Below are 498,822 nucleotides of genomic sequence, written 5' to 3'. Positions count from 1 at the left end.
ATCTTGAGCTAGATGGCAAATTTGGAAAGACTGTATTTCACCCAACAGCTCCACATTAACCTTTTCTCCTTTCTCATTCAAAGTGATTTTGCCTGTTCAGCTCTGCTGAATAGAGCATCTAGCTCTGTTTTAGTGAAATCTACAGTCTGACTAATACTAATCTCAAAGGAGAGAGCTCAAAGGAGGCAAAAATTTCCTTAACACAAACTACTATTTTTATTGTTATGTTGTTATATTTATTGTTATATTTTTAAAATTGTCCACAAGAAATTGTAGACTGGGCTGCAAATCTGACAGAGGGTCCTAGGCTTCTACTGCACACCCATCAAGAGCTAGATTTTGAGTTCTGAAGACTCATTTGCCTTTCCCATGAGTATGATCCACTTGAATGGACCTAAGACTGGTTTGGAATAAAAGCAAAATGCCCTGGTTTCCAGCAGCAGTTGCACAAAGCCCATCCACATGTCATCAAATACTTTATAAGTTTATAATTTGTGTCACAGACTGAACTTTCATTGTGAAATAGATACACTAATCAATTCTCGACAAATAAAACATTCCCAGTAGTCATCTAAAAGCTAAAATGGTTAATGCTAAAACCAGAACCAATCTACTTCCATTTTTATTTGTAGCAAGACAGCTGTTGCCTGTAGATCTAAAACATCAAAACACAGCCTAGAGAAAAGAAAGAAAAACATCAGGATGCACATTGAAAAATGGTGGGCATGTTAGATACCAGATAGTCCACGGCATCTCCTGACAGCAAAAGGGGATGACATATACCTTGGTGTTGGTCTAGCCCCAGCTTCACAGCATCAGGCTAAAGCCCCATAGCTCTGATGAGCATAGAAGGGAAATGAGTAATTGCTCGGCAACCATTTCTGTATGGAGAGTTTACTGGGACTAGATGAGATGTGGGAAGCACAGAACAGGTGGAGAAACATGTACAAAAACCAGTGTAAATCTGTGGTCTGATTACAGTACTGAAATTAAGGAAGCTTTTCTGTGATTATTTCGTGTGACAGATGACGCCATTTCTTTTCAACCCTTATATATTCTTACACGGTTTCCTTCACAGGTGAAATAACACTGAGAATGTGCCTGTACCATAACTAGCTAGCCTGGGCACCAGGAGCCAACCCTTGTAGGAATGGAGCTCAGTATTCAGAGAAACAAGCTTCCAGGACAGCCAGAAGAGCAAGATTTTTTGACTTAGAAACCCAAGAATGTGGGAAAAAAACCCCAATATTAACTACCAGGAAACCACATGATCAATGCCTTGTCCCTTGCTAACAGGAAAGGACAGTTCATAGAGGACATGCCACACTTTATTGAAGCCAAGAAGAGCCATAAAGATATTTGATATCTTAAAGCAGTGACAACTGTGGAAATTAGTCTGTGAGGGAAATAAAACATACTTTTATTGAGAAGAAGGATATACTATCCATTTTATGGTGTGATTACAGGGGTGCTGAAGGGAAGACACAAAAAGGTTTCATGTGATCCTTTTTTCTCCCAGCAAGGACAACTACAGCTGCTGGTTTTTCAGATCCTCAAGCAAAAGTGCTGATCAGTGACAAAGCCACTTCCAAATATTAACTAAAGTAGGCAAGAAGGCAGGACTGTGGTTCTCTTCTCTCTTGCACAAGTCAATACAGCTAAGGATAGGACTGCAGGCTCACTTTTCCATATGCCATTCCCTTCAGCTGCCTTTGGAAATTCTGAATGATTAAAGTTAGTATAGTGTTTGTATAATGTAGCTCATATTTTTCAAACCTCTGAGTGTTAACAACAAAAGGACAGGAGAGAGTAGAACTCCTTCAAAGAAACACCAACAAAGTGCTTTTCAGAATTTGATGTTGGGTTCTTTCTGTAGTGCTTCTATTACTTTTAACTAGATCTTTCTGTAATCATAATGGAGATATTGTATTGAAGCTCAGAGTAAAACGCAGAAGAAAAATATGGGGGAAAATGTACTGGGGTTGTGAGATAACGTTTGTCAGTACCATGACAGGAGTAGAGAAATTTCAGAACTTGAATCTGAAGCTGTTCTTTCACAGAGGGACAAGAAAGCATAAAAACCAACCAACCCAGATAAAACTGGCCCAGAAAAATGTGACTGTAAATTATGCCTATAATTCTCATGGAATTATAAACAATCCTTATTGTTAATTAATTGTCACAGACTAGATTACTTTTATGGTCAAGATGAAATCCTTATGCCGACAAAAAGTGAGATATTCTTACAGGTATATTGAAATGTTTTTCTTTACATATTTTATTACAGAATTTTATAGCCCACTTTAAGCAACTCCACACAAATTGTCTCAATTAATTAGGTCACATTTCACAAAGTTAGTACAGAGGATTTTCAGAAGCATATCAGGTAGTTGCATGTTCTTGTTGAAAAAAAGCAAAAAAAAAAAAAAAAAAAAAATCCTGCAACTGATATCAGCTGAATGAAACAAACTTACCAAAATGCACAGCAGTATTATGATTGCCAGTTTGACTGTTATCCACTTACACTGAGAATTTCCAGATGAGACTATTCTTAGTTTCAGTTCCTTTCACTACATGTCATAATTTCTATTTTCACCACATTTTTGTAAGTGCACTTATTCACACCTCATGAAGACAGTTTCTACTGAAAGTGTTTAAGGATGAGAGAAATGCACTTGCAGTGCATAAGAGATGGGACAGATGGATTTCCTTTATTTTCCCTATGTAGACAATGCTGTCTAGCTTCCAATGGCACTGCATCTAATAACACCCTCAGTGTTAAGCTAATAGCTTAGCTAACTAACAACTAAGCTAATAGCACCCTCAGTTATGTCAGACTGACTGCAAATAACTCTCAGGGTGATGCAGTTTAGCCAACACAAAAATGTTTATATCAGTATAAGCACCAGTACAATTTATGCTTATAAAGGCCTCTCTGAAAAACCACTGTATTCTAAGAAGTTTCAAAAATATATATGTTAATATTCATATTCATTCATTAATTCCTATATGTCTGCTTGAATATATTAATGTAAAAACTATGTCTGTGCCTACCTACTATGTCTACCATAAAGCCAAATTACATGTCTGTCCTAACATCATTGCAGTGCCTAAACCACATGGCTCCAAATGAAGATTAAGGATTTCAAAGCTCATCATAGCTTACCATAGCTTGACACAACTAAGAACACTGCTATGCCACTGCAGCTTTTTATAAACTCAGAATTCCATGCACACTACAAAGAGAAATATGAGCAAGGGATGAGTATTCACTTTCCAACAAATATGAAGTAAATTTTAAAGTAAATTTAATAAACTTAGCATGGACTACTCTCCAGATAACTAAGGCTCACAGAGGTTTCTCATCTAGAGGACACAGGCTATGCTTGATTTAGAAGAAGAAGAAAAATAATATTACATATAGCTGGAAGCCTAAAAAGTATCTAGGTCTTTGTTCTGAAAAACCTTGCCTGAAAAAAGTGCTGCCTTCATGACTCCTCATTGAAAAGCTTTTCAAAATTTTTTTATAGAACCTCTCCTGCTCATCCACACAGTTAATGATCACTGTACTCCCTTAAACCTTCCTGTTTAACAATCCCTTCTCCCACTGTCCTCCAGATACCCCTTTTGCTTAACCATCCTAATTCAGTGGGAGTGATTAGATGCTTAGCCTTTTAGAGAATCTTGCTGCATAATCAAGCAGCCTGTCTCAGGAACCAATATTATTAAACCTTGGCCTACAACAGAACCATTTCCTTTCTGAGCATTATTCCTTATTCATGCATCACAGCTCAACAGGACTGCTGGCAGCTATAGGGAATACTTAGTCATCAGATCTCAGAAGAATTTTGGAAGAGTTTGCCTACAGGTGAAACCAAGCATAGGCCATAGGCACCTGAAATACTTGAAGAAGAGAATGGATGTAAAATTGCCAGAAAGATTTTCTGGCAATTTCATCTGGGGTAAAGTTAATTTTCTCCACAGTGGCTAATACAGGTCTGTGTTTTGTATTTCTGCTAGACATAGAGTTGATAATACAGAGATGGTTTTGTTCTTCCTGAGCAGAGCTTATATGGAGTAAAGACCTTTCTGCTTTCCCATGCTGGCAAAGGGCTGGGATGAATGGGAGGCTGGGATTAGACACAGCCAGGACAGGTGATCGCAGCTGACCAAAGGGATATTCCAGGCCATATGGCATCATGCTGAGGATGTAAAGCAGGGGAAAAAGGAAGAAGGAGGAAATACTGAAATGACGGCATGTGTCTTCCCAAGTAAACGTTACATGTGATGGGGCTGTGCTCTCCTGGAAATGGCTGAACAGCTGCCTACCCACAGGAAAGCGTGAATGAATTCCTTGTTTTGCTTTGCTTGTGTGCATGGCTTCTGCTTTTCCTATTAAAGTGTCTTGTCTTTGTGTCAACCCCTGAGTTCTGTGCTTTTACTCTGCCAATTATCTCCCCAGTCCTGCTGGTGGACAAGTGATCAAGTGGCTCTGTAGGGTTTGGCTGCTGACTGGGGTTAAACCACAACAGATTTTAATCTCAAATTTCAAATCAGTCTCCTAGACATGAATGAAAAATCATGCCACTGCACAAGTACTCACACTTTCAAAGACACATCTGACTTGTCTTAAAGCTCACCATTAGCAAGATATTGGCAACTCGTTGATAGGTTCAGTGCAGAGTGAAGGGTGCTCTGACACATTACATTATGGTGTCCTGAGGCTTGTCTCTCTCCAATTTAGCTTCTGCTCACACTCCCTTTTTAAGAGTGAATGCTTTTCTTTAACACTTTACACTGCCAGTCACCTGGCAATCATTTGTCACTGACAGGTCTTTGGTCCTCTTTCTCATTCCCTCCATTGCCTCCTGGGAAGGCTCCTGAAGAGATTATGTGCTGCACTGAGCGACAGCAATCCCGTGGCCAAGAGTGTTCAGAGAGCAAGTCATGGTAAGGAAGACTGGCCAAACACAAACAGTGAAAACTTTAAGCTGGAGGCTGAAAACTGATGCCAAAGCTGAGAACACTTCCCATGTTTCAATAAATCCTGTGCAAATTGCCGGCAAAGTCTCTGCTAACCTGCCCTTGTTCATTTTGAAAGCTGTTTCATGAAAGAACGATCTACCAAAAAACTGAAAATGCTGTCTCAAATGCCTTTACAATAATGAATGAAGCTAAGTGTCAGGAAAGCTAATTTCCTTCAGAATAAATACTGAAACATTTCATGTTGTGGATCATGTAGAAAGTCTTACCAAATTAATGGAATCTTAACTTTCATAATATATCCTTGTCAGACAGGACTGAGAAGCCTTTCAGTTATCCTTATCACATATCAGCAATAACCAACACCAGTTGAAAGTTTCCAATTAAAAAAAAAAAGAATCACAATAGAAGCTTATAAATAATGAATGAGCAAAACCTTTTTCATTCACTTGCAGGCAACCATTTCTTTGTTTAAAGACAAAAATGCTGAGATCAAGAATCACAGTTCAAATAAGGAAGAAAATGTCAGGTCAGATAGAAGATTATTCTTCAGCAGAAGCTGCCAGAAAAGAAAGACTCAAGGAAGAAAAACATGTTACCTTTGCAAGGATTTGAATTGTGACAGTTTTTACTCTTGTAATTAAAGTTTTAAAATTTGTTTGGCCCTAAGAAATGCTACTTCCATATTTACCTGCAGCATAGCTATTTCCTTCATTTAAAGATTTATTTATGTATTTTATTTATGAAATCCTAAATTTCATTGCTTTGGAAATATATAGACACAGCATACAGGAAATCCTGAGTTATGAAAGCAGTGTATGTAACAAGTGATAATTACTCCCCATAGCCAGTTCTCTGGCCATGAATTTTTCAGTCATCCAGAAAGCAAAACAGACAGAAAGGTCAGACCACACAAAGGCCAAGCAGGGTATCCTTACAGTCAGGATAAAAGCTAAGGAGTTTTAACCCTGGGTGTGTTTCACTATGTTAGTAATAGTTTTTTGCCAAAAGGACAAAGCAAGCAAGGAGCACATAAAATATCATTAAGTAACCTGAGCTCATACAAGGATTTAGAAATTTTGCAGTCCAAGAAGATTCTTCTATAAAAATTTCAAGAATTTACATTTTTATGAGCTTTTAAATATTATTTTTACTGATTCTTTTATAACTTTGTTTTCACCTTCCTTATTATACTTCTGTCTTTTACTTGGTTTGTTAGACTGACTTCTAGCTCTGAATGGAAACTTAGTAGTATAGTTCATATGGATTTAACACCTACAAATATTAAGTATTTATATATTATGTATCAAAGAAAGAGCTATATAATGAAATTTAAAAAAAGACTGTGTTTAAAACAATTATTTCTTTAAATGTGAAGTGTTAACACCATCATTATAGCTTTCATTCAGGAAACTGAGAAAGGTATAAACAAATATAAAAAAATGAAGGTAGATCATCCATGAAGCATGACAAGTGTTGTGCTGAAGCAAATAAACAGAGCTTACATTAATTCTTCTGAATAGAAGTTCCTGTTTCTTAGGATGCTTAATAAAGTCCTTGATAGTTTGAAATAAGATTGCTGCACATGAGATCATACTTTTTCTTGGATTTAATAATTGTAGCAAAAAATCTTGACTGATATCACACTGTATAACCTGAAATGTATGTCAGTAATTTGAATCAACTCTAGTAAGTAAGTGAAAAGATAAAAATATATATTGAAGTGGATATAGTATGATTATATTCTAGGATACATGGATATACAAGAACTGCAATATCTTAGTCTAGCCAAGGGTTGTTCTGTTCTACTGTTCATTGTCCTTTATTTATTTGATTAACTTTTCAGAGAATGTAAATCCTCATCATTCTGGGCGTTTATTTGAGAAAATAAACTATTCTTTAAAATCAAATGGTGTAATTATACATGTCTTATTTAATATTAATATTAATATATATATAAATCTAGCATGGTCTACAAAAATTGGTACTTTTTCCATTTATCATCCTGAGTTACTTCCTGGCAGAGTCCAAACCCAGCAGGCTTTTCTTGACTCAGAATTTACAATGGGAAATAACATTGTACATATAAAACTACAGGCAGCAATCATGAGAAGACATTTGCTCTATTAATAAATGATAACTTTATTACTTGTTGTGTCATACACTGGTCCATTTTCTATAGGGGTGTGTGAATGAATCAGCCTGTGCAAGCTTGGGCTGACTTCCCGGGAGAACTCCCAGGAGCTTCCCAGGTTGGAAAGGCCATCCAGGCAGTGACAGGTTTGGACATGGATACTAGTGATCTGCAGAGAAGCCCCCCTGGCAGCAGCCCAGGGCCCAGCAGCAGCTCCATCTGTCAGAGTCTCTCTGGGAGAGGGAGAACTGAAAGCAGGACCATGCAGAGAGGGGAGGTGGCAGTGAGAGAGGCAGTGGCCACGTTCTCTCGCCTCCTAGCTTGATTTCAGAGCACTGAAATGTCAGACACTGTGAGGCAGAATTCAAAATACACCATGACACTGCACTCATTCAAAGGTAAGGGACAGCAAACCACAGGAGTGCAGTGCACCCGTTTCAAAATCTATGGTGTTTCCAAAGAAACCCAAGATGACAGAGCATTAGTGTATCTACATCTTTTATCCAAGGAGAATAAATGCAATTATTATGTCCCTGGTGTCCTGGAAACTCAGCCTGAAGAAGCACAGTGTGCACTATCAGGATAGTCTGGCAAAAGAAAGATTTGAATCATTATGAAATTACCAGATTTTTTTTTTCAGTTACGCCAAAAGTTACTCATGAATTTCAATCAAATCCATCAAGCAGTGTCATTTAGGGAAGAAAAATCTGGAAATAGCACTGCTGTCAGTCTTTTCTGACTTACCAGGGTAAAATACACACACAGCTTAAAAATCAAGACACCCAAGACACTGACCTAATCCCAGTTTCCATCTGCTAGCTCAGCATTTAAGCTTTCCCTACAAACATGACAGATGATGTGATAGAAGATATCCTGACAGGAAAGACAGGGTCCCCAGGGACCTGGATGACCCTGACTCCAGCCCAGCTATATACTCTGATTGAATGAGAAAGGACATCAAGGTGACCTTTTCCTCCTCTGGTATGCTTAATATTCTAGCATTTAATTTGATTTTCTTGTGCATGCCCAAAAGAAATGTTTTGCTACAACTACCTAAGCCTATTACTTATGTAACTGAAATTCTAAATTCAATGTGTAATAGCAATGATTCTTTGCAGTAGACAAAACAAATTTTAAAACCCAAGTCAGTTACTTAGAAAGCCTGATGTGGTTACCTTTTCCCAGAGAGGCTTTTGTTGTCAGAGTGGTGATGCACAGCAGAACAGTTTGACAGTAGCCCTGGCCTGCGGGCAGCTTCAGTTGACCTACACACGGCTGCTGAGTCCCTGCCACCGTGTTTTCAGTGGCTGCTCAGACTTACAGGATGAGCTACATGATGCAGTTCTCCTTTTGAGGGCTGGTTAGCCCTTGCTAACTTCAATGATAAGCAAACTTAAGTGCACAACACGACAGAAATAAAAATGTCTCCCAGGGCAGAAGATGTGTGCTTGGCCAAAGGATCACGCCAGCATCACACCTCCCAGCAAGGCTGTTTTCCCTTGGCTTAGCAAGGCATGCCTGCTTTCTGGTGATCCCACACCATGCAGGGAAGAAACATAAACTCCATTCTGGCACATTTGGATGCATACCTATGATTATATAATTAGGGCCTTCCCCTACCTTCTGTCAGGGCTGTGTTCCCCCTCCCACCCCTGGCAGAGGAAGGCTCAGCACATGCTGAGCAGCCTCCCAGACACTGTGCCTGCTCTGCTCTAACTGAGAGGCCCTAAACCAAGATACTCTGGCTTATTCCTTATGTACTGCATCCTTAAACTTTGACAGAGTTAAGAGGGTGTTATTTAAAGGTTGTAGTTTCACAGCTACCAAGCCTGAAAACGCAGGAGAGCAGCAGCTGCTGTGCATATCATGTGTGTTAGATCTCAGCTACTCATCATGTCCTTGAATAACCGTTCTTGCCATTACACCAGGCGGCCTGTGAAAACACTGCAGCTCAGGAAGAGCATTCTTCATGATTCAGGGTCAAACACAAAGGCAGAATTCCCACTGTCCCCATCCTAAGGTACAAAATAAGGGAGTTGAGGCAGTGGAGATTCATACAAATTGGCAAATTCTATGCTCTTTCCTGTCTAATGATTTGTATAGTAGCTGCCAAAGCAGCAAGAAATGCAGTTTTGAGTTATCCAGGCTGGTTTCTTCCAAATACTTTATTCAGGACTTGTAGGGGAATAATTCAGGAAAAACTTTGAAGCAACAAAAAGCCCACTTGTGCTGTAACCTGCAACTACAAGTGAACACTTACTGAGATATAGGGGAGACTAGGAAGGCCCCCAAGTAGCAATACCCCCCCTAGATCACTGTTTCAGTTTCTGCTGCTGAGATGAACAAGACAGCTGTCACTGAAAGAGCCACCAAAAGCCAGAGACTGAGATTTTCCAGCTCTAGCCTTCCCCTGACAATCAGCTCTTCATGCAAAAGTCACATGGGATCACAGATTGGATTTGCCTGTCCACAGGGAGGTATGCTGCATTCCCATAAGGGACAGGCTTGTCACTGCTACAATTAGGGACTGCATTCTAGGGAGTGAGACAACAAGAAGTGTTACACAATTCCAGGATGCCTGTCTAACCCAGGAACTGCAGGATTCTTTGAGTAAGGAAAGTGTTTGCCTGCTTGCAAATTTCAGTGTTTTAGAATCATGGGAAGGGTACTTAAAGATCATCTGGTTCCAACCCCCTGCTATGAGCAGAGATGCATTTTACAAGTAGTCGTGGCTGCTGGGAAATTCCTCTTCAAAATCTATTTTTCTTGTCTGTCCTCATGAGGCCACCTGAGAAGTTTGGAAAGTTTGGGTTACTCACCAGGAGGAGGGATGCTGTGGGAGTGTAAAGACATGTAAAGACATGTGAGAGACCCAGAGCCTGGGGCACTGGCTGAGGGGTGCAGGTGGTGACCTCAAACACTGCAAGAGGAGAAAAAAATTACCATGCCCCACTCAGCTCTCACAGGCTTCAAGAGAAAGATGCAGGAGATGGAACCCACTCACCAGAGGCTGCTATCTACAAAAGTAGTGGTGGGGTTTCAAAGAACAGTATCCGAAATGTTTTGTGTGGCAGCCCTGCCCCGCAGACCCCTGCAAGGATACTTCTCACTCTATTAATTTCCACTTTATGCTTTTTCATTTTTTAATGTAAATATATGTGAATTGTACAGCAGCATGAGACCAAAGAAGTTTTGAAACCTAAGATAATGGCCAATTCAGAATTTAGCCCACCCTGATCCACACCTTTCATATTGATAGAGTTGTTAGATTTCCACCGTATCCTATGGGTACATTTTTAGTAGGATGAAATGTAGTCTTGAATTACAAAATTTATCACCACTACTATTTCATTATTTTTCATTTTAAAATCTAAAGATGTTAAAAGTTACAGGGGGGGAAACCCTTCAAAAATAATATTCTTTGCAAAAGAAAACTCATTAAGAAAACTATTTTGGTTTGGTCAGATTTGGGGGTTTTTTTACCTGTGAGCTGATCCTATGCTCAAGACAAAGAAACCACTCCAGCTGGAACTGGCTAAAAGTCAAAGTTCCAGAGGAATAACTCCTTTTCTGCTGCTTCAGCAAACCTCCACCTGTTTTAAGCTGTTTTGAGTAATCTCTTTGTACTAATCCACAAAAAAAAAAAAAAAAAAAAAAAAAGGAGGAGAAAAAAAAAAAGGAGGAGAAAGGTCCAACAGTGATTTCCTTTGAGCGCTAATTAGGAACAACGTGTTTTACTATGAGCAGAGAAATTGCTGTAGAAGACTGTCTAAGATACAAAGAACAGTTTTAAACTGAAACCCATTGATTTTATCTTTGATGATTGCTTTGAAAATTTTCGTAAAATATGGTATACGTCATCGTTGTGCTGTTTCATTTTAAATTCTGATTTCTTTTTCCTTTTATTTCTTCATCTGGAGTTTGAATAGCTACAGGAAGCAGACTAGCATTGAGAGAAAAACCCTGCCATGGAAAGCTACAGCCATTAAAATATAATTACTCCAAATAATAAAATATTTAATAATTAATATAGAACAGTTATATAATACACCTGACAGACAGCTCTGGAATGAAGCTTTGTGGCAAAGCTCAACCAGAGCACAAAAGCGTTTATGCATAAGCACAGCATTGTATTAGTGCATATCATTAAATACACTTCTCTAAGAGTTTCCAGAATTAAAACTGATACTTCAGGTACTAAGAGAAAACAATTTGACAAAACACTCCTAATTTCAGAGAATCTATTCTGCTCAGAAAATTGATAGCATACAGCAGCACTGTCTTGTTAGGACAGGATTTATGCCTGTAGGAGTGAAATACAATATAAGGCAAAAATCCTTGCAAAGCTGATTTAAAATAGAAAAGCAAAAGTATGCATTTTTTTCTCATGTATGAATATTGCAGTGTGAGACTGAAGAATGGTAGAATTTTTTAAATTATTTGGACATAAAATATTATATTAAATAACCCCCATAGGATGCACAAAACTTTGGAAAACTGCTGTATAAAATGGATGTAATGGGCTTTTCATTACAAGTGGGATCAAAAGTAAAAAAAATTCTAGTGCTTTAAATGAGAGGGACTAGTGTCTAACTGTTCAAATCTAATTTTTTGCCTTTTGCCTAAGACAACGTTAAAATTGTAGGTGTAGAAAGCTGAAGCTAGTTTGGAGTAGAGAGGAAGCAGAATTTTGGAAGAAGGTAAGGCTAAAAACAGTTTTAAAATATTTTTAAAAGCTTTTCCCTGAAACTGACTGCAAAATCTGAGTGTAAGTTACAAAAGTCAGTTGTCCCATTAACTTTATTTCTGACAAGTCTGAAAGTCAAAACCACAGTGATTAAATTATGACAAAGGGTTTTAAATCTTGCCTGAAGTGAGTGAGTACACAGTGCATATGCATCTGAGTAATTGCTATCAGTCCCTTGATATTTACAGAATTTGATGGAAATTTAAGTCATAGAATGTATCCAGAAGAAAAAAAAAAAAAAAACCAAACAAAAAACCCCACCCCCCCCCCAAAAAAAAAAAAAAAAAAAACAAAACCACCCACAAACCACAAAAAAACCTGGGACAGAATGATAATCTGTTGGTAATCTATCACGTGTTTTATAGAGTTACATACTTCACAATAAATCTTTAACTACCCAAATTTTAAGAATCTCAGTACAAAACTGTATTAAAAAAGTACTAAGGCACAAGTTTTGTCTCTTCACAATTGTTTTATAAACAATTCCTTCTTCTGATTCATGGAAACTATCAATGCAAGTCAAGTGCTGCTACTTCTTTTCAGTAAAAGATGTGAAAATGTTCTGTTGTTTTCCTGTGTTTTTGGGTAGGTACAGAAAAATTTGTCACAAATCTCTTGTTTCTAGTTTTAATTAACTTTGATTTAAACAAGAACCATGGGATGTAAGACAATAAAGATCAAAACTCATGAGCAAGCAGTAGCCACAAACATAGGAAGCACATCTGAGATGAGAAATCACACTTCTTGTGTGAGACCAGTCCCTGGATCTGCACTTGCATATTTGGAAATATGGCACCCTCAAATTCCAGGTACAATCTTTTCCTTATTCCTGATGCCCTCCTCACCTCAATGATGTTACCATCCGGCTTTCTAGAAGGAACAGAGATGTCCTGGCCATGGTCCTGGTAGAGCCAGTACCAGGAAAAAGAAGAGACAACAGAGGGCCAGGATTTATGGCTCATATTGCAGAGCTTTAGTTAAGATTTGCCTTGGGTTTAAGCCCACCCTGCTTAAATCACTTTTTCACTTAACCAGATCATGTTACTCCTCACTGCAGCAGTAGCACAAGTGAACATGGGAGAAAACACAGCTGCTGAACAGAACTGTGCTTGTGTTGCACTTCCCTCTGCACTGGCCAAGCTGCAAGAGGAGTGGCTGGCTCCTTTTCAATCACACCATTGATGGGGAGAGCACTGCTGTTTGGCAGCACCTCTGTTTGCCATGTGCAGCACCAACTTGCTTTGCCTTTGCTCTGCTGAATCATTTCTGGCACACTCCAGTGGATATATTTCTGGAAATGGAAGTTTCTTAGTTAAATGGAAAATATTCTATAACTCATGTATCTATTCATGGACTGTTTCTGCAGGTGCTTCTCAACCCTGAGCCGTAAAGGATCAGATGATTACAATTTACAGGGAAAGCATTTCTCACTTCTGGTATTGAGACCAGAAGTCTCAGTGGTATTGAGACCCTGACAACCTGCTGCATCACCTGAGTTGTTCCATCCCTGTGCAGAATGCCCCCATTCTTAAAGATTTTGAAGCTGCTGTTTTATTCAAAGGTAGCATGTCATGGGTTTTCTGGTATTTCTTGTGTGTGTGTGTGGGAGGCATGGTGGAACTACCAAGAAGACTTCATGGACTCTTCTGGACTAGCTATTGAATGGCAGCCCTTTCCTGCTCATGTTCCTACCCTGAAAATACTGAATTCTTTCACAGCTTTGACATGTGCCCCATCCCACCCCTTCAACATACCAAAAATACTTTGCAAGACCAGGAGAACTGACAAGAGAGACCAGAGAAAGACCAGAGAGCAGGCTGACAGGTACAGCTGTAGGACACACAGCTCAGTGGCCAGGTCAGGCAAGCATGCTGAGCCTGGTGAACAGCAGCAAAGGTGGTGGGAGGCACAGAGAAATGATGGGAGGACACAGGCACAGCCTCGTCATGCTTCATTGCCAAAGGGTATAGCAGGCAATGCTGGAGAGATTTGAGCCCTGAGACACAGCCCTGTTTATCCTTAATGCCTGCACACCTCCAAAAGAAATATTACATACAGAACTTTTCACCTGTTGGTAAGTCCCTAATGTCATATCTAAGTTTCTTAAAACAAAACAACTATTTTACCCTTTACCATTTACCAAAACAACCATTCTCTACCATTCTGAAGTTTTCCAGAAGAGGTCCAAAGAGAGAGTTACAGGTATCATTCAGCCAGGTCCAGTTCAAAAGTGGCAATTCATCAACAGAACAGCAGTAACTACTCAGATTGAGACTGTTTTTTATTAAACTGTCTTTCTGAGTTTCCTGATTTTGCATATGAAAATGAAGTAATGAACAAACAGAAAATATACACTGATACTGCATTTTTGATAATGTATAATTATTTTTTTTTTTAACTTGGGACATCATGTTCTCAGACATACTGTTTTAATTTCCTGCAGTAGGTCTTTCCATACCTTAGGAGATTTTTACAGGACATGCTGAAAAACCTCTGTGGATGAAAGATAATTGCATTCAATTGGAAACAAATGCTGGATCTATAATGATCTTGCTTGTGCATTGTCTGTTTCTTTCAATAGCTGATACTGGTTTTGTGAAAACCCACTCACTGACTTTAGTAAGAGAAATTGGGTAAATCTGTTTTGAAGAGGTCCAATTTCCTGCTTCTCTTTTCTTAATAAAAACCTTCTTTACACCCCATACAAACCTTTAGTTGAGCTCAAACATAAAATTACTTTCTCTCTGATACCCAGTAATATGGTTCTAAATCATCTAATTCCCATCCACTTGAAAATAAAAATTATTCTATACCTTGACCTAGACTAGAGTGTAATTTAACAATCAAGAAAGCACTATACACATAATTTGAAGGGGTGAAAAACCACCTGAATTTCTCTGATTCTTACAGGAGACACATTCTTGGAGGAGCTATGTATGACTAATTTAGTTCTACATCAAAAAGAAAACAGGCCTCTTGAAAATAAAGTTGAACAGAATTATCACTATAAATTTGTGTAAGAGCATGCCAGATAAAATTACACTTTTTCTAAAATTATACTACTATAGATTTAAAGAAAGCATAAATAAAAGAAAGTTTAAAAGCCAGTTTTAAAAGAACTGACTCCAAATTAAATTAAGATTTTTGTTAGTATTTAATTTTTGGTGGAAACAAATAATGAATTAATGAAATCAACTTATAGGTTTAAATACTGCATAAATGATTTTTTCTTACTACAATAAATTTATCTTGCAATTTCATTTGATTGCCAAGCAAAACCAACAAATGCAAAATATAAATTCTGAAATATTAAATCTCTTTCCCAGATGTTAAAGAGAATTACTGCATATAACAAAATTCAGTACATGTTACTAAATATTTTTTAAAAAGAAAAATGTAAAATTATATACTTATAATCAAACAGCATTTGGTTTTTGTTTTTTTCTGTTTGGTTAGTTGGTTGGTTTGTTTCTCCAGAGATGTGCTTGTTAAAATATTCTGCGTTGGTAACAAATGCATTAAGAGGAAGAGAGACAGGAATCTCTGCTGAGGTGACTGGATGCCAGACTGGCTTTCTGCAGGGAACAGGCACAAGGGGACACAGTCAGCCACAGCAATGAGTGAGGAGCCTCAGGGAGCCCACAAAGCATCCAAAACCCAGGTGCAGCACTAACAATTTCTGTGCTTGTAAAATTCACTCCAAAACTAACCCATCAGCCTGAGGTGACACCTCCCACAAGACTGCTGAAGAGGTAAGGCACCACACACCAGGAAGTCGTGGCTTTTCACAGGCTGTTGGGTCACCAGCTCGGCTACCCTGGTTCAGCCATCATAAATACACAAATTATCAGACCATTATCTATTGAAAAAACTAATTTGCTCAATTTTTTGGAAGTAAATTGCTATTACCAGCTAGCCTTAAAGTCAGCCTAAGGGGTGAAAAATTTGGATTAATATTTCCATTCACAAGCCTGGTGTTGAAAACTTCACTGAGAGCTTCCTGGTTTCTGGATGGGGCACTGCTGGCCATGCACCATCACCTGCAGGTACAAGAAAACTTTATGGACCAAGGCAGCCTAAGTTAGGATGGTAAAGTCTCCTTTTTTCCCTTGTCCTACTACAATAAGTCATTCATGGTGTTATACCTACCAATTCTAGGAACTGAGGAACTAGTCTTCAGATTTGCTGTGCTGTCCAAATTATTGTGCTGGGGAGGAATCTAAAATTAATTTAATCTCAATTTGCATTACTAAAAAAATACAGTTTGGGCTTTTTCAGCTTTCTTAGCAAGGATTCTCATATTTTCAGATCTAATTTTGTTTGATTTATTCTTCAGCAGCACCAAATTATTTTTGTGAGATCTAAAGCCAGTAAAAATAAGTGTCTGAACTTGGTTATTTAAACACTATTATATGGGAAGTGACTGAAAATTTTAAACCTACAGAAGAAGCAACTGGGTAGTGCTTCATTTAACTTATTTCCACAGTTAATTCCTCCTTTTTAGAGCCCCTACACTATTTATTAGTTAGAAGATGATTGGTGGGATTCCTCCAAACTTCAGTGGGTATGGTGTATATCACAGCTACCTTCTCCAGGGTCTCTGTCAAGAAGCTGAGGAGGACAGGCACTTCTTATAGAGTATGATTTGCTTGATTTCCTATAGACACATAGCAAAGGATGAGATTTAGTTTCACTCTGGAACTGTCTGCATCTTTCTGATATTTGCATCTGGGTAAGTTCAAGACAACTTACCCAGATGCAAATATCTGGGTAAGTTGTTTGAATTTTCATGGATATCACACGTGACACAGCTTTCATCTCCTGAGATGACCTCCTTGCAAATAAAAGGTGAAGGAAAACAAACACAGAACTAATAAATTATTCCCTTCTTACACAATGATTTATCACATGTAGAGCATAGCTTTGAAGAGAGTTGAAGGACAAATGTTTGAAAGAAAGGTTTTCATAGAGGCCACTAAAGAAAACAATACCTGCTCACAAAAAATAATCCTGCTGTCACTTACACCTGTACAAATAGAGAGCAGCATTCAGACAACAAAAACTGAGCTCAGCCAGACATGACTCCTGTTGCACTGATGAATTTGGGCTTAAGATTTTTTTTACATTTCCTACCATTTAACCTGTTTAAGCTAATTATTTACTTTTACCTGTTAATAAAGTAATTCAAAGGTCTATGACTGTTCAAATATAACTTAAGGAATTTCCGTTACTATTTCCACTTGTGCTAGCCAGGAGATTCAATGATCTAGGCACCAAGGTCAAAAAAAAAAACAACATATAGGCATAATTAACAGCACAGATATTTTCTAGATCTGACTCAATACTTTTTTGTGACAAGAAAGAGGAATTTCCCCTAGCCCCACTCAGCATCCTAGATCAGTAACAGGAACATTCCTCTGAGATCCATCAAATAATGGTTTAAGTTTTCTCTCAGAAAAATCTAGAGGTGGGATCCAAAATCAATTTTCCCCCAGTTTAGATTAATGCCCCAGCTTCTGGACTGTCATTTTTCTCTTTCTTTGTGGTAAATTAACATTTAGTTATTTATACATAGCAGAAAAGCATAAGCATGAAAGACTTATAAATTCACCTCCAATATATCTCAGGAGCAGTTCAGTAACTTCAGAATAAAGGAGGTTTTGATGTAAATTCTTTTTCTACAGTGAGTGGAGGTTGGAACTACATCTGAATTTGCACTTTTTATGTGGGTGGTCTGCCTGCTGTGTATGGGGACATCCTGAGCAATGTTGCATTTTGTCAGAAAACAATTTGTCCTGAGGTATTAGGGCTTAGACATGGCTTAAATGTGCCACATTTTAGTACAAGTCTGGAGTAGATAAATGCTGGTGTAAATATGGGCATGGAGGGAACTAAAGATCAAGCAAACATCTGAGGAACAGCTTGCAGATCTACATTTTTACCATTTAATTGGTAAACTAACTAAAATAGCTTTCAATTAAATCCATAATATTCAGTTATCAAATAAAACAAATATTTTAATGAAATTTGGAAATTCATTTTCCTAGCAATTTGTACATTTGTCAAAGCAAAACAAACAAAAAAATCCAAGAAAAACCTCATTCAAAATGACACACAATTAAATGTATAGACACTTTAGCAAGAAAAAAATTCTATATACACTTTTTTCATCTGTAGTCCTAGAAGAAGGCATTGCAGCAGACTATCACACACCTGGTATAACTTCATTTCTTGAAGGAAATAAAGTTTTGCATTTCATATGTCTCAAGAAAATAATTTCTATATTTTGGGTACTGAACATTGGTTCAGATTATAAACTATAAGATCAAAGTAGGTTGTGGATCAATACCTAAAAAATTTAAAGGCTGCTACAGTCACAGATGAGTATTTAATCCATGTGCAAAACGAGGTCTCTTGTGTTGTCTGTCACATTACAGGTTTGACTGTGTAAGATGCTGAAGGCCCTGAATGCTCATCTTTAACATTTCGGGATGGATTCAGAACTTGCTGCATCAGTCTCAGAGTTTAGTGTTACAACTACACTGTCTTCATAAAGTACTGTTTAATTACAGCCCATACACAGCAGTAATTCATCATACCATAAGCTACTGCTGATTAAAAGCTGTAAGCTGGTTTTAAAACCTTGTGCACTCATTATAATCAACAGTAGGGAACGATTCCTAAAGGCCTGACCCATTTCCAATGAGATTTGACCCAATTCAGTGTGATGCAGCTTCTTTTATATTTTATCTGTTGTTTGGGTTTTATCCATCTAACAGATCAGCTATTGATTTCTATGGAACAGCACAATTTATAGAACCATTCCAGATCAAAAAGAGAAACCGCTATTCCATTTTGTTTGTCCTTGGTTATTCCATTGGGATTAATTACCCACCATCATCTAGCTATCTTCTTTTGAAAAATAAAATGTGTATGGCATAACTGTCCTGGCAGCTTCTTCTACTACTTGAATATTACATAGAGTCACCTGATGATTTGGCCAATGTGCAATCTGAATAGTCCCCTAAGTCCTTCTCTACCCTCATAATTATGGATCACAGGCAAAAATCCCATCATTGAGAAGGGCTGTTACATTGTAGTCTAGGATGGAAACCTATCATGTGTACAAGCTAAGAAGCTCTCCTCCTGCTTCAGACCTTTACAAAGCACCCACGTCTTTTAGTTTGGGAAATCTGTGGCAATTTCTTGAGCAGCATTTAACAAATCTCAGATGAGGACAATTCCCAGAAAACTCATATCATCTGAGAGAAGGGAAGACACAGGAGGATGTTCTAGTCAAAGCACAAGGGAGTTCACCACTATTCCAGGGACTGATTAGCACTGGCCTTCTACAAAGAGTGGGAAATACACACATGGTAGTGACAGAGGACATTATATGATGTTTATGTCAAATCTGAGATACCAGTATATGCATATCACTATTTTTTTATTCAAAATTTACCCAATTGTAAAATTCCTAGCATTTTTACCACAGCAAGAATTAAACCTAGTTTTCGAGGTCTAGTTTTTTAACAGTTCTCTGCTCTGCAAGGATATCAACAAAGATGAATAAAAAAAGACTGACAAAGGGAAAATTCAGAGTACCCTGAAGATGGTATTTCCTTTCTGTGCATCTTGGGCAGCTTTCCCATTTCTGTTTTAGTCAAGAAACTATTTGGAATGCTAAGTGCCAAACAATTTTACTGAACTAGAGTAACATTATGAAATATTTCAACTCTGTGTTTCCATCTCCATCCTGAGCAATGTAAAACAGGGACAGAATTTCACTTTCTTAATGCAAAGTGACTGAAAGCCATGGACTAAAAGACGCCATGACCTAATCTCTCACCCAGTTAAAATCAGGTCTGCCAGGACAGACTATTCCAGTTTCCTTATCTGGTCCTTGAATTGAGTTTACCTTGGCTGCTAGTAACTTTTTCATTGCTAGAGATTTTCAATATTAGTTATTTTATACTTTAGAATGGAGGGAAAAACTATTTGTGAGTTTTTACCTTTAATCCTGTAATTTCTGACTTTTGAGTATTTGGTTTATGACATGCAAATGTAACATTTCACTCCCTTACTCCTGTCTCCCCGCTTTTTGCTTGTTTTTAATAATAGTTGCAATGTCAAGATGAAAGGAAAGCTAACAAGAGGAATATATGTAGTCTTAAATACAGCATAAATATTTCATCCTAAATTTATTCAAAATGACAAAAATATGAATGTCACCTGGAATGAGCGCCTCTTGAATGAGTGTAAATTATAGACAGTCATGAGATCAATTAATTATATTGTAATGAAGATTCTGATGAGCCACTTTTACACCTGTTCTTTTAGTCTATATATTAGTGATCTGCTGAAAGCGCAAAGCAACAGGTGCTGCAAAGGCTTAGAAATCATCTTTTGTCTCCATCCTGTGCATCTGCAGCTTGCAGTTATCTGAACTTCAGGAGAAGCACTGCTACATCTGGGGTTCCAACACACATAATTTTAATGCATGTCCAGAGTCCACAGCTGGCATCTGCCCAAAGGATGGAGTGCACCTTGCTCCCATTACCCGTGCCTGGCTATGGCTCTGCTGTTTGAGGAAAGAAGGCTGCTCATAATGACAACATCACAGAATAATTTAAGTTGGAAAAGATCTCCAAGATCATGGAGTCCAACCTTTGACTGATCTCTGCCTTGTCAACTTGACCATGGCACCAAGTTGCCAGGTCCAGTCATTTCTTGAATTCTTCAAATGTGTCACCAAAGAGGCAGTACACATTTCTGTAGATCTGTTTCCCAGCACCAGGAGGTATGTGTGCAGACTGTGAAGGCCCAAAGCTACTCTCCCAGTACATCTGTCCACAGCCCTGTAGGATAGGAAGCCCTGCCAGGGATGCTAGTTGGACAGCTTTGCATGGGCGCATCTTTAGGAAGAAAAAAGAGCCTTTCCTTCCAAGCACTCTGCCCATGCAAGAGCAGCCAAGGTTTTGCTAAATGGAAGAGCTCCAGGCCAATTAATGTGAATAAATTGAACCTGACAGATAATTTAAGATAAACTTTTATTCCTTTTAGTATCTCATGCTAAGTAAATCTCTACGTTAAATTTCAGAAGGCAGAGTTGAGGAACTTCGCAATGCTCCTTCCTAGACTGTTATTCTCTTTTTCTTATTCAGTAAAAGAGAAAAAAAACCATTTTAATTATTCTGGACAGATCTCCTTTCTCAATCACAACAAAGGTCTAAGGGAGGAAAAGCTTGGAAAAATGCCTGCATGCTCAAATCTCCAGTTATGAAGCCAAGTGGGATGCATTTTTCAAGCTACTACATCTCAAAAAAGTTAGGTTTCAGCTTTGCTCCATTTGGGATGGGGCATGCCTAGGTTGACTTGGCTGCCAGCTAGCTTTACAGAATCACAGGATACCCTGAGTTGGAAGGGACCCACACAGATCACTGAGTCCAGCTCTTAAGTGAATGGCCCATGTGGGGATTGAACTCATGTCCTTGGCATTAATAGCACCATGCTCTGACCAGCTGAGCTAATCTTTGGGAAAATCCACTTTGGGAAGCATTTTCAAAATTCTTCAGTGCCTTAGAAATTAAATAGCATAACTCAGTTGTCTTTCCCCCAAACATTTTATCTTTTGTATTCCTTTCATTTAGTCAGCCTCTTCCATACAAATAGATAGATCGTAGAGAGATAAAAATGTAAACTGAATTTTCATTAAAAAAAGATAATTGAAATATGTATTAACAAAGGAAACAGAAGCAAAAGTCCAGCTCAAGACCAGGCAAGGGATGTAATATTTAGTTTACACAATGGTCCATGGCATCAGTAGGGCATTCTATATCTAAAGGACATCTACGTACATAATTATGGCTTGCGAGCCCATGGTCTTTTCCAGAAGTAATGTTTCTGTAAACCCACTCTCTCCAGAGTCAGTCCACAATTGGAGTTATGTGCACCACTGATTTTATCTAGCACAGTAAATCAGATGGACTAAAGCTACTTGAGACTTTCAGGGATTAAAGTAGCTCTAAAGTGCTGAAAAATGAACCTGTAACACACAGGCAATAATCTAGCATTTGGCTACAGGTTATCACTTAGGTTGTCAGCTGCATTTATCAAACCTGGATATGAGAAGTTAAAAAGCTTTTGATGATTTATAGCTTCTGTACACAACCGCAGCCTTAAATCCTACTTAACATTTTCTGGGTGTGAAAATTCACAAATTGTTTTTTAAAATTCTGTTCTCTTCTCTGAATTCAACAAGGCCTTTGTGCAACTACTGACCTTTGGGATTCACACTTCAGAGACTTTCCAAAGTCTTTTTCTCTGGAGAGGGAAGCACAGACCAAATACGTGAATAAGTCCCTCATTTTATCAGGCTGTCTGCCATTTACTAGCAGAGCACAACGCAACATTCGCCTGCTGTCACATCAGACTGCTGCAGCCATGCTCCAAATGTCACATTAGCAGAGGCAGGTTAAAATCACTTTGTGTTACAACACTTTCTGCAATGACCTTTTGAAGGGCCAGAATGAGAGGAAAGCTTAACTCCCCTTGCTCTGTGCAGGGAGCTTCTCCTTGTTTTTCTCCCAAATGTGAGAAACACGTTTCATTTTCAAAGGGGAGTTGTCAGCTTTTATGAACATGTGACATTCCTGCAATCCACCGATCACTCCCTGGCTCCATCCTATATCATGTGAATACAAACAGCATTCTAAAACAGCAAAATTGGTTCCCTGAGGATTAGGGTCTCTGTGTATGTCAGACACCTTTTTCTTGAGGAGCACAGAGACCTGCTTCCCCTGATGTACTCAACTTTCCATTCTGACACAGGTCAGGGCAGTATGCAGGGCAATTTGCCCTACCAGGCCTATAAATAACTTGACTTTTAAAATGCCCTGAGCAGGATATGTGTATTACTAATTTGGATCCTATAGCGTACTTTTAATAGAAACAAGGATCCATCATGACTATATTATAGATGGGAATATAGGTTTCCCAGGGAAGAGCTATCCAGCTTGCTCAGTGCAAAAGCAGAAGGACTGGAACAGACTGGAGTGGACTGCCCAGGGAGATGGAGGAGTCACCATCCCTGGAAGTGCTCAAGAAATGACTGGACCTAGCCTGACTTAGTGCCAGGCTCTATTTTATAAGGTGGTGATCAGTCAAAGGTTGGGCTTGATGACCTCGGAGGCCTTTTCAGACCTAAAAGATTCTATGAGTTAGGGGATACACTTTCAGTGAGATATTGCTCCCTTTCTCATCCTTCAAGCTAGTCTTTCTTGGTAGATACCAGATTATTTGCAGTGGCCAAGCCACTGACAGGGAGATTGTTCCAGTGCTTCCCATGTCATGTGGGGCTTCTGAGACCACCTAGTGAGTCCAGTCAAGCCCCAAATTTGGTAAAATAAAAGTAAATTGATAATTATACACAAGGGCTTAATCAGTAAAGATTGTACACTCTGTCAAGCATGGCCTGGATAGCTCTGAATTGGATATGCAGAAAGCAGCTCAAGGAGGGAAAATATGTCCATGGCATAAAGGTTAAACAAAGAGGGGAGGGAAAAAGGGAGAGCACAGCAAGCTATCAAACAGCTTTGTGTCAGTAGCTGGGGATCATATGAAATAGCACTTAGATTTATGTACAAATGATGGTTCCTTCTATCTCTGCCTGACCCTGTTCCTTACACGAACACTATTAATTCAAAACATTTTTCATCCTGGCAGTAGTTTGAACTAAATCACTGCTAAATCATCTGTGGTGGAATCACTTTGTTGCAGGTAGATGTACTAGATGAATCTAATGAAATAATTTGCTTATGAGGAATTCATCCCTTGTCCTCTATAATCACTTAGGGAAAAAATTATACATGTGCTCCAGTTGAAGATAACAAATACCAAGATGGATGGAATTTCAAGCAGACATTTTTCTCAACAGTTCACATTCATGTTCTCCCTTTGGTTTCAATTTTTGAAATAGTAACTGCAGAGTAAGAAAAGTATGACCCAAGTCCTTTCATTGCAGGGGCAAGGGGACATTAGGGTCCTTAGTAAGCTTTTAAAAAACGTTTTTACCTTAGTCCAAAATGTATGGGGTGTAGCTGTTGTGGGGCTTTTTTACTCCAAGACTCTATAATAGAAAACTGAAAAATGAGCTTCTTCAAAATATGAGATTACAAAGGGTCTTTAGTGACTCTTGGAACAGAGAAATGAAAAGCTACTATTTGCTGAACTGACATCCCCACTTCATTTCTTTCTGAAAGGAAGATGAGAAATTCCTATTGGAGCAAATCATCAAAATACACTGAAAATAAACAGAGACATGTTTATCACAGATGTGTAACAGATTCAATATAGTTATATTAAATAACATGATTCAAACCAGAAAATAACACCTGTACCATTGTGAAATACTACCAAAAGTCAGACATTTAGACAAAATCCTAAAGATTTCTCCCAAATCTATTAATTACATGTGCTCATTTCCTATTACATGTTGACAGAATCAGAATACTTTAATTTCTCAACTAGTGTCCAGTGATGATATATTGAAATAGATAATTTTTTCAAAAATTAAAATGTCATCTTAGAGAAATAGGTGCCAATACAATGACAGCATGATCTTCTATGATTTGAACTTAAATAAACATTTGCAATGGCAGAAAAAACCAAAACTATTATTAGGATGAAAAAAGGGGACAAGTAAATTTGGAAAGCAATTTAGCCTTTCTGTATCCTTAATAAGGAGCTAATAACTGGACTTAAACTGCTTCTGTGCTCTCAGAGTTGTAGTACAAATGCCGATATGAATTCTGCAGCATACAAATCACAACTGCCTTTGGTCACTTACACAGTGAATAAATCAATCTTCACTCTTTTTTTAAAAAATATTCCATTTTCATCTCCCTTATCTGTAATAGATCAGAGTTGTTTTCTCATAACACCATGATGATATTGTCTACCATCCCTGAAGCAGTTCTGTGAAGGAAATTTTTATCAAATATACATTGTTATATTATTCCACAGATCCAGAGATATTTTAGACTTTACGTGATTATCTTCTGTATTTATCTGTAGCCTACGACTATACAAACCTATCCTAGCTTGGTGCGCTTCTCAACAATTCTGTTTTGTCTGTTCAAAAGGTAATGTCAAATAAAAAATCTATGTCCTTTCTGTGACCTAGATAAACTTCATTTTCTTCTTTTATATTCATTCAGAATTAAAGTTATTCTCTTTCACAGCTCTGTATATCTTGAGGAAATGTTTGAACTACATGTTAGGGATGATGTCATTGCAGTAGACTGAATTCTATTAATTACACCAAATTAAATATTTTCCCTTAATATATACCAGAATTTCATGGGTTTCTTGTAAGTCTTCTGGCTGTTTTTATCCCCTTACCTTTTTAAAATCTTTTTATGTATTACAAAGTCTTGCAAAAAAAAAAGCATATCTCTGAGATATCAAGGAGAGAGATGTGCCAGCACACAGCTCTGCAGAGAGCAGCAGCTCATGGTGGCCCCATAGCCCTCAAGAAAACTTCTGTCTCTCTTCAAAAGACAAGGAGGACTGGGTGGTGACAGGGAGGGACAGCACAGTCCATCACCTGAAAGGGAACATCTGAACAAGTTAACTCTAGTAGAAGTAGGATTCTCAATGCCAATTGAAAAAAAAAAGGTTAAATTACAGTGAAAGTCAGAGAGCTCTGAAGGAAAAATCGAACAATTCTTTCAGGTTCTTCTTAGATATAATTTCTTTAGTGGGGTACTAACTCCTGTTGGCTTTTTGGAGCTGGATACTTCAGATTCTGGTAGAAATTAATAATTGTAAAATTATTTTCCATTGCTTTTCAACATTTTTTTCTTTGCTGTTGCATTTGAAAGTTGCATTTTTTCTCAGTAATTAAGACATCTCCTGAGACATTTTTTGCACAGCGTAGTGACAGAGCCTTATCAGGTGCTGCGAAACACTTTGCCTCAGAGTACCTGAATGAACTGGAGTGGAATCCTATGATAATGACAGCTTCTTCTATAGTGCACGTGCATGTCCCAGTAATAATTACTTGCACAGTTCAAACCACCTCTAAAGGGGTGAACCTTTCTGTACAGCACAGGCACAGAGCCAGAGTGATTAACAGGTCTCCCCTGCTCCTAACACCTGCCTTGGGAAACAATGAATGCAGCTCTTCCCAGCAACCCTCCAAGCCCACTGCAATTTGGGGTGGCACAGGAGTACCCAGCTAGCCTGAAATTAGTTGGCTTGAATGCTGATAGCTGCAGAGCTGTGGCCTCCCATAGCTGTGCTCCCAATGGAAAGTTACCTACCAAACCACTGATCTTGCCCCTGGGCAGATTTCCAGCTTCCAGTCTGCTCCATGTTATTGTTGCTGCACAGCTTGCAGCACCGCAGTTGGCCTGTTTAAAGCTAGCTCAGGTAAAACATAATAATACAGAACAAAACAAAACAGACCAAAACACAACAAAACAGAACAAAACAAAACAAAACGAGCTGCCATGACGACCAGCAGCTGCACATTAGTGTCCCCTTCCAGAGTGTCCTCCCTGGCCTCGCAGTTTATATCCACACAATACAGCTTGCTCAAAATGAGGTGACTCAAGTAACTCCCCACACTTAATTGCATTAATCTGTCTTTGTAAATAATTCCCTAAGACCCCAAACGATTTCTGTAGCCCTTATCTGTCCTTTCTCCAGGTTGACATGACAAGTACACAACCCGGGTACCTGAATTTTAATGCGCTTTTCTGTGTTTATAAAAACAAACCAAATGAACACAAACCCCAACTCCTAATAAACAATGCCAACAGATTACAAGAGAAGTGGCTGGCAAACATGGCTCCAGGTAGGTATGGAAGAGAACAAAAACTGAACAGGAAATGTGTCCAAAAGATCTGACAATAAAAGGGGAAAACAACTATAAACATAAATTAAATATAATATCCAGTATGGTTTCACCTAACAGAGGACTTTTATAAAGGTGAGTGAAATAGTGATAATAAAATTTCAGGTGATGTTCAGTGCTAGTGAGGTACAGCATAACATACAAGAGAAAATGAATATCAAGTACACAAATACAGCTGTTGGGTCTAAGTAATTAAGAGCATCCAGGATGAGGCCCTGGACTTACTGTGGCTGATTCTTTGAAAACATCAGTGCTGTGCTCATTGGTGGCCAAAGAGCCAAAAAGAGGATGAATGTGGCAAGACAGAGTATTGTGAAAGAAGTTAAAATAATACAAGAAAGGTCATTCAGAAATATGAGTTATGGAGGTGGGCATTTCAGAGCTGCGTGTGGCTCTCATTAAGCTCTCACAAGAGATAATATCAAGAATATAAAAAAAAAATCAAGAAATGTAGAGGCTTATTAGAATTATAGAGCAGCTTTTACATGATGAAAAAACCAAATGGAAGACAAAGACTTGCATTTCTAAGGAGACTCTTTGATAAGAGAGATCTGTAAAACATGAACAATGTGTAAAAAGTAAGCCATAGTTATTCACTGCTTCTCACATCACAAGCAGCAGGGTATGCCCAGTGAAATTCTAAGACAGATTTAAACATCTTGATTTAAAACAAACAGATGGAAGGGCTTTAATCATTACATGCATCATCATTTTGTGAAACTCAGTGCCAGAAGATGTGTTGAAGGCTGAAAGTATAAATGGATTCATGAAAGACATGACAAATTGATAGACAATAAATCCACATGGAATGATTAAACCTTATGGTCCAAAGACACCCTCCAGCTCAAACAGGCATGGAAACACTTGCCTTTTGGATCTCAGAGTGCAAACCACACACCTGTTCTGATACAGACACCCACCCATAATAAAGACTTATCATCTGTTTGAGAAATCCCAGCTTCAATTCTCTTTCTGCCAGAGGAGAACTGTTGTTTCTACCTCTTTGTATTTATGCATGCATCTGGATAACGATTTTAATTTCATGCTAAATCCTTGTACAACATAGAAAAAATATCCAGACTGATAGACCAGAAGGCAAAGGGTAAGTGGCCCTGACACCTATTAGCAGTTTTGGCTGAGGGATCAAAAGATTTTTGTTCAAATGAATTTGATTTAAAGGAAAAAAAGAAAACAACAAAACACAGAAATGATGCTGGAAGAGCAATTAAATTTTATGTTTCCTCCCTAAAAATAACCTAATCACAATTCTAGGGTTTCATGCTTATCCTATGTCTCTTACAAGAAACAATGGAGAGACGTACAACAAGTGGTGTTAATAGCATATTTTGGACAAGTATTTGTAAATAAAGTGCCAGAATCACATCATGGACACTGCAGAGGAGCAACAGCTCCAGAAGAAATACAGCTGGAGTTGTAGAGAACTCAAGATGTAATAAAAGTAATCTGTCTGTCTCAAGGCACAATGAATACATCTATAGCATGTCAGGTGTCTGTTTAACTTGTTTTCCAAACTTCCAAAGATAGCAATTTTATACATTTTCCAGAGTTTAAATATCCTTTTCATTAAGAAGTTTTTCCTAACATTGGCTCAAATCCCCACTTCTATTCAAATCTCTTAATTCTCAGCCAGATGTTGAGGGCAAGGACAAGAAACTGTTTTATCAGCAGCAGCCATGCATTTAGACCCTGTTCTCTAAGCCTAGATATTTTTGTATTAAGGTAATTTCCTAACCTTCTGTTTTCTCTGCACATTTTCTTAAATAAGCACTGGACAGAGTAGTTAGCTATAGCCTTTTGGCACCGGGGAGATTAAAAGGATACTATTATTTTTACATCCCAGTGCAGAAAATTTCTTTTTTACCTTTTCATGTTTTTGCTTATTCAGGTCCATTCACCTACTGTAATCTTTAGCTCTTTTTATGTATAACTATGGACTGGTGAATTGCTCTCCACTTTGTATTTGTCCAAAAGTTTGCTCCAAATGTAGCACCAGACATTTGACCTAAAAATTCAGCATTCTTTTTCTCTTGGCTGCTTCTTCAAAATATTAATATTTGTTTGAATCCTTGTCTAGTCCCTCCTTGTACTTGGTGACTCTCCCAGAGACCACTATACGTATTGATAATTATATATTCTAGTTAATCTTCTTAATCAGTAATGTCAATATTCAGTGACTCCAGATTTAAGGCACACCCTTTCAGAGTTCTTTTGGTGTACTTCTCCATATTGAAATGGGACTTTAAACCAGTTTTGTGGATACTTTTATATTCATATAGATCACAGGTTAGTGGAAGGTGCACGGCATGGGAGTTGTAGCCAGATGATCTTTAAGGTCCCTTTCAACCCAAACCATTTTATGATTCTGTGAATTGATCACTGAGATTAAAAAAACACTGGTCACTAAGGTATGGGCAGTTGCAATAAAATTACACTACTCATATGGAGATAAAAATGGACTGAATATGGTACAGCAAGATGTTTACTAATCACACATTCATGTGATTACAGTCGAAACCTCCCATTGGGATGTGTCAGAAGTAAGCTTTCTTCAGCACTTCCCTGCTTTGCTTGAAAAATTATAGGTTTTTATGATATGGTGATCTTTATGTAGGGTCCAGCTCAGAATCATCTGCCCAGGATAAACAGTCCACAGTTTAATTTATGTCTTTGTTACTCATCACATAACACTAGCAATTATTTAGTGATTGTTACTAAAAAATTACTCAAACAACAGAATTCTGACTTTCTTTATATACTTTTTTCCTAAATTCATGTCTAGATATTTGAAGGTATTCCTTAATCCTAAAGATTTTAACATATATAAGGAAATTTTATTCTGACTTTTAAAGTTTTTTGCAGAAGCAGTGAAATATTAATCCACTGATTTTGGATATCTGACACCATGATTTCCATTTATTATTTATTTATTTATTTATTTATTTATTTATTTATTTATTTATGTCTGAGTTTTCAGAGTTCTTGCTAAATATTTTCTATTCATTGGCCAATACCCTGTCAACATTATCACAGAAAAAAAAAACCCAGACTGGTTCTTTGGGGACAGATATTAAATAAACATTAACAAAAATATTCTAAGGCAATTAGTCTCATCATATATATGAGCCTTTGCGGAAGCAAGAACCAACAGTAGTTAAGAGCATGCCAGACTCTATTTAGAATAACAGAAGGAAACTTTTCTAGGGCTGGATTGATGCCCCTGGAGAAGAAGTTATAGATTAACTGGGGATCCAGGAAAGCAATTCTGGGTTCTTGTGTACCTTTCTATTCACTGTAGAGTAAACATTTATTTGTCCACTTCTTTTGATTAAACTCAGAGAAGAATATCTGCAGAAGTGCAGTAAGGCTTTTTCTGAGAAGACCAAAGGTTTTACACTTGACATGTGCTGCTGTCCCTCTTGCTTGGTGTACAGATTCAGCTTTCAACACTAACAAATGGCACACCACATTACCTGGCTAAATGAGTTGAAACACTTGAACTCTTTCCAGAAAGACACGGCAGGTGATCACCCTCTTCCTTAAAGTTTTTTCCAATATGCAGTGCCATAGACTTTTGTTCTTATCTACACAAAGCACAATTTCTGCACATTTCATTTGTATTTATTTAAAATCCTTTGATTTTCCTTTTTAACCTATTACAACACAAATGTCTCTTAGCTTTTGTTTAATGCCTGACAGAAATAGGAGTCTGACTGAAAGCAAGGCGCCTTCTAGGCTCCAGTCAGATTAATCAGAAAGGATCTGCCAAAGTGAAACATTTTGAAGGACAGGTATAGATCTGTTCTTGAAGCCTCCCATATCAGAGCAGTCTACAATCTCAGCTTTGTTACTGCCCTCCTTGCTCCCTGATACGCCCACAAAAGTTGTCAGGACTCTTTTAGCTCTCACTAGACAAAAGATTTTGACCATCTACTTCAACTACATGTCTGACTATGAGAAGAGTTCTTAAATTGCACCCGTGAAAAAATTGCCATTCATTCAGAAGGACGTCAACTCCAAACATCAGTTGGATATCTCAGCTAAACTAACAGTCTGCTCTTTATTCACCAGTAAGGTAGGAGGAGGAAATGCTATTGCATGTGCTTTGTATTCCCTGTTGCATACTAAATAATTCCTGGGAGGTATTCATGATCTATATAGCAGCAAGCAGTTTGGTCACAGCTATCTCTGGCACCATCTGTTTGACCACTTGCAAAAGTAACAGACTGCTCAGAAGCTGAAAAAGAGGCATGACTTGCATGAGTTTGGGAAAAACTGTATCTAGATCCAAAATTAAACCAGCTATTCAGAATTTCATCTCACTGTATCAGTTCTACTGCAGTTACCCCTTGAAACCTCACAGGCTGATTTTCCCTTGCCTCTGGCAGATGTGTTTGTCTGCTTTTTCCATAGCCAAAATGTTTGCAGATAGTCTCATTAAAGCAAAAGTTTCCAGCAAAGAACAGAAAATATAGCTCCTGAGACTACCCTGCTTGTTTTTCTAGCCAAGCAAATGAGGAACAGAGGTTTTGGCCATATTCTGATACATGATTACCTAATTATCTGCTTTATTTTTCTTCATTGAATTATTTCAACTGTGACCAACTGACAAGTTTCATTTAAATTGTTAAAGAAATTATAAAGCAGTGTCGATGAAAAAATGACTCTTGAAGTATGGAACACTAACACTGGATATTCCTAGTTATCATGTTTGGATAATAAGCTACTAATACATTTAATATAAGCTATATTCATAATTACAACTAATCTTACAAAAGCATTTAAAAGACATCTTTGATGTGTTCTTTTTTCCTTGAAATCATCATGATTTCTATTGTTTTCTTAAAAAAAAACTCTTTAACCAATGAGTTGTATATCTGTCTCATGTGTGATCATTCCTAATAGCTATAACTACAAAGGAAAATCCCATTTACCATTTTAAGCACTGGACTTAATTAATTTCTTTAGATTACTAAGAACTTTCCCAATAGTCTAAGAATTATTAAATGTTAATGAGAATGTTTCAGAAAGTTTCCTAACCAATAAAGGATTCTTTTGAACAAATTAATAATGTCTACAATTATACCACAAGTATTGAATATAAAAGCTTTGAACAAAACTAATACCAATAAAAGAAGAACAGAAAAATCCTTGATAATACTTAGACTATCATTTGTAGTTAAAAAAAGGAAAGCTTTCATCTGTGTTGTTATACTGTTCCTTATTTCAGTTTCTCATACATTTTTGCACATTCTCCTTATTTCCAAAATGGGTGAGAAACTAAACAAAACTTGAGATGATCCTTAAAATGTGCTGACCACTTTCATGAGTAGAAATCCAGCCCTTCTCAGGCATTTCTCCACAGGATGCCAGAGGTTTTTTTTTCTGTAGGTTAATTGGAAACTTTTATCTGATGATCAAAATACTGAGTATGTGACTGAATCACTTCTGAAATAGTAATTTTGGAATTGCAAAGGATTTTAAAGGGGTGGCTGTCTCCTGTGTTTTTACTGATCTAACAATATTTCAGCTGACAATAAAATAATTGGTGTTAAATAGTATCTGATATGAAAATGAAAATATTGTAAAGAACCTCAGTTTAAATGGTTGGAGATAAAAATCAATATAAAAGATATAAATCAATATAAAATCAGCTATCCTGGACTTCTACTGCTCTTCTGGATTAGTTCAGATGACATATATTGCACCTCCCCATGATCCCAAATAACATCCTTAATGTGCAGAGAGAACATGCCAAACTTCCTCCTTGCTCACGTGTTCTAGGAGCGTGCATGTAGCTACCTTAGGCAAAATGCATTAGAGCTCCTCCAGACTTCTGAGGGATAAACACCTCTGGTAAAAATTTTCTCATGATTCTTTCATGTGGCTGTAAATACCACTATTATGGAAAAAAACGGGGGCAGGGGGGAGAAAGAAGAGGAAGCAACCAATATTCATCATTAGTATTGAGCAAGAATTCCTAGATTATGTTACTGTGTCTGCAAAGTTTTGGTGGAAATGCTTCCGGGAGCATGAGTTAATAGCATCATTTACTGTTGTGAAGGCAAGAGCAATTCTGAAGATTGCTTCAGTAACTCAGAATGAGTAACAACAGAACCCCTTGAGTGCACTGCTGTTCATTAATAATAATGTCCATACATCAGACAATTTCTGTTTAAAGAACGAGCCTTTGTAACTTGGTTAGCAGGATTATGTTTAAAGAGCTCTCCTGAAAACAAAGGGAGAGCAAGTTTCTCTCTCATGCATTGTATGAAAGGAATTTGCCAGCTTATGACTACCCTCACGAGACCATCCAAATGCAATCATCTCTTGTTTTATCTCAGCCTCAGCCTGGGGAAAAAAACCACATGAATTGCATTCTATAAACTGCAGAAACAGCTACAACATGAATCACCATTTCTGCAGAAACCTCTCCCAGCAAGTGCCTCATCCTGGCTGCAAATGGCCCCTGACAAATCCCTGCAGCTCCACTCGCGGTCTCTGCTGCTGAGACCATTCCCTGCAGGAGCAGCTCAGGCTGAGAGGATGCAGCAGGCTTGCTGAGTTGTGCTGTGGAGCATGTTGCCTCTAAGGGATGGGGTCAGCAGTTTGTGTCCTCTGCACACTGAGGGACTGACTCCTGAAGCAACTTTTAGCAAGCAGTTGCAGAATGTCAAAAGTGAGTCTTCAGAGAGCGCAAAAACTAACTTGAAAGAGCTTAACAACAAAAATCCACTTCACATTGGTTTTAAAGAAACTGTATTGAGAAGTGGATACTTTGCTGACCAGTAGAGTTTTTTAAACAGGTACAGGTTGCTATAGATCAGTAGTTTCCGTAAATATGGATATTGTAATAGAGAAAAATTCCTAGAAATACCACATTTTAAATGGGTAATACACACTTATTAAGTTCCTTTCTGCATCTTCCAAGCACTTCCTTTTCAAAATAATTGTACGTATTTATAACATCCTGAAACAAATGCAACTGCATACATAACATAATGAAAATTGAAACTGTATACATAATATAATGAAAATTGTTTGCAACCTACCTTGGAATTGTGTAAATTTGATGGTTCCCATCCTCTCTCCATTTTTGAAAACAACATCGCCCTAAATAAAATAAATAAACACCTTAGAAGTTTTATAAATCTCTCATAATATAGTTTACCATTAACATTTTAATTTTCCATTGACTATTAAAATTAACAAAACAATGATTAAATCCGAAGATGGAAGATTGAAACAGATTCAAAATAACTCAAGAACACCTCCTTAAAGCCTTCTCTTCTGCAGATTTCAAGTGGCTTTAGAAAGTGGCCCAGGGTTACCACCCACTTTTCATTTCAAGGATATGGAAACAAAATAAAGCCAGCAAGTTACTGAATTTCAGATGATAAGATATATGCAAGCAATTTATTCTCACTGTTTGTTTTATGAAGGAGATGCAAAAATCTTCAAAGATCACACAAAAAATAGTTTTCCACTTCATTCATCCATCATACAGTTCTCCAAATGGCTCTAGAAGTTATTTATCTTGTCTTATATACTTATCCTACTAGATTATGGATACCAGTAGCTCCTATGGCTTGGTTTTGTACTATACCAACATGTGTGTCCTAGTATTCATTTTAATTGTGATGTCTTTAAGTCAGTATTACCATTTGTGGTGCTATACACTTCTCAATATAGTGGTCATGTAATGCTAAAACCTCCTCAAATATCCCTAGGAAATTGCTCCCATCTTTTATGCCATCTTTCTGGATTAAATTAAGAAAAGATCTTGTTAAATTTCCTCCTTAGTTCAGCTATTTCGTAACTGAGTATGAAAGAAGAGGGTTTCATTCATTTGTGGTAAGTATTTTTAATGTTTTGAACCTGTAGTGGAGAGCTGAATGCTGTCAAGATAGATTGCTGTTCTCCTTCATCCCTGGCTTGGCTTATTAACACCATCTCCATAAATCTTTGTTTTGGCAGACATCAGTTTAAAAAACCAAATGGTAAACCTGTGAGGCTACAGTACATTCTCTGTACCAGACTATTACTTTTTGGACAACCCCTTCTGGTCACTGAAGGGATGCACTGAAGTACTGAAGTCAGGTCCCTGCAGGAACAGTGCAATAGTTTTGTAGTACAGCACACTCAACTCCCCACCATTTTCTGCAAGCCACAAAACACCATTTCCCTTTGATAAACAGAAGAAACCTTAAAAAGTGTAAGCCACATTGTGCAAAACTTTAAGAAGCAAAACCCCCAATCTTCTGGCTATTTTATTTAAAAAAAGATAATCACATTTGAAGCAAAAGTGATATAAATAGAAAATAAAATGTTGAATCTAATTTTATAAACTACAGTAATGCTAGTAAGAAATAAGCCAATCAGTGTTCCAGAAAGCTGTCTTTAGGAATTGTGTGCTGATTTATGGCATGAGAAATGAACTATAATCTGATGATGTTCTAGAGCTCACATCAAGCCGTTTCTTTGTTACTGAGATAACACACCATAAGATTTAGCTGGAGAGTTGTCCTCTTTACACTTGAGACTCATAAATTACTAAAAGTGTTTTTTCTTTATTTAAAGTGGCGGATGTTTGAATAATAGATATTACTAATATACACATTAGGATGTGACATTCCAAAAGCCAGTCTTAGCACTATTTCATCCTTTCTTTTTACCTCACCACACATTCCAGCACACATGCCAGTACAAACTGCAGTTTATGGTGTGACACACTATAAAACCTAGATCTTATGAAATCCACGTGAATATAGCAACACACAAAATCCTCTTTTACCTTCCACTGTGTTTTTGTGACATTACACAGGCATATTTAGATATTGATTAGCAAAAGGACAAATGATTGTATAGAATTAAAGAAAATAATTGAAGCAATGTTGATACTAACTTCTTCAGAAAAAGATCATCATATTCAAAAAAAATTTCTTGAACAAGTAAAAATTTTATTTCAAGAGATGTAAAATAAGACCTTGGTCCTGAACAAGCATTTAAATCAACTGCTCAAGTGAATAACTTGCACTTAAAACAAACCCCACATTTTAGTATAAATTAAATAGTAAATTAGCAAAGCTTTCCTCTTCATTACACATAGCTCATCTCAATGGAGACCAACAGAAACCACACTGGTGTCTTGGTGCTTATTTAACTTTCTTCAACCTACCCTCTACATTTTTTTTCTTTACTGGTTGTAAAAGTGAATGTCAGAGTAAATAGCAATCTGCCCAGCTGATCTGCACAACTTTGAGCTGTGGACAGGCATCTTCACCCTAGCAATGACCCTTGAAAAGTTGACGGGAAGGAAATAGAAAGTTTGTGGCTTGGAGTCCAACAGAGAGAGATGTGAGCAGAGGGTGGAAAAGGAGCTGAATGGGCTCAGTCTGGCACAGTCTGCCCGCCCTGGATATTGCTGCTGTGCCACCACGGCACACAGAATTTCAGTTTTTTTGGCCCAAACACATCCCTGTATTTGGGATTCATTGCAGCTGCATAACACATCATACAACTTTGTACAGATGTACTTTATTTAGTTTTCTTAAATGTACCACAACCATAAGTATAAACCATACTAGTGTCACAGTACAAGTTAGGTAACTCGAAAAACAGAAATATAGAAGCTTATGCTGTAGGTTTTTTAGGTTTTTGTTTGTTTGCTTCTTGATACATCTCTGACCTGCTTCCCTTGTAATTGTTTGTCTTTTTTTTTTTTTCTCCTTTCCTCAAAAAACTTGAATGTCCTTTACAAATGATGAAAACCAGACTGGATCAAACATTTCAAGAGCATCAATCTCACCCTTGCCACATACAAGGACATCATCTCCCTATTTCTTCTGATTACCATCATGTTTCTTGTGCTGTTTTACAAACCCTAATGTTGATTTGTATACTTTGTTATACAGAGTAACTGTTTCACCCCCTTAATAAAAAGACATTTTCTACCCTCCTTGAATGTCTTCTTTCCCTTTTATCTAAAGTCATTAGTCCTTTATTTGTGGTCAGAATAAGGAATCCACATCATCCATTCACACTTACAAATTATTAGCCAGCACTGGATTTATTCCTGACACATGGGACTTCCCCTGTCTTTACAGCAGTCATTTTTCTCTACTTGGAAGGAACTGTGTATTATGCTTCTCTATTTTTTTTCCTGGTGGTTAAAAAGCAGGTCTCTTTGCTATTTTATGAACATGTCATCAGCTCTTTTTCAGCTACTGAGCACTAGTATTTATTACAATTTTCTTTGCATTATCTTTGACAGTACTATTATTCAGCTCTGGACAGAAGCCCACGACAAAGTTAGAATTCTTTTATTTTTCAGACACTGAAATCCACAGCCAGCACATTTTTTCATTCATATCTTTAGTTGTCTTTGTCTTCTTTAATCAAACCAGAGTTCATAAGCTCCTTAACTGCGCTCTCAGTCAGGGCCATGACTTTGTCATCATTTAATTTACTGTGTATTTTCTCCTGCAAACTATCTCAAATTTAGTAAACAGAGACATAAGTGCATAGTATTTACTTAATAATTTTCAGTACTATCCCTACAAGAAATGTCTGCTTTAGACCATGTTTACTTCCTCCTTCAGCAGTCTTCCACCACATGGCATCTAACATCTATTTATTCAACTGTTCATCATTTACCCAGCCTACTTGTTATCTTATTGCTGGTTTGAAATGCCATAAATATACATTTAAGCTAAATTAACACAAATATTCCATCAGAGGAAAGACCATGAGAGCATTGACAGAATTACCACAGCTGGATGCAAGACAGTCAAAAACCACAGGACTTCTCTGCCCCGAATGTTTTCTGATGGGCCAATACATTTCAGGATACTGCTTCAGTTCCACTTCACTGCCCAGGAATCTGGGCTACTCTGCCCAATACACAAGTCATCTCCTCATATAACAGTATTTAAAGCCAGTGGCATCTCATGAAACATCTGAGACCACACAGTCAAAACCACTCCAAAAGTGACCGTTGGTATTCTCCCCCAAAAAAAGTTAGCTCATTCACTTTTGGGGTAGTTGAGTGAGATATTTGATATCAAGTAAACAATCTAAATAAATGCATGCAGAAATACCTGAAAAGCAGTAAGGTAACTATGACAACTGAAATAATATTTTACATAATTTTATACATTTTTATATATTTATATAATATATGAAATTAAATCTGTTTCTTGAAGTTCTGTGACATCTGCTGAAATCAAGGTGTACTTCTGAACTTGTAGTTTCCTTTTTGATCTATGTCCAATAAAAGTACCAGCCAAGGAGGGTGAAGCATCCCAGGATAGGAAACCTAAGAGTTTGCCAGCACCCAGAGGGCAGCTTACTGGCCTCTCACATTGTTCCTAGCTCTACAGCTCTACACCTACCTGGTGCTAGCTCAGCATTCACCAGGCCTCTGTGTGAGCTGTAGTGGTCTGCTAAACCAGCAAAATACATTCGGTGGTTTGTTTTGGTTTTTTGGCTTTTGTTTTGGTTTTTGTTTTGGTTTTTTGTTTGTTTGCTTGTTTGTTTGTGTTTTTAGTTTTTTATTGCTTTGACGAGTGGGTGATATGTTGTTCCTGAATTACTGGACCAGAGCCAGCACAAAGGAGCCCTGAAAGGAGGCAGGTACTAGCAGAAGGAGGTAGGAGGAAGGGAGCAAGACACTCTCTGTTAGCCCAGATCCTTTTATAAGTCTTTCTATGTTTTCATGCAGTCCACACAGGCTGCTACTGACTTGTTGCACTCAATTTACTCATTCAGGACTCCTTAGCTACTGACACACCTTCCCTGACACACACAAAGCAGCAAGCTGGGATTCTGTGGCTCTTGGTTCTGCAACTTGTGGGCAGTGAAGAGCTACACACTGGAATTCTCAGCCTTTTCCACCCTCCAAACTTCACGTTCAAGAGAGTGGTGTTTATAGAGAAAGGCAATATCATTTATCCTACCTAACAGGCTTTTAGCTCTGCAAGTATCACCTCACTTCTGAAACAAAACGGCAAGCTTCCAGCTGAGGGCAGCTTGTGCTCAACTCTTCTGCTTTCAACCTAGTTACATCACTCATTCAGCTGCAGACAAAGAGCTAAGCACAGGAGATGTAAGCAGAGTGCAAGAGAGGGTACCAGGGAGACAGCAGTGAATGTGTAATCCCCTGTGGGATAAAGAGGTAACCATCATCCTTGGATAAATGAGAGGAGAACAGAAGGCAGAGGGTGATGGAAATTAAAATGCTCCATCAAATCAACAATGCTTCTCAGTCCATGATTTTATATCTTTAGAGTGTGGATAAAATGTTTCTAGAACATTTGATCAAAGCAGACTCAGTGATTGCTGCTTTTCTGTGGGAACTCAGCACATCATTCCAGATGTCCAGAGTTACCGAGAGAACCCTTGGGGGGCTCGGAGACCTGGAATGTCGCCAAAAGCACTTGGTGGCTTGAATTTGACCCTTCTAGGGATGTTCCACCTGTGTATGAGGACATGAGAATCACTCGGGTTTGAATGGTGCAGGAATGATATATATACAGGGTGAAATATAGATTTTAGGGTTTTGGTACAGGGGGGTTATGGAGACAAGATGGAGGGATCAGGGCGTGTCTCAAGGTTCTTCTTTCTTCTTCTTGTCGTCCATCTTCTGTGTGATATTGGCACTTGTAGATTGGTCTGGTGAAGGTGCACTTGGTAATAAGGGTGATAGGTATTGGGAATAAAAGGTAAATATGATATAGGTAGTTTTTACTATAAAAAGACGCGACCGCCCCGTGGGCGGTCAGAGTGCCTTTGGCTGCCTTGCTAGTCAGATCCCGGCTGGGCAGAAAGAAAATTTTGTAGATAAGAAATAATAAACAATTTGTAGATTGAAAAGCTACAGAGTCCAAACTCGTCCTTTGAAGCTCGGCCGGCAACAGAACCATCCTACGCATGTCGGGACAGAGACAGACAGCCGAAACCCCACACTTTTCAGGCCTTGAGTCTATTTTCAGAAAAGGTGTTTCCTTCAAAATTTTCAAGATTAGGAACTAAAATCTTAAACAGTTAACAGTCCATTGGGATGTCTTTTCCTTTCCTGTTTTCTCTCTTATAACATTTTCCAAAAGTTTTGGGTAACTGAACACTCTTGTCTGGAGAGCAGCAGAACAGCTCAAAGAGCAGGGTGAAGCATAGCTAAAAACCTGGTACTGGCCAACATTTTCTAAATGAAGCAATACCACCATTCTCATCTAAACTTTTGTTCTAGCCATGACAGAGATAGCAGGAAACACATGAACAGGCTTACTTCCATACATTGAGTATCCATCTCCACCTTAACAATGCTATGCATATGCTTAAAAGTAGTTTCCCACACCCAAACCCACTGGTTTTGGAGAAAAACAGTGTGGAAGAAGGAAGATAAATGGTTGGAAGACAATTGCTGAGAAAAACAAAATCTGGTAATCATGAAAGTGATGGAAAAGAAGAATGAAGAACTGGCCTTCATCCAATTCCTTAATATTGGAACTAGGAGGCACTCATCTGTTAGGACTTTGGCCTAACACAGAAAAATCAGTGATGTTTTCCACATTATTCCTTTGCAGAACAGGTAATGACCTCCCGAAATTTGCACTGAATGAGGATTACTTGTATATTTTTTTCATTTAGAAACAGAGGACTGGGACGTGACCCAATCTACAGATCTCAGGAGACACTTCATATATTCTTATGTAGCTGCTGTGAGCTCTTGCAAGTCAGACAGGTAAATGAAAAATTCTATCTCAGAGATAGGTCAGAGATCAGGAAATATTAATGATTTTTGAATAGGTTACAGAAACTGCACTCATACAAATGAAGTATGGGATAAGCAAATGTACAGATTCACATCAGAGGCAATTTGGAAATAAAGAACACAGAAGAGAGATATCTAAATTCCTTTTTTTTCCTTCCCTAATGGCAAAACCTGTTCTGGACAAAAATATCCAGCAATTTTAATAAGAAAGATAGGCTTTGTTTCTCATATTTGCCAAGATCTTTGTTAGCATTAGCTAATTCAAGTAGTCTGTGGCATTGCCCATTGTGTTCTTCTTTGCCTACAGAATAAGAAATAGGGTTTCTCAAAATTAAAAAAAATTAATTCCTGATATATAAAATAATTTCTTTAGACTATCTGGAATTAAAATCATTTCCCAAACCCAAGTTTTTTAAAAAAAGAAGAAAAAGCTAGAGTGCATCTCCTAATATCATGACAGCAAAGAGTCCTATTCTACAGCTGGGCTGGAAGAAATAGGAATTGAAGAGCAAAACTTACAGTTTAAAATTAAGTGTAGCATCTTTATGTCCCTATCATTCATATAAATCCTCAGTCTAGGATTGTGTGGAAATACAAAGTACTGGAAGCCTCACCAACATGGTTTCATCATGCTGCCGATACACTCCCCTCTAAATAATGAGTTCCAGTCCATTCAGCCTCTTCTTCCAAGGAAAAGGGATTTTTTTATTTTGTCTGTCTCCCCTCTCTAAGCCCCTGTTACAATTTTATTTATTTCCTGACAAAGGCATAACTGAAAATGCCTTTGTCAGATGCTCTTGCTGTGAAAAAGGGAGCCTCTATTTCTAACTAATATTTTTCTAGCTGATCTTTACCATATATTAGGCAGAACTTCAACTCTTTTTTTGGTCTATTTTTGGGGTTGGGATTTTTTTGTTTGGTTGGTTGGTTGGTTGGTTTTGGTTTTTTATTTTTTGGAGTTTTTTGGTTTTGGTGGGTTTTTTTTGGTCTTTTTTTTCAGGAAAGTGAAGGAAGCAGAAGAGGATCAGACAGAATTTCTTTCCTCCATCTCATCAGAATCCTGTATCATCAGTTGTCACTGAATAAAAGTGTGCTGTTGGCAGCACAATGACAAAAGCCCAGACTAAGCTGCTCCATTAGATTAGCATTTAGATGCATCTAAACAATTTTACACAGCTATGCTGAAATAAGACAGCACAATCATAGCATTTCTTTCAGCACAGCAAGCAAAGGCATCATTTACGAACATCTGAGCACTCGGTTTACACACAGAAGTAAGATTAGGGGAATAATTTCCCTGACAAGGTACCAGCAATTCAAAGGCAACTCAAAAGGGGGAGAAAAGGATGCTAGCCAGAAAATCATGCAACAAACAGTATCACACTTGCTGGCCATTGCAGGTGAAGAAAGACAAAACCTTTGTGCTTTGTTAGTCATTAATGTGCTTCTATATATAAAGCTGGGCTTATGTCCAGCAAAAGGCAAAGCAGTTAGATGCTCTTTTATTTTTTATGGCCATATCATTTTTACCCAGTGACAGAGTTTTTTGTGAGTCATTTCTGTCAGTGATCAGGTAAGCTCTATGTTGGACATCATTAGTGGTCTTATGTTTAAAAGCATGGCAGGAAAGAAATTGAAATGAAACATATATACTTGAGAAGCTATTTTGCAAGTTTTTTTCTCAGTACTTCAGAAACAAAATTACAGGCCCTGGAACAGTGTGCAACAAATGCTTTCAAGTCTGGTGATATATATGCTACATAACAGCACTGACTGTTGGTATTTAGCCAATTTCCTGATCTATGGTTGGCTTCTGAAGCATGAGAAATGTAGTTCCTTGTCTCTTGACTCAATCTCTTCCAGGAGTGTATAAAAACATTGATGTAAACAACCTGTCTTTCAAGGTGGCAAGAGAAAAGGAAACAGTCTGAAGCACTGGGACTAGGAACTCAAGCCCTTCCCATTCTGTATAAAAGAGTAAATATGAGCTGCCAAGGTGATGTTCAGAATTGTTCTTACGAGGTTGAGCCCCGGATGATTTCATTTTCTAGCTTTGTGTGTCTGTAGAAACAGGTAACAGCACGTTATCTTCCACCACCAAGGGGTTTTTTCCCCACTGCTTTTGCAAGAATGAGTCAGAAGAGATGGCAAAAAGCCTTTTAAGGACACTGCATTAAGCAGCAGTTCCATCTCCTCAACACTGCAATTTCATATGATGTTCTGAAGTAATTTCTTCCATTTTCTTTAAACTACATTAATCTCAGAAGAGAGCAGAACCGCACAGGCTGTATTTCATTTGTTCTGATGATGACCCAAATGATTGCAGGACCCACTGCCTCCTCTCTGTGCACCTCCTGCCCAGGCTCAGCCACATTGGCTGGACACAGGAGATTACTTTGTTTACTCTATTCCTTCTAAAGAGCAGGCAGCCTCTGTTACTAACAAAGGTTTCATGTCCGAAGTAGAACACACTGGCATTGCCCATGTGCAAGTGCTGAGCACAGTATCTTCAGACTATTATCTAAGTGAGCAACTTTTATTCAAAACTGCCTTAACAGGAAAGGGGAATTAAAAATTTTACATATACCAGACAGCTTAACAAATCTCTTTCTAAGTACGTATTCCTGTCAGTTGTGGATGATTCTCCCTACTGGGTAGAGAAAAGAGTGTGATAGCAGACTCATTCCCAGTGCTACATGACTTCTTTACATCCAAAAATTCCCCTGCAGGCAGAATGTAAACTGATGCTGACCAGGGAAGATGAGTATGCCAAAAGGTGTTTCTTTGTAGTGAACAGCTATCCAGGTCCAGAACACTAACTCTTATTTTCTCTCTTTTTACTCAGTACAAGCTTTTACATAGGAACTCAAATTCTTACATAGGGACAGTTTAATTCAATATTCATAAAATGTTTCTAGTGATTAGAGTATTTTAAACTTTTCTTTAGCAAATCAACTAAGACAGTTCAAAGCACATGGGATCTGACTGTCCATGATTGGCTTTCTAATACATTTCCCAATAACCATTGCTGAAATGGGTCCATTTTTAATTTCAGAATGAAACAACAATTTTTGTTCATCTAAATTTGCAGCAAGCTTCTACCAACCTTTTAATTTAGCCCATTTATAGTTTTGGCTTTACCTGACAATTGCCAGTATTGTTATGACATTTAAGATGTCTGTTTCTGTAAAGCCAGAAAGCCTAGCCTACATTATTTCCAATCCTAGGACTCTCAGATTTACTTTTCTTTAACATTTCAGATTTTGTCTATATTGCTATCAGAAAGGACTCCTGAAGACTGCTATGCTTGATGATAATGAAGTAGAAGTTTCATCCTCTTCCCTTTCTTCAGCACTGCATCGCTCCAGGTGAAGCTTTCATCAGCATCAAATTCTGACTGAAAGCTGCAGAGAAGAACATTAGCATTGCTGAGCACAGAGATTTGAACAGGCTTGGCAGTGGCATGAAGGAGATCTAACCAGCATATTCTTAATAAAATCAAATTCAGCCCTTTTCATTGTCCATTTTAATCCTTCAGGCTATTCTAACCTGTGCCAACAACCTGCAGAGAGTCAGTAAGATAGAACTGGCATCATTTTGACACTTTAAAGATTCTCTCTTTTTATGCATGTAGCAGTTTTGGTGAGGAAAGATGGGAGGTTCTTTGTAAAACACTCGGATCCGAAGATGCTGAAGAGGCTTGGTTTGGTTTCTGAGTTGTCTGTGCCATGTACCATCAGATCCTAGACAACATAACAGCTTTCCTGGCACAGGTCACAGATCCCAAAGGTGCAGCTCTCTTCAGACTCCATAAAGTGATGCTTAGAGTCACAGTGTTCCTTTGGGATCACTCTTCCTAGACTTTCAGAACACTGAAGTTAAGGCTTCCTGATACTTAAATATCTTCCCACTGTGATGGATGCTTTTAAAAAATTTATGAAACACTTTGTTGTTTTAAATACATTCTCTCCCTAAAATTAATTAAAACTCTGAGACATACCTGGACACTTATTAGATAAAGTGTATTTTTCAAGGAATTATATGACTTGAAAACTCTTCAGGATTCCCCATGGACATAATAATGGAGATAAAAACAAGACAACAGATGATATCCTCTTGTTACCCCTTAAGTCACACCAGCTAATTTGTGGAAATTAGTTTAAAAGCAAGGTAATGAAAAGTGAGTCCTGGTTTTAGTTTTATTCTGACTCAAGGTAGTGATTAAAGTCCAGATAGTACTATGAAATAGCTGCAGACTAAACATCTTCTTCCTACCCATGCCCCCCAGCATTTCCACAGGCATGGTATAGATGCCATGCAGACTAATCTGAATTAGTCTGCATGACATCTATACCATGCCATGCAGACTAATTCAGATTCACCCAGGTAAATGAACTGGTAAATCTATATGGGAAAACAAGATTGGTGTCAGTCTAAAAGTACAGATTCCCAGACTAGCAAACTTAGCCTAGGGAATTTCCTTTCTCAGCTCAGACACCACTAAGCTGTTTCTGGACAACAAAACCCCACCAAAAACAAACAAACAAACAAACAAACCCCACAAAAACCCAACAAACAAACAAGGGGAAAAAAAAAAAAGGAACCACAAAAAAACCCTAAAAAACCCCACCAAAACAACAACCAAACAACCAACAAACCCCCCAAAGCTCCAGAAACCAAAAAATCCTCTACCATCACCAAAACCAAACAAATACAAAAAAGAATCCCCCCCCCCCCAAAATACCCCCTAAAAAAACATAGAAAAAGAAAAAAGATTTGCACTTATTTAAAAGGTACTGCTCTCAGTTCTTGCTTCAAGAGAAGCACAGGCAGAATCAGAGAGAGTAAATCTGGAACTGGAAGGGAATTAGGGAATTACTACCCATCAATGCATTTCATAGGGATGCTCATAAATATTCATACCTAAGCTCCTGAAGTTATAAAACTCAGTATAGGGAGCCTTTTCTACTTCCAGTATTTCTATCAGAAGACTCCTTCTGAACCTGAATCTTCTTATCATTTTAAGCTTTCCTCTTGCTTTCAGGTTCCTCTCATTATTTGCCATATGCTTACTATTTGGCTCACAGTATTATTTGAAGGAGATTCCCCTGTTCTTTTTATAAACTATATTTGTGCAGAGAACAAGTAGTTCTCCTCTCAACAGATTAGGTATTCTCAGAGCTGCAACAGGAGAGGAACAAAAAACAGTTGAGTTATCTTTCCACCACAAAAGTTGGTTTTATAGAGGAGGAAGATTTTTAGCTGGCCAGTCTGAAATGTCTCTCTCATGCACGAAGTGTATTGGAACTTCATGTTCCAGAATGGAGGCAGGGATTGAATTTCAGTGTCCTGAAAGTGAGACTGGAGAGGAGCCATTCTGGGCTGCTGTTCTCTGAACCTCAGACACATATGCCCACCTATGTTCTCTTTAAATGCCTCTGGTAGTCCTAAAGTAGACAGATTAAAGCTCTCCTCTGATAATTTGGCAGAATAACACAATTCATTTACTTAACACATAAAAGAATTTGAAATTTGCATATCCTTTACTTAGTTGCAATGAAAAGAAAAAAAAGAATAAATGTTCAGGGTATACAAAGAAGGCTGGAAAATAAAAAAAAAAACCTGCATAAGTTTTCCCATGGAAAAAGGGCTAATATCAGTTTTCAGACTTTAAAAATATTTTACTTGAAAGGAAAATAGTTTTTTCTTTTGAAACTGTAAAAATAATTTTCTAAATATTGAAAATACTGATATTTAAATTTTGATTTAAAAATGTGTGTGTGTGTCTATCAAAAAGCTGAGGGTGGCAGAATACCACTCAAAAGAGGAGAAAATCTTTACTAACTCATAACTGCACACTTTAGACAATAACAAACCTACACAAACCTACACTAATTCCCATTCAGAAAGGGCTGGACTCATTTGAATACAAGGTGAGCTTTCATTTCCCTCTCTCCCTTCCCAGCCTCACACCCCTGAATCATACTGAGCTGGGCTGAACTGCTGTTTGAGCCCCAGCAGCACACTAGCAACTGAGCCGGCTGATGCCAGGGTAAATCCACTGAGGATACTGTTGGCACCACCTCAGCTTCTGCTGAAGAAGTCCTGAAACTGTTCTGCAAGGCTGCTGAGCTGATTTTAAGCATAGATTTTTCAAGGCAATCACAGAGGCCCAGACCTTGCTTTGCCTGTTTTTCTATTCCCAGTGAAAGAGAAGGTTGCCTCATACTCAAAAGCCTTCTTGTCAGTTTAAGAGATCAAACCTTCAAGATCTAGGAAGCCTTAAACTTGGAAGAGATCTCACTGGAAAACAAAGAAACCATTGCTTAAAGATGCAGTACTCTTCAGTTTCCTACAAAAGATCCAACACTGCAAGTTCCAAAAAAGCAGTGGGAGTTGAAGCTCACACTGACACCTCTGTAATTAAAGCATTTCAGCATCAGATGCTTGGCTTCTTGGACAGACAGCAATAATATCTAAACAGCCCAAAGGAAGACAAATGACAGATTCCATTATTTTCTCTGGCTATCTCCAGTATCATAACCTTTCCCTTATCTTGGTCAACACACTCACACTGAATGGAATGGGACTAAATTTCTTTTTAATACTCTGACAAACTGCATTGCTCCGTACAATAGCAGCAAACCCTGTACTCACAGCTGCCCTTAGAAATCCGTTACTTCTATTTTTGAATTCTTGTCATCAATCATGTATGCTAATTGGCCAAGTGTATGGCATGCCTATAGAGTATTAAATGTCCCAAAATAACTAATGAGAAGCCTTTTATTTCATCTATCTTAAATGAAAGTGGTATTAGAATAAGAAAGTATTTCCTTCTCTGCCACTGGCATTCAATGAATATTTATGATGTTTTTCACTATATTGCAGTGATATGACAATGTTGAATCCCAGCTAGAATGAGGATATAACACTTAAAAGGAGATTTTACTCTCTTTCTATCACTCATAAAAGGAATTAATAATTGCAAAACAGCTAACAATTGCTTCTCAAATTAGACCCTATTTATCTTCATATTCTAAGCTGGAAAAGGAATCTCTTAATTTGTAGCAATAACTATCTTTAAAAACACTAATATTGTGAGCCCATTTATTAAATATTTGTAAAGCTATTTTATGCACAGCACTAATGCCGACTGATCAAAGCATACGTAATTAATGGACAAGAAAGCAATCATTTCAATAATGGAAACCTCATTAGCATACAAATTATGTTGTTTTCAAAAACTCAGAATACTCATATAAGGAAGATACTTATTCCAGACTATTTTTTCTGAAGCCTATAAGCCAAGTCAACTTCCTTGGAAGGGCCAAATTGGTGTGTCTCATGGTATCAGATATAACTTTACACTCTGTAGAGGTACTCTTAGGAAATGAGTGGGAAGTTTCAGTGCAGATCTGTCTATCAGGTGGTACTGATGGACTGTGTTACTGTCCACATTAGATAAAGGAATTTATGCAGCATTGTTTTTCAATCTTATTTCTCTCTCTTCTATTACCATCCACCAGATGAGGTGCATTGGTAACCCCTAGATACAGGCGGAGGGCTTCATTTATCTCGCTCTTCTCCTTTTTCTCATCAGAAATCTTCCCTCTGCAATGTGGCAGGGGGTATATACAGGAGCACAAGAGGTGAGATGCTCACTGCTGCTGATGTGACTTTTTTGACTCAATGTGTTCAGAAAAGAGATTTTGCTTAGTAACCCCTGACAGTAATTTTTGTGGCTGGAAGCCAGGAACAATTTCCAGCACTCTCTGACTTATCTCCCGGGGTGGACACAGTCTGTCTGACAGACAAAGACACAGTGTCCGTACTCTTTTCTGCCAGGGTATGTTCATACTCTTGAAAAGAGACACGGTGTTTGTACTCTTACATTTTAAAAATTAAATTTTATTTTGCTCCCCACATAGTGCACACAGGGAGTAGTTGATCCACAGATAAAGTTGCTCCTAGTTGCAAACCTTTTTATATCTAACCCATAGAAGACTATCAATATCCTATTTAAAGATGGTATCTGGAAAGAAAATTCATGTCTCCAGTCATTCTAACCAGTATTTGATCAACAGCATCATATAAAATATCTGAAATCTTTTACTGACATCAGTGAAGTATAATTAATACAAATTTCTGTCTCAAGAAAGCATTCAAATTTTTTTTTCTTGTCAAAATGTATCCAAATGATGATTATTTTTATCCAGAACATGTACTACTTTATTAATAAAGACCATAATTTGGAGATTTTCTGAGCCTCTGAACGTCTTTAAGATTTATTCCTAGAAGTTGAGTCACTTCTCATTCCATCAAGTTTTTATTAATGGAATTTCCTCATTGAAAATAATGGACTAAATATTCTTGATGACAGCTAAGCAAAATACTCTTTCCTACTAACTGAAGGGAGAAGGATAAGACTTTCTACTTCACATACAGATATCAGAGGCCATTGTAACCTTTTTGTCCAAACATCATGCATTTCACATGGGGTTAACATTCCCACTGCAATTTAAGCATAAGGCATCTTCTGCAATTTAAGCATAAGGCATCCTCTGTCTTTATTCAACAGTGCTTAATTTATACAATTTACTGCACACATGTATACAATGTACTGTATACAATTTACTATATTACATGCTGTAGAGCACTATGGTAACTCTTTGTCTCGTCATGAGCGAAAAGGTTGGTCAGGTGAGTATAAAATATTCCCTATATTAAAAATTGCAGGATAAAGTGTATGAAAACCAGTTTGCCACACATCACAGATATACTGAATATTACTTACAGATGCAGAATAGGGAAATAGCAGACAAAGTATTTTCCATGTTGATTGCAATTATTTCATTAAATATAAATAAATTCCATGTGTGATAGTCTAGTAGCCCAGCACATCAAACATGTTCTAGGAACTATTATGCTCTTTTAGTATTATAGGATTTTTCCTCTAAAATTTTCATTTTATAAGAAACAGTTTCCTTCAAGAGCTCCAATTATAGCTTGAGATGAACCATCTTTAGTTTCAAATTTATCTATGGAACCTATGGTATGAAAACCAAGTATTTTTCAAATGCATAACTTCCTACCGTAGTTTTATTTTTAAATTTTCTGTACACCAAATGCTGCAAACTTTCTCCTAATTCTCTTCTTCCCAACAGGTATTAGTTGTACTAAAATTGTCCTTTTTGTTTCTATGTGTATTAGGTAAAATCACAATTGTTTGGTCACTGTATGCAGTCAAACAAATTCGGTATATCTCAGCATGATGCTTATCAGGGAGATATGTTAAGGTTCCACAACTTTAGCCTTCCCTGTAATGAACTAAGGATGCTGTTGATGTTCCCAATTTGCATTTTGTTTCCTGCTTCTTATCTCTTTTACCTGATGATGTAAACAGAAAATCAGCTGAACAAAAATACTGTTGCTCAACATTTGAAATAAACAACAGATTTCCTCAGAGCAAAGTACAAAGTACATTCATCAGAACTACAGTCTTGTGTTAGCTCGCCTTTTCCCATTGAACCTACAAACACTGCAAAACTTCAGCAAGCATCAGATGCAGAAAAAGCTCTCACGTTTTGCCAAACCTGGCCGTTCATTTCAGTGTGCAGCAAACAGAAGTTTTTCATTCAGACACGCTGCATGAAACACCACCCATTGAAAAGAAAGATCATGCAGATAGCAGTTATAAGAATATGCACTCAGTAAGAAAATGCTTTCAAATTCAAATGTGTTGGCTACACTTCAAGCACGCTCCACAACAGAGCTCTGATTGCTGTGCCTGACCTTCAAAAGAGCCCTCTCCCCACACAGCTACTGTTAGAGGCTAGCACAGAGTCTGTCTCCACAGAGAGTGGGAATTGGTGCCTGCTCTGGAGCAGGCTTCACTCAAGTGCTGCCTCCAAGTGTTGCAGTATCCTGGGTCACACAAATCAGCCCAAGCCCACTGCTCCTGGGTTACTCCAGCTCTACACCAAGAGCCCTGTGAGCGGCAAGAGAGAAATTACTCTCAACTCCCAGTTCCCATCAGAGCTCACTTTACTGCCCAGCATGGTGGGTTAGCTGGAATTACAGAATCAAAAAGGAAACAGCAAGACAAAATGGGGAACAGTTGAAAAGCAGCCCTGAAATAAAAACATGACACCATTTTTTAAGATGAATCATCTTTTCTTCTACCATATCCTAGATGGCTAATCTGAAGAGAGTTATGACCGCTTCTGCTAAAGCGAAGAGCACCATCTGGTTTTCATTTTTCTTGTTTTCACCTTTTTTAGCAGGATGGGGATATATGGCCTTCAAAAATTGGTGGCTTGCAAATGATGTCATCTTTAAACTTCACTTAACCTTTCTCTACAGTGAAATCAGGTCAGGTTTTTCAAACAGATCATAAAAACAGTGCTTGTCAACAACTTCCTAGACGAAGCATTCCATGTTTTTTCAGCTTTTCTACATAACTAGTAGGAACAAGCTTCCACCCTTCTCCTGTTGCCTTATAACCCCAATAACCTTTTCTGTGGTTTGGAGAGTTTTTTAAAAGTGGTTTGCACTTCATACAAATAAAAAAAAAACCCCAAAAACAAAAAACCAAAGCAAATTTACAGTTTCCTTATGCTGGCATATGCAGAACTTTAAAATGTGAAAAATAGCATCCTAGTTTTGGGGAGAATTTCAAAACATCCAACTTTCAAAGAAATATTTTGTATTTTTAGTGTTAAAAGCCTGCCATTATTGAGTGCAAATGCATGCTAATTACTGTGTATTTTAAAAGCACTATACGGCAAATATGAGAATCACTTTAGAGCTTTGCCTTTTTTAACATTATAGACCAACAAACTGGAAACACTGTCTGTAAAAGCATCCTTGTTACCCTGCCTGCAAAGAGACTGCACCAAGGAAGGCTGGGAAAGGTGCCAGCTGTACTCACCTGCATCAGTACTGCCATCCTGCAGTTAATGACAAGATTAAGCTGAAAACAACATGCAGGCTTCAGGAATGTGGAAATTACAACAGGAAAATATCCAGGGCTTACCACATAATAAGGTAGATCTGAACAAACTAATCTTCAGACTAAAAGCAAGGAGGGAAAATAGTGAGAAAGTAAGGAAAACTGCCCCATCTGTCTGGAGTAAGATCTGGAACAACTTACATTGAGAAAGCTCCTATCACACACAAACACTTCCACTAGAGAAAGATGTGAATTAATGAAGGAAAATTCAGAAAGCCACAGCACAAAAGCACCTTTTGCCAACATCATACATGTCAAATACTATTTCCTCTCTCAGATCACAGTATTTAAATCAATGGCCTGCTCACCGCCACATAACTTCCTAACATATGCATTGGGGGAGGAATTTAAATCAAATTAAGTACATAGGGATTAATTTCCTGGAGGGGATTAAGACCTTGCCACCTATACAGAATGGCTGAATAACAATAAAAGGAGATGTTGTCACAAATATTTGAAGGGGGCAATCGGCAGACAAAAAAAGCTTCTTCATTTAGGAACTGAAGCAGGAGTTGCAGATTAAATCACAGCACAAAGGCTAGGAGGGAGAAATATATTTTTAATAAAGATTTCAAGTTTGGTCATGACCAGCAGGATTTTTTATCACTACAGATATAAGAGCAAAAGATAGTGCCATCTTGGAGTGGAGGAGAAATTGTAGGGAAGGTAGCAATGTGAATATCCTGGGAGAGGGAAGACTTCAAGGCTGTGCTCCACAGCATCTGCAGAGCAAACCACCCACATTTGATAACTGCAACCAATGTCTAAGTCAGACAGCATTGTCTGATTTCTGAATGTATTTATTTTGGCTGCCAATGAACAAAAGGTAAAGTGACATGAACTTAAAGTTGCATTTCCTTAAAACACTGTGGTTTTTCAAGTAACTTTTCCATTGTTATAACTGAAATAACACTGAAACAACAACTAAATATTATTAATGTAATAGTGACTAAATATGAATATCATGATGAAATAAATAATTTTTAATTGAGGTAATAATAATAATAATAATAATAATAATAATAATAATAATAATAATAATAATACTTTGACAGAGAAAGATAGCCATCCCTTTTCCTTTCTCATTAAAATACAAAGGAATTTCTGTGTTTCAGAATTTTTTTCACTTGTTCCCTTTCTTACATGAGGTTGGCTGCTGAATGAGATTATACTAGGGACACACAGAGCATTTGGAGCAAGTTCTTTCCTAGCTCCTCTCATCTATGGACTGCCAGGAGTTGCTGAGCTTTGTGGAAATGCAGTCAGTATGAAAGACACAAGAGAAAATAAGGCTGCGGTGGTGCATTGGGATTGCATCACATACAGCTGCATTTTGTGACTAACTGAGAGGAGTCCACGGTTTGCAGACCTCAAAAAACAAAGCCAACCTAAAATTAAAACACTAACTTCAATTTTATTATCTCCACTTGAATTCAGGATATTCTATGATTCTGTTATAAGTTCAGATCATAAAATACATGCAGTCAGCAGGAGCCTAAACACGTTATATTTCAGAGGTAGCACTGCCTCGCCTGTCACTCAGAGAAGTGAAAAGCATGTCACAGACTAGATTTCCAGCCATGACAAGCCCCCAGGCGATGGCATGCCTTTGTTGAAAAACCTAAGCCTGACATGCCTTTAATTTCACTGAGATGCACATTAAAACTTGTATAATATTCACATTTTGTATAACAAAGTTTAGTCTCTATCACAGCTAACATTTGGGTTATTGTAAAACACTTCCACAAAGAGGGGGTACTAAACATTGCCTCTACAAGGTAATGCAAAACAAGGAACGTACGCTTTAAAGACTTGATTCAATACAGCCCATTTGGAATACTCATTCTTCATATTCAGTGTGCTTTTAAGCACTTTAATTAATCAGAGCTTAACAGAAAGACCAGTATGAGCAGTTTGAAAGCCTCAGGAAAAATATTTTTCAGAAAGAAAATATGAAAGACAGCTATTCTGCCCCCAATATTTTAAAGTATAAGTACAGAAAATATTTTCTGCAATTTTTAAACATTTGGGTTTGCTTTACATGTATTTTCAACTTACAATAGGGAGATATACAGTTTGATATTTGCAAGTGGGGAATAATTAAGGTATTCCAGGTTTATTTTATAACTATTACGGAGTTCTTTTTAATATAACTTTTTTATCACTCATCACTGGGTGAGCCTTTGACCAACTTACTAATTGACCAAAATCCTTATCTAAAACATACTATAAATGTAAAAGATGCATAACATGATTATCAGGATATACATAAATTTTGGCAACCACTTTTCTTAATACTTCATAGATGTAGTTCAATCAGAAATACAGTACTGTATGCTTATGTTTAAATACCTACTGAATAATAAGTTAGAAAAGAAAATCAATATTCTTAGTGCTTAGCTGCATCTTTAGTTGCCTGAACATTTTAACAGCTGACATTTACTCACTGGTGCAACATAAAAAACCTGAAAAGTAAAGTGCCCAGATCTTAAAAACCCCAAATGCCCAAACATAGAACACAAGAATGAAAAGAAATAATTGGCAAGGTAGTTACATTTTCCTTCCTTCCTTCCATCCATGTACATGTTCTTTGCAGGAATAGCTACAGAAATTCATGAGCCCAATGAGTCAGATGCCACTATTTAGGTTTTAAGGGAAAGTACGCTTAATATTCATGATTCATAACAGCTACTTATCCAAATGTTTTCTGAACCACATCTACAGGGATTTCTGTTCCCTCTGTCACAGCTTCTTCCTTAGCCCAGGAGCAGCTGAGATGCATTTTAGAAGTGTTCTGGAGCAGGATCCCTGCCCTCTCTCACAGGCTAAGGGTTGCCTCAAATTGGGGAAATGGCCCCTACTGTGTCCCTTGGGACTTAACAGCCTGACAGTGCTATGGAAAATAGACCCAAAGCAGAGAGAAAGCTTGCTTTTCTGTACACTGTTAGGAAATAACCACTAAAGGATGTCTTTCTTCCCATATCCTTTCCCCTTACTTTCTGTAAGAGGGAAAACTTAATGCTAGCACACATAGGTCTGGAACATTAGGCTGAAAGCTGAGCATTGAATCTCTTCTAGAATACTGATTGTGGCTCTTTGGCCTCTATAATATAACTTGAATCTTCAAAATGGAAACTAGCAGAAAACACCATCTAGATGCAAAGAGATCCAAATTTCCACAGTGCCGTCTTTGCATTTAAAGAGTAGGCTATAGAATAAATCTCATTAAAATTAATAGCTTTAAAATCACACACATAAAATCATTAATCAATTAAAAATTCCAGATTTTACAATGGAAAGGTCCTTGCAAAGCATTTGTGATGCTGCTGAGGTCTACTCACAGCAATCAGCGTGTGACCCGGTGTTTAATGCTGTGTCGGTTTGTTGTGCGCTCATCCAAAGGGACCAGCAAACAATTATCCCTCAGCTCTATGTGTAGCTTGACTGATTTATTTCTAGATGCAATTTAACTGATGTATGTGTTCTTCCCTCAGGCAATTTATACTTTTAATCCCCGATCAAATTTTGTAGTGTCATAATTGCTTTTCTTATACGTTTGCCTAGCTCCTATATCAACGAAACTGTCGTAATGGAGATGAAATTGTGTAGCCTGACACCAAGAAAAGATTGTAATATAAAAAAAAAAAGGAAATTAGGTGACAAGCTTGATATTTTGTGTCTCAAATGCCAGTCTTCAGTGTCATTCATAGCGAAAGTACCAATAATAAAATTTATGAGATTTGACTATGATCTTAGAAAACTTAGCGTTAAGAATATCTAACAGAAAATGTCAGTGAAGCCTCTCTTGGACAAGCTCGCATGTTTCTCTGGTCTGAAGCAAACATCTGAGTTCAGCAGAAAAAGAACCTTCAGGCTACAGAAGTTTACCTCTGTCTCACAGAATTCACGTTTAGATGAGACGTGCACTTCTGACCACTGGAACTTCCTTTCCGCTCTGTAACTCCTGAAGAACGTTTTAACCAAAGCAGCTCAGCACAAACACGGTGAAGCTGAAGCCTCACCATGCCTGGCAGTCCCCAGGCAAATGCAGCAACACCGCAGTGTATCAGAAAGCAGGTCAAGCAGTAGCATGCAGGACTAGGAAGCCACCTGAGGTAAGGTCTTCAGTGCTTGAGACTTCACAAAAAAATCAACATGCTATTTCCTTCCTTGCATTGAGCAGGACCTGTCCTTCACTGGGGATGGCTAAGGGAGAGAGGGAAAATTGCCAGGCTCTACTGTGGGACAATATTCTTTGCAGTCTCCAGGTGTGGCTTTTAGCTCTGGCTGCTCTGCAGCACTCACAATGATGACTGCTTCTGCACTCACAATGATGACTGCTTCTGCACAACAAAATCTTAACTGCAGAGTCAAAAATTATTGAACCACTGTCTAATTCAGCAGCCAGAATGAATGAGGCAGAACTGAAATTGCACAGGCAGAAGAATTTCACCAGAAGTTTTTGAGGCACAATTTATGAGGTAGAAAAAGTGTAGAATTTACAAACTATAAAGTAGTACCTTGATTTTTCAAAGAGTTGCAGTTCAAGTCTTGGTCTTTATATAGCTAATTTATGCAGATAAAACCCCCTATGTCAATCCATCATAGATGGAAAACCGTGCTGATTTTTAAAAGTGCTATTATGGAACCACTCTTCCCTCAAATAATTCTCTATAATCTCATTATTTGTGTTGAGTTACTCTTGAAAGTTCTTCAGTTTTTCAGTATTACAGTCATATTTCCATGTCACCAGCAGTACATAGAGTATACTCTGCAGTGATGATGAAACATCAGCCCTAGACAGCTTTATTTACACCATCTATGATACTGTTTGACAGTGGCTCACTCTTTGTACTCAAATTATCTTGTTTTGGTCAGAGTTCAGTTGTTTTCACCTAATTACCTGTTATAACACCTACTGATACTAAATAAGTGACACTGCACAGAGACTCTCAGGTTATGGTCAGGATGAAGGGTCACTCGGCCAAAAAGGTTTGATGACATGTAAGTGAGAGAGCTGGGTACAGCTCTCCTTGTCCTAAGCCACATACACAAGATTTGATGTCAAAGCAGTTCAAGAAGTTCTTGGATGAAGGGCAGAAAGATTTTTTAGGAGAGGCAATAAGGTTTAATGAAGCTTTGGCTAGATGTTGGAGGCTGATACATAAAAATATAGATGCTGTTAAAAGTAACAACAGCAGAGTGATGTGTGAACTTCTTTATAGACCGTGTTCTAAAAGAATAATCTGATTTCTGACAGGTTAGTAGGAGGCATGGTTATAAGTTTTGGTGCATTTGAGGTCAATATGAATGACAAAACTGGAAAAATTACTGTCACACAGAAAGATCCAACAAGTGAAGCACAACAGGTCACAGGCTCAATTAAAACTGTTCATAAAAAATTAGAGAAGAATCTGATTCCTGTCCAGTGCAATGGGTTTACATGCCAACAACCTCAGCTGTCACTATGGACCAGATATAGAGTGGGTGATAATGTAGGAATCAGAATCCTAGTATTAGTTTTCTAAAACGTGTAAATTAGAATTACCTACAAATTGTTCAAATTGGGTGGCTGGGGATAAAAAACCCAAAAAACTAAAAGGCAGCCTACTTTAGTTTTCCAAGTGTTGCCTTTGGTCTTGTCCTGCTTTGCCATGGCAAGACTGAAGCTGGGATGCAGCCCAAGTGGAGCACGTCCTATAGTGAAAAGGTTCCAACAAGGGCCCTGCTGCACCTTCTGCTTCATCAGCTTCCAAATGTTTATGCTAAGAACTCCGAGGGGGAAATCCTACCATGCCATATACTCTACTGAAGATCTCTTTTGTTGTATGAAATCCTAAAAAATAACTATCTTTATGTGGCTCTAGCAGAGGCTAGAAAATGCCAAACTCATCCTCAGCAGCAGATGAGAAAACAACCCATGAGAAGATGGTGGGGAAAAGAGCAGAAAGTAACAAACACAGAAGTTCTAAAAGCTGACTCCAAAAATACTAGGAAACTATTTGAAAATGTACTGTGCATTTATCTGCAATAAGTGCCATTATAATACTTTAACTTTCCTGTGTTTCACTAAAATGCTTGCAGGCTCCAAGAATCCTATTTGCAACTGGAGCACCTCTCCAAGGAAGAAAACTAGTTCATAGAAATCATGACTGCCAGAAAAGACGAGCAGTGATGTACGAAAATATAATCCACTGAACATCAGACCTGACAACCTCAGAGCATTTCCAGGCTAAGTCAGCTAATAACACCACTCTTAACACTGCTGCAGGTGGATTCATACTCAGCAGAATTCTGTATTCAAGTTAAGAAATATTTGTGCCTAGAGCTGCTGTAAAGATTAACAACAGTGGAGAATATGTTAATTTGTGAAGCTAAAAACTCAGAAGTGCTGCAGTGTGAAAAGAGAATTAAAATAAATAGAGTTTTTAAAGTTAAGGATTTTTTACTGGCCATAAAGTAAAAATGTCACATTGCAAAATATTGCCCAAGGGAAAATTTTGCTTTTAGGTGGATGCAAAAATTCCCACCATGCTAAATTATAATTCTTGTAATATCAAGTCACCATCACTGAAGACAAAAAAAGGCTCATTTTAAAAGCTTTTTAAAATTGACCAGTGATGGGGTAACCTAAATGAAAGCAGATCATAAATTAAAGTTTGCCAAGAAACTATGCAGCAATAGAGAGAAGTACAATTAACCTAAATCAATATATCTTTGTAAATGGGGTACAAAAATATCATAGAAAATATGACAAAAACTGTCATAGAAAATGTATGTATTTTATTTCTTTTCTTAGAGTATCCGAAACAGTGCCGGAGACGATAAATATAAGCACATTAGAGCTAATTTTATACTTCAGAATTTATTTACTAAATGAACCTGCTTTTGGGTCTAGGCACATTTAGTATTGTATTTATAATTTATGAGCTTTACTCATTCTCTAAATGCTCAAGAAAAGCAGATGTTGAGAAGATTTTGGAGTAGTATGATGAAAACTCTTCAAAAAACAGTAGAAAACACATTCTTGAGATTTCAACAAACTGGCTTATGAATATTCTTCCTATTGCTTCAGCCTTCAGAATATTATTTGTATGCTTTGAGATTTCTCATTTATCTTTTTTCCATGTTTCTTTTTCCCAGTCATCTTATACCCAGTGAAGAATTACACTGTTGATCTGAAAGAATATATACAATGAGCAAAAATGATTGTCAAAACATCCAGCATTTCTTTGATTTACATGATCTGCACTTAAAGTCTCAGGCTCTTATAGTCATCACTAGACATTACTTTTAAATTGCTAAACTCCACCCCATTATTTTAATCACTCAGAGTTATTTGACATCTGAGTCGAGTAATTCCATACAGTACACTCGACACATTCTCCAAACACGCTTGAACAAGCTCTTGAGCCTAATCATTCATTACTAACTTACAGCAATACACCTGATCAGCACTCTTAACATACCTCCACTAATTCCAGACAGCATCTCAAAAGAAGTTTCTCTTACATTTTCTGTGAGCAAAAAGGATTTTAGATTAAGGTTTTGAATTATATTTTCAAATTGTTTAATAGAGCACTTTGCCAGGTAAGAACTGCCTCCCGCTCACCATGGAGCTAAAAGGGATTTGTCCCTGATTGAAGCAAGAAGAGGATCAAACAACAAAATCTTATTATATTTGGCCTTTACAGTGAAATAATAATAAAATGAGAGTCTACTTAGAGAAGGGAGAACAGTAATACTAAAATTTTGCATCTTTATGGCATTTATTGTCCCAGAGGAGTCCTGGTGAAAAGCTAGTAAATAATAACTTCCTCATCCATCTGAAATCTCAGCGAGAGTTTTAGGTACACAGAACAGAATTACCAGAGCTGGAACAATCCCAAGGCAGCAGGGCTAACATCTGTTCTTGTGGAAAATAAAAGAAGAACTGCAATTCCCTCAAGCACTCAGGAATTCAGTTTTATACTGCTTCTAAAATATGTTAACTCCAAAATAATAGTGTTCTTTAACTCTAAAATCATGACAGAAGAGCACTCACATCCCAAATATTAAGCTAAACCAGGAACTTCTCTAGAGCTCTCTTCTAGGAGGGAAGGGATATAAATCAGATGTAGCCCTGAGGAAAGAGTTTACAGACTGAGGCTGATGCAGGATACCTAATCTTGCTGTTCTGACCACTGTGCCTGCTGAGAGAATATGCTGCACTTCAAGCTCTGTTTGGTGGTTTTCATCCCAAAACCACTGTACACCTGAGAGCTTGGAAATATCCATATAAGATGTCTCTGCTTGTAATTTCAAATGGAGACATATCAGACAGAAATAGCAACATCCCTTAATTTGCCACACATCTTTTTTCCTTCTTAGGGACACCGAATGCAGGAATAACTATACACTGAAAAACAATGTTGCTCTGGAATGCCCATAATCCACAGATTTTTTTTTTTTTTTTTAAGCTTCACTGCATCATCTGCAAATGCACTCCTGGCAGTATGGTTGAGCTGTGCCTGTACCAGCCTGCACCTGCATGAGTCACACACCATCTGCCAGGTAACCATAAAAGAGCCTCGCTGACTCTTCAAGACCATCAAGTTGCATCTAGTACATACTTATATGGCCCAGCTGCTAAACACATGGTCCATGCACACCTGGCTTGTCTGGACATATTTCTGTGGAACTGACATAATCTATTGCTGATCTGCTCTTCAACAAAGACAGTAAAATCAATTTCAAGAAATGCATAGTCGGGTAAGAAGATGTTCGTTAAACTCTATGCGCTAATAAACAAATCAGAACTAGAACAAGAGACACTAGAGACTGGAAACTCAGAACTGTTCAGTGATGCAGATTAGAAAAGAGCCTTCCAGGAAATCTTTTTCCTTCCCATTATATTCTCCTAAGTACACATTCTCCTGCAGTCTTCCTTTCCAGAATCACAGTACTTAAAAAAGCCTGTGTCTGGGCTGGGGACATAGCTATGGATATAATTCCTCTCCAGGGCCTCTCCGCCCAGAACGCAGACCCTGCTGATACTTCATCTGCTCCCTCTGCACTCAAGTTATTTCTCTCTTGGGGAAGGAGCAGTCCTCCCTTACAGACATTACTTGAAAGGGGATTGAAATAATTTTAACCTGCGCTATGTAATCACAGCTCTCAAGACAGTTGTTTGCTAGGCTGCTCTACTGACTGACACACCGTGTGCTACAACAGCTACCAAGAACTGCAACAGGTCCCAGTGCAACTAAAGCCCTTCAGACTCTCCATCACACTCCACTTTCCTTCTGCATCTCCCTTTACAGCAATGTTTTAGTCCTTCCTAGGGGTGTTGTACCTGCCAATCAGTGACAGAAATGGAGAAATTCCAAACAGAAATTTGGAAATTTGCAACATTGTCAACACCACATGCCTATCACCACATTTTCATTTTGAATAATTATTGCAGGGGAAACTGTCAAAGCAGTTCTTACAGCATATATTGTAAACCCTGAACTGTTTTTATGGACTTGTATATGATGAAGAGCGGTGCTGATATTTTCTTGCTGATACGGGATCATCCCCAGAGAGCCACACTGATGTGTCATCTGCCAGTGATCACAAGATACTGACATGGTTTGAAGTCACAGTACAGGTGGATGGAGCTACTCCAGATTTTCTATAATTTTAGGCGATGACATTTCAATGGTACGCTTGTTGCAAGCAGGACATTTCTCCCTAAGCGTCTGTAGAATTTTATCCTATCAGTCTTTTTCAGTAGGTGATAGGATAAAAAAAATCCTATCACCCTTTTTCACTTCCTATCTCATATAAAAAAATCCCAACTTGCTGAAGCAGGACACAGGGCTTCAATGCAGCGATAGAAGGCCCATAACATTTTCCTTCTTTTTCTGATAGATGGCGAAGAGGTGGCAAAGGAATCTACCTAGCAGTACTTCTGACTAAGCAGAAGACAAAAGGCTATCTAATCTTATGGAAAAAAAAATGTCCTGCTTATTCAACAGACACCATAACCTGTAGTTCCCTGTTGCCTGTCCAACACATACACACTGCTCACTCTTTCAGTATCTTGCTCTTTTCAAAGAGCCCTCTTTAACTATTTCAGACAAACCCAACTGGCAAAGGAAAAAACTGTCTTGAAAAGTTGCTTTAAAACCATCAATACCCTCTACCAGCTTAACTGCTGATCTAGAGCAGGACTGAGCTTTCATATATTTAACTTTTTTCTTTAGCCTTTTCATCCTTCAAATTATGAAGGATGAAAAGGCTAAAGAAAAAAGTTAAATATATGAAAGCTCAGTCTGGAATACAGACAAGAAAAAAAAAGCAAAAAAAACCAAAAAAGCAATCCCAACGTGTAAACAAAAGGTTGATTAGAAAATGCAGCTAAAAAAAAAAATCACACTTCAGAAAAAATCCAAGGTTGTGGTACTACTGAAATGCACTTGCTTTCTTTAGAAGCTTGAAGAGAACTACCCTGTGAAGAACAAACCTGCACCACCACTCAGACAGTGCAACAACCTTCCCTTGAGCTTTGTTTCTTTATTATTTGTAGGGACTTCCACTCTTTGTACAAAAAGCGGCAACAAAGCAGCTTCTAGGGGATATTAAGCATTATATTAAACACTGTCTAGATGCATTCAAAATTAAATGCAAAGCAGAGGAAGCTAAGAGATATCAGCCAGAGAATGTTTCGCTAGCTTTTCTATAAATGTATGTTGTTCATTTATTTTCATCAAATATCCAGCTATTAAACTGACAGATGCTGCAGTAAGTGTTCTACAACTCCAGACAAAAGCCTTTTTTATTTGACACCTACTACAACTATTAAATCGTCAACTGCTGATTAGCTTGAGGGCTAATCTTTGAAATGTCACAGTTAATTTCAGATCTCATTTCTAAAAGTTAGTATTTCCTTTTGTATGCAGTTTTACACTGTTGGCAGATGAAAACATTTGCAATGAATTTTCCTAATGAGCAAACATTGTTTATGACCTTATGCAAACTTGCTGATGGCTTAGTTTAGGAGCTCTCTATTTTGAGGAGTCTCCTAAATGAACTGGCCACATAGAGAGCAAATTAGTTCAGCAACCCACTGTACTGCTCTGATTTGCTCATGGGAGTTGGATAATTTACTGGAAGTCAGGAGGGAGTAATGTAGTAAGAGATTCACCATATTTACCCCTCTCAGTAAATGGAGATCCAAGGTACAAGAAAACCAGAAAGCTCTGGAGGGGGTCTTGCACACAACCAGATTCCGAGTGCTTTTCTTTTTTGTGCTACACAAGAAATGCCCTAAGAGGAATCAAGTTCTGAAAAATCAAAAGGCAAAGCAAGGCATTAAATTCAGAACAGGTCACCCTCACAGGGTCAGGTGAGCCAGTGGAAAAGCCTGAGATTTGCCAAGAGTCAGTGGGGTTGTGAGCGTGTGTGTGCATGCATTTATAGATTCTCCTGACTATCTGGTTTGCTAGCTTTTTGTACTCCCTCAAATCAGCCAATTATGGTTAATGTACAACAGGAAATTTTCAAATGCTCAAAATTAAGTCGAATTTGATTGAACATTCAAAAGCATTTCTCAGTAACAGATGTCTTTATAGTGTTGAGTATTCCACTGCACACTAAACCTCTAGCCCCTGCCCCTTTTATGAAATTAAATGTTCATTTAAAGCTCTATTCTGTATTAACAAGAAATTGTTTGATTGAAATTTCTGCCCTTCCCCCAGTATTTTTACTATCCACCCCACCTCAGCCATGCCAACAAAGAAAATTTAACTGCAGGTATAAATAGCTCTTGAGGCAGAATTCAGAACCATTCATGCAAAATTAGTCCCACTGATCAATGCTACTAACAGAAATGTTTGTTAGACTCCCATATTAAGGATAAATTAATCCTGCTGAAGTCCATGTTCATTTTATCTGATTCTCTGCCAAAGACTGACACATTTTTTAATTTAAGCATCTTGGGTATGTTATTTTTCCAGGATGACATGAAATGAATACTTTCTCCTGTTCCTATTCCATTGCTAACACGTCCTGTATTTCTGAGATTCCTGTACAGCACAGTGGCTTCTGAAGCCTAGAAATTGGAGGCAAGCTGCTAAGATAAATCTTCAGAAATAATCAGCATCAAAATACAAAGCAAACTTCATATAAATAAGCATTTTTCCAGATATGAAATGTGACTAGATCCATTCAAATGCAGGATGCCAGGGACAGACTTGAAAGCTATTTCATGGCTGTGGTTTCAATTGTGCAGCAACTACTGTGATGGAATTTTATCCTACTGTGCGAGTCTCTGGCTGACATAAAAGGAAAAGACAACATTGTATTTAATTTTCTCACTCCTCCACTGCAATTCTTTTTCCATTACACAGAAATAATAGAAGGTCATAAGGATGAGAAATAAATTAACAATTTGGAAATTTGATTTACAATAACAGATAATAGCAATAAATGCAAGAAGCAGAACACCCCGCTGCAGCAGTTCAGGCACAAATCAGTGAGAATGGTAACGTTCATGACTTTACATCAGTGACTAAGGTTTAGCAAATAAAAAATTATAGAAAAACATTTTTAAAAAATAGTGTCACATTTTGAATAAAAAAGGAATCAAAAAACCCCTCCGATATGCACTGCATTTTTCCCAATACTTGGCTTCCCCATGGATCCAAACCAAACTTCTAATATCCTGAGAACAAATTTGGTATTTAATATGGCAGCATGCAGTGCCTAAAGGGAAGCAACAAGAAAACTGCAGAGTGACTATTTGCAAGGGGATGGAGTGATGGGATAAGGGTAAATGGATTCCAACAGAAAGAGGACAGATTTAAACTAGATATTAGGAAGAAATTCTTTGCTGTGAAGGTCCTGAGGTACTGGAACAGGTTGTCCAAAGAAATCATGGATGCCCCCTCTCTCAAAGCGTTCAAGACCACGTTGGATGGGGCTCTGAGGGGCTGGAACTAGATGGCCTTTAAGCTCCCTTCCAACCTAAACTATTCTATGACATCTTTCCAAGTATAACCAACATTTTTTCGCTAACAAATATAAATATTGCTGTAATTGTAAATTACTGTGGAATCATCCATAGTCTCTACAAAGAGAAGAAAAGAGGGGAAAAAATGACTAAAACAAAATCCATCTATTCTCTAGATGGATTTTGATTTGGTATACAATAAATATGATTTGGTATCCTGAGAAGACAGCACTAATTCTTCACTAATTATAAAGCCTCCAAGCTATAGCATTGCACAAAATGAAGTTTGACTTTTCTTCTTTTTTTTTTTTTAATTATCCGTTAGACAAACAGTCTTGCTTTAGGAGAATAATTCTGACTTTGTGGAAAATTCTCCTCAGCTTTCACACAGACATGATGAACGTGTTATAGGTGGAATGCTGAAAAAGGCTATAGAATTGAAGTGCATATATATATACATTTCCCAGATATATATTTTTTCCCATCACTTTATCACTCTATACTGATTCAAAGCAGAAACAGTCCAGCAGAGACTCCAGTTGATCCCACTGGAAGCACTGGGAGTAATCTAAATTACTCCCAGTGCCTCTACCAACTACTCCCACTAGAGGCACTGGGAGTAATCTAAATTACTCCCAGTGCCTCTACCAACTACATCAGGGAACTCCTCAGACATCTAAACTGTGTCAAAAAACTGTGTAAACACTTATTTTCTTCCGTTTCCTGACACTCAAGTTATCAGAAAGAATGTGTACTCCTTGAGAAGAGGAAGATATTTAGCAAGGAAACAGGACCTGGTACTTTATAAATCACAAGGGTAGTGCTGCACTCAGTTTCTACAAATGTCTCTATCTGGATTAAGAAAAGTGGGGAAAAAAAGTTCAAAATCCTTTATTTTTTTTTTTTAATTTCAGCAACCTTCTCATTTATAACCAATCAAGCGCTCTGATAAATAAGAAAATTAGAAAAATGCACACCATGAAAGCCAAGCTCGTCCCAAATCAGCAGCACTCCTGTCCTGAAAGCTGGTCATTGCAGAGGGGCCATTTTAACCATGAAATGCCTTATTCAACTGGAAAATGGCCAACACCAGTGAATCTGAATGTCCTCCAGAAATAGGACATTCAGATTAACAAAACTAAAGGAAAATCCCTGCAGGTCTTTTGTTTTGCATTTCTCATCACAAAATCTTTTTCCACCTGTAAAACAGTATCCAGTTTATCTTTTAAGAAGTGTAGTAGATAGCTGTATTACTCTTTTCTGATAGAACACCAAATTTATGTTTTTCTGCTCTGTATTCAGAATACACGAGAAATTTATATGGTAATCAATATGATTATAAGTCTGATAAGTATGAAGGCAAAACAACAAAAAGAATCAATTTGCTAAGAAAAAAAAATTCAGAAAGAGAGCAGAACCCTCAGAAATATTTAAGGACTATCCATAATTTTCTTTCCAATAGATTTCTGCAGCAGAATTAGAAAAAAATAACATTTTGTACTGAGTTTTTGACGCATAAAAATTGGATTTGTCATGTCAAGTATCTGGGCAATAGCCTTATCTATTTTCTAAATGCTGTCTCCTTGAAAAATTTTAAAAAATAGAAAAATTAAAAAAGAACAGAAAGTTGAAATATTCCACATAATTAGGAACCAGCATATTTCATCCCATGTCTTTTCCAAATTGGTTAAAAAATTCCACAACCCCCTCCCCACTCAATCGTGTTGTCTTCTATAAATAATTTCAAAGAAAATGAAAACTGGGTAAAGGGATTTATTATTTATAACATGACAGTGTTTCTGATATCATATTCACAGAAAGCATAGAGAAAGCTACTTAGTAGACTTTCCAGTTTTAGATTCTTGTCTACAGCTTCTTGTTTATCTTTTCTAATCTAAAAAAAACAACATTATTGGATGAGTCTTTGAATATTGATAACATTTAGCCTCTCTTTTGTTTCTTATTTTCTTTTTTCCAAAATTCTCTTTATATTTGGCCTAGATAATCTTGAATAAAGGAATGTCCTTTTTCATTTTAGAATAAGTTTTTAAAAACAAACTGTAAAAAAATTATATTAAAATACATATTCTGGAAAGAAAATGAAATTAGATTTAGCACTCCAAGACTTAAAACTCACATTCCAGTGAAAGTTTTAAATTAGGACACAAAAATGACACTAGTTTATTAGACTGAAGAATAAAAAGTTTGAAAGTATTTCTGGTAAAAATCAATCTGCTCCTTCAGCTTCTGAACACTATAATGCAAAATAATTAATATTCTTCTAAAACTCTTTTTTCTCCATGCTGTCTGGAAAAGCTTGAGCATTGTGTGTTGTAATTATGCCCTAAGAAAGCATAGTTGCTATACACTTTCTTCTCTCCATATCTCTCTCAATAAAATGTTTTTGTGTATTACAGGTACAGAAAGCATGATCCTTGCAATTACCAGATTGGGGCTTTGCATTGTCATTATGATTTGGTTGAACAATGATAAAGAGAAATATTTTACCAAGCACCTCAGACAGGTACTAAATACAGTGAATAATCATGCAGTAATTTCGCTGAAAACCAATATACATGAGACAATAAAGTAAGTAAACATAGCTGAATGTGGCTTTTGAAGCTTTGATTCAATCCCTCCCTAAAGGTATGCTCATGGGATTTTGCTGGTGTCTCTGAAACTATTAAAAAAGAGCTTTCTTTCAATCTTAGATTTTTTGGGTTTGATTTTGTTGGGTTTTTTTGTTGTTGTTGGAGAGGAAGCAGTGAAGGGTAATTAAGCAATGCTAATGAAAACTATCAATTTTACCATAACTGGCTGCAAAACTAAACAGAAGGCAAAAAGGATAAGAAAAAAAACAGAAAAAAAAACCCAAACCAAAAAGTAACTACACAGCAATATTCAATTTCAAGCCTATTGAAAGACAATGTAAATGGAATAACGCAGGACAAATATAACCAAGTCCCTGCAGAGTCTGGTTCATAGCTGCTACTGTCTGAAAGCTTCATCAAAGATCCAGTCCTACTGTGGATACAATGGAACAACAAATTCTTTTGCTGAAACTTTCAGTCTAATTCAGGGTAAAAAAAAAGCAAAATTCATATTGTACAAGCAACTAGATACAAGGATTTTCTTGTAATATGGTTGGTTTTTACTTAGAAATTCTGAATTAGTTTCAACTGTGTGTTGAAAGCTTTTTCAGCAATTAACGAGGACATCAAAAGGCTGAGCCTTTACACCTTGCTAATGTATTTGTGCAGGTATTTCCTCCTTGAACCAGCTTCTGACACGTTTGACAACCTTAGTTCTGGTACTTCAATGAGTTTAGATGTGGATTGATATCCAAGGCAGTTTGTTCTAACGTGGGGACAGGATTTGACCAGCTCCCTCCAACCTTCTCCATGCTCTTGCTGCAAGGAGATGCCCCTCTGTGCACCACTGAAACAATTTTCTTCAAACACTCTTTTCCTTATCTAGCCATACTGCAGACCAAGCACATTGCCCAACAAAGCCATGTGCCAGTAGGCTCCTTGTTGCAGCTATTGGAAACTCCTAAACCATTTTCCCTGAAATGAAGTCTGCTCATTTCTCTTGGTGAGGTTTGCAGACTCCTGAACACATATGCACCACTAACCTCCAACTGATATTGCCTCAGATACAATTAAGCAATTAAGAGGCTTTAAGACCACACTCCTATCGCCTGTTTTACTCTGCTAAAAAGCAGAAGAAAGTAAATAAATTCTAAAAAAAACCCCCAAAAATACTAAGGGTTTGCAATCGTACAATTGAAATCAGAATGAAGACACTATTGTATATGAGCAGTTCTTAAGTCAATGTGAGCATGCTTTGTACTTGAATGTGAAAAAATACAAATTATACATAAATTTAAATCACAACTGAAGCATAGAATATCTAGGATGCACAGCACTGGAGTTCGAGACAGTGCACTATAGCCTATTTCCAAACCTAAATGATGGAGACAAATGTGTATTTTCAGATCACATTCCAGCTACTCCTTAACTGCTAAAAAATTCACTTAAAAGGTCACTGCAGCTTGCAAAACTTGTGGTTCCCTTGAGACCTCTCTGATTTGTTAATTCAGATGATATTCATGCTTAAAAATCTGATAACTGAGGAATTGTACAGTATCATCCCTTGGCATCTGAAGACAGGTAATGAGCAAGACTGTCAAGGCATTAATTTTTAATATAAAGTGGAACTGGAAGCTCTGAAGATAGAAGAAATAAACAACTCTGTTTCTTTTTCAAGCTCACTTAATATTTAATACTTGTTTCAATTACTGACACAAAATCCCAAACCTCCTGCATCCCACAATTATCTGACAAGGACTTACCGTTACTCCAAAGAACCTGGTTTCATTCATAGCATTCAGAAAAATGTTGCCAAGTTTTTGATTTGAGTAGTTAAAATCTTCAATTTTTTGGTGCTTGTTGGTGGAATTCAGGTAATTCATTGCCCGCTGTAGGGTCCTGGCTATGACCCATATTCCATCATAGGCATAACCATGAAATTTGCTGGATTGCCCATCACCACGTCTGGCATTGTATTCCTTTTCATACTGCTGGGGAGTCTACAGAGGAAATACAATTCAGTTTTACGTCAATACTTAACCTTTTACAGAGCTGAATCTAAACCAACACCTCAAACTGCACCCTTCAATTTAGAGATGTTCATAACTAATACAGAAAAGGCCTCCAAAATAAAAATTATGAAAGAAAATAAAATTCAAGAAACATGTATTGCTTGGTTTAAAAACTGCTGGTGAGATTGGGAAGCAGAACTAGGAGATACTGAAAGCAGTTGTACTGCCTCACTGTATAAATGATAACTTGCTTTATTTTACTTTTGTACAAAAGGCTTCAATTCAACCAAAACTGTACACTGATGAGCCATAATACTAAAACAGGGCATAAGTCTCCATCCCTGCAAATAAGGGGTCTGATTACACTTAACAGGATAACACAAATCAAATAACCTTTACTTGATCTCAGTATGAAATTCTGAGTGGCAATTTGTCTATATTTTACAAGTTCATTAAGCTCTGGATGGTGTGCTGTCATATGATGAGCTACCCTTCAGTAAGGTTGCCTTTCATGCTCACTCAGCAAGGCATGAAAGGCAGCTGGAAAAAAATATGAACAGCAGCAATATTAGGCATGTTTATTCATTGGTTTGTATGGATTTGTTCTGTGATAAAATTTCATGTGCTTTATGGAAACACCATATATTTTTATATTTAAAACAAGCCTCACCTCCTGCCCCCTAGTTCCGGGAGACACACATGACCATTCAAATTGGCCAATTGCAGAATAGGTTTAAATATAAGAGTTCTCTGTTTCTGTGCTTAACTATTTAACTTGAAGTGACACAGCACATGATACTAAAGACTGTAAATAAAACTTTAATGTACATTTAACTATAATGTTAAATGGGGGAAGAGGGCAGATTTGAAGCAAGTGACTTCATTGTTTTCTTACCCTGTAGAGAAATAGATTTGATTTTAGAATGTTTTAAAATTGCTAACCTAATGGAAAGAAATGAAACTAACTGTGATGACTTCCAGGTCATTTCGTAGAAGAACCCTTTAGCTTCACCTCCTTCCTTGGTGCTCACTGTGCAAGCCCAGCAGTGAGACAACTGATGGTACAATAAAATAGATGGAAGAAAAATACTAACCCTTCCTGATATAGTCTTATTCGTTTTTGAGCTGAGTGGCTCAAAATCCACTCCAATATAACCTTCCATGGCTGCAAGAAGATTTTTGCTGAGACACTGTGAAGAATTAATCCAGGCTTCCCACCAAAGATTTTCATACCACCCTGGAATAATCCACTGATATTTGCTGCCATACATTTCTTCATCATAAGCCTGCAAATAGGAAAAACAGAAAATATAATGGACATTGTAATAGAGACATTGAACATAAAACCAATTGCTTTTGGTTAACTTGTTTTCATTATTAATGAAATGATGGTGTAATTGGAGTACACAACTACTTTAAACAGTTTAGAATAATTACTTGCTAATAATGAAGACCTTTTTTGAAGACTCCTGACTTCAATAATTCAGGAAATGAGAATTAATTAAACCCTGTTTTTCTTTCACTGGATCATTTCTTAAAAAACAGAAAAATGAAACTGTTGTCTAGAACTGAGGGACTTAAAGAAGAACACAAACAGAAGACACAGCTTTCCACAGAAAATTCTTTATAACACAACTATTACATGAGTGATAGAACTACCAATCTATCACATTTAAATTAAGTAATTATTGCCCTTAAATCAATCTAAGGACTAGATTAACGAGAAAACTTGGATCATAGGTACCATCGAATCACATGTGGCAAATATGAATTACGTGACTGCTAAAATGCAGACCACAGTAACATTAAATTAGCAGTTCCTTCTGAGGAGCATGAGTGAATAAAGAAATTGATAAAGCAAAACCTAAATGATTTTTTTTTTTCTCAGCAAGAACTTTCTGCATATGAAATTCTATATTGTAATACTGAATACAGCCAACTGTAATCCAAGATACCGAGATTTTAGTTAGCCCCTTTCAATACTTAGCAGATATGTATAACAGGAAACAGAAATACTTTCTTAGTCAGGCACATATGCTGTTGTACCTAAAAGCTGATGTATTCTCAAATATTCTCTTTGATTGGGAAGAGTGTTTTAGGATAAAATTAGCAAATTTTATCTCAGATGTTTCTCGCACTGTCTTGCAACCAGATATTTTTCTTTTGACATTTCAGTCAGACTCCATTTCAAAACTGCAGGTTTCATGCTTCTTTGGCTCCTAATATAAGCAATACTTCAGATAGAAGGCCTAAGATAAAAATTCTAATTTTTAGAAATACATGGTGCAAGCTTAGAGCTCTTAACAGGAAAACTGCTTCTTTTTCACAAAAATTATTATGGAAGGAGGAAATTATAAGAATGCAAACAGGACATATTAGTCATTCTGAAATAACTGTTTTGAAAAGTATCCCAAAGATCATACAAAAAGCCTATCAGAGAAATAAAGATCAGTAACAGAATATATGAAATAGGAAAACATCCTAAATATGGTAATACCCAAATTAAAAACGGGCTTTAAATCTGTGAAGTCTATTATAATGGTGCCAGCTCAGTTCATAACAGCATTGTGCACAAAGCAGATTTATTTGGCCCCTGGTTGCAGAAGCTTTTGTTCAGACAAAATCAAATTTCATGCCTTTATATACAATGCTGCTTGAAAGTCCTGTCTGAAACCTGGTGTCTTGCATCTCATCTATTACTTGTTTCACAATCCACATAAACAGTTTGTCTTTTCTTGCTTGTTAATTCTGCCCTTCCAGAAACACATCTGCTTCTGTCCTCCTACCCACCTGCACTCCTGCACAGCTATGGAGACGCTGAATTCCAGGGCCACCTGTGAGGGAAATAGCAATTCCAGCCTGCAGTACTCCCTTCTAAAAGAGTTTGCATTATACAGTTAGGTCATTCAAGACCTTTCAGTCACTCAGTGTTTTTTATCTGACAGTTTTCGAATCATGAGGCTGCAAACTGACACAGAATAGTGATTTTAGAGAAGGGCAGTCTTACGTAGCTTCTCCTGCTCCATAGAGATTAAAGTATCAAATTGTGCTTTGCCAGAAAGTATTGGCTGTGAACTATTCTGAAATTAGAGTTGCTGGAAATTTTCTGTTTGCATAAGCACTTGTACTGTTTCCTGCATAATCTGTGAATGCCCTGAAAAATGAGCTGAAAATTGAAAGTTTCAAAATAGCCAGAAATTTCATCCTGGAAACAAGGGATCATTCCCAACATGGTTGCCTGAAAGACTGGTTAAAATTTCACATTTCTGCAACAATCTGGTTGCAGAAATGTGAAATTGTAGGCAAAATAAAAACTTTAAGAGCTGTCAGCTCTTCCTTTGAGACATGGTGGAATGACAGGGCTTGAAGGGTAGTCTGGGGAAGGCAAAAGTAGGAAGAAAATGGTCATGGTGCTCTGATGCTGAGCACCATGACCATGCAGTCATTTTTCTAGTGATAGCACAGTTGACAGTATTCAGACATTTTCAGTGTTTGTGTCCCAGAAGACTTATTGCAAAATACTGCTTTTTTGCCACTATTTTCTCCCTGTTGATTCTGCTAAATGGAGATGATTTTGATGCTTAAAAGATACAAGTGTTTGAAACACATGGATCCTTCTTGAGCTGTTTGAGTGCACATAGACCAACACTTACAAGTTTCAGTTTCTAAGAGGAAGATTTTTTGGCAGACGAGCAAACTGAAGAAGGTTTGCACATACTTTGTACCACCAGAACAGCATAAAGTAGTCATACATTTTCCTTAATCTTTCTCCCATGCTCTATGTAGAATGCAAAGCCCTGAGTTGCTGTCAAGCAGCCAGGAAACTGTCATGGACAATTTTTGCCCTTGTGAAAATGAATTTTTATTTTTTTCTTTTAAAGCATTTCAGTCTTGTTTGAATCCATAAATAAATGCTTATTTACAACAAAAAGATTCATGAAATAGATATTTCTTATGTGTAGCAAACAATTATTGGCAGTTTGTTGATTGTTGAAGTATTAAGTTGTGACCAAAAGGCTCTAATTTCTGTTCCAAGAAAACATCACATTCATCCCACAGAGGTGAAAATTATAATGCTACGATTTCCCATAGAACTAAAATTACTCACTGTTTTTGACACTGGTGATAAATGAACAGCTAAACTTATTTAAATCCTTTTAGGAAATACCTGCCAGCATTCACTTTGGTTTGAACCAGTCCTGTCCTGTTTTTAAAGTCTGCTACTGAATTATACTATCTTTTAGTCCAATTTTTTGGTGTGGGTGTGGCTGTTGGTCTCTTCTTCCAAATAACAAGGAATAGGAAAAGAGGAAATGATCTGAAGTTGCAATAGAAGTGGTTTAGATTGTCTTCACTGAAAGGATTATCAGGGGCCAGGGAAGAGGTGTAGTCACCATCACAGGAGGCATTCAAAAGATGTGCAGATGAGGCACTTAGGGACATTACTTAGTGGTGGACTTGGCAGTGCAGGATTACTGGCTGGACTTGATAATCTTGAAGGTCTTTTACAACCTAAATGGTTCTATGATTTTATGTGAACTCCTATGGATGTCCTGAGGAAACCTCACAGAATATGACTGTTGAATCTAGGCAGAAAAGTGAAGCAAAGTTTAAGGGTTTCACCACCTACATAAGTCATTGCCAAATAATATTTAGGATAAAACCACAATCAGGAAAACAAAGATAAAAGTAAAAGATCTTCCATTGGTGAAAAGCAAACAAACTCAAAGCCTTTTTCTGACTGACATCAGAAACCCTGCAGAAAATAACAAAGAATCACAAGTGAAATCTGTCGAAGATACACATGGAAAAGAGGAGTTAAAAAACTTGTCAAATCTAAATTATTGTGCTCTTACACATATATCTGTAGGAGTGCATGATTCAACAATATATTTTATGAATAATAACAAGCTTTCTGACATATTGTAGTGCATTAATATATAAATGACCTACTTTGAACTGCCCTCTCCAGCATTCAGTCTCCTGCTGAAACTCTCACATAAATACATTTAAACAAGCCTAAATACATGATATTTCAGTTTTCTCCAGGCTCCAGAAAAATCCACCTTATTATTTTTGACACTAATGTACTTTAGAAGCAGCCATCATACTTTAAACACACATTTCCCACGTTCGCATCAAACTGCAGCCACAGAAACCTGCGGCCAGCGCTCGTGTGACAGCGACATCCTCTCCCTGCAACCATTCAGATGACAGCAATGCAGACCAAAGGACAGCCTGCCCCTCTAAGGAATTCCAAGATTTCTTCAGTGGCCTCACATGAACATGGATTTGGAAGAGAATTCTAGAGAAATGAAACTAGAAATTAAGGGCAACTAGAAATGAGGCCAATCTCTTGCTAATGTTGGATAGGAAGATAATTCTGACCAGGACCCCTCTGCTGGGGAAATGCAGCCCAAACCCAAGAGATCTGAGGAGGATCTGGGCTGCAGAAGCACCATTCTTTCTTCCAGGAATGAAACAATAGGAGATTATCTCTGTCAATCCAATTTAAATGGCAGTACAAAAAGATCTCTATATAAAGACCTATAAGAGATGAGAAGAATGAAAAATAAAATAATGCTTTCCATTTCCTTTTGGATGAAAACAGATTTTGTGCCTTCCAAATATATTCTACAATCTTCTTTCCAAATTTTGCCACCAACTGGGACAGCTGCTAAGTAAGAGCCAAAATGCATCTGAGACACATGTAGCAGTCAGATTTTGAACTTCTGCCTTTCCTTTCTTTCCAAGGATAGGTAACTGTCTCACTAAGTGAATGCTAAAAAAAAATACCCTTGGAAATTTAGATACTGTCATTATTGCTTTTCTATTATGTTTACTGTGCCCTTGGATTAATCTAACTATTTAGACCAAGAACTCAATACTTAGGCCACTAAAATCTTTCTCTTTTGGATTTTTTTTCAGACTGGTAGAAGTATAAATCCATACTTTAATCCTGCTACTTTTAATGGCAATAACAGTGGATAAGTTTGCAGCACGTTCACAGAAACAAATGGTGAGGATAGGAAATTTTATGTTTGCTAGTCTTACTGTTATGGTTAAAAAAACCTTTATTTTTCACCAACTAATATTTGCTTTCATGTAATACATGTAAAATGTGCAGCAGTCAGATGGGAAGGACAACTGTACAATTAGCAACATTTTCAGTAGCAGAAAGTATTGGTGTTGCTGAGTTAAAACGTATAGGAACTGGCTTGAATTTCTTATTCTTTAAAAGCAACACATGCCAAGCCCATACACACAGACATTATCAGCAGAACACAGTTCTTGGACAAGACTGAAATCCTGCAGTTCTCTCTCTATCTGCTGCAACATATGCAAGTATTTCCCTGGATCTGATGTGAAGAGCAATGCTCAAGGTTGATTTAACACTTAATTCCATTACAGGAAAGTAATAAGAAGAAGCTAACCATGCAGTCTTTGCCTAAATTCCACTGAAGACAAAGTATTTTATTGAAAGAGAAATGGAACTACAGATGTGTAACCTTTCTTTAGGATATAAACTTACACAGAGCTGAACTCCATGAAGAAATGTTTATGCTCAAGTTACTTTTTACCAAACCCAGCTCGTTCTTTATTCTGATATGCAATTAAATGTATTTACTTACACAGCAGAAAACTTTCACAGCCATTTCCTCATTAAACTGGCCAAGGATTATCCGAACGTCATTGCCCTGCAGATGGAATCAAACACAGGGCAGTTAAACACAGTCACAGCTTCCAGATACCACTGTAATTGGCCATTCAGATCATGCAGGGAGTCAGCACAGATTACAGCTCAAGACAGAATTAATACAAAACTATTTCATCTTCTATAAGTCCAAAAACTTGAAGTACCACAAAAGAAAAAAAAAAAGGTGAGGAGTACAAAATTATTAGTCTATAGTAGTAATGAGAGTAAAACTGATACTGCAGTCAAATATTACTATTCAACTATATTTCTTATACAATTTTGCGCATTAGAACCAGTTGAAGACATAAACTTATCACTATCTGCATGAAATAAAACTTGAAAATTAAGAAATGAGATTTGTGAGATCAAATGACTTGATATTACACCTGCTTTAGTAATTTTTAAAGGTTTTACACCTACAACATCTTCTCCACAGTCACTACAACCCATTGTCAACTCCCTCTCTACTCCCTCCCACCTCCACACATTAAAAAAATCATCACAGTTTAAGAACCTATGACTGAAGTTCAAAGACAATTTTACTTTCATACTTAGAAACATATTAAGAGAGTCTTCCTAAATATAGCGCACATGCAGGAAAATATCTCTCCAGGAACAGGACTAACCTCTCCCTAACATGAAAAATTACTTCTAATAACCATAAAACACAATTTTATGGCTTCACATTACTTTTTCTTTCACACAAAGGCAGAGTTCTCTGCAAAAGCTTGAGCAAATCAAATTTTTTCATTTCTTTCATATAAGACCTGTTTAGAATTACTAATAACTCTTTCCCTCTCCAAGGAAAGAAGAAACATATGTTTCAGTATGATTTTCACGGCAAAAAACATTTAAGTTTTAATTAAATCAATTTGTCAAAGATTTTTAGCTCAGATAATTTCACTGTTTATTGTTATTCTTCTTGTTCAGCAGAAAAAAATTATGATGGACAGTGCAGTAAGATATTAGAATGCCTCTGTAATTAAATGCATGAAAACAGTATCACTCTTAGCATGGTTTAAATCAGAAATAATGCAATGTGCTTTGCTCATTCTGAACCTGTGCATTTTCAGTAAGCCTGCTTCTCTTCATTTTTAAATTTAGCTGCAGACTGATAAATTAATGTAAATCTTTTTCAAGTGGATTAGATCCTTTATAAACAAATCTAACAAGGTTACATGACACTAAACAAACAAATTACACAAATTACAGCAACAGTATTACAGTTTTTGCAAGGACAATAAATAGATTTAGGAATTATGCACAAAAAAACCCCTCACCTCATCTACTATTTCTTTTTTTTACATTTTAAAAATAATTTAGTTATTCTTGGAACCTCAGCTCTGAGTCACTTGACTGCTCTGAACATAAAAATGCAGACTTAGTATTTGAAAAAAAGAGTAGCAGAGTTTGATTTAAAATAAATGGCACAGCACCTAATAATTAAACTTAAAATTGAAGAAATTCCTTTCCATTTAGTAACATGATGCGAACCAATTAAAAGAACAAACAAACAAACAAAATATGCAAACTGTGTGGCTTCCTAAATAATAATCCCAGAGTGCACATGCAGCAATTCTGCCCACTGGCTGTGTGACAACATTCAGACTGAAGTCATGGTGCCTGTGGTGCGTGGTTTCACACCTTAAGACATTGCTTCCACCTGTTTATCACATAATTTAGTATGCAATCATGTAACCAAGGAAGTGTGTGTCAAAAACACGTGAAATTTAGGAGCTAATTTAGGAAAGTCAGCGCAACAGTTCTTCCTCTTTCATGCATAGCATCTTCCTCTGTGCAATGACACACTCCTCAGCCAGCCTCTTCCTCTTGAACTCCACTTTTTGCATTCCCTTCCACATTTTCTCCCAATTTTTTTCTCAAAGAATTGCATTCAAGATTGTAAATAAGCCTAGATCCATTGGATGACAGGCTTGGGGCTGCTGGCTCCATCTCACATAAGAGACACTGAAGCTCCAAATTCATCCAACTGCACATAGCTCAAGTCCTTGCAGAGGTTTTACCTGCACGGACAATGGAGTCTGCACCAAAGTGTATCAGAGCTGGGTTCCTGTCAGTGCTCGTGGCTCTAAGTCCACATTAGAGACTCATGCAAAGGGATACATCAGATGCCTGCTGAGCATAAAACTTTTTTACCCCTTCTTTCATAATTTTAACTGACTGTAAACCAACAGGGTTTCCTTGCAAGGATATAATATTCCTTTACTCAAACCCTTGCAGAATGATGCAAGTTAACACAGTGGAACTTCCTCATAGGGATCAAAGAAATCACCCACTGGATCCCAGCAAGTGTCAAGTCTTTTTTCCAGAGAGCTGTAAATTGCTTGCATGGAGCTAAAACATATTTGACAGAAGAGGTTTTAATTCATGGAACTAGGCAGGTGATCTACAAGATGATTAAAAACATCCCAGGGGGAAGGCAACTCCCAAAACTGCACTTACATAAAAAGACCAATGTTTAGACTGTTTGCCAGATGGTGAGCTGTCATATTTACTCTTCCTAGAGATTACAGTAGCAATATCAACATTTAAGCTTTGCCCCTCAGTAAGAAATACATATGTTCCCATATGGACTGAAGTTCAAACAAGAAAATGAAGAACAGTTACATTTCATTTAGCCACAGTTGTGGCAAACCCTGCATTAAAAACATGTTTTATAAATTAAGACTATAGCACAGCCTTAAAAAATAATCTCTTTCGTTCTTCTTTTCTTCTTTCTTTCTTCTTTCTTTTCTTTCTTTCTTTCTTTTTCTTTCTTTCGTTCTTCTTTGCTTTCTTTCTTTCTTCTTCTTCTTTTCTTTCTGTCTTTCGTTCTTCTTTCTTCTTTTCTTTCTTGCTTCTTTCTTTCTTCTTTCTTCTCTCTCTCTCTCTCTCCTCTCTTTCTCTTCTCTTCTCTCTTTTTCTTTTTCTCTCTTTCTTTCTCTCTTTCTCTTCTTCTTCTCTTCTCATAGGTGAGGATATTATTTGGCTACTAATTATACAATGTCTTTGGTAGCACCAGGAGCTGAGTATTATAAACCCTGAAGAGAGTGAGGATCAACACATCTAAAGATGCTCTGCTGAGGTATGAAGAACAACTTGTCTCCTTCAGTGCCATTTCTAACAGCCTCAGACACGAGACACCCTTTAGCCTTTTCAGAGTTTTTGAGTGATGCACATTATGCTGAAATAGGCAGCTATATTTTTTTTCAGCCTTCAGAGCTTCCCTTTTTTGATCAGATTTTAATCTGTCTCATTTCTAATGAATAACACCACAATGTTGTATTATATAGTTTTTCAGAGAAGGATTGCTACAATATCTCATCTGCCAGGAAAAGTCAACGTCTTGGCAGGCTTTTTATGAGATACCTAAATTGAATAGCTCAGATACTCTGTCTTATTCTCTACCACAAATCTGACAGTCAAGAGGTTATCAATAATCTACAAAATCCTGGGTAACTTTGACAAAAGAGGTAACCACGTGTTCTGCCTTCTAAATGCTTGAATGTCCACTTGAAGAACTAGAGATAAGCCTCTGACCTTAGCTATGGAATCACTGATGGTGAAGGTGAACCAGAGGACACCAACTCCCACTAACATTACATGATGGTAACTCTTTTGTCTTACATGCAAGACACAAAAAAAGTTGGAAGCAGAAGCATTACTGCTGTTGTAATTTGTCTGTGCATGCTTAGAATTTTCAAGCATTTACATGGATGTACAAATCCATCCCCTTCTCTGAACACAAAAATGAGTTTTAAAGATATCCTTAAACTAAATTTCCCTTTTAACTGTGCAGTAGAATGCAGTAGAAACTAAAGTGTTACCGAGAGAAATTAAAATATAAAGGTATATTTCTGCAAAGCATGCCAGATTTTATTATTTTCCATTCCATAATCATAAATTTAATTAATTTAAATGTGTTTGTGAAAGTAAAAGGTATTACAGGTAAGCAGATAACAGTTTACCTTAGATACGAGGTTTACATGTTGACAAAAGGAATGAAAATTATTACAATTGTTTAGCTAAATTCTGTGTCAAACATGTACCTAATGACAACTAACCTTTGTTTCTGTCAAGAGCAAGCAATTTTCTGGATAATGGCTTATTTATTATTTTACTAATTTGTTTTGAAGAAGAAATCAAGAGATAAAAAATATTATGTTAGTTCAGTCATCTGGAATTCCTTGCAAAACAATCCAGTGTGTTGTTTATGCAGAGAACAGCTAGGATCACATTTCTTCTTCTGACTTCCAGCCTAAAGATGCATGCTTAATATGCATTTTTTTCTTGTTATTACACCATTCCTAGTCTAAACTATGGACTTTACTCTAACACCTACTGGAGTCTCTTCAACCTAGACAGGTTTCCAGACAGAAAAAGCAAACTGGCTTAGACTTTACAGACACAAATGGCTTTCCAAAAACATAAACTTTACTTATTAATACTTTAAACATTCAGGCTTACATTGGTAGATTGTGAAAATAATAAAGCCCACTTAGTTTACCATGCTCCAGAACTTTTCTAGCTTCAGTAGTGGTCTAGTCTTACACAGGTCAATATTGCTTTAATGTCATTTTTTAAGTTATAATTTTGTTTATTGAGTGTTTTTTTTGTAACCTGTTCTACACATATTTAAGCATTTGCAGGATTGTGGCTTTGATTGTGTGTTATATGCACTTGATGCCAGAAACAATTTTATCTTGGCCATTTTTAAGTGCTTTCTCCTGCTGTTCAATCATTTTTCCATGTTCCTGTGCAGTTTAAGATTCATCTCTCCTGTGTCTAGTTTATTGCTGGATGTGCTAGATGGTAATGTTAAAATATAGTTTTAATTTTATGAGATGCCAGAAGTCTAATAAATCATTATAATAAGAGAAGGATGGAAAATTATTCTTCTACCAAATTTTTTTCTCCTTTTTTCCTTATGATTCATTTGAAATCATGCAGATGATGTTAGCAAAGAATTCAATTTAAAATGTATAATGAAGCTAATGGAAAGAGGCTCAATATTCTTTCTACATGACAATTTACCTTAAAAGGGTTCTGGTTCCAAACCTCAAGGGTTTTCACATGTATATCACTGTTATTGGGGCTTTAACTGTAAACATTAAGCCAGCATCAACTTCCTTTGTTTAGTATAACTATCGGGAACTATTAAAAATATTTACTATATACACAGACCTTCATTAACTTTAGAAGGACTAGGCACTCAAAACGACATTTTTTGATATTATTATGCAATGGAATGTCATAATACATCATTCTCACACAAACTTCATTTCCTTACTCCTCTTTATAGAAGAAAAACCATCACCATTTTCTCTTTTTTATCAGACAGGAACACATACCTTAAGCTTCTTTACACTCGTGCAGGGATCATCGGAAAAACTCTCGGTATCTGAAATCTCGATGTCTTTGCCATCAAGGACTTTAGTCAGATTATTCCTCACCTGTCACAAGTTGAGAAAAAGGCAAACTAGTGAACCAAGAGCCAGTGAGAAGGAAGCAGATGGACTGCATTTATACCTGGTATGACAAGCAATGATCTTGACAATGATATATGCACCCACACCGTTTTTCCCATTTCGTCTCAAATGTGATCAAGGCGCTATTCCCCTACAACCACAATCTGCCATCAGTGGCTGTATCACGTAAAGGACTTTACTATGAGTGGCAAAAAAAATGTTCACACACAGCCCCACAAACTGGGCTCCCACTTTGTGTCATGGGGTGGACAATTCTTCTGTGTTTCCAGGGCTGTTAGGACCAAAAACTCTGTTGTAGCCAAAGTGATGTATGAGACAGTATAAAGGGAAAAGGCTCATCAAGGGAACTCTTATACATTCTCAAGTACTTATTTCAGCTGGTCCTAGCATGAATCAGCAGAGTTTAGCTGACATCACTCAGGGGCTGATAAGGCCTAATGAACTTCTCTGTGGTCCACCCCTCTCTTAGACCACTCATCACACCATAGGGCAGCAAGAGGTATAGTTGGCTCGAAGGTGGCACATGCCTCCAGCTACTAGCAGAGTTTTTCACCTGTTTAATAGTGGCAAAATTGTCCTCCTTGAGGTGCATAATAGCACAAAGATGCCAGACAACATACAAAGCAATCTGGCTTTCTGATTTAGGGTTTTTTCCATATAACTGCTTCAAGGTTTTCTGTCTTAATTGCTGCTGGTTTTCCTCCAGCTACACAACTGCAAAACCAGTTTCACATTACTATTCCTAATAGATAAGCAAAAATAATTTTAGTCTGCAACATGATTACAGGCTGAAATGAAGAGAGTGGCACACCAATTTTAAGTTAATAGAATTATGATCACATCAATGGCAGTGATTGTCTATTTAATTAGTTTGCAATAGCAGAAATAGGAGAAGCAAATCCGTGTAAAACAGGTATCCCACGTGCAAACACAGAAAAAAGATGGAAGATACGTCATATTAAACAGAAGAATTTAGAAGCCTGTGTAGCAGATGCAGATGCTTTCTGATGACCCTTTGTATGGGTCATTTCCTGACAATCATCATTACACCAGCTGCCTTAATTACTTCTTTCATGGCCTTTATGTCATCTTATCCCCTTTAGTCATGCTTTAAAATTACTAAGACACTTTTTTTTTACTCTATAACCTTTTACAATGACTAGAATAAATGGGCATATAAGTAACTTTATATTAAAAATTGTTTTATCTCAGAGAAGCAAGTCGGAATGGTCAGCCCGCCAAGATTTGTTACATCCTTTATCCTTCTGTGATGTTACCAGTTTTTAAACTTATTAAATGAAAATGTGTTCACAGAAAGTGATCAGTAATGACTTCTTCTGCTTCTATACTAGTAAAACCAAATTATTGTTATTTTCCAGCGATGCCATTAACTGCTCCTTACAACCGAGGTTTTTCTTGATACAAAGAAAAATTGGGTTTTTTAAAAAAAACAAAACATCAGTGATAAAAAAAGAAAACAAACCTGTCTTGATCATAGTTTAGCTAATGTCCAAAATCCTTCTACCTACTGTAAGAAAACACTAGAACTATAACTTGCTACTTACAATAAGGAGCATTTTCCTTACCTAGCATCAATGTACTTTCCCAAGGAATACAACTTGTCATATGCTTCTACCCAATACTGTCTGGCTTTCTCCTGTATGGAAACTTTATTTTTTTTTAGTTTCAGACTTGCTTTTCTGATATTTTCTGACCAATACTAGTCAGTCTTTTAGTCAAAGAAAGGCTAGATTAATATTACTCAGCTAAACTCAGCAGAAAACAGCTGACTTACCACATACTGTCTAGTCAAATTAGACCATTATTAACATAAGAACAATGACAAAAACAACACAAGAAATATTATTAATACTTATGGATAGGCTTCAGTGGTGGGCACAAGGCTGATGTTTATAAAAATTATACTTCAGGCTGTCTACTGGCTTGTTGTGATTCCATCCCTTCAGAACTTTGCACTTGAGGAATTAAATTGTGTATGTTTTGGATTATTTCTGAGCATTGCTTATTTAAATTCAGCAATTGAGGAATTTCTTTGACATCTCCCCAGGCTCATCTGCTAGAAACAAAGTGTCTGTGGCTTTCAGAGCTCCTAGGCTTTTCATTTATCCACTGATTAATCTCCCAAAAGTCACACCTTACTTGGTTTTGTGCCAAAGAAGTTAAAAATCTTTTCTCTTTACTGCTGCAATCAGATATTTCCTGTTTTCCAGATGCATCTGTTGTGGAGATTTTGCCAAAAGAAAGGAGATTCCTTCCCATTATCCAATAAGATATTAGCAGCTTTTTAAGAATTTACAAGGTTATTTTAAAGACGATGTTTCCCTTTCAATGCTCTAACCTATGTCTGACACATGTCACCTTGTGTCCCTGGTTGGGAGTATTTTACTATATTTCCATTTTTGCTTCCTATCTCCATACTTTTTTTCCCCACCAACCTCAGGTTCTTTTCTTCCTCTATAAATACTCTAAATACATCATGGAACAGAAACTTGTGGTTTTCTTTCTACAGAGGTTCTTGACTTCTTTCATGTAAATTTAACTTCAGAATCTTCTGATTTGGATTTAGGTCCAAAGTCAGTCACTTCCATTTCTAGAGCTGCCAATCCTGATGCAAACATTCCTATTTTGGATGAAATTTATGAAACTGAGAATACAGAATGCTGCATGTTTTGTTTTAGCAGATGATTGCAGTCCTGGAAAGCGTATCACCAGCAGTTTCAGTACAAGCAGTTTTAGCACTCAGCAGCAATCGTTTCATTCCACTAACTCCAAGTAAGGAGAACTGTAAACTACTGTGCTTCTGGGTTTTGTTGTGTAAATAGGATAATTTCCACTTTCAGAAACTGCTGTCAGAAAGTGGTGACAAAACTGCATTAAGTTTTTATGGTGATCCACAGTTGCTAAGGAAATTTTGCACCAACTAGAACACAGAAGCAATGTAATTCCACAGGATTTTAGACTGTTGTTAACAATTTAATGAAGGCTGTAGCTCTATGTCTGTTTTTATCAACTTTAAAGACAGCAATATTTCATTTCCCAAAACAGGAACTACCAGCCCTGGTCATCGATAAACCTGAAAATTTTCACAAACCAGTGAAAGACACTTCTGCAGTGTTCTGCAGTGCCTACAAAACTAGATGAAAGCAATATTTCACCATACTACATATTTATTCTGTGTGGTCAACTGCAAAAATTACTGGGGTGCAAATATGTTTACTCAGGGGTAAGTTCCAAAATATGAAGAGTTTGTAAGGGATGCTTTTGCAGGAAGAAAAGGATGGCCCTTTTGCTTTAGACAAAAGTGAAGGTGGGATGTTAGAGAACTGTTTTTTCTCTCTCATTCTGCCAGAGCTGTCCTTTGATTCAGCTCCTATGACTGAAATGAAGGTTTTAAAGTTTGCTACCAAGTCAGGCTGTACAATTTCTTGTGAAGTGGATGGCAGCAATACTTGCCTACCTCAGCTCTTGTATCAAATTTAGTGATGTTTGAGAGGTGAACAACAAAGTCCCTCACCCTGCACCTGTGAAAGAAGAAATACAGGGATTTTGAGGAACAATGAACTTGCACTGCAAAGGCAGAAATTTTAATTTCTTTAATCTCTATCAAACTGAGAGAGTGGATAGAAAAAATAACTGGGATGTAAAAAATGGTGAGCCTAGAAGAAATAAAATGTCAACATACTTGTGGTCTGTACCAGAAAGAATGGATGTAGCTTTAAGAAAAGGAAGAAAATGTTTTTGGGAGCATCATGGTCTGGCATCCTAAGGAAGTGGGGCACGAGTGCACAGCCCTTGGACCAGGGACCTCACCAGCCAGCAACCTGACAGGACAGTCTTGGAGAGAACAGCCACTTTCAGCCAGGAGGTGACACCTCCATGCACGTGCATGGTAATAAGGCAGGTCCAGTGTAAAGCTGAGAAGTCAATCCTCAAGTCTGGAGCAGGTTTGGAGAAAATAACCAGGGTCAGACAGAACCCATGGCTGATAGGCAGGTCCATACCAAAATGACAGGACTGGGGACAACCTTACAGGATCCCTGCCAGGCATAGCTGTGATGGAGAGAATGAGAAACCAGCACCCACAGCATCACGGGGTCATGGACTGATGGCACTGAGTTGAGCTGAAAGGGGTCAGGGATGGGGAAAGGGTGGTGGGTAGCAGCCCAACGGTGCTACTCAGGGACAGAAAGAGGTTTTGGTCCTCTCAGAGCCCTGACACTGAATTTTGGCTGTTTTTTACTTCCTGCATGAACTGTGTAATGATTCCCCGTGTACAATCCATAAATGACCTTGTCTCTCACAAAAGCTGTGCATATAGTGATTTTATTTCAGGTGAGATGAGATTGCTCACTTCAGAGACATTATGAGTGCAAGCACCTTTTGACCTGTAGCAAATAGTTAGCATCCATTTGAACACACTATTTCATTTTTTTTTTGCAAGCCAATTTTATGTGTTTTTTTTCTGCTAAAAACAGTAAAGAAAAGTGATATTCCTGACGAATTGTCAATCTAGTTATGCTAGTTTGGATTTAGGGGTCTCCACTGACCAGCATTTCAAACTGTTTCAAATTACATGTTTAAAGGCACAGTTCACGGAGTTAATCCTAACTCTGCCAGTTACAAAATTAATTTAATGACTTTTAGATTAATCATACTACTTTGCTTTTAACAGATATTTTCAATGACCTTTTGGTTTACTAAAGCTGCATGTAAGTACAGCAAGCTAAATCCTTGTCGTTCAGGGCAGTCTAATCCCACCAGATGTTGATCATAAGAGATGCCTAACAAATGAGAACTGGTCAGACCAGATGGATCACACAGTCAGATATTTTACTAAGATTTCCTGTTCTCACTTCAGAATATACAGTTCACCACAAAATGTTATACTCTAGGAGTTTCAGTACAGACATATAAATATATGGATACAAAACAAATGCTTGAATGATAAGAAGTTGTTTCCTCATTACGTGGACAAAATGTAAATTGTGAGTTATCGCATAGGGCAGATTACAATTTTTGAGATTAGTATAGATAGAGGTCTCACTATACAATGTGTTACAAGCAAATGCAATTATCCCTATGTCCATTCCAATGGAACATATTACTCACATTTAGAGGCTTAGAAGCATTAAGTGAAAACTTACATCCAAGAAGTACAAACTGCAGAGATACACTTTCATTGATGCACACATCATTTGGGACTACAAAAATGAAACACGTGGTAGAACCTTATCTGAAGTAGAGAAACAATGCAAAAATAGAAGATGAAGCAAAAATACACCAAGAGGAAACAGTAAAATATTATTTTGGCTAGTAGGAAAGAATTTCATTTAGAGGAAAACTAAAAAACGAAATATTCTTTATTGTGTAAAGGAGAAACGAAATCAGAACTGCATCAGATTTCCTTTTCTATTCAAAAGAAATGAGGTATTTTATAAAAGTACCATGTTTATGGTTTTCATTGTGACAGGAAGTTAAGAAGGAACCCAAGAATATTGGATTTTTATTTGGGTAAACTGCCACAGTACAGGTTTTCACAAAAAATATTACTTTTTTCATTGAAGTAGGATGTTAGTAGCTGGGCCTAACCTGAAAACTAATGCAATCAATATTAGTCTTGCCTACAAGAAGCATTCATGTGTTTCAGACTGGAGTAATAATAACACTGCTATTGATATTTTTGTTGTATTTGTACTATAATTACACATTCCAGTTAAAATGGTAACTATCCTCGTTTCTGCCTGGAATGGCAGTATGGTAAATAAAACCTACATATGCATGACTATCAAACAAATCATACCTGTTAAAAAAGAAACCTCTATGAAGTCACCTACAAAATGCTCTAATTTCCTCCCAAATTCTCTAAAGGAAGAAATAAATGTATTTACTTTACCTTTCTTGTGTTGCTTGATCACAGAAGTTAAACATAATCAGGAACTCTCTTGTTAAAGCTACCAGTTGTGTGTAAGAATTAATAGGCATGTAGGGTTCCTATGCTAGGGGGGAAGTTAATTAGGGGGCTTTAGGGTGACCTACAGACAGTCCAAGTTAGAGGGAGATTTCTCTCCAATGGATAAAAAAAATTCATCATATCAAGATGTGGATCAGTTACTGTGAGGTATTTGAAGAAACCAGCATATTACAGTGAAATAAAAATTTAGCTAGGAAAAAAACCCAAGGATCTGCACTACGACAAAGTATGAAAAGGTTAAGTTCCACTTTATCTACAGGCATGTTAAGAACATGCACATAAAGCAGGACTTTGAGCAGTCCAAAAAAAAAACCTCTCTTCACTAAGACTGGACACTAAGACAAGTTAAAACACAACTCAGTAGTACAGCAGAGAGAGGAAAGGAATGGTACATTCCTTACAGGAAAAAAATACATAATGCATTGCCAAGCCAGAAAGGATCTCTAAGATAGTAGGCAAGGATTGAAAGTAATGATGTAATCCATAGGAAACAACATCTGTTCACACGAGGAGTTAAGGAGTACCAATGAACAAAACTGAAAAAGAAAATACACCAAAAATATACTTCTGGTTCCTTTACTGTGAGATACCACCTACAAAACTGAGGATAATGTGATTTCTGATGGCTTCCAGGGAAATAGGACGACCATCCTTCTACAAGTTTATCAGATGTGACTTGTAGAGAAAGCAGAAAAAAAATTAAAGGCTCTGGAGGCTGTAATATTATACAACAGTAATTTTCATGTCAGGTATTATGAAAATAAATAGGGGCCATATTGAGAATAGATTATTTAATAATACATAAACCAATGCCAGAAGTGCAAGTAATTAAGTGAGAATTTAGAAATGCTTGTTTATTACAGCAAGGGAATGCAATAGGACTACTGAAGTTGGTGCAAGCATTCAAGTAACTGGGAGTGTTGAAATACTCAATATTTTTTCTTGGAGGGAATGTGGAGGCAGACAAGTAAAGGCACTATATATTATTATGTGTGAAGTGCAATCAGAACATCAAATGAAGAATATAGAGTGCACCTGCATCTTTTACTGGGAAATTAAATTTCATAGGGTTTTAATATGAGTTAAGAGAAAAAAATATTTAAAGAATTCTTTTAAATTAAAATAAATCTAAACTCCACAGAATACATATTAATGCTGCTTTACATTGGTGAATTTAATCCATCGTAGGAAACAAGAACAGAACAAGATGGAAAGTCTCATGGTACCACAGAACTAAAGAATAAGCTTAGTAAAAGATAATTTCTTTTGAAGGTCACACTGTATTTACCACCACCCTCAAACCCACTTCTGTAATAGTCCACATGTAGCAGAGACTGACTACTGACCCAAAAATTAGGGACTCAAGATCTGCCTCTATTATTAGAGGTGGAAAATGTATAGTAGTTAATAATTCTTACATATATCCACATTTCAAACACATTTATTACACTCAGGAAGAGCCCGTTTACTAAAAAACTTCTGAACAGAATTCATTGAGAGGGATAATTCAAACAAACATGAATGATAATTAAATATTGCTTAAGAAAATCTTATCAGTGCTAAAAGAGCTTTGATTTATAATTGCAGAAGGAAGCACCTTATGTAAAATCCTCCTTGATTAGGCAGAATAAAAGCAACCTACCATTTATACATTTGAAGTCTCTTAATCCATGACAGATGAAATATTTTTTATTCCAACAGTAACTAGGAAGAGTGTTACATGTATATTGTTAAAGTTAAGATAAATGAGCATTTCTAAGGAATGAGTAATATCATCAATAAATAGATGTCTAAAACAGGTGAGATGAATTGCACCCTGGAAGAACCTCTCTCCTTCCTCCATTAACTATAAATGGAGCTAGATGACTCTCAGATACAGACAGCTGAACTCTAGCTGAATCCCAAATCAAAATCTAACCCTGTCTCAAAATGGTGTTCCAGTAGCACTGCTATCCACTCAAACTTAGAAGTCCCAAAGATCCCTTACCTTAAAAAAAGGTTCTCAGGGCAAGGTCAGAGGAGCAAGTTGCCTCCCTGCACCACTTCTCAATCTGTCCACCCAATGGCTGAGGGAGAACACACAGGGTCTTATTCCACTTCTTGGCTGGCAGAGGAGGTTTGTTCAAACCATGGTTTGCGAAAAACTTTCAAATCCTTTCAGAAAACCTGGACTGAGTTGGAAGTTTTGCCACGCACTCAGTCACTGCTCCAAAGCCACAGCTCCTCACTAATGGTTCAATTGCATCAGACTAGGAGGGCAATGCCAACATTTATAAAAACCTCTGCATCCAGGAGTAAGTCTTGTTATTGACTGAAAACTTTGAATACAAGCCTCAGTGGAAAACTAAAAAAGGAAGAAACATTTACCTAATATAAAAATTGGATGGCATTTTGATGAAAGGGAGATTACAGAACCTTTGAGGATAGAGATCACAAGGAATTATCACATTATTTCAATTGTCCTCCAAAAAAGCATCCATATTCCTCAGACTTCCTAAATGTGGAAAAGTCAGTAACATCAAGCTCAGATTTACTTCTGTTCTATGTCTGAACTATGGGAATACTTGCCCTGCTGGCAACAAACTAAGGTATTAGAGCTTTAGGCTTTTTAAGAGTACAGGGATAGGTTTGCTTAAAATTTGAGATCAGTTTGATAAAGCTTTTCATTAACTTATTTTCTGCCATGCCAAACATCTCTGTTTAGATCAACTTTGTAAAAAAAACCCTGCATCTTAAACATCAAAAGTCTTTATTTCTTCTTTCAGATGAAAAGCAGACTTTTCTGCTTTTCTGCAGACACCATTACAGGGATCCAAGGTCACAACACTACAATGATAATGCTATTATAAATAAACAAGAAAATTTTACCCTATGAACCTTGTTTCAGCCCCGTGTTTCTTCTTTCTGGAAAAATACATGAGAAGTTACCTTCTATCTCTTCTGACTCAGAGGTTCTGCTACATTAGAGAATTAAATTGGATACAAACTGGAGTGATATTACTGGGCAGAGACAAGCAATAAGGAGATTTTAAAAATATATATTCCTCTTTCTCTCCCCTGTATATCATTTACATTCAAAGAACTCTTTCCATTTGTGCATGTATATTAAATTGAGCCATTCTTCTCTGTTTTCTTAAGACTGAAATTTTGTAGCACATTGTACTAAGGATTGTAACTTTAATCCATTTGGAAACCAAAGTCAGAAGAAGATAAACTGAAGATGCATGACACTAAAGTACTAATGCATTTCTTAGTTTTATGTATTGAAATTTCACACTACTGTTTTTTTTCAAAAATAACTTTTTAGAGTCTTTGAAGCAGAAACATTTGCTTACTTATTAATTTTTTGCTGCGTCAGGTGGTCACAAATATAATTCCTGTGATCACTGGAATCATTATCTGAGGACACAATGGGTTTACAAATACAAATGGCCACCTTCTGCACATGTAAGTTCTGCAGATCTGATTGTTTTGTCAAAATGCTTCAGCATCACCTCGCTGTGAAGACACCAGATAAGCTTTATTCATAATTTATATTTATTTATAATTCAGAATGCCAAAATAGTTTCACAAATATTTGTGAAGCACAATTTTTAATGTGGGTTTTTTTTTTGCATTCCCTGTCTGTGGTATGCAGAAATCATCAGCAATGCAGATCCAAAGAAGGATTGTGAATCTGGCTATAATAGTTGGCATCAAGAGTCTGCACTCACGCACCTGTACTGGAGAAACTGTGGTGTTATGAAACCTTGAACGACTAAGATACTGTCAGCGTTACAGGGAAATCTCTTTTCTCCCTGCTTTCAAGCCCACAAGCCACAAGAAGGCTGAAATTCACAATCTTAGTTGTGGCAGTCTTCACAATGTGAAAAACATCCTTCTCTTTGGATCTCCTTAAGTACTTCATATTTCAGAAAAACAGACATACTATCTCACAGGCTACATAACTTGTGGGGAAAAGATCATCCCTAAATACCAATCATGCTTTTATGTACAGAAAAGACTTCTGTAAATTCCATCTGTAAATCCCAACGGATTTCCAAATCTGTTAACTTAGCTGTCCCTACACTCGGATCTACATATCTTACATGACTTTGTAGAGTGAGCTAAACATTCTGATAAGAATACTTGATAAATATTCTTGTCATTAGATGCTGCAAAAAGGTTCAAAGGAACAAAGAGAACTAATATTTTTCTGTTTGGAAAATGTATTATTCAGTGCAGTAAACCTCTTACAAAGTGGTTACACACTACACCTGTAGGAGGAAGCAGCAGTCTTGAAGGAGCTGTATGGTGGCTATGGTCTTAATTGTTGTAGGAAACCCTGCTTGAGTCTACCCATCAGTAAATGCTTCCTGAAGAAATGTCTTGATTTTACTGTTCTGTTTAAAAAAAAACTAAGAAAACAAACAAACAAAAAAAAAAAAAAAAGGGGTGATCCTGGAAAATGTCAGAAATGCATATAAAGTGGCTCTCATTCACAATTAATGGTATCTAAAATTTAGTTGCATTTAGATTACCCACCACAAGCTCCTGAGCAAAGGATAAACCTAAAAGTAAAGGTTGAAAATTCAAAACTAATAAAATACAAGGCATACAATTTCAACTACTTAAGCATGTTTTGAAAAGGTGGCATGTACTTGACACAATAGCCAACTGTGATTTCTAGGAAGCACACAAAGTTGACCCTGTCTCTTATATACAGCAGCAAGCTGAAGCTCAAAGCTTCTTCAGGGAGTGTGACAGAATGTTGCTAAAAGTCTGCAATAGAAAAAATAATGGATGTTTAAATGACACTCTCTGGCAAAAGGGGAGCTACAGTAGCTCATATCACCTGGGGAAAGAAAGTTACAGACTGAACTACTATTTCTCCTTCTAATCTCTCTGCCTCCCACCTCTTTCCCCTAAAAACTGATAATGGCACAATCTACTACATCAGTGATTTTCCCAAATTCATCATGAGAGACATGACTGTCCTCTGCTAAAGGCTTTGGAGAGAAACTACCTCTGTTAAAAAAACCAAACAAGTTATAAATGGATAAAATGCATAATCACATTCCTTTTTGGAAAGCTCAAATTTAGATAAGCAAGGTAATTAATAGCTCAGTTAACCCATTCTAGTTAATGTAATCAATTCACCTGTGCTAAGTGAATTAAATTCACTTTTTAAACAAAGTTAAATTCAGGGAAAGCAATAAAAAGTACTGTTGCTATTAGACCATTTTATACCTATTTTCTAAGACTAATAGATGATTAAACTTTATTTTGGAATTTGAGGATCATCCCTTGGTTCTCCAAGATTAAAGAAAATACAGGAACTATATTATTATTTTCTTAATATTGAAGAAAACCTTGTAGCAACATTTCCTGCAATGGCGTATGACTGTTATTTCACACTTTATTTACTCCAGAATCCTCAGAAGAACACCATATGGTGGTGATAATTTACTGTACTTGAACGTCTCAGTTTGATTCACATACTTTCTCCACTGAGATTTCAATTGTTGGCTGAAGCTCTACTGCAGTTACCTGTGAAAAGTCTTTCTAGAAAAGAGATTTTCCTCTGGTTCTTGTACATATCTTTCTGAATCCTTCAATGCCTTTGTTAATTGCTCTTTCTTTTCTTTCTCTTTCTTTCTCTCTACGTTCTGAGATTTTTTCTTTGTAGTCTCTTTTCCTGAAACTTCTTAAATGGAAATAATTTCTTGTATGTCTCATATCAAGTCCTTTCTAAATAAGTTCTGCATGTTATTTTATATTATTCCCAATGGGATTCTGAATAGGTCTTGTGCTGCATCTTGGCAGATTGTCTTGGTAGCTTTTTGGGGTTTGCACTTGTTCTTACAGCAATGTAGTTAAAAAAACCAAACATGGTGGCATCTTTTAATTTCATTGGCTTCACATTCTCTTTTCCCGTACAGTCCTCCAGAATCACATTAATATGAGATGTTTGGTTTAAGAAAGTAAAGCCAATTGTATCCATGACTGGAAAATCATACAGAAATGTAAGCAATCTATCAGTACTGTGTGAGAGGAAGTCCTTATTTCAGTGTGGAAATCGGAAGACAAAATCTTCTAGGTAAGAATTCCAGGTGAGAATGACTTGAAGTGCTTTATGCTGCAAATTAAGGAACCAGTTTCAATCTGTGTCTTTTGGCCACTTGTTGGCAGTTTAAAGTGGTAAAAATTATGTCTGTTTGTATGGACTGGTGATCCTTTCCTCAATCATATGTCCTAACTCTTTTCACTGTTGCTAACCTTTTCTTTTTAACCTTATGGATTGTGTCTGGAATTCAAAGAATGACTGGAATCAGACTTCTGTATCCCCACAAGACCTAGCAACAATCTGGTATGAAAAAATGTTTGGCACCTTCATAAGCACATACAATGCTTTGTTATATCCCTCTTAGGAAGAGGAGCATAGATATACCATTATTATGTGTTACGCATTTGAACCAATGGAATTGAATTATCTCCCTCAAAATTTCTATCTATTTACGAGTTTTAAATACATTCCATGTCATTTGTTAGGTGTTTTGGATTGGTTTGAAGGATGATGCCCATTTAACATGAAAAAACCCAAAACCAAACTGTAACATTAATTGCCTGTAAAATTAATCTCCCTCCTTTAAACGAGAAAGAGACTTAGAAGCCCGGGGAATAGTCCCACAGTCCATACAAGCAAACTCTGTTCTGGCAAGAAGAAGCTGTACTAGACCAGGAATTAGGAGAAAGACATTCATTTTGTTTAAATTATGTTCTCTTTCTTTACATAACATTTCTGCTAAAGCTCTGAAGACACGTTTGACTATACATTTGCAGATCCTGCAAATTGAATAGTTCTTTAATTTTCCATCTATTTATTTATTTTAATGCCAGAAAAATTTGGTGAATGTTATCTAGGACTGCAGGTGCTGTTAGAGTATTTAGGAAACTGATCATTCATTACTGATTTGTGTGAATAAATGTTTAAATAACAATCCATTGACATGGAACCATATTTTCCTCCACATTACATGAACACATCAAAGTAAGGGAAGTATCAGCTGCTACTGATATTTGGGTCTAGAAACACATATTAGAGAAGGGAGGACAGGAATCCTTCCTCTTTCTCTCCCTGCCCAGACTCCCTGATTCCCAATTCCCTATTGTTACCAGATGATGTGATACTCTTAAGTATGGTCCTAAAGGAGAGGAGAAATGGAGGAATAATGTGGCGCATCCCTTTGCCTTCAGTCATTTCTCCAAACTGCTGTTTAATAGATTCTAATAGATTAAGTTTCAGCTTTATAAGGTCTTTTTAATATAAGATTAACCACATCAGTAGCACTGCAGGACTTCAGCTGAGGACTTGCTTCTTTGCTGCAAGAGCTTGCCAATGCCTGACACAGCAAAGGTGTTTTGCACATGATCCTAGATCTGCAACGCTCTGGAATACACTTTTTTTGTACCAGCTGCTCCATTAGTGCTTACACTTACACGGTTTTTCCATAAAACATGACTCTTATTATTACAGCTGAGAATGTACCTTCTGCAGTATGTATTTCCTTCAATGGCTCACAAAGAAGTACTTCTTTATCTGTTCCACTATTGAAATAGAACCCAACAAATACCTGAGATACATTAGAAATATCTGTACTTTCAAATACTCCCAACATCCTACACTGCATGATTTTTTTTAATATCTGTTTCTTCAACTCTTCCGCAGCTCTTCAACTCTTTTGTCCATCTTACAACAGTATTTGCTGACAAATGGACTTTGTCACCCCATTGTTCTCCATGCATCATTTCAGCCATTTTCACTGGAGCAATAAGAACAAGCGTTGCCTCAAAAATATGGGTGTTTTTGTATTTTCCTACTAAGTAAGAAAATTCAGAATTTTCTTTTGAACATTTATCATTATGTTTAGCTACGTAAAGTATTAGAAAGACTATCACATGACTTTACATCACTTGAGGCTTGTTTTCATGTTCTGGATGCTTAAATTTTAAATGTCTTCCTAATCTTAATGGCTCCATTTACTGTCAATGGCAAATGTCTCAAGGCACAATATACCTTTAAAGCAAGGTTTACTATTCGCAGCAGTAGCTATAAATCTGTATGTCAAATGGTCTTGGTAACTTGGTGGGGTTTTTGTCTTTTTTTTTGCTTCACTTTTTTTTATATCTGCTTGGCTCATCATAGTTTTTATCCATAATGTGACTGATGAAGAGCTCATACTAGCAAGAGGAGAAATGTCAGCTCTGTCATTTTCTTCGTGTGCACTTCTACTGGCATTATCAGTATTCAATCTGCAGTTGCCCTGCAGGAATCTTTTTAAGCCCCTTGTCCATTTGGTAGTTTAGTGAAAACTACACAATATAATCCATAAATCCACTTAACTGGACACATGTAAACAGTAATTCATGGTATAAGCTGAAAGTGAGTCAATGAGTGAGGATGCCAACTCAACTCTCCAGTGTTGGGAAGTAGCCCCTCTCCGTTCAGGACACTTCAAGAACCCTATGTGACCATCTGATACATGAATTGGCTAAATGCACCAGTGTCAATTGGTGTACTAAATATTAGTAAAGCTTTATTTCTTCCTTATTTTTTAAGATAAAAATAAGTATAAATGGAAATGTGACAATTATCTTCCTGCACCCCAACAGACCATCTTTTACAACAATTGGTGTGCAGACACCCCTGTCTGGAGACCTTAGCCCTACTCACTCTTTAGCTGGGCATGATTCAGAGTTTGCCAGCCTATATCTGGACTGCAGCATGGATTGAAGGCAATCTCTGGCCACTTGCAAAAAAGATGTGCAGTTCAAGATATATGCCTAGCAAAAAAAAAAAGACAAATGCCTAAAGTGCCTACAGTACTTCTACAGTACCTATACTCTTCTCCCAAAACTGAAGATAACCAATTCCATACAGTTTATCCACTAAAAGCAATGCCAAGATAGAGCTCAAACTTCAGAGGAAAACCGTAAGATTGATTTGCAGTTTGGAAATAGACTGTACCGCAAGAGACTAAATGAGCTCCAAGATGGATTAAGACAGAACTGGATCTTAATGATAGTCTGTACATGATAAATTACCTACTTAAGGAGATTTTCTAACTTTAATCTAGCAGACAAAAATACATAAAATATAGTGACTGGAAGTTAAAGATTAAATAACACACATTTTTTAATGTGTATCACTAAGCACTAGGACAGTGACAAAGATGGTAGTGAACTTCCCAGCCTTCTGGTGCTCTTGAGCATGAATACATGTGAAACAACAGAATTACACATCTATTAATTAGATTCTGTAGCATTTTCCCTCAGCAAACCAAGAAAAATCTACATTTTTGATGAGATAAAAACCAAACTTTCCTATTTTGAACTTTTCACTGGATCCAGTCTAACTCACATCCCTCATTTATCTGTACTTTATTTGTACTAAATGTCCCATTTCTTAAATTATAATAAATCCCCGTAGATAATAAAAATGGCAAATTCTTTGATGTTGGCAGAAAGCAGTTATTTTTAACTGTTTAAGATCTACTGATAAAAAACACTGATGACTTTCATTCTCGGGCACCAACCTGAGCAAAAAGGAGTAACAGGTTGTATTGGTTCTGGCTGGAAAGAAGTTATCAGCACAGCTTTGTTCGCAGCAGCCTGTGCGTGGCTGTGCTCTGCACTGGTGGCTAAAACAGCACTGATAACCCACCAGGGGTTTGGCTATTGCTAAATCATGCTTGCACAGAGTTAAGGATTTCTCTCTGCCTCCTGTACCCCAAAATCAGTAAACTTGGAATAGGTAAGATGTTGGGAGGGGACCCAGCCACGACAGCTGATCCAAACTGACTAAAAGGATATTCCCCACCATGAATGTCCCTACCACATGATGTCACAGTCAGCAATAGAACCTCAGGGGAAGATTGTTATACTGTACCACATAACACTGTATTAAATTCTGGAAAGTAACAGGCTTTTTAAGGAAAAATAAAAATATTTTAATGCCAAAAGGAAATTCATCAGTTGGAATTCTTGCAAAATAGAGGACACAATGCTTTAGTCAGAAAGCACTGCATCAAAACCATGTGATAGATACTGACAGAATCTTAGCCTTAATAAACAAAATCCTTTTTGAAAGTTCTTTCTGTCTTGGAGACAGGTAAGAACTTTTATTTTTTTGGTGCAGACATATTCTTAAGATCTGCAATCTCAGGTCCCATAGAGTTCAGCATTTGCTTATCAAGTAATTCTATTTAGCTTTCTTCTTTTCACAGATAAAAGTCTGCAGCTAAGCCCAGCTACAGCTGTGATTGCTTTTCTTTCGTTGCATCGCTGACTGAAATTCAAACATACGTACTGTGTACATCTGAAAAGACGTGCAGTATTTTTCCCTCCTTGTCCTTCATTCTTATGTTAAGTTTTACAGGAAAGAGGTTTTTCATTCTAATAATTGAAAACTAATGTGCAGTCAGTTCTTGTCTACAGTTTTATTTTAAATTGGCATAGAATTTCTACCATAGATTCAAAGGATCTGGGAGCCTTGCTTAAGGTTGCTTTTTAGTAAATGCAAATCACTTACTTCATCAAGAATTACAGAGACTGCTTAATATTCATTCAACAGAAGTAACGTTTCCATAGGAGAAATGAAAATTAATCAATTTATTTTTCAATTAACCATTTTTTCTTATGCAAATATGTTAAGCCCATATTCAAACCTCAGTATGTTCTGTATTTCAGGCTGCCTGATTACTTTCACTAAACTCTGATCAATAGCTGCCACAACACAGCAGTGCTCTTCTGTATTTTTCAGTAAGGGACTATAGACATTTGAGGCAGGTGTCCCTTGACCCTGCTTTATTACTCCTGTAGTCTCTCTTGTTCCCATCACCTTGCACCCTGTGCTCTTGACCCCCCCACCCATCATCTCAGCTACAGATCATCAACTCCCTCTCCTGTGGTTAACACCACACAAAATGAATCCCAAACACAGAGCAATTCCTGTAAGGAAAGGGAGCATTCTGGCCCTGAGGCATCAGTTATGCAGGCATGTCCTCAGTCATCTGAAAAATTGAAAATTTGTATGGATCACACCCTGTTAATACAGTAAATATTTAAGAGGACCAATTCTGTATCTAGTTGTCTTTTTTAACAAGACCATTCAGAATGAATCTTTACCTTTTTTTGAGTCAAAAATTTGCCTAAGGGTGTTGGTCAACAAAATACAGGAATTTTGCCAAAGGAAAAAAGTCTCAATCAGAAGTAAATTTAAGAAAGTATTTTATATGGAAAGAATGAAACAAGTTATGCAAAGCATTTTAAGGACACAAAATTTAAGCTAAACAAGGCAGTCAAGGTAGGAATTTGTAGAGCTGCACAAATTATAAGTAACTTTAACAGAAGGGAAAAGCTCAAACCAGCTGGCTTCCAGTTTGTTGAGAACTTCTTGCTTTTTGCCTTTGCATTCATCCTGAAGTGCCTGGTATTCATATAAAAAAAAGCATCTATGAAACCATTGGTGATGATATCCACCACAGAAAACTGTGGTTTACATTTCATCATGCTGGACAAACAAAGCTAAGCTGGTCTGGGGGAAAACCTCAGGACCAATTGCAGAAGACTGACAAGGGTAACATAGAGCATTTGTCTGTTCCACCAGTGCAAGAGCAAACAGTTTTGCAATCATTAGACTTGAAAGAGGTAAAATATGAGATTTTTTACTAGGCTGCAGGCAAATTGGTTTGCTAGTACATCAGAAAATTATGCAGCCTGAAATTAAACAAATAAAGCTAAAGCTAAAATTATGAAAATTACTGGAAAACAAAATAAGAGCTAAAGGGTACAGCGCACTACACCACAATGAAAAGGTAAGTCTTATATTTCCCTCCTCCTCTTCTCCAGAGAATATAAATATTTCAGTGTGATGCCAATAGCCCTGCTATCTGTGGTACTGTGAGGAATATAACTTTTCAGTACAAAGATATCAGAGCTGGGAACTTTGCATGCAACACACTGCATGAGCATGGCAATCTGGATCCATTCTAGCCTAAAAGTCTCTGAACTCCTACGAATTCCTACATGATTATCAGGAGTGGATAGAAAACCATAGAGTGAAAATCAAAATTTATATCATTTGTTGCATTTTGAAACAGATTCCACCCTCTGATACCTTTGAGATAGTGATTTTAGTGCTGACATTAATTTAAGTTTTACAGTCTTAGAGAAGACATCTTGAAAAGACAAGTGGACAATTCTTGATGAAGCTGGGCAGTGATGAAAACGACTTGAAGAAAATGAAAGGCTACACTTTTCATTGATAAAGGTGATGCAGCTGCATTCTGCACTCAGTATCTCATCTACAAAATCACTTCAGACAGATGAAGGGTATAGGAGAGCACACCTCTGCTACATGCAACCTCAAGAGGCAGAAGGATCACAGAGGGGAAATTTTCAAGCTGGAGACACGACAAGATTCAGAAGAGTTCAGCACAAAGCATGGGAGGAAAGTGAGCCAAATAAGGTCTATGAAGAACATTCCTGCTTCCTTCTTGGTGACTGCAAACAAGCACTTTGTTGTGTCCATGCTTGAAGGCAAGAGGAACTATGGGGGTGTATAGCTCTGCATTGAATAGGAAAGACATTGTTTTAATAGATGGATTCCTGCTTCTGTAGGAAGCCATGGTTTCAGCAATTACCATGCAAAGCACCACTCCTGATAACTGCAAAACCAGAGCCTCTTGTTGCCCACATGCATGCTTTGACTGATGCATTTTTCTAAATGCTACTGTTTATTTACTTATTAGGAAAAGTAACTGCATCCTGGGTATGCAATTGAGATGGCTGAACAGATTACCCCAGTCGTTGACACCTGTTTGTCCTGTCTGGAAAGTTGCACTGGATCACAGAGCATTATTAAAGAAGCTTTGGGGTCGCTGTTAAGACCTGCTAATGCCATATATCTTCTTGTTTGTCATGGTGAAGTTTGCATTTCTCTTGGCAAGCCCTATACAGATTGGGGATGTAAAACATGTGAGAACAAATCTCCATTACATCTCCACATGGCAAACAAAGGCACAGCAAATCCTGCTCATGCTGCATTACTAACTCTGCATATCTAAGGAAGGACTAGAACAGTCTCTGCAGAAGGAAGACCAACATCTGCTCATTTCTTATCATCCAAACAGTGCCAGCTCAATGTCCATATACAGGCTGAACTTCAAAAGAAGTTTTGTAAGCGACACGTTCTGTACAACACTGTCTAATTCTGTTCTGTACTCCTCCTCCCTTTAGTAGATGTGTAATTTGCAGAATGAAGTACAGGAATTCACCACCCACCTTCCTCCCTCAGAGCAGTGCAGAGCAAACATAAGCATTTCTTGTCATGTATCTGTTTAAGAGTACCTGGACATATTCCTCATTTTCCACCTACACTGTATCCTTCTGGAATGGGTTATACTCCCATTTGTTACAGCAGCAAAAGTACTTGGAGTTACTGCCAAAAAAGTTAGCAGATGTCTGCCACTCTGATGATTAGGTCCCCATCCAGGCAGTGGGCTGATGTGAGTTTGAATTCATTTCAGAGGATTCAAAGAGAACGGAACAGAAAAGAGAATTTCCACTTCCTTGGCATGTTCTTGAATGAGAAACTAAAGCAAAAATATCTGCAAAAATAGCTTTCTGAGAGAAAGCACTGACCTCCATGCAGCCTTTGAAGAACAGACCGAAGCACTCTGGAGTCTAGAAATTTATTTGGGGATGCAAATTCTGCATGTGTGGAAGTACATCCCTGGAGCCCCAGAGGAAGGCTTTAACTACCTAGGAAAATGGCAGCATTTGTAATACACAGAAATCTCAGTGCTGACTCTAGGGTACCTTTGCTAGTTCACTGGTCACTGTGTTGTAATCTCTGCCTCTGATTTTGGAAATGCACCCAAAAATTGTTTATCCACTACCCCATCAAGTGTGTCAGGAGGAAGAACAACTAAACTCCACAGGCTTTGAAGTCTATATATATTTACAGACCTAGGATATGAACCTCTTGAAAGCTCCTTCACAGTAATTACAAAGAGGTCAGGAAAAGAAGCCAAGACAGCCATTGCAACAGTTTTAGTGAATTTAACTCCTATTTAACATGTATGTGATTTAGCTTTTGACATTTACAGAAAAGGTTGATCTCAAGTTTGTTCTGACAGTATTGATTGCAGTCAAAGTTTAAAAATCTGTGTGCTGAAAGTCCTCATGCATTCGTTCAGCCAGATAATACTAATACAATGCATAAGTAGCTGTCTGATCTAGACTAAAAAAACTGAAAAATAGGCATTTGGCAAAAATTAAAACACTTTCAAGTGTGTCTTCAGTATCACAACAGTACAATTATTGTAATAAAATTTTCAATAATCAGAGTTTGATTAATTCTGTATTTTCTAACAAACAGAAAAAAAATCTATATTTCTTAAGTAAGTTCTCCACAAGGTGATGTAACACTGATTAGGGAAATCAAAAACTGGAGAAGGAACTTAGAGTTCTGATTGATTTGATCTAAGAAAGAACAAGGAAAGGAGGTTCTTTTTAAGAATGGGGTGTGTCTAAAATCCACTAGAATTTATCACTGAAAGGGACTGCCTGGTGTATCAACCAAAGAGTTGATACATGGATTTAAAATATCCACACATGGGAAGTCTCTTCATATGCTGGAGGCTGTAAAACATTTTACAGAACTAAAATTTAAATCCGCAATAAAATATTTAAGGCTACAGCTATAATGAGCCAAAGGAAGAGAGTTTAAAAGAGTATTTGAAACCATCCTCAATGTCTTATGGTTCTGCATCAGCTGGAATCTGTTTAATTAAAATCCTGGAGCATCTGGAAACTTTACCTCATGTAAAGCCTACCACACTTCATTTTCTGATTCCTTTTAACAAGATCATACAGAACAACCCTTGTGATGATCTGTTTCTTTTTTGTAATGGGAATTTCTTTATTCCCTGTGTCATCTACAACTTTCACAAGTTTGTAAGTTGTTCTCCCTAAAGTAATGAATTAATACAATGAAAAAAATCCATCCCAGGGCTATTCCTTTAAAAAGAAAAATTCACTATCAACTTTTTTATTCTAAAAGTACTGCTGTTTGCTGGAGCCTTCCCTCTGGCTGTGCTTCTGAACTGACTTAGTACTCCCTGCACTCATCTGATCTTCCCTGTTGTGCCCAGGTCCTGCAGGGCACTGTATCAACCAAAATAAAGTTCAGCCAAGCATTAAAATCCACTCTAATAGTTCTAAGAAATCAGTTAGCTTACCATCTCTGACATAATTTTCCTTCAATAAAACTATGTTGTGATTTATTTTTCCTGCCCTCTGCCTCTCTTTTTATTATTTCCATGCAGACTTTGCTTTTTGTGTGTCCCAGACACAGCAGTCTGTGCAGCAGTCAATGGTCTTTGCTTTGTGATCCCCTGGGCACAAGGTCCAGAATGATGAAAAAACTCAGGAATCCTCTGAGAAACTTGAAGGTGCCTGCTACTGCCAAGCAAGGATGAGATAAGGAGAGCCATGCCAGCGTGGCCCCAAAATGCTCTAGCAAATTCTAACGAACATGACCTGGTGCCCTTGACCCAAGGTGCTTAGAGCCTCTTGCAGCCACCGATTGCAGAGGGTCAAGAATCCTTTCAGCTGGTGCTCAGGAGAAGCTTTTGCAAGAGCCAAGCCCAAATACAGCTCCTAGGGACAGACAAGCACAGAAGCTGGTGCAGAAGAGCACAGAAAAGAAGAACTGAGAGGTGGAAGAGAGAAAGAGGCAGGTGACTGTGTCCAAACACAAACATAAACATAAGTGTGGTATTGACACATAGGTTGCACAATGGCAGGAAAGATGAAAAGAGACAGACACACAGACTTCTCAGACACATTATAGTTTCAATATCCCTGGAGCCCAAGATGCAGTGGAGATTCAAGCTGTCCATGCCAAGTCAGTGATCTCTGGTACTAAGAGGAAAACTCCTGATCCACATAAAGGTCTACAAATGTGACAGATTCACTACCCTCCCAGTAGTGTAGTGAATCCTGAAGATGACTGAAATGTGGTTTCAAGCAAAGTATCTGGGTCCCCCAAACCTAACCTTAAATCATGCAAAACTACCAGGAAGAAGTAAAAAGAAATAGTATTGGGTGGCTCCTTGCTGTGGAGAACAGAGGAACTGATCTGTGGATCTGACCTATGATCTAGGGAGGTTTGCTGCTTTCTGGGTACCTGGACCCAGGATAATATTTAGAGGGTGCCAAAGCTCTCCTGACAGTTACTATTACTCTCTGCTGCTCTTCCATGTGGGCACCAATAATGCTGCCTGGATAGTACCAAAAGTGACTTCAAGCTCCACGAGCAGTAAACAGGGATATAGGGACCCACATGGTGTTTTCCTTACTCCTGCTGGTGAGAGGAGGTGAGGGGAAAGGTTGTGGGGAGCAGGCAGCTGGTAATACATATCCATAAGTTGTTGTGGAGCTGGTTGTGGTGAGAGGGTTTTGATTTCTACAACTATAGAACCCTGTTTGTGGGTCAACATTTGCTTGGGAGAGATGGGATCCCTCTCACTGAGTGAGACAAAGGTATCTTTGCCAGCAGAATGGCTGACCTGTTAAAGAGGCACTTTAAACTAAGAATGACAGGGGAGACAGTTATCAGAAGTGCTAAGAGACAGTGAAGGGCAAAGATGGTTGATAAGTAAAGGGCCTGGAGTGACATGACCAAAAGGAATCACAAAATCAACAAAACAAAGCTGAAGCAGCCTAAGCAGGGTCACCTCCAAAACGTAAGCAAGGATGTGCCTACAAGGCACCATTATGGAGAAATCTTTTCATTGTTTTGGGAAATCAGCATTTGGGGTTGCCCTCTGCAGTGCCCATACACTAAATCATGCAGTATGGTGAGTTAGATATCACTGAGCTGCTGTGGGAACTCCCATTTTATGGGGCTCACAGGTAAGGTGGGATGGATTGTATAACTTGAGTGATGCAATGGGACACAGGCTCCTGCGGAAGGAGGAGAGGAAAATGAGGAGGTGGGGTTGCCCTTTATGAGGCAGAACAGCTGGACTATATGGAGCTTTTCCTAGGGAGGGATAATGAGCCCAATGAGATCTTGTGGGCAAATAGACACTGAGCACACCAAAGTAGATGATACTGTATTGCACTGATAATCAAACAATCCTGGTGACTGAGAGAAGTGCCTGGAGGTTGGAGGAAAGGAAATGTCAGGGAGCTAAGGACCAGTCTACCCCACATCAGTCCTTGAGAAGGTGATGGAGCAGGTTGTCTACCTAGACTTCAGCAAGACTACTGACATTGTCCTGTAAGATTCTCATAGAGTTAACAGAGTACGAGCTGGACAAGTGGACAGTGAGGTAAATTGAAAATTGGCTCAAAGGGCTGCACCCTGTGGCACGAGGTCTAGGCAGAGCCCAGAAGGTAGCAGTGTACCCCAGGGGTCAGTACTGGCTCCAGTCCGGCTCAACATCTTCATTAATGACTCGGATGATGGGGCAGAGGGCATCCTCAGCAAGGTTGCTGATGACATGTAAATGGGATGAGTGACTGATACACAGTGGGGTCACACTGCCATGAGCTGACAGGAGCCTCATGTTCAACAAGGGGAAGTGCAAAGTCCAGGGTTGGGGAGGAACAACAACCTGCAGCAATATATGCTGGACCTGCCCAATGGAAAGCACTTGGTGGGGATGGTCCTGGTCGACACCAGGTTGCAAATGGGCCAGCAATGGGCCTTTGTGACATATAAAGCTAGTAATATTCTGGACTGCATGAAGGAGTGTTGTCACAGCGTGTCAACACTCTGCACTCAACACAGCGTGATCCTTCTCTGCTTAGCACTGCTGAACTCATACATGGAGTGGCAGGTTCAGTTCCTGGCTTCTCAATACAAGGGACATGGACACACTGGAGGGTGACCAGAGAAGGACCTTGAAGGTGAAGAGGATGAAGAAAGGCTTCTTTCAGTGATGCCCAGTGACAAGATTAAAGGGCATATACTGAAACCTAGGAAGTACCCTCTGGACATCAGGAAATGCTTTGCAACAGCAAAGATCACCAACCACTCACACAAGTTTCCCAGGGAGGCTGTGCAGTCTTCATCTGCAAAGGTACTAAAAGGCTGCCTGCATATAGTCACTTTTAACTACCATTTACAATTCTCACCTAAAATGACCCCTTGATTGTAGTTGAATGTGTACGGAACATTTCCTATGAAGAGGGACAAACCTGGGCTAAGGTTCTATCTCTCTGATTTATCCCCACTTCCCATATCATAGTCTTATGACCTTGCCATAATCTCACAGCTTCTAAATATTTACCAGGACCCAGAAGAATCATACTAGATCTAGTACTTCAGTTTCCCTTTAATTAGTAAAAGTCACTTTCGGGGACTGCCTTTCTGTGAAGATCTTAATGTATGAACTTGAATTATAGGAAAGCATAGTTATAAGACAGAAGAAAAGAGGAAATCATTCTTCTCTGCAAGGTCAAGAAAACTTGAAATAAATTGTTCTTAAATTTTGCTACAGAAATCAGCCAGGAATTTGGAATGAGGCAATATGAAAGAAGATCTCAGACACATGACACTTTGAAAAAACGCAGACATTAAGAAGAGATATTTTTTAAGAGTTTTATAGTTAAACAATTACATTTATAATGTCTCAGTTTTCTTGCTCTCAATATCTTCTCTTCATGATTTTTCCCTTACTTTCCTTTTACTGCCTTCTGTGTTTCTTTAATCTTCTGCCTTTCCTTTTTTTCTGATCAAATTTGAAGGTAGTGCACTCCTTCTAGGATGAAATTGCTGTGTACTATTCAGAGCACCCAGATTAAACATTTATGTGATTTGGTATATTTGAGGCTTCCAAGCTCATTCATGGACAAAAAGTAATGTTTTTCTTGCTGCCCTAACACCTCTTGGCAACTGTGATGGAGAGTGGAATGCTCTGCTCCTCTTTTTGATCCTCAGAAGCCAAACCTAAGAAGTCAAAAAGCATAATCACAGCTTGAAATCTACATGATGTATACATACAGTGATCTAAAACCAGTGTCTCAAGCTTGTTTTCTGGCTGAAATTTGAAAGGTCAACAGCTATCTCATTTATTTTCCTCAAGTCCTCTTAGCCACACAAAAACTCTCTCTGCTTATCCAGTGAATTCTTATCAGAACTGACCACTAACTCAGATGCAAGTTTGCAGACTGCACAGTGACAAAGCAAGGCTGCAATAAATAAAACTCTAGATTAATAATATTTCTACCTTGCTTTCGCTACAGCAAAAGACACATACTGTGTTGAGAAGAGTTATTGTTAGCTGCTTTTCTTGGGAACAATTTTATTTTTTCCAGTATTACTTTTTCTGGGATGAGACCTGGAATTTAGAGATCCTAAATTCTTTAAGTTTAGGTAAGATGGACCCTGATGGCCTGCTGATTTTTGTAGATGTTGCATTGTCAGTGTACAAAGTGCAACATAATCTAAAGAAATCCTTAGTGTTCATCATGTCCTCCAGAAAAAAAAATGCCTTTTTGTCCACTTACAAGGTTTTTCTTTCTTAAGTTTTTGTCACTGACATCTTTTGAAGTTACTGAAATCAATGAAGACTGTGACAGAGTCACAGGAGAGAATATTTTATCTTGATATCGTTAATGCATTTCATTATCATACTGCACACTTCTCATTTCTTCTGCCTTTTTGAAATGCCACCTACATTTATAAAATTACATTACAAGTTCTCAATATTTCCATCAAGAAGCAGAGAAATCACATAAAGAGATGACTATTAAGAAGTAGGGAAAAACAAAGATTCACTTGAGATCAACAGAATTTAACTTATTTTAAAAACAATCCCAGACAAGGTATTCAGTGGGAGGAAAATGTATATGTATTTTTTTAAATCTAGAAATATCATGAATAGTGTATCAAATGCTAAGTTAATATGCAGTTTCAATGAATTAACATGAGATGATTGCAAAAAGAAGTAATTGAAGCCAGTCTATATCACAAAATAAGGAAGCCCTCTTAGTGTGCTATTGCAAGCAAGTGACAGCTTCCAATTTGAAACATACCATGAATAAAAAGGTGTATAAATAAATGAAAAATAACCAGGAAATAACAGAAAAAAAATGAAGCAAGGTAAATTAGAATTACTAATCAGCAAATAAAGCATTATCTGAAAACCAGTATGTGAGTATACATTTTTCATTTTCCCAGTCATATTCTGTAGCCTTTACATCTTCAATACTGGCATCCAAAATTTTTGACTTGTGATAGTTAAGTATCGTTTTATTCCCATGACTCTTCCCACTGAAGCATGAAAGACAACAAAACACAGGAATATTGCTTGGTTTGTCTCTTTCAAAGAGACAAACCAAGCAATATTCAGTTCCAAACAGGTACTGCAGGCAGCAGTAAAACTTGAGGCACCAACCATGGCATAAGTTTCAATCAGATGAAAGCTCATCTGTGAATCAGAAACAGGACATAGTCAGGCCTTTTTTGAAAACTGTGTCCAACAATGCTATGGTTTAGGAATGTTATTCTCCAATTTATGGCTCCCAGTGAAACCAAGAGCCTCTTGCTCACAGCCTCTTCCCCATCCCCTGAGGTGGGATGGAGAGGAGAGTAAGAGGCACAGAAGGTGAAGACCCTGGGATGAGAGAAGAACAATTTACTGGAAACAACAATGAGATAAGAGAAGGAACTGTAACAGCAGCAATACTAATGACAGAGGGTACAAGAAATATGTGAACAATTCATATGAAAACAATTTCTGACTGCTCCCTCCACCACCTCCCTCCCTCCCTCCACCTTCCAGCAGAGCTGGAAGGGATCCCTTCTCCCTGGAAGAGACTCCCTTCCCCCAAAACCCAGCAACGAGGTGAGGTGGTAGAGAATAACTTCTGGGTCCTGGAGATGTCCCCTCCCGGATACTGCAAAAACTAACCCTCCCTGCCCAGAACCAGGACAAACAGCTATAACTCTTCAGGGTTATGAAACACTAAAGCTAGACTGGCTTTGAGCAGCAGGTTGGACAAGAGACCTCCTAAGATCTCTTCCAACCTAAATTACCCTACAGTTATACACCACAGCAAACACTTTGTGCTGAAAATCCTGAAATATTTTGTAACCTCATTTATAAATCTTTGCCCCAGAATTAACTTTTGAAACAGTCTTCTCCCAGAGGATGAAAACAGGGCAGCAATCCATAAAATCTAGGACACAGAAGCACAGAAGGTATGAATTTGTCCTAGTTAAGTAACAGAACTGATGAAGTGTGTACATTATTCTTATACCAAGTCAACTTACACAATTGAAATATTAACCCAATGGAAAGGATATTTATGGGGACCTGAAGAACTCACAAAGGATGCTAGCAGTGAGCTCACCTATTGGCAGTCATAAAATACAGGTAACTTGAAAAGTCATAATCCTTGAATCCAAGTAATGCCAAGAAAGAGAGTCTCAAGCCACAATAGCAGTATAAGATGTATAGATATTGCCCATGTGTTCTAAGAACTGAAAGTACAGTGGCATAATGTTCTCCATTCTCTCTACCGACCCTTAATCTCTCTTTGTGACCTGGAGGAAAAGGAAGATATAACATTTTTTAATAAGGAAGAAAAGCTTTTTCACCAAGTGAAAGGAAATGGATGATAACCCAAAGCCTCAGGGGAAAGGATTCCCAAAGGAAACAATTGAAAGAGAAGCAAGAGATTTTCTCTGATCTTGGTCTTCAAAGATATACTGAAGTGAGACAGATAAACTAAGCAATTGAGATGACTGCCTCATTACAAGGCAAAGTAAACCATAAAGACAGCTTGATGACTTTAAGGGGCAGCTAACTTGCAGACAAGTTAGGTGAGCTTTAATTTTTCAGGAGATAAGATCAAGGTACAAATTGCAGAGGGACAAGAGACAGTGATCTAGCTATGGAAAAAAGTCATCAGCCCAAAAATCCCTGAACTTAGATGGCAGGTAAAGATTTGCAGTCAGGATTCCTGTTGACTAAACTACATGGGTATGAAGTCCCTATGCAAGAACGAGCATCTAATACCCCATGTGTTTAGGTGGAAGGACCACTGGAGGAAATTTAGATAGATATCCAAACTTCTGTAGATTGAAAAAAAAGAGAAAGAGATCTGTCAAACTGATGCAGTTTGGGAGATGGGAGATGGAAAAATGAGAGAACTGCTCTGACTCACTGTTAAGAGTAAAACCACATAAGTTATTACACAGGCTTCTCTAAAGATCTCATTGATTAGTTTCTGCTTATTTTATTTTGCATAAGAGTAAGAGAAGATATTAAGTTACTTCTGATCTAATGCATTTTCACTATAGATAAAACCATTTACATCCCAAGCTCATTGGCATTTTACAACAGAGAGGGATGTTTTAGATCCTATTCAACTATTTTGTCACTTGCAAGAAAAGTCAAGAAGAATAATTTTGCCTGATGTCCATTTAGAGGGAAAATTGTAGTTTCAGTTGACCAGCACCTGAGGGTCACTAACAGGCCTTGATGGTCCTTCCTCTGGGACCTCTATCCAGCCTTTAGTCCTGTGTCATCAGTCTCTGCCATAGACCCATAGAGCAGACACCAGACCCGACCCTGACTTGAGGATTGTTTTGCTACCTTGGCCTGGAACCTGCTTCATTGCCATGGACTTACTTGCCTGATGATCTTCACATTTGGCCCATGCTGGCCTCAGTCCCTGGGTCTGCCCTCCTGTCTTGCAGCAGGACTGGGCTCTGCCCAGCTGTCACATGCTCTACTGCTCATGACTCCCATTCCTCACTGCTCCCAGACAGCAATTTAATTAGTTCCTGCAGTTTTCCCTGTGCTTTCACTGTCTCTATGGGGAAGGGAAAAACTCTACACGGAGCTGAAAAGGGAAAAATCGAGCTCTAACCATTTTGAAGACACCGAACTCAACATGCTGTATAAAAATCACTGCAATTCAAGGAAGCTTTAACTGAATCTTGCACTACTTGAAAGCTGTAATGAATCACAGAAAACTGAGTTTGCAGACACAGAAGGTTGTTGCTTACCTTTCAAGAGAAATGGAGAGACTTTGAACTCAAGTGCCGCACTCTTGCAAACTCTTGAAAGATGCAGTTTTAGAACTTCTTAAGTGACCCTGACAGACACAAAGTCCCTCTGGCTGTCCCAGAGGAGGACCAAGAATCCCGGTGTTATGTTTGTTTTGTTTTATCCTAAAAACCCTATACAACAGAAGTTCAACAATCTAACCTATTTGACTTTTTTTTCACTTCTAATCTTTATCATTAAATGTTTCCAAGTGACTCAAAGTTTTTTACAGATTTCTCTGATCTACTTCCTTCTTGAAAATTATATTAGACATGATGTTCCAACTTCTACCTAATGACCACTAAGTAGAGTTATAGTTTACTTTGTGTGTCTTAAGCATCAATATTGCATTACAGTGGGATAGTGCAACAAGAGCTCTTTGGTTCCTTTCTACTTTTTATAGTAAATCAAGGAGTCTAAACATCTTTCCCCTTATTCAATTTGTGGTTTGTTTGCAGTGCTTGACATATCTTTCTCTGGAGGTCTGCTACCTACATAGCCATTTTGAACTTTTTCACTTAAATATTGTTTTTATTAAAGCCTTTATCAATGGGTTAGTTTTGGCTGGGGTAGAGTTGGTTTTCTTCGCAGTGTGCAGAATGGAGCTGTGTTTTGGATTTGTGCTGAAACAGGGTTGATAATATAGAGATATTTCTGTTATTCCTGAGTAGGGCTTGCACAGAGTCAAGGCCTTTCTGCTTGCCATCCTGCATCACTGGCAAGGGGCTGGGGTTGTATGGTAGGCTGGGAGGAGACACAGATGGGGCAGGTGATCCAAACTGACAAGAGGGATATTCCAGACCATATGATCATACTCAGTATATAAACTGGGGGAAGAAGGAGGAAGGTGGGGGACATTTGGAGTGATGATGTTCATCTTCCTAAGTAACTGTTATGTGTGATGAAGCCCTGCTCTCCTGGACATGGCTGAATGCCTGCCTGCCTATGGAAAGCGATGAACTAATTCCTTGTTTTGCTTTGCTGGTACACATGGCTTTTGCTTTCTCTATGAGTCTGCCTTTATCTCAGCCCCTGAGTTTTCTGGCTTTTGCCCTTCAGATTCTGTCCCCAAACCTGCTTGCAGGGGAATGACCAAGTGGCTGTGTGGTGCTTGACTGGAATTAAGCCAGTATCAATATCATTCTAAACTCAATCCTGTCCTCAGAGAAGTACTTGCAGCTTTTCCCAAGTAGGTATCAAATGCAATTTAATAAACATTTTCTCTATCATACTATCTAGAGAAAAACCTTATCGCTTTCTAGAGAATACCATTTGACAGAATCTCATCCTTCTTGTTTGAAAGTATATCACTGATAACTACTCACTGAAATTATTTCCAAGACAGAGAAGGGTAAAGCATACCATACTTTTTGGTGACTTTTTGCTTTAGTATTTGTTTTAAAAATAAACATTCTACTGACCTGATGTCAATTAACTTCTGCTACAGAAATAGTGGTTAGAGACTAGACTGCTCTTACAGTATCTCTACCAAAATTAAGTTTCCCCTGCTTTTCTTCAGGAGCACTTTTAACATTTAATAAGTCATGAAATATCGCACACCACCTATCGCACCTCCTTGAGATGTGTTACCTTGTAACAGAGGGAAATCAGATTGCTTTAAATGATTTATTCTTGACAAATCCATTTTCACCATTGTTTAGCATCTTTTTATCTCCTGTGTGATTCCAAACAGATTATTTGTTCAAGTGTCTTTCCAGGAATCAAATTTAACCTGACTGGCCTATAATTCCCAGGGCCTTTGTGTGTTTTCTGGAAAGATATACACAAACATTTCTTTCCTCCCCCTATAATTCATTTACTTTTTATCCTTTAATTCTCAAAGCTCATAGGGGAAGAGTCTAAGATTTCTTAAGTATTCCATAGTGAATTAATTGTGCCAGACAATTTGAAAATATCTGACTCATCCAAGATGACTCTAACCTGTTCTTATCCCTCTTCCCCAGTTTTAATTATGCTAGTCTTCAGAGCGCAGTCAGCCTTTTTTTAAAATCAATGCTGAGGAAGAAAAAAAACTTCCAACAACCAAACAACCAGGCATGTCTCTGTTAGTTTTACCTCTCTAATAATTAATGGGCCAACTCTTTTCCTTGTCTTGCTCTGATTCATTATGTATAAGATATTTTCTTTCACTCAGTTGTTAAAACCATGGTTAATGGCATTTAGCCCATACTTCATTGCAATTCCTATGATCAAAATGTTGTTCAGGGTGAAACTTGAAAGATCTGTGGGGTGCATGGTATGTGATCTTACTAGTTCTGGGGGCTTCAGACATTTTTGTCTCAGTAAGCTCCTCCAATATTTTCAGCCACAGACTTACCAAATTTTGTTCCTCAGTGCTCAGATTGATGCTTGTAATAAATCAGAGCCCAAAAGGAACATGGTGAAATTGGATTTATTCTCCTTTTTAAGGGAACTGGAATCAGAATACAAGCCTCCCTCAAAGACATATGTTTTTGCAAATCAAAGAGTATAAAGGAACCTTTGCACTGGGGTGCAGTGATCTTGTGTGTGAAAAACAGACATGCAAAAGAATGGGTAGCTTTCATTACAGACACTCAAATAAACCCCAGAAGGGAATTAAGCTTATTCAGTACAGCAAATGTGACCTATTAAGAGAAAGCCAAACAGGACTGAAACAGTGGGACTTTTTTTCTTTTTCCTGAATTGCTATTAATAAAGGAACTAACTCCATAGAAATATGATATTAGTATCTCTCTGTGTGTTCTATAAATTATGCAAATCTTACCTCAGAGAACCTTTGTACATCCTGGGTTAAAGTTCCCACTCTTTTCCAATGATAATGTTTGAGTAACTTCAAAATTGCTGGATTCACTGCATTATCAGATGGCACTGTCCGGAAGAAATAAGGATATTTTTTCTTATCAGCCAACTCTGGAGTTGTTGCTGCAAATGAAAGCTGGAAAAAAATCAAAGAACAAAAAAAATTAAAGTCACCATAAGTCATCTAGCAGTCAGTAAAAAAGCTTTGCTTTTCTCAATGCAACAAGCCACAATCTGTGCATTGCTGTCATGTAGAGAAATTTCATCTTCATACAGCTTGAACATCCTACCAGTACCATTTACTTTTAAAGAGATTTTTGAAATATTTTAGCTCTAAAAACCACCAGCTGAAAAATTAAACTAGGAAATCTTAAAAGCCAGTGATGTAAAATCCTCTGTCTAAAATCATGCATCTTATACATTACATAGAGCAATAAGGGAATAAATCTCAATGATGAATTCCCCATCAATTTCTCTTTGTAAAAGTTAAGAATATCTCCAAGGGAATATTATTTTCTCAAAGTCTTATATATTTTAAACTACTGGGTAAATCTCTAGTCATACTTCTTCCTGTCTTCATGTACCAAAACAGCTCCAGGTAACAGAAAAACAGAAAATCATTATGTTAGCCAAGGCTGAAACTCAGAAGTTTACTTGGGTCTCAGCTTCCTTCCTTGAAGCAGGCCCCCTGTGGTTTGTGCTATAAAAGAGGATTCAATAGCTAAAACATTGACATTTGTTCATGGTTAGAGAATACTTATTACAAAAGAAAAGAGGAAACCTTTTAAAACATACAAAACCAAACAGAAAACTTCATTGAATTCTTCTGCCCAAGTTAAAGGCAGCATGTTTTTGTGAATGTTTTTCAGACAGCATTTTGAAGAGAATGCCTGCACATTCACTTTTTGAAAACACTCCTATTCCAAAGATACTTCTGGTCATTCCCTCCAGTTCTTTTTAGGCTTCTAGGAATGTACTTCTCAAGCATTTTTTCAGCCAGGATTTTTGGTTGAGGTTTCTTAAAGAACTTTTTTAATGCAAATTGGTTTGACTGACACAAAATAAGCTCCCTGATACTGTTATTTAAAGACTTTCAAAATCAATAGACAGTCAGAAAATCTAGGTGAATTCAAGACTATGTATCTACCATAGCTTTAAGTTTTCACTTTCTAAATCAAGCATTCAATATATTTCAGTTATACAACCTTTTCTGAAATTTAGAGCAGACAAGTTTGATCTGAAAACCAGCTCAGGTCTTTTCTTCGAAAAGAAAAAACAAAAAGTCTTTCTCATATTCTTATTTCTTTTTCATAATCTTATTTCTCATATTTTCTATTTCTTTCTTATAAAAATGTAGATTTAGTCTATCAGAAACAGGTCTTATTCTCTGTCTGATCTTAGACTCACAAAGAATATATTGCATTGTTTTAATGGCTTGAATGTAGTTTGTTTTCCTAATTAAAAGAAATCTAAACAACTTTCAGTGTGCATAACCTGGACAGTTTACAGTATACCATTCAAAACAGAAGATCCCTTCTCTTCACTGGTCAGGCATAATGAATAATGTAATTGCCACGTAAGTCTGAGGTAAAACATTTTTAATATAGCAACTGGTCTTTCACTAGATTTCACTTGAAAAAAGTCCAATATGAGGTGCTATGATATATCATCATCTTGATTTTCCAAAATCATTCCCATAAGGAAAGAAGAATGAACATCTGCCAGATAGACCTAGTCAGCTTTTCTATTTAGCCTGGTAGGGTTGAACATCACGCACTCACTGCTAAATGAAGGTGGAAATAAGGACCTGTAGTGCTGACTGAAAAAGAGAGAAAATTTGACATTAGAAATCCAACATGAAGAGGAATACCTCTCAGCAGCCTGGCTGCCTGCAGCCTGCTGACTGCAAAGAACTTGCTTTTCAAGTTATTATGGGTTTGGATCAAACATAACTGGATTGATCTTAAGAAAAAGAAGCAAAGAGCAGCACTGAAGTAACAGCAGTGGCAAGAAACATCAGCAAGTGGCAGTACAACAGTAGTGGCAAGAAACATCACCTACCTCAGATTATTAAATTGATAGGAAAATTTTTCTGATCAGTAGTACAAAGGTCCACAGTAATGAGAAGCATCTCTGTATGTGTGAGCTGGCTTTAGGGTGAAGATCCATGCTATAAGCAAGACAATTCAAAACCATCCTTTGTGATTTTTTAGTGACTTAAAGGGCCCAAATTAGTATCCTAATTGCTCAAATTTCCTTGGAAGCAAAGAAGCAAAACACTACCTTTCTTCATTGCTTACAGAAAGATGAAGTCTCATAAGAGATTTCTCAGCCATGTGAGGTGAGATGAGACAAATCCAGGTTTAAGTGCAAAACTAATGACATCCAAATTACAAAAAAAAAATCACCTTCATTTTCTTTTTAAATAAAGGTTTTGTTAAAATAAAAAATGGAAAAATTTAATGTTCAAACAATTCTCATATTGTAGGATGTATTCAGAAGCCTTTCAAGCATCACATATATCATGGTTAGTCTCATTCTGCATCGCTTTGACAATTAATAAGACCATTGTAAGAGATGGAGAAATATCCTGAAAAAGTTAAGTCATTAAAAATATTTAATTTTTCATAAAATTATCTCTGTAAGCATTTGGGACATGCTTAACCCCAAAATCACCAGCACTCAATATTCTGCTTTGAGAGGGTCAAGGATGAAAAACAAAATAAAACCTTATTATGTTATAAATAGTGGTAATAAAAAGATCATGTTAAGAAATGAACTGACATTTTGGAAAAAGTATGTGAGATAGCACAGCTATATGGAAATATAAGGAAAATACTCATAGAAATCCCTTTATTTAGTGTGAGAAAGCAAGTAAGATCACAACACACTCCACTAACATATGCATTAAAATTGTACACCCCTTTTTAACTGAGCATTTTTCCTCTGTATTTTAGGGCTAAAGTTGTTTATTTATGGCTGATTTGAAAGTTGCATATTGAGAGACTTTTAATAGTTTCTTAACTTCATTCTACAGGATGGAAAGCCATCATGCTGTTGTATTTTTTTTTTCAAGAATTTATTTTGATAACTAAGTTATTTAGCAAAGGCAATCACATTGTTCATACAATTCCTTGCAAACTACAAAAGTTCTGTTTTTCACATTATTGCATTTTCAAAGCATACATATTCATACACTGCTTTATAACTTTTTACAGGTGTTTATATTTGCCTCTCCATGTTCAGGAGTGAGAGATAAACATTTATATGTAGGATTATAAACTAGCAATAAATACTGTGGGATGTATGATGTCGTTCCTTCACAGAAAATTATTTCACAGAACTGCTAAAAGGTGATGGCCAAAAGCCAAACTTCAAGAAAGGATGAATGAAAGGAAAAAAAGTTTTTTTAAAGATGTTATAAAGCAGAAGACACAGTGGACAAGTACTGGGTGATACATCATAACTGTGTGTGTGGTGTTTGTGTGTGTGCATACATAAACAGGTTCTGCGCATATGTGGATGTAGACCTAGATTTAAAAAAAGCTTCTATATATTATATAAATATATATCTGTTTGTATGCTGTCAGAAAACCCTGCATCTACTTCCTAGATTATCTCTGAGAAATCTTTCTTTAGAATATATTTAGAATATCTGCTTCCAATTTGTGAGCAACTGGATCTGAACTTAAAATAAGAGTATGTAGGGAAACATAAGGCATGACTCAGATGGGAATCTCTGAAATGAAGCAGTGTAAAACTTTGAAATAGAAAATAAGATAATATTTACCATTCAAGTAAGAGCTATAAAATATTAACTATAGTACAACATGAGAACTAAATAGACCAGGGTATTGGATAGACTTTGGTGGACTGCTGAAAAACTGAAAATTATACAGAAAGATTTTATTACGTAAGTTTTTGGGGTCAGGCAATATATTAACGAATCACATTTTCCCAAGAGAGATAATATTTTTTGAAAATGTTAATATAGTTAAAAATCCACACATTTTCATGGAAACTTTGTCATTAGCACTGGAGAGTGATGTGAAAGAAAAAGGATGCTAAAACAAAAATGTAGAAAAGAACAGTTCTGCAGAAGGGGAGTAAAAGGTAGCTTCAAAACCCTGTATTAAGTTTAAAGGAGGTGTGGTAGATTAAATGAGAAACATCAGTCTGAAGTGCTTTCAAATGCATCTGTGTAAGGAAGTAATGGTGCGTTCAACTTAAAGTCAGTACAGAAGCAGGTATGACAAGATGATAACCTCTACTGTTCATTTAAAAAAATGGGATGCAGCACTAATGAAATCAATGAGAAAGACTAAGAATTATGTAAAAAAGGATGGATACTATTAGAAAGCTGAAACAAAATTAGAAAAGGAAACAACACTATATATCCCATGTATATATCCCATTTATGAGTCCAGAAGCTGGAAGGCTGAATGAAGCCACACTGCTGTCCCATATACTGCAGAAAGAAAGGAAGGCACCAGAAATGGCAAGTAATCTTCTTCTGTTCAGTTGTTTTACTATCTCTAGGAAGTATTTGTTTAATTTTTGTCACTCTAGTAGGGTACAGAAGTCTGGGAAAAATAAAAGAGCAGAATAAACAGTCCCTGGGTAAACAGTTGCCCTCATCTAAGGCAGCAGGTCTATTAAGGAGTCATATTTAAATGGACTGTATCAGTTAAAGTCCAGTAACAGTAATCCTTTGCAAAGTTATTGTAGGTCCCAAAGCGTAGACCTCAGTTGAGCCTGACCCAAGCTGAAAGGAACCATGTGGACCTGGACAGAGCAGTCAAAAGCGGCGACACCAGTGCCAGCCGTAGCTGTGCGGAATCTAGTCCAGCATCCAAAGCAGCAGTGTGGCTCAGTGTGGACAATCTAGCTCTTGGGGGTTTTCCATTGTTCCCAGCTCAGGGACAAGGAGAGTGCTGTCTGGAGCACCTGCCATTCTGTCTTTGCCTGGGGAAACCACGTGGTACTGTGAGTGGAAGCAGCCACAAACTTGTCTTTGTCCCAGCGGCCACGCAGAACTATGTCAAGTGTGGAACACCTTTTTGTGTGTGAAGCACCTCCTCCTTTTGTATACTTATGTTATTAATATTGTTGCTGTTACTGGGCATTTCTCGGTCCATTGCTGTTTGCTTTCAGTAAATTGCTATCTCAACCCACGGTCTCTACCTTTGTCCCTCTCCAGAAGGGAAAAGAAGTGGCTATCTGGAGTATAATTTCTGCACACTGTATTCATGTAGTATTATATAATAGGTGGAAAAAGAAAAGGAAATAAGAGTGTCTTCAGGTAACAGGGAAACCTCCCTTAAATAAAATGTCATCTGCTAAGAGAACCGATTTATGCTTGCAGATAGGGAAATCAGCTTACTGAGCACCAGAGATTAGCTCAGTTTTCCTAGGTTTTTGAACTAAGCTTGTACAAGTACTTTACTAATGATTGATTGAAATTTTTATGTGCCCCGTTGCTGCAAAACTATACCTGATGGAGAGGGTTTCATATATGGCAGATACCACCTTTATTTCTTGCACATTTTCTAGAAAGTTAAATTATGCTGATAAATCAGCATTGCTAAACAGGATATGAACTGCTGATTCAACTGACTGGTGCTAACATTTATCATCATAACTAGAGATTGCATGTCATGTATGCTTAGATAGAAAGCAGTATTTTCTGCAAAAAAAAGAAAATGACAATAATTCTTTCCAAGAAAAGGGCAGAATATCAGAAAGCTCCACAGAAAATACTCTTACAGTGGTACAGGATTGCACACAAAGAATCTTGTAGCACAAAAATAACAAGGACAAAACTCAGGAAGATGATGATTTTGCAGCAATGTGTACTTGGGACACCGCACACCACTCCTTTGTGTGCTTGGCCAGCTCTAATGCTTTGACAATCCTGTGCCAACACTAATGATGCACAAGTTCAAGCATGTGATGACTTGATGGTCCCAGGAGCTAGAAGGACCAGAATGGAAACTAATGAATAATGAAGAGATAAAAGATTTGCCTGCTGCCCCGCAGTGGTGCGCCAAATGTAGCCAATCTCCCGCGGCCGCAGGGGCTGTGCGAGAGCCTGGCTGGGTGCCCCCGGCCTGGCCGAAGATGCCACACGATGATGCCATTCCCGGATTCCCTCCGGAACCCTGGGTAGTGGTTACTGTAGTGGTAGTGGTAGTGGTCTGCGGCGTGGGTGGCGCAGGTGGGATCTCGGCTAGGTACCGAAGCAAAGGTAGGAGGAGGGACACCCTGTAAGAACCAAGGATCTTTTAATCTTCCCCTGGTGGTGCTAGGGACGGGTGACAAAGACGAGGTCTTGGGGGGATGCTGATAAAGGGAGCGGGTGTGACAGGAGGAGACACAAAGCTTACCAATAATGAGGATCCAGGGAGGAGTGTGGGTTACAGCTAAGCCACTGAGGATCACACAGGGGAGGGGAAAAACCCCAGGGGCAAATCATACATCAAATTAAGGGATGACTGGCACAGCGAATTCTCAAGATAAGGGGGGTGGTTACCATGACAGGCAGGGGAGGGGGGCAGCTCCAATAGGGAGAAACCATTGTGAGGGAGGTACATGGGGGGAACCGAGGACCAAACCATTATTGAGTTACAAAATGAAATAACCAATTCTAAAAACACACAATGCCAGAAGCATTAGATGATTTCATATAACAAATGAAACAATACACTCTTAACCCAGCGACAGAGAACAGACTGAAGCATAACAAACTGCATTTTTAACAGAATGGCAATTATAAAATATAAATATTTAGGTTAAATGCTAATTCACGGTAACCTTGCTAGACAAGCCAACTTATCCAGATGTGCAGTCAAGCTACCACTGAACTTGATCTTGCCTCTAGCGAAGTTATGAATAAATTTTAATACCATAACAGTACTTGAAATAAGAAAAAAATATTTATTCTAGAAGACTATTAAAGTGAATCTTAAATACTCGATAGCCTGTATAAGAAGAAAAGGAATATATTAGAATGTCTTTTGTGCCTCACTGCACAAAACGTATCTTCTAATCAGCTTTGATGGATGACTTAGAGGAAAATGGATGACTTTTAGAGGAAAAGCATGTGGAAGTAACATTGCAAAAATGGTTACAAGCACCTATATATTTGGGAAATATGTCAATATAAGAAGGTAAGTCCAGCAATTTCATTGACAGTTGCCTGCATAGATCTTCAAAGCACTTGAAAACAAAACACAGTAATAAAGATCAAGAAACAAAGATATTGTTTCTGGATATTTTATCAATACAGCAGCTGGTGATGAGTGTCTAGATAGAGACAGAAAGGAAGTAGGTTCTGAGCTGGACCTAGAAATTATAGTGGCAATCTCCCCTCCTAGCTATGCCCTAATCCTAATCCCCAAACAGCACAGGTGATAAATTGACATAAAGAAGACATAAATTGACTAAAGAAGAAAATATTTAAAAGAAATTATGCTTTTTCAGCAGTGGTAAATAGTTACATTTTTACCTGTCATATAATACTCTTAAATAATTACTTGAATGAAAGCTCTGGAGATTCTATCATTCAGAAGATTTTATGAGACTGGACAAACTTCATTGATACAACAAATAGAACTCATAATTAAAAAATGCGTAAGGGCCTTTATTATGACAGCTGCAAGAGCAAAACAAAAGTCTGGGAGAATATCTGTGATGTCTCACTAGCTGGTACATGGGCAGGATGCCTCATCCAAATGGGAATATGAAGATACACATTGTATTAAATTCACTGGACAAGAATTGATCTCATGGATGAGCATCCCTTCCATCATCCATAACATATTACCCATGTGATTGAAGGTACTGTTCCTTTTGAAATCAGATGTTTTGCTGCCCAATATCATCAGCTGTTGCCTTCATTAATTCTGTGTCTGAAATTGCTTTCACTGACTGCCTGTTGGCACCTGGGAGTTTACAAAAAAAGCACTTCCAGCTGGTCTCAAGGTTGGAAGGCACCTGCCTTAATGCTGATGGCATTCCAGTGAATTAATCTAATCACAATAAGACTGATATTCAAGCTGCATTTTGCTCTGGAGACATTTTAGGAAGCAGTTCTGGCTATTGAACTAATGAATATTTTTGAGGACAGAAACTGGTTTAGATAAAATCCATATGAGAAGCACTTCAGCTGGAAGATGTGTGTCTACAGGTTGATGGAAAAGGAGCATTCAGTCCTGCTTCCTTCTTGGGCAGCCCAAAATACTCACGACATAATTTGGTGAGACCTTGTAGATGTCTGAATGCAAGAAGTCAGACCAGACTATAAAGTTTTGTCTTTTGATGTTAAACTTTTTTAGACCAAAAAAGTTTGTAGTTTAGGATGGTGATTTTGGAACAGTGATTTAGGCTCTGGGGCCCCCAATGTAAGAAGAATGTGGCCTGCTGGAGTGAGTCCAGAGGAGGACCACAAACATGAGCAAGGGGCTGGAGCATGTCTCCCAAGAAGACAAGGCTAAGAGAATTGGGGCTGCTTAGCCTGGAGAAGGAAAGACTCTGGCTTTTCCTTTTTTTACAAGATCACCTTGTAGCACTTTCCAGTACCTAAAAGGGACTACAAGAGGAGAGGGACTTTTATAAGGATATGAAGTGATAGGACAAGGGGGAATGGATTTAAATTGAAAGAGATGAGGTATTGGGATGATTTTTGTTTTTACTGTGAGGATGGTAATGCACTGGAACAGGTTGCCCAGATAAGGTGTGCATGTGCCATCCCTCAAAATGTTGAAGTCCAGGCTGAATAAGGCTTGGAGCAAGATGATTTACTAGAAGATGTCTCTAGCCATGGCAGGTGGGTTTGAAACTAGATGATCTTTAAGGTCCCTTCCAACTCTAACAAATCTATGATTTTATGAATCCATTCTCAGCTGACAGGTGTTTTTTTATCTTTAAGTCATGGAAAGGATAAACAGCAGCTGAAAATTGTAACAGATCTGCTAAAAAAAATTATAAAAGGGAAGGAAACAGCCTAGACCTTAGCACTACTGCTTCACCTGCCTCTCAACAGAGAATATTAAGTACACCAGCAAGAGCCTTCATTTATGAACTCTACAGAAAAAAAAAAAAAAGGTAAAAGAATTCTTAGAAAACACTATTTGTGAACAGGAAATAGAGTAGTTATTAGTGTCCAGAGTAAAATATAGTTACATATCAAATTCATTCTAAGTAATGGGATCCATTTTAAGTTCTAATAAATACTGCCTTACAAACCTATGACACTAACCTTACTTCTGAGACAAGGAAGTATATGATAAAGTTATGGAAAATGTCCTTCAATTCAGTGATCAACAGTGCAATCAGTAAAGTTAATAGAGACTTTAGGGTTCAGAGTTTCAGAAGGTAGTCAGTAAACATGAGGCAGGATCATCTCCAACAGATGACCCCACCTAAAATTAAAGATTTATCATTAGTCTTAACTTCATTCTTTCACTATTAATAGAAAATAAACAATTGCCATGCTCTTTTCATTGCATATTTTTTCTGACCATTCATTTGAAAAGATCTGTTACAGCCTAAAAAAATCATTAATTCCTTTTTCTACACTCCAGAAACTATTTCCAGATCTCTATTAAACACAAATAATTTGCACCTAACATGTGTTCTGCTTATTGCTACAGGTTGAACAGAGGATTGAAATGAAATGTCAGATCTACTGAAGTTGCTGCAAATTTTCTTTCAATTCCAAACAAAATAGGAGACAAAATCTTTTGAACATTTTCAAAAATGGAACCACATTGCAAAAGAGGGCTGTATTTTTGTCTGTCACACTCAGTTGCTTAGCATTTGGCTACTGGCCTGGATTATACCAGAATTCAGCTGCAAATCCCTGTTTTCCTTCATTCACAGCATTATTGTTTATGCCAAACCAAGTAAAGTTTCCTATGTTCATACTCTTGGTACCCAATTTCCTTGTTTCTTGTCTATAACAGATTATCCTCAAAATCTAGTGGAATCCAACAACTGCATAAAATACTTCACCTTTGATAAAACAGGCTATATTGCCAAATTCCATTAAAGAAAAAAAAAAATCTTTCCAGACCTATTCACAACAGTGTGTTCCTGGCTGGCTGCCCAAAACTATTATCATTCTATTAGTATTGTTTGTTTATCAGGTTTCATCCAGCTAACACATGCTAAAACTACAGCTGTTCTGTCTACATTTAGTCTTTAAATATCTGGTTTATTATTTTTTCTTCTGACTCTAAATGAGGAAAAGAAGGGAAAAAAATCTCTCCAGTATAAAGGTACCTTAAATGTGCAATATTGCTTTTGGGAGAATATGAACCCTTCACTCCACTGGAAATAGGGAGCAGGGCCATTGGAGAGGTTTAAGATGAAGATTTCCCAGTTCTTCTGTGGAGTGGGCACTCCAATGGAGTCCCAATTCAGTTCTTTCCTTCTTTTATTTCTTTTACTAGAACACAACATCTTAAGAAATAAAGCATATCATGTTAGCTCAAGATTTACTGAAATCTTTACAAAAATACTTTTTTTCACAGTCCTATACTGTGAATTAATGATTTGTTTATTTCTTCATTCTCTGGTTTCAAACTTAAGCAAGAAGATTAGATCTCAGATCTAATTTTTCAGGCTTTAACAGGTGACAGGCTCACTATGTAATGTAAATAATACACAAAGACACTGTTTATTCTACATGGAACAGCATAGCTCAGAGATGACTTATCAGGTCCTGGGAGCAATACCTCATCACTAATTCTATACTCAGCCTAGGCTAATTTGCCTTTTCTTTCATCTCTGTAACTTTTCTGATATCTCAGCACTGCATGCTGCAGTTACACCCCACCAGAAGTGCTTAGAGAGTAGCCTGACATCAGCCACCTGGAACTGTCCCCTTAATAGTGGATAAGAAGGGCTACAGAAATCAAGGGCTTGCTGGAGGGATGTTGAGAAAAAAATGGGTAAAAAAATGGGTAAAAAATAAGGGAACTTTTTTTGTCAACAGAAGTTGCCAGCAAAATTAATTCTGCTTGCCCAGCAGCAAGGGTAACTTGGGTTACATTGCCACTAAAAACCTTCAGCAGAAATGTCAATCACAATGATGATTATAATATATTTGGCATTAAAATGTCAAATGTGTCGTTGATCCTCCTCTAAGAAATAACCAGGATCCTGCATATTTTATGCATATTTTTTTAATCTATGGTCAGCACAGATTTTAACAAGATGCTCTGGATAGGAAGCTACACGTACAAAACCTTTCAGCAACATATGCAGCTAGGAAATGCTCATGCAGATATATTCAGACAACCTATATCACAAAACTGTCGACTTAAAGCTGCATTCTGTGTTTTTAATCTGTAAGAGGTTGTAAAAAAAATCTAATGAGGCATTTTTATCTAGTTTTATGAAATAAAAAATGTCAAGCAGCATTGGTTCAAGTGCAGTTACAAAACAAAAACCCCTTCTCGAATGTCGCTGAGGAAGTGGAAGAAGGCATGAATGTTTCTTTCCAGTGCTGATGACTGCAGGACATATCCTAATTGTTGCCCAAGGAACCCTCAAAGGGTTTTTCTCAATACCTATGCCTTGCAGGTCACTTCAGCAGTTACTATTAATTTAATAAGTGTTTCTTTACGCTTGCATTGGATTTTAAGTACAGTACTTGCCCCTGGTCTTTGAATGCATGCTGGGTACAAAGCATTAAGATTATCTACACCATTTAAGATTATGCACACTTCAATTAGATCTCTCAGCCATTTTCCTTAGTTGCTGCCATCGCCCTAGTTCCTGCAGGCTGAAAGCTGAATGTTTTCTCTAGACCTCATTATCTTTTTTGTCACTTACTCCATAAAACTGTTCACTATGATCCCATCTATTCCTGAAAATAGTCCTTATCAACCTGCTCTTCTTACAATATTTTCCATAACTTACATCCCTCCAGGTGAGATAGAAATGGAACTAAATCACTCCATATCCATATGCAGTACTAAAGCCAATGTAACCTTAATTTTTCACATGCAAGGAATAGCTTTGTGCTCAATCTTTGTCACTGAGCCAGAAAAGTGCTTGAGAATATAGTTTAATTTTAAATATTTCAATAGCTTTATTGATTTGCAAGAAGGAACTCACATATGAAAAGTCAGACGTGCATTAGACTTTGGTACTGCTTATTAGTTTTGGAAGCTGCTTTAAGTATCATCTCTCCTAATTCAATATCATGTATTGTATTATTTATTACTCACTTCTATGTGCAGTGAATAAGTTGTGATTTTTGAAGTCACTTGCCTCTTGTCAGCTCTCTTATTTGTGACACAGTGTTTTCTGTGCCATTACTTTTATACAACATTGCCATTTATTTTTATACATTTCTGACCGAATTGTTAATATTTGTGCGGGGAGGTTTCTTTATTTTGTTGGGTTTTTTTACCACATATCTTATGGCTTTGTCAACTTAGTCTCAATAGACTGACTTGGGCTTTTGTTATTTTGGGTAGTATTGAATTATTTTGGTCTTTTTCAAACACTGGTCTTGGACATATTCCTGATAAATGTGAGCTTGTCTGCTATTTTTACTTCCTCTGCATGGGACAAACTCACGATGGTACAGACAGCAGGGGAAAAAAAAAAGCATCTGTGACAGGTGACCAGAGCAATCCCAGTTGGAATTCACCTGGCAATTCAGAAATTAAATTGTGATCTGTATTGCTTTTCCTGAGGAATTATACTTTATTTCATGCTAATATAGTTTCACTATGAACTCTGAAGTACCTCCTGCAGTTGAAAGAATGCCAGCTTTATCAAATACATATATATATATATATATATATATATATCAAGCAACCAATGCACTGAAAAACAAAGTCAGATTTGTTATAGTCACTGTCTTTTTTACAAGCAAGCTATTCAGAAATTCTCTGAAGTTGATCAACTAAGTTTCTGCAATGAACATCAAATTTAGTTTTCACCCCTTTAAATATAACTGCTAAAGAGAACTACACCTTTGAGACAACTCCTGTAATATCTTTACACTTAGCCAATAAGAAAAGAGAAGGTAAGCCACAAGTGACAGACTACCTCTGACAGAGCTGTAGTAAAACTGAACATACTTTTTTTAATATGCATATGGTGCCTCTGCAGCTAGGTCACAGAAACCACTAGAAATTAATAGGGCATTCTTTCTTTTTTTTTTTTTTTTTTTTCTTAATTTGTTTAGCATCAGATTCATCCAGTTTACTATTCATCAATTACTGGATTTGACACCTTTTGTTTCTACATACCAATAGTTTACTTAATTTTCAGCTTCCTGGACTCCTGATTTTTCCCTTATAGAGAAATTCAGGTTACTCTGAACAGAAAAGCATGCCCCAGAGCACAGATAAGGAGTGATCAGAAGGCAGTCAGCTTGAATACAACCTCTTAACCCATTCCAAAATGAAGTTCTGTAGATAAAAAGGAGGGAGGAAACCCTGTGAGGAAATTACCAACCAAGGACTGCATAAGACACCATGAGAGAGATGGACAAGAGAATACAGGAGAGGTGCTGCTCACTGCCCAGAAACAGACATTTTAAGGGGAAAAAAAAAACCAAAACCAATGAAGAAAAAAAATATATGAACAGTCATAATATGGACAGACAGCACAGACAAATAAAGTGAAGGAAATAAATCTTCACCTAATTTTTATAATCTGCTGAAAGGTTGTTTTTATAATCTGCTGAAAGGTTGTTTTTATAATCTGCTGAAAGGTTGGCTTTGTGCCTACTTGGGCTGATATATGCAAACACAAGCATCTAACACACATGGTTACATGTCCAGGTGTTCAATGAATGCACTTCAGAGGCCTTCAACCACTAAAAAACATGTGTCACATGGACATCAAAGACTGAAAGAAGAGGATAGCATATGTTTTCCAAGACTTAAGTTTATGTGAGAAATTTTATGTCCCAGTATATTTTAAAAAGTGTAAAACTTCAAATTTGATGTGATTAATATTGGTATGTCATAACTTATATTGACTTGCCTAGGGTAAACCTTAAGATGAGATGATTCACTCTCTAGAAGCATCTGCTACTAACTGCTGTAGGCACCAGTGGGAGACTACAGTGACTGTATCAGATGCAGCCACCTACACTGCACTTGGTCAAATGAATCCCACAAAATTTATCAGACCTATACAGATATTAAAGCATGAGAGAAAGCAGTGAGCCACTTAGAAGACACTTTGGCCTCCTAACCCCTGAGGATTTTAAGGTATTTGATCTCTTTAAAAGGTTAAACTAAATGGTTAGCAAATCTGACAGTGCCTTAATTCTTCAGAAATCATAGCAAAGGAAAATACAGATGTCACAGAATTTTCAAGCTGTTCCACATCTTCACTATAAATTTCTTACCATGTTGCTAAGACTTTAGATAACTGAATTTTCACTGCAATTTCTCTCAACCTTAAATGTACTTGAGATTCAGGTCAGGTGTTTCAAAACAGTCTCAACTTTGTTCTTAGCACATATTTCATCATAGCAAAATACTTCCACTTGTACATAAACTGATCCAAAGCAACTGATGGGGAAGCTGTTTACTTTTTTAAGAGTTGCCATTTGAGCCAGTCATTTTTTGTGGTGCCATTAAGCATGTAATGCCATCACATGCCACACCAATATAACCTCCCTCTGTGACCAACAATGTCATTTACCTTAAACCTCAAGCAATAGCCAAACAAAACATTGCCCACATAATATCAACTGCTCCTTTTGGGATTTTGTACATACATCCACACAACCAAGGCTGCAGTTGGACCAAGACCCTGCTATATCCTCAATGCTGCATGGCACTTGAGCTCTCACAGTCCTATGGTAAAGCACTCACTCTCTGTTGCTCATTTTCTGCAAGTCCTGCCTGACCAAAGATGAGTGCCGCACAGTTGAAATACAACAAGAAATATATCTAAAATGACTAAATCAAGGAGAAGAGGCAACAACTTTAACCTAACCCTTTTTTCACTAAGCTGCAAGGCTTTGCAGAAGCAGTAGGGTAAAATTGAAAAGAAAAGGACCCTGGACAGACACTGCAAAGAAATCTGGTGATTTTTGGTTTGGCAGTTCAGGAACCATTATCTCCCATGACAGCCAGCTACATATAGAAGAGAGGCAGATAGGTAGAAAGCTTTCTCGCTATTCTTTGTACAAAATGGTGCATCAGAGCTACAAAGTTTGCCTGGGGGTAACAAGAGCCACCAAAAAGTAGTAGGAATCAACCAAAGAAGCAGAAAAAAGTCTCAAAAATATGAGATCTGGAGGTGTTCTGAAATAGTGGATCCAGAAAAAAAATATGGAAATATTATGCTCTCAATCCTTAAACTGGATATTGTGTTGTTGTCAGGACGTCATTCAAATTGTAGTTGGCTCAAGTCCTTTTGTGCTAGATGCCTACATTCATGGTCAAATGGAAATGGAATATCTTATTGCTGATGGAAAGAATTTTTTTATTTTTTTGTATTTACATAGACTTTACAATAATTCAGAAATTTTGATACCATTACTTACCGATATTACTGAGATCTCATAAGCTATACATAAAGACAGATGCACAATCTTCCTGTGTTGAGAGCCTTTACCTCTCACTGCCAATAAAACCATGCATTTATTTAAGTTCTGAGCCCACAGGACTCAGGTCAGTGTAGCTGCTGGAAGTGAGTTAGTCAGGAAGTGGCAGAGAAGGGCAACATCTCCAAAAGGAATATTACAGCTTCTGGGGATTTGTGGTTTCTGGGTGCTTATTTCAGAAGGGTACAGCTCAGAAGCTTCACAACAGCTTTCAAAGTGTGAAAGGCCACTTCAATTTTTTGGGGGGAGGCTAGGAACAGATGTGCACCCTCTCTCCCCCACATGTCTTCCTACCTCTCCCTTTTCTCCTGCAGTACACCATATCTGCCTCCTACTTGAGATCTGCAATACAAAGGCACAAAATAGCCATTCCTCTATCTGTGGCATGACCTCAACTCACCTCCTCCTGCTCTGCTCAGAAGAGACAAGAACCAGAAACTCTTCCCTGGAGAAGATGGGGTACAAAGGTGAGAGCAGAACTAACAGCCCAGCAACTCAAAGGGCTGGAGAAAGTGGCGCCTGCCCTGGTTGATCTGTTCCTTGCCTCCCGCTGCAGCAATCCCTCTTTCCCCAGCCCCCACCTCACCACTGATCAGAGAAGGAGCAGACAGCAGCAGGACATCTGTCCCTGTGTTTTGAGAGTGAAGGCAGGCACCTCTGCCCTCTTGGCTGACACCCAAACCTGGTGTTAACGGAGGCTCAAGCTGCTGCTGCAGGGCACAACTGGGATGTGTAATGAGAGCTTGTTATGAGTGTGTGAGCCACAACTTCTAGGCATCCTTGGAAAGATTCTGAGTCTTCTATTCCGGCTAAACAATCACAACCCTCTCAGGGTCTCCTCATATGACAGATGTCCAGGTACCTTCTTCCTGGTGTGGCTTCCCTAAGCAAGGGAGACATGGACATACTGGAGACAGACCACTGCAGATGTGCTCCAGTCAGGGCTGAGCAGTCAAGAAGACTCACTCACCTCTCCTGATCTAGTGGTAATGCTTTCCCTGGTGCAATCTGGCTTCTTCTGGCTGCCTACATTCCATAGGTACTGTGCTGGCTCATGTTCCAGTAGGTGTTCACCAGGATCACCAGGGCCTTTACTGGAATGTGGTTTTCCAGCCAAACCCCACTGAGTCCATACAGGTGAGTACCTGGGGTTTCTTCCTCCCCAAGGGCAGGACTTGGCACTCGCCTTTGCTTGGCTTTAGAAGAGTCTTGCTGGCCCAATCTCCAGCCTTCTGACAAGCCAGGGAATGGCAGCACAACCCAATGGTACATCTGGTGTATCAACAATTCACCCTGGTTTTTTCACACCTGCAAATCTGATGAGGGTCTACCCTACTCCATCATCCAAGTGATTACTGAAGATGTTACAGTTATTGGCCCCATTATCATCCTTTTGGGTCTAAATACAAAATAATATATTTTAAATGCTTACATACACACTTGTTTGTCATATTCTCAAAATATTCTTGAATAAAAAAATTAAAATTGAAATATGCCACCAGTGAAATAAAACAGCAATAAAGATGCCTTTCAAGAATGACTAAGATGCAGTTGCAAGTTAAAACTCTAAGACAGAAAATGTAAGGTATTCTTCTTTTTTCTTTATTTTTTTCAATTTTTTTCTTCTTTCTTTTTTTTATTTTCTTCTCTGACAACAAACTGATAGTAGAGGGAATATTCTGATGGACTATTATTCCATCAGAATGATGCCCCCATACTATTCACACAGTTACACAGAAGATATCTTCACTTAATCCAAACTAACCATAAACAACCTCATCCTTTGCACTGTTTCTGTATATGCAGTTACTGTGCAGTATTCCAGGTTCAGATAGCCAGCTTACTGCCTCATTATTTAAATGAATGTAATTGAAAAAACAGTGTTACTTGAACCACATAATTCCAACACATGATTTCACAAATGCAAATTCACAAATCCTACAAATGCAGCTCTCTCATTGCTTCTGCACTCAGAAGCTGCCATGCATCTAAGAGCTGCAGATAAGAGAGTAGCTTTAGATTTCACTTAAGATAATCAGCCATAAATTTGTTATCGCTTCACTCCTCTTCACGAAGGCTTGAGAGCTGACAGTCTGAGGAGATGAATGGGAAAAATCCACACAACATTCAAATTTGTTCATTCAAATTAATTCAATCAAGTTATTCTCAAAGGAAGGCAAACACCTACGCGGGGATCCGCTTTGCCCAAGATATATGCTCCTGTTTGAAAAAGCTCAGCATATCAGAGCAATGGCCATACCAGGTCAAAGAAAAGATGCACACTGTTGCTTCCTTCGCCTCTGTGTCTGCTCTCTCCTAGGTCTCTGTGCTCTTAGATATCTGCTCTCAGCCACTGCTAGAATATTTGCAAAAGAAACTCCCAACCTCCAGAAGTTTCCAGCTCATGAACTTATTTGGATATTTCTGTTGCCTTTGGATTTAATATTCCTCACACCTTTTATTTTTCCCTTCCATGAATTTATTGAGTTCAGCTACTTTTTGAAGGTAGCAATATTTGGCCCACATAAGAATCCACAGCAGAGACGCACAGATTAAGCACTTGAGGATACAGGTCTTCCACTTGATTTTGAATCTGTGGTTTTCTTGTTTCCTTTTATGCTGCATAGTTCTTACTTAGAAAACAGAGCGAGTAAACTACTGTCTTAGTAAAAGTTCACACGAGCTCATGACCAGCACCATTTTAAATGCCTGAGCAATACAGAGTACTTGTTATCTTATTCTGTGTATTTGATAAGAAGGTCAGGACTGCAAGATCTGAGTACAGCTGCTTAGCAGCCCAAAGATTAGTAACACAATTTCGGCAAAGACGGTGGAAATATTCCTTCTACTAACAAAAAGGTAGATGTTCATGGGTAAATACTGGTTTTTAACTGTTACAATCCTAGACTAATTATTAATTTTGTGTATTCCATTGGCTATGTCAGAGGTGTTTTAATTACTGGAGATCGTTTACTGGTGAACCCGGCGGTGCTGGGATAACAGCTGACTTGATTAAGAGGTATTTTCCAACCTTAACAATTCTATGATTCTATGATACACAGGCCTTAGGACACCTGTGTAGAAGCATGATATTTAAAATACTGTAGGACAACTGGTCTACCCACTGACCTTTTATATGCATAGAGACTGAAGTCTTTAAAGGCTTATGATTCATTACTAGCTCTTCCTATACTCACTGCAGCTTCCCAAAGAGACAACAAGCAGAGGGTGCAACTTGCTGGCACAGTGAGACAGCTCTGGAAATTCATAGTTGAAACTGAATCTCTAGTCTTTAGGCAGCTTTCAATTATAATGAGATAGGAAATAGCATGGAATTGCTCCCAGGATAAGAATTTTATAAGTGGTTCTGTCAAAGTCCGTCCCACCCTCTGGCAATAAATAAAGAACATGCCTGTGTTCAGAATCCAGCCCCCTTCTTTCTTGAAAATGCAAGGACAGCTGTAAACTATATTAAAAATAAATAAATAAATAAATTCTCATAAGGAAGCTTCCCAGCAAAAATAACTATATGGACATTCTAAATTTCCTCAGGTTTCATCTTGGCAATTAGATTTCACGAGAGCCAAGCAGAAATGAAAACAGGAGAAGATGCTGTGACTCCTTCATTTCAGGATGTGTATCTGTTACATTTATTGCTGGGAAGCCAGCAATGCTCCCAGCCCTCAGGAGCCCTGCTGTTCAGCATTCCTGGCTGTTACAAGCTCTGTCGGGCAGCTGGCAATGCTTGCAGCTGACATTAATCACCGACTTTGGGGTTCACAGCCCTCACAAGCAGTTCCAGAACCTTGGTGGTGCTAGTAAGAATTTATTTCACTTAGCAACAAACGTTGGCATATGGGTGTTGCTTGTAATTTCTAAGGAGCTTTTGCCAATGCTATTAGCTTCCACAGTCAGCTGGAGTTACAGTAATGGCAGACTTAAGAACTTTTAGGACCATTTTTTTGTTGTGCCTAACAACAAAGAGTACCTTTGGCTACAGTCACTGTGCATACAAACATTCCCAACATGTTGGCAAATTTCCTGATAATAATAATCAAGTGCCTGATACTACCTACAGCTGTGGAAGCATTAGCAAGAACTTCAAAAAGCCACTGCTATGTCAACAACATGTACAGAGTTTAACAAGTCATTCTTACAATACCAGGAGATAGTCTGCCAGAGCTCTGTGCTGCAGCTAAGTCCCCCAGCAGGGTATATTAGCTCAAGCTCAGCACCATGTGAATAAAGTCACACAGATTTTGAGCAACGTGAAAATATTGAAAGCTACACCACAGTGAACGCAGGATGCTGAGAACACAGAGGCTCTGCTTCTGAATGCTGGAAATACATTTAATACAGCAGAGAGATTGAGCAGAACATTTTAATTCAGACATCATTGTCATTAGTTGTGAAGATATCTGTTGTGGGTTGTTTATTTTTAAATCTAAGTTAAAAATAAAAAGCAAAATGCTCTAAGCCTTATAAACATGTTGTAGATTTGCTCCATGATGACTCAATAAAGAGATGTCCAAGGAAATACTAGAGAGACATAATTTTCAAAAGTAATGTAATATGAAAAATACAGTGCAATTCAATCCCTGAATTATATAGAAGTATACTAATCCTGTAATATAGAAGTATATTTTAACATTATTCTACTATAGATCAGGAGAAGAGCCTGCCAAATCCTTACTTAACTTCAAGTTTCAACATATCTGCAAATTCCATGAGGGAAACTTTGAATTTTTTTTATTTTTTGTATTGGCAGAAGGCAAATTTCTCTCTAAAATAAAGAATTTAAGTGAAATTATTTATTTTAACCCTTCTTAATATAGAAAAAAATATATTACATGTGATTTCCTCATTTTGTTTGGAAAATGGTTAAGCATTTTCTTTTACAAGTCTTTGTTTAGCTTGGTTTGGATTTTTTATATTATACATCTAGATATATGACACTAACACTAGGGCTTTGAGATATCTTATAAAAAGCATGGCTAAAGTCAATTTTGATTTCTAAAAATTTGGACAGATATTGAAGGACACAATTTTAGTGCATAACTGACTGTTTTCAATTTATTTTTCTTCATGCTTCACTGCTGACTTCATCATAAACATAAAGGGCAAATCATGCTAAACCAGTCAGATCATCCTTTTTGATAGAAAACAATCTTTGTATCTGAAGGAAAAACAAGGGGAGAGCCATATCTTGCTTTTAACAAGGTTTTTGACACCATCTTATGATATTTTGTAAGCAGGCTAACAAACATCCTAAGCAGACTGAACTACTATCCAGTCATAAAAAAACAGTAGGAAAGTGCAACAGAAAATTTGCTATGAAAATTTCATATGACCTCACATGGTTTATGCTGCTTATATACAGTCTTTTCTAGCTGTGCTATCTTATGGACCAAACATAAGAAATGATGAAACAACATGTAAACTACTACACTTGCAGATAACAGATAAGAAGTCATCTAAGATACACAAATGCAGTTGAATAATTTAGAACAAGGGTAAATGCGAGAATGGCTCTGGAGAAAACAGGATGAAATTTACTAAGATGAAATGAAAAAAACTTTATACATTTCAGAACAATGAAACCCACCAAATTAAATAATAACAAAAAAAAAAACCCACCAATTTTTTTGTCTTGCGTGGGGAAATTAAAATATCTGAGCATATAGCAGTTCACAGAGCTGAATGTGAATCAAGAATGGAGTTTTACAGGACGAAGGTCATGCTGCTTTGTATGAATGGGAGTGTTCTCTGTACTCCAGCAGGAGAGAAGCCTGTCCTCTACTGCTGATGTATGGCAATACCAGAGCCAAGTCTAGGCACATTTTTTTTTTGTTATGAATACCAAGAGGAGAAGGGGTCAACCATTTCTTTTCTGCTGCTTTCCAGAGCTTATGCACAAGTTCAACACAGAAAGTTCAAGCAATCCAACTGCTTTGAAGGAAAACACTTCCAGCTGGTGGTGTGTAGTGAGTATAATTTGCCCACTACAATATAAAATTAGCCTTGTTCATCAAGCACCATTCCTGCAATTGCAAGACTCCACATAGTAAGAAGAATCTAGAGAACATGTGCTCCAATAAACCAAACCACAGAATATTCCCTACACACTTCATTAAGCTGAAAAAAACTTGTGGTAAAACCCCATTTGACTCAGCAATGATGTGCCACAAAATGAGGGCATCGGAAGATAAGAAACACTGCCAATGCCCTTGACCTACACAGGAACAGGGGATTTATTCTGTGAAACTCCTCATGACCTTTATTAGAGCTGTTGAATCCAGTGGCCCAACAGAGGAGAGGCTGCCCCAGCTCTGTGCCACCAGGTCCAGCCAGTAGCAAGGCTGGGCAGGTATTCCATATACAGGGAATACACACATATACTTATATTTGTGCACTTGCACATGTGTTTTCCCTATATAAACACAGGTACAGAGCCTGCCCACAGCCAATAAGTATTCCCAATCTCTCTGCCCTCACAACCTCACAACCTCCCTTGATGTAGGGTCATCTCAGAGCTTCACTCTTTGGATGTGCAGAAACTTTTTTAAAACCTTCAAATCTAAACGCTCTATGAATACTCTACATGCAATTGCTCTTCGAACAGAAAGATAACGAGCATCAAAGCTAGTTGGAAAATATTCATGTACTTTCTCATCAACATTTCATTAAACAAGTTATAACATTTTTCCCCCAGGAATCCCTCATTCTCTTATTCATCTCCTTTGGGCTGTTCCTGTTTGAATGGTGTGAACATTTTGGCCAGATTTTTGCAGAATGTTCTAATTATTTAATGAGGTATTACCCATATCTTGTACCATGGTGCTTGCTCCAATCCAGAACCCCTTGCCATGACTAAACTTAATTGTGTTTGCATACACATCATCCTGGTGTTTTACAGTCACAGGTGACTCAAGCCCTATGTCTATGGCAGAATTTTTTGTTACCAGTTCTGAAACACACAATTCTGCACAATGAATCCTTCCTGCACAACTGCTCCTTTCAAAAGTACTTCTTGCCTGTGTAATTCAGCAAGAAAGCTCTTTTCAGTAATACAATATGTGAGAACAGAGGGGAGGTGGAATATTGATATTCATTGCTACTATGGAGGAAGTAATTTATAGGGATGGTCTATGTAATAGTTTATTTTGGAGGGTATTTTGATATAAATCAGAAAAATTATCTTTGCTATTTAGTAATGACCATAAATACAGCAATGGGCTGGTATAACTGATGTGCCCTTTTAAATTTTTATTTATATAAGTTTTACATATTTCTATAATATATATTTATCTTTTAGAAGCTTAGCTTTGTTAATATGCACTTAATCATGGTTCTAGGTAAGATTTCTTGACTTAACCTGATTTTTTAAAAAAAAATCTATTATATCCCTCAACTTAATTCAAACATTGAGTTTTTACAGAAATACTAAAAAAATGTTACTTTTGGAACTATTCTGGGTTTTTTTTCCCAATATTTTCATTTTACTTTTTATAAATCTTTCTAATTTCGTAGAATAACTTTGGAAGGAACTCTAAAAATCTGGTTCCAGCCCACACTCCCACGGCCAGGGACGCCACCCCCTAGACCATGTTGCTCAGAGCCCCACCCAGTCTGGCCTTGAACACTCCTAGAGATAGAGCTTCTGTGGGCAACCCACTCCAGTGCTTTACCATCCTCAGAGTGAATATTTTCTTCCTTACATATAACCCAAATCTTTTCCCTTTTAGTTTAAAACTGTTACCCATGATCATATCGCTGCCTGCCCATGTAAAAAGTCACTCTCCCCCTTGTTCTTCATGTCTGCAAGACTGCAATGAGATCTCACTGGATCTCAAATTCTCCAGGCTATACTCTTTCAGGCTGTGTTCACAGGAGAGCTGCTCCAGCCTCCTGATCATCTTTATGGCCCTCTCCTGGACCTGTTCCCACAGGTCCACAATTTGCCTGCTAATAATTTCCTTCAGCTCTGTAACCGCAAGCAGTAGTCATTGAAGACTACAGAAGATACAACACAGAAAAAGATGATTTTTTTTTAATACTAATTAATTACAAGTGACCAATTAGAGCATCCATCAATTTCATTTTGTGGCACGAAATCAAATGGCCCATGTGTAAAATGAGAAGAGTGCTTCTTGCGGGGGCAGAAAAAGAACTAGGCCATTAGGGTATAATCTGTCCATGCACAAGTTCTAGTGAGGATAAAGAGAAATCTGTCTAGCATTCAGCAGCAAAATCTGTCCTAAATTTGCCTAATTGCTTCATAAGTGCTATTGAGACAGGAAATGTAGCTGCTACTGCAGTTGTAAAACGAAAGGCAGAGAAGGAAGATGGTTATTGAGTCTATTTTTAAGTATGAAAAAGGCACTCGCGTAGTACAATGATTCAGACACACCAGAATGGAAATGCGAATAGTGCAGGGAAAGAACTGGCTGGTGCTACATTTTAAGATGATGACAGCCATCCCAGCCCTATGGATTATAAAAACACAGTGGATAAATAGGTTATAAGGCTTAAAGGCTAGTAGAAGCACCCCACAGATAACACTTAAAGTGTAAAATATGCTTTTGAGAATTTTATATTACATCGCAGTTTTAGAACTAGAGGGTTACAGTCCTGTGTGTTCACATCCCTTAAACACTACCAGCACTTTCCTGAGGTCCTATTAGTTGGAGAAACAGCTGAATGTACTGACAGTGGCCATTCTAAATAAAAACTATACACTCTTTTATGTCCTATTACAGTGCCAGAATTTTTTTAAAGGTAATCCTTCAAGAGCCAGATAGCCTCAAAAGAGAAAATGTATATTTTTTTCTTTACTCACAACAGGAGAAAAATTACTGTAATGTACTGGCAAACCACTGGTATACTGGTAGTTCTGGACTCATAGAAACATTCAGGTTGGAAAAGACCTCTAAGATCATCAATTCCACCTGTTAACCTAGCACCATCACCATGTTCACCACTAAACCATGTCCCAAAGTGCCATATCCACACATCTCTTGAACAGTTCCAGGGATGGTGATTCCACTATTTCCCTGGACAGTCTGTTCCAGTGCCTGACTACCCTTTCAGTGAAGAAATTTTTTCCAATATCCAATTTAAACCTTCTCTGGCACAGCTTGAGACCATTTCCTTGTGTGCTGTTGCTTGTTACCTGGAGAAGAGACAGACCGTACCTGGCTACCTAGCATACCTGGCTACCACCTCCTCTCAGGTAGTTGTAGAGACTGATAAGATGCCACCTCACTGTCTTTTCCTGCAGGTTAAACAGCCCCAGCTCCCTCAGCCGCTCCTCATGAGACTTGTTCTCCAGATCCTTCACCAGCTCCACTGCCCTTCTCTGGACACATTTCAGCATCCCAATGTATTTCTTGTTGTGAGGGGCCCAAACTGAACACAGGATTTGAGGTGCAGCCTCAGCAGTGCTGAATACAGAGGGACAAAAACTTAATAATGATGCTGAGGGGGAAAAAGATTAAAATAGGGAGTTCAAAAGTGAGCACGTTGCAACTGAATCTGCAGAGGGACTACCAGTTTCCATCAAAGAAATTTGAAGAGTAGCATTTACTTGGCAGTTTCATATTAAAATGTTATATCCACAATAACAGATGTCTAGAAGAAGACATTTTAATGAAACACACATTTCCATATCTTTTTACTTTTCTTCAGCAAGTTTAATGCTTAGATGATGTTAATAACTGGAAAACAAGTTTTTCAGAAAGCAGAGGAATAGATAAAAAGGTCCCACCTCCTTCTCTCACACTGATAAAAAGCTTGTATTGTACTAGTCTAAATTAGACTAGTACAATTCATGCAAAGCTATGATGGCAGAAGTGACTGATGAACTTGGCCACAGAGCTAATCTCCCCAAAATGGGGGGATGGATGGGCATAGCACTGACACAGTGCAATGCCAGTGAAGCATGTCCAACCACAATTCAGAGGGACATTTAAACTAAGAGAAACTATCTCTAAAGACAGGCTACAGTCTCTCTGTGGCTATAGCAAAATCCTTCCCCAGCGTGGTTTACAAGGTATGAATCTTGAGTGGCATTAAAAAAGCCAAGTATTTATCATTAACAGAAGTATTACCTAAAAGAAGCCATTTTAGCAGGTCACCTATTGCAAATTGTCTACCACTGCAGATGGGAAATAAACAAATCATGTTTATCAATAATAAACCATCAGTAATTTTTATAGTACTAGCAATATCAAGCATCAAAAAACCCACTTTTTCAATTAAAGTAACACTAAAAAGCAAACACATGCATTTTCCCCCTTGTTTTATAAGGTTCATAGTTTAAACGTGACCTACTTATTTAAAAGGAAAAGAAAAATCCCAAGAATTTATTTCTGCAGGGAGGATGGAGATTCATTGTATAACAACAATGCAGGAATAGAGGTGTTAAGTAAAACTCCTAGTATTACAATGTTGCAACTAAATCCTGAGGACTGACAGCTCAGTCCATGCCCCCCGAGCCAGTGGTAGCTAACAATGAGGAGTTGAAAATGAGGAAGTTTGTGTACAAATGAGGATGTGATGGCATGGACCCACCAACCAGCTTGTGGGTGATGACTCAACTATGTTTGTTAATCACTTACTAATAATAAGTCCCTCATTAACAAGCTAGTGTGAATGTGAATTTTGGCTTTCCACCAGTCACCAAATTACAAACCTAAGGTCTATGTTTGAATAATTTTAAAAAATTTAAAGTGTGTTGGGTATCTTTCCTCTTAGCTAAATAATAAAATTTAATTGCAAGTTAATGCCTGTCTTTCTAAATAATTTACCTAGATTTCAGAGAAGTATCTTACTGAAATAAAAAAACATCCCTCGATGGATAGTATCCTATTTGTGAGCTCACTGAACCAGTAGGTTGAATCCTGCAGGGTTGGCAGCTGAGAGTGTCTGCTTTCTTCACACCTCCCCCAAAGCCTGCATCAGTGGCTCTTTCAGATTCAACCACAAATTATTGTCATTTCGAAGCAATTCTAAGTCCTGAAGAATATGTTGAGATAGCAAGAAATCACAGCAAAATGGAAGACCCTCAGTCAGGAACAATTCTGTTTCTCCTCCTTTGCAGTGTTCTCAAAAATGCTTTTGGGAGACCCAGGAAAAACAGACATGGATGCCTTCAGACTAGCAGTTGCTAATCCTGTTCTCAAAAATGCTTTTGGGAGACCCAGGAAAAACAGACATGGATGCCTTCAGACTAGCAGCTGCTAATCCTGTTGTGCCAGTGCATGGCACAAAACACATAAATGGCCTTTGGCTTTCTGCAGGCAGCATGTGAGAAGAGTAAGGGAACTGATTTAACCATCAGTTCCTCAGGGAACTGATTTAACCATCAGTAGCCAAAGGGAAATGATAAGCAGGAAAAGCAGGTATGTAGCTTTGCCTTCCTGCCCAGATTATAGCTATCCTCTGTAGGGAGAGCCTAGAAATCAGGATTCCCAGGATGTACACCCCTCTTAAATGCCAAGTATTTTCTTCCTCTCACACCATCTGGGCTATCACTGTAATGACAAGACCACAACTACATCAAGGAAGGGTGCACTGCAGCAAAAAGGTCATGACAAGCCATGCACGGCTTCATGCCTCCCTTTCTTTGCCCACTCTGCTCCTCTTTTTGTATCTTGGAAGAAACTGTGGAAGCCATTGCTTCCACAAGCCTGACCACACTGATGCAGTGCACACTTTCACAGCACAACTTCTAGTCACAGATGTCAGGACATTTATGCCAAAAGTCAGGTTTAAGCAGGAGCCACATGTGACAATTCTCAGGTCACAGAGGTCCAGGCCTGTGTACCAGCAGAAGCGTTGGTGCCAGCAATAAGTAGGGATGCACCAACCAACTGCATGTAGAGACCCCTCGAAAATTCAGCTTCTACAGCTTTTGTTTTAGGTGCTCAAAGCCTTCCTACATCCAACATGAGAAGCACATGCTATGCCATGCCTGAATTATCCCACAAAATTGTTATAACACATTGTTTCATGTCATCATTGTGTTTCTGTTGCCTTGAAGAGTCTATCAGTTATCTGGTTATATCAAGAATAGAGAGGTTTGGCTGTTAGCTTGCCACTTGGTTTGCAATGAGCCTTCCACAGCAGCCAGCTGTGATCTTGAAAACTAGAACCATGAACTCATGTGGTGATTAAGATTGAGGAAAATGGCAACATTATACTCAGTAGAACATACACTAATATATCTTCCACTGGAGGATTTCAGTCATGACTACCATCCTCTTCTTTGGCTGAGAGAAGCTGGGGAGGAAAACAGAACAACACTTGCTTGGAGAAAAGTTACCTGCCATTTCTAAAATCACTGGAATTAAGTTTAAGCTTCTTCTTGTCCACTTATGTCAGGTGCTACTAGAAAAACCCCTAGAGATTCTAACTTAACAGAATTAGATACATACAGATATGTGTACTATCAGTATAAAAGCTACAGCTTTCTTCTACACATATTTTTAAGACAACATCTTAAAAATATGTGTAGAAGAAAGCTGAAATTTTCCACTTACTTGAGGAATGAGACAGTAAAGGAGACAAGGGAGGAAGAAATTAAATGATAACCCAAAATCCAGGATAGTATGAGAAGAATACTAGCTGGTTTAATAAATTCTATGCAGGAGTGAAGATGGAGTAAAGAACCTGTTGTTTTGTTGAGAGGGATTTGTTTGTATTTCCTTGCTGTGAATGGAACTTCATACAGCACACAAAGCAGAAATTGCTTGGGAGGTAATCAGAAAAAAATAATTCCTGAAGAATGTAAAACAGTGATTGCAGACTTCCAGTTAAATGAAGTTAGAGATTTAAAAAAGGATTTTTCCATGATGGAAAAGAATAAAATCATTATGCATATGCATCTACAAAAGGAAAAGAAGCTCAGAGAGAGCTTTAAACCTGCAGGAATAAGAAGGAATGAATTCAGGTATTGGAAAATAGTGTAACAGGAGCAAGTCAGAGAAACCTACATTGGGCTAGAAGGGACATCAGCTCTCCTGGCAGACAGACTGCTCTATCTCCTTAGACAGTCTGACTAACCACAAAGTTGGCAAGTTGTTCCCTTCTCACTGCAGTGGAGGAAAGATCCTGCCTCTGCTCTTCCTCCTGACAGTCAGTTCCTTCATGCTTGAAGCCTCTCTGCCTTCCTCCTTCTGACTCTTCCTTGAACAACTTCAGGTCTTAAGACCTTTCTTTGAAGGTCAACATTTCTGGACCAAAAATTATTCTCATCTCTCACCTCTGAACACGAAACCTTTAAGTGTCATGGTCAGTTATGGACTCAGGCCATGCAGGGTGGAGTGCTTATCCTATTACCACATTTCCCCTTGTGCTTCTGCTGTTGGTCAGGGAGCTGAGTAATTCTCTGGGATTTATGATGTTGTTTCCTTTACAAGGGTAATGACAAGGTCAAAATTCAAACACTCCTTGGTGGTTCAAGCTGTACTGATTAGCTGAACACAGAATAAGAGAGCTGAAAATGGTCATGGACTTGTTACATTTCTGGAACCCTCGAGGATATTCTTGCATAGTTCTTCAAAAGCCAGCATGTTTCTTGATGCTTGTTGGCATTTTTGTTTCCAGTTTTAAGTGCTTCACATTCCAGAATTGGCTTTCATGGCAGAGAAATTGGCAAACCAGAGACTTCTCAGTGACCTCTTCTCAATGAACAAAGCTAACTCAGAGGGACAGGGAGTGGAATTCCAGAATTCTGTCTTTGTCTGAGTATAGGATTATCACTTTGACTATTCCATAGCCTTTGAACATAGATCATACACATTAAATCAACAGATAGCACTAGGTAAAGATGGGTAGTAAGCAAATTAAAGCTCAAAATTAGAACTAATAAGCAAGACTTCAACAAAATAAAGCAGTAGCTTGCAACTAAATTAGGAATTCAATTGAAAAATGGGCAAACTATCAAATTTTCAGGCAAAAATAATCACTTGCACAAACATAAAACAGGAAATTAATGTTTTTTTGCTGAAAAACACATTGATTCAGCTTAGGGAATAACACTTTAATGAGGCTGTGGACCAAAGACAGTGTTTCCAGAGATGAGCATGAGAAAGGACCAGAGGTCCAGAAAAAAACAACTTTAACAAAAAACTGGGCTTTAACCTTGCTGGAAAGAAGGGACCTAATAGTAGTCTTTAATACAAAAGCTTCCTTTCATAAAGGCAACAAGAATAATCCTAACTCTTTTTCAGAGAGAAGACAATAACTAGTTCAGTTTGCAACAAGAAAGATTCTGGTTAGACATGATGAAAAAACCCTGGTAGCCAAGCACTGGAGAAGGCAGGTTGCACAATCACCATTTCAGAAAGCTTTAAAATCAGATTAGTAGAACTTTTCCAATAATAATGCAGATAGAATTTCTTTAACTTAAAGTCTTTTCCAGCTAGGATTGCTATAGTGACAAGATAATGATTACTGATTTTTTTTCCTCTATAATGATTATAAGGTTATGCAATAAAATTAAATTTTATTAAAGAGTAAATATTCCACTGGATATGTAATCTCAGCATATTGCAAAATTAATCAGAAACTGAAGTGCACAGACACCATAAAAATCTTGGAGTTTTATGATGAATTGAATCCTATGACCACTTCTTTGAGGCCTATGCCTCTAAGTTCAGGTTGGTGACTAACCCAGTCTTAAAATATTGTTACATACCTATACTCTAATGTCCCATACAGAATACCATAAGCCCTTTCTTAGAGCTGAGAAGCAAACATTGTACTGTCTTTAGGAAGAAAAGAAATGGAGAAAGTGTCAAATGAACAGAAACAACCGTGCTACGTATGCATATGAAGTCGAATAAAATAATTTCAACTGATTGCAGTCTATGCCTGATGTAAAATAGAAAGAGCACCAAAAAAACCCCTTTCCATTGCCTACTTTTCCACTTCAACATATTGTCAGAAGGCCAGAGAAATCTCTCTCTTAAAAATTATCTCTTAAAATTTAAATGCCAGATAAAAGAAGATTTATATTTTCATCACTTCTATTTCTAACCATAATCATTTTGACAGCATAGGAAGCAAGACAGAAGTTTATAAGTTTAGTTGCTTTCTATAAACATATACATATTATGTTTCCTCAGCAGTGGATGCCCCCACTGAATACAGGCTACAATCTCTCTTTGGGCAGTGCTTTGGCAGCATTCAACTAATTATGTGTTATCTATATTTTATTTCTATATCATGAGGTATGCCAAACTACTTCTAAAGGAACTGAACCTTTACAAAAACACAGCAAATATAGACAAAAAAAAAAAAAAAAAGCTGTTGATGATGTATAGCAACAGAAAAGTCTGAAAAGTCTGAAAAATTGTTTTAATCTGTAAGTAGCAAAAGCATGGTATCGCAGATGACAGCGACCCGATTTTATAGACAGCACTTCTGCATCTTAGCAAAGTAAAGGCACATTCTCTTGGGACAGAAGCAGAACAGCCCATTTTGATTTGTGGTTTGTTTGGGGTTTTGTTTAGTTGGTTGGTTTGATTTTTTTTTTTTATTTATTTTTTGTATTTGTTTTGGTTTTATGATATTTAAAAAGTTAGTTTCCAATCCCAAGTGAAACATGCCACAAGGATGATACTAAGGTCAGACACGCTGCCATCAGTTTAAAGTACCTTGTGAGCAGTAACTGGTTAGGCTTTAATTGAATATATAAAGTAAGTTGGAAAAATAAAATATTTTGCCAAATATTTTCTTCAACTTTCATGTTTTTGAATCTGAATTTCTTTTTAAGCAAGAGGAATAATAAAGAAGATCAGTACCAATATGGCTTTGATGTGATTGGTAGTCACCGCAGATACACTCAACAAAATGTCCTAATTGCTGCATATTTGTTCAAATACATTACTCAACATAATTGGTCTTACAGAACATATTTATCCAAATGTGGAAAAAGACAGATTTTCTTTAATATGTTTTCATCTGATGCTGTAAGGGAAGTTATTTTTTTAAGTGGTTTGGAAATAACATGCATGTTTTACTTTCCCATCTGCCTGCGGGCGTGAGTTGGCATTTGCTCTGCTGGGGAGTCTGTGGTTGCCTACTGAGCTGCCATCAGGACTGCATGGGATCTTATGTCACGTCAGACCAATAGTAAAGGGAAAGAGATTTTTAATTAAAAATAGCAAACCCAAAGATGGATGATACTTGTATAAATGTGTGCAAAATTAATAAACACATACACAAAGAAATAATCCATTGAGGTACAGTCAGGACTTCTTTGGTGTTTCTGAACAAGGAAGCTTAGGACTTTTTACTTTCCCTATCCACCTATTTGCCCATGTTTGTCTTTTAAGTAAATTTTCACTAAAACTAGTAGACAAAAGTAATGTTACCTGTCAATTAGGGCTGAGGACATACAGTGTCCATAAACCCCAAAATGCATTTAGCCCCCTTAGGGGGAAGTATGTTGTGATTCTATTTCATTAATGCCTGCAATGTGCTTGTTATTTTCAACAAGCAATAGCAAAATATATGTTGCTTCACAAATGCTACATTTCACAAGACCTCCTATTCCTTGGCATAGAACTCTCTAACAGGGCTGTTATATTTAACTTTCAGGCATCTTATGATTTGGGAATTTTTTATGCCAAAAATGTCTGCCAAAGTAACGCTAAAGGCTTTGCTTCAGCCTGCAAGCTTCATGCATATGGGACACATATTGCTTTTGATGCTTGTCTAAGACAGATCCTTCTGTATGTTGTCATTAGCTACTGGTGAAGCAAAATAAATGTCTGCAGGAGCTATGTATAGATATACAGACATAACACACACGCAGAGTCCAGCACAGCAATCGGTAAACACCAATCCCTGATCATTACAGTGCAAGACTGAGCACTGAAGGTCACCATATGCCCACACTTTGTGCTCCATCATGACTACTACTCCACACACCCTCAGCAGGCTGATGGAGTCTGTGCCTCCTGTGAAACCTGTCCCTGAGAAGACTGAAGAAAAAAATTATTGTGTACTATTTTTCCTGTAAATCTCTACTCATATTATGTATCCTTCATAATTTAAAGAAGGGCATTACCTGTGACTTCAAAAACAAAGTGGACAAAATGTGATGTTGTAAACTTGATTCCATAGTAAAATAACTCAAATGTTCACTTATCTCTATGGGATTAAAGTACTAATGGATTTCTATTGAAATTACACACAATCAATCATGACAGACAAACAACTTCACACAAGACTGCAAAATTTAAATAAGTAATGTGCAGACTTAGGCAGAGTATCTGTCTCCAGAAGTCTTGCCTTTTCACTGCATCAGATTTCAAGACAATTTCAGAAAGACTGAAAGACCTTGAGTGAAGATTAATGATAAGTAGCACTAACAGAGCAGCTGCTTCTGCTGCCTTCTGCTTCCGTGATGAGAACAAAAGAGATTAGAAAACCATTAGGATGTGATTTCCCTGAGAAGTGCACCCCTGTACCTGTATCCACTGTGACCTTTGATAAAGAAACAATTAATTCATTGGAGTCATCCAGAACATTCCCCAGACATCCAAGTTGTTGAATGCTGTGTCTGGATAAGAGCTCTTCCCCCAGGCTGAACAAGCAGAAGGCAGACCCCTCCCACAGTGCCAGGGGTACAGGGCATACAGTGCTGCTTCCAGCACACTACTGGACAGATCTGCATCATCTTCTCTTTGTGCTTTTAGTAAGAACTCAAAAGAAGGAGGGACAAAAAATACAGGACCCTCATGAGAAGTTGGGAAGGCGTGTGAAAAAGGTGAGCTGTTACTGTAACACTTCAGACTCTGAAGTAATCTTCTGTTCAACATTTAATAACTATCTATCTTATTAACTGGGTGTAGAGCAGTAATTTCACAGGCATATAATCACAGAATGGTTTAGATAGAAGGCACCTAAAAGATCATCTAGTCCCAGCCCCTCTGCCATGCATACATGTAATGGTTTAGGAAGGGTTTTCTCCAATTTAGTTCTCCCACTAAAAAGACCACTGCTTACTCCCCTCCCCCACCAACTGAAAGAACAAAAGGTAGAGAGCTAAGAAAAATTTACAGCAAACAACAATGAGATAAGAAAACAAAGATCAGCAACAATTTAATAACAAAAACTGCAAGACATAATAAAAGACAAACGTAAAATAAAACAGCACAGGACTATTTTGCCCACAAGGTTTTCTCCCTCTGAAAGGAACACAGTTCTTTCTCCCTGGAAACCAAAGAGCAGAGTGTCCCTTTCGCCGGCTCCTGGCAATGACATGAGGTAGTACCCAATAATATCTGGGTCTGGCCATGCCCCCTCTCAGCTACTGGAAAATATTAACCCTGCCCTTGGCTAAAACAAGGACACCAGGGACACCTTCCATTTGATCAGTTTACTCAGCACCCTCATGGCCTTAAACACTTCCAGGGATGGAGCATCCACAACTGCCCCAAGCAATCTGTCCCAATGCCTCGCCACTCTCACAGGAAAGAATTTCTTCCTGATATCCAATCTAAACCAACCTGTTTTCAACTTTTGGAGGTTTATTTATTACTTTACTATATAGTTTTCATCTCAAGATTATCCTAACGCAGTGTGTGCATTTTCTTCTTTCCTATAAACTTTTTGAATACTGATTAATTAGGCAACAATGATTTTTAACTCCTTTTTAATCATAAATCACCTACTTGTCATTTAATGACAACCTGTTTGTCACTTGTGGTAAAGAACTTGTTTGAAGGACTTTATTTTCCCCTATTCCTTCTCCCACCCAAGCTGTTCCTTTACAATACCCCCTCGTTTTCCAAGACCATCCATGATTAGGTTTTACTTACTGCAAAAGATTTTGATATGGCACCAGAGAAACAATGAGGGCATTGCTATGCCCTGTTGCTATTATTGTGTTAATTTTGAAGTGCCTGGATCAATCTAGCATGTTAAGGACTTAAAAACACTATTCCTAAGCTCATCTTAGCGCTTAATTCAGAATCTTTATTTCAATACAACCAAGCCTGTAGAGATAGAAACCAAAATAAAGATTAAATATATTCACTTATCTGAGTTTTCTTCTGTGTAATACTATATTTCAGCTGATGCTGTTAAAAATGGCTACGTGCTCAAAAATATTTTACTACTATACCATTGTAAATAAGTCCTACACACTTAAAAACTCATGGTGCAACTTGCAGCCTTTCTGTCTTGAGGGTGTTTGTACTTCAGTCTCAGCAGATAATATCTAGATCTTTATGAATAAATAATTTAAGATTTCTAACCAGTTATACAGTATTTCTCTGTTCATTAAAAACAATCATAGCCTTGCAGAAAAGACAGCTGAATGTCTCCTGTGCTGAATAGGGTTTTTTTTTTCAAGCATTTGTATCTAATTTTTAATTTGTTAAATTTACTTTCCAGAAATGTGTACTTGTATTTCTCTTTATATTTTAAAGGGCCTAACTTAATGTCTTTCTTTGTATACACTTATAAGGCCACAGATTAATTATCTCTTAAGCATACTCTTTACACTACTTTACTTCTACAGAAGATCACAGGAAAAATATATAGGATTTTTAAACTGATTTAAAGAAGACATGAGAGTTTGGTCATAATACCATTGAGTAGAGGACAAGATGAACTCTCCAACTTCAGAAACCAAATTATTATCAGTTTCCTTTGAATTGTTTTCTGAAGCAGCATAAAGAATTTCAATTGTTAAAAACACTTCATTCAGCATGAAAGGAAATTTCTTACTTCACGTTCTCCTTTCCTGAAGTACTACACATCATCGAGAAGTGCATACTCAGGAGAATAACCTGATAAGTTTAGACAAAAATACGAGGAACAGAATGCAAACAGATATCTGTCTTCCTGCTTCTAAGATATTTTAGAGATCTTTAGTTGGAAAAAATATCATGTATGTGCTGCAAAAAGAACAGTTCTGGAAATTCTCTAGGATGTGACAAAACTCAGTATTTTCAAATCACAAAGACTAAGACATATCTGATTTGTACTGGGAGCAATGGCTGTCCAAGGACCACTGAGGAAATTTTCTGGAAACCACCTCAGAAAATGGTGAACTTTGAAGAACACACTTTTGCTAAAGCACAATTCATACTTACTTTGAATCAAATGGCTGGCGATAAGCAGACTATTTGTGTTTCAAAGCAAGACTAGCAAAACCCAAAACTCCTACTTGTTTTTACTTCACTGCAATGAAAATGTTATTTATAAGAAGCAACTGTCATGAGAAGTTAGATATATTCATTGTTGGAAGGTTCGGGGAGATGAGGTAAGAAAGGGCAACAAATCGGACGTATTTAGAGATACCTTCTATCAAAATAAGAGGAAAAACAAAACTGTATTTACCTTAATCAAACTGTAACATTACAGTTACCTTTATGTAACTGAAAGGTCTTATATTTGCCTAGCATTTGTTTGATTATATATATATATATATATATATATATATATATATATATATGTATGTATGTACATACACACACACATATATAGATACATATGCGACATGGTAGCATTGGCAGATATAAAGACACAAATAATTATAAATGGCCAAAGTTTCTCATTCTCTGTTGCATTGCAGATGCTCAAAAGTCTCCCTAAACTGATATATTGCAAAGGCTGCCAAATCTTTTTTCTGCCTAAACAGACTATTTTAAAGCTTCTACTGAAAAACTTTAATCTTCATGAAACATCCTCCTTGCTGTTAGAGCAATTAAGAGATGCTAGTACATTGACTGTAAAAAAATATACAGCTTTTTTATAGCTTTTGCATTGCAGTATTGCATCCATGACTTTGAAACAGAAGTATATTTCAGTTTTAAGAAAGATATAATGGAATTTCTGGGGTGCTAAAATGAAAATTAAGTGTGGAAAGAGATAGGAGAATATAATGTGATTGGATTGAAAAAAAATAAACCTGAGCAAGGACTCAGATTTATACTGCCTGCCATACAACCATTGGTAAGGCAGATTTAAATCTGATTCATGTGCATGTTTGTGTGGAATATCCCCTCTCAGATGCAGAAAACCAGGAGCTCTACCTTAACAGATGTAACTCATTACCCTAGGTATGGGCAGCATGCACAAGAGTACAGAACCAAGAACTGTTGGCTCAGGCAGCAGTTCCTGCTCAGGTCCTCCGCACGCTGAAACACTCCTGGTGCAACACTGAGCTCATTTTTGAGCTGCTTCTCAATAGGAAATAATTTGTGGGGAAAGCTGCATGCTGGCATTCAGCAAATAAACAGCTCTGCCACTCCCCACTCTAGAGTTAACTTTGTCAGAGTATTCCGAGGACTTCTAGACAAGATGGCAAGGTTAAAGAGAATCTTAAAAAGAAGGTAGAGGAATCAAGATGCAGAAGGATATCACAAAGTTTTCTAACCTCTTTTTGTCCTTCCATGAAGGAAGAACAGAACAGTCAAGTTTACAAGATATTAAAATAAAATCCAACTAACCCAAAAAAACAAAACAAAAAGAGCAGATACTGTGGCTCAGTAGAATCCATGGTTGGGAAAATCTTACTGACAGAAAGATGAGCTGCCAGGACACAGCTGGTGTGGAGAGAAAACAGCATTGGAAGGGCAGGTCTCCAGGGGAATGTCCACAGGGAACTTTATGCAACATGGAGTTACAGTCTTCTGGATGAATTGTCTGTAATATCTCAGGGGACAAAACCAGCAGTCATAAAATATCCCTCCAGTCTATTGGTGAATTTACTATTATGCCATTTTTCATTAGCTGATTTTACTTCTCTCTTTAATACTTCATTTAGGCAAATCCAGATTCTTTGTTTTCTTGAGCCATCTCTGCTAAAGGGTAGCTAATGATGAAAGCACCACTCTGTTCTATCCCTCTGGTTGGAGTCATAGTGCAATTACCTTGGTCTTTCTCTGAGCTAAAGAATTTCTGCAAAATGCAGTCATCAAAAGTGTTGTTGATGTAAAATGAAATTGTTTAATTATTAAGGATACTTTTAAGCAATTCAGCATCTATTATCATTAATACATTTTTAGCCCTTGCTTTCAGTAATGGATTACAGATCCACAGAGCTTTTAGATACAAAGCCTCAAGTAGTTTAACACCTGTTCACCTGCCAGCAATTTTAAACATGTCATGTAGGCTGCAGGGATGCACAGAAAAGTTATGCAGTTTTCTGAGAAGATAATTTTGCTGCAAATACACTTTCCATTCAGGGAGACTTCCAAGTCCAAAACTGAGTGGTTCCCATTGCTCTGGAAGGACCAGGCTGAGTAGGCTGGGCTGGATGACTGCAAGTTGTGCAGCAGTTCTAAGAGTAGCCATTACCTGTATAAACAGAAGAGACTACTGTGCACCTATTCCTTAAGCTAAAACAGCATCTGAAGCCTGTTTCTATTTCATTTTAAACCACTGCTTATGGTGTGGTCCTCCTGACAGCTGATCAGAACAAATCACTCTCTAGGACACCGTCAGCAAGGCTGTAAATAAAAGCAAACACCAGACATATTAATAAGTGTCATCCTAACTCTATCAACTGAAAGAAGGAAGTTTTGGGAAGTGACAAAGTAGTGTTTAAAGAGATCATCTCTCAGATTTTTCCACACTGATAAGAGGAAACCCACTGTGAATTGTACTTCTACAGTCCATCTGCTTCACATGGAGTTTTCTGTGCTCAAGGTGAAAATTAAAGTCTAATTTCATTTCCAAAGTGGGATAGGATAAATAATGATGCATTTTAAGTTCTTATAACTACTCCATGTTCAAAAACTACCTCCCAATTAACAACATTTCTTGTTAATGGGTCAGATTTTATTCAATATTTAACCTGAGAAAAAACCCAAATCTCCTAAATAGGATTTTTCTTTCAGAATTCACTTTATTTTCATCAAATAGAGCAGTGAAAGACAAATGATTTTACAAAGGCAAAATAGATTTTAAAATCCAACAAATTAAATTTATTCTACTGCCTTTTTTTTTAAAATGTTCCAACTAGTAACGTATCATAGCCTGAAATTTAGGTTTTTGCAAAATTTTTATTTAATGTTTACCTTTATTCCTCTCTGAAGGATGCAAAATTTGTATTCATGTTTCAGATAAACATTTTTTTAAAAAAAAACTTCTTTCAAGTGATTGCTCTTATTTGTATTTTGAATCAATAATTTTTTTCCAGCATTAAATACAAACAAAAAACTTAAAGCTGCAGGAACATGCATTGGACCTAGGCAGAAATTCCCAACTATGTAACAAGGGGGAATCAGGATGGGGGTTGGAGAGAGGTGGCTGTGCTGCTGGTGAGGTTATGGGTGCTGTTTTCCAGGTCACAGTTCAAAACACTGTGAGGGGTTCTGAAAAAGTTCTTTAGTTAAGAGTCTGGTATTTTGTGATAAAATCAAGCACTGTTGCCTTGTCTTATACAGCAGAGTCGTTTTCTTTCAGCTGACACTAATTGGTGGAGTTGTCCAATTTCTTTGTTTACAGCAAATAAAAGACACCTTGAGTTTCAAGCCTGGATGGCTGTGGCTTGGTTGACATAAGACTCCAATTTTCAGAGCAGTAGTTTTCCATTTTACTTGATGTTTGTTTGCAGAATTGTAGAAAGGAGACTTCAACTTTATGCATCGGTTGGGGTGAAAGGAATTCTAGTACAGACTATAGAATTGTGTTTACAATAAGGAAAATTTAATCTGAAAGAGGACTCAGTAAAATATGCCACTTAAATGTCAAATAAGAGAGTGAAAATAAATGAAAATTTCTGAAGAAACTGAGCTGCAGGAAAGGTGGATTTTGGAGAATAAGTGCAACAAAGGACAAACAAAAATAGGGGAGCATCTCTCCTACAATGAAAGGCTGACAGAACTGGGACTGTTCAACCTGGAAAAGAGAAGGCTTTGGGGAGGAACTTATGACTTTGTAGAAATACCTGATGAAAAGGAATGAAGAAAGAAGAAGAAGAAGCTGACTGTTCCCAGTGATGCCCAGTGTCAGCACAAGGGGCAATCTACACAAATGGAAACACAGCGGGGGCCATGTGAACATCAAGAAACACTTCTTTCTTTACTATGGGGACAGATGTTCAAAAGCTGTCAGGACATGGTCTTGGATGACCAGCTCTGTGTGACCCTGCTTGAGCGGATGGGTTGAACTGGACAATCTACGGAGCTGCCTTTCAGCCTCAGCTACTCTGTGGATCCCACAAAAGTGACTGGAGTGACATGATGGCTACAGCAACAAGTCAGGAACTTACCCATAGCAAAGGGAAGGCTAATTAGTGAACTGGTCTCAATTTTTAAATCAGTAGATAAATTCTTAAAGCAGAAGCTATAGACGTGTTTGAAGCATTACTGCATTAAACAGCTTGTGTTACACAGTAGGCAAGTCTAAGTGATGATTAACTATCATGGTTCTACTGAAATGCATAATTTTATTTTTTTTTTGCCCATAAAAATCTTCTGGGCAGTGTTTTAAGTTAATTTACGCCTCCTGAACCTTCATTTTCTATTTGCTAAAAGACAGGTAATACAGAAAATATCATCTGACACATGTGGCTAAAATTCTGGAGCTCTAAGCAGCTTTTAAGTTCTCACTTCTGAGTTCTTAAACCTCAGAAGCTTGTGTGACTCCAGAGGTTGCTTGATCACAGAAACAACAACCATAGCACTAGTGCACCCTTTATGTTTACAAGACAAAGGTAGAAGTCTTAACCTTAATATAAAAGAAATTCTTACCAATAAAGGGAGATCAACCATCACTTTACTGGTTTTTTTCTAGAACAGAAGTCAAAACAATTTAACTGCTCTATGACTTATATCTTAAAACAAAAGGTGCTGCAGCCTCACAGGAAACATTTGCAATGAAAAAAATATATTGAAATTAGTAGTAGATGCTGCTTGGAGTTGTTAGAGACTGGATAAGAAAGTGAAGAGTATTGCAAGTGCCAAGGTGCATGCATGGGACAAATGTTGATAATATAGTGAGAAGATAATTTTCTTCTACCTAATTTGCCAGGACAATACAGTTCCTGTGACTATCACTGCTAAAAAGGCATTAAGAAATCATACACCTGCCTGACAGGCCAAACACTCCCTTAAGATATCATCCAAATTACTGGCTTTGGTGACCTAAATTCAGAAAAAAATAATCACACTTTGCTAGCCTTGAAACATGTCTTGTTGGCTGGGATTTTGAATGACTTTCCAATTGCTACTGCAGTTGCAGTGATTTAAATTCTCATTTAAGTGACTCAGTTCTCCAGTGCTACTTTTATCTTCTTCTAATTGAAGGTGGCAGAATATTCAGTCTATGCCTCGCAGCTGCACAGGTGATAGTATAATAACACGCAATAATTACATTTTAATGTCTCAGTTGTTATTAGCACTTGTATTCAAAGTTACACATATTTTTGAGCTGTCACAGCTTGCAACAGGTGAAAACATCTGTGCTAGTAACTGCCTATGAGCTGCAGAGATCTATATCAGCTTTGGGATTTTTTGCTACCTTATTTGCTAAGAAATTTAAAATGCAGTATTAAATATAACATCATAAACTAAATTTCAGATGCTTTCATGTCAGTGTTTTCAGGTCTTTCATGAATTTATGACATTGACATATAATCCCTGCAGACTTCTCTGTCCACACAAGACAACAAATGGTACCATAAATATTTTTATGTTAATGTGGACTATTTAAGTTCAGTTTACCAGTACATCAATAATATTTATGCACGGGAAGCCATCTCCATGTAGTAAAACCAAGCAAACCCTGCAGCTCTAATTAGGTGTATAAAAATTTTCACTCAAAAATATTAATCATTAAGTGGCCATGACAGGTAAACTTCTGCAGATGCCACGTTAGTGTTTAAGGGTAGCCAAATATTGGCTACCAAACATAATGGAGTATTAAGAACATCTAGAAAGATCCTAGATTAAAACAGAGGACATCCTTATGACAGTTTATTTATCTTCATGATGTCACCTCAGATGGAATATTGTCTCCAGTTCGCTTTCGCATATTCCAAAAATAAAATAGTAGAAACAAAGTGGGTACAGCAAAAGTATGTGAAAAATGACCAAAATCACGGCATGATTCCCACAGTGTGACACAAAGACACCAATGAGAGATACAAATGATTTTGCCAAGGATCTATGAAAACAAAAGTGATAGTGGAGAAAGTGGTAACAAAGAAAGTAGAGGGCAGGAAAAACAACACGAGGTAAAGTGAGAAAAGGACAATAGCTCCCTAAATTCTCAAGATGAGGTATTTGGGTACATATTTAGAGACCTGATCACAGAATGGCTACTGTTGGAAGGGACTACAGTGGATCATTTGGTCCAACCTTCCTGTTCAAGTAGGATCATCCTACAGTACACTGCACAGAATTTAAACCAGATGGCTCTGAAGTATCTCCATTTAGGGAGATTCCACAACCTCTCTGTCCTATCTGTTCCAGTGCTCAGTTACCACAAAGCAGGTGGAACCTCATGTTCAGGTGGAACTTCATGTGCATCAGTGTCTGCATGTTGCTCTTTGCCCTGTTGCTCAGCACTACTGAGAAAAAAGTCCCTTCTCAGTTGTCTCTTCTTAAGCCTGAACAGATCCAGCTCCCTCAGCCTTTCCTTGTAAGAAAGATGCTCCAGTCCCTAATCATCTTTTTATCTTTCTGCAGGACCCACACCAGGAGCTTCATCTCACTCTTGTACTGAGGAGCCCAGAACTGGACACAACACTCCAGACGTGGCCTCACCAGGGCTGAGCAGAGGAGCGGGATCACGTCCCTCTGTCTGCTGGTGTTCCTAATGCACCACAGGATACCACTGGCCCTTTTGGCCACAAGGTCACTGGTGCCTCATGGACAGCTTGTGGCTCACCAGGTCCTTCTCCACAGAGCTGCTTTACAGAAGGACAGCCCCCAGCCTGTCCTGGTGCCTGGGGTTATTCCTCCCCAGGTGCAGGATGCTGCATTTGCCTTTGTTGAATATCAGACTGTTCTCTGCCCATCTCCACCCTGTCGAGGTCCCTCTGAAGGGCTGCACAGCCCTCTGGGGTATCACCCTCTCCTCCCAGCTTTGTGTCATCAGGGAACTTGCTGAGCAGAACTCTGCCCTTTCCTCTGAGTCATTGATGAACAAGTTAAACAACACTGTGTCCAGTACTGAACCCTGGGGGACACCACTTGTGACAGGCACTAGAGTATGCCACTGATTACAAACTCTCTGGGATCTGCCTTTCAAGCCGTTCTCACTGTCCCCTCAGACAGTCCACTGGTCCTTCAAGGGTGCAATTGAAAAAGCCAAACAAAAAAGACCATTGCTTATATGACCCATGCTTTACATTTCCACAGAGGAAAAAAAAAATTTATACAGTCCAGCATCAAGCAGTTAAAGTAAAATCTCAGCAGATGTGATCTTCCACTTTGTTTTTTTCCAGTACAGCATCTTACAGGATAGTACACTGCGGTACCTGTGAGCTACAGCCCCTCAACACAGAGCAAAGAAAAACCAGAGAGAGAAGTTTCCAGAAGACAACAGTTCTCCTATCTTTTAGCTGTATCCTTGTGGTTATTTAAATTTATTCCAGAAGTACCCTGTAACATGGGCCTCCCACTCCCAGTTCCTGTACATAGCCCCAATCCAAACCCAAGTGATGCCCTTCCATTGCTCTAAGTAGATCAGCTCCTTTGAACCCAGAAGTGAGTGACCACCACCACCACTCGTTACAGCCTTTTCCATGGGAGCCAAGTGTTGTGTTAACGTTCTGCAGAATTTCAAATGAAGGGCAAGCTCTCATCAAAGAAATGTTGAGTAAAATAAGCACAGTTCATACAACAATTTGCTTCCTCTGCTGTGAAAGACATTCTTATAACATTCAAATTAAGGTTTTTCCATTAGAGTTTGCTCATCTCTTCTCTTTCAATTCTATAAAAAGAGAAATCACTAAGGAGCAGCTGCCTGTTCTTCAACAGCAAAAACCTGCCACATAATCTAAATTCTTTTTTTCTTGCTACGTAAGCATTTTTATTTCTTGCCTTGCATTTTAAACTCATTTAGCAGTAAACAGACATTAAAAAAGAAACCAAACATGTTCCGTTTTCCACACAAACAATCATGGTAAGTGGCTTAACACTGGAAAAGGACAAAATGCTTTTGGTATTTAAAAGCTAACTGACCTCAAACTAACACACTCTGATGAGACTTGGTAGATATCTGTCTTTACCGACTAATTCCTGTCTTTATCTACTTATTTTTATCAATTATTTTTAAGGCTATCCCTGCTAAGACATCCTAGAGTAAATATTTGTGAGTAGTGCAATTCTCATGCAGATTTGTTGCAAAGCCCAAGTAGTGCAGATTGCTATATTTCTAAAGCTCCTGCAATGAAGAAAAGTGCAAACCTCTCTAAAAAAAACAAGGCAGAGGATGTGTTATACTTTTACATATAGCTTTTCATGGCTTAAAATGGTTTCTTGAATATCAGAAATTACTGTTATAAATTAAATACATTTTCTTCTTCAACTTTTCAGCCTGATTGAAGCTTAAAAGGGTCAGAGATTCACAGTTGCTATTACAAATCCTTTTATTTATAAGCACTTCTTAAAATCATGATTATTTTAAAGTAAAAATAAATCTTTGTCTTTTTCTGCCTTTGCTAGTTCTGCAGAAACATTTGTGCACCTCCCCAGCCTCACTTGCAGCAACAAATTTTCTTCTGGTTGACATTTACCCCAACTTAAAGCTCTGTAGCTCTTACACAGCAAACACCTTGAATTAATAAAGTTATTACTAGTTATAAACACAAACACTTTTTTTTTTTTAATTAAAGGTCACATAAGGAGTTGGGAGACAGTTCTTGCTTTCCTTTGTTCCATACAGTGTTCAACTGTATCACATATTACCTTTTCTTCTCATAAAAGTTGAATAACCCTGATTCTTTTAATTGTTTATGTTTGTGGTTTATAATCTTTCCTCTTTTTTCCTGGAGATGTTATTTAACTCCTGCTGTTTTATGTGTATGTATCTACTGTTGTAGAGTTATTTATTTCATTTAGTTCCAAAAAGATAATTAAGTTATTCCTTTAAAATCAGAGTGCAAACACTACCAACAGATTAAAAGCCTGAAGACTGTAAAATTAGGATCCATGAGTTATGCATTTTAAAAAGCTAATGATCTACATCAGCTATGAATGCATCACTGAAATCAAAAAGCTCTATTTCTATTTTTACCACAAAGTCATTGACAGAATAAAGAGTCTAAAAGTAGTGCAATATTCATGAATGATTTAGTATGAGGAAAAGATGCCGATTGCATCAAGATTCAGACATCAGCATTTGTCAGCCAAATGGGACAGAAAGCTCCTTATAAATGAATCCTTAAGAGCAATTGAAATAGAAAATGGAATTGCTATCAATGTTTTTTATTCATTATCGATAGACAACTGAAAAGACTGGTATGTTGTTCTCGGGTCTTATATTTTCTTCTGTTTGATGTATCTTATTCTTTAAGACACAGAAGGATCTGTCTAATGTGAAAGGAATAATCCTCATCTGAAAAAAATGCATAGTTATTACCTATGCATTCTTATTCACAATAGAATCATAGACAAAAATAAACATAAAAATCATATTAAACTCCTCTTCTGTAGAAATCTGAGCATGTCTCCTCATTGTGTTTCAACAGAACGGCCTGGACTATACAGAAGGTTACAATTTAATAGCAGATTTCATACCTTTTTCAGAAATTTCATAATTTCTGACATTTGGTTCAAGATATTTGAACGTGTCCCAGATAACCCGAAGTAGTTATTTTCCGGCTTCTTTTTTGGTGAATTTTTGTTCTGTTTGCTTTCCATTTGAAAAGGGGAATTAGAATTACATATTATATTCTAAAAAACATTTTTAAATTAATTACTTGGCAGCTATAAAATATCAAAATTAAGCTGCTGATGCAAGTAATATGCATGGAAGAGTATGCACTGATGAAAATTATCACACAGGGCCTAATTATAGTTCACTGAGGTGAGCCTTCAAAATAATTAAACCAATCTATATGTAACAAACAAAATTAGAAATAAAAATACACAAAACCCAAAGAAAATCTGTTGCAGAAAAATCTGTAAATGGAAAAAGTTCAGCAAAGCCATACAAGCAAAAGCAGTTCAAAATGCAGTATTGGTGATACTAGGACAAAATTAATTTCATGCCCAGAGAAGGAGAAAGGCAAACATCTGAAATTTCTTGAGGAAGCAAGAGGAATTTCAACAAAATAGTAAGGAAAAAAAAAGTGACATGGCATACCTGACCCATTAATTAATAAGAAAATAGATTTTTTTTTAAAGTGTTAAAAAAAAAAAAATTCTACATTTTATTTAGAGACAAAGAAGAAAAGGATTGCATTATACCATCATTATAACATTCTGGAATTAAAGTAATTTTTCCTAATAGCTTCATCTGCATCAAGACATAGGAGATTAAAATGGAAAGGCTTGAAGAGGGTTTGTAAGGAAACCCATACAAAAAGCTAAAAATGTGCAGTAGAGTAACAATAAACTAGAGAAACATGCAGACACTTTTGGATACATCTAAATGAAATATCAAACCTTGTCTCAACCCTGGCAATGCAACACTGGGCAATAATCTCCAGATACAGTGAGTTTTATGAATTACTTAAATCTAAGAAGACCTTTCCCTAAGATCATGGTTTACATCACAGGGACTAATAATTCTGTCTCATCATGACAGATGCCAGTTATCTCCTAAAATGAAAGAAATCTCTAAAGAGTATAGCTATAACTTGATATCCTTTACTGAACCATCAGTTTGAAGATGAAATTATTTCACTTCATAAGCTACAGTCGAGGTTTTAAAATAGAATTCCTTTTGCTCCCTGCAGTCATTAAGGTCAGTGAATAACTTTCCAGCAGCTGGCCAAAGGGATGTTACTTGTCAGTCCAACTGCACTGTGATTAACACCAAGGCAGAGTCCATTTTTTAACCACAATCATTTGCGTTGCATGCTAATTACGCAGTGACAGAAATAGAGCACTTCAAAATAGAGTACTTCCATTTCCATCTTTCAGCCCAAAGACACTATTTTTCTTACCTTCCAGTTCTTTCCTAAGATAGCTGAGATAACATCCTCTTACCCCCTCCCAAGAAATGTGACAGGTCTCCATTTAATACCAGTGAGCTGACAGAAAACAACTACATATAGAGCAGCAAAAGTTGTAGGGTGTAAAACCTTGAGCTAATTCTGAATAACTCCAAAGTAACAAAATGTGCAACTGCATATAAATTCTTATTTCAGGGTAGCTGATAAGTGCTGTTAAACTTCCACTTTTTATATTTAGTTTTTATACAATAAAAGAATGAAAACAAAAATAGTTTCAAAATTACAGTGAACTTTCTTATTTATAACATCTTTATGTTGCTCAAACTCCTGCAACGTTTTTCCATTTTCATTTAATGTCAGCACAACCGCTTGTTCCAACAACAGAAGTTTCCCTGAACTACTCTCCAAAAAGTGGTGGCTTCTTTTAAACTTCTGAGTGACTCACTCAATATTTGGAAGCTCATAGTCAGGAAACAATCCACTTTTATTTATGTGAAATCAGCTGCACCATGAGGCACCTGAGTAAGTAACTAAGTAATGCAGCTAAATCACAGCAATGTAGATTAACTGGAAATGAAATTTATTTATGACAAAATTGAATCTGAATATAGCAAGGTGAGTTCAGAAATAAACTTGACATGGCAGGAAAAGTGTGGGCTTAAAAGGTACATAAAAAAAAAAAGCTGTATGAGAAGAATCACATCATCCATAAGTAAAATTGCAGTATGCCAGAGACTTACAAAAAAAAACCCAAAAACCCCAAAAAACCCCAAACAAACAAACAAAAAACATAGGCAAAACCCCCTCCTGACTGAAGGCAGAAAAACAAATTGCAGTTCTGCAAAGTCACTTTTCTATCAGAAATCCCAGCATTTTTCAAGTGCAAAGTAGTACTGAATATTAAAGAGAAACGACAAAGATGACAAAAAGGACTCAGACGTTGAAATATAGATTTTCTTGGGTTTTTCTATTTAAAAAAATTGTAAATAGTAGGTTGTGACCTGAGAAATAAACAAACCAGAAATTCTAAATATATATATAGCAGCACACTTGCCTTCATAAGGGAAAGCTTTTAACTAAGCAATAAGGTACAAAAAATAAAACACTGTACCTTGTATTAAAGGGAAAAAAAAAACTAAGTGAATCATGAGAAAAAAATATTCCATTATTTAAAGCAAAATCTCATAAGATAAACACCAGCACATATCATATATATTTCTACAGAACAAGGGAAAGCAAGTATGTCAACTCTAGTTATGTTCTATTATGAATACACCATACATAGCTTACTGTAGAAAACTCAAGTATTATGTGCAAGCAATGGCTGCTCTTTAATCAAATACTGAGCATGGATCTACATGGGATGTGTTCTACACGTGTGCCAAAAAGGTTTCATTTTCAGTGGCATTTTCAGGGGCTGTTTTATATTAAATGCTACCAACTGGGTGTGCAAACTACAAAGAGTGCCAAGCTCCCTGCAAGTTCCTCTTAAAATGAGCAACATGCAGTGAGAGGCTATGTAGCATTTTACTGCCTCCCTGCAAATGATCTCTACAGACTTCTCATAAAGAAATTTGGAAACAGTTTTCAGTGATATTCCCGTATTAACTGAGACACTTGTGGAGCAGATATTTTGACTAGAAGCTTAAAAAAAAAAAAAGGATGAAAAGGTTGTACAGATGGAAGGTGAATTTATATCACAGAAGAATCTCCAACATGTTGATATAATTAAGCCTCTCTAATGAGTTAGAGATCCAGACTAGTCACAGAAGCTATTTTAGTTTCTCTAGCCCTCTTCTGCAGTCAGTGGGGAAAGACTCTTCTTGAAGGCAATGCCTAGCTGGAGGGCTGATCTTGTTCCCTAGAGGGCAGGCTCTTGCTCTCTCTTTCTGACTGACCACATAAAGAAATTGGACAGATCAGTGATTAAAAGCATCCCTTTGTTAATAAACTCTTTCAATACTAAATTGGTGTGTGGTAAGATTGGCAAGATTAATTATTTTGAGGAATTAAATATTGTGCGAGGTATAAATCATTAGTGAAATGTTTCAAGTTTAGCACAGAAGCCAGAATATCTGTTAATGCAGCATCAGCATCAGGTTGGGAGGCTTCTTTCATGGTGATTGAACAGTGACATGTTTTGTTAAACAGCAACTAAAGTAAAGTGAAACTATACTCTTACACAGAAACTAATACAAAAACTTGTCTTTATGCTTAACAAATATTTATCATTTAAAAATTATTGAAGGCAAACCAAATTAACCATTAGAAATCACTTTACAGAAATTCTAGTGTGATGGTTTGTTAAGATCTGTTTAGGCTTTATAAATTGATGCAAACTTGCAGAAATAATCATAAGAACAAAACACTATGCCAGTAAAAAATTATTATTGCAGACATGTTTCAATGGTACTCTTTAAAACTAAATTAAGAAAGTGTGGGAAGGAAATTTGTGACTCACATACCATCCTGTCTTGTAGAAAAAAAAATTATATATGTATAAATTATGAAAAATTCCAATGGGAAACACTTCTTCAGGACCACTGATCCTGAAATGTATGCAGATTACAGTGAGAGAGAACAGTTTAATACAAACTGTAACTAGCTTCTGGACTAAAAACCAGAGCTAAACCTAGAAGAGATTACTCAAAAATGGGTCTGAGCAAACAAGAAACAATGTTAGGGGTCAAAGAGAGTTTGGCAACTGCTGAAATAGCAGCCTGTGCTAAGCTTGTCTATCTTCCCTTGCTGCACAAATAAAGAACAACTAAAAAATTGCCGGGCAATAAACTGACTTTGCATTTTTGATGGAATGCTGTAGGCAAAAATAACTTGTGTGCCATCTCCTTCAGTGAGGGGGGAACTAAAGGAAAGTGGCAAAAGGCGAAAATAAGACATAGCACCAAACCATCAAATGTAAGAACTCATCTCGTAAATTCAGCAGGGGAACTTATCTAATCTGCCAATGAGAAGCAATGGAAAGAGCAAATTACATGCAGTGCAAAACTCTGGGAAGTCTAGGCTATGCCTGTGTGCTGGCCAGCACTGAAAATTAGCATCAGTAGTCAGGGGAAGGAGGGAGACCATAAACAAGTTATGCCGGACAGTAAGGTAATGATGTGGCAGTAGAATTCTGAAACACACACTTTTTAAATCCTAGTACTGAAAGCACTTTTTCTGAGGAAGGGGAGTATGTGTGTGGTTTTTTTACATGAACATATATAAAAGTAAATATATAATAATATTTTACCTACAATTGAATAACAACTGTGTCTTAAAGCTTTAAAAAATAATTTTGTGGTACTACAGCTGCAAAACCCTACAGAAAGAGAGGCAGATTAATTAGGAAGGCCGGGGTGAAAAAAAAATATAAAAGAGTTACCCCACAGCTCATAGCCCGGGGGAAAGTCACCTTCCTTTGTATCCACAACACTGGCTAAATAATAGGAAAGTGATTTTATTGATGTTTTATTACCTTGTAAGAGCAAGCACCAGGACTCTGCTCTCCCTCCAATGTCCTGTGTTACTCAGGAGCAAAACCAGAAATTCTTGATCCGTAGGAAGCTAGTCATAGGTATGGATGAATTAGTCAACATCCACAAAGCATCTCAGAAGGTCTGGTTAATGTCTTTTGCTTTGACAAAGGTTTAAATAGATATCTTTATTTGTTCACCCCTAAAATCTGACAGGTAGAATCTGCCAAAAACTCTCATTTCTTCCATTTAATTGATCCCCAGCAAACGGCAAACGTCCTTATCCCCTGAAGGCAGAAAAGAGCGACATCATCGCCAGCACGGACATTATGGTCCCAATTATACCTTGCACTGCTATGGCTGGCAGAACCTGGGAGCTGTTTTATGTTCTTTTGTCTTCCTGAGTTGGCAGAAAATAAAAGTCTGAAGCACAAATTTCCCTACCCTCAGTTAATCTAATTGGGTTGTTCACTCATTCTAAGTGCCAGCATTAACTGTTCAATGATCCTATTTTGGAAAGCAGTTGAGAGAGGAAGTGGAATTGAAGCACAGGAGGATCAGCTGGGAGTTCTCAAAAGCAATAAAACACAGAAGGGAAAAGTAAATGAGAAGCAGAGGATGAACTGGAAAGAAAATGCTAAGAATGCCAGGAAAAAGACAATGAACAGCAGCTCTAAAATTGGCTATCCAGTTCTTGGTGACATTCAGTCTCACTGAAACATTTATTCTGGATACTGGTACTGCATTTAGATATTATTGTTTACTTTAGCTTCTTAAGGATTTTCTATTGGCTTTACTAGGAAAACCATTCTTGGTCAGAACTGGACAGTTCCCAGACTGTGTACAAAGGTAGAAGTGGCCTTCCTTGGAGGGTGTGCTCAATACCAACTCCTAATGCAGAAGGCCATTTTAATTTTTATTGAGTGCAAAAAAATTACAAACGTTTACAGTGCTCTGGGCATCAAGTCAAGTAACACATCCTCTTCTGACAAAACACCCCAGACTTTCTAGTCTGGAACCTACAAGTGCAGAGAAGGCATAGTACGCTCTTGGCTTTCAGGGGCAAGTTGAAATAACTGTGAGAAAGAAAACACTTATCTTTGATGAGACAACATGCAGGAGAGGAAGTAGAAAACTTTATTACTTGTAATGAAAAATACAAAAGGGCAGGTGTGGGCTTGCACAGGATTTTACCTGTGGCAAAATCCTGCTTACTGGGACATGTTACTGGTACAACAATAGGAGCACTCTATAATGTTTGCTATAAAATTTATTTTTGACTCATAACACCAGTCAGAGATTAATCAACATTGCCTACTAAAAAAAAACAACTGTTCAGTAAGAAAGGTGGAGAAACTGCGCAAAGTATTTCACATGAATGAGCAGGTGGCCTCTTTCAGATGCATTGTGTTACCATGAGGAAACTTGTGGCATTACAGACACATTTTGTTCCTAATGTACCAAAGGAGTGAATGACAGACACTGAAAAAGAAATTATTTTATCACTGCAAAGTCAAAGGAGTTCCAGCAAGTAAACCTCAACTAAGTCCTGCAGAGGAACTAGGATAAATGTCCTTATTTGACATTCAGCTATAAATTTTCTTGACTTCAAAGTTCTTCAAAGTTATTAAAAGGAATGCAGAAAAAGCAGGGCTCATCTTGTTTGTAAAGAAAGTGTTGATTGTCAAGGGATTATCTTTTGGTACCTTTGATATCAGAAATGGAAACTTTATACTCTAAGTATTAAGATACAGCACTGAAAACAAATAAGGTGTTTGAATCAAGGTGACATATGTAACCTGTTACCTGAAAGCATGGCTGAGTGAAAAAGACTTTCTCAAGGTAAAAAATTTATTAGTGTTAGAAAAAGAAAAGAGAAAAAACATGTTTGATAATTTCATACACAAAAAGTGTATGAGATTCTAAGCCTACAGAGTTTTAGTTTAGTATTTACGTGGCACTTTTTTGGAAACAGGTATGATTAAAACCTTTCTAAATTTTTTGAATTAGACAAAGATGGTCAGAATTTGCTGTTTATAAAATGTATGTTATTATTTTCATTGATTCTTAACTAATTACTTAAAATCAAATAATTTTAACAGCATTAAAAATGCAAGAATATGTTAAACTTTGTGGAACTACAGATAGATCTAATTTTTTGAGGACTTTTTAAATAGTCTTAACCTACAAACCACAGTAGGTGTACTGTGTTTTGCTTTCTTGAACCAGAAAAAAATTAACTAAATACTCAAAAACTCTCAAACATACACATCAATAAAGGTTTCCTCTTTTACTGGGATTTTACTATAACTTGGCTCTTTGATTTCATGTATCACCTCACCTAAACCCCTAGTTACAAATGGTGGGAATATTTCTGATAAAATTATTGAAATTAAATAGGATTTCCATAAACTAATACTGAAAACAGGGGGAAAGAAAGTAAAATAATTAACAGGCAGTCTTTCCAGTCACTTTGTCAGAGGAGATTCAAATGTCACAACATATAAAGTATTTCCCTGTTGAGAACAACAGAACACATATTGATAACCCACGACTTCTTTAGCCTGCTCTGCAAAAATATCAACAAAGCAAAAAAAGAAAACACCTTATTTAAACCCATGCTGCCTTGTTTTCAAGAAAAAATTATAAATCTAAGCAATCGAAACTAACATGAGAAAGCAAAACAAACACAAAAAGAATAACCTTGCTTGCTTTAAATAAATAAGAAGATAGCAAAACCTATTGATCAGAATTTCATTCTATAAAATATATTTACAGGGCCAATAAAAGTTGGTAGGCGATTTTTATGTGTTTTTATGCATGCATTAATTATTTACATGTGCAGATTTTTCACTAAGGAAAGCATGTCATCAAAATTATTTTAAGCGAAAAATACTTTAAAACTTAGTGAAAAGAAATTACATAATTTTCTGCAGATTTTCTGTAAGTCGTATTGTACTGGTTATTCTAAATATACTACTCCTAAAGCAAATTTAAAATAAAAGTGACAGGTATCTTGACTACCCAAGCTGCCAGCAGGAAGTTAATACTACCTTTCCATTTCAATTTTACTTGCAGTAATAGTTTATGTCATGAACAAACTTACTGAGAAGCACTTCAAACTCTTTGAAAGTAAATCCATTATATTTCCTGGTGTTTTCCTAGCAAGTTGCTTTTCGTTTTTTAGTCTTTTTCTTGCTAACAAAACCCTTTTGGTGTTCTGTTTTCACAGCAAAAAGAGCAGCAATACCTGCCTAACCTTTGTGTAATAGCTACCAAGCAGCTTTTTTAATGGCAGATGCTGGAACTGACAGAGGAAGTGAGGCACTTTTAAATCTCCCCTTTACAGAGTACATAATTCAATGTTTGTGAAGCCCTTGTCTGTAAGAGAGCTAAAAGGTCTAGACAGTTTTCTTCTTCATCTCTAGACATCAGAAAGTGATAGAGAAGAATCCCTGTAACTTGGGTTTAAAAAGCCCCTGACATTGTCAACAGGGATCACAACTTTACTGCCTTTCCCAATAACAACTGGGGGGAAAAAGGCATTGGGGAAGAGACAAGCAAACAGAAATATCTCTTCCTAGCATCGAGCTTTCACTTCTATGCATCAGCAGCATGGTAGCAAAGAGTCTCTACAGGGTTAGCACAGAAGACATGCAGGGTGTGAGGCCTGGGGGAGCACAAAAGGTCCCCACACCCAGCTCCCCATCAGATGGACAAGAGAGGGTCGTTCAACATTCCCATGCCAACCTCCAACCTCCCGTGGTTCCCTTGGATCGCACTGTTCAGACAACTTCCAGTCGGAGCAAACCTCACACAGCTCCTAGGAAACTGCAGCTGGCCCTTGCATAGGAAGAAAATATCTCCCCATATATATACATTTGAATTTTTGTAGCTGACAAGGGATCACATTAAGTTTTGTCTGCCAAGTCAGAGAAGGTCAGTAACATCGTAAATCAACGCCTTGCATACAAATCAAGTTCTCTAAATCTTTATTCGATCTCTGAGAAACTAGATTGAAGAAAGCACATGGCAAAAAATGCCAAAATGTTCCCAGAGAACCATTTTCATAAGTTTTAATTTAAAGGTCTTTGAATACATATAATATTTGAGTCCTCAGACTATTATTCTACAAGGTCCTACAGATTCATTCTGCAAGGTACTACAGATAATCCAGTAGTTCTTACTTGTCCTGAAGTCAAAAGTAAACCCTTCTTATTTATTTTGTATTTTCTTCCTTTTGGAAAACCAGGCAATCATGTGTTCAGTTCATCTACCAAGACTGCCCAAATGACTTCAAAGTCACTTTTATTCCAAAGTAAGCTTTCTACACCATTGTATTGCATCAGTAAAAGCCCATTTCTTTTCCATTAAAAAATTTTAGACCCCAGAATTCCAAACATATATGTGGGTGATAGTCAAGCTAAATGAGACTTGTAGAAACCTACCATAACGGAAAATGGGAAAGGCATTGACAACAAAAGCAATAGAAAAACTTGAAAATATTTGAAAAATGTAAAAAGGAACATGAGAGTATACTTTATATATTGCTAGAGAATATAATTTTAGTATGGCCTTCAGTATGAAAAGTGGCATTGTTTTGAGGACCACCAGCATTTCCTTTCACAATTGTTTTCTAGGACAGAATGACACAGCAGAATTTCCTCTTACATCAAAAATTAAATTCCATAATGTTGGACTACAGCTCAGCAGTTACCTAATTCCTCTCCCTCTTGTAATCAAACACTAAAATCCACAGGCAACAAGGAAGCTAAATAGCAATGAAGAGTCTAAACTTGTAGCAAAAATTGGTATGTGTGCTCTGCATATATTTGCCAAAATGACGGCTCTGAATGGTGCCTTTTCTTGCCTTTTCCCATTTGTATCGTGTTGGCTGGTTAATTTCTGATTTCACTATTCGGCCAGCATGTAGGCTGGATGGGACCTCACATAAGAATCCAGTCCCTTGGTATTACAAGGGTGTTAATAAAAGGTAGGTCCAGAGCATCTGCAGATAGCAAACCTTCTAATTTTCAACATACATCCATGAAAAATGTCACGTAAGCATAAACTTTTTTTTTCTTGTTTGCAGCTGACTCTTGGAAGATTTCCTCATTGAGCACTTCAACTAGACTACAATGCTTGGCTCAAAAAGCTGGAAAGCAAACACTTGTGTTAGGCTTGCAGCTGGAAATGTTGGCCAGTAGTGTCAGCCACGCAACTTAAATCATTTGTTCCAGAGATCCTTCCACTGCTTGTTGCACCACAAACTTGGGGCTACTTAATGAACAGAGCAGCAATGCAGACTCGTCCAGATGATGAAGAAAAGCTGATCTAACAACCTTCAAGCTTAGCCTCTCCTCTGGCACATGGGGAAAAACAGATTCAGACAGGAATTGTAGGTGATGTGGCCATACGACTTGGAGAACACATAAAGCCATTAGTTGATAAAATTAATCCAATATAAAACTTTTTGAGCATTTTCAGCTATGAGTCATATTTTGTATCCTTGCAAGGGACATAAGTGAGAAAAAAGAAGTATATTACTTAGCAATAAAATAAATTGATATTGCCATGGAATTCACTGGCTGCTACTGGAAAATACATCTCCTATCAGAGAATTTAATGCCATTGTGCAGCAGAATACAGATTAGCTGCATTTTAAACTATGTATATTTTAAACTTCAGTTCACAAAGTGCTTGAAAGATCTTCACATCACACATTTGCATTACCATATTCTGACCAATTCATTAATGAGCAGACATCATTCATTCAAATGAAAGGAATTCCTAGTCAAAAACCTGGAGGATCATTCCATGTAAAAACAAAATTCCCTTCCTCTCCATGTACATAGAATTGTCTACAACCAATGTAAAAAGACTCTCCAGCTTCTGTTTTATGATGCCCCAAATAGATTCAGAAAAATTGAAAAAAACAAACAAACCCCCACAACAATAACAAAACAAATATTATCTTTCCCCCAAAAAATAGAAAAAGATTTCTTTCAGCATATAGAAAACACATTAGAAATTTATAGGCATTGTGACTTTTTGTTATCTTTTTCATTTTGGACTACTACAAGGCAATATTAAAGTCTCTTTCAGTAAAAAAATCACCAGTGTTTTGTTTTCACATAGAAATAAGCAAAAATTATGCAAGAAAAGGATGCTAATCACAGTAATAAAAATGCAAAAGGAAAAGAGATATAAATACTGGCTTAGTTTTGTTCATAGTGATCTTGAGAAGATTCTGGGAGAAACAGAAGAAGAAAAAACAGAGGTTTAGCAAGAACTAACTGAAACAGAATCATAATTGCCCATGGACAGAGAGCACAAAGGAAAAGAGGTCATGGAATTAATAGAGTTGAACTCTGTTGGGGATTTCAATAAATATATTTGATCAAATACTGTGATTGTATGACCCCTCACTGTCAGGAGGGAGTTGAAAATTCTTGAAAATAAATTTACTGGAAGTCCATAACTACTGAAGTATTTGATCTTGCTGAAAGAAGCAATCAAACCAAGGAACCAATTCACCAGACATATTGTTAATGATCAGTAGCGCTGAAATGCATTTATATTCCTAATGATGACAATGAATCTTGTTATTCAATAATTTTGAATTAATTTATGTGTACTTACTGAATGCTACTAAATCGAGCAGAGCATAAAAAGTTAAGCATGTAGTCATCCTCTTCACTGAATCAGCACATTACATAACAAGTTTATTTTTATCAGGTGCATATCAAAGTGTACAATCTTCAAGACAACTTTGAATTTGAATTATGACAGCTGGGCTTCCCTGAATTAAAAACTTCCAAACTTTGTGGCTTATTTATGAAGCCACATAGTTTGGAAAAATTACAAAGATAGGTATGTCCTCGGCTTGATTAAAAGGAATTAATTAGAATAATACTTGTTTAAATTTTGTGTCACAATACACTGTGCTAGAATGAGAAATTAATTTTTCTCTTAGCTATTAATTTGCATTGGTTGCACACTGACTTGACTGCTACAGGCAATATTTTGTAACGGCTAGAAAACTGGGAGATAAACTTCAAGTGAATAAAAATGAGTTCTGTTTCATGATTTTTGGAGTTTTTCTGTGTAATTATCAATAAATGCAAATTCCATGCCTCAATATACTTATTACCTGAAAAAGTTTTTACTAATTTTTAGGCATCACAGTCTACCCAAATATGACTGATTGTCAAAAGATAAAATTGGAAAATTGAGATTTAGCAGTCAGCAATATGGAACATTGGTAGTTTACTTGTTGCTTGTCAACAAAGCTGCCAATTTAGATCACCAGTTTAATGAAGCACTGTTTCCCATGCTGCATGTGCACAGCTGATGTGGCTAAACAAGAACCTGTTTTGGGCCTTTTTTCCTGAGGAAACAAAGCTTAGTTGGTCCAGCCGTATGTTTAGGGTGTTCTCCAAATCCCCAAGACACCAGTTTTCAACACACTGCACACAAGTTCTTCACTAGGTCTAGGAGGAAGCTCTTGTCAACCTCCATCAAAGACAGAACGGCTGAAACACTCACACAGCCCCACTTGTGGTGTTACTGCAGAATTCAAGACAGAAGGCTCCCCTGAGGATCAAAGAGGTCAACTCCTGCTTTCAGAGGTTTTATAGATGAGGTCTTATAGATGAGGTAGATGAGGTCTTATAGATGAGGTTTCAGAGGTCTTATAGATGAGGTAGCCTGGGGTTGTGTATAGCTAAATTTTGATCATCATCTTGGACAAAGATTCAAAAGCCTCTGGAAACCTGCTTGAGTCTCTGATGATGGTGAAAAATAAAATACATTTCTTTATATCTAACTATGTTGCAACTTACATCCATTTCCTTTTGTCCTACCATCATACACCTTAAACTGGAAAATTTGGCTCTACCATCTCTGCACTTTCCAATACATTTTTCTCATTTTCTCATTACGGGAAAACCTACATTTTTAGTAGCAGCTATAATAGGAACATCTTTCTGAGACAAAACTGATTAAAAAAAATTAAAATAAGCATGTTGTTTCTCTCTGTATGACATACAAAGTAACAAAAAGAAAAGCTATATCAGTTTTACATTTCAACTCACGGCCATGGTTTGGTAAAAAAATTCTCTCCATCTCCTGAAAGTTCAGTATAACTATACTAAATAGAAAAAAAAAAAAATCTTATTCCCTTGAAATTTGAAACGAAGAAATGTTTGAAATTTTGGGTTCTTTTATTTTAAAGGATTTTGAAAATGTGTGTCACTTTTACAGAACTGTTTTCCCAAGGGCAACAAAGTGTCAGTTTGTAAGTACCTATGTATTAAAAGATTTTTCCATGGCAAGCAGCTTCTTGACAGACAAAGGCACAAAGATAAATGACTGGAGACTGAAGCTAAGCAAAGTCTGACTGGAAATATTTTCAGACTGAGTGCAATTAATCAATGGAACACCTCACTTAAGGGTATGCTGGATTCTCTGCAGAACATTTTAAATCAAAAATGGATGTCTTTTATAAAGATTCAGTCTAGCTTAGCCATAAATTACTAGGCTGCACAAAGATAGCTGAAAAGTAGCTGAAAAATTTTGTCCAGAGTTTTAATTGCATGTCAAACTCTATGTTGCAGTTGCCCCTTCTACTCTGAAGATTTTGGGCTCTGCAAATAAATCAGTTTCAACCTGTAGAAAACAGAAGTTTCAGTAAACGTTTTTAATGCCCAGAGTATGAATGTGGGAAGCTTTGGATATGCAATGGGATAAGCTCTATCTACCAGTGGGATAACTCCACCCATAGGGTCTCATCTTAGCTCTGTGAATATTCAGAATCCTGGTTCCAAGAGAGGTCTTTGGGCTTCTAAAGATACAGGACCAAAAACCAGAGAAACCCAACAGCTATTCAGGAACAGAATTGTTCCAGGCATAGATGGTGGCAGAAGGCATCATCCTTTCGTCACTCCAACACCTAGTTTGGCAGGAGCCAAGCATGGTAAGCGGGGGCAATAGTGGGATGCACTTCAAAACCACACTCCAGATCTTAGGTGAGGTGCTCCAGCAGGTATTGCCTTAGATTCCTAGCCAGCTGGGACCAGATGCAGACAAAAAGCACAAGGGCAATTTTCCTTAAAGGGTACCTCCATATCTTCACAGCTGCAGAAGAATCTGTTACATGTCTGATGCCTTAGGCCACAGAGACAAGCTTTCCTTCACAATACAAAAGCTAAAAAATTATTAATGATGGAAACAGAGCCTATCTTTTTATATGATTTAAAGAAACGGTATTCAAATATTTAATAAGATTATTTCAGTTTTAATTTAAGAACAAAGTAAAAAGTACATTCATATGTTTCCTTCATCTCCCGGCAAAGTATTGTGATTGCAAATAATATTTCCTATCTTTGCCCAGAAAACATCTTTACATGAACATATTTTCAAGTTGCAAATGAAAAATACTGGGTTTTTGAAAAAGCCAAATATTTTTTTCTTGCTGGGAACATTTGCCTACCTCTAGACTACATCCAAAATGAGGACAGTAATTACATTTCTTCACTGTGGCTTCTGAAAAAAAAAAAATTCTGTCAAATTATTAAAATATCTGAGCAAAAAACTTATTAATCATGATTGTTCTTTTTTTCTTTTGTAATTACTTTATCTTGTGTACAATAAAATGTTAATAGCCACCACAATGCAATCTTCATGCAATTTCCAGAAGAATAATTCCCCTAATACTTTTTCCTCAATTTAAGCCAGTAAGTAGTTTTCTCCATTATCCAAGGAAGGCTTTCTGATTTCTTTGTAAAATGCAATTTTCCATGTCTTCATACTATAAATGATAACACTTCTGTGTTCCTGTAAGAATATCTGTGTTCAGATAACTTGTAGATGAGACTGGAGGAGGATACGGAGTGGCCCCACACGTGTGACTTGCTGAAGTACAGCCTTAGATTACATTTTCTTTACCTAAGTTTAGTTTTGGAAAATATTTTCTCTTGACCTGCTAGCAAAGTAGAATTGAATGAAAGCTTCTGTAAATTGTTATATTAAATATATCTGCTGTTAAAAATTTATATCTTATTTCTAGCCTTATTTCCACTGATTTCAAAGCTTCCAGTTAAAATTATTCCTGATACAAAAGTGGTCAAAAGTTTTTATGTAGTTCAGATGACAAAATTTCACCATCATATGTGTGAGGGTTTTAACAAAATTCTTGGAATATCTCATTATTAGGAGACCGTTTTACTGCATTTTAGCTACATGCATAGCTGTTCTGTGAAAATTTTGGATATGGCTACCAGGGCTAGACAGAATTCCACCTAAAAATGCCCCTGTTTGTCTGCCTATCCATCCAGGAATCTTGTTATTAATCCAACTATCTACCAAGATTGACTTGTTTGTTTTCTTTTCTTTTTTAAGGAACACTGCTTTCTGGAAGAGAAATGTTGCAGAAGAGAAGAATACAAAATCTATGCAGACAGGCTGTTCTCTCACTAATCGAGATCACTCTCTGCTAGTGACTTGGTTTTGTTACTTATAATTCCCAAACTTCTGCAAGGGAAATACCTCTATCAGAAACTAACCTCTATTAAACCTCTATTTAGAAACTAACTCAATTTATAAACATGTGGGGTTTTTTTCCTCAACAAAGCCTGTAAATTCCAAGCAAGAGGAGTTTGGCAATTTTTCATAAATCCACACGTGTAATTTTTATTTTACCTCTGTCTGCTCAGTATAAGTCAAAAGTCCACACCATGTGTTCTATTTTGTGGGACTGACTTTAGCCTGTATCAACTCAAATTATTCTTTACAGTCTTGTAACATAGAGTGCAGTGTTAGCTCCCTTCTAGTTCCTTTGAAGTTCTTTGGTGGTCCAAGATGATAACATCCAACATGACAAACACTCAAAAGGTTTGTTGATCAGTTTGTCAGAAAATTTAAACAGAGATTTATTTAAAACAACCTGTTCTAAAAAAACTAAACATAATTTTCACAGGTGACTGCAGAAAAACCTATGGCATTTTTGTTGTCATCCATTTGCACAAAACAGAAAGTACAAGAATATTGAAGAAACACTTTTTCTGTTGACACATTGTTATTTAAAATACTATTTCTGCAAAACAATTACCTGATACTATTGTCAGATTTCTTTAGATTCTGATTTACCTAAACATGTCTTATTGCTCTACTCATTTGTCTTCCTAGAGTATCAGAATATTTTTGTTTGGGAGGGACTTCCAGAGGTTGCCCAGAACAAACCTTTGCCCAGAGCAGGTCTAATCACATTAGACTGCTCAAGATCTTGTTATTTATGTTCCAAATGCTCCTACCTTTTGATTTCCATCAATTGTTATCTTTCTCCTTTTTAGCTTTGCTTTCATTAAATTTTATCCAGTATGCCCATTAGTTTTCCATCTGTTTGGGTTTTCCAATCATGACAACCTGTAGGTGTCTGGATATGGAGCAATATTGTTAACTCAAATTATAAACTGTGCTAATTTAAACATAAGCCTCTGTGTTCAAGTCCTTTTTCTTTCTTGCTGTTATTCAGCAAGTTGCTATTTCTACCATATTTAATCCAGACTGAAGTCCTCTATTGTGTATCTTCATTTTCCCCTATATATAGTAGCTATATCCTGAGTTCTGCATTTTGTTTTCTGCTGTGATCTGATAGTTTTCTGCAACCATCAGGTAGTAACTTCATACTACATGCTTCATACTTCTCTAATCTGACAGTAACCCCTCAAATACTCATCTTCTTTCAAGAAGTCATTGACATTGCATCAAGAAATTCTATTTGAGTGTTTCCTCTTGAGTTCTGCCCACTTAATCTTGCTTTAAAAGGCTATGAATGTACAATTAAACACTCCAATCATGACAATCTTTCCAGCAGGATTAACTAACCTATACAATTTATGTTTATAGATGAAGAATTATAGTTATTTTTGGCTGAAACTCAAGTGAAACCAAATAAAGAATGTTTTGGCCCTATGCAAAATAAAATTTTGCATTAAAGTAGGTACACATACCCTCTTCCCTATATTCCTCTTCTATTTTCAGTGCAGTGATCATCTGACCATTTATGACATAACTCCCCTTGAGTTCCCATCTTGTTTTAGTGGGGAGGAAGCCATACAATTTATTCAGTCTCTGCTCAGGACAAAAGCAGACACTGTTCTAGTACACTATTCCTGTACATTTCTGCCAGTTCTCATTGGCTTTGGGCTTGACAAGATTTCTTGAAAGGTCTTTTAAATTTCACTAACTGTCATATTTTTTGATTGTTGCAGCTGCTTGGTAAATTACAATGAGGCCCAAGAACTTTGCCTTTAGAACAGTAGCTTTAACACTTTACTAACCACTAGACATGATTATGGCAAGGCAGAGCACCTTGCAAAGAACTATTCTACTACCTAGAAATACACGAAGTTAAAATCAAGTTTCAATACTCTGGCAATTGCCAAGAATGCCAGCATTTTCAGAATTATAATGTGTGAGAGATAACCCATCTGTAGTCTTTTAAACCTAATAGGAACCACCATGGTTCAGCAATTTCAGAATCACAGAAAAATAAACAGTCCAACTTCTTGCTCAAAGGAGGGTCAACGAACGTTGTTTGTGCTTTTAAGAACTTGGTGCTCTAGAAATGCATATTTATGCATCAAGTCATATTTAATTTAATATTTAGAGAGTATAGCACTCTGTTTCATTGTTATTGCTTTAAAAGCCTGAAGGAGGATTTGGCAGGGGAAAAAAAAACCAACCAAAAAACAAAAAGCAAACCAGTAACAATAAGTGCATACTGAATTAAACAGGATTAAAATAAAATAATCTCATCCTTTTTAGTTGATAAGGGAACCTACAGAGATTTCAATCTGCCAGTGGAATTTCACTACTATTACTTCAGGCTTTTTAGTCTACAGTAGGAAAAAATAAAAATAAAGACTGTGGGTTACATTCACAAAATCACAGAACAGCTGAGGTAGGAAGGCAACATGGGCCTTAATCTAGTCTGACCACCTTGCTCAAACCAAGGTCTACTTGTGCATGTCACTCAAGGCCCTGTCCAGTCACATGTGTGACTGCCTCCAGGAATGGACCTTCCACAACTTCTTTAGGTTTGGCCACCCCTACAATGACATGGAATTTCCTGCTTTTCCATTTGTGCTCATTTCCTCCTGTCCTGTGGCTGGACACCACTGAGCCAAGCCCAGCTCTGCCTTCTTCACTTCCTCCATCAGGTGTTGATACACACTGGCATGATTCTCCCAAACCTTCTCCTCTCCAGGCTAAACAGTCTCAGCTGCCTCAGCCTCTCTCCATATGGCAGACACCCCAATCCATTAACCCTCTCTGTGGGCCTCAACACGCCCATGTCTCTCTTGTGCCAAGGAGCCCAGATCTGGACACCATTCCAGATGTGTCTGGGAGAGGGGAAGATCACCTCCCTCAGACTCAGCCTGCTGGTTACAGTCTGCCCAAAGCTGTGAGACCAAGGGTACCAAGTAACTCCAAGGATGGAGACTCCACACCATCCCTTGGGAACCTGCTTAAGTGTTTGATCACCCTCACATTAAACAAAACTTTTCTGCCACTCTACTCAGAAGATCCTGTGCTCTAATGTTAAAGCATTCCAACAAGGAAACATGTTTATGCTAAAACCAGAAAATGTACCTAAATGGGATCTCATTTTTGCACTGCAAATAGAGGTTCTATTTTTATGGCTCTGAGTAATTCAAGTATATTTCTAAAGAAAAATTAAACTTGGGGTCAAACAGAGTTAAGACATCACTGTAAAATCACAGTACTAAGGTATGTCTCCCTGACAGTGAAACATTTCAAAACTGCTTTATGCAGAAAATGATTAAGAATTTACATCTTCATCCAAGGAAAAGTTACATAGAATAATAAAATCATAGAATTATAAATACTGACAGATGTGAGATTTTAATTTTGAGCAATGTAAGCAAATCATGCCTATTCTAATGAGAACTTCAATATTTTCAGCTCTGAGCTGCATGTTCTATCATACTTTCACAGTGCAGATTTTTATACTTTTTATGATCAAAGTAAAAATAGAGATACTGCTATAGGAAAAAATCTGGTGGTTTATAATTATTTAGGCATAACTAAAGTAAGATGAGGAATCACCCCACACAGACAAGTCTCTTCAAAATGAAAACACTTAGTCTTTCAATTTGCTTGAAGAAAGCTTAGAAAATATTAAAATTAAATTAATTTTTATTAATGCCTGTGTTTTGAAAGAAATATAAAGCTTGTATTTCTAGATTGGGTACAGAACCATAAGAGACAGAAGATCTCTCCAGAAAAAAATTTTGTATCTCTAGGGTACTTTCATGTATTATGTTGTAATTTTCAATTCTCTTAGGCTCAGATTTTGGTAAAATAAGGAAGATGTCATCTGTGTGTTAAAGTGGTGGAGAACCACTACAGTAATGCTAGGGATTCATTCTGGAAAAACTTACTTTAAAATTCTGAAAATTTAGTGTATAATATTCTTGCCCTTTAAGGACTTTTTGAAAGTTATCCAGCAGTTTAAAGAAAAACTGAAGATTTCTCATACAACCTGAAAAACCTATTCCAGTAATGTTTTCCTGTAAAACAGACAATTTGAATGCCCTATGCTGAACTGACTCTAAAGAACAGACAGTATTCTACATGGACATAAGCTCAGACATACCAAATGTCACATTCTAGATTTCATAAAAATTAAAGCTGACAAGATCAGTCATACACTCTTTAAGCAGGAACAGAGATGGATTGTTCCTCTATAGATATCTGGAATGTTTGAAAATGACCCCTAAGCTACAATCAATAAGCCAGCTATTTTTTGTTCCTGTCCTCGCTGTATGTTTGTGTTGTACAAGGTAACTTCAGGTAGCATAGTGAATACAAACTCAGTTACAGGTGAAATTAATTTTCCCAGTACATATGAGATAAACACTGCAGAACTCAGCCTGTGGGAGCTGGGTCCCAGAAGAGCACCTTGAACTCTGTGCAGGTTTAGATTTCTTATAAGATGAACTGGAAACTACGGTGGTGCAGAAAACAAGCAATACATAAACAGGGCATATTTAGCACATTTGGAATGCTTGGGGTAATGGGGAGTACCAAATCTTGCTCTGCAAAGACCAGCCACATCATTCAAGGAAGCAGATCCCTACACCCATCCATGCAGATCACAGGCAGAAGAAGAGCACTGATGCTTGCCCTGCCAAAGCAGTTTGCTATAGTTCATTATTTTTATCTAGACACACTGGCTGCCAGAATGTGGGAGCACTCATATATTAAAGTCAGTGTCTTTTACAGAAGGAAGGAAACCTAGACCACAGAACCACAGAATAGGTGGAGTTGGAAGAGACCCACAAGGATCGAGTCCAACTCCTGGTCCTGCACAGCACCATTGCCAAGAGTCACATCACGTGTCTGAGAATCCTGTCCAAGTCATCCTCAGGTTGATGCACTAACACTGGTTTTATCATCACCCTAAGTTAAGGGTGCCAGCTACACCTTCTCCTACCTCTTGTCATTGGTGCCCCACTGCACAGCACACCATTGAAAAGGATTGTGTGACCAGAAAAACAGAGCATGTGAGGGACAATGGCTCCATAGCCCATTGGTTATGGCACTCTGAGGTGCTTTTGACTGTCTTAGGAGAGAAATGCAAATCTGCAAATTTCTGGGAAAATATTCTGGTTGTTTTATTTTCACAGGAAACCACCAGCAACCTCTTTACTATCTTACCTGCTGGAAACATCTTAAAAGACAACCAGAGCATTGGATTAAGGCCTATTTCTGCAACTCAATGACAATAACCTGCATCGACTAGAGCAAGCCTAAATAAAATGCACAAAAGAAATTTTGTACATATCCAGCACCTGGAGCCATATGAGAAAAGAAAAAGGGAACTGCCTTATACATTTAGGCATTACTAAAATCAGGCAAAATGTCCATGAAAGTTGGTTTTGGGTTTTTTTTAATTGGTGTGTTGGTCTTCAATATCTAGTACTGGTTTAAAACCTCAGTAGAGGCATACAACTTCCTCTCTGCTGAGCCCATAAAGTTGTTATTACAACTCTGAGGAGATTTCTCCAGATGACAATTAGACTGCAGAGCAGGAAAAAGGATTTGGTTAATAACTTTTCATTTTGTTCATTACAGCCACTTCCACAGAAGTCAATTGTGATGTTAAAATTAGAGCTGCAGTTTTATATATGGTGATTCAACACAGTGAGCAGTTGCGGTATGATGAAAGACAGACATGGCTTCAGAAATACCTGGCAAACACATACTCTGGGGACATCAGTGCTTTTTCAGAGCAATGGAATACAAAGTTAGGCTCTTAAGCTCACAGTGCAGCACACAGGGAGAGTTTAAGTGCCTCAGGATGTGATTCAAACACATCAGGCATGCTAGGCATGGGGGTGCTTAGAGCTAGAGCAATGAGCCATTCCAAGTTGAGCATCTGAAATCCCACCCTCTGCAGGGCTTAAGCTGCAGGTTTCATAACTCCATGCTCTTGGGACCAAATCATGCTCTGAAAATGTGTACACTTCATTCTTTTACACGCTTCCATTTTCAGGTAAATTTGAAAGGTGGGTATGCATATTATTCCATATAAAAATTGTTTAGAGCACCCAAAGATAAGTGGAAATCCATCCATTCTCTTTAGTGATCCAGGTACTCACACAGAACTTGTCTTTTTATCACCAAAGAAGAAGCCAAGACAGTACCATCTCCAATTCCTAGAAATTTATTTCACTAGTATAAGCACTGAGCCATGATCATCTGAGACAGAAAATGGAAAGACAGAATTACCTTCCTCAAAGGCCAAAAGCAAAGGAGGTACAAAACTAGAAATTTAACATTGGCTTATTAACATCAATAATCTTGATGACAATTCAGAAAAGTGACATGTGTTTTGATCCCTCTGTTGATTTTTTTTTTCATGATGACTGTAGAAATTGCAGTAAAGACTCCTGAGAAACTTACAAGCAATATCAGCTGGGATGGGACCCCTCCTGACAGAACCCAGCATGCTGTGGTGGTGGCTGACTACCAAGCAGAGATGCAGAATGAGAGACATTTCTACTCTGAAGCAGAGTAGGATCAAGGGCAAAGTCTGATGGTAAGTTTATGAGATACTGAGCCTCGAGGTGTCCTCATGTAGAGGGGTTACCAAAACCCATTTCATACATGGACAAGTCTGAAGCTCTATAGAATTCAGGTGATGCACATTTCATTATTCATCCAGGGAGCTGAGGCAATAATATTACCCTTGCTTTCTGAAAGCATACCTCTTAGAAATGGAGCTTTTGGGGAAAACATTCAGGTGGGATTTATGTAGTCTCTGGACAGGCAGCCAAGACTTCCAAAGAAGCACTCTCAATCACTTATTCTCAGTAAACATTAATTCTAAGATTTACTGCCCAGCGACCTCTTCCCTTTACAACTATGCTAAGAATGTCAGATTCTGTGTGAATTCATTTGTGACTGGAGGCACAAGCTGTCTTTCCAAGGTGATTATAATGCTATAATAATCTGCCTGTAAAACAGCAGAGTTTTGGGCAACAACATTTAAGGTTTCATTTTCCCTGCTCACATAACCAGTTAGACCATAGAACTAACTACGAGACTCCCCTATGTTGGTTCATCTGCATTAATAAACGTGGACATAAAAATGAATGCCTGCTGTTCAGACGAGCAGTGTGCAAGCCATGACTAATTGGCAAAGCGCTGCCTTTAAGCCCTCCTAGCACTGCTTGTGGCAATGGGAAATAGAAAAGTTAAGAATGAGGCTGACAGAAAGAGCAAAGCAAAGAATTGTTTGTACAAAGATTATTACTCAGTTTTGTTGTCTTCCATTCAATTATTTAATTAAAAAAAAAAAAAAAACCCAGCAGCTTACCTGCATGCATTTTCTTAAAGCAACATTAAGTTGCAGAATTCTAGATCTCTTATTGTGATCTAACAATTGGACAGTGAATAGGAGACAAGTCAGGCCAGTGCAAGCACATTTGTTATGAAGAAGATTTGTGTTATAAATGAAGATATGCCTCCTGCCATCTTGAGTACAGTCTATGCATAAGAGGATTCTATGATTATTATGGTTGCAAAAACTGTAGCTTGAGGTCTCAATCAATAAAGGTGAGTAGTCAGGCAGTGAAACTCAGGGCCCCATAGTTGCATCATTCTGCCCTTTGCTCTAACAAAGGAAAAAGATAAGAAACCATCATCTTCATTTTCTCGCTTCCTCCCAAGCTAAAACCAGCATAAAGACAGGATTTTATCATGCTGTCCTACACACTTCCAAAAGCAAGGACAAAATCACATCGGTCACAAGAGTTTTCACAATGAGAACTCAAAGAACTCATAGTCAACATTCACGTTAATTTCCTCAAGCATTAGCAGATTTCACAGCTGCAACTTTACTAAATTTTAATAGTCAAGACAGGAAAATTTGAAGAGATAGAATGAAATTTGCTAGGTAAAAAATTAATTCTTAAACTTCTGTTTCTATAGACAAATTTCGCCCAGGCTGGACTGATTAAAGTCCCTAATCTGTAAAATTCCGGATTCCTGCATCAAGATCCAGAAATAACATACAGGATTTTTCTGTATAAGTAAACTCCTTGTTCTGGCCCTCCCTTCACTTTTAGATTTGCAAATCAGATTATTTTTTAACTTCTCACAAGCAAACAGAACAAAATAAAACAGGTGAAGGCCTGGAGAGCAGAAAATCACAGGAAGAAAATTTCAAAGCAGGCTGCTTATGAAGCATCCACTTAAACATGTCAACAATAATTCTGAATGAGAATGCATCCTGATGCAATGTAAGAAAATGCATTTATCTGAAACATGCCAGTGCCCACAAGCAATAGACTGAGCCATAAAAGAGACTGAGGGCAGCTTTGGATAATTCTACACAGATACGAGTGTGTATGCATACATATACAGGTAGGTACACAACCTCTTATTTAATTTACATAGTAAGAGCTAAACATAATACTGATCATCTCTACTGCTTGCTCAGTCACTCTGCTTTTCTCAGTAGCATTCTGAGCTTTGAAAAAAGAAGCAGCTAAAATTTGCTTGCCAAACAAAATTTTGGAGTGATTGTTTAAATTAAATGAGAGACATGAGGAAAATGACCACTTTAGCAGAAGAGTGTCTTTATAGCAAAAAGCCCCATTATTAGCCAGGGCTAATAATGCCACTCTCCCAGAAGTGGTCTTGTACTTGCAGCTACAGATACTCCCAAACAGATTAGTGGATCCAGTTGGTGAGTTTGTTTGGAATCACGGAACGGTTTAGTCTGGAATGGACCTTAAGGATCACCTAGCTCTAAAGCCACTGTCATGGGCAGGGACACAGGCTACTAGACCAGGCTGTTCAGAGCCCCCCTCCAACCTGGCCTTGAACACTTCCTGGTATGAGACATCCACAAGTTCTCTGGGCAACCTGCTCCAGTGTCTCACCACCTCCACAGTGAAGAATTTATTCCTGATAATCAATCTAAACCGATCTGCTTTCAGTCTAAAGCTGTTATCCTTATGGTTTTATCTCTCCATGCTCCTGTAAAATGTCCCTCTCCAGCTTTCTTGTAACCTCCCTTTAGGTACTGGAAGGTTTTTATAAGGCCCTGGAGCCATCCTTTCTCCAGGCTGAACAACCTTAGCTCTCTCAGCCTGTTGTCACAGGAGAGATGCTCCAGACCCCGACCATCTTTGTGCCCTCCACTGGAAAAATGCAGAAGAACATCCAGCTTTTGACTGGCAATTGTAGACTATTTCAGACTGTCATCACTCTTCTACAAGCTTTTCAAAAGGGCTTTGAAGAAGAACTTTCTTGCCTTTCTTTCAATAGAACAAATTAACTCTTGATTTATGTCAGAAAGACAGTACTTAAAAAGAATACAAAATCGTAGCTCCCAAGCACTGCTGCAATATTTTAGACTGCTGGAGACTTGCCACTCCCCAGTCACATGCATACTTATTCCCTTATCTGAATACTGAAGGACTTAAACAAACCTTCCAGAAGCTGTGCCACTAATCTTCTTACTTTCAGAAAGCAAACCAACATAATGAATCCACCTCCTGATACACACTGTGCCCTCACAGTAGCTTAATTATAAATAATTACAGAATTTTCCTAACTTACTGTTGCATCATAACACAAACAAAGCTCATAGTGGTTATATTGCCAATCCTGCTGTAGTTTTTTAATCAGGTTGTGATAGGCTGTCTACTGGATAACAAAGTCTCATGGAATTTTGTAAGGTAAGGGAACACAAGGACTGCACTTCACTGGAGAAATGCCTTCCTTTACTTTGAGAATTAGGAGAAGAAGGTGTTATGGCTTAACACAGAGTTCAGAAATTTCAAACTACGCATCTCCTAAAAATGAATGAAATCAAGGCAAAACAAGAAATCAAATTAAATCTGGATTTGCAACTACAGTTTGGAATTAAAATTCAGAGAGCCAAGAAGAGATTCTGAAAGAGTGGAAACATACAACTGTGGAACTATTTTCTAGTGCAAAATTAAGTTTAGATTCAGTTACGTAAGCTATCTGTAGTTGTAAGTGTTAAATGTGATGAGAAGGACAGGGAAATGACATCACAAGTCAATGCTTAAGAGCTGTGGAATACATTCTTCTTCTCAGCGTAATCCTAGGGCCAAACAAAGCTTCTTATTCCAACTACAAATTGTCTCAGTCACAATTCTGAATGCAAGGCTCTTTTTCCAACACTCTGGAGGTTATTAAGCTACATTGATCATTTCTATTGTCTCTGACACTGAGATTCGAGTTTTTCTATGTGTGACAACCAAGGCTAAAGAAAATAAGTGTGTTTCCAAATCACTTCACGTTTATTAAAATATAATTATCACTTGCTCAATTTGTCTTACTTTTCTCCAGTTGTTTCAAACTTTACTGATGCCTGGAGAAAGCATGTAGCAAGATCTGCAAGACCCCAGAAACTGTTCCAGGTGCATGGAGTACTGGGAATACCAAAAATTATAACAGATATCATCCATATAGGTTTCCATCCTAGATGAATCACATACCAAGAACCCCACTCCAGTGAATTTTACAATCATGCCCTTAGAAAAGCTTCTATTATGTGAGAATTTGTACCTCAGCATTTGCTCTTCTATAAACATATCACCATTGAATTACTTCTTTAAGGGAGCACAATTAAACTTTTTCTATTTTTGAAGGCCAGTAAATATTTTATTTAAATGTCAAAATTTCATGGCAATGATTACTCTTTTTCCAGTTTCTTGGTGTATTAGTTTGTTCTTCAATCTATGCCCAGGTGCTGTTGATGCCAAATTTGTATGAATTAAGCTATTCCTCAAAATAACTAATTAGGTAACTGCTGCCAAACAACATTCAGGGAAAAACAGGTTAATTTACCATATGAAAGTGCTTTCCTTGTTCAGTAATAGAACAGTGACATGAAGAAAAACATTCAAATGAGAGAGAATGAAATGAAGAAGTGAATTTAAGGCTGTGGGAGCCACAGTATGAAGGAACAAAATTTATCATGTCAATTTTGCCTTGACTTAGCTGTCAAGTTGTATTTGTTAGTTATTATTAGTTGTTGTTGTATTTGCCTTCTTACTTTGGACAGGTTTGTGTGTTTCCAAGGAAAACAGCAGCTATGGCAGAGGGTGCCACTCCACATAAGGCCACTCAAGCCAGGCTGGCCAAAGGGACTGGAGAGAAAACAACCCCAGGGCTTCCCAAGCAGACTGTTGAGAAAGAGCCAGCAAGCTGGTTTTGTAGAGCACACTCCGTGCTGCTTGTTGAAGAGACAAATCACAGTAGTCACTCTGACAAGTAGCACACCAAAATAACCAATTCCAGCTTTGCAGAAATCTTAGGTGTAGTGAAAATAACCAGAAGAACCACATTTGGTGGTAAAAGAAGCTTGAAACTGATTTCCTAGAATATTTGAAATACTGCAATAGTCAGAGAAATACAATATTATAGTCTGAACATTTTGGAATAAATTAATAGTGATTGCCAAAAACCAGCCAAAAAGTGATAAGTGATTTTCAATAAAATAAGATAGCTTCAAATCAATATAACCTTTAAAGCAGAAAAACCATATACAGATGGACAGCTAATTAGCATCTGATCTTCCTGAGAGAGCTTGCAATGAGAGAGAAACAAGATTTGTAGAGTCAGGCAGAGGGAAAAATGCAAGAGGCAGCTCAAAATTCAGTGCTGCAATTGCTGAGAAACTAAAAATGCTTCCACTGAGTAATGGGAGATTCTAGGCAAGTTTTTGGGTCACAGAGTAATGAAATCAATGGGATTGATGAATTAAAACATGATTCTTTGGGCTGGCGCAACTGTGAATAAATTAAATATTGTTATTAATGGGGCATTAGTGTCACAGAGCTACATCCTCACAAATTGTATGACATTTTCCAGAAAAAGTCAAGTGAAAATACAATGCTAGGCCAAAATTTAGCAACACTTTTTTACAGTGGGTTAAACCATTAAAAAAAACCCCAGACATCTGACAAGGTACTAGAAAATGTGTCAAAAATAATCTCAAATCTGAAAAGTAAATAGGTGTATATCACAGTCATCCTTATTCAGCATAAAGAAGATGCTGAACTACAAGTGATTTTACAAAGAAGCAAATCTTAACTCTGCCTATCATATCAGAACAGGGAAGAGGAGAGAAGGAAGAGACATGAACCAAAATTGCCCCTCCTATAACCCCCCCAGAAAGGGCGGCAGCAAATAGCAGCCTGGGGGAGCATTAAGGGATACCTTTGGAGCAGGGAATGAAGATCTGCAATAGCTGCAAGGTGCTGCACTTAAACATTTTGGTAAGTAAGATTCTACCTGGCAGGTCTATCCTAGCTGTGGGGCTGCAAAAGCCACGTGAGAAAAGACATCAGGCCTGTTAAATAGAAATTAACACAATGGGAAAGAAAAATAAACAAATTAAAAAAAAATCCTGCAGTATAAGCATTGCAACAATAAAAAATTACATGGAGGAAAAAAATCCCCAAATCCCAAAGTTCACAGCCATTATTTATTCTAATTATAAATGAACCTGGACATTTTAAACACCTTACAACAATGCGTGTTAGCATTATAACAAGGCTTTGTATTTCAAAAAAACCCATCAATGCTTATGTATTACACTGTGTGTTTGGGACATTTTTAATGTATTTTATTTTTGTTCAAGAGACCATTCAGATTCAGACAGAGAGAATATCTTATTTGTTCAGAATTAAATGTTTTCCCAAGTATAAATTATACTGCAAGGCAAAGTAACATTCATGCTTTTTCAATGTGTTTCAGTTTCTGAGGCCATCATTCATTCATTTAATACTATTGATCCAACACTAAACAAAAGTGATTCAATGAATATGTGCAAACAGCTAAGAAGAAGAAAAATAAGAAAAAAATGGGGGTTTTTTTGAGCCCCATTTTTAAATTTGCATGCCAGAACATGCAAATCATGTTAGAATAAATATACAGGTTCAGTCTTGAACTGCTTTGACCTAACTCTAGAGCTGTATTAAAATACTTTTATTCCCACTTTATGTAGTGAACTGAACCTTAGACGCTAGATCAAAGGCAAAAACTAGACTATATATCATAGTTTTGATGTTTTCTGCAGGACAAAAAAGATGAAAAAGAACAGCTAACTGTATTTGAATAAAAGTGAACACTGGATAGAAGCCAGTTTCAAGTTGATAGAAGGACAAGTTCAGCCATAGAATCAATGTCATACTTTGAGGCAGAAGGTGAAAAGAAGAAAAAAGAAGGTCCTACTATATCTTGCAGTGCATTTGAAATTTAGGATGTGCACTTCTTGCCATACCTCAGTCTGGAAATTTTCTCAAATTTGCAATTTAAATTTTGGATTAATTTAAATGTGGACCACGTTTCTGCTCTTAACAGCAAAGTGATGTAAATGTCTTCCCTGGGCTACAACTGCAATGAAGCACTGGCACTCAGCATCTCTGTGAAAGGACCTTTGTCACTAAAGGAATTCTTTTGCCCTAGACCAGTCTTGCCTGCTGTAGTGCCACATCCACTTCTCTAAGCTGAAAGGTGAACATACGACTGCTTCCAAGTCTGCTCTTCCTTGTGCACGTATGCATCCATCCCCACACTGAGACACACAGCTAATTAGCAGGTATGGCACTGATCATCTGTTTCAACTCCCCATGCACCCTCTTCTCCAGCAGCAACTGCAAATCTTCAGGAGGGTTCATCAATAATGGCAGGGCTCCTGCTGGCAACATGTACCAGGGGGAGGATTTGCAGAACTAAAAGGTCTCTCTCCCTCCAAATTCACCACAGCTTCTCTCAAATGAGGAGAAACTTCACAGGAAATTCTGCCTGAAGGTCAGACCTACTCTGCTTTTCTCATGCTCCTGGGCATTCCTACAGAGAAGTGAGCAAAACTTCCTTATGTGCTCAGCTAACTCCTGAAAGCGGGACCAGAATGTCCTCAGGTTTGCACCTTATTATATAAGACCTCAAGAGGTGTCTTTCCCTCATGCACTTTGTCTATTAAAAGCACAACACAAATACAGAAAATCTATAAAATCCCTCCAATCCCAGGAGAAAAGAAAATAGGAAAAAGAAGAAGAAGCAGCAAAAAAGAAGATTACAATAGTGAATTATGGGCCAAAATGACAAAGATTGTGGTTTGTTGGTGCATCGGGTCATATTCCAGTGGGAAAAAGGCCTCTTCAAGAGGGACTGCCTGCATCACATAGATAGAAGTAGCTAATCTTCTTAGACAAAGACTAGTTTAAATGCCCTTTTCATTACTCAAACTAATAATACATGAAAATTGTGCAGTGAAGGCAAAAGCAGCACAAACTCACTGTACTGGAGCAAACATGATGAAAAAGGCTAAAAAGAAAATGAAACACCACATTCTTTTATCAAATGGTTATGTGTCCAAGCTGGAGCTCCAGGTAACAAGTATAAGGATTTAGAAAATTCAGATATTGACACGAAGAAATTTGCTTCAGTGGCCAGTATAGAAATCCCTGTGATGACCTGCAGTATTTTCATGGTAAACCACATCATTTTAACCTGAACATAGCTGTGAAATTCTGTGTTAACAATAATTTTGATGAGTAACAGACACCTATTAAAGCCTGGTTTCTTACAGATGCATGTGTCCCTGGCTTCTATGAGCCCATACCTCAGCTCCAACTTCATACCCTTCTGAGTTTCACCCTTCCTCTGTGTTTCCTCAATTTTTTTCTGCTGTTTTTTTAACAATCTTCTCAATCCAGTCAATCCCCTTTCCATAAACAGCAGCTGAACATGTAGGACAACACAGCACAGCTGACCCTAAGTTCTCTGTGCTCATATTGCAACTTCTTCTTCATTCATAGGGATCCCTGTCCACAGAAGCTCATTTTCACAGAAATGTGTAGAAGCTAAAAGTCTTTGGGAAATCCCTTGTTAAAACTGGGTTGCCATTGGCCATTGGTCAGAAATTCCTAGGAGGAGCTGACAGTGCAATCACATCAGCCTTGTTTCAGAAGGAAAGCAAAAGCTAGAAACATCACCAGTTTTCTTGAACACCTGCAACCTTGTCAGTAATTCAGAGGTGGGATTTGAATACCTATGGATCTCTGGGACAATAAAACAAATCTCAGGGTAGGCTCTTTAATATCCAATCGCATGAGAACCAGGAATTTTCCCTTTCCAACCCCCCTTTCTAACACAGGAACTCATCCTATATTAATATGCCCAAGAGCGAGCAGTAATATATCATGATTAGGGTACCTATAATTTTGTTAGAAAACTTTCCAACATGAGATGCTGAATCCAAAATAAGGTTCCTCAGTTTTGAATGTCATTACAATCTAATCACTGTATTGCCTGAAGGAGTTACTTGCCTACAAGCCAGCAGTTATGACTAGATTACATAAAATATGTAGAAACAGAGGATATTTTGAGGAAGCACAAAAATTTATACTTTGTTTCTAGCAGAAGCTTATTTCCAGAGTTAAATGAAATTGTAAATGAAGCCGACTGTAAGAGAACATCAATGGCACAATGGCAGAATAAGATGAATCTCCAAAAACTGAGCATGAGTTTCACAGAATAAGAGAGATGACCAGTGAGGTCAAAATCCTCAGGCTGATTAAGTGTTTGTGTTAACAAAACAATTAGAAAAGGTGAGAAATGACAATGAAAACAGGAGAAGCAGCAATCTATATAAAATAGATACTCTTGCCACTGTAAGAAATTCACATGGAGGTAACAGCTGATGTATATACTGAAATAGAAGAGAAAGACTGAATAGCCATCTCCTCCGTTTTCACACTAACTGGATACTAGCAGGAATGCTTTGATGTACAGAATAAAAATACATAATTTGTCTTTTTCAAGATATTAAGAGATACTCTTCATGATTCTTCTTTACCCTTTAATTGCCTTGAATACATATTGAAAGGGAATGAGGGTAAGATTAATATGGAAGAATTTGACATTGATGTATTCCCCTTACAGAACAGCACCTTTCCACTATTGTGCCTTTAAGGCCCACTGTCAAAGGCACAGGATATTATTGGCACTTTTAAACTAAACCACCAAAAGTTCAAACTGATTTCACTCCACAGCCTGGAGATCAAAGATGGACATGCAGCCTCCAACCCATATTCTGACTGTCACTCAACAAAGGACTGCTGGCACACAGAGATTACCCACGGTGAGGCTTTTCATTTCAGGGGCTAAGGAATGGGTGCCTGCATTTGTCCTGCTAAGAATATCTGTTCAAAAAGCATCTTCCAAGTTGTGTCACCTAGCATACCTCATTGAAAGTCCTTTGGGATGACATAAGACTTTGCAGACTCAAACAACTTGCTCCTTTCACAGATATAAAATGCTCCATTAAAAAATAATTATTTTGCTACAGTAAGAGATAATTAAATCAGCCAGCAGTTGAAGGAAGCTAATTGAGAACACAAATTTCCTTTCTGCTGCTGATCAAAACTAAATCAAAATTGGTAAAGATGAAGAAGGAAAAGTACCTGTTTTTTGATATGACATGGAAATAATATATGTCACCTTCAGTCTGAGACTTTTCTCAACCTCTATAATCTTCCCTATTTCACACTGTTGCAGGCTGTCAGGGACCTGATTTAACCAGTTAAGTAAAAAAGACACTATCATTATCAAAAGCATACAGTAAGGAGAGTAGAGACTGAAGATGCCTCTCAAGAATCTGTTTCCTTCCCCTCCCTCACCCCCTACTGCAATTGTCTGAGTAGAAAATACAATATGAAAATTTCCAGCACATTTATACTCTTGACCTTTTGTTTCACTGTTTGGTTTTGGCAACTTCTTATTGTAGATAATGGAGAAAAGGCAGAAAAGAAAAATTCACCCAAACAGAGGAAAAGCAGTCACCCAGTAACTTGGAAATCAGGGCTAAAAGGCTTTCAGAATGGTTTTGCAGTCAACAAGCCTCATATTGTATTTGGTCAGGAAAGTAATTTTTCTTTTAGTTATATTGCATCATTCTTCTTTCATCCCTATTTTTCCCAAGACTGCCAGTATCATCCTGCTTTTCTCTTGCATGTAAAGTCATCACTTTGCTGAACCTTATGACACCTGCATAAATCAAATCAAATCAAATGTCTCTGCTAGGGTTAAGAGCTTTGTTTTCATGACTGCAGGCACAAGGACAGGGACAGAGCTTTGGAGTCAGACATCCAAATGAAAATCCTCGATTCAATAATACAGTGTCAGGTTAGTTTTTGTCTCTATGCTGTTTTCCCTCTTCCTGACTGCAACATGAAATGACTTCATCATCACCATGATTTCATAAAACAATTTATGTGAGTTTGCTGTGATTCCTTGAGGTGAAGCCTCAAGTTTTGAGGGAGGACAGCCTTGAATTTTATCAGGCTGAATATTATTGCTCCACTTCTGAGAAGCACAGATTCCTATCTTCTCCTTCTATTCAAGTTATGCTTTTAATCAGAGACACTTATGAGAGTGGATCCTGAGGAGTGGAAGGATTTGTACTCTCTTTCCCCTCTATCTTACACATGCTGCATCTGCTGATTTGCAGATACACATATTGCTGTCACTATATAACATAACACTTTCACAAACAATATTTAGATTATTGTCATTGCTGCTATACCATTTACTAAGCCTTGCCACACTTCCCAGCCACGCTGTTGTGGTTTTTTTCATCATTCAGCCTATCAAGATATAAAAACCTGACAAAAAAGGGCCATTTTGCCATGTGAGGATTTATCTAGTGCCCACAGGATACTAAGCCCAGGCAGTCAAGAACACCTTGATGAACTGATATCATAAATAATGTTTAAGACATAGTCACAGCTATAGTGGTTAAACACAGAGAAATAAATGCTCTCTGGTAGCAATACTTCATACCATTCTATAATTGGACGTATATATTGACAAATTCAGGAATTTAAAAGCTTTCTAATCATCCTTTCTCAGACTGAGAAACTCCATGCCCAAATTGATTTCCAGATTGTATCAGGCAGAACTTGACTGCAAATGAAAAGATTTTTAGCACAATGAAACCCAGCTGCTTAAAACATCCTACATCATACATAAATTCCATGTGACAAATTAAAAAAAAAAAAAAAAACAGAGTTCTATCCACATACTTCATTATAGGTCATGAACTAGGCCAATTTTAAGAGAGAGAGTTCAAGGCTTCTGTTATTTTCTCCATTTTCCCCAGAGACACACTATTATTTGGTTTCCACAGAGGAATTGTTTTTTATATCAAAAAAAAAATCCCAAAGCAGAAGGAAAAAATATCTGATCTGACAAGCATTGCAAACACAGTTAACAAGCTACTTTAATTATCCTCCTAAGATTTTCCCATTTTTACTCTGATCATCATCTTCTTCACAAACTTAATTATGCCTCATTTGTTCTTGCTGCACTACTCTCAATGAGTATTCCAGGTGGAGAAGAGAAGCCTGTTTGTAACTGTAACCTCAGGTAATTGTTATGTATTTTTTTTATTTTGCTATAGAATAATTCAGAGTTTTTAAGAAAAAAATATATACAGGAATATGTTTGGGCAATATGAATATTGAGTAGAAAGCCAGGGTATTTCCACATCAGAAAGGCAAAACTCAATGGCTATGTGATCAGCCATCCATCTGAAAATTATCACTAGTCAGATGATTGAATAAATGAAGAAAATCATGTTGTTATCATCTGCATTTTAGAGATCAGTATTAATAAATCCTGATTCCTCAGCAGAGGAAACCTTTCCACAAACTTGACCTTTGAGAAAGTCAGAAGGAAGAACAACTGGGAATAAATGTGCTTCGTGAGTCAAATACTGAGACGTGAACCTAGTCACTATTTAGAATTTATGCCCTTCCAGTACTTTTAAAGTGCACAGGAATTACTGTGTTCTGACTGAGTACAGACTGAGTAAATACCCTGAAGAACCATAATTTAAGGCCTGATGAGTTTCTTCTAACTTTTTGAACGTCCTAGTTTTGCCCCTCTACCATCCCTGAACTTGATTTCACCTAGGCTGCTTTTTGAGACACATAATTTTTTATTTAATTAACCTACTGAGACACATGACTGCTGCCCCAAACTCACAAGCATTTTTGAATACAATGAAATGCCAAGCCTTAAAATCTAGCACTATATACAAGCAACGAATCTTTTCACATGAACCGGCCTTCAAAACTGAAACATTAAAATTTTACAAAATCCTAAGCTTTAAAAGCATTAAAGCTAAGTTTCTAAATTTTTTTTTAAATCCAGAGACACAAGACAGCCTTAGAATATATTCCATTCCATGCCTTACCTGAACCAAATTCCATCCTTTCAGAGATTCAGCAATGATAGAAGTAACAGTTGCACATACACCACCAAAAACCATCAGATGATTAGGTCCAAATTTTATTGCATCGTAGAAGGCTTTGAGTCCTTTTGCATTGTCACACTAGAAAAAAAAAGAGAGAGAGAGAGACAATATTCAGTTTCACAAATAAATTAACTAAGAAATTAACTGCTGAGCAGTCGGGCAAGGATTCCACAGGGCTTCCACAGACATAAACATAAGACCTAAACAGGAAAAATTCAGGCACTCTCTTCTGGACTCCTAATGAGCCATAGTAAAAGAACAGCAAAAACGCCTCATTATGCTCTACAAACCAGAATTTTGGTACCACCACTAACAAAAAAATCCAGTAACAAATGGTTGATCAAAACATTTTCTACATTTAGAGCTACCATTTCCCAAAGCAGCATTTGTAATGTAACCCGGATTGTCAGCGGGGCTTCCATAGTTGGAGGAAAGATTGACGCTACTAATGGTCTCTGTAAAAAAAGTTCTGTCTCTAAAGAAGGAGCTCCTACTTAAAAGTTCAGCCTCAGTATTCTGTGCAAAAATATGTAGCAGAGAGCCTGTCACTTAGAAGGGTAGCCCCAAGTCCTCAAAAGATAACAAAATATTCTTTTGAAGTGCTAAGAATTAATTGTTCTGCTCTCATAGCTCGCGCAGCTTTGAGTGGCAGGCTGGGCTCTGTGACATTCTGAGGTCCTTCTAACCTGACCTGTTCTTGGCTTCCCTGATAATTAGTTTGATCATTATTTCAGGTGTAGAGGATTTTACTGTAAACTGAGACCAAGACTGAAAATTAAGAAGAAAAGGCTCATGCTAGTCAGTATTGTAAAAGATCAATCCTTGAATAAAGGAGTTTTAATAATTCATAATAACCCTAATTCCTAAGCTTGCAATAGAGTATTAATAAATTATGTGCCTGAAGGTTGAATTTGATTCCAAACCATACTGGAAGTCAGAAGTACCAACAGAATATTATAGCAGCTCTCTCTGCTCCACTAACAGCCACTCCCATCTCTTTTTGAAACACAAGTTTTCTGCCCTCTTTGCCTCCTCTGCAAAGTCTTCCTTGAATGTACTCTTTATAAGAACTATCACACACCAGCCTCCAATATTTCATTACGGCTATTCAATAAAACAGTTCATTTACTATCAGCATCCAAGTAGTAATTGTATTGCATTCTGCAGAAAGAATAAAGATTTTGACTAAGAAGTTTGGAAGCTTATATTAATCTCCTTACTGAATTAACATGCTAAAAGAAAAATTATTATATTTGCATTCTATCTGCAAGAATAGAATTATTGCTCCCACTTACTCAAAATGATACAGATATTTAATGAATAGACTCTCTTAAATTGCATAATATAGCCCAATGCTTTCTTTCTTAATGCAGGAAAGAACCCCAAAACTTCTCAGTACAGCAGAGGCTCCCCGTCAGTTTAATGTGCTGGTGACAAGCACATTGTCTGAGAATTAAGATTGTGATCATTGGAAGAAGCAGCATTCTCCATTCTTACTCCTTCACTCCCTACTTAAAGACCAGTTTACTCCAGGTGCAACCAGAAGGCTCAGCTACTTCTTAAATCTAAAAGCAGACAAGGAGAGAGAGCTTTAGGTATCTACACTTAATTGACATTTAGCCAAGTCTTTTCCCTCATCCACCTTATCACATGAAGCTGCAGCAGAAGAGATTGCTGAACTGGTTTTCATAACAACTTAAAACCAGTTACTATAAAATTTTTTTTTTTTATTAGGTCACATTTAAAATGTATCACTGAGTAGCAGTTTGAGAAGAACACAAGCCATATATGAAATAAAAATTATGTCAATAGTAAAATAACTGTCTGAAGTTGCAGCCACGGACATGAAAAGTTATGAATAAATAAATGATAAGGACTTATGGTATGTTATCTGGAGTAAAATCTACACTAAAACCCACCCTTACATTACAAAACATCTGATGCATTTTTAACTGCTATTTACCTACAAAATGTTTCTCACTGCAGTAAACTTAAGAAATTATGGGTTGCAGTAGGTCAGCTTGCTGGGAGGTCCAGAATTGGTTTAAGCTCTTTCTTGCTTTATTTGCTTTTTCATGGTTATGAATATACTAGCATGACAACAATCCCTTTTCAATCACACAGCAATTCTCTTGGGAAGGTATGCCAAAATGTTTTCTCATCTCTCCCAAAGTGAAAGGTTCACCCTGCTGAAAGATATTACTGATCAATCAAAAGTACCTACAATAACACCTGGGCTTCTCTTTAATGTGATCCAGTTTCTACCATGTTTTCACTTCGTACTTTCCTCCTGACTAGTCTCAGTTCTCTCTCTTCTAGGCCACCATGAATAATTAGAGTAGACTCTGCCTATTCCTTGAGCAAAACTGTCCCAGTAGTCTAAAGTGTGTCTCAGAGAAAAAGAACAAGAACTTCATATTGTGCCTGGCCACACTGGACAGAAATGAAAGGAAATATGAGAAAGATGGGAGAAAGCAGACTTTCACATTTGTTTAATGTCACATTTCACAACATACACTGTGTGTAACATTCTTCCCTGCAAGCAACAGAACAGTCTGTCACAAGCATTAAAAAATAAACATTCAGATAAAAATAATAGCCCTACCAAGCCAGACAGACAAGCAGGAGAAAAGGTTTCTTCCTGCCTCTAGTCTGAGGAGCGTATCCTTAGCGAGCTCCTGAAGCCCTGTGAACAACTGGATTTTGTCAGAAATCCCAGGTGGCCACCTATTCTGCTCATGGTCTTCAGTTCCCAAACCCTAAATATGTAACCATAAAAGAGGGCAGTGCTGTTGAAAGACAACAATCACTGAAATTCCCATCATATTGCTACCCAACGACTTCCTGAATTGTTGTCGCCAAGCGACTCTCACTAGGTCCAGGAAAAACCCTTTGCAGCAATCTACAAGACAACTCAAGACTGCATAAGAACCAAAATCCACATTAAAAAGCAAAAGCTAGGAAGTCCTGGCCACATCTGGGTGACAAGAAGCTGACTGTCTTACTAATTGCAGCATGACTGACAGCAACGAAGGAGAAAGAATCCCTCATAAAAAGTCACAAACTTGTATCGTGAAAAATATAATCTGAAGGAGTCAACACTACTTTTACCACCAAGTTTTGATATTTTGCCTGAAATGTCACCAACACATCTACTTCACTGACCTGAACTGCAGCCAGCTCACTTTCAAGCCATGTATAAAACAGGGCAGCTATGTCATGGCCCTGGACTTGACTGCACACTGACACACTGACCGTGGTTGCAATACATCTACCAAAACTAGAATTTCAAGTATATGTGATTTGTCACTTATCACAATTTTCTTCAGGAGAAGGGGCTGAGAACTGCCTACCCCAAACACATTAATTGCTGTGCGTACTCTCAGCCAAAAGCCAGGAATAAGCAAAATATAAATAGCAAACATACATATTAATGAAATAATTACATTAAGTGTATCTCTTAGCACACTGACTTGATACAGACTACCTGGAAAATTCACAAGGGAAAATACAACCAAATCACTAAGCAGAGGTTTGTGAAGTGTCCTGCCTCTTGCTGTGACAAAGACAGCTTAATATCACAGCTGGCATCTGACAAAGCGTGCATAGAGCTACCTATTTTAATTAGGAAAAACAGCCAGATGAACTGCTGCATAGGAGAGGAGTCAAAGGAATTTGTGGATTGAAGTGTTAACCTTCCTGAATCCTCTTCAGAGGAGCAGCTGACAAACAAAAACTATAATCCTCCACTGAGAAAAGGACTTGAACACGCAGGGAGGAAGAACTGCCTGAAGCATTATGGGTGCACACAGGCAAGAAACCTTTCTGGAGAGAACAGCACAGCAGCTGAATACACAGGAGAGACCTCCCATCTAGCCAAAGGCCCTCTGCAGCTGGGAGAAAGGATGTCCCATGTGAAGGCCACACATCACTGAAGTCAGGAGAAGCAGCAGGACTGACCTGTGAGGTTGTTGGCTGCCAGGAGGGCTGTCTGGCAGACAGTGAAAGAGACACCAGGGTGTGCACTGAAATCCTCATGGCCATAAGCATAACACACTGCAAGTCCTTGGTGCACAGAATTGAAATTCGTGTGGCTCTCCTACAATAAAAAGTTTTGCCAACTCCATGCCATTGAGAGGTTTGAGTAATTACAAGAGCAGATACTTGCAGTTTACCTGATCTCGTTAGAGTTGCAGAGCAGTGAGCACTGCAGGGACAGATACCCTGGTCACATGTGTGATTATGTTTAGATTTCTTGCTGTTGGATAGCTATGCTGAACTGTCTCTCAGCAAGCTCTCTCCTGGCACAACTATACTTTTTCTGAGTAAAAGTAAACACGAGGAACTATTTTGGTGTCTATTGAGCTACTGACAATTGATGTTATAGAGCCTTTATGAAAAGAGGGACTAACAAACAGCTGTCATCTGCATAATAAAATGTCCAACTTTATCAAGTGATATCAGAGCTTTCAGCAGCAATCTACCCTAAATGCTCATAAATATATTAAGAAACTTTGAACAAAAAGAACAAAGTTATGAAGCCTTATTCCTATCCTCTACAAAATCTTGCCTAGAAATATCAACAATTGTTTTACAACATCAGCTCAAATGGAGCTAAGAGATGAGGAACACAAAGAATTATTTTAATTTAATTTTCACTGTCTTCTTTAAAGTCATCAATAAATGCAGACAATTCAGTGAAGAACATACAGACAACTGCTCAGAGCTACAAAAAATATCAATTTGGCAAACTCTGCCTGCTTTATATGGGCAGGGCATGCTTCCCCTGAGGTTTGTCTCTGTTTTCAAGTATCTGCAATTTGGGTACTTTAAAAGCCAGCAATTATATTTTTGCATTTAATTGCTGTAGCTACATTTTCTTTCCATGAGTTTGTAGGACTGCTCTTGGAATCTCCACTTTGACAACCACAGCAGCTTGTGACAACATAATTATCCATTGAAAGAAAAAGCACTACTTGTCAATTGTTCTAGAATACTTCACACTGTGCAAAGTAGGTGTGAAATGTCTTGCCAGAAGATATCATGAATGCTAAAAGTTCACAAGTACATGAAATTAAATTGGACTAGTTCATAGATCAAAATATCAATTCAAAGCTTCTTAATGGAGAGATGGCAATTTTCTCATGAAACACTCGAATCACAGATTTTTGGTGGCCAGGATACTATTCTAGGGAAGCAAGACCAAAATCTCACCCTTTCCTGCTCATGAACTGGCAATGCCAAGTACTTGCATCAAGTCTGGTCTGAACTGCTATAGCCATTCCCATGTTCTGCATTTGAAAAACAAAAGCAATTCCTTCCAGCAAGCACACTGAACTTCTCTGCCTTAGAACTGAAGTTAACTCATCCCAAACGGTGGGCTTTTCTGTATGGGATTTCTCTATCGTATTTTAGTTTAACTAAAATAATGCAATCATATTTGGTTCTGCTTTAGAAGGACTGGCAACAGCAGAGGAGGACTTAATCTATTCAGTGAAATATTTCCCAGTAATTTAACTCTCTTACCTTGACACCTCTTGACACACTTCTAGACTTGATCTAGCAACTTCTTTATCTGATTCTGCCTGCTGCACAGCTCACCAAGTGCTACCTCTAAGGTACTGGTGCTTGGCATCTCATTTAGCAGCTTATATTCTGCCTTAGGTGCCACCAGCCACTTCAGTGACTGATCCCAAAGGAAGGGGGACCACTTGCTCCTCTGTCTGTCCCCTTATGTCCTAAGAGCCTGTCTAAACATCTTGTGAAGGCTCAGCCTCTTGCTCAATGACATTTTCTTTTTACTCAGTTCACTGTTTGGAACTGAGCTCACCAAGCAAGAGAAAAAAAGACTTCCTGTCTCTCCTTATAAGAGAAGTATATTTACTTTTCCCAACAATACCCTTTTTTATTATATGACTTGTATTTTCAATCTTGTTACTATTTCTTGGAGTATATAACATTTACACTGAATGATTCCAATTTAAGAACTCCAATATTAAATGAAATTGGGATGTAGCAAATAGATAAATCCTGTGTAATCAAAACTGACTCTGTCTACGTTTCCATCCCGATTAACCATGCAGTAGTATCAGATATTAATTTGACTTCCTCTTTTCAGAGTAAACTTGCATTCAGCTTGAAAGGTGAGGTCTTCTCTCAAACAAAGGTAAAGCTTTTCCCTGATGTGTAACTGTAACACACACAGAAGTTCAGAAGAACATCAAGAAACATTTTGTATATTTATGATATGATCACTCCCTTTTAATAAAGCAACTATTGGTTGATGTGGCAAGGTTTTGGTAGCAGAGGAGCAGCAGGGTGAGAAGACACCAGGAGTTGCCCCCACATTTTTCCCCAGAACTGACAGCCAATTCTGGCCAGCTCCAAAACTGCCCACTGTCTAAAGCTGATGAAACTCCATGATAACACATTTAATAACAGGCAAAAAAATCTCACTGTACTGCAGCTGTGAAAGAGGAACAAGAAAAGAAAATTAAAGCAGCAGCCCTACAGGCACCAAGGTCACTGAGGAAGGAGGAACAGGAGATGCTCCAGGTTCTGCAGCCCCTGGTGAGACAGGCTGGCCCCCTGCAGGCCATGGGGGTCCACAGTGAAGCAGAGATTCACTGCCTTTTTTTTTCTTTTTTTTTTAATTCTTTTTCTTCTGGCTGTACCACTAATCCTGTGCAGGAGTTGTTTGAGGGCTATCCAGCAATGGAATTCAGGTAACACTGGCTAGGATGTAAGAAGCTGAGCAGGAATTCAAAACACAGTTATCTTTTTGTGAATTGCTAACAGAAAGTTAACTTTTGGGCCTTAGAGAGAGCCTAATTGTTGTGCAAAATGAGCAATTAGTCAGATCCCACTGTACAAGTTACTGAGTTTTGTTGGGTTGTTCTGCAGTTGGACCTGCCATCTTACCTGAATCAAACTGGTGTTAGTTCAAATATTCCTGGATCAGAGGGAATTTTGTAACATCCACATTGTATTGGCTCACCCAGAACATACAGTCCATTTTATTTAACTTACTTCTGCATTAATCTAATAAAATATTACACAAGATAGTTTGACAGATTTTTGTTTTTAATTATCAGCATTAATTGAAATGGATGGATGTTCCCAAAAACAACGTCCTCTTGAATCAGAATTTTTTTCAAGCATCCTGAAAGCTGTTTGCGGATGTTCACATTCACAGTTTTATGGCATAAAGATATAAAACACAAAACCAAGTCTTGGTACTGTATTGTTTTTTTTTTTTTCCCTGACGTTCTGGTGCTCAAACACCTATCAGATAATTTTGAAAATTCAGTATTAACAGGGAGACCAATACCTGGCTTAATTCTTCCTTCCAAACTAACCTGTACTCGCCATTGCCATTACGTTTTATGGAAATAAATGGAATTATGGAAAAGCATAAAAATTCCAAAGGAACAGTAAAATAATATATCCAAACATATTTAGAAAGCAAGTAATATATTCTGGTTTTGAGAATAAGCTGGCTTTGCTTTCTCCAGATATTCCAATTTTTACCAAGAAGTTCATCATTACAATGGTTTCTAACAAAACAAAGAATTATTTTAATTATTCAATAATTGAAGAAAATATCTTCAGACTTCATTTTTATCAAAATACTTTTTAAAATGCCCCTAGGAAATCAGTTCTGTATTTTGCATTTAAGTAATCTCCGAAGGTATTAATTGCTTCAGACCCTTGAACCCCAAGATCATTATCACTTCAATTTATTGTTGCAATCTACTGATTATTTTGTTGTCTTTCAGACATGTGCTGTAGCAGAATTACAAGGTATTTGCCGGCTGCTGCTCAAGTACAGACTGAGAGCTAAAGGAGACAATACTGGCAGGTTCAACACAGAGTCACCATTGTCAATTCTTCAATTCTGTACCTGTCTCTTTTTTTTCTTCCTTTCATTATTACCATTTATTATTTATCATTACACTGCCAGAAATAGCCTACTTTTTATAGTCACATTCTGTTGAAATATTTCTGTTAGATTTCCTTTCATTCCCTCCCCCGTGCTTTTTAGAATATAGGGAAGAATTCAGAAAAGTGAAAAGTGTCATTTGAATTTGACACTGGATTTTGTTTTCCACATCTAGAGTATGCAAAAGATAATACTTTTTGCAAGAACCATCAAAAATAACACATCATACTTCATTCTATGTTTTGCAAATAAATTTTCTGAAACTGCCTTTAAAGGTATAGTTTCACCAGTTTTCTCCTTTCCTTATGTTTGCTACTGACTATGCACTCAGTTTTAACAGGACTGAGGTTTTTTCCCCCCAGGTAATTTTGGAAATAAGAAAATCACCTCATGCAAGGCAGGGTGCCATCTCTAAACTCTTAGTGTGTCCTTTCAGTACACTGAAAATTGTTACATACTAAAAATGTATGCAGCAGTGCTCTTTACTGTAAATAAAATGAAAGATTGAAATAAGAGACTAAAAAAAGGAGAAAAATCCAAATTTATAAATAAAAATCAAGAAGTTCTAGTAGGTGGAAGAAAACAGAGGTGCACTAGAGTAAATCACTTAAAGTACCAGTGATATACATGATAGACTGCCTGACACCCCTCTCTGCAGTAATAAGCTGCAACTGAAACCAAGGTAGGAATGCAAAGATATTCTGAAAAATCACTTGACCCTCAGCAAGCAGCAAGAAGCAGTTGTAGGGGAAGTCTGCTCTATGAACTCTTTCTTTACCATGACCTACTTACTCATGGAAAAGGCTTTATTTTTATAAAAAGGGTAGGGGTGGGGTCAAAAACAAAGAAAGAAATCTTTCTTGATACTTTTCTGACATGAAATTAAAAAATTATTCTGAGGGTGAAGAGATATGGGAAAAAAAACAAACCAAAAACCTCTTCAGCATCCTTCTGGTTAAAGGTGATGTTGAAATAAAGTCTCCCTTGTGGGCCTCTGTCATACAGACACAGGGCCCATGTCTCAGTGCTCACAACCACAGAAATTTATAAATAAACATTCACCAGGGATGACAAGAAGCACAGATGACTCCAAGGCCCTTCAGAATTGTTCTTATGACTTCTGAAAGTCATTTACCTGGAAAATGTGAGAAAATCTCTTCAGCTATCACAAGGACGTCTGTAGCATCCTTGACAATACATTTGAATTTCAATAAAAGGTCCAAAAGCACCTGGCATTTTTGGAAAATATGATGAAACTCTTCTACTTTAGAGGATTACATTCAACATCAAGAGTGCTTAGTGGTTTGTGTAGCTCCCAGCATGACTTTTCTGAAGCAATATTGTTTGAATGGTGTTCTTTTTGGTGTTTTGTTTTTTGGTTTTTTTTTTTTATTCCCCAACAAGAACTTCAGAAACACAGACAAAGATCAGAATTAAAACACAGCTGAAAAAGTAAGAGGTTAGAAAGGGCATAATGAATTAAGAATAGCAAAAAATATTTTTTTTTGGCTCAAAGGTCAAGAAAATCTGGTATAATAACCTCCATCACAAGTCCATGATTTTCAATTAAAATCTTTCTGTGATGTAAAACAGTTGAACTTTGTCCATAGTGAATGAAACTCTGCTAAGCTAATTTATCTAATGAGGAATAACGTGTGATCCATTGGATAAACTACCATTAAGTTAGCCCATAAAAGCCAAATTAAATTCATGGTATGCTTTAATTTGGCTTGAATTAGCATAGCAAGAGACTACAATAATTCACCATTTTATAGAAGTCTTAGGCTGGAAATGGATAGAGTACATATCAGCACAGTTAGCATCATATTCTTTTCCCCCCTTAATACCTGGTAAAAGAGAAAACACGGAGAGAATAAAGTTTTATTTCAGCAGCTACACGGATGGGATGACATTCAGCCTGTGAGTAGGCACAATGCTTCACAGTCAGCAGGTATGAAAAACCCCCCAAACCCCAGTGCCAACTAGCAACCTTGCTAACAAAAACCTGAGGTGGATGGACTTATCTACAATGAGGAGTTGACTTAAAGCTGAGCCTAAGAGGCGAAGGAAAGAGAAGGATCAGCTCTGGAAGTATGGAGAGGGACTGGAATGGAAACCTGTTCAAAAAGGTTTCCAATTTCATTAGCTCTGTAGGCAAGGTTGTCACAGGCATTACTTCAAGCCAAACTTAATTTGTTGTTTCCCTATCTAAAGGCTCTCCTTGATCTGTGTTTTATATTCCACAAGAATAATTGGTAGAGATTAGGGACCACTTCAAAAACTTGATATATGGTCCTGTCACATTCACATGTGAACACTAAATTTCAATAGCTTTAAAGCTATAAAAGCAACATACTGCCTCCACACTGCAAATTGCAACATGATTAACAAACAGCTGTTCCTTTGCAAGATCAAGAAAGGGTAGCAGACTGACAAATGAACCCTCACCACTGACATTCAGCATAGTACAGGACTTCTACAAGCAGACTGACCAATGCTCTTTCTTTTTCTTGCAGGCCTTACAGAAAATCTTAATTAAGCTTGCCAAGAGCAGGGTATTACTCACCTTGAAGTACTGACCCTTGAGGGTTCACTCCTTATGCTCCCCCCCAAAAAAGGCTATGTGACATAAAAGTGAAATAGAGCTGAGCTGAGTGCAGGTGAAATGCCCAAAGAGAGCACAGCTCAAACCTGCAGTTGACCCCAGATCAACCACCCAGATGTTTAAAAGCAAATATATGCGATGCAAGTCTGAAAACTGCAAACAAAATCCATACTAGAGGCTAGAGGTCTGCTAGCCTGCCCATCTTAGTGTAATTAGGTCGCCCTAATTCTCTTCCTTTAGTTTCTTAAATGTGTTGCATACTTGTGGCACACTCACAACAAAATTTATTCCTCGGCTCCTTGCCTGCTGGCCACCCAAGATGAATGCAGGAGCCCAAGAACTGTTTTGTCTCTGAGCACGTGATCCTCCTTCATAGCAGACCCCCCAACACGAACTCCTGCAGAAATGTCTCATGAACTAGGAATTCCTGAACCAGGAATTCCTGCTTCCTGTTAACCAAGCTCTACAGAAATCTCACTGACACACCATGAAGAAGTTCTAGACTACCAAATTCTCTGTCATCTGCCCAGTTGTCTTCCCACTGTGGTTATATTTGAAACCTCCCTAACTGCTGCTATTACTTTGGCATGCAGTGCTCTGCTACCCCACAAGCAAAGCTTATATGCATGAGTGGAATTCATCCCTGTGTAACTTGACTTTTTTAACTTGCCTAAACACCACTAAAAATGGCTTGACTAAACTCTAATAAACTAAATGACTAAACTGCCTGAATCCTCATAGTAGAAAACTCACTAGTTCAGTAACTGGATAGAGAAACATGTAAGTTTTTCCATCTGTCTATGGAGATAACCCTGCCTTAAAATCTCCACGATTTTGTCAGACTCATTCAGTCCTAAGCTGCCCAGAGATAAAAAATAAATTAAAAAATCATGCAAATATCAAGTTCCTCAAGACAGCCTGCTTTCTCTTATACCATGTACTCCAACAGAGCTAAATTGCTTTAAGCTTGTTCAGGGAACAGTGCAGATTCTTGACATTCTTTTGCCAAACATGTACTGACTGTCACCCAGAATCTTAACAGGCTGAAATGGTATAAAATGCTAATAGAATGATTCTAATCATTCTGTCAAGCATGGCTGACACTGCACTGTCAAGTGAAGAAAAGTACTTTACACAGCTCTGGATCAATTTTATTTTTTTGACTGCGGCATCATATAGGTAGAGGAAGTAGTGCGAATGAGTTAAAATCTTCTTACAATTTTTTAGGAGATAAAATGAAGGAAAATGTGCAAGTCCTGACCAGGCAAAATATTAAATTGACAATGACCTTGTCCAAGCAAACCACTCTCAAAATGAACCAGTGTTACGAATACCTCATGGGATTTCAAATGTCTTACTCAATATGACACTCAGAGTGTCTCAAGGGGAGCAAAGGGGTTTCTGTCATTAAAGTCTTCTAGCACAAAGCAGTGCTGCAGAAAAAGAGACCTAAAAAGGTTTTCTGTTGGTTACTGGAAACTGCAGAAAAATTGGCAGCTCTGGAAAATGTTGGTGCAGGAGGGAGGCACCAGATCTAGCTCAAAACCAGTAGTGAGAATGTATAGTAGCAAGACTAGGATTTCAAAGCTTTGTTGAAATGGAAGCAGATACGCTCCAGTGCCACAGACCAGATGACACAGTAGAGCCAACAAAAGCACTCTTTACTTAGGTTGTGGTCAGAAACATTTCACCTGGCTGCCACCCTTCCACAGCCCAATTAGACAAGTTTATGCAACTGGTTCCCAATTCAGGTAAAGCAAGTTGACAAATTACTGCTAATATTTACAGTTGTTTGAATATTACTGCTGACCTCACATTGAAATGGATGAGTTCATACCATCTTTTCCATTTTGTCAAAGCAGGATGCATACTTACATGTTTGTGCCAGCATGTGCATGCAGGGACAAGGACAGAGGAGGACAATAGCCTTGCTGGTTGCCACAGATCTTCCTGCAGCCCTGATTTGACTGGTATGCTTTGAAGGACAACACAGCAGTTAAAAGGAAATGCTCTTTTCAAACACCCCATATCTCACCTTCAAGAATAGGACAGTTTGGCAGTAGAGTTTCACGTACTAATCTTAAAAAAAGAAATCCACAAGCCAAGAAACAAGCAAGCAAACAAACAAACAAACAAAAAAAACCACCCCCTCACTGCAAACAAACTAATAAAGCCAAAATAAATCAGCTCCCAAAAATGGAGCTGGAAGCACAAGTCAACTTGCTGAGCTGAAGTGTACCTAGTGACAAAATAACATCTCAGGTGCCAGCTCAAAAAAACATGGAACAGCCTGTTCCTCAGATCCAGTGGAGACTGTATTCCCTACAAACAGGGAAACCAGTGGAAAAAAGAGGGATAATTTCTTCCACTGCCTCCTATGTACACTGCTATATGCAAACCAATGGGAGTCTGTGTGAGTACCCTCTTCTAATGTGTTCAAAATGTAGTTTGAGCTACTGTAGGAGTTGGAAGATAGGAAACTCCCACCCACAGCAAAGAAGAGGAGAGAGAGACAGGGATATGTATGAATCACAAATATTAACATGGATTTGGGTGGCACTGATGCGTTAGCATGCAAACATGACAGAACTGGAAGGAGGAGAAAAGTGTCATATGTCTCCCCTAACCACAAAGACTTATTGACTACTTTAAGCTCAGAATATTTCCACAGACATGCAGATATGACAAAACAAGTACACCTCCAGATTTCAGAACTCCTCATGCTTTAAATTAATGATGATAACATTACAGGAAGGAAAACAGAAAATTTGTCCACCGCTTTCTCCATTGCATTGCAATCATTTCTGTGAATTTCTTTTATTCATAAACTGTGAACAGTGTGTGTACAGCCATAAACATTAGAAAAAATATGAGCATAATTAATTAATTAAGATCACAATAGAAAACAAATTTAGGAAAATTAGACTACAAGAGTTACTTGCAGTGTTACTCAGAAAAATTGTTTCCCAGGTTTGCATTTTAATGTTCAAATCAACAAACAAAAGGCTTTTCAGCACTTAACACTGCGTACACAGCCTACTGATAATCAACTTCTGAGTGCTGCATACTTCTGCTCTACGCCACAACATTTGGAAAAGAGATTAGCTTATACTAACAAAGTACTAGTTCTTCTTTTTGACTAGTTCCTGACAGTTGAAGAAACTCTTTATAGTCTTGTTTTGATGGGTTTTCAACTTGTTCAATTAATTCCACCAGGTGTATTAGGAGCAACTTATACTGGTCAGTCCTGTGTTCCTCACTGAGTAGAAAGGATTCAACTTCTAATCCATGATTTATGATTGCTGATAAATTTGTACATGCACCTTGAAATGTCATTTGACAGTCTAGCTTGGCCTTTTCAGAAACATTTAGCAGCATTAGGTCCGGTACGTTCTCATGTTAAAAAAATGTTGGGTAAGTTCTTAATTACAAATCTTAGTGTCCAGCAAATAGGGTGCTGTGATTCTAAATGCCACTTAATCAAAAATATGTAAAACAATATGACAAAGTTATGTAAGACCTATATAAATTAAACTGATGGGAAGTTTTATTGCAGCATAAAAGCAATCTTTAGGACAAAAAAAAAATCACATTTTTATCAGCTATCTGCATTAAAAGTGGCACAATGCAAACAACACTGCTTTCTATTTAGAAATAATAAATCAGAAGTGATTTTGGCACAGCTTTAATCTGTTATAAATAATTTAATTGCCTTCCATTTGGAAAGAAAACCCCATTTAAAACCTCACAGAGTTTCTGTAAGCCTTCTTATTAACATTACTCACTCTGTGACTGCAAACTTTTAGAAAATATTTATAGTTAAATCTTTAAACAGAAGAAATACCTTTTTGAAGCAAAATATTGATTTTTCATGGGATGATTCTTTCTTTTTACTGCAAGCCACCAAAGTATCAAGGCATCAAGGACCTGAGAAGAATAAACCTTTTATTTCCACTTGATGACCTAGACAGAGGAATGCTTCTAATTTAACTCAAATAGTTTCAGGACACCTTTAGCCAGAGAACAGAAGTGTGCTTTGTCCTGTCTATCTTGAGCCTGGCAGTTAAAAAAAGAACAACCTCTTCTGAATGGCAAGACTGGACTACCTCAAGCTGAGAAGAGACACAAACAACAGGCTCTAAATATCAGCTAATGCTGTAAACACAAAGGTCAAAGTCAGCTAACCCTCTTGTTATGTTGAGTCCAACTCCTGCCAGCAAGTGTTTGTCAAATCTACCTTCCTTTTTAGACTTGAATCTAAAGGCACTTAACTCCTTGATGTCTCTGATTTCTGAACAAAAGAGTTTGGTGATATGCAAACATAAACCTCTCCTTTAGAGTCATTGATATAGGAAGCCAGCAAAATGGAAAACTGCACTTGGTTACATGAATAATTCAAGAACTTCTTGCAAAGTACAAAAAAAAAACCCAAAAAAAACTCCAGAAGCTGAATGAGCTAAAAGGAACATCATGGCAACCCCAGAAACCGTAGGGCCAAGTGGAACAGGACAGAGGCCAAGCCTTCCCTTACCCAGATCCCCAAAGGACACAGCTTTCTGATTGAGGGAAGCTGCTGGAACAGCAAACTGAAGTCCTTTGCACATGACTCATTCACCTGAGCTCTGCCAAGTCAAACCCATGCTTGTACCCAGCAGGGCTGTGCTGCCCTTCACCGACAAGCCAAAGGTTTGTGATAACAGCACCCTCCTGAATTTCATCAAGGCAAATCCAAAGTCCCACATGTAGGAGCAAAGAGCCCTGTGCAACAGTTCAGGCTGGGGGCTGACAGGCCAAGCAGCACCCCGAGACAGCAAAGGGGCAGTCTGGAGAACAAGAGGCTGAAGGTGTGCCAGCAGTGGGGCTGTGCAGAGGTGAGTGCCGACTGCTCTACACTAGCGGAAGCACAGCCAGCGGTTTCATGGGACAGACTATTCCCTTTTAGTCATCGCTGTCAAAGCTGCTTTTCAAGCAGCCTGCTCATTTTTGAGCCTTTGGATACACAGGAAATTCTGACAAACAGGAGAGAAACAAGGAGAAACATCAAAAGGGTGATGGAGCATGTGCTGCATGAGGAACCGCTGGAGAAGCTGGGCTCCTTCAGCCTCGGAAGGGAAGGCTGGCAGGGCAGCCTTCTGGTCCCTGATGGGGAACACAGATGGAGGCAGACTGTCCTCAAAGACATGCAATGGAAGAACAAGAGCTCACAGTCTCAAGCTGCAGCAAGATCAGTTCTGATGGAAGAGGTACAAGGGCAAGTTGAGTGATCATTGGAACGAGTTAACTAGACAGCTTGGGAAAACCTCCCTCCTTGGAAATTTTCAACACCTGACAGTTCAGCACCCTGAGCAACCTGAGAGAGCTTCAAGATTGGCCACTTTGAGCAAGATGTTGGACCCAATGATCCCCAGAGGTCCTTTTCAAGCAAAATTAATTGTGATATTTCAATAATAAGTTGCCACAAGAGTTGAAAGCAAAGCAAGACAGGCACAATCAGCCTCACACCACCATGTCTATTCACAGCAGTCTCCAATGCAGCACTTATTCCAGCCAACCCAACAGAAATTCCAGTATTAATTTAATAAGGACATTTTTTCAAGCAGTACCTACAAGCACTGAAAATATAGGGTCTTCACCCCATTTTTGGAATGAAGCTGTGCAGATAAAACTTTTGAGCCTAAGGTTTGCATTGCATTTTCCATCATCAATAAGAATCACTTTGCAATGGGAAAGCAGAAAAATATTTTGGCTATTTTCCTTAAGACAGAAACAGGTATAAATATATATATAGGAAATGATTGAGAAAGAATGGCATCATTAATCTTCATACAACAGTGTTCTCCCTGGCTCTCATGAAAGAATTAATATGAGATTTTGGTTTTTTGCTTTTTAAATTAGATTTCCATCATGGTTTGTTCTCAGTCACTATAAAGAGCATTATTTACAGATTGCTGTGGCTAGTTAGACAATTGTTTTCCTTTTACTAATTTCACACTGTTTTGCCACAATTTTTCTAACTAGATGAATTTCAACTGGTCTAAAACCTTTTCTTAAAACACCATTTAGTCAGGCAAGCAATATCATCTTTCATTTTTAAATACTTAGGTTCACCCAGCAACTTCTAACAGCTGAGGAAAAATACTATGACGATGTTTATTAATCCACAAACACAGGGTGTGTCACCTTTTGCCAAGGTCCCAGAAAAATTCCTGACAAGTCAGAGTATTTGAAAGCTCAGTGAAAGCTCTAATGATAATATTCCTTGTAATAACTGAAATACTGAAACAGTATAATGATGTAAGGTATTTATAACTTATTGTAATTACAGCTTCTCCTAGAAAACACCAGATTGTCTAGGCTATATTCCTGGAAAGAAGGCATCTGCTAATCTTGGTAAACAGAGCAGAAAAGTGGGATCTCATTTAGAATAAATATCTCTAATATCCATTCATTGCTTTTTCAGGACAGTTCCTTGAACTGGGACCAGCCCCAGAAGTTGCAAGCACATGCTGCATCCTATGGGGGCAAGCCCTGGATGCCATCACTCCCCAGCTGTGAACAATGTTTCACTCTGGAGTTACTGCTAGTCAGGAGGCAAGAGAAAAGCACTTAAATGCAATGTATTCTTATGATCTTGTCTTTCAGAGGAGAACTGTACTCTATAGATGTGTGAAAATGGTGTTGGGAAGACTTAGGCTGGAGGTAACAAAATGGTTAGGAACAGAGAGGTGATAAAATTAGATAAGGTAAGAGACCCAAAACCAACCCTGGCAGACAAAAATGTCACTGAGTGAATCTGTGCTAAAACACTCTTGATCTAAATTGTGATTGTGAGCCCTTTAAGGACAGATCTCATTTGAATGACTCCCCTTAGGTAATCAAATAAAAAAATTCTTCTGATTTCCTACCATCTGTTTAAAATAGGAAGGGAAATAGCAGATGTCAGTTGGGTGAGCAAGAATGTACTATCATGTAGTGTTCCCATCTCTTCCCTGAGTACTCTAACCCTAGCACCACTTCTGCCCTGAGACATCCCAATTACTTTCACTCCAATCCTTCTCCTTCACACTCTGTTTCTCCATTCCTGCCTTCTGCATACTCTTTCCCCAGGGCTAGGCTTACAGAGCTCAACTGTAAAAAAGCATAATCATAATATTTTCTGATAAAGAGCAATAGAGACAGTCTCTGCCCATACAGCTTCTATATGATTTCCTGTGCACCCTACAGCCTCCTGTGTATCCCAGCTCCCCTAACACTTGATCCCAAGCACAGGCCTGGGTCTAACCCAAAACTCTTGGCACCATGCCAATGCTTCTGTCCTGCTTTCCCAGAGACTACTGCCATCCCTCTCCCAAGAGTACAACCTGAGACCTTTAAGTAAGTAGGAACTAGTCATGTTACTGCAGCAGATGTACATGCAGGAAATATCCTCTGAGAAACCACATCTGTGATGGAATTTTGAGAACTTGTGAAATATTTTTGTAAGACAGCCCTGTCACACTGCTAATTTAGATTTCTAGCAGACATCCAAATTTCTTTTACTGAGCGTTCTGTATCATTTTCACTTGGGAGAACATCATGTATGTTGCCTCATTACCGTATGCTCTGTTATTCAGTGCAGTTTACACAAGGCTTTTTCAGATCTAGCATTCTCAAATGTTGGCATTCAAACAGAAAGGAAGTGGTCCAACACACTGCAGTATCTGTATGAAAAATGTGTTTTTAAAGATATTTGAATTTGAAATCTTTTCGTATAAGGAGATGAAAAACAGGACATGCTACGTCTATTTTTTATATAATACTATCAGTATGATCATTCCCCCTTTTTTGTTTTCCACTAAACATCATTGGGATGTTGGGCCCAAATATTCATGACATTCACATACTCTTGAGTGTTACACACCTGTAACTTGCTGATATGACAGATAAATTAGCAATACAAGGACCAGTAGGATTGTCACCAGACTACAAGCTTGACAGAGAACAGCAGCATGCAGCAGCTGTTAGCAGCTTCTGTTCAACTCCTCCCCATATCCCAAACATTCTTAGACCAGGGAAGGAGAGGAGGGAGGGAAAGAGAGGAAGAGAATCAATAACTAGCACTTTCTTGCATGTCAAAAATAACCAACTACCTATCACCCACCTAGTGTAAGTAATAAAAGGTAAAAATTTAGTCATTCTTTCATGAAAATTTTTAAAGATCTTAAGGAGTGTGGCCACTCAGCAGCTGTGCAGCAGAAGAGTGTGGTAAGACCAGCATGAAAACCCAGCCTGCTAAACTGCAGTGTGTGCATTCATTTGCCTGAATTATTTTCTGTTGCATTCCTGATCCTCATATTGACCTGCAGCTTGTCATTAGGCCAGTAATTTTATTTCTATATAGGCTCTGAACTGGTAAAATCCAGTCCTTGTTTGTGAGGTGGAGATGGTGGATTCAAAGTCCACAAAGTTACAACTAAGATCCTTATTCATTGCTTGACCAAACATTGTGATCAGCAAACTCTAGAACAAGCATTTTTCTGGGACCAGAGTAAAACAATTCTCAGTATGTTTAGTTAATTGTAGTGATTAATCACTGTCAAAGCTAAATTCTGTTCACACACATAAGAAAACAGTTTAGTTCTCTACCAGTTACTCTTAGTTCAGGTGGCAATGATTTGTGCTGGGCATTTAAAGCCTCTCCTTTCTAAAGATGATGTTGTCTTGTCAGGAGTTTGCACTCCGAATTGTTTAAGGTAGCAATAAAATCCATTCCAACCTAGTGCATAACATCATTTATGAACAGTCAACAAACACTGGGAAGATTAGGTGCATCCAGACAGATAAATCCACTGGCACTATTCAAAGCCTATGCTAAAATCTCTTCTGGTAAAACAAAAGAGTGAATGCAAAGGGAAATCACACATTACTGATGCTTGACATCTAAGTGATGAACAGACAATGAGAAGGTTGAAATACTGTCACTCACTGCTCCATTTAGCTGTCTTTAAGAAGGATGCTGTGAGGATACACTGAGCAGCCTAAGGAACACTAGAAACTCAGAAGACCAAATCTCACTGTCAGAGCTACCACTCTGCCACCTCTGTAAACACTGGATGTGCACAAGGAGTCAGCTGGGGCTGGGACAGCCTGCCCAACCAGAAGGCACCACCCCAGGAAACTTAGGATACTGCCTCCTTATCTGCCTTTCCTTAAATCATGAACACCTGGGAACTGGCATCTGTGCTCCTGCTCTCCCAGGTCTGATAACTTCTGCTGGCCTTGTGTCCAGCAACACCCTCTGGGCTGAAAGCCAGCAGTGTGCACTCACAGATCAGAGGGTCAATCGCATGCGGTGATCCACCAAAAGGAGTGTGGCCAGCAGGTTGAGGGAGGTGACCCTCTACTCTGCTCTCATAGCTGCCCACCAGTGGTCTCTGCACAGACAAGACACCTCTCCTTTGAAGACAAGCTGAGACAGTTGGGGTTGTTCAACCTGGAGAAGAAAAGGCCCCAGGGAGACCTCTAGCAATCTTCCAGTACTTCAAATAGGGCTTATAAGGAAGAGGGGGAGAGACTTTTACACAGCAGATAGTGATAGAAAAAAAAAGAATGGTTTTAAACTGAAAGAGTAGCGATTTAGATTAATTGGTAGAGAAGAAATTCATTACTCAGAGAATGGTGAGGCACTGGAACAGGTTGCCCAGAAGAGCTGTGGGTACCCCAGCCCTTCAATTGTTCAAGATCAGGTTGGATGGGGCCCTGAGAACCTGGCAAAGTGAGAGGCGTCCCTGCCCACAGCAGGAAGATTGGAACTATGTGACCTTTAAGGTCCATTCCAAACCATTCTATGATTCTCCTTCCAAGCACAAGGCCTTCAATAAAATCATGATGAGCCTGTGCTCAAGGGAGAAAACGAGAGCCAATCTAAATGCCCATACTTTTTGGGGTGAAAGCCATCACATATGTAAGCAGAGACTTAGATGTTTTCTGAGTCTTTCTTCAGACTCTTGGCGCTTGCTGAAAAATATAAAGGTAGAGCAAGCAGAAAAAGCCTAAAACTGAGTTGCCAAAGCAATCCTCATGCACTCTCCCCACGCCTGCCCTTAACACAGCCGAGAGCATGCACGGCTTATCCCCAAGGCTGAAGCTGAACTAGCACCTCGCCGCTGAGGAGAGCAAGAGGTGCTGACCTTCTGCTCCTGCCACCCTCTCACTGAGGCTGCTTTTGACAGTCATTTGATCCCACCGTGAGTAGACTGAAACAATCACAGAGCAGAAAAGTGCTCAGGTGATTTATTTCCCCCTGGTCAGTGAGTTAAGCCATCCTACCGTGAAATCCAGAGCAAGCAGGCAGGGTAGGGGATGTGTGCAGGGAAGGCACCAGAAATCTCCCTCTCTGCAGCAGCAGCAAGGCCCTGGCTGGGCTGGCAATGCTGTGAGCTCACTCTTGGCCATAGCTGCAGAGCTGCCTCCCCAGGGTGCTTTATGACAGAGGGTACATCTTTGCATCTTCTCAGGCCTTACTCACACCTCTTCTCTCACTTGGTTGCTGATTTTCCATTCTTCCTGTCCTAGTTTCTTGGTTTGGCTCACACACATGCACAGTCTTCAGCTTAAATTTGTAATAAAATAATAATCATCATCATCTGACTTTTCTAGGTATCCATGTATCTTCCCACTACCTCTAGGTATCGCTGTGAAGAAGGACACTGAATTTCACTGACATCTAACTTGACTAAAAGATGATTTAGCCTGTAGTTTTAACCAGACCACGACTGCATGCACATCAAACGTGCAGGGGTTGGTAGCCATTAAAACTACAAACAGGAGCAGGGATTTATTTTTTTGGCAGCATTCTCAAAAATCTTATCCTGTGTTTTAGTCTGTAAATTATATTCTTGAATAGTTCATTATGAAAGCAGTTTCACAAAGAATTCTTTTAATATTACATAAACATGCCAGAGCCTCCCTTTCCTTACAGTGGTTATTTGCTACAGTTATTTCATTATCTTCAGAAGAATTGGTTCTAACTATATTAATTTAAGTAAGTTCAAAAGTAGGCCATGCAAACAAAATGAAATATGGCCAAAGTGCAAAAACTCTTTAATAGTCTCATTTAATTTGACATATAAAATAAATATGGATTTTATTCAGAGGTGTATTGTCATCTTTAAAAGACTGCTAATCCTAGAAGTCATTTTACTGAGTCTTTGGTTGGTGATTTTTAAGCAATAATTTATTTCAATTAAATGACAGCATCTTTTAATCATGGGAAGTGTCTTGGCAGACAAGCGATTCTGTCTTTGGAGCTTTCATACATTTATTCATCTGCCTAAATTTCTAACACTTTGGAGTTCAGTTGAAGTTTCATCCTGAATTAATGAACTGGGGAAAGAAATCTGTTTCGTTACAACACACAAGAAATGAAACAAGGTGAATGTTAGGGGAAGCAAGTGTAATGTGATAACTTCAAGCCTGAAAATAAGCAGATGCAAACCCTTGGTAATCATTGGCCATCCACCTTCATGTGTCAGAATTAAAATTATCCCACAATAGCTATGATTTTTATTTCAATGAAACCACAGATTTCTCTGAAAATTATACAGATGTCACACAGAGCTGCTGGAGTCTTTCAAGCAAGCCAAGGCGTTAAACGCTGCCGATGCAGTTAAGAAGTCTCTCTGTGCCTGGGAGATAATGTTTAATGTCACTTAGTTGTCAAATCAGGCAAAATAAGTGCAACTGCACCTCGGCACCCACAGTGATCTGACCATTCCTAACAGGGCTGGTGAACAGGCAGAGCCCCTCCCTGGCACCAGGCTGTGCCAATGGCTGGGCCCTGCTGCAAGACTGCAGCTTTGAAATTTCTCTGCCCCACATGGTTGGGAAAACAACAACAACGCCTGAAGCTTTCTGATACTACATTTTTCTCTGCTGTATTTTTTAACTTGGAAAGAGCCCTAATAGCTCCACTTTCTATAAATGGATGTTTCCATTTGGTAGAGGAGCAGGTCTTAGACACCAGGGCACACTTTTCCTTTTTGTTCTGGTGGAATGCATCAGAAACCACAGAAGTCTCCTTACATCACATTTATCACATTTGTTTTCTTCAGCCAGGAATTAAAAGAAGTTGTAAGTTAAAAAACTATGCCAGCCACTTAAGAAATTTCACCTTGTTAGGTAGATGACATTACAGTAATTAGAAAAATCCCACGCCAACCCCCATTTCCTGGCCTTGTGAAAATCCTCTTTTCACTTACTATACCTACAAATCATTGATCCAAACTAAGTAGTTGCTGTGTTATCTCTCCAACTTCTCAGAACATAGTTAGGAGATATAAATAAAAGGATTTCAAAACACGCAGAAAATCCATGAAATTGTGAAGTGCACCATAGACAAAAGCATTTCACAAGGCTCTCTGACCACATTGCTTGCATTCCATCCACAAAGACACCTCCCACTACTTAGCCTAACAGTCCAGTTTCTATTCTGATCCACACATCTGTCACAAATAAAAGGAATTAAGCCAATCTACCATGAATTTTGTCTCCTCCCTGACTCTAGGATTTAATTCCAAGGTATGTGCAAATCTGAGCACTGGACAGCACTGAAATCCTGAAATGTGTCAGGTTCATTACATTTAAAATTAGAGTAGCAAGAAATGGGTGCTTAAATTGCTCAACACCTCGATGCCATGGTTTACAGATGAGCTATTTTCATCATGGAAAGAAACTGGTACCACATCACCTGGAACCCTTGCTGCACCTAAATAAGCAATGGCAAATGATCTTAGAGGGAAAACTGTATTTTTAAGCACCATGTTCAGCTAGTAGATAGTCCAATAAAATTTTACTTTAGAAAATGTGTCACATGCTACGACACAAAGACGGGGGGATGGAGGAAGGAAAAAAAAAAGAACAAAAACCAGTCATCACCTTGAGAAACTGCTACAGAGTCTGAAATTTAGAGAGATCTATAGCTTTTATCTAGCATCAAGAAGCCATAATAAAGAGATAAAATATTAGACTGGTAATTGGTATTCTCACTTTGGCACACTTATAGCAGGCTGAATTAGAAACTGCAGTGCTGAATACCCCACCCAGAGGGAGGCTGAGCACCAGAACAGGCTCCCCAGGGAAGTGGTCACAGCACCAAGCTTGAGAGAGTTCAAGAAGCATTTGGACACAGGGTGTGACTCTTGATGTGTCCTGTGCAGGGCCAGGAGCTGCACCCCATGATCTTGATGAGTCCCTTCAAATTCAGCATTGCCTGTACACATACTTTTCTGGGGAAAACACCTCAAAATGGGACATTACAGCATTTATAATAAAATTTTGTGTAGTATTGCATACATTTGATCTATACAACTCTGTGTAGTACAGCACTATTTAATGAAAATATTAATATTTGGTAATAGGCAGATCTCTTCCTCTTTACAGTGTAAAACTGGCAATATTTCAAGTTGTTTGTTTTCCTAACAATTACACAGTTTGAATGGCTATCTTATGTAATATTTTCTGAATATATTAATACACATAAATAACTGCAAACTCTACGAATAATGAGGTTACATTTACTCATGTATCTTGACATTTAGAAATTCATGTGCATTATAAATACTTTTCCCTCCTAACAACATTAAAAACATCTCCAAAGAATTCACCATGATTATTTTCTTGTACATCAGGTCACATTTACCAAATCTCAGTAACACCAAAAAGACCCAACAAGCAAACAACAAATAACAAAGCAACCCCCACAAAACATAACAGACCCACCACAATTCTGAGTAGACTGAAATGCACAATTCCAAAACTGCTTAAACTGCAGCGAAAGCTGCATCTCCCAATTCTTTCACAACAAATTACATTTGTTCTTACACTGCCTAAGCCTAATACTAAACATGGGTGACATCTTAACAAATAATTCCTTCAAGAGCACTCCATCTCTCACTTCTGTCACTATGTAAGTCAATCTTACTCCCATAGAGAACCAAGCAATCACTTGGTTCCTCATCTGCTACTGCACAGTACCCGTGGGGCAATCACAGAAAAGGCTTATTCATACATTAGTGGAAGATTAGATTATTTCATCTGTGCTTTGGAGCAGGCTTTTCAGTTGGGGCGTTCTCTTCATTTTTCGTACATCCTTCCTTGCTCCTTAGTTTCCTGCAGAGAGAAAAAACCTACAAACCAACACCACAGCACTGTTTCCTTCAAATCCTTTGGGGGGCCCATGTTCCAGAGCACAGGTACTGCCACAGAGCACACAATCAAAGTGCCAGTATAAAAGGAATTCACTGGAATTAGGTCTGTAGGGACCAATCTTCAACCGCTCTCAGTGCTTTTCTATCCCACTGAAGTAAGCTCACACTAATGGTTTGGTCTACCCTTTAGCTATCCTAAACACCTGTAATTATGCAGTGAAAGGCCACAAAATGATGACTGGCACTGATGCTTTGCTATCTTCCTTGAAGTCAATAATTCTCTGCCTATTTTGCAGCTAGATGACAACTCCTCATTAAGTGAAAAAACCTCAACATCACTTACTTCTCTGTCTTTAGAAAAATTTCTATTTCTTGAGTACTTCAGGCAATAATTTTTTTCTTGATCATTAACTTACCTTGAGAATTTAAGCTATATACATACCTCCAATTAAATTATAACATATTAAAAAATTGATGCTATGCAATATTTTTACATTAAAACTGTAGATTACACAGGATAAAGTGCTAGCCATTAAAAAGCGTTTAAGGTGGCACGCTTCAAAAATGTGACAGATTGCTTGCCTGGCAGTATTGTGCACACATTGCTACTGTACAGATCAAGACTTTGGCTCTCCAGAAGTCAAGAGAACTCTGCAATGTCAGACACAACAGCCCCATGGCACAGGAATTCCTATCCCACTGGCTAACAAAAAAAAGGAAGCAAAGTACCACCCCTCCAAAACCTTTCACAATAAATCCACAACTTTTTAGCCTTATTTGTCTGGCAAGCTTTCATAAGCACTGGTCTACAATTGTATTAGCTCTTTGTGCTTCACCCTAACCTTGCAGTAAATTTTTCCAAAGTTTATTACCACCAAAAAAACCTATCTAGAAAAAAATAGAAAAAACTAAACCAACCCCACATCGTTTGTCATTTAATCCTGTTAGACATTTGGCAAGTTACCTTATGAGAGATGCTGTACAAAACAAGGATGCAGTAATACAACATGCTGAAGTTGATGGTCAGTATTTTACAAAATTAACCCCAAATTTGTGCTGATTAACATTATACATATGTGATAAATGAATTCTATATTAATCTTTTGAGCAGACCTAGACATCTATCCCTTAATCCTTAAAATTCAAGACAGAAACAACACAGACTTTAGGAACGTGCTTTCCTCCCTGCCAACAGATCCCTCAAACATATTCCTTCCTGGAGCAGTTCTCAAGTCGTATCGAAAAACATGGAATATCTTCAGTGAACAACTCCCAACCTCAGTCCCAGAATTACCTGTCAAAAGGGCTGTCTCAAAAGCATTTATATTTGGATTTTGAAGTAAAATAGAAGATAAGACAATGTTCCTCCAAGTGCCCACTCTCCCCTTTCCCGAGGCTGTGTTGGCGTCGTTGCCAACCGCTCCCTCTCCCGCCCAGCTGATGCCTCAGCATCACCACGTGGCCCTCCAACATATGGCTCAGCACTTGGAGCTGGAGCTGCCAGGCACACCCAAGGAAACTAAAGTAGGTTAACTCTAGGAGGCTGCTGAAGACAAGTTGTAAGATCAAATAGATTTAAGTGAGTAAAATTGATGAACTCCACTATTTCTCCTAATAGCACTGCTCTGATCTTGTTTAAGCACTGAAGGGATGCACTGACCTCTGCATGTTCATCCTGAAGGGCAACCTCATGAATATATCCCCCCAATGGAAGTCTGGCCTACACACGAGTGGCAACACTTTTCCTAATGAAAGAATAAAGATATTTTGTTGCTAAATTTGATGCATTTATGGAAATCTTAACTACATTGCTATTCTTTCAATTTACTCAAACAAGTTATTTCTGTTTATAAATATCAGTGTGAAACTCAGTTTCTCTGAGAACCAGGTACAGGCAGGCCATTGCAAAGGTTAGGAAAATGGGGTAGGAAACAAAGAAGTCTCTTTTGTCAGCTGATCTCTGTCTAGAAATTTGTCATAACTGTGTCTCCTCTCCTTCAGTTTCTAGCTTGGATCCACCGACACCCCAGTGCAGGACAGCAACCAACAAAGAACAGAAGGTGAATAGGTTTGACATACTTCAGTCTTCAACACCCTCAGAAACTGTGTTACACTGCTGCAATTGACTGGATCATGTCCAAATGATATTAAGGCATATAAGCACTTTACATAATGCTAAACTAGAGGTTAGAACTTGGCATAGATCTAGTACTACCCCTAAGAGTTCAGGCAGGGAAACAGGTGGTAAGGAAACTGCATGACAAACATTTACCAAATGGAGCAAAACCTCTTCTTGTATCCTTGATCTACAGTTAAAGACAGCACCATCTAGCTGAAAAACAAGTCTGTGTTTGAGGCATGCCTGCTACTTCTGACTGGTGGTTCCTGTCCCACTGCAATCCCCAGGTCCAAGTTCTACACTAAGGTACACTCATTCCTGTTGTCATTCCCCCAAGAAAATTGATAAGGTGCTGATCAGTAATGCATACCAATGTCAGTTATTTCACTTAAAAATGCCTTTCTTCATAAGAGGTGTGGTTTTTTGGTTTTTTTAATGTTAGGATAAAATGACATTTTAAGTTTGTTTTGAAAGTGTTGGGACAGAAGCTTACTTTTGACTTTTACAGGAAGCTTACACTATACAAAATTTAAACACGCACTTTTGATGCTATTCATCTAAAAGCATAGGTCTGCCCCATAACTCAAGATTAGTATTTATATGATGGAAAATGAGAATAGCTAGAGAACCTAGGTATCAAAACAACAAAAGACATAAATCTATTGCAGCTGAATCAAACAGAGCTGCCTCAGAAAGACAGGAGCAAAAACATCTCCCATTCTTGTCACTTGCCAGAAAAAAAAGAATGTTTAATGAGCAGATTTATTTTAAGAAAAAAAAAAATATTTACCTTGTAGTATGTTATGCAAGATAACACAATTAAACGGCTTCATTGTAGTTGAAGATGTAATTTTTTTTACATGTCTTCTCAATAAGATTAAACAATGTCATTACTCATTTGGATTAAAACATCCTGATTTACAAAACTGAAAAAATGGTTTTCAGCGTGTTCACAGAAAGGGGTTCTGAGGTTATTCTATGACAAAAGACCACAGCCATACCAATGAATTGGCATTAGGTACCTAAATGGAACAGGGACAGAGTTCTTTTGTACATTAAAACTATAGTGCCCAGTTAGAAATTGACAAACGTACAAAGGGACGAGATAATTAACACTTCTTCGTTTGCTTTTTTGGTCTCTAAATTACAACCTTCTTCCTCATCCTGGCACACTATTAAAACTCATTTTGTTCCTGCAGTAAGTAGATCTGAAGCAGGATTCCTGACTATGTCATTTATAAAACTGCAAACACTATGGATGCAAAAAGGCCCAGGTCAGCCCCTGTCAGTTAATATGTGACAATACACATTTGCAACACAGAGGTTGTTGTTGCAATCTTAAAAATAACTGTACCAAGGCATGAACCTAAGGGCTTACACGTAGTGGAAATGAGAAATTGCAGCTAGGCATTTTTGAAGTATTAAATCCACATTTTGGATTTTGGAGATGTTTGTTGCTTCTACATCTCCAAACTGACGTATATGAAGACCCTGGTCATCACTAGGCTAGGACTCTATATGTTAGAGATAAAAGAAAAGTAAAAAAATGCTTCACAATCCCTGAAAATTTCCAAAACACCAGAAACCAAAAACAATTCTTGGAAATACAAGGTTGAATTTTCTAAGTCACACTTTTTCCCCAGTCCCCATGCTCAGCATCTGCAATCAGCAAGTCTTTAGTTCCACACACAGGACACCCAATAAAACTCTTTGTCTACATCTGCCTCTAGTTCTAGTTGTCTTCTACATCTATCACATTTCTGTCATGAATAATGGGAATTCCAGTTTCTGGAAGACATACCAGAATGGGCAAATATCCTTCAAGCAGAAGTCTTGTTTGAGGTGGACACTGAGAGCACTTAACACACTGGATATTGGACACATGTAAATATTAAGGCTTAGGACTAGACAGTCTGCTTACAGTTGCACTTACAGATGTGAATTTGTCCCTCTTAATACATTAGGTTACACTGCAAAGTTTAAATCTGAATCTAGGATTTTGGGTCTTGCAACTAATTCTTCCTATTGCTGAAGCAAAATTAGGCAGAGGACTCCACTGGGCTTCTTGAAAAACTCTAGGAAATCTGGTACATTCTTCTCCTCCTCTGCTCCACCTCCTAAATGAATGCAAGAAAGCTAACATTGCACAAGGAAGATCCTAGGGGACAAGATCTGTGGATCTCTTGAGACAATTTGATTCTCCCATTGCTCTGACAGAGGAAATGGGCCACTGGGGGCAGACCACCCGGGCAAGGGACTCCTTTGGGATTGATGGTCAGGATTCCCTTCCTTTGAAGGCAAAAAGCTGCAGTGCACACGAGCAGGCTGGTTACTGCCAATTAGCTGGAGCCTGTCTCCTGCAGCCTTGCCTTTGTGCTGGGACATGAACTCAGCTCAGCAGCTTACGCTTTTTGCCCCAGGGCAGCCCAGGTTTGCACCAGAGCTACACAAACCTGCTCAGACTGAGCTTCACAGGAGGCTAACACACCTCTGAGTGCGCTTGACACAACACTTTTCTAGCCCAGAGATGACAACTGGACTATATAACATAATGTATGTATTGCATATGTATGTAAGCAGCAATTTACAGTGTCTTCAGAATCTACAGCAGGGGGACTAGAACTAGATGATTTTAAAAGTCCCCTTCAACCCAATCCATTCCATGACAAATCAGTAAAACAGAAGTACACATCAAGTTTAGAGTTTGTTGGTTGGAAATGGAGGGGTAAATATTTAAATGAAAAACCATCAAGTGTAATTTTAAAAATTACCTACCAAAATGTTCCCAGACACAGCAAATAACCCAAAAAGGACTATCATATGCATCTTGAATCATCACATTTGAGAATGATTAATTAACTGTGCAACAGATGCACAGAAAGACCTTCCATTCTCATTACTACTGTTATTTTAGAAGCCTGTCTTAGGGAAAGGCTAAATATTAGCTTGACTTATTTATCCCACAAAATAGAAGGTGCAGAGAGTAGTCCTGTTTACCCACTATGTTCAGATGGAATTAAATTACATAAGGAACTTAAACTCCTGAATATTTTTATTTCCACATTCAATTTTGAGCATCTGGAATATTTGGACTATTCCACCTTTTAAGAGACGATTTTTATATCACAGCTAATGATTTTCATTGCAACCCTGGAGATGAGAAATTACTTCAGAATGGTTGCTTAAAAAAGAAAGCATCTTTCAGATTGTATAGATATACCAAGCAGATCAGAGCTGACCCAGCATGTGAAGAATGTCACACTTTCACATATGTTAATGATATTTCTGAATCATGTCAAGCTGAAACCTGAGTTCAAAGACATTCAGGGTGACTAATATGCCTGACACAAGAAGAGGGCATGAAATAGAAAAATTAGAGACTGCGAAGACAATGCCAGAATGTAAGTTTTTTTATAGAGTGACAGCAATAAAATGCTATATAAATGCTAAAGTTAAAATTGATTCATTTAATTTTAAAGCATCACTTATTAGACCGTGTTCATTATCTTTAAAAACAATTTTCATCCTTAAATTATTTGCATGATTCAAGTATATCAAGGTTTAAGCCCAATTCTTTTTATTTTCCCCTAAAGAGTGTAAAGCACAATACACTACAAACAAGAAAACTACCCAAATTACTCAGCCTTCCCTTCTGTGCAAAAATGTCAGTATTATTGATTAAGCATTTTTACTGAATGTTTTCCATATGGAGATCATATAGATGAATTAGATATGTACAACATTATCATTTATTTCATTTTACACTTACTATAGCTGTCATATAAATCTTTCCACAATATGTGTTCTTACAGACACTGAAATCTCAGTGATGGAGAAAATATTCCTCTTATTTTGTCTCCTGGTAATAATCTATTTCTAGAAAAATCTCATATATAAGACCAGTTATAATCACAGAGTTGACTGGCTGTATAGACATGTCATTATATAGTGCACATTCCCCCTGCAAAGCAAGTTATTATTTATTAATAATTTCAGTGGGGTTTGTAAATGGAGAAGGGTCTTGCCCTAATACTTCATCCTGGGAAATGATAAACATGTGTTCTGTACCACAAAGCAACTTCATAGGAGTATATATTAATGAAGGATTGACATGGCAATTCTTGCAGAAGCAAACTCGTGTTTTAAATGCAAGGTTACCTTGTATACATGTGATATACACAGAAAAAAAAATTAAAAGCCCCTACCTGAAAATATTTCAACATATAAAAACATAACTACAATTAAAAGACAGAGAAACAAATTTCACTTACTATAAAATTAATTTTTTTAAAACCCCGTAGTTGTCATAGCCTATAGCTTAATAAATTGGTTCTCTTCCTTTAATTTAAAATCAAGCATGAGATATGTAATAAAATGGAGATAGTTATACATTTTATTACTAGATTAAGGTTAAGGAATAAATATGCAAATATGGAATTTCAAATTACTTTAGAGACCACGCAAGTAGGCAAGGTTTATAAATATGAAAGAAAGTCAGCCCTAGAAAAAACTCATGCAGCTCCACTGACATTCTTAATAAATGTATATTTTTAGAAATGCATTTATATCACTTCTGTTAACACTCTGGGTACTGTACAGTATTAATTCCTACTATATTTTTTTCCTAAATTTTGCCCTATCAACAGTTTTAAACAGGTTTATTCTTTTCAAGAATTACTTTAAACCATTGGTTGTAACTCCTTTAAGATGAATTTAAAATTTACCACTATTTCCTTGTGATGGATTTTCCTTTCAGTACTATCTTTCCCTCCTCCGTACTCTTCATTGCTTCTGTTATTGTTTACAAATTCTGGGTTTGTGCTGACTGCGACTGAAACCCAGAAAGGATTATTCTGTTCCCAAAACTAGCAAGTCCAAATCCTTCCCTGAGGATCAAATCTGTCAATCCCTACCAGAAGTGTTAGCACTGATTTCCCTTAGACTGAATGCATTACAGCATTACACCCAGGGAGGGTTTTCTTACCTATAGCAAAAAAAATTATCAAGAGGAAAAGCTTATTTTTAATGCCCATGCACAGAATCCTAAAGCTTCAAAAAATACCGTATCTTGCTCTTTGCTTTTCACTTCTTGAGTGACTTTCGGAACATACCGTTCATTTTCTGCCATCCCTCATTGCCATCATCACCCTTCACCCTTTTGAATTCCCAAAGGATTATTTTTACGTTGGAGGAAATGTAGTGACCACAAATCAGGAAGAGGCAAACTGGAGCAGTCTGATGTGAGTGGTGAGGCAGCCCCTCAAGCTCAGTCACCTGCCAGGTGGGCACCACATGGGCCACACACAAACCTGGCAGGGCACACACAAACCCCACGCCAGCTGCAGCTGCCTCCTCCCAAGGCATGAGGGAACACGAGGTAGCTGGCAGTGCTCTAAAAGCCAAACAGTGATAAAACCCCAATGGACATGAAATTATATTTTTCACAGTGCAGGCAGAGGGACAGAAGGCTCGAATCTCCAGGACACCAGGCTTAATGAAGTATTTTTTTCGCAAATTTCTAATTAGATTGTACACATTTAATGACAAGCTCGCTGTGGCTACTCCTTTTCTGCCCAATTATATTACCAGTTACTGAATACCACAGATATTTCTTTCATGGGAAAAAAAAAATCCAGTAAAATGTAAGATATCTTTGAACACTTGCTAGCTTTTCCCATTATTTGTCCTAACCTAGGCTACTAGCACCACAATCCTGAACAGCCCTATCTTTTTGTAAAACAACCAAATAACAAAATTATAGCTTTGCACTTCTGAGCAGACAGACTGATACAGTGTGGATAGTGAAATCAACTTCCCTCCTAATTGATTCTGTAGAATCTCTTAAAACTGAACTAAAGAGAGGAAAATAACTGTGGTGGGAGGTCTCATTTAACTTTCCAAGGAGCTTCCTTACTGTGAGCCAGCACAAGGTAAGAACCTATAAAACTGATACACCATGTGAATAAAACCCCTGCTGATCATTGTGATCAGGTGTGGAATTCCTTCTAGTTGCAGTGCTAACCCTTCCTCTTGCAACTTCAAAGGCAGTGAACAAACAACCTTTTTACACTATCCCCAAGATAGCCTGGCCATTCTGGGCCAGTCAAACCACAACACTGAGTAAGCTCAGAGTTTTTCCACCACCTCTGGACTCTTAATTCATGACTTTCTGGAAAACAAATTGAAATCTTCACTCTCTTGTCAATACCTATTTGCAGAAGTAAATGATGTAAACTTCACCTGAAATATTATCATACGCTGAGAGAGTTGCAGTGATTTAGAAGAGGCATGCTAATTTACTGTGTTTGTCAAGAGGTCACAAAGTATTTCCTCCCTTCCTTTCTCCCACCCTTACAATTTTAATTCCCAAAATGTTCAAAGTCCTTCAAAATCCAGGTCTCTTTGAGAACACAGATATCAACTGAGATATCTGAGCAACAAGGAAACAGGGCCATTCAGTGACAGATTATCAAACTGCTGAACAACATAACAAAATATGCAAAACAAACAGAGCCTTAGCTCTAAGATTTATTGATTGCAGCTATGAGGCAGAATATTTAATCCAGAGCACAACACCTATATCCTTTTCTCATAAACTCTGTAGTGGTGTTCACATGAAGGCTGAAAGGAACACCTTTCTTACATCTCAATTATTCTTTTTCTTGCAAACATTAATATTGTGGAATATTCGATGACTTAAAGCAAGGAAGAGAAGTGGAAAGCAACTGCAACAGGACCTGCACCAAGAGAGATCAAAAGCATGGAGACAGCCATCACCACTGCAAGACTTCAAGCATTAAGACATTCAGCTGCTGTGGACTCACAGCAAGCAGCTTTTCTCCTTTCCAGAACTCTCTAAAAGAGGACAGGCTGTAATTTAGGTGCCACAAAGAAATACCTGAGGACCAACCAATGAACCATCTCTGTTCCTATATATGTATGAAAATTATTCACACTTCTTCTACTCTCCCATTTTCACCCAAAGTCCTTAGGTGTGTCACAGCATATGTCGTTTTCTGTTGATCACCTGATTTTAAGCAGTACCTTAATTCTGCATTTTCACATCTTCTGTGGGTTGGGCTGGGGAGGTAAGAGGGTATATGAACATATTAATATCTCCTTGGAACCTCCCAGCTACCAACTTCTGCACCCAGAAAGTACCTAGGAGCCAGGCAAGCAGTCTGACTCCAGTTTTGAGTAGTGAACACACCATCAATCAAGCCATGCTTTGACACAAACAGCCTGCCAAATCTCAAACCTCTCTGCTTTGATTAAGGTCATCAAGAAGGCAGATCCATTCCTGAAGGCAAATTCAAAGAAATCTCTGCTGATAAAGTTTGCAGCTGACAGGAAAGAAAGATAAAAAACAGGTGAAGTGTTAACAATAACAGCTCTACACAGCTTTCTTTAGCACAGAAATGGGCTGAAAAGGATCAATTTCAGTACCGCTAGACCAGTTCCTTGCAACACAGACAATAATACTCCCGCTGCTCAAGGAGAGGGGCTGCATTTAGGATGAAACTTTGGGATCCATAGGGAGCACCCAGAGGACTGGTATCAGCTGCTGCAGAAGATGGGACCTGCTGGGGGAAGATTCACTACACACAAGCAGACAACGCCTCGGTGTCATTTCCCACAAGGACAGCACTGGAGTTCCTCACAAGTAAAATGAGCAGCAGGAAGGAACGCTCAGTCTTGGGAGAAGCAGCCTGCTCTGGAGTGCAGAGGAGAAAACTACATCCCAAATCCTGCTGCCAGAGGAAGAGTGTGCACAGGGGCCCGGGAATGCCGCCCAAGCTGCCGGATGCTGTGGGTGTCTACAGGATCCGGAATGCATGTACCACATCACACCAAAGTGAGGAAGTTGATGAAGATTTCTTTAAACAAAGTGAGCAAGTCTGGATCAGACCCTTGCTCTCATAGGGGTCTATAACTACACCCTGACATCTTCAGCAAGGGCAGCATGGCAGGAGACAAGCACTTGAGAGAGATTTTTGGAGCGTGTTAGAAATAACTTGTTGACATTGGTACAGGATGAGCCAACCAGATGTGATGCACAGCTGGACCTGCAGTTCACTAACACAGGAAGAAACATGGAAGCATGAAATAATCAGTTGGAGCTTTGGCTGTTTCAACCCAGGAACAGCGTCCAAGATCTCAAAAAAAGTGAAAAAGTGGTGTACAGACCCCAGATCTGGGAAAATGAGGCCGTAAATCCTCTTGGAACACATTTCTAGGCACATAAAAGAGCAAGTGACTGGGAAGAGTCAGAATGGGTTTACTAACAGTAGATCCTGCTGGACCAATATGGTTGCTCAGCCTCAGAACCCAGAGGAAGAATGGGTGGGATAGCATAACACCAGGAATGGGGCAAAACCCAAGAGATTTGTCAGTGACAATTTTAATGGCATTATTAGATTTGTTTTTCTACAACTAATAATAATTAGACTCATAATATTTCCGTTATATTACAAATAAATGCTTGGCTTTACAAATATAAATTGCTTACACGCATGCTCCTTACCCATAACAGGATTTTTGGAGTAACAGAAGGTCAAAGTGGTCCAGCCCAAGTCAACACTGGCCACTGGGTCCATGGCACTTGAGCTGCGGGAGCTGCAGATTCCCATGTCACCTTTGTTTGCCTTAGCTTTATAGGAAGCACAAGGGAAGCATTTCCTTTGAGTTTGCCTTTAAAATGCAAAAATTTACCAGTTCTGAAAAGAATCTATTAGATACAGTACAGATGAGTCTTGCAGATGCAGATGATAAATATGCACAGCGTATTTATGTATGTATAATATCATTTCATGTAAATTAAAACCAGCCTTTCACACATTCCCAGAGTGTCCTTCTATGTTCCCAGCTGAATAGGAATGCCTTGTGCCCAGGAACTGGGCCACCTGAGCTGCCACCTGCAAGGGCAAGCCAGGACAGAGGGTAACTGAAGTCAAGTAGAGCAAGAACAAACTAAAAAATCTGATGGCATAAGGTTTAGTCATACCCCTCACCCCTCCCACCTCTGACTGCAAGAAGAAAGGGACAAAGAGACGGGATTGCAAAGGAATTGAGACAACAGGGTCACATGGTAAAGTGACTGAAGCCAATTTGGGGTCCCAAGGTGAAAACCTCCTAGTCCAGCCTGGTCTGGCCTGCTCCTGTGAGCAAAGCTCCTTGTTCACCATGCATGACTGCTCCTCCATTTCTCTCTCACCAGGCTCCCCTGGAGATTTCCTAGTTGCACCCCTTTCCCTGATAAGTGCAGAGTGTGCAGCCTGCCCTTCCAGCAGACAGATCTCCTCCACAGCTCAGAGTGCAGCAGCCAACACCTAGGCAGTGCTCCTCTGCTGGTCTAGTCCTGTTAGTAGAAAAAAGCATTTTTAATTGGATTTTTTTTCCCCACGCAAACCTTTTTTTATTTTGTTTTCCCCTTTCTTTTCTTCCTTTGAAACACAAAACTGAAGTAAACAATATTACAGAATAATTGATGAACAGGAAAGAATTGGGTATCTTTTGAGTATACACCACCAACAAGAAGTGCAGAGAAGCCCTCCAGTGCAGGTGGTTCACAGTCACCCAGTTTCAGGATATGCCTGGACTACACCAAAACCTGAAGGGATGTAATGTGCAGATTAGCTTTTTATCCAGGTGTCACAAGCCTCTGAATAATTCCCCTTGATGCGACAGGGGCTTACTTCTCATACACAGCTTTTTTGAATAGCTGACAGCCCCATCAACAGAGCCACTGTCATTCTGAGATTGCACAAGTGCAAGCACAGATGCAGTTCTACAAAAAACACCCTCATCTATTTGCTTTTTGAGCAAAACAATTTCTGATAAGAATATGCTGGTTTATATATTTCGAGACTCTGAGCATTCTCTGCCTCCTCCCTGTTACCCAGGGAGACTATATGATGGCATGGTCACCATGGAAACAGTGGACAAACTTAAGATGTTTTCATTGCTGTAGATAAAAGCCATCTGCATAATTTTTTTTTCATTTCTGTTTCTCACACCATCAGCTCAGGCTCCCAAGCCAAACTGTGACAGCTGTGGTGCTATCCTGCAGCCAGGAATCATGGACCATTCCCAAAGCAGCATCCCCATGATATCCCGGGGCTCACAGGTGGGGGACAGGGCAAACCTCCTACAGGTAATAACAACATGTGTTTGCTGCAGCAGCCACCTGCACTCCTTCCTCCCCCACCTCATAGCAGCCCACTTCTAAGATGTTTCTGAAAGTTTTTTGACCACATTCCAAGAGGGAAAAAGTACACAGTTTGCCTAAACAGACAAAAAGGGGGCTGAAAAGCATCCTTATAGCTTTTTATCCAGGTGTCACAAGTCTCTGAATAATTCCTGATATGACAGGGCCTTATTTCTCATACACAGCATTTTGAACAAGTCAAAGTCCTTGACTGGGGGTATTTGACACTGGTGGTACCATCTCTCTGTTTACTCAGGAATAGTTGATCAGAAATTTATAAATAATTTTGTTCATGATATATGAAAGTTCAGTAAGCAGTCTTGACACTGGGCTGTGTCTCCGTGGCTAACAAATAAAAACACATTTTCCTCTGCAGTAGGCCAAGATGACTGAATGCAACCAGAAATATCTATTAATTAAGCATCACATTAGGTTTCTGCAGTGTTTTCCAGACAAAAACTGGATGTTCTGTTACATGTAAATTATTTGCTGGAGGTTGAGTTTTGGAGTGCTGTTCTTGCCAGGTTTTGGCTTTTTAAGAAACTTTAGGGTTTTTTCTGTATTTCTAATAATTAAGCCAAATTTGTGACATTGCTACATGAATATACCTTTTCCAAATGATAAATTTACTAAAAAAAATTTATTGTAAAATGCCAGTTTCTTCACAATGGCACTTCAAATTGACAGACATCTTAGAGAATGCTTCTAAATTTCAATAGTCACTTGCAATTCTGTTTTAATCTTTCAGTGGGTAGAAATGCACTGTTTAATGTTACATGCTACTATGTGCTTAAGCTCTCTGTAGCCTATAAATCCTCTGACTCCCATTAAAACAACACAACAAAAAAAAATTTATTATTGGATTTTGTTAAAGTTGGGAGCTTCCTACCAAATTAAAGACCTGTCTATAAGTTAAAGACAGTCACTGAGGAGGCAGCTGGTGTTTTGACAAATCAGTTTCTTCCCTGCTTGTTTACAGCCAATTCTACCCTGCACAACTGTCTCCAACAGAATCCTGCCCCAGGCTGCGATCTGGACATTTCTGAAGCAACTCTAATAAAACAGACTTTTTTTCTCTTATGCTAAGATTATTTTCCCAAATGCCACATCAGTCATTATTTTTCCTTTGAATCCTTTCCAGATTATTTGCTAGATGCAGAAACCAGAACTGAGTACACTCTTGAAGTAAAGGTCTTAATGTTCAGTTAAGAAAAAAAACTATAAAAAGTTCCTACACTTGAGAATTACAGATGTTTGTTCAGCCTGTCTCATGAAACCCAAATCCTTCTTTACTGCTGCCATTATACCCAATATCCCACTGATAATGTGCACAAAGCAAGAATACAATTAGAGGTGGTAGCTCAGCACTCTGAATTAAGAATTTGTAAATTGCTGCTCATTGTTTTCAGATCCTAACTTCAAAACACAACTAGTTTAAGTTTAAAATTTATTACTTTAAATTAGTGAGACAGCCTGAAATAAACTGACAGCCAAAATTGTCTGACATCAAGGTAAGTTAGTATAAGCTATAGAGAAAAGATCATCAAGATTGAAAAAAACATGGTTTGCAATCTTTCTGCCAAGATTTGCTACTTCCATACCCCATTGTTTAAATAAATAAGTAATCAGTAAGCCAAAGAGAAATTAAAGCTCTTGCAAGATTCAGCCATTTGAACCACATAGAGAATCCCTCACTGACAGAAACAAGATGCTGGATGTTTTGTGTTCCCCTATCTGCATCATAAGCATGCAGCATTCAAAAAAATTGAGTAGAAAGAAAAGAACAGCAAGACTTGAGCAGGTTTTGTTCAATCTGTGACTTCAATTTCAAAAGGCTCCTGAAAGAATGCATCTTAAGCAGGAAGAGACCAGAACAATGAAAATCAGATTCTCCACTAGATTTTAAGAGTCTTTCCTCCAAAAAGACTCCTAAAACAAAGACTGTTCTTAAGAAGAAATCAGCTCTTCTACAATGTTATCTATCCAGTGTTTCTGGTTGTTTACTCTTTCTCCAGTGTAGCAGTTGAATGCAGTGACATCAATCATCCTTTCTGTGGACAAGATGCAATAATTATGACCATCCTCACTAATCCAACCTATAAACCTGCTAAGTGAAGGAAACCTATATAGGCCAGAGTAGACAGTCATGCCTAATAAGTTTAAAGATCCCCTTCCATTTATCTTATCAAAGATGAAATCAGGAGTATTTTGTCACAATTTGTAAATGTCCATAGGCCAGAAAGGATTTCTTTTTATAGAAAAATTTACCAGCCAGAGTTTAATGAAATCTAATGGCAGCATGTTTTATAATAATATCATATGGTGTTTTTACAGGTTCCTGCATGTACGGTATGGAGCTGTACAAAACACACACAAGTTTATGAATCCCTCAGTGCAGCAGGAGCAATATGTAGACTTGAAAATCAAGCATTTATGATGAGATTTAGTTTGTGATCTGAAATTCCACCTGTCATTTGAAGTATAATAATCTCTTGCTCTTCAATAAAACCTATAAGTGTAGAGAGGAGAAATTATTTGGTTTACAAAAATTCTTTGGGATATAGACTTAATCAAGGCAGCTAAATGCTTTCTCTGCAAATTTATTTTGCTGCAAGTCAAAGCTATATCTGGAAGGCCAGCTGTGAAAAAGCAGTGTATGGGAGAACTTGATGCTGCATTTTGGAAGTTTGGCAAGGTACAGAGCACCAGCAGCTGAGCAGGATGGGACAGGCTCAGAAGCCAGGGACAGGAGGTGACAACGGGCCAGGAGGAAGAAGGGCAGTCTGAGGAACTATCTTTAAAAATAAGAGGTTAACCAGGCTACTGTAAAACTCAAGGACATTGCAAGTGACACCTGGACACTTAAATCCAAGTAAGACAATGCACACAGAAAGCAAGATGCACTGCACTGGAGGGTCTCGCAGCAAGGTGCTTGAGAAGAACTATTGCCAATAAATGACTGGATAAATACCTTTCTTTAACAGACCTCTGCCTCATTTTATAACTAAAGATGCTCTTGCATCCAAAAAGATATCCATCTATACCACAACTAATCCTGAGAAAGCAAAGGGCAAGGATAAGATATAACTGAAGCATTCTATCACATACAACCTTAGAACTAGTGAGAGATATTTAAAAATCAATACTACTTTAGCCCTGGTACAAGTAGTACTGGTACTGCTTTGTACTTCAGTGCATATTCTAAGCAGCTCTGGGGGGAAAAAAAGAACACCAAAAGAAACCAAGACATTTTTGTGTGCTCTTTTTCACCTGATATATACTGATGGTTTTTGCCACCTTATTCTGATTGCCAAATTGAGTGCTTTTAGCCAACCAACAGGTTTTCTCTGTTTTCAGAATGTACTTATAATGGTACCTAAGACCAAGCAAGCCCTGAAGCTACCTCCTCCCTTGTATCCTTCCCAAAGAGTGGGAGTTTCTCTGTTTATCTGCTGCTACACCTGAGAAACTGTTCAAGCAGCTGTAATGGTGCACCTCTGCAAACCACCACTCCTGGAGGTGCCTGTGTCTCCACAACCACCCCATTCTCAGGATCATCCTTACATCTACCTGGTTTACAAGCAAGCTTTCAGAAGTCTTCTAAAGACAGACAGCTCTATGTGTCTTGAAATACAGTGTCATTACACCCAGTGATAATGCTGGCTTGTGACTTAAAAGGACAGTCAAGCCTTTAATCCTTTAAAATTACAAGATGAAAGAGAGGATTGAAGCAATATTTTGAAAAATGTCAAAGTGATTCCCATGTCTAGTTCTCTCCTGAAATTTTGAGAATGCAGGCTTTAAAGTTGCTTAACAACTTATTTTAAGGGACCCAAATCTCTAAATAATGATAAGTATGCTCCATTTATGTAAAAATGAAGTGAGAGCATGCTCAGAACTGATTCTTGAAAACATTGAGTTTAAAGGAATCAGAAGATAGAGGAACAGAATTGTTCAGAGTTTTCCAGCATGTCAGTACAGAGCAGCCTGTGTGTGTTTCTATAATTAGATCTCTCACATCTGATAGAAATGCAAATTGTTTAGAAGCAAAAACAGTTTGCTTTTTATTTTTGCTGTATATACATATTTATTTATATGTAGAAAAAAATATAAGTTAGAATCAAGTTAGCCCATTGCTGAGTACTTAAACACCAGGGAGATGGCAATTCCTGGAGAAAAAGAAAAGGAAAAATAGAGACACTAAAAGCAACTTAATAAAAAGAAAAGTTTGATATTCTTTTGTAAAACTACTTTCTGTTGATTTACTGGTCCCTCCAAACAGCAATCAAGATTACAGAACACAAAGCCTTCCCTTGGGCCATCTGCAAGCTCCTGTGGCCTACTCTCCTTTAAACTATTATACAGGACTCATCCTTTGCTTCAACACTCCTGCCTGATGTGGAAGACAGTCTGGCTGGTCTCTTAGAGATTTTCCCTTCCAATACCCATGCAAGAGTTTCTTCACTACACTACCTGCTGAGCTGGACTAGTCACTAAACAAATCCTTGCTGCAATGGAAACCTGAATTTTTGACTTCCCTTTTGGTGGCTGTTTGGCTTTATGCAGCAGCAAGGGATGTATCTGTTACTGAACCTTACAGTTTGTATCACTGTAGTTTTTTGTTGGTTTATTTTTTTTTAAACCCAGATTTTTAGCAGAAGAACTGTGTGTAGCTTATCACTGGCTCTTGAGGAGAACAGGTGTGATGATAATAGGGAACTTCAGGGTTCTACACAAGACCTTCTGTAGAACTACAGAACTTCTACCTTCTACAGAAGACAGGAACTACCCAAATCTCATTACTTGTCTACAATCCACATAAAGACAAGGCTGAGGAGAAAGCAGCTATTTAACAATTACCCTACATACTGCATTTTTCTTTCTCTATCTCAAAGGCAATCTGTTCTTTCATGTACAAAAGTAAAAGGTATATGCACAGCTCCCTGCTCCCACACATTTCCAACCAGTCTAAGCAGCTGGTTGGATCCTATCAGTTTATCATCCAGGCTACATCTCTAGATGCCATAAAGATTTTGTCTATTCTCTTCTGCAGCTTACCTTAATCAACAAAAATTTACTAGGCCTACAGTACTAGAAGCTATTAGAAGACTATGACATCTTAATATTATGTGAAAGCCACGTGTGCTGAAGAGACATTTGCTTTTTAGCTCTCACAGGAAATCAAAGATAATTAGGCAATCAACACTGATATTTGAACAATTGGAAAACAAAATAAAGCCCATCAATATAATCCACTCCCCAGAACTCTCAAATTCTAGTTTATGACAGAATAATGAGTTTTAACAAATTTTATATTCGGCTGATTTCTATCATCAACAGAAGTTTTAAAGTAGATAAATTCCAAACTGTCACTCAGAATAAAAGGAGCCCTATTTCATATACACATAAGTAAGCATGACACAAGCCTGTGGTAGTTTCTTTTGTCTTTTTTCTCCACCCATCTCTGCAATGCAATTTAAAGCTTTTGTCAGAGCTATTTCTAAATATTTTACTTCATTACTTCTACTTATTTCCATTAAGCAAAATTTTTCTTTACTCTGCCTAATCCAGTTATTAAACACATGTTAAATTAAAAGCTTATTCAAGGAATTAGGATGGCAGAAAAAAAGACTTTAGATCAGAACTTTATGTTGCCTGTCTAAACTTCCATTTGTATCACATTTCTATTTGCAAATAACACTGACTGACAGTCGATTTCTGACACGCCTAACTAAGGCAGGATTTCTTCTTCTCAGGACAAACAAGTTGGCAATGACTTTGGGGTTACTTAGCTCCAAAAGCTACTCTGCTTTTGCAGGGGGAAGAGGCGTCTCTTCTCTTTTTAAGGTCTGTCAGCTGCCAGACTTTGCACAGTGGGGCTGAACTCTTCTGCCTGGACCACACAGGCTGGATCATGCCTGTCCTGAACCACGTGCAGTCAAGGAGCAAGACTTCAGCCACAGGCTAGACCCAAGCTTGTATGAAGGAGCAGAGGGAGGAAGGACAAATTCTGCTTGTGAACACACCAGGCAGCAAGTCATGCCAAGGCTAAAGGAGTGGAGGGGGAGCAGCTTATTTCTGGAACAGGGACATTAAAAAATGGAAAGGCACCACTGGAAACCAGAATGGATTATGTATTCTTACAGATCTTCTGGAGAAATGTAGTTTACTGCATAGGCTTAATTTAGCCTTGCATAAATTACCATCTGCAAGATGCCCCTAAATATTATTTTTTTTCCCTTGAGTTTGCAGCTTTCCACATCTAGCTCATTCTGGGCAACGTTAGCTAGGCGAACATTTCCCACCGTTTATTAGCTGGCATTGTTTTAGAATCAGTGCTAGTTTGTTCTCCAAGTACAACATTGCACCACAGCATGATTTAAGAGCTAAACTGAGCTCTTAAAAAGAGCTCCAGACCAGGATTTTAAATGTGATTTAAAAACCTCATGTAGCACTTCAGAATCAACACCAGTAAAATCACTAATGAAAATTATAGACACAAAAAGCTTCAAGGTCTTTTGTATCTTCTATCCTTCTTTTCTTATGTAGGGGCTCAATGGAATTAAAGACGTCACTTATAGCAAATGACCACAAATAGTTGCTCATAGTTCATCTTCTAGATGAAAACAACCCAAAACAGAGAAAAAAAAACAAAACAAAAAAAAACCAAAAAAAAACCACCAAAAAAACCCCCAATGTTATTTTTAACATTGTCACTGACATACATGGAGTTGCATTCCATAGAAGAAAAGATCTATCAAGAAAAACTAAGATCCACTATTTTGAAAGACAGGTTATCAAGCTGGTTTTTTAAGTATTCCATAAATTGCTAGTCTGAACTGCAAATACTTATTGCTAACAGTGCTGACAGCTTAAAGTCAGCATTTGGAGATGAATCCTTGAATACCATATCCCAAATGTCACTGAGTAACTGACAATATGCAGCAACTCAGAGACAGGGCTTCGCTAGGGAGTTTCAAAATTTAAAAATGCCACAAAATATTTAGTTTGTGAGTGTTTAACATAGATGATTTCTGGTCTGAAATAATATAGCCACTGTGCATGCACTGTTTTAAGTAGCAGATGAACAGATACATCTTCTCACATGAAGGGCATGACTGGATTTCAAGAAGTCCTGAGAAGTATATTCCCTGCCTATTACCATAAACACATCAAAAATACACATCCACTCTTACAGGTCCATGAATGCCATTTGTTTCACTGGGAAACCCTCTGACAGCAGAGCTTTTCCTAAGCCTTCACCTGAAGTACAGGCTCCAGTCAAATAAATTTTCAGTTGATTTTCTGATACTTCATCTTTAACAGATTAAAAATAAGCCTAACACAAACAATGTCCAGCTGACTGAAAACTAGCACATTTTTAATTTATTTTATTTAGGAAAAGGAAAAAAAGAAATAGAACGTTAAAAAGTTGTCCTCCTCACCAACTTCCTTAGTTTGGCTTTGGCTAACCTTCTAGGTGCTCCTACTGAAATCATGGACCTCTATTTTAATTCAGTAAGAACAAAAGCAAAGTTCACATTTTCAGATCTATAGACATAGGATAAATTATTATGCCATGAAAAAACAAACAAACAAAGGGGCAGGAGGCAGGTTCTGATCTCATCTGATAATGCATTTCATGCTTATTAAAAAAACAAATAAACACCATACCAATAATATAAAAGAAAGTATTGTCCATAAGACAACCAGAGAAGTCCTTTTGCCCTGTGTGGCACTAGCCAGGTCTTTACCAGCAAGCCCAGTTGTGACTGCTCAAACTAAAGGAGTATCCAGGCTCAGAGTTAACCATAGGGTAAATAATGGCACCAAGTAGAAGTCTAGAAAGTATAGTTTGTGAGGAAGGGTTAAATGAGTCAGGACAGTTTGCCCTGGAAAGTGAAAATTGGTAATCATTCAGAGTCATCAAGCATCTAAGTGGCAAATTAAAGCAGCTTAAGGTATCATTTTCTCCTCCACATCTTCCAGCAGTAAAGTATGGGCTGGCATCACAAATTTAAGGTAGAAAATGTTTCCTGTGCCCAACACTGCAAGCTGGAATACATGACTAGGAAAGGATTTGAATGGCCATCACAGGAGGTTTTTAAGAATAGGTTAGACAAAGTCTTCTAAGAAGTGACAGTTACAATCGATCCATTTATATTTGGATGGATCTATGGAAAACACAGCCTCTCAAAGTCCTTTCAGCTCTCTCCAATTTACCTGTCAAGGATTTGCAGAGTTTACATCACGAGTGTAACTTGGATGTCTCACATTTTTTCCCACACTGGGACCAGTTTAATGGCAAAGTGTATGCAGCTTTCAGGAAAATATTACCCAGACAAATTGGGATAAGAGACAATGAAAGCAGAACTAAGATTTGTCAACCAAAGGAGCAGGCAGCAGCACTGTGAAACCATCCAGTTTATAGCCCTCAGCCAACCAGCTTATGCATCCAACAGTAACAAAGAGGTGAAGGAAAACATTTCAGATCTGTAAAGCTACACCAGGGTATTAAAAATCTCCTTTCCTTATTGCATCCCAACTGCCTGCTAACAGCACTTCAGGCAGATACAGAGAAACACTGCTGCAATGCTACAGGACACCAGTAATTGCTCTGAGTACAGTCCAGGGCTGAAACGTGTGAAAACCATGAAGCTCAGCTTGCCAGTGACTGACCTTCAAACCTTGATGGATTTGGCAAGGACAAAAAGTCTCTCAGGCACAACCATGAACAGAAAGCAAAGACAACAGGAATAAGAGCAGCCAGGAATTTAAGAAATTTTACAGGAAGAGTATGACAAGCATTCTTTATATTTGAAAAGCCAACATATAAAAAAATACCATATGCTGACAGTATTGTACACATTCCTGAACAAGGCTGTAGGAGTAATAAAATATTTTTGTTAATCACTATATGTAGCTTCCTTTCCACAACTGTTATAGCTTCCAACAAGCTGTGAGGCTTCTGATCAGATCAGGGCAGATGAAGCTCTGCTTTATGTTGAACTGGGTCAACCCAAATGAATTGATGATGACTCATTTCAGAGCACACAGCTTAGCAAAGTAAAAAGCTGGCAGAATTTATTCTCCATCTGAGATAGTATTATTATTATTACTAGGAGTTAGAATGTCTCCTTCATTTGTACTCTACTGAAAGCATGCAATCTTTCTTGTGATTCTGCTGTCCCAGTTTCCAGGTATTGTCATCCTGCTGCATGGGGTGATGCTTGGAATCATTTCAAAGCTGAAATTCAGGGAAGTAAAAATCCTGTGTTTGAAAACTGCGTGGTAGGAGGACTCCAGAACAGTTTTCCAGGGTTTATGATGGGCTCTGAAGAAAATTGCTGAAGCATATTCAGTTTGCTGCTAATTAAAAAAGCTGACTATCTTTTTGGAGACACATAGAGCCAATGTTGAAAATAGTTTTCTTCACTGGTATAAAGATATCCATGCATGCTTTCGTTCTCTTTTTGCTTTATGTATTGTGTAAGACAAAATTAATTTGACTTCTTAAGCTACAAAATCCTGCTGATGTTCAATATCTGCTCTGTTTTGTCAGTAACATGAAAAATTGTTCTGCTTTAGTAAATATTCTCTAGACACTGTATTTTATCATGCACTGGGTTCATAGGAGCACTAAACCTACAGTGACTTCTGTATTGATAAAGTGTATGGAGCTAAAAAGGTCACTGCATCAATCTGGAGACTGACACCACAGTATTGTAGAATCACAGAATTTTTGGATTGGAAGGGACCAGAAAGATTATATAATTCTAATCTGCCTGCTGTGGGTAGGGACACCTTTTAGCAGTTTAGAGCCCCATCCAACTAGGCCCTTGGATCCTTCCAGGGATGGGGCATCTGCAACGTCTCATCTAAGTGTTCCAGTGCCTCACCAGCCTCACAGTAAAGATTTATTTTTCCTAAAATCTCATCTAAACCTACTCTCTCCCAGTTTGAATGAAGGCATTCTCCCTTGTCCTGTCGCTACACGCTGTCATAAAAAGTCCTTCTCCAGCTCTCTTACAAGCCCACCTTAAGCTCAGGAAAGCCATAACTAGTTCACCTTGAAGCCTTGTCTTTTCCAGGCTAAGCAAATCCAATTGTCTCACCCTTTCCTTACAGGAGAGGTTCTCCATCCCTCTAATCAACTTGGTGGCCCTTCTCTGGACTTACTCCAGGTTGATGTCAGTCCTGTGCTGGGACCCCAGAGCTGGATGCAGTGTTCCAGGTGGGGTCTCACCAGAGCAGAGCAGAGGGGCAGTGTCCCCTCCCCGGTCCTGCCGGTCACACTGCTTTGGATGCAGCCCAGGACACGGCTGGCTTTCCGGGCTGCAAGCACACACTGCCAGCTCGTGTCCTGCTTTTCATCCACCAGCAGCCCCAAGTCCTCCTCAGCAGGGTAACAGAGGAGGACAGGTAGGGCAGAGCAGACAAGAGCCTTAAAATTTCACATTGGCATCTGACCCTTGGGTGCCAGCAGAAGAACCAAACACGGCTGCTCTGCCCCAAGCTGGCCTTAGCAAATACCCAAGGGAGCAAGACAAGAAGGGGCATTTCAGGCCTTCCCATTAACAGTCTGGCTTCCTAGAGAAACCCACTCTCATCAGCAATGCAGTCCTCATGGGTTAAGAAATGGGAAAGTGGAACTGCAGGGACACGTCTCATTCTTACTATAACGACGATGGTAATTTCTGACAGCCAGGGGAAATCTTAAATCAGTGCAAGCAAATACATCAAAACTCACCTTCCAGTTTCTAAACTAATTGCAATGCACAACTGCCATAACATCCTAGGCACAATCAATCATGAGCAGGCAGACTGCAATTAAATACATGGATACTAATCAGAATCAGCTACAGCAAATCTTACATCAGCCTCAGCTATGCAGAAAAATAGAAGTGCAAAACTTTAGGGATTCCTTATCCTTTAAGGATTCCTTATCCTTTCCTAGGTCACTGTTTCCTCTCTAACATTGTAAGAAATAGCAAAATCCAGCAGTTCCTGTTTCTCCTCCTGTCACTGGAGGTGACCTTATTTGACTATCACATCAGTGATTCTTTGATGCATCTCTGTCCCAATAATAAAGGAAAAACATCAGTAACCACAGAAGCCAGGGAACACCATTATGCCATGTTTCACACACTTACAGTACTGTTATTTATAAGCTATTGCTGACTTCTGAAGCTCAGTCATTGACTGTGCTGCTCACTCAGGGCTACCACAGGCCCCTTGCATGAGAACTGGTTGCTCAGAACATTCTCTGTGCTCTTACAGACAATGTTAGGGCCCATGACAATACAAGACTTCTCTTTGCACTGTGATGAAGGGCTTTTTTCGTTCAAGATTCACTCCTTCTGATTTACAGCACAATAAGGCAGTAGTAATAGAAGTGAAGCAAGTTACACAACATGGAGACACTGTGCCTGACCTTACAGCTCCCAGCATATATTTAAACCATTTCACACAATTCTGAAAGCAAGACACAGAGAAGATGATAACTACTCTTTGTTCTATCCTACTTGATTTAGCCCATAGCCCTACCATATTCTGCTTCCATGAATTCTCTTTCTGTTAACTCAACATGAGTTCAGAATCTTTTGTGATTCCTCCATAAATTCATTATTAGAGCACCTACGTGCATAACACATTTTAATAAATTTGCTTTCACAGCATACATACAGCAAGAAAAACTTATTTAAAAAAAGGCCTAGAGAACAAAAATTAAAAAAAAATAAAAACCAAAAACCATCACACACTTACTAATTTTGGATACTCAGTCTGAAAGTGCTGAAAACTACTTTTCAGAAGACTTGTTTCATGATGCTCTTCCATGTTCAAAGCCCAGCTACTATTAACTGCAGCTGCAGCTGCAAGTACTCAGTGCTTCTGCAAATCAAACAGTGAGGTCGCAAGTCAGCAGCCCAGAAAATGAGAGCCACCTGTGAAAGGCTCTGTTCCTCTGCCGTGACTGGCACAGCAATTGCCACAGTGCTTCTTCACAGCTGTTCAGCTGTGCCTAAGGCTAGGAAAGATAGCTGTTTGTTTTGTGAAGGACCTTTTTTGTATTATTTTATTTTTAAAGAAAATAGTAAACTATTTGCAAACTCAGGTTGAATTCAGTTAATAAAGAGCTCGAGAAGAGGGAAAGCTCTACAGATGTCTTCCCTGACACTAAGGGAACTCCTGTGATGATTCTTTCTCTCTACAAGGAGGAAAAAACAGTATTAGTTGGATGCAATGCCCACAGAGGGTTTTAGACCTTTTTTCAATTCAGTCATGATTTTTTTCTGGGTGATGTTCTTCATTTCATGATTGCCTTCAAGATACACCCATGCTTTCATTTTCATTTTCATGCATCATTTTTGCCAAGCCTCAAGCCTTAGAGCAAGTAGCTTTCCTCACAACGAGGCCATAGGAATAACTCAAATTGTTCCCTAAGGAAAACAGTTTAGTATTTATTCTTTCAGAGTTATGGCTGTAAAGGAACATGACTTGCACTTCCATTATGTATAACCTTTCTGCTACTCACTCTATTCATGTCTCAGCTATAAATCTCTCATTGCTGTCATTGAGTGCTGGCCAGTACCTCTGGCCACACACAATAAGGAGACACAGTAGTAAAACTGAGCTGACTTCTGGCAGCATGCTGAAAGCAAAATTTTCAGAGGAATTCTTTTCCACTCGAGTAACTATCTGAAGCTTATAAAACTCCATGATGTTTATCTTTCTCCCTACTATTTCCAATCTCTTTATTAATTCCTTTTTTATTTGTAGTTAAATATAACAAAAATTATAAATACCGGTTGCATAAACCACTCAGACTAATGAACAGCAAAGCATTATTTAATGCTAGGAGGCTTCTGTCCTCTACATTAATTGCTTTCATAAAGGACATATTTATTATTTTTTTGTGTTATTTTTACTGAAATACTGATTTTTTTCATTTATAAACAAAATATTTTCAGTTTGCTTTATTCACCTATTTTTATCATTTTTCTTACTTTTGTAATAGTCTTCTGACTACATCTGTCTTGTTAAATTGTTTTCAAGGATTTTATTGCATTATCTTGTTCATCTTGTCTCAGTCCATGCTGGCAGGTAGGTGCTGAATCAGTCACCTGTGCATTTGAAAGTGTCACCTGTTCTTTGCTGCCAGACACCAGCCTTGCATGTGTGTCTTCTTGTGCCCTTCATGCCTTACCTCTGGTTTTAGATGCCACATGCATCTGAGGTTAGCAAGAATAGTTAAGTCCCAGGAGTCTGGCTATCTGCACAGTGATATTTGGTTAGCTAGCAGTGGCTTGATGCCTGCAGTCACATTTTCAGCTGCTGCTGGCTTCAAATCTTCGTTTGCTATAAACAGGATAGTCCATACATGGTGTGACATGAGCTGTACTGGAAGGCTGCCTTTGCCTTCTGCTGATGTTTTTCTTTAGTCTAGTAATTCTTTCTACATGCTTTGTTATTTTGATATGCTCCCACTTACCTATCCCTCTCCATCTGGAGATGGGGGGATGCGGGTAGGGAGGAAAGAACAATAAAACCCAAAGCCCAGGTTTTTGGCACTCCTGACAATTCTTTCTGCCTTATCATGGTGGAAGCTGTGCTGTGAGGAGGATTAGATGCGTTCAAGCTCATGACAAGAAAACTGAGGCCCATTAACTGTAATAACACTTGACACCTTCTGTTGTTCATTATGCTGTCAGGTTACAATCAAGGACTTCCTCAGCCAAATATTACAGTGTCATCTGTGTTTGTATCTAACCCTCCTGAGGCCTCATGCAACACAACTGTCATTGCCACTATCGCTGCACGAGGAAGAAAGAAAAATGTCCTTCAAAGCTACTTATGTCAGCCAAAAGGCACCCTGAAGGTCAAAAAGTTGTTTTCTTTGTAAATTGGTGTTTGAAAATGTTCTGAAGGGAAATATCTGAAGCTGAGGCTCCTGCCTGGGTAACTGCTAGATTTTTTAAAAATTTAAATTAAGAATAGTTTAATATGCAGTGAAAAATCAGTGAGTCAGTAGCTATGAATTCACCTAGGTTGCTGTAATAGTTATTACACTGCTTATTCCCTCTGATGATCATATAGTCTTATTTTAAAGTTTCTGCTTCCCCCCAAGCTGTTGGTTTGATCTTTTCTTCCAAAGACACTGCTGTTGCAATATTTCACAGGGATGATCTCCAAATTATATTTTTCAAGCAAATCACTTCAAACCTTTGCCTAATGTGTCCAGTTATTTTATAAAGGACACCTAAATTACAGCATGAGGTCATAAATGTTTCTATATACAGCAGACATACATCATTATTGAAGTCATAGGCCTGGGTACACCTCTAGTACTGACATTGGACTATTACCCTACTCTCTCCAGATTCTGACAGATATTTATCTCACAACTCTGATGTCCAGATCTTTATTTGTAGACTTTTTCTTCTTTGTTTCACAGCTCCACCCCAAGGAGCAAGAAGCTCAGGCAAGCTGAATTCATTTGCCATGTAACATACACTTTGTGTTGGCTTCTGCTTGTAAGGGAGTCACTGCTTAATCCAGACCCTGCACAAGCAGAGTTGCAGAGATGTCATACAAGGTCTAGCCTGCTGAACAATAGGATTACCAGCAAGCAAACTGTTTTCCTATTGCATTTGCACAGATTAGCCACATTGGATAGAGCAAATAGCACGGCAAAGCAAAAACAAGTTGTCCAAAATAGTTGAGTGGCTTGCATGACAGTAATTGCTTCAAAGATGAGTTATTTTTGTCAAGGTAAAAAGAAATGCTTATAAAACTATTTTAATGACTGTAACTTGACCTCAAAATTTGCATCTGCACTAATGCAAATACAGTTATTTATTGACTTATAAACCCTCATTTGCATGGCATGTATATTCATATATTTTCAAAAAGACGCTGAAATGATACGGAGGAAAACAACAGGCAGCATAGCAGTGTTTTGCATTCCAAGAATGTAAACATCACATTATCCTAGAAGATAAACATTTACAAATAAACCCTTGCTTTCCTTTGGGGAAAAAGAAAAAAAATCAACAAAAAAAATCTCAAGCCAAAATCTCGACATGAAAACTCCCACGTCTGCCTTGGTGAAGTTGGTTCATCTGTCCCTCCCACCAGCAGCTTGCTAAGAACAGAGCCATCCTGCTCAGGTCAATGACCTTTATTAGGCAGTGGCCAGGATAACCTGGCATGACAAAGGCAACTTGCCTGTGATTCATTTCCAGCTGGAAGGTGACAATTTTCCACGAGTTTCAAAACCAAGCAAGATCTTACTAAGCTTTCAATCTCATTAGCAGAAAAATTCAGAAAGGCAAAGTAAGGTAGACGGAATCTGTGTAGTGAAACATTTTTCCACGCAGGAAGAAGCACTGAAACCATGACATTTTAAGGTGGGGTGGGGCTCAGGGTGCATTATCTTCTCCATCCTCTTGCGCTGTGGGTTCCGGTGGGAGGAGAGCTGGGCAAAGGGCTCCGTGTACTTTCCCAGGCTGTCCCATCTGGGCAAATGCAGTGCCAGTGCTTGAGCCCAAGGCAAACACCCTCGCTGGCTAGCACACAGCCTGGGAGCACGTCACTCTAATGCAGGTCCTTCCCAAGAGGGGTGAGCTGCTTCTCAAATGGAAAGCTGCGCTACTCTGTCCCTTGTTTTTCCCCAGCATCTAGAGTGAGCTGCACTTTTCAGCACTTCTCATTGACCTCTGAAAACAGTCAATCACAACACAGAAGGCTTGAATGAAGAATTCATGGAATAAATTGAAAAAGCAATATTTAAACCCCCCCCACCCCAAAAAAAAATATCCCAAACACAAAAATAAACCACAAAAATAAAATGTTTTTAAATATCAGTGGGTGGTATTGAATTGCAAGCATGCGAAGTTGAATGTGAAGGTACTCTTACAATATTAATTTTTTGGCTGGTAAATTCAAATTCATCCAGCTGAGCTGCATTGTCTGTCTCCTGGGCAGGGGAAGGGGAAGATTAGCCTGAAAGCTACATATCAGGTAGAATCTATATCAAGCATTCAAAATTGGAGTAATTTTATATGGCAGAGAAAGCGATGATAGATGCAATTTCTGACTGCATATTTAAATTATTTTATTTTCACAACTGGCGTTGGAAGTGTTAGTACAACATATTGATTTTAGAGTTACATTCTGGAAAGAAATAACAGCTTGACACTGATGCCCTCAATCATTGGAAATCATCAAGATAATTGAGAGAGACAACTTCTGAGTCTGCTTCAAATTTATTATTCTCCCAGCAACAAACGTAGGCTGATCCTTCTTCACGGCCCAGTTTTGGCCAACTGAGTGGCTTTCTGAGTTGCAGCAAACTGTGCCCAGCCTCCTCTGCCTGTAGGGAATTTTTTCTGTCATTTGTGTCACTAGCAGATTGGTCCCTAGCCTTTCCCACCGCCTCCCCAATGCTCCTGGTGCTCAGGATCCCTGCCTCCTGCTGCCACCTTCCCTCTGGGCAGATCTCTGCTCACCTACCCCAGCAGGAGCAGCCTCCCATTTCCACCCAGGTCCCACCCAAACAAGTCCTTCTAATTAAAGGATATGAAAAACTAAACAAAACCCCCTAAAATAACCCTCCCAGAACTCTAAACAAAAGATGCCATGAGCCATACCTCTCAACCAATTTATCCCAACCCTGTCTTGCAAACTACTTTTTAGTTTGTCCATGCAAATGAGACAGTTATTTTTGTTTACTGAACCTTCCACCTCATCCACCTGACCCAGAAATTCAACCTTAATTTACCCCTTTACCTCTTCTTTTCCAACTCTTAAATTGGAAAAGAACCTCTTAAAGCTCTTAAATCTCCAACTCTTTCCTTTTGCTGGTCTTTCCTTACCCTGCAGTTTGTTCTACACAGTATTACTCTAAACCCAGTCTTCTTTTTAAACAAACTCTTGATTATACTTGGCAATTCAGGTATTTCTTTCTGTATGTAAGATTTTTTGGTCACAATTCCTGCAGGACTTGAGATTGACAAATAAATAATAAAAATTCAGTAATGTAAAAAAACTCAAAAACAAACAAACAAAAAAAAAAAACCTTCCAGAAAATTATGTGATTTATGTCTATGGGAGGAAATTTTTCCCCTGTAAAACTGGATTTTTTTCCATTCTTTGCTTCAAATCCAGAAGGGTAAAAAAGAGTAAGTAGAGTTTCTGCATCTACCTTCCTCTCATTAAGTATATTATATTTTTATACTATTATGTCTAGCTCCTGTTTATCACTCCCCAAATAATTCAACACACAGTTATTGCATCAAGTCTTGTGTTCCCCCTGTCAGCAGCAGAGGCTTTTTATCCCCAGTTGTCATTTTCCCTACTAAACTCCTTGTATGTCCACACATTATGTTACAAAAAAAAAAAGTATCTATGCACAAAAATACCTCTTTCAAGCACATCCTTTGAATCTATCCCAACAGGACACTTACAAATCCTTATGCACCTCTCAATCTGTTTAGCTTGTTTCCTTACGCTAATTGCTTGTGCTTTTCTACCAGATTGGCTGCCTGCCACTGCTATCATACATCTTGTACCAAGAGAACAGGATTTATGGAATCTCTTTGGTTACTGAAGGTACATCACATGAAAAGGTACTTTTCCAGGAGGCCCCTTGGTATGATAACAACAACAACAACAAAAAAGATAAAAACCAACCAAACAACACAAAACAACAAAAATGCATTTTGGACACCAAATTCTAAGCTGTGTTCTAATTACTAGCATATTTGAGCCTGCCTCTTAATGTCAAGCTGTGCTCCATCAAGCTCCAATTCTGATATGGTTGTGCACAACAAACACATTTCTAAAGGAAACTGATATCTTTTAAAGTTGTATTGAAAGAAAAGGACAATCAAAACAGAAAATATATTTCCACCTTTTTATTATTTTTATTAAAATGTGAGTTGCTGCAAATGTCAAACTGGACAAAGAACTACAAAGAAAATAAGAGGTTAAAAGCAGTTATAGAAGAGATTATGCTCCAATACAAATTACATAGAGAAGCTTGCATATGACTTACAAAGTTTGGAATTGGGTGCACCTGTTTTCTTAATATTCTTAAAAATGATAACAGACAGTGCATGAAACTAAGGTGAGCTCCACATTTGCCATTTTTTTTGTAATTTTGAGCAATTAAAAATACATTTTTAAAACAATAGTCCAATTTAATTAGACAACTAAAAATGGATGTCCAAAGTAGAAGTGAAGCAAGTCCCTCATACCATCTTCAATGTCTTTGTGAAGACTACCAACAAGTATTTTGAGAGAGATGGGAGGCATTCCACTCTCACATATCTTCCCTGTGCTGTCCTCCCTTCAAAACGCAATGCAAAGGATGTGTTATGAGTATATTTGTCTTTCTGGGTCCACTGCCAGAAAGCAAAGATTACACTAGCCCAGAATCATTTTCCATGTTGTTTTGCTTCTCCAGCTTAATCAAGAGTGAACTTCATCTTAAATTCGAGAAAAACAGGCCTTGCATCTTAAAGTCAATTGTTATGGTTTTGGTAAAGGAGACTCATGCATTGATTTCCCAGATGCATGTAGTACTGTTTATGCTGGCAAGACGTCTTGGAAGCATACTCTATTTTTTGTAGAACTTGTAAGAACAGAGTTATTTTGGAAAAAATATCTTACCATATTTCTCAAACATTTCTCAAACACTATGCAATTAGCCTGTAATATAAGCAGATGCAATTAGACAGTAAGAGGGAAGATTTTATTCGATTCTTTTTGCTACTATATCTAGAATACTCTATCCAGCTCTGATTCTTCAGCAAGAGTCCAGTTGTCAGGTTGGTCACTAGCCTGGAGCATGCAACCCAGCACAGAGAGGCTGAGGGAGTTGGGCTTGTTGAGCTTGGCTGGGTTACAACACAGCAGTACTTGAAAACAGGCTACAGAGATGATGGTCCTGGCAGATAACATAACAGTGGGCAGTAAAACAGCTACAGCCTGGGAAATACATCAGGAGTAACATTTTCACTAGAGCAGGACTGGATCGGGGAAGACCCTGAAGGTGTCTGAGGTTTGGCCAACTGAGCCATGACAGACCCTCTGTAGCACAGACAGAAGCACAGACCCTCTGTAGCACAGACAGAAGCACGGACCCTCTGTAGCGCAGACCCTCTGTAGCACAGACAGAAGCACGGACCCTCTGTAGCACAGACAGAAGCACTGCTTGGAGCAGGAAGTTGGCCTAGGTGACTTTGTTATCTGATGGCACAAAGGTAGGAAGGCACTCAAGAGATTATTTTGATCCATGAGAGGTGCTTATAGAGCTTGACTAACAGACCTGAAATATAAATGGTCCTTACCTTTGAGCAACCCTAAATATATACTTCAACATGTGAGCACTATTTAACTTTGATAACTCTGTTTAAAATTAAAATAGAATAAATTCCTGTCTTGACTGAAACTGGAGTTAAGACACTTCCTCACACTGATATTCATTCAGAAAGAATTAAAAAAATATTTATAGCTTTGAACAGTAGTACTTTCCCTGAAGACTGATTCAGAGATTTACATAAGTGGGTCTACTCACACAAAGTCAGTTCTCATTTGTGTCTCCTACCTTCAACTGTTTTAATGTTCATTCCTCTTTTAAAGGTAGGCGCATGCACGTGAAGGAGACAGGAATTGTATTTCATTCCAGCTGCATTATGGCTTTGCCATCTATATGCTGTTCAGATTTTAAAATAAACTGAAACAACAGAACAACTGGCACATATCCAAACAGTATACCTTTGCTGTTTATAAAAAAGGCTAGAAAGAAATAAGAAGTATGTGCACTGCCCCTGGATAAGTAAGGAAAAGATCCATCATTTTTCCATTTATTATGAATGTGCTACCCCCTTGAACAAAAGAAAGCATAAGTACACAACAAAATCCTTCATGCCAGCAGTACTAAAGGTGGAATAAAGTATAATTCAGAGCTATCTCTGGCTAATACCTGCCATTTCCCTCACTCGTCCTGAAATTCCTGCTTTTTTCCAGCTCACAGAGCCTCTGTAAGGATTACTTCATGATCCAGGGGTTTTCACATTGCAGTGCATCTAAAGAGTGTTAATAGTACACATAAAAATACTTTTTTGAGGGGGAGAAGGAAATCTGCTTATCTAGGGAGATCCAGAAAGGTCACCATTTCAAAGGATCTGAAGCTATCATTTCCATACTTGACAGACAGTTTTTTATAATTTCTGTACTATTTTTTTTTCTTTCTGGATCCATTGCATTTGAGATCCAGCAAACAAATTTTGAGGGAGATGACTGTTGCCTGAGAAGGACAGTAAAATTTAGCAAAAAGTGATGCTAGGAGATGGAGCTGATGCTGTGTGTACCAGGCAACTCACAACTGGCTCTGCAGTCACAAGCTGTAAGTAATGACGATGTAGTAGAGTCTTCCTGCCTCACTGAGCTTCATTACCATGGCTACAGAAAATATATCGAATAAATTTTGGGGTTTTCGTCTTGGGTTTCTTAAATATGATCTGACTGGTAATGTGCTTGCTCTGCTTCACTGCTGAAATAACAGAAAGTTCTAAAACCATGTGGCAGTGAAGCTGACAGACATAATGATGGAGTCTGATGCAGAGCAGGTTAGCTGGACCCTGCCAATGAACAAACAAGGAAAAAAAATAAAAGCAGTGCTATATTTGCAGATACTCACACAAGTGCATGTAAATATCTCCTTTTCCATGTGTTTCTATAATTTATTTTTCAAACACTGTAATTTTAATCAACCTTATTTCATGGGCAAGCTTGATGTTCCTTGTCAGGAAGCAACCTTTCCATACTTTTGGTGGCATGCACTAACTAAAACTTTTTAAAAGTTTATATACCATATACCATTACTACTATATTATATATAAAATGATTTTAAATATCTTTTGTAATAATGTGGAATCCTATGTCCCCAAGAGACACCTTTGTCAGAGACAAACAAGGATCAGCTCTTCTGTGGGTGCATACATAGCCATATTTTAGCAAAAATGAGAACATTCTTTTATATTGTATATATTGCTTCAGAAATGCAAAATGAGACAACCACTTGGATGATGCAGGAGCTGGAGTACAATGCACTTAAAGCTAGATTTTATCACAGTGTAATTTTTTTCCCCCAAATTAATCTGATGGGCAATTGCAGCACAGAACAGGAATGCAGTAAATTATCCCATCTCCATCTTATATAATGGAGCAAATCATTACCCACTGTAAGTGAGTTTTAATTTGTCACAGTGGAAGAAGACAATTACAGGTCAATCTGTCAATGGAGTAATTTGAGAAACTAAAAGTAGTTGACCTTTTTGGTATGCTCTTCCACGACCAGAACTGCTCCCCTGCTGAGCAGCAGCAGATGGCCAAAGCTGAGTGGTTCTGCTTCCTTGTGAAAACTAATTTGGTTTGGGGGGTTATTACATATGTAAAGAAAGAAAACACAAGCAAACCCTTACTTAAGAATCCCAGGCCAGCACCCAAGCACTTCTGCAAAAGGGTCAAGTGTCTGGGCTCCACTTGACACCTGTGGCTGCTCCAAGGTCCTCTGCAGCTGCTTGAACTCCAGCTTTAGCCTGGAGCATCCCTGCCCAGGGAGATGCAGGAGCGCTCTCTTGGCACATGGCTTGACAGAAATGGCACGCCGCAGAGTTACAGTGCAGGAACAAAAATGGTGGAAGAGAACATCGTGATCAAAAGTGTAAAAGCAGGAAAACATGAAAAGGCAAAAAAGCATGAAGTTCAGGAGATGAAAACATTACACGAAAAAGAAAAATTCATTTCACAACAATGACCAAATGAAATTTTTAAAACAAAACCTGAGATCATGGAAGAAGAACAAGAACAAAAAAGTCTTTAAGCTTGGCTGAATAGTATTCTCTTACACATAATCAAAATAGAATCAAAATAGGGGATCTGGAAGAAAACCCTACAGTAAAAATGTTACTAGAAGTCAAGAAACAACAACAAAAAATTACTTCTTTCCTCATGTATCAAAATACCGACTCTGTTGGTTTTAATCTGCTCAAATTTCTTTTATTCATGAAAAAGGAATTACACTGGTCCAAGAGAGGAAGGTTTTGCAGAGGAGCACTTCTACTACCCCAAAAACTGTATTTTATTTTCCCCTCTAATATTCTTCAGGCATGTGGTCTTCAATATGAGCAAATCACTTTACTAAGCTTGCACATACCTTAGATATGAATTATCTGGAATGTTTATGTAGTATATTGTATACATAATTTAAGTGCATGATTGTATGTCCCTGTAAGTACATACTTGTATGTTTTGGTTGCCCAAAAATTACCCCATGCTATGAAAAGGAGGTAAAATTTCTGAAGTCTACAGTTACTAATAATTTAAACTTTTTTCTTCTTTAAGCAGGCTGCATTTTTTTCATGTTAGATGAAGTTATGTGGCCACTTGGGCAAATAGCATTTTGTTAATATGTCTGTTAAATATATTTTGATGTCAAACAGAGCAGGCTCCCTAAAATGACTTGTTTAACAAGAATTTGTATTCAACAGTGCTCATAAATAAACAGAGCTTAAAAAAAATCCACTCATTAGTGGTGAGTGGGAAGCCACTAATTCCCTGCTGTAGGTCCTAAGCCAACAATTCTGGCTAGTTTTGGGCTTTCATTTTTAAAGCTATTAAGAATAATCCTTTTGAAGTAAATAAAGCATTTCAAATGAATGTATGAAAACCAAAAGAGCGAGTTCTTCATTCTGAAAAGTGCTTAGGCATAACTCAGTTTTACCAAGAAATTAAAATTTCTGATCAATTTTGATGCTACTCACTTGAAGAAGTCCAAGTAAGAAATTGATCAGCATTCCTAGTATTCTTTGGACACACACACACCTGATGTGAGCACAACATTAGATTAGTAAGGAAAGAGGCAAAGAAATTAAGGTCTTGTATTTGAACCGCTTAGCTCTGATGCATGATCTGCAGACGAGCATTAAGTCCCTTGTTTACACTTAATCATTCATGTAAGAGGCTAATCTGACTATACACACTTTTGGCAAACTCTTCCCAGGCAGATGAATGGATTTGCCAGAAGGAATTGCTCCCATTCATAATCTGCTGGCAATACTTTCTGGGTCAAAGTCCAAAAAAGTTTTTCTTGCTGGAATGATGCATCATCTTAAATTAATGCTCAAAATTCTCACTACTATTTACTTTATAAGGCATTGTGATGCAAATTATGGCTCTGCAGAGTGCTCATAGACTCTAATCTCACTAATTCCTCTTGTGCATGCCTAAAACTTTATGTAGGGTAGATCAAAAAAGCATATCTGTATTAAATTAAATTTATAAGGTAAAGGTCCAGTCAAGCCTTATGTACATTACATCAGTTCTTGATAATAAAAAAAAGAAATAGGCTACAACAGACACTTAATCCAGTCTATAATTAGTAAATGTGGCTTTTGGGGAAAAAATTATTGTCAAGCACATGGGAAGTGTGTATGCATGTCTATGTGTGAGTATACATATATGTATATGCTTACACAAACACAAAGAGATAAAGTACTAAGTCTGAAAATTTTGCAAGAATTATGCAGGCAGTTCATGTTACTTTAAGTAAAAACTCTTGCCACACAAGTAGCAATTGGAAGAGTCTATTTCAGGTCTTCACTTCCATAAAATTCAGAAATATTGCAATTGCACAACATTGAGGCAATACACACAGTCTTTGTTCTCTAACTTAGTTTTCTTTGCACATATGAGACATCTGCTTGGAGGAAAATGGGAAAATGTCACTTTTAATAAATATACAATGCCTGTGGCAAATTAAGATTGTATTTGACAATGTACAAAAGAACATAGTAGACAAGTTTGTTAATGCTGATTATCTTACAAATCTTCAGTAGATTTTCAGCAGCCATTAAAAGTCATCTTCAAATAACTTGTCAGGAAAAAAGTAAAATATGGTTATGTGGACAAATTCCTTCATACAAAGATTCTTCTTACACGGTTTCCTATCCAGGATGATCAGTCTTTTTACAAAAGGAAAATGTTTTGGATCATGTTTCCTATTGCTTTTGAAAATATCATTGTGCAATTTTCTGACAGTATCCTCTTAACTGTCAAACATTGCAAGTAATTTTATATTTCTTATTTCCTGAGAAAGTGCACTAAATTTCATGGTTTAAATCCTGGATCTTGAATTTAAATGCACACATGGATTTTAACAGACTATTCAAATACAAATTCTGCCATAATCTAATAACATATATTAAAATTATAATTTACAGTTTGATCTTTAAAAAAAAACCAAACAAAAACAAAACAACCAAAAAACCAGCACAAAGATTGTTATTATTGTTCAGTAACTCACACCTTGAGAACAGACCATATGGCATAATGAATCTGTGAGGTCTCATTATGCTACAATGCCTTCCCAAGCCAGTCCTCCATCATCTACCAAAGCTCTTCATTTAAGCTTCAATAACATTTTGACTTTGTAAAATAACTTGATTTTCTTTATTGCATTAAAACAAAATAGCAGGATGAGAAAAATATTAAAAAACAGTTTTAGTTCCATATCATCTGTGTGTCTGGGCTCAGACCTCTGCAATCCAGCCAGGACCAGAAAACTACTGGAAAAGACAACTGCTGTCCACATTATACTTGACTTGCACTGAATTTGCTCCCAAAGCATCAGAGAACAACTGGGGAAAAGATTTCCATTAGGCACGGAGCTTGTCTGAAGAGACCTCAATTTTAAAACCACTCAGTGAATATTCTCAGATCAAAATAGAAACCTACATTCTCAAAAAAGACTTCCTGGACATACCTAAAATAGAAAAGAAAATGGACAGGTTTTCTATTGCTGACAGATTAATTGTTGTAAGGACCCAGCACTGCAACCTGCTGATAGTTCTTCTAGCAATCCAGTGAGCTTGCATTTCTGATGGCAAAAACTCAGGTTCAACCTTTAAAGCAGTCCTGAAGGAAGCCATGCAAGGAAACTGCTAAAGAGAAGATTACTAACCCCGAGGGCAGGAATAGGTATAAAGTGTTCCTGCAAAGGCTTTAACTCGTGGGAGGGTGCAATGATGCAGACACTTTTGGAGGCTGCTGGTACTGTCAGACACAACTTCTGTTTTCCTGAGATTTTGGCCTCAAGAATAGGTCCTTCCTGAAAATCAGTGGATTATTCATGTCCTTCCCATCCTTTTTCCATCATCAGTGCACCCCTGAGTGACTGAGAAATTAGAAGTTTACCTTAGGTGGTAAAAAACCTCCTATTTTGGCTTTCTAATACCTGACTTTAAAATTACAGTATTTTGGAGACCATACCTGTTTCAAAATGCAGCAGTCAAGCTGCATACATAGGTAAGCCTAGTTCTGGCCAAAAGAAGAATTGTAACCACCTTTAAGCAATCCTTCTGTGTGTGCTATCATACACATCCAGAAATAATAAAAAAACCCCCACTCTAAACGAGCTTCTTAGAGGTCTGAAGCCACCTCTGACACTATAATTTTATATAACTATTATTTGATTTTATAATAAACAGTACAATATTGAACACATATATGAAGTATATACCATACTATTATTATATCTTCTGTTGTCTCAATATATTAGTGGAGGACAAAAGACCATTAGGTGCATTATAAAAAAGTTGCAAGCTTTTTTACAAAGAGAAGTTAATGAGAACAATGTAGCAAATGCCCTTGCAAAGACCTCTCTGGCTGTCATATCTACCCTCTGCCCATTATGGCTAAAGAAACACTTGGACCTCCTAAGCAGCTATTTGGCAAACCTCTGTATCTTTACTTTAGATGATGCTTTCCATGACTTTCCATGGTAAAAGCCATCTATGGAGATGTACAAGGTAGGGTTAGATCATAGGCTGGACACAATCTCAAAGCTCTTTTCCAACCTAGTTGATTCTGTGCTTCCGTAGGACTCAAAAAAGTGACATAAAGCTCGCCCTCGAGGAAAAAAAGCATCCTTTTTTTTCTCTATCAATATAACTATTGATACAGATAAGCCAATCTAAGAAGATCAGATTATAAAAATACTTTGCTGTTTCACATCAAAGAAGAACCCAATACCTCCATCGCCCACTAGCACAGCAAATTAGTGATGTCATGCATCAGTCTACATAAAACACAAACCTTCAGCAGGAAGCCCACAGTTGTCTCTTGCCTCTTTCAATGAGGGAAGGGACAAGGCACAGATGACTTCTTTCTTCTTTCTCACTTGTTTCAGGAGATTTTCCTTTTGCTTTGTTTTAACCAGTGTTTCTTGCTGTCCATTCATCAATGACACCATGAGGACACACGCCAAGTGTCCAAGACACGGTGAAATGCTGTTCAGGAGCAGCAACACAAAACAACCTCTTGAATAAGGTTTGATTGGGACAGATCAATCATGAGGTACACGGAAAGAGATGGAAGGTCTCCTGTTGCCCCTGTTCTGCCAGGGTTTAGGGGTTGAGAAGTAAGAAACTAAGCTCAGGGAAGGACACTCTGGCTTTTGGTGTTTTTGCATGACATAAGAACAGATGACAAATCACATTTGTGGAGCATCACATGATGGAGCAGCAAATGGGAACAGGTATGAAAAAAATGCAAAAGAAAAGTGAATGCTAACTACAAGTTTGTCCTAGGTTCTCACTTGGGATTGTCACTTCTCTCCAGCTCCCACACCCCTGCTAAACAGCTTTGACTTTTCTAGATGGTCAGAGAAGCTCTGTCTTTTTGTTTGAGGATCTGGAGTTCAGTGCTTACAGCTGGGAAGCAAGAACTGTGATAGCTGCATGTGCAGTGGGACCATATTTTTCGCATTATTATTTGCTGTTCTGGTCTACCTCTTCAGAATCAATCTAGTGGGACTCTTTGACTTGACAAAGGGCTTTGTTAATGCTCCCTAGTAAGATCAAAAACCTCTCAACATGGGTGAATGCAAGAGGCACTGCTTGAAAGGCATGGAATTTGCAGGTATCCAGTAACAGCAAAGATGTACAGGGTAAGTGCATGCGTCTGTTCAGAACTTGGGAACAGAGCTGCATGCAACACAAATCAGAGCAGATGCAAAGAACATCAGAGGAGTTAAGCAGAGAGGGAAAGAGAGTAGAAATAAAAGCATTTGTATGTATTTACATAGATTAAGCTGGGCAAATTGACAACAAGCCAATAAACACTTCTGGAAATGGCTGGAAGCAATTGATTACAGGAAAAGGAGGGAAGTAAAATCAGAAATAAGCAAGTACTTCCAGAATATGTGCATTCATGTAACAAGACTGAACAGCTGAAGAGAAGAAAGTGATCTTCCAGAGCCACAAAGAAAATCATAAGACCCCTGGCATGGCTCTACCTTGACTGGCATGCCACATCAGAAAATTAAGAAGAAAAAAATTATTTTACACATCTTCTATTTGGGCTAAAATTTCCAGACCAACTCAGACATGTCTCAGAGGCCCTTGTCCTTGCAAAACAACCCCTAAGAATGCTCCAGACATTTTTCTTTCCCATGGCAAAACCCCAAAGTTATGACAGCCTTCTGTAATCATGTTTTTCCCTTAACTTTGTACCTTCTTATAGTCTTTTTTTCTTTTAAAACCATGGCAGGAATGTGACCAAGAACAGACTTCATTTCCATTTCCAGAGACAGCAGTCCAGAATCTTATTAACCTATGTCAGCCATGGCAAGGGTTACACACTCATTTATTTAGTGCATTTATTTCTTAAAACCAACAACTGTATTAAAGAAATAAGAAAAAATGATAGTGCTAGAGATGCTTAGTTTATAATGCTGAAAAAATGAACAAATTTTCTCGTCAAAATGTTATCTTTGGTCCACTACTCCCACTGATACATTGTCTCAATTTAAAAGTCTGTTATTGATTATGCAGGCATTTATACTAGGGTCTTGTTACACATACAAAGAGAAACCAATATGTTTGTTCATGTGTGTAGATGTCCACATTTTCTTCCATAAAAATCTAGGAGCTGGATACATTGCTGCAGTGCTAATGGAAAGATTTTGTTCCTTCCTCTTCCCTGTTTCTTAGTTCTAGCAGGAGTCTCTCATTTGACCTTCAGCAAGGCACTTCAATTCTTTGTGCCTGTGTTTTCTCATCTGTAAAATTAAGGCTATAATACCTACCTACCTCACAAGAGGGACAGTGTTAAATTTAATGCATTGATGTCTTAAAGTGTTTTCAGACAAATGGATCAAACCCACTACAGAATGTAAGTTACTATTAAATTATGTTTCACTGAGTTAATGCTGTTGCATTACTCTATCTGATTAAACAAGAAAAAAAATCTCAAGCAATGCCTCTTGGATACTTTTTTCCAAAAGGGTGAAGTTGATGCTCACAAGCCTACAGATGGACTCGAAGTTTTATTTTGGAGAAAGAAAGAAGTGAGGAAATCTAGACGTCAACAGAAGCGAAAGAGTCCTGGGGAGTGGATGGTTTTGAGAGAGTTTCAAGCAATTGTGAGGCAGAGCAACTTGTGAAGCAGGAATTGTGCAGCAGAAGGCAACTGTGCCTTGTGCCCCACTGTGACACATCCGTCTCTGGAAGCAACAGAGTCTCTGTCCATCTCTGTGCCAGCGGGACAGGAGCACCCCCTCTCACCACCACAGCAGAGCTGCACTTGGCCTCCTCCACTCAGAGGAATGAAGTACAAGATCTGCAGCCTGGAGCTGCTTTCCCGGTGGATCCGACCACCTCTCAGGCACGGTTCAGAAACACTTTGAGTCTGTTCAGTCATGGCAGCCAATCTGTCAGTGACGAACGTGACACATAAAAATGCCATTTGTAAGAAGGGGGATTCACTGCAGGAGGGGTGTTCATACCTGATGCCTCTCCTACATCTCCTCTTGACCTGATGCGCAGATGCCTGGTCTTGTCCTGTGATCCCACATCAGGATCTTGTGGTGGGGGATAAGGGAAAGGAGTGTTTGGAGCAAGGGCTGCAGGAAGATGAGAAGGGTTTTTGACAGCATGTTGAGTTGGATGTTGTACTGGTGTTGATGCCGCTGGTCCCAATGCCATCAAGGCATTTCTTGTGGATGACAAGGAATCTAGGAAAGTAGTGATTAACATGCATATCAGTGTGATTGACAAGCTATGCTGCCAGCTTTGTGAAAATGTATTGCACTTTAATGGATAACCCCTATTCTAGGCATATTCTAGAATCAGCACATAGATTTAAAGCACAGATTTAAACCAGAAATATTTAGAACCTTTCCCAAATAAACAAATAAATAAAAATTGTTTGATGGATCTATCTGCTCAATAGACCACGGAGATCAGATTCTGTCTGGTGACAAAATGTTTTTGCCTTGCAGGGTTCAAGTGGATACAAGGCAACATTCTTTCAGATTGCACTAAGGCCAATTCATTTGCTTTCCCATTCCTCTGTCCCCAGTTTGTCACTCCAAAGGCAAGAAAAAAATAAAGTACAACATTAGGTTTGATAACCTTCTGGTAGTAGTGTGCTATTAAATGTACACAAATCAGTGAGCTTGGAAACATTTAAGCCTTCCAGATCTGCCAAGAAGACTGAAATGGAGGTTGCAAAGTCTAAGGTTGTATATATTTCATGTCCTTTGTGACACCATGCTGCATTCATCAAAGCATCCATTCTCTTTTTCTTTTTCTTATCGTATCTGCAGAGGCTAGACTACGTGCTTTATTGCTCTCCCAGTCAAAGATCACACAGTCTTTTAAACAATAAGGATTCCACTTTAATTTCTTGAGAAAAATCTTTCTTCATGTGGAAACTTTCCACAAAAGCAGTGGTGCTACTTGCTGTGTAAAATGTGTGCAGTAGCTCCTAATATTAACTCAATGTGATAATTCTAGTTTCTGCTGGTATTACACACAAACAGTCCCTCTCAAATATGTTCTCTTCACACATACAAGCCTTTCACAATGGCATTGGTTTATTTTTTTAATACATCTCATACTTTAGAGAACTGAAATCAAATGCCTGAAGTTGATTTCATAACAACATCTGCTTTATTTATCTGCTTTTCTGGCTGACTAGCAATTTTTAAGTAAGTTCCTAGTATAACATATGATCATCCAGAATCAGCCCCCTGCTGCCAAAAATTATCTGTGTCCTTTGATTGAAAGATCAGCCACTTCCTTTGGCATTTTATGCCAAATGTTAACTCTGGATCCCCTTTTAGCAGCAAAGAAGAAACATTTCACAGTCTGTTACGCAGGGAACAGGCTACTTCTGCAAGTACTTTCAATCAGATAATTGAGTGTAGGGATCTGAATAGCCAGATTTCTGAGTGTAAACATAAAAATGTATTGTCAGAACATCCTCAGCTAGGAGACCACTACCTGATCACTCCTGCACCAAAACAGTTTCCTTCCACCTACCATTTTAGTGATGCCATATCTTTTAATACTTATAACTCTACCTTACAGCAAGACTGGCTGAAGGGACAATGGGATTTATGTCTGAAAGCCATTTACCCAAAATAAACTACAATAAAATAAAAGTACGCTCAAAGGCATAATTTCAGACTACCATTGTCATGGGAAGATAAAGTATGTAAATTTGTATTTCATTTAGGAATAGTGCAGCAATCAATGTTTCCAGTAATGTTTGAAGTGACTGATTCAGCAGGCTGTGGCAGGGAAGTGGGGCTGCTTAAGCAGCAAGCTAATTTCCGGATATTATTTTTATGCACAGAATACACTGCCTTATTGATTATCATTTTGATCATTACAAGGCCAAGATGAAATGGCACTGTATGTGAAAGAAAAGGTGTAGAGAAGGAAAGCAGGAACCAGACAGAAAAACTAAGCAGATACAGTGAAAAGTAAGTATGTCAAGTCATAAGCAGAGTGAGAAGGCAGGGCTTACTGTCAGAGGTGACTGGAACATGAGAAAGTACAGAAAGGATGATCACCCTCTAAGCAGGTAAAAGTGCAGCCCCTTAATATGGAGGGGTTTTTAATGATCTAGAAGTTAACTGATTTGAGAGCTTTCTACATTTCAGTACTCCTGACACAAAAAAAAAAAAAAAATCCCACTATATTTAATACTTTTAAGTTCTACACATTGAAAGGTCTGTTCTAGAGGTTTAGATCTTCTTCCAAGGTATTTCACAAGGAGAAAGGAGAGAGGAAGTGGGGTTGTTTAGTCTGTGTGATGCAGCAAGTACATTTCTACTTCTGACCTTTCTCTTCCTTTGGCAGGTCCCCCACAGATCACCCTGTGCATGGAGAATAGAGAAGCAGCAGGACAGAACAGCACAGCAATCACAAACCTCCTGTGTGTCTAAAGCTGAGATAGCAGCTCCAGCACCTAAGGAACTAAGGAACTATTTCAGTGACATCTGGCAGAATTTGCCAGATGCCAATATCAGAATTCATACACAGTAAGACAGGAAAATACACACATCTTCAGTGAATGAACTGTACAACATTGAAGAATTGAGAAAAAGCAGCAGAAAAGAAAGTAAAGAAAAAAAAAATAGTAAGTCTCTCCATTTTTCAAGAACACTTTGATTTAAATGAATGTGTTATGGCTCTTTCTTATCCAATGACAACTTCTTGTAATATTTTGATGAATTCAAGGTAAGAGATCTTGCCTATATAAATGTAGAAGAACTGATGGTCCAAAATCCTCCCTATTTATCTTTTTGTTTAAATATATGTTCCTGTGTCAGCAATGAACAAAGATATATTTAACTGTTTATGTACAAGTGAGGAAAACTGTCAAATTAAGTCACACACATCAAAGATCTATAGCCAAGTAAGGAAAGTGTTTCTTAACTTTGTCCATTGCTAAAGCTGGAACTCAGCATTTGTCTCATAGAGTTGTACCTGTTTCTTCCAGACTGTTTTTCCAATCCATTGTGATCACATTCAATTTTAGTTCCATCCCCCAGCTAACACCAAGGAAAAAATATCAACCCAAACTTACAGATCATGTTCTGAACTGCTGTGCAGATGTCAGACAGGAAGAACATGTTACAATTTTAATTTTAAGTTTCAGCAAAAACATTCACAGATTATGACCCCAAGTTTGCCTGTTACTGACTTCCTGAAGGATTTAAAATGTATTACTTTAAACTACTCAATTCACTTCAATAGCAAAAACAACTTGAAGCTGCAGGATACCACCAAGAGTGAGCTACCAGACACATTCCATGCGGAGTCTTCAATAGACAAATTAGGCATCCATTGCTCCCATAGACTGCTTCAGACCAATCACTCACTGGACAGGACACATCTATCAGCTTTCAGGCTCTGTCAAAATTTCCTTGACATGATTTTGTGTTTCTTTTCTTCTCTTTTCAATAAGACCATTGGTACATCCCTGTCTCACTCTCCAAACACTGCCCATACAGATTCCTACCAGGCCTGTTGTGCAAAGCCATCACTATGTTCTTGTCCTGAAGTGTTTCAAGGAACACACCTTGGATTCTACCAGATGATGGCATCACCAGTGCCAGATGCAACTTCTGTGGCCTGTGAGAAAGCCACCAAGGCTATTTACCCAGGCCATCACTTGCCACGTGGCACATGCCTGCATTGTGGGCTCCCCTGTACAGGGGAAGTGAACAGTACCCATCCTAAGGATTCAGGATCATGGGGAATTTGACTCCTGCTTCTCCTCAAGACTGCATGTTGTTTGAGCAAATATTTTTGCTAATGCTACTACTAGAAGTAGCACTACTAGTACTACTCCTACTACTGCTATTACTGCCAGAAACATTAATTACGTAATATTATCTCCCTTTATACTGAAATGTCATTCTTTCAGATTTAAACCAACCATGACTTCCAGACTGGACACTCTCTCAAAATAAACAGGAAAATTATTTTCTTTTTTCTTGCCCTGATTTTCAAATAATACAGATGATTTTTTTTTCACCTTTTCTTCCTGATGTAACTTACAAATTCTGCCCTAAAAACATTTGGAGACTCATAACTGTGATTCCACCACTGTTGCTAATCTTACATATAGATTGACATTTGAGTCAGGTTTAATATAACAGATGAACCCAACTGCTGACTGGTTCCAGTTATGTTAAGATGTTCAGTGACTTGTAAAAATAGCAAAAAAAAATTACTTCTCTGGCAGGCTGAGGAATTAACACCATACTGAAATAGAGACCTCTTCTCATGTCGTTTTCTTTGTTGGGGAGATCTTTTCATCCATCTGTTATTAACAGTTCTCAATACAAAAAAAAAGAAATTTATGGGATGTGGAGAAAGGAACAGGCCATATGGGAGGACTATAGGAAAATCATTAGAGTAGGCAGGGATGTGACAAGAAAGGCCAAGGCCAGCTTGGAATTAAGTCTGGCAGAGGACATCAAGGACATCAAGAAGGGCTTCACAAATAAATCAGCAGAAAAAGAAAGATTAGGGGAAATGGGGGGCTGCTGCTGATTCAGATGGTTGTTCTGGTAATGGAAGACACAGAGATAAAGGAAACACTGAATACCTTCTTTGCCTCAGGCTTCACTGCTGAGGACAGCTCTCAGGAATCACAGAACTCTGGGACAAGAAAAGGCCAGAGAAAGGAAGATTTCTCCCAGGTCATGAACAGTTGTGTTAGAGATCAGCTAGGCAGACTTCACATGCATAAATCCATAACAACTGATAGGATGCCCCACAAGGGCTGAGGGAGCTGATGGATGTCATTCCTCTGCTGTTCTTGATCACCTCTGAAAAATCATGGAGAATGGGAGTGGTGCCTTGTGACTAGAGGAAGGCCAGTGTCACTCCCATCTTTAAACAGGGCAAGAAGGAAGACCCATGAAACTACCAGCAAGTCAGCCTTCCTCTGTCCCTGGAAAGGTGATGGAATAAGTCATTCTGGAGGTCACCAGTGTGCATGCAGAAGAAAAGGTAATCAGGAGCAGTCAGCATGGATTCACCGGGGGAAATCATCCTTGACAAATCTGCTAGCCTGTATCATCACACAGCAGGATGGGTTGATGACAGCAGAGCAGTGGGTGTTGTCTACCTCGACTACAGCAAGGCTTTTGAGACTGTCCCATAAAATCCTCATAGGTGAGCTCAGGAGATGTGGGTTTGATAAATGAACAACGAGGTGGATCAAGAACTGATTGAATGGCAGAGCTCAGAGGGTTCTGATCAGAGGATACAGCGGGAGACCTGTAGTCAGTGGTGTTCCCCAGGTTCATTACTGGGTCCAGTTTTATTCAGCTTGTTTATCAACAACCTGGACAAAGGGAAAGAATGCAAGGGACCATCAGCAAGTGTGCTAAGCAGCTAATATACCTGAGGACTGTGCTGCCATTCAGCAGGATCTTGATGAGCTTAAGAATTGGGCAGATAGAACCCTAACAAGGTTCAACAAGGGCAGGTGTAGGGTCCTGCCCCTGGGGAGGACTAATCCCAAGTACTAGCGCAGGCTGGGGCCTGAACTGCTGGAGGGCAGCTCTTTGGAGAAGGATCTGGCAGTCTTGGTGGATGACCATGTGATTGACCATGTGTCTTGGTGGGACTGACCATGAGCAGGCAGGACCCTATGGCTAGGAGGGCCAATGGATGTATCCTGAGGTGCCCTGGGAAGAGTGTGGCCAGCAGGTAAAGAGAGGTGATCCTGTCCCTCTACGTGGCCCTAGTGAGACTACTGGGATACCACGACCAGTTCTGGACTCCTCAATACAACAAAGACAAGGAGCTACTGAAGAGGGTGCAGCAGAGGCCACAAAGCTGATGAGGGATCTGAGCATCTCTGTTGCGAGAAATGACTACAGGAGCTGGGCCTGTTTAGCCCAGAGGAGAAAAGACTGAATAGGGCATCTCATTAATGCATGCAAGTATCTCAAAGGTGATGGTCCAGACTATTTTCAGTGACAGAACGAGGAGCAATGGCCATAAACTAAATCACAAGGTTCCACCTCAAAGTAAGGAAAGGTGGCAGAGCATTGAAACAGGCTGCCCAGGAAGGTTATGGAGTCTCCCTTTCCAGAGACATGCAGAACATATCTGGACCTGTTGTGGTGTGACCTGCTCCTGGTGACCCTGCCTTGGTAGGGGGAGCTGGACTCGGTGATCTCCAGAGGTCCCTTCTAGCCCTAACAATTCTGTGATTCTGTGATTTATCTGTCAAATGGCTTGTGACACTGAGTGCAAGAGTCATGAACAATTAATTTATTTATTTCCTCATGCTTTTGCAAAATATTGGTAGAAAATGCATGTTTGCTCATAACTGATTAACATAAAACCATTTTAATTTCTATTTTCTTACAAAATTCAAGTTATATATGGATTAAAAGAGTGCAATGTCCCTCCTTGTCTTCATTTCACCATGCACTTTTCTCCCTTGTCTTGCCATCTGTTTAGGTGTTGGATTTTTTTAAGCTCTACTATTTCACACTACTAAGACTTTGCAAATTTCAAGCTGAAAAGGGAGTTGAGTAACATACGTAATTTTGACTCTTTAACGTGGTTAAGTAAAATATTCAATCTTTAGCAATTTTAATTATCTTTGAGGATTTCTATCAAATAGTAAATCTTGTAACCTCGCGTTTAATTCTTACACAAAGGTTTTCACCATAGACAAAGCTGGAAATTATCAGTCTGCCAGTAATTCACTCAGTGCATCCCACTCAGGCTCAAGTTAAGTCATCTTGCCAGACAATCACAGAGCACAGAATGCATGAGTCTGAAAGGGGTATATGGGGATTCATCTTGTTCAACTTCCTTGCTCAAAGCAGGGTCTGAAAATACAAACTGTCCAGGACTGTGTCCAGTTGTGTTTTGAGAATGTCCAAGGATGGAGACTGTACATCTCCAGACAGTGTTCTGGTGTGAAAACCACTCTCACAGTAAAGTAAAAAATAAATTCTCATATTCAGATAGAATTTTCTGTGTTTTACTTTATGCCCATTGCCTGTAGTCTTCTCAATGAGCATGAATGAGAAGAGTCTAAATGTTTCTTCTTTACACCCTGACATTTATAAATATTGATAAGCTTTCCCTTGACTCTTCTCTTTTTCAGGCTAAATAATCACAGCTCTCTCAGCCTCTTCACATATGAGAAATCCTTGTAGACTTGCTCCAGTAAGTCCATAACCCTGTTGTATCAGGGATACAGAAATGACACCCCCGATGTGGCCTCACAAATGCTGAGCAGACAAGAAGGATCACCTCCCTGGACTTGTCAGCAGCATTCATCCTAATGCAGCCAGACCAGGAGGCTGCTGGCCTCCTTTGCTGCAGGGGCACATTGCAGGCTCTTGGTCAGCTGGCTGTCCACCAGGACCTTTAAGGCCTTCTCTGAAAAGCTGCTTTCTATCTGGTCAGCCCTAGTGTGTACTGGTGCCACGTGTTACTGCTCCCTGTGAGAAGGACTTTGCCCTTTGCCCTGTTGAACTTCATAAGGCTCACTTCTCCAGCCCATCCAAGTGCCTCCCTGCATCAAGGCACACACACCTAAGGTTTGTCAGCCATTCCTCCCAGACTTGTCTCATCTGCAAACTTGCTGAGTGCACAGTCTGCCCCATCATCCCAATCATTAATTAAAATGTTAAGCAGTGCTGGATCCTGTATTGCTGCCTGGGGTACACCACCAGGGTCTGATCTCCCGCTAGTCCTCACGCTGCTGATCACTGCACCTTAAGCCTGCCAGTTCAGACAGCTTCCAGCCCACCCCCACAAGCCCCTAATTCTTCAGCTTGTGAGCTCCTTGATCTCTTACGTTTTTTGGAAGTTATCACCAATGGCCTCCAGAAACATCCTGAGCTGCTTGTGCCCTTCTGTGCTGTCCTTCCAACAGACAGGAGAGTGGGACAAGCCGCCCATGAGATGAAGAGATGATAGCTCAGTATGGTAGTTGCACTTTACCTTCATACTAGTGAGTCACCCAATACCATCTGCTTTGCTTTCCCTTACATACAGTATTTCAAAACTAAATTTTGAAACACATTTTCTACGTAATGTGCTCCAAACCACTGAACTATCTTGGTAGCCTCCTGCTGGACTCACATCATTATGGCAATACCTTATACCCAAAAGCCCTTTCAAACCAACCTCGTTGAATTCCCTCTTCCTGCAGTCATCAACCAGTGTCATTTACAAGCCTGAGAAGGGTGCACTCCATTCCATCCTCCAGGCCAATAATATAATAGAGGAATTACACAAAATCAGCTCCACTGCTGATGGATCCCTGAAGGGCACTGCCCAGTCTTTTCAGTATTTCGGAGGGATATATTTAGTTAGAGGGCTAAGCTCTAAGTGACATGCTTTAGAATTAAAAAAGAGTATTTATATATTTTTTTCTATTTAAGGATCTGTCTCTGTATTTTTACTGACCCATAAATTCAGTTAAAATATACTGTTACACTATATTTCTGTTTTCAGAAAATTTGAGGACTCTGATCAACTTCATTTTTTAAGAATTATTTACTCTGTTCTGCACACAATTTCAACTAATATTTCTGGTTTTGCACAATCAGACCAACATGATTTGCAGCTAATGTAGGTAAATTTAAAGGCTTCTGAAGAAATACATGCTCAGTGTCTTGCCATTATAAAGAAAGCTAAAATAAATTCAGATAGTTAAACCACATTCAAAAGTGTGAAGTTGTTAACAAGGTATATTTCTTCAAAGTCAAATGGAACAATAAAAAGAAAATCTCTACTCTGCACAGGACAAAAAGGCAGGAAATTAAATTTCACTGCAAAAGGGTTGACAGGCACTATGGTCCTTACTTGAGTGCTATACATTATGAATCTCTTCTCTATTCTGCTAATACCATCCACTACAGATGTTGAAAGGTCATGAGTCAGGCTCCAATATACCATGAAACTGAACCTATGATCACAATAAATCCTCATTGCTTATTTACCCTTGGATTTCACAATGCACTCCTATTACCTTTTCAAGTTTTACTCTGTAACCACACAAGAGACTCCATGTCTATTTTTAAATGAAAGCATTAGAGTGGCTTCCTGACCATTCATCACACTCCATTCCTCACCGCCCCCAGTACTCACTTCAGAGCTCTCTCCCACTTGTGGTTTTTTTTTTTTTTTTTGGTTGTTTGTTTGGTTTTTTTGGGTTTTTGGGGTTTTTTTTGGGTTTTTTTCGTTTTTTTTTTTTTTTTTTTTTTTTTTTTTGTTCTTGTGTGCTGTGGAAAGCATTCAAGACATCAGCTTCATTTCAAGGACCCAGTGTCTTCCCACATTTCCTTATGCACCAAAAGAGCCAGATTCAAAAGGAGTGAAGGATGGTCTGGGGCAACCTTTACATGAAATAATAATGGAAAAAAACATTTTATATATCAGTTCAAACAAATCAGAGGAACTGGTACATGAAAGAACTGCCTGGGTGTAACTCACCTGTGCATTATGCCTTGGGCAAGGCAGGAAGTGGACTGACACTCAAGTACAACAAGCAACACCAAGAATCTACGTGGATATCCCTGTGAAGCCAGAAACCACTTCATGACTTTCTACTTCTGATATCTGAGCCAAGAAATATTTCATTCAAGTAAAATGCAAAAGGAAAAGAAAGCTTGGGTTTCTTTTTTTCTTTAGGGGAATTAAGTTGCACAAGTGTCATGAAATGTGATACTGGGATTGACCCCCTCTTTCAAACTAGATCCCAACTGTGCAAAGGCATCTGCAAGCCTTTGACTAGGCTCATCCCCCATCTCTAAATCCCTCCTATTAGACCTGTACTCATTTTTATGATGGATTACAGCTCATATGTAATGTAGATGCATCACCAATTTATCTAATATCTGTATATAATATTGTATCCAGGGTTTTCCATTTCATTTGTTATGCATTTCACTTTGATTTTAATGTATTTGCTTTTGTGATACATCTGCCCACTGAGTGGGAATTTCAATTGAAAACTAAGATTCAACTCACTTAGAATATTTGAAATTTAGCAAATCATGTTATATTATCTTACCAAATTAATTACATATGATTACATATGTGTGATAAGATAGTCTGAACTATGGCTGAAATACCACAGTGATGATAAGTGACAAATTGCTAAGTTTGGGAAAAGTGACTGTGATTAGACTGCCAGAGGATCAGTGTTGGAACAGTCCTGTTTAACATTTTAATTTTTATATTGAAGATCTAAACAACTGGTTAATTTACTGAAAATTTGCTGAGGCTATTAAGCTGGGTGCTACTGAGAATACTAATGAAGGCAAGGAACTTGGTTCAGAAATGTGTTTGGAAAAAACCAAAAGAGATAAATTTTCAAGGATGTGAAAGCATTTATTGGCAAAAGCATCCTGCAAAATTAAAATATCACTAAGAAAACCAGCCTGAACACAGTTCTAGAAGAAGCACTGGAAGCAGAAAATTAGATAAATGCAAATTCTACAGTGGAAGCAAAGAGAACAGGTATTAGGTAACACAGGCAGCTGCTGGGAGGTAGCAGTCCCTGAGGCACAAAGATAGTTGCCATTGGTGGGTTTACTTCTCAGATGCTAAGTGGATGGTCTCTCATGTAAAAACCTAGGTAGTATCCAGGCATTCCATTAGGACACAGACTTGGAGGTATTTCCTAGATTAAGAGGATATTGGTTCAGGAGTATGAAGGAGTGAAAACAAACTATAAATGCACGATTTTGCCATGCAGCTGATCACCAAGGTAGTGATCACCAGGTACCTGAACAGCACAAACAACAAATTCCTTTCTATATGCCAGATGTGATTCATTTGACCAAACTTAAGAGTTATGCTAAATATTATGGGTTATTATAGACAATGGAAAGAAACAGACTGCTACTACAGTCCAGGATTCACTGCATCCTAAAGCATGCATCCAATGTCTTGACTGTAAAGGCTGACCAACTCAGACAAACATATCTAAAAATAAGTGTGATGAATCCGACATCAACTTTGCATCCATCTTCACTTCTCAGTTCAGTTCAGCTTTGATGGGCTCTATCTATACATGTGCATCCTGGTTATAGATCAGGTCGTAAGCAGGGAACTCTGTAAGGCCAAACTAGCAGTACTTATATAAAACTAAGAATGAAAGCACTCTCAATAACGATCAAGGCAGAAAACTCCACAAGTTAAGTGCAAATAAAAAGTAATGGGGACTAGGAGAATATTCTTAAGCCAAAGCAGGGTAGATTTAGATTAGATAGCAGGAAGAAATTCTTACTGTAAGGGTGATGAGCCACCAGAACAGGCTGGCTAGAGAGGTTGTGGATGCCCCATTCCTGGAATTGTTTGAGACCAGGTTGGATGGGGCTCTGAATCTAGTGAAAAGTGTCCCTGCCCATGGCAGGGAGTTATAACTAGATGATCTTAAGGTCCCTTCTAACCCAAACAATACTATGACTCTTTGATTCCATGAATGGGAACTTTAGAAATATCACAATACCTAATTTTATTAGCAGTTTTCTTGCAGAGATTGAAAGAAATGTCTATCAATCAAAAAAGCTCTCATACAGGACAGCTGAAACACAAAGCAAGCAAATAGTCATTTGGATTTTGTATTCACAGCTAGCCACAGTCCCACACCTTCTCCTTTGGTGTTACATAGCTACACATATTTATACACACAAGCTTTCGAGGTAAAGTCAAAAAACAAAACATCTGTCATATTGTTTCTTCTGAGAAAAATGTGTATTTATATAAACATTGTTCTGTAAATAAAGATTAACAATCTTGCAATGATGTGTGAAACACAGTAAAATCTTAAAATATCCTCCTTTTCTCATGCTGAGTTTTTGTCATCAAGGGGATGGGTTTCAAACTTATTTTAATCAGAAAAGGTCATACTGTCATTTTGTCTATCAAGAATATCCAGATCGAGACAATTGTAGTCTAAACTCCTTATATTTTATGGGTACATTTTTTTATTATAGATGCAGCTTGTATCTCAGCATTATGTGAAGACAAAAGAGTAACTGTGTGCTGACAACTCAAGGACACAGCAAAATTTCTAGAGACACTTCTACCTTTGTATGTGATTTTTACATAAATAGGGCTCTTCCTATTCATGTAAAAATCCCAGATATGTATCCCACTTGTTCTCTGGAGCTCCACAAGTCAGTAGGAGCAGCAGAGTCAATTGCTACAGGAACTTCTACAATGTGAGGTTAAAGTAGGAGTCAAGTAGGGGAATGGAGAATAGTGATACTCCTCTGTTCTCTCTCCAGATAGTTAATATGATGAATGGTGTAACTCCTGAAAATTCTGCCTTGCAGCAAGAAAATAAAAGCACTTCCCCTGTTTATCACAGCCAATAGAAAGTGGTGAGATGAACATGATCCACAATCAATATACAGAGATCACACTGTGATCTTAAATCTAACAGAGACCATTATATATTACAACTGAAATACAAAATCAGCAAGGTTTAGCCAGAAACAACATGTAAAATTGCCTATTGGTACAGCTTTGCAAAAAAATGCAATAAATTCTCTTCACCCTTGGACGGCTCTGAATAAAAATTGCATCTTTTTCAAAAAGATAAATTACAATTTTGAGGGAGACTGGTGAACCTGCTGCAGGAATCTCTTGATGAATGGAGCAACAGGTCCATGGAAGGCTAATGAAGTCAAAATCACCATATTTTGTAAATTAATCTACTGCTAGGTTTTTGACCCCATCAGGACAGCCAAGAGTAACAACAAAAACTAGGCAAGAAGAAGTTATTGTTATAAGCATCTCCTAAAACTTCCACCACCACGACGATCACTGCCAAGTTTAAAACCATTGCTGATGTGCCAATGTCAACATGCAAAGATCCATTTCAAGGCAAGCATTTTATTTGCATTTCATTCATCTAGTTTTCTCTGCTCTTTTGTAGGTTGTGCTACAAAGGAGAGGCTTTCTGGTATTTCTACCAGTTCCTCCCATGATTTACCATACAGAAAGTCCTTTGCATGACCTCTTAATAACTAGACCTTAGTCCCACGGATGAAACCTGGCACGTCACCTGGCTCTAAAACACGTCTGTATTATAGCACCAGTTGGATTGCAGCTACCAGCACACCAAAGTTAAGAAAAGCAACCCTCTTGACTTTTATATATTCCCACAGTATTTCTACACACCCCACAAGTTATGTGTCTTTATTAATACTGGCTTTCAGGTTTTGGGGAGAGAAGCTTACACTGAAGTCAATTACTTTGGCTGTGGCTGTGGTTTTTGTCCAAGCAGACTAAAAATCAGATCTTCTCAAGGCACCTTTACCTTGTCAGTTTCAGTAAAAATGTCCTTTGCATAAATGAGAATTGGATCAAGAGTATTTTCCCCATTGTTATACAAGTACCTATATTATTGCTTTGATCAAAAAGGTTTGAATAATTTAATACATATCACATAAATATTATAAATCAATTCCATCTGTCTATCAGATCTTCAGATGAGTTTTCTTATGTATCAAGAAATTCTCATTGTATTAGTTTTCTTTCTCAGAATAAGGACATCATTTGGAACAAAATGGTAAATGCAATTCAATGTCCCTGCCTTCATAATAAAAATAAACAAACATTTATTGAGAGATAATTTAATCACAAAACTGAGAAAATAATCAGAAAAACCTCATGGTTTTCCTTAAATGATGCATTTAACACAGTTTTCACAAAATCTTCCATTCCAGCCTGCAATCTATTAAATACACGTGGTAAAGTACTGTAGTATCAATATTGGATCCACTCAGCAACAAGACACAAATTCCTAACAAAAATGTGAATAGAAATTCATTTCTATCTTCCTCCTGTTGCTAAATACCTCTGGAGTTAACATTCCTCACTACAGCTTCAAGCCCCACTTCTTGAAATACAGCACTCTGATCACATTTGCGTCTCTAAACTTCTGGTGGTTTAGCTGGTACTGAGCCATGCACTCCTCAAGGGTTCCTGGGCTTGGAAGTTGCTCATAAGACATCGGGGTGACATTTTTCCTGATCCTCCTTGTTTTAAAACCCTGTGAAACGCCTACTTGCTCTTCACAACATTTCCTCAGCCCCCTGCTGATGACTCCTTTCTCTTGGATCCCTGCCTCTCTCCTCACTGTGGGCAGATGAGAAATCACAGAGCACCCGGAGTCAGTGGTCATGGCAGGAGAGAGGAGCTCTGGAGCAGCAGTGGTGGGAGCCAAGACAGAGCATGGGCTGACTGAGAGCAAAAACAGCCCAGCAGTGGGAAACGAGGGCAGGAGCCACAAGTGGAGGAATGGCCAGCAGGACTGAGTCCTTTGACTCAGATGGACATAGAAAGTCTGGAGAATAACAGAATTGGGTATGAGCACCCTCAGAAAACAGTGCTACATTCCTTTATTCAAAAAAAAGTTCCAGATTACTTCTCTATGTTTAAAATATTTACCGTGCATCTCCATCAAACAAGAAAATGTTTCTAGTGGTATCAGAGCACTGGATAGATAAAAGTAAAAGACATTTTTGGTTTTAAAGACTGCCTATGTAAAAAAAAAAAAAAAAAAAAAAAAAAAAGGAAGTTTAATTGTGATGCAAAGCCAAAATGTCTAATCCTTCAGTAGAACTACTCAAATCAATCAAGTGGCCTTACCACCTCCTACTTTGAAACAAACCCTGGTTTACTTCTCCTGCACTAGTTGTCCAGCAGGTCACCATTCTTGGAGTAGTTTGTGAGGCTACCACACTTTAGCCAAGCAGCAGCCCTTCTGGGGTCTTTTAATTGTTTGCCTTCACAAGGCCCCTACATTGCTTTATCACTGCTCACAGGGAGAGCTAAGGAAATTGCAAGATGTGTCTGAGAATAATGGCAGCAGAATGGAGATGTCACTGGTGGTATTTCTTTAGAGACTGACTGCACAAGTGACAAACCAAGATCAAGCAAATTGCCCCAAAAGCAACACTATCCACCAGAGACTTGGATCCATTCAAACATGATACACCAAGCATAAAACCTTGGAGTTGACTTAAACAAAGCATACTTAAATGCACTAACTTTTCTAGAACCTGACTGTTCTGATGGATCTCCCTTTTTATTTTCAAATTGAAAAAGAGGCATTTTATGAAACTTTCACAATAAAGAGCAGAAAACATGTGTGTGTAGAATTTAACAGAAGGAGAACATCCATAAGGAGATATGAGCAGGGAGGTGCAGAACAGGATCAAGTGATTTGTGAAATTTTCCAAGTGGTTTTCATGCTATTAGGAACAGAAAATCCCAAACATCAGATTTCGCCATGAAAGAGAATTCTAAAAAAAAATAATTTTTCATTGATGGGAATGTTTCATCTTCATAAAAACAATAATTCCAATTTTGATTTTTTAAATTTTGAGTTTAATGTGGAATATAGAGAAAAAAACTGCCATCTACATTGAAACTGAATTTGAAAAGAAAATACAAGAGCACAAAATTTCAAAAATTATGTCAAGAATCTCTAAACTATCCTTCCTTGGTTTTTGAGGAGTGGTGACAGTAATGTGGTTTCCCAGTGCTATTGATTAAGAAAGAAACTGTGCTCTGCATGAACAGTTTCTCACAATTTTCTCCTTCTGCAGGAGCTGAACACAAGACCAGAGAGCAGGACATGCTTGCCCAGCACTGTAACATTTCATCCATGAAAAAGCTCTACCTAACAGGGGAGTCCCTCCCCAGCACAGCCCCACAGCCAGGGGCAGCAGAAGCCCATCCTCAGCTCCGGTGGGGGACACAGGGCTGGCAGGGAAGAGCTTCCTGCTCTGCACCCCTGGCCACTGTGCTGCCACCACCCTGCTTGCCCGCACGCCACAGGACACTGCTGAGCTGCTCTCCAGCTTTTCTGGCCAGCTGTGAGAGACCAAAGAAAAGTATTTTGTAACCAATAAAGACGAAGTGGGGATGGTGGGAAGTGAGCTTTCTGGACCGCCTGCTAAAACCTCCAGAGAGCCAGAGGTGGTGGAAATGCACTGTCACCAAAGGGTTTTACGTTTAAATTCCCCCAGACACCTAGGGAGGTCTCCAGCTGATGGAATACAGACCTCCACATAGGAGACATCTGCATCTACACTAGCCAGCTGAGGCTCCCTTTATATTTCTCAAAAAACACAGGCTTTCTCTAGTATACAATTCTTTTTATCTTAAAAATAGTCACCTAAAATAGGTTAGATGAATTTTTCCACATAAAAGTGCCTACTCCTTGATGTCACAAGAACCCTGGCACACTAGCTGAAGGAAGATATCCCCAGCCCACATTTCCAAACCCAGGTCAGATGAAGCCCAGAGCCCTTCTGCCCTGGACATGCCTGGGAACATCCCCAGCTCCACAGCACCAAATCCCTCTCCTGTGCTGTCAGCCCTCGTTGGATTCGTCAACCAGCTCCTCTGCTCAAATTCCTTACGGCTCAGAAGCAGTAACAGGAAAACAAAAATGCCAAGCCCAAGTAATTTTTTCTCACACCAGATGTCTGCATGTACAGCACTCATATGGGGAAGGTGCATTAAACACAGCAGTTTCAAAGGCCTGAAATAAATGAAAGATGACACTAAGAAGATAGAGTAAGAAGACAGAATTACATCAGTGAATAAAGGCTGAGTCTTTTGGGGCCGAAAGTTAAGAAAAGCTACATGTCTTTCTGCTCTGTGAGAAGCAGCTCAAATAACATTTAAAAAGGGTTAACATAAGGCAACTGTGCACCCTTTGTACAGCTCTGAACCCCTCCTGCACTAGGAAGTGAAACATTAGAATAAAACTGAAAATAGATAAATTTTGTGACAGTTCAAAACAACTGTTTAGAAGGAATTTAGCGAGGCTTATCATCATTCTTTCTTAAGTGTAATATTTGGAAAACAGAGATATTGCAGGAATCATAATTAAGAATTTTTTGGGTTGAAAAATATATACAACATAACACTTTTCTTCCTGTTTTCAGTTAGACTTTTCCAATAACAAGGATAGTGATATGACAATTTAGGAATACCAAAATTATCATTTTGATGAGTATTTTATTGTTCAAAATTTTCATGCCTAAAATACTGTACTGAGAAACTGCATTCTCTGAGAGGCAAAATAGACTATCTTGTTCGTGTGAAAGTTCGATGTCAAGGAATGATTTACCAAGTACATGGGCTTTTAATAACTTCCTAGGTCACCAATTTACAGAAGTTTTCAAACCCTCAAGTCTACAAAACAGGATGCTTTTGTTTCCTATGCCTGTCTTGGCAAACTGTTTCCTGAAGCATCCCAGAATGCAGGGATGTGCAAGGTGGAGTTACACATGGCATGCGACAAGTTGCACACACAAAATCCAGGAGATGTTTTGTCTTATTTACAAAATAACACTGGTGATGTATCCTTAGGTCACTGCAAAATGTCTATGCTTTTAGGTGATTAATATACATGTACAACCCAAAACCAGTGTAGTGCTTCAGGTTATTGCATCTTAAGCCTGAAGCAGATTATTTTCTGTTATTTAGGTAAGACAAGTAAACCAGCACGCCTTGAAATTTTCTCTTTAGAAATAATTTGCCTATCAATGTCACTTTCAGTGACTGTTCCACTGCTGGGTTTTAGGGCGTTTGTGGGGGAAGAGGGGGGGTGGTTTGCATTTATTTAATAAGAACACAAATCTTTGAATCAGCTGACACACAGCTATCATGTTACTGTGCCATTGCTTCACAAAGGAATCAGTTTACTAACAAAGACCAACAGCTTTTCAGTCAGATTGGGATATGTTGTAGCATTCCTGTCAGAAGTGATACATGTTAGGATAGACCCAGCCAAGTGTCAACCAGCAATCTCAGCGCAAATCAGCACTCCTCAGAAAATCCCAGTGCTAGAGTCTATTCCTTTGCTCAGACCATGCCCTAATTACAGCACATAAACCTTTCTTGTTAACACCATTGCCCCAAAGCCCTGGCTTCACATCCCTTTAACTGGCTACTAACCCAGAAAACTAGGTAAGAACAGAAAAATAACTTTGAAGAACCAACATATTGTTCTTTACATAGCAGTAAAACTATTTTTAGACTTGCTTAAGCCTGTAAGAATCCACCAGCCTGATCACCCTGAGGACAGCATAGAAGGAGAGACTCCAGATGTCAGCCATACGGTGAAAGACAGGATAAAGTGATACTCAGACAGCTCAATTATACCTGGCTGCCCACCCCCATGGGTGAAAATCTCAAGGGCATTATTTCCCCTGCTGCACTAAAAAGCTGCTCCATGGCTGGATTCACAAATCTGCAGAAGGCAGCTTTTCTGCCTTCCCACATCCTTTGTCCACCATTTCAGGGATTTGAGCTCTCACAGAGCCCAGGTTCAGCCCTCCTTCAGTGAGAGGCAGGAAACACACCTGCCCAGGCTGCCACTGCTTGGGGGGGCTGGCATAGAGAGAGATATCAGTCCTGTTAACACTGGCCTTCTGGTATAAATAAATAAACATTGCAGACATAGATGTACCATTTGATGGACAAGCAGCCATTTACTGAACTACAAGATCATTTTCATCTGCTTGCTTTTCATTCTTAGTGAATATTTAAGCTTTTTTTTTTTTTTTATGTGAAAGTGCTGCATCATGAATTTTCAAGGGAGTCCCACTTAAAAGAAATTGACAACACAGTAATTAGGAAATGCACATTTAATCACAGGAGACCTGAGAGACATCAGTCAAAAAGAGCATTCCATTCTCAGCTCAGTGCCAAAGCCACCAGGTTATAAAGTACTCTGCTGAAGAAAGTTTCCCAAAGGCTCCTGATTGACACAGCTTCATTTAATACAAAGAATTCAGACATCTCTTGCAAGAATGCTCCCCTTGCCTCTTGATTAGCACTCACATTCTGGAGTAGTGACAGATTAATTAGCTGAAATAAAACAGTAGCAAAGCCAAAGACTGAACACCCTGCACAATCCATCCTACCTTTGGGCAGGGCAGTGCTCCCTCCTGGGCAGCAGAGAACGTTCAAAATTTCAGGGGCTCACAGCAGAGCACAACTCTACTCCCCTGCCTCATGAATGAAGCTACAACACTGCTTTCAAGCCCTTTGCATACATTGGGAGTCATGATTTCTTCCCATTTTTTTTATTTCAGCAAAAGCAACTCAAGTACTTTTAGATGTAACTTTTCTCTCTTCCTAGTGAACGATGCCCAAAAGTAAATTATCTGTCCCTCTCATGGCAGATCTTGCATCCAAAGAGTCAAGTATCTGTATTTTCTAATTGAAAGGAAGCTAATCCAAAGGTTGTATAAGGTCACACATGGCAAGTCTAGGCGAACAGCATTAAAAGAACCAGAATCAGCTCTCTTGCATTCATTCCATCCCTGACAAACAATTAAATACAAGGACCTCTGCAGCGTGTCTGTAATCAGTACTTAAAACTCAAGAGTGTGTACTCTACTCTCAGAACTAGGAAGAAAAATCAGAAATTTTAAGGATCCACATTCTATTAATCTCTTCCAAGTCACCATGACATGTCCTCCTGCTCAGACAGAAGCAGGAAGAGAAAGGCAGTGATCTGTCTTTTGCCAGGGGTTATTTTAAAAATATAATTATAGATTACTTCAATATTTTAATTCAAATTGAGAGGTCAGTGCAACAGAGCTGAGGTTCTGCAATTCAAATCCACTGAATATTTATGTGAGGAAAAATATGTTAGAGCTGCTCGTAGAACTGGAAACTAGGTAAACACAATTAGCAAATAAACATCCACCTCCACAAAACTGCCCACAGCCCAACCCAAACACTGAATCTGAGCAAATAAAAGTAGGTTTTAATTGCTGTCCACTTAAACTCATATCCACACTTTCCACTAACTTAAGTTGAAATGTAACTGAAATGTTACTCTTTTTACATGAGAAACTAAGAAATACACTTTTTTCAGGACTGTGTAGCTATAATTATATTTCCAATATGAACATACAGACAAATAAATAAAACAGTGAATTGTATCAAAAGTAATTTACAAGAAAGGTGATTTCTTAATGTGAATGTGCAGTTGATGCATTCGTGTTCCATTATTAAACAGAGAGGCAATCTTCTATAGGATATGGAATCATGTTTGTTATATGTTAAGCACTTCAAAAATTACACATAAATGCTTATGAACCAAATACACTATTAAAATTACACTCTAACTTCTCCCTTGGTGAATTTTCTAGAGTTTCAAAAGAAAACATATAGAATACCTTCTTCCCGTTCTATAATGCAGCACAACTGTTATTGGTCTAATAATGTCACATTTTAATAACTTCATCATAATGGTACATTCCATGTTTTACGATTTATAGATAAGCAAACATGTTAAGACACAGTACTTTGCAACTTCAAACTATTTAACAGCCTGTAAGTGTGTATGAGTCTGAGGGAATCTGCCCCACCACATGCCTCTGATGTAGGAAACAGAAACTCATGTCAGTAACAATCTCCTTAAAAATATGTTTATGGTCCCAGATCACCCTGATATGTGAGCTCCTCCTCCAAATTTTGTCACAATTCTTCTGACCAGACTAAAAGACAGGTTTTAGAAACTGACTGCAATAATTTCTGCACAGAGGAATAAGAGATATCTCAAATCTAGAAGAAGCTTCTCTCAAATCTGAAATTGTTGCAAAAACAGATATCATCTCAATATACCCAGCTTCTCAGAACCCTCATCTCTTATATCAGCCTTTAATTTTTCCTTAAACTGGCAAGCAAAGCTCTACATCACCACCCTGCTCTGACAGCGCAGCACAGGCTGCTCTCCTGCTCATGCAGAAGCAGGAAGAGAAAGGCAGTGATCTATAAAGCTGTCACCATGGAAAGCTGGAAGAGCAAGATGCAGAAGACAGTGCAGAAGAACAGAGTGACTTGGCAAGCCATGGATTTGGGAATCACTTCCTGGGTGCCTCAAACACTCCTCAAGAGCCACAGGTGTTCAACAACCCCCCTAAGTTTCACACTCTTTATTCCTGCTCCTAGCACCAGAAGGACACATTGACTGCAAGATCCACATCACAGTCAGGCACGCAGCCAAGAGCCCAAACACTGCTGGACAGCCCCAGTTGCTCCATTTCATCAGGGTTTGCCAGGGAGGAGTTCAGTCACAAGCACTCAGAAGTGTGCTCACAGAGGAGGTTCAAGCACAACTCTACACCTACATCCATTTACCTGCGTGTCATGGAATGATACCTGGAGCTCATAGTTCTTCAGCATCCATCTATGCTTGTATAAATGTTTCAAGGCTAAATGGACCGCGGGCAGCACATCTGCTGTTAGGTTTTTCTGCTCAATCAGGCAGCTGCTGGGTAAAAGCCCGAGAAGAGAGAGGCGAGTCCGATTCAGCTCCTCAGAGCACCTGATTATTAGTAACACAAACAGCATCAGAGTGTCTAGTTTCCAGCTCCAGAAAACCATCTTTTTTGGTGCTTTTCTTTTTTTTCTTTCTCTTCCCCAGCAGTCCATATCCCTGAAGAGAACCAGGCCTTAGATGCCCTGGTTGCCTGACATTTTGCAGCTTTCCTTTGCTTCAGTCTGCTGTGTCCCTCTAAGAAAGCAGCTAATTGTTATTAAAGGATAAAGACCTCTCTACGACTGGCTTTTCCAATTTGGACAGTAATCCAGCTCACAGCAGTGCTGTGAATCAATACTTCACAAGAATAATCTCTAGGCAAATTACACTGCCAAGTCTAATTTTAAACATGTGTCATTTTAAACATTCTCTAGGAGAAATATTCAACCATAGGTGACAAATCAATACAAGAACTCATATGATTCTTTTGAAAATAGATATTCTAGGGGTTGACCAAAGTGGTTGCATGCTGAACTCATATTTGAGTTGCATACAGCAACCTGTATGCCATTGGGTCAGAAGATTGCTATGGTTTGTTTTATCTTGCACAAACACATTTTCTGTTGGCTTCATACATGTCAAACAGAGAATATGGAGTCATGCACATCGATAATATTTTATATACTTGTAGTGCAAAAGCTGCATCAGCTCAAAGCTGTACATCCTTTTCCCGGCTCTGCTTTTGGTCAGAAACCCCATGCCTTCCTTAAAATCAATGGAAGTTGTGAGGAAATTCAGCACTCAGGCCTGCTCCTCCCATCTACAGGCACATAGCATTTGACAGGCATTTCACATATTGTTGTAGCTAGCTAAGTAATTTCAGCAGACTATTTGCAGTTTCCCAAGTAATATGCCAGGCTACGAAACGGAACGGATGCCGCACACGCAGAAATCCAGAGAAAATAGTAACGCTGGAGAAAATCTTCCCTGCTGCTAATCAAAACTCACCAGGGTGAGAAGGGATTATACACAGCATCAGCACACCATAGAAGAACCTGCACCTCTGCTCCCCAGGACTCGCAGCCTAGCTCACCCCTCGGACAAGCAGCATCTTCCCTGCCCCTTTGGCAGCTGCAGGGCTGCTGTTCTCGTGGAGGAGGACACCTGGCTGACCCCTCTCCTCCTTCAAGCAGCCAGCTCTCCCCATCCACAGGAAGCCCCTCAAACCTACTGGAAATGCTGTCCTAGACAAGGGAAGGAAACACAAAGGCCAAGCCTAGTGGCACGGAGAGGAAGGAAATCCGGGAGATGCTTGCTTCTCCGAGTAGAAAAAAAGCTCTGATTTTCAGCAAGTCCCATTAAATATGCAGCTGAAAAGCAAATTACTTCACCACCTTGTGGAAATTGAAGGTTTCAAAAGAATTCCCTGTGCCAAGCTGGGATGGAAACCCAAAACCTCAAAGGTTTTCATGACTCAATAATCTGAAAGGAAAACAAAAGGAAGGGCTCATAAGCAGAAGGTTAATTTGGTATAAATCAAATCTGAAATTATATGTTCAGAGCTTGGCAATTTATTTTGTGAATGGCTGACATTTAAAAAAAAGGAAGCATTAGTTTGCTGCAGAAAGTAAGGGTAGCTTGTCTGATTTTAATTTTAAAAACACGGCGTTACAGGTCAACAAATTATTCTGAAACTGACATGCAACTAAGAAGTTTTTACAGAAAATCTCCACATAAATTCTAGTTATAAACATTCTAATTTATAAATACAATATATATGTCACATGACATGAGGACATGGAAGTAAATAGACAAATAATATTAAAACAAGCAAAATGGCAATGTTTAAATAAGCAAAAAAATGTCTACCTTGGGCCCAGCAAATAGCTCCAAGCAGGAGATAACTCTCAATTAATCACTAACTGTCCACAGTGACCCTTCTGCCAACACACCTGGGCAACTGAACGGACAAGAAAAGAGCCCAATGCATTCTTAGGCACAAACACAAGGTGAAATAGAAATGCCCTTGCTTAGGGTGGAGAAAAAACCTTGCAAAAAGCCTTTGTTTTTTTCATCACCACTGCCCACAGTCAGAAAGCAGCAAGGCTGCTTGGGGCCCTTTGTGTGGGGAAGGAGATATTGGCTTTCTTCCTCTACAAGGCCATGGCCAGATCAAATGCAGTAAGATCCACATTTACTATGGATATTTCCTAGACCAAGAAATTGAACACATTGTCTGGGCACAACACGAAGTAGGAAGCACATTCTCATAGCACAGTCTGCATAGCAACAATTTAACACAATGACTTAATAGGTATTTTCCATTCCTAAGCCTTATGATTCTATAATGTGATCACTGAAAACATATTTTAAAACATTTTTTCAACTTAAGATGAAACTCTTCCCTGAGCAGGCGGCCATTATAGGCCAAGATGTTGCTTAAATCCCATTTAATACCTTCCTTAGAGGCTTAAATGGGATTTTGTGGGTGAATAGTCCTTGGACCAGCCTTCCTTACCAGCACTATTTCAGCATTGACTACACTAATGAAGAAGAGAAGGAGGCAGGCATTCAAGCTGCCAAAACTCAGCAGATAAGGGGCTCTGAACTGCTCTTCTTCCTACCCCCAAATCTTCTCACCAGCTAAGTGAGGACATGGGCCTCCACTGAGTCATAGCTTTGGCTCATAGGTAGGTAACAAAAAAATGTGGTGTGACTATCCAACACCCTCTTGAGCATTTCAAAAGGCACAAATCTGCCCCCACACCTCACTGAACCCCTGTTGCTCAGCCAGTGCCTTTAATTTCAGAAGAGGCTGACGGCCATGAGATAACTTTCAACACCATATGGATGGACACACATTTAAGGGAGCTTCACCTTTTTCCATAGATCCATGACCAGCTTCAACCTAGACCAGTCTTTTTCTCTTCTGGTGCTACTGCTGGGTGCCCTCAGCATTGCTGCATTTAACCCATGCCTGGCAAAGGAGCAAACAAGATTATGAATTACAGCAGCCTCCTGTCACTTGTGTCCTGAGAATCTTCCTCCTGACAGAAACATTTAACTATCTAACCAGACAATTGTTTCTTATATAGTATTTTTATTGCTAACTAATCCTGTAAAACTTGCATCAAAACAAGCCCATGTGTCTTCATTTTTATGAATAAAATAGCTATATTTGCCATGCTCATGACTGATCATGCAGGTATAATTTTCAGAATAGCATCTCCTAAGGCTTACTACCTACAAAAGCAGATAACTAAGCCTCTGTTTCACATTTGAAGGTAGTCTTTCAAGTGAGGTTGCCCAACACCCTCAAAATTTACTACTAAAATATAACAATGGGGAAACTTCAAGATGATAAATCAGTTCACTGCATCTTACATCCACTTGTCAAATGTGAAGCATTTGAAATAGCACTGATTTTGAAACTTGATTTCAGTGTCAGAAAAAGAAGGCCATTTAAGTTCAAACACTGCCTTCCACACTGTTTTGGGGAGTTTTACCAAAGGTCAATCACTGTTGTTCAGTACATTAAAGCAGCTTTTGCAAGATTTAGCTGAAAACCTTAGGACAGAGCTGGTGACCAGATGACTCACTGTTGGCATCTCCTTTGTCAGTTCCACACAAACTGAGTAATATTCAGAGAGGGAAACTGTAGGAGGAAATTGTGCTCCCTCGTAGAAGCACAATCCCTGAGAACTTAAAAATAGAAAAAACCCCAAACACCTGGCATAAATGTGTCCTCCACAGCCAATACTTTCCAAAGGCAAAAGGAGGAATCTTTTCAGTGTTGTCCTCCTTGCCACATTATCCTCAAATTTTACAGCATTTAAAATTCAGTTCTCAATCCCCTGATAAGTATTTCTGAACTGTAAATCACTTAAACAGTTATTAGTTCATGTAAAAGCTTGATTATAGACTGTACTAACTGTGTTAAAGACTGGCTATATATTTAAGCTATATGTCACCTCATGCCTCCCACACACAGCTTCCTCCCCCTTGAGTAACACCCATTAGCATTTATAGGATGTTCTAATCCCAGCCTCACATGTTAGTTTTTTTCAGAGCAGGTTATCATTCACCCCTTCTTGTCCCACGTGTCCCTGCTCTTGTTGCTTAATCGTTCAGTGTAATTAGAGTACAGAGCACTGGCAAATCCCAAGAAACCTTGGTAATGTATTGGAAACCAACACATTTCTTGTGGAAGGCAACTCCTGTTCTGACCTGGAGATCTCTACCTACCGCCAAGAGCAGCTTCACTATCAAGGTACTACCATCTGCTGTAACATGTCCCAGCTTTTTAAGGAACTAATCCAGACACAATTATTTACCTCCCGTAGCACCATCCAAATGTGCAGGATATCTACATCACAGAATTCACAGAATTACTAGGTTGGAAGAGACCTTCAAGATCATCTGGAAATGAAAATGAAATTTTCACTTGAAATGAAAATTTTGTTTTGCCTCAAACCCTAGTGTCTCACTCCCTGTGTGTAGGCTGAAAATCTCTCTGCCTCCTTTCCCTTTTTCCCAGCAGTGCAACACAAAGATCAAATTAATTTCCTCCATTCTGAACAGAAGGCTTGAAGAAAAGAGATAAAATTACTAGTATTTACAGCAATGGTGAGATTATTCCTGAAGTAATGGATGGAATTCTAGTGGCAGCACTTTGAGAATGAAGATAACAAACCGCAAAAGATTGAGAAGAAAGACACAAGAGCCCATAAAACGCTGAGGGGGGAAAAAACTGAAATCAGCAATTCTTTCTATCTAGTTTAATGTTCAGAGGTGGCTAAATCTGTCACCTGCTCTATTGTGGATGGAAAAATGACTTCTAATAATACCAAACTTTTGAGCGGTTAAGGACAACACGTTCTGCCCTTTGGTAAACTATCCCCTTTTAACTAAATAACCTTTGTTAGGAAAAAAAATATGTTTGCTGCTGTAACTACAGGAAGGGCTTCTCCTGACACTGAGATAACACCTCCTGATACCCAGCAGTGACATAATCGTGCCAGCCACACAGACCTGCCTTGAGTAACAGGGCCCTAGGGACAGTACTCCCACCATGTCACTCCCTTTGTTCACTTCATACAAGCTGTTATTTTTGCCAAGGTCAAACACACCGTTTTCAAATATGTATTACTTGTAAAAATGACTATTTTTTGATTTATTGTTTTTTTAAAAATACTGTTCCTTGCATATTTCTCAACTATAAGATCCTTGAGATGCAATAATCTAATTTTAAAAGATATTTAATACTGCCATTGATCCTGAAAGGATTTTTATCCCAAAGGCTGAACGAAATCAGCATTTTATTCCACCAGGCAATTTGAAACTGTAAAGCAAGTAACGATGAGTGCCTTTGTTCTTAATTAGAAGTGGCAATTCTAGGTCTCCTCCTCATAGAAGCACTGCATTTTCATAGGTGGGCTGGCTTTCTAAAGTGCTGAGCATTCAGCAATTCCCACTGTTGTTGACAGAAAATGCAAATCACTCCGTGCTTTTTGGAAAGCAAATCTTTATTTCAGGGACTTAACTAGAAACCTTTAAAAAAAAAAAAAAAAAAAGAAAACAAAGAAAAAAATGATGTGGAGCTGATACTATTAGCATGCTTCACAGCAAAAAATGAGGAGCAGAGGGGAACTTGGCTAAGTTTAAAGATGCAAAACTTTTTGTATCACTTTATACACAGGCAGCTATTGGAACTTTATTTTGCTACATCACACAAAATCTTGCTGCCACTAGCACATCCCTCCAGATTAGATTCTCACCAACAACATGGAATTTTGTCCTGCTTATAATTTTTAGAAAAAGTGGGAAAAGTGGGGAAAAAAAGAGGAAGTTGGCTTTCTCTCTTTATCACCCTCCTATAAATTATTAATAATCCAGGCTTGCCAAATCCACAGGAGAAACCAGAATGCAAAACACAAGGTGCTTCTGTGGAACTTTAAAATTATATGGAAGACCCCACAAAAACACAGAGCTTAATATTTTGATACCACATATGTATTCCAAAATATACCTACACGGTGCTGGCAAGATAAACACAAGTGCACATCTGAATGGCAATGCTTGAAAAATTTTACAGGTTGTATTTTATACCACACTAAGTGTTAGTCTGTCAAAAATTGTCCCTTCATGTAGAGTTAAAGATATTAAAGAAAGATTTATTCTTTGCTAGAAAAACACTTAAATCCCTGTGAAAACAGGAGCAGTAAACAGTGGAAAGGAAGTTAATTAGCATCCCAAAAGGGGCCTCTTACTACTTCTCCCTGGAGGTTTTGGATGTAAAATGGTTACTTAGACACCTATTGTGTGTATGAATCTTCACACAATTCTGTAGTTCAACGAAGCTGCAGCAGAAGCTGAGACCTACCCTAGGTAAATGGTAAATTAGAATACATAACTACTTTAAAGACACAAAAGATTCAACAAACATTCTTTTAGAGACATGTGGTGGTGATTATTTGATAAATAAAATAAAAGAGATTATGGAAATAACTTAGACAGACAGACACGATAAATTCCTCTGATGGGGATTGTGGCAAAAAGGGTCTTACAAAAAAGGTGGGGGTCAAGAAGAAGAAAATCAGTTCAGCCAAGGATTCAAAAAATGTTCTGCGGAGCCATCTACTCAGTGACAGAGCACAAGAGCCTGGCAGACCCAGCTTGCAAAGAAGCAAGCATACAAGGTTTCCACATAAAGTCTGAGAATCTCACAAAGGGAAGAAGTTTTCTGATTCCATCAAGATCCAATCCACCAGAGTCCTTCATAAAAGGGAAGGATCCCCTAGACAGCCATAAAAGTCAGAAAGCCCTGATCCCCCTCTTTTGCTGGTGATGTCCTGAGTCTGTAGCTGATCAGGTATTGCAGGGATGGAGGTGTGTGTAAAATAAAATTGGAGCTGCTCCTCTCATGGCTTCAGTGGCTGCAGGGTCAGCAAAAATTAAGCTGGAAATAACAAGCAAATCACAGAGAAAAGTTGTCCAGGGACAATGATTTTGGGAGATCCTTAAGACAAGATAGAAAGGTTTTCTGAAGTACATATTCTAGTTTGCAGCAGAGTGGGCAGAAATCCCCAGCTGAAATACATGGTCTGTATTGTAAAATGTGGATAATCCTAATGGTCCTCTGATCTTAGAACTCATTAATTATTTAAGGAAAGTACCATGGCCATAGTAGGAAACCTAAGTTTTCTAATCCTATCACTCAAAGTCCTGATGTTCACTTTAAAGCAATTAGTCCATTATCTGGGCCTTCATCTCTCAGAAGCCTCAGTAACAACAATTTGGACATCCCTGCTGAATTAGCCCCCATATTTTTCATTCTTTATGAGTATAGTTTTCAGGCAGAAGGTGGATATTTGTCTTTAATTTGTTAGCTGTCCTCTTCACATTTGAGAAAACTCGTTTGAAAAATACTATGGATAAAATTGTCAGGAATAAAGGCAGATGATGATGAAAAATTAATGGCAAAGAAATTGAGCATCAATCACTGACTTAGCAATGAGATTACATGGCTACTCCATCACAAGGGGAAAAAATGAAATTTAAAAAAGTGTTTGCCAGTCAGTATGTCCCATTTCCACTCAGCAGGCAGTAGCAAGCAGTCCCCAAATCCAGCAGATTTTACCCATAGCAAAAGCCCTTGCAAGTAGAGAAATCCCTGCTTAGCTAAGAAGGCATTCCCTAAGTGTCAGTGGCATGGCAAGGGGAGACACAGGGTGACTGAAAACATATTCCACCTGTTCTCAGGGACACCACCTTCTTTAAGTCATAGCAATGGTGCAGCTGAATGAGCTCGCTTCAGGAGTCAGGCCACTGGGCCATTAACACTGGAGCCCAAGAAGCACAAAGGTACTGCAAATCTCAATTCTAGCTCAGCTAGACCCACAAATCAGAGTGCATCTGGCTGCTGAAAAGTTAGAGGCTCTGTCACTGATTTAGTTCCAAGATTCTTAGTACAAAAATAAATTTGAAAATATGTGATGTATGTGCATTGCACCATCTCAGTTTGGAATCCCACAGTCTGAAACAGGCTTCCTGGGATATATGGGGCTCCTGTGTATGAACAGACATCTCCACAAGACTGTCTGAGTCATAGCTGTGCTCACTGGTCTCAGTACACATCTCTGCTAAATCCAGCTGCCCCAAAAATTATCCAAGTCAAAAGGAATCATTGGGGGTTTTCCTCTGTTAACTTTCACCACTTCATTCATTGGGCCAGACCTCTGCATGCAATGGTTCAACCCTTCTAAGGAAAGGTATCTCCTTTCCAATTTAGCAATGAGTTTTGTTTGGTTCCCAGATTCCACAGTTTGCTCAAAGGCATTATTCTCCTGCCTTATGCCATGAAAATGTCCACAAAGCAATGGAATTGAAAGCAGAGCACAAAGCTTGATATGCGCATATATCATCATATTCAGATTATTAATGCAAGGTGGTGTTTTGCAGCCTTGACATGCAATGCTATTTATGATGTCATTCTAAATAGTTACATGTATTTAATTAAAACAATATAAGTAGCATTTCAACAACTTTCTTTGTCAATGCTATCATTAAATCTCTCTCATCTATAGCTCCTTCCTCTCTGTTCTCCTCTTACAAATATTTTCTTCACAGTTACCACCAGGATGTTACATCCCATCTTTTCCACAACCTTGAGTAATTAACTCTGGCTGATAACCATGTAAGAGGACAGGGCCTTTCTACTCTTTTTTCAAATGCAAATAAATACTATTTCCTAGATTTAGTCCAAAAAATAGTTTTTTCATGCTGGTGGAGCACGTTTGGCAATTGAATCTAAAGATTCCACAGGAGTGTGTTTTGCAGTATGCATAGGATAAGTTATACAAGAGATTGCAAGACATATGCCAGAAACTGGCAGAGATATTTAGAGGATATACGTTCTGCAGGTCTGGGATCTGCACCCAGAGGAGTGGGTGCGGTGAATACATGATTTCTCTCCCCACCCACATCTTAACATCAGCGGAGAAGCCAGCATAGAATTAACATCAACACTTAACTTTCAGATTCTTCCCTCCAAGTTTACAAAACTCTGAAGCAAAAGGAGGTTATGTCGTGAAGGGAGTCATGTTACTCGGAAGTCAGAGGGGACACCGACTATTTAAAGAAGCATGTCCTTTCCAAGCAGTGTCGCCAGCAGAGCAGACAGTGACTGGCACCATGCACGCAGCGTAGCGCATTTTAATGCCTCGCTCTCTGCAAATATCAGACAGCACAAGTACTCAGTAATATTTAAATTACCCAACTACCTCAACATATGCCAGACACACGCTCACCTGACCACACAAGAGCAAATGTCTGCCAGCTCTGTCTGCTGTTAACTTACCCTCTTTCAGACCCTGACTTCTCCTGGGTATTCAGTGTTCCCCTCAGATGAACACAACACAGCCTCACCTGTCCCACTGAGAGCACTCCAGAAACCAAAATAAGGCTCCAGACAATTTAGTGCTCAGAGCACTCACAAGCATGACAGGGCTCACCCCAGAGACCCCACATGACTTTGGGACATCATGCTTCCTCTTGCAAATCCAGGGAGGGACTTGGATGGATGCCTCCTAAGACAGAGGTGCTAACCAACACATCACATGCACTTCTTTAGGGGGTAGAGGTGCCCCTGCTCAGCCCTGTTATGGTAATGGAGGAGCTTTTCAGACTGCAACCAGTAGCTGTTTGTCCGTCTCCGAGAACCACCTTGTGGAGCTCCAGGGGACAGACACCTTATCCTCTACCACTGACACAAACCTGCTCTCCTGTTTCTGGAATGTGTTCTCCACACTCAGCAAAAGTGAACAGCTTTCTTATTTCCACTTGCAGAAACAAGACATGAGTGGGTTTTGTTGACACCACTCATGATAGGACTTCCTGGAAGGGGCATCTTTATCTGGGGGCTCAGGGTCCTTTAAAACTTAGAACAGCTGGTAAGAATGACTCAGACGGGTGCACAGCCTTTCTTAAGCTTTGAGAGTTTTACTGAAAACATGCACTTTTTTAGTAAAAAAAAAGAAGGAAACAAAGTCTACACATACTACACCTAGATTGTAGTTTCTTGACAGATAAATTAGGAAAGGCACTTTCTGCTTAGTTACAGAATACAAAAAAGCAAATATGTCTCAAATATCAGTAAGCTCACATTTCCCTTCAGATTTTGTGGAGTCCCGCGCATTTTCCAAAGCTCATCCCTCTATGCCAACCTGCTATTTAAAGGTATTAGAATGTATTATTTCACAAAAATGAGATTATATCATGCTTACCACAAGGTGTTTGTTGTAGTGAGAGAAAATTAAATAATCTCATCTCCCCAGTACAAATACTCTTTCCTCTTTGTGCTAATATACCCACTTAGTTCAGAAAGATTTTTTTTCTTAGCTTGTCAAAACTCACTTTGATTTTCAGAAATGAGTGCTTTCTTGCCTATACATGTTTAGATTCAAAACAAACTCATACTGTCTGTGCACCACTTGCAGCACTGCTCCTACAAGAAATCAGAAAATCCAGTGCATATATGAGGGAAGTTGTCAGATACCAGATACCCAATTCCATTAACTTCCCTTGTCTTCTTCCACAATGCCTCTTCCTCCAGTTACTATATGGTCAGTTTTTGCCTGATGCAAATCAAATACTTTTGACATTTATAATAGGGCCCACTGGAATGATTAATTCCTTTTTTTTTTAGGGTTACTCTGCTTTTTTCCTCCAACAGTTGTGTGTCAGGGTGCTTAAGTTGAAATCATCTTTCCTGATTTATGTGCATCTTCAGCTGTATCTAGTATTTGTAGAGGATCTTCCTTCATTATTTTGCTAAATATTTATTTTCTTTTTCAGCCAACTAAAGCTACCATCACAGGGATGGAAAAAAAGAGAAGAAATATTGTTTGATGGTTGTTGATCTGAAGCCATAAGTTATCAAGCACCCTTAACTTCTAGGACTTGGTCCAAGGGCTGCTGGAATTGGTGCATTTACTGCCATTAATTTCAATGGGGTTTGGATGAGACTCTTTAGAGATCACTTTATAAATTTTTGAGTTTCTAAAATAACACAATTATGAAATTTTGCCCAAGAGTCTCATCTAGAGAGAGACTCCCACTCTCATCAAAATGAACAGCACAAAGTAAAGTCACTTAGACCAGAGTTCTGCAAATGCCTACATCTGAGCTTCGTTTTATTGGCTGAGTCTGCACAGGAATGCCCAAATAGATAAAGACGTGCCCATGAAGTAGCAAAATAGACTGGACCCGGATCACACTCCGAGCACATTTAAAGATCAAAAAATACCCAGAACAGAAGCGTCTGCATTTTTGTATGTGATGTAACCTGTGGTCATATTTCATAACAAAGATGTAATTCACACAATCTCGACTGAGTCATAAACTAAACATTGTACTTAAGTGCTTAATTCAATTTAAATGCTTTGAAAAACACTAGAGCTGCTGCTCATGTCCTCAAAGGTTAAGGAGTTCAAGGGCTGACAAACAAGTTGACCCTAGAAGGCACATTGCAGTTCTTTAGATGCTTGGTCAGAAAGTAAAGGCACTATGATGCTTCCTTATACAAACCAGAACTATCAAGCCAGATAGAATATTCCGTTCAATCCTGACAGAATGAACCTGAAGGCATAATAAAAAATAAAAAAACAATCTAGTCTGTTTATTTTCATTATCGTTTTTCACAAGCACTTAGTTAAAGCATTACAGAAAATTGCAATACAAGAATCAGACTGCAACAATGAGGGATTTGGAGAGACACAAGGGAGAATACACGAGTTAGTAAATCACTGCCATACATTTCCTAAGCATTATAAATATACTGCAATTATTTCTCAAGCTATTAAAAAACCCCATGTGTTCAAGGCTCTACATTTTCTTTTTCAAGAGCCAACAATGTCACAAGCACCACCCGTGAAGCCCTGAGAGGGAGAGCTACTCCCTGGTCTCTGATTATGCAATGATAAGGATCCAGGCCCTTCAGGCATATCTATTTATTGGCAGCCTCAGAAAATAGGCTGAGAATCAAGTGGGCATGATGAGCCAGCTACCTTCCTGCTTACTGTAAGTGCACCAAAGGAAAAAGGTAATGTCTGAACCGAGGGAAAAAGTTTGTGCTGCCATTAGGTATTTAATGGCTATTCCAGGCACTCTTCCATTCTGTTTGGGTGCAGTCAATCTAGCATTTTTTGTGGACACTAACTTTCTTACTTGTCACTATTAAGCACGCAGTAATGACCCAACTGTACTCCAAACATATACATTCGCCTGACTTAGCATTCCATAACCATCCATTTATTAATTGCTTAAAAGCATTCAAAACAACACAGCAAGCTGGCAACATGACCCTGAGTACTGGAGTACTAAACAGTAAAAATGCAATTTTTAAGAAACTGATACTCATTCCCGAACAAACAGGGTAATTTTTTTCCTGAATATTTTTATAATAACTACCTAGTCTAGAACCCAAAATTGCTATGAAGAAAGTTACAATATTTTGACTGCAATAAAGTGCAGCACCTGACTGATTAAGATATTACTGTATGACGAAGGGACATCCTGCCAAGGCTCCTCTAATTCCTATGCATATTTTGTAATAATTCTATCCAGGGGAAAAACTAATATAGAATAACATAATGAAAACAGGATTAGGAGACCTGTGATTTTTTTTCCTGACATGCATCTCACTTTATGAGACAGGTAATGCCATTCAGAAAATCCCCATAATTCTTTTCATTACAATTGCAGAGTTCCCTGAGATTTCTTTTTCTAAGGAAACAAGCAGCTACTCTAGGTTGATCTTGCCTGTATTCCCTGTCAGTATCTAGTCTTGTTCACACAGCACAACAGGATGGCAGCCTGCTCCTTCCTAAGTGACATCTTCAGCAGTACTGCCCTCCACGCCTTTCTGCTTAGAGATATCTTAAAAAAAACCCCACACTATGACAAATTTATGTCAATAAAAAGCAGCCACCCTGGAAGGAGAGGCCTTAGGCAGTCATTTCAGGGATGAAAACACTGTCACGAAGCAGCACGGCCTGTCGTTGCTGCTCTCAGCTTGTTCCCCCCGGACCCTGAGAACCCAAAGGGAGCAGACAGGGGCTTCCTTAAATTACAGCCGGCAAGATTTTCAGCAGTCACTTGCTTTACCGGGGGTTGTCTTGGAAGCGAACCGCGGCGCCAGCATTGCACAAGAAGCGACTGCCATCTTCAGGGGGGCCCCGGTACCGGAGCCGCGCGTACCCTCCGCAAACACACAGGTACTGAAGTTGTGACAAAAACCAAAGGCAGTTGTGGGCGGGTGGTAGTGGCAACCAGCTCGACAGAGCCCTCGCCTCGCTCCCTGCCTCTCTCTCCCAGGTGAAGGGAGTGTGTTTCCTAGCTCAGCAGAGCTCCCCGCTCTCCCAGCCCTAAACCGGCCGCTGGCAGCGCTCCGGAACGGGGGCAGGCATCCCGCCGCGCTGGCAGCGCTCTGCGGGGACCGGCACTGCAAATTTAGTTCTTCCCGAGAAGCGAGCGCCTCCGCGCCCGCCGCCGCCGCCCGCCCGCCACTCTCCCGCGGGCGAGCGCTCAGCCGCTCCCGCCGGAGAGCAGGGACAGGGGGCATCTCAGCGAACCCCTGCCAGAGCCTCCCCTCCTCCTCCTCAAGCTACGGCTGCGATCGCTGCCCTTCGCGTCCCGTCGCCGCATGGGATAAGCCGGGCGGGCAGCGTGAGCCCGTTGGCGGAGCGGGGGAGCGGAGCGCCCGGTGTGCATCTGTTGCTGAGCGGGTGGCGGCTGGCACAGGGATGCGGCCGCGGCTTCGCTGGGCGAGGCAGCTTTCCTCCCACCGGTGTACGTGCGTGCCAAGGGCAGCGGATCCCAGCCACCGCCACGAGATCCCCCACCGCCCGGGCACCCGTCCGGGCCCACCCCCGCGCTGCAGGCGACTCCCGGACAGGGGCGCTCCTGGGGCGGCGGGGCGAGCCCCAGCTGCCGGGGCAGCCGCTCCTGGTAACACCGGGCGGGCAGGATACGGCCCGCCGGCCGCACGTCCTCCCCCTCGCCGCCGGTCCATGCACATCTGCCGGCAGCCTGCGGGGCCCGGCGGGCAAGGCGGCTCGGAGGCGGCGCGCACGGCCCCCGCCGGCAGCCGCATCCCCGGCCCGGGCGTCCGCGCTGCCCTTGCGCCCCTGCACCCGCAGCGCCCCGGGACTGGGCGGCGGCGCCTCCCCCTGCGCCCGGCGGCGCGGGGCCCGCGGCGGTCCCTACCTCCGTGTCGTAGACCAGCAGGTCCAGGTAATAGGGGCTGAGCAGGGACTCGTTGCGGATCTGATCCATGGCCAGAGACACGGCGGGTAGCACTCCCTGGGTGATCCTGCTCTCCTCCTCGGACTGGTTGACCGGCATCAAGCCCATGATGGAGATCGTCTTAGTGGCGTTGGGGCGCAGCCCGGCCGCCCCCCGGGAGCTGCCCCGCGACCAGCCCCAGCCCGGCGGCGCCCAGCCCAGGCACAGGAGCAGCAGTAGCATGGCAGGGTTGGAGGTGGCAGCGGCCGGTCTCCGCGAAGAGGGATGCATGCTGCTGGATGGGGAGGAGGAGGAGGAGGACTGAGGGTGGGGGAACAGGCTGAGCGGCGGAAGAGAGCCGAGCCCGTCTCAGTCTGGGCGCATCCCCCGGCGGCAGAAGCCAAGGCGGGAGGAAAAGATCTGCCTCTCTCCGCTTCCTCGGGAGCCTCGGGGTCTCCTCTCTCTTCCCCCCCCCCTCCCCTCCCCTGGCAATAATCCTTCTGGCAATGGCGCCTACTCCTTCCCAGGTCTGCCAGCTGCAACCACCAGGAGCAATAAATAAATAAATAACCACCACCACCACGCACACACAGACACTCTCCCCACCACCCTCCTCCGCTCTCCCCGGCGGCACAGCAAGGGAGCGGGACCTGCCTCTGCCTCCCTGGCAGCTCTCCCCCCGCTCCGCTCAGGGAGGGACAGCACCTCTCAGGCGCGGGGGGGGGAGCCGAGCAGCCCTCATTGAACACTTCCTTCCTTCCTCCTCCTCCAAAAGGGTGAAAAGGGAAAATTTAAAAAAAAAAAAAAAAAAAGGGATGCTCCGGCAGAAAACGCCGATGAGGAAAAAGCCTCCCCCTAGAGCCGGGGAGGCGGAGGAGGGGAGCGGAGCCGAGCCGGGGCGGGGGTGCTAGTGCCGCATTCCGCGGGAGCCGGGGCAGCCCCCGCCGCGGGCGGGAGGTGCCGCCTGCGCCCTTCCTCCGGGTCGGGCAGAGCCGCCGGGCAGGATGCGCGGCCAGGGGCAGAGCAAAGTGTGCGGCGGCGGCGGCGGGGGCCGGACCGAGCTCCCTCTTCACGGCATCAGCGTTGGCCGCCTGTGGGTCGGGCACCTTCTCCAGGTGGAGCTGGCAAGGCGGGCGCGGGTGGGCGCAGGGAGGTGCGAGCTGAGGCCGCTGCCCATGGGCGGGCAGGGGAGGCCGGCGGCAGCCGCGGCCCGCGGGCCGTCCCCACGCGCGACCCGCTGGCACACGCACGGAGCCCACTGGCAGCGCTGCCCGGCGCGGGCGGGCTCCGCGCACTCTCCCCGCCCTCCCCCGCGCACACGCGGCACGCAAATGCGCTCCCACTCGGGCTCGGCACCCCGCACACGCACACGCGCAGCCGGCCCGGGCCACGGCGGCTCTGCGGCACGCAGGAGCGGCGCGTTTCGCTAGAGCTGAAGTCGTGGAGGTTTGGGGTTTTTTGTTTTGGTTTTTTTTTTTTTTTTTTTTTTTTTTTTTAGCCGGTTTCTTTTTTCCAGCAGAATTGGCGGGGTTTTGGGGGAGCCTGACACCGCTCGGGTTACAAAATAAAAATAATAAAATTTAAAAAAAAAACAACAAAAAAAAAAAAAAAAAAAAAAAGAAAAAGAAAAAAAAAAAGTGTGCGGCAGGACTCTGGGCTTCTCCAAGGGCTGTCGCAACCCTGCGAATAGCCTGCTCTACCCAATAATTGCCTCCACATCTCCGTGGCTGTGGGGCATATCCCATAGACAGCCCATGGCTTTTTGCGTTGCTCCCAGGCTATTCCCGCACCTCAGGGAGCACGTTCACACTGCCCACCCAGATCCGTGGTCAGCAGAGTCCCAGAGCAGCAGTTCACTGATCTGTTTCATCTCAGGTAGATCCCATCCCGGAGGTGGTACAGGCAAAATGCAAAACTTTTTCTTAACCCTGCCTTAGGCACCCCAGTTTTTAAACATATTCATAAATTTCCTGAGGTCACTCCGAGCAAACCTTTGAAGATCAACCTAATACATCTAATTTATATTACACAGCAATGGCAGCCTGTCTGCAATAAAGTGGAAAGAATTTTCGTGGATTAATACATTCTAAGATTGTAAGATCTGACCTTGGGCTAAAAGCCCTTAACCAGTAATTTCATAACATTTGTTGTGTTACAGCCTTTCACTCAGAATGACGTCCAGCAGTGTTGACTTTAAGGCATCAGTAATGAAGAGTCCATCACATCTCTTGATAAATCATTTCCATTATTAATTAGTTTGCTGAAAGGTGAATTTCATATTCCATATCAATTTGTCTTAGTCCAGCTTCCAGCCACCAGGTCTCATCATACCTCTATTAGCCTAAGGGGACATAGTGTCAGTGATCTTCTCCCACACACAGGGGCTAAGATTAATCACATTTTGCTTTTGTAAAATAATAAGGCCAGCTTTTCCTCACCTCAGGAATCATTCCTGGAGGCACTTCCAATGCACCTCTCCTTTTTCCTCATGATGTTGAACTGGCCCTTCTGACCCTGTGACCTGCCTGCACTGGGCCATAAGCTGCAGGATCCCTCAGTAGCTCCCTCAGCACCTGCCAGTTCCATAGGCTGGGCACTTTGGGAAACCCAATTCCTACAGGCAGACCAGACAGTGTGTTGTCCTTGTGGGAATGTCTCTTTATGAAATCATCTACACCATGTTTTTGATGCCTCAGGTTTTGGCTTTTGTACTTTTCAAATTCTGTACTTCTTTAGTGTGTAGTTCTGAGCTTCATATTAGGGGATAGTAAGCTCTCTTCACAGAGTAGGAGATAAAACAATTCCTTCTCTAGCTGAAGACCAAGGACAAATTGTCCAAATTTCAGGCTCAAGAACATAAACAGTGGACTGAAGAGAAAAAAACCAAGAAGGATGGGACTTCATAATCTAAAGCTATAACTAGACAATTAACTCCAAAATGGACCAGAACTTATAAAAGTGTGTTATTATATTGCAAAGGTTCCAGATTGCTAGAGTTTTGTACCTCCTTGATGTTTCTCATAGGCAGCTCCTCTAAGCACTAACTCATCCTTTTTCTCACAGTAGCCAGCTGACTCCAGTTCCCCCTCAATCCACCAACCCACTCTTTTATAGCACTCTTCTTCTTACTGGCTACAGCTGCAGCCTGTTAGAGTCAGGCCTGTTCCTAATCTCTAATAATTGACTCAGCTGCAACTCTTTAAGGGGTAAGATTACTTTCTATACTACCTTTATTTTCTTATATTGTATCCCCCTTCAAAAGTGAGAGCCCTCATGACTGGTCATCCATTTTGTGACCATTTTCGGTTCATCTTGGGTATAGCCCTGGCTGGGCTCTTGTACAGCCCAAGGTGTAACCACTGAGGCCTTTTAATAAATACCTGCTTTATTCTTTAACTCTGTCTAGCCTCTGTTCTAGGTCAGCCTTCACAAGGCATCAGTTTCTGGTGACCCAGGTGGGGCAGAAGGCATCTGGAAAACCCCCTGGACCAGAGCCAGAGGAACATCCAGCTCTTGCCCCTCCCCACTCCTGCCAGCACTGCCTAAAAGCATCACCTACCTCCTTACTCCTGTGCACTTGGTCTTGCTTTAGAATAAATCAAACCATGACCTTTATTTGTACAAGTGACTTGTCCAGCAGTTTGTCACCTGCAAACTTTCCAGCAAGTCATTTTCTTCCAGAAAATTGATTATCATAACACCAAGAACATTCCTAGGATGCCAACAGGAATAGGTGCCATATTGATTTTGTGTAATGCTATTTTTAACCAGAATATCATATGCTAAATGATGTTTTGCCATTCTCAACTTGCTATGCAAGTTTGTCTGTCAAAATTAGTTCCACAGAAAATCTTTCTTCACTGCTGGTATACTGTATCATTCCGTGATTTTCACGAGTACTTGGCTAGCAGAACTACAGCTGCTTGGATCAATTTGGTGACCATTTTACAATATTGGCAGTTTATTAGCACACACACTCACATTGTCTCTGGACTGTCATCATCTTTCCAAGATCTGGGGTTTTTTTGGAAGCAATTTCTACGGTTTTGAGAAATCACTCTTTCTGAAAGAAAGCTTGAGGCCAGGTTGTGTGTGGCAACAGAATTAGTATCTTGGACATTATTAGCAACTACCTGACATCCTTCTTTGCTACTGCTGCAGCAGCAAATGTCCCTTTGTTAGCTGAAGATTGAAATGCATCTCCTTGCTTTTCCCAGCACAGGTCAGAAAGAGTCGCAGGACAGTTCCACCCAGAGTGAAGTTCAAGGCTTGCCCTCATGTGGGAGGCAGAGACCAGCTGACGCTGGTGTCCCTGCAGTGCACAGGGAAGGCCAGTGCTGGAGAGGTAGGGCAAAGAAATGCATCTAGGAGAGGTCTGCAGAGGTCTGGAGTATGGCTGGGTATCATTTAAACCAAGCAAAGCTGCACTTCAAATTACAGTGTTTAACAATGTGGTGCTTCTGACCTTAATCTGTTTCTTGCTGCACTCCCTGTCAGTAACACAGGGTGCTCTTCCTTCATGGTAGTACTGTGAAGATAGATTAATAAGTATTTGGGAAATACTAAGGAACTGTAACATTCAAGTTCTATAAAAACAACCAACCAACAGAAAAAAAAAAAAAAAAGGAAACAACTTGCACTAAGAAAATAACTTTTATTTTCTTTTATTTTTCAGTCTAGGGATTTGTTCTGGGGATGCAAATAAGGCCAAGTTTTGAACAATGAGGATCAGTTAAAGTAAGCCTCTCAAAATTCTTCCTGTGTATCAGTGGGGCATGAAAATGACAGCTTCTCCACCTTTTGTAAAAAACAACAACAAAAAAATCCCAACAAAAGCAAACAAAAAAACCTCAAGCACCCTTCACTCCCCCCCGAAAAACAGGGGATGTACATCAAGAAAATAATGTAATTAAAATCATAGTGTAATAGACACACTGAGGCCAACTTTTGATTTCACAAAAACCTTTATTTCTGGCACCTAAGTATTTAATTTGCAATCTGATAGAAAGTTTCACGTTGTCCACATATGTTTTCAATGTGATTCTCTGCTACAGTTATATTTTGTAAAGCCTGCTTCTTTCCAATTCTCAGCACTGAAAAATTTCTTCTTTCTTAGGTACTATGCTGTGTTTATGCATAACAGATGCCCAGGTAACAGCTCATTTTAAATAAAAGGAGGCCTGAAGGAGAATTGCACCAAACTGCTTATTAAACATTGTGTCAGACACAGCCACTGGCCCAGCTGCCTTTCTTTTCCCTTAGAAATCCCCAGAAGATTTTGCTACCGTCACATTGGTAAAGTGCATTCCCTAGGATGAAATCCTCTGAAGCAGGACACATCCTTTATCTGTTAGGCAAAAAGGCATTATATTCTCATTTGGTGGTCCACATCAGACACCCTCTGTTTATTCCTTGCTGGCTAAAATATCAGTCCACAAGAATTGCAAAACCTGTTCTCTTAACTCGAAAATCAAATGTCACTTGCTTCTTGGCATGTTACCCACTCATTTCAGTGCTTCAATCATGTGAATCTTTCAACTATATTTCTGTAAAAACACTGTCAAGTATCTTCCTGCTAATGATCGTTCCAATTTCTCAGTTATTACTAAGTCTTCTCACAGCGTATGCACAAGCAACATTTTCTTTCTTTATATATTTATATTTGCTCATCACAGAGTACCTCATTAATTAATTTCACATTTAAGCATCTGTACTAGTATGACCCCCTTGACCATTTTTTCTTCAGTTGCAAGTTAAGTATCTTCAGACCATGGATAAAGTCAAGAAACTCAGAAAACTGATTTTCCATTAGCACCAACAAATAAAATGCATCTGCTGCAAGATACATTTGCTGCTACACAAAATGTATCATGCAGCCCTTTAAGCCAGCAACTCACGTCCTGTATGTATTTTCCTCTATATTCATCTTCTTAATACTTTTGGAGAGATCGCTGAGAAGGTCCTGCCCTGTTTTTTGTCTCCAGCCACCTTTGCAAATCCTGGGGCCGTGCAATTCCTGTCAGTGCTGACTGGGACTGGTCTAATCAGGCTTTGTCTATTCATTAAAATATCAGTGAATAGTGGATTAAAAAAAACCCCAAACTGGTAATCTAGGCATAGTAATTTTAGTAGTGCATGTACATGTGTAATGTTTTTCCTCTGCAAATGAGAAATGTAGGAATACTGCAGCGCTGTAATTTGAACTCAGCTATTGCTGCTGCGCCTCAGCAGAGCTGGGGGAGCTCTCCTATCCATCTCTTCCCCCCCTCCCAAGGGCTTTCACACCTACCTGAGCTAACTTCCTAGACCAAAGTTCCATATTTGTTCCAACAGCATACAGCATTCTTAAACACTGCCAAAAAAACCTGCACATTTGCAAGGGTATACACACAACTGCATGATCCTAACCCTGCAGTCTCTCCAGACACCTTGACTGCTTTCTTTCTATCAGGGTACCAGGACAAAGCTCAACTAACTTCAAGTAAATCTCCAAATCAAAGGGCCTTAAGAAAGGCAAATGAAGTTAAAAGAGCATCAGATTTTAAATTACCGACCAAGCGCTATCACTGTGTAAGTGCCCGTGTTTTCATAATTATGAAATAGGAGCACAATCTCATCAGTCCTGGTGTTACCAACCAACATGAATTTCCCCTTGCAATGCATCTTACCACTTCCTCTAAATATAACAAAAATTGAACACACTTTTGAGTCTCTGTTTTCAGCAGAGCCAGCAAGAAATACTATTTCCAGTTCAGGTTGACTGATGCATATACGATGATGGCTGTTGTTCCCAGGTGTTTGCAAGCTCTAGCAATACCCAACATAATGGTTCAGACAAGGCCACATATACAGAGGTTTTAGTGGTTAATTTCTTAGAAGGAAGGTTCATGTACTGTCTTCTGTTGAAGTGAAAATCCAGTAAGTTTTAGCCCATGTTGAAGACCCATTATTTTTAAATGAAAGGAAATTGGTGACTGAGTAAATGAAAAAAAAGGTCAAATCACTACCTGATAATTTCAAATAAATATGATAATTAGGTCCCTGACTGTAGTCTGGATGGCTTTCTAAAAAATACATAAATACAGGAACAGAAAGACTAAGAAATAAGCATTAATTTGTGACTGAAATCTTCAATTTTTTCCATTTCTATGAGACATCTAGCCCCATCTCTGCTCAGGAGAAGTCTGAAGCCCACAGTCCATTCCTCAGCAGGTAACCCTGACCTCCTGCCAAAGGAAGTCTGGAGATGTTAAAGGAAGTCTGAAGATGTGCTTCATGACTCAGATGCTTGAAGGAGTCCTTCACCCTCCAAACCTGAAGCCAGGCATTAATACAACTCCAGTGAGTTGAGAAGAAGAAAAGGCTGTCAAGGAATAAAAAATGGTAAGTGGAGGGACTAAAAGGCCAACACAGAGGGATCAAGCTGGTGGCATTGCTAATGTTCGGTGTTTGCTTTTGAACTCAAGTGTGTTTGTCTAGCAAATACGCAAGCCAGGCTGGCAGGTTTGCTGGCATATGTGAAAACATCTTAGCTGCAGGAAGCCAAAACCATCAATACTCCCTCTAAACAAGGGCAAAGTGAAAAGATGTATAGGAAGTAATTTCCACTTACTAAGTTTCACGTGCATACCACCATCTGATGATGAAAGCTTGAAATCCCAAGACCAAGAAAACCTCACTGAGAATGGAGGTCAGCAAGAGCTTTGGCTGTGATTCTAGTAGCTGGGCTTTTATCAGCTGCTAACATTGTCAATCAGCAGTCAAGAGGGCAAAGCAGAAATTAATAGAAAATCCTTGCTGTTCTCTCATGCAGCCACTCACTTTTGATTTGTGGCTCCACAAAACATAAACCACTGCTGCTACCAGGTGAGCAGAAGCACTACTGAGTTCAGGAAACAGAACTTGAGACACCATAAAATGAAGCTGTCTTCTCCCAAGTGTTGTAGGAATCTGGGCCTAAGAGATCAGCAAAATGATTAAATGAAAACCACTGACCACAAGAAAAAAAAAAAAAGTGGATAAAACATTTTCCACTCTTCTGAATCACAAAATATTTTATTAATTCTAACATCAGTTTCAACAGTCAAGCCCACAGAGACAAAATTTCAAAGGTTCTCACAAAACACTTCTATCTTCATGGGTAAGAAAGACCTTGGAAGAACATGTACACATGTATCTCCTACAGGCAGAAACCCTCCCCCCACACCCCAATCATATAAATAGGTATGCCAAAATGGCATGAGCTTATGGGGATTCAAAGGAAAGCCTGTACATTTTTTATAGAAAACATGAACAAAAGCAAATAACAAAACACATACCAAACTAATCAAAACAGATGCCCAGAGTTCTGGGGGGAAAAATGTTGACATTTTTTCATCCTTCTACACATAAACATTCCTTCATCTGACAGGGAAAGAAACTCTTCTTATGACTGAAACCCTTCTAATCCACATGGTAATGCTGATGGTCGATGGCCAGACACATTGCAGATCCCACACACCAGGGCACAAACCATCCCGTGCTGCTGCAGATTACACCCCCTGTTTTCAACAGGACCACATGTAGGGTCAACTCATCTAAAAGGAGCTCCCAGATAAAATGCAAATTATACCTCAAAGACAATAATTTTGGTATTTATATTAGCTGAATTTCACAGAAATCAGTTGCAAAACCGTTTTAAAAATAAAATAGTTTTTACGGGAATCATTTAAACACTCAAAGGTAAGACTCATTTTCTCTAACTGTAATTTTGAAATTTTTACAAAAGAGTTGTTGATAGGTCTTATCTTGAAAGTTTTATGCACATTGAAAATCCAAATAATGTTAAAGTTGGTTGTGGATTCTAGGACACAGCCACATAGCTGGGCCCATATGAATCTAAATAGCTTTTCCCAAAGCATCACCTTTAAATATTGCTGCCTTCTGCCTTTCAGAAAGATGAGAAAATCCCCATTTTACTCCCAAACCAATCTTAAGCATGATTGGAAATTTTTCAAGTGCCACGAACATCTAAAATTGTCAGACCAGTTAAGGTATAGTATTGTCAAGCATGTGCAATTTGTATGCAACTAGATTGTTATTTGTGCAAAAACATGCAGTCATACTCTGCCTTTATGTGTAAATCCACACTGTCTTCAGTGAGGGCTTTGTGGTACTCACTTAGGGCAGAATATGGCCTACATTTACCTTCTTGGTATTTAAAAGACAAGAATAATTATTAACTACTATCTGTTAAAAGACCCAACTTGAGAATGTTTTAGTAGAAAAATAAACATTTTCAGTTATTGGCAGGTTAACATTAGTGCAAATTTTTTTGACTGCCTTATTTCCACACAGTAGATTAAAAAAATGTCACTTGTGAAAAGAACCTAAGATGCTTCAGAAGCAGTTATGTAGCTGCCAAATAAAAAGGAGCAGATTCTGTGGCACTTTATGAAGCTCTCAATACTTAGTGCCTTCTAAAGCTCCAGGAAACGAGATCCAAGGCTTGTCAACTAATTACAGTTCTTTCCATACAAAAATATATCACTTATGAGCTTTTCAAAAGGCTGACTAACTGCTGACTAGAAAGAGCACATTTTGTTTTTTGTATTCAGCTATATCCTAGACAACATCTGGATCAACTTCTTTCTTTGAAGAACCATTTTTGGTAGTCCGAGTTGGTACAAGGTCGTAACAATGGTGCTGGGTTCCCGTTGTAAGCGTTTGCCTCGGCTTGTACACACCTCTGGGTTTGTGGGTGAAACAAGGTACCATCCTACAAGAGACAGAAATAAAGTTAGCTCTTCAGGTCTCAAAAATTGCAGACATATCACTGTGTTTTAAAGTAACAGAAAGCATTGGCAACAAATAAATATCCCACATATCCCTCCAATGGGGTTGTGCGGAGGTAAAGCCTAATTTGAGGATGTCAGAAACTTGATCAAAAGATCCTGCTTTTAAAATTACATAAACTGACATCAGCATTGCTTTAGAGTAACTCATGAAGTGGCATCTCAGCCTGTAAAGGATGTGCTAACATTTGCTTTCATTGCCTTTTGTTACCAGACCAGAATATGGCAGAAAAGAACTAAGCCAAGCACAAGCATTACCCAAATGTATCCATTTATTGCACATCTTGTAAGTAAAAGGTAAATATTGTTCATTAAGTAGGAAATATTTTAGCAGAAAACTTTCCTGTCTGTTTGTAGGGTATATTTTTGGTGGAAAAAGTAAAAATACGTAAGTGTGCCCCTTTCCTGCATATGTGTGTGGAGTTCACTTGCTTTGCTGAAAGGCAGCACAGCTGCCTCAGAAGTGTAAGATCTGACAGGCCTCCACAGCCAAATTCCCTAAAGAACACATTTTGAGACCTCAGGCCCTTTTTTAATGTTTATCTCCAGACCAAGTCTCTCATTCCAATCCAGGAGCACTGTCAGCTAGGATAGCGAGCTGCAAAAGGGCAGCGTAGCAGCTGTGGAGGACTGCCCTGCTCTGAGGCCATCCCCTTGGCCTGGGTGCCATTCCTACATGCATTCCCCAGGCCACTGGCAGCTTTGAAAGAAAAATGAAGAAAAAATTCCCTCATCAGGAATGTTGCGCTTAATTGCATCCTGAGCCGCAGCTCCTGATGCCCAGCAGCGTGTGCTTGCTTACAGACTTGCTGACAGATTCAGCTGCAGAACTACTTTCCTGCTTCCATCACAATAATTCAAATTTTAGAGTGGAATAATCAGTATCCATCTCACTCATTTTTGACTCAGTGTCCACAAGAACTCAATTCTTGCCAAGCTGCTGGGAAGGCTGTTCTAATCTTTGATTATGCTCCATCCATAAGGACAGCTGTCTGACACTGCTATGCACAAAGCAAAAGAAATGTGGTGCTGACACCTCACCCATCACTCGACTTGAAAGGTGGAGACTGGTGCTTTTGATTTAGTGCAGCAGCAGAAAAGGAATTGGAGCAGAGCAGTATGTTCAAATCACACAGGCACAAAGTCATCATGAGAAAGAACATTTAAAGTAATTCTAAAGTTTCAGATGATGAAATTAATGGTTTGGAATACTGTGGAAACAGATGCATTCCATAATTTTTTTCAATTTTTTCATTTTCTCAATTTGAAAATTTCAGTTCTCTTGATTACTTCTTGAAGTGACTGAAGATCCTACAATCTGTCATCTTAGGGATTCATGTATATGACTGAGCAATTTTGTTAAAAGACGACATTAAAAATGAAACATCATTTATAAAGTCAACCTTTAAAACATTTTTATTTAGTAATATCACTATGAGCTTCAGTCTGGACTAGATTTAGGGAATGGACAGTAACTTCCATCTTATTTTTTTAGAGTTTACCCTGCTACCTATCACTGCTGGTAGCATCGAAGTGTGACATTTGTCAGCCATGGAGCCTGTAGGGATTAGATGCATTATGCAGACACATTATGTAAATATACCATTTTGATATATTATGTGACCTTTTCCATTAGCCAAATAACAACACTCCAGAACCTGACCAAGGCCATCATTTTTCATCCAGCTTATTTTCTCTCAGGCGTCCAGGAGCTTCTTTACGGATTCAAAACTACTAAACACAAGCTTTTCTAATATCATGTAGAGGCAGCTGCTTAAAAGCAGGAAAGAGCACAAAGCAATGGTGATGTGTGAAGTATTGGGGATATATGGTAATATAAATATTGGGAAATAAGTCAATGAAAAGAGAGCAGAAGTAGGCCAGCCATGTGACTGGCTGGGGAAGGGTTATATTGAAGCACCTCAATCTCAGGAGAAGACAGTAGGGGCACCATGCAAGAAGAATGTTCCCAACCTCCTTGATGTGAGAAACAACTGCTCACTTTGAAAATTTAAAAAGGTTTATTAAACCTTAATAAAAATACAACAAAGGACTACACAAGGAAAAAGCTGCAGTGTTGGGGACTGCCACTCGTGCACACCACGGGGCCCGTTAATCTTCAAGATGGATGCTCAGTCTTTTATACCCGTGGGGGTTGCATCAGCCAACCCTGGCCCTTCCCAAAGTCTGTCAGTCAGCTCTTCTTTGCCATTTTTCCGTGGAAACTGCTTTCTTGTAACTTGATTGGAGGCCAGGTGTTGCCATGCCACACCCCTTAAGCACCAAGCTTTTCTATTCCCAACTGCCCCATGCAAGGGACAAATCTGCACGCCCTCTTTTTACCTGACCTAGACAACCCCAGGTGTCTGATAGTCACAATACAGGGGGCAAGAGGGAACTATGGGGAGAACAGAGGACATCTAAACTGCAATAACATAACTATACATCACTAAAACTTTTATTAATATTCACACAATAGTTATATTTTGATTGTGAGAGCCAATCATCTCATTATCCATCTATAACATTGATGTTAACAAGGGTGCTTTCCTTCCTGTCATCTCCCTGTTCTTTATGACTGGAATACTCTTTGCCTGCTACCCTGCTTCTGTGTTCAGATATTAGAAGCCAAGATAGCCTACTTCTCCCAGAGACCTGTGCCAGTGTTGTGGCCTGCAGGATGTGTATGCAGCAAGATAAAAATTTTAAAAATTCAACAGTTCTCCTTCCACCCACTCCCAACAAAAAGCAAACACAAACCCAAGCAGGCACGCTTACCTCTCTGAAAATAAACTTCTGGTTTTCAGGAACACTGTGGGCATTTTCTTGACACAAGTACATTGTCAAGTAGTCAGTCCCTGAATCAACTGCTGCGCAGACTTCCGGCTGTCGCGTGTTGTAACGTATTTCATTATGGGATGTGTACTCGAAAAACTACAAACCCAAGAGAAGAAACAAAGGACAGCAGGCATTTCATATGTACACAGAGAGTGTTTATAAAGAAGCATATACTAAGAGACTATAATTAGGGTCACAAATAAAAGTTGCTGCTGTGAAGGGAAATTCTGCCAGGAATATTCAAGGGTCCTTAACTTCTACTGCTTACTATTTTACATAAAATCAATCTCATCACAGCACTGCTTTACTCTTGTAGCACTTAAATGTCCTGGGAAACAAGAATTTCTGAAATTCAACTGCAATATTTACCTTTCACATTCGAGGCCCCCCCTTAAAAATAGGATGGAAAAAGTTTCTGGCCTGACATTGTGCCTTCTTAATTCAGTCATCACAAAGTAATATTACTTTTAACTAAGGAGGCGCTCACTGCATAGTTCAAATGCAGTTTGGTCCAGGTTAATTTCCAGTTATAATGGTCATTTACAGTACTAATTTCCAGTTATAATGGTCATTTACATTTACTGCATGGTGATGAGCATTCTGTTCAGTGAAGTTTTAAGATATTATTTGAAGCAAAACAGGTACAGCTGCTTTTAAACATGAAAAAAACTTCCTTAAAGACAATTTACCATCTTTAGTTGTTGCACGATATTCTACAGAAGTGTTATGAACATGCTCTGAAGCTCCTGGCTTCTGTAGCAGTTATGGTTGAAGACTTCCTTAAAATTTTATACTTATCATGAACACTTGCCAACTTTTGGACTTCATTAAAGAGTGGCAGAGTTGGAGAGTTGTTTGTATTTAGCAAGCTCATAAAAAATTTAGATGACTATAGTGCACGGATGTGTGTTTAGATCTGATTTAGATTATACTCAGTGAAGTAGAGGAGAGTTTTATAAACATGAGAAAATTGCTTATTACCCATAGTACAGCTGCATTAGCAGAGACCAATAAAAGGATGAGGGAGAGAAGGAATTCTCTTTTGTTTTGTTTCCCCTCTGGAGACTGTAAGGCTTTGTGAAGGGGGCTGTACTAACTCAGAGATGTACGTACTTGAACTTACCACAAAAACATCCTTAACAACCACCAGGGCTAATAACCTTGATGAGGACTTGGAAATGGAGTTTCAGTATAAACAGGACTGTGCTATTACAAAATCTTCAGCCATCCATTTCCAAGTGTAAGAGCTCTGATCTGGGTTACACTGATAACAGTTGTTTCACAAAGTCTACCCCTCCTATTATCACAATCAGGAATTTCTCTGTCAAAGTGGCTGTCACAGCCATACACCAACAGATGCTGCCCACTGCATAACCCTGTGGAGCCTCATGGCTTTTTTTTCCCAGCAATGATGCAAGTGACTGACCCCTGTCCCAGCCCCCCTCATCCTAGAATTTACCTGTTTGCCACCATTCATTTGTGGTAAGCCACAAAGGGAAATGAGTGTTTTGAGAAAGCAACATCAGGTTTGAAGTCTCCCTGCTGACATAAGACCCCAGAGACCATGATTTTCCCTTGAAATCTATTGCTAAGATCTGTTCCTACAATGTAGGTTGCACTACTTTTACATTTGCCTTATGCAAAAAAAAAAAAATATCAACAACAAAAGTAAATTGGGTGAATATTGGTCCTGTTATTATTATTTACCCTAACAGGCAGCAGCTACTCCCTGGCCTTTAGGCTTTATTCCCAGGTTCAGAACCTGATTGACGCATGGAAAACCTGCTACTTTGGGCACCACAGTGAGCTACAGGGACATGCATTTTAATCCTATGGCTTGTGAATAAAGAAAAAGCCTCAGTTCTGCTCAGTTGTGTGTTGATGGACACTTTTTACAGCTGCCACTTTCACAAAGCCATATTTAGAGCCTTGCTCGTTAGGGGATTTATTAGATATAATAACTCTTTAGCAATTTGTATTATAAGTGAAAGCCTGCAAGCTGCTGACTGTACCAGATGCACCAAAAATAAATGGAGCAACTTCTAGATCAGAGCACTTCTTACTGCTGATATCTTTCCTGAATGGTCTCTCAAGGACTTGCATCTGATTCCGAAGAAGAGCAAGTGCAAGTAAAAGGGTTAATTTCTGGATACTTTAAGGAATGGGGTTATAGTACTAACAACCAAGCACTCCTGCCTTGTTGCCCAATGAACATCATCAGTTCATTACCCTACACTGCTTCAAACTGAATAAATACTTCAGGGCTTTTCCAAGCTCTGGTAATACTTGAAATAAATATCCTCCTCTTCAAGGGGTAAAGTGTTTTTTAAATCTCTTTTCTTGCATTCTGTCAGCAGAAAGGAAGCATTTTCAAACTGATCCACAGCCCAATAACTAGTAGCCTTACTGCATTTCTTTCCTTCTGAGAATCACTAGATTCCCTTAAGTGCTATTGGCAAACCTGATGAAGCCTTTTACCCAGTGCCTCTGGCTTCTGGACAATTTACAGGATATGTCCCAGCTGCATCAGTGTCTCTCTGGTACTGGGGCCAGCAGCAGAGTCTGGATACCTCACTGGACCCTGAAACACACTCTCATCCTTCTCTGTGCCTGGCTACTGTTGTTTTGCATGTAGGAAAAAGTTTGCACTTGATGGGTAGAACCAGCAGAGAGGTTACCAGGTCTGATACTCTTTTTTGCTGAAAACCTAAGGGCTTTGCTAACTTCTTTGTTTCCCTCTCACTGTTTATGTCAAATGTATCAGCTCTAAATGGGAATTCTGGGAAGAACACTTGTCAGTGTGTTCCCATCCTCTTATCACATCAGGTTGATTTCTTCCAATCACACATTGGTGCCCTCTGTACTGCTTCCCAGCCATACCCAGAAGGGGCAAAGGGCTTTACTGGTGTTGAGTTTCAAAGCCTTTCATTCTCCTCTGTGGGGCAGATACTCCCACAAAACATAAGTAGCCTGAGGTAAAAGCAATCAGTAGCCAGTGTTTTGTGTATTTCCTGCCTCTCTTCCATATACACTCATCTCTTAATACTGCAGTGTTATCCTCACTTTCTTGTGTTAAGGGTCATGCTAATTTAAAAAAAACCCTCCAGTTAGTTTTGATACAGTCACGCAAAAGGAGTAAAAGAAACCCTCTCAATTAGACCATGGATTCAAGAAAGAACAGCAACAAACTACCCTGAACTTTAGTTTTCTGAGAGTGGTTTTATTCACTGAGATGTAAAACAGTAGAAGGTGCTGGACCTCATAAATAACCAAGAGCACAGTGCTCTCTCCTCTCGGCACAGAGCACACAGATATTCAGAGGTCACCAGGTGGAGATTGTTGCCAGTGAAAAGAGTTTTGCAGCTGTCCCCTACATAAACAGCCACCTGCCTGTGGTGTGGGACAGGGAACGGGAGAAAAGCTTGGAATAAGGGCTTGCTGCTAAAACTCTGAATAGGAAATGAGTGGAACAAAGAGAACAAACTTGCAGGAAAAAGGCAGGAAGCGTTTGAGATTAGGATGGCGGATTCCTTTCTGGGGGGCCAAAGAGAAGTTAATGGCTGCCTGCTGTCAGTAAACATCTCTGAGACTCCATCCATCTCTGAGACTAGAGGATGACCAAACCTTGCCACAATAATTTCATCAGCAGGTAGCAATGGACATAAATGTGGAAGATTTGACTGTTTTGATCCTGACAGTGTCACCTGCCAAAGAATTCACACCATGAAAAACAGCCTGCTACTTTTTCAGACTGACTATCAAGGAGGTGGTGGGATGGGAAAGAAATGAAGAGAAATGTCCTGCTGGTAGGCTTCACAGCTATTTGTGACGCAGAAAAGGGAGCTTCAAGTCCAGCAATCCCAACTTCATTTCCCACCTCACTTGTGTTTCTACATCTTGTCTTATTTTGGTCTTCCTCTGTTCCCCCACCCACAACTCTTCCTGCTGTCCACTTGTTCTCTTGCAACTACCTGTCACCCCTACTCATGTCCCCCTTTGCCAGCTGGTATCTCAACTCCCACATTCAGTCACCCTGCCCCTTGCCACTAAAATGTTCTCCAGTGACTCTGCTTGGTTCACTCCCTTTCCTGCTCTTTCCTGTATCACACATGCCCTGCTCAACCTCTGTCACAAACTACTTTGTCATCTTGGCCCTTTCTCCCTGGCTCCTGCCAGCCCTCCTATGCCTTTTTTCCCATTTCACTAATCCTGTTTTACCCATTTCCTGTGTTTGGCCTTCCCTCTACAGGCTCTGCAGTTCTCTTGAGTCATCTCATGTTTTCCTTTATCGGTTTACACTGCAGTCAGGTGGTTTTTCCATTTCTCCTTCCTCCTCCTGCTCGGATGCCAGCAGAGGGAGTGGTTTGCACAGCTCCCAGAGTGTCGCTGCTTTCAGCCCAGCGCCTGCCACCGCAGGTACACGGATGCACCGCACCATCAGCACAGATGGAAGAGCATTAATACCCAGGGACAGGATATCTTGCAGTAAATTCAGTTAATCTTTTAGTGCTAGCTAAACAAAGGATAACTGTAAAAACGTGACAATTCGTCTCTGAATTGTACTTCTCTTTTGCTTTCACTTTTTATCTTCTTTCTTTATTCTTTCTTGGGGAAAGGGATAAAATTTAAGCTAACTCATTTTGCTCAGAGAAATGCAAAAAAAATGTAACCCCTCTCCTCTCTGTAATCTTCAATACAAGGAAAAATAAATCTATATATATTTTTGGCATGTTAGCTTGTAATCCTATACATTGAATGCTTCTTAATCTACAAAAGCTATCAATGTTACTTATAAGAAACTGATTTGATTGGGTTATCTTATTACTAACTTCTCTATAGATCTATAGAGGTATTCTTAACTTCTGCAAGAATCTGAGCTGAGGGAGTAAACATGGTGAGGTGGGGCTTAGCATAATTGGCATGTGTCAGTATTGAGATCCTTTGGCTTTTATGGCACAAGATTCTCCCCCTGCCTTCCCCTGTCTCTTGGCCTTAAGGACAGAAATATTACAAAACTTAAGACATAAACCAGACATGAATAATAATAAATAATACTAAATAATAGTTACAATACTTTAGGCAATAAACTTGCTATCAGCAACAAATCTATTTCCTTTTAAGATCTGAGGTACATTGCTTTTTCTTTCCCTTTTCTCCTGTAAAGTGCAATTCATATCAGAAGCTTTCCCCCCAGTAGTTTGTTTTACACTCCTCGAGCTTTTCTGTTTGCTTTTTTTAAAGCAGAGTTCAGAACGATAGCAAATACACTACTTAACTGTCACATCTCTGGTTTCTTTCCAATTTTTTTTTCCCTTTTTTCCTTTTTCCAAACAATCCTAACTGAATGTTTGGATTAATTTCATTAAAAAAGGACCTAAACAGCCAAGCCACCCAAGCTGTCACAGGGTTATGTACAAGAGGTCTCACAAGACCTTTGGTACTCAGCACTGATGAGACCATATCTCAAGTACTGTGTTTATTCTAATCTGGGTTAGAAGCCAAAAATCAAGATAGACAGGCAAGTGCCCCACATCAAACATCAGACTTCAATTCTGGAAGGTGGTCACTCAAGGCTATGCAAAAACAGCCGTTCTAGCTTTGCACACAGTGCCCCACAACACCTTTACCATGGCATTATGCAGCGAGGCTTACAGGTATCAAAACTAACAAATGCTGCACACAGTTTCAGTCAACATGGAGAAAGAAAACAGCATTTTCAGCTTCAGAAGTTAAAAACAAGACAGCAAGAATGACAGTGTTAAAGAGAGCCCCTGCTCTCCTGGACTGTGGAGCCCGAGCAAGGAGGACATTTCTGTAGAAGGACAGGAGAATATGTGGTCTAAAACCTCTTGGGTAGTTAGACAGGCACCACAAGGAAGAGACATGAGGTCAGACCCAGGTGGAACTAGGTGAGGTTTCCAATGTTATTAAGGGCTTTAGAGGCATGGACAGACAGAAGCTCAGAGGGGCTTTGGAGATAAGTGAGCACTGGCCTATGAGCACTACAGCTGCATCGATGTGCTATTAACCCCTGCTCATGAGCTCTGTGGAAATGCATAATAAAGGTATGCATGAGTTCCCCAGGCTGGGTAGACACATGCTCATAATGAAGAAAAAGCTGACCTGGAGATACATCAAAATAAAAAGCATTTAGTGCAAGAATCAAAACTCGAACTGAGATCACCTTACTATGGCAACACATTCTCTCAGCCCTATTGCAACGACTTTACCATACTTCCTTACATTGCAACCATAAGTGTTAGTCAAAATAAAAATAAAACATTATTCTTACCTGATTTTGTCCCATGCCATGGCAGGGGTAGAGTATGACCCTCTGTCCAGTTACTTGATGTTCATTTGAAGGGTTATAATCAAAGCAGAAGTTTTCCATTCCTCTATTCTTCAGCTAATCAAAACAAAGGAACATTTTAAAATATCAGTCCAAAGTAAGGAACATATTCTGTAGTCACTCTACACCCATCCTGCTGGGCTCTGAGATCCATTTCAAAGCTAGTGCAAAGCAAGTGGAACAGATCAAAGAGATGCAATAGCAACATCTCTCAGACTAATATGAAATAAAACTGGACCATCTTGACTTTGAGCACTGAAGCAGCCAGACACGATGGCCTCCCCTAGGAATGACACCGTGTTCCAATGTATTTGCAAAGGAAGATGGTAGAAACCATGAAAAAGTGTGTTGAAACCCAACAAGGCAGCAACTCATGCAGAACAAAAGAGTCTGCCATGCCTTTTCCCCCCAGGATCTACTTGCTCAATTTTCTTATGAAAAGATGACTACATACTTTTCTCAGTTTGTCAAATGGGAAATGTTAGGAGGATTTGTTCTCAAAAGGACTCCAGTACCCTCTTGAGGCAGAACAAGCAGACAGATTTTAGGATCAGAAATCTTGAAAGTGGGTAAAATATATCTTTGGAAAGAGATATTAGGTGTGATATTAAATGCTCTTTATTCATGTTGCTGATCTCTGACAGAAGAGGTGCGTGACTTCTAGATAAAATGTTAAAATATTAAGTTAGCTAATTTTAAAAACAACAGGCTAGTTAACAAGGATTTGCATTTAAGTATTCAGGGGGCAAAAGTAGCTGAAAATAAGTTAATCACATAACTGCTGATTCCTGGTATCAGCCACATAACCAAATTTGAAAATACACAGAGCAGAATAGGTTCTGTAAGCAAGAGGCTGAATGCCCCTGTTACTGAGTGTAATTATATCACAGACAAAAAGAATAGGCAGAGTAAATCTCAGAAGAGTTAGTTCAGCAAGGTGTAATTTCACTGCTCTTCCCTAGTCATGATAATCGTATCCTGAGTTCTTAATGTGGAAAATGAGTGGACACACAGGGACTGCAGGCAGCTAGAACCAAACAAACAAGACAAACCCTGCAGGGCCTAAACCCACCACAGAGCAAACCACACAAGCTGGAAAATTAAATACTTGTGTTCTATATATGTTTGCTTTGCCAACTTCTACTTTTAGTGCTGCCCAACATCTTTCCACTACCTGCGCTCACTCCCACATTAGACCACTTCAACCCTCCTTGAACAGTCAAAAGAAAACATTTTGTTTACTTTCCTAATGGCAGCCAAGAATTACACTTAGAAAAACAGGAAAGAGAAGTGTCTTACATAGACTATTTTTAACACTGCCATGGAACTACATAAACCAAACAATAAGCTTCTCATGTTTCTATATTCTACATCAGGAAATATCAACCTAAAAGTCATAACCACTTAAAATGGTAATTTTATCTCCACAATTGTTGTTGTCAGCAGCTGTCTTCAGGACCAGAGGGTCTCCCATTAGTAGGTTTAATAACATATGACTCTGCCTGTCTACTGGCTCCAAGGGCAGCAAAGCCCTCATCCATGGTGCCCTTCCAGGCAACCCAATGACTTCACTAGTGCTCTTTGCCATCAGCCCCTGGCACATGCTCAAGTGTGAGTCCCCTTTTGGGAAATTTTAAATAACCTGTTTGAAAATGCCCTGCACCACCAGAACTACAGTAACTCTCATATGCATGTTACTCCATTCCCAAATACACACAGCAAAAAGATGTGTAAAAGCTTACTAAACTTAAGCTTCATTTCAGATGGTTTGAAAATGAGGCTGTGCTCCAGGATGTTACCATGTATGTTCTCTCCTTTTTTGCTTTCATGCATAAATGCTTGTCATACATGCCAAAATCTTCCTACACATGCATGGTCCATGTGGTTCACCTGGTTCTTTTATTTTGTCAGACATTGGTAGATATGCCCACACTTCATCAGGAAGCCCAACAGGTATTCAAGATCTAATTAGTGGGAATAGTATATTCTAAGCTTTTAAATTATCTGATCTGAAATGACATAGAAAAATTTGAAAATCTGACTGCAGCACCATTTATTTAAAAAAAAACAAACCGAAAAACAAAGGTACACATCTGCCATCTGTTCCAAGGCAGAAAAAAGTATGAGAGAATTTGTGAAATATTTTTCTTTTGTTAAATGAGAATATACAGTTTAAGTATCTTTTATGTGCAAGAGTGAAAGAGCCCTATCAAAACAGTGATCATCCACTCATTTCTGAAGCTATGTTTATTCCCACATCCACCATAAACAAGTCATGCAACAAGAACAAAATTTTCTCTGTGACTTACCTTAGTTCTTTTGCAGAATGCTGCATTAGAGAAACAGAAGCAAGAAAAAATGTTGATCACCTTGCCATTAAAACTCATTGTTCAGATCCAAAACAGTGCACCTATGCAGGACTGTTGGCTGTGGTTTTTTACAGCATTTGCCTCCTACTGAAACATTGCTATTGAAACAAAAGGTGTCTCTCTACGTGCCATTTAATTACCACTGTTTGGAGGCTGAGATAGGTAATAAACAGCTACCAAGACATTCAACATAGACCTTAACCCTTACTGCTAGGAGATATTTAAATCTATTGTTTCTTAATATCTGGACACTTGCAGATAACTACACAATACAGATGGCATTCTGTGAATAGGTCTTAGTTTGCTAAAGTCCATTGTAAACAAACAATCAACAACAGATTTTTGACATTAAAACTTCGTTACATTAGTTGATAAGTATGGCCATTGGAGCCCTGCCAACCTTTCTCTACATCCACAAAATAGATCAGAATCCTCTTTATTCTGCCAGTGGCAGTGGTGCTAATCTATCTGTGATATGGACAGAAGATACTGTGGGATGCAGCAAGATACAGATTTGCAGCAAGCCAGACAGCTTCACTAGTACTGATCAAACATCAGCTTTTACCTCAAAGGTAATCCAAGCAGTCACAGGGAATGATTCTATTGAGTAAATGCTATTTTCATATCACCTGTTAACTTCTTAAGGGCAGTGCTGAAAAGGGCATACAAGACTGATAACTAAAATCCTCTGAAGGAAGGTGACACACTGCTGTTGGATTCATTGGCTCAAGCCCAAATCTCCCTGGGAAGCTCAAAGATCTATAAGCATGTGGCTCAAGCAATGGGGTGTTCACTACCAAACACTTGAATTTTTTCCAAAAATTCCTTTTAAAAAGCCTCTGCCTAGCTTTCAGAGGCTTTTCAGAGCCAACCAAGTGGTGCATATTTTTCTGCAATGGGCATGAGGTCTCCAGGTCTAGTCAGTCCTAATCTTGGCTACCAAGTCAACCTCAAGTGGCAGCTCTACAGATTGGATCATAATGCAGTTTTAGAGAAGGGACCCTGATACCTCTGAGAGCTTGAAGCACCAGTCATGCAATATCTTTGATAATGCAACTTAAACTGCATAGCTCTCTTCTTCTGCAAGCCCATCCATATATATCATGTGTTCTTTAGATAATTTAAATAATTTTAAATTCTCTTTCATGTTACAGCAAAACAAAATTCTTCATTGTTTTAAAGGCATTGTTTAAAATCTTCCTTCCATTTTTTTAAGATTATACCTAGTCTAAATTAAAAGAAAATTATGACTGAGCACTTGAAAATGAAGATGAGGTGGTCTTGGAGGAAAATGGGGAAGGAGCTGTCAAAAGAAAAATTTAAGTTTTTGATTTCCCAGCTGACTCAGTCAGTGACAGATGCCTTTAGAGATAGAAGGCAGAAAGAAAGACCAGATATAAAGCCACAACACAAGACATCTATCAGCTTAGTTGCTTTACACTCAGCTGAAAGAAGTATCAGCTAGAAACTGAGAAGAACAAAGAAAAACTTATCATGTTGGATTATAGTATGGTCTCACCACCAAGTGATCAAACTTCCAGAAAATTAGAGTAAAATCCTGATGTTTGTGTCACCACTGGTTTTTTAAAGCAATCTTGATGCCAAACTTAAAGCCAAATTCACTGACTGACCATAATCTTTATCCTCAGATATGCACCTCAATGCCAGCCATACTTGGTACACACCTCAGAAGAGGGAAGAGCCCTGACTACTCCCTTGCTTTGCAGCCATGCCTTTCCACAGTCACCCATAACATAAAAAGATCATGGAGCTGCCCAGCTCCTCTGTCTTCATCCAGCTGCACAATGCAGAGATGTCACCCCACTAATGCTGAACACACCAGCTGGCTCAAAGCTCTTCCTACAGATGCCCACACCATCCCTTCCCAGGGTAATTAGGATATGTAAGCTGACTGAGTCTCTGCTGTCTAGGTGGGCAATCTGTGCAGAGCTGGGGCTCAAGTCTTGTTACAATTTCATACCTACCTACTTGTAGGTACTCTGCCATAAGTGCATGCTCAAGGATGGCCAAATCAGAGGCTGTGCCAGAAAAAAAGACATCCGTGTGCTACACCAGAGCCTAAAAGATATCATCAGCCTTTCCAGAAGTGCTGACATCTTATTTTAACCCACTGAGTGTCTACCAGCTTCTCTTCCTCCTGCCCCTGTAAAGAAATTATTCAAGGCAGAAAGTTCATGTCCCACAAAGTTCCAAAGCTGCATGAAGCCCAAGGACAAGCAAGAAGATATTTATCTCTTTTATGGGTCTCAGGCAGTTTGCAGGAATGCAATCATATCTCAGGCAAAAAAGGTTCATAATTCAGTATGTTTAAGTAAAGTTTGAGGCAGCTAACTTTTTAGATAACCAAGGATAGTATGGATATTTTTATCTATGTATCAAGAAAAAAAATGTAGCATAAGAAGCTGCTTGTCAGTGCACAGGCACTGAATGCTGCTCAATAATTCTTGACTCCATTTGAATAACACATGGCTGACTGATAGGTAACCTTAGAAATATTTTTAACTTCAGCTCAAAAGTAAAAAGATTTTTAGGGAAGGTAAAAATCCCCATATTCCCTTGTATTCTCCTTGAACAATTAAATAACCTCTCACTAAGTTGAGTTGTTATCAAAGCTGACACTTTTAAATACAGGATTTTTGTGAAGCAGAAAAGCCCTACACAGCTAAGGCGGGAGTAAAGAGCACCATCAGTGATTCATTGAAGCTAGCAGATGGGACTCAATATCCACAAATCAGCTGAATCAGTAGGTGTCGTTTCTGCGCTCTCAGTTTCTCACAGTACAACCATATTTCCATCACATTTTAAATTCTTCCTCCACCCAAAAAATGGTGTATTCTCATTATGCTCACAACTAGATGACAGCATTTATGAATTGTTTTTAGAGAAATATATAGAGCACACCTAAATTACACTCTAGATACTTCAAGCAGCTCTGAACCAGAGTTATTATTTCTAGGTACCATCAACTCCTTGCCTGAAGACGACAATTAAATCATAAAAGAAACTGCACAAATCCCTTCTTTTCACTATCACTGGCACCAATCTAACCCTTTCTTTTGGAGGGAGAAGGATGGAGGAGGAGGGAAGGACAAAATTCCTGATGAGCTCCTGGAAGGTAAGTCTTACAATACTTTACTGCTTCAGCTGTCTCAGAACTTGCCAGTGGCAATCCAGCACAAAAGAGCAAAAACAGAGCCAGTGTTGTACCAGGGTTTGTTCAAGGTACTGGATAATGGTGGGTAACACCTTTCATGCCAGTGATCACAGAGATACCACCTCTCCTGCAAGCTCCAAGACAAATAAATGGAGTAGAGTGGCAATTCTCCCAGAGGCTCCTAAGGGCTTTTCTGACAACTGCTGCCCTCCCCATGGGAACTCCTACAGCTCCCCAGGGGAAACCACAGCATTTCCACATTAGCATCTTTTTCATTCAACAAGCTACAAAGCTATTAGGGCAGACTGTGGGGAGACTTGGTTCCTGAATGTTTTGTAGGTCCACAGATATCAGAATTTTTTTCCCTTAGCTGAAGGAGATTCAGCAAAGCCTGAGTAACTTGGGAAAGGGCAGATGGCAGGAAGACAAGGACTGGATGTGATGATGCAGTGTGGGAATGCAGCTTAGCTGAATCTGCAGAGTGATTGAGTTAGCAGCAAAAGTACTTTAAGTCAATGTGGCATTTGGTAATTAGGAAGGTATTTGATACATCTTTGCCTGGTGGAAAGGTGCAGTATTTGTTCCTAACATGCAGCTGGTATCTGGTGATTTTTCAGAGGAAACAGTTACTTGCTGCATCATCTCTGCCTTCATCCCTTCCAGATGAGATTACAGTAATGTAATATATACAGAGCTATAGTTTATATTTCTTTGTAAGCTGCAAAAAGCATAAAGAGCTGTCAACTCTTAAAAGAGAAGAGGATTCTGATTGAACCCATTGCCTGTGCCCTTGTTGGTCTAAAGTGACCTCCAGATTAAAAATTAACATGTTGGTTTAATATACAGAATCCCCTATGATCTGGAAGCACTTAGCACCATCTCTCTTTCCCATCACCAGAGCATCATAGCTTTCATCAGATCAAATGTATGAACATATGTTTCAAAGCAGACTCCTTTTCTTTTCAATTCAACAAGTAAAATAAAACACTTTACTGTTATCTTTTTTTGTTATGCAATGTTTCAAGAAATAAAAATCTCATCGTTTCCTTCCTTTAACAGTCCCAAGATGTTACTTAGAAGAATAATTTACAACAACATTACCTGTTCTCCTACTCTGTCACAGAACTCCTTCATAAACAGCATTCCCTTAAAAAAAGATTCTGATAAATACCACATTTTAAAGCCTACCGGTTTTAACTGAATTCTGCCAAAATCCCAAACTGATTTAGGCACAAAACCACCTTCACACTGACTTAATAGGAGAGCTCAGAGAACTGCAAGCAGGCTCCCTTCTCAGCAGCCACGTACCATTCCAAAGAAGCCTGGTCTATCCTCGGGTACGTGAAGTTCTGGATACACGTTCTCCAAAAACCATTTGAAGTCCTTACATTTCAGCTTCTCTCGTAGAAGTCTCCTTTCTGTCACATCTCCATATGGTTCCTGAAAGAAAAAAAAAAAAAAAGAAAAAAAAAGGAAAGGAAGAAGAAAAAAAAAAATTTAAAAAAAAATCCAGAACAGATGCTCTCTTTTAAATTATCTGTATACATTATTAGGAACCGTATGCTACAGTGATGAGTAGGACTTCTAGCCAGGAAAAATCACCATGTTTGGGTGCTGGATTTGATTTCATTATCCTTACATTTGTTAAATGCTGACAAAAAGAATTGGAACTGTGCAAGTAGAACTTTAAAATATTCTAGAAGACAGTTTGTCTAAGAAAACTCCCTGAATCTGCAAGTGAGGAAGCCCTTGAATACAGATTGCTGGAGACTGAGAAGGCGGATTGGAAAATGAGACATCTTGTAGATAGATAATTGAAAATCTCTAAAGCAATGAATGAATCTTTAGGACTTTAAATTATATCACTATCCATTTGTAAATTACCTGTACAGTTTTACACTTAAGTGGTGAAATTTGTAAAATCTGCTAATGCATCCTTTGAACTTCACCATTTTGGGGGGTGGGGAGTATGAAATCTTAAACCTCCAGAGAAAAGCTTTCATTGCAGACTTTTTCCTATCTATGGATTGGAGCAGAGTCCACATCTTTTTATGTCTGTCTTCAAAAACCTATCTTCATATTGACTAGGGATTTCAGATAGTCAGGCATGAGAGAGCGTTTGCAGCCCCCAGATTTTTACAGGTCACTTGACACAGTCTTTCATCAAACCACAAATGTATTTGCATGTCTCAGAGCTGTGGAAATACCACTGAAAACACAAAGCAGATGTAAAACAGAGATGCCTGTTTGAATAAACAAACAGCGTGACATATTAGCTCTGAGGTCTGAACATTAATCTCGAAGTGAAACTTCACGGAACCAATTTTTGCAGCCATAACATCAATCATTCTCCTGTATGCTACGGAACTGAATATTTGGATTTGATGAAGTAAAAAGGTCTGAACTCAATTGCTGCAACAAGTGGTGCACAGAGCATTTTGGAAACCAAAGTTCATTGGCAGCAGCTTTGATATGTGGAAAAATAACCTGCATGAGTTTCAGCTTATATCCACTGTGTTACAATAAGCCAATACATGAAACTTTCAGTACTAACACACAAATATCCTTTAAAGTTAAAGCTCTGTCATTACAGACATAAGATGCCCAGCACTTTACAAGAAAAATTGTCAGCATTTATTGCTCTTTTTGTGTATGACTTGCTGAAATCAACCTGGCATTGTCTAAGGGCAAATCCCATATTTCTCTCCAAGTCAGACTCCCATAATAAAACCTAAATGGCTTTTATGACATTAAAGTAAACCAATTATTACAAATGTGTGGACTGTAATGATCTAATTACCCAGTTTAATCCAAACAAACACAAGATGAAAGCTAACCAAATTCACCATCTCCAGCATCCTCCAGCATATTTTTTAAAAGCCTGATGTTTTCAAGGGCAGTTTTCCCCTGCTGCATCTATTGGGGTTGGCCACTCAAATGAGTAGGGGGCTCCCTGTGCCCCACACCGGTCCCTCAGGTCGATCCAGTGCAGCCAGAGGCTGGTGCCCAGCAGCCCATCCCAGGCACAAAACCAAAAAGGCAGTGTTTAGAAAACTTTTCATGCAAATAGATCATGCTGGGAAGATCAGGCACTTCCAGAAACAAGCAACAGCAGGCAATGATTTCTCTGGGGCCTGAATTTCAGACCTTGTGACCGAGGTTCATTTCATTCATTTCTAGACACTGAGAGAATATTTCAATGCTACTGCTTTCCAGCCTTGAGGCCCCTAATGATAAATACGTTCAAGTTATGAATTTGCACACTGCTTTACTGTTCTGACATATTCAGTTTTCACAGTAATAATCTCCTGAAAAATTCTGCAGCCACTGATCTCGTATTTTCATTTCAAGGAAAATAAAAACATCAACTTAAAAGAACCTCCAAAACCAACAGAACTGATACCTGAAACATTTTATTAGGAACATTTTGATCTGAGTTGCCATGACTGATTTTAATTAATTTAATCAATATTGATTTTGGTTTCCATTTGTTGGTGTTTTTTTGGTTTTGTTTTTTTCTTTTTTTAACTGAATATGGTGCAGCAGTAAATCAAACAGAAAAATCTATTTTGGTTTACATCACTCCAAAGTTTTACAATTATCACAAGACAGGTAATTTTGCTAAATATTATTACTGCACTGTTGACCTGAAGGTCTACTGTCCACTGAAACTTGTTGATTTGCATTCATTAATTGTGTAATTCTTATTGAGAGTCCTGGATCAGCCATTTCACAGAAGTGCACATTTTAGGCTAAACAACCCCTCCTTGCTTCAAGGACACCCCACTTCATATTATTCTTTCATTTATTCACTTATTATTGACATAGATTGGGCCACCTTGTACTCTTACAGAATTTAAATTTTTTTCCAAATAAATAAAAATTATACACTTATTCTATGTCTGGAAAAATGTTTCAGAAGGAATAAGAAATAAACATAGAAAGCACTTCATGTGAAATATTAGCTTAGTCAATAGTTAGTAGGTTGAAAACAAATTCTGAGATTGCAGGAACAATGGGGTTGAACTCACCAGGCGAGCGTGTGGGTTTCGGTGGTAGTAAAGTTGTTTATATTCATCCATCCACACTTCAGCTGCACGCACACTGTTTGCCAGAGCTTTGGCCCGTGAGTATGGAGCTTGTTTGGGGAAAACATGACCTACATGGGAGCAAGGATGGATCTCAAGACTTCCTCCACACTGCCATATCTGAGCAAAGAATTGACAGCGTGTATCATTAATTTTGTCTTCTGCAAGCTCAAGGATATAGTAACAATAAGCTTGTGTAAGAATAACACTGTCTCAAGAATACCACACCATACTACAAGTAACACATACAATAATTTTGTGTCTCATTTGATGACTAAACTGGATAAAATTACATCCTTGTTGCTCTTAGTAATTTGCTCTGAGTTCACAAGGAGATAATCACTCTCTGGTTTTATCTGGAGTGCAATATTCCTTTCCTAATTTTATTTTCTCACTATAAGATGTGGTCTACCATATAAGATAGGCAGGCATTGTTTAAAAAAAAATTAAAAAGAAGTATATTTATTTTCCAAATTAATCATGTAAATAGCTATCTCAGAAAGAAATCAGTAACTAATTCTTACCAGAAATCTATAGATCTATATACTATCTATATATTCTACTGGAAAGCTGACTTGAAAGGTAAGCTTCCCATTTGTACATTCAGCAGTCTAGGAGGGAGGTATAGGTGCCTGGTGATAAAAAACACACTAACCTTTTCCATTGGGAAGCTGGGAAAGGTACCCCAGACCCAACACATGAAAAGAAAAAGCAAAGTACTTCTCTAACTTATGATGATCCAACCAACAACAATGAAACAACCTCCCCAATCTAAGCCAATATTCCTGCTTGATGCCAAGGAAGTACTTGCACCCAAATGTGGAATTGGCAGATCCCTGCAAGCCATCACTCTGCCCTTGTGCTCAGGCTCCTGCTTCTCTGGCTCCCCAGGCTGGGAAATGTACAGCTCATGAGAGAAAGTCCAGAAACAACCATCAAGTGGATCCATTAGCCTCAGCACTCTGTACACATTTTTGTAATTACATTCTTCTCCTCTGAAAACCAGGGACTTTTGGCAGTTCATCTCCACAGCCACTTTCCCATCACCCATTCTGATCTCAAGTTTGATTACTTGAAAGGAGAGCACAGCCATGCATTTCCTGTTCAATATTGTGTGTGACCACACCATGGCAGATGCCCTGTTTCTGAAGGGTGCCTGAAACAAGGTTTCTGAAATTTTGCCAGATGGGAGGAAGGCTGGAGATGTTGCTGTACTTGAACTTGAGGCTGTTACCAATGGCTCTGATAGACTTTCCATAAAAGATTTAGAATTCTCCTCATGTATTCAACCATGCCTAAGTGGCAGCTCATCATTCCTTTGTAAATGGAAGACAAAGGAAATTAGCTGGGGTAGGCTTAAGGGGTAGAGGTTTGCTGCCTGACAACCTTCTTGTATAAGACATGCATTTTTAATTACATGCTATTCAAATGAATGCAGCAGGAGTGAAAGATATGAGGTAGCAAATAAAAGCTCTGCTGCTAACAGTGCCAAAGATCAGTGGTGGGACATTTCCCCACTCTCTCTCTGGGAGTTTTAGGGATGTATAAAGATAAAAGCTTTCAGCTCACACAAGATAGGACTTGGTTTTAGACTGCTAACTTTTAGGGGATTTTTTTTTAAGTCACTTAGAATTTCTCTAAAATTTCTAAATTTGGAAATCAATGAGTGTCATCTCCATTGATTTGGTTTTGGATAACAACATTGGACTTTCTGCATGGCACAATACTGTATTTAATTACTGAAGTGTAAGCACTCTAATACATATGCTTACTTTTAAAACAGAGAGTTTCTTTAAAGATAGAGGTAATTCATTAATCAGCTATAAGGAGTACTGGATAATTATTACTTCCTGGATTTAAAATTTTAATTTCTTCTTTTTCCATGTGAGGTTTCTCTCCTCTTTTTTGCTGCTTTTCAGGGAAGCAGTATATTTGTCATATGAACAAAGGTGATCAAAGTAATTATACAAGAAATCTAGAATTATGTACTAATCTTTTAAACAATTTGTATATTTTCTCAGGTAAGTTACTTTACTGCCATTTTGAAAGCTGCTATGAAACCAACTACCCACTTTCACTTTGCAACCTCCTTTTTTGAGATTTATTTCAAAACAACATTTTTCATAATTATTATTTCTATGTTCAAGATTACTTTTAAAGCTGCAATTTATCATTCAAGACTTGTCAGCAAATATTAAGAGCCATAAGTTTATTAGTTTAAACATTTCCAATGTTATAGTGCACATAAGAATTATTAATTCACCTTTATTTATCTACTTTTAAATAAGATATTAGGAACAGATGATAAAGACTACTGAAATAAAAATATAGTTAAGAAGGAAGCACATGCTTCAGCTCTTCCATGATAAAGTCTGATTTCAAAGGAATGAAACAAACTGACCATATCTCTGTTAAATTGATGACAAAAAGAGAATTCCATAACAGCTGAATTTTTAATTATTAAAGCTATCTAAAAAAATAACTGTAGGTTGCTAAGCAATGCTCATTAAATTCTAAGTATTTCATAAAAACAGTACAAAAATTATCTTGTCATCCTATTACAAAAGAAAATTGAATATACTTCAGCTAAACAATTCCTCAAAAGGTTTCTTCACTTTCATTTTAATGGGAAAATTATGACCTCTATATAAAATCAGGTACAAATGAACAGCCATAAAATAAAGTGAGGGATTTAATAGAGAAACTAAAATTGATTACTAAATGCTAAGGAAGTGGCTCTGCAGAAGATTCTCCATAAAATTAGTTCAACCTTCTCCAACAGAAAAGCACATAAGGTTTCATGCATATTTTGCAAGCTCACGTACATGTAGATCTGTTTCTTTATTAGGATTGGGTAACTCACAGCTCTCATTATAAAAGCACACATTTTTTCCCCCACTTCAATAAGAAAACAAGGTGACATTCCTTTTTTCACTTTCACTTTCATCTTGATGCATGCAGACTCTCGGCATATTTTCTTTTGTTTTCTGAGACAGATGGTGGCATTATGAAAACCTACAGAAAATGCTCAAAATCTCACCTTGGGATGTATGTCTCTGCCAGGGTCTCTGGACAATTGACCTTGTGCTGGGTCAATGAATATTAAAGAATAAAGGCTCTACCAGCTCATTCTAACATTTTAAGACTATCTGGAAGACATAAAAAACATGGAAAGCATGCTACATGCTAAAAAAGGGCAAAATGTGGAAAACCCTGCGTTTCTGCTGCTCGCTCTCTGCTGCAATTTTTTCTTGACAACTCATGGTTAAGCCCCCACTGTGGTGTTCATGCACAGTCTGCTGGAAGCTGGGTGGGTGGAGAGGCACCCCAGACACACTCACCCTAGCTGCTCTCAACACAAGACAGAGTTCCAGATCCAGACAAAAAGAAACAATACAAAAGTACTGGAAAAGAGAAGACTCCAGGTGTTCTGAGGCATATCACCCAGGCTCATGGGCAGTAACATTTTTGAGAAGAAAGGCCTTTTTGCACGTGTCAGGCTGAAGGACAGACCACAGACATGTTAAGCCTTGGTCCAGAAACAAACTTCCATTGCAGCGCCACTTGCAAGACCAAGAGCAGAGAGGGGACAGAAGCTGCAACCAGGTTCCCTTTGCTCTGAGTACAAGAGGGAGAAGATGAAAGAGCATGTTTTGAATCCCTCAGAAAGAGGAGTTTCAACGCCAATTATGCCCATGAAGTGAAATTTTATCCAGCCAAATAGCATTAAGCAATCCAAAATCAAGGTACATTGACTCCATTGTGCATTCAGCACGTAGCCTCCATCTCTCTTAGTCATCGTGCTTTTAGTGAAAGCTTTGTCCTTGTTGCACTTCTCAAAACCACAGAGAATTTCTTCAGCTCAGAATAATCGAAGCGCAAGAAAGAGGAGGCTTGAGGACAAGTCTTTTCATGTCATTGGGAGAGAGTGGTGTTTTCAGAGACGAGAGCAACAATAAATTAATTTACAGCGGTTTTGAGTAGTTCTGCTCCTAATTTCCAGGTCTGACAGGTTTAGAAAACACAAGGACAACAACACTAACAATGATTTATCCCTTCTGACCTCTTGGAACACTGCAGGCAGCCAAAAGAACACAGTTAAACAACATCGTAGCGCTCTGCTCTGTTCCACAAAAATCCTCTCCACACAGAGCACAAGTACAAGGGCTCCAAATCAAACAGAGCAAAGCATGTTGCGTACAAATACCCAGATGCTGCTGGCAATCTGCACTAGGAAAATTGGCATGGCCAGGCATATTTGTTGGCCATTGCACAGCCTGTCCTGTTAAATCATTTGTCTCCCAGGAGTCGCTTGAACCACCTGCACCTACATGCTGGCTTAGACCCTTGCAGAGTGTTTGTGCGCTCTGTCCCGGGGACTCTGCTGCTCCCTTTGCACTTCTCCTGTGTGCCAGGCCATCTCTGAGGCTTCCTCTATCCCATGAGGAGACCTCTGTCCTGCATGCTAAAGGAATGAAGGCACTGCTCATACATGCTGCTGCACCCCACGGAGTCCTGGCTCAGGGGAACCAGTGACGTACAAAATGAGACTGGCTGCCAGAGCTTCACAGAGGCCAATGGCAATGGAAGGGTGGGTCTAAAGCAGCAGCTGGTACTGGGGCACTCTGAGTCAAAAGGAAGGGTCATGCTGCATGCAAGCTTTGGTCTCCCCAGAAGCAAGACACAAAGAGCAGAAAGCCAAGAGCTGCCGCCAAGTGTGCCATATTAGAGGTTTTCTTCAAGGAGTTGAAGTTCTGGGTACACCGGGACCGGAGAGTCCTGCTTCAGAGGGTCACAGGGCTGATGGAGGTGGGTCACCTGCTTCTCCCTTAGGTGGAGGCCTGCTGAACTCAACCAAGACTACTGAGTAAGCTGTGTTTGGATTTACGTGCCAGAAACTGTTCCCTAGGTGAAAAAGGAGGTGGTCAGATTGAAGAGCCTTTCCAGCTGAGAAGTCTCCCTCCAGAGAGAAACCATATCAATTCTAGGCCTGTGCTTGTTATTCCTAATAATTTTTGTTCCTTATTTTTACACCCTCTTTTCTACTGCATTGCAGGCAGCAGGAAATCATAACAGTGGCCAGGAAGACTCCATGCTTCTCTGGTTAACACACAGACATCCAGAGAGACAGTCTGCTGATGTCTCCTTTCTTAAGAAAGTAGTTTTGTAACATTAAAATGCTATTTAACCTTGAAATCTGTTGTCACCTGGTAAAAAATTCAAAAATCCTCCTGTACCAGGAGTCAATGACTCAGAGAAATGCAAACATGACCATCAAAAATAACAGATGATGGACAGAACAGACAAGGGTAATCCAGGATAATAAGCTCTGAACTCCATGAAAGCCAAAAGAGGCCCTAGAGCATCCCTCTTACATCACCCACTGGATGGCTTCAATGAGCTAAGTGTGACTTGGGGTTAACCATGGGCAGCCAGTGCTTAGTGGGAATCAGCCCTGGTAACAGCTGAGCAGAGGAGAGCATTGCTTTGCTGATCAGTCTGGACTGTCCTGTGTCTCCTCTCTTTTCCTGCTGTAAATCCTTTCCATTACAGCTATCTGACTCACACCTGAGCACTTGGCCATGCCTCCTATGGGCACAACTCTACAGCAACTGAAGATCTTCCACCTTTTGTAACCTTTGTACAAACTTTTTCTGAGGTGAAACAGAAAAAAGCCTTAAAATTAGTACAGGGGCTGCCTTCTCCTGCCCCACTGGGAGCTGCTCACTCCATCAACCAGAGCAAGAACTCTGAGTCACATCAAAGCACTACAAATCATCTTCCCAATGACCTCCTTCAAGCTGCAGGATGTAAACTTCACCCACTAGTATCACAGCCCTTTTTACATATTATACTAGAGCTCAAAACAAAGACATGTATTTTAAAATTGCTTTAAAATGGCTATTTGGAAGAAAAGTACAGTGATCCTGAAGTGCAAGAACAAGATACTTCCAACATACTCCCTTCTTAACATTTGCTTACACTATAGCAACCTCATTAAGTAAAAGGGCATGAAGAAAGAAACAGGAACTTGTTGTATTCTGAGGAAAAGAAACTTTCAATTAAGCCACCTACCCTAAATGAGAATTCAAGGTTTTCTCCTCCCCAGACTTCCATTCCTGTGTCATAGGAACCAAGATAATCAAAATACTTCTTGCTCACAGAAAATAATCCACCTGCCATGGTTGGAGACCTATGAAAGAAAATAGTAACTCTGAACTGAATAAAAAGAAAAAATATTAAGCCAATGCAACAAATGAAGAAAATACAATATATTTCTATTTTCTCAGTCTTTTCTGGATACAAAGTAACAATCACAAATTTATCAATTATTATGAGGCCATTTGAATTTAATTTTGTATTAAAAAACTGTTTCTGAAACAACATCAGAATGTAAAAATATTGTGTTAAAATACATTTTTCCAGCTGCAGTGTCTGTGAGTAAATGAAGAGCCTCTTCACATAAAAGAACATTACTTCTTTGTGGCAGAACTGTATTAGTCAGAAATTCTAAGTTCTGTGTCCCTATCTATTTTACTTAAGCAATAATTAAATAAATACTTGTGCTTTAGTAATTAAAACCAACATTCTTGATCCCACTAATATCAATTGAAAAAACTCCCAGATTTTAATTATTAAATAAACATAGCCCCTAAAGAGATTTGTTTTCTTTCTAAGAAAATCTACCCATCTGTGTGTTCTTAAATTTTTTACTAAGTTTGGGGAAAAAAAAAAATCAGGAGTCATAGCTGGGTCCTCATTGAAGATCACAAGGCCCAGAGTGCCAGCACACTTAAGGGATGTACTTCCATTATGGTAGAGTGTGCATATATATGTAAATTTGTATTTGTTCAATGTTGTTCCCTATTGCTTACAGTCTTAGGATGACTATCTTTAAAGTGCCAAGTATATAATGGTGATTAGAACTACGTTCAGTTGATATTATGTGAATTTCACTAAATTGCTGTTGAGGTAAATACCAACAAAAGCAAGATGCATGATCAATTACTCTTAATCTGTCAAAATTAATTTTACCAACTATCTTTTGAAGCAAGACTGTCTCACACTGTCATATGTTGTTTCAAAGAACGGAATGAGATGAAGCAAGACAGAAGGAAAAATAACAAACTCCATAACCAGTCAAGTCCTTCTGTCTCCCTCCAGATCTCTCCAAACCAAGCTGTTGGTGACATCACTCTCAGTTCTGCTGTTTTCCCAGACACTTGTGGAGCTCACAGTCCTCAGGCTACCATGAAACTTTATCCCTCATCATTTTCCTTTTGGCATGTCAAAGGCAATTCTTCTTATCATGAAGAAAAAGATGCGTAATATTTGGACTAAATGTTTTAAAAAACATTTACTCTATTTTGATTTTTTTTAAGGAGGACATGGACTAATACATGCTGAGAAAGACTCAGTTACTACCTCACTTTTCCCATTCAAAAAAAATAGGACATTCAGTTGAGGATAAGTACATTAATATTTATGAAATACTGGGTATTAATATCATGATAAGCAACTTACAAAAGACTGAGAAAAATTAATAATTCCGTATTTTTTGTGGTCTATACAATAACAGATAAAAGTACTAAAAAAATGACGGTATTAAAAATGCCAAACAGGTTAATTTATTTCAATAAACTGCTGAAATACAGAAACTTCCATAGCAGGTGGGGCTAGGTTGATGGCAGATCCTCAGCTATCAGGATCTTGTCTACCATTCCCATTTTCCAGATGCCTTGTTTGTTCTATTCTCTTACATCTCCTAAAAATATGACATGGAGTGACAAATAATACCAACTGATGGCATCTTGTTTAAAAATAAAACAAAATTAAAACCCATAATGAAGACATCAGTCTGAGCTCTGTGAGTTAGTCCTTCACAGCAACTAAGGTGGATAGAGCTGTATTGCTTCATCCCAGTAAAGAGCCGGCAAAATGGTTCACCTTTGAAAATAGCACAGTGAACTACACAGCACAGAAAAAAAATCTTCAAAACTGCTTTTAGTTTCTTACTGGTTGGTGATTTTTTTTCCCCTTTTCATCATTGCCCACGGTACATTTATTTTTGCAACTCAGAGCTCTTTGCTTTGCACAGAGGATATCCTCCAGTATTAGTTAATCAGTTACACTCTTTCCATGTGCTGTTAAGCATCTGTAAGAGTTTGTCTAGAGGCATCAAGAGACTACTTTGCAATAAGTTTCCCACATGGAAGTGAAGCAGGATTTTCATCTTTTACAGTACTATTTTTTCCAGGAACATGGTAAACAGGAGCTATTTTGGAAAAAAATAGGGAACGAAACAAAATACATACTTTTTAGTAGTATGTTCATTTCCCAAAAATCTTTCAGCACCTGGCATTTTCAGGTGAAATCAAAAACACATTCACAGTTTCTAGGATGCATAAAAATTAACCTGATCACATCAGTCTTGGACTTCCTCCGTTTTTGTTCTCTTTCAGGGGTACTGTGCCAAGTGAAGACCAGGCGCCAATCAAATCCACCAATCTGTGGCTCACCAGCATTTCCCAAGTACTCAAATGTGTTCCAGTCAATAACATCAATAACAGGGCAGACAACAGCTGTTTCTTCTTCAGCAATCCTGGTAAGGTTTTAAAACAAAAGGGTGACTTCCATGAGAAACATTTCTGAAATTAAATAAAAGAAACCCAAAACCTGGAACTGACAAGAACTTAGAATGCTTACAATGGCGTTTTGCTCCTTTACAATTCATGCTGCAATAACAAGGAAATGATGATACAATAAATACAGGAATAACCCCCATTTTCCTACATCAGGAGGATGCATCAGGATGGACTCCGCTGGCAAGCATCAACCTTCCTGGATGGTGGAAGCAAGATATGCCAGATGGCTTGAGATAACACATTCAGCATCTGGCTTGGCTGCCATAGCCAACACTACTTTATCAAGAAAAAAAAAAAAAATTTCTTTTGTACAGGTAGCTGTTTAAGAGAGCAGTTTGACTGCATACTTTTACAGTGATGAATAATAAACGAGCCAGACTCTTGGCCCTTGAAGTCATGGCTGTTCTGTAACTGTGATCACCTGCAAAAGTTGTAGTGAGTACTGTAACAGTAACTCAAAAAGAAGCCCTGAGTTTAGAAAAAACCAAACCTGCAACACGGGAATTAGACCTTCAACAATGAAACATAACTGAAAGAATCTTCCAGAAACCCTGGCAACATAGGAGATGAAAAGGATAAATAAGATAGCACTGCAGAATGACATTCCTAATACCAAGGGTGATCTAAAGATAGTCAAGATTTTTATCATACCAAGAATACATCAGAGCTGATGACATTTCCCGCAGGTCTGCTTCTACAAGGAGATAAACCTCTTCCTCCCATTTCTCAATATCATGTAGGGCTTTCAGGATTCCTTTCCAAAAGGATTCATCCTTACAGAAGGCAGTAGGATTATTAGCCGTCTCCTCACCTTCTAGAATAGCCTCCCTCAGTACTAGGAGCAACGTCAAGCACACAAGCTCAAGCCAAGGTCTTTCTCCTAAATCACTGCTTAGCATATTCCCTGTTCTAGTTAGACATCCCCTGATAGTTCAGTGAAATGAAGTAACTTCTTTCACTTAGAGATGCAGAAATGCACTTTAGCCCTGCATCTTGTATTTACAAATTTCAGAGGTGAAGGAAAACTGAACACATTATATTGTCAAACAAGTAAGAGACGCATCTGTCATTCAAAGGGAGCTCATCCCTCATGGGATTGTTAGGCTAAAAATCTCTAGACTGACCAATGGCTCATACTGTGAAATTAGAGTAGCTTGTGATGCTTTAATGCAGCAGAGAACAGCAGTAATTCCAAAGTAGTATTGTGTGAGCTGAGAAAGACTGCCCAAAGTGTGAAATGGCCTCTTGTTGCCGGAGAGAATATGTGAAACAGCTTCTTCTTTATGATCTCCCGTTGAGACCTTGTTTGGTAGAGCACACGGAAGGGCTTATACAAATATTGTTATCTCCTGTCTTACTTGTGTAAAACTGCTTAAATCCTCATTGTACAAAGCAATGAAAATGATATCCACACTTAGAGGAAAAGGAAAAAAAACCAATAAAAAGTAAAAATATTTTCCTCCTCCTGTAACAAGTAGGAAAATAAGCAAAAGTAGGTATCTGGCATATGATTTCAATTATGAAAGGAATGAAGTAAGTGAAAAGCCATCACCTTTTTTGTAAGTTAAGAATTAACTAGATGGTACAATGCACAGGCAGCTTACAAACACAACTATGTTTGCATTGCAAAAATGCTAACACTGTGGTATTGCTGCCATACATTTGCGTCAGATATGCCACAGAAAAACCCCTTAGAGATGTAAGTCTGCATCTGCAGCAAGAACGGCAGGAATTCCAAGAGAGGGCTAGTTTTTTACAGGGGGTGACTGCTGCGTTAAAAAAAAAATCCCAATCCTTCCTCAAGATTGCCATCTAGTGGTGCGCTAAAGAAGTGAGGCAATCACAGACTTTTCCCCATCATACAGTTTTTTAGTTAAACCTATGCTCATGATTTGAGGTTTTTCCCTTTTCCTTTCTTCACGCTATCATAGCTACCCCACAATTATCTGGGATACCCTCGTTGTGAAATTTAGAAGCAAGGTAAGTACGACAATTTTAAGAGAACAAAAACCTGGAATTGTATTCTAGATACAATTTCAAAGGGACAGGGGGAATTTGGGAACACAAATCCCTATAGGAATCAGGAAGACTCGCACACATCAAGACACTTTGTGCTTTTGGAAGTCTCTCTCCAGTTTGTGTTTGGGCTGTTTTTTCTTGTCCTTTTCTGTACTCTGCAGTACCTGGTGGGAATCTTAACAGGATCCAAATCAAAACACTGGCCTTGAGAAAAGATTTTTTTTTCCTTTTAATTATGTTTTAAAGAGAGCTGGTTTTCTACATAGGAGGTGGGATTCAGGTCCTGTATCTATCAGTGTCTGCTAATGGCATCCAAGGGGGTAAAGCCATGAGCTGTTAGAAAAAGGGGCAAAACTAACAGAGCCTTGTAAAGTGAGTCAGGAGCAGCAGGTGATGTGGTGAGGTGCCAGTGGCTGAACCCACAGCAGGAAAAGTCAATGTATGGCTGCTGGCTACACATGGGTGAGGTTTCAAGAATATAATAAGTATTCTCAGCTGAAACAGAAGGGTAGTGTTCTGGTTTCTAGGGGTTTTTTGTTAGAGTTTTGGGAAGGTTCCTTGGTTTTTTCGTTGTTTGCTTGCTTGCTTTTAATTAACTAAAGTTTTCTGAACAGCCTGATGGATCTGCAGAATTAACAAGAGACCACACAGGCATAAAGTACAGTGTCCCAGGACAGATGGTTTCCAAGTAAGAGTCAGTGTTGACATAACATTTACTCCTCCCTATCCTACACCATGATGCTTTATGTCAGAACCAGTCTGGAAAGGTGGATTTGCTCAGGACTAAGAAGATGGAGTTTATTGACTCGAACTATGCAAACACTGCCCTGCAGGGCACACATCTTTCCAGACCTTCTGCTCACCCAGGCTGACAGAAATAGTCTCCTTTACCAATGTAGTTCCAAAGTTGGAGGTGAGGACTCATCTTCTTGAAAACCAAAACTTTCCATTGCCTGAAGAGGCAGCTCGGTCCTCAGGGGGAAAAAAATAAAACAAACAAACAAAAACAAACAAGCAAAAAACCCCCACCATGCCATGATCTTTCAAACTTCCATTTGCATTTGCTCCCCCAGAGCCAGGAGACAAACACCAAACACTGGCAGTGCCTCAGGGACCAGACTGCAGTAACCTTTGGTGAACCATGAGTCATTTTTCCACTGCAGAAGTGGGCCAAACTGTCTCACCCCTTCTTCTCCAATGGGAGAGAAAACCAGCCCAGAGCATAAGCTCACCTTGCCAGCAGTGGCTCCAGCCAGCCCTCATGGCATTCACAGTGGCAGTCCAGAAATGTTAGGATGTCTCCTTTTGCCACAGACGCCCCCAGCAGCCGGGCTCGAACCAGCCCCTCCCTCTTATTGGCACGGATAAGACGCACCTTGCGCAGGCCAGCCACGTAGTTTTCCAAAGTCTCCTTTAAATGTTCTGTAACAAGCCAAAAAAAGAGGGAATGATACACTCTGAAATGATTTGTTTATATCTTGCTATAGGAAGCTCTCTCCTCACTATAATTTTACTTACAGTAGGGCTCTAAAGATTGTGGTACTTTGTACTCAGATTCAGCTATACATGTTTAGAAAGGACACAAAAAAAGCACAAGACCTGGATTTGGACACAAATCACAGTTACTTTTAAGAAATGGAATGCTTCACATTTACCTCTGTAATACATCCCCAGATCAATAAGAGCTTCTCAAATGTTACTTAAGACTTTCTGTATAAAAGTTTTACTCTTAACACAGTTCACGTGTGGTGGAAAATGCCAGAATTGCCTTTATGCCCTGTTGTTCAAACAAGACCAACTAACTGGGTCACTGTCATTATATGAGACACCAGGGGAGCATTGCTGCAATCGAAACTTGCTCAATTCAGGCAACCTGAAGTGCTCTGATCAGACTGTAGTCTATCTATAAACACAAGCACTCATGTTACAGCACAGCAAATGTGCATCCCCATTCCAAACTAAATTTGGTACATAAGCTAAATTTTTTCACTGGCACACTACAAAAATCTATTTTTCAGTGAGAGGCCTTTGTTGTACAGTTTTCTGGTACATGACCTGAACAGCATAATTTTTCTTCTATGAACTGGCTGACCAAAAAGTCCATCAACAATCAATACTATTTAGATTTATTCTTCCTACCTTTGTCACTGTAATCATCTACAAGGATAATTTCTTCCAAAAGTATATCCGGAGATGTCTCAAGGACACTGTGAACAGTTCGCAGAAGCGTTGACCAAGCCTCGTTATAAAAAGCTATCACAACAGAGGTTTTTGGCAGGCTGTAATAATCATATTTCTTCTCTCTGCATCTGTAAAAGGGGGATAACATTTAGTAGAAGTGCAAAAGCAGTTATTAATTTTCAGGAAACAATTCTCAATCCATTTGCATGCTAGTTACTAACTGCAAGCAAGAACACAGAATAGATCTTAAAAGAACTGCATGTGTGTGGAAAATTCTATGGGAAACATTAGGAAGTTGCTCTGACAGAGGTTCCATTTCCACAGAAGCATTATGAATAAAATTCTGCAAAGTACCAAAATGCCTAAAAAGAAAAATAATAGGAGGTATTCTGGGCTGGTGTAGTTGCAGTAGCTGTCTTTGCACAATTTCAAATAGAATAACAAGCAATGGCCAAAATGTGCCTCAGAATAAAAGGAAAAAAAAAAAAACCTGTAAAACCTAAGTGCAGTAAAAACAGTAACATAAACTAGGAAACTGCTTTGGAAAATAGAACAAGTGCTAGACAGCAAAAATATGACTGTGAAGGAACAGCAACATATAAAGAGAAAAAAAAACCCAAACAAAACAAAACTGAAATGTATGTACACTGAAGCAGAATTTGGAGAGACCACACAACTGGCAAAATCTAATAGTGAAATTCACGGAAACGTAAAACAGATATAGAAATGCATGGTTTTGGCTCTGTGGAGAGCCAGAAAGTTTGCAAACCTTTGGATTAAGCTCCAGAATGTATTTCCTATAAATATATATATGAACTTCCCTAAATGAACATAAGGATGCCAAGAAAGTTATAGCTGAGCCAAATGTATAAATTCTTAAAAGAATCCCCTGGTTTAGAAGAATTTTAAAATAATGATGGCATCTTCTACAATTTCTCCTCTTTGCTTAGAGGATTTCATATTGGCAGTTTTTATTGCTTGCAGTCAACCAGGCTTGTAAGGGGCAGAAGGAGAGACTCCAACTTCTGTGGACTGCTAAATCACAGCAGATACCAAGGCAGGTAGCAGAACAGCAGTGAGTCCTCCAGAACATATGCTATGGGGAGCTGAGAAGAGAAATTAAAACTGATCAGTAGAAAATGCAACAGGGAAATACCTTAGATCAATTTAGGGGCACAAAAATTCCCCAAAACACTAGAAGCAAACTGCTTACCTATGGCACATTGAGAATATTTTAACAAACTATTTAAGTCTGCTCTGTCTGCAATTAAAAATGCTTATACGTTTCTTTGGAGATTAGGCAGTATCTATTAAGATCAGTTGTACAGAAAGAAAAAAATATCTGAACCTGATTATGCCTAAAATTAAAACTCTTACGAAGGGAACAAAAAGTCCGTAGAGTAGTTCTGTAATAAATATGTGAAAATGAGGAAGCAACAGGAAAAATGACACTCAGGCAAAGAAGGGACCCAAAGGCTGCTTCTCAAACATGACAGGAGCGCCCTGTGACAACCCCTGTGCATACAGACTTATATACATAGGTAGGTACACATAGACACACACACTGATGTAGTGAAGTACAAGAATGCCTGTCCCTCCAGACAGTAACTTGTCCTGAGGGGCTTTCACAGAGGGAGCTGTCTCACACCAACACCTGGTGACAGAATTGATTTATTTAGCCAGACCTTCATGTATTGACACATAAAAAGGAGTGACAAGTGACATTTTAATTACTTTCTTTAATTGTAATGCAGAAAACCGCACTGTGTGAATCCAATTTTAGAAATATATATTTAATTTAGCCTACCGAAAAACGTTTCTGCTCAGTACTGCCAGGAAAAAAAAATCCATATACATCAGTCACTTGTACCAGGTAATTTCGAGTTCATTTCTTGATGGAAATAGGATCTCTACATACCCATTTTAGAAAGCTGAAGGAAAATAGAAATAAATTTTAAAAAACACCAGGAAAGCATTCTTTGAAAAATATGTCAGGAAGATTCATGGAAAATAATGCTGTATTCCATTTAAAGAAAGGAAACCCAAAAGGTTTTAAGAAGCTTATAAGTCTAATTATAGATTAAAGACTTTGACGGATTTGCCTGAAATTACATGCTGGAGATGGAAAACACAATTTGGCACAGAGCAAGGCAATCCCCACACTGTTTGTGATTCACTGTGCATTGCTGCCTCCTTCCTTGAGCACACCTCACATTGCAGTAAAAGGTCAGCCTACGACGGGACATACCAGAACACACGTTTCTTAGGTTTCCAAAGTCAAGAAAGAGGCCAGTACTAAAAAATGGGTTTAATTTACCAGCTCTGTGGTGGAAGGCAGCACAGGATTGAAGAGAAGTGACCCACCATGGTAGCAGGGCAGGCTGCTGGCCAACACTGCCACCCTGACCTAAGCAGTACCCTGATGCCCTTATTAACAAAAAAAAAAAAAAAGAAGAAAAAAGCCACATTATTCAACTTTTGTGCAGATTGGCATGCTTATCTCAGATATTATTCCCAATATTTCTTGCTAAATTGCAAGATCTCAATTTTTAGCAGTCTCAAATAGTGTTGCTAAAGTGAAGCACATTTTTCCTTATTTTTCTGTAATGAAAGAGTTTCACTAAGCCTTAAAAATTAATCCCGTTCAGGAGATTACAAACCCAAAGCATTTAAACCCTGGAAAAATTATAGCATAAGAAAATCTTTAAAAAGCTAATGAATCCCTGAAATGGAAATGCTTGGCAGTGTTGCTGAATAACAATTAAGTGGCATGCATATGGACACTAAACATTACCACTTCACAAGATATAAAAATTTCAAAAAATCCACTACGAGTACAAAACCTGATTTAAAGTCTAGTGGTCATAACTCATCTTTTCCATTTCTCAGCTCCTGTTTACCACAGCAGTGCCTCAGCAGCCCATCTTCTGTATTCACACTTGTAAACTTCAAGATGTACTTTTATTATCCATGTGTCAGCCAAGTATCCCAGCTCCCACTTTCCAAGTGAATCATTTCACTCCTACTTTTGGATTATTCAGAAAAACAAATGCATATCAATTACAGTATGCCATCAAAATTACAGCAACTGGTGACAGCAGTCCCAAAATCTGTTTTTGCAGACAGTGGGAACGTATGAATTCTATACTGCAACCTGCTTTCAGCTTCTGAGTAGGGCACTCTTTAGAGCCACCCTCAAACCCATACCACTGTCCTTTCCAATAGGAAGGATCATGTTGAGACAGTATTAATTGCATCTCACATTATTCATCCTAAAAACTACCTTTGAGCTGATCATCTGGGTTCTACAGGTCCATAAAGACAGATCCAGAAGGCAACTCGCCTCACCCTCCTTAAGCCATTGATCCAGCACAGCCCAAGAGACCTAAGTGAGTCCTTATAGAACAGAGATTATAGAACAGTTGCTTAACTTTTCTATGAATAAAGATAAATGTGGTCCCTACCACTGTCTGTGATACATCACTTTGAACCTAGTCATCATAACTACTAAGTGGTTGGTAAAAACATAACACAGATTTAAGAAAAGTAGTTGCCTGTAAGTGTGACATTTCCAAACATGGAAAATAAATGCAGATGCATTTGAAGTCCAACATTCCTTCACAATCCTCCTTATCTTATTCAATCACAGGAACTTTACTGCTTTGTAATAATTTTGTAATTTGTATTTTAAAATAAACAATTACCTAAATTAAAAATGGCATCTTGTGCATGTTGAGTGGGTTCATTTTCTTCAGAGAAGTACATATATCTCTAGTCAGCCTGATTTTGGTAACAGTTATCAGATACCAGGATCAGTCACTGAGGAAAAACCTGTTGCCAACACATCCAAGATACTTTTCTAGAGGCAACAAAATAAATGCATATAGTTTTAAACAGGACTCAGATTTCAATGACAAACACTGGTATATAATGAATAAGAGCCACAACAGGTATGGCAATGCAAAGGAGTGACACCTGCTCAGTCTCTGCCCTCTGGTCACTCCTGCCCTCTGCAGATTCACTAGAAAATGCACAAGCAGAACCCTCTTGTAGGAATGTGCCCCCTGTTGATGGAGTGACAAAACTATCCTTTGTCTCCTTAAAAAGGAAAAAGCCCAGAAGTTTCTTCCCTCAATTAGCGAAAAAGACACCTCATAGGACCTGGGGGACTTCACCCCAAACTTAAGGATAGCCAATTGGATAGAAACCAAGAAGTCCCGCCTGAGCAATTTACTAGAAAAAGAAGAGAACAAAGAAACTAATCACTTTTGTGAGGTGTTTTACCAGGAGCAAGAACCTCTTGCACCTGGCTCGGTTTTTCTCTCTAAAGAGTTTTGTTATTTTGCCTTTCTTAATTTTTTTTTGTTTCCAACACTACCACAGAAGCCATCCTGCTGATTCTATGCCTTCTAAGGTAGCGGAGCTATCTTGGGTGTGAAATAGATCTCCAAGAGGTATGAGACCTGGCTACAGGAGACCAATATTTCAGCCTTGTGCACAGTAGAGTGACAGACACAACATGGCCAGGACTGCCCCAGCCATCTTCCAAGGAGCAGACGGGGACACTACAATGCTCCAGCATCATCCTCCTTCTGCATCATCCTTCATTTCCCTGAGGCACTTTCTGCCACACTGGGTGGGTGTTCCAGGGACTTTCCTGCTTGATCACTGTGGCATAAGACAGGCATAAACAAAACCAAAGCCTTGTCTTCTGGCATTTCTTACCAATTTACACTAAGACAACATCTATATTTTAGAATTGTGTTCATCCATGAACCTTTAAATCTCTCGATGGGAAGAGAGAGAAAATAATGCTGGTATGTACCTGAACACAAAACCATGTTCACTATGTACCGCCCTTTCTCTATGTTTCACTACAGCTTCTACTCAAACATCGAAGTCTACAAAATGCAAACTGAAGCAAAGCACATAAAAGTGCATCCTTACACATCCAAATTCCTGTGGGTTTTTGGTTTTGCCTTTTTTACACTGCATTTTTAAATCACAGTCTAACCGAGAGTAAACAGCTGACAAGTTTAATAAATTAACCTTGGAATCTACTACACTACACAGTCTTCTGTTAGCAAGTTTTACAATAGGTTATTTATTAGAAACTAAGGAGACATCACTCAGGAAATGTCTAAACAAAATTAAATGGGTTGTTTTCAAGAACATTTGTGTCAATTAATGTAATCACTCAATTTATTTCTTTGTAAAGAGCTGTTTCTCTAAGAGATGTGTATCTATACACAAGGAGAGAGCATGAATGTGTGCACACTGGGCACACTGCCATTAGTTAATTAGGAGTGGTTCCTGTCATGCTCTTACTTGAGACTTTCACCACAACTGTGACAATGATACGGAAAGGGAAAACAGACTTTCAGTCTCTAAATTTGATCTTTTATATGCACAGTTACTTATATTTTAACAAAACAATATGAAATGTTCTCCGAGTTTTCAAAGATTTGTCAAGAACACAAACCGCTCATCAATTATTTAATGCTTTCAGAAGGTGTACTGCGTAAGTTTTGGTTTTGAAGTTTCAATTTGAATGCCCTAGGCAAGTTCAGGATTGTGCAGTTCTCTCAAGAAGTGCAAAACAGCATGTGTCACTGCTGAAGCTGATTTAACTTGATTTATGTGACTACAGTATGTGACATACACACCCCATCCCAGCGTCACCTGGAAAACACTGCCAAGGTTCTGCTTTCAGGCTGGCTTTCACATGGTGGGCTAGGAACCAGGTTGGCTGGGCTTGTTGTGATGGGCCATAGACGTGCTGACCCACCACAGAGCCTCCTTTCCTCTTCCTAATTTGAACAGCTAAAACACCAACTTCCACTGTTCTTTCAGTAAGAGGTGTGCTCAAAAGTGGTATTTTGTAGCCTGTAAGCAAACGAGGCTGAAGGGGATGAATGGCAGCATCCATGGGCATCTCAATCTAGCTTCACCATCTTCATTCCCACTCCATAAACTGCAGAGGCAGCAATGTGGGCATTGGAATCTGGCAAGAACCTTCACCCAAGAGAAAGTGCCTCCTTCTCTCACTTTCCCAAAGCCATGGCACAGGACACAGCAGTACTGGGATCTTCAATCCCTTTCTCTACTTTTGCCCAAGATGCAGCTTAGGGTTCTGCACATCCATCCACAAGCACACCAAGCCCTGCAGCATGACAGAGGTAGCAGCACTGGTTTCTAAGCCATCCCACAGTTACCAAGGCTGTGTCCCTTATTCCAGGCTGAATATATTGTTGAACATCCACTCCTCACCCCTCTGTGTGGGAGAGTAACCTATGGATAAAAAGCAGCACGAGCCAAAAGCAACACCACCCCAAGCCTGGGATACAAAGGTGTAACATCTCCAGTGGAATTAAAGGATATGATAAACATTATTCTTATCTCCTCCAAACACTACCCAACTTTTCATGCTAAATTTATTTTCTCACATAAGACTACCTTGATCCTGCTAGTTCAGGAATTTTCCTTTTAATAAAAAAAAAAAATTAAAAGGTTTATCTGGACATGGAGAGGCTCTACCTGGTTTTACACACCTACACAAGCCACGTGTTCAACTATTGCAGAAAAAGGCATTGAGAGTTTACAGAAGGTGTGTCTTGGTGTGAGTAGCAAAGCACATAGCAGCAAGGTGCTGATACCTGCCAGAATGGCCAGATTATTTGGGGCAAGGCTGGAACACTTAAGCAGGGGAGTTCAGGATGCTGGCCGACATTTCCCCACTGCTGGTCCCAGCCCAGCAGGCTGGCTAAAAGCTCCCTAAATTATATCTGCTGAAACAAACCATGTTAGAGAAAGCACCCCTGTACAGTCCTCAACACTGTGATATGATCAAGTCTCTGGAAACAGGCTGGTTTGATTGTGAAACAGTTTTTCAGGTTATTTAATGTTCTACAGAATGATTCTCCCAATGACGAGAAGGTACTGGCAAGACTGACTGCCAAAAGCTGTCTTAAGATTTCAGATAATAATGGGCTGTACTGCCTTGTACACAAACATTGTGAGAAGCAAGAAAGAAAGACAAAAAGTCTGAAACAGAAGAAAACAATTGTTAAGAAGTTACGGGTTGGGAAGGAGGTGGCACAGAAAGCAAATCTCTTTAAAACAGAATCAAAATACATTAAGAAATAAATGTCTAGAAAGAACAAGTAAGAGAATTTACTAAGTCTGTATCCTAAAATCCACAAATTTAGGAAATCCATAGAGCCTCCTAATTCCAAATTGTTAGAGATATACTACAGAATTTCCTAACTGACCTAGATTCTGGATATGCAGATGAGAAGGAAATTCTGCAGGTGACAGTGGGGAAACCCACTCGTTTTTTATTTTTCTGAGCTGAAACAGTTGTTGCATTTTGCTCAAATGTTTTCACTTTTTTTCCAAGATAGTGAGATACACTTAACCTTTCCACAGAGACATGCTATCTCCTACACCTACATTCAAAAACTTACTTTTGTGAGTGTAATTTGATTCAGGACAAGAACAAATATTTTGCAAAGCCATAACTGAAAGAAGCTATTGTCTTCCTCACTACAAATAAGGTGTGGATGCACCTGATCCTTATAGACAATTGTTTAAATAAAAGCAGTTTTTGAATTAAAAAAAAAAACAACAATTTTTGCTTAGTACCAATCACAGATCTGGAAACCTTTTCAATTTAAAAATTAAATCAGCTGAAACCAAGCAATAACCTAGATGTCAAAGGAAGTCTACCAGAAGCTGGAAAGAGAAACGGTGAAAAATAATCATGTGAGCTCTTCTGGAAAATATTTGCTGGAGGTTGTTAAAAGCATAATGACAATGAAAAGTGACACATTTTTACAGATGACAGGAAACAAAAGTAGCAAAATATCCTAAATGTCAAAGCAATAGTGGATGCGTTGCTTCATTTTGTATTGCTATAAAATGCAAGCCTTCTTATCAAAAATAGAAAAACAAAAAACAAACAAACAAAACCCCCAAAACAAGCAAAAAAATCCCCCTAAAAACCAACTATAGTGAAGAATTATTTTTATCCCACTTACTGTCTGAGGAAAGACTGAAATGTCCTAGAGAAACATAGCTTTGAAGGTCTAAAGCCTGTTTATATATGAAAGAAATCCTGCCAATTAACACTAAAGTAATGACTAAAAGGTATTATAATTATTATAGTTACTAGTAACCAATTACATATTTCCAAAAAGCTCAGAAATTGAACCAAAAAATCCTAACACCAAACAAGTGACCATAGTGTTCCAGAACTACTATACCAAACACACTCTTAAGTGTTTAATGGAAAGCCTTAGTTTGCAAGAAGGAGTGCGCTGTGTCTCCTGATCAGACACAAAGCATGGGAACACCCGTGCCAAAGCCAGCTCTGGGCACAAGGTGCACCATCAGCTGATGGTTTAGAGGGAAGGGATGTGTCAGAAAGGTCAAGCTGCTGCAGCTCACCTCTTCAAAGGGTTCTCTTCCCTATATGCACTAAAAAATAAATAAATAAATAAGAATTTTAAAAAGTCACTGCAGTTGTTTCGCCTTTAGGTGAGAGATGAAAGAGAAGCTCCTGGGTGAAGTCAGTTGTTCACTGCGGGCTGAGGAGGGAAACACACAGCTGCTGTGCCTTTTCCCAGAACAGGGTCAGGTTAAAACTCCTGGCAGGAGTAGCTGTGAGTTTTGGAGAAAAAAAGGAATCACAACCTAGTATCAAAGCTTATTCTTGGAACTTGCTAGCAAGATACTATCAGAGATCCTGGTATAATTTAGAATTTACAGCCCAGAAAACAAAACAAACCACAGAAGAAAGAGAGACTCTGAGAGAATCAAATTCAAATACGGGAACAAACAGGAAAAGCAGTATTGAAAGACAAAACAATCTTAGCACAAGATTGTTATGCCAAAGTCAAACAATGTTCCCCCAAAATAAATAAAATTATAGGAATAAATGATGGTGTCAGAGGAATTTGAGCATTTGTGTATAGCTAGCTATCTGTACAAAGACACTTAAAGATATATGCACACACACTTAAACAGATACATAAAATCACACATATAAAAAAAATATATAAAGAACCTCTCCAAAACACAAAAGATTACCTAGAATTAAAGAACAAACCTCTAAAACTTTTTTTAATAGCTGAAAAATACTACCCAGACCACATTCAATATTTTGGGGGCTTTTTGTGGCTACTTAGGAAAGATAGGAAAGAATTAAAAATCCATTTCCTTGTGATCACAAGTAAAATGAGCCCCAAGGGCTGAATCAGGCTTCTACCATGAAAGAGAAAACATGAAATGCTGAGTCAGCACAAAAGTGCCTAGTCCTGACTTGCTTCTTTTGTACCAAGAGTCAGCTGAAAGGCAACTTGTGTGCTTTTACAGAGCCTATCCCCGAAATAAGTGAATAACGCATTCCTACTGTAATACAGAAAGAAAAAGTAGAATGCCTTAAATCTGAAACAATGCTTGAAAATAGCCCTTAATCTAAAAGATCCCAGGTAGAAAAACTGGAAATGTAATTCTTACACATTGTAATAAGCTGTAGAAGTCTAAGAGAACATATCAGTTTTCTGCCTAGCCCTACAGTCCTGTAAAACAAGCACACAAGGAGGAGCCCCATGGGACACAATGCTGACGTGTTGTTGCAGAGGGAGGAAGGCAGAGCAGCAGCAGCAGCCAAACCCCATGGCCCCAAGCTCATCACACCCTCTTACAGGGCATCAGCCCCAACAGATCCCTCAGTAAGCCAAAGTCTGACAGAAGACACTTACTGGTTTTAAACCTCCTATAATTGTTGCTCCCTTTATGAGTACAAACTCAAGACATGAAGGGTAGCTGCTGGAAAGACAAGCTGAGCTATCCAGACAACCTTACGATCAGGGGACAAAAATAAAAATAAAATCACTGTGGCAGTGATGTTGCATTTAAAAAGGTGTTCAAATGTTGTTGAATCTCCATCCTTGGAAGCTTCAGAGTTGGACTAGATACCCCAAAGTTTCCTTCCAACCTCCATCCTTCTCTGACCCTATGGCTTATTTCACTTCTAGCCTTGTACAAACTATCACCATTTAGTAACTTACATTCTTATCCAGAAGATTCTCCCAAACAGACATTTTTATAAATTATTAATACATAATGTTTATTTGTTTATATGTATACTTTCAGTAAAACTAAACAATTCCTGTGTGATGAAACACATGATCAGTTGCTGACATCAAGCTCAGACAGTTAAAGGAAGCAGAAATTGTCTAAATGAAACAATTGTTGTCAAGTTCTTCGGGTCTGTGGGTCAATAGAAACAGAATCAGTTACCACAAAAAGCAAGTTACGGTGGTGGGAACAAGAAGGAATAGCAACTTTCTGAATATTTTCACTGTCAGGAATGTATTACTAGGAGAAAGATCTATGTTGGAAACTTCCTGGATCCATACTCAAATATCATCAATCAATACATTATTTGTGAGAGTAATCTCAGCCAAACTATTCTTCTCTTCCTGTACAGTATTACCAGACATAGAGACCAGCAAATACCTGCCACACTTCTGTTCCCATGGCAGGTCCAGGATGTACAACATGCAGCAGTAGGAAAAGATTTTTGGCACGACTTTCTGACACAGCAACAGCTTTTGCAATCATTTTGCATATCACATTTAATAGCTTACTGGTTCAGATACTCTCTATCTTCTTAGCAAAGCTCTAGTTTTCATTGGATTCAACAATTCACACACAGAGAGTGGGTTCATTGATCAGTGTGGGAGGACATTAACATCAAAAGGAGTGTTGGGGCATCCAGGTGGTGGTAATGTTGTCTCTGTTTCCCTTTTATTCTCCCATTTTTTTGGTATCTAAAATTTCCAGATTGCCTCCACAAACACAAGAATATGCTGAAACAGACCAAAAGCCCATAGCCCAGAACAGAGTCTCCAAACATAGTGTCTGTCAATACCTTCTGAATATTTGATTTAAATTTTCTAGTGGATTGACTATGCTTTACAGGAAATGGATTTTTGGAACAGGGAGGTGGCAGAATTTGTTTTATCCATTTTCATGCATCAACCATGTATTGCAGGAATCCTGCAGGAGATACACTTCCAGAAGGCCACCTGTGTTTCAGACTGTAAATTAGTCTTTTCTTTATGAAAGCCATGCTGTAAGTTGAACTGCATTGAGTCCAACACAGATTTCTGTGGGACTTTTTCTTTGCTCCTTAAAACAAACAAAAACCAAAACTAAACAAAAACCAAACAAAAAAAAAAAACTGAAAAAAAAACCCCACCAAAAAACCCCAAACCTGCTGTGCAGCTTCTACTCAGTTATTTATAAATGCATGGAATTTCCACATTATTTCACAGTCGTTTAAGGAACTCATCAAGTAACAACACACTTCTTTATCCGTATAATTACAGCCTTCAAAGAACTCACATAGATTTGTAAGACACGTCATCCTTGACAAAAGCCTTGTTGACTTTCTCAATAGATCACACCCTCCATCTGTAACTAATTCTTTCCCTTACCACAGTTTGTAGATAACATGCCTGGAAAAGATCCCAGGATTGCCAGCACAGAGTTCTCTGATTCTCTTCTGGGACTCCACTAAAAAAAATGATGCATTTGTCACCTTCTGGTCTTCTGGTACCAAAGCTGTCTCACTGATCACATCTAAAATTCTTTGCATTATTTTGGTAGACTGCTGATGTCTAGTTGTCATCTACCATTACTACTTATTTCCCATCATTGTTGCCTCACCCATCAACAAAATGTTCATTAAAGGTCCTAAATAGTCAAGCATTACCCACCTTAGAATAAAATTAAAAAAAAAAATTTCCCCTAGACTTGAGATTTTGAACTGTATAATCTTGGAACTAAATGCAATGCATTTTCTATGGCTGTGGGCTGGGCTTGGTGATAAATTCTTCAAGTTTTTTTTTTTATTATTATTATGGGGTTTTTTTACTTCAATCACTTACATGGTCTTCCTTCTTGAGAGAAGGAGTTAATACTTCATTGCAAAATTGCCTTTGGGAAAGTTTTTTACATTTGCTGTGTGAGTTGGAGAGATGCTCTGTGACATTTTTGCCATAATTTAGATTTAACTATGCACAAAGGCATGAAGCACCTGCCAACAGTACAATACAGCCCCAGCTTCAGAAGGCAATTATCTCTGAGATTATGTCACTGATGCTTCTGTGATTCTTTTGGTTTCGATATATTTTGTCATTTCAGCATCCATATATTCAAATCAAAAAGGGTCTGCTGTTGTAGCAAAATCTATTTAAATTATTTTCATTTCTAGAATAGTCACCCACACCCATCTATAATGTCTCCTATTCAACAACTGTGACCTTCCATTTCTTCTAACATCCTGCCATAGAGAAATGGCAGAAATCCAAAATAACTCATTGAAATTATTTAATGCTTCCCACGGAAGTGAAATTTAAATGGTCCTTTTTGACCTACGGTCTACAGACTGCTGATAAGAGGGGAATAATAACTGAGTAAAACAAGCCTAGTGTCAGGCTTGAACTTATGATGAAAAGGCCTTGCATTTGCACTGCAACTTTTTGAAAGTGATCATAAAATTCATGCTTTAGATTCAGGACTTACAATTAGAGTTGGTGAAACACTGGGCAGGACACACGGGCATGAAGTGAATGTACAGGAGAGCCAGAGCCCTGCTTTTCCCACAGCTTTTTCCTACCGTATTGTACAAACCTGTTGCAACGAAACAAACCAGCTGAAGCCAAGCGGGAGTGAAGAGTCAGTAGCAACCGTGGCTCCATCCCAACCCCTGTGACGGCTGGCATATCCCCTTAACTGGCTGGCCCTTCCTCTCACCAGCCGGTAGCTCACTCACAGGAGAGCCTAAGACGATGCCACCCTGAGTGTTTGCACAAGTGCACAACAGTCAGAGCTGTTGTGCCACGCTGGCTTCACAGCTGCACTGAGCCATTGCCGGTAAACTTGAGCCACCTCATCGAACATTGTCTAACCCTTTGTTTACAATTGCCTGTGCCATTATCTGCCGCTGGTGTCATAACTATACATGTCATTTGGAAATGTACCTTGTCCCAGCAACTATGCATCCCGGATCAAGCACAGTCCCACTTTAGAATACTGTTACCCACCTTTGTGAGCACCATTTCTAGCTCACTCCTGGAAAAACTGCTGATAAAACAATCTCCTTTAAACTGTGTGTCTTAAGACATTTGAATACAATGCACAGCTGAAATCTGGGAAGCGTAACATTTGTAAAGCTGGGAGTGACTGAAAAAGTATGCTGCTGCCCATGGTGACTGAGCCAGGGGACAGCAGCAGGAGAAACGCGGCAGAGCAGCGCAGCTTGAGGACTGAAAACACACTACCAGGGCTACGTAGGGAAACAACCTGTACACACACCACCAACACGCGACTTCGTACCGCCTTGTGTAGGCGCGGCAGCCTGGCAAAGTCACAAATCGACTTAACTCTGAGAGCGAACGCTGTGATCCAAGAGCGTTTGTGATGGAAAAGTTTCCAAAAGCCTCCACGCTCCCGAGCGACGGGTACTTGAGAGAGACACGACTACCCCGCGCTGACCGCTGCCAGCAGACACTCCAGTTTGCCGGAGCGGCTCTCTGAGCCACAGCAGCAGCGGCAGGCACGGCTCCTCTGCCCCGGCCCCACCTGCCCTCGGCGGTACTCACAGCGGATGCCAGCGCTCGGGCAGGCGGCGGTGCAGCGAGATGCGGTCGCTCAGGTAGATGTTGATCTGGTGCCGGCGGATGCTCTCCTCCTGGCGGCGCTTCTCGGCCGGGCTCAGCTCCAACCTCACCGCCCGGCCCAGCTCCCCCAGCGCCCCCGGGTCCAGGGCCGGCTTGGCGTACACCGGCCGCCGCAGCAGCTCGGAGTCGGGGGACGGCGACTGCGGCGGGGCGCGGCGGGCGGCGTGGAGGGGCGGCGGGCCGTGCCGCCACACGAGGAAGCCGAGGGCGGCCAGCAGCCCCAGGGCGAGTAGCGCGCCCTCGCCCCGGCAGCCCCGGCCCCGCTTGCCCCAGCACATCCCGCGGCCGAGGCGGCCGGCCATGCCGAGCGGGCTGCGGCTGCCGTCTCACGGACACGGGCGCGCCTCTGCCCCGGGCAGACTCGGCGAAGTTCTCACGGACCTGCCCACGCCGCGATACCCGCCCGCCGCCAGCGCTGCCCCGCCAGGAAGCCCGCACGGCTCCTCCGCCGCCGGCTCCTCCCTCCTCCCCTCCCCGCCCCGCCGCCGGCCAGCCCCGAGGGGCGCGGCGCGGAAGAGCCGGGCTCGGGCGCTGCTGCGGGGCGGGGAGCGGTACCCCTGGGCAGGGAACCCGCCCCGCTTGTCCCCCAGGGGTGCTGCACCCATGCCGCCCGCCAGCCGCCTCCCCGGGAACCATGTCCCAAGGTTTCCTGGTGGTCGGAAGGCTGCTTGGCCCCCGTGGGTTCGTGTGCCCCCCAGGGAAGGCACACGGCTCCAGCCTGCTCCGCGTTCTCCCTGGGGACACAATCGGTGGAACCAGGGCTGGTGCTGACCCATCCAGGGGCAAGGAGGGAGTGGAAGCCATCCCGGTTCTGCTGGATCACACTGAACTGGGATGCGGGAGGAGACAGGCATGTTTCTTTTGCTGTCACCCTTCAAGGGAAAGGTGATCTGGTCGCCTTGAAGCTTGAGGGTGGTGGATATGCCATTTCCCCAGCAAGGGAAAGCTCTGCGGGCACTAAGCTGCCAGGTCCACAGCAAACTGCTTTGGCCTCTGGAAGTGACTGAGATAGCCCCAAGACTTGCTATCTTCAGATAGAAATTTTCAGAGCTGCAGGACAGCAAGGGAGATTATTTCCCACAGAGGGAATAGGAAGAGCTTAGGAGTCGAAGGGAACAAATTGATAGGAAACCAGGCTTCATCCATTCTGCTGCCTCTAGAACAGCACGTTCTTCAGAAGTAGAGCAGAACACGGGCTAAGAACCTATAGACATTAATGACAAGCTTTTTTGCTGAAGAAAGGAATATTCTTGGTTGAAAAAAGAAGTTAACCAATGTGGCCTCATTGAGAGAAATCCAAAATACTAGTGTAAACCCCAAGTTTATTATACACATAATAGGCAGTCCCTTCTATGACAGAATCATGGAGGAAAAAAAACAACAGTAGTTAGAGCTTTCAGATTTGCTTCATAGTCAACAACATATCCATACTGATTATTTTACTTCAGCTCCTAACAGTATGAAGCCCCATCTGCCTAAATTTGTCATCTGGAGACTGTGAGATTACATGAGAGCTCCTGATTTTTCGTTTGAAATACTTTAACATAAATGTAACATAACTGGATACAGTTTCTCTCTCACATGTAGCAGGGAGCTGGAACTGGTTTTGAGGCGTCATTTGCTCTGCCCATTTTCCAAAGAGAATGTTCACTGCAACATCCTCTGCTGTTGGAGGCCTGTCAAGATCAACCCAGCAGAGGAGTCCAGTCATGCCCAGAGAGAGAGCTTCAGCCCAGTACTGCTCACCAGCACTACTGAGGAGTGAATGATAATAACACTAAGGAAGGGAAAAAATTTCATCACTATCAGGGACAGAGCATACAGCTATGAGCTCTTTCTGATTTTACATGATAATAAATATTGTATGTGACAACAAACACAGACTCAGTACTGTTGAGGCCATGCTCCAGACAGAAGGGTGCTGAAAACCAGTGACTGATTCTGATTCTGGCAAGCTAGTATAAATCAAGGAATTTAGGTGGATTTGTGAGGAGTGTGTGTATAGACAGATTATTTCTTATTCAGCTATACAGCTAGATATCACAGGAAATTATATAGGTATAACTCTAATTTCAATGTGCTTTGTAGATGACTACTAAATATCAGTATGTTGGACATGAGAATTTACATTGCATATAAAGGATGTTGTGTCTAGCAAGCTTTGGGTCTGAAGAGTCAGGTGGCACCAATTATTGCATGCCCAGTGTTTGCTTTGCCTCCTTGCTTGCCATCTTTCTGAATGAAGGAAGCCTATTCCTGGAATGAATCAAAGGAGAAGAGATCCTCCTGGACTCCCAAAAGAAGTTACTGAGGAGATTGGTAAGAGCAAAATGTAGGATTAAGAGTTAACTGAGAAGAGTGAGGGAAAAAAAAAAAAAAACCAAGAAAACACCCCAGACAAAAGCCAGAGAGTTCTGCTGCAGAGGTTCTTAAAAATTATAAGAATCTCTATTTTATGTAAGTATTTTAAGTATTAGAGCAATATGGAAGAAGCACAAGAACATCATCACAAGACTAAAACAAGTTCTGAAACAAAAAAATGGGAAACAGAACCAAAAATTACAGAACTGCTCTCAGCAGTAATAATGCTCTTATGACCAAGTAATGGGTGAAGACTCTGTGATGACCATTGCAGTGGGAATTGAAAGCATTGCTAGTAAACACTAGTTCTCTGGGGATGACATCCAAACACATAAACCAGAGGAAATTCATCAAGAAAAACTACAGTAATGAGGCTAATGCAAAAATCATAAAGAATCAATTATTTGCATTCACAAAGAAGTTTGTACAAGATGTAAAGAATATGAAGATAAAAACATGTTTTGTCAAACCTTTTCAAACATTTTTGGGATGTAGATGTGATGGGAAGATTGAACATTCTGAGCTGAAATAGTTAAGCTGTAAAGAATTCTCTCTGAACACACAAATAAGCCCCAGTGGGGAAAAAAAAATTACAATCAACAAGGCAAATGAATGAGTTTACTGCTAGCCATAAAACTTGTAGCAAAATTTTCATGGAAGAGGTCCTTTTAAGCAGTTCTCTTTTTTCTTTCAGGTTGGATAACAATGGAAGTTAAAATAATTTGTTATGATTTTTTAGTGTTTATTGAGTTACAATTTCAATCACTTCAGGAGTTTCAACCAAAGATAAGGAGAGTAACCAAACAAGTAATATAAAAACTCTAACTCTACTTATCTAGAAATATCTATTGTGTCCTTAGTTGTCCAAATTAAAACAGATGATCAGTAGAATAATCCATGGCTTTGAAAAGTATATTTTTAAAAACTGAAAATTTTTTCTTCACCTCAAAAAGTTTTCAAAGTATTAATTAAACCTTTCAAAAAGCACTAAGAGAAAAAGACTAACCACAACAATATACAATTGTCCACAAGAATTCACATATAGTGAATGTAATAGCTAAATTTAAGGGTGTATCTCTTGCTCTCTGAAATATGTTTGAAATGCAGGTAACATTTAGTTCACCTAAAATACATGAGCTTATTGAAGGACAAGGTTTACATATAGGGAATACCAAAAGAGGTAAGATAAGATGAATTATCTAACACCTGTATAGTTATTAAAAGGTATTCTTATTTTTAGTGATGACATATGCATTACAGAAAAAACAGAGTCATTAAATTTTGCCAAGTATTTAAAATTCACCTCATAGAAACTTTTCCTATTTTTTTCTTTTGTGTGTAAAAAGCAAAAATCTAAAATGGAAATAGAGTGGAAAGACTGCATTTTCAATAAAATAAGTTAAACAACTTCCTAAATTCACACTTGCAGAGTAAAAATAAAGTATCAAATAATGTATTTCAGAATAAAGTTCCTAGTTCTAGGAAAAGCCAATGCTTACTATATTCTAAAGAAATATTCTAAAGAAAAAAAAATCAGAAGAATATGATAGGAAACATGATGTAGGAATACTTTGGACATAGATAGAAAATTTGCTTAAGGAGAGGAGGAATCATCCAAGTTATAAAAAATACCCAATGGAGATAGCATTGGACCTATGGGCTCAGTGTTCACCATTGTTTAACTGTGCATAAAATTGCACTGCCCTGCAACACTTCCCAGTTCTAATTTTGGCTGCTCTTTCTCCCCTTTATTAGCAGAAATATTTTTAAAATATTATTATTCAGAATATCAGAATATTGTACTACCAGTGCCAAGGATTTTTTTTTTTTTAATACAAGTGTTTGGATTGAAAGTCTCTTTATTTGAGTCAGCTGCACAGTGCATGCAAAACACGAAATGAGCCACACCCTCCTTCCCCAGTGCCAAAGGGTCCTCGGTGCTTCAGCAGGAACCCTGTCTTACAGGGTAGGCTTTGGGTCAGGAGGGAAGCTGGGTGTGTAATGCAGAGGCAGAGAAATCGAGGAGTTGAGATGAGAGGAAGAACCCTAAAGCTAAAACAGAATAAAAACATAGACTTGATGACTGAGAGAGAAACTGTTGCCTATTTCAGGGATTTTCTATCAGGCTGATGAATGCAGTGAAATTCTCCTAGTGACAGGTCAATAAGATGAGGCAGCATTCAGTGGATTACTTGGGTAAGACCTCAGCTGCTCCAGTTTGCAGATCTCTGTAGAACATGTATGTGCACATATGTATGTGTACCCATAGATAAATTATACACACAAAATGCCTGCTCAAAAGGTCACACACAAGCCAGGACAGACAGACAGAGACAGAACATGCATCAATCAATGGTCAAAGCCATCAATCAATACATTTGCTTGCTGTAGGTATGTATTGTTTGCATATAATTTTTTCTCTTAAGCTAAATAGCAAGTATGAACTGCAAGCAGTGGAAGAGATAAGGTACATAAAGGAAACCTAGGCCAGGAAGCTTAGCTGTCAGAAAGTATTGGAACAAAATCGCAGTTCTGCTCACAAAGTATGGTATGATGTACACATTAATGAAGATATGTTATGTTGGAAAGCTGTCTGATTTTTCACAGAGTTTCATGCAGACACAATGAATTAAAATACTGAGTTGTAAATACTTTTTAAAAGTTAGTTAAAATTGTGGCATATTCTGAAACAAATAAACAAAGTAAATTCCTCATAAAGGTGTAGCAGCTGGTCATAGTAGACAAAGAGAAGACCATGATTAAAATTCTGAACCAAGAAGTCAAGCAGATATTATGTTGTGAAATAAATGTATGTCACCCTACACTGTAGCTACTTACTACCATTTGGTTTTTAGTAATTTTTTGAGGTTGTTTCTGTTTCTATGCCTGAAAGGACCACAGTTAACATACATAAGTCTGGCAATTCTGGGGGAGCACTTTCTCTTCTGTGATGATATTTCTAATACGTGTCTTCCTTTTCATTAAGGCAGAGATAAGTGTTTTCACACAAAAAAACATATTAAAAAATTCAGTTTTCTTTTTCTCAAAAGTATGACTTTCTTGTGATTCACATCAGTAAGATTTTACAGTAGAAAATAAGTGTTTTACCCCTTAAATTGTCATGAAAAAAAGCCATCATACTTGGAGATTTGAGATGCCACCATCATCACACTTTGATAATGCAGATTATGAGTGAGTCAGCTGTTTCTAGTTTTATGGATTTCTTTGGAACAGATTGCTCGACTACTTGCATTTCTACATTTCTGAGAGGCTTTTGATTATGATGGCAATTTTACAGTTTTCCATATTACATGATCCTGAATTACATATGAGGTAGAGATTTGCTCATGTGTCATGGTATGTGTCCAAATATATTATATCCTATTACTACTGTAAGAGCAATGGAATTTTTTGTCACATTACCTGGCCAATTTGTAGTTCTACATCATTGCACATTTGCCATATTATACTTACTTTACTAGTTCCACAGGTACATTACATGCCCTAATGGTTTCCTAGGCTTTGTTTGGCAAATGCTTAGTTCTGAGTCTTGAAGAACAATGACTCTAATTTATCTCTTTCATTTCACATCATATGATGAGTAGCGTCAATAAGCTTGTATCTCCTTGCTGGTGTTGCTGGTGTTTTGAGATCATCAGCAGTGGAGAAGTTATGTTATAGAAGTTTCACAGATGTTGATTCCTGACATGTGTACTTCTGCCTTATCTGTTCTGCACTTTTTAGTGGGCCTGTTCTGTTCCTTGCACTTTTCTCATATTTTTTATTTGAAAGTAATTTCTTCATTCATTAGGATTTTTTCTGTCATTTAAAATTATTTTAACCTTGGAGCAATCTAACACTGACCTATACAAATTAGCTCAGAACTGATGTAAATGAATTTCTTGACAAAAGCAATGCATTTTTAACTGACTGGACAAAGATGCAGTTTGGAAAAATCTTCTGAACAATTAACACACAGTCTGCACTTGAGAATCTTGGTTTTATTTTGTCCCATCTTATCTTCCAACCTAAGTTTTCTCCATTACCTTATCCTAACGAACTGTTTGAAAGGCTTAGGTTGTTCTTTCATTGGTGAAGAAATCAAGTCCTGTATTTTCTAAAGAGCTTGGTACTGCATCATCCAGGAGAATATTCCATAGCAGTTTATTAATTTCAGAAGAAATTTGATTTTTTTTTTCCTTGCCTTGATTGTCAGTCAGTGACAGAAATCCCTGAGTGATCATACCAGTATAAATGCCTAGGATGCCAACTGAAGATGATAATGACCATCAGATGACGGCAGAAGAATTCAGGACAAATCATTTTCCCTCTCATTTTTTAAACCCCATCAAGTATTTCCTATGTCTTATAAACTTCTTAAAGTAAGTGTTGCATCTTTTGCTGATAGGTTTCTAATTCCATTCATTATGTCTTTGTCTGGAATTTCAAAACATTAGTAGAACTTGATAGCATAACCATCAGCTACATAACATAAATTTGTAGGATCAACATGTTGAGTGGCTGATCTCAAAGATAAACTGGAGTGATCCTGTTACTAATTTGACTATATCCGAACATGCACTTTGATATGGTAAGTATGACCCAATTTTCTTCAATCATGAATAATGCATTGCATTAATCACTCTTGCCATTCCCTTCTTCCAGGCTCTGAAATCTTACAAAGAGTGATTTGCACCATCCAGCTTTATTGACAATGGCAAGCTTCTCATACTGTTATATAGTAAGGATGGCTGTAGGCTGTTTTGGCTGGACCAAAATTCTCCCTAGCCATGCACCTTCACTCTGCTGATGGCCACTGTAAGCTTCTTTATGCTTAAGGAAATTATTTAACATAAATGTAGGTGACACATACTTAAATATTCTACATGAATTAAAAATTCTACATGCTATCTATAATGAAAGAAGTATCCCTGAATGCATGCCCTGTCCAGGAAATTGTTCTATTATTTTTGTTATGATAAATAAGCTTTTTGTTTTGGTTTGGTTTTTTTGCTTTGAATGGTACTTTCCCAAAGGAAAAGTGTCCGTAACTGCAGCCAAGACACTTGTTTGCTGTAGACTTTCTCCAAGTGTAATTTTTTGGCCCTTTGCCATGATGATCTGGTAACCTGGATTTGCCACTGTATCAGAGCCAAAAAGCTGTATAACTTGGAAGATAAGAATGCCACCGCCTAAAACCAGGGGACTGCTACATTTAGTGGCATTCGATAGTTTTATACTCCTTTAAAGTTCTCCTAGTCTTGTCATGCCCATCCTCCACCCTGTAACAAGTGCCCTGTCCTGCCATTGAACTCACTGATTTTATAGATAGGGACACAACACGATATCATTGAATGACGAAGTTCAAGATTGTTCTTTTCTTTTTTGCTTTGCTTTAGATGTTGTAAAATCAGTTTAACCTAGAAAAGATTTCAGGATTTCCTGAGGGGCTGAAACTGAAGAGAAGACACACAAGAAATTCACATTTTATGCACAAAGATTTTAAACTGAAAGACTAGTCAGCACGGTCAGGAGATGGGAAATGGGGAAAAGACGGACTTCGAATACTGTATCTCACTGAAGAGAGAGACCGCTTTGGAGCTAAAGGAGACACAAAGTAGGAGGGTGCAAGTAAAGGCTGAAGTATCAGGTATCCGGAGCGGGACTGACAGAGGGATCGCGCCAGGCTGTAGGAAGTAAGGTTGTGAAGCAAAAAAAGGGATTGTTGTGTCAGGTGAAAATAAGCCCCATAGCGAAGGCCTGCTGCCATGACCCCGGGCACAAAGAGACGTAAAGCGGAGACACTTAATGGTGCGGCAGCCGGTAAGGGCGCTGATCGGCTGCAGCCCGGAGCGCAGAAAGCCCCTGGCGAAGGGGGCAGGAGCCGTCAGGACACAGGCGCAGGCTGGGCGAGGCGGGGGGATACTACTGGGTTTGCCAGCGGGGCAGAAGAGGCACCGAGACCCCCGGCCCAGGCTGGGATAATCCTCGCCGGCTCCGAGGAACTCGGCCCAGCCCGGCTGTCCCTTGACGCCGTGCGAGAGCGGCCGGGGCGCTGCGGCCGCCCTGGGCCGGCCTCCTCCTGCCGGCCGAGTCCCCTCCTCCCCGCTGCATTCCCGGCGGCGGCGGGGGCGGTCGCGGGCGGCCGAGCCGCTCGGGGCCCGGCAGCGCTGCCCATGGGGGAGTGCGGGGTCCCCCCCCAGGTCCAGCTCTTCCTCCGCGCCTGCGAGCAGGGCGACTGCGAGACCGCCCGACGCCTCTTGGGGCTGCCCGGCGGCAGCGGCGACCCCGCGGCCCCCTCCTCCTCCTCGTGCGGCCCCGAGGAGACGGCGGCGGAGCCCCGCGGCGAAGCGTCGTCCCCGCCGAGCCCCGCCGTGCCCGTGGACTGCACGGACGAGGCCGGCAACACGGGGCTGCAGTTTGCCGCGGCGGGGGGGCACGAGCAGCTGGTGCGGTTCCTGCTGCGGAAGGGCGCCTCGGTGCAGAGCAGGAACCACTACGGATGGAGCCCCCTCATGCAAGCGGCCAGGTACGGGGAGAGAAGGAGGGAGGAATCAGGGCCGAGGTGCGAGTCTCCGACCGCCATCCCGCCTCGCCGCGGAGCGTCGGCCTAGTCGGCGGCAGTCCCGGGGCGGGGAAGGGAGGGAGGCTGCCGAGGCTCTGCCTTCCCCGCCCCCGGGCTGCCGCCGGCGCTCGGCTCCCTAGCTCTCCGAACCGCGGTCCCCGGGCCGAGGGAGGGCGCCGGGGAGCTCCGGGCGAGCCAGCGTGGGAGAGAGGGCGGGCGCCATATTGAAGGCCACGGTGGGTTGTTGCCAGTGGAGCCCTGAGTTGTCCCGGGGGAATCGGAGTGGTCGCCTGTTCCCGTCCCTGGGCTGGGGTGAGGGGTGGCTGTCCAGGGTAGAATTGGCTAAGTGTTATCCTGGGGCATTAGGAACTTTCCATGATAAGAATGTGGTATTTGAAGTATTGCATGCTATTCCATGGTTTAGCCAGCGCAAAATTGGAGCTGACGTGAGCATGAAACTCTGCTCTCCTCTGTGACAATAGGTATATGCACGTAGCCTTACTTAATTTTGCATGGGGTTTTTTTGGTTTTGGGGTTTTTTCCCATCTGTGTGTGTCTTACTTGTTGAAAACTACGTCTGATGTCAAACATACTGAGCCGAACTGAAACAATTAATTTCCCTTAGCTTGCCCATGTTTGCCTAGGTGGCTTGCAGGAGGATAGGGGAAATCATTGCTGAGGGGTTTTAATGACAAAACAGTTGTTTTCTGCATCGGTGCTGCTGTCCTCTGCGTAACCTGCTGCTGGGCCCTGGGACGTTCCCGTGTTGCTAATGCTGGGGTTGGTGCTTGGCTTTATTCCTGCAAGCACACCTTGAGTTCACAGGCGTGTTTTGCATGGTTGGAGGGCATTGCTGTCCTGTAGTAACTGAATGCTTAATCAAGAGAATAAATGTTTTTTGTTATTCTGGAGGTGTTTTGTTTTGTTTTTGGGGTTTTTTTCTGTTTTGTTTTTTTTGGGGGGGGGAAGAGTGTTTGTTTGTTTGTTTGTATTTGTTTGCTTTTTTTGTTGGCTGGCTGTCTTTTTTTTTTTAAATTTCATAACTTCAGAATACTTGGAAGAAGATAGTCTGTTTCAAAGTCAACATTTCTCTTTTCAGTTAATGGCCATAGAAAGTTCTGAAAGAATGAGTCAAACAGCTGGTTTCCCAGTAAGAACAAGAAAGACAAGGTTCAACAATTTGGTTATTTTATGAAGGTTTAAAAAAAAGGGAAAAAGTTGCAGAAACAGATTTTTTTCCCCTTAATGAAAACCATATGCTCATTCCCTAAAAACAATAAAGTCAGATGACTAAAACCCTCTTACCAATTTCAAGAAATTACTGGCTGACATTTGAAAAGTACTGTATATATTGTTGAAAAGCGTGAAGTACAAGAGCATTTTTCTCTTTTCTTTTTAATGGATAACCAGAAAGGAAGCCCAGTGTTTGTACAAAGGTAAGCTTCAGACTTAGGTAGCTGTTTAATTTTCTGGCTGTGATTAGCTCTATTGCAGTTGGACAGGAGGTAGCATATATGCATAAAATTAACTGTGTGCAGGGGTTGCAGGCTCTACTGAGGTGATGCAGTGAAGGGTACAGGATAGATTTAGGGAGTACGAGGCTTCCTCCTGCAACTGTATACTCTCTGGAAGGAAACAAAGGACTCTGGGGCTCATGGTTGCTTTAAGTGGTTAGGATGCACACATCTTGTATTATATTTATTAAAATATGGGGTTGCCATTTTCTCACTGATAATTGGCTGGTTGTGGTTGTGGCTTGCCTGATTGCCTTTTCCTTACTGACAAACTAGCAGAGCCTCTGATACTCAAGTGATAGCAAAACTAGGTTGCTGGTAAAACTGGTGTCAGAGTTCAGTACTCTGACCAAATTCTTGTAGATATTCCACACAAGGAGGGTTGGGTGCCATATTTCTTTATTGGCAGATACTTAATATTACACAGGGTTTTAGTTTAGCTTTGTAATATAGCAGTCTTTGAAATCATAGCACAAGCCTGACATAGCAACTGCAACAGACAGTCAAATCACAAGACACCATGGCACACTCATTACCAGTCCCTGTATGCTCATCATCACATACTGGGTGTTGGAAGGAATGGGTTAAAAAGCTCAAGACTGTTGAGGAGGATTCTACATCACTTAAGTGACCTTGCAGCCAGGAATAATTCTTTATAAGTCTTGTGTGAACTGCAGGCCATTGGTCCTTTATCATGAAGTGGTAATGGTGCCTGCATCTCCACTTCTGTATCTCTGCCTGTGTGTTGCTTTGGGGATCCCCAGATTCACAAGGTAACAAATAAATTTACCTTTTGCATTCCAGCTGAGTGAGTTTGTGATTGTTCTGTCTGCCTGCTTTTGTCAACTTACACACTGGGTATCCCCAGTTATCAGGAAGGAATACCTGACTGGAAGCCAACTCAAGCACCTTTTTTAAAATTTATTTTCATTTCATTTTGGTGCTCGGTTTTGGGCTGAACCGTGTTGATGCTTCCCCCCATGCCGGTCTGTCTGACTGAGAAGCAGAATAATTTCCATTGACTGTTTTAAGGGAGGCCATTCACATGGCCAGTTGTCCCACTCTGCTGGTAAGCCATCTCCTCTCTGGTCCCCTTGGTGCTAATGGAAGTTCAGCTGACTTTACAGCAGTGATGGCCACTCACTGTGTTCTTCTCTGAGCTTCATGGACACATCTGTATTCACTGAGTCTTCTTCCATTGTGGGAGTTCATTGATGGCTCAAAACTGGAAAACAAGGGATAATGCAAATACAAAAGACTGACTCTACAGTTGATAAAATGGTCTTTTTCTTCCTTAGTTAGCACTGACTCTGCCGTTTTTACTCCAGTTGTTCAATAGTAATGACAGTACTTAATAAAGATCTCTGGAAACAAACTGGCTTTGATCTGTTTATATGATGCAGCTGTGGAAAAAGAGGATGAAAGTGACACTGGTTTATTGAAGTTATGAATTGGTGCCCTGCAGCAGAAAATGAGGCTGGCACTTCGCTGCTTTGAGCAGACCATCCTCTTCAATAGGTGCCTGCCTTATGAGCATGGTCACTGGTGCATGTGGAGTGGTTTAGTTTACAGTCCTCTCTGATGACTGGTCTCCTCCAGCAAGGTGCCCATTGTCACATTCAGAGATGTTTGTATGATCCCTCACAGTGTATGTATTAGTCATTTGGCAAATCTGGTAATGAAGTTTTCTAGGTTCAGAGCATGTTGGTTTTTGCAGTCCAAGGCATTAATTCTCCCTTGTGTCTCTTTCTTCCAAGGTTTGGACATCTAAGCGTGGCCCACATCTTGCTGGAGAATGGTGCTGATCTCAATGCACAGAACAAGTTAGGAGCCAGTGTCCTCACAATGGCCTCCAGAGGCGGTCATGTCAGCATGGTGAAATTGTTGCTGGAATCTGGAGCTTTTGTGGACAATTACGACCATTTTTGCACAAATGTACTTAACAGCAGCAGAGATGACCTTCCTGATATCACTCCACTGATGGCAGCTGCTCAGCATGGACATGAGGCCGTGGTACATCTGTTGCTAGACTGGGGAGCTGATTGTAACTACACTATCAAGACCATGGGCTGGAGCCCTTTAATGCTGGCAGCCGTTAGTGGAAAGGTGAGCTTGGCACAGCAGCTCATGGAGAAAGGTGCCAATCCTGATCACTTGAATGTACTACATAAAACACCTTTTGAAATCTCTGTTGGCTTCAAACACAAAGACATGAAGGACTATTTGGAATCTCTCACAACGATTAGGCCTCAGGCAGGTATGGAATGTTAATTTTTGTTTCACTTTAGAAATCGAGGAGCTTCTTTTGTATGGGCATGATGTTCTTTGTAATTTGCAGCTGGATTTTGAAAATGTTGTAGTAGGCACACCTACTTCAGCTGAGGTACAAGTGCCCAACTTCAGCAAATTTTTTCCATGTTAGCAGTATAAGATTCCTGTCTGTATATGGCTGTTTTGGGGACACTCTTCAAGATATTTATGCAAGCCAGCACTGGGAAATGCTTAACTCTTCCAAACCAAGAGGGTTTGGAAGTGCTGGATTTTCCAGCTTTGTACTGTTTGCTATAAAAGATAAGGATGTGGCTAGCTCTAGAAGGATCATTTTCCACTGCCATATGGACATGTCCAAATCTGTTGTCTACATTTGGTGTAATTTCTTCAGGTCAAGTTTCCCTTGTACTTTAAGAAGTAAGAACAAAAATCAGACATCTGTTTCTGCTGTAGAGAAGGTGTGAACTCAGATATTGAGTTATAGGTTAAGTTGGAACTCTAGAGCTTTCATACAGCCATGCTGTCAGGCAGGACTGATTAATTGTAGATGTTTGCTCATGACCTTGAGGAACAGACATCAGTTGCTTACAGTACATAGAATCAGAGATGCATGGAATTCACTAGTGTCCATGTGTTTGCATGTACAGGGTGTATGTTCAGGCAGAGTTGGCCTCAGCTTAAAGTATTGAAGAACTCGGTTTAAGTGAGAAGACTGGACTTGCTTTAAAGCAGGTTGATGTTTTGTCACCTCTGCTGAGGGGGAATTTCCATCATCAGGAGGTAGTAACTCATTTGGGCAGAGAGGGGAGTAAGAGCATTATTCTTCCAGATTTCTGCACTGATTTTTGACCATACTTCAGGTCTTCTAGTGCTGGAGTCTTGAATATCTGTAAAGAAGAAAGATAATTTCTGTCATATGGAAGACAGGAAAAAAGGAACTTTTCTTCTGATCCATTGCCACAGATAGGGTGAATTGCCTCCTGGGAAAAAGCAGCTCTCTTCCCACAGCTGTTCTCAGTAGCAAATTTACTACCTGGAATGGGTTGAGTGTTACCTGCCTTCTGTCCCTGTCCTTACTTAGGCTTACCCAGATTGCAGTCTTTCCTTCTGGCATCTTCTCATGGTCTCCTGAAGCTCCTGAAGCTGCCTCTCCAGGGTTTTCACATGACAAGAATGGAGCCTGGTCCTTTCCTAAACTAGTCTTTTGAAATCTGTTTTACAGTGGTGAGCTCATACACACAGTTCTTCTATAAGAGCAGTTTCTGAATCAGGAGAAAGTGTAGGACCCATCACTCTCTTTCCTGGTCTTAAAATAAGATTTTTTGGGAGTATTTTGGGCTTTTCAGCAATTGTTTTTGTTCAGCATATTAAGGTGACTTCCTTTGGAGTAAAGCTGTGAACATAAACCTTTTCAGTATTTCATAAAAATGCCAGAATTGGGCTCACAAAATCTCTCATTGTCTCCTTGTTTTCCATAAAATTTTGTTACCCCATTGATTCTGTAGTAATAATTTGGAAGACAGAGGACAGTATTTTCTGGCATGAGTGGAAGGTGAAAAATATGTCACTATTTTTTCCTCATATAGTGTCAGAATTTTCAAAGCACTCTTAAGCCATGTAAAAAGAATGATTCTTCACTCAAAATATTACAATTTGTAATAATTACAGTTCTTATTATGGGGATGATTATCTGGGAGCTGAAGAATATTAATTCACAACTAACAAGCTGCATAGTTAAATTGACACTATTATTTTTATGACCTTTACAAATTAAGCTGGAAATACTCAAGAACTGGAGCAGCTTGTAAAACTCCTTTTGAGTCACCTTTCAAAATAATCCCATACAATTTGAGTGTTCACTGTTTTACAGGTGATTTTACCAGACCACAAAGCCATACTGTAATTCTTTAGTGGATATTTTAAACTTCCAGGAAGGAAAAAAAGAGTTTCCAAATACAATTTCCTGATGGAGAATGGAAATTGAAAAGCCTGTGCTGGTGCCTTATTATAGTTTCTAGCTTTAGCTCTGCTCAGAGAACTATACAGGTGATTCATTCTTCCCAAAGGTAATACCGAAGTTGTCAATACTTTCTTTGTTCTTATTAAATATATCCTAAACATATGTTTTATAGTACTTTAAATTTTTAATAGTTTTTTGTATAAAAATTCTATTAGAGATTTTTGCTATTTTTTGATTGCTAATAGAAATGTTTATATTTCTTTCAGATGCAGAAAAGAGGCAACCTGATATCTTTCATGCTTTGAAACTGGGTAAGTACTGTCATGAGTCTTCCACCCTGTCTAGTTTTTCTAACTTCAGAGCATGTCTTTTTGCTAGTGTGGGAAACGTGATTTTTCTGTTCCTGCTGTTCACATGTGAGCTACCAAAACATCTTCCTGGGAAAGCCTCAAGTCTGTTAGATTTTTAGAGTGATCTTGTGCCTACCCGTGTGATTTTTGAGATTTACAGATGTTAGTGCTGGGTCAGAAGAAGTAGCATAGAAGGGGCCAAGTGAATACTGGTCAGCACATTGGGTTTTGGCTTTTTTTATTTGGCTGTGGATGGCAGCACTGTTAAAAAAAGCAACTCATTAGGTTAAGGAGTGTCCAGAGTTCAAAGGAAATTCTGGTGTCTCTGTAGGTTCCAGGGTTTCTGTTTAACAAAGTCTGTGCTCTGGGTCTGTGTTAAAAAGGCCACCCACTGTCTTTTACCAAACTAGAACATACAAAAAGTAGTCCTGTATCAAGAAATTAGCTGGGTGGCATTGGTGAATGTGAGTTTCAGTGAGTGCATTCAAGTGGCTGCAGGGTTTGTCTGGGATTCTGAACGACTTTCCAAGGAAAATGTTCATGCGTATGATTGAGTTGAAAGCAGCCTATACTATGAAAGTTTACCATCTGAAGGGTTTTTTTAAAGGTGAAAATTTTTCCATTTGCATGGCAGCTGATGATTTGCTTGTTCTTACCCCTGTTCCTGTGGTGATTCACACAGTCACGGGGATCTTTTTTTTCTTTTCTCTTCTTCCCTGCTTTTGCCTGCCATAGGACATCAAAAAAATACAGGATGTATGTGAGCTTAAGCTCTCTGTTTAAGGCAATCCTGACTACCTCATACGTTTTTTAAAAGCAACCCTACTTCAAGGCTTAGGAAAAAACCCTCAACCTTGTTCAAATATATTCAGTAACATATTTCATACTGCTTTTTGTAATCTAGACAAGAACTCAAGTGACTACCAGCTCCTTTATGTGGAAACCTGAAAATTAGATTAACTTTTAAGGAACTGTAAAGCTGTATGACAGCTTTACGACAACAAATGACTTCAGTCTTGAGCAAGGAGTAGGGAAGTTTTGTATTGGAGGTGTAGTTCGAATACTGGAGGCAGAAAAAAAAAATTGGAATATAAGAAAGTTAAGTGCTGGAATAAACTCCTTTGAGGTTGTGGAATTCTATCAGTAAAGGTTTTTAGAATCAGTGAATTATCTTTGTAAGAGAAACTTACGGTCAGTGTGAGACAGGCCATTATTCTACCTGTTTAAGGCAAGGGATGACCTCCACCACCTTTTAGAGTGCCTTTGTACTCACCTACTTTGATTCTAAAGTTATTAATTCTGTGATTGCAGCCTGTGGAAATGGAACAGGGATCTTTGGAAGAAAAATCATGGTGCCTGAGCATCATCAATTTTCTTTGCAGGACATCGTCTTATGGCAATTTAATAGAAATAGGTCCTACTTGTGTCTTCACATGCAGGATGCACTGCAGTTTATGCAACCTTCCTTAGTCGTTAATTTCAGAAAATAATTATTGTAATGGGATTGCGCCATAAGCATACTGGTAGAGAAAATGAGGAAAATACAGTGCCTCATGCAGTTTCATGTTGGCTGGAAAGATTTACTAATTAACTAACATTTAGGTTATGTTTTATCACTGTTTTGCAGGAAACTTCCAGCTGGTTAAAGAGATCATTGATGAAGATTTGAGTCAAGTTAATATTACCACTGTTGATGGTGCATCTCCTTTAATGATTGCGGCTGTAACTGGACAGCTGTCCCTTGTTCAGCTCCTTGTTGAGAAAAAGGCTGATATTGATAAGCAGGATAATGTTCATGGCTGGACAGCACTAATGCAGGCTACGTACCATGGGTAAGATATGTGCTTTCTTTGTGTCTAGCAGTAAAGAAGTTTAATTTTTCTTACATCCCAATAGAAAAAATCCTTTTTGATACTGACTCTAGAAGCAGAGAGATCTTAAAAGAAATTAAGAGACTCGTGACCTCAGTTTCTCATGACTCTTGCACTGCCACCAGCTTTTTGGAGCAGATCTGAATCATGTTTTGATCACCGTAGTATGAGAAAGACATCAGAGAATGTCCACAGGAGGGCAACACAGATGGTGGAGGCCCTTGAGAGGAAGCTGTTTGAGGAGTGACTGAGGTCACTTGGCCTGTTCAGCCTGGAGGAGAGCAGCCTGAGAGGAGAACTCATTGCAGTCTACAACTTCCTCATGAGGGCTAGAGGAGGGACAGGCACTGACATCTTCTCTGTGGTGATCAGTGACAGGACCCGAGGGAATGGCCAGAAGTGTCAAGGTGAGGTTTAGGTTGGATATTAAGAAAAAGTTCTTCGCTTAGAGAGTAGCTGGGCACTGGAAAGAGCTCCCCAGGGAAGTGGTCACAGCACCAGGCTTGACAGAGTTCAAGGAGTGTTGGAACAAAGCACTCAGAGATATGGTGTGACTCTTGGGAATGGTGCTGTGCAGGGATTCAACAGTCTTGGATTCAACAGTCTTTGTGGGTCCGTTATAACTCTGGTTATCCTGTGATTCTGTGATGTTTGGATTTTAGAATGAGTAAAGTATTTGGGAACCTGAAGCAAGCTTAGTAAGTTCTGGGAGCATAGTGCTCCAGGCTGTCCCCAGGAGCCTTGGTGCATACTTCAGCTTCCATCCTTTGATGTTTTTCAGTATTGTGAAAGATTCTATCACCCCTCCTGCCAGAGTTGTAAGTCTGCATGAAGTTGTGAAACTCCAAGGCAATCAGCTTTCCATGTACCACATTTTCCAGTTGTAAAACCATTTCTGTGTTCTCCTGTTCAGCCTTTGGTTTTCATCAAATTTTTGGAAGTGCGGCCAAAATAATTGTCATTTTCTGTAAAGTTCCTTCATAAATCTAAGTAGCTGTTTAGGAGTCAGACCTCAGAAATTGCCCTGGCTGGTACTTCACATGTGCTATCTATCATATACTTTGAATACAGGATATTCAGTTCAGGAAGGTGAACTTTTCTTTGTTGTAGATAAGGCCTGCAGCAAGGTGAAGGTTCTCTTAAGTGGTAGTGCATTAATTGTATAAAGGCAGGTATTCTGTACCAGATTTTTTTTTTAGTCAGCAGATCTCCTTGGACTGTGTAAGTGCAACAAAGAGGAAAAATAGAAGGTCAGGTTGTCATTGCCTTGTGAAACTTTTCTGAAGTAGTTCTTGGGATCTTTATTGATAGTAGTGACAGAAGTGCACTAAGATCAGATTTCCTGGTGCAGCTGTTTCACTTAGCATCAGTCACACAGTACACAGCTGGAATAGGAGCAGCCAGCAGAAAGTGATGGGCAGGGCTGCTAGCATGTCCTCTTGCTGGTACTCAGGTACTTGTTTGTGGAAGCACATACAAAAATTAGTCCTGCATGTGTTCAGATACTGGCTGTTCAGTTTACTGGAGGATAGGATTATGAAAAGTCTTTTCCCTAATAGTCAGTCTTCATAGTATGAAACTTTTTAAGTTTATTTTTTTAATATGCTTAACATTTGAGGTAATGTAGTTTTAGTAGTGTTTGGTATTATTCATGCTTAAGTAAAGCTGTCTAAAGGACACTGGCTCAGTGAAAAGACCAGAATAACATCCCAGCCCAGGAAATAAGGATGTGACTTCTTGGGAACTTAGAGCTATCCATGAAGGATAAAAGATGTCCAGAGTAACCCAAGATAATCCCAGCATCACAGCCATCTCTCAGTGTTGTATGGTGTCATAGGTAAGTAATGACAGCAAGACTGACTCCAGGGACATCTGGATCAATGGAAGAGCAGCATGAATGCTGCAGAAGAGCAATTGCTGTGCTAAGTTTTACTATGATGAACAATCATAGAACAAGTGGAGGTAGTACACTTGAAATACACAAGAGCCTTGTGTGTAAAGCCGCATTCGCTGCCCCAGTGTGGGTGGAATACCTCATGTGCATAAATAAGTACTTATCCTTGTAATTCCAAAATTTGCATCTGAGCAAACTTTTTCTTAGCATGGAGAGTTGCAAATTTTCATAACATCTGGAAATCTTTGGGCTCCACAGAACCTCAGCTAACCCTTCCTCAGGACCACCAATAGTGTGTGTGAAGGGCTTGAAGGAGGGAGCAGGCAAGGTGTCTCTGAGCCAGAGGCACTAAAAAGTTGGGTCTCTGTGTGCTCACTAGGTGCAGGACTGGAATGCAGGATGGAGGGATGATAGTTTTAAAGAAGAGTAGGAAAGTCATAGGAAATTCACAGAGGACCTGTGGTGATGAGAAGCAAAATTTTTGTTAGAGGAGAGGAGTAACAGTTGTCCTCCACTCCATTTCAGGTTGATTTTGTGTGGGGTGAGTTCAGGAATGCAAATGTAATCTGAATAAGAAATGATGCTCTGAAGTGTAGATGTTGACATCAGTTTTTCAGCTTCATTATTAGAATTTGCAGTTACCTGTTGATGCTTGAGAATATTTTTTCTCTGTGCTGCTGATGCATGTCAGAGTTTGATTTAATACAAGGTCAGTCACTGTTAAAGAGTTTTAATATTAAATATATTTTCCCTAGCTTTGTTGTCTATTCAGTTATTTCATAGGCTGAATTGAAGTATTGTTTTTAACTCAAGGCTAGTTCTGCTTATTTACTCAGGTGTATCAGAGGGGAGAGGGGCTAACTGGAGCAGGATGGTGAGTGTCTTTTATGCACCTAGCTTTAAGGAGCTTTTGTTGGAGGTGTTTGTGTTGGTTGACATTTAATGCTGACTGTTTTTGCATTTTAAACACCTCAGGGAAGTGATAATGTGCCCTCTCAATTATAAAATTTATAGCTGTAATTAGGTGAAGTACTGTTTGAAGTTTATAAGTTATCTTCAGTCAATTTGGGTTTTCTGTATGCAATTTCTTAATGTGCAAGTTGTGAAAATGAGGTTGAAGTATTAGTGATGGCATATGATGACTACTGAAATGTCCTTTGTCGTTCCATCTCCTTTTCTGCCCTAGGCATTAATGGCTTTCATTGGAAAGGTGTTTAGCAACATATTGCAGTCACTTCCAAAGGAACACTTAGGAAGCTGATATTCACATGGTGCTTTTAAGGCTAACTTTCTGCATGTTGATTAATGTAAGTTGTACTGAGTAACGTGACTGACAAAGGACTTGTGGGAGCTTTTGAAGAACTTGTGAACAAATTTTACACTAAGTTAGCTGTAGAATGTGTAAAACTGATCTCTGATTCAGGAACAATCTTATAAAAGGTTGCAAATGGAGGTTTGGGAGCTTCTTTCTTCATTTACTTGTTGTTTAATGTGATCAATGCCTTTTTTTCTTCCCTTAAAGAAACAAAAATGTTGTAAAGTATTTGTTAAATCAAGGAGCTGATGTTAACCTTCGTGCGAGAAATGGATACACAGCTTTTGACCTGATAATGCTGCTGAATGATCCAGGTATGCTATTTCAAAATGCTGTGGAGAATTGTACAATATAAACAAATACACATTCCTTCCAATCTAGAAAATACATTGCAGTTGCTAGGAAGTATCCTCTCATGTCTAAGCCAGACAGGACCAAGAAAGGACACTGTCTGAAAGTGTTAGGGTTTGAGTTAATTGGTTAGATGAGTGTATACGTTTATGGGATAACAGATTTTGTGCATTCCTCTTGCTTTTGATTCTGAAGATGCTTGAAAACTGTGCTGTTTGTGTCACCAGAGCCAGCTGTGTGGCATTTCATTGTGGGGGCACTGGTATTCTGTAGTGTCATCAGGACAGAGCTATGAGCTGGAGGTAGAAATTGCCCCTTGACAAAGAGCAGCAAAGGGACGGGACAGAGAGCACAGTAGGAACAGAACTAGGGAACTCCTGACTGAACCTCTAGCTAGTTCTATAAAGGCTGAGAATAAATCACACCTCAGGGTTCAGGTTGTTTGTGTGGGAGTGCTGTAGGACAAGACAGCATGCTTTGGGGAGGCTTGAATGAAACACATTTAGTTTTTGTTGCAATTAGTTTTACTCATATAATTTGTTGTTGTTAACCTTCCTTGGCACCTGAATGGATTTATCTGATGCCAAAACCCATTCCTGCTAATGAAGTCTCTGAATTTACACATTATGGTGGTCATGGTTACTAGCAGATTGTTTTCTATGTCAAAGGTAGATCACTAATAGTACAACATTTTAGACAATAAATACAAGAATGATTTTAGAACTAACTTCTGTGACAGAATAGTTTGTCTCACTACTTCTTTCTCTCTCGTTCAGTTCTCTCTGCCTTTCTGAAAATCCTGACTCCTGTACAAAATGCATATTTACAGATTTTTTTTTTTTTGCTTTCCTGTCTCCTGTCATGCTTGTTCTTTTTTCATCCTCTTACTTTTTTTCTTACTTCTTTTTTATCCATCTTTTTTCTTACCATTTCTTTTCAGTCTCTTCATTGTCCAGGCTGAACATCTTCTTTCTCTTTGGGATTTACTTTTGAACTTCTTTTCTGCAACCTACCCTTGAAGAAAGAATATTCATTTTTCTCTACTCTCTTCTGTGCCAGGTGAGAAAAGGGAACATCTCAATATTGTTCTTAACTTGTACAAAGTGTGAGAGAGGGCAGTTCACTTGTCACACATGACTGATTCCAGCTGAGTAGCTTATTTATTTATATTGATAAATACCTTTAGAGAGGTGATAAGACTGCAGCCCAAATTGTGGGGAGAAGACATGGGAAGATAGCTCAAGAAAGAAAGGTTTGGGGGTTCATCTGCTTTTTGTTTGAGAGGTAGATCAATTGCTACTTATATGTGAATTACAGGGAAAATGTCAGTGCATCAGTTGTAATTTGGGAAAGCAAAACAGGCCAAACATTATCTTAATTTGCTTCCTTTTAGATACAGAGCTTGTAAGGTTACTGGCATCAGCATGCATGCAAGTAGATAAAGACAAGAATAAAGTGAACAACAGATCATCTCTGCCTCGTTCCAGAAGTAGGCAGTCCTTAAATGTCCCAATGTTGCCAGATGACAAAGGAGGCCTAAAGGTAAGTATATTCATTCTTGATAAAAACTCATCAATTCCTGTAATGTATAATCAGAAAAAACAATTGCTAAGAAGTTTTTTGGATCTAATATGTAACTGGGTTTTTTGGGGCGTTGTGTGTGTTTCTTAATTCCTTGTTGACAGTATGTTCTAGTTTTGTGGAGTGTAGCACATACTCAATGTAATTTCATCAGGTAGCAAGGCAGTGGGAAGAGTTTGTGTTGAAGCATTTCAGTGCCTAGAAATAGATCTCATGATTAAGTGGAAGGTACCATGTTCATAAGTTTGGAACTCAATTTCCATTATGATCTTGCTTTTAAATCTGGATAGAGGGTAGACTTCTTCATAGCCATAAACATTGAAAATTAAAAATACCATAGCGGAGATTTTAATATGAAGAGTTGTAGAGGAGTGTGAACTTCAGGTTTACATGTGATCTGGCATGCTGTATCCTTAACTCAATACTGATGGTGGTCCAATAGGAAACAACATGGAGTGAGAATAAGTGTATGCCAACTAAACAAAGATACTCCAACTTTCATTGACTGCAAAAGAGAAGGAAGAAGAGTTAGTTTTGGTTTTGTTGCATTGTTGTTGCCTGTTTGCAGGCATCGTTATATTTAGTGAATAATACTTAATTATGATGTATGTGTGGTGTACCTCGGAATTTCCTGGAGTCCATGATGTCACTCCTTAAGTATAAATATTACCAGTGTCTTAAAAAAAGTGATGTTAATGTCCAGGCTATTTTTGACATGAATTTTAAAGACCACTTAAAGTTCTGTTTCAGCTCAAATCTGTTTTGCAGTTTTAACTATGAAGGAACATATGGTTGTTTTCATATGATTATGCTATCATTCAGTATGATACAATTTCATTGTCAATTTAGACAGAGCTATTTTACTTAGGTGGGAAATTGTCAGAATAGCTTTTGGCTTTATGGAATACAGATCAACAATGGATTGGATTGCAACCTTTGCAGTGCTATGACACAAAGGCTTGAATTAGGGTCATAAAAGATTGTGAGGTGAAAAAAACCCCGACTGTTAGCCAGTGATAAGGATACAAACACAATTATTGACACAAATTTAATATTCTGGAATATTTAAGTATTTCACCTCAAAGCTGCAGAATATTACTGTGCTTTCTAGTCATTATCAAACTTTTTTTTCAGCAGAAATTGTATTCTGTATAGGTCTATAAAAAATATAACCTGTAAGCCTATGTAATCCATTCTTCCATCACTTCTTAATGCTTTACTAATCAGCCTGTCTGACCATGAGTATCTTAAATATCTTACTCTTCTTACAAATACTCCAAAAGGGTAAAAATTACATTTTCAGACTTTCTGGCTGGAGGGCAATGTCATAACAGTCATGTCTCTTTGGGCCAGCGTGTGAAGAGAGGGCTGTGGTGAGGGGACTTCTCCTGGGATTTGTAGCAACAGTGTTTCTGTGTGGACAACTGCTCTGTGGTGAGCTGAAACTGTAAACAAAAGATACTTATGGCAACTTGGCCAGTACAGCATTTTTTTGTCTAGATCAGTGCAAATGACTGGGTGTGGGGTCTGCAGGATCATGGAAATGTGGGAATAAGAGGGAGTTCATGAGGCTCACTTGCTTTAGCATTAGGAGACAGAATAAATATACCAAGAACATCTTTGACAGATATTCAGTTCACTCTTTTTTCACTCTGGTGAAGAAGATCCCCTGATCCCATGGTTTCTCCATCAGCACCCAGTTCCACTGCTTGATGCTTTTTTGGGTCAGAATTTTTTTCACCCTGCATTTTTTAATTTTGTTGCTCATTAAATTGATTGAGTCTTGTTCAGTAGTCACCTTCATTTTTGTAAGAACTGTATAAATACTTAGAGAACTATCATATTTAATCTTTTTTTTTCTAGTCTAAACAAAATTGATTAATGCAAATTTCCTTGTTTGTATGTTTTGATTCCTAAACTTTTGACTATTTCTAGTTTGTGTGTTATCTGTCAAGATGAGGATTCTAAAATGAGTGGTGAGATTCTGACCAGGGTCACAGTATCACTTAGTGGCATACAAAAACGTCACAGATGTGTTTCCTGTTACCAGTGAAATTCACTTTTTCTTTCTGCAGCAATAACACTGTACATCTATACTGAGTTTCTGCTATGTTGTGACCGTTTATTTTTTCCTTTAGTACACCTGCTTTGTTCCTTGCTTTCTTTCCTACATTAGGACACTTGATTTCTTCTTGCATGCCAGCTTGAACCTCCACTCAATAATGTCAGTTTGGCAGTGTTTAAATTTAGAGTGATAAAGGTGCTTACAAAACTGTCTAGAAGGATGTCTTCCATAAACTGCGGAAAAATATGTTGTGTTTCACTGTTGCAGTTAGCGAACATTCCCAAACCTATTGCACAAAGTATGTTCTCCCAGTTTGAGATCAGATAATTCGCAATTTGTCTCATTTTTTGGCTCTGGTCTTTTGCTTTATTAATTTTACTTGAACCATATTTTTCTCAGTTGTTTGATGAATGCTAAATGAAATAGCAATAAAAGCTTTAATAAAGTCAAACTACATTCCAACTTTTCCTCCCTTCTGCTCACTTGACTGGTTATTCTGTCAAAAAGAGATTCATTTGGTAGAGTTTATTTTCAACAAACCTATGCTGGCTGTCTCTTATGAGCTGTGGTGACATATGGAGTTTTTTCAGTTATGCCTTTTCATGGTAAGCATTTTGAGCAGTAAATTTTCAGATTTTCCCTTTTCGGTGATTGTATATTTGCCTTTTGCCTGATTTCTGTAACTTCTCCCATACTTTTTAGTGAAGAGAATCAGTATTTATTCAGAGGTCATGTTGCCTATAATTAATCTGGGGTAATTTTAATCAATATTGCCTGGTTCTAATTTGTTTAAGCTCATTTAAATCTCTTACTCTGTTAAGCAGTATTTATATATATATATTCCTGCCTTCCTCCTGTTAATGGTACTCATACAAAATACCTGATACTAAAATACCGGTAGGCTGCTTATGAAGTTTTAAAAAAATAAATGCTGTTCAGTCTCACCTCTACTTTGAGCACTTTTGTCATTAACTAGTAGACTTTTTATTTTGCAATGTGTTTCTTTTATTTTTAATTTGTGCACAATAATGGCCCCTGTTCCTTTACCTGCTGATAACATAGTGGATATTCATGATCTCGTTCTTCACCTCTATCACACAAGAAGTGTTAATTGCTTTGTTTCTTACCATTTCATGGCCTCTGTGTGAATCCACACAGGTGGGTAACCAAGGCAACCACCAAGCCACAGCTGAAATGCAAGGAGATTTATTTTGGTACCTCAGCAACAACAAGGCTGGGTGCAGGCTCCAGTAGTCTTAGTTCATCCTATAAGTAATGACTTTGGGTGTGGCTGTGAGAATGTGTTACCTATACACAGGAATTCTACTTCTCCAATCAGGCAGAGGATGAACAACACTTGGCATAATAAATGAAGTTTTCCACACATACGTTTTTAGAATTGCCAGTTGAAAGGTCACTTTGAGCAGGAACCCTTCTCTCCTCTTACTTGATTTTAACCCTTTCCTCCCAGCAGCCTCAAAACCAAGGTTGTCCGTTTTCCATATGTAAAAATTTTATGTCCTTTTTTTTTTTCTTCCTGCCTGTTCTTCTTCATCATATTACACTCTCAATATCAGTATTGGAGCAGTGTGAATTACCATATTCAGTTTCTCTTCTAGATTAAAATTGAGGGCAGAGATTTCCAGTTCTCTCCCTTAGTCTTTTATTCCTAGCATTGTTACAAATGTCTAAGGTATTTCTGAAATGGCAACACCATTTTTCTAGTTCTTTAATACTGTTGTATTCTCCCACTGCTGCTAGATAGACACTGCCTTTTTATAGACACTATTTTTAACCAGAAATGAATTTTTGTTACTTGACTGCCTCAGTCTATTTAAAGCCCTTTATTACGGCTTCTGTACATGTGTGATGGGGTAGGGGGTATATGGAGAGGCTGCAAACTCCTCCCAGAGCAAACTAAAAACTCCAGAGATCAGACCATCATACTGTGAACACCAGAAGACAAGGTGAACCTCTCCAGTGTCATTACTTTCTTGCCAGAGAGCTGTGGTTTTTGTCTGGTAACATAGTGGCTGTATTTATTCAATTTTGGGGTAGTTTGTGGTGTGAGTGTATATATTCAGGGAGCAGAAGCACTGTGGGTAGGAGTAGCAGAGATGATGGGCAGTTAGAAGTGATCTTTCTTACAGAAAGCAAGGTAGCTTCAGTGACCAAAACCAAGAAATGCAAGCATTCTCTTTTGTAAGCTCATTGTATTGTATCTTAAAACTAGATGATCTTCAAGTTCCTTTTGGAAGGTGAATAAATGCTGATCTGTGGGTTTTATTGCTTTCTCAGAGCTTTTTGTCTCTCTTGCCTTTTTTCATCAGATCTTTGTTGCTGAAAGTAATGGAAATCTTTATTAGTTGTGACACCAAAGAGATACAGAAGTCTGAGAACTCTACGCATTAGTAATGCACTGTGCTGATCTAAAATGTTTTTAGTGGTCTTCTGCTACAAGGAATAATATGTAGAGGATAAGTATAAAAAAGTTGCAAAGACGCATATCAGTGAATAGTTGAAAAATATTAAATGCCTAGAGAGAAGAATATGTATTGTGAAAAAGGGTTGTTACCTGGATTTGCTATCACTTAAAGTTAACCTAATGAAGTGTTGTTACTTTAACATTAGTTTTTTAAAAAAGTGTTCCAGAAAGAGAAGGAAGAACTTTATTAAGAAATAATCAGGAGGTACTGAAAGTCTAATTTACCTAGGAGCTACATAATTTTTGGTGCAAATGGCATAGGTTTTGTATAGTCTAGAGAAATATCTTACTGAAGACTTGAAGCAACTTGCACTCTCTGCCTGTAAAAATTTGCAGGTCTGTGAATATTTAAATAAATTTTATTTTGAGCAAAGTCCTTTTGCACAGCAGTTTCCACATAGGTGATATCTGTATGGATGGACGTTATAGGTACGTAGTCCTAAGGTTTCTGTTGTTTTCACAGCTGCTGTTTCCTTGCCTTGCTCTTTTTCAGTTTATAGTCTTTTCCCAGTCTGGTTAAATTACCTATATAGCAGCACTATGGATTGTGGATTTTTGGTTTAAAAGAAATACTATCAGAACTGTTGCGGTTTGCCACTGGTTTTGAAAATCTTGGCGAGAAGCTTTGATGTAGATTACATAAGCTCATATGCACACCTCTAAAAAGCAGAAAATCGAGATGCCACTCATTGATTCCAGAGAGAGTAAAAATCAATGGTGAAATTGGAAGTTAATGGGAAAATTAAATATTTTCTATGTAGCTGCAAAAATTCCCTATTCAAATTGCCCTAACACTTCTGTCTGCTTTGGTCTTCCAGATACTGTGAAAAAATATTTTAAAATATTTTCCAGGTGAAAAATAAGGGAAGAGATAATTATTACACATGCAAATTACCCTGAAGGATTCTGTTGGTAACTGCAAACCACTTTAACATTGCTTTTTTGTTTATTTCAAAAACTCCTTGGTGAAATTATTGCTTCTGTAAAGATTGCTTAATTATACATCTCTTTTCCTCCTTTTTTTTCCTTTTAGTTGGAATTAAATTGTTGTGTCTTCTTTTCAATCTAGTCCTGGTGGAGCAGAATGTCCAATCGATTCCGCAAGCTGAAGTTGACTCAGACATTGCGCCATGGATTTCCTTCTAATCAGTTTGTGCCTTTTCCGGATGAGACTGAGCCATCATTAAATTCCACTATAAAAGTAGCCTCACAGAGTGATACAGACATCTCTGGAGACCTTGATGCTGCTACAGCTTGGAACACAAATAGCAAAGCTGGTGGTAAAGGCAGAGTTGTCTTTTGGGGTGGTCAGGATGATATTATTTCTGATTTATTGGTTTAGTTCTGCTTTAGCTTAATAGAAGTGAAAAAATGTAACGTATTTGTAGTCTGTAGAAAGAGAGATTTTTGTACTCATTGTTGATCATGCTGAGTGCAGTAGCATTTAAGCAGGAAAATACTAATATAGCCATGTTACTGTTCTTTAGTAAACACCATTAAATTAAGACCGGTCTCTGAAAAGTGTTACTGTCTTCCATAAAAATCCCTCACTGTCTGCAATGCAAAGTAAGACTTGGCTTGACTTTAGCTGAGGTGCATGAGAGTGTTGCTGGAAATCCTCATACTGTGTGCACACTGAGGGTAAAGCTGTTGATTGTTTGAAAACAATGAGCTAGCCTTAGAAGCAGAAGTAGAAACATGTAAACATCAAAACATAATTTATGTATTTTTCAGGTGCAAACGCTGTGAAAGGAGAAAAGGATGATGAATTATTGACAACTATGGTATGTTGCAATGTTTTTGGTGCTTCAGCCTAATTCAGAGGGTCTTGTAGCTCCCATAATTTTTACAGTTTTTTTTCTCCTGTCCAAGTTACTTTTAGAAAAAGAGCATATTTGTAGTCACTAGACATGAACTGATAGATTTTGATATACCAGTAGTTCTTAGACTAGAAAGTGCTAAAAGCAGTGTGATATGGAATCTGTACTGACCTCTTTCAGAAGTTACCCATACCTTTGTTTGAACAGCAATGAAATAGTAAAATAGATGAAACAGCTTCTTAGTTGCTGACAAGCAGTATCAAGTGAGGAAAACATGGATGGAACATGGTACAATGGAGGTGTGAAATTGCTATTAGAGGCAATCATGAAATATTTTGTTTGGGAGGTGTATTTGTGTTATTCTATTTCTTCTTTTGTTATGCTGTAGCTTTATATTCCCCTGCAGCTTACTCCCTGGTGATGTCATTAAATTCGGCTGGTTATTATCTTTATGTTCTTTTGTAAGAAGTTTGAGTTCTTTTGTAAGAACTTTTGATATGACTGACAGAACTCCAGGGAGTAAAATCAGTTGTGTTTTTATCTCTGCAGCACACATACAGCAGGAACATGCAGTTGCTCACTATTTCCAGTCATCCTGTCTGGGAATACAGAGAGGACTACATTGTTATTTCTTTGGAAATTCATTGTTATTCTTGTGAAAGTCAAGTTAAGCAATATTTAGCCCAATAAAGGAAGAGACAGTTTCTGCTGCTTAATGAGCTGTATTCATTGCATCAAATGAATAAGCATAATACTGAGGGGTACCACAATGTTCATTGGTTTCTCTCGTGTTATTATGTGTTGTACTTCTCCTCAAATAGTACTTTTGTGTCTCATTTCTGTTCTGTTTAAATGTGTTTTCGTCTTTTTGCTTAACTTAATATTTTGAAACTGCATCACCAGGTCCCAGTAAACTTTCTTAGAAGTGACTCTTCCCCTCACCCTTTTTTTGTTCCCCTTTCTCAGCTGAGGAGTAGTGCCCCGTTTACCAGGCTGCCCAGTGATAAGCTGAAAGCAGTGATACCACCTTTCTTACCACCCTCAAGCTTTGAGCTTTGGAATTCTGACCGAACCCGACTCGGCAAAGATGGCAAAGCTGAACAGATGAGAACTGCCTGGCCACAAAGACCAGTCAAGCATGATTTTAACAGCAGTGGGAACTCTGATATAGTAAGCAAACTAAATGTATATGAAAATACTGTGTTATGGCCTGGCCCTGTTGACTGGTGAGCCACTCTGTTTCTGATTAGAAATTTCTTTTAATCCACTGTTTCAGCAGTGGCTTGTCTGTTTAAGCAGTGCTGCTTGGGAGGAATGCACATCTCTATGGAAAGAGCATAATGAAACAAAAGTTCTGTATGAAGTGAAACAACTTTTTTTTTAATTTGGTTTGGTTTTGGGGAGTTATTGATTTTGTTTGGTTTTTTGTTTTGTTTGGTTTTTTGGGGTTTGTTTTTGTTTGTTTGGTTGTTTTTTGCTGTTAACCAGAAGCACCAACAGTGTGTTAGAAACTGCTTTGATTTGAAAAAAAGACCAGGGACAGTAGAAAAGAATGAAAATTGTTCAATTTTTAGTAACTGAGCAGGAGGGAAGAAATATCAGTAAGACCAATATACAGACATAATATTCTGAAAGATTAGCAATACATGAAATTGTAGCAAGTAGTTATCAAGTGCACTTGAAGGCACAGAGCTTTAAATTGGAAGTACTGTAAAACTGGAAAAATTCTTGATTATTTCAGTTTTTTTATGCAAGAAGCTTGCCTGATTCTACAATATTTTCAGTGAAAATGCAAACCAAGAGAAAAATAGGTGGTTTGTCTTGAGATAGGAAATTAAACAACCTTGAGAGCCTTCTCTTTCATAGTTGGAGAAAAAGGAGAAGTGCTTACTCCCCTAAGTGTAGACTGTAATAACTAGATACAGAGAAGACCAATCCAGAACTGTGTTTCAGTGTCAGTTGTAGACATGGGACAATGAAAACATTTAGGAGGAATTTTTTTCCTCTTTGCTTTTTTTTATGTGGATGCTAGGTTAATACCAGTGGAGGTGATTTAGGTGGAATAAGGCAGAATAAGGAAAGTGACATAACAGGAAGGTATGTGTTTATCATCCCAAAAAAATAGTTGCAATAACATAGCTGGATAATTGGCATGTGTATAAAGTGAGGAGCAGGGAGAGTAGGGTAGGACTAGCCATCAGTCCTTCTATGAGGAAAGAACGGTCTTGCTGAAGGTATAGGAAGGAGGGAAACAGTAAGTCAGAGATGGAAGAAGTGATTTGAGCAACAGAATAAGCTGAGCTGCAAAAGCTCATATGTCAAGTGGCTGGCAGTGGCCAATGGTGTAAAAGCAAAAGAAATGAAGGAGAATGTGGCTGAGGATGTGGGTAGTGTATAGCTGGATCAGTGTTGCCTCTCTTCATAAAACTCAATAAAGTGGTGCAGCTAGATGCTGCTGTTTAGATTGCAGGGAATGTAGAAATGCAACTGGTGGAGAGAAAGTTTATATCACTTCTTGCAGCTTAGTTTGTAAGAAACAACGATATGATGGATGGGAAGGTGGTAGCTGTTTTGTAAGATGGGAGAGACAAAGCCAGGAATCTGCAGGAAAGAAATTTCACATGTGATAATTTTTTTCCTTCCCTAGTGCTCATAATACTGTGTATATCATATCTCAGGTGCATTGTATATGCTCATTTTTGTTGGCCAAAGATTAAGAAGAATTAATGGCTTAATGTGGTGTAATTTATTTCATTGAATAAATATATTCAGAATCTATATATATATATATTTATATAAGTATATATTCAGTATATTTGTATATGTAGAATAAGATTCTTTCTGATATCCCCTTGGTTCTTCAGTGCAAGTTTCAGAACTTGGGATAAAGAAAATAGCAGTTGAAGTTTGCTCTTTATTTTTCTCAATCAAGAAAGAACAAATTATTTTTCATTTTGTTTTCTAGACATCTGTTAGCAAAGGTACTAGACCAGTCAAATTGCCAACATTTGCAAGAAGACCAGCCTCTCCTTCAAATTCCAATAACTTCAACCATTCCCCCCATTCTTCTGGTGGATCTAATAACATTGCAGGAATTAACAGGCATGGAGGAGAACTGCATAACCGATCAGGTACCATTTTTAACAAGAAAGTATTTTGTATATGATTTGGTTAAAAAATTAGTTTGTGATGATGGTAGAAGATACTAAACCTTTTCTGAATGCTCCTACCATTGTAGAAGCAAAGCTTCTGTAAATTTAGCGGTCATGGGATTAGACTTCAATCACCTGCATAAGGGAAGAAGAGCCTTACATCTGTTACAGAAGTCTCAGTGGTCAGCCCATCTCATGCAGATTTTACTGGATTCATCCATGGTGGATCAGGTGGATGCTGGCTCATTGCACCATACATGTCATAGAGCTGACTCCTATAGCTGTTGCTTACTTTCTGTTTGAAATAAAAAACAATTTTCAATTAAAACAAAAGCTTCATGCATTGTACCTAGTAGTTGTTGAAGACAGTATGGTGAAGTGGCTTATGAAAACTATGTCCAAAGGTATGAAAGTCAGCTCTGTATGTGTATAGACAGGGCTGGCTTCACTCTTCTGCTACTGATTTCTGTTCTTCAATCTGGAAACTGCTGTAGAGATCTGAACCTTGCAATTGTCTCATGCTTTATCCAGTCAGTTTTTTAAATGAAAGTGAATGTTTGAGAGTTAACAAACATTTCAAAATTATGGTTTCCTTTACTGGGTTTATTTTATTTTTTGTTCTAGGTGGCAGTGCAGATAATGTTTTGTCTCAGATTGCAGCCCAAAGAAGAAAAGCATCAGGCTTACCTGAACAGAAACCCAGCCAACAGCACAGTCCAGTCCAGTCAACTCCGTCATCTACCACGTCGGATTTGCAGCGTGCTCAGATTGTTGGCAATGGACATGTTGTAAAGGTAATGGAAAATGTAAAATTTTGAACTCCAGATTGGCTAATAGGTCATATCTCGGTCATGGGTGGCTGGTGCACAACATTGCACAGCCAAAAATGAATGGACACTTGTTATGTTAGTGGAAGCTTTTCAGCTCTACAAACCTTACTTTTAAGTGCAAGCCCACAGAAGATGAAACCTAATAATAAAACATTATTTTACTTTATTATTAATTTCACTCTATTTAAAAAAAAGTAGATGTAATGCTTGATTTTAGGGTAAATCTCCACTATTACGGTTTCTCATTATTTCTTTCTACGGACCAGATATAGTGTTTTATGTTAGTTATTTCTGGATTTTACCCTGAAGTGATATAGTTAGTTTCTCCAGCTAGTTTCCCTTCAAAGGCTCTATCTGAATGCAGAGTATGACATAATTTGTACCAGGATATGGTGACCACAACAATATGTACATAACCAGTCTGGTCCACTGGTGTTATTTTTAAACAGTAGGTCATCACCAAAGTCATGTGCTGACTTACCTGTCAATTCCCTGGAATAGCTTTGCTCTCACAACCTGCACATTTTTGTGCACATGCTTTGTACAACATTTTCGATTGTTAAAGATTTTAAATCTTCAAGATCTGCAGAGACACAAACTGGAAAGCAGCATCATAACAGAAGATGTGACACGCTATTGAGAAATTGATGGGTTTATTTACATAGAGAAACATGCATTTCAGAGAGCAAGAGAAGGAAAACACAAAATTTGGGGTTTATGTTCTAAATGTCTAATATTCTGGAAATGTTAGAATGCGTGAGCAGCAGCAAAATTTCTCCAAATTTTGCTTATGTAATCTCCAAGCAGCTAATATTTTTTTTGCTTTGTTTGCATCTTTTAGTGAGGTTTTTCAAATTTTACTTGAGGAAACAAAAATGACCAGAGTATAAAATTAATACTTTTTGCAATCTCATTCTGTGATGTCTTATATGGCAACAGTACACAATATTTATATTTAATCAGTACATAAAAATAATAAATGGAATTGAAAAGTTGTTCAGAAATTACATGGAAATTTCTGGAGGACAAAAATCAAAAAAAGAAAAGGTGCAACCAATGTTGAAACAGTTTCCACGAATAGTCATCTTGTCTCTGATATGTCAGTCCTGATTCTGGAGGGGCTACTGGTTGCTTTTCAAAATGAGATTGGGAGGTAAGATTTCTAACTCAGCTGGACCACCAGAGTCTGAGGATTTATACAATTCTTTGGCATATGGTAATCTTTCCTCCCTTTCTATCCTGTGTAACTGCTCCCTGAGTTATAAATGATCCATCTCTTTTTCCTGTAAACAAAACCCCTTTATCATCCTCTTCCCTCATTAAAGTTTTGTCTGCAGAGCAGCTACCAAATGCTTTTTCTTTCAGAGGTGGTCGGGCCAGTATGTTTTAATTAAACTCTCAGCATGTCCTCTCAGCTTGTTTTTAACTTGGAAATAATTTCAGAAGAGCTCCTTGTGTGCCCCCCAAAAGTCTCATTTTTCTCCAGTTATATTAATCATCCTACCAAGAGATAATACCTGTGCCTGTGAGCTTGGGGCTGCAGATCCTGTGGCCTTTTGTTGCAACAATGCTGCCACTAAGAAGTTTATCTACTGTTTCCACTCACAGTGGGATACATTAGTGGATAAAAGAGTAGTGAAGTGCAATGTGCTGCAGATCATCTTCTGGAAAGGCTGTTCTTTGTACTGCTGAAAAGATTTTTAAACAACGTTTATGCCACTGTTTTGGAAAGCCAACAGCTTTTTCAGTGCTCTTGGTTTAGATGTCTAGATGAGTTTCCTTCTATCCACCAGTAAGAAAACATGTCATAGTGTGGATCTCACTATAGATATTCATGTATCACACAACTGAGATGATTTTTGGAGATTCCTGGTGGGAGAACACAATCAAATATGGTTCCACACTGGCTGCAAAGGCTAGCAGTGTGTTATTGTAATCAGCAATGTAAATGGTGGAAATCTAATGCCTATATCCATTGAGGAATGGCTTATGTCCTCCCATTAGGATCATGCTGTCTAAACTTGGAAATAGCTGATCTTAAAATGCAGTGATTTTACTCTTATCAATTTTGCAAAACTTACCCATGAGGGGTGAGATGGTGCAAGATTTAAAGAAAGGAAAATAAAAAAATGAATAACATTTTACAAGATAATGTAATTTAAATAAATGCAGACAGTGTGCTAGGGAGGGAAGACCATTCTGCCACACAAATGGCCAATAACAATTTAGATGGAAATTTGGGACAGAAAGTTGAAATGAGTTCATGATGCTCTTCAAGGAACTCTCAAGTTTGTATCATACTACATTACTTCTAGTCAGTTCAGTGCTGGGCTAAGGAAGTATTACATTCTGACAGGATAGAGTAATGGAAGAATGAGTTCAAATGAGTTTTATCTCATTCAAATGAGTTTTATCCTTTAAATGTGCATCTTTTTCATTAACTAGAAATGTTCCATTTATGCCACCACACAGAAGCAAAATTGTAAAGACAAGAACCACTGTCATTCTCATTTCTTGCATTGTTTCCTGGATCGTTTTTTTTATCAGTTTATTTTTAGTAGCCTGAGTAACAAGTGGTATCTAAACTCTGAATTCAGGAATCCAGTAAAAAATCACCTTCTTTTTGGGTCATACAGTGCAGACATCAAAATGGATATGTAGATCAAAGAATTTAGGAGATGAGGTGCATTGATGGTTTTTGTAAAAGTCTGTTGATATGTGTACATATATATATTCTACTACCCATTTTAACTCATGTATTTTCCTGTTTACCATGGCTACAAATGTATTAAATATTTGCTAAATTATTAATAAATCACTTGACTCCTGTTAGTTAATAATAAATTTGAGGGTTGGCTGGAAACTTCCATTCCAGCTCAGCAAGGGGTTTAATACGCCCAAAATGTAGTTTGTGCTTGTTACATGTTTCTGGTAAATCCAACATGAAGTGCTGCTTTAAATTAGCATCTCATATGTTTTGAAAATCCTTAATCTACAAATGAAAATCCCTATTTTCAAGTCAAAGTAATTTACTTTGTTTCTGTTATTAAACTGTTTTTTTTCTAATGCCAGTTTTACCTCTGCTTCTGCACATTCCAAGGGAGGTGGGGAGGTGAGTGAGAGACTGTGTGGTGCATAAGTGCCACCTGTACTTAAACTGAGATAGTCCTTATAGAAAAAGAAAAATTGTAGTGCTTGTGGGCAGTATTTCTTCACAAGAAATAATTTTCCTGTTACAAAATTACAGCCTTAATAAATATATTTTCTTGATAATTTTGAGGAGAGAGACTTTAATCTGGGATAAAATAATTATTGCTTCTATTATTTTAATATAGGTCAAGCAGAAACTTCTTGTTGTGACTACATGCTCTCAGAAATGATACACAAGTAATGTTGAAGCATGATGTGAAGGTAAACATTTTTGTCATTATTCTTTAACTCAAATGATTTTATCATTAATTGCAGCAAAAACTGGAGATGAACAAAAGACCTCCATCTGGGACTTCATCTACGTCTAAAAGCACATCACCAACTCTTACACCTTCTCCATCACCTTCCCCATCTCCTAAGGTTCAAAACGCAGAGTCTTCTGTCTCTTCTTCTCACAGACACGCCAAGAGCAATGGCTCCAGCAGTGGTACTATTACAGAGGATGGTGAGTAGTGTACTGCAGTTACAGATTAATTCATCCAGAATACTGCCTGCTTAAAGCTATAACTATACTGGACTAGTGTGTATCTGCATGAGAGTGAGGTCTCCCTTCTTTCTAGAAAATATATTGTGGTGTTTCCTACAGTGAGATTGATGCTCCTGCACTAACTGCCTTTTTCTCTCCCAAAACCTGGGATTCTTTCTATTTACAGAGAGACTGGGATCACCTCAAAGCTAGCATATAGGTTGGCCACTCATAAGTGGCTTAAGTCCTGTTTTCCACCCGTTGCTGAGGGTACAAAATGCACTTCCTCCACTCTAGATTTTTTTTGTTTTAATTAGTAAATGCAGAGAAGCACATCACTACAGAGATACGTTTTTTTATCCATAGCAAGTCATAGCTACATGAAGTTAAGAGCTGTAGTGCATTTATTTTTCTGAATCGTGAAAATAACCTTATAACAACCTCTTTTTAACTTCAAGTCCTAAGAAAGAATTATGATGTTATTGCTTTTCCTGTAAGATTAGTATCTTTTAAATTAGACTTCTAGGTCTAGATTACAACATTTTAAAAGTCATTTACTGCATTGGAAACAGGGTATTAATAACTTTGTTTTCTCTTGTAAATATCTTTAAAAAAGTGAAGAAAATAACATGACTCAGAACCTTTTAAATAAGGAATGGAGGCACTTGGTACTATTTTTGTTTTTTCTGAAATTGTCTCTGTTGATTTTGGTTTATTTTCACTTATGCCAGTTTTGTCCATTAACACTAATTCCATTTGACACCAAAGACTGGTGATACTTGACCTTCTTTCTGTCCTCTTCTTATGGCTTAGCTGTACATATTATAGTGGCTGCTGGAGCAAATCCTTTCATGTTTAGTGCCATTTTATAATGAGATCTTGATAACATAAGTGTTGCTGATTTAGAGATGCATAAAAGCAAGAGAGCTCACTGTTGGATAATGAAGCAAATTCCCCAAGCCATCAGCTGCTCTCATCTCACTCAGTGAAGCTCAGTTTTGTGACCGTGCACTAATGCCAGGACACTGAGTTCCCTTGTAGCAGAGGTTGTTTGTCAGAAACCCAAGTAGCTCTGGATTCATTGTGTTTGTAAGCTTTTGTAGTTAAGTGCTCCTTTAATTCAAGGGCTTCTCTTACTGATGTTGGATTCAGCAGCAGCAGACAAATGCTGATATGCCAAGCAGTAATCAGAAGAATAAGTACAGAAGGTCTACAGTGTTAACTTTTCTTTCAAGTGAACTTAAATGAGTAAGAAAATTGATTTACATTGACTGTTACTGTGAAGGAAGAGTAGGCAGCAGCATTCAGAGGTGCTGTTTGTTTCTTTGTTTCTTTTTAGGCAACCATTTGGTGGACCATCAACAACTTGTCCCTATTCCAAGAGCCAGTGATATAGAGAATTATGAAAGACGAAACCATGTGAGAGTAAAAGAGGGCTCTGAAAACTTGGAAAAAGGTAATCTTACCTTACTTCTCTAGAATCATATTAGGCATACCAAGTTAGTTGAATTTAAAGTTAAAAAAAAAAAAACAACAAAACCCTAGCAGAAGATAAGACTTAACTAGAATTTTTCTCTTAAGTTGTCTGTGGACTCTCCTATGTAAAGAAGTCTTCCAAAATAGTACACAGAGGTGTGTTTATCTCAAGGTACTTGATGTCTTTTGAGAAGCTTAGAATATAAGATTCTCTTTCCTGTTTCTAGTGATGATGAAATAAAAGGGAAAGTCAAAAGACAAAGAAGTGAAATAAATGAAAGCAAAGTATATTTGGTAATGGACTAGTGGTGTCTTTAAAATGAAAGTTTATATCCAGAATATTAAATATAGTCTTGTTTTATAATGTAATAATTCATGTTCATGTTGGACTCTGACTACTTAATTTACTGACCACTTAGGTACTTAAGGGGAAAAAAACAGTTACTTGTGACAGCAAAGTAATAAAAAGAAAACTTTAGCTGAGAGATGTAATGTGTAATTAAGAAAGGTAATGTCAGGTTATTCTGAAAGTGCACTTATGCTCTTTAGCTAATCACATTTTTTTAAATGTGTGGGAAGAGAGCTGTCAGGTCCTGCAACATTTAATTTTCTTAGGCCTTTAGAAGAAAGACAGCAATTCAGAGCTCTTAGCCTTAAAAGGTGGCCTTGTAAAACTTAAATTCTGTCCAGCTTTCATCTTAGCTGGACTTCCGCTGTCTTTGTTCAAGGTGCCTGGATGTTGGGCACATAAGGAGAAAAAGGTGCAGAAAGACCTGTGCTGTATCAGTGTTTTCAAAGAGCAGGTGTGTCGTTGCTTGCTCTACTCTTTGCCTTCCTGGATGATAACATAGAAATATGCCTTTCAGTTCCTTGCCTGCTTGAGGAGTTCTGCTGTCTAACCTGCACAATTTCGATCAGCCATCTGGGGCCAAGCACCTGCATTTTAGGCATTGAAGTGCCTTAGTTGCCCTTACTGGTTTGGTTTTGTAAGATCCTTTTAATGAGTTAGAAAGGGCAATACAACGGTGCTTATCCTAGCAAGGTAAGACTAGATGGAATTACAGTATATGTAAGTAGGTGAGAACAGAGTAAGCCAATGTTTCAATTTCTGATGGAGAATAAATGGGGTTGTTTTTTTCTTGCCATAAATGACTATGGGAAATATAGGCTTTAATACATATTTTCAGTTTATAATGCTGAGGTCATTACAATATTTTCTAATCTATGGAGTTGAATTTTTTTTTTCCTGTTATTACAGATGAGCTGACTGGCCTCCTTAAAAAATTGTCACTTGAGAAATATCAGCCTATATTTGAGGAACAGGAGGTATGTCTTTTCTAAAAGATCTTTTACTGTTTTAATGAGTAGGGTAAAAGACATTGCATCAGATTTGTGATCCAGAATCAAGTTCTACAACCAGTCCTGGTTGCCGAAAGAACCTTGAAACATATACCAAGTGGTATTTGTGGCATTCTCCAGAATAATGCAAATAGCAGAGCTTTTTACACCTACAGCTTTTCTATACATAGGGGTTTTTTTCTCTCTGTTGTTACACTCTCCTTTTCCATATATATGTCTGTATCCAATGTGGTTAAACAGTTCATAGGACATACTGTATCATCCCTGGAATCACGGCTGAAACCTCATTTTCAGAAGGAGAACAGCAGGGTGTGAGTCACTGAGATGGCTGTTTTATCTTCTTTATCCACTGTGCATAAGCAATAGGAGAATTAAAGTGGGGAGTATAGGCATTGTGATAGATGAGAGCTGTGACACTGACTTGCTGAAGGATGCAATGACAGGAAATGTTGCTGAAAATAAATAAAATTAATTCATTACAATGTTTAAGGCAGGATCAGATATGAGCAAATACTCTGTGTTTATTTGGGCAAAGAAAAGGGTAGTGAATGGACATGCAGTAAGTTGACATTGCTACACAGTTCAAAATTCAGCACAAGCCCAGACAATTTAGCTGCATCACAATAGATTGGGTTATTATTGTTCCTCTGCATGATAGGCAAGGGAGCATTGTGTAGAAATTAATATACTTAGTGTGGAAAGGTTCTATCAATATGAAAAGTTTCAGATGTTTGTTCTTATCACAACTTTATGGATATGTTGTAATGATAAAAACTGTTACATAAACAAAACCTAGGTTTTTTCTCAGGAGACACTGGAAAAGTAAACACAATATTCTGAAGTTCCTGAAATACTTAGTGGGAAAGGATGAAGAAAAGAGAGAAACCTTAGGTTGATTCAAGTAGCTGCTACGGTAGGCAGAGGAATTTCTGTGGAGACTATATAGTCTGTATTAATAGAACTTGATGGGAAAAAACCTGAAAATCCATTAATATTTTAGGTGTATTATCATGATTAGTTGAATGATTAACAGCAGATTAGAAGCCTTACAACAGAGTGGCAAAGTGTGTATGTACCGTTTGATGCTGGCAATTCATTAAAAATTGTTTTTGCACAATATTTACATTAAATCTATGCAATTAAAAAAACCCAAGAAACCACTTTTAACCTTTAGTAATGAATCTTCACATAGATAAATTTGTCTTACCTTTTTTCTTTTTTTTTTTTCTTTTTTTATATGCAGGTGGATATGGAAGCTTTCCTCACACTTACTGATGGTGATTTGAAAGAGTTGGGTATTAAAACGGATGGATCAAGGCAGCAAATTTTGGCAGCTATTTCTGAACTGAATGCAGGAAAGGTACATTTAAAGTATTGTACTTAGTAAATTACTTCAAAGTTTTTATAAAATTAATACAACATACACTTTGAAATTCAGATACAGATGCTAGTTAGAAAAGCTAAAATATTTTTTTCCAAACGTAGTGTTTCATGTATTTGACTAGTAAAAAATCTTCCTTTTCAGCACTTCCTGTTCGCTTTCAAGAACTCTTTCCTAGTCCAGTGAACAAGCTACTTGTAAACATGAGCAATTTTGCAGTTTCTGAATATTGATTTCAGCAGTGCTAAAAAGAACCATCTGGCTGCAATAGGGCAGCTAGAGAATACTGTGTAAGAGGAAGGGTGTCCTTTGGTTAACATAAAAGGTTTTGATTCCTCCATGATTATGTGAATAGCTTTTCTCTTGTTTCATACATTTTTATTGCCTTTGAATTTTATGTTGATATGAAGTAATTTGCTAAGAATAGTGTAGAGTTAACAGTGCTCTTTCCAGAGGGATTTTATACTTTGATCAGGCTTGCTGATGCTTCTCAGCAGCTTTCTTAGATTTGAGGTCCATTCCCTCTCTGATAGTGGATGTTCAGACAAACAAAACACAAAGACAATTTCTCTACATCAGTATCAACAGTATTGATGAGGCTAAAATCTGGGGAGGTAGATGATGTTCTGTACTAAGATATGCCATAAAGATAGGAAGAAAATAATGGAAATGTTTCTATTGTTGTCTGGTAGTTTCAGGAAAAGATTGCTACAAGGTTTTCTATGTATGTCTGTAAGGTAAGGATTTGTTATTTTTTCTGATAGTATACTGAACATAGACACACATATTTACACATTTGTTGTGTAGTCTTAGTAAATTCATTTTTAAACAGAAATTTAAGAATACCTTATTTTATTTTATTGTTCTTTTACAGGGTCGAGAGAGACAGATTTTACAAGAAACTATACACAACTTCCACTCTTCCTTTGAGAGTAGTGTTAGTAACACACGACCACCAGGTCATTCCCAATGTAAGTAGCACCTGAAATTAATTTAAAAATATATTGCAGGTTGAATCACAGAATCACAGTATCAGTTAGGTTGGAAAACACCTCTGAGATCATACAGTCCAACCTATGACCAAACACCACCATGCCAACCAGACCACAGCACTGAATGCCACTTCCAGTCTTTTCTTAAACACCTCCAGAGATGGTGACGCCATCATCTCCCTAGGCAGGCCATTCCAATGTCTAATCACTCACTCAGTGAAAGAAATCTTCCTAATGTCCAAATGTGTGGATATTTTATATAGTACTGGCTGGAAGACAGAATGTGACAAACAAGATGGTTAGCTACTTTCCTGGTTAATGATATGTGTCTCTTGCTGAGACTGTAGAGAAGATTTCAATATAAAAAGTAGAGGTATCTGTAAGATGTTTATGCACCCTTCATTACTATCTGAAATAAGGATAAGATTTTTGTTGTGCATTACTAAACACAGAAAATGGATGTAAGTATAGCAAACCAGAGTATACAGTATACTCTCTATAGTGTCTGGTTGTATATATGTAGCATCAGTGGGAGGTGTTCCTGAATGATACCTAATTAACTTTAGCATACTCTTTATAGGAAACACTTTAGTATGATCAGATAGAATAAATATATTCAAGATTTACAGTTTAGCATAATGATTTAGGCAGCTATGTTAATTATATATTTATGTATGTATGTATTTAATTATTTTGTATAGGTGATATTTTTATATGATTTTCTATAGTTGGTTGCTTTGGAATACATGGAATACATTCCAAGCACCAGTGTTATCTGCTAGCCAAGCTAGAGAAACTGCCTTTTAAAATGTTCTTTCTGTAGCCAAAACATACAGGAAGGTGTTGCTGACCTGTAATAATTGAATACATTTCCTACACTCTCAGATGTAAAAACTACAAATCTCTGTCCTGCCATCCACCTGAAACAATGGCAGATACTCATCTGTTACTTCAGATTAAAGCATAGGGTGTAACCTATTCCCACGTGTACTTCTGTATCCATGTTTTAGTAGAAACAATGAAAGCCATTGAATAGCTTTGAGAAGTTCAACCGTGTTACAAGTCCATCTTCTTCAATTGTTTATCTTGCTGCTTTTATCTACTCACAAAATAATTTCATTTGTTTAGGGGCTATGCCAAGTAATTCAGGTATTGTATGCTTTAGGAAACCCTAATAATGAGCTAGTCCCAGTTGTTCCAATCTCAGTCAGCTGCATTTCACTGGATATGTGAAAGCAGGTGCTGACTGTTGACCTACTAATGTCTTGGGGCAAACTGGGAATTGCTGGGGTAGTTAGTGAATGTGGGCCACTTCAGTATTCTGTGTAGTCTGCTTGGCTGAAAGCATGTGTGGGAACTTCTGGATGTCTCTTGGTAACATCCCAGAGCTGAAGAGCCTCTTCTGTAGGTATGACTAGGTGAGCAGAAGCTGTTTGGGATTTAATTACATGGTGCAAAGAACTGGAATTACTCAAGAACCAAAGAAGCATAGAGGTGTAATGTATCTCCAAGCAACTTGCTGACCTTAAGTGTCTTGAAGACATCAAAGGACAAGAATGGTGGCTCAGAGCTGGGGAGAACATCCTTTTGTAAGAATGGAGGCAACAGTTGCTCCTGTTGAGTTTTTGACAAGAGACTGCAAGAAGGCTGCCATGAGAGGTCTGGCTTTTGGGTTTTTGTGTATGAGAGCTCCATGATACAGATTTGGCTGTGGAACAGAAACAGAAGCTCTAAGAGAGAAGAGGAAGACAACTTGTTGCTAAAAGAAGTTTCTGCACCAGGTAAGCTGCTTTTTATTGTAAAAAGTAGCAGTGGAATCCTTATGCAGTCTCTGGAACTTGAAGTAATGTCCAGGAATGTGTAATATTTTAGGGCATAAGAGCAGCTGTACCAAGTTAGATCCAAGGTCCATACAATTGTGTTCAGCTTTTTCATCCAGTCTCATCTGACACTGATTGGAAGAGCTACTTGCTTTCATTTGCTGTGAACTTGCCATGTCCTGACTTCTTTTGCTTCATCATACTGGATCAGAAGATACAGTGAGCAGTTGTTTCCTCTTCACTGCCTCCATGCCACTGATGATTTTACAGATCACTGTGATATCCTTCTTCATTCACGTTTTTTTCGAGGGGAAGGCTTATAGGCTGCTTTGTCATTCCCTGTACCATAGGTTTTCTAACTTCTTTTCCTTTTCTGCTATTATCTTTTCAGACTTGGGAGATACCAGCCTAGCGTACAGTATTCAAATATGTAGGCATGTTATGGATTTACATGTCAGACTGATGTTTGTTTTTCAGTTCAGTTCTCTGCTTTCTATTCTCGTGCTCTTTGCTAGTTATTTCTGGTACTTTGCTGTGTTGGTTATAATTGAAGACTGAATTGGTATTAATTCGAATTACCTCTTACAACCCAGCTGATCTTCTGAGTTTGAGCTCACAACCTATAATTTTATATAAACACACATACGTCATCTTTTCCATTTGCCTTACTTCATATTACTTACCTTCATATTACTTTATCTTCACCAAATTTTGTCACTATCTTATTGTTTAGGCACAGATGTCATATGAAATCTTTTTGCCAGTCTTCTGTTTACCTTTCTTTTTACTTACATGCATAACTTAGGAAGGTTTTTCCCTTCACTCTATATGTACTTTCAAAATCATATATTGAATACACTTTTCATATCCTGAATATCCCCATGCAGATGCCTGTGAAATACTAGTGGTGAATCTCTCTACTATGGAAAAAATCAGTATTAACTGCAAACTTCTGTCCTCTGCCTCCATAACAGATTATTTAATCACACAGGAAATTTTATTTTTACCCTGTGGGTTCCTTATTGTCTTAAGGGCTAACCTTGAACCTTGTGAAATGCCTTGTCAAAATCCAAGCATCAAATGGACTTCTTTAATCTACAAGACTGTTGGTACTTTCAAGGAATTCTAGTAGGTTGGTGAGGGAGGACTTCAAAAATCCCTTCTTGATTGTTTCCAACAGAATTTCAGATTGTTAGAGGTTTTATTAATCTGGTTGGTATTACTGTCCAACTCACTGGTCTCTGTTTCCCTGCATTTCCTGTTGAACCATTAAAAAGATTTGCATCACTGTTATCACATCTCAGTTATGTGACAATTTGAACAACAACCTCTGTTCTGTACAAAGCAGTTCAGCTGCTTAGTCCTTCTGCTTCTCTAGGACATCTGCCTTAGAAATTTGCTATTGCTTGCTTGGTGTATTCGTTTCATAGTCTTTTTCGCTAGTACTTCAGGTTAAGCTGTCTTGGAGTCCCACATAAAGGTTTCTGAAATGGAATCCTTCTACCCCCACCCCATGCCAGGGACACTAGGTTAGGCTGTATGAATACCTTGCTCCAGTCCTTGCCTGACCTGCATAAGGCAGAGCAGTGTAAATGATTCAGAGGCTACTAGACCCCCCCAAGCCATTAGGTTTGGAAGCACCATGAATTCTCAATAGGCAAACAGTACTTGCATGTGGAATATTGCCTTCATCTCTTTTTTTAATGGAAATTATTTGGTCATTTTTAGGAAAGTCTGATAAAGTTATTCATTGCAAGAGTGAACGTTTTAGCGGGTTTTGACACTTTGGTGGTTTGACTACTATTATGTCTTGGAAAATTGACAATGCACCCTATCCATGATAAGAAAAACTTCTAGGAAGATACTGCTTCTTTATAGCCCAGTGAATGTGTCCAGCAAACACAGAATTACTGTGCTGCTTTGCCATTTAGAGCAGATAACCAGTCCATGGAGGCATGAGGCTCTGAGGAACAAAATGTCTGGATTCCAACTTCAGTGAAACAGCAAGTGGCAGCATGAAGTCCAGCTTTCTGAGAGAATGGGATTTAACAAATAATATTATCCCAGGAAGAGTTTCTGTTTGTGGTTGGAGGTGACCTTACAGGATTCTGGTAAAAAAGAAAATTGGACCTTCTGAATGCCTTGTTGCCAGGACTAATTTTTTAGTTTATTGGGGGGGGCTGTGTTAAGATTCATGCTCCCATTAACTGAGTGCAGTCAAGAGGTTGAACAGATCTGGCAGTGGTCAGCAGGTTAATTGAAGCAAATGACAACAAAGAAGACAGAGTTGCATTTCAACACAAACTTGCCAAATCAGAAATGAAAAGCTGAAAAAAGGTCATGTGAATGCTTATTAAAAAAAAAAAAAAAGGGGTGGGGGGGAGAAAAGCAACTGAAATAATTTCCTCCAGAAGTGTATACATAAAATCCTATGTGCTAGTTATTGTAGAGATAATAAATGTGTAAGGAAGTGTTACATGTTGAATCCACTGATAAAAAATGGAAACACTTCATGGAAGTTCCCTTGCCCATTTATGGCTTGTAACAGAATTTGCCATTTCTACAAAAATTGCATGAAAAATGCAAGAGACCATCCAAGGTTTGTACTCAGAAGGACAATCTTTTTCTGCTAGGATATTTCTTAAACTCCTTATGAAAAATCCCATTAAGATTGCTTGGAGGTAAAGCTAACTACCAGTTAACTTAGTTTGCCTTTTAATGCCAAGTTTATTGAAATGTCTGTAAGAGAAAGATCAGCCTTGTTATTTAGTACAGGCATCCAGCTGCTCTCCCCCATCTAAACAACTTCTGACAGGTGGGAAGAAAAGAGAAAATCCAAACATCTGGTAGTGGCAATGAACAAAGGCAGGAGAATAAACCAAATATTCTCCAGACAAAAGTTTAAATGAAGAGTAGCTATAACTATGATGAAAAAAGAATATGATGCCATGCAGTGTATAGTTAGTGGAAATTCTGGTCCTCAAGTTTCTTTTCACATATTATAGCATGTTATATATATATTGATATATACATATGTATCTGCAGATACAGAATTATTTGTGCATTTACTTTTCATTTTCGGATTTAGACTCAAAAATATCCAGTGGAAATTATCCAGCGGAGGGAGTTAGAGATTGCAGAGAGAGAAGTAAAAATAGGAGCAAAATCAATACAGACTTGCATATAAATATCATACAGGATTCAGATAATCACTTACTGGAAAAGTGCACATTGAGAATAGAGGGATACTCAAAACTCTGTGGCAGTAGGTGACCTTTTCACACATGAGTTTGACTTTTTATACCTTCTCCTTAAAGAAGATGGCTTAAGATGAGTAAAACGAATTACAGGATCAAACTGTTAGATACTGGTATAACACATACATTGGGAAATGTGGGCCTGTTTGCAGTAGTTGTGGAATTACTCTCTTGTTTACAGTTGTGAGTCTTGCTGATTACAGTTTTTCAGACTTCTTTTTTTTCTCTCTTACAGCTCCTGGATGCTCTTTAAAACCACAAGAAGCCGTTTCTTCTAAAAGGTAGCTACTGGAACAAAAGTGGGTTTTATTTTTCATGGTGAAGTCCAGCATCTGACTAAGTAAATCTCTACAAATGAAAATTTGAAAAGCTAGTCCTGACTACACTGACATAGGATTTTCTGCAGTAACGTGCTTAAAATACAAAACCTACAGAAAGGCAAAGCAAATAGCAAAGAGATTGCCTCTATAGTTCAACCTAAGTGTTGAATTGTTCAAGGCATCAGTGGTCTGAATTCAGGAAGAGCAAAGTCAGAAGAGCAGGAAGAATGGGTGAAGATGCAAGAAGATGGATGTTTCATTCCACTCTTGCCCATAGATGAAGAATCCACAGGAGACCAATATGGGCACAAGTCAAGAGGAACAAAAGCATGGAAGAAGGCAAGAAGGACACCATAAATTGTGGCCCCTTCTCCATGGGGAAATACATAAGCTGAATATGCCTCTTTTGATTGGATACAGATAAAGTAGTCTAGATTGAAAATGTAGTGGTTTCATGGGAAGAAATATAAAGGAGAAGTAATGCTGCATTCTTCAGTAATCAAAATATATTTTATATATTCAATATTATGAGGTTAGAACAGCAATAAAAGTAAAAACAAAATACCTATTTGTAAAAACAGCACTTTATTTGAGTAAATGCATAATCTGTCACCAATATTTAAACTGAAAGAATGTTAAAATATTTTATATTGTTGACTTTTTTTTTTTGAGAATAAAACCATTTACATGATATTGGCTGGGGTTTTTTTGAATAGTAACACTAGCATATCCTTAAAAATGCATTTTTATAACTTGATTTTTTAGCAGTTTTGAAATGAAAGTTACAGTAATTACAAGTAGAAATAATTTTCTGCTTAGTAAATATCATTTTTGTTAAGCAGTTAAAATGCAGATTATCAGGAATTAAAATACAATTCATCAGAAGCCGCTGACACTACATTTATCTTTCTGAAGACTCAAGTACTGCAAGTAAGGGCAAGAAGATCTTGGAGCTCCAATTACCTGAGTGCTTTCAGTATATAACTAAAGGTTTTACATTTCTCTATGCTCCTGACAGCTCATGGCTGCTTTTTCTGCCTTTGAGAGGAGGTAAGTTTGAGACAGAGTCCTGTATTGTGTATCTGTGTGTCAGGGCTGGTATGGGCAGCTCTTTATACTCTGTAGGCAGTGGAGGTTGTGGGTACCATCACCAGGGCCTCAAAACCTGTCACCGACATAGTTTATGAAAAATCCTTTACTTAGGAATTTTCCTCTCCTGAGAGCTGAGAAGCCTCAGGAACAAACTGTAAACAATTCTTATCTGCTGCTGTGGAATGCAACAGAGAAAATCTCTGATTGGCCCCGTCAAACTGTTTGCAATTAAGAGCCTATCACAGGACACCTGTTCTGCTGGTCTCAGTCTGTCTGAGAAGACCTCAGTTTACAGATTCCTATTCTATTCTTAGCATAGCTTAGTAGTGGAATCCTTTTCTCTATTCTGTTAGTATAGTTTTTATATCTTATATAATAATAAATCAAGCCTTCTGATACATGGAGTCAACTTTCTCGTCTCTTCCCTCATCCTGGAACCCCAGAAAACTAGGTAACAAAAACCCAGTTGTCTCACTGGGGTAGACCAGAAGTTTGATTCAGTTGTTCAGACCTCCACTGGCATTTGCCAGGCCCTGAGGCATCCAAAGCACCCAGAAGGGATGCCAGACATGACACTACATGAGGGTTATGATCACGTTATTCATTGCAGCCACTTTGACAAAGAGACCATTCAGAGATGGGGACTGTAATTTCATTGATTTGTCCTGATTTGTCACAGACCTTCAAAGGTGAAAGCTTTTTTTTAAAATTCCTATTTACTGTTCATTTTCTGTGTTCTCCTTTTCAGTTTAAATGAAAATCCTTGTTAGCAAACTTTGCTTACCTGATAATGAAAAGTGATACCTTCTGGGTTTTATCAAAGAAAAAAATCTTACAAAAACCATTTCTTGTTATGATTCAGTCTAGTGTTACAGGGTTAACTAATCTGGAATTATTAACCTAAGATTTTGCTGAGGAGTACTGTTATTTTACAAGAAGCTTTTATAAGTTTCTTTGAATTTAATTTTCTTTTTCTGTACTTTGAGCATTAATGAAGATCTGATTTTGAGTAAAGAAACTTTGTTATCTGGAAATTATTCAAGCAGTCATCTATCGTATTTCTCATGCTTCAGCAAATGCCTTAGAAGCCAGGTTCCTTCTCAAGGGAATAACTTTGGTTTCCAGAGTGAAGGGGAACATAGGAGTTCATGCAAAGAGATTTCTTTAATACTGAGATCAGCTTAATTTACAATTGCTTGGCTTGTCTGACTCTGACACTAATAGCCTCAAACTTGCCACTTTATTTTATTTCAAAGCCCTTTTGGCAGTACAAGGGTACATTTAGTGGGAACAGCCTTTGTCCATTAAAACCGAAACTTCTTGTGCTATATTTAAAGCTCATTTGGAACACTTAATTTCCAGTCTCTCAGAAGTTTCTATTATTGAAATAAACTGTTAATGCAATGTCCTCCTTAAAGTGTCACAGCAAGGAATTGTTTCAATTGTTTTGCCACTTGTCATTCACAGCATTCCAGTGTGCATTAAAACTTAATGGAGTTAATATGCAGTCATAAAAACAAAAGCAAACAGATATTTGAAGTATGATTGCCATATTCTCAGCATTGCTCCTATAGCATTTTAATTGGCCTCTTACTTCTCTTGAGTTTTTATTCATAAGTATGTTCAAAATAGGTCTGTCTGGTCTTAAGAGGAGTGGGATATCAGGACTGTTAGCAGAAGCACAGGCTAGTCCTGTACAGGAGCAGAGTTCTTGAAGGTGATAAACAGGTTAATGTGAGTGTTGGAAAGCAGGCCCATTCAAGACACTTTTTATTAATAACCTAAAAATATTCTGTGTTCATGTATACACTTGATGCATAGCTGTGAGTTCTTGTTTTTAGTAAGCCAATGTGATTTGTTACCCCACAGAATCGGTAGCCTCCAATTAGTTGGTGCAGAGATTTCCTGTTTTTCTGAGTTGTGGAACAAAACCATTGCACAGACAGCAGCCAACAGTGCTAGCTTTGATTACAACAGGCCTGATTTCAACTGTTCTCCACAGATTTCTCCATGTTTTTTCTAAGTCACTCTCTGCTGCCATTAAGAATGGCATTCTTCCTAAGAATGGGGAGAATGAATAAATGAAAAACAAATTGAATAAAAGCTAGAGATAAAAGTTCAACTGCTAGACTGGGATTTCTGGTTTTCTTTCCAGGATCTGCCTCTCTTTTAGGTGTTTTTTTGTTTGGTTTTTTTTTTGTTGGTTTTTTTTGTTTGTTTTTTTGGTTTTTTTTTTTTTTTGTTTGTGGTTTTTTTTTTTTGGTGTGGTTTTTTTTTTTTTTTTTTTTTTTTTTTTTTTTTTTTTTTTTTTTTTGATGTTGTTGCTTTTGGTTTTTTTTGAATACTCAGAATTAATATTGAATGCCCTGGGATTCACTTACTGCAGCAGCTCAGGACACCAAAGCACTTACTGTTTATCCCAGACTTAATTCAAAATGTGTTGCTCATATACCTTTACTTAGAGCAAACAGAAAGTGTCATTCTCTGTGTTAGTAATTAAATGGTGTAAGCAGAGATCCACTTTTCCAGCTGCTTGGGCCACAGAATACAAACAGAGCTCTAGTTTATAGATGCTTCTAAAACATTGAATTATCTCCTATCATGCATTTGAATTGCTTATTTGGTGTATGTGTCAAGCACGCACACAAACTATAGTCCTTAGCAATGCCACAGATACATTTTACACAATGACAAAATGACTGAGGCTGGAACAAGCCTTTGGGGTACATTTTGTCCAGTGCCCCCCTGCTGAAGCAGACCACCTTGATCTGGTTGTCTGGGACCCTGTCCATTGGTGTCCCATCATCCAGTGAGATGCTCTTCATAGAAAGCTATCAAATTCATTAGACGTGATTTCCTCTGTTGTGAATTTGTGCTGACTACTCCCAAACACCATCTTAAAATAATTGAAGTTATTTTTAGGGTTATTTTCTCCATCACATTCCCCAAAGTCAAGGTCCAGTTCCCTGAATCCTCTTTCTTTGTTATTTATAAAGATAGGAATGACGTTTTCTTACATTGTGCGGAAACCTTGGCCAATCACTACAACCATTCAACGGTAACTGAAGCAGGTTTGCAATGACACCAAACAGCTCCCTCAGTACTTGTAGAGTGCACCACATCAGGTCCCATTACACAGACACTTGTCTGTGATGACACTTGTGTGTGTCATCTCTTGGAATGCCATGGAAGGATATTTTGTCTACATGTGCCCCTCAAACTATGGATGCCATGTGTACCACACCTCGGCTAGTCCTTTGGTGGTTTATAATAAGACATCCTCTGACAGTGAATTTCATAGTGGTTTGTCAGCTCTATTTCAAGCATCCCATCATTTTCATTGCACAGCAACAGCATTCATGGTTACCACTCTCTGGGCATGCTGTGTTGCTTCTCAGTTTACACAGAGATACAAAAACTTTGGGGTTTTCTTTCTAATTCCTTTGACAAAGAGAGTGAACAGCTTGCAGCTAAAATTTTCCAACACTTTTTTGTGTTAACAGCATTCAAGCAAATCCAGCATCATGATGAAGTGGGCAACGGCCTTTTTAAAATGCTGAACTTGTTAGGCTCTGAATATTCTGAGGAAAAGGACCTAGTATACACTGAAGACTCCAATATAGACCCTATATTTCCTAGCCCCACATAACTTCACTCTTACCACTCATCCCACTGCCAAGTACAATAAAACTAAATCAAGTCAGTGCACAGTTAGGAAACAGGCAATTAGATTCAGAAACAGATAGGAAATCCAGCAATAACAGAATGCCTCTCCTCAGTGTAGGCACAGGTGGTTTCCTGTGTTTTATCCAGATGACAGGCTGTGAAGTCATGCTGACTAGTCCTTGATTCAGCCAGCCAGCCAGCAGACATGGGTCCAACTCCCAGGGAAGCCAGTCGCTCCAAGTGCCATTTTCTGCACAGCAATAATTACTTGCAACCAAGCTCCTCCTTATTTCCTCTGCGTGAGGAGAGATGTACCTTCTCAAGTATCCTGAAATGTAAACTTTGATGATCAGACAAAGATAGTGACTTCTAACATTAGTAGTGTCTATTCTTTGCTCAATTTAGAGGACAGTGGTGGTCTCAGATTAGGCAGCGCCCCATGACAGCTCCTAAATGTGCTAGGTTTTGTGATAGCACTGTTTAAACATAATAAGGGTTTTCTACTTGTGGCAAGATGCTTGCTGAGAAATTGTAGTAAAATGGAATGTCCCTTTTTACCTTTCAGTAAATAAGTACTGAACTAAAGAGCCAAATACTGGCCTGATTTGTACCTGTGTAACTACCACATCCAAGCCACAGTGGATTGAAGGGCAGGGAACTGCAAAAGAATGAATCTGGGCTAAAATAATCTAGAAATGAACTATCCCACCTACCAGGTCTGGTTGCATAATTTCTATGCAACCACGGTGTGTGTGCAAGGAAACCATAGGTATGTTCTTAGACAAGGAGCTGCAGAACATGTTTATTGTGTTGCTTTAAATATATTTTTAATTTTGTTGGTGGCTTGCCTTCCTTGTTGGCATTCATTATGCCATTGTTTTAACACCTTGGAAGGCCTTGCCACTCTAATCTGATCAGTAGTTATTTGATAAATATTATATTTGATAAATGTTATTAATGGACTTGTTTTATAATACCTTCCTTTTCTGCTGGATCAAAGCAACACAAAGAGCAGTTCATTTATAGAGATGAGGGGACAAAAAGGACAAAAGAAAATTACAAAAAAACCCAAACCACTGGAAACCCTGACTTGGTTGGACATATCAACAAAACTAAGCCGATGATTTAGCCTGTTTATTATGTGGAAATTAGCAATAGCCTTCTCATATGTTAGCCATTATGTACATGTGAATACTTTAAATTAATTTGGGAGAACTGTGCATAAGCACAGCATGAGAAACTCCTCATTTCTCTCCTGGAGACAACATGCAACATTAGAAGCGTTGCACAGCCATTTCACAAGCAGAGCATGCCAAACAACTAGCAAATACAGAAGGCAGAGCTGATGATAGGATGGAAATCCATACTATGTTGTTTTCACCTTTTATGTCAGGCTCCCCATGTTGCACTAAATTCCTTTTAGTTTACTTGACTCACAGAGAGAAAATCTAGATTCTTTGTTTCGCACCTTTAAGATGTCTGGCAAAGACACACCAGTGATTTCCTAGGTGAAACAAGCTTGATTCAGGAAGGGAAGAGGGGAAAGACACTGTCCTATGTTTTTTGCATTTTAAAGTTCAAAAATTGCACAGAAAGTTTTAAGCATGAATGAGGGCTGTATAGCTATATTTATATTAAAATGTATTTTTAAAATCAAAACAAAACCACACACATCTAGAAATTTCCCGTAAAAACATAAAATAAATATTTACCTTCCATTTGCAACAATATTTTTGCCAGCTTTGCTGTCTCTGTTCATGTACCTGCTTTTTTCAGTCTGTCATCCTAGGTTTTTTAACATTCCCCAATGAGCACATGTTCCCTGTAAGTGCTTATTATCAGAGCCAAGTGCATGTTGCAATCCAGATAATTCACTTCACCATTGTGTTGCTTTTTTGTTATGCATGTTAGACATGTATATTTATAATGCAATGAAACCTCAAGCTGAGGTCACTGGATGGAAGAAGTATTTATTTGTCTCAAAAGTCTGAATGGAAAACTATGTTCTTGGCATTAGTTATGTGGTGAATTTGGGGATGTGACCAGAAGGGAGTACATCCTGAGTTCTGCTCCTGCTTGACAACAACACATGTGATGTTGAGTAAATCACTTTTCTGCCAGAGTTTCCCTTCACCAGTAGACAGCTGGTAATGTTCCAACCTTAGCTGGTTATGCAGCCACCAACACTGTCAACAGAAAGCTCCAAGAACAATTAACATTGGCATCAGTAGCAGATGCTCTTTCACATTCTTGATATTTTCTAGGTGTTGAAATAAGGAGAGTAAAAACACTACAGAAACGTTCACAGTTGCGTTGGTGCCCAGATAGGAGCACCACCATTCCCAGGCTTTCGATCATGTTCCTTCTCAAGATTCATAGTGAAAGCTGCAAGAGTCAGCATAAGTTTGCCAACTGCTTGACCAATCTGATTGCCTTATATGACAAAATGTCTGAATTTAGGGATGCAAGGGCAGCACCTTGACTTTTGCAAAGCTGTTAACACCCTGTCTCACAGGATTCTTATATCCAAGGTGAGATACCACAGTTTGGATGAGTGGATAACTAGACAGCTAACAAACTGGTTGGATGGTCAAGCTTAGATAATAGTAGTAAGTAGTAAACCACCTTAGTGGATTATCCAGCAGAAACTTTACAAAATTCAGCAGGAGCAAATGTCAAGTCCCTCACCTGGGAAGGAAGAGCCCTGAGCAACAATACAGCCAGAGTGATGGGAATCAGCTCTATGGAAAAGGATCTGGGGGCCTTGGTGGACATAAGACAGAAGCACAGACTGTCTGCAAAGGCGGCCAGCAGCCACAGAATGAGAGGAGACAATCCCTCTCTGATTACCATTTATTAGGCCCCACTCCATTGAATCTGGGGATCCACAGTGCAGGAAAGCAATGTATAAATTAGAATGAATCCAGCAAGGGCATTAAAATGCTTGAGCACTGGAGCTCTTGCCCTCTTAGGAGAGGCTGAGGGAATTGGGTTTATGCAGCATGGTGTAAAGAGGGCTACACGGGACCCTCTGATAGCTATGCAGCTAGTGAAGATAGCAGCCTTCTCATTCCTGTGAGGAGGTTGTCAAGAAGATGGAGCCAGGCTCTTCTCAGTGCTGCAGGGTGGGAGGATGGGAGTCAATTGTCACAGTCTTGAAACGAGACTGCCGATCAGTGATGCTTTTCTCCCCGAAGATAGCCAAGCAGTGCAGCAGGTTGTCCACAGGGCTGTGCAGCACCCAGTCTGGCAGGATTTCGGGACCTGAGGGGGTTGAAACCCTGGACAGACAGCTCGTACCTCCCAGGGACAGACAGCTCGTACCTCCCAGGGACAGACAGCTCGTACCTCCCGGCTGACCCTGCCTTGAGCAGGGAGCCGGACCAGAGCGCTGGGCTCACCGAGGTCAGCTGCTGGACCCTGCATCCTCCAGCATCCCACCGGCACTGGAGGCGTGCACAGAGCATTCCAGGATGCGAACTGCTGTGCCAGGATCCGCTGATACGGGCGGACCGGGCGCCAGGGATCGAGTTTAATATTCTCCCCTTCACTTTTTAAAAGTTGGAGCTTCCGCTGATCTCTCGGTACGCTTATCTCGGGTTCCTCATCCTCCGCGGCAGCGCCTTGAATTATTCATTGCTATCGACAATCCCAGAAATTCAGTCCCCTCAGCCGAGGCCGCTGCAGCACCCTGATAATAATGATCGCAGTCAGAGGAGGAGAGGTGACATTGCCGCGGCCGCGCCTCAGCGCCAGGGCCCGGCCGGGCCGCGCAGCCAGGGCGCCATGGCGGCGGCCTCCCGCCAGGGGGCGCTGCCGGCTCGGCGTTGGCCGCCGCCCGCAGGACCTCGGGAGTGAGGGACGGAGCCCGGGCTGGCCTGGCTGGGCCGGGGGTGCCTCGCCGTCTGTGTGGCGCTTTCCTCAGCGAGCTGCTGTAGAGCTAATGGGCTCTTCCACGCGCTTTGCCTTGCCTCGTCCCCGCGTTTCCCAGCAGGGGCGAAGGCCTCGTCCCCACCGCCAGGGGCGGTTTGAGCGCTCTGGGTCTCCGAAATAGAGGGAGGGGTGGTGCGATCTGCGGCCCTGAGCTGTGCCCCAAGGACCGGGAAGGGGTCTGGGAACGCGTCACTGAGGCTGCCCCGGCAGCAACGGCGTGGCCTGGCTGGTGAGAGATGTTCCTGAAGAGACTGCCAGGCCTTGGTTTTGCTGTGCCCTGAGCAGAGCCCCCAGGTTAACTGGGAGAGGGAGGCTGAGGAACCCACCCGCACTGGCACAACTAAGGAGCGTTTTCTGCAGCCTCTCCCCACGTAACGCAATTGCTCAGTGTAGGCTGATGCTCTGACAGCTCCACGGAATGCTGGTAGAACTCTTCGAACAGGCACCGGCATACAAGCCCTCTCCTGTTTACGTACAGGAAAGAACTCACAAAATGATACCAGTGAGTGAATGCCAAATCAAGTATTATCTAAAATTGCCTTAGTGCATTTTCTGCTCCAGTCATGCTGTATATTTGCTGTAGAAATAAAGTACAGAAAGATCAAAAAGGGAACTGTGACAGGAACAGCATACTTGCAGGTGCGCTTCAAAACACACCAGTGTTCTCCATTGCAGTTGGAATTCCCATTGCATTGGGAAGAGGTGTAACTGTTCTGAGGCCTCCAGTCTGAGTATCTGTTAGTTTAAACCATCTGAATAAAAAATATTTATGGTAGTGAAAAATCTCTGATCTGCTTAAATTCTTCCAAATTTAGGTTTGGCGTTGAGTCATCATTGTTCCCTGTCAAATGGTTTTGTGAACTCACCCAAATAATGAGATGTCACTTGCCTAGATACATTAATAATTAGAAGGATTTATTGTAGTAGGCATCATGGGAAAGTGTAACTTTCCCATTAGATGTCCTTAATTAGAAAAGAATGTGTCAGATTTCAGATCAACGTAGGGGAACTACAACTATCCATTAAAGAGAGAAGGACAAATAATGCAAGTGACAGCTCTTGCAGAAGTACAAAGATTTAAATACTTTATAAATTAAGGGGATTGAAGGTGCTCATTTTCATCTCTAAAGCTCTGTGACCTGTCTTCATCATCAGAAGGGTGCAGTCTCCAAACTCAATTAAACAACGTAAAGAGCAAGTGCTCTATAAAATTTTGACAATAGAATATTTGTGTATTCAGCAGTTATTCCTTTTCTTGTCTTTCAGCAATGGCTCCTTAAGGTGGGCCAAACTGCTCTGGAAACTGCTTGATTATGCTGAATGAAAATTTTATAGTGACAATGGCATCTCTTGAACCACAGGAGCCGTAGCTAATACACTTGTTCAGTTGGTGGCAAGATGTGGGATAAAGAAGTGGTCTGACTGGCCTTAAGATAAAAATTGGAGGGCTGTTAGGTAATTCTAGCATGTGGGAGGCATTACTGTAAATCTGAGCAGAATGAGACTGACTACTTGGGCATGTGCAAGGAGTTGATTTAAGTATCCATCTTTTGTGTCTTCCATTTGGCTCTAGGTAATTCTTCATAGACCCAGGCCAAGGGTTTTACTGGGTGTTACACAGAAGCTAGAAACTAAGTCTTACAATTGAGTCTTACATTTACTTAGAGTCACAAGCAGAACCAGTTCATACTCATATTTCTGCTCAGTACTTGGTTAACATTCAGGCATATATTTTATTTATGCAGTCTTAAAATCATGCCATGGATGACATCAGAGCAAGGTAATTTAAGAAAAAGGAACATGTGTCTACAGTTTGTTTCAGCTTGCAAAGAGATGATGTTTTGAGATGGGGAGACTTCAGATTTTGCACCACAAGTAAACTACTCCATCTGGGAAATTGGATCTATTAATCCTGTGTCAGTTACACCTGGAAAGTACTACAAGCTGATTTCTGTGGCCTATGGCTTCTACTACAGCTTTTTCTGCAGCCTCTGTGAAATCAGTAACACTGGACCAGTGCCCAACTGACAGGTGGCCACTGAGTTATTAGCTTGTTTCCTGCTCTTGAAAAGTGTTTCATTTGGGATGGTTTTGGAAAGAAAGGTGAATTTGTTTCTTACCAAGAAAGGAAATCCTCTCACATGGGGGCTGAGCCACACAAGCAGGGCCTTGTTAAATAAGCCTTTCAATTTTACCATTTTGTGTAGTATTTTGCTTGAAAAATGTGTTTCTGTTCTATTATGAGCTTTTATCTGAAGAATAATCACAATCATTAGGTTTGGATTTAGAAAAGGATTTATCTAGTTTACCTGGAGGAGATAGGTGCTCAAAATATATGTAGTTCTATGGGATTGAAAACGTGCATGTTTAAAACATGCACAGTCTTTGCTAAGACTTCTGTTTCTTCTGTAGGTAGAACGTTAAAGACATGACTTAAATACTCTTTTGAAATACTGTGTGAAAGCCTTCTCTTTTCTAAATTCAACCTTAATCACATATTAAATGCAAAGAGTGCTAGAGAACACAGGGCATGTTCCAAAGGGACGCATAAAAAGCACCCTCCATAAGTTATTAGCATCCAGCATTTGTGTTTTTAATGAGCTGAAATAAGAAGTCTTGTAAACTAATTTGAACAAACTACATTGTCTTAGTGAGAGCAAGGTGTCTCACACATCAGTCAGCTCCTGAAAGTTTGTTTGTGAGATACTTCTCTAAAAATCTTTCATCCTAAATCTGACACTTGAAAACTCAGCAGTAGATCTTGACAAGATTCACATAGGAATGCCCAAGAGATAAGTGGTGCACTGTTTTACTGAGGAAAGTGGTATAAATATTCCACTTTTGAAGGCAGGACTAAACAAAGCTCACCTGCTCATTAAAAGGTATTGAAACCTGACTACTTTACATACTGTTTTGTAAATGAGAATTCCTGAACACACCTTTATTTTCAAACCTTCTCTGAAAAATCTCTGGGGATAAGCAAGGTTTGGTATGACAAAGAAATCATTTTTTTCAGCTTAAGGAGCTGGAATGTCTGCCTCAGGAGATGTGATGCCCACACATCACATAATCAGTAGAGTTGGCTTTTCTTGTAGTAGTAGTAGTGGTATTTTTAAATTAAAATCTGCCTGAAGCCACAGATGAGTCCTCAGCACACTGCCGACCAAGGATGCAAATCTAAATTGAAACTTTCCTTGAAAAGCCTCTTTAAAGGTTAGCTGTCCACTTGGAATGAGGGAAGCACCTTTGACTTGAGGAAGACTAAGGTGCTGCAGATGTTTGCACTCTAAAATGTTGGACAAGGTATGCCAGAGAAAGAGACAAAGATAGAGATTGAAGCCAGATCACTGCCTGTTTATTTCTTTGGCAGGCAAGGGTCTTCATGTATCTGAATACTACAATATTAGGGCTTTTGCATCTTAAGAATCTCTGTCACATGAATTCAGGTTGATGAATCAGCATACCTGTTCACTTTCCATGTGTTAAAATACATGCCTGACTTAATTTTGCCAGTATAAGCAGTATTGAGCAGATTATATAATGAAGAAGTTACCCACACTAAATAGATGATTGGAAATTTGGTTGTTCAGACTCTTAAGGTAACCGAATATACAGACGGATATTTCAGGAAATGTGAAATTTACCTGGGTGCCCCTTGAAGTAAAACCAGGTATGCAGAGTAAACCATGCCTATTTATGGTGGTATATCCTGTACAACAATTGTGAATAATTATATATGTTGTATATAATACTTAGGGGAAGCAATGCCTGCTCATAGTCAAAATAAGTGCTTAGACACTGAACATTTTCCTGTTTACTGGGCTTTCAGGACCTTGTTTAGTATGAGCAACTGGAGTGTACAGAGCTCTGCCTAGGGAATGGACTGTGAGCCAGCTGAGTGCTCTTGGATATCAGTTTCTGAGTACTGGGTGATGTAGTAGATGTAAACTACAGGTGTCATAAGCAGGAAGAACAAATGGAAAAGATCTTTTGTAGACTGAAGACACCTCATGTTGCAGGCTGTGGTTCTCCTGGGGGAACTTCACCCACCTGATATCTTCCAAAGGAACAACACAGATATATTCCATCCTGAAGGTTCCTGGATAGTATTTCCTGACGCTAATGACAGAGGATTGAGTGGGGACAGGTGTTCTGCTGGACCTCATAATTACAAATGAAGAAGGTTGAGGATGTGAAAATTGAAATCAGTCTTGGTTGCAGTGGCCGTGAGATAGTGGAGCTCAGAATCCTGAGTAAGTAGGGCAGAAAGCAAGCTCATGACCCTGGGTATCAGGAGAGTAAAGATCATGACCCTGGACATCAGGACACTTTGGCCTTGCAGGGAGATTGTTCATGCAGACTCCTATGGAATAAGGCCCTGAATGGAAAAGGGGCCCAAGAAAGCTGTTTGATATTCAAGGATTATCTCTTCCAACGTCAAGAACAGTCTATTGCAACAAGTAGGAAGTCAGGCAAAAATATCAGGACGATTATATGTTTTATCAAGGAGTTCCTGGCAAAACTCAAGCATACGAAGGAGAGACACTGTCTGAACATGCAGAAATTATGCTAGTAAAGCCAAAATCTGTCTAAAATTGTATGTAGTGGGGGAAGTTAAAGGTATCAAGAGGACTTCTCACAGTACAAAATTAGCAAAAGGAAAAATACATACTTGCTGCTGAATGGGGCAAGAGCCCTGATGACATAACATGTGGGAGAGGCTGAGTCACTGAGTGCCATCTTTGCCTCAGTCTTTTCCAGAAAGACCTACCTTCAGAAACCTGAGGACTGAGAGACCAAGAGGGAAGACTGGAGCAAAGAAGTCTTACCCTTAATGGGAGAGGTTCAGATTAGAAAATAATTAATCAAAGTGGACATGTGTAAGTCCATGGGCTCTGGTGGGATGCAACAATCAGATCTGAGGGAACTGGCCTCATTGAGACACTACTTTTGATAATCTTTGAATGACATAGTCGCTAGTAGTGTCTGAGGACTGGAGGATAGCCAGTGTCATTTTGTCTCCAGAAAGGGCAAGGAGGACCCCAGGAACTACTGGCCAATTACAGCCTCACCTCAATTCCTTTGCATGCAATGGAGCAGCTCATCCTGGAAAGTATTTCCAGGCATATAAAGGCCAAGTCATCACCCCAGGGAGTCATGCTTGACCACTTGATAACCTTCTATAATGAAATGACTGCTGTTATAGAGAAGGTAATGGATATTGTCTGCCTCAATTTCTCTAAAGCTTTTGACCCCGGCTCTCACAAGATTGTCATGCAGAAGGTGATGAAGTATAGGTAGGCTGAACAGAAAGCGAGCTGGGAGGAAAACTGGAGAGTCCAGCAGAGGACCACTAAGGGAATTTTGTCAGCACATAAAAATATTTGAAAGGAAGGTGAAAATAAGACAGAGCCAAGTGGCTGGGGAGGCTCTATCCTTGCAGATACTCAACAGTCATCTTAACATGGTTATGGGCAGCTAGTTTTAGGTGGCCCTCCTTGAGTAGGGGCATTGAACCAGATGACCTCCAGAGGTCCCTTCCAACCTCAGCCAAGCTGTCACTCAGTGAATTTACCACACTTTCATTTTAGGGACAAAGACAGATCAAATACATAAAAAATAAATCTAATTCATATTTGCAACCCAATGACTGAATCACAAAGTATAAAATGAAAGTGAGGAAAAGAGCCGCAGAAGGTCAAGATACTGCAACAAGTAGGGTTGTACTCTCTGACAACTAACAAGTAGTTTCATTCTTCACTTTGGACTCACTTTGAGTAAGTAAAATGGCTGAACAGTATCCATAATGATGGGGAATTAACCTCATGAAAGATGTATTTAGTTCACTGCTATGGAAGGAGAATATGTCCAATGTGTAAGAGAGGCCGGAGAGAAGAGACAGTACTTCTTGGGAGGTCTTGGTGTTACTTCAGGAGTTCTTACCTGTTCTACAGAGTTGGCACAGTGGCTGCTGTAGGCACACAGTTTGTTGTGATTGGGAGTGGGGTTGCGGTGGAGCCTCATGCCCAGTGGGCTACAGCTATGCAGGACAGGTGAGCAGCATTGAAGATAATGGGACATGGAGTGCCGAGGTGTGGTGACCAATCACAAAAGGGCACAGAGGGCACACAGGTGTAAGGCGTGTAAGATGAAGGGTATAAAAGGTTGGACTGAAGAACTCTAAAGCATAGATTTTTGAAGTCTTCTGAAGTGGCAGGGTATTGCTCTGAATGGGCTGATGCATGATGCCTCCTGAAATTGTATGGTGATACTCTGTGTATTATGGCCATCTCAACATATGCTGTGATGCCCCGCTGATCTTTTTCTGCCATGCCAGCAGAGCCACCCTTACTGCTTACTGACCCAGGAGCACCACACCAGGATTCTGAAGTAATCGGGAGGTGGGGTGAAAAGCCTTTACCTTCACTTCTTCCACTTAAGATTATTGCTAGATACTGTTGCCAAGGTATTTTACTACATGTTTTCAATGAGGAAGAGGTCCATGGACTGTTGCCAGAGGAAGACTTGTGTAGCCATATTGACATAGGAGAACTTAAGCTGCATAAGTTTGCAGTCATATGCAAAGGCCTCAGACCTTAGGCTAGGTGAAGTGGTTAGGTGCAGATAGTGATCAGTGTGAATCCTGTGAGAAATGAGTTTAAACATCTACCTCAATCCTGTAGAGCAAGCAATGTAGAAATGAACTTCCCAAAACATTGTGGAACAAAAGAGGGGCACTTGAAAGGATTTTTCAAGGAGCCTGTCTTCCTTTACATTGATTTGTGAAGTCAATAGCTCCTTGCTACTCGATGTGCTGGCCAAAAATGGTCTCTATTTAGAGGTGGGGGAAGTTGATAGAAACAGTTAACATGTGCCCAGGCTCTTTTTATCTTCCTGACTGTAAACATCCGTGGATATTAGCACAGTTTGTATATATTTTTCCAATTACCATGGAAGTGAGCATTGCTGCAGTGTAAGCATTTTCGTCTAGTTGTCTTTTGAGTAAACCCAAGAAAAATAACCAATACCAGAACATTAAAAACATTGCAAAATCACCAAGTGTTACAGCTCATACAGCTGTCCACTTTGACCTATTGTAATACCATAAGTAAAATTCTCAGTATTTTGCAGGCTTCATTTACCTAGTTTCATAATCTTTTAAATCAAATGATACTTCAGATGTGTTTCTTTTCTTTTCTTTTTTTTTTTTTTTAACATGTGCAGCATCAATGTGATTGGAAGGGTCACAGCTTTTCAGTAAATGTGACTTTATGCGTAGAACAGCTCAAATATAATTACAAGTATGGATAAAGTCACCAAAGCATTTTCTGTCCATGTGACTAATAGGGCTGAATCGGCTATCACTGTGCTTGATGAGTGGAGCTTTTGCTTTGCATGCCACATTTTTTCAAAGCATAATGCAGTTTCTATTTCCCTGTTGTTATGATTGTATGAGACAATCCCTAGGTTTAGAAAAGGCAGCAGCAAGTTAGGGCATTAAAATTAAAGGGGGAAAAAAAATCTACACAAACCACTTAAGCACACTCATTATTATGGCCCTTGCTACCTCAGGCCACTGGAGAACTTATAATTTAGTCAGCATTATGCAGTTTGAAGTGTTTTATGTTCTGCATGGGAGCAGGCTGCAATTCAAATATCAGTGGCCATGAAAAATATGCACATACGTTTAGTATGAAAATCTCCAAGGGCATAACAGAAGAGACGGGCACATGTAGCTGCAGTGTGATGGAGAATTTCTGTGAATTAATCATTTGGACATAGTTTATCACCATTTTATATTTTGCCAGAGATGCTTCCTCGCCATTTGTTAGGAAAACTTATTATACATGCACATCTTACAAAGATAATAAGGCCAAAGCCTTTGATGCTTAAAGGCAACAGCCTTTGTTAGATTCTGTTATGACACAGACAACTTCTCCACTGACAGAGCCATTCAGATAACAAGAGTAATTGCTTATTTTATCGAGTTTAGGGAATTGTGCTCCATTCTCCCTTCTTGCCTACTACATTAGCTATTATGACCCATCTTCTACCATAATTTAGGGGGAGTGGAGTATGTGCATTTTTAAAGCTTTTCTTGAAAGAATAGAGTGCTGTATTTACATACTTCCTTCATTATTCCACAGGGCCAATACTTTAATATATTCCTTCCAAAGAAGCAGAGTGGCATGTGTATGCATGTGTGCATCTCTTTCTGTGCCTAGGTGTTTGCGTGCAGTTTAGTGTCTGAGTGGGTAGGGGAATGAGAAGGGTTTATTTAGTTGTTTCTTTATACCTTCTTCTGACTGGAGACAATACCATTGTAATTGGTATTAGCAAAACTACAAACAGAGCAATCACTTCTGACACTTTAAAAGAACTTTATTGACATCTCCAAACACGAGAGGAATTTTAAAGTAGAATCTTGCCATCTGTAAGGCTTGGTCTAATCAAAAGCCTGGTAGTAGCTCCAGATGTAACAAATGATGCTCCAGAACAGATTCCAGCTCCTTTTGGGTAAAAAGGAAAAAAAAGGCTTAAGTTTGATTCAGCCTAATCCTGACAAAACTATCAAAAGGTAGTGTTGCAAGGAGAGAATTTAAAAAAAAAAAAGCTTTCAAAATTTATGTGCCTTCCAAAGATTTTAAAAGGTCATATTAAACCCAATATTTAAGTGTAAGGTTTAATATCATAAAATGCTCCTGTGCTTTATAGTTTTATTACTTAGAAACCTTAGTTTTCTCTAGAATGAACATGTTCTGGTTCTGGCCAGGACAGGGTTAATTTTGCCGTAGCCAGGAGAGAAGATGCCTACAATCTAGAGGTTATTCTGTACCTCATTTCGGGGGGCAAAGGGAAGTGACTTCCCTTCTGAAAGGAAGGGCTCTCTTGTCATCAGGGTGGCATGGCTGGAACTGTGGGCTCCATAGTGAGCATTTTGGCATGAATCACTCTTTTGCACACTTTTGTTATTGATATTGTTGCTGTTACTGTAAGTTTTCTTTTCTTGTTGTTTCCAGGAAATTGTTCTTAGCACATTATTCTCTGACTTTTGTGCCTCCAACTCCTCTCTCAAGTGCACCACAGGAGAGGGGCAGTAGCACAGGTTTTGGTGGGAGTACGAAATCGGAGAATACCATTCCTAAACAACAGCAGACCACTATAGCAAAGCCATGAAATGGTCAGAATCTGACTTCTGAAAAAGCAAAAACCAATGCTGATCTTAACAGAAGGACAACTTTCAAATGGAAACTGAAGTGAGTTTTACCACTTCCACTGTATATAAATAGAATAATTTTCCAGAAGTGTAACCAAATATGAAGGCCGATTCTGAGCAAATTCCAGGAGCAGTTTCATGAAGGAGGAGTTCGTGATATTTTCCCCCCAGCAGGAGAGGTGCATTTCACACTCCAGACGCACTTGTTAAGAGGCTGTTACATGTAAGAAAGAGCTTTGTGTTCCTTAGCTCTTTTTATTTCCTAATTCATGTGAATGCCCTGTTAAAGTATCTGAACTGACTCATGTAGCATCCTTGCTATCAGCTGGGTAGACTGGATGCCAGCTTTATTTCCCTGATGCTTGTTCTGCTTTTGTCTCCATGAAAAGGTCTGGTTAATACATCCACCTTTGTGTTTGTCATATTTAAATGTGCAGCCAGATTCTCTGTTCTGCAAGGACATTTTCTTCATCTTTTGAAGTCACTCCATGAGACTGGTAACAAATGATAGCTTGCTAGCTACAGAGTGGGTATTAAAAATGAATTTTTCATAGCAGACATTCAGGCGATTGTCTTGTGGCTGACTGAGGGGACACAAGTGTGTTCTGCATCTCAGTGGAGCAGCTGGCAAGATAAGGAGAGTGTCTGGATTAATGTGCTCTGCTCTGATTAGCTCCATAAAGAGACAATTGGTCTATGCAGAAGGCTATGCTGGATTAATGAAAGTACACCTTTTTCAGGACAGTCTCTCTGCATAGCCCTAGTTCCTGTAGATGGACCAACTCATTTGGGACAGCCCATTTATGACTAAACCATCTCCATTGTGCTTGTTGCCTTGTAATTTTCGACTGTGAAGTTGAGAGTGACATAACATTTCTGCAGATTTTATGTCCTTGGCAAAACTAAGGAGATCTACTCACCATATACTCAAGCAGTTTCATGAAACTGGGGGAAAGAGGGTAGAAATTTGACACTTCCTTTCACAAATAATTTGTCCCTATTTTTCTTTATAGGGAAGTCCCTTTGTTTCCTGCAATGACACCTGCTACTCTCTACAGCTCCATAATCATTTTGGCCGCAGGGCTGTTGGATCAGGAATGTGGTGGGATTCGCAGGTAGGTTTGCGCTGTCTCCAAAGGGCTGTCCTACTGCTAACCTCAAGTCAGTTGTATGTACAGATGGTGACTCTGCAAATGGACTTCAGTTGCCCAACAGCTCAGCACCCAGATACACAATGCTGGACATGTGCAATGACTCTGACAAGCAGGACATCCCAGTCTTGCCAAGCATGCGAACTCCAAGTGTGCAGCAAATCTGACACACTCTGGATTCACTGAGATTTCACCATGTGCCCAGATCATCTCCTCTCCACCTGACTAGTAAATCCAGGTTGCCATGCATACACACAGTAGTCATTTATGACGGAGTTTTGGGCATTTGGCAAGTAGTTCAAGCTACTGCCTCTGCTCTGTAGACTGGGAGAAATGTCCAAATCCCTTTTTTCCTGTGGGACCAGTGGAAACTGCTACAAGTCGAACAAAGCATTGTAGCTGGGGTAGATCAGGCATGTGGCATCTGCACAGGAGGTTAGCAGATCATCCCGCAGGAAGAATGACCGAGAGCTGCTCTTCAAGAAAGCTGGACACAGCTGTTGATAAGAGAATACACTCTCATGTATTGAGATCAGACTGTTTGGTCCTGTTGCTTTTTGACAAAACTCCAAAATACCCTATCTCTGTGGTACATTCTGTATTACATTGCTGTCTCCCATGCTTCATCTCCTAGGGAGTCCAGTCATTTGTGTCGTACATAGAAACAGCATTGGTGCTTCTTATGTTTCCTTTCTGTATCAGGATGCCCTTTTACAGCAAAGCTACTTCAGGATCGTCTGAAGTGTTAGTAAGGCTTTTTTGCAGCTACTCTTGAGTTGCCTGAAGTTATCTGGAGCACGTGCTTCACTGTTTAAGCTTTCCTCTTTTTCCACTTCCCACTCCAGTTTGCCTCCCCATCTCCTTTCATGTTTCCTTCAATACATACTGCTTCCTATTTGTTTTTATGGCTGGTAGTGAGAGTAAATGAGCAGCAGTAAATGAATTGATTCAAGTAGCCAGCAGTGTGTGACTTGCCAGGGCCAACCTTTCCCAGGCTTCTGAGGACAAGGTCAAGGAGAAATGGGCAGAACTTTTGATGGATAATCCAGGAGAGCATGTCCTTTTGCAGTGCTGAGCTGTATTTCAGGGCACTTGCAGCCCTTGGTCTTTGTCTTACTTGATGTAGATTTTTCTTTTTAAAAGCAGCAACCAGTGAGTGTATTTTGAACAGGAATCTCTGAGAGTTTATTCACTTTTCCATGTTGCCATATCCTTTCCACTTTGTGTCACTGTAACCTCTGTTGGTAATGTATTCTCGCTCTTTTGGGTCGGTTATCTGGTCTTTGCTGCCCAACTTCTGGCTGTTAATTTTTTCTCTGCTGGATCAGGCTGGGTTCAAAACATTTCTTTATGCTTTAGGGTTAATTTGGCATTGAATGTTGCTTCTTCTGTTCCTTCTTCTCTCCAAATTAATTAACAGCTACTTTACATATCCTCTGAAAAATGGAAAATCACATCACTCTGTAAGTTGAGCATAAAGACTGACGGAGTGCAAGGCCTTATAGAGCAGAAAGCCTGTGGCCTGACTCTATTGCTTAATCGAGGTTATATATATATATATATATATATATTATATATATATATTAATAACAGAAACTGCAAAGATAGCAGAAATTGCAGGTAGGACAGGCAAGATCAAAATGGCTCTGGAAAAAGTTATTTTAGTCACGTAGGATTTTTTTTTATTTATGCTTGGGACAAAGTATGAGTGCAAGCTGAAATTGCAGCAGCAAATAACCCCAGAGCATGGCAAGTTATACTTAGCTAGCATTAAGGTAATGTCATGTAGAAGCAGAATATTTGTGGTTAGCTAAAGTGACAAAAATACAGCTGCAGTGATATTAATCCTATATTAATCTTGTAAAGAGATGGGATTTTAAGAAGCAATGGTCTTTGGAAGGGATCTACCTGCTTGCTCTGCATAGACCAGTTATCTCTTTTTAAGCATTAACTGAACTTGTTATTCTGATTTCATTATTGATAACTTGACCAAGCTTTATTGCTCTCTTATCTGCAAATTTTGTAACTTTATTTAAAATCCTTGTAATAGCCCTTAAATTCTGATCATTAGAAGTTCCATTTTGAGATATTTAGTGATGTTTTCATAACTGGTCAGTAATTCTGGCTGTGTTTTTAAAGATGCAGCTGCAGGCTAAATACTATTCAATTACAATGGGAGCATCTGAATGGATATTCCATAAAACATGGTCCTAACTTAGGAAAGAATTAAATGTATGCTTCAAGTTATGTGACTACTTAGATAACAGTTGAATGTTTCTAAATCTATTGTATATATTTTATTAACATACATTTTCTTGAAATACAGAATCCCAGATGGTCTAATTTCATTCTAGGGCAGTATGGAATGATCTAATACTTAAATATTTGCATTGCTCTTTTTTAAGTCACTTTGACTTGATAAAAGCTGATAAACTGTGCAGTAGATAGCTGTTCAATATGGCTGCACAATTTGGGTTATTTGCTGAGATATAAATAGGAAAATGCTATAATTTTAAGTAATTTGCTGTAGAATTAGACTAATTTTAATCTCAGCCCATGCAATTTATGCAGTGTTGTTACAAGCTGTAAAAATTAGATCAGAACTGTAAGGTATTTTCAAGTTTCGAGTCTTCTTTTGTTGGCGTAGGAGAGGTGTAATAATTTGACCATAGGAAGAGATTTTAGGTATTTGGAACAAAATAGCCACTCTCATTTTTGTTACACTTTTCTAAGGGCTTAATATGATCCCATATTGTCATGTCATTTATTTTAATCCTTCATTTCCCTGGCAAGTTCTTAGGTGAGAAATGTTGGAAGTGAAATGGAGACAGCTTGGATAGGTCTAGAAACCCTTGAGCTTGCATTGCTGGACATGACCCTTTCTCAGTAAATAACTACTGAGCAGCATTTGCACTCAGTGGAAGTTTGTCCAACAGTAAAAGGAGAGGAAGCATGATCTTGAAGGTGTTTATAGTTTTGGCCTGTGTCCTTTTTCTCTCTTCTGGTTTCCACTCATGCCACTGTGCCTTTGGAATTTCTTTCCCCCAGAGAAGCACAGTTTGCATTGTTTAAAAACCGTCTGCACCACATTTCTTTGAAAAACTGGTATCTGTTTGCTTCAGATCTTTTATTTTTTGTATTACTGGATTCATGTCTATTGTGTTACTGGATTGCAAAACCAGACTGGTGATGAATTCTGGTATGTTCATGATTTTTCCCTCCAGGGAAATAGTGCTAAAATGTGATATCCCTTTCGCCCAGCAAATGTTGCAGGTGTCAGTTGAGTTTTGAAAGGGAAATTACAGAGCAAATTTGGGACTTCACATGCCCACACTGTCATTTTTAAAGCTGTCACATGAGTATCTAGCATGGATGTTCAAACTGTATCTCAGGTATCAGTCCTCGTGGAGTTAAAGAATTGCAGAGGGAAATGCTATTAATTTGGAGTGTGTCTTAGATTGTAACAGCATAGTTTAAGTGAGGTAACTGGTGAGAAGATATTGCATAGCCAGCTGTTTTTCATGGCTTCCCCTGCAGCCTCAGCTGTTCTGGGATGACACAGCACTTGAGGTGGGGGATTTTCAAGAGGATTCATGCTGTAGCAGGATGAGAAGATATTTTATACAGATGTACAAACAGATGAGTTTACAGGATTTTTTAAGGTGTTGGGTGCTGCTACTCCTACTTCTGACCAACTACAGATACTAATATTTGCTCAGGTGGTGTCTTTTGTGTAGAAATCGAATTGATTTCTGAGTTAGTTTATTGGCTGTTCATTAGCATCCTCCCTGGATTTTTGGTTACAACACTGTCTTGCACAGGGAATGTAGTGTAGTCCAGTTTGGTTTTCGTTTGGTTTGCTTGTGTTAAATGATGTGCAAATTCTGGTCAGCACTACAAATCCACCACTTAATTTTAATTAGGTTTCCTTAAAGATGAAGTAAAAGAGAAACTGGCTTATTCCAGGTAGGTTGAAAACACATTTTAAACACAGCAGGTATCATAGGAGAAGCAGGGATTCTCTGGTAAAATAGAGCATGTGCAGACAGATATTTGGACTGCTATGTTCCTTTTTTTGATGTAGGTTTTGGCAGTTGCCTGCTAGTCCTCTCCTTTTCCACAGGGCAAGAGAGAGCATTTCTCTGTTGTCCATGTTAGCCATGGAGACAGGATAAGAGGACAGTAAGTGGCTCTAAATTAATCTTGGGAAAAGATAGGTTAAATGGCTGCCTTAGCTTGGAGCTATTCCTTGTGGACCAGGTGAGAGAGAGAGAAATACAAAGGATTAGCAATCAGGTACATCTGCAAATTGACTGAGCCTTCTGGAGGGACCATCTTTTTAGAGTAGGTAAGGAAAAAAGTCTTGTTCCTTGACCTTGGTGTGAATACAAGATGACTGATCAAATGGCTGCTGGTGTTGGACTTTCAAAAGAAACTTAACTGAAAACTGGAGGAAGTGCCTTCAGATTTACATGGTTTGTGACTGATGATAAGATCTTTTTCAACTGTTGGACAGTCTGAGCTACTTTTAAGATACCCATTTAATGTGTATCAAATAAGAATTTGAAAACCAAATCTTGATACCGGCTGATAGAAGATATAAAAATAAAAGAAACCCAGCCCTTTGGTGTTGCTTTACTTTACTTATAACATAATATCACAAGCTGATAATAATATGATGTAGTTGCCACAAGATAGAGTGCAATGTTAACATCTTTGAATTTTCTAGAGGAAACATACTGAGATCACACAGACTGTCTTATATTTCATGTTGCAGAGTATTTAGTCATTGGCAAACATGAAATCAGGTAAACGTGGAGGGAAACTAAGGAGACTATAAACGAATATAGTTAAAAACAAGCTACAGTAAGTAGCTTTAGAGTTGATTGGAGGTCCAGATTGCACTGTGGTTAAAATTTTCTTGTTTAGAGTAAATTTCTGTTTTGTCTTTAGAGATCCTCATTTGTGCTCTTTATAAAATGCATTGTTTTCCAGAGTGGTTGATTAGGGGAAGTCTGGTGTGTTTGTTGTACTAACTGCATGGCAGACACTGGAATCTGGATGCAGAATAATCTTCTTGCAGTCATCTCATTACTGGAGTTCTTATGTGGGAGTGCGATAGAACATGCAAGCCAGACAAATTTCTAAATTGGCATATGCACAGAGAGGTTTGTTGTAGTAAACAGTCAGTAAGAAAGAGAGAAGGTAACAGAGAAGGACCTGGGATTGAAAGTTTTACCAAACCTTCCCTGACCTACAGAAGTATAGATGGTCCATGCAATGCTAACCTCTCCCTGCATTTGATGCATTCAGGTTTAATGTAAAAGCCTTAGCAGGGGAGCCACAGGCCAAATCTGCACCCTCTCTGTAGCTAAAGGAGATGTTTTCTTCAGAGCTGTCAAGCTACTCCTGTTCATAGGCAGTAAATTTATACAAATTAATTATAAGAGATGGAAAAAAGTTGGGTTTGCTCACAGGTAATACATTTGGACTTAAACAATGTGAAAAATTTAAGAGCAAGTGAAAAGAATGAGAGAGAGAGAGCAGGCTGTATTTTTTTCCTTATATTTAATGAAGCACTGTGAATTTCTGGCTCTTTGGGAAAGGTGTATTACTAAAAGTCATTAATGGAACCCAGTCTTAAAATACACTCAGCTGAATTGCTGACTGAATAAATGTCTATGTAAAACTTAATGTTTTCCTTTTTGTGAATATTTTAGAATCTTTAAAAAATTTTTGAAGAAAAAAAAATTGGTGTTACACTTCTTACCATTTGCTTTAAAAAGGACTTTCTACTTGCTCATTTCCAGAAGGTCATCTCTGAGATGTACAAGCTAGCCCTTCATTTAGGTCTCCTTTTACATTCATATTTAACTTTCTTTCATTCTGTGGCCTTTATTAGCTGAGCTCAAGGAGCTTGTAGCACATTTTAAACAGCAACACTGGGAGGATGTAAATGCAGAATAATGTATCAGGACTCAAATTTGCATGGTCAAATGTCAAAAAAATTAGGCCTTCCCCAGAACCATGTCAAGAGAAATAACATAAGTGGCCAGCTCAACAGCAGGCATGCCATTATCAGTTAGTTCAACCTGTCATCACTGACTGGGAGTGGAAGCAGTGGTCATTAGCTTTAACTCTGCTGGGGAAGGTTGCGCTTCTTTTTATTTTATTATATATATTTTACGCCATCTGACAGTATTTCACAGAGCACCACCATGTTATGGTTTCCTCCTTGACAGGGGAAGGAGGGGGAAGTGCAGGTGAGGGAGTAGAAGAGAACACTTGCAATCATCTGTTGTCAGCCGGAGGAGGCAGAAATTGCATTGCCTATCGGATAAATACTCATTTAGAGTAATCACTTTATTTCAGCCCTGTAATGACATTAACAAGCTTGGAATACAGGGAATTACATGAGTCAGAACAAATAATTGAATATTCCACTGCTGGGAAATGCAGCACAAGTCTGACTTAATGTCATGCCATCTCTGAAGCCAGCACTACCATGCAATTAGATGATAAGCTTAAACAGCATATAATTGGCACTACTAGTATGAAAAACATACTATTAATTGTTAACTTCTTACCTGCTTGTAACTTTCATGAAATAAAAGTATCTTGCATGTCTCTTTTAAACAAAGAGAACCAGAGGAAACACTTCAGTAAGTTTTTATGAAAATAAGAGGGGAAGAACTGGAGTCCAGGATGTAGAAGGAATAACTTCAACAAGGAAAACTTCAACACCTTTTTTGGGGGGTGAAGAGGGCATGATTTAGAAACTATTAGATTGAGAAAAGCATGAGAATTATTTAATATGTCAAATGTTACCCTATTTCATATCCAAAGGAAAAATTCCTCATTTGTCCTTTCTTGGAACTGGTCCTGTGTAGGGCCAGGAGTTGGACTTGATGATCCTTCTGGATCCCTTCCAAATCAGCTTATTCTGTGATTTGGTCAGCTCACAGTTTTGTCTCCAGATATTGTTGCCTGACAAACTGTGATCTCACAACTTTGAGCCCTTTTTTCAGTCACTCACTGTTCTTAGTTAGTAATGCAGAGGCCTTTTTGTAGAAATATGCTAAAATATCAAAAACTACTCTGGGCTCTGGTAAAAAGAAGAGTTGGAGGAATCCTAATGTGATTGATTAACACAACACCTTATAATCTGCTTGGTTTATCAGCAAACTCTAGGTTTAATTTTTGAGACATTCTTGCAACATCCCAAGTCAGTATAATTGGAAAATTCTGTTATTTTAAGCATCAATTAAACTGACTTAATCCTTCAAATTATACACTCTAGGATAGAATATTAAAAGGATTCAGATGCATATATTGTATGCATTGAATGATTTGATAGCAGTTTTCTCAGGCGGCGCAGTTTCTCAAGCATTTGCAGTTCATGTAAAGATTAATGCTGGACAGATAATCATCTCCATCACCGACCTAGATTAGCTCTGAAAAATCAAAGTCTTATCCAACAGATAGCACATTAAATTTGCAGCACTTGAATTAAACAGTGGAGAAGTTCTCACATTTTTATAAAGATTAAAAGGTGATGCCATCTTGACTGATTTCAGCAGCATTGGAACTTGCGTATAGTTAAGCCAATAATTGGTACTGGAGTTGCCATTTTTTTATCTCGCCAGTCTTTCATCTGCCATCTCTGACTTTCACTGAGACTCCTATAGGAGCATGGCAGGCCTAGGGAACAGCTCTTTTTTTTAGAGTTGTTTTGTGTGGAAGCCCAGGCCCACAGACTAGGCTAGCAGATAGGTTTTTAGTTCAGAAGGAGAGAGGAATCCAAGCTGACGGGGAAATGTGGGTCCTGATAAGTGAAGATTTGCATGGCTAGCGGAGTCTGAGATCTGAGGCTTGTCATGTAGAACACTTATTTCTGTTTTCTTAACACTACAGGGTGACCCCACCTATTGCTTTCCTGAAGATAAGGTAGTCTGGGTGATCGTACTTCAGATTATTGCTGGCATTTGGAAAACACGATCCTTGTGTTTGACAAGTTGGCTTGAAGAAAAGCTGACTGTAAAGTAGCCAGCACAAGCTTTAGATTAGAAGGTCAGGTGAAATACCTACTATAAAGGGATGTAGTTGATCCCCGGATGGAATCCAGGTGTGCCCCTCCTGCAGTGGTGTAGCTTTGAATACTGACGTTTTTCTAAAAGGACATATTTGGTGTATTGCTACTAATTAGTAATAAAATTTTAATTACCTTTATACTATTATTTTTACTCAACAGATGGCATACTCTCAAGTAATTTCTTTTATTCTACCAATAAAAATACTTGCAAACCTCTCTTGATTTTAATAATGGTGCTACAGTTACATAATGCATTTACAATTGACTTATCAGTATTAACATTTAGAAACATTGCAATGACTGTCATCAATCAGAACATATATATTAATCTGCTATAATTTTCTACTTGTATGTATATACATTTTCTACCTGTATGTATTCATTCCAAGAAGACAATACTTTTAGTGTATTAGTATTATCCATGAATATGTCAGGGTTTTATATTAGTATGCTGATTCAGTTGTTTCACCCTAGAACTGTACTAGCAGTCCTGAAGCAGCAGCTAAAAATGTAAATTTATGCCAGAGTACTAATTTGTGGATAATATGTCTTAAAACCACAAAAACATTAGGAGTTACCTACTGAAGAAAGGTAAATGAATGCTGCACTAGTTTCCATGTCACTTTCGATGTATTTTTCAGGTTCCAAGTGCATCTATTCCATGCTGAGGTTTTAGCAGCCAGGGTTTAAGGTCAGTGCAGCAGTGTGCCCTTAGGCCTATCTGCTGCCAAGGAAGACTGAGAAGGAGCTGTGAGAAGACTTGCTGGGTTTTTTTTCTATATTGCTTGAGTGCTGTTTTTAAATTCAGTGGATGGACTAGAGAGTGACATCCCTGTCTGTGATAGGGGGATTGGAACAAGATCTCTTTGAGGTCACTTCCAACTTGAGCCACTCTGTGATTCCACAATACCATTGAAGCCGATTACATTTTGTCTCCCTCTCTCTGAATGTGAGAGGGTATTGATAAGGTCATGTTTTACTGCAAATCTTAAAATGGTGTTAGACATTCTCCTCAGTACTTTTTTTCCAAGGCTGAACAATAATCCCTTCCACCCGTCTCCACAGGTGATGTTTCCTAAACCTACCACTATTCTTCTCCTGAGCCTTTATCTTATTTCTCTGCTTTCTTGAAGTATGAAAGGGAAGTGGCTGCTGTGTTCCAGTCAATCTGACTGAACATGGAGTAGAATGATCTTTATCACTTTGGTCATATATATGATAGTCCTACCATTATATGCTAAAAAAGATGTTCCTTTTATGACAGTAACATCACCATGTTGAGTCTGTCAGTTTATGGTCCTCTATGCTCTAACTATTCAGTTATTCGTATCCTATTATGAACTTAACTTCTTCAGGCCATGGTTCTTTGCATTTGCCTATGGAATATCTTCCTGACATATTAGGGTCATTTTGATATCACTTCAGCTTCTGGTGTGAGGTCTTCAGACCAGTGACATCTGCAAACTGGTAATTTGGTTTTCTCTGACATTCAAATTTTCAATTATTGTGTTGAAAAGAGTTTGACCAAAGACAAATTCATACTCTATTCCAATTGAAGTGTATTCCCAATCTAACTTTTATATTACTAACAGGCACATTTTCCATCAAGTGCTCGCTCTATTTTAAATTAATCTCCACTGCCTTTGCTAGTCCTCTTACATGACTGTCACAAAGAAAAATATCAAATAAAGAAAAAAAAAGACTGTATCACATCTGCTGCTTCTGTCTCTCTGTTAAGCCAGTTATGCTGTTAAGGAAGATAAGTATCTTGAGCTATGGTATAGGTTCTTGATGTGTTGACAAATCCTTTGTCTTCTAAATGTTTAAATGCTGATTACTGAATAGGTAGTCCTAGAGTCTTGAAATAAGGCTGTTTTGTAGCTCCCCCTATCTTCCCTTCTCTTTAGGTACTGTTTCTCTTCTGCTACTCTACCAGTCTCTCCAATTTCTCAAAAATTAGTGATTTAGAAATTGCAGTGACTCCTAAATGTTGCAGGGCACTGAGTACTCAACAGAGAAGTCAATTTCTCAACAGACAGTGAGTGGTAAGTGGCAGGGATATATTCTGAGGCAAGAAGAATAAGGTACTAATCCCAAGAAACCATTTCCAGCACATTCTTGAGGTAGAGGAACCATAGCAGCCATATTGAGCCTAAGATAACAAGGAAGAAGAGTCAAGGAGCTCTCACTGCAGAAGTTCAAACTGGTACTAAATTTCTGAAATTTATGGCTCCTTGTCTAAGTAATTTCTGCCAGGGTGTTTTGGTTTGTGTTTGTTTGGGGTTTTTTGTGTATGGTTGTGGTGTTTGGTCTTTGATGAGAATTGTATTTGACTTTTGGAAATTACTGATGTTAATGAAGAAGTAAACCATCTCCCTTTAGGGGGAACTGAAAAGAAGATTCCTGGTGAAGGAATGAATTGTTCCTCCCTCCTTTGGTTTTGATGTTGAATGTTCTGATTTTCTGCTATTCCTCCACCTCTTCCCTTCAGTAAGCAACCAGAGCAGCTTTGCATCCTGCTTATCCTCTGATAATTCAGCATTCAGTGGACTAATAATATGGGTATTGAGGAAGCCTGGAACAGAAAGTCTGCTTGCTGACAAAGCATAAATAAGCTTTAGCTGGTACTTACAGACAGATGTATATAGCAGCTGGATCTGAAACAAGATTTGGAGTGCTCAGCATTTGTTTGAAGGCTGCATCCATATATGGTTTTCATGTCTGGATGAGCAGCATTTTGTGTTGTCAAATACTGCATGGGGGAGAAAGGGAGAAATTCTGGCAGCGTTTGGTAGTTAGCTGTGAGCAAGCACTGATGCCAGAAAATAATTCAACATCAAAAATTGCTACATTTCTGTACAGGCTTGAATGAGACCTAAGGGTTCAAAACATCGCTTTCTTATTTTCACTCTGCAACTTGTGCAATAGCAGAAAAGGGACATGAACACAGGATAAGATTAGTTGTAAACTTATACATTAAGGTTTCCTTTTATTTGGAGTCACCTATTTGTTGTAGTGTTAGGCAAGATTCATTATGAATCTTCTCTGGCTATTCAGCTGTTGGCTGTTATAGATTGCTTCTTATAAAGCAAGAGCTTTTGCTCTGCAAACTTTGTTTATTGCTAAGGTACCTGTGCCCTCATGAACATGAGTACTCAGATTGATCTCATGACACACTGTAAGCAAGGAAATGAGAGATTTTCATTTCATATCAAAAGACAGGATGATTTTTGATACAGTTGTGGAGTATTCTGCAAGAATGTCAACATTATAAATTGAAAGGCATGTTATCTAAGAGCGCTGTTAAAGCTGGAAGAGCTAAGTTTTCCAGAGTTCTCTTTGCCAGTTAAAGAAGGAACAGACTCTTTTTTTCTTCTTTCTTCATGATGGGAGTAAAACCACCATGCTTTGTTTTTTTCTTTTTTTTTTTTTTTTTGAGAGGTTGAAGACAATAATTCTAAAAACTTAAGAAGTCTTTAATGAAGAAATTTGAGTCCCACCTGAACAAAAATTAGCTGCCACTGAAAGAAGTGGCAGCTTCTGGAAGCTGCAGCTTCCAGTTCATGGAAGAAGCATGCCTGCTGTGTGTAGTAATGATTCACCCAGCTTTTGCCTTTCTTGCTGATGATACTAAAAAGTGCTCCCAATAAGAAGTAGTTTCCAGCTGGGAAAGAGGACTAATATTTCATACACTTCCAGTATGTCAGCAAAGAAGTATATCAAATTGCAACAAAACATAGTACAGTTTTATGATACAAATATGCTTGTAAAGAGTATGGACCTCTCTGGGCTCACAGAGACTTTGGATACATTTCTGAGGAAGGGCTGGCATTTTCATGGAAATGACAGCTTTTCAGTGTCAGACTGGCAAAAGGCTGGTGAGATGAGAAGCCTTCCTGGTATACTTACCCAGACAGATGTTTAAGAAGAGCACATTTGACAGACATCTGCATCTCCATGGCATTCTGAATTTTTGCTGGTTCTGCCTGCTGGTTCAAAGGAGGCTGACAAGACAGATAAGTGCAACATTTGGCTTACTTGCTCTGCTTTTCCTCCTCACCTCAAAGTTTTTTTTAAAACATTTCAGTGGCCTTGAGAAGGCTCAGGACAAGGGATTTTAAGTCTTGAAGTCCTCATTCTGTTGGGTTAAGTGGTTCAGTGGATATTTCTGCAAATGTCAGTGATATGTCATTCTTTAAAACCCTATATATAAGTACTTTTCATGCCTGTACCTTAACATAGGTTCTGCTTTTTCCACTTTGCAAATTTATGCAAAAATATAATGCCAATATAATATAACAAAAACTAAGCCAGCTTTTTTCTTTTTTCTGTTCTTCTAAGCAGAATTTTATAGACCACATCATACTACAATCCCTGCTGTTAAGATGTTACCTGCAGATTCTGAAGAGTTAGGATATTTGCTGTGTCCATAATTTCATTGATGATTTTTCTTCTCTGGTATAGATTTCTGATACACCAAAACTGCTGATATGTGAATCATGGCCTGCTTTGTTTAAAATATCCCAAATTTCATTCTGTGGCAGTGTTAGCTGTCAGTCCAAGGTTTGTCCATGATTTGAAGAGAGTGACTCTGCATAGGAACTCCAATACACATCCACGGAACCAGGATAAAAGCTTTTTAGAATACAGTGCTTTTATTTAGCCTAAAGTCCAGACCATTACTAAACTTGACTGAGATTCAGCTGCCCATTACTGCCGTTTGGTCCTGGTGATTTCAGTGTATTTGTGTTATAAAGTGTCCCCCTTGAGATCCCCATATGTTACCCTAGAAACCATGTTTACAGATTGTAACAGTTTGAGTAATCAGATTACAATACACCAACTTTAAAGGGATTTCCAATTTAAAACTGGAAAAATGTGAGGCAAAAATTTGGGACCAAACTTTTATCAGTATTTTTCTATTGACTTGTTGAACAGTTGTTATAGACAAGACATTGCTATGGTGGCCACAAGGTGAGTAAACCTCAAGAAGAATTTTGCAGCCTGTAATAGTTGCCTGTTAAAAAGACATATTTTTCCATTTGTTATTCATACACCCTGATGTAGAAGTGCTTTTTGGGACTACTATCTCCAGTAGTCCTTTCAATTATAGTTTCTGGTGGATGCATCCGTAAATGTTCCCCAAAAATGGATCACAATGAGAATCCAATACTGAATGTTTAGGGGATGAGCTGTTTACTCAGATGTTGATACTGACACAAAGGTTTTCCATCCCTGCATTTGCAGTTCCAAACTGAAGTAGGACATTGAGAATTTTTAAAACCTTGATAGAACTGGTGTCACCCTGTAGGTGAGTTTTAATAATTACAGTAGGGCCAGGGTCCTGGTCCTTTATTATGTGTACTATTTATGTCTTACTGCTGGAAAAAAGAGGAAAAGAAAGAATATCAAATCCCTGTTCACATTTGAGAAAGCATGTGCAAAAACCACTATTTAGTACTGGTAATTTGAAAGCACATTGTTTTGTTAAGGGTCCATGAGAAACTGAAACTTTCAGGAGGTGGAAATAAAATTTCTCATTAATTGTAAAAGCACATCAAGCACCTTTCTGTTTTTACAATTCAAAGTTTAGCCCCTTTGGGGCTACTTCTTTGTACATACCCTTTTCAGTTGCTTTCACTGCAATTATGGAGGCTTCTTTCTTTGCTGTAGTTCAGTTTTCTCATTAGAATATGAGACTTTTGGGCTGTTATGCTGAAGAAATTCAGGGACTTTTACCCATGAGTAGCTTTAGAGTGATGTTCCATTTTTCAGAAATTATTTTCTCATCAACTCTATTAATTATTAATTATCATATTTTACAACAGCTGTAGTTTTCTGGGTTAGCATTGAAATGATCCTTACATTGTCTTTCTACAGTTTTGTTCAGCTGATTAACTTGAACTGGTTTATTGCTATGCCATCCATTTAAATTAACAATCTGCAAAGAAAGCCAATAAAATGCTTCACACATCCCATTACTGGGGTAGTAATAGTTACTCAATTAGGCACATCTACTTTAGTTTCTAGTCTGTTCCTTAATGATCAACAGAACACATTAATTTAAAATATTAGTAACCAACAAATCTATTTAAAGAGATGCATTTTAACAAGTAGAAACGACATTAATGGGGAGAAAAATATTGTTTTACTTACTAAGCATCTGCACTACAACTGCTGACACATCTATAAAGCACCAAAGTTTTACAAACTTTCCAATTGTGACCTCTAGCTGCAAGAGTGCAGCCCGATTGATTGTCCCTTGACTTTCAGAGGTGATGAAATAGGAACATCTCTGAGCACTTTCCCATCGCGAGGATGGAGGTTTGTATAGGGGGAGTTGAGGATGGGGACATCTTGCTGTAAAGTTTCTCTAGCATTTGAAATGTTTTGGGAACTTCTGTGAAATAATGGTAATAGATAATCTTTAACAGTTATTTAAGCAGCTGCTGGTTTTGCTGTAACAATATTGGTCATAGGAAACAGTTCAGAATAGGGTTTAAAGACAGTTGAAAAGACCATTTGATGACATATAGCGAGTCCTGTTCCTCAGCATTAGCATTTTTTACACACTGGAGAAAAATATAACAGAACATGCTGTAAAAACTCAGACAATCTTTCAGTCTCAGGAGCACTACTGTAGAGCTGCATTTATACCTTAATACACTTCCAGTATACTCAGTGCTGCATTAGCAAAACGGCAGCTCTGACCTGAAGAAATGCTCTGTCTCTGAAATGCGAAAAGCATGACTCATTAATAATTTCAACATTTAAAAAGTGGAACTCCACTCCTTTCTAACAACTCTGTTGATGCTGCAAACATAGGAATCAAATATGTTGGTATTTTGTATATATGTGCTACTAGGATTCGGAGGCTGAGTGCTCCTATGAAGATTGATTAAACATCATACTAATTCTGCACAACCAGCATGCTACACAGTTTTTGTAGGTGAGTGAGCCAAAGCATGGAGAATCTGCTTTGCCAGACATTATACGACTAAGGTGATACCTTTGACAACACCCGAAAAAAAGTAAAGTAAGGGAAAACCATGTGAAAGTGTGAAATTTAAAAAAAATAATTATTTTGCCTCAGCAATTGATAAGAAAAAAACTTTGTGGTTTATTGAAACTAAAACATATAAATGAAATTTTGCAATGAAATTGGAAGGAAAAAGATTCAAACTCACTTGAAAAGACAGATATCAAAATTCCTTTTGAACTTATCTCCTTGTTGTATCCTGACTGATATATTTTTAAAGACTGTTCTTTTCATCGAACAACTCATAATGCTTAAACTTACAATAAATTGATTAGTAGTATTATTCTTCACAATTCAAATAAAGCTGTGCTGGTCAAAACAAAGGAACAAGGTACCCTCTGTGGTGTAGTATCCTTGACTTTTTTAATCCTGTTTGTTTATTTACACACTAATTGCAAAAATTGATAATCCGTATGAGGCCACTTAGTTCCATGCAAATGAGTTTTTACTGTAGGTTCTGATATTGTAAATATTTATTTAGCTGTCTAGGTTACTGGAACTAGCCACTAAAATTTGTCTGTTAAGGACAGGTTTCTATGTAAAAGCTTCCTGAAGGGGAAATGACACTAAAAGAGGAGTTCTTGGTAGAAACTTATTTTAATTTTATTATGTAATATGATGTATATTTTGTATAGTTATTTAAATTTATAAGGATAATATGATGTATACTGTCATCCAAGTACATCATGGCATAATATCCTATGATATAACCAGTCTCATTTGCTGTGTTGAAAGAGCAAATTGTCAATTCCAAACAAAGTTGCAGTCACTATGAAGTTTGGGGGGAAATATATGAAAATACATTTTAGCATTTTTCTACATTTTCCACTGGCTCACTTTTTAGGTGTTAGACAAATATTTTTGCAATGGACTGGGGAAAATGAAATCTCAAACTCTGAGCAATATTACCTTTATATCACAGTTGCTTCAAGTTTCATATCTATTTGATGACCATACACTCGTTATGTCAGATACTATTATTTTTAATAATAAATATTGACTTCCAGAAGTCATTAAGCTTTTGTCATGCTTTTTGTCCACATAGGTATCTTGACAGTTAAAAGTTCTATAGGAGATTTGTAAATATCAAGACTTCTTTAACCTGTTTGATAATTATCTTTAACATTTCTGTTACAAATGTACAAGGTGAGTCATGCTGTATGTTTTATATTAAATTGTGTATATACGTGGTAAATGCTTTTTCTCTCTGAAATATTTCAGACTTCATGTGTAACAGTGCAGAATTAAGTGGGCTTGGACTTACACTTTTCTCTATATGGACTCATAAATGAATACTAGAGGTGTCTGATCGTCTTTTGTTTAGACTTTCAGTCTGTTTTTATTGAGTATCAGATGAAGTTTTAAAAATAAGCTTATTTAGTAATTACACTGAATGAAAAGAGAAAATGTAGCTGCTCTGTAGTTCTGTCTTAAAATCATACAACACATAATAATTTACATATATGGATTTAAAATCAGTTCTACATTAAAGTACTTAAGTAAATGTCTTTTTAATATTGAGTTTAAGTTAATTTTAAAATTAGGTTCTCAAAAGGGCCTTCTCTGCATCTGCATAAAAATATTACCTCTGTATGTACATATGAGTAATATTTGCATTCATAGACAGCAGTGTTCCCTCATTCCGTAAAGTAACATCTGCAAATTGATACATTTTAAGATCTTCCATCTAGTGTTCAAGATACAAAGTGAATGTAAATGCAGGTTTGCTCAAGGGTAGCCACACAAACAATTATGCAAACTCTATAATTTCTGATTAGGTTCCTTAACCTCTGAATAATTGCAGAATTGTTTATGGGTAGTTTTTGGTCTCATTTGTTGGTAATGACCATTCCCTCCTTCCCCTTGGCTTCTAAAACATTTTTTATGCCGAATGTGCACTATATTTGCTATTGTTACAACTTCAAAATGTCAGTTGTAATGTTCTTGACATTTAAATAATGTACTTAATTTGTATTGTTGACACACATTGGATTAAATTGCCCATCTTTAAACAAAATCGATTATTTTACCTTTTTGAAACAGAAGTAAATGAGATACTCCAATCTTTTTTGGAAATAAGTTGCCCTATTGCCCAGCCTTCACAGGTAATTTGAAATTCTTTGTCTTCTGTGTAAACATCATAACTGCAGTCTCCTAAGTGTACAGTGTTTTTTCCCTGGGTGTCTGTTCATCACAGTCCTCCTAATGGGCTTCTGGGGTTATGAAACTGGCAAGGAACATAAGGGAACATCCCCAGGGCTGCCATCCCCAAAGTTGCTGCAGTGAGAAAGTGTTCCTTAGGATGATATGCTTCCTGGTGTCTTAAATATAAGCTAGTATTTGATTGGTCTGGTGCTGACCTTCAAGAAGCTGTCCTAGAAAGGCTTCATCCACTGTCCACTGTAAGTTTGTAATTGGTTTGTTTTGGAATGAGTTGTCCTGGCTCAGTGCTAGGGCTTAAATCAGCGCAGGAAGCCTGCAGCAAGAATTTCTCAGCCAGTTTGAACCTGAACACTTCTATATGGTCAGAAATCAAGCTTGAGGAAATTAGAGGAAAATGCATGGTGAGAATTCCATTCACAGAGAAGAGTCAACTGCTAAGTGACATAGATGAGAAAAGATAATCGTAGATTTCAAAATTCTGGTTCAGTTGTGTGGCCACCACCTCCAGAAGCTGGGCATAATAATGTACATAGAAACTGCTTAATCTTTTATAAAGGTTTCCCTCTCTCAGCTGAAGGAAGTACCTATTCCCTGCATGTTCCACATTTTTCAACATTGAGATGTTTTCAGTTGAAAAAAGTAACTGTGTCTACCCAGAACATCTGCATGCCACATGGGATGCCTGTGGCCTTTCTATCTCTCTTTACGAAGAAATCTACATGATGCTTTACATTATACATATTTGTGTATGCATAGTGCCGAATAAAACCTTTAATTATATCAGCATAAAGAGGGATACAACAGCTATCAAACATCAAAAGTTTTTACCATCATGTGCATTCCTATCACAGCTATCTGTTGACTTCTTGGATTGTTTTTTACTAAGTACAATATATCTATATTCCGTATGCAAATTCCACTGTGAGTGATTTGCCTGTTTTGTAAGCTAGACTGCACCTGTAACATGTGGGATTGAGTTAAAAATGACAAGCAGACAAGCACAAGGCACATTATCTTGACAAACTCAGCCTCCGAAAATTAGCCTGTGCCTGAATTATTAAAATAACAAGGAGTATTTCACTCAGCTGTGGAGAAATGCTCCTAATTGTCCACTTTAGCCAACTTCTTTCAGACTTCACGATCGGTCAATTTACAGTAGCGGCTTGCAAATTCCTGAACTCCCATTAGAGAAAAGTGCAACAGCAGTCCAACACACCCTCATTTATTTTAATAACCTGCCAAGCAGACATGAAAATGTTAAAGTTGGAAGGCTGTAACATGACAGGAACCTGACTTGTCACAGCCACATTATAATCTAGTTAAACTACTTTCTTTCTGCCTTTCATGTCTTTTCAGGTAAGTGGAAAACTAATTGTCAAATTACTAATTTTGTTGGCATGAATATCAATACTAAGGCTGGAGAAGCATGAACAGATAGGCCTGTGGGTTTTCTTCATAATGTGCTTGAATGCTGGAAAGCATTCTGAAAATACAGAAGGATAAAATCAGAGCCCAGTCTTTTATCAACAATGACCTATTTAAAGAGGCATTGAAGCTCTATAAACAGGCTAGTTAAAGTCTCTGGGTTCTTTTATTATTATTTAATGCTTGGAAATCTTGTTTACTTCAATCTTGTTTCCTTTGTGCATAATAGTGTACCTGATGTAACAGGGCCAGTATTCACATCTAAAGTATTAATGGCAGAGTCTGATAGTGTGGGAGACTACAAGGAACTGCACTACTGAGAAAAAAGTCTTCAACAATGCCAGGGTCACACTGTCTTTTAAAATGAACTGTAAGTAGGTCATGCTTCAGCTGCAGGCAGGGTCGAGAACATTACTGTGCAAAGTGCTTGGGATGGTTGAGGAGCTTGTTGAGGGAAGTGGGGACAGGTCAGGTGACTGGGATTAGGACCTAATTGTGATGAACATGGAGATATGAATCCATCTACATGATGAATCCATCTACAGATATGCTGCTCAACACATTTACAAGGGGTTGCTTGCCCTACAGGGCATGAAAGTTTCCAGGTGCTTTCTCAAGGCAGGACAGAATTTATTACTTATGTCTGAAATCCATTTTTCTCTTTGCTGTTTTTCAGGGTGGGGTGAGCATGGGGTGAGAATGGATGGTGTTTGTTTGCTTGCTTGCTTATTTTTTTTCTTCCCCGTTTGATAACCTTTCTGGGGAATTTGGTTTGGCTTCATGAGTGTTTGCAGAGATTTTACTGTCCATCATGGCATTGATAGCTTGCTATGAATAATGAGCCTTCCACAAAGAATACTGATATGCTTTAATACTAATGTTTCCCAATAGTACCTGAAAGCTTTTCCTACTAAGTCCTTAGCTTTGCCTCTATTTCATCTGGAATGGGCTCATTTTTAGCTGTAGTTTTGTGGGAAGCTGAATGTTCAGATTGTAGAAACATGTTATGATTTCTTGTACAATTTGGGACAGAATTTATTTTCCAGTGTCTTTTTTCTCTGCTGAAAATAAACATGAAGAAGCCAATTCTCACAGCCTCAGGACATCAGTTCTAGTCCAGTATGAGCCAGAAAATGTATCATCAGAAAACAAAACTCTTGGTGTTACTGGCAAGGTTATCAAGAGTGTGATTGCACTTGAGTGAGTCCTATGGCTATATAAATACTCTCTTGTGGAGAATATGAACCTAAGCAAACACTGAGCACCAGTAGGTCTGAAAATCATATTCTGAAAGACTCTCTATTCCACTGCCCAACTTCATCCTCTCCTCTCTTCTGACCATTCTCACCATTCTCTCTGCAAAATGGGTTAGCAAGGTTTGGAGCAGAACATAAACTTTGGTAAAGTGTCATTATTGCAATGAGCAGGAAGAGAAGAGAGGAGGAGGGAAGCAGGTCTGCTGGAGCACAAGCAGGGATGGGCAAAGCTAAGAGGTACAATTAGCATTTCAGTTCCCAGAAGATAAGAATTATCATGAGCAAACTTGGGATGGTAAATGTGGCGGCTAAGGATATAACATTCTCGAGGAGGAAGTGTTTCTGTGTCCCCTGAGAACTGGGTCACTTGAGAACAACCCCTTACAGGGCTTCACTCAGAGTGAAATGGTAGCTACTTTATGAGGTGTTAAACTGTCTTTTGAGAAAACTCACTGAGTACCAGAATGACTGATATATTGGGTAGGATGGAATTTTTGCTAAATCATTTTCCTGGCTAATTCAAGCTTTTTGAATCATTAGAAATGAATCAAAATACAATGAATTTTTTTGTCAGTGCCACTACCTTTATGTGTGACACACAGTCTCCTGTACCTAGTTTTTCCTGTCAGCAATCTACAAAGTACTTATAAATGTGCTTTTTACTTTTCCCATTGTCTGTTTTAAAAATGTCTCCATTTTGGGAGACAAGAAGACATCCGTGCATGTTAACTTGCCATTAGCATCTATATTTTATGTTTGAAACATTTAAAAGCTTCTGTTTTAAATAAAGATAAACTCATCCCTAAACATCTGTGCAATGCATGACACAGAACAATTGAGTAAGCATCAAAGTGCTTAATAGATAAAACAGTGCTGGATGTGGTAAAATAAACAGGACTTAATCCCTTTATAACTTGAGTAAGTAAATACAGCTTTAATTCAGATACAGTTTTGCCTTTAGGTTGCTCTGTTCTGTTAACACCTATCTGTCAGCAGTAATACCATGTAAATGAGCCACTCTGAGCCTTTCCCCTTGCATCTTGTTTAATCCTCTTCCATTCTTCTAATCATCCTACACACACAGGCCAATATCTATTTTCATCTGGCAAGATAGGATCTCCTAAGGAATTAAAGACAGTTTCCACTTAGCTCCACAGTAGGCAAAGGCTGGGCTGTGATCTAGGGCTTTAGGGACTTCTCATAATGCGCTGGTGCTCGCTAGATCGAAGAATTGAGTTCTGGCTACTGGATTTTTAATCCTCCTGTGGCTGATGTTGGGCGCTCCGGTGATTTAAGATCTTTGATTGCTCAGAGCTTGGCCCTTTGATTAAGTGAACTTCTGAAGACAGCGTGTGAGTGATTTCAAGTTAGTGGTTTTAAGTAACTACTGGAAAAAACAGATAGGAAAAGCCCTGTGATTAAGATGCACCATTTCTCTTTTTAATTGACTTTCTGAAGCTGTCTGATGCTTTACTCTCTATACACAAAAGAAAAACTGTATAGATCAGTATTTGTTCTAATGAAGAACTCAAGTGTCACAGTATTTGTCTGTGCTTGTTTGCAGTGACGTCTGTTAAAAGTGTAGACACTAAAGTATATATTTTAGAAACACACTTCTCACAGGGCACACATTAGAAGTATCAGCAAATAAAGCCTCAATGCGCAGGGCTAAGATAAATAGTTAATATCATTTTGGTTCGTAATTTATTTTCAGATACTTTATATTTGCCTGAAGAAAAGTATGTGCATAAGAGTAGGGGGAGGCAGTAGTCATGGAAATCTATTTATCTATTTATCTTGGCTTTTTGAAATATTAGCAGTTTGTGAAACTTTGAAGTGACCTCACATATTTCTTCAAAGATGAAGCTAGGGCTTGTAAAGTAAGACAGTGCCTAGGAATTGAACAACTTTGCTAGATAGGAGCTGAGTTTTCCTGCTCCTGTCTTACTTGCTGGTTAATTGTCAGGTTCACAAAGCATTGCAGAAAGCTGCTCCTTTTGCTTAGTGAGTTAGACATAGGGTAGTAACCATGTTTCAGGACAACCACACCAGTTACAGATATCATTCCTATTCACTGGGTATGTAAATTAGTTCTGTTTCTCAGACCTCTCTGCAAAGATAATAGCATAGGGGTCTTTGCCTTACAGCAATTCAGACATTTCAGGCATGCACCAACAGCTACTTTTTTAAAAAAATGTATGCATCTCTTTATTGACCTTGTAGATAGAGGGTTTTTAGTTTATAGGTATGTTTTGTACGTTTCTGTCTATAAACCATGTGTGTATATCTCCTCACTCCCACAGAGGTTTTTATATGAATGTGGTAGCTTCAGGAGCTATAAAAATCATTAGCATTTCTCCTTTAGTGAATTAAAGTCTTGCTTATCTTCTTCAGTGAGGGTTTCTTGTGCATTCCCTTCAGCCAGCTGTCTGTTCAGAACAAAATGTCAGGTTTCCCTCCATGTTTCACTCTCCCGTTGCTTTTGCTTTGTGTAGACTCTTAGTTCATTGTTTTGGATGCCTGTCTCACGTTTGTCTTCTGTCTTTCCCACAGTTGTCTTTCACAAGCTAAGGTTTACAATCCTCCCAGATTTCAGCTTTTGCATTGGAGCTGCACTGTCTGAAGAATGGGAGTGTTTGATGCTGATACCCTTTTGTTCTGTGTGAGCATCCTCTGTAATCTTCTCGAGCTGGCTTTAGGGAATGCACAACTTTGCTTTCGCACTTGAAACTGGGCTTAGTGAATATGCTAATAAACTGTGCACGTGAGTTTGGGAGTCTTATACAGCGTAGACCATCCTACTGCATTTCTGATGGGCACATACTTGGTCATTTGGGCATACATTTATGTGTGCACATGATGTGGGAAATCTGCATATCCAAATATTGGGCAGTATAACACTTCCTGTATAATCATTCATTAATTTTATTAAAGGTGATCTGGGACTGGAATGAGGATTAATTATAAAAAGTAAAAAGCATAATTAGGAACATACTTTTCCTCTTACAGGTTTCTTTTTCTCTGAATTCTTTTGCTTGGTGCCCTAATTATTTCCCATCTTTTAAAATTCACTTTAATTTCAATTTAACTCTCCCTGGGTATGCAAACTTGAAACATATTTTTTTTCTCAAAGATTGATTGACAGCAGTTTCGGAACTGTGACAGTGCTAATTAAAACCTTGAATCTGTGTTTTCATGAAGCCAGAAAGACTCTGCAGCACTACAGGATCCAGAATCTTTTGTCTTGAATGAATTTTTTTAACAGCTAATATGGAATCATTATTAGTTGCATTTCCTCAGGCTTGATATCCAGCTCTCTATTTACTACTGATTTTAGAGCTTATGTCAACAACATGAGAAGTAGAAGCCCTCCCAGGCAATGATACCTGTTCTCTCTAGCCAGCATCATTTTACACTTTGCCTTTTCTTCTTGGCAGGGCTGGGCAGAGTTCATCCTTACCAAATGGCAACACAGTTTAACTCACAGTCCTGTGTGTTTGTGGGGAATTCATGGTAGGAATACTGTAGTCATATTTTACTGTCTGTGGACTGACTGAATCTACTGAAACTGTTGTCAGGAATCTTCTACCTTACACTTGAAAGAAGAATGTTGTTAGCATAAGGCATTGAGTGCTCTATGCATCAGAATTAGGTCCTAATTTCTAGCTTGCAAACTTTCTGGAGGTCAGAGTATTTCCAGAATCTTAAGGTAGGCATGTCTAGAAGCTAAGGTAAGCATCTGCCACTAAGCCACAACTGTAAAGGCAATGTAGAATAACAATCCTTGCATTCTGTTGATACATGGCTGCCTTCCGCTCTCTAACCCCATATTAGCCATATTAGTTACTTTTACAGTAGAGCAGAGAAAATTTTAAACAATTTTAAAGAAATTAAAGAAAAAAAGCTGTGGAGCATGAGGATTCAGCATTCTTTTCTTTGTGGCACTCAGTAGAAATTAGTAGCTGTAAAGCTGTGTGTGAAGACATTGTGCAGCAAACCTGGTCAGAACGTCCAGAGTGGGTTTTGCTGCTTTTCATGGTCATGATAGCAGTGTGTTACTTCTTTGTAAGTACAATTCATTCATGTAATAAATACCTAGTGTGGAAATCTTGATGACATGAATAAATCAAACTAAACTGGAGGGACTACTTCATGTTTTAAGAATCTGCTTAAATATGTTGCACAGAGACATTAGTATAAATAATCTGTATTATCAAGTTTTGGCCTTTTTGGGGAGATGTTTTTTAATTGCCTGTCTGACCATGACAAAGGATACATTTAGATTTTCTGCAATCTTACACAACACTTAAAAATGGGTTATTTTCTCTTTCCAATTCTTGACATAAGTGTTCTGAAAGATAGTTGTATTTAAAGACTTTATTGTAATTCTTATTACAGAGTGATCAAATATGGAAAATATTACCCTTATTTAATGTTAGTATTCTTGTACTAAAATGTGTGAAAATAGAAAGTTCAACGTTATTTTTTAAAATTACGATAATATTGCTACAGGTAATAATTCCTGCAGAAACAAAATCAAAACTGAAACAGTTGGGCTAAAAGGCCTTTCCTCTATCAGACACTCAACTTCTGATATACTAGCTTTGACATTCTACTGATTGTTAGTTCTCTCAGTCACCATAGGCTCTGATTTTTCTTTTTTAGGTACACAGCCTAATCATTAGGATTGCCTGCTGGAGAAGGTGCTGTCTATTCAGCACCTGAGTCCTTCCTGAACATGATACACTGTTAGAATCAGCCGCCTCACCTGGGGCCTGAATACCCAGTGTAAATCTTTTTGTCTGAGCGCTTTTCCTCTCTGTCTGAATAGTTATGTTTTCATCCTCATCATCTTCCTCCACTGAATCAAGGTCAGCAAGACCATCCAGAGGGAAGGACAGAAAAACAGCATTGTGACAAGAGATAGCAGAGCTCAGTGTGAATTGATTTGTGAAGGACGATTTCAAAAGATCTCAGCTGCTGTAGAAGCAGCCAGTAAAAAAACCCCAACATCTCCAGTTGATAAGAATGATCTGTCTCTAGCCTCTGCATCTGCCATCCCATGCACACTTGCTGTATGTTTTAGAATACATGTATCTCTTAAGTCCCTGCCTGCATCACTCCTTTGTCACAGTAATTTTCATGGGAAAAATTGCTATCCATCAATTTGTGAGCTCTTGGAATATTTTAGAATACGTCATAAGCATATCAGGGTATAGAGAAGAGAGGTGAAAATCCACTTACCTATGGAGGGCAAAAAAGCAGGTATCTCTGATACATTTTTCCCTTCCCTATGTAAAAACCTTTCTGGCAATATTATCATAAGTAGCTAACACAGTTATTCTTAAGGAGCTGCTTTTGCCACATGTATTTAGTGTTGGCTACAGTGGCTATTGCTTGCATTTCTAAATTTTAGTATGAATGTCTGCAAGAAATTGCATCTGGTGATAGTAACTGCCTGCCATGACAGTGATTGTGCCTAATTGCAGAGAAGAGATATCCATAGAACAAAACTTGCTAATTCGGGTCACTTCTGCTCATAAAGATGGGAAGGATTATGTGATTTTGACTAATTTTTACCTCAAAGGAGTATTTATCAGTCCCTGAACATCATCACATTTTCAAACAGAAATAATATAAGTAGTTAAACATAATAATTTTATTTCCCCCTTTATAAATTATTGATAGCATTACAGTAAAAGTGTTCTGATTGAGACTAGGCTCTATATAACATGTTATAAATACTCTTGCCTGCAAGTGCTTATAAGGTAATTTTATGACAAGCACAATAGACCAGCCAGCTAAATACAGAATGGGAAGGTGGTAGAACATCATAATGATCTTGTTTTGCATGAAAAGCAATAATTTTAATTGATCATATTCTGAGAAAGACTACAGTGTAAAAAAAGTGGAAGTGTTTAATAAGACAAAATATAGTATTTTTTTTTTCTGAGCAGGAATTTCTTATCAGTGTGCAGACATTGTAGCATCCCTCTCCTCTTGATGAGTATCAGAGTGCAAAAGGTCTAGCTGATAAAATTCTTTAATGATCCAAAGTTAACTTTGGGAAGTAAAGGATATCAGATATTGAGGCTGAATGAACTATTGCTCTCTGTATAGTACCAGGGGCTTATCTTTCATACAGTGAAAAAATGGAGCAAAGTTTGAGGCAGAATGTCTGTCTATTTAGCTTTGTGAATCTGGATCTAAACAACAGGTGGAAAGGAGAGAACAGAGCAGTGGTAACCACTGTGGTTTTTATCTTTCCTCAATGAATTTGTTTCTCGTAGTGTTTTTAGACTGAATAATAATCCTGGATTGTTATTAATCATATTTATTATAACAGTGGTTAAGGGTCAGCCAAGTATTGATCCCGATTTTGCTAAGCTCTGTCCAAACACAAAGTTGACAGTCTAAAGAGAGGAGTGGAAAATAGTGTAGAGCATAAATGAAGTAAGCTGCTCATAGCAGGTCTTATCTTTTCAGTTCCACAGTTAATTTTAGTAGGAGATGAATCATTCAAAAAGAGAAGCAAAGGAAGTTGGTTAGGGAATGATTGAAGGGCAGTAAAAGGAAGAATGTGGAAAAAGCCAAGTACATGTTGGAGTCATGGAGGTGCTTATAAATGAAGAACTGCATTTGTAATTAAGAGACAGTTATCTATTATGAAGCCATTTCTCTACAAAACAGAAAGTCTTATGACTGACATCAAGTCTGTGTTCAGAACCTCAGTTGTGAAAAAAAATTATTGAAAGCAGCATACTTTCTTTTGTGTTAGCAGTGTGCAACTAATTTGTTTTCACCCATTTTTACAGCATCATTTGGTAGCATACAGAAAGTTGAAGGGAGTCTGGGGCTGTTTCCAGCTTTTCAGCTCTTCTCCACCCTGCTCCTGTTTCCTGCAATAAGCATAAGCCAGTTTCTAATATGCCAGATCAATTTTTGGGTATTAGTGACACTTATTCTACCCCCCTCAGACTAGGGCAGGCTTAGCCAGTAAAAGTCTTAGGTTCTCACGTGGCCAGGAATTGCATGTGTCTGCAGAACCTTGTACTCTTCAGTCTTTGTGGAAGTCTCTACTCCTGTGTGTAGCCTGCTTCTTGGGAATCCTGTCTAAGCAGTCCTGCATAACATGGAGCTCTGCATCACTTACTGCTGGAAGGAGGGAATCCTTAATGTCCCAGCGTCTGTCAGACACTTCCCATTGCTTGTAGTTTTTATAGTACTGTCACTGCTTTGGTGCACTGGAGCAGTTTGTCTGGACAGGTTGTGAAATGCCCATCTCAGAGAGCTTCAAAATGCGATTGGACAAGGCCCTAGGCAATCTGGTCTAGCCTTGATGTTAAGTATGGCTTGAACCATATGCTCAACTGAATGGCCTCCCATGACCCCTTCATACCTAAATGACTCTGCAATGACCCAAATTACACTGCTGGTACATCTGTGAAATCTCTGGGCAAAAATTCTAATTTGATCATCTTTTAACTGAATGTTTAGGAAGGGCTATAAAGATGAGGCCTGAGTTACCTTCAAATGAAACCACAGATCTTCCAAAGCTGCATTTGAAGCACATTGTGCAAGGGCTATAAAGATGAGGCCTGAGTTACCTTCAAATGAAACCACAGATCTTCCAAAGCTGCATTTGAAGCACTTGCAACTGCTCCATAGAAACGTATCATTAATGTCAGTGGCTTTTATTGAGTCTTCTGTGAGTTTACCATTTCTTGTTCATTGAGTTTAAAACATCTGGAGCACAGTTCTTCATTAAAGATTATATCTTCTTTAAGGACTGTGGTTGACTGAAAGAGTTCTCAAATGAACTAAAGTTTATGTGGTCTGTTTAATGGGACCTTTACTGCCACTTCTCAATGCCTCTTTCAGGCTTTCAGGAAAGACTTTTTGTGTTTTAGAGTTCTAAGCTTCCAGGTACTAACAAGTAGTCTTTTGGCACAAAACTGACATCATCTGACAACGGATATATATTTGTAAAAAAAAAAAAAAATCTATCTTCATTCTTTCCTTTCCAGAAATAAATCAGAAAAACTTTTGTGGTTTTAACTGAAATAGTTTCAGGTTCATGATAACTGCAGCAAAATTTGGTTGTTTATTATTCCCAGCTGTTCAGCACTTGTAGAACCCATCTAGAGGAGGGCAGTGATTAACTGGAGTAAGGTGCAGATGGACTAAGGGATAGTTGTATTTCCCTTCCAACTGAACTATTTTGTTCTAATTTGAAGTTCAACATAGAAGGTTGGACTTGAGAGCTCTTGGTGTCCTGTCTAACCTGAGTTGTCCAAAGAACCACTGCTCCTATGCTAAGAATCCTTTTCACAGTGGACAATCCCAAACACTCACAGTACGCGTGTTCTATGCAAATGCTCCTGCTATGTATGTGTCTTTTCCTCTGAAAAAGATGAAGAGAAAAATAGTGGTGCCTTCATAAAGATAAATTTACTATTCTTCCTGTTTGACTCAATGGGGACCTGTGAAATCTACAGTTTCACTGCCTGGGTGAACTTTGTTTCTTAATTCCCTCAATAATGTCATGCTATAAATTTTTATCTGAATTTGCAGTTACTATAGGCAAAATAATTATGAGATAGAAAATACATAATACTTTATGCTGAACTCTTTGTTAGGCCTATCTGCAAATCCCCTAATTTATATGTGTTTACTTGCACAAAGAAAGCTGAAAAAATAAAGTAAATTTTGTGTTTCCTTAAAAGCTGTGCAATATGCAAATATCTATTTGATAGATCTCATTAAAGAATTTTCTGAAGAGGCACTGAAAAAGAAGTTTTGTTTGGGTAAGATCAAATTATTTTCTTGAATAATGAACTGAGGGCTCAAACCATTGTGAATGTGGTTACAAAAATGAGAGAATGACAACTTAAGCAAATGCTGTTATTTGCTTCCTATTAAGGGACATCACTTGATGTCAGCACTGATTGATTGGTCTAACAGTGAGGCAAGTGACACAGAAGGAATGTACTCTTTTTCAGGATCTTTCACTTTCCTTTAACTTTTTACATAAAATCAGACCACAGGTACAGCAAAGTGAGGGACAGAATAATTCTAGTGGCCAAGCTTCAATGAAGAAGGGCAGCATGGAGGACACAAATTTGTTTCAGAGGTTTATGAATAGAGGGAAATGGCATGTTGGATATCTTTACAGATCTATGGAGTTCCTGGGCTTCTCCCTCCTGAGGGGATGCTGAGTTATGCAAAAAGTGTTGTTTAAAAGCACTGAAACATTCCAGATTTTATGTTGTGAAAAATTAATAACAGTAAAACAAGAAGTTTCAGTTAGGTACCTAATTCTTCATTTGACCACCTAAATCAGTGAAATTGGTTTCCTTTATGTGACACAAGTAGAATTTTAGAGCAGATTAGGGCTTCAAATGCACTTGTTAAAACAGGTAATTCTATTTCATCTCAGTGTATTTGGCACTTGGTGATTATGCACTACTGATTTGTGTAGCCAGTCTTCAAAACTGCTGTTAATAATGTCAAGTATTTGTATGGAAGTATTTTTTGAAGACAACATAGCTTTGCTTTTTTTAGTGAACTAGAAGTAGATTCTGAATTTGCTTTCTTATCATGTCCATACTCAGGCTCTGTAATAGGTTATTATATGTTTCAAGTTCGTAGGGTTTTGGATATGGTAAAAAAAATGTAAGTGTCACTTCTGGAGTATACAGTAGGTAGTTTACTTTGTAAAAAGCCAATAACTTGGCTTTTTTCTTCTCCTTCCAAAATAGAGGTGACAGGTTATTTTTAAAAACAGATCTTAGGCGAGTAATTCAAACCTCAAATTTCTATAGTCCTTTAAGTGTCATTTTTTTTTCCTAAAGGCTGTTATCAAAATAATCTAAATCACTTTCTTTCTATTAATCAAAGAATTACAGCACTTAAATTTGTAGTTGTCACTCACATAGTTTGTGCCTAAAGCATTTTGAAATTGTTTTGTGTGGTCTTTTCAATCACTCTGGTTTTTTTTCTCAAGACATTGTCAACATGCACAAAGAATGGGATCACAATGGTAATGAATTTCATTCCTTTGGGACTTACAAGGTGAGATGTAATCTGATCTCTAAGGGTTTTAACAAAAATAGTCATTGTTTCAGAAATTCTAACATTAAATGCAATCAACAACTACTCATTCAATGGAATATCTTTCCCAGCAAATTGGAAAACACAACCAAGACTTTCCTACTCATATCTAACGAAATCCATAAATTAACGTCTTCAAGAAGTCATTTCTAGTTTTCATATTGAAAGTTCAAAGATAGGTAATGGCTCATCATTGCTTTGGGCATTTTATGTTATAGCAGAATTCCTAAAACAGCACCTGCATTATGATATTAGATTAGAATGGATTATATTAGATTATACTGTTATTATCACTAGGAATTATTTATTCATGGAACTTGGAAAAGCAGATGCTACTATACTAAAGACCACATGATCTTGAAGTATTTTGGCCTAAAAGTAACAGGGACAGTTAAAAAGTAATGAAGAGTTCAAAGATTTAGATTCATTTAAATGGATCAAAGATTAGATCCATTTACATATTGGAGAGTCATGCATAAAATAAATGTGAACATAATATTTCTAATATGGGCTACTACAAACAGTGTGGTAATTTTAAGTTGATTCATTAATCAGCTAGACATTGTCGAGGCCTAATGTATTCTTTGACAGTACATGTTCTTAATTAGCTCAAATTGGAAAACAGTATTTATCTAACGATTTATGGGATAAATAAACACAAAATTTAGCACAGCATCATAGACTTTCTGGGCTGATATAGACTTTTTTATTACCTCTAAGTAGGTTTGTTAATTAAACTGTAAGGTACAAAAGAGAGGAATAACAATTGCTATTTATTATTATTTATAAAAGTCTATTTTACAGTTTCACACTTTGCTAAGGTCACTGTAAGTTAAGACACTTAACAGAAATATAATTCATAATAAAATTGTTATTATTAATATTTAACACTTAGCGTGTCATGTTGATGTAGAGAACAATAAATATATGTAAATTATCCATTGAAGTTGACCACCACTTGTGTAGTCAGACACATCCAATGCACTTATTAGTGACATGTAATCTCCCTAAATTGTATTGAATTCATTTAAAAACCAGGCAATAAAATCAACACTGATAGGAAAAAAAAAAACCCAAGAATAAATTATGTTTAGAATTGGACAGGCATATTGAAAGAAATAAAAATATAAATGAAGGAAATAAATGCATTCTTTTTTTCCTTTATTTTATTCAAAGAACAGACAGAAATCTTGGGTAATTTTCTCCACCTTTCTGACAGCCCTGACAGAATTGAATGTTGTGGTTTGATGCTTTTTTTTTTTAATCAGTAGGACAGCAAATAAGAATTTTACCCATGACAGCCAAAGACCCAGAACAAGACAAGAAAGGTAAATTTCCTCTAGTTACTTTCATAAAGTTACAGGCAACTCTGCAAAGCCTTGAAAGGTTTTCTTTTTTTAATTTTATGATTTTCTGATTGGCTTGTAGATAATGTAATAAAATTGTAGATTAAAGCAATGAAAAATAAATTTCCTGGATAATTTACACATTTCTTTTAATTCTGAGAATAAAAGCATATGGAAGTTAATCAATTACTTTGTTTAAATGGCAATTTTGGGGAACATTTGGCATACTAATGAAGGGGGGACAGTTCCACTTCTCAGTTCTGACTGAGGCACATCACAATTAAAATTTTAATAGCATTTTAAAAAAATGTTTTACTGGCTATTTCTTCTTGTTTTAGTAGCCAGTTTTAATTTTTTTAAACACGGTAATCTTGCTTTTTTTCCCTTACTTTCTCTTTTTTGCTTCTTTAATGATGCCTTTGATATCTATTGAGATGGGGAGAGGGAAAGTGGGAAAGAGGAAAAACAAAGTATTCATTGAGGAAGAAAACAGAATTTGGTAAACATTTGAATGAACTGTGTTTAGTAGGTGACTTGCATCATGTTATCATCTTCCCACAGAAAACCCTGGACTGTTCTAGTATATTTTAAGGAAGCTATCTGAAATCACACAAAGAATTGAGAGATCAATAGACTAGCTTAGTTGCTCAAGCAGTAAAAATCAATTTTGTGGTCTCTTGCTTTCTAAGCAAAGTTTATGGAATTACACTGTAATTATGGACAAAGTATGCAAAAAATTAACTTGCATGAAGGACAGCACAAATGCAACTGTATCTTTTTTCTTTATCAAAGAATACTAAATTCAATTCCTTAATGACATTTTCAAACAAAAAACATTATCACTTAAGTACAGTTATCTATCCAGTAAATAAAATAGGTAATTTTCTTCTAATATATATTTTATTTCCATTATTATGGAATCTCTATATAATAGTATGTATTCATCTTCATCCTTTAGGTATAAAATGGGGAGGGAAAAAAAAAGTGTCTTTGATTACAGTATTTACTCTGATTTGAAATACAGACCTTTCCTGCCATGAGTGGAACAGATCTGCTAAGGGGTTTAGTGCCCAATTTATTCTGATTTTTTTTTCAGTACATCAAGACTGCATCCATACCAGCGGCAACAAAAGACAATGCACTGTCACATGAGAAGTCTGGATCTCAGATTGTTGTGTTCAGTGAGAGTCTATCCAGTGACTAGGATTCAGGGAACAACTGACTACAGTGAGCTCTATCTTTATATTTCAATTTGATCCCCTGTTGAAGAACATATGAAAGGGTTAAGCAAGCCTCATTCAGTTTGGGAATGCATCATGCCTGTTTGTGCATGTGAGACAACAGATGCTAAGTGGCCAGCGTGGGTTTTAAGGATTCTGGATATTTTCATGGTAAACAGTTTTTAAAACTCACATCATTTTTAAGGTCATCTTACAGTAAACTACCTAGGAGATACAGGACCTAGTCCTTAGGTTGCATATACAAAAGGTCTGCTCAGCATTTTAGAAAGTAGATGAGATCCCTCCTATTAGGATTATTTTACAGAATTATGACTGGGCCTGCCCAAGAAGAGGCAAGACTGACTATTTTTACCTCTGTGAGAGATGAATGCTACATCTGCTAGGTAAATTAGATTAGGTATTGTATATACAGCACTATCACCATCTTGCCATTATGTTTTGTATGGCTTCTGAGAATATGAAAATAATCAAAGGGGACCCTAGGGGTGACACAGACTGAGATGCACATAGTTTCAAATTCTGGCTTGGTGTGTGTAGAGTAGCTGCAAAAGTCCTGTGGGCCTTCACAGGATGGGTACAAATGTTCATGGCTGGTAAGAAAGCAGCTAGAGAACAGTATTAGGATTGCTGAAACCCCAAGGGACTTAGAGAATGGTTTGACTTGGACAGGACCCTAAACATCATCCAAACCTCTGCCATGGTAAGGGATGCCCCCCACTAGATCAGGTTTCTTAAACCCCCTTCGAACCAGGATTTGGACCCTTTCAGTGGTGTTTAAGATGCTTCTGGGCGTTCAGCTTTGACACCAAAACAAGTGGGTAACAGTTTAATTTATTATTAAAATTTTAGAGTCGACGGGGCACTGAAGACATTGAAAACCAACACAAATCAGATGTCCCACTTGCATTGTTGCTGCAAGAGAAAAGAAAAAGCTGTGGCCCTGTGCGGGGGATGCAAAAAGAAAATGGGTGTTCCAAACCCTTCTTCCATCCCACCTAGTGTTGGTTTTTTCTCCTGAGAAACTTCTATCAATTTAACCCGAGAGAAGAAAAAAAACAGCAGTGGATAAGATCCTTAGTTCAAGGCAAACATTTCACATATTTGAAGAAGCGAACACATTGTGGACATCATCATGTTTAAAATGTCTTAGTAGGCTTGTTTCTTGTGTTTTTAGAACTTACTCTACTTAAATTAAACTCCAAAGGGATTTTAACAGAATGAAAGATTGACAAGTACTATTTATCAGCACTTAGTATTAAAGTGACCTGCTTAAGCCAATGCACTGATGAAAAGAAAAAAGCCAAACTTGCCTTTTAGAGTTCTTTAAACAAAAAGACTTATTTTGATTGCAAGAAAAACACCCATAAATCTATGCACATATATATTGATCTTCCTCTCCCCTTAAAAATGACTCTGTCCCAGTAAGTTGGCATATTTCATAAACAAACCAACAAATTATTGATCCATCATATACTCTAAAAATCCTGTGAAGAATCTAGGTTGCTTTTAAGTTCATTCTGTACCTAAGGGAATGAGAAACTACAAAATGAAAAATAGATGTTTAAAAAGAAACACAAATATTAGAAGATGTATAGTTACTACTTTTGCTCCTGCTCAACCTTTAATTGTAATTCTTTCAATGTAGTTCATTAAAAATATTCTTTATGAGTTAATAGATTATTTGGTAATATGATTCTTTGTGATGACTATTAGTTACTACATTAATTATATGTTCCTGCAGGTATTTCTGTTCCTTTTTGGCAAATGCTGTGACAGCATATATTTTATTTCAAAGCAATCATACAAAATTAGGACTGCCTGACATCTCAGTACTGAAAGCAAAGTTATAATATTTAGCTTGGATTAGAGATGGATTCTGGTCACACGTCCTTTTGAAAAGGAAATAATGAAGTAGATTACAGGTGTTTATTGTACTAATTTAATGAACAATGCTGTGAAAACATACAGCCAGATAGATTTTTAGTTATTCAACCTATCTTCCTTACAGTGTTATGAGTAGCTGATGTGACACAGTCACCAGGAGCTTAACTGTGAATGACTTCCTAGAGAGGGATGGCAGCAAGACATGGTCTTTTGGAAAGGAGAGAGAATTAAGGATATGAGTGTGTGGTGAAGTGAACCACTGTTAGTGGCTATTTATTCAGTCACTTATCCATTAACCACTAAGACGTAATTCTCCACTAAAGTGTAATAGTGGGGTTGCACAAGCTGCAACTGTTTTTGCAAAACACTTGTCTTGGAGTAGTTGAAATTCCTGTACTTATGCAGATACCAAAAGATAAGACTTGGGTACCTCAGTGTGAAACTCTGGTCTGAAAATGCTTCTCTCTGAGCAGCTGTCTAATACTGGTGCTGTTTTTCAGGTAGACCTGAAAGGTCCCAAAAGCAACACTTGATAGAAACACCAGAAAGATGTTTCAGCAGTTAAAAAAACACCGGAAGAATTAAGTTTCTTTTTAATCGTTTAACAGCACACCTGAAACACAAATCACAGAGCTACAAACCAGAGACTGTAACTGTTAGCTCTTCTCTCCCCCTCTCTTGCACCACTGCAGGCTAGAGCTGTGCAAGGAAGAAGCCTTTTTGACTAATGGCCATGTAAAATGTGGATGTTTACTCTTTGTAAAAGTATTTTATGGCAAAGATTGCACGAGTACTATGAGAAGGGGGAAAGTCTCTGACTGTAACTGTAAGGATCAAGGGACTTAACAGAGTTTTCTGAACTCTTATTTGGCTTTGCCAGCCTGTATGTTGAAGGACATCTCCACCTTCACTCTATTGTACCACTGCTGAGAGGGTTGTAGAGAGGAGATTCTGGACTGTGATGTTGAACTGGGAAAACAAATCAGCTTTTTCTGACATTGTGGTGAGGCCCAGCTGAAATTTTCAGAGAAATGAGGTGGAAAACTTCCTTTAATCGAGATACGGACTCATTTATATGAGGAGAGAACCATAAAGCTTTCCCTCCCTTGTCTGAGTGAGAGGAAAAAAAAATCTCAGCACAACCAACAGAGAGATGTATTATTAGTATTCACCCCATGAGGGGGATATCAGAATGACTCATACTGAGCTGCTGCTCTGAAGGCTGTTTTATATTCTCAGCCCAGCTGGTCTAAGATCAAGGCTTCTCAAATAGGAGTACTTTACACTCATAAGCTTAACATACTTTATACTTGCACTGACTTTTTTAAAAACTAGATCCTAAGGTAAAAAATTGTGAAGCTATAAACGCTCTTAGCTTTGACATTCAGAAAGTTATATTTAAAATGTATTTGTAGAGCAGTTGCTGTGTAATCAGTGTGCTGGGTATTTAAAGATGATTCTAGTATATTTATTTGTATTTACCCTATTGGTTTTATGGGAAACAATACTTTAAATGATTAGTTCAGAACACCACATATGATAATGTGTGATAGTTGACATGAAGCTGTGCTTTGGTGTTATTTAGATGCTTTGATTGGTAAATGAGGTGAGAACATATCATAACTTCGACAGTAAATTTAAAGAAATATTGCATCAGTCTTCCTTCAAAAAAAAAACCAAACTTCTTTGAACAAAGATAACTCAAGGGCCACAGATAATCCAAAATATAGGAAGAGCAAATGTTCTGCATAAAATAGTAAGAAAGTATAAACTACTTTTTGCCTGATTATTTTTGAGAGGAAATGCTGCATTATCCACAAAGATGAACAAAGTATTTTTCATGTCAAAGTTGTTTAGTTCTTCAGGAAGGACTGACAGATGCAGAAAAGGAATACAAACATAAGTAATAAAAGTAATTTTTATATAATTAAAGGACACAATTGTTGAAACAATTTTGCTGCTAAGAAAATCATGAAGTATATGCTACCAGAGTAACTCCTACACAGGATTAAATATGACTACGGTTTAATGAGTGCTCTAAAATTAGGCTTAAGACAGAGAGAAATCTGTATATTGTCAGCAAAATTCCAGTTCCCTTTCCAGATGAAAAAACAATAATTAACTTATTGAAATTTGAATGTTCCTGTACTGCTGCTAACACTTCAAAACAATTGAAATGTGTAATGTTTCTGAAAACACATAAGAGTAATCCACTTTTTCCCCTTTTCTTTTTATTTTTTTTTTTACAGCAATCAAATTTCATTAGAATTATTTGATATTGAAATGAGTTTAAGTGAATTAGAGGGGTTTCTTGGCAGCTTTTCATTATTTAGTGTCTACTGTGCTACTGCTAATTTGGGGAGGAAAACACGATAAATAATAAAAAATATTTTCTTCTATCCAATTACTTAGCTCATATGCTGCATAATGCAACAAAGTATATGATAGATTACTCATCATTTGATCACGTAGAAAGCAGAAGTTTTCAATTACATTGTATGGCAACAAGTTTTCTAGTTGCTGGAAGTATTTAGGTTTCCTAACTTAAAATATATGGAACTATTGAGCTATATCACTCTAAGATTAGCTTTATTAGGTTGACAGATTCTTGATTATTTTCCAGCTATTAAAAGTTAGCTATCAAATGTCAGAAGAAACTAGATTTTTCAGTTCTCTGAAGATGGAGGAATGGGAATGGTGGATTTATATCTGATGCCTGAATACTAATTATGTTTCAGTGAATGTTAAAATATAAATTAGAAAAAAATGTAAAGTGTCTCTATTTAATAATATGCAACTAGTCTCAAATATCTGACTTCACTTTTTGATTTTGCAAACAAAGCTACCCTTACCTGATCCAGTCTCCTTTTGGAAAAAAAGTCAAGCTTCTCAAAGGCTCAGTAATGAAAAGGATTGGGTATAGAGTGCTTGTCAGGAATATTGTAATGAGATGCTTTGTAGAGCATGCATATAGCTGCAAAAGTGTTGTATTAGGAAACAACATTTCAATCTTTAAATCTTGAGTATGTTAATTACTTAAAGCCTGTGGAATTTTTGTTCACTCTAATACAACAGTAAGAATAATATTTCCTTGAGTAAACAGGATTGCTACGAATACAGAAACTTGATAAACATGGATTCTGTAGAGACTGTTTAAATTTGAATTTTATTTCACTTATACATGACAAAAGTTTTACGAATTGATTTACACTGCCTATTTGCATGGAATTGCATTAAGCAGGTATCGCTTAAACTTTACAACTACAATACTGAATTGGATGTCTTGGAGTTATAAATTAATATACTCTCATACATATTAGTTGAAAAATGATATTTAGATTAATATTTAGTTAATTTCCAATGACATTATAATAATAATTACCATCTCCATATTCCACAGATAAAGGATAACTATTAATACACTACTAATAATATTTTTCAGAAGCCTGTGCTTCCTTTTGTTACCAGTCTTTGAGTGGGAAACTAGGTGGCCATATTGCAGTTCTTTCATATATGTCAGTGGTGAGTGACCAAAACATCAGCATGGTTCTTTATTGCCCAGTAAAGAAATAGGACTGAGTGCAAAGTGTAATGTTAGTACTTCAGTCTCAACCAATTAGTCCAAGGGGAAAATTATTACATGTAGGTGAGATCCATCTATTTAATAGATCAAAATAATTCAGGCCTGAAAGAATGGTGGGAAGGCAGCAGAGGGAAGCTGTTCACAAGATTATCCTATTGGAAGGATTTTCACTACATGGGATTATCTGTAATGAGATTAACCACTGGGAGATCAAATTCTGAATGGATGCTTCAGGGAGACAAAATGTCCACTAAAACAAAAGAGAAGTGGGAGGTAAAGGCTACAGGATTTAAATAAAGTCTAGTTGTGAAAGTCCTGTTGTTCTGGCAGCAATAATGGCAAGACTGGTTGGCAGACAACCAGGAGGCACGTCAAGTGTTCATCAGTAAAATACAGTCTTAGGAAAAGGGTTTCTAATGAATGGAGCAATGCTGAGATGTAATAAAAGGTGGACACTGATTCTTCTGCATCAATGGGCAGCTGAGGATCCTGTGAGCAGCAAGATGATGCTGCAAACAATTGCAATGTGTGTTACATTTTTTGTACAGCTACAGAGATCGGCTTAGACTGGATTTTAAATAAAAGCCTAGAATGGAGTACAAAGCTACAAGATGTGCAAAAAATAGGTATAATTTATGCTTCAAGCCATGCAGGAAATTTTAGAGACATATTTAACAAGTGATTAGTATTTTGAGTAAATAGTCAGTAACCAAATTTTGGAACTTTTTTTTCACAGGTGCAACATTTAGACAAAACAGTAACTGTTCTCAGGGAGGTAGGTATCAGTATGAACATATGTGGAAAGGAAAGTCAATAAATAAACTTAGGTCAAAATCAAGATACTTTCCAGAAGGTTCAGTCCAAATCAGTATTTTGGCATTTCCTATTAACATCAGATGCTGTTAGTGGGAAAGGTTATATTTTTGAGGCCAAAAACAGAGATAGATTGCACTTCCATCAAAAATGCAACTGTAGATTTTACTCTCAAACTTTGGGCATTCTGCATATTCTGTCCTCCTCTTGGGGCACAAACTCACTCGAGGCATATTTGCTCAGCAGTGACATTAGCATATCTAGTAGAGACATCTGAAGGCTACTTTTTAAAAAAAACAACATGGAAAACATGGCTCAGAAAAAAGTATTCTGTCTGCAAAGGGACAATATTTTGTTCAGAGACATATTTACAGTTACACAAGCTGTAAGATAGGTGACTTTTGTTTTAGGTAGAAGTTATTATATATAACAACTGCCTAAGCAGCCGTGTCTTACCTAGACCCATCACTATGCCTGGTATCATGGTGAGACATATCAACATGCAGGTCCTCTGTTGAAATGTCTTGAGCTATTTTGCATGCCACATGCAGGAAAGGATAGGATGTATCTATTTTTGTGGCTGGCTTTTGGTAGTGGAAATGGGCTACAGGAGTGGCCTCTGTAAGAAGCATATATTTTATCTGTGTAAATAGTAGTGAAAATACAAGTTTAAAGCTTTGAGCAGTCTGAATCTGCTTTCCTGTACAGGTTATCCAGTTATAACTTTCTCTGGGAACTGCAGAATTAGTCAAATGCCATAAAGCATGTACCAAAGAATAAGGCAAATTTTTGTAAGCAGACTTTTAATTATTTTTATTTGGGTGATGTCTTAGATTTTATTGGAATTTAATGGAGCTTGTCAAATACTTGAAAAGAATTTTCCTCAAATAAATTATTCAGCAAATATTGCTATTATACATTAATTAATTTATTCAGTGAATAATATTCAGCCAGCTGCCCAATTGGTCAAATACTGCTAAAAGCTGTTTGCCGAAGAACAGTTTTGATGAGTAACAGCAGTACTCTTTGAATAATACATTTGGCAAAGACTACCTGCCCAGTTCTATTTTTATTAGATTAGAGACTTTGAAGACTTTCAGCTGACCAGCCATGGAAGCTCTAGTTACAAGACCAGTTTAAAACCAAGTTATTTAGTATGTCTTGCTAATACATTGAATTCAGGAATGGTGAATATTTTGCAGTAGTTCACATAACATTAATATTTTCTGAAAGCTGAATTTGCAGGACAGCCGAATCCATATATAACTGGTTGTTTTGGCTATTTAGTTTAATGCTTAGTAGACATTTTGATCTTTTTTCCTTGGTAACCTGGCTATGTCCTTCAGGAGATTCAGGACTTCTGTCATGTATCCAACAGCTCCAGGCAGGCAGTGGAAGTTGTTGTATTCTTAATGACTTTTGAAAACCAAGTGCAGCTCTAGTTGTTTGGATCCAGACTAATCATGGGACTGACTTCAAGCTCTTAAAAAGCATTGTTATGGTCATGGAAGAGTTAGGTCATGCTGCAAGAAAGTGAGAAAGGAAGCATCATAGACCATGAGATTTAGAGGGACTGAAATTGTGTGAATGAGCAAGTTTAGTACTGGCCTTTTTGGGTGGCCTTGTTTGAGCTTCATTCACTCCAAAACATCAGGGCATTGGGTAAATTGCTACTTTCAGAGCAGCAGCAGGTTTAATTAATCCAAGCCAGCTCAGATTGTGATTGCTTGGCTCTTCAGTGCTTTTATTCAATTCAGAAGTCCAGGACTTAAGTTTCACTTCCTACTCTGGACATTCATCCTGGCCAATACTTGGCAAGGGTCTAAACTATACCATAAAATAAACATAATAAACACATCTGGAAAGTAGGGTACCTGGGCATGGTTCTATGCCTTGCTGGGCTCCATTAGCCCAGGCTGTCCTGTTGTTATGTACAACACTCTACTGCTTTAGCCTTATGAAACTATGTAGTGAAGCTGAAACATGTCAAGATGAACTGTTCTCAGAAGCTGGGCCTACAGGCACAGCATCACAGGCTATGTCGGTATTAACCAGTAAATGAGTCCAGCATAACAGCAACATCCTTCTAGGGCTAGAGGATCTAACATCCCTACTGTATATTTCGAGGGGTTTAGTTTTGGCTGGTTCTAGTATGATTCCATGGTCTAAATGCCCAATTCATCTGATATGCATTAGGTGTGCTGCAGGAGAGTGAGCACTTTCTAGTTTAATTTCATCCAAATACTCTCTGCTGCACAACACAAATGGAAACACAGTTACTTGGGTGCATACCTCAGTTGAACAAAACACTGAGAGACATGCTCCTTCTTGCTAATGGTTTGCAGTGTATTAGATTTTAGATAATCATGGAACCAAATTGGAGTTTTATTATACTTTCTCATTTAAAAAGGCAGGGAGAAAAGCAGTCACATTTTACTGAATTGCACCCTTCAGATTTCTTTAAATGAGCTTGCACTGGTGAGTGAGTTGAGCAGAAAAGTGAAGTGAGGTGTTGAGGATTTGAGAAATATATTTACTCCACAAATTAATTAAATTTGGAATTACAAATGTGTTAGTGTTTGTCAAAGTATTGCATACAGTGTTAGCCATAAAAATATTACAAATCAGTATCTCTTCTGAGATGCAGAGCAATATTGTTAGGCTCAGTTACAATGCCAAAATGAATATATAGTTTAAATCCTCATTCCTACAATTTTTGATCACTGTTTTTTTATTAACTGAGAAAATACCAAATGGTATGACAAGCAAAGACCTTTAAATCTGCATGCCCTCTGGACTATAATAGTTTTACTCTAACTGCATCCAGGAGTTAGAAATATTATGGGTCAAAAGCAAGCCTAGGAGGCCCTCAAGACTGACCTAATTATCTACAATACATTTCCACTTTTCTGTATCTGGAGGCCAATTAGTTTTCACACTATGTACAGTGGAGCATATTTTTGTGTCTCTTGTAGTCACTTAAACCTTAAGAATACTGTAATAATTCAGTATAATAATGGAACATAATTGAGATCTGAGATTTGGTATTAGAATAAAGAGCTTGAGTCAGAACTAACTACTATATGAATTACACCAGAAACATACAACTATATGTCTAACACTTGAGACAGAATTTGGGGTGAGGAATAATAAGGGCTAAGTCTCTTCCTCTCAAATCTACTTTTCTCTATTTTGGCTGTGTTCCACGACACTGGTCATACTGCAGTGTGTTATCATGATAGCCAATGACTCAATCTAATCTAAATGCCTTAGAAAACCATTAACTTTTTTTTTTGTTGTTGTTATTATGTTATTATGTCTAAATTGGACTAATTTAAACCTTCTGTGCCTTTATTTCCTGGTGATGACATTCAGTTCTGATTTTGCACTGCTTTGACATAACATTATGGATTATTTCAATGTAGAAAGCTAAAACTTCCGAGTAAATCATCCTAGGTTTTGCTCTCTGTATTAAAAAATATGAATCTTTCTAACTAAGTGCATCTTCCTCTAATGTGAATCTGTGTCCTTTCCTTAGTCTGTGAAGAAGGCATACAGAGTACTACTGCTCACTAGGAATGGGCAGCACCACTTCCGTGTTTGGGGCATGTAAGAGCTGAGAGCCAGAACAAACGTGTTACCCAGAAAGTGGTGGAGGTACTCAAAAAATCCCCCAAATAAAATCCAAATTCCCACCTCACCAAAAAAAAAAAAAAAAAAAACGAAAAAACAAAAAAACCAAACAAACCAAAACCCCAAACCCAAAACCACAACAAAACAACAAAAACACAAGAAAGAAAAGGACAACAAAAAACTAAGGCATGAACCAGGGCAACCACATTAAAAGAAACAGCTGAAAAAATATGACACACAAATAAAAGATTCTAGGTGGAATATCTAAAGCACTGCATATTGGATTGATGCTATTCCAGCAATGGATATTTCCCAAAGCCCCATGTAAAATTTATTCAAGTGTACTTTATATTAGCTGTTGTCTGCCTTGTCCTCTGTGGTGACCTAATGCTCTCCAAAGTATAACACAGAGTTTCTTAATGTTCAGCCCACAAAAGTTGTCTGTCTGCACCTTGACCTGGGATCATACTTGCTCAGTATTATTTTAGATGGATGAAATATTTCTTTTGCTCACTGAATACACACTGCGTGCTCTGTTCTGTTAACCAGCCTGTGGCTGAGCATCCCATTCTGTTCAGGATCAGGAAAGCTCTCCAGACAGAGGAGAGGTTGTATTTCCTTGAGAATAATCTTGTGCACCTGGGAGAGGCATCTGAGCTATGGGGTGACACTCATCGGGATGGCTGGAGGTGAGGTGCATTTTAGTAATGTGGGATTTGTGTGAAAAGAAATGCAGCTGAGCTTCAGCTAATGGGGATGATAAGACATTGCTGTAGAGCTTCAGAGGGAACTGTGAGGTTGGTGCATGTTAGGAGTTCAGGACTAAAGGGAAGGGCATTCCTGCAAGGAATGGTAGATAAAGGGCTCCACACTTCTAGTTTCAAGCTGCTTTATTCAGCAGTCCTGAGTGTTATCTTACAGGTTTTTCTGTATTAACCCTACATTTCGATTGTGGGTCCCTTGCTGTGGGAAGGAGGATTCTCTTCTGAGTGCTACATTGGGTGCTGCTGCAGGTGGGTTTAATTCTGTGTCTGGCTCTTTTGGTGACATTGTGGGACTTTTTTTAGTAGGGGACAACTTGCTTATTTTAATGCTGGCTAGGCTAGGCTTTTTACTTCTCTTAAATAAAGCTATTATTGATTCCTTTACCATAGCTATTTCTGTTTACTGTATACTTGCTGAAAGAAACAGAATAGTGAGTGAATGTTATTGGGTAAGTGCTCTGATTAATTTCTTCTTCCTAGCCTTGTAGATATCAATATTAAAGAGAGGGATTTTAATGTCTCTTTCTCCTTTCAACTTCTGAGTGCCCATCAGAATAGTCATTGGTAAAAAATAAAAACTAAACTAGTGAGCATATAGAAAATGATACTTTTTTCTGTTCATGGACTTATAATCTCTATAGGAGAAAAAAGAAGGGACTATTAGTGGGAAAAGGCCCAAAGGAGGTGGCTGCTGAGCTGAGGTAAACACTGCCTAGAAAGTAGGAGATTAGAAACATGTAGGTGACAGACTTCACCTAGCAAGCTTTATTTCAGTTCAAATCTAGTGAAAAACAATAAAATTGGTGACAGCTGAGAAAATAGTGACCAATGTTGTGCTGTCAGAGATTTGGTGAAATATAAGTAATACTAAGGACCTGGGGACTGAATGTTATAAGAACTTCAGGATGCCTAAAGCAGTGTATCAGCAGTGCTGGCGAGTTTGAGGTGCTGCATTCCAGGGATGATGGTTCCACCACTTTCCTGGGCAGCCTATTCCAGTGCTTCCAAATCACCCTTCCTGTAAAGAATTTTTGCCTAATATCCAACCTAAACTTCCATGGGTGCAACTATAGGTCATTTTCTCTGGTTCTGATAAGTGCAAGCTTCTAGCCAGGCCAGGGCATATCTGAGTAAAATGTATTTGCGTTAGACTGACTCTTTATCTGGTTCTTTCTGGCTTTAATGTATGTAGATTCTGATATTTTTCAGTGTACCAGGTGCAGGTGCTGCAGGAGCCTCTCTGGGGAGTGGCTGGACGCAGCCCGTTCTAGGCAGCCCCAATGGCTCCAGCACAGGGCATGACTGGGCCCTGCCGCCAAGGTGGTGGCACCTTGGGCAAAACCTGGATAAGAAAGGGTGAAAAAATGCCATACAGGCAGGTTGCTGAAGGACTGCAGTCCATGATGGAGCAGTGGGAACAGTGTGAGGGGGATGGGGGGGGCAGAGAGGAGCTGCTGTGTACTGAATGCACACTTCTCCCATCCCCTCTGCTGCCGCTCCAGGGGAGGCAGTAGAGGAGTCTGGGGTGCCGGACTTCATGCAATACAGGGGAAAAGGGACCTGTGAAGTCTTTGCTTCTTGCTACCTGAATCTATTTCTAATTCTCTTTTTGCAGACAGGAAAATTTCTGATCCTATTTTCTTACCTTGCCCTACTGGGGAGCAGGTGTGAGTGAGAAGCTGGATGGGTGTTTGGCTATTGAGCACATTGGACCCACACATTGACATTCAGAAGTGAAGGTCTGAGTATGCTAAATCAATCTAGACTGTACTTCTGTGCCATAATCTTTTATGGGGTTTGCTGCAAAAAAAAAAAAAAAAGGTCAGATTTGAAATGCATATATCACCAATTGAATTAAATAGGATAAAATATGATGGAATTTTAGGTTCAAGGAGAAATGTTGGTAGAAATCCTAATAGAGGACTGCAAAATTCTGAAGCTAGCCCAAAACAGGACAGGTCTAAAATTTTCCTATAAGATTATGCCAGAAAAGCCATTTTTGTGACTATAATAAAAGTGGCTGGAGAACACAATTGCAGGTCAGTGCATGTCTATTTCCATGTAAGTAGATAAGTATAACTATAATATGTGAACAAGGTGGATGAATTTATTTGAGAAATTGGAATGAAAAATGAGAAATTGTCCTACCTGCATGATGTGGAAACGATGTAAATTTGAACATGTGCAGGTTTGGTCTCTCCACTATCTCTTTGGAAGAGGTATAAATACACATTGATATTGTGTTTTATCCAAGCAGAACCAAAACAGTAATGCAACAGGGGCGATTCAGATAAGGAAACCTATTCAGAACACAGTCTAATTGGTAAAGTAGTAATCTTACTCAACAGAAAACCAGCCCAAAACACTATGAAAAGTTTGAAAGGGTCTTTAGTTGGTTAAATTTAAGGTTAAGATTTGTTGGTTAAATCTATATGGCTTTCCTGATAAGTGGCCACAAAAGTGTTTGTGACATGATGTGTTCTGCACTCTGTCCACCTCCTGGGCATTGCAAGCAGCTGAGGAAAACCTTGCCTGGGTGTGCCTGGCAGCATATTAACCATACAAAGCTTTCCAGAGTCCTTAGGGAAATAAGCTTCTGCATGTTTTAGAGCATGGCCTTCTGCTTCGCCTAGGGCTTCATGTCTGGGGTTGCTGCCTAGATAGATGGTGACTGTGGAATCGAGCAGAGAGCTTCTTTCAAATGACAGATTGCATGTACTTGTGGGCACCAAATTTTCATCTGACCGGGCTAGACCTGGGAAGTTTGCAGTAGTTTTGAACAATAAGCAGTGCTGGGCATGTGACGCTGAAGGTTATGGACCTAAAATAGAGCATATTTTGTCCCAGTCACAGCCATTTATTTTAGTTTTAACACATGAGGCTGTGTAAGGCGTATTTTGTTCTTAGTGGCTATTCAAAAGTTATTTTGAGTTTCCTTCCCCTAAAAGATAACAGTAATATGTTGGCCATTTGATATACATATGCTGTAGGAGCTGTAGCAAAAGACATTAAAGGATATTGGAAAAAGCAGAGAAAACAGAAGATGGGATTCCAGGTGCTGGAAACAATATTAAATATAAAAATATTATTACTGTGGACTTGTGGCAATTTTGACACCGAAGATGCATCTATATGCATCTAGGTATGCTTCTAGGGCATATACTCAATCTCCAACTTTCATGAGTCCTAAAATCCAGAAAATTTTTGATATTATCTCTGTCGGATCTCAGTAGTCTTTGAGGAAGTAAATTCTTTTTAGAGCTGTAACTGTTAGAAAAGGGATAAAGAAGAAATGTTCAAACACCTTTAAGTATCTGTCTCAAGAGGGTTGAGCTTAAACCATCATTTAATCTCTTCTATGCTGAGACTAGAGGTCTGAGCAAGAATTTTTGTTTAAAGCAAAATCAGTGAATTTAGACTTCTGTTTTCTGTGAGCACAAAATTAGTCTATATTTCCAATGATATTGTGGAAAATAGTTCACGTATTTTGGGAGCAAAAAAAAATCCAGGATGGTTGAAAATACAAAATTTAGTTGAAATAAAACCAATCTATTCCTGTAACAATAAAAAGAAAAAAAATTAAAAGGCAGTATCTCAATATTCAGGCACAAATGGAGTCTTTGTGACTCTTGTCTTTGTTAACAAAGATTTTCTCTTCCCTTCTGCTTCAAATATTATAGCTTTGTGTCTTACCATTTTCTTGTTTTTATATAAGTGACTTTCGGCATAATTGGACCTTGGAGTCAGGTATTGTTGAAGTAACCTGAGTCCCAAGAAGGTGGTTTTTATCTACCATACCAACCAGAACCCAGCTTCCTAGGGACAGCTTCTTTGTTGCAACTATATTTTTTTCTCTTGAGGAATTTTTCCAGCTTCCATAAAGTAAAGGAGTTTAGCCATTATTAAAACTCCTTCATATGGGCACTGCATCAGTATTGGTGTGCTAAACCCCTTTGATATAATGGTAATAGATATGTAGATTTCCTGACCTGTACTTCAAGATCACAGACTGTGCAAATCTCTAATACTATGTGGCTGAGAGCTGCTTGGGTGTGTTCTTTAACTACTGCAGAGGGGAGCAGTAGCAGATAATGTCATACAGCGAAGCAAATGTCAGGTACTGAATGGCAAAAGTGGCACAATAGTGGTTGGTGCTTGAGAAGCTCTACAGCTCTTGTCTGATGGATGTCTCCTGGCTCACTATAAACCTGGCTGGTAGAAGTTCACACGAGGGAAAGCAGCCCAAAGGGGGCTCCACTGTCAGTGCAGGTAGAACTAGGAAATGTGAGAGTGTGTGTCACAGATGATTGCTAACAGCAGAATACAAAAGGGGCTAAAGATAAAAAGATAAAGGGGACTGAGAGACTGGCAAGTCCTGCAAGACATAAACTTGCTGAAGTGCTCCAAATCCCAATTTCCTCCCTGACCATCTCTACGGCCAGGACAGGTATTTATGGCAGATAATTTGGGGATGTGCATTAAGTTCTGCTTGTTTCTTCTGCCTATTTTGTGGGCATCAACTTCTAAATACACAGTTTGGCTAAACAGGCTTTAAATCTGTCTGGTAGCAGTGGCAGCCTGTCTGCCAAGGCTTTTTAAAGCTCTGTTCACACTGTACACATTGCAGGTAGGCTGGAGTACAGAAAGTCATGCTTTGTGACCCCCTTCTTCTCTGTGAGAACATGGATGTGTGTGGTGCAGAACTGCCACAACATAGTCGAACCAGCTGGACTGTCCTTGTACACCTCAGGCTCCTTTCTTCCTAACCTGCTTTTAATTTGAAGCTCTTGATGGCTCATTCACCCTCAGTGACCCTCAGTGACCAAGGATGGGAGTTGTCACAGAACCAGATCCTCCTCTGTAGGATTTTTGGAGCCCTGCAGAGCCTTTGCAGTGTGTTTGTGCTGGTGTGTGGATACATCGGCTCGTGCTGGCATGCAATGTGCTAGCTGATGAACACATGTTTTAACAAAAAGTGAGAAAAAGTGGTTTACTGTTAACTGTAAGCCTCTGAATTGTCAAAACTATTTCTTCTAAAATTAGTCTTTAAATGCTCTGCCTCTATTTGAAAGAGAATATGAGTAAGGAGCATTCTAGGAAATTCTAATTGTAAGAGGTTATTACTGAACTCTTTGTAACTGAAATATTGAGAACATATTTGAGAGGACTATTTCAGTGAATTTTAGTTAATAAAGCTTAATGTTTTAGCTTTTTTTTTTCTTTTCTTTTCTTCTTTCTGAAAGCTTTTCAGGCTTTCCTAGTGTATTCTTTTCTTTGATCTTCTTTTGTAATAACATTGTAGTCTCACATTTCAATAGAAAAACTGGAACTAAAGTATACATGAAAAAGTCCATAACAGCTCTCTTGCTGTTTATTTCAACAATCTTAATTAAAGAAAAACCTAATCCTACAACAGACTTGTGATTTGCCTTTTCTTTGAAGCACAATTAGTTTTCATTCATATCCCTTGATGTCAGTGAGGAAAAACTATTGGTGGGCACATCAGTGCTGCTGGGGTTCAATTAATGTTTTTTTTTGCCTGAAACGTATCTCACAATAAAACCATGCACACAACACACGTGCACACACACACACACATAGGAAAGTAACCTCTGTATTCATGCTGCCTGCAAAGCCATGTCTAAGTCTCTCTTGGCTGCTAGCCAAAGTCTCTAAAAACCCATTAAGGCTATTACAGAAATTATTTCTCTTCCTTTGTGAGCTGGGTAAATTTCACAGTTATCATTGCAGAAGGAAATGAATTGGGAATATATCTGTCTGGGGATGGTTGTCCCTTCAGTGGGAATTAAGCCAACTCGATGTAGAACAGCAGCTGTGTGTGTCAGTGCACGTATTTGCAGGAAGGAGTCAGTGGATGGCACTGTAATATAACTCTTGTGCCAGAAATATCCGAAAATTTTAAGTGCTGCCTGGTATTTGTGAATAAATTTATATCTTTGAAATTACAGTCTTTATTGAAAATCAGCTTTTGCTTTAAAATGATACGTAAACCAATATTTCCCATGAGGTGTGCTTTCCAGATGCAGGAGAAGTAAGCAATTCATTCCCAAAATGGTGCAGCAGCATCACGAATGGCATTAAATAGTGACCTTGTAGGATCATGCTAATAATATAAAAACATACAAATTCAGGAGATTTACAAAGATGGAAGGATTTGGCCTGTGTACTCTCTTATACTTCACAATATTTGCAGTTGGAATTACCAGTTCAGGAGAGGTTTTTGATCGGCATGGAAGTTGGAAGCAGCAGAATTTCCATTTGATTTGTGAGCTTAGGTAAGTACAACTTATACAGTCTGCCATTTCAAAGGGCACATAGAATTGTTTTTCTTTTTCAAAAAAAAATTGTCACTTTTTCAAAACTGTGAAACTTCAAGTTTCGGGATCCCACGTATAAAATATATGGTGGAACAAGTACAGTAATACAAGATAAACCTTTAACTTTGAACTTAGTCACACAAAACATTTTTATTTATTTACTGAAACAAGTGAGGTATATTTTCCAATTTCTTGCTAGTATTTTTAGTAGTGATTTGACAAAGGAACCATATTTCCTTCTCCACATCATATACTCTTTCTGAAAGGGTTTTTCTATTTACTTTTCTTTTAACTCCTTGAAATCTTGGTCTACTTTCCTCATCACTTTGTCTTCCCAGTTGCTAGCAACTAGCAGTGGTCCACAGAGAAGTTTTTGCTACTTCTTGTAGGTGCTGCAGGTAATAAAATTATACTGACCATCTCAAATGATATGCTGTGCTCCCACTGATCCTCTAAGTTTTTCAGACCTTAAGTATGACAGTTTCTTAGAGGGACTAGCATGTTCTTCAAGCTTCTCTCACAGACCCTCAACTACACAGGACTTGAATAGAATAAGGGCAACTGAGCACAAGTGAAACCATCACAATTTACATTTTAAAACATGAATGCACATGGGTCTTTTCAAAGAGTGGATACTGGTATGTGGAGTGGAGGCTGGTATGAAACCTCTCTTTTCTTCCAAAGGATAGATATAATAGGTGGAGGAAATGAAATTAAATGTTTGAGGCGCTTAAAAAAAAAAAAAAAAGTAGCCATAGCTATGACTTTTGCAATTGCCAAGGTAATCCTTAGTATGATATTTGCCCTATCTTGTCCTTTTTGCTCTGTCTCTATTTTGTCTGAGCTTTTTCTCTTTCTTTTTAGAGCTCACTGATGAAGTAATTAAAAAAAAGTTTCTTATACAATTCATGTATCCTTTAAAACAGAATATCTTATTATTTACACTTGTTTTCTCTCAGTGCTTCATTGATTTGTTAAAGTGGAGGCTGTTTTTTGAACCTATAGTTTTAAAAGGTGTAGTACTGGTTTAGGAAAGAAGTGACCTTGTCCAAATGGTACATATGCAAGAGTTTTTGAGGTGTTTTAAGTATGACTCAGCTGAATTTCTAGCAAAACCAAGTTGCTTAAAATGGGCTAACTGATCAAATTAGTTAGCCCATTGAAATCTACAGGGTAGAAATTCCGACCATATCTTTTAAAAATGTTCCAGAGGAACTCTGTGGGACTGCTAGCTGATAAATCTTAGCTGGAGTAACTCTGATATAGGAAAAAAGAGTTGCAAGATAATAATCCATAGCTGATCATATAGTTCTGCAAAGAAAACTTTGTCTGGCTACTGTCTTAAAATTCTTTGTGAATGTTAGCATATGAATAGAGGGGATGTATGTTAAGTGCATCTTTCACAAGATGTCTGACAAGGTGTCAGAAGAGATACTGTTCAGCATTTCTAGCTCTTGAGGGTTTTTACTAAGGCCCATATTACCTGATTTTGTTTCTTTAAAATTCTTCATTACAGTAGTCATGAAATAGGATGAGAAATTTTTGTAAAAAAGAGATTTTTTTAAAACTTGGGAGTTAAAGTTCATGATCCTGAATCAGGTTAGCTCAGAAATCGGACAATGATAGAAACAGAATTGTTATTATGTCTTAATATGTTGTGATTTGTAAGCTATCGTGTGATTTTGAGGCTAGTCATGCATGGGTTTTTGAAGGCTGTGGATTGATATTATCTCCTCTAAAAGAAACCAAGTAGCCATGAGGCAATGTAATATTGTGGATCAAAAAGTAGCTGAGAGGCAGGAGACGAAGCAGGAACAAATGGTCCATTTTCATCATGGCAAAAGGTTAATAGCCACAAGTTTCTGTACTAGGTCTGCTGTTGTGCAATGTATTTGTTAGTTATCTGGAAAGAGGAAGGAAAAATGAGGCAACAATACCACGTTAGTGGTAGATAACCTCTTTGTAGGTTACTTGTTAATCAAGTCCAGTGGAGCCTTAAGGAATTTCATAGACTCAGACTTGGTAACTGTGAGGTACATTCCTTTTGAAGAAATACAGAAAAAAAAAATTAGTCACATACAAAGTCATTGTATCAGCCAACAGTGTGATGTTCTATAAAATGTATTGGGTATTAGAAAGTCCATCCAGGAAAAAAATATTGCAGAATTGGATAGGCCCAGATCAAAGCAGAGAGTAAGGCTAGTGACATAAATGTATCTGAAGTGTTTGTTTACCTGAGGACTCAGATGAGAGTGGAAGGGATAAAGTATGTGGTTGAAAGAGAAAAAAAGAAAAAACATGCAGCAAAGGCATGCAGCAAAGAAGAAAGATCATGAGACTACGATTTCTCCCATCTCTTAAAAATAAACACTTCCCAAAAGTTTCCTCTATAAACTGTAGAACTCATTTTTTCTTGATGAAGATGAAATCAAGAATTTTGTGAGCATCAAAGAGGGAAAGGGCATTTGTATGGATAACAAGAATATCCAGAGTTATGATAGTAATGCTAAAAAAGAGTATTTGAAGGGATAAAAACCCTCATGCATCGGGATTTAAGGGAATCTATAACTAAAGGGATTAGGATGAGACCTTCGAGGGAGACAGATTATCCTGCATCTTTGGGGATCTTTTATCTTTCACCAAGGCATCTGGTGCTGGCTGCTTCTGGAGACACTGTATTAGGCCCAGTGGGTGTCAAGTTTGAGGCAGAATGGCAAGTCCAGTGGTCAGATCTGGATTTATCATTCGTTGCCTCTGTCTGGGTCTTATTCCCACTACAGTGGGCTCTGTCTTCATTTGCCTCATGACTTTGTACTAGGTCAGGCTCACATTTCTGATGGTGCAATGTGTGTTTGAAATCACTGTAATGAAGAAATTGTGTGAGATTACGGGCACCACTCAGCTCCTGAGAAATCACTGCCGTGGGATCCAAACAGGGAGGAGTTCCTCAGTCTTTTCCTCTATTTCTCCAGCTGAAAAATGGAAAATTTTGTTATCTAAGTGGTGTCTGTGTCCAGTCCAGGCACTCAGAAGAATTTAGCTTTGAGTATTTTCCAGTTTTTCAATTTCTTTTCAGTGTCTTAGAGGCAGACAAGTACAACTTCAAAGCCCAGTATCAAGAAAGTGTTCTAAAAAATTTCCCATCTATCTTTATATTGGATTAATTTGGTTGTTCTAACTATAGAATATATCTGTCAGAATTTTGTGTCTATGGCCCTAATACTATCAAAAAATGAATTTAATTTTTATTGCTAATTCATTTGCCAGCAATCCTTTACTTTTGTGTCTTCTGTTTTTAAGAGTATTTTGCAATAATTCCTGATTATTTTTTTTTAACTGACCTTTAAGTTTAGTGTTTATTCCTAAATATTAGGACTCCTTTATTTCAAGGGCCTCAGTTAGCCCATGTATTAGTAAGACTGGAGCATGATTTTGGCTGCAGAATCACAAGAAATTTTTGAAATTCCACTCAAGAGTTAAACAATGGTGCAACCATAGTTTTGCATCACATTTTTTGTTCAATCATATAGCAAAATAAGTTAGTATTGACCAGGTAAGTTTTCTGTTTCCTGGAATTCATGAGACTTTGGAGTGTTGGCATCCGCTGCATGATGTGAATTAATCATAAAGGTATCACACCTAGTGCAGAAGATAATTGTGCTAATTAGGCTTTTCATGAAGGACAGATAACAAGACATCACTATGACATAAGATCCTTAGATACTGTAACATTCTGTGTATTCTGAAGTGTGTGTAAACTGTCTGGGTCTTCAGTCTGCTTTTTTAGTCTCATCTGTTTTAAGATTTTATGGTTCAGAAACTCAGCATTAACCATTGTTAACTTAGTCCTATTTTATTTTTAATTTTCTTCTTCCCAAATCCACAATGATTCTAATTTAAACATAAATATGATGTCTTGTTTTAATTTTAATCAAACTAATTAATGTGCATAATGTATTTTTATCAATTTGCCTAAGTGCTTTTACATATGCTATTTGTGAATGAATTTTTATATTGACAAGGCTTATCTGTTTTAGAGCGGCAGAATTAGTAAAATTTGAGTTAGTTTCATTTTTAAGTCCATTGCAGCTCAGTGGTAAATTCAGGCAGTGCAGCTTGCCTGGCAAAAATTTCTGTTCCCTGTTTCACTGGGGTATATGACCTTTATGCACTATTAAAACTGAGTAGAATACTCAGGTGGTAAGATTTTAGGGTTATGCAAAATTTCAGCCTCTTCTGCTATGGCTTAAATAGTAAGTATTATATTTTTGATATAAATAGTCTTTGGAAATATTTCACTGCTTTTGAGAAAGCCTGTTCAAACTTCTTTTTTCTTCCTAAGTCTTTCAACTGTTTGATGAAGCCAGATAAGCTCTCAGTAGATTACGTTGAAAACTGGCAGAACAATTTTACAAAAATAGAAGCACGTTCACAATTTTTACCTTTAAGTTGATATAAGATAGAGCAACATTTACCTGATATTTTTTCCATTTGTGGAGAGCACTGTATACTGATGAAATAGCCACATCAAAATGATGTGGGCCTAACATGCATTTTTCTCACCCCTATCTTTCTCCTTGCATTGAAATTGATAATATCTGTAGTCCTTTTTACAAATCTGAAATTTCAGAACCTCTGGCAGTTTTTGGCAATTGAAGAATAACAGTTAAAAAAATGAGTACAACTAATTTTATTAGTTTTTTTTAAATTTTATTTTGAATAGGAAAAACAAAGAGTGCGGTAGAAGAATGCCAAACTTTTTTTTTTCTCCTGTCTGTGACATAATTTCAATTTGAAGCTTTATTAACAGCTAGTTTAATACATTTATTGCTCTTATCAGAATAATAATAACTACAGAAATATTAAACACTATTTCTGCAGAGAAGTTTTGGAGCCATCCCAACAGTGGGCTTCCCTGGATGACAGATATTGTGCAGTAAATACAGGTATCCCATATTTCCCTTGAACACTCTCAGTGCTACGTGCACGCTCTCTTGACCATATGGCAGAGAGTAAATCTCTCATGTAATTCCTGTAAAAATTTCTCCCTTAGCCATGAAGTCATAATCATCTCATAGAGTAGTTCTTTGACTGCTAGTCCACTCTGCTGTAGTTGAAGTGAAGTTGATTTCAACCCCTTCTCTGGAAGCAAATTAAAGTAACTTTCTCGTAACATCTTTTCCTAATTATTTTTATATATCATTGGAGTAATACCTAAACTGATATCTCTGAGAACCAAAGGGAAAATAATATGGAACCACTTCCCGAAAACCAAAGGTTAGATAAGGATTGACAGCTCTTTTGAACTTAAAATATGTGGGAGGATGGGGATGTAGAAAGTGACATACGGTGTGTAGATGTTAAAATGTGTGTCTGACAGTAAACAGCAGTTTGCTACTGTTTAATGCTACTCATATCCTGGTTTGTAAAGATAGTGTTTGAAGGGGCCTAGAGTATCCTGTTATCACTGCCTTTTCTGGGATCATGTTCTGACTCATGGAGCAGCCTTGTGATATCAGGGACTGGCTTATTTTAATAAAGTTGTGTGTTTCTGTCTTCCCTCAGAGAGGCCAGCTCACCTGTCGGCTACAATAGCATCAGCTTCACTACACACCAGCTTTGAGCATACTCCAGCAGCATGGAGAAAGCACAGCTACTTGGGAAAATGCAGGTCAGAAACGCCCCCCAAGATGCCAATATAATAGCACTTCTTTTAGCAAAAAAAACTTCCTTTGGCAATTTCTTTTGTTTTGAATATAACCTTTCAACAGCTCTGTGATCCTGGCCCTTATGTAGTCCAGGAGCTCTGGGCACCCTAAAAGAACGGGGAGTCCTTTAACCTCACTTCATTGTTCACACTGCTGTTATCATGCTTGGTTTGCCCATGCTGACAGATGATGGGTTTTGGCAGTATTTAGTAATCCTAACTACTGTTCTTCACTTCAGTCCTGTCCTCATTGCTCCTGATGTAAGTGCCAGATTGTCTGTGTGCCACTTCACGGTTTCTGCCTCAAGTTTCCCTTCCCTTATTTTTAATGGAAGTTGTAGGAAAAAATCTTGTATTTCCACTTTCTTCTTCCTTGGGATTCTATGTTATCCTCTCTGTGACTAATGAAAAGACTAATGACATTTTCTATGTGTGTTCTTTTTAATCAACATTGTGTGTATAGGTGGACAATGTCAAAGTTTTCCCATTTTGAAATATCATTAATGACTCACAATAGAAAGAACAAACACACACTTCTGGCTTCTGGTATTACTAAAAACTAAAACGTGTTATTTGGAACAAACCCAAGATTTTTCTGTATGGGATGAGTAGCACAGCCTTTGGCCTATCTCTACTTCTTACCTTTCTCTGATGAGAGTCCCTTTTCATATTTTCTTGCTGCAAGGAGACAAACTGGCTACGTCCCACTAGTGAAAGCAAACAAATGTAAACCTCTCCAAAGTCAACATGAAGATTTAACCTTTGTGAAAATGTTCAAGCTAAGGGAAACTCCATTCTAAATCTGGAGCAATATTTGCTGTGGTGAGCACACTTAAATCATGTCATGGGGCATGGCATGGATTATCCATTGCTGGTGTCAAATGAGTTGGCTGCAGACAACCCTGTCAGTAGGACAAAACAGCTTGCACAGTGAGGCATGCTAATTCTTCTCATATGTTTATGGAGCAGTGCTTCCTTTTATTACACCAGATGCAAAGAAATTTGGAGCTTGCTCAATGCTCTCTGACACGTTCCCAGTTGTGCTGTGTGGACATGCTTTTTATCACCCTAGAAATGTGAACCTTTTTGAACATGTCCTTTTTTGTATATAAAAGTCTTTTTTGTTATTACCTATTGCCCCTTCTGCTATGTGCAGAATTTTCCTGATTTTCCTGTGAAGTGGAAAAGAACCTGTGATTTTTCTTGAGGGGTGGTGCTTCAATTATAAAACCATAAACTAAATGAGAGCCTTAATTATAATGGAAAACAGATTAGAATATTGTCATCTGCCTTGCTGGGGAGCCAAGGGGAGATTAAAAAGCCAGTGGCCTAAATTTATGTTATTTGTATTTCTGTGAGTCAAACCTCAATCATGTAAAACAGCCAGTAGGCCTGTATTAATGGGAGAGGCCATGAGAACTGAATCTCAAAGGGCTGTTGCCCTTAGGACACGGTACATTATGATAATGTGATGAAGAATAATTACCAAATGTGAAATATATATTGTCAAACATGAGAGGAAGGTATTCCTAACTGAAAATGAGGATGTGAGAAGGATAGTGAATGCCAAACAGCCAGGGCTTGGTTTCTAAAGCCACCTCCACTAAAGATGGCTGTTGAGGCATTGAATTGTCCTTCAGTTCCTGCAGGCTGAGGCTGATCAGTGGGATGGAGTAAGCTTGTCTTGTTTGTATTGAAGCCAGACCTTGACATGTACTACAGAAATCATCCTTGGGATGACCATTGTTATGATAAAGCCCACTGAATGGCAGTGATGACAAAAGTGTAAGACTTCACCAAATGATATTAAAAGAGGATGCAAAATTGGAATGGAAGAATTTATATATGTATGAGCTTTTTATTGGTTATTTCTGACAAAATACATCAGTGCTTCCTTTCTCTTCTTTCTAAGTGTGGTAGGATTTTTTTCAACAGCTCTCTTTGTGGCTGTTGTGCATGATGTTTTCTGCATTAATATTGTGTTTGTCATATGGAGGGTGCAACACAGAAAATCAGCAGTCCTCTGGCTGCTTCTCATTTCATATTTGTGTGGAGCCAGGCAGCAGTGTTGTATCCATGCCCTCCTTTCCCTGCCATTCATCTTCAGGCAAACCATGCTATGTGTACTGAAAGATTTGTTCTTGGCTCTTCAGTCCTTAGAGTAATCTTCTCCATGATGTGGTGTAAATGTCTGGCAGCACAGGACAACCTTGCAAATTTGTGACTTCTGTTGACAGGCCATAGGTGCCCACAAGGATGTAACCATAAATACCTATCCAGCTGGCCTGAACTCAGTGACATTATTTTCATGTTTCAAGTTATGCATGAATTAAGTGTTTTGCTGGACCAAGCTTTTATTACAGACATTTTTACAAATTCTGAGTGAAATCTGTCTATAAAAAACTCAGGTAAGAATATAACTCAAAATACAAACATCTCCAACTAATGAGTCAAAATGAATTTTTAATGAATTTTCTGTCTAGGGAGAAAGGACTGATTTAGCAACTGGATATAATCAACTATAGACAAAACTGTTAGCAAATTTGTAACATGTGCTGCTTTGCTTCTTTTATTCCAAATTGAATACTTGTGAAATAAGTCTTCCATTTGAGATATTATCTGGTTTGGGTATTGTTGGTATTTTCACAGCTCTCAAGGCTGCTAGCTGTGTGTCTCATTTTATATAATATCATACCTACACACTACTAGTGCTTTGTTGGATGGAATTGTCAGTCCATTGTAAGGATGGGGAGCTGGTGCTCAGCTGGTGCTGGTTAGCTTAAGATCAAGTAGGGAATTTCTGAAGAGAAGACTATGTGTTTCAAAATGCCATTCAAAGCACTGCTGTTTCTACTTCATTGCCTATCAGGGCAATAAACATCAATAAATAACTGGAAAGAGCTTCTTTCTGTTATTAAACTATATAGCTTCTACTTGCTCCTTATGCAAATTTGCCATCTTAAATGTGTTTTTGCAAGTCACTGAAGGAAGCATTTTAATAGTTTGGGAATTCTAACCCTAAAGAAAAATACACCAATGCATATCAGTATTTGGTGATCACTAATCTTAGATTGTTCAAATGTATGGATCACGGGCTAGACATGTAAAATAATGGCACAATCAAAGTAAATGGGCACTTCTGAAAAATACTGCCCTTATAAAAGCAAGCAACAGAAATGTTTAGGGTAAATTAATACAAATAAGCCTTAAACTTGCAGTTCATATTCTGTATACTATAGGCAAACCAACAAACAAATGAGATTTTTCAAGACTGTGTCAAGCATTTCTCTTTTGTGTCCACCCATTTTTATGTATTTCATTTATAAATCATAACTGTGTGACTTGCAGCTAAAAGGTTAAACAGTAAACATGAAAAGATTTTTCCTCTGTTTATCTTGAATTTTCTAATGGTTTAAAGAGGAGGGAGGGGTAAATCATTGCCTGGATCTAGTCTTCACTTACTTCTGGGATATAGATAAATTCCTGGAGTCATTTTTAGAGATGATATTAGTTTTGTTTTTCCTGAGTTGGATGAGAGAGCTTTTCTGTTTCAAAGTCTTACAAGTGTTACCATACAACTGAGAGAGGTAGATGTTGAATAAAAACATCAGGACTCATGAAATTCTGTCCACAAACCTCTGTAAGGAAGTGTGCTAAAGCAACAGTTGTAGTATGTGCTTTGGTCTGAAACCATCTCCCTCGCTCAGTTTGCCCTTAGGCCAATGTTAATTGCTGAAAAGCCAAATGGTATAAACAGGTTTTCAGAGTACAGAACTGCTGAAAAATAAATGTAATAAGAAAACAAGATAAATACCCAGTGCTAAGAAATGATGATTCTCTAGATTTCCTCAGTCAAGCAATATTTATCAGGTGCATTGATTTAACTAGCGGCTATTGGCAGTTACAAATGGATGATGACAGGAAACAAAAAACCACCTTCATTTGCCATAAGGGGGCTTTTCATTTTAATGTAATGCCTCTTGGAATTACCAGTGTCCCGACTACATTTCAAAGATTAATGAACATCATCCTGTCAGGTTTAATATGTCATACTTCTCTAGTACGCCTGGACAGGAGACTGTTCTCATAGATTCCCAGAGTTTTCAATGACACTTAGGAAAATTTTTTTTTAAAACATAAGTTCTGAAAGGAACTAAATATTTAGGGTTTTAAAATAGAGCTTTCGTTCCAATCTGGATACATAGAAAGTAGTATTAAATTAATTTATATCTGTGGAAAACAAAAGTGACTTAAATGTTGTGGGATCATGCAGAAAGTTGCATATAGCTATGTCCTATTATTGTGGAAGTAGAACTAGTCTTGTAAATGTAAGGAAGCAAAAAAAAATTGCTCTTAGACATCAGGACTCATGAAACAACCTCATTTAGTCTATTGGGTCTCTTACAAAAATGGGACTGAAACAGGAAAATGTGTTTGTCATTTTTTGTAATTTGAAGAAAACAGTACAGTGGATTAAAAAATTGATAGTAAAGATGACATTAATAAACAAATCAAGTTGAAACATTATTAATCCAAAGTTATAATGAGTTAGGCTTAAATTTATTTTGTTTCAGTGAGTTTACTTCATGAAGCTCAGAAAATACACAACCACAATTTTTTTATATAAACCACATCATGCTGTTATGATGAAAAAAGATAAAAAAAAGGATAATTTTCTCTTTCTTGAAAAAGCTTTGAATTGTAGTCTAGAGGCCATTAACCATTACTTATTGTTTGACAAACATGAAACATATTCCAAAATTAGAAAAATGAAATTATTTTATTTATCATGTATTTGGTCCATTATTCAGTATATATTATACTCCATGAGAAAACTTTCTTCTTTTACACTAGGGAAAATCTTAATTTCTGAGGTAAATGAGATTTCCTTGACTTGTTATGTATCATGGGTTTCATTCATAAATTGTTTTACCAGTGGAGTACCTCACATTGTAATTTGATCTTAGAAAAACATTTTCCAGTGGATGGATAGTTTTCCATAATTATTATAATAAATATAAAATTGATTGTGTTATATATGTGTTAATTTAATTCATCTGTGATTTATCTATTTCATATAGAATGTTCCATTATCTTCCTGTAACCCATAAACAAAATAACCTATAGAAAACAGGAAAGGCATATGCTACTTGACATTAAATCTTTACATTAATCTTTACATCAATGTTAAGATTTAGTTTCAGGGTGCATTTTCATGTCAAAGATGTACAGAGTACCTTTGATGCTGTCTTCTTTTGATTTGTATAAATATATTCCTACTGCCCTTTTAAAATTCTTGTACAAAATCTTAACCAATTCCAAAAGGTAGAACAGTGCATATGGGTAAGGGCAGCAATGGAAACTACAAACATAGTTTTAAGTAAAATGATACACCAGCAAATACCAATAACTATGGTGGAATATTAATTGTTAGGTTCTAGATTAAGGTCAGATATTTTATTATAACCACAGGTTACCAATCTTGCCCCAGAAATTATTCTGTGACATTGTACAGCTTCTCTTACATGGGAAGTTCAGATACAGGATCATTGTGACTCCTGATTTTAAATCTCTGAACAATTCCTTTACTCTGATAAGCAGAATATAAATGTCCAGATGAACTAACAGTTTTTACTAGACTTTCTAGTTTTCTTATGATAGTCTTGGGACAGCTGCAAAATAGTGACATACTTGGGCTGATTTTTTAATTTTGACATCTAAAATTTTTGTGCAAAATGAGTTGAAAAACCTCTTTATGGGCAGGAAATATTTTTCTTTTTTTAAAGAGTAAATGTGGTGGGTTTCTTTTAGTTATAATTAATATTGTCATAAGTAAACAAAAATCTTCTGTGATCAGAATATCTAATGCAGCTGAAACAAACAAAACAGTCTGCTGTGTTTCTCTTCAAAACTCTTGATATCACAACTTTGCTCTGTACTTCTGAAATTGCTAAGGAAATGCTATAGTTAACAAAAATGCCTAAGAAAGAATTCCCAACCTGAACAAGGTGTTTTTTGAGCTGTATGAGAAACAAACTTTGTGAACTTTGGCAACAACACGTAGCCTTAAATAAGCAGCAATGCAAAGTGAAGTAAGACTGAACAGAGCTGTGCAGAGTGGGAAGCACACAGCACTACTCAGCTTTTTGGGTGGAAAACTACTTGGTCATTATTCCTTTTTACATGCACTGATTTTTAAGACTCCTTAGAATTTTCACATTAGCTGTTGGAAATGTAATGGGTTAAAAGGATAACAAAGAGGAATCTGATAGTGACTACTCATAAATCTGATTTCTTTAGATTAGGGAAAATCCTAATGCATCAAAATGGGTTTTTATTTTTGCAGTAAGTTTTGAAAAATAGCCCACGTCTTTGTAGCAGCTCAGCTTTTAGTTAGACATATTGTGATATCTGGGATAATTTCTGTGTGTCTCAGAATCTACATAATTTCCTGGAAATAGTTCTTAAATGTCGTTTATTACTTCTGTTGTGTAAGGCTTGCTTTGCAAGGTGGAAATATCAATTTTTTATTCCATTCCATATTTGTCCAGGAGATTTCACCCAATCACCTCAGGCCTTCATCCTTAGCCATACCTTATTCACCTCTAGTCTGCACATGTGGTGTTATTAGCTGTGATACCAGCGAGGAGCTCCTTTCCTACGCTGCGACGCTGTGGTGTTTCTCGGGCTTGCGTTACTTATCATCACAGCTGCAGAAATTTCTGCATGCTGTGACTGGGTAATATTGCCTCCGGGAGGTTTAAGTCCTGATCTCAGTCCTTCCTTAGTTTTCCTTCATTTGCCACAGGCAAATCTTGATCTGGTCCCTCTGAGGTGTAAAAAAGGGGTTAAACTTTAGATGTCTGTCAACTCATAAACATAATGAAGCAGAGGACGCAATTGAGTCTTACACCGATTCCACCTTCTCTCTTGCTAGAAAGTATTTGTTCCTTTTACCAAGAAAACTGAGGTTATCTGCTCACATTTCTCAACTAAATTGTAAAAAATTTCCTATGTAGGCAAGTGACTGTTTCTAAATTTTGTGCCTTGAGCTAGTGTGCTGTAAATACTTCTGGTGTCTTATTGAGCCCATTGCAGCTTTTTCATATTGCCAACCCTCTCAGTGGTGTGCTGAGATGCTGAAGAACTAATTTTATCAGACTTTATTAAGTCTTATTAAAGAAAAAAATCTTGAAAAAATATTAGACTGCATCTCTGTTTTGTTTCCTGGACTGGTTTTGAAGCTGTCATTCTCCTCTGCAGAGTTCTTTGAGATTTCAAATTTGGCCTGCAAAAAAACCTTTTGTAGTTGTATGTATAGCCTTCTAAAGCTGAGAGATTCTTTTGAATGCTCATAGAGCCAATAGAGTGGCCTGGAGGAGGTCCATTTTCAAATCTTTTTCTTGATATTGCTATACTAAACTGTGGTAATATAAGTTACCTATTTGGATTGTGAGTTTGTTAGAACAGTTGCACTCTTTCCATGCCATTAAACAGTGTTTAGAACAAGGACTTTCATTGGAAGATCAATGGAAGGCATGGTGGGAAGACAAGAGGCAACAAGCCCAAGCTGAAACATTAGAGTCCAAGCATGTATAAGGGCAATCTTTTCCCATGAGTTCAGTCAAGCATTGGAACAAGTTGCTTAGGGGGGGGATAGACAAACTCTATCTTTTGCATTCCCAAAATTCAACTGTATCATGTCCTGAGCAACCTGTTCTGACATTAGAGCTGACCCTGCTCTGAGCAGGAGATTGAGCTGTAGATCTCCTTAAGTTCCATTTATATTGGATAAGCAGTTTTTCAGTCCATTTATACGTACATTTCTTACAGAAGCAGAACTATTAACAGTTCTCTAAGTTTTTACTCTAAGGTTTCATCATCTATTTGCTAATTTTAACATTTAACTTAGAATTTCTATAGAGTTTTGAAAAAATACTAAGCAAAATGCCTTTTCCTTTTAACCCCTTTTACACAGAAAGCTGTGTTAAAAACCAAACCAGAGCTACAGATATCAGGAAATACTTTGTTTAGGATCCTGGCCCCTGTAAACCAAAGAAAATGTTCCCAGATTAGCCTGGAATAGACAAGAATATATTTATGCAAGCTCAGACACTGCAGTGAATAATCTGTGTTAAAGAGTTAAGTGTATCAATTGCTTTTATCTATGCTGTGTACATTGCTGTGAGCCTAATATTAATAGTGTTTGGAGTTAATACACATGTGCATATGTAAATATCCCAAATTAGTTTAGAATATGTGACTGTATCGCTGCAGTAAGGTTGTGCATTTGGTTGCTCTATGATTGTTCAGTGAGCAGCCTCATTTGCTCATGGAATTGACATTGTAGCATTCTGCTTTCAAATGCATTATCCATCCTGAGCAGAACACAAACAACATAAAAACCTAAGAAAATGATCCTTTCCTGAAAGATAATGCCACATAATTGAGTCTCTGTATAGGTTGAGTCTCATAATTGAGTCTCTGTATAGAAGACAGTAAGAAAGAAATGTAAAACAGGATCCCTGAAACTGGTACAGCTTGTAAAATCTTGTTAAGCCATGTTAAAAAAAAATACATTAATGCTCCCATTAGAAGCTGCAGTTTATTTATTGCATCCTATTCTTTAGCTCTGGTAGACATAGGCTCTTTTTTTAAACTTCCATCCGTCCTTCCCCCTCCTCTTTGAAAGTGCACTCATTGAACTCTTGGCAATTAGTGTAATTGAAATTTATTGACAATGTGGCCGTCTGCTGAAGCTTCATTGTTCCCAGTGCTTAGTGCTCAGTGCTATTGAGCAATGCCATGGCAGTGTCAGACAGCTCATACCTTGCTCAATTATATCAATGGACCAGTGACTGCCAAAGGTTCCTCTGGGGGTACGAATGTTACTTAGTGATAAGAGCCTTTCGAAACAGAATCCCTGGGCCCCATCTCTAGTGGGAGATAGAAATGAAATATGTATTTCTCTGCTGTGGAAAATTAATGTAATTGGCTCCCTTAAAAAGCTTTGACAAGTTGACCTGTTTGAAATCTGAGGAGGGCTTATACTGCAGTATCATATTATCTCCAACATAAAACCCCTCCTTTGGTGGCAGTGACAGTGGGATAAAATGGAATTTGGATAGTAATATTAAACTTCACCTCTATTGAAGTCGTTCATATGTTTTTCCATTTATAGCTGCAAAACGGGGTCTTATGGAAATCCTACCTTTTTTTGTATTGTCATCTAATATTTTGTTTTGTTTTGATTTGATTTATAATAGTGCTGGAGAGAAAACAGAGTGTGTGAGTAAGATTTCTATACTTAGGTTTTCTTCTAAAACGTCTATTGATGGAAATTTAAATAATATGTCAAAAGAGAATATTTGATTCAGGCTAATTCTGAAATATTATTTAAGCTAACAGGAAAAAATCAATATATTCTTTTCATGCAAAAGGGTTTATACACAAAAGATAAATATGAGGTTTGCACAGGAGTCAAAGAACAAAACTAAATATCCAAATATGCATTTTATCTTTTGTTTGAATATAGATGCATATAACAGTTTTGTCAAATTGGAATTAAATTATTGTGATGAATCAGGAGACATTTACAATGGATCATATTCTGCTCAGGCTTAAACATCATGCATTTCTACTAAATTCAGTGTAAAAGTGTGTTTGAAAATGAGTCAAAGTTCAAATAATTAGGTTTTTAAAATTATTTTTTCCAGATGATGTAATGATAATGTCTTGATGTTTTGTTTAAAAGAGTATTATAAAAGAAAGAAGTCTGAAATGGAAACCTCCACATACAAGTACAAATTTTCATTAAATAATTATTTATTTTCCTTCTTTTCAAAACCAGAGCAAAATCTATTTTTACTAAGAGATGAGGAAGTAATTATTCACATTGCAAATTTTTGCATTTCAGTTGTCTTTACCCTTCAGCACACAGATGAAGATTTCTAATTCATGAGAGCTCCGAGAGTACAGAATTCTCGTTCTCATATGAGGGGGTTTTGGGCTGTGAAATCCTCTTTTGTCACCTAAAAAGCTTCTCCAGTAATGAGAAGAATCATTTCTGGAAGACTCAAGCACCTAAAGTGCCAGAGTCTTGTGTGACAAAACGCAAGATAGAAAGAAAGCAAAAATTTAATTGAGATAAAAAAAAACTCTGCAGCACAGATAATGAGGTAAATGATTTGGTTTTGCACTTTAAAGGAGAAGAAAAAACACCCCAACGAGATAAAATAAAATAAAAAAAAAAAGATTGAACAAGTCTCCTTTGATTCTTGTGAAGACAGATCTTGGTGCTTACCTTGTGATTTGAAGTGTTTCATCTGACTACATCCCTGCATCTTTACTAGCCATTGCTTCCCACATTGGAAGAACACCTTTCCTGGTTTCAGACTGGATGCTGTCCAAATTTCTTGAGGGTATCTTTCAAGATGTAGAGTACTGTTACTCAGGATTAAAGCCTCTGTCTAGAATTTGGTCTCAAACCTAGGATAATTCTACTTTTCTTCCAAAAACTACTATTTCTCAGATTGTAGCACTTCAGAACCTAGTAACAGTTCAACTCCTTGATATGTTTATTCTAGTGTTAAAAAATTTAGAAAGAACTCTAGAGCTGAGTAACATAAAATTCATCCCACCAGATATAAAATACTTCAATACTTCAACGGTTCCCTTAGTCAGACAATACTTTAGTCAGCCCAATCCTTCAAGAATATGAAGAGTATGTCCAGAGTCAATTTTCCCTCATTTCAGGAAAAAATGATGGGGAAGGAATGCAAGTGTTTAGGAATTAATGTATCAGTATTTGAATGGGGACACTTTAAGTGAATTTGTTTAAATAAGGAAATAATTACTTTAATATTTTAAAATTGTTATTATTTAGTACTACCAGTATTATTAGGATTTAGTATTATCACGGAATACTTTTGTATTTAGTTAAATGGATGTCTACCTTGATAAACTAGAGTGTTGTATGGAGTGTATCTTACACAGAGTGATTTCTTTATGTAGTTATCACCCCTTGATTGCTGGATGGTAAACTAGTTCGTAAAAGTCTAATCCTTTATATCTCAGACAAAGATGACACAATCAAAGCTCAATCATCGAACCCATCCTACAGATCTTCCAACCATCTTTCTTCTGTGACCATCTTTCTTCTGTTTCCCTGGAAGAGAATCATGCAGAAGATAAATATATATAATACTGGATTATTTATATAACTTTAAATAATTTCCTTTAATCGCATTAAACTTCAGTGACTGTTGTACATGTGATGAATTTAAAGCTTTCATCCTAACTTCATAAAAGTTCCTTCAGAGCCTGTACTAGAGAATGATCATTCTGAATTGCCACTAACTAATGAAGGCATGCAATTATTTTAAATGTTCCTCCAAGGGATTCTCTTGGTAAAGTATTTTAAATTCATATATAAAAAATTAATGACAAAGAGATTTTTACTTGCTCTGCATCTGGGCTGACTGCAATCATTACATAGAGAAAATTATTCAGATATCTTTATTAAAAGTATAGTATTGAGCTGCACCCTTCTTTGTGCATCATTAATTTCTCCTCTGGACTTCATGATATTGCCATACAGTGAAATACACTTTACCTAACAGTTGTTTCAATAGTCTGTATTTAGTTTTAGGAACATAAATTACTGCTTTTTTTCATGCATTCTGCATACTGGTAGATGTTAAGGTTATGCAATTTGCTAGCACCTTTAGGCGATAACTATGGTCTGAAACAATATACAGTAGGCCTGAAAGTACTTTAAAGTACTATTTTTTTAAGTCCCTCGCTGTTGAAGACATACTAAATTATTTTAGGCATTTTGTGGGTTAATTAAAATGTCCGTGGCATTATCAGCTCAAGAAATGGGTAGGCAGGGGTGGAAAAAGGAGAGAGAAAGATGAAACTAAATTTGAAACTCTTGTACATGAGTACATGTACATCTGGAGGAAGAAAAGGATCCCCATAGCTCTAAACCTGGTTACATCTGTTCTAAAACCTCATAAATTTCTGCTTAGCAGTCCAGCTGGGCAGAATCTTAAAAGAACATCAAATAGATACTCATCTTGATAAAACAATTATGTTGTCAGTTCCCTTGATCAGCACAAGCTTGACAAAGCATGCTCCAAACTTGTAATTTTAGCCTAGAGCTCACAAAACTTGAAGAGGTGATCTATGGAAAGGAATGATTTATCTGAAGATGTGGGTTTTCATGAATCGTTCCTTAAGCACCAAATCTTGGCCTGCAGTTATTTGAAAGCTGGGCGGTACCAGCCCTGGGGTGGAGAGGGAGAATAATATTTAGGCAGTGAATGTATTTTTGCTCCCAGCTGACAGCTCCATACCATAACTGTCAGCCGTGACATCTATCTTAAGAGCGTAGCACTTTTCAAGTTCTTTTGTGTCTGTCATTCAGCTGTGGACATGCTGTGTGAAATCGTGGCCTGGCAGACAAAACTCTTGCTGACTGCCTGGATTTCATGCCCTCCATGCGGAGTGGGGGAGAGGCTCTTTCTGCCATGAGTGTTCCTTTCTGCCAGAAATCTCACCCCAGGCCTGAAAGGCTGGTGTCTAGAATCAACGTGAAAGGGGACATGAGTGAAGCACTTGCACAGTAAAGAGAAGAAGAAAATTTTGTTTGAATCTTTCTTTTTGTGCTTAGGCTAGGGTAGGGACAGGAAATTATGTAGTGCTCAATGAAAGAGAAAGGAAAACTCTAGGAAACACTGTGCATGAGGTGTGTGTAACACAGCAAGAATTTGAGGAGAGTATCCACATACTTACATAATGCTTAGGTTTGGTTATGCATCTCAAAATATGACAGTTTTAGTTATGGAGATTCTGTTGTATACTTTTCTTGTCTTACTCCTGGAAATAGAAAATTAATTCCTAACAGATTTCAAGTTAGAAAAAAGTCAGTGTTGTTCAAATTCCATTTTCTAAACTGACATAATTGAAATATAATTTTCTAATTTTTACTTAAGTCTTAGCTAAAGATCATGAAGATGAAATATTTATAGAGCCAATGCAGTATGTTGTGGATTTTGAGATGTGTAATGTGGTGTTGAACCAATGAAAGATGGCAATTTGACAGAGATACATGTATTAGATTGGAGCAATGCTGAGTGCTTGCCTTGACGTTTTGCTCGTTCACTGCCTGGTGCTTTTTAATTCATGCTCACACATAAATTTGACACATTGAAGTATTGAGTATTCAGCATTAGGTTTCTGATAGAGCAAATGCAGTCCCTTGGCTGTCCAAGAGTATAAGTGGTTTGAAACATGATCACAAGGCCTGGGAGAAATCCTTCTAATAGGCACTAGAGAGAGTCAACATTTTTAAAGGATAAAAGCATATGGTAGTCATACAAGAAGGTGCTCCTCTGAGACAGAATTAACATGAGATATTGATGGTAGTTCTTTCAGATTAACGTGTTGCAGAGTCATTGCTAGCTTCGTTTGCATTTACTTAATGCATTTCTTCCCAGGTACTTCCTTACTCAATAGGGACTGTCTTCTAAAAAACACAGTGATGTGTGCTGTTAGATATGTTCCAGCATATTCTCTGAAAAACATACTAGAAGGGCTGGAATAACATTGGCTGAAAGGAAAGGGCAGAAATAACCTGTTGAAAGATTTAAAAAGGGTTCTTAGCTGAGGCATATTGAAAAGCCTACAGTAAAGCAGCATAGATTTATAAGAGATCTTATCTTTTGGCCTCCCATCTTTGGAGTAGTTTTTGCATGTTTGCCTGTGCCTTTGCAAGCTCCCTTAGAGCATGCCATTAGAGTGCTCTTTGGCAATGGAAAATGAGAGATACAAGAAACACCTTGCAATTTTTACAACATAATAAATGATTTGTTTTATAAAAAGTTAGTAGCATTTGTTAAGCAATGAGTTTTGCCTTTATGCAGGTACTTAAGAAATATTTCATTGGCCTCAAAAACAGCCTGATGACTTTATGACAAAAATTGAAATGGAAAAGATGTGTGTAGATGAGTTTAAACAATATACTGGTATAGAGATAAAAATGCTACTGCAGTGCTGGGCAGTATTTCAGATTTATCAAAATATTAAGTTATTTTTTAGGAACTACTCACATTTAAAATAAAATGTCCAGGAACCTCAAAAAAAGTGTACTATATTTAGTGGGCTAATTTTGAAATTATTCTATAACTTTCTCCTAGTGAGAAGGGTTTATTTGTTTCTTTTTTGCCTCATGTTACAGATCCTTTGGAGGTCTATCTTGAGTTCCTCTCACCTACCCTATTTTGGACAATCAGTCATAAAACCCTGCTAGCACAGATTCTTTAACTTTTGTTTGTTTTCACAGGGCAAAAGGAACAGGAATTTCTTTCCAGACAGAGCATATAATGCATTATGATATTATAGAGTAATGCACATTATGGACTGGCAATATTAAAAACTGGAAAAGCAAACAAACAAGCAACTCCCCCTAATATTAATAAATCCTCCTAAAACTAAGCAGAAGAATACAAGCCTCAAATCAGCCAAATAAAATAATAATAAAAAAAAGAGAAAACAGTTTTGACAAAAAGCGATTGCATGTTTCCTTTTTAGGATGTGCAGGGACATCCTGTTGTGTAATAACTGAAATTTTGGTCAATCACCCTCTGTGCTAAACAGGTGCAGTGTGAAAAGCAAATGTAATGGTATTTATTTTTACTTAGGAGTTCTTGTCTTTTGTTTAGCTAACTCTGATAGACCCTGAAATAGTTTTCTTTCCAATTTTGTTCAGAGAACAAGAAAACTGTTCAGGTTTGCCAGACATCATCACTTTCTCTATAGCTTTGTGCCATAATTTGAAGAACCTACAGGGTGTATTTCTTGTCATATTGTAAGTAATAAAATTCAATGTTTATTTAGTGTGTGCCTGTATTTGCTATTATGGAGGTGTTGGCAGCATAAGGAATACTGTATATTTTCTTGTATATGAGGCAATTAATGCTGTTTGCTGGTGTTCCCTTTTTTTTTTTTTTTCCAGGAGGATGGATTTTGTTGGGGAAGTCAGAGAAAAATGTTAACTGATTAGTCTTGATTCATAAATTACATCCACTTAGAAAGGTTTTATGTAGTCCTGTTTTCACTAAAGCAAGTCACAATGATGATTGCTTTGAGGGGAGGAGAAATAGGCCTTTATATTTTCAGTGTGTTTTGTCTTCAGAGTCACCAGAGAAACAGCAATAGTTTTTAAAGAGGCAGGTGAATTTAGAAATCCCAAAGAGAATATTTATAGACATTTCTTAGTATACAAGGTTTTTTATATGAATTAGTATAAACAGCACTGGCTTGCTGAGACATGGATTACAGTACATTTACTGATTTTATATGTAAGCAGTCTCAGTTATGTAGGAAAACAAATGCATAGCAATGTGACTAACCTACTCTGAAATTTTTCCATGTCATTCTATAGGAACTATAAATACAAAGCAGAATGACATTAACCTGATTTTTTTAATACCAAAGACAGCAAGTGGAAAAATGTCATAAAATCAGATTTTGTATGACTGTCACAACTTGTCACCTACGTAATTTATGCTGTAAAAATATGAATAGAGCAGGATGCTATACATGATTTATAAAGATATAAATAGTAAATAGTGCTTGAAATGTATATATTTTTTATTGCTAGCTATTCTCTAACCCTCTTGTGTGGTGCCGAGAATTGAACTTGTTTCACAATTTTTAACTTTTTTCTTCAGCAAATCAGTCACATTGGAGAGAGGCATGCTGAATTGGCAGGCAATTGTGAGACCAGCTAGATTTCTGTAACCTAACAATCAGCATAAATTAAAGAATCATGTAAATACAGCCTCAGACTATTAATAGGCAGCATTGTTGTCATATTTTAAACAATAAAAACATAGAAAATGTGGGGGCTTTTTGACAGGTGATATTTTGTCTGTGTTGAAGAATTCTCTGGCTGTACTTTTGAACAGTGTGAATTTCCTAAGTCTTGAGAGAAAATAGAAAAAGGTGTGCTTTGAGGGTGAGAGGCTGGGGGAAGAAAACTACCATAATTTTTAGGGGGTACAAAAATTTGTTTGCTACCTATGAAGGTCATCAGTACGTTGTGAGTGTGCTTTTTTTGGTTATTAATTGAGAATATATTGGTTTTATAATGTGAGATTGGGTCTCAGTAGACTGATATACAGCTACTGATACGGTATTGATCATGAGCTATTTCATAGCAGGGATATGGAGGCATGTCAGTAAGTGAAGTTCATTCAGTGTGGTTCCCATGTGAGTCTCATTACTGATTTCATTTCCCAATCCTTATGTGGCTTTGTTAGGCATTGAGAGTGGATCTTGCTCTTAGACATAGGGTCATTTCACTAGATTTACTTAACCAGACTTTCCATGCTGCCCCACAAGCCAGCCTGACTTTTATGATTATTATTATTAGTAATTTATTTTTATTATTATTTTGGAGTAGGTTTCTTGAGCTAGATTATCAAATGTTCTATTTCTTGGAGAATATTTTAATGTCACATTATTTCCATCTCTGGATAATCATCTGTCACTTTAAATACTGGTGTCAAGTAAAGACTCCAAGTCCCTGAGGCCAAAAAGCTCATGCTTTTCTCCACTATAAATTAGGGCACATTAGGACTCACCTTTCTTACAGTTTCTATTTTATCCCATTCTTGCTGCTGATGACCACCTGGACAGAAGGTCTTCCTTAAGATAGCTGATATTTAGTTGTTAGCTAATTTCTGAAGGAGGTAAAGGAGTCTTGGATGGTGCCATGGAATTTTGAAGAGCTGTTAAGAAGACCTTCTCTTATCTGTCTCACTGCTGCTTCTAAAGGCTCAAACTGCTGCATTACTACATTCTCAATTGCTTGTTCCTTTCTAAGGAACTTCCTTTCTAATGTAGCTGGAATTATTGCCAGGTGTCAGGAGAGGGGTGATACTACTAAGGGGATTGCTCACCTGAGTGGAGGACAGATGCAGTATGAGGGGGGATCCCAAGGGCTCTCTTTTCAGACAGCTCTCTCATTTACATATTTTGCATTGAGAAACCATTCAAAAGTCATAGTGAAGACAAGCTGGAGCTGTTACTGGATAATCAGCATCAGGGTTGATTGAATATTGCAGATTAGTAGAAGTACTAAAATTTTGTCAAGTGTGTACGCAGTGAACATTGTAAACTTGTTCAAAGCTGCTTAAAAAGGAGACTTTTTTTGTTGCATGAGAACAAATCTGTGCCAGCAAAATTCAGATGTGCTGAAAACAAGGATTTACATGGCTATGTAGAATCCTAGGATCATTAAGACTGGAAAACACTTCTAAGATTATGGTGTCCAACCACCTTTGTCATCATCATCATGTTCACCACTAACCCATGTACTCAGTGCTATATCCACATGTATTCTGAACACATCCAGGGACTGACTCCACCGCTTCTGTGGGCAGCCTCTTTCAATGCTTGAACAACATTTTCCCTGGAGAATTTTTTCCTAATATCGAATCTAAACCTCTCCTGGCACAACCAAGGCTATTTCCTCTCATCTGTCACTTGTTTTCCATGAGAAGAGACTGACACCCACCTGGCTACACTCCTCTCAGGTGGCTGTAGAGAGCAATAAGTTCCCACAGCTGCTCCTCATAAGACCATTTCTCCTTCAGAGGCAGACTCTCTGTATTTGTTAACATAATGTCTCTCTCAGCAGGTAGGATGTCTGTTAGAGTTGACATGGTGCATAACTCTGAGTTTGGACTTTGCTTTGGATACCATCAGAAAAGAGAAGTGGCAGCCTCCATGCCTGGAAAGACCCTTCATGTAACTGCCTGACACACCCAGTGCCTCAGTTCTTGTGGAAGGGACAGGCAGTGCAGGTCATTGCACAAAGCAAATATAGGTCATCTTTTCTTTTTTTCCAATTAGTGCCAAGTCAAGTGGGGGGATGAAAAGAGGGTAATAGAGAACCCCTGAAAATGCAGGAGCAGTGAATATATTAAAGAGGGGTGCAAAGCCATTAGGAACTGGAAGGTTGTATTAATTAGGGATCTTTGATGTATGGATGAAGACCCAAGAAGGTTCATGCAGCTGGTAATTAGCTAATTAGTTCAGATTTGATAAGAAGTTGTAAGTTCTATGTTCAACATGTTAGTCAGCAGGAGCTTCTAAAGTAGGGGCCAGGTTTATCTTTGTCAGTCAGAGCTGGCACAGTGAGTTGCACACACCTTCCGTAATGGGAGGTTGGAAGACTTGCCAAATGTGTAATAGAAATACAGGTTTTTTCAGATGTATTTTGGCATCAAGGCTTTTTTTTTTTTTACTTACCTAAATGTTTAAGGCTTAGACTAGTATCAAGAGAGAAGTTCTAAGAGCTCAAAATTTAAGAAATCTCCTCACATCTCATGTGGAGCTAAAGCAATACACTGTTTATGCAAAAGATATTCTTTTGCTAAACATCTCCTTTCATACAAGAGCAGACAGAAATTAAATAGAATTGGAAGGCCTGAAACATGAACAACAGCTGGTTGTTTTTTCAGGTTTCCAGCAGTTCCAGTGTAGTGTGGATTATGTTTTGTTGCCAGGGTTCTTCCTTTTATGAATGCATATGGTGAGAGATCTCTTTTGCTGCATTTTTCTGGTTGGATATTTAAAGTACGTACATTGGTTTTAGGCTTTGAGGCATACTTCTGTCCTGAAGCAAAATGAACTACTCTAATAAATACAGCTGAGAGCTTCACAGTAGACTAAGTCCAACAAATGGTTATGAGGAATCTTAAGAGCTGAATTCATCCCTGCTCACTTCCCTGCTTTGCTTTTTGGCTGCTCTATAGAAAGTAGAATGCTGTGTCTGGAGTTCGAAGAGCTGGCTAGGTATGATCACAGGATGTGATGTAAACATCAACACTGTTGCAGTAAATTATTAATGCTATTGTCCAAAATTGTTTGTTGGTGTTTAAGACGAATTTTGAATTGGAATATTAAGAGTGAAGGCTACTTTAGTGGTGACTGAATACATTGTACAGTATTGAACCCAGCCTCCTACACAATTTTACAGTAACATTCTGCACGTGCGTGAACAAGTTTGTTGTTGCATGAAGATGCTAATATGTTTGTCTTGAAGTGCCACAATTTTCTCAGCATGGTGCTGAGTGTGTAGTGCCTTTTTTTCATACCATCTATACCTGATCTGTGACTTTTCCATGGAACTTTTCACAGGTCTCTATCTCAGATATCTAGGGCTTTCAATAATGCTAACAGAAGACAAGTCAAGACAAATAGGGAGATAACATATTTTGTTGTCTCCAAAGAGTGTTAATACTCTATTTCTGAGGTCTGGAGAGATGTGCTTTCAAAAGTATTGCTGGTGTCAAAGGCAAGTTGTCCAAGTGACCATTTTTTAGCTGTTCTTCTGATGTTTCCAACTAAGTCGTTGGAAGAGGTTGATAAAAATGTCTCAGGTCAACCATGAATTTGTTTTCTGACTCCTCAAACCACAGAGACCCTCTTCAAATCTTAGAACCACAATCTAAAAGCATATTAGCTTTTGTCAGAGATGCATACTGGAGGCAGTAATGGAAACACTGCAGCTATGATGAGGATGTCCTAGATCAGTATGCTTTCGATCCCATAGAGACAAGTTGCTTTCTCCACTGATGGAGAACTTTTGGTTTGTATGGTAAGGAAGTCAAAATTAGCAATTTTTCTAATTTTGCAGAAAAGCAAGATTTTTCATGTCTGGATCCAAATTTTTAGCTGTCAGTTAGACAGATTGGTTCTGTGGTCCATGATTTACCTGGACAGCCTAGCTGGCTTAGGTGCAAACTTGCCTCCAGTAAGGTAAGGTGTGTCCATAAAGGCAAGTTCAAGTCTGCTGTGTTTACAACATGAGGCCAGGAGGCACTATACATGCAAATGACAAGGACTGTACTTTTGTGCATTGCCTCTTTTAGGGCTTGTAATACAGTCTGCTAATGCTACAACAAAAATCAGCTTTGTCTTCTAGAATGAGCATAAGTTTGTGAATCTATGAATTCAGCATTTAGTTTTGCTATGACTGTCTGTACCTAACTAGTACTAGTACAGTAGTGCTGTGGAGCTCCAATTTCCATGTACATTTGGCCCACATTTTGGCCAATTATATAAACAACATTCTAGTTATCAAATTTTTAGTATAGATTAAGCACAGAAGATATTATGAGCTCTTCTGGAGTTAAGATTTAAATATGTATTTAAATTATTTTCCCCCCTAGATCTGTGTGTGTTTTAGAGAGTTGGTTTTCTTTAGGAGATAATTATAAGTCAGTTTGAATTTTTCCCTTAGGCATTTTAAAAAAGCTCACACCTACTGAAACTGTTTTTAGATCCATTGTCTTCATTGTCTGAATATTTTGTAATCTGTCTGAGCCAATCTTAAATTTAAAGGTGGTTTATTTTGTACATCTAGCGTCAAAAGAGATTTCTTTGGTAATATTTAAAATACATGCTTTGCTTTTTTGTCTCTTCTTTCTTTTTCTTTCCAACTGGCACAGTGTTTTGTATGCTAAAATTGTTTCAAGGGAAGATCTTTGCTTTAGAAACTCACTCTACATACATATGCCTGAAGTCAAGAAAAGCATGCTGCTGTTTATTCCATGAGATCACACAGCCAATTAATCAAGATTTGAATGAGTATCAAGATGTAGCCTTCATTCTGTCTGCTTATTAACTTTCATTATGTGTAAATCTAAGTTGTAATTGTTAACAGGATAGATTATGCTCCAAAGTTTTTTTCCTATAACAGCATTCCTTCACACTTCTCCTTATTAAAGTGTACCCAGGTTGATATATTATGTTAAGAAGGTTTAGAACATAAGGTGACAATGACCTTCCCTTTAATTAACTATGATGGAAATAAAGGTGAGAACAATGATGATGAAGCTCTGCTGGAGACCATAAATCATGTGCTGTTAGACAGGACACAGCTACAAAAATAACCTTGCAATTCACAGGTTAAATGTCTCTTCCATTGTGCTACATTCACCATTGTTTTTGTTTAAATAGAAACAGATAACTTTATGTCAGTGTAAAAATTGTCGTGCACTAAAAAATGAGTTATTTTCTGAATATGTTTGAAAACTTTCAAATTTTTTTCCCTTAAGTATTACTCAATATCCTCGCTTTTAAACAGCAAAATGGCATATATGCCAATGGAAAGTTGGGACACTTGTGTGTTTTCCTCTATAAACCCGTGCTGTGAAGGACAGAAGATGGTCTAATGTTTAGTTGTAAAATAATTCTTTGTTTCTCCTAAAGATTCTGGACTTTCATCATGTGAGATGAGCTTGCCAATCATATTCTCCAAGGCCTGAAAACGTTTTCTAACTTAAGTAGGTTTCAGAAGACAATACATGTTCTTCACAATAAAACAGCTTCTTTTTCTAAATATATCCCTTTATCTGTGAGTTATAGTCCTCTAACATTTAGTATACAAACACAGTTTGCAATATAATGGGAATGAGTAAATTTGAATTGCAGTTCAACAGAAGTCATAAATACATTGACTAGGGTCAACTACTGCACAATAAATTAAGAAGACTTCTGTCACCTTGACTATCAACACTGCCATAAGCATAGTAAGGGCTTCCTAGTCAAATTCTGTTGGATAATCATCTAAGATTAGAAGCTGCCCTTTTAAATTATATATATTAAAAAAAACAAAAACAAAAAACCCCTAGTGAAAGTTCACAGACTATTTTGGGTTTCCTTTATGTTTTATATCTCCTGATTTCTCCATGAAGATGTGTTGTCAGTCTTTGAGACTGGCAAATCTAAACAAGGAAAAGAAAGTCTGTAGGAAAAAATAATTATAAACGAGTTCAAAGTGGATGTTAACAGGCATTGAGCAAGAATTTTGTGTTATTTTGCAACTGATAAGAGAGAGGTAGGTCTTCTAGAAAGGAAAATATCTGAAAGAAATGAGTGTAACAACAGCAAGTCCATTCTTTTCTGTGTTGTAGTGCCAGCAGTCATTGCTGGGTAATTTTTGGGTGGTGACTTTTTTTATAAATTTCAAGATAAGAGTGTGGAGTTTTATCTAATGCTAATTTCCAAGTACTTCAATTTAGCATTTTAAGATAAATCATCAGAGAAGTTTTGGCTTTTTGAAGTGCAGAAACACAGATAAAGGGATCATGGATGGAGAGCTAGGTGTCTGGGAATTACTTTTGAGTAGACTAACACCCTAGGGCAGTGAAATGCTTTAAGTGACATTGGTTTAGTTGATTGTCCATTTATGTGGTTAAACAGAGTGTTTAAGAAGGGGAATAATAATTCTTACTTCTTCAGTGTGTCTTGTACATAACAGTTCAGAAGAACTTTTTTTTTTAAGTATGCAGTCTGCATTAGTCCTTCCTCTATGCTGGCATGTGGGTGGCAATTTGCACAGGTTTTGAGACACAGAAAATATTACTGACTGTGAATCAAGTTTCTTTGTGTGCTGGGAAATCTGCAAGTGATGCACTGCTCAGAATTCTGCTTTTTTCCCTGGGTATTTAGTCCACAACACAGTGGGAACATTACTACAGTGTTTGTTTCTCTGGCATCTTCCTTCATATGTTGAGCAAGTAACAAGAGTGAGTGGGATATCACTGGTTCTGAAAGTATCAGCAATATTAGGGAACTGATGAGTCAAGAGACCTCCCAATGATCACAGTATTATTCTGTACTGGGTATTCCTGCAAGTCAGATGATAATGGTGATAATTCTTTCTCTACAAACTCTTAATGCTGGTTGTGATGCTTGCTATTGATCAAGAAATATTACACAGTTGTGGGCAATGATGTTCAGCATTCACCACAGCTCACAAGAGGCTTCACACTTCTCTGTACCCTGACTTGAGCAGTAGGTGGTGCCTGATGGTTCCAACCTGTCCTGACCTCAACACAGACAATGAAAGATGAGAAAAGTCCCTTCCAACTCTACAGGTTATTGACTCAGAAATAGAAGACTTGTTTTCATGCTTTAATGTAGCACAGAACAACAAATGTTCAAAGCATCTTCTGGACAGGGAAATAATACCGGAGTATTTATTTAGGCTAGGCAGAAAGGTCAAAATGTTGCCTAGTCCCCAATGGACTTATCTCATTCCAACATTTCACACTTAATATATCTCAACCTTTTTGGTTGCTATTGATCTCCTCACAACTCTGAATTTTTTTTAATTTTTTTTTTCCCCAACAAGCTACTTCACTATTTCTGGAAGAATTTCTATCTCAATCTGCTTTTCATTCTTTGGATCTTATTTTCTATCTGAATAAATGTTTCCAATGGAGAATATTTTTGCCATACCAAGATATATACCAAGATTTGTAAAGGAGAATATTCTGGTGCAACACACTCACATATTTTACCAAAAGGACACTTTCTGAGTCACTGGACAAGAATGCTAATGTCAAAGTATTGGAGATGGGCTAAAATGCTCTAATAGTATAGCAGAAGTGTCAAGCATTGAAGGCAGGGCTGGTAATAGCCAGTGATAGACTCTAGCTTGGCTTCTTCCTGCAAGAATGGCAACAAATTCCACAGTTTCAGGCCAGAACGCAATATCAATTTCCTTAGTTTGATTTTCTGTGAAGTCACTGGTTGATAGCTAGTAAATCTTCCATAAACAATCATAAGAGGGAGTCTGTGAAGGAAAATGAGAAATTGCTGCTTCTCTCAGTCTGTAAAGCTTTTGGCTTTTGCAATCATTCCAGGAAAGAAAGAATTTTTTACTGTTGCTATTAATTTATAAGATTGCTTAGGTGGGATTCCCTCCTCCTACTTTATTGCCTTTTTGGTTGACTTTTCTATTAGAAGAGATAATTTTCTACAAGAGACTTTAATTACCTGTTTTTCATAATCTTACATTCATGCCCTAACCTAATTAAGTGGAAAAATGTCATAATATTTACTTGGTGTTTCATAGGCCTCCCACAATTCCCTACTAATTTTTTCTTGTCTGTACATTGTCTTCACCTGGCCCCCAAGCTTTTCTCTCTATTTCATTTTTTCTTTCTTATTAGAGTAAGAAGTACCTATTATTGTAATAAGTTTTTTTCACTCCCACATTGGAGCCAAAAGTAATTTTTGATTAATGTGCTGAAGCTGAAAAGTGTATTTTTTTCTCAGTACTTCTTCTGACTTCCATATTTTTTGTAAAAAGACAGAAGTTTTTAACTTCTGTATTACAACGTAGGAAGACAAATGCATAGTACCGAACATATTATAAGTAAGGTAAAGAAGAGATATAGACAGGGGACAAAGATCAGATGTGAAGCCACTTCTAAAAGTATCAGATCAGCTTACTCATGACAAGGAAAGGGTAAGGAAAGAGAGAAGGAGTTGCTGCAGGTTTACTTGTTTAATGACTGTCAGACACTTAGGAAAAGCTCCCATGAAAATGCATAGGTGTATATTTAAGAAATGTGGTTGGACATGCTAAATATAAAATAAACATTGCTTATTTATTCTCTGTCAAGAGAGAAATGTTTCTTTTTGATGACTGGGATTTTTTTTATTTGGCTTCTGATTTTTTTATTATTTTTAATGCAGTTTAATGGAATTCTCCTGTCTTACTCTGGAATCCCAACTTATTTTAGTTTTGGGCAGCCAAAGTGAATATTTAAGGGCACATTTAATGTCCAGAAGTGTTTTAGGGAAAAAAAAACTTGGCTGAGAATATGATTTGCATCATGCCATATTTCTTCCCTTGGAAACTGTGAAAGGATATGAGCTGCATATACTGTTCAATGACAGGAGTCTGTTTTTGTAGTAGTTTTATTGAAAACAACTTTCGTATTTTTAGAAGGGTGTAGAAATAGAAAACAAACTTTTCAATACTAATTATTGGGCAGGCACTAAATGTTATTGAGCAAATGTCAATTTGTTGAGGTCCCTCTATAAAAGGGGGTGCCAGAAAGTCCTGTGCATTGTGTACTTGGTCTGCACATCTACAGAAGACTGTGTACTGCACACCAATTGAAAGTATGTGGCATGCATATACTGTATCTGCCTCCTCCTGATTAATTAAGATGAATTAGATACAACCACTGTTTTAATATTGGACTAGGTTCAAGCACTTTTTTTTCACATAGAATGCCACTGTCTCATAAAGGCTGTTCTCCTTACAGAATTCTATAATGTAGACACTAGGATTCACAATAAAATGAAAAGTTGTTTTTAATATTGTGGAGAAAAGGAGGCAACTATGAAAGTTTGATGCTGAGTTTTTTGGCTTCTGTTGAGTCCTATTTAGGACAGAGGGCAAGAGGAGTTGATTTCACAGTTCATAGTTCAGATTTTATGAGTAAAGTGTGATGTTTTAACACAATTAGTTTTAGATTGCACTTAATAATAAAAAAGTTGAGGGTTAGTATATAAATCAACAGGTGCACCTTATCCCTATGAGCCTTCTCAAATATGATTGAGTTTGACTAGAACTTTGATCCACACTAGGATGGGAAATAAGATTTATGGATTGTTAATAAAGGGGAAAATTACTGAAACCAATGACTTTAGATTAATTTAAGATTTCAAAATCAGGAATTTTGGGGGATTGTCAATAAAACTTCTTTTGTTAAGGAAGCGGGAAAATGGGAAAGTTCCACTGACTATTATAGTCTAGGAAAAAGTTACCTTTATAGGAGCTCAAGTGTCAAAGTTTCACATGATTTCCTGACTGGGATGAAAAATGTTCTTCTAGACTATCTAGAAGAGATTGCAAGAGCCTTGGAGTTTTTATAGGAAATTTTAAGATTTGTGCAAAATGTAGTAAGCAAGCCTAGTTGCCGCCTAGCTTAATTGCTGACACTTTTGGTTTATATGCTCCTTTTTTTTCCCAGTCAAGGGCTGGTAAGAAAATCAGTCAAGTGGTTTAGAATGAGAAACAACAGCATGATTAGAAAGCCCAGTAAATCAAAACCTCCCACGCAAATACTCAGTAAAATTAGCTAACCTATAGTATTAATATTTGTCATGGTACCTGTGGGTTGATAGGAAATTGTATTCTGAATCCTAATTACAAAAAGTCTGCAAAAGAAAACAAAACTCTGAGCAACTCGAATTTGCATTTGAACAAGTGAAAGTCAAATCAATTTGACTCAATCTTTTTAAAAAACAGATTTTACTTGGTTTGTTACCACTTTAATTTTTTCCCATACTTGGTGCTAATCAGGCATGACAAATAGGCTCACCTTTGAACACGCTTTGCACTAATAATGTCATAAAGTAACTCCCTTTAATTGGTACCTCAGGCTACTCTCATCAAACAAGCTCATAAAAAGAAACTAATGACAGCTTTCACTTCTGCTAGATTTATGAAATACTTCTCATCTATGCCCAGACTGTGTTTGCATTGCTACTCTAGGGCTGACCTTTGATCAAAGAAGCAATATATTTTTTTGTTCCACAACAAACTTGCACCATCACTTCCATTCAGACATTTATTCTTGCAGTGCATGGCTATTGTGAAAACTTTGCACTTAGAAATCCAAAGGGCTGTCCCTTTACAGTCAGTTCACTATAACGTGGCAAATATGTTTTAAAGACAGATACATAATTTTAATTTTATAATTTATTCTGCAATTGATATTTTTTTCTTCACAGGTTGTATAAGCAAAGACTCTCATATGTGCTCATTATTCAAAACTATTCACCCGATAACTTGTGTGGATAATTCTTGTCTTGGTCTGTAGCTCATTCTCAAGGATCTCATTGTGAATATTTGATCATTGAAATTCCAGCTCAGTGACTCATCACCTAAATCATATGGTATGCTTCTGCCAGGATGGAGGAACACAGCCCTTAATTTTCTACTTAATGACTCAGAAAGTGGCAAGCACTTGTCCTCTGAAAGTCAAGACCCTTTATCAAATACCAGCACTTGAGGTTTTATCTTAGTCAATGGTTTTAGCAGATGTTAGAGGACATAGCCTGTAAATGCAGATTCAAAATTCTGGAGTTTTTTAACTATTGAATTTTAAATTGGATATTTTGATGGATGCACTTATTTTATGTTCTTCTTTTCTGGCAAGTATTCATGGCAACTAACAGATAAGAGTGAAATTATTAAAAGCGTGTTTCTGCAAAACATAAAATCTGTAGTAGCAGAAATTCCTGCTAATATCAAGCAATACATGCTCAGGAATTGAATTGACGAAAATAATAATAAAAAAAAGTTTATTTTCAGCTTTTTACTAAATTTGCAGTCTATGCTGTAACTGTTGCAGCGTTATCTATAATTGTGGTAGTTCACAGTGGAATTTCTGATCTTGATTAGTATCAAATTAAAGAGAATATCTAGATTTTGCATTCTGGATTTTATATGAACACTCTTGTCATCATTAAAGAACACTAATTCTTCCAATTATAATTTGTCTTATGATGTAATTTTGTGTGAACTGCCTTTTTGCCTTTTGCCTGCATAAGTATTTTCTCTTAGTAATGAATATATTTAAGCTAAACATGGATGTATTAGTTTTAAATGAAGATGTTTTATTTGATCTGTCCATAATGCCTTGGTATGTGATTAATTTGCCCTTTTCCAATCCAGCTTGTCAGAGGTTTTTCATTACAGCA

General features: G+C 38.4%; 3 protein-coding genes across 7 annotated transcripts; 1 reads left to right on the top strand and 2 right to left on the bottom strand.

Moving 5' to 3' along the window:
• Window positions 1-32,942: 32,942 nt before the first annotated feature.
• Window positions 32,943-295,146, bottom strand: LOC127059258 (gamma-aminobutyric acid type B receptor subunit 2-like). The gene is made up of 9 exons (XM_050971022.1): window positions 294,838-295,146; window positions 193,276-193,413; window positions 113,226-113,396; window positions 81,212-81,313; window positions 75,796-75,861; window positions 70,258-70,449; window positions 68,915-69,151; window positions 33,855-33,915; window positions 32,943-33,031 (listed from the first exon to the last, which is right to left on the bottom strand). The coding sequence occupies exons 1-9, from the start codon at window positions 295,144-295,146 to the stop codon at window positions 32,943-32,945; spliced, it is 1,365 nt and encodes a 454-aa protein (XP_050826979.1).
• Window positions 295,147-302,889: 7,743 nt separating this feature from the next.
• Window positions 302,890-350,497, bottom strand: GALNT12 (polypeptide N-acetylgalactosaminyltransferase 12). Of its 2 annotated transcripts, XM_030238996.2 has the most exons (10): window positions 350,029-350,497; window positions 336,311-336,480; window positions 335,404-335,593; window positions 331,924-332,109; window positions 329,583-329,700; window positions 323,451-323,627; window positions 320,728-320,859; window positions 313,819-313,932; window positions 307,467-307,622; window positions 302,890-304,612 (listed from the first exon to the last, which is right to left on the bottom strand). In XM_030238996.2, exons 1-10 carry the CDS (start codon window positions 350,406-350,408, stop codon window positions 304,475-304,477), a joined length of 1,761 nt encoding a protein of 586 aa, XP_030094856.1. In that variant the 5' UTR covers window positions 350,409-350,497; the 3' UTR covers window positions 302,890-304,474. The 2 variants fall into 2 exon arrangements, with proteins under 2 accessions (XP_030094856.1, XP_050827381.1); XM_050971424.1 differs by lacking the exon at window positions 331,924-332,109.
• An 8,110-nt stretch (window positions 350,498-358,607) lies between these two features.
• On the top strand, window positions 358,608-397,463 carry ANKS6 (ankyrin repeat and sterile alpha motif domain containing 6). 4 transcript variants are annotated; one of them, XR_007776886.1, is made up of 19 exons: window positions 358,608-358,996; window positions 362,304-362,803; window positions 365,044-365,088; window positions 366,755-366,959; window positions 370,415-370,521; window positions 371,952-372,100; window positions 377,759-377,969; window positions 378,424-378,473; window positions 379,476-379,679; window positions 381,475-381,640; window positions 382,286-382,455; window positions 385,957-386,146; window positions 387,507-387,623; window positions 388,902-388,969; window positions 390,246-390,362; window positions 391,258-391,354; window positions 392,784-393,156; window positions 395,127-395,306; window positions 396,688-397,463. XR_007776886.1 is itself a non-coding variant. In XM_018907819.3 (17 exons), the coding sequence occupies exons 1-17, from the start codon at window positions 358,644-358,646 to the stop codon at window positions 396,735-396,737; spliced, it is 2,799 nt and encodes a 932-aa protein (XP_018763364.3). In that variant the 5' UTR covers window positions 358,608-358,643; the 3' UTR covers window positions 396,738-397,463. The 4 variants fall into 4 exon arrangements, 2 of the variants coding, with proteins under 2 accessions (XP_018763364.3, XP_050826915.1); XR_007776885.1 differs by lacking the exon at window positions 395,127-395,306; XM_018907819.3 differs by lacking the exons at window positions 392,784-393,156; window positions 395,127-395,306.
• The last annotated feature ends 101,359 nt before the right edge of the window (window positions 397,464-498,822 follow it).

This window comes from Serinus canaria, chromosome 2 (assembly GCF_022539315.1).
Source record: "Serinus canaria isolate serCan28SL12 chromosome 2, serCan2020, whole genome shotgun sequence".
Taxonomy (NCBI): domain Eukaryota; kingdom Metazoa; phylum Chordata; class Aves; order Passeriformes; family Fringillidae; genus Serinus; species Serinus canaria.
The sequence above is the reverse complement of the archived record's forward strand: the minus strand, read 5'-3'. Positions and strand labels throughout refer to the sequence as shown.

Bases quoted from the DNA above. Each gene is read 5' to 3' on its own strand.
- GALNT12 (XM_030238996.2), bottom strand. From the start codon at position 350,408: ATGGCCGGCCGCCTCGGCCGCGGGATGTGCTGGGGCAAGCGGGGCCGG. The intron at 329,701-331,923 runs GTTAATTTTTAT...TTTCTTTCATAG, and splicing joins TCCAAGACTGATGTGATCAG to GTCTCCAACCATGGCAGGTG. The intron at 323,628-329,582 runs GTAGGTGGCTTA...TTCTTTGCTCAG, and splicing joins ACCTTGAATTCTCATTTAGG to ATATGGCAGTGTGGAGGAAG.
- ANKS6 (XM_018907819.3), top strand. From the start codon at position 358,644: ATGGGGGAGTGCGGGGTCCCCCCCCAGGTCCAGCTCTTCCTCCGCGCC. The intron at 370,522-371,951 runs GTATGCTATTTC...GCTTCCTTTTAG, and splicing joins AATGCTGCTGAATGATCCAG to ATACAGAGCTTGTAAGGTTA. The intron at 390,363-391,257 runs GTACATTTAAAG...GTTCTTTTACAG, and splicing joins CTGAACTGAATGCAGGAAAG to GGTCGAGAGAGACAGATTTT.
- LOC127059258 (XM_050971022.1), bottom strand. From the start codon at position 295,146: ATGCATCCCTCTTCGCGGAGACCGGCCGCTGCCACCTCCAACCCTGCC. The intron at 113,397-193,275 runs GTAAGGCATGGA...ATTTTTTTCCAG, and splicing joins AAGGATGGAATTTGGTTCAG to CTTTCATTTGCAGCAACAAC. The intron at 33,032-33,854 runs GTAGGTTGCAAA...CTTTGTTTTCAG, and splicing joins CAAATTTACACAATTCCAAG to GAGAGCTCTTTAAACATAAT.